The sequence below is a fragment of the Falco biarmicus genome, chromosome 6 (genome assembly GCF_023638135.1).
Source record: "Falco biarmicus isolate bFalBia1 chromosome 6, bFalBia1.pri, whole genome shotgun sequence".
In the NCBI taxonomy this organism is placed as follows: Eukaryota; Metazoa; Chordata; class Aves; order Falconiformes; family Falconidae; genus Falco; species Falco biarmicus.
The window spans coordinates 85,432,906-86,009,621 of record NC_079293.1 but is presented as its reverse complement, the minus strand read 5'-3'; the positions used below and the strand labels follow the sequence as shown (position 1 = coordinate 86,009,621).

The following is a 576,716-nucleotide window of genomic DNA, read 5'->3' as shown; positions in this document are numbered from 1 at the left end:
CAGTACAGTTCTTCCCAGATGCTGTAGGAAAATGACTAAGAAATGCACTCTGCTGGTCATACTCGTTCTTCCTCATGCTTTGACCTATTCCATCTCCTGTCCTCTAAATGATTTATGCCCCAACCTCTCTGCTCCCTATTTTTGCCTTCTCATTTCTCTTGCCTTTTAGACTTCACACTTACTTAGCCCAGGCTCCTTACCTCACTACATCCAGTCTTTCCCTGACAGTTTGCACTCTGATTTATGGTCTGCATTTATTTCCTCATACTGTCCAACAGGCCTAGTTAAGATTTCCTGAGCTTTCTGTCCAGTCCTGGTGCTCCTCTGCATCTCTGTGTTGGCACTTTTCCTTCTTGTTCCCAGGCCATCCTCTACAACTGCTTCCTTACCACATTTGTCTTCCTTTCCCAGTTCGGTTCTTTGCCCCTCCCAGTCTAATCATCCCCCTGGGACCCAGCCTTCCTCCTGTCCTGGCTCCACAGATGATCCCGTTGTCTGCCCCCAACTCCGCGGGGGCTCATTTCAATGCTCTGTTGCTTCCAGCCACTGGCTCCCATTCCCAGCCTACTTGTCCAGATAATCCCAATCCCAGCTGATCTTGCTCTCCTAGTTGCGGTGTCAACAGACCCCTTGTTTAATTTTTTCCATCTCTTTTCCCATCCTCATTCCACTTGCTGTCTCCTCTGCATCTGAAGCCTCCAACTTAAACAGCCCCTCCCAGGAGTGTCACAGTGGCAGTAAGTTGACTGAGCAGAAAGTACTCAAGGTTCTGTGATCTGCAGTCCTGATTCCCTGGTCATCTGCATCAGAGACCTCAACAGAGCCTCTGTCTGCCCCTCTGGAAGCCAGTTGAGTGGCAACCTGATGAATACCCACCTACGAGAGTTTGGACATGCTTGCAGGTCCATCAGCATGAACATAACCCAAGGGTACCATGCAGATATAGCCTTGTACGTGGCAGATATGGCCCCTCTTCTCAGTGCTGGCTCTAACTCAGCCTGGAGCAGCTATTACAGGGAAAGGCTGGCTTCTCTCCCGTAACGCTGGCCTCAGGCATGCTCTGTTATTTCACGGAGAGGTACATGTTCGGTCCCTATTGTCTCTTGGAGATAATGATGAGATGGAGCATGCTTCATGACGGTGGTATTCTTGGGGGTTTTATCTGTTAACATCCATAGAGTCTCCACTGCGCAGCTATGAAGTGAGATTTTTTTTTTCCCCAAAAAAAGCATGCATTGGCCAAATTAGGTGGATTTTCAGAAAGATGGTACAAGGCATAGCCTTGAACTTGAGTCCAATCCCCTGCCAGATTTCAAGCCCTGCTTCGAAGCATGGGAATGCTACAATGGATCCAAGAAAAAGTTGCCAGAACATTTAAATTTGGGCAAAACAACATATTTTTCACAAACCTCATTCTTGGAAAGGCCAAAGCTGATGGATCAGAAATTAAAAAAAAAAAAAAGAAAAAAAAAAAAAGGGAAAAAAATCAACCTGAACGATATGGTAAATTAAATTCAAATTGTTAATGTTAAGCAGAGGTGTATGCTGCCAAACCCATTGTCTCATAATACAAAGCTGTGGACAGTTTTTATCATAAACAGCAGCCCCAAATCACTTGTAATCATTATTATCTCCCCTTTAATTATTTTGTATGCTTCTGTCTTTCCCTGTTGTTTACAAGTTAAAGTGGATTTTCATGCATCCTAAAAGATCTTGTAAGGCCAACACTTAACATTAAAATATACGATAGAAATAGATACCGTGCTCTTACTTTCAAAAACCAAAATCAAAATTACAAAAATAAAAAATAAGACTGGGAATTTGCTGTTTTTCATTCCACCAGCACACCTCACAAATGTCAGATTTCTTAGCTGTACAATCAATAAGTGAGGTGTAGAAAATCACTAAATATTTTTCATCCCCTTCTGAGTAAACATACAAACAGTGACTTATTTTCATGGAAATGCACAGGAGTGTCTCCTTGGCTCCAAAATTAATTGCCACATCCAAGACAGCTAAAAATGAAAAATTTTGAATATGAAAAAGTTTTATGGGAACCAGTTTTGTGCAGACACCGGAGGGCCCATTATCACTCAGTAGTCACTAACTGAAAGCTCCCAGCTCTTAAAATAAGTGTCACCAGTGACAGCATTACAAACGTGTCACTGTATCTTTCCTATCACGATACAGGGTGTTATTGTTTGGTGCCTTGCTGTAGACATTGTACAGCCAGAACTTCTTTGACCTGAAAGTGGCTTTTCATGTGCAGAGAACTGAATTTTAATTTCTGATTTACTAGCTACAGCTTTTTGCTCTTGTTGGAGTGACTCTTCTTCCTCAACACAAAGCATGCATTCAGATATCTTTTTGAGAGTTGTCTCCTCTGGCTTCTTCAGGGCAGCAGAACCACTTATTTTCCTTCACAAGATGGCTGAGCTCCGTGGAAACCCTATTAAATGGTTTTAGAATCAACATGAAATAACGTAGAAATCATCTGTGGAAAATTGCAAAGGGTGGAAACGATGTTGTCATATATTAGCAATGCTCAAAAATAAAATAAAATAGCTCTACAGGGCTTTTCCAATATTTGTAGAGTGGCACATCTCCAAAGCACACTCAGTAAGGACAGGGTGCTTTTGGAAAGCTGATTTGCATGCACCCAGGCATGCAAGCACATACACACACACACAGGCTGCAGGCACAGAGCTATTTTGCTGGCTTGGAAGAAGTCAAGTGTTGGAGGACACTAGTCAATGAGCTGCTGCGTGCTGCCAGGCTGAATAGCGTTTCTCAATTTTTCTGTTCTGGAGGTGGGTCACAGCTGGGAAGAGCAGTCCTGGACTGCCCTCTGCTCCCCCAGTGCTCCCCAGCAGCGCAGGCAGGACGAGGATGGCCAGGACCAGCACCCACTGGGGAGACACGGCTCAAGAAGGTGCCAGCAACACACTTGGGGCTTGTGCTGGCTGCTGGGAGAGGACAGCAGTGGATGAAATGAGCCCTAGGCCAAAACTGGTTGGGAAGAGCTTTAATCAAAGGATAATATTCACGAAAATTCAGGAAACTGGGTATCATACCTAGCAGAGCCATCCCAACATTTCCGAGGGTGGTGCTTGCTGATGGCAATCTCCATACATCGATGTGGTGTGCCCCGCTTGCCTCTCATTATGCTTATATCAGACTTTCAGTGAGGGAAATTACAGTCACAACCAGCTTAGTTACTCATTTTCTCCCTGGCCCCCTTAGCACAAGTAATGAGCATGCCGAGGCTCTGAAACGGGTAGACAAAAGATGACAGCATTTTCTGAGATTTATATGGCACATAAATATTTAGCATTTTGATTTATGCTGTGTTGATGCTATTTGTCAATTGCCTTATTAAAACCCAGAAACTTGGAGAGAACGTCGTAGATGGGAGACAGGAGAGGAAAGTCTTCCCTCTGATGTTGGAAATCAGGAAGAGTCAGAGGTCTGTGTGTTATGGGAAGAGAGAACCGGTCTGTTGTGCCTCTGATGGCTGTGGAAGCTGCTGTTCTGCTTTCTGTTCACAGCCCAAGGGATCGCAAAGGATCCGCTCCTTTTAATAGGCAGACAGAGCTGTACAAAACCCATCCACGTAGAACCTGGTGGATCAGGAGTTGTGCTTCTTTTTCCTCCCCCGTCCCCAACATAGCTGCAAGGAAGCCAAAGTGCCAGTGAAGGCAAGGGTGAGCTCAGCTGCACACCAGTTGCCAAGAGGGTGAGTGTGCCTGTGTGCACAGAGCTGAGTCAGGGTGAGGGCATCTTTCGCTGGGAAAGTGCAGCGAGATCGTAGCCCCAGAAAGTTTGCGGTGGTTTTGTACTCAGTAGCCACTGTCGCACTCATCTCTGCATATTTTAAAAATGACAGGCAGTTTGGGCATCTGCTTACATCAATATTCTGTAAATACAAGGATAAATTGGTAGCCCAAAACAGTGAGAAAGCTTTGCATAGGTTCTGTTTTGAATGCTATTTATTACACAGCATGATATACACAGAACTCTTATTCATGTCAGTGGGAGTTTTATGCAAACATGGAAAGCAGAATGTGGCTCAAAATTGTAACTTGATTTGCTGTAGACAGGCCTTTCTGCATGCAAGGCTGCGAAGGCAAGTTCTCCTCTTCACACAAAAAAAGGTGCAAACCTGTTACCTAAGCCCAGTGTAATAAGGAGGCTGTGGTAAAGTGCATAAAGGTCCTGCTGCCTGCCATGATTTTACACCGATTTGCCCATCACCAACAGGAACAAAGAGAAAGAGAGAAGGGAGCAATACTGGAAAATATGCATAGCTAAAATGTTTTCCTAAGGAATTTGGTTATATTCAAATTTGCAGCTGATTGCTTTTAAGGGATAAGTGTATTTCTAGAGATGGGATATTATTATGGGAAGATGGTAAATTCTCTGTAGATAACGATGTACTTGGATTGCTGGTAAAAAACCAATTTCTATCCCTCTGGCATCACCTAACCTAAAATCTGACCTGAATAAGCGTAGGTTTATGGGTTTATAGATTTACTCTTTTGCTAGGTGTTTTGCTTTGTTTCTCAAAATAGCGTTAAGAAGACCTGCCCTCCTGACAACATGAAATTGTAAAAAATAATGATTTCCCCCCCGTCCCTGCGGATATCTTATCTAAATGTCTTCTTGCCCTAAGAATTAGAAATCATCTTATTTATACTGGCCTTCTTGCCCACTAGCACTCTGACTTTTGGATGGTACCATAGTGACACTCAAGTCTGAAATTTCAGGAAAGCATATACCTTGGGTGTACCTTAGAGTAGCCAGATTTTATTACGTATTGAAACAAGTGACCACAGGATTTGTGTAACTTGGAGTCCACAGAGGAAGAAACACCATCCATGGGAAAACCCAGACGCTTTGACAATACGACATTAGTACCGTATAGCGTTCCAGCACTGATAAAGATCTGCCACTGAAGGCTTGGACGTATTTATCACCCAGAACTCCTTCTGTGATCATAACTGCTACAAATAAACTCCTGCAGAGCACACAGGCTTTGCACAGAACAGACTTTTTTCCCTTATTTTTTTGCTTAGAATAATGACGGTCTCCCTTCACAAGCAAGATTTACCCAAGACATTTTTGAAGAAAATGTAGAGGAAGGAATCCCTAAAAAATCGTATATCAAATGCTTAATTAACACACTTGGGCTGTAAATGCAGATATGTACTATAAGGAAAAAAATAGTCTCCTATGTTGAGTCTATTTCATATTCAATTCGGAAATTCTAAGCTAAGGCAAAGTTTTCAAGATATTTCAAAATATACTTGAAAGATTCAGCCTTCGAGCTCTGTGAACCTTAACTCTGCCCACTACTGATGGCAGTCTGCCCTATGTATCGCTAAAGAGAGAAGTATACCCTGTATACCTACTGCTGAGGACACCACCTATTCGAGGTATCACGGGACACCAGGGCTGACAAAACCTTTCTAATTACAGCAAACTGCCTCCTAGATTTGCACTTGGCAACATCATGTGTATCATACGTGGGACGACTGGCCAGCTGGTGGCTTTGCAGAAAAGGATCTGGGGGAGCTGGTGGACACCAAGCTGAACATGACCCAGCCATGTGCCCCTGCAGCAAAGGTGGTTGATGATACCCTGGACTGCATTAGGAGGAGTGTTGCCATCAGGTCAGGGGAGGTGGTCCTGCCTCTGCTCAGCACTTGGTGAGGCCACACCTGGAGTACTGTGTCCAGGTCTGGGCTCCCCAGTGTAATAGAGGGATGGAGTTATTGGAGATGGTCAAGCAAATGGCCATAAAGATGATTAAGGGGCTGGAGTACCTCTCCTATCACAAAAGGCTGAAAGAGCTCGGACAGTTCAGCCTGGAGAAGAGAAGGCTCAGAGGGGGTCTCATCAACATATACAAATATATGAAGGGAGGGTGTGAAGAAGATGGAGCCAGGTTATTTCCAGTGGTGTCCAGTGACAGGACCAAAGGCAATGGACACAAACTGAAACATGGGTGGTTCTGTCTGAACATCAGGACGCACTTTTTCACTGTGAGGGTGATCACGCACCAGCACAGGTTGCCCAGAGATGTTGTGGAGTCTCCATCCAAGATACTGGATTGATATTTTGAGATACTCAAAAGCTGTCTGGACACAGTCCTGGGCAACCAGCTGCAGGTGATGCTGCTTGAGCAGGGAGGTCGGACAAGATGACATCCAGAGGTCCCTTCCAACCTCAACTGTTCTGTGATTCAGAGATACTATTAAATATCCTGAGTGGCAAATATAAGCCTACTGACTAGAGGTGTCCTTTCCACAGATCCCTTTCTTTCCAGATACCTCTAGGCATTGTGTACCATGCTGAAAGCAACTTCGCTTTGTCAAATACCTGACCTTGCAACTAAACCACTGTCCTGGTTTTACCTTTTAAACAAATACTGACCAAGCAGTCTAGCATTTATAAACCTCTAAACGAATTGGAAAGATTTTGATCTTTCATGTTGTAAAGAGAGTATATGCATGCTATAAGGACACCTATCGCAACTCCTGATGGAATTAGCTTTGATCCCAGAGATGTCTTTTATTATGGCAGAATATAGGCGAAAAGTTAGTGTGTGGGGTATCACTCATTTTTTAAAATGTCTACTGCTTGCTTTTTTAAAACCTTTGCTTTCCATTTCAAAATCTTGACTTGAAAAAAAAGTCTTAATTTAAAATGTCAGGGGTTTTTTGCAGTATTTGATCTGTTTTTGCTAATTCATCTTCATTTTCTGACCAGAAATAACTAATTTAACTAGTACTGCTATTTATTTTAGTAACTGATTTAGAACTGGTGCAACCTGGTGGGGCTGCTTGTGCCAACGGCATGACGGTTATGTCTGCAGCAGAAAACCTGGCATCATTGCTTGTCCTGAGGAGTAAGGAATCCAATTTGGAAAACAGTAGCTTTTCTAACCTCTACCCACAAATCCAGCCTCTTGCACATATTAAATCCCATTCGTTTTAGAGATGACCTGGAAATGAGCCAGTCCTGTCCCTGCAGCACCATGTGTACCAGCAGGTCTGACCCACAGAAGAATTTGCTGGGGAAGCATCACGTGGCTGCTGAGAAGGGGGAAATGGAGAAACCAGGGTGGGACAAGTATCCCAGGGATGGAGAAAAAGGGGCATGAGGGGGGCACCGTGAGGAGGGGAAGCTCTCCCCCTGCACCAACCAAGCTTTCACCTCTGTGTGCATGTGTCCTGTGAGTGATTTTCAGTGCACGTAGCATTCCTCATTCAAATCTCTCACTGAGGCAAGTCATTGCCAAAAAGACCCCCCCCCACCCCACCCCCCAGGAGACTTCAGTCCTTCCTCACATCATATATTAGCACCTCAGATCTCCTGCATTACTGCTCAGACTAAATGTGCATTTAAAAAGAAAGAAAGAAAAAAAAAAAAAAAGAAAAAAACAAAACCCACACATTGCAATCTTCCTGTGAAAAAGAATCACAAACATGAGGATAACACCCCAGCCCCGGCTGTCGGGAAGCAGTCTCCATTTGGGGGGGTTTGCAAACTCATCCTCTCCGTGGTGGCCGAGCCACCTCAGTGCACAGGCAGTGGAGCGTGTGGAGCCCACTGAGGAGCGCGGCCCTTCTCCTGGTGTCACCGCTACAATAGCCGGCTCGTTAAATAACTGCAGCACTTGGAGATACACCGAGTGCTCAGTGACCCTCATAATTTCTCATTTCTTCCCTCGGATGGAGTGGTCGACAAGTTGTGCTTATGGTAGTAGTCTGAAAGATGTAGGAGCGCTCGGATGATCTCTGCAAGATGTGCTTTCACTTACCCATGTGCATCTCTTTGTTTCTGAATTTAAAATGTGGTACATCTGAGTGAGGAGAACTAGGTTTCTATGCAGGCTGCTGCTTTTTCAGCTCAGAAGTAAAAGATGTCAAAATATGCTTTTTGAAGAAACCTGCTCAGAGGCAGGAGGTTTTCTCTAATGATCAGAAAAGCTCAGAATGACCAAATTGAAGTACAAATCCCAGAATGGTGGGGAGGAGGGTATCATTATTTTTTACAGATGGCATGTCTGAGCAGCGTTTGGCTTTGGTTCCTGGACCAACACAGCATGTTCTTGCTGCTGGTAGTGGCAAATCCAGCTTACTAGGGGATGTGGGTGCTGCAAGACACTCCTAAAGGCTCCCTGGGATTACTGCAGCCCTGCCTCACTTGGGGTCACGGGGCCCCTTCTCCAACCTCAAATCTGCAAGCGTCAGAGTTAATAGGAAACACTGAAGGGGGCATGGATAAAAACCTGAAAGGTTTTCTGTGGGAATGCTGAGCAGAAAGCCTAGAAGCACACGAAAGAGTTTTCAGTCTGAGCAGCTGTCTCACTTAGGCATCAAAGCTTTATCTGCAGCTTTCCTGCTTTAGGGCTGGTCCCTGGTGATGCAGTTTCTAACTGGAATTTTCTTTGCAAGGGTTTGTCTGCCTTCGTCTCCAAGGATTCCCATTGCAATTACTTAGAGGTGAGTGTAGCCCAGGACATGTGATGAGAAAGGACCCTGCATCTGTTGTGGTTTTGTGGAGCGGCACTGCAACCCAGGTGATGCAACAGTGCCTCTGATTTCTGACACTGATACTTCTTACGTGGAGAAATCACTAACCCTCTCGGTGCCGTGCTTTCTTTGTCTGCACGCTGAGAATGGTGGTACGTACTCATCCTCCCCTGGAAAGAAGATCAGATAAACTGACCCCAGCAGAGCTGGAGAAAATGTAAAGATTTTTGATTTTTTTCATTGTCTTTGAGCTGTACAAATAGGAGCAGAGAGTTTGTGGGTGCTGAAAAGGCTCAGTACATCTGTCACAGTTTGCTTGTCTCCCCAGATAGCAGCTATAGCACACTGGAAGCTCAAATGATGCAGAAGGGGAAAGGGGGAACCTGTGAAGGCAACGCTACCAAACCCACCAACGAAGTGGTGAGGGAGAGGCTTCCTCACCTTTGTGGCTGTGAGTAGGACAAAGCACTCCTGGTGTCAGCCTGTAGCCAAGGAGCCCATGGCAGGTTGCCCTGCGGGCAGCACCAGTGGCGAGCAAGAGAACTCATGGCAGCCAGGTAAACGGCCACGTACGCTCCTCTACACCCAGACTGCTCATTTGGTTGCTGTCTAGACGGCAGTGCTCCGGCACCTCCTACCGCGGTGCCTTCCTGCCCTTCTTGCACACGCTTGCTTGTGGACTTCCCCATCGCGCGGGGCTGCAGCACTGCTCGCTTCTCACCTGCTGCCCACGTAGGCAGCCAGGCTCCGTTTTCCCCTGAGGACACCAACTCAAGCATCAGCTGGAGGGAGGAACTTGATGGCAGGAGAGAAAACAAGCCATTTCTCCAGTCCCCTGCTTAAAGTGAGTTGCAGCAATTTTTATGCGCTGCCCAGTGAAACGCAAGTTAGCTGTGACATTGGGAAGGCAAACTTTTACGGACTGTTCATGCCCTTTGGGCACGACCCCGGCCACGTGTCTAACCTCCCTCACACGTGCAAAGCAGAAGTTCTTCGTGGCAGGTAGCGCGGTCACACACGCCTCAGTGAGATGAGAACCAGACTCGTCTTTTTAGTAGCCTCGAAATGCCGCTGTATCTAAATGAACCTTTTCATTAGACGGGAGCACAGCACAAGTCCGGGTGGCAAAAACGTGAGACTGGCTCGTAAGGCAGAGGTCTAGCCATCACAGGGAAGAAATGATAATATCGGTGCAGGCAGCAGGAGCCTAAATCTCCACTGGTAATATTCTCCAGAAAATGTAAGCGAAGCCTAAAATTCCAGGTCAGTGTCTTGTGGGAGTCCTCCTTCCCCGCCCAGCGGTTTCTATTTCATTTTTTGAATTATTAAAAGATCAAATGTTGGAATGCTGGATAGCCTGAATTCATTTGTCAGATCACGAAGTACTCATAACATTTCTCAGCCTTAATAACACATCTGCTCTTAAAATGTGGTCTCTTGATAATAGCTGGCTGAAAGTGTCTGAATTTAGGGATTATTTGAGACAACAGATTTCCTTCTATTTGGAATTGAATGAGGCATCTGCTCCCTCACCGTCAGCTTTGTGGGATATTCTCAAGGCAATCATAAAAGGGCAGATCATTTTGTACATTATGAGAAGGGAAAAAGACCTCTGTTGGCAATTATGAGACTTGGAAGGGTGAATTAGGGACCCACAAAGGTACCACTTCATGTCCAAAAAAACCTAGCTACTCCATCCGTTCTCCCCTCTGCGTAGGGTGGGGCACAGATTTATCCAATGAGCAGAGAGGGAGCGGGCAAATCTCCCATCAAAGCCAATGTTAGCAAAAGCAAAAGAGGAAGAAAATTAGTCTGGAAAGGATGTATGCACTCCATCTTGGATAACTGACCCAACAACATATTAGAGAGATTAGGACTCGGGATGGCGAGCAAGGCAAGGATCCCTGGGAGGATGAAAGGAAATTCTGCCAATATTTATGCCAGTTTGGTACGTTGGAAAACCAGGACAAGAAAATGAATGCTTGCAAATTATTTAACACATATTCATCATCAGAATCTCCTCCCACATATCAGTGAGAGATGATTAAGAAAGAAGTAACAACAAAAGCAGTCGGAGCTGAGAGGAGGCACTACTTTGCACGCTGCAGTTATATCATTCATTTCTAGCTGTGAACCGCTACCGGCGCTGCCCAGCTGATGACATTGGCCAAGGTAGGACAGGCTGCCTGCCCTGCCGAACACCCAGGTGAATGCGCACAGATACACGTATATGCAAATATACACTGATACATACATATAGATCTATATGCATCCATATACAGCATATGTATGTACTCACATACATGCACACATCTATACATATAGATGTATAGATATGTGCATATATATAGCTTCTTAGTCAAGTGACGCAAACTGCTGCAGCTGGAAATAACACTGTCTGCTCATGAAAAGACAGGCGTGTAGTTAGACTTATTTATGTGGTAGAAAATATGTTCAAGGGATGTGAGCTGCCTCAAAGCCTTTGTCAGTAGGAGAGGGGAACAACCTGCGAGACACCTTGGCTGCATTTGGGTTCTGGGAATAATTATTTACTGTAAGAACGATCCTGCAGTGAAATACCCGAAGGTGGACCTTCTGCTGCGGGATGGGATTCAGGCAGGTGGGAATGTGTGCCCCACAGCCTCCTCGTGCTCCGCGGGAGTCCCCAGTGTGTGCTGGGGAAGACTTTTTGGATTGGAAGGAGGTGAGCTGCCCTGTCTGTTTGACCTGGGATGGGCAGAAAGATGCCTGACATCGGACATGCAGATTTATGAAAATATGTAGCCTGAGTTTGGGACGGCTGCTGGACCTTAAGGGAGCTGCTGATTATTTTGTGCTTTCTGATACCTGTCTAGATACTCAAAGATTGGCTTGGGAGCCTTGTGTGAGGACCCTTTATGGAAAATCTTACCCTTTCATTTTGAATGCCTGAAATCCTAGACTAAAACATGAGGACCTCCCAGCTCCTTGCCCCAGCTGCAGCACCAGTGCCATAGGCATTACAACCACCTCTTCAAAATGGGGTAAGGCAGGAGGTAGATTGTGCTTTCCCACCACGGAGAGGGTTTGGCACCATTGCATGGTCTGACGTACACAGGACGCTCACAGAGACGGGGAGGTCACGGATGGGCTTTCTACCCTGGGCAGGTAGTGTCACCGTTGGGTCAGAGCAGACTTTCAGCTCACAGCTGGCTCGGGGAGAAGGAGCAAATGCAAATGCGCTGCATAATGCATAATATACCCACAGGTCAGTGAGCACTGCGCATCCTGCTCTACGGCTGCCCCGCAAAGTACGAGTCTGCTCTTGTTCTCAACCCGAGAGACATATGCTCCTTAGCGAAAGCTGTAGAGGCTTACGCTGTGAAGGTCTGTGGTGCAATCCCCAGCCTTGGTGGGGACACCTGGCAGCACCAATGCCACCCCCAGCTGCAGGCAGGAGCCTGGCCAAGCAGCCGGCAACACATCCCCGCGTGGTGCTGAGCGCGGCTCCCGCTGGAGCTGGACTTTAGCACACTGGTCCTCGGGGTGAGGGCAGGGTCTTCAGCTATGCGGTTTTCGTTTGGGGATGGCTGGATATCAAAGGCAGCTTTTTAGCACTTTGATTGAGGCCCACATCAATTCTTCATGTTTTATATTGAATATCGCAATTTATATTAAGAGAGGTGTTTGAAGTTTCTGATTTTCCCCTTGGCCACCTTTAAATCTCATTTCTAATCCCTTAGCCCCTTTAATGAAGTTCTCAGTAGTTTACATTGTTATTAAACCTCTGTTTGGGGAGTATAATTTTAATCCTCATTATATGCCAAATATAGGTATCAAATATTCATTGTGTAATTGCAATTAAAAAATATAACCCCCCAAAGGATCTTTTATATTAATTTAAATTATCCCGCACTTATATTATGGTTGAAAATAACCTGTACTGCTGAAAATGTCTTCATTGAAGTAACGTCTGTAGTTATAGTAAGAACATGTCCTTGTTTTGCTTAAAACTGCTCTATGACACTGTAGTCATGCAGATATTGAATTACAGCAGTATTATATTTGAACCCTTTCCCCCGCCCCCCCTTTGTACTTTAAAGAAAGAGTAGAAATCACTGATTTTGCTTTCAATGTTAGCAAAAGTACAGTAATTAATCTAGGCAGCTTTTTCATGCATTTGACAAAGCTTCATGTCACATGAACTGTTTTCTCTTTATAGTCGGAGAGACAGACTCTTTACTCCTGAAAAGCCCTTGCAAATATCAAGAGAGTAATCAAGAAAAATCCCCATATAATGAGTTAAAGGACTTACAAATATGAAATTTACCATTTCCAACTTAAACATAAAAAAAAATCAATTTATAATCTTCTGCATATAGATACCATGGGTTGGAGCACATTTGCAGTGGATTTCAATAAAGTAAACTGCGAGCAGCTTACAAGATTAGTCATTTAAGCTAGTGTTTGTAGATAATAATACCAAGTTAGCTTTAATGTATCTCTTTTTATTCTTACACTGAACACTCTTCACAAGAAATAAAAAGGGTTTTTGAAGTCTCTAGATGACAAGTGTTATATTTGCAGATGATGATCTCTGTATTTGAAAGCTGCATTAACTGGCATCATCTCCGAGTGGAAATGTTTAGGCAGAGCCGAGCTTAGTGTTATGGAGCAGGTCAGTTACGAAGGAGGGACTCCAGCCCTGATTGCTGGAGTCAATGCTCCAAGCCGCCAGTACAACTGGGTGGATTAGCCACAGCGAGACCCATCGCTAGCTTGCAGTCTGCATTGACATGATTGGATATCTTTATTTAAACATTGTGGAAGAAAGCATAAAAGGTCCCACTGCTGTCGTCCATAGACCCTTTTTTATTACAGTCATGATAAGTATTAAATGAAGAAGCTGTCAGGCTAAAATAGAATTAGTATTAAAACAAATTCTGCAATCCCAATCCCGCTACTCTTGGTGGAAATTTGTATGCGATTTTTGCGGTCCGCCCTCTGTTTCTGCAAACCAACAAACCCCAATGGGAGGGTCAGCTGCAAGTTTTCAGACTCAGGCCTGTCCCTGTTTTAAGGATGATCCTCAGGTGTGATGGATGGGAGAGGGGACAGGAATGGGGAGGTGATTTGGCATGGTGGAGGAACTGAAGCATTCTTGCACCTTCTAACAGTCTGCTGCGGTCACTCAGGAGAGCAAGCTGCGCTGGCAGTGTCTGCAGGGAACAAAACCCCTCTGGCTACTTGGATGTTGTGAGCAAATGGCTTTTGGAGACTGAACACTCTTCCCAAGAAGATGTAACAAGGTACTCTTTGGAGTGGCAGCTGCTACCAAAACCATAGTGGGAGTGTTTGATCAACAGTGGGAGAGACTTCCTGCTGTTCCAGTAGAAGGACAAGGAAGGAAAGTTAAATGGAGTCCAGGCATGAAAGCCATGCCCATGACTCCTTGTGCCCTACAAAGACTGATGGCAGCAGTCCAACTAAAAAAGATTTTGAAGCCTCTTGTGATCCCTGGTGCCAATTTTGGTTGCTCCTCATTCTTCCAACTCTGAACTTCCTGAGCGTTGCCTGTGTTAGAACATGGCCTTCCCAGTCCTGTGGTTGGACCTGGCACAAGACATGGACAGCAGGGACTGCTCTCAGATGCTTCATGCCCGGGAAGTCTTATCTTCCTTCATGTGTCATCTTCCCCCTTTCTGTTGTGTGCAGTCCATGTGTCACCGGCCCTTAGCACATAGCTCGCTTCCCTGGCCGCTTGCAAGGCAGACTTGATTCTCCTCAAGTCTACCAGGTAAGAAAAACAACTTTAGTGTAGTGCTGGGTGGGTGCTCTTTGTCCAGCTCATTACTGCCAGACCATCTGAGGCAGCTTGCAGGTATCAGCAGAGCTACTAATGAAGGAAGAGGAGGAGGCTGGGGCCTCTCTACACTTCATGCGGATCAAGACCCTAAGTGGCAATTCACCCATTGCTGGGATCACCTGCAATGGTGTGAGTCAAAGGACTTGACAGTGTGGGACCTCACCTTGCCTGCTCCTCCCCTTCCTCCCACAGCCCTGGCTGAAGGCAGGACCACGATGGTTCTGGTGACAACGACCCCATTTGACTTGCAGTTTAGCAGTAAGGTGGCCCTTGGGTGTCCTCTTGGGCAGACCCATGCCAGGCTGGTTTCTGTGGGCTCTCTGCCTGCGGGAGTCACCCCATGGAGGTCAAGCAGAACTGGGTTTATGGAGATGGTCCTGGGGAGCATTTTTCTGGGGAGTTTAGGGGTGTGGGGACATTCCTTCAGCATCAAGACTTAACATCCCTTTCTCAGAGGGCTGGATCTCTGCTTTTAAATCAAGAGCACTGCAGGTTCACTGTCCAGAATTGCACCCACATTTCTTTTACCTGCAAGTATCTTGTCTCCATCCCCATCACTAATTCCATGCACAGGCAAGCATTGTTAGTACTTTAAGAATTAATCACATACTGTTCGGAAAAAAAAAAAAAAGAAATTGACATTTGCATTTCAAAACTCTTACCAATTCTAAACATTTATTCTACAAAACTTGGAAAGATTGTAGTTCTGTTTCAAATTATTCCAGCACCGTGGGCATTGCCACAGAATGTAAAATTACAGAACATATGAGACTGAAACCTGACACCCGTTCTTCCCTGTTGTGAAGTGTCGTTGATGAAAAATATACTAGTTTGAAGAAAAAAAAGATAATTACGTAGAGGCATGACCTATTCCCAAAGCAGCTAGCCAAATTCATTCTTGTTTCGGGGGGGAGCTGCGTATGTAAATAGAATAACGGACCCTTTCTTCAAATACAATTAAATTGATTTAAAATAGTAAGGAAATGTGAAACGGCTCCTACAGAATAATCTCCTGATGCTCCTGCAAGAAAGTTCAGAGTGTTAGCAGAAAATAAAAAAAGCAGGATACTTTCTGCAAGCGTATCTCTTCTGTAAGAGCAATTATGTATTCAGAATGACACAGAATTTAGTAAAATCGGTCGTTATTGCTATTCTGTAAACCTTCTTCCTTTAAGCATTTTCCAGCTAGGCATTTTTAAGTTTTATAATCAAAGAGGCAATGACTTTTGAATGTAATGAATAATCTCAGACATTTCAGTCCTTTAAAATTATCTAGAAAAGATGGTGAGATATAGGTAGAAAGGGGTATTTGTATGGGGATGATATGAGTAAAACCAGAATTGGAATAGAAATACAATTGTATTAAATATAAATATAAATATGAAGTAGGTAATGCATGTCATTCAGAGAAAAAAATGTCATGTGCGTATTTGCACATATAGATGTGTGTGTATTTCAATGCACGCGCACTGATGTATCTCTACAACATTTTCATCTGAAGACTTGAAAACGTTTCGGAAAGCTGCGTATTGAGTTTTACTGCTCTTATTTTACAGATGGGGACGTTAAAGTGCAGAGAGGTTACATGTGCAAAGCACATTGCTTTCTTGAATGTAATAACCAGTAAATGAGTTTCCAGCTAGCCGAACTGCCTCTGCCACCTTCAGCAAACCACCTGTTGCTTTTGAATGAAGAATTAGCCATTTTGGTCCAGGCATTTCATCTTCCCACTCCAGCTGCTGGTTTTCACTCTACCTGAAGAAAGCATGCGAAGCCACAAAGAAGTTTTGACACGTTTCAAACAAAGCAGCTCGTTCTTTAAAAAACACCAGCCCAGCCACACGTGGTACGCGCCATTCATTTCCCAGATCGGGACCTAAGTCCTGCTTCTCACCCGTGCGGTATTTAATTCGCTTCCTTAGCCCCTTCTTTATCCACAAGTAAGTAGGAGTGTTGTCTGAGTAAGGAATGAGCAAGAGCTTTAGCCTTTGAGTTACAGAGACAGAATAGCTTGCGTTCACAATATGTTGTATTATTTGAAACCGGGAAATAATTTTTCTTTGTGAAAATTAAATTTAAAACATATGACTACAATTGGCCACATCTTTCACAAAACACTTGCACGTTCCCGAGGGCCCTGATTTCACAAACGTTGGACGATTTTAGTCTGATTCCCTGCACTGTTCATTTACTCTTCTCTCTCTGATCTGTTTTGCCTCTTACTCTGTTTTATCAAGTGACACGGCCAGATAAAAACGAGCTGTCCCACATAGATGGTCTGTTCTGGAGCATGTATGTAGCAAGAAGCCCTCCAAAATCCCAGGACTGCAGCGCTGGCATCCCCCCTGCCCCAAGCTTTTATACATTGAATCCATACATTTTCTTATGGCCCATCTGCCCAGTGGTCCGCTGAGGAGTCTGATTTTAAGACGCAAGGTCGCACATTCTCTGCCAGCAATGGCTGGGGAAGAGCGATAAAGGAAAATCTCTCCACTACCCATATGGGCTGCCTTCGCTGCAGAGTGTAAAACCCTGGCAGAGCCCCCTCTCTCCCTCTCCCTTCTTCCTCTTTCACACCAAAAATGCTCTTGGATAAATTTAATTTTAACTGTTTCTTCATCGCGTTGTGAAGCCCACGCTGCTGCAGAGCTCAGAGCTGGACGAGCTACCACTCACAGCCCAGCAGGAGCCCAGCTCTGGGAGCTGGGTAGCCACTGCCTTGGGCTCCAGGGCCACGCTGAGCTTCACTTGTCTCCCAGCTGGGGTGGCTGGAGCAGGTCAGGGGTGCACACTAAGGTCTGTGGCGGACCTCATGGTCCACTAAGGACCAAGCTAAGGTCTTGGCTCCCCTGAGCTCATCCCCTTCAGCCCTCCAACCCATCCCTCTCTCTGCTATTTGGTCCCAGGGGCTTCAACCTGGGCTGCTCATCCCTGTAGCCTCCTGTTAACCTCAGTCCTCCACCACGTTTTCTTCACTGCTGCCCACTCTTGCTTTCCAGGCTCCGTCTCCCAGTTGGCTCTTCTTCCTTCTGTCTCCCAGCTCACCTTTCCCCAGTCAACTCCACATCTGGGATGAACATGGCTGGAGCCTTGGAAAGATGGAACAGCTAAAGGAGCCGGCAGGGCCTGCCCTGTGGGCACAGGGGAAGAAAGATCTTCCAAAGGCTGGGTGGTAGCATGGTCAGGGAGAGCAGAAAAGAGGCATGACCCTCACCTCAAGTCTCATGGTGATCAGAATCACCTTGGTACTAGAGGTCACAAGTCAAACTGTGGTGAGATTAAGTTTTTGATACGAGAAAACTAAAAAGTGTTGCTCGGTCTCAATATTTAAAATGGTGGATCTGCTGCAGACTGCTGGATTAGCTCCAGACACTTCCATGAGACACTTGGTTTCATCCCCCTTGTAATAGTTACACTGCGATTTTGCTAAATGATACGCTCCTTGGAGGTGCGTGATTCAAAGCCAGATTTATAAAGACATTTAGGTGCTCCGTCCCACTGATTAAGGAAGTAAAAGCCTAATTTCATTTGAAAATTTGCTCTTGGGAGCTGCCATGTGTGTCTGGGCACCCGAAGCACTTGAAGATTTACTGCATCTAAAGACCCAGTGAAGATCAGAGAAACTCTTTGCCAAACACAAATGGCACTGAGATGTACTTCGAATCGTCAGAAGTCCTGCCTTTAATTTTCTTTTCTAAAGATCAGTGTCAGCGAAGGATATACTGAGTCTGGGTTTGGGGACCTGCTCTGCAAATTGGGACTGATGCTGCTGCCACAAGACCAATGGTTGTCTCCAGCGCAAGCCACAGGAGATCTAAATGACTTGGTGGCACTTCGCCATGACATTTCTCCCATTGAATCGGACCTTATCTGACACCTACCTTCTCCAGTTTCCACGGGGTCTGGGGATAAGTAAGACCCTGTGCCCACCGAGGAGTGGAGTGCTGTATCCCAGCTGGCCCCAGGGACTCTGTGGAAGGCGATGTGCACGCCAGCCCTTCTTCGGCTTTTGACTTCGTGAGCCTGGGCTTTTCATCATGCCCAGCTGGTAATGCCGGGGTCTCTGAGATACATCCGTTTGTTTCTAATGGGAAGCTGGAAACGGAAGATGCTTCAATATAGTTGTGTGATTGTTTCAGTTTTATCTAATTAAACTGATTAGAAGATGTCCCAGAATCAACATGCAAAAAATGATCTTTACCAACACATTCAATTTGTTTGAGTCCCTTAGGCTTACAAGAATAAATAAAACCTCTCTTAATGCTTCATAATATCAATAACACCCCAGAAATTATTCCACATGTAATGATCAATCTAAGAGCATTAAATGCTGTTAACAATCAAGTTACTAGGTATTATTGTGCTTCTCTTTATACATGTCTAATTATATAGGTCAGATTGCTTGTAGCGTGTACCCTTTGGTAGCCAGCTGCAGCCCTCTGACTCAACACAGTAAAAACCAATTGCTTTTTAAACATCTCCTAAAAAAAACCCCAACAAAAAACAAACAAATGCCAAAAAACAAACAGCAACACCAGTGTTCCCATACAGCTCTCAAGGTTTTTGCTTTGCCATCAGCATGTGGCCCCCATCCACATCGCTCGTCGCCCCCCAGCCCCATCCCTGCACTTGGCTGCCCCTCCAAGAGCAGGTAACGAGGAGAGCAGGGCTGTGGCGGAATGGGGAACGCCACATGCCTTGGCAAAGGCTTCCCATAAAGTTCTGTCCTCTAGCTGCGGATACAAACTCAAGCTGGTTGGGCGCACAACTCCAGCATGCCGAGCCCACTACCCCTCGGCACAGCCAAATGTTTCGGCAGCTGCCCTTTTGTCCTGTTTCTTAAATAAACAAAGAACAGATACAAATTAATGACCTAAATTTATGGCAAAACACACTGCCTTCCCACAGCAAATAGCCTTAAAAGAACAGATGTTAAAATAGCATTTTGTACTCGGAGAGAGAAAACGGCTACTGTGCAAATGTAAAAGCTCGGGACGTATAGAAAAGAGTATCTAAAGCATCTAATTGTGCCACACCGCCTCCCGCTACACCACAAACCCCGTAACCTTCTGATGGTGCCTTGTACAGAATAATTATCCTCCCTGGGGCATTCCCCAGCCCTTCTTGCCTCCTCTTACAATCCCAGTAAACTTTCTCCTTTCATTCCTTTATATTCCTTTTGGAGATGAAAAGAGCAAAATGATCATTTTGCCAGCACGATAAATAGCGACTGGCAATCGGGTGCTGTAATCCTCGCTGTAATTTAGCCTGGAAGAATTGTGCTCCTGCAACGCACCATCTCAACAAACCATTCCTTTGAATTACCTCTTTGTCTTACCCCAAAGGGTGCATTCATTACACAGGAGAGATTATTTCTCTCTATCTTTTTTTTCCTGAGACTTATCTTGCTAACACCTATCTTTAAACGATTGTTAATTATGCCCATGTGCAAAAAAAAAAAAAAAAAAATTAAAAAGATATAGTAATTAAGACGGACAGAAGCTTTGGGAGGGGGTATCTATTTATTTATTTATTTACTTATTTTTGTGCAAAAGCAGAGACAGGATCGTGCAAGGGAGGTGAACATGCCTTTCGGTCGGCGAGCCGTCCCTGCCATCCAGCGCCGGCAAAGGCAGGAGCGAGCGGCGCCGGGTCACGGCGAGAGGAATTAAAAGGCATCTCTGCTTTCCCGCCCAGCAAGTGCATTCTGTTTATACTACACCACATTGTATTTCCAGTCTTACTCAACGTTTTAATATACATTTTCTTGTCAGGCATCTTGGCAATCGGGTACACGACTTGCAAGATGGACTGAGAATTCCACAGGTGGACTGATTAGTGGGTGGCATTTCTGAGCTCCAGCAAGCTGTTAGCATTATGTCTGTTTGCTTTAGGTACAGATGTGAAATGATTTGACAGTCAATCTCAAAGTGTGTGTGAGTACTTGGGCTTTTTTTTTTCCTTTTTTTTTTTTCCTTTTTTTTTTTTTCCCTTCTTGGTATGTCAAACTCTTCTTATAATACAATCCTTACCCGTCTGGTTGTCCATTGAAAAAGCATCCCCCCCCCATCCCCCCCTCCTGTAGCCAATCTGGATGCATCATGCATTATTCAGGAGATATAATTTGTAAGTGTCAGAAGTGGCTTTGGTTTTTTTTCCTGTTCGCTCGTTTGAGGACCACAGCTGTCACGACCAGGAGTCCTTGCCGGGCATGGGGGTTATCCCGCTGCAAAGGCGAATTGTTTCCTTCGGGCAACTTGTCCGAACGCAAGTTTCCTTAACAAAGCCGTAGTCGTAAGCAAATGGTGTTTGACAAGTGGAATTTTCTGTTGACTTGCTCATTTCATTTCCTTCTTTTGGCAGAAACACTTGGAACTTGATTTTCTTGCAGTTACTATGAGCCCAGAATAATAACTCCTAAATCAACACTGAGGAGGTGGAAAGGTACAACAACACAAACACTCAGTAACAGTCAGGACAGCGACATGGAAATATGAGTTGACATGCAGAATAACCACAAGTGGTGCATAATTTATTGATTGCACCTTGTCATGGGAATGATGAGCTCTCAGCTAGAGGAATTATATTTTATATATTTCACAACTTTGGGGGAAAAATATAAATATTATATATACAAACTGCATATACAGTAACTAATGGATAGAGCAAGATTCCTATTTCCAGTTAGTGAAAAAGTTATGTGCATCACAAGGCAACGTTGTCTGGAGCCGGGTAAGCCCGGGAGAGGGGAGGTAGGAGGGCGGCGAGGGGCATGCGGTTCTGCGGCACCGCTCGGCTGTTCCGATGGACATGGTTAGGTCACAGCCACTCTGCTTCGGTGCAAAAATCTCCCAGATGTCAGAAGGCAGGTGTATTGTATCGTAAACACTCAGCTTTAAACTTGCCCTAAGTTGCGATATAGTGTTTCAGCTGTGAGGTATTATATATGTGAACCCACAGAAAACCGCAGCATGCAGCAGCACATGAAGAACAGCAAACTACCCTGGAAAAGCAAGGTAAAAGGTCTGAGAAGTGCCTGTTTCTTATCACCTTTAATGCTTTTGACCAGGCAGACTCTCGAGCCTCTCCACGGCTAGGCACAACCCAACAGCTCCTCTCTCCTCTCCTCATCCTATTTGTTTTCAAGCACCAGGAGAGCTGCTTGCTGCCGGGCTGGGGCTGCCCCCCTTTCCAAGCTGTTGCTGTTTCCTCCCTGTTTTAATCACTGGGTAAGCAGGTCACCGACTGAAGCAGACTGTTTCCTTACTCAGGCGATCAGACAGAAGAGGAGCCACAGCCACAGCATCGTTTGCTGAAGGACGGTGGCTAAGTCTCGGGGTGGGCAGCCGGCAGGAGAGGCATGAGCAGGAGGACCACCGGCTGCTCCGCCAGCAGTCCTGACTTGACTGGATGGTTGAAACCCATAAAATAAATGCTCAAGAAATTTACCCTACATAGGTTTCATTGTACAGAGGCTGGCTAAGAGGTTAGCCAACTGAAAAATCAGTTTCCGCTGCTTTACATAAATCGATCTGTCCTCCTTCTGCATTGGAAAAACATGTGAACTCTGATTTCTGCCGATTACCTACTATAGCACTCGATTTACCATCCCGGAGTCAAAGCTTTCTCCGAGCAGAAAAGCTGTTTCTCCAAAGAGCTGCCTCTTTTTCGGTGCTATGAAGAAACATGTCAGAGGAGACACAGCAATGCACTCCAAATGAGAAACAGGGGCTCGGCTCAGTGCTTGCTGGTATCAGCAACAGATTTGTCTATATCACCTTCTGCAGCTAGGAAAGTTACTGCCGTGCATTTGCCATTTAAGTTGTGAGATGGTCTCATGCTGCTTAAGGAACAGCTTAAGTTGGAATAAAAGCAGCTTCGGCGGAAGCAACCGGTAACAAAGGCTCGGGTACGAGGAAATGGCAGTAGCAAAAGGCCCCTCAGCATGGCTAAGAAGAAAGAGCCTTCAGCAGCAAGCCAGTGGTCCTCCTCTGGAGAACGGCAGCTGCCGCCTGGGCTGAAACGCCGTTTGGTTTAAATGTGCTCAGGGCCCACCCTGGCTACGATGCACACTTTGCTTTATTTTCTCCTTCCAGACCCAGAAATGCATTTACCACCCTGCTCCAGGCGATATATATCTCACCATTTCCCGTGATTTACAATTAAATCTTATCTCAGAAGTGGAAATCATTTCTGAGCTGTTTATAATGTGAATGTGATGGAGACCTATGACTAAATATCTCATTTATTATTTTGCATTAGTCTTCTGACTTTTTATGAGGTTTCTCTAAGTTAAAAATAGAGGACGCTTCTGTTAAACACATATTTCGAGTGACCTTCTCAGAAAAAAGAAATTACCAGGCTGAGTACACCCAGATGTGAATCACAAGGAGCACGCGGAGGGCTGCGAGAAGAGGCGAAGGGCCCTGCGCGGATGCTGCTGAGGGATGAGGCGTGGGAGGATGCTGCACCTCCCCATCCCCAGCCGCCACAGTGGCACTGGCTGCAGCTGCACCCCTTCGGTGGCGGGTGCCAGGGATCTCTCTGACAGAGAGAAATTCCTCATGAAAAGGGCGTCTGCCTTCCTTAAAGCAGAATTCTTGACCTCGGCAGCCAGGGATTTGCTGGGTAGGGAGGTGCGTTTAGTGGGTCCTCAGGAAGGAGGGGAGCTGAGGGTGGCAGCGCTTTGCCAAGCACCCAGGCTTCACCCCGCTCAGCCCGTGGCGTCCCTGGCACGTGGCTGCAGCCCAGCTTCCTCCGCTCGGCGCAGTCGTCTCTTGCTGTGCTGCTTATTCACACATCCCAGCTCGCTCCGTCTAGCTGCCTGGGTACCGATGCCAGGGAAGCTGAAACACCGCAGGCTCTGCAAGCCCACCCAGACCATAGGCTCCAAAGTGCATACTGCTGCCTCTTCCTCCGAAATTAATATCTCAGCTAGCTAAATTAAAGCAAGCAGGGTTTCACCCAGGCATGTTGTGATCACACCTCCAACTTGCAATATAGACTTACCATGTAAACTGCTAAGCAAGGTACAGTGCTCTCCCAGCAGGAGAAGACAATGTCTGCCTGCAAGGAAAAGAGGCTCGGGGTGGGGGAGCGGGGATGCGGAGCCCTAATCCCAGTGGCTCCCAGCACCTGTCCACACCGGCACTGGAGACCTGGCACACAGAGTGAGGGCTGCATCAAGAAAAATGGCGGTCACCCAGAGAATGCTAAAGTCAGAGGCACAAAACTCATTTATAAAGGAAGGAGAAACCCTGCAGCTGGGCAAGGTGAGGCAGGGGGGTGCCCTGGAGAGCCCTGACTCGTGAGCCCACCGCTGCCGAGGAGGCTGGCCCTGCGAATCCCAGCAAAATGTCATATTTTCAGATTTTTGTGCATCTGTGCAGAGCTCGGTGTTTGCAGGTGGGTCGTTTCTTCTGCCCAGCCGCCTGCTACACCTCTGCCAAGCACTTTTCAACGCAGCTTTGTCTGCACCCGACGTGCTGGTGAGGCTGTTGGGTTTTTATTCTTTGCTTCTAAATCAGAAGACGTGTTACCATTTTTTAAAAGTGTGAATAGCTGCAACAGAAGCCATCAATTAGCACAAGCAAACAGGGCCAAAGTCCTTCCTTCCTCCTCCCCCACAGCATATTGTGAGGAGAGCTGTGCTCTTCTGCTTCAGAGGCTGCTGGAGAGGCTCTGAAGTTGAGCGGTCCCACTGCCGCCTTTGCATCTGCTCTAGGACGGACAGTACGCGCCGCGCGAGGGAAGCAGGATGGGCTTTCAGCGCTGGCACCAGGACAACGGGAGCGAGACCAGCTCAACAGCAGCAGCAAAGGAAGGCAATTTTTGTTTTTCCCCCCCTTTCTGTTCCAGAGAGCCTTCCAGGGCTAAGAGAGGTTGCCAGAGGTTGCCTGGGTGTTTTTTTCAAGCACCATTCCCCCTTCCCAGTATTCAAGAAGCTGCAGAGGGAAGCCCCTCCAGCAGCTTTGCTTAATTACCCTGATCTGTGGAGAGGCTAGAAAAGCCTCTCTGTTGAATAGTTTGCAAACTGGACTGTGCATGCCAGAAGATTTCTGTTGATTAGACGATGCAGAGTATTAATTAGAATATAGATTATATGCAGGGGCTTTACCATAAGTTTGCTGCCATTTGGTCCGGGCACATACGAGTCTCGTGGAGCCAGCCCAGCAACTAACACGGTTCCCACCCAGCAAGGAGGGGACCGATCGCGTTCCCACTTGGGAGTGAGAGCGCTGGTCCTTACCAGCCTTGCGAAGGATGCAAAGAATTAGAGCAGCATTGACCAAAACCCACCAAAACACACAGCTTGTGGGTGAGACCCAGCCCCTTGGCCGGTGCCACCAGGCAGTCAGACACTGGTCACCAGCCAAACCAGGAATGGGAGGCGCAGTCAGGTGGCCACCGATTGAAGTGCCACCATAGACTTGGCACAGGCTGTCCCTCCTCCCTTTGCAAGCCACACCGGACACAACCTCCAAGGCAGGAGGGTTGTTCCAGCCGCTGGTCACTCCGTGTTTGCTGGGGCCCTGGGAGCTGTGTGTCCAGTACCCTTGGGCCACGCTCTGAGTGCGTGCAGAAGAACATCTGGGATGCAGTTACTACTGAAAAAAAAAAATCATAATTTTTCAGACAGCAGGGCAGATCAATAATCTGTTTCACCTGCTACTCTTGCTGACAGCCACAGGTCCTTGAGAGCAAGGAACAAAAATCCCATATTGGGCACTTTGGGAAACATGTGGCCCACGGGGAACATTTCTTTCCAGTTTACTTCCTAAAGCATGATTTATAGCTTATTAACCATGTCAATACTTTTTTTTTTTTTTTTCTTTCCGTAACCTTTTTATGCTCTTCCAAGGATGGGTACCTTGTGGCACAGAGTTCCAGTGGTATATTACCTGTGGCTGGAGAAAATTTTCTAGTGCTGATCATGTGTAAGTAAATAGAAATTACAGTCTCATACAGAGCGAACAGAAGCACAGGCTTATCTCTGCTGTGCTATTCACTGCCTTATATACCTCTAATGTGCCCCTCTTCCTTATCCTATTTCTAAATTAAACAGTCATCCTGTTTTTCACATCTCTCATTATACAGAGGTCTTTCCATATGCCTAACATTTGTTTGAGGCTCAATACATCAGACCATGGAACATGCTGATTCACAGAAATCTCACATTCTGTAATGACCCAGACTTTGAAATCTGCCTGCATTTTTTAAAACCTGGCTCAGGTTTTGACTTGTCAAATGTTACCCGACCACCTCTCTTAATCAGGGGTTGCTAGTACTGCTTTCGTCAGATTTGACTTCAAGCTTTCACGTTTGGTCCGAACCAGCAACTTTGTTCAGCTCTTTAAAAGGCAGATAAACATTCCCCTGCCATGTTTGCAACTCAGAAACATCTTGCCATTACCTTGAATCACAGCTCATTTGAACACAGGCAAACCAGCCACTGCCCCTCCTGAAATACCACCTTTGTAGCCACGAGCCTTCAGATGTTTCCAAAACCACTTCAGCCCCGCAGACATCACACTTCTGCTGTGCAAAGTTGTTGTCTTGTGGCATCAGAAGAGCTATCAACAGCCCCTGGCTAGGCGGCGCGGGAGATACCATGGTGCAGAGGTGGGGAGCGGGGCGTCCTCGCTGGGGCTGGGCTTCCATTGCCTCTGCATTCCGAGCAGGTGGAGGTCAGTCATTTCCAGCCCTATTGCAAAAACTCAACTCTGTAGAAAACTGGCCAAGCAAAATGGGATCTATCTTGCTGAATGTTTGCGATTGGAGCTGTTTAAAAGCTGTCTGGGCAGGGTCCTGCGCAGCCTGCTCTAGGTGACCCTGCCTGAACAGGGGGCTGGACCAGATGACCTCCAGAGGTCCCTTCCAACCTCAACCCTTCTGTGATCTGCAGCTCTGTGATAACACATCTGCCTCTGTGACTCGGCTGGTCACAGCAGCTTAATTAACGAGTGACACTGTAGAGCTGTGTGCGCTGCAGGGCTGGCGTGGGTCTGCAGCCCAGGCTCGCCGCAGGGAGGAGAGCTGTGGCTTGGGTCCCGCCGTGGGTGGGCTCAGGCTCTGCCCCCAGTTGCACCCCAGCAGGGTTGCTGGGACAGCAGGTCCCCCGCGGGGCCGGGGAGGGCACCTCCTGCCCCGCAGGATTTACAGCAGGTCAGCAAGCCAGGGCTGGGCTGGAACAGCTCATCTGTCACATCCTCCGCTGAAAAACAACTTTTGCTGAACCTGCTGCGCTTCAGCGTTATGCACAGGTGAAAAAGCAGAGCCGTCATGAGCGTGGCTTTGCCTGGGTCCCCACATCCCCCGGCACTGTGGTCAGACACCGATCAAACCGGGTCTGCAGTGGCATCTCACTGACCCATCCCTGCTCATGGTGCTGAGCCTCCACGGCTCACTCTGGATGTTGGAGATGCAGAGGCTCTTGGCCCAGAGCCCCCCTTTTATCTTTTCCACCCTGCAATTCCCTGAAAATGTCCCATCTCACCTGCTTTACTTCTAATGTTAACGGCGAGGGGTTGTGCCTTCGCTGCACCAAGGGTGCAGGCTCATCACCCTCTGGTGGTTCCTTGTGACCCCGATGCTCAGATGGGCATCTGACCAAATCCATCCAGACCCGGCCAAATCCATCCAGACCCGGGAGGTTTCCTATGTGCCAGTCCTCCAGCCACTCTGCAGTGTAACCCACCCTGCCTTTCATGCAGCTTTGATATAAAATGTCCCTGGTATCATGTCATCCCCTTGAGACTCTCTACCTGCTGGCTCTTTTTACATTTCACACACCAGTGGGTTTATTTCCCACTTGTCTTAGCCCTGTGCCCTACTCACACTGAGCATCTCCACCTTCCTCCCACACCAGTCCTCCAGTTCCATCTGAGAAACCCATTTGCTCTTTTAGAAAAAAAAGACTTCTCTATTAGTTAAAATAAATTGCATTCGTTTCTACTGGCCACAGCTTGCCACAGTCCCTGGTCTAGGGTCATCTGCATGATCAGGCAACTGATTTGTATTGTATTAAAAGGTTTTGATCTCTCTTCTGGCGGGCTGGTCATTGAGCTCTAATACAAAGTTGTGGTTGAACGCCATCCCTTTGCTGCTTTTAAACAGAGTTAGGACTAGAGAGGAGATGGTTCAGTGCTCGGGACACTGAGCGGCAACACAAGGGACCATGCTGCGATTTCTGTCCTGGCAGCAGCTTCCCGCAAGGCTTGGAATGGTCACTTGGTCTCTTTGGCTCCGAGTGCCCCAGGAAGGGCTCGCCAGCACAGCTCCACCACCCAAACACCGTCACAGCCCACTGCAGCAGGCAACAGCTTTTCCTCGGACATCCTTAAAAAACCCCGCTCCCTGAGCACCCTGATCTAAGCCAGGAGAAGAAGGTTTTACCCCTCTAAAGGCAATTAGGCTGTGATTAGCCCAGGTACGGCGGCACAGTACACCAGCTACTGCAATCCTTTTTTACCACCGCCGCTTGCCAGGTTTGCGTGGAGAAGTTTTGCTGGCGTAGCCTGGGCCAATGCATCTCCGAACCTTATGTACAAGGGACAATAGGCAATCCAGGCCTCACAGACTATTTAAGAATAAACTCCAGACTGTGAGCTGCTCAGACATCTTGGTTGTCGACTGCATATAGGTGCCATCCTAAAACTGTGAAACTGAATACCCTTAATTTAAAAATTCATGCCCAGATCTGTGCTTTGCCCTTCATCCTTGCATTTACAGAAGGCTAAATCGAGATCCCAGATTTTACATCCAAACGCTGAAATGTTCACAATTCAGACTCCTGCGAAGGCTTACAGACAAGCACATTTTAAAATCACATCGTGTAAACTGTTTATGTGCTGAAGGAAAGCCAGGGATTTTGCTAATGACAAAGAAATTGTTCTCTCCTCTGATAGCGGAAAGAATTCCTCTAATGACAATAAACCCCCTCTTTTGCAAATTCGCTTTGGGTGGATGGCAAGATTAAAGAACAGCCAGCCCAGCTACGATTTTTCAGATTGCATAAGTACCTTAAAAAGATGCTCATTATCTAAAGTGACGCCTCTTCCCTAATTGCAGTGCCACTATTATGTGAGATTAATTTTTTTCCCCTCATAGATGGTAAAATCCCCATGTTTTGGGCTCAGGAGCGAGCCCCACTCGGAGAGGTCGTGTTTGATACTGGAGATGGGGGCAGGTGTGGGTCCCCCCCAACGGCTGCCTGTGCCGTGCTGTGAGGACCGCTCTGCTCCTGTCCTCGCATCACCCCGCCACATCCAATCTGCTGCCCCAGATCACGAACGGCAATAAAAAGGAGCTCAAAACCCTCAACTGGGAGGCGGCTGCAAAGAAACAAAAACCAAACCACCACAAACCTGAGGCTGACACTGAAAACTGCGACAGCCCGGACCGATATCTCCGACAACTTGCATGGAGAAATGTTTGTTTGTTTGCTTCGCCTCCTGCTCCCTCGCCTTCATTCAGCCCTTGGTGCTGTGCCAGGGCCTGGCCACACATCCCGGCGGGACAAGGCACTGCGCCGGAGGGGGAGCGCCCGCAGCCCCCACTTGCCGGCAGCCAGCCGACACAATAATTCAACGGCTGGGGAAAACCAGGAGGTTTGCCATCGCCACGAGAAGTTCGGTGCAACGGAGGCTGCAAGCATCCCTGCCCAGGCACCGCAGCAGGCAGGGGAGCAGCGTGCCTGTGCCGGAGGCTTTCCTTCCCATAGGGATAAAGGTGGAAACAAAGCATCTTTCTTGCCTGGGTGTGCCAGGCGTTATTAGTCCCAGGGGCCAAAAGGGCACCCACCAAATTGCCGTGAGCAGGGTGGCTGCAGCACCCCCAGGCCCTGCTCCCGTCATCTCGGGGCAATAGGTGGCAAAGTTTGCACCGAGCCCCCAAAAAGTGTTTGTATCTCCCACTTTTATCCTGGCTCCCGACTCCCACCGGCACCAGCAATGCGGCTATCGGCGCCCCACAGCTCACCCCCATTTGCAGGCAGCTGGGGAGAGACTGTAACCCCCTTCTATTAGCCCTTCACAGCATTGGTGTTATTAGGGCAATAATTTACTGAGGTTTCCTATTTCTCTTTGAAACACCAACATATAACGTATGCATCCATACGTATGCTTGAAATTTCTGGGAACTCCATAAACCTTGTAATTTTAATCCTATTACGCGGTTTATATTTAATTGATTGCTAGTCAAGAGATGAAAATTTCACAGATCTTCTAAAAGAATGAATATTTTTAATCAGCTCATTTAGCTAAGGGGAAGGATAGGCGTCCTCTCTCTAAAGCAGCATTTCACAGGCCGCACAGGTTCCAGTTACTGCAGGAGTCAGCTACCCCTATAAAAAAAAAAAAAAAAAGTTGAAAATTAATCCAAAGCTAAATAAGTGACACGATTGTATTCCCATTACATTCCACTGAAATGCATATGTTTACAATATCCTTTAATAATAATAATTATTAAACATAGTAAAATACTTCCAAACTTGGCTCATGGCATCATTGTACTTCTAGTGGAAAAAAAATTATCTGAAGCCCTGTCAATATGCCACTTCCTCCTCCCCCATCTTTTAACAGAAGCAGCCTCCAGTGAAATAATCCAAGCTGTGTTCAAGAAGTTGGCAAGTGGGTCCAATTAAATGTGGTTTTAGTGTATTCTGGCATTTGCATATCTAGTTTGCCAAGAAGTAATGTTTTAGAAAAGAAAAAAAAAAACCACCACCATAAAAAAAAAAAAACAAAAACCACACCACAAAAAACCCCTGCGTCGGTCCAGACAGAGAATGGATGGTGTGATGCATCGCTGAACTTTGTCCCACGAATCACAGATATTTAAATAAATAAATAAATAAGTGAATCATTTTCATCTCAGCTATCGCCCCTTTTTGGTTGACAGGCTTTACAATAATCTGTAGGTCCTCTAAAAGAAAACATAGAGGGGATATTAGAAAATTAACACAGCAAAAGAAAAATCAGCTTTAATATTTAGTGAATCATTGAAAAACTTAAATCACAATGACCTTTATTTGATGGAAATATTTAATGCCTTAGCCGAGCCGTTCTCCAGCTAAACAGTGACTAAATAAAGCAGTCCATCAAAACAGCGCCTGTTCTCCAGGACGCAGAAGTGGGAAGTCAATCGGCGCCCGCGAACGCTTCCCGCTGCCGAGCGGTGCCTGGGCTGTGGTGGCTGCTCCCCCTCCCCATGCCGTGAGGACCGTGGCCGCCTCGCTGCTGCCCTGGCCCCCATCTCACATCTCATCCTCTGCCCGTGGGTTCCCTGCTGGCCCCCCGCGCTCTGCCCTCCCAGCACCCAGGCCACGCCGTCACCACCACTTGTGGGACCATCCCTCACCCCGTGCCCCCTCCAGCCCAGGGAAAAACCCTGGCAGAGGAAGGATGTCTGGGAAAAAAGAAAACCAACACAACAACCCACCCCAAAACCTCCGTAAGCCCAAATCCTCCGCAAGGCTGACCGTAAAATGATGTTTAACGTATACTGGCCAGCCCTTTCACTCATTTATTCCATAGCTGGAACAACCTTGCTACAAAGCAAGGAGAGTTAATTAATAAAACGAGGCAGCGTGGGGTTATATGGAATCTTTAAAGCCTTTATCAGTTTGCCAGTCCATTAGTGGGGCTGCATTCTCCGCAAACTCCCTGCTCCAATATGTGCAGCAGAGCAGTTAATTTCTTTTGGACTCGGTCTATGGCACCAAGCTGGTTTTTTTTTTTCCATCTTTATCCAAACAAACTATTAAATAATCAACAAATAAGAATATTTAACCCAAAATAATGAGAGGAACGATCGCTCGCCTAAAAACTATAAATTAAAGCTATCCAGTCACAAAAGAAAGTTGAGTCATCCATTAAGCAACAAAGCAGAAGGAAAAAATAGATCGCACTCGGATGTTTTTGTGGCATTGGTTGCCTCGCAAATGTGCCTGAGCCGAGGTCCCAGGAGGATGGACGGCTGGAGCCCAGGATCGCTTCGGGACCTTTGTCAGGCAAGAGCTTCCAAAATATTCGAACACACCCCAAAACCCAGGAAAACAAAAAGACGAAGGCCGCCGAGTCTCTCTCCCTGACCAAGGTGTAGGTTAGGACCCGGCATGCGGAGCTGGATGTGGAGTGGGAGCCTTCACCCCACAGCGGGATGTGGCCTGGAGAAATGTAAATATTTTATTTAGGTATTTGCTATGGTACATCAAAGCCCAACAGCACCACATCCCCATCAGCATCCCCATCCTTCACCAAAGGGCTGGGCAAGAGGGTGGCAAAGGGACCTCCCTGCCCGTGGGGAGAGCGATTGGGCCATGAAGATGCCACCAGCCTGTGCCCTGCCTGACCACACCGACCCTTGGGCAGTGGCAGGGCTTTCCACAGGTCTGTAACGGGAAGCAAACCCCAATCTTAGGAGGCTCCGCTCCCCTCTCTGTTCCCTCCTTCTCACCCCCGCCCCCAGCCACCCAGAAAAGCTGTGCTTAAAATCTGGGAGGGGAGTTTGCAGTGATTTCCAGCCCCGTGTTGTACTTTTCAGGGTAGTTGCCTTGCGGATGCTGCGCTAAGAAGATGCTGGAAGAGGTACCAGGCTGTGCGCTCGAGCCATGGGCCGCCTGCCGAAACCCACAGCCCACTTCCGAGCAGCACAACGGGCAAACGCCTTGTTCATGGGCTGTGCCTGGGGTGGGAAAAGAGTTTCCCTGGGAAAAGGGGGCTGGGCAGGTGGGAACAAAATGGGGCAGCCGCAGGAGTATCCATTTAACCTGGAAAAGTGCTGTGGCTGAAGTCATTTGCCTCTTCTTTTTTCTCTACATAAATAGTGTGGACATAAACCAGGGATTCCAGCAAGTGCCCGCTGGAGACCAGTAAGTATCTCAGGAGGTTTTGTGATAGAATGAACACTTCCATAATTAGCTTAATATCTGCCCAGAACCCAAGGATGAACTTTTATTTAACCATACACCTCCGGTGTTCTCCAGAGGCCTGGAAAATGATTTTCTCTCACCAACAAATAACTCTGGGAGAACACGTTCAGCTGGGCTCTGCCCACAGCAGAAAGACGCGGAGCCAAGCCCAACATCAGGCATCCAACATGGTGCACAAAGGTAGCTGGAGAGGAGATGGGGGGAAAACACTCCAAAATATCAAACCCTGTATCCAGCCCCAGGATAAACATGGTTTTCATTTCCATTTTTTTTTTTTTCATCCTTCTTCAATAAGTTCAGTGGCTTTGAATGAGCCCCTGAACTTCCCCAAGAGACGTTGGCTGCCAGCTCCCCATTCCCAACGCCTGGTTCAGCAGGAGGGCAGGAGAAAGCCAGGGACCTCTGCTCCACAGAGCAGGACTTGCGCTCAGCCAACAATGAGACTTCAAGTGTGGGCTTCAAAACCGGCGTTCTACTATCTGTAAAGTCATGAGGAGAAGATTTTCCTTTTGTTCAAAAAAAAAAAAAGAAAAAAAAAGGAAAAAAAAAAGGAAGCCGCTCTTGAGATGAATTAAAAATGCTTCATCCTCCAGGACTGCACCAGGAGTGAGGCTCACAACCTTGCTGTGGTATATTGCTTCCTTCCTAAAAGCCAGCAAAAAAAAAAGGAAAAAAAAAAACCCCTCATAATGCTTTTTGTCCTAAATAAGAATCCAAGTGGTGTAGAAAAGAGGCTTTATACCTCCCATTCCCCTAGCCTGATTAATGTGCTCTGTCTTTCAACATGTGCTTTCCCTTAAACCTCATTTTTCTGTAATTTCCTTCATTCTTTTAACAATGTGCTTATCCCTCTCCTAAAAAAAAAAGAAGCCATTATTTACAGATGTTCCCTCTCTTCTCACCACAGTCCAAAGCGCAGGCTCCTCCTCCTGCTAAATGAAAGGAGATAAGACCGGAGATAAGATAATTTCAAAAGGTGAGCACTGATATTAAATTTTAGCAGTATATGCTAAGCTGATGTCTTTGTAAATCATTTTTTTTCTGATCCGGACATACTCCTGTCCTGTTCTGGAAGCAGCAACAGCTACCCAAAGGAGCTGGGTACTGCCAAAAGCAAACTCTTGCCTGCCGTTAATACGAGCTGTTCCCGAGCAAAGGAATCAGGCTTTGTACAGCCATGAACACTGTAAGACCTATCAAAGGCTCTTGTTAAAAAAAAAAAAAAAAAGAAACCCAAACTACAAACCACCAAGACACTAAATGGTTGTGCTTTCATGTGGGGGAGCCCTGAATCTGAAGAGCATCCACCTAAAATAGAAGGTTAACATTAGGATGAGCGCTAGTCATCTACTGGCTGTCTTGAGAGTGACTCACATGTAGTTCACGTCAGGTGGGTCCCAAATCTTCCCATCTCTGCTCACCCTGGGGCTCGTATTCCCCGAAGAAGGGTTGAGAGATCAGACCTTTACATTTATGATGCATATTTTTAAAATAGCGTTGCAATCCAGCACCCAGACACCCAGCTCCAGGCAATCCAGCAGCATCGTTCGTCTAGAGCGTAACACTTTAAAATCAGTTTATACCCAGGTGCTCCTGCGACTGCCCATCCCTCAGCCCGAGGCACACATCCAGCCCTCCTGTCTCCATTCCTTGCTGAGAAAGGGCGAGCACAGTTATTTTAACGCCTGGTTTCGATCACCCCATGTTACCCAACGTCTTTCCAGAAGCAGCGCTTCAGTCGTTTCCAATCCCTCCAGCAGAAGCCTGCCTACAAACCTGCTGGCGTTTGGGGGTGAGAGGAGAGCTGGCTGCAAGATGCTCACCTCCAGCATCCGATGGGAGTGGGGAACCCTCCAGCTTGGCCCTGCGGACACCGGGGTGTCCGCAGCACCCTCACCCCCACCCAGCACCCTGGGGCTGGCAGGTGGATGTGGCTCTGCTGTGGTTTTTCTGCTCGGCAGGAATGCCACCTTTTCCTCCCAGCTGCAAATTTATGTTATAAATTAGAGAGAAGAAAAGAGCACATTAACATTAGCAGTCTGTTAAAAAAAATTAAAAGAAAGAAAAGAAATAAGCTTGATCTAAGCTCATTTTTTTAACTACTGGTTATGGGCTTTAAAAGGTCTCCTCGCTGGGATTTTAAAATGCATGGGTTTCTCGATGCAAATTTAGGCTAAGAATAACAAATTTCTGAAGTGAAATACTGCTTGATGCTGTTGTTTGTCCTCACTATTTTGGACATTTTCTCTCAGTGAGACTTTTCTGATCATTAACGAATAAGAAATACATTTATCCTTCTCACACTGAACTGGGCACTGCACCACTTTGCCCTCACCTTGTGCCTCGGGAGGCTTTTCTTTTAAGCACAGAGCAGCAGTCTTGGGAGTTCCTTGGAAGTAAGTCGCAACGAGTTATCTGGCACTTGCAGAGGTACATTGGTCTGCCTGTCAACAGGGAGCCCAGCATTCGTGTGTTCACTCAATTACATCCTTGTAATTAATACAGAGATGTACAACTCTCCGTTTCCCCCAAAATTAAGAATTGCCTAGTTAATCTCAGCTCGTTAAGACACAGATCTTTCTTAGAAGTCACTCAGTCATTTGAAAATAATGGAATATTGGTATTTATAGTGGTTTCAAGCTGTCACATCTAGGAGCCTGAAAATCATCTACGAAGAGAAATCAGATTGTGGATAGACGGTGCCAGTCAAACTCCTTTAAAAAGAGAGAATAAGCTACAGAAAACTAAGACCTGGTAGCTACAGGCTATGAAGACAGGATATGTTTCATTAAGATTTTAACTATATTTTATCTCGGTATGAATTTCCAAAATTATCTCGACATGAATCCTTACTAAGTGCGAATACGTGGCAAATGCAGTTGAAAATAAATCGTATCTTGTATGATAAACCTCTATCAGTTTCAAGGGGTTTTATTTATAGATAAAGTACATTTTTAAAATTGTAAAATGTATATTGGGAACACATCCAAAAGTTTATAAAAAGTAGCTTTAATGCTAAAATTGAAGACAATTTGACAAAAGCCTAAAATGTAGCATTGAGGCTAGTTTTTATTTTCTTAATAGCTGTAAATAAGACTTAAGCAAAATGTATTTCGGGGAAGGTTGTGAAAGAAATATTTAAATCTCTCTCTAGATTTACATCGAGATACAGCGTACACCATGCCATAGAGCTGTTTTGAGACAGTTAAGCCTTTTAATATCCATCCTGTAGTACTGAGGCAGTAGCATATTGCTTTACCAGTTAAATCCTTTCGGAAGTCATGATGTACATGTAACTTGCTCTCTAAATATTTTCCGAATTTCAAGCTGGGTTTCACGCACTGGGTTGTAATAGCTGGGGATGTGCTGTGTAAATCCCTATCTGGCATGTTCCAGGCGTGGCATAAAAAAAATAATAATAATTCTTCTTGGTGCTCAGATTAGCGCTGATAACTGCAGGAATCACAAGCAATAGGTTGCACAAGCCCACATCACGTTGGCTGCTACGTACAAACGCGAAACGCATCTTCTTAAAGATGTGTAAGGGATAACTGGGGCTGTGGCGTGGATGCACACCTAAATAAAAATTAACAAGTTATTTTAAACTGCTTCCTCACATGCACACACACATGTTCATACGCAACATGCATGTTAAAGCGCAACGCTGAGTTTAAGAAACACCAAAACGCTGCACGTGAAAATGTCCTAAAAAAACAATCACCAGCTGTATTTTGCAATTAATCATTTATTTGTTCCCTGCGATCCCCCAAATCCCCAGTCACATGGAAATTTCAGCTCCAAGGCTAGGCTGCATACGTTCTCCCCTGTCGCCCCAAGCACCAGCTTGTCAGAGCCAGGCTGTAAAATCTCAGAAAGGAAAGAAAATTTGGCCCCAGGGTGACAGGGGTGGCACAAGGGCTGCCCCAGCCAGGGCAGTGGCTTCACACAGGGGCGAGCGCTCGTGGCCCCCCCACTCCAAACGGTTAATGGTGAGGAGTTATTGAGAGTGACAACTGTGTATGTTCCAGGCAAAGAGGCTGGTGAGACTGTCTTCTAAGGAAAAAGAGGGAAAGAAAACTAAATTAGAGCAAAATGGACCCAGAGGTTAATGAGCAGACAGCCCAGGCAAGTTCTTTTCACCTGAAATAGGAACCAACGCAAGGAATTCCAATGTAAGAGAAATACTCAGGGTCAAACGTGGATTCTTTTTGGGAAAAAAAAAAAAGCAAACCCAACTTTTTTTTTTTTTTTTTGGCTAACATCTCTGCCACTGGAACCCTCTGTGGAGTTTGCTGTCGCTGCTACAGCGAAGCCCGTAGCCCCGCTGGCTGCGGTGTGCCTGGCTGCGCAGGAGGCTCACCCCTCTCCTGCTCCGGCAGAGTAGGGTAAGCAGCATGCTATTTGCACCGAGAGCATCTCGATGTGACAATCGGTTCAAATTAATGCTGCTTTTTGAGCCTATGAGACTAAAATGGATAATCTTTCCGAAAAGGACATAATCTCTCATGGGTAAGATACATTAAAAGGTTTAGCTGAATTTTATCACACTAGCAGGAACTGCTGACTGTGGGTTTTAATAAGCAGGGCTCTCCTTGCTGTGACTGTCTTCGTTCACCAGCAAAAGGGAACATTTCCACCTTCTGCCCAAAAGCATTCACACAAATAGGAAATTCACACCATCTAGGAAATATTTTTTATTACCAAACTCACTGTATTTAACGACATGATTAAAATAAGAGCAAAGTGCAGCAAAAATTAAGCAAGGGCTCCTGAACTGGAATATGTTGAAAGACCCCAGAAGATTTTTGCATCACTTTTTCCTCCCTTTAAAAATACCAGATTGTTCTGTTAAAATTCACGTTTACCCTCCCACTAAAAAAACCCCACAAAACAACACCTTAATGCTTTGGTTGGATTTGTTTAATAAAAGATCATACTCCCTGGAAGTATTTCAGTTTGGAAATCACACGGACAAATAGCGTTAATAATGTATAAGTTTGAGAACCCTGCTACAGATGACTACATGACAATATTTTAGAATCAGTTTTCTAATTTTAGGGGATTTTTTCAGACTCGAAACATATTTCGCCTTTGTCCTGAAGGAATTTGCATTGTTTCAAAGTGAGGGAGGGAGCAGGTAAAAATTTCCCCCCCTTGTAAGTTTTTCCCCAGCTACAAATGGCTGCAGCATCATTGACCATAAAAAGGGGAGTGCAGGGTTTCAATTTTGAAAGTAGGGTGGGAAAACAGATTTTCAAAGTTGTATGTTAGGAGCCCATTAAAAAGTTAGAACACTTCCATTTTTTGTAGAATTAATTAGGAGGGGAGGGAGTCAGTTCGCGGCTGACAAATCCCTTGATCCGTTATCCGCAGAAGGACAGCAGAGGGTATGCGGCGGCGGGGAGGGTGATGTCCTGATGTCCTTCCCGAGCAGGTGAGCCAGCACGGCCACTGGGGTGAGGTGGCACGGGGAATCTGTCCCTTCACAAATTAATTTTAAAATTTTATTTAGGCTTCTGACAAGGCGACGCAGGTTTTCAAGGGATATGCGGGTTTCGCTTAGGCTCAGCAGAAGTGTCTGGGACTGTTTGGTACCCGCTTTTACCCTCACGCAGAAGAGCCAGGAGGAGTGATGAGGATCCCTTCCCTTCCTTAGCCAGAAATTTTTGTTTTAAACTCCTACCAAGTTCTTCTTCAAATTGCACCTAAAACACGCGCAGGTCTCAGTGAGTAGGTGTCTATAGAATGCTACACCTGACTCAAAAGCCTCTGTCACACCAAACCCCTAAGCTTGAGTTTAGAGAAATAATTCGTAAATAAGGAATATTAAGCTACCACAGTGGTTAAAAAACCAGCCGAATGACAGTATTTAGCATGTTCCCTGTGAGCCCTGGCCTAGAAGTACTCACAGTTAAAAAGCGATGGCTATCAGTGGTCAGGGAAACCCTCCCGAACCTGTGAAGTTCAGAGCGCAGTTCCCATCCCTGCAATTTGCCTTTGACCATCATGGCAACACGAACGGTGAGGATTGTGTCACCACGTACCCTCGAGGCAAAGAAAATTTTCTCTCGTGCTTTGTTATCTAGGGACGGTATTAAGAAAATAAAAATAAAAACTAAAAAAAGGAAAGATCAAAACGTTACGACTACTCAGGTAAGTCAGTACGTTAAAGCTCGTGGAGAGAAGCAACACAGGAGCACGTTTCGTCTTTCCATTGCAGAAACACTCCGACAGCCACAAGCGTGTGCTGCACATGTATAAACCATCCGGATTAAAGTATAAAGGCTATTTTGTACTATTTTGTCGTTAATGGATAAGTTGTGTTCCCTGTTACCCTTCTGAAGAAGGGGCTTCTTCTAAGTCTAGCTTCATTCGGGAAGCTACAATTCTTGGAAATCTTAACGCTGGGGAACAAATGGTGAATGTGCCTAGAGCCACATCCACAGCTCATCAGCTGCATGGATTTTGGAACTGCAGTATTAGCCATTTTCCAGTCTTGACGATACTTTAAAGTGCCTTAACTACACATAACACTCCACCGTATGAAAGCCTAGAGGAAAGGGCTGCTGCTAGAAAAAGAGAAACCTATGCGGCCGAAGACGCTAACATTGACAAAAGGAAATGTTTTCAAAATAGCTGTAGTAACTCAAAAAAATACCCCCAAACACAGCAAGTGATGGTTGAAAATAGTTATAAAAACAGTGAAAAAGATAATTTTGGCTAGGTACAAATTACCGTAGATGCAGGAAGACAAGCAGAATAGCATTAGGCGTCGAGATTCACTTGGTCAAGGCACAACTTCAGCTGTACCTAGGCAGATGACAAATGTAATGAAATGTTTAAATTCAGGTATTTTTTTCCCCTTCAAATTGGTCCTGCTGTCTCCGTTCCAGACATCTAATTTAGTTCTACTTTCGTATTCCCATCGGGCTCTGCAGTGCTGGTCTCGTTCCTAGGATGGAGCGGCCTCAAACAAGAATGCTGGGTATATCCTGCAACAAGCATCTAAAGCAGGTCTTTTTCAAAGGTCTCGCTAAGCTTCATTTTTGTTTTTTTTTTTTTAAGAAACGTTTAGTCCGTAAGAGAAATCCCCAAACGGACTCAGGATTATTTCCATTTTCCTCTGTAGTCCAGACAGTTTGGATGTATTACCGGTCTTTTGGACATTTTGACTGCCTACCTTAACGTTGACGGGCAGTCTGTACCCAGCCAGCGCTTCAGATTAAGTTGTTGCCTTCTGCCCTACTGTTCTGATAAGAGACTGAATACAAAAGAGCGAGCCTGGGAGAGCTCCTTGGGGTGAAATTAGAAAAGGAACTGGGCGTCTGCACAGATATTTGCATGGCAGCAACATTTCAGGAATTTAATAGACCGCTTCTGCAAAAGTCTTTGGGGAAGAAAAAAAATAATAATAAAAAAATACCTCTACAGAATGATCGAGAGCTACACACAGAGAAATGCTTTCAAAACACAAGCATTTAATTTTTTTAAATGTTAAGTGAGATGTAAATATGTACGTTAGCAACAAAGTGCTCAAAAGCATACTGAAAACATATTCCATACACAGTTAGCAATAGAAGTCTGTACAAAAGTAATAAAGTTACACATTATAAAAAATACTCCGTAACTATAATTTAAAAGAGGGAAAAAAGACAAGGGAATTGATTTCTCAGTTCATATAATTTATTGCAGTTAGCACACAGTTTAAAAATTCACCAACACACCAATAGTACAAAACTAAACAGCATTATAAGTTATTCCCCCCTCAGGAAAATAAAACATACTATGATTGTCAAAGCTAGATGTCAGTCTAAGTTTTAGAACAAAAGAAGAATGTGAAACTAAGGAAAGGAAAAAAGCAATCACTCACGAGGACCACAAAAAAATCCAAGAGAAAGTCCATTTTCCTCAGACACTGATTGTCTTCTCTAACTTAAGAAAAGAATGTAGTTTTAAAACCTAGAAACTATTCAAGTAACTAAAGATAACGCTCCAAGGCCATTTTCACAGCTTTTTTTTTTTTTTGTTTTAAATGCCATTACAGCCAAATTAACACACATTTGACCAAATATTTCCAAAACAGTCCAGCAATACACAATGGAGTTTTCCATTCAGTATCTTAAGCACAAAAATAGGCTATGTTTACAGTAGTTAAGGCGATCAAATTTTAAACAAAAGCAGAGAGAAAAAAAAAAAAGGGGAAAAAAAAAAAAAAGGAAAAAACAGCAAACGTTTTCCATGCTACTCCCATAGACCTTATTTGTAAGTGCAAGACAGGAAAACAAACACTGTGCAAAATGCTTTTGACCTGCGTGTTGGTCATTAAAACCACACGTCAGGCTGCAGTCTCTGCTGCTTGGATACGCATAGTCCTCCCCCTGCCCTCCCCCGGCCCCCCTGCCACTCAGGCCTTCCCAGGCCTTTCAGCCCCGGGCTTTTTTTTCCTTTTTTTTTTTCAGTCCACAGCCTCTTTTCAACGGGGGGGAAAAAAAAGAACGACCTATTGTGGTGGAGTGGTGCAGCAGGAATCCTACAAATGCTCATCTGGGGAAATGGACGCACCTCAGTTGGAGCTGGCGTGGGGTCTGTGCAATTAGAAGGGGTCTGGGGTTAGTAAATGCACACCGCACATGCAAATCTCGAAGCCTGGTTGTAAACATTCTTTTTTTTTTTTTTTTTCCTTGTTAACGTAGCTAAATCGGCGACTCGTAGCTTAAGTTCTTCTCAACTTAAAGACAGTGGGAAAGTAAATTTAAATTAGATAAAATAAAAACAGTGCATTTCTCTTCTTCGTAACACTGGCATTTTCAACGGTGTCGGTTTTTTTTCCTAAGGAAATTAAATAATTTTCAACTCACTCGTTAAAGTTATACAATGCAAACAAAGACAAAAATATACTGAAAATCATGCATTTCTGTAGCGTTAATATTTACTTTTCAAGACTCAACTAAGAGCATCAACACAACCTGCCAAGTTCTTTGATACCTCCCCCCGGCCCATGTAATCAATTACAGTATACAATAACAGTAATTCACATTTTTTAAACACACAGTTCATCACTGCTGAAGCTGCAATATCCTTTTTCATCCCAAGCAAACCTTCACGTAAGACAGAGTCCCAGTGATCCCAGTGTACTCTCAGGGTTTTTGTTTTATGTTTTTGTGTTGTTTTTTGTTTTGTGTTTTTTTGTGTTTTTTTTCCAGTGGGAACTGTCAGAAATCCAGAAGTTGCCATAATAAGTTTTAAGTCAAACGCTTGTTTAAAAATAGATAATCCAGCATTTCAGAAATTTTCCATTTGGGTCTAAAAGCATTCAGGTTTCCAACAGCTAGAAAGGACTCATGCAATTATAGAAATGTAAAGGAACTGACAAAATTGGGAGAGGATTTCTACATTCAGATTTTAAGAGGAAACAGATCGAGAGCTTAAAAGAACGCAGTGTTTTGGGGAAAATCAAGCCACGTCCAAATTTTTTGAATTGGAGATTCCTTAGAAGTAAAGTATCCGCTGGCTTCTATTCCAAAAAGGGGGAAAAAAAACGCTCCGTAATTTGTTACTTTGTCGGATTACCTCTACAGTTCATTTTTTATCGGAGTGCTAAATTAGTGAAATATTCATGCTGCCTTAAAGTGCAAAAACAAGCTAATAGCCAAACTTTCAGTTCAAGGAAACAAGATTGCTTTTAGACTGTACCACAACTATATAGATTTATATATATATTATTTATATATATAAAAATTTTATTTCCAAAGTTCTTGTGAGCTATCTTCTAAGGTCCAGTCTCTGACAGTAGGTAAGCTCAGTGCTTCGCTTTTGACAGACAATGAGTTCACCAACTCACAGTGAAACTTCCGAATGTGTCTGTAAAGGTCTCCGGACTGCGTGAACCTGCGTTCACACCACTTACAAGCATGAGGCTTCTCCCGCGTGTGAACCACCGCGTGGCGGCTCAGGTTGTGGGAGTACTGGAAGCTCTTCCCACACTGGGTGCAAGTGTAGGGCTTTTCACCTGAATGAGTCCTCTCATGACGTTTCAAGGTGTACATGCAAGAAAAAGTCTTACCACACAATGAGCAGGTCGGGACATTGACATCGGTAGCAGGCTTGCTGCGGATCCCGTCCTGCTCTCGAAAGTGCGTGCTTAAATGGATCTGCAGGATGTGGGGGCTAGGAAAGACCTTGTTGCAGAGAGGACACATGAAAATTTGGCCAGCAGGGCTAAGTATGTTTGACACGTAAGGGAGCAAGCTGCTGTCCATGTTTCCTTCCACCTGGACTCGCTCGTTCTCTGGAGTTATCATTTCATCATCGCTTGCCTTGTCCTCTCTATCTAGCTCCCTCAAGACCGAATCTTCCCTCATCGGAGCCAGGTGGGCCGGCTCGTACTGTACCCTGTTATTAGTGCTCACACTTTCTTTCACAGTGCTATGTTCCATATCATAGTCATTAGTGCCAACATCACTCTCATCACAGGAAGCCTCTTTCTCCACCTTCACCTGAACCAGGCTGCTTCTAAGCATGTCCTGCGAAGAGAAATAAGAACTGTTCAAATTTTCAACTCCTGAAAGGCTGGACTTGACAGACAGGTCCAGCACGCAGTCAACATCTGCTGAATCCCTCACGGAGGTGACAGACCTCTGGGACAAAGACTCTGTTGAGCTGCAGGGGCTGGCTACTGTTTTTCCAGCTGCTGCTGTGTGCGTCTCTGCCTCTCCGCCAGTCTGGGGAATGCCTGCTGAGTCTGAGGGCAATCTCATCCACATGTTCCCAGGCTCAGCCGCCAAGTCCCTTTTGCTAGGCAGGATGTTCAATTTTTCATCTTCTCCATCGTCTTCATCGCTGGGCAAGTCTCCTGGCATGTGGCTGCTGCCGTCGGAGAGGCTCTCCACTTTGTCTGAACAACTTGAGGCGTCTTCCTCCTTTTTTGTACTGTCTGCCTCCGTGGTTGCTTTTTCTTTCAGCTTCTTTTTGCAGACTTTGACAATGTCATACATGTGGAGATAACTGGCAGCTGCTAGCACGTCTTCAATGGGCAAGTCTTTGAACTGGAGCTTTCCTTCGTACATGAATTCAAGCAGGAGAGCGAAAGCTGGGGCTGTAACAATGTCGCTGTTCAGATGAACAATGTCCCTTTTGTCCAGCTGGTCCTTGTAAAAGAGGTGGAAATACATGCTGCATGAAGCCAGTACAGCTCTGTGCGCTCGGAACTGGGCATCTCCTACCAGAACAGTGCAATCACAAAGAAAACCCTGATGTCTCTGCTCACTCAGACACTGTAGCAAATGTCTGCTGTGGTCAGGAAACTCCATACTGTCTTCATAACCTATAAGCAACGAGATTTTAAAAAATTAAACGTAGGTCGGAATCACAGAACTTACGAATCCAAGTTATTCCACTCTAAAAGCCTCGTACTTACAGTGCCAGAATGCTGGTACTGGCACCACGCAAAGATTATTTAACACGCATGTAGGATGGCAACTCTTTCCCCCATCAATCACTGATGTTACGATTTCCTTTCCGTGGTAAATAAGCCGTTCTAATAAGTGCATAGGTACACTTGTAATTTTTTTCAAGTATCACTGCTGTTCATAAAATCTGTTCAACAGTTTTTTTGTTGTTTTTTTTTTTTTTTTAAGGGAACTTCCTCCAGATTGCGTCCCTAGGAGGGCAGACGCCCCCCCCCCCCAAAAAAATTTTTTTTTTTTAAACAGTGAGTTTGAGTGATCACTGAGGAGAAAGAAAAAAAAATAAATCACATCATCAACCTTCTTTTCAAAGTAAAATTGTAGTAAGAGGAGAGGTTTGCGCACGAAGAAATGCTAATATAGCCAAATCTGAGGGTCTAACATTCATAAAGTATAAAAATTATTTACGGGTGTCAATTTATATCAACAGCAAAATCAAGATTTCCAGAAATTTAGTTTGCGTGGTTTTCTTCTTGTAGTAAGTACAGTTGCAGGTTCTAAACCTTCCCCATACTGTACAATAGAACATGAGCATTTTTTGCCAACATGCAGAATTTACAAGAGAAAACTAACAACCAAAACGCCAACAAGCACTGCTTCCCCTGTGCAGAAGGACAGAAATTTCCCTCCCCTCCCACACCAGGCAGAGTTTGCAGTACCAAACTTAAAAAAAAAAAAAAAAAAAAAAAAAAGTCATTCAACGTGAGCGTGTGTGCATGTGTGCATATTTAAAATCAGTATCCTGAGTACTGTTCTTACCCAAGTATTTTTCTATTCACCTTCCTTGTTGACAAAGAAAAAAAAAACCTTAAAAAAGAAGTAGAGAAGAAAAAACTCAAATGGAAAGTAAAATCTCTCAAAAACCTATCTTAATCTATTCTTCTGTGATTGATAGCAATGGTCTCCCAAACCATTTAAGCAGATCGTGGCTCTCCAGGCTGGCACATATTATCGTAAAATCCTCATCCCTTGCAAACCAAGATGTACTAAAACTTACAACACAACCCCTACTATATTCTGTAAAATACCATTGCTAGAGTAAAGCACGAAGATTTACAATACAATCACTTTAAGTGCCCCACAGCCAACATCAATCCTAATCCTTAAGAGGGCTAAAAATAAAGATTGGAGGGCAGCTCACAAGGTAGCTGTGATCAAATTAGGAGGCTGAAAGGACAGAGAGGGACGAAGAAGGAAGCTTATAAACATCTGATCCAGCTGACTGTGGCCATATGGCAGCTGCTGCCCAGATAAAGAGATTAAGAATAGAGGAGTGCGATTACAGCTGTCTGGCCAATTCAGGCAGCTCAAATCTACAAGTTCTAAATTAGTCGCAAATACAAAAACTCCTTCAAATAATTATTGTTATGCTGAAATAAAAGATTTCAAATGCTGCACACGAGAAAGAAAAGAGGAAACCAGTCAAGCCATTCTCCCGGGTACAAAAGTTTTTAAACACATAACTGATTTCTATCTTTCAGAAGCACTACAGCTGTATGCTACTATGGTTCTGAGCTGCTGGATATTTAACCGTGAAGTTTAATGAAAGACTTCCCCACAAACACATTTCAGCCAGAACGGTCCTTTCTTGAAAAAAAGGACACTTTTGCATATTTCACTAAAAACCCCCGTAAAGTCATTTAAAAGATGCAGTACAAGAACACAAAGCAGAATTCTCTTTAGGCTTGCCACTAAATCCATTGCAGTTTTGGTGTCAGAAATGAAGAATGAACTTGCTTTCTCCTCCTTCCAAACCAAGACATTCTCACGATATGCATTAAAGTTAACGCTAACAATGTGCCCAAGAACTGATACTCTCCAACTGCAGCCCAAGCCTTTTGACCAAGTCCACTTATCTCTTTAATACTCAATTTCATATATTACCTCTAAACTTGGTTAGAAAAGTAATGTGATTTTTTTTCCCCTGAAATTCAATAAACAACACACCAAAACAGAAATATGCTGTATCTAATCTATTGCTACTCCTACCTTTAGTACACATAAACCTGATTAAGTCCTTTCCTCTGAGTCTTGCTGGCTCCAGGTCTGTTAGATCGGTGGAAAAAAAGCAGACTAGGAGAGACAGATGCAAAGTGGAGATGATGTTAGAGAGGAATGAGATACCTTCTCCACACACAGATCTGCACACACTAACTCCCTGTCTGTGTGTTAGAATAAAAGGCTGAGGGATGGCAGGCTGTCAGCTGCTCTGACATCATGTTCAGATGGAAATGCTACCTCCAGCTGTGCTCCTTTTAATGCCATATGCTACTCCTCTACACTCCTGCCACCAGCTTTTTCTTAGGAGAACTTTTCTCTTCTGTTAGTATAAACAAAATACTTCAAAGTCTCTTTTTTTTTTTTTTTTTGCAAACTTTCTAACGGGGAGGGAGAAAAAAAAAAAAAAAAAAAAAAGAAAATCCTAAACATATGGGGCTCTACCGTAGCCGCAGCAACACTCCTGCTTTTAAGTTGGAGGAGCGCTTTCTGCACCGGCAGCACAGCCCAGCCGGGGGGACCCCTCCAGCCGCCCCCAGCCCGGCGGCCCCAGCCCCGGGGGGCCCGACCTGGCGCCCGGTGGCGGTGCGGGCCGGGCACTGCCGCAGCCGCGCCGCTCCGCTCACGCCGCGCTCCGCCAGCGGGGGCTCGGGCTGGCAGCTACCGCGCTCCCCGGTCCCCGGGCCGCCGGCCCCGCCGCTGGGCGGGCGGGCAGCGGGCACCGAACCGGGATCCGACCCCCCCTCCCCCCCAGGGGGACACTCACACCCCGCCCGCCCCTACCGAGCCGCCCGGGGCCGGGCCGTGCCGGGGGGAGGCGGCGGCGCGTAGCAACTTCCCGGCGGGCCCGGCCACCCCCATCCCCACCGGGCGGCGGCAACTTTTCGCCGCCCCCCTCCTCCGTCCTCCGGCACCTCAGGCCGGGCTCGGCCGCCCGGGGGCCTGCTCCCGCCCGGCTGCGGCTCCCCCCGCCGCGGCCGCCCCGCGGGGAAGGAAGCGGCGGCTCGGCCCGCAGGAAAAGCCGCCCCACGGGTCACGGCGGCAACAAAAGAAAAGTAACCGTGAGCGGCGCCGGGCCGGCCTGTCCCGCCGCCCGGGAGCGCTGCCCCCGCCCCCCCGCCCGGCTGCGCCCACCCCCCGCCGGACCCGCCGCCAACTCCGCCCGCCCCGCGGCCCCGGCCCCGGCCCCGGCGCGGCGGGTGTGTGGGGATGGGGGCAGCGGGACTCACACTCCGCGGCGGCCCGAAGTCTCCGCGCTCCCGCCGCCGCCGCCCGCCGGCTCCTCTCTTCGCTCACTTGCCGCTCCGGGATCGCGCCTCGCCCCCCCCCCCCGCCCGCCCGCTGGCCGCCGCCCCCCCCCCTCCGGCCTCCCCCCTGCCGGCAGCTGAGGAGCGAGCGGGGCAGCCGGCGGAGCGAAGCGGGCCCCGCGCTCAGCGGCTCCCCATGGCACCGACGGCCGGAGACGGCGCGGAGCCCGGGGCCGGGCGGCCGGGCGCGGGGGAGGGGCGGGGGCCGGGGGAGCGGCGGGGCGGGGGCGCCGGGCGGGCGCGGCGCGGGCGCACGCACGGCGGCGGCGGCGGCGGCGGCACAGCCGGGCCCGGGCTGCGGCAGACAGATGTTCGCCCCCTCCCCGCTCCCCACTTCGGACTCCGCTCCCTGAGTGACAGCCCGGCCCGCCTCCGCCGCCGCCGCCGCCAACCGCCGCGCCGCCTGGCCGATGAGTGACGGGTCGCGCCGGGCGCTGAGTGGAGGAGGGAGGCCCGGGAAGGCCGGCAGCGCCGCCAATCGCGGCTGCGTGGCGAGGCAGGGGGCGTGACCCAGCGGGGAGCCGTGGCGGAAGGGGGCGGGGCCCCGCCAAGCCCGGGGAGGGGGCGGGGCCGGCGGGTGGGGCGAGTGCTGGGGCGGGGCCGACGGGGGCGGGGCCTCGCTCCTGAGGGCGCGCGCGGGCCGCAGCCTTTCGCCGGTTGCTGAGGCGCGGGGGGGGGGGGGGGCGGGGGAGGGCTAGCGCGGTGCATGGCGGGACGGCAGGTGCGGCCGAGGGCGGGGTCTGGCCCTGAGGCTATGTCCTGGCCCTGAGGTCAGGGTCCCAGCTCCGAGGCTGAGGTCCCAGCCCCGAGGTCAGGGTCCCAGCTCCGGGGCCAGGGTCCTAGCCCTGAGGCCAAGGTCCCGGCTCCAAGGCCAGAGTCCCAGCCCTGTGGCCAAGGTCCCCGCTCTGAGATCGAGGTCCCAGCTGCGAAGCCAGGGTCCTGGCTCCAAGGCTGAGGTCCTGGTTTCGAGGCTGAGGTCCCGGCCCTGAGGCCGTGTCCTGGTGTGGCAGGCCAGGCTGGGCTGCTGTCCCTGAGGGGGTGAGGCCAGCCACCTCTGGTGTGTTCCTGCACCCTTGACTGGCCACCCTGGCGGTGGGGCTGCCTTTGCCTGGAGGCCATGCACAGCGGGTTTGCGTGGTTTGTGCCCAGCCGGGCTGGGGGGGCCTTGGTGGCCAGGCTGGCATGCCTACCCTCAGGAAGCTGCCTAGCCCTGTCCTGTCCTGCTTTGCGAAGGGTTTCCCTGCAGCTGCCACCCACATGTGTTGGGCAGCAGGCAGGCCCGCCACCTGGCCATCATGCTCCCTGTGCTATCACAGGGCTGTTGAGGATGGAGAGGGTGATGTAATTACTGAGATAGTGCAGTCATTAAGAGCCAAGAATATTATTAGCATATAATTGCTGTGTTACTATCTCAAGACCCAAGATCCATCGCCTGCCCCTTCTAAGAAGAACAAGGGATTGTCTGAGGTAAGGAAACTTTTCACAAAATGCACTGAGGGATCCATATCTAAGAGAAACAAGTTGCTGATGCCTGATAACTTTTCAGAAGTTGGTGACAGAAATATCTGGATCAATAGATAAACCACAAGGATGCTGATGGATGCTGCTGCTGCAAGACATACAAAACTATAGTTGCTTTGCCCTACAGTGTTCGTGATTGGATAGTTAGAAGTATGCATTAGTAGGTAATTAGGTGATACATATCATGCTCTTGTACAAAACCCCTAAAGAAAAATCCCTGGGGTATACTCAGTTTGGCTGGGGCACTTCATGGGCATGAATAAATATTTGCCTTTTTAATGCCTTGGTTTATATCCTAGCTTCTCCGTGGCTGGCACAGGCCAGTTAGGAATTCATAACAAGAGTGCAATGGGAGTGTGCTTTGGCTCCTCTCTTAATGAATTGCTCTGCCCTGGGCTAAAGTTTCTACCTCTAGCGTTGGGTTTCTCTCAGTAATCATTGTTCTTCCCACCGTGGCAGGGCAGGTTGCGAGGAGCAGTGCCAGCAGGTTGCTGCCGTTTGGGATGTGCCCATGCCTGCCCGCTCCTTGGGCAGTGGTAGGAAGAATGGTGCCTGGGGAGAAAAGGAGCTCTGGAGGACCTTGTGGTGGTTCATGGGCAGATTGAGGACAGAAGAGCCGCTTTGGGGAATACCACAGCTTAATGGTGCGTTAGGATAGGGCAGTGGAGGCTGGCTTTGAAGAGCTGAGTTCTTCCTCAGGAAAAGACTAATCCGAGGAGTTGGGTATTTCCCCATCTCCCCTTCAGTTTCAGGTAAACAGTTAACACGGGGAAGTATTTCAAAGAAAACAAGGCTCACTAACAGAGTCTCAGAGTTTAAAGAAAAAGAACTCTGTTGCGCATTAATAACCAAAATTGGCTGAGTAGATAGAAAAGATGAAGACACGTACTTAGTCTTCTTCAGCAGTATGAAACCGTTACAAAGAAGCATACTGAATTCTAGCTGTGCCTAATTTATTTGACAGCACTGCTATGTATATCACACAGCAGCTAGCATCTAGGTGTCCATATGCTTCAAGTGTTACATCCATATATATATAAAAAAATAAATATATATATATGTACAGAAGAAACTACTTTTCTCTCTCTCCTTTGGTGAACTGATTGCTTATGTGGACCCAGTGTGGGATTTTTTAATTATTAGCATCACAGTGTTTCAATCCGTCTTAGGTACTGACACAATTCCATCTTTAAGGTTTGGTGGTTTGGTTGTTGGTTTTTTTTTTTTCCATTGGCACCATGTTCCATATTCCATTATACCTGGAACTCGATGGGGTTTTGTCCTTGTCTTCAAGATACAGCAGCTAAGATGCTGACTCTTCATATTTCCTGATTGTCTTCTCAGGGCTAATAATCACTTCATCTAAGAAAAATCAGTACTCTGTTCCCTGTTGCCCATCATTTCTTGAACGTCTTCCCTATAACTATTGCACGGCTTTTTCTTTGAATTGTAAAAATAAATGTTGAAAGTATTTTAATAGGAAGTACTGTTGATAGTAATTCTAAAGTTTTTTTTAATCTAAAAACATACAAATAACTTACGCAGACATATATATTTGAACTGTCAGTGAGCATGCCTGAAATGATTACATTAACTGTGTTTTCCAAGATCTTTAAACTGCATCCTGCCTCATGCTTCCTAGTATAAGCCATCTCACCAACTGCTCAGGGTCGGTTAGTAAGACCTCACTTTGTGAATACTTAACTTAGGCAAGTGCAGCTTTACTGAGGGAGGCAGTTTAGTCATTCTCATGGTACAGAACTCTGGGGAAACTGAGGCTGCTTAATGTGAAAAAATTCAAAGAATTTATTTGAGAAAGAGAACATTTTGCAAATGGACTTTCTCAGATCCTTACAGACTTTTACAGGACCCACAATTTAAAAATAATCCTAAAATAAAATTTCACTCTTTATACATTCTGTTCACTTCTAATTCTTCCTCATACATGCGAACTTACCTCCTAATATTTTAAGATATATTGAGAAAAATCTTACTGCCCCTCACCTAGTATTTACAGTGCTGGCTCCTACTTAGATCAGGTTGTATTTTCTTTTCCGTTCTATTGTTTGACTATATGACCTTGGGTGAATCACTTTGTCCTTTTTGCCTCTTCAGACTGCTTCGCCCTCGGGGCTACAGGTTATTCCTTACTACCGTGATATTTAAGAGAATGATCCGCAATTACCATTTATACAGCTATTATAATAAAACAACTTTTTACTGTTTCTAAATAGGAGATGGAGTGAAGCAGGGGAAAAAAAAAGTGAGTGTAGGTAACACTTTAAGATTAAAAATCTTTTTTGGCAGTGAGTCAGACTTCATTGATTTAAACCTGGAACTGTTGACGTTTGTCTGCGATTTTCTCTATGTGAAAGGAACTCTAATTTTTTTAAGGAGTACTTAGAGAGGTTTAAAGACTTAGCATTATTTTAAATATGGAAACAAGATGATAGAAAAGTGAATTAGGAAGAAACCCTATAGAGGGAAAACTCACAAATACCCTGTGGTCCAGTTGATCCTCTATTAGAAAAAATAATATGAGACGGGTGTTCCGTTGGAAGGGATGGTGAAGGCTTGTTGTAAAGGGACAGAAACATCTGGCAACACACCTGGTCTCGCCACATATTTATAAATCACCTCAGGCATCCCAAGGTACCGTAGAGAACACACACGCAAGTTGAACTAAGACGTCCATAAGCCAAAGAAAATAAAAATGTTCTTGATATAGTGTGGAAAGAAATGAGTCTCATTTACTGCACAAACACGGTTTAGAAAGACATGATGCAATTTGCACTTCTTGCACCTTTGCACCTGCTGACTTTCATTTATATCCTCCAGGCAACAAGCAAGCCTGAAGGCCTTTGGCTCATAACCAGTGCTGACGTTGCAATGTGGTGCTACAGGAGTGCCTGCAGCTCTGGTAGAGCCCCGCCCCCCGCCCCTGCTCGCCTCTGATCTGAGAACATTGAGGTTTCCTGGCGTTTTTTCTAAAATGGTTTGTGTGGTGAATTTCCCAGTATTGTTTGTTGCTGCTCAAGATTGATTAATAAGTGGCAAGCTGCTTTGCAGATGCCAGCTTTGCCTGCAAGCCTCAAAATGTCTTCGTTGCATTTGTTTCTGGAGCTTGAGTGATACTATGGGCTCTTGGAAACTCTTCTTGGGGATGGTCCAGCAGAAGAACCTGCGCCGACAAAGGTCAAAGGTGCCTGCATGATGTTCGGGTCCAGAGCCATAGATTTAGATGTTAACACAACACAGCTGCAAATTTGGCCCTTAATATTTCTTTTTTACACCTGCTATAACACAATTTTCTACATTCCCTTCAAATTGTAGAGCTGTGCTGTGCTAATTACCGTACATACCATCCATTTTGTTCTCCATGGAAAAAAAAGAAACAGACCGCAAAAACTGCTCATCTGTAGTCAGTTATCCCAGGTTTATGCTCTACAGGTTCTTTTGGACCAGATACCGTCACCCATATGCGTGACTGCTGTTTTCATCGCTAGGATAATGGGAAGTGGGTACCCCTCCTTGGTAAATTAAAACTCTCCCAGAATGCTTTGACTGACAGGACTGGAGGTGTAGCAGCAAGTATCTCCAGGGTTATGAATCCCAGAAAAGTGAAAATTAAGACTTGTGATCGTGGCGTTCTTGATTTATTATTTTTTTTAAATATATGTATCCTTTGTAATTGTAGTGAAACTTAATTAATAGCAGTCTGGTTTTCAGAAAAATTAAAAGTTAAGTAGTTTTGGAGCTGCCATCACACTTAAAGTTCAGCTGATGTCACCGTGGAACTGAGTTTTCTCTCTGGAGAACCAGTGCTGAGGAAGTGCCAAGGTAATATAATACAGTCTTTGCATGAATTGGCTAAATGTGCATCTTCTTGTGCCAGCGCCTGACTGGATCAGTAATTCTTACCGGCCCTAGCTATGCTGGGTGAGCCACCGGGATGTGCTCAGCTAAGAGTTTTTCTTAGCACGTGGGCCAAAATTGTCTCGCTCCCCTCAAATACTGTCACGCAAAGAAGGAGCACCGGGCACTGAGATTTATCACCGAGGTGGCCGCTAGCTTTCACGCCGCAAGCTGAGGACGGGCACCACTGATGGTACACTTTCTTTAGGTCCAGCTGTCCTTTTCTGGAGTGTAGATTTACTTAGCTTTAAGCTACAGCTTCTGCTTCACACGGGGGTAATTACCGAGATCAGTGGCTTCTTTGTGATGTCCCAAAACAATTTCAAGGCTCTGCGTAAAAATTTGATCAGAATGGAATTAGCCTCGTGGGTGGAGACGTGAACTGGAATTGTGTTGGAGTTGTTTGTTAGGTACTAATGATATGCACACCGTCACTGGAACCAGAATAAGAATGTTCTCCCTCAAAAGGCAGCTTGTTTCGGATACAAAGGAGTTGGCTTCAGATTTCCAGCCTAGGAGCACCTGGCTGCTGGAGTGCAGTCTCCCACAACCCTGGCCAACCACAAGCAGATGCTTGGTCCAGGACAGACCTACACCATGCGCCACCGCACACTCCTGAGAACACACAAGTATTTCCCCAAACAGATATAACAAATGCAAAACCTAGAGTTCGAAAAGACCAGAGACACAAATGATGACGCCCTGGATGGAAGGGAGCAGGAGTGGTTGCTGATTTGTGCCCCGAGCCCCTGCAGTGGCAGAGGTGCACTGGGTGGGATGTCCAGGAGGTATCTAGGTATCTTCCACAAAACCTTCTGCGATTCCTGCTGAGGTTGCGTAGCTGTGACTGGGTGTTGTCGTCAGAGTTGTTCTGAGAAAACTCGAAGGTGTGAAGCTTTTTCAACTGGCATGGTGGCCAACACCACGTTCTATAGGATTGCCTTGTTCAGAAGTTAATAAATAAAATGCCAACTTAGTTTTACAAAATCGTTTGCTGAATTTTTCTCTCTTTATATGCTTGTGTGGGTGTACGCATCTGTGTACATTTGAGGGGTGCCCCTTCCACAAGGACATGCTGCAGAAGCAAAATAAGTAATAGCCGCTATACTATTAATTCACTATACTTAAAGCAGACCTGAAAAATACAATATTTACCAAAACCCAATTAAATTGTCTTATGCTTTTTCTGTAATTTCTTTCCTATCATTACAGATTACAAAGACATTTATGCCTAAACAGAAGCTGTCTTCTTCCAATCAGCCTGCTTTTTCTGCTCAGTTCATTCACTAAATCATTTAATCACCCAAGGCCATATGTTACCATCTTGTGTAAAACGGGTGGAAGAGAGAAAAAAAATATGCAAAAATCTCTGCACAAGAGTGGGTGTCAGCATCCAGCATAGCTCCCACTAGGAAGCACAAAATATAAAATGTTATCACCAGTGAATGTGACTATGAAAATAAACTGAGACAGACAAAAGAAAGAGACAAGATGTTGCAAAGGTGAAGGAGACAATCTTTGAATCTCAGTTCTGGGTAGAAAAGTTATGGACTAGATGTGACATGTTCGTCCATTGCTCATATTTCCAGTGTTCTGTTGTTGACGTAGTTGCTATGCTCTGCTGTAATTAGCTTGAAAGTGCATTAACTCATGCTAACAGCCTTGGTTTTTACACTGCATGAATAAGACTCCGTCCGTGACTTGGTTCCCTCTTGCTCTTCTTTTTCCCCCTCTCTGAGTGCACATTTTGTCCCAGGTATTTCTTGTGCGCAGTCATGCGCTTTTACCACTTGGCTTCGGCGATTCCCTGCCATGATTACTTCGTGTGGCTTTCTCTCTTGGCGTGTTTTCTGCGTGACAGACCCTCAAGAAACACGTGGCTCAGAGCAAATTGGTGGGGTGTGTGTTCCCATCAGGGAATGAGGGGGCTTGGGAGAAGTTAGAGTTGAAAAAAACCTGATTATTTTTAAAGCAAGGGGACTTTCCAGTGTTGTGAAAGGACCTGTAATCCACCCTTTCTTCGTACCGTCAGGAAGCTGGCGTGTGTTCCCTTGCCTGTGACCTTGTGGTGGTGCTGCGGTTGGAGACAGAAGAGCAGCTGACCGAGGAGTCTCCACCGAGGAGCCGCTGCTGCTCTCCGCTCGTAGGGGCTCCCAGGGCAGGGGCGTAACACTACAGACTGCAAAAAAAAAAAAAAACCACCCCACCACCCTTGTCTAAAACTGCACATGCTGGTTTATCCTGACTATGAAAGCATAAAATATTATATTTTCATTTGCATGGTTTGCTGGTTTTTATTTGGCAGCTACAATAACAACAGGCTACAGTAAGCCCATAAAACAAAGTGAGAACAGCAGCTCATTTTTGTGGCAGAATATAATGGCTATGGCTAAAGGGCTTACATAATTCATCTTAAACCTTTATGCCTCTATTTATTGATGTTTAAATGAAAATTAAACTCTTAGACCCATAAGGAGTTTTCTGGTATCTGAAATGGGATTTTGATGCCGATAACTTTTGATCCGGAGCTACCAGCTGAAGGCTCCCATCGGGAAGCATCTCGGCTGGGCAGGGCTGGGTGTCCCCTTGGGGTGCACCCTCTGGGTGCTGCCTGGGTGTCACCAGAGCCCCTGCAGACCCCAAACTGGTGGAGCGATGGACTGGCCCTAGCTGGGAGTCTGACCTCGGAACCTCGGAGAGGTTGAAGCCATGAGCTGTGTTTCCATGATGGGAGGATGGTCGCTGGGGTGACTGGCGAGGTGTTATTTACCACTTTGGCAAACTGAAAAAGGTGAAATAAAACCAGGCACCTGGTTTCCTCAGAGGCAGCTGGTGGTAAGAACAGCACCTCCTTGATTGCTCTTCCTAATGCACAAGAAGACAAAAGATTCAGCTACGCAAACTGTTAGGGTAGAGAAAGGATTGTTATTTCCCAGAGGCTTTTAGAAGGTTATTTTGTTTTTTGTTTCTCAGATTTTTCTGTGATGTATCATCCCCCCCCACCCCACCCCCCCCCTCCCCCCGCCCCATTCTCCAGAAGATAGAGCAGACTCAGGAAGTGAATTGCTGCTTAGGGAAGTGTCCTGCCTCCAAGCTGACTTATATAGTAGGACATATGGCAGAAGTTATATTTGGACAGATGTGAACAAGTAGTCAGTGGATTTGATAAGATTCTTTATTTAAACTAACTTGCACAGTGTCACTGTTCTACCATCTTTCTCTCCTTCCTCAATCTGATCTTTTGCTGGTTTCAAGAATTTAAAATATACATTATGTCTAACTAGTCTGTAAAGCTTTAAATGCATTTAAGAGCATTCAGTCATGACAATATCTGATTTCCTCCACACTGTGATTGTCAAATATCTGCTTTTGGTGATAAAGCAGGCACAGATGATAAATTGTATGAGTTGCAAACCCCAAGTGATTAACTAGTTTGAGACAGCCAAGCTCAATGCAAGTCATTTTCATTGATTTGTTTAATTTGGCCCTTGATACTTCTGTTTCAGTGGTCTGGAGCTGAGACACAAAGTAGTTCTGTACCTCCCATGGGTAACATAGAAATTTAAAAAAAAAAATAAAATAAAATTGAATGAATTTCAAGCGATCACTTAGTTCATCTCCCTGCCTGGATCACTGTCAGGATCATCTGTATCTGGGCTGTTTCTGAGAAATGCTGGTCCATCCTGTTCTGGGAAATCTCCAGTAAAGGAGACCCCACCGTCCACCCAGGCAATCCTTCCCACTGCTCCATCAGCCTTCCCAGAGATATGGCTTTTCCTGGTATTGTCTTGCAAGTACTATAAGAAGCCCGTTACTTATTGTCCTACCTGGAGTGGCCACGCAGAAGAGTTTGGTTCTTCTGTACCTGCATAGCTCATGCGCTGGCAGTCAGCCATCATACCTCATCCAGCCTGGTCTTCTTTAAATTAAGCAGCCCTACATGTGCCTTGTAGGTCATGTTTCTCACATTTTGTTTCATTGTTTTCTTCTTCTAGTTGGTCCATATCCTTCTTGGCCATGCCCTGGCTGTGGATCCTGCCCTTGCACATTTTCTTATCCCTACCAAAGCAGAAAACTTTGCTTTCATCCTCTCTGACTTGCACCCAGCTCTTTCAGGCCATTTTCCAATCTGCCAGAACCATTTCGAATTATAATCTTTCCTCTGGTATGCTTGCAGCTCATTCCAAGCTGGTGTCATCTGCAGATTTAAGAGTTATACTTTTAATCTGTTTATCTGTATTGTTAACAAAAAAAAAAATAAAATTGAGTTGTATCAAATCTAGGACAGCTACCTAGAGAACTGGACTCAGCGTCACCCTTCAGTTTGGCAGGGAATTTTTTGGTAATGATCCCCTGTGTGGTGGCTTTTTAGCCCGTCCTGCTACAACTGGTTAGTTTTGGCTTAGCCATGTTCCCTGGTTTAGTGACAAGAGCATCAGGTAGGGCAAGGTAAACAGCCTGGCTAAGGCAAGGTGTGGCTAGATTACCTCCCCTTCTCTCCAGGCTTTTTGACCTGTCTCAGAGAGGATCTGGATTTGTTTAACATGCTCCATTCGTGATAAATCAGCCTGGACCGATGCTCGTGGCCTTCCAGGTGGTTTTTAAATGTTTAGTTGTTTGCTCCTGTATTTGTGTGAGAAATAAAGTTTGGTAGATGGCCCGTAATTCTCTTTTCATCCTCTTTAAAGTATAAAATACCCTGCCTTGTCCTCCAGGCGTTCTCAGGAATGACTTGTTCCTGATCAGGAGATAGCTTCAGCCAGCCCTTTGCTATGCAGATGCTGAAGGATAAATCCCATACGGGTTAGGAAATACTGAGCATCTTATCAATGAAACCCTTTGGTGGTGCAAAGGAGGGGTCGAGGTGCAGCCTTTCATCCCAGCACACCGCTTTCTTCCCAGCCCCAAGGGAGCCCTTTCCTTCACGTTAGCTCCTAAACCACAAATCTGCAAAATTAAACTTTTCTAGCACGTTATAACTCTCAAAAGATAGCGTGGGTGGGTGAAAAAAATACATCCCTCAAGGCTTGAAAATAGATGTAAGTGGATATTTGGCATAAAGCTAACAAAAAGAAAAGCCATGGAAATGTATTAACTGCCACAAAGATGGGTTTAAGTGCCAGTGGAGGATGAGCACACAGGTCCGTAACTGGACCTAACACTCACGTTTTTGGTACAGACATGTGCCGCATAAGCATATGTGCCATTTTCATTTCCAGCCCCATTTTTTAATGGTTAAAAGCTAATTAAGACATACAGTGGCATTTTGAATCAATATAGCGTATGGACTGCTGCAAATTCTCTCCTCAAGCGCGTTGCCCTCAGGAAGCAACATTAACTTCAACAGCAAAATAGGGCTGCGAGCTCATTAATCATCACGCTCGGAGACAGCCTGGGTGGCAGTGGCAGCAGCTCCGCCTGTTCCTGGTGGTGGAGATGGGATACAATGGTTAGACATGTGAAGTGTTGCACAAACATTAACTATTACAGCCAACTGTCTTTGCAGTTGGCATTTATCATCTCAACTCTGCAGATGAGAAAGCGGAGATGGATGGGGAGGTGGATTTTTTTTTTTTTTTCAGGTGGTAAATAGGTGTCAGGCTGCTATTAGAACTCCACATCCTGGCTTCCTAACTCAGAAGTCCCCTTGTTTCCCTGTAACAAAGAAAGAAAAAAAACCCCAAATGACACCCCCACCCACCTGGGGATGTATGGGGAAGAAGGAAAAGTAAAAGAGGGAGTAAAAGGTAAGGGAGGGATGTGGAAAGAAGAGCTGAGGAGAAAGAAAAGGAGAATGGGAGGCAGAGGTGAAGCTAAGGTTAGAAGAAGTTCAGCAGTATAGGGAAAGAAAATGGTTGATGTGTATAAGCATAGCCTTCGGTGCCTGCAAGAGATGGTGAGAGCATCTTTTGAGCTCCCTGCTTTGGTGCAGGGCGCTCGCGGACACGGAGAGCGTGCCCCCTCGCAGCCCTTCTGCCCCCGCTCCCCAGGCACGGCAGCTTGCCAGAAAAGGCTCCTCACAGGCTCCTCTCTCCTAACCTTGCTGGGCACCCAGTTTAGCACAGGGGCCTCTGAAACAAAAGTTCACAGACTCACTTTGGTACTAGAACCTCCTAAGCGGTGGCTTCGCCAAGAGCCCTGCCTACCTTTTGTGTGGACTCTGAGGAGCGACCTCCAGGATGCAACACTGGTAGTACTGGTAGTGGGACCCTGCAGTTGATTTGTACCTGTTTTTCCTGGGGCACATAGAAGAGCAGAAAGAAAACCTGAATGCTGGCTCTTCGCTTTGTGTAGGACTCGGCTGCCCACGTTCCAGCGCGGACTCTTTTTGGAGGGACTTTGTGTTTAGAAAAATTCAAATTTTCCTTCCCGTCAAGTCTGTGTGAACCTTCAGAGCTTTTAGCTCTGCACATGCACTCTAGAAGAAGCTAGACCCACCTCCTGAGTCTGTGTGAATGGTCAAGTTGGGGTCACAGTGTTGCTCTTCATCTTCCTCCTCCTGCGCTTGCCTTCCCTAGCCCCCATGACCACCGCCAGCCGTGCTGGCTCTGTGTGGGCTCACCCCTGCGGATGGCTGCAGCTGGGGGCACAGTGGGGGGATTGTGGACCCATCTTCGTAAAATCCGGAGACGGCATGCAGAAGCGTTAGTGATTGATGATGACTGAAAAAGTGCCAGGGCAGAGAGAAGCTTCCAAAGCAAATGAAATGCCATGGGAGCGCAGGCTGTGCGTGAATGACTGCTGCTGCCTGACAGGGTGGCGGCTGGACATCCCCCTGGTCATCCAGGAGGAAACGTCTGCACAAGCCCCACCACGGTACAACTTCTGCTCAGCTGTCGGCATCACATCGACTGCGTACCCCTTCATCTCTGCCCCGTATAGATCCATCAGTCCCACTTCCCTGCACAGTGAAGCTGATTTTTGTGCCAGGCAGTGGGTTTCATACCTCCTGCTTTCACCTCTGGAGCCATACAGCTTCTGAGAGCCCCTGCCAGGTTTCTCCTCCTTGAGGTGCTAAGGCACTGGCTTTTGTTGTCTTTATTATTTTTTTTTTAGCAGTTTTTGAGTGAAGATGGAAGGAAGATCTAGGGGGGAATGTGGGCGCAGCGCTAGGAGAGGGGGATGCCTGTAGGACCCGGCGTGGTGAACCCAAGGCACTTTCCTCCACCTCTTTCAACAGGTTTTTTGGCTTCATGCTGGGGCCAGGTATGACACCAGGGCAACTGCTCAGAGAGGTACGTTCTGCAACAGGGAGGCTCCAACGTTAACCCTAAATTAAACGGGGCCGGCGTACACAGTGCCTTCCAGGCAGAAGAAGAAAATAAGATAGCGTAGCATAAGAGGGCACAGGAGAAAGATTTTGCTCTGTAATGGCAAATTACCCACTCAAAAATAACATAAAGAAGAGAGGAAAAAATTAACGAATAAAGTCTGCACATTATTTTAAATCACAGAAGTGTCAAAAATGGTAATGCCTATATCAAGGCTGCCCTAATGTAGCTTTAATTTGCATGCCATTGGCATTGATTTGATGTGAATATTTACTCTCCTATTCAATTAAGAAAATCCATAACTGCCACCATATTTTAATGTTAATGTATTTTTACACAGCTCTCTGTTTACCTTATTTTCTCTTCTATAACATTAACACTTTTTTTTTGTTAAAAAATGTGTGAAAGATTAATTTGTAGAATGACGGGATATGTGGGTGTGTAGCACAGGCCAGATGGAAGGGGTGTAACATGACAGTTTTCTTCTGTGGCTTCGTTTTGTTTTTATTGTTGCAAGCGAGCAAAGTATAACTAAAATTATCATTTCTTCCCTGGGCAAAAAGAACGAAGCGGTAAGTTCCTCTTCTACTCCCCATGGCTTACTCTGCTCGCCGTGCAGCTGCAACGCCGTTCGGCACAGCTGACACGTCGATAAACATTTGTTTAAACTTCAGCTTTTGTATTTGAAGACCACTGTTATTTAAAGAAGGGATTTGGTACCCCGTGCTCCATAATTCTATATTGTGGAATAGATCTGAATGCAGATTTATTAATAAACAAGAGCAATTTGGTGAGACTTAGTCTTCTCTTGGCTGTTAAGGGTATGCAAGCGTGGAAACAGCCACTAATGCTGAAAAAAGAAAGAAAAAACGAAAAAAAGATCTATCCAAGACAAAGCCTTTTAAATCTAGAAAGCTATCCATTCAAGAAAGCCTTTTAATTGTTGAAAGAGGGCTGTTCCAAGGCCAAATTCTAATTTACACATAAGTATTGTAGGAGTTTGGTATAGTAAATGTCCTTATTGAAGAATAAAGCAATTAGCACAGTAACTCGCTGTCATCTGGCATGTAAAGGCATTCCAAGAAAAAGTTAAGTGTTGAGGAAAGGAGAGAAATTCAGGACAGCACGTGGGAGAGGAATATAGAGGCTCCTTTTTATGCCACTCAGGAGAAAAAGAGGGGAGAGAAAACCCACTGCAAACTTAATCTGTTCCCTTACCTCACCACAAATCGACCCAAGTTTCTTCCGTTCTTTTAAGGGGTGGGGGGGGGGGGAACCCTACCTAAGTTCTGACTTAAAGGTTAAAATCCTGAAAGCATGATACTGTAAGCAATAGCTGTACATTTTGCATCCTCACCCCCAAATGCTTATTCTGCTCCGTGAACGTGCCCGTGGCACCGACTTCATCAGATATGTGAGTCTGCTGTGTCAGTGCTACCCCCTCCCCTGTATATGGGAAATCACCCCGTAACAATGGTTACCCTTTTTTCCACATCACGTCCACACAGGTTTTAATGCCCTGCAAATATACCTGCTGCATCACCTGGGGTCTTTCAACAGGCACACAGCACTTTCTTCTGGCTACAGACACAAACACACAAAAACACTCTGAAGTTTGCACATCAGGAGACCTTTTTACCTGCCATTGCAACCACTGTTGCTATGGGTGCAGGTATATGTGTACCAGCAAAAGGGTCGGTTTTACTCCAGTCTCCTCGCTGAAAAAACAGAGGGTTTGCTCAAATTTTTAAACAAATTGGTTCGTTTTAATACTCAGCGCAAACAAAGAGTTTCAATCTGGAGAGGAAATTCCTGAAAAGCCACAAGTAGAGGAAACAGAATATTGTAATTCAAATAACTACTTTAGCAATAAAAATAATAATAAAAAATACTAAAAATATAAAAAAATATATAAAAATAATTATATATTCTACTGTTCAAGTAATAAAATGGAGCTAGAAAGAGGTATTAAATCCTCCCATCCCTGTCCATCCATCCTGCTGCAGAGGGAGGATTATTCCACGTTGAGTGGTTTGGCCAGTCTGAGTTGATGGGTCTTTGCTGGGTGATTCCTTAAGTAAAAATAACAAGGGTTTGACCAGCTTCCCTGGGAAAACACCGCTTTCTGTTAGTGTCATGTCATTAGTCAGGGGCTTGCTGAGTCAAGAATCCCTTTTCCTTTTTCTCTTACCCATATATTTTTCAAACATTAGCAGGTTTATGCCTGAAATTTAATTGGCACATAGCACTTTTCCACTTTCCCCATTCATGTTTCCCTCAAAACTCCCAAGCCTGTGAGCAGTTGTAGATTCTCCTCTGGTTTATCACCTCTTTGATGTTTAGCCTGTTACATACCTGGTGTTCCTGGAGCCTACTCCGGAGCCACCAGCGGTTTATCTGGTCTGTCCTGGCCAAGGACCACAAGGAAGGAGGAGAACCCTTCTGACCGCTGCTGTTTTACATCCTTTTACACAGCCCCACTGCAGGGTGGGTTGGTAGGTGTGCAGAGGTTTTTGGGTGCCACCTTGCCACCTTGACAGCTCCTTCCCAGAGCTCAGGGTGTGCAGTGCAAGGGTGCCTGGTGCCATAGTCACCAGAGCCCCACCGGGCACACCAGTTCCCCCCAGTGTGGTTTATATGGGTGCCAGCCTTGTGGCCTCGTGAGCCCGCTCTGTGCCTGGGTAGGTTTTATTTTCAAATCCAGTGAGAAGCAATGGAAGGAGTGAGCTTAGCAAATGCCGTCAGAGAGAGGCAAGTGAAGCCTTCCCTTAGAGGTCGGGACAAAACCGGGCAATGAAAACGGGTGCTAACTCGTTACGCTTGTGCTTCCGCTACAAATACACCGCGTTGCTTTGGGGGACTCGGGAGCTAGCATCGCTACTGCAATGAGCAGGAGCAAACCCAACTATCAGGAAGCAAGGGCTGCCCATTTCCAGGTAGCTGTTTGTGCCCCAGCTTCTAAGAGGGTACCAGGGCAGCCTCCTCCATGCCCAGCATCTTCCACCCACTCCTGGGCATATGGCAGGTCTCGGATGGGGAGATAACTGAGCAGGAGCAAGCTACATCAGCAGGCAGGAGATGTGTTTGCCTGGGGACACCCTTTGCAAATCAAACTAACAAGCAACAAGAATAACAAACAAAAGCTTCCTCAGCCCAGGGGGTCCACGTCGTTCCTGTGTCTGGGCAGGGAGCCGAGCTGTCCCACAGATGCTCTTCCCCCATCTCCCCAGTTGCCTTCACTATGCCCTGCCTCTCCTCCCTTCAAGGAGGGAGGAAAGCTGGAGTAACTCCCTGCTTAGTAAAGCCATCTTACACCACATTATGCACTGCAGCTCGGCGGGGACACCTTGCTCTTTCTGCAGCACTTGGCTGTTTTGGGGTAATATTTCTTCTCCCCTTCCATCACAGCCCCAGCCCCCACTTCTTTGGGGATACTATAGTTTGGTTCCTGTTAAAAAGGGAGTGAGAGCTAGCTGGTGGGCTACGGGTTGAAAATCTGGGCCTTGTCAACATTACATACGTCAGTCACTGCCTGTATATTTGCCTGTCTTGATATGGGTAAGTAGGTTTTAGTTTCCCACTAGTAAGACCAACAAAAAGGACCTTTCTTAAAAAATCCCAAGAAACCCCAAGTTTTCATTGTTAAAAACTCATTGCCAGTACCTTTGTCAAAAAAAAAGATAACAACGAAAACTGAGAAATCTGTCTTCAGAGCTGTGAAGACAATCACAGTGAGGCTTTGAGGATAAACAGGTACAAGTGGGCTTCAGGAACAAAAAAAAAAGTATGCATTCCATCACTGTAAAAAAAATAAACAAACTCTGCCAAAAATCAGAGTACTGGGGGAAAACAAGCAGTCTGTCAAGCTGCAAAACCTTGTCCACTGCCACCTTCATATCTGATGGACAGGATTCAAACCAGTACTAGAAATATTGATTACAAACCACGTTTTCTCCCCACTTTTCAGAAATTCTTCCCCCTCCCCTCCCCCCCCCCCCCCCCCCCCCCTCCCTTTTTGCCTTGTATATTTACCACACTGCCGCAGGGCTCTGCTTACTCCGTAGGTGTAGGTGAGGATGCAGAGGGGTGGCTGCATGCCAGCCTGCTCCAAGTCCTGGGCATCTTGGAAATGGGAAGATGCCTGATGAGCTCCCAGTCTAACTTGGGACACCCTCAGCCCCTGGGTGCGGGGGTCCCCAGCAGCCCAGGTGGGAGATGCCTCTGGAGATGGGCCATTTTCTCCCTCTGCTTACGCTCCTCAGGACTCCAGCACTGTTCTGGACTGACGCACCTGCCACCAGCGCACGTTGGGAAAACCTTCCAGGTCTCCCATACGACCCAGGGAGCTCACATCCATCGAGGCAGCTCTTAGTGGAGAGTCTGGACTGTGGCTTGGAGCCAGGACAAAATGTTTGACTTTAGTTTTTCATGCAGATTTGCGGTGGATTTTCATTGTTAAGTTGCATTTTCTTGCTAACAAAAATGATTTCCAGGCTTTTTTTCCACTGGTAGGTCTTATTTTGTCTCTAGTCATCATAAAGTGCTAGAAGTACCACGATGCAAAAGTTTCTTCTGCGTCAGTCCCTACTAGTAGCCAGCTTGACACAGAGTCACATGCTTTTTCCAAGTGCAAAACTCAATTTGACCAATTTTAGCAAGACGCTGAAAACACATTATGCACATCTCTAGAAAATATTCCTTGCCCCAGCCAAATGAACAAACATTTCGCAAGGCTGAGCAATAGTGTTGTGCTTTCAAGATATTCTCTGCCAAGGATTTTGTTCTCCTGATGATACTTAAGCTCTCTGCTGATGGGACAAAGACCTCTGGGAACTGTCAGCAGCCAGAGCTTTCCCACTTCACCGAGAGCTTGGGGCTAGCAATAATTTCAGGGAAGGGAATGAACCGAGAGACTCCACCGAAATCAGCTTTAAAGAGATACACTACTTGCCTCTGATCCTTTATTTTGTTAGGTGCTGGAGCATTGCTGTTTCTTGCTTTGAGACCTCACTCAAGCTTGGGGTGGGTCGGGGCAGGTGGTTGCACCCTTGCCCTACCACCCACCACCCACCAGTGGAGTGGGAGCCAGGAAGCAAGATCTAACCCAGCCGCCTATTTTCTGGAGAAGCACTGACTCCTGTCCTGCTGGATGGAGCTCGTGTGGAGCACGCTTCTTTGTTTGATGTGCTCCCTAAAAAATGGACACTCTCTGACAGCATCCGCTGCGTTCAGGCTGGGTTTTGTAGGAACGGCGAGATGAGCGGCAGGGAAGTCATCTGGAAGGTGCACGGTTCCAAATGGTACCCAGGGGAAGGGCACAGTGCAAAGCACTGAACCTGTGTTACCTACCACCAGCCCACCAGCAAACCAAGGTTTTCTTCAGTGACGTGGGAGTTTCTCCGTAGGAACCTTGAGAAGAGAGATCAAGTGGGTTGGGTCACCGGGCTAGGACTGGGGTGGTGGGCTCAGCCCTGCAGCAGGCTCCCTGTAGCATCCCCTACCTCAGGACAGGAGGTGGGACCTCCCAGTGCTGTGCTCTCAGAGCTACTTGGGAGGTTCTCAGCTCAGACGGCAATGAGCTCCACAGAAAAGCTTATAAATATATTAAATTTATGAACATTTACTGTACGCTGTACACTGAAATCTGCCAACACTAATCCAAAAGAATTACACATTTTAGGCCTGAACATAACATACTGTATGCAGTAACTCACATCAGAGCAACCCATATGCTACTGTTAATGTGCCAACTGACACATGTTAAGCCACAAACATAAGAAAGGATTTCAACTCCATTTTTTGGTATTCCAGTTATTCCTTGGGTCCATCCTTTTTATTCACCATCATCTTCTCTCCTCTCTCTGGGCAACCTGCTCTCCCTTATACATCTTCCACTCCCCCTACCAGATTTCCTGCTGGGTAGAGGCTGCCCTGGAGACAAAGCGACTAACATAAGCACATAGGCCAAGAAACACAGAAATAGAAGCGCCCCCCCCCCCCCCCCCCCCCCCCCCCCCGCAATAATCTAGGTCACTTAATAGCCTACTTTCAGGGTTCTCTGTGAACCCTGTACCCACTCCTGCTAGGCAAAGAGAAACCCTGAGAAGAAGTGGGTGGATGAGTAGACAGCCAGCCATCCCAAGTGTCAGATCTGACTCCTCGGGAGAGATGCGTCGAGGATGCTCTGACAGAATGTGTCTGAGCTGGAGGCAAATGTTTCTGTATTACATTCATGACACAAGAGTTCTGCCACCTCGCAATATGTGCGCGCTGTCGCTGCTTGATGGTAATAACTGGATTTTTCCAGGGAGCCAGTGAAAGCACCCTGATGCCGTTACAGTAATTAGGTCTCAGGAAGATTTATTGAGCTAGGATAATCCTCCAGAAATCGGTACGTTTTACCTAAAGCAGGAGTCAGGAGCAACAGCAGGAGATGTTGAGCATAGATGTGCCCCACAATGCGGGAAGGCACCTGCTTCTCCCCTTCCAGGTTCGTCAAGGTGTGACGCCAGCAATCGAACCATGGGATGAAGGAACTGCAACCGGCTTTGGTTCTCCTCCCAAACTAGCCAAACTCATAGGTTTGCGGGGGGTTAGTGGCAAAAAATTTGTGAAGGATGCTATTTTGTTGTGTAAGCGGGAGGGTTTAAAAAAGGAAAACTGCAAAGAAGGCAGGAGCACGTATCATCATGCAGATTTAAACCATAAACTTCCAGTTACCTTATCAGATAAATACTACTTAGGGAAGCAACGAATGTATTTTATGTTAGCCAGCTATTGAAGAGGAGCTGACAGAAAATTAAGTGATAGATTCCGCAAGTATTTGGCAATGCATCAATAACGTACTGGAGAACCAGACTCCCGAGTCTCTTCTTGATTAAAGGAAAGCAGCTGCTGGAGTCTCAGAGCTAGAAAAAGTGGCTAAATGTGCCAAGTGAGAAACCAGGATTCGGCTCCCACTTCTGCTAGGGCTGACCTGGTGTAAATTGTGAAATGAAGGAGAGAATAGCTGGCTTGTGTTTAAGGTAGGAGGTGAGACCGCACAGTAAAAACCTCCTCCAGTGCATGGGCAGAGAGGGACCAGGGTGCACACCCATACCCCAGCCTTTACTTCAGCGTGTTCCTGCGGGTGACTTGGATCCTCTCTCTTTCTCCATCCTTTTGGCCTGTGTGGGCAATGCAGTGTAAGCCATAGCAGCACGTGCTCCAAAAGCTAATAATGCCCTGGAGATGATGGAAATAGCATCCTTGAGGTAAGAGCTTGCACTTTAATTTCAGCACAGAGAAATCTTGTGGGATTCCCTTATGCAGAGTTATATACCTCACTCTTTTCTAGAAACTTCAAAGACTTTTATGCTAAAGAACCCTTTCATCGTGTCCTCAGACTGGCTTAATTAAATTTAGGAGACTACTGCGCTTTTATAAACTAAGCAGAAAAGTGTCTGCCATTTAAGCATACTACAATATTTAATTCTATTTTTAGTATTGTTCCAACTTCCTTCTTTATTTCAAGCATACGTACAAGATTTGCACGTGAGTGACTGCATAGCCTAAACCCAAAATGATTAGGCATGTCGATACCCCTGCTCATGAAAGTCTGCAGGATTTAGGCATTGAAGACAGTTCTGAATATCAGACAGAGAGCTACTCATGAATATTAACTTCAATTTGATAAGGATAGGCTGCCCGGACTCTCTTTCTAATCAGTGAAGAGGGAGGTAATCCCCTGAGGTCTCTTCATCCAACCTGGGCTCCAGAGCCCTGCCCAGCTCGGGGTCCAGGACAGGACCTGCCCTCTCTCCGTTGCCCTAAGGAAAATGCAGAGCAGAGAACAGCTGCTGAGCAACATCTCTAACGCAGGTATTTGGAACAGGCTAGCACGAGCCCTCTCCATAGTGTGTTCAAAACAACACCTGCTTGTGGTGCCTAGAGCATCTGTCCGTAGAGGTGAGTCAGGAGTCCCGACGAGCAGTAAATGGAGTAGCTGAAGTTCGGGAGTGCAGGTTCAGTGGCTGGCAGAGGGTATGAAGGACATGAGAAGAGCCATGCTGTGTCAGATCAAGTGTCCATCTAGTCAAATATTCTGCACTGAGCAGTGCCGAAAATATATTGTGGGAAGACTGTAAGAGCAAGAGAAGCATCTGAGAAACATCCCCCCATATCAATCGCAGCTCAGTGGCCTGAGCCAGAGGTGGTATCTTGGTGTTTAACTGTCCTCGTGGATTTTCTTTTCTTCTGTGAGTTTGTCCAGTTGCTTATTAAGCCTATATCAACTTCCAGCCTCTTGCGGCAGAGCATCTCTAGCTAAACCCCATGCTCTGTCTCAAGGTGGCAAATCTTTCATCTACTTTGGACCTGCCATCTGACAGTTTAGTTTGGGTATCCAAAGAGAAAATAACTGATCCATGCCTAGTCACCCTTTTTACACCACTCATTTTTTCAGACTCTTGTCATCTCCCCTTCTTTACCAGGCAGAAGAATCATGGTGTACGTTGTTATTCATGTAGCTGAACTGGAAAATTTCTTGAAGATAACCCTGCCCCTCCCCAAAGGCTTCAGTTGACCAGGGAAGAATGGTTGCTGTCCCTGAAAATGATGCTTAAGAGGGTGAGCGTGAGTATGGTGCCCTTACATTCTCACCCATGCACTGACTGGTAGCACTGCTTCCACGCATGAGGAAGGCTGGGGGAGACACGTACCGGGACACTGCCGGCATGTCCGTGTGCGTGGTTAGTATCCCGAGTGAAGGTGTGGCTGGCTGGGAGGCAAGAAGGTCTTTACCGATGACGCCTCCTGAAAGTGAACGTGGGCTGACAGTATCATTCATTGCAGATGTGCATGTCGTCCTGACATCTTGGACCCCATCCTATCATCCTGCTTGTCCATCTCGCACTAGAATTAATAAGGAGAGCAGCACAATGACGGAATTTTAAACTTTGTCTTTGAAGTGGCTTTAAAGCTTAGCACTGCCTTATCACACCGGGGGGGCTGATGGACCCCACAGAAGAAGTGGGGACCAAGATACCAAAGCGCTAGTGTTTCCTTCAAAATAGATTGCATTCCTAGAGACCTTCCACTGCCACGTGTTATCTGGAACTGAAGCTGAATAAGGGAGTCAATGATTTCATTTCCATGGTTTGAAGCAATAGATTCGAGATGTTCGCTCTCCTCCTTCTCCCATTCAAGCGAGAATGCAATCTTTGCAAAGTGCTGCTTTCATTTAGCTATACCCAGTTGGTACTTGTTGCCAAATGGAACGTGGATGTGCCTCGGAGAAGATCACTCTTGACTAATGAAATGGCAATTAGTTTATGCAACTTATTAGCATTAGTATTTATTTTACTTTACAATATTACCTAAAAGCAGCTCTTGAGAAATTTAAACTGCAGCTTTGTCTGTTCGATGCTATCTTTTAAATAAATCATCCTACTAAATGTGAAAAGCTGGCATTTGTACTGCATGCACCTATGTTATCATCGTCGCAAAGCAGATGCAGAATGTAAGGCGACTTGAACAATCAGCACTGTAATTTGCACAGTAACATTGTTTTAGATCTAATTAGTGCTTATGCAGATCCCTTACAAAAATGTGAAAACCACACCAGGATGTAATTGTTAATGAATTTAGTGCAAAGCACATCTGCATAAATTCCATTTCAGCAGGAAAAAAACCCAACCTCTAAGTTCAACTGCTATTTGCTCAAGAGCCAAAACACTGTGAATTGTGCCCACTATGTTTTAGCCTTGCTCTGCTGGCTTTGATATTTCAAATAAATACTACAAAGTTAAAGCCTCCAGCTGCAGACCAACCCATCTGTAGATGTTTGTTATATTTGGCAGTATTCAAAGAAGATTTGCCTTCCTGCTGAAAAATAAAATAAAAAAAGAGGTTCTCTCAGCAAAAAACCAAAATTGAAATACTTATCAGCCAAAAAATAAAGTTTAAAAATATTCTGCGTGGGTCAAGTGGCAGAACTTTTGGAACAGCAGGCATGCATGTATGCCGCGCCTATAGCTTGAACTCTGTACCTTGCTCCGTGTGTGTACATAAGTCCGTTGGCAGTCATCTCCCTCCGGTTTGCAGAACATAACCATGGCTAACAAGGGGTGTCACTAATGGATGCAGTTAATTGATCTTGAAGTCCGTGCAACAGCTACCTTCGGAACTACTCCACTGCCCATGAAGAACAGCATCAAGGTCTACTCCACATACCTTTGTTTCTTCTGAGTTGTTTTCTGGGTTTTAGGCAGGGGTCTGGAGTTCTTCCAGCAAAGAACTGGGCTCAGAGGTTTTTGTACCAGCATCAGAAATCTCACTTAAGAGTTTGAATTTCTTCATGAGTGAGTTTCAAGACGAGAGCATCCATTTGTGGGGCTTGGCTTTGTTTTGGCCTTTATATGTGAATGTAACTCAGGTGGACCTTGCAGCTACCAAGCCTTTAGTAAACTCTTTTGTAGGCTTCTTTATGGAAATCTTGGATCCATAGTTTTTCTCCATGAACAGAGTGAAGATGGTTTTCACAAGACCAGGTAATATTGTGATTGTTTTGACTGGCATTAGCCCATGACAGGGCTAGGGGAACATCAGAGCAGGAGTCAGGAACATCCAAACCAGTGACTGTTCCCATCCACTTACCCTGGTCTTCCTCAGCAACATCTTCTGACTAACTCCGGTCACTCAGCACAAGGGAGTGACCCAAAATCAGAAGTTACATAGTGTGTGATATTGGAGAGGGCTTACATGCCAGCACATTGATGCACAAGAGACATATATTTGAAATCGATTATCAGTCTTGGTCTTATTTTTTTTATTTCTGTCAATTTATCTCCTAAATCTGGCATTGACAGTCAGGCTCAGACCCTTTCCTTTGCTTACCATTATCTAAAGTATTTTTCCTCTCTGTAGTTTTTTAAAAAGCGTCATTTTAGTTTTGCATCCACAAGGTCTATCTATGCCTTTTGTCTGACAAATCAGAATGGACACATGGAAGAGGTGGGGATGCTGAGGCAGTTTGGGAGCTGTCTCTTACTTCAGGCTCTGTCACAGGCCTTTTTGGGGATGTGGGTGGGAGGTATTAAACCAGGTGAGCAATTTAACCTTCCATACCTTCATTCCCTGCTTCTGAAAATGAGCAATGGTAGCACCGCTTTACCTCGCTGAGACACTGGTGCTGAATGACTACGCTGAAGATGATGCGACATTCAGATATCATCTGATGGACCTACATAAAATTCTTAATATAATGTGGATCCTTGGATTGAAAGGGGTAGCTTCACATGTTCATAGGTTAGGCTAGGGAAAACCTTCATGAGATTGCTATCCATACATGCGTTAATAGCAGATACACCCTGGCCACCAGGCTTCATGTTTCCTTTGGCCAGTAAAAACACGGGCTAAATGCCCAAGGCCCACAGCACTTTACACTTCAGGTGATGCCATGCCAGTGACACCGCTGTGCCAGCCCCACGGGGGCTGCTGGCGGTGGCTGGTCATGCTGCAACCTCACAGCCTGAGGGAGTAACGGCAGAGTAACAGGAGGGAAGTCTAGCAGACCCATATGTGATGGAGCTAGAGGGGAGCTAGCTTAACACCCAGTGAGACCACAGCACTGTGGTGCCTTGGTTGCACACATGGATTTCTTCATAGAGGTCTGCACCTATTTCAGCCAGAAAACTCCCCTGCTGTGCTGAGTTCTGCGCACAGGGCTCCAAAGACCTCCTGGCGTGTGTTTTTCAGCTCGAACCAACAAGCAACCGATTTAAACCAGGCTTTTCATCTCCCCCTCTTCTTCCCTGTTCTTCAGAAGAACCCATGGTTTCTGGGACCAGAAGATCCCTTTCTATCAAGAGGTTACTACTGAGGTTTTAAAAATTACAAGTCAGGTTGCATGGGTGGTGTTTTCTTTATCGTGATATTCCAGATGTGGAAGACTTAAGGGACTGAAGGAAAGAGAAGGACCCTGGTAGGCAGTAGAATGGTAGGACATGATGGCAGAAGTGGGGCTGAGAAGATCGAAGGAACGGTAGGAGGTGAGAGGAAGGTGAGGACAGAGAGAAGCGGGTGTCATTGAAAGGAAATGAGGAGACAAAGAACAGAGTAGATGCGTGTCTACTCCCACATCACCCTTGGATGAGCCACCAGAGAGATTTTCCCACTTGAGTAGCAGTTAATGCTTCTATCTTTTTTTTCTTTCCTTTCCTTTTTTTTTTCCAGGTTTTTTTTTTTGTTTGTTTGTTTGGTTTGGTTTGGTTTTTGTTTGGTTTTTTCAGTTTGGATTTTTTTTTTTCTTACATTTCAGGCATTTCTGTGTGCTTTTATTCTGTTGCAGGAGATGAACACGTGTATCTGCATCTTTGGAGAACTAGTTCCTCCAAGCAGTTGCTGGTGCCACTTGAGCAGGCATGGGAGGTGAGGTGCACCGCTGGCCTGGACCGAGGAGGAACCAAAATCAGAATCCTGAGGAATTCCAGGACGGGAAAGCCTCTCCTCCATCAGCACATTTGCTGAAACCTGCCATACGGGGAGGACCAGCAGACACTTTCTTCCTTGCTGAGAGCCCTTTTCACATCAACTGTGCAGCAGAGAAAATTCAGCTGTTCCCCGTTCCTGCAGGTTAGCATGGATAATAAAGGCGCTTCACTCTTTGCTTTCAGATATTTTTCTAAACAGTTTTGATCCTTGAAACATTTATACTAACAAAGAAATTCCACTGCTGCTGTGTCTCCCTCCCTCCCACCCCCACCCCAATAACTTGCTCTGTCTTGTATCTCTGACTTGATTTTTGGCATATATTTGCATACATTAGAAACGGAGAGAGGATTAAAGTTTAAGAGGAAATTGTGGCTAGTGTGAAAGGGGAACAAAAGGACATCTGTGAAGTAGCCCACAACTGGCAAGGAAAGCTATTCCACCTCCAGCACCAGCTGCAGGGGAAGTGGTGCCCACTACCCCAACAAGACCTTCTTTGTTTTGCTGCAAAAACTGGGAGTGGCGGCTTTTAAAGCGACACAATTTGAGGTGAGGAGCTTCCCTTTTTGCTGCTGTATTCCAATATTATATTGCAACAGATGTTTCCTAAGGAATTCATTCCTTCCCACTGTTCCCCCCCCAAAAAAATCTTCCAGATGCAAAGGGAGTACAGATCAATGGCCTGGGTCTCTCTGCACTGCAGGCAGGTGCGCAGGAGTCGCTGCTGCAAATCCCTGCAGGGACCAACAGCCCTCTGAAACCTTCCACCTCCTCCCATGGCAGAGGAGGACATTTTCCAGCACCGCCTGGTCCCGCAGAAGCAGAAGGAGCTGGGGTCTGCATGGAGGATGGGGAGATGGGGGAAGGCGATGCAGGACAGAAAGCAACCTGGGGCTGAAGGGAAGCTTGACAGTAGAAGGAGGGCAAAAAGATGCAAGTTGGGAGAATAAATATTGTGTGCAAAGCTGGCTGTGAGTGAGATAAGGAGGAACTAAGCCTGCTCCAAGGAGGAATGGCAGAGAGGAAAAAGAGGGAGAAACACAGGAACGCGAACCTTATCCCATCCCGTTGCGGGACCCGCTTTTTAATTCTGAAATAGTGAAAGCTCTCCAACTGCATTATAAATGTCCTCCTAATACTCAGTGGAAACAGCACTCCAAAGCCTTGCTTCCCTTCTGCTTGCAGATTCCCTAGAAGGTGTAAAGGTGTAACACGTTCATCTTCTTACTGGGGACCCTAAAGAGAGTGGTGTCTGGAGGCAGGCTGGTCAAATCTCTCTCCTAACATTGGCTTTTCTCAAGAGCTCAAAGTGCTGCAGCCAGTCCCCCATCATATTCCCTGAAAATATGAGTTTGTGCCGTGAGTCTGTAAGGCATGAGGTCTGGAGTTTAGGACTGGTTTCCTTCCTGGGTGTAAGAAGAACCTGGGCTGTTCGTCTCCATTCCCCACTCTGCCTTGGCCACTTTGCTCTTCTCTTCTGCCCTGGTTGAATTCCTACTTGGAGACCGTTGGAGACCCCACGTCGAAATTAGTCCTGGGGGTTTTCCCTATAGGATGTTTATGGCAACGTACCGGTGGCAACTCCCCAGCACGTGCTGCAGGCTGCCCGGTGCACGCAGCTTGCAGGTTGTGGTGAGTATCTTCCAGGCAGCCTCAGCCATACCACTTTTATCAGGCTGGCAGAGTTCTCCCTGCCTTCTACTATCATTAAGCTTTAATTAGAAAATAAAAGTGGCTCCAACCATCAGCTTTAAATGACTTTCATAGAAAAAACAACCAGCCAAACAAAACAGCAACAAAAAAAACCAAACCCAAACACCAACCCTGCACAGGCTTTCGTTTGAACATATGTAACTAAATCTTTTTAAAAGTCTCTGGGAACTCTCAAGTGTGGATTTGATTTTCTGTAAATGGCTCGGTGACTGCCAGGCTGCCTTCTTTCCTTGTGTGTGCTTGGAAGAGGAGGAGAGGGCGACATCTAAGCTTGGAGCATACCTAGGAAGGACAGAGCTGAGCTTTTTCAAGGTGTTTTTTTTGTTTCGCAGTTTTTCAATTTGTTCCCATTAAAACAGGGTGGGATTTCTTCTTAAAGAGGACAATTAGAAGTACCGACTAGAGCAAGTACCAACTGCTCAGCTCAAGGTCATGTAGATTTAAGGACATGTGCTGCAAGGACACATGGAGAAGTTTTAGAAAGAAACTTCTATGCATGATTTCATAGGAAAATTATTTTAATTCTTGAAATTGTAACTTAATTTTTGCTGTGGCTGGCAAACCCATGTTTAAGCTGATATTTTTCTAGTTGAGAAAGTCCCAAATCCTGGTCTGTGAGGGGAGTATTAAGGGCTGGGTGACACCAGAAGGTTTATATTTCTACTTGCCGGTGTCCTCATAAGCTGCTATGTGGAATCTTCTGATGAAAACTTAATAAGATGGCTATGAAAAAAATATATTGTATTTATCCATAATGATAAAATACAGCTCACAAGATAAAAAAAGGCCATTGTTAATGGTCAAGCCTGGAAAACAGCCTAGAATATGAAAGAAGACATCCTTTTTTTTTTTTTTTTTCCCTGGCTTTCGTTGGCTGAAATAAGTTGCCTTTCCATCTCAGCCTCTGCTGGCTCCCATTTGGCTGTGGCTACTACCGACCAAGTAGACCGAGCCTCCTTACTTCTCCCTGTGCTGGCTCCCCGTCACCGTGGGACAGGCTGCGTGCATTTGATGGAGAGAATTAGGCGCTGTGCGCGGAGTTTGAAGGTCAATGCTGATATGGCTGGTGCACCCAAAGGAAAACAGCCCAGGTGCCTGTTACATGAAAGCTGTGCTCTTCAAAACTTACTCCCATAAAAAAACAACCAAACAAACAAAACAAAAACAAAAACAAAAACCAGGAAAAACTGATGTTCATCGCTAAAATGGTAACATGACTGTAGTGACAAAAGTCACGGATCTCAAGTATAAGAGGGTGACATTTTTTCTGAGCAGTTTCAAGGAAAAACTTGAAGATGGAGCAGGGAAAAACAAGATGGAGCAGGGAGCAGCCAAATAAATAGTGCCGGACTGAGGAACCCATGCAGAAGTGGAGTATGGAGGGAGACAGGCACTTTGTGTGAGTGGTGGTTCATCTCGGATTGACTCAGAGAACCAAGTGGCTTGTAACAGACTAGACTAGACTAGACTAGACTAGACTAGACTAGACTGGAATAGAATAGAATAGAATAGAATAGAATAGAATAGAATAGAATAGAATAGAATTAGAATAGAATAGAATAGAATAGAATAGAATAGAATAGAATAGAATAGAATAGAATAGAATAGAATAGAATAGAATAGAATAGAATAGAATAGAATAGAATAGAATAGAATAGAATAGAATAGAATAGAATAGAATAAACAGAACAGAACTAGACTGGTTCAGCTGGAAGGGGCCTCCAATGAGCATCTAGTCCAACTGCCTGACAGCTTCAGGGCAAGTGGACTAGATGTTAATCTATTTTTAATGTGTTGGGGGTTTTTTTTGCCACATACTATGTAGCTGTTGGATATTAGCATGTATTCTTCATGATGGTGCACAAAGATTTTGCCTGTACGCTTACTGGCTGATTGAAAAAGGAAATAATAAAGAAAACAAATTGATATATTTCGAAGTATTGTAAATATTGTAAGTTCTCCTCTGTTTTCACAAGAGTGAGCTCTACAGTAAGCACATTTCCAAGTGGCTGTTCACTGTTCCAGCACTATTCTGTGACCTTTTTTGAAAGTACACAATTTAGTGCTGATTCAGGACAATGTTTCGTGCCATGTCAGCCCATCGTTGGCAGGAGAAAGCAAAGAAAGGATTCAACCCAGATGTTTCTCAGAATGTTCCGACAAACTCAAGATTTTACTGGCATTTTCTACAATAGAAAAGTAATGAAAAAAGGGGGAGAGAAAGGCGAGTGGGAATGCTGGGCAGTCATGCAGAGGTGATAACTAAATGTCCTTTATGTACCCAATTTGTTCTTGATACTTAAGGACACTGTGGTGCTTGTACATGAACTGGAGCCACTTGTCGCTAGAAAGGCTGCCAGGATTAAATCAGTAAGAAATTGTTTATTCAGCCTGTTCAAACAAAAAATGAATTGTTTTGATGAATGAGATTTTTTTTTAATGAATTAGCACATGTCATGCCAGTAGTTTTTAAATGTAAAGCACTGAGAAGGTTGGGTTTGTTGGTTGTTTTTTTTTTTCCTTTCATTCTGGCACAACTGCCCTAAAATAACTGAAGTATCAGGGCTTCTGCAGCAACACATTACATTATGTATTCCAAAGGACATAATTGCTACTGTAGGTTCAAACACCACTTAAAAACCAACCAACCAAACAACAAAACACCCCCCCCAAAAGAAAACAACAACCCAAAAAGCAAAGGAAAAAAAACCCCACAGCTCATATGTTGTATGTATTGTTTAGTAGCTTTGATAACATCATCCTTATTTTCTGCAACAAAAAAACAGTGTTTCAATTAAACATACTTTCAGTGATGATAGATATTTTTAAGTCTCTCTGTTGGGATTATTACCTAGGAGCAAAACTCTGTAGATTCTTTTGAGAGAGGTCTTAATAATGGTGCTAAGTCACATATATCAAACTAAGCCTTAATCTTGCCTGCTTTTTTCAGTAGGGAGCGATGTGGGAAGCTGTGTGCCTGCTAACACTGAGGTTACCACCAGCGGGGAGACCACAGCCACCCATTTACCTTGCAAAAGGTCACAAGTATCACCAGTCCTTGCTGGTTTCTTCTGCCTGTCTTCTGCGAGGGGTGGGAAAGCTGGTGCTCCTCCCCCGGCAGTAGGTGAGCACAAAGCAACGCTGAAGGTGGTTTCGGCTGATGTGACCCAACTCTGCATTGAAGCAATGCGGGGTAATCCCAAAGCCGTGAGCGGTGGCGAGTGTCCAAGAGGTACTAATGGCTTTAGGTGCCCAATGCTTGCAAAATTGAGGTCTGTGGCTTTGTGTTTGCTTGTAGGCTGCCTCTTCAAAATGCCACCCGGATCCAGAAGAACCTATCAGTCCCTGTATTCCTGCGAGCCTAAGCCTGGCTTGTGCGGAGCACAGGATAGTTGTGCAGAAGAACTGGCAGCTTGAGTTCAGTAGAGACCTGGGACTGGGCAGAGGTCTTGTGAGTATGGATGGCAGGGTTTGGGCTGTGGGAGAGTGTAGTAGGTACATTCATGAGGGCTAAGTTAAATTACATTCTAGATATGAAAAAAACCCCACCCAAAGCCAACAACCTAAAATCATACATAGTTTCACCTGGTCTGTGTGAGTACTTTCAATATTTCAACTTCACTTATTATTATTATTAAGAATGAGTTGACTCATACTTATTAAATCTGATACATTTCCCCTGTTTTTAGGGCATGGCATTGTTGTTGGAGCACACATCCATGGCATTGGCATAAACCAGTTCACACGCTACTCTCATCCAGGATCGTGAAGATTGGTTCACTTTGGGAGAAGCGGGTGGCATCAGGCAAGATGAGGTTCATGCCCGTTGAAACTCTGACATCGTACCCATTCTGACAGGAAGGGCCATGGTGTCTAGAAAAGCCCTCAGTTATAGTTATTGCTCCACACTCAAGGCAGGAATCTGGCATGGAAAACCTCCAAAGGCTTTTCCATCCCATTCCAAATTGCCCACCACAGTAACATAATTAAGACAATAGGGATATTACATTTGGAATCATGTTGCTAATAATAGGTAACCTTATTTAAAGAGTATCTGTTCCCCCAGTAAGTTTTGGAGATGCCTCTAGCTGAAGGAAGGGGGAGCGAAGAGAGAATTCACTGATATACTCAGAAAACAAGTAGCCAAAATTTAAATTACGGTTCAGAAACCACACCATCAAGTCCATTTTATATTAAAGGCTTTCTCAGCTCCTTGCTCTCAAAAATAAACATGAAAGAAATAACAAATATATAAGAAAAGAAATAACAAATACAGAAATCTATACTGGTTGTCTCTCCTGCTGTGCTGATTGCTTTCAGTTGAAGCTATCACTTGATGAAGCAGAACATTTACAACCTGCTTTGATCAAATGCCATGACACGCAGGAGTGCTTCCAGGGCACCCAACTTCCTCATCTGATTCCCTAAAGTAACATGCCCTTTGGTAACTGCTGGTTGCTCCTGGCAAGAACTTTGTGCCTTTTACTGCTCAATAGACTAGTTAATTAAGACAGCAAACTGGTAACAAAACTCTATATTGTAGCCATATTTAGAAAAATCTTAGGAAACTCCAGCATCTCCATGTCTAGATAGATTTATCCCTGTTAGCACCTGGATTACATTTCTTTGGTTAATCTTTTTAGACAGTAATAGCTAATGTTTACAGAGCTTTGCATGAGGACTTGGATTTATGTCACAGTTTTCATGTTTTTACTGAGTTTTGTGCCTATTGGTAGAGCCCGTGGGTGAGTACCAGTGGTTTCACTTTACCGGTGGTGGAATGAGCATGGAAAAGACTTAGGAAATGTAACCAACCTCATGGTGCAAATAAGTGACAACGCTGGTATAAGAACAATTTTCCAACCAGGAGCCCTGAGAAATGAACATACTCTTGTAAAGCTCACACTTTCTTAAAACGTTGAGGGCAAGAAAGCTTTCTGGCAGAGGCACGAGTAAGTGGTCACGCTGACCTCCTGATGGGATGGTTTCTGGTGCCCTGAATCATTTGGAGTAACAGCTTGGTCAGTGAGCTGGTCTCAGTGGAGATGCTCGCAGGAGGAGCACTAACTAGAGTGAGGGAGGGGGTCTGGAGGTCGCTGTGCGGAGCAGTGGGGCTTTGCCACCCAGATACACAGGCTTGGCAGTTCTCCTGAATCTGTCCCCACCCCATCCCCATCTCTCTGAGTTTCTAACTGCTCTCAAGTGTGGCTCATGGATCTTGCAAGGGATTAAGGCTGCTTTCTAGCACCTTGGTGGCCACCATCTTCATCCCTTGCCTTGGGGCAAGCCTGAGAAGGGGCAGGCAGGAGAAAACTGCAAGGTCCTTTACAAACCAATGTCCACTTTTTCTATTTTCCATCATACAACAACTAAACGTTCTCACCTTGCTAATGTTATATTGATAGTGGATACTCTGTGCTGTTCTCATGTTGGAGGGCATTGCTCTCTTGAACCTTTAACGTATGTACACACACATGCACACGCTCACACACATACCCAAGGCTATTACCAAATCTCCTGCTGGGATTCCCTACTGGTGAGAAAATGTTAGAGCCGCCACCGATTGCACTGGTACAACAAGGTACGAAACGGGGTTTCTGTGGGAGTTTGGTGCACTCTTTTACAAGTGATGTGAATGAACAGCTGAAAGCATTAGGGGAAGGGTAGGAATAATTAAAAAAAAAATCTTTTCAAAGGTCAGGGGAAGATGAAAGATTCATGTATGTCTGGAGATAGATGAGTAACTAGGGGAAATTTTAAGGATAAAGGAAAATAATTAAGCAAAGCTGAAGAGCGGCTGGGGTAGGGGAAAGAGGAAGAAGAGGGGTATAATGCTGGATCACCCTCTGCACCGTGATTCAGTCTTTCTTCCCCAGAGGAGCACATCTGGCATCCTCTCTGTGAGCTGAACTGCTTGAGCTTCACCTAAAGAGCTTCACCCTTCTCCCACCCCTCCGCTGTGACAGAGAATCTTTAAATCTTTTAAAAACCCAAGCTAAAAATCTCTCCACTAACAGTTCTACTTGTGTTTGACCTTAAAAGTCTACGTTACTCCAAGGACAATCCCCGGAGGAGTATTTAAAGCTGGCAGCAGCTTGGGGCAGTCTCCAAGGAGGACAGAAGGAAGCTCAGCATTCCCAACAAGCAGCTTTCTTGCCTCCTCGCCGTTGTCCGTCGTGGCCCTTTCTGGGTTTCCTGCAGTGAAGGCTGGCTTTCAGAACATTTCCCTCCCCGGATAACCGCTGTCAACTTAATTTTACATACAACTTAATTTTACAAGCTCATATAAACTGACCGATCTGCTACTTTGGGCAGTTTTACTTCATTTGATCCCTGACTTTAAGGTCCCCCTAATGACCTTGGCTAGGATGGTTTAATAGGAAGGCTGGTAACATGCTGTGCTGATGTGGCATCGGGCAACAATTCTGCTCTCACAGCTTTATTGGAGCAAGGCGGTAATGCCCGTCGTCTTACACCAGGGATGAGCCCCTGTTCAAGGCGATGAGATTCAGCTCCCACGAGCATTACCTCATTTCTTCCCATCTGTCCCACCACAGGCATAAAACCTAAAATATATAATAGCTAAGCCACAAACCTCCACGTAGAGAGGGACATCCCTACAGGCAGAAAAGGTCAGGGTGAAACAGAGAGGATGCCCACTTCTCCTCTCCTCCTTCAGCCCTGTATGCTGAAGCCAGTGAGATTCCTCCAGCTTTGAACCAGTACATCTAAGAACCAAATCTGGTTCTGCACTTGGCAGAAGCACAGATACAGAAACATGATGCACAGCCAGATCTGCAAATAAAGATCTGCTAGATTAAAGGGCAGATATACAGTACATGTTTTGCTTTCCTGGTAGCCTGGAGAGAACCACCCAGACTTCTAACTTGTGTACGTATACTTTCAAAAGGGCAAAAATGTTGCTTTCATAAATTAATTTCACACACTTTACAGAGATAAAAATAATCACTGCGACATTTTGTTTGTCTTCCTTTTTTCCTGTGTGCAAGCAGCCAACTTTCAATTACTTACAGCCCTAAATTTGTTCCGCTCAATTGTGAAAAGCCCCCGCAATATTCAACAGGAGGGGAAGGATTCTGATTTGTGGAAAGTCATCGTGTTTGCAAAGAAAGCAAATTTCCTCCTCTCCCAATATGCTGTATATATCAGCCAAAACAAGACTTTTATACCGAGTGCCAACTGGTATGAATTCCAACCATTTTATGTATTATATATTAATGTTATAAAAATATGCACCCCGATTTTTTGTAACAAGAGAATTTGTTGTGGCAATATCTGACACCACTTCTGAACTGACGTAGACGTGACAGCCTAACAAAAATGTGCCTGCCAGCATGATGGCATTGGTTATGGATACAGAATTGCCTCAACAATTCACGGGGTTCTGTACAGGCTTTTCTTCTGTAACAACCATATCAGACTTGCTGAGCTTTTCTCTAGCTACTTACTACACTCTCAGCTCAAGCAGGTTTAAAAAAACATGAACTTTTATGTTTCTTCTTATATACTACAAGTGGCAGAAGCTGCACAGATACTAGTTTATTGTGTTTGGGGTTTTTTCTTTTTTTTTTTTTTTTTCCTGGTGGCTACTGGGTGATCCCTGGATACTTTGGCTGGTTTCAGGGAAGACCCTTTTTTTTCCCTACATCTCATCTCTGTTATCCTCCATGAGGGGAGATGCCTCATAGGAGACATCTTTGCGGTTTCAGCATGTGATGAAGGAAAGCATTGCATAAACTCGGTGAGGGCTCCGGAGATCCCGTGGGTGGGGGCGTGGGATATGCACAGACTGCGATGAAAATCTGGGATCAGTGCACAGGTTTTTGTCAGGTTTGCTGAATATGGAGTCGGGGTACAGCACTGGATGTGATCACACATGGAAGCTGGGGAGAAAGCTCCCGTCCTGTGAAAACAGGCGGGGATGATAGGAGAGAGAAAGTGTTAATCAACACCAAGTGCCTCTTCCGTGTACTCCGTGTCTCCTGGTGTTTAAGTATATAGCAGCTTAGAAACTTTGGCTGGTGAGGTATCTGAAGATACAAAATCACATCATTATGTGTTTTCTCGTGGAAATTCAGTGAGTCCTGTCTTATGGTGGTGTACATCAAGGCAGTGGATGGAAGGGTACGTCCTGCACGGCAAGCAAATGATGCACAACAGGCGTGAGTGGAAGAACAAGGCACTGGCAGGGTGAGCACAGCTTTGTCCTTCCATTTGTCCTCCAGCCTCATGAATTGTGTCTCCAAGACTGGCGCACATACTGATTAGTGGGTGGTTATGACAGAAGTAAATTAGATGGTCTATTTACATAATTACCAAAAGGTATGACGAAGCCAAACGCTGCGATCTCTACTCGTAGTGAAAGCGGGTAGGAATAGCTCACCTGCATAGGGAAAGTTGGCAGGGCTTCAGGCTGCAGGGGCAAACGTCTCCATGGGCCCCTTGGGAGGGTCACAAGCTCCTTTTGGATTTCCCAGTGGGCAGTGCCAAGAAGCCCCGGCCACGGCGAAGCCTCCCCGGGGTGCAGGGCGATGCGTGCGGCCAGCTGCTGGCGGGGATTAGGAGGCTCTGCCCCTGCCAGGTGCTGGTGTTGTGCCTCTTCACCAAACATTTTTATGTCCTGATCACCTCCCACGTAGGAGACAGCTGTTCCTTCTCCTTCTCATCCAAACGCTTGCTTCCCCTTAACCTTTGGTTTCTTGAACTGCCAGCTTCTGGGTTGCGGTCCTGTGCAATAGCTGTCTCCTGGAGCGGGCAGTCTCACGGATTTCAAAGAACAACTCTGCAAAAGTTAGTGCAAAACACATTTTTTGTCAGCGAGCTGCTCTTCCTGTTTTTCCCTTTTCACTTTCCCTTTTCCTTTCTGCTTCTTTCTTCCCTTTCCTCTCTCTCCCCCTCTTCTCCCTCTCCCTCTCCCTCAAAGCAGAAGTGATTTCCAGCTATTATCTGTCAGACAGGGAAAGGCTTCCCCCCAGACTCCCTTGTTAGATTCTAGATCCCCTCAGTGCCCCACTAATTTTTTCCCCCACCTTTCGCTTCCAGGAAACCTACTCTTCTATGCTGGTTGTAGGTACAAAATCATTGCAGCAGCTACAAGAAAGGAGTGGCCCCATTTGCTAACACCAACTGTGTTTGTAACTCATGTCCCCTTTGGCAGCACGCTATCAGTATTGCCATTAGTGTTGTTTGTAGTAATTGTGCAACGTGTTGCAGAAGTATCGGGGCCAGAATCAGGACTCCACTTGAGGCTGGAATTGCTTAAAACTACATGAACACCTGAAAACACAAGTAAGAAGCAACTCCACTGCAGGAATGGCTACCAAAACGCCAAAGATGAGTAGCTGCAAAGAGATTATTCTAATGGTTTACACGCTGTCAGAACGTCGGCTGCTTTTAAGGGAGCGTTGCAGATGAAAAGATGGAAGAATGCAGAAACCTACTGGAAGGCAGCAAAGCTTGATGTGTAGCCCTTCAGCACTGAGGATTTGTGGCTGTAGAGCTGAATTAAACATAATTCAGCAATATCGGTGCCAGAAATCTCAATAAAACTGTGCTTCATCCAAGATCCTGGTGTGCTGGGTAGAGGAAAGTGAAGAAAAGAATATCCCAGTGAGACGAAGCAAGCATCATCAGTTTTTATCGTGCTCTGTGCTGCCATTTATACCAGCGAGTGTCATTCTTCATTGGAGAAGGTTCCTCTGGGGGGTCTGGGAAGGAGAGGCTGTGCACTCCCTGCCCAGGCTCGTCAGCTGAAATGAACTGCAGAGCCATGCTTAGCGGCTGAACAGCGTGAGCGAGCACTGGAGCTGGCTTTGCTCTTTGCAAGTTGTTATTCTTGGGTACATGTGAAAAGGGCCACCTGGAACGAAAGTGGAGTCTGGTTGCACAGGCTCAAGATGACAAAGATGAGCCAACGTGGAGACAAAAATGAGGCTCTTTTCCATAGTGATTGCAGCTACTGGGGGACAGAATCTGACCTGTGAAGATCCAGGACATGGACAGTTCTGCTGGGTACATGGACAGATCCAACACCAACATTTCATATTTGGATGGGAAAGGAAGGTCCAGTCTAGACTGGAAAAAATACCGTACGGTTCTTGAGTGTGCAAAGCCCAGTAAATCCCAAAGACAGATCCTGCAGAGACCTTCATCCCCCCTCAGCCACAGCCACATCAGAAAACCTGCAGCAGCCAAGAAAAAGCAGACGATGTAATGAGATGACTCTCACCCAACCCTGTATATCATTACTTATTTTATCTTCCAAGGCAAATGTACAGGTATTGGGCGCTAGTCCAGGAAAGCACTTAGAGCCGCATTCTGACAGCATGCAGCAGAACAGCACTTTGCCCAGCCAGCAGCACCGGCGAAGCCTTGCAGGCGATTTATGGAGCTGTATTTGCGCAGCGCAAAGGCACCAGCGGTTGTTGCCCCAGCACGCGCGTGGTGCTGACTCCAGTGATGGGACCCACCACTGGAGCTTGTCGACAGACCTCACAGGTGACCCAAGGCAAGGAAAGAGGCAGAACTGCCTCTCCAGCTCCTGCTGGAAGCCTGCGGTGAAAACAGTCAGCAAGTGACCTCCGAAAGTTGGGAATTTGCTGCAAAAACACACCTGCCCTGTGGGCCGAGAGAGTGTGTTTCGGGGCACAGTCTTAATTCCTGCTTATTTAACTCCCTAAACTGTTCAGAGGGGAAACCAAAGGTACCTCTGGATGAAAGTGCCGGCACTGTGGATTGACGTTGGACTCAGAGAAATGAGCCACCTTCCTCTCTCCGGGGCCCCAAGAAGATCCCCGGCGTAAGCACTTAAACACCTAGACCAGTCCGGGGGAAGTGATCTGGGGAGCAGGTAATCTTGAAAATACCCCAATTCAGAGCCCAAGGAGAGACTTCCATCGACCTAATTGAGTTTTGGATCAAAGCCTGCAACAGCCTTGTCCAGATTTGAATTTAAGATCTACATAAAATACAGGGGCGTGTGTGTGTGTGTGTGTGTGTGTGTGTGTGTGTGTGTGTGTGTGTGTGTGTGTGTGTAGATAATTTTCTGATGTAGCAAAGAAGTTATGCTGCTAGATGAAAGAGTGCTCATCATTTCAATGAACAGAAATCAGGTTAAAAATTCATTTAGAAAGTTGGATTAACTCCATCAGTATAGGAATCGATTGAAGGTAAAGTATGGGATTACAGCAAAAACTAGTGCCACCCTGTTCCTAAATGATGAGCTGGTGACTGTTCTGCTTACCGCGCCTGCGGTGACACTGGGGCTCTGGGCATGTCATGGGTGGTAAATGGAGATGCTGCTCCTCTGACTTGGAGTGTTAGACTTGGTGTAGCAAGGGTATGAGGAGGAGATGGCAGTAGTAAGATGGCGGTGTTACCCTGTGGGGGCACAGGACTATTTGGATGGTTTAATAAAAGATATAAATGGGAGGGTTTGGAAATCGGAAAGCTGGTCACCCTGGCTGTTGAGGCAGGCAGGGTGAGCCCCTGGCCAGGGCACGCCGTGGCTCCTTGCGGCTGCTACACCCAGCTGCTGCTTTGCAGAAGAGCAGCAAAGGCAAGCAAACACGTGGGTATTGGTGTCCTGCCCCAGTGGGCTGGGATACTCAGGAAGACCCAGGAATTCAGAGCTTTTCCCAGTTTCACACACCAGGAACAGCAGGGAGATAAAAGGCTTGCTCCAGGTTGCACAAGAAGTCTGTGGTGGAGCAGGCTTCTTGACCCTAAACCAGTGCCCAGACGACTGGACTGACGTGGTGCTGGGGGAGGACACCGTGCACAGCGGGCAGCACGTGGGTTGGCTAAAGGAGGGGATCATCACGGCTGGTGCCTGAGCGTACAAAGGGCCATTACTCATTATTTACTAACTCAATGTTCAACCTGTACCTGCTGTCGCAACAGCGTGTGCTTTAATCATATTAGAAAAATTGCACTTCTGCTTCCAAAATCAATTTCATGGAGATGTTGCCTCCATAATATACAGGGCCAGATCCTGAATAAGGCAATCAGCGGAGTTGTGTTGACTTTGGAGAAGACGTAATGATTCATATCTGCTGGGGAACTGATCCTCAATCACGGAGTGTTGAGATAAGAGAAAATGTTGAGCTGTGATGACTGAGCAGCATCTTGAGAATGATTAACAGGCTTCCTTTCTGGGGGGATGGGTGAAATATGGTCTATGCGCAGAGAGGCGGCACCTGTCATCGACGGTAATTAAATCCCATGGGACCTTTATTTTGAAGGTTTAAGTGGAAGAGAGACGGTGCATAGGAGTTAATTTGACGGGTAGGCTTTGGTCTTTTTAGAACACGGTGGACTGAAGTCAGAAATTTGGGAACACTAAATAAAAATGCAGCATCATACAAAAGCAAAAGGTCGTCGCGTGTCACGAAGGGACACTCACTGCATAGACAAAGCAGAAGGAAAAAAAAAGACATCCGTCATTACCTTTTTTTCCGCAAACAAATGGCCGCGTTTTACCGCAGGACACGCCAGGAGCAGGAAGATCACCCCAAGGTCGCTAGAAATTTTCTTCAGGGTGTGTCTGCGGGTGCACGAGGGGGGATTAGCTGCCGCCCCCCCCAGTTGCCACCCCAGCTGGAATATCACACCCCGGCGGTAGCTCCCTGGGGACAGCAGCGAGCCAGCATGTGCAGCAACTGTTTGAAGGGGGGATTAAAGCACGTCGTAAAAGCTTGCGGCCAGAAGCGAGAGAGGAATGTTTTCATGAGACATCCGTAGGTTATGAAGCGCTGGGTGTGCAGACAGCTATTAAATAAAAGGCAGAGAGCAAAGCACTCACGAAACACAGGAAACCACATGTTTATTTCTACGCAAGGAGCCCGGCGAGCGGTAAGGCAGCAGCCCAGGCAATGTCCTCGTCTCACTGCCCTCATGCCGAGCGTTCGGGTCAGCCCGTGCCGCGGATCCGCCGTTGGTAATGGGGCAGGTAGTGACCGGCCGGTGGTGGCTGGTGGCTACGGAGGGATAACTGTCACCAGCTCTGGCGGGAGCAGGCGGTGGTGTCTGCTGCGTAGCCACGTCTGGGAAACCAGTATAGCTATAGCTGTCACCTGAGCTTGGCTCAAAGGAAACAGAGCTGGTTTAAATGGCCAGGGTCAGCTCATCAGCTGGGCAACCTGGAAAAGCCAAGGTACCGCAATAAAGAACCTGCTCCCAATTTTATGGGCATTTACGGGCTGGGTTTTGTAGCGACCCGCTAAGAACAACAGCTACCCATGCTGGAAATGGAGGGATGGGAAATGTGAGTTTTGCTTTGAGTATCACCCTTCCTTGTGGCATAGCTGGGGCTGCAGCTGGGCAACACAGCTTTGGCTTCCTCTACCCCAAACTATTCCCTTTTTTGTTTTATAAGGGTTTAAATTGTAGTTTTCATTTGATATAAAGTGCGGCTGACTAGCCGGTGGTTTTGCACTGTACAGCACAACGTAGGGGAGGACATGACTAAACAGAGGACAAAGAATGGCTTAAAATGGCTGAGTACTAAAAACCTCTCCAGCCACGACACTACGCACTCATTTGAAGGTTTTCAAGCTTTTAAATATTTTTCAATTCAGTATTTTTATTAGTTTGTCCTGGGTCTTCTCCTTTTTTTCTTTTCTTTTTTTTTTTTTTTAATCCTCTTTCCTGTGAATTCACTTTACTAAAAATACCAACCAACGGTCTCTTTGTGCAGCAAAATCAGGTTGGTGAAAACTGGTTTTGTGCAAGCAGCATGATAAAAGGTGCATTCAGAAATATATCCAACAAGTAAGCTCTCTGCAGGGTGTAAGTCTTCTGAAAAGGGAAGCCGAATCCTGCAAGCCCTTCCATCGCAGGCTTGCGCTGCTATTGAAGAGCCACTGTGAATAAGGTTTTGCAGGATCAGGCCCCAGAGCAGCAAATTTTACTTCCTCTCGGCTCTCCACAGCATTTAACAGCCGAAATAAAAGAAGGAATTAATTTCTGCTTTAAATCCTTGGCAAGCAACTTCATCTCGTTGCTTATCTTTTCATGGGAACCGAAGGATCCTGCCTTGTTACAGCTCCTGGCGGAGCAGGGGCTTGAGGGAGAGCAAGGTATCTGCTTCCTGAGGCTGACTGGTGGCATTTTCCCTAACGGTTAACAAAGCTGCATTACTAAAGAAAAGGCGATGTCGTGGCTTCTCCGTTTTTTCACTCTTGCCCTGAGTATGGATCATTTTCCAGCCAAAGCGTTAACCGTTTCTGCGGTGCTCACCCAGTGCCCTGCTCTTCCTGGTGGCTTCTATCAAACTCCGGTTTATTGTGAAGCATTGCACTTTTGGAAAATATAGCCCACCAATTTGGTGGTAAACAAGCCTTGGCTTTAAGACAAAGCTTGTTTTAATCTCCATGATCAGGCTACAGATCTGACCATGTTTTTTAACAAACCTCTTATGAAGAAATCCTATTCATGATTATTATCTATATGAGAATAAAAATGTCTAATTACCTTATATTAAATCTGTATTTATCAATTGTGGCTTTCTCTGGGAAATTGTAATTTGCAGAAATGCTCCACATTCCAGGCTGTAACAGTTGGAGGTGGATGTCCTTAAGGATGGGAAAAAAAGTTCTTTTTTAAATGGCACATTTACTAATTATAAAATGCTCTTATCTCTCTGCAGCCAAAGCCAAAATGAACATGTGCCTTGCACTAAGAAATCCCAGGATTGTCACAACTTGTGCCAGCTGTTGAGGTTATGACACCTGTGCCAGCATCGCCAGCTCTGCCCACTGTCATCTGTTCCAACTGTTCCATCTGCACTGTTTGTACCAATTCTCCCATTTCTGCATCTGTACCTTCTGCAGAAACGGGTCCAACAATGCCAGCTGTGTCATCGGTGCCAAATATGCCAGATGTTCTATTTGTCCACCCTGGGCCAAATCAATGTAGTTTTGTGCTCATTAGTTTTAGCTGGTAGATTCTATTTCACAATTTTTTGAGATGCTCTTAGATCGAATCAATTCTAAATCACCACTACAACTGCTTTACATCTATCTCGCCATAAACAGAACTTTGTTTGTCACCCCGTGTTTGGTCAAAATTATTTCGATCTTATTAAATAGTGTGTGATGATACAAGTTCTGTCTTAATGACAAGATTTTTTTTTTTCCTGTAGAGGATGTAGCTGCAGAGAAACGAACAGGAAAAGATATGGGTCATGGTATCCAGGCTGTAAATAATCCCTGTGGCTACAGGAAAAATTGCCCACACGTGGATACACTGACTGAGAAAGTCCCGGTCCTGATCCCTTATTCCACTACTGCAGATTGGGAGAAGCCCTTCCGATGTTGGTTTAGTTGCACCGAGTACATTAAGCTGCAAGGGACAGAGGAAAACGAAGCTCTGGATGTGTCCTGACCATGGGTGTGTTTACCAGGGCTGTTCCAAAGGCTTTTCATGACCGTCCTGCCCAGGAGAGAAGGGGCCTTTGGGCTGCCACTGCCCCTCTGCAGCCACCCCGTGCCTCACCCGCTCTCCATAGCTTTTCCATTGGCAAGCGTAACCTGTATTGATCTGGGTGACATGTCGGCTGCCTTTTCCGTCCCTCACTAATGACAGAATATCGAAAAGCCAAATCCATGAGTCACTATTTATTTGGATTCATCATTTACTCACAGAACTGTCCCAGTTTGTGTCCTCGGCCACATCTCAAAAGGATCACACGATATTCATTGGAGGTGATGGGACTTCTGGGTGCGTCATACCCTTGGGGATTTGGTGCTCCAGATCAGTAAGGAACATCAAAATTTGCCACTGTCAGGTATCTCAAAATAAAGTTCATTCCTGCATAAGAGAACAAGCCCAGGTTTTGCATCCCTGTCTAATCCCACTCAAACCAGCCTTCACAAGAAAACCTAAGTAGGACGTAGATGGTGTACTGTGGTGGCCCAGAGTCTGCAGGTTACCACAGCTGATGGGCACACGTTCAGCACAAGTGATGACCACAAACCCTATCCCTGTGGGTCCCAGGTCTGACCCAGTGGCTCCGACATGAGCTCTTGGCACTGTGGTCCAACTGGCACCTACATCCTTGCATGGGCACGAGCGCACTTGGCAGCCTGGGAGCTGTACGGGGCATCCTGGCATCCTGGACATGCAGTGCTGAAGGTGTCACCTGTGGTCCCATCCGCAGCATCCCATCATGGTGGAATTACTCATCCCCACCACAGACATGAGCGTGGCACTGGAGACACGTGGCTCTGCCATGTGGGGAGGCAGAAATACGGGTTTGCGTAAAGTCAGTCTGCCACTCCAAGCTATTGAAATGAGTAGAGCTGACAGCAAGCTGTCAAAGGAAGGTAACAATTAAAAAATAGTGAGTCAGTTAATTTAGGAAAGGGGACTGAGGGAAAAAGAGGCATTTAGTGGAGAGGAAGGCAGTAGGCGCAGAGGGATGCTGGAGGTCCGGCAGTGCCCTGGAGATGTGCGTGCCAGGAACATCTCCCACGGGCGGCGGGGACCCATGGGGGAGAGGATCCCAGTGATGCTGCACACCACCTCAGTCCTGTCCTGCAGCTGTCACAACAAATTTCATCTTCAAAGCTCCTAGATTTTGGGGAGGTTACCGTGTGCAAGAGCTCCAAAGCACAGTCCCATCTGATTTGTTTGCCCCTTTCTTCCATCGGATTAAGAAATGGGGAGAAAACACAGAGAGAAAACAAGAAAAGTTTTTCTGCACCTGGTTTGGGTAACTGAATTGGCAGCCAGCGAGAGGGACAGATTTCTAATTAAAACATAACTCCTGCAGCTTCTCAGGTCAAACTCCAGCTGAAATCTATGATTCATTACATTAGAAATTCCTTGGATTTCCACATCATGCAACTGGAGGACACCCTGTCCCTCGGTCTGCGAGCTCTGCCCCAGTGGTCAGCGGCCACCTGCCAGGCATGGTCTTTACTGGGACAGCAAATACCCTGACATGTGAAGCATTCATTTCTATGGTGGTTACAACAGCGGGTCCTTGATCTCCACTCTGCCTGCTGCGCAACACCGCCTGATGGTAAGAACCCAACACCTGCTCCATGGTCACCCGCACAGGCCATCCCACCATGGTGCTGCCCACCCCGCATCCCTAGCAGGGCTTATGGAGGAGTCCTGGGAAAGCATTTCTGAGGGTGTCTTCCTCAACAGCTGAGCTGAAAAGATTTTGTCCTGAGCATAGAAAATTTCCTCCAGGTCAGGTTGGCTAGAACCTTTGGGGGAGTTTTTACCTCTTTCTGTCACACTCTGCTTCCTGCAGCCACCCAGGAGACCTGCTCATAGCCCAGAGAAGTGGAACAGCTTCTCTCTCCCCCTCCGGTGGCCTTCTGCTGGCTCTTCAGTGTTTGCTTCAGACCCACGGGCTGCAAGAGGGCTCTGGGCTGCATTTGGTGCCAGTGCTGGCGGTGGCAGGAGCTGGTTGTCTCCTGACCGGTCCCTGCGCCGGTCCCTGCCGGCGGCACCATCTCACAGGGTGTCTCTGGCATCTCCACTGGCCCTTGTGACCTGTTCCCTAAGGGAAGGGCAGTGACAAAGGACTTGTCACACCCATCGTTTTGTGTTGCCCTTGGCAATGGGTCACATATGGGATTCTTTCCATATTTCACTTTAAAAAATAAGGGGAAGTTTTGGAGGCCAAGGGAGAGAGAGAATCAGCCTTTCCTTTAAGACAAGGCGTTGTGACAGAGCTTTCAGTTGTGTCCTAAAGAGATTTATTCCCTTATTCCCTAAAGTCCATTGCTTCCTTCCCTTTCAAGTCTTCTTGAGTTACATGACTGCCCCCGTCCTTGCTCCAAGCAGCACAGCTGAGCCTGTAATTGCTCTGTTTGCACCTAGCTAGCAAATGCACGTCACTTATTTATTAAGGAAAAAATAAAAATACAGGACTGGGAATACAGAGCTCAGTGTAGCTTGAGTTTAGCTTGTATGCTTAAAAGGAAAAAGAACAGGGTAGAGTTGGCTACGTGTTATAACCTGGCACTGTGGAGCTTCAGCTGTTTAAAAATACTTCGCTCCTTGCCACCTTTACTACTAACACTAATGCGAACATGCACACATCCACCCCCCCATGCATGATTGCCTCTTTGAAAGTCCAACTCTTGAGTTCACTGGGCATAAATCACCTTCAGGATGTCTTGTTGTTTGTTTGTTTGTATTTTTTTAATAGTGTTTTATAAATAAACAAAAGCATTAAAAGTATGGGGAATTAAAATTTTTTGATTTTCCATTCTTTCGACAGGGGGACTATCCGGATGGAGTTAGAGGGAGGGTTTGCACTCTGCAACGTGCTCCATCCCGATCAGCATCTCTGAATGGCCTGATCTTGGGGCTGGCCACAGGTCAAAAGTAGTCCTCATCCTACATCCACCCTGGGCAGCTCTCCCTGTGGAGAGGATGCTTCAGCGAGAGATTCTCCTACTCTGGCTGCCCCCACGGGAAATTCCCAGTTAGCAGAGCTCAACAAAGGGATGCAAAAGGGACATAATCAGAACTGAGAGGGCTTTAAAGGATTTCAGAGGGCTCCTGTTCTTTCTCAGCTTTTTTGCACCTTTCTGGTTTCATCTGGGCGACAGTAACAAAGACAGAAGCATCCTCTTTAAAATCCTCCAGAAGAATTCCTCAGAAAAGGAATTTCCACAGCAAACTCTGCACATGAGCAACGCAAAGGGTGTGACTGGAAAGGATTTTTTTCTTGCAGCAACAAACACCCAGGCTTTTGAAAAGAATGAACCCACTTCGGTATTTTTAGATTTTATTGCATTCATTTAACGAATGTCATTACTTGCAGCTTAAAAAAATGAGAGTGAGTTTGTGTGAGCTCTCCTGACACTTTTTTCATTATCCTGGTGGGCAACAGAAATAGGCAGGGGAGAGAGGAGGAAAGCAGCTGAAGGGTGCCAAAAACTGGCGAATATCTATGCAGCAAAAAACATTTAGGTGGTACTGAAAAAACTGCAGCATTGAGCAGTGGCATTGGATTGCCTGTAGAAACTTTTTTAAAAATATGAGAATAGCTCATTTGTTGGGCTTTCAAAAAATATCAGATTTCACACTGGGCTCCTATGAAGTGTGGAAATTTTCTTGAAAAATTGTCATTTTATACAACTCTAATTAGCAAACTGTTCATATAAACCCGCAAGCTGTGCAGCAGATTTCACTTCCAACATCTCTACAGACAAGACAGAATTTCACCTACTTATTTACTGATCATGTCGCAGCATCCTTTCCCTACTCGCTGATGATAGTTTGGTGGCTTATGGAAAATGTGCTGGTGATTTCATGGCATTTCCATTGGACAAGTGTCCACGTGCTAAAGCAAATCACCGTCACTGGCATGCTCCTGTTGGCAGTCTTGTCAGGCAGGAACCAAGGAGCAAAAGACTGAATTATCCTTTCAACTTGAGAGATGGTACAACCAAAAGCAATCGAAAAACGTGAACGGGGCTGTTTGGGGTCTCATGCACTACTCTCGGTATACCTTTCAGCAGCATGAATATTTATGACTGTACTTTGTCCTGTTACAGACAAAGTAAGAGATGCCCAAGGGGATTCAGTCAATGCAAATAAAAGCAATGTTTGCAAGCATGAGTAAATCTCAGTCACGGTACTTGGCATTTTATGTCAAATGCAGCTAAAGCACAAAATTGCAAGACAGAGAAATTATTTCAGGACAGGACTGTTGTTGGAAGGTCACTGGAAAGAAGTGGCTGGAGCCTTGAGCGATGAGTGCTCCCTCTTTCAGGCCACGGGTCAGGCAGGGTTGCCTGTGTGTCATATGTAGCCGCTTGGGCATCATTAATCCTCACTGAATCCCCTGTTTCTCCAAGGCAGTAAACCCACAAATACTGATTGGCGTTCTCATTCCTCCTACAGCCAACTCGTAACTTCCACTATTTTCTTACATGTTTCCAAGCGCACATTTATCCCTATGAAGTTTTTCACGCTGGTAAAAATACTTCAAAACTACACTTGCTGGATGCTATGGCAGGGGTTGACAAGGAAAGATAACACTTGATTAAAATCAAGTAGACGTATTTCATTCTTTATTAGTAGCCCATCTGTAATGGAAGAAAAAAAAAAAAAAGACAGTACAAGAAGGCTCACACTCTGTAAGCATCTGCTCAGTATTCCTAATGAAAAGTTTGCCTTCCTCCTCTAATTGTCTTATGTGATGACATGGGGAGCAGCAAACTCCCTCCGACTCCATTCATTTAATTCCACCGCTTTTTCCAGTCTCTGGAAATATTGTTGTTGCATTGAAGTTACTTAAACTAGATGCATTTCATTAAAACTTGTGTTGATAGTATTTATTTTGCCATTCCTTTGTATGTTAATAAAATGAAATTTCCCCCAGTAGGAACAAGCCGAGTGACAGTCTCCCTGTGCTCTTCACATGTCTGTAAACTTAAAACATTCTCAGATACGGTGCCTTAGATTTCAAGAACTAGAAAGTATGTAACAATAGGATTTTTTGTTCATTTTGCCTGCAGTCATTGTGACTTCCAGTTTAAAATACATGGGACAATAAAATTAAACTTACATGTGTTCTATTTTATATCTTTCCTGTTACATTTATCTGCGCATGTCTCATTTTTATATAAATATATATATATGTATATATGTATATATGTATATATGTATATATGTATATATGTATACATGTACCTATACCTTTACTTACTGATAATGACCACCTCAGAGTGTGCTTTCCCAGATGCTTTTGTCTCTGATTTGGGATTTTGTGATTTGCAGTTTGGAGAGTCTTTAAAAACTGTTTTAAAGCTTTTCATTGTGGATAGTTATGATTTGTCCTAAATATAGAACTCAGACAAATCTGGTTTTGTTTATCTTTCTCAGTACTCAATAAATGTTAATCTAATAGATCATTTATGCTTAATATATATTTATTAGGGCTTGGATTTTCTAAGCTGTGCAAGATATAGTCCCTCCCAAGACCCACCAGCTCCCTTTGGACATCCAGTTTATTTTGAATCCTAAGCTACTTTTAAATACCAGCAAAACTCAATTTATGAGCATAACTCAATTTATGGGTATGAAACGTCTGTTTAAATTTGTATACATTTATTTGTTTTTCTCTACTTTTCATTTCTTGAAGGTGCTATAAACTGATATGAAAAAACAGTAAGTGACTAAGACCAAGAGATCCCTTTGAAATGTGATAGCAGCAGGTTTTTATTATTTAGAGCTCTGTGGAGCATGATCACAGGTGTATTGGACTGACAGGTACTTTCTGACATGGCTTTGAGTCTGTACCTTCACAAATTAGCCAGAAAGCTTTTGCTGCCTTTACCAGATTATTAATCTGCCTTCCCTGATTTTTCCTTTTCCTTGCAAAGCGCTACAGTTGTTTGGTGTGAAAGTGAGGACTTGCGTCCTCAACGGTCATCTTCCCTTTCCACTGGACTTTAAAATAAAGTTGTAATGATGAACCAGTGACTCTTCAATTTTGTCGCCTCAGCAAGCCACGTTAAAACAGAAGTACAGATCCACTGTGGGATGAAATAGAAAGAAAAAGGGGTTTGGAGAACTCTCTTCTCCAAAAAGGTACGTCGTAGGCCAGCAGTAGGCATGAAAATGCCTGGTTTTGTTTTCACCCCATTGCTTTTTACTCACATCTGGTTCAGGATAGTGCCTGTCAGCACTAGGTGGGTCATTAGAAGCTCCCGTGCAACTGGAATTATCTGTATCGTTGTGTTTCGCCCTTCATAACCTGATCACCATAATCCTGAGTCCACGTGGGGCTCTGATGGATGCCTCCGTGTTTGGCCAAGACCGTTCCCTCTTGCCATTGCCATTTGCCTGGGTGGAAAGCCACAGTGTCTTCTGTTGGGAAGCAGGTACCTCTGCAGCGGGAGCGCTGCCGGATCGACACTGCTCATTTATCTGCTCTGCCTCCAGTCATTCGGGGCCAAATGCCTACGTCTGCGCTCACGGTGAGCAGCGATTTACTGGCTCAAGGGGACTGAAGCGGAAGGGTAGTGCAGCACTTGGCGGGGGTTGCAGAATACAGACAACAGAGAAGAAACAGTTTGCACAGTGGATCTGCCGTCCTGTTTGGGACTGTTCATATTTCTAGGCTTGTGCTGTCACCGGTGTGGTGACACTATTTAGACATCCACTGCAGTCGAACGGTGAGAGAGGGCGGTAATAGAAGAACCAGCGTGGTTGTAAGAGGAGAAGCCTGTCAACATTAAAGCACAAATGTGCAACCATATCTAAATCATTCCTTTACTGCATTTTAACTGTAGGGATGGTGCAAATCTGCAATGAGTTCAAGTTCTTTGCTTATGTGTGAGTAAGATAAGGTACATGGCGACACACATCAGGTGCTAGTGTTGGGTCTTCTCCATTCCAGCCGAGAATCAGAGGTGCGATTTCCTAATGAGGGGCATAACCAGAAAAAGTTACTGAATTCCTTAATCCATTCAAACACATGCTTTCCTACAGACCTAGAGAAGAGACTTTATCTCCTGAATTAAACGTTGGCTTTGTAATAACAAAGCTCGTAAAAGATCAAGAAAGATTCTGACATCAAAACTATTCATCACCAAAGAAATTTCTGAAGGCTGAAACACTGAAGCTATATAATTATGCACTGTCAAAGAAAGCTATCCTGATGCAGAAGACCAGCACAAGTCAAATGGAGTTTAAAGTCCTTGATCACTTTATCAGTGGGGTTGTCATGGTACATAGGACTCATGCTGTTCATATTATACAAGGCTGATTTTTTTCCTAAATGAAAGAAAGATTAGGTCAGAAGTGTATATTTATGACTATATTTAATATGCCAGGTTTTTTAAAATACATCAATTCTGTTCTATTTTTGTTGTATGTATTTAAGAGATTATATTTTGTTCTTCAGTTTTCCACTATTTTTAAAGAGGGGTTTAATATGCAAGCACCAGCTTCAATAAAATTTGTAAATGAACAGAAATTAAAGGAAAATATTTGCAGTGACTGTGTCTGGGAGCCAGGCTGTGTCACCAGGGTTTTACAAATAGGAGTTTCCTTGAAATGTTGCTTGCCATACGCCGTGCTGCTTTCTACAAAATGACAATGAAGATTTTATTTACCGATGATCGTGATCCTCTTGGAAGCTGAACATAAATGAGACTGTTCTCTAATGTAGGAAATATCCTGGAGTTCATGTTGAACGCTGCTTCTTCCCCCAGTGGGACATTTCGATGGTACCCTGTACTGTTCAACAAGTTCAAGTCAGCAGTGATACCTAACCAGGTTGTCTTTAAGAAAGAAGAGAGGCTGAGTGGCCTGGGGTGGCAAGAAAGAAGACAATCAAGTGACAAAGAAAGTGAGGTATGGAGAAATGCTGGCAGAAGGCTTGGTCTTTAGAGGCTCAGAGTTTGACCAGGAAAGCTCACAGCTTGTCATCTGATGAGAAGGTAAAGGGAACATGGAAGAGTCAAGGAGGGGACATAAGAAATCAGGTTTCACAGGGCTGACTCTTGTCAATGAATTGGAAACATCCTTGTTTCTCCACAGGGAGATCGCAAGGGTCTTACATTAGAAGACATGACCACAGGTACTGTTTTATTATTTATAAACCGGATTGCTGGTTTATCGTTTGACTTTCCTTCGCTGAACTACTGCTCCCACACCTCTTGTCACAGTGGAGACGACCTGTATTCTCTGCCTCTGGTTCTGCTGGCCTCCCTAGCGCAAGGGATGTGATGGCCGCAGCAGATGGGACTGTAGCGCAGGTGCAGGGGAAGGGATGGTGATGCAAACCCTTCTGTTAGTAGCTCCAAGTTCAGAACCAATTTTCTAGAAATTTAGCAGATGCCAAACAAATATAACGTGCCTCTGCATAGCTCCGCTAAAGGAGAAATAACATCACAATTACATCCTTGGAAGTGACAGGGGTTTGGAAAGTGCAGCAATTTCTTGATCTTGGTATTGATCATTTCCCTGATCAGTGCTGTACGGCTTTGAAGAATCCTTGCAGGCAGGCAGACTGGGCTCTCTGTTGCCTAGGAGGCAAGCTGGGTCACTTGCAAAACTGAAATGCCCAGCACCTACTAGGCTGTGCTGCTCTTACACCGAGGAAAACCTCATGCGTCCCACCTTGCTCTGTGGTGGTTCCCCAGGTGCCACCAGGCTCCGCCAGCTAACCTGGGAGGTGGACGAGATCTTCTGGAGGCTGAAATGGCTTCAGAGGGCCTTCCGTCCAGTCCAAAGCAGTGCCAGGTGCTGGTCCTCGGTCCTTTACCTTCGAGAGGGTCCTTGGTCACAGTGCTTTAGGCACAGCATAGACACAGCCAGAATTGTGGATGCTGTGTAAATTTTAAGTCCTATATCCTGCAAATCCATCACCTGCGTTAGCATTTCAGTGGCTTGTGCAGCCCCTGAGTGCTGGGTGGCATCACGTTTGCCAGCAGGGCTTCCCTCAGGGTACGGTGTGTCCAGGTGGTCCAGGGGCAACTGGCTTTCCCTCTGTCAGCTTGCTGTCTGCGCAGCTCCTGCTTGGAACATAAAGGAAGGATGGGGAATGCCAAGAATGCTGCACATCTTTGAAAACCAGAGCTGAATGTTTTAAACTGGGAGCTCTAAACAAACAGGCAGTACAAGGTGTCGGTCCCTCTCTGTAACGTGAGTATAATCCAGCTGCTCGTGGTCGTCGGGGTGTTGCACAGGACAGTGATCAGGATCCGCGGTTAGAGCCCTGCAGAGAAAACAGTGAGATTAACAATCTGATTTTCAGTGCAGAGTTTGATTCACACTACAAGGGGGGCAAAGAAAAGCTACATGGGCGACAGTACAGTTCCTCCTTCCCGATGGCAATTATTTGACTTTGCAGCTCTACCATACCTTTAACATCTTAAACTGCCGCCGCTGATTTCAGCGCTTGCTGGAGGCTTACCCTGTTATAAATCTGTGGGACAGGCACGTTGTCTGATCACCAGGGTTGGATTATTGAGGTCTCCAAAATTCAGTTTCCATTTTTTCCCCTAGGAACTTCAGTAGAAATCCTAAAGGGAAAACAAACATCCAGGATGAATCACGGGGAGTTTTGTGTGAGTAAAAAGAGCTGTAAAGAGAACTCAGGGTGGTGCCAAGCTACGGTACTGTGACACCTATTACTTGTAAGGTCAAAAAATAATTTCTTGAAGACATGTGAACGCTATGACTTGGTATGCCAGAGATTGAGATAAGCACCATCCACTGTAAGAGAAGCATCAGTTGCTGTACTTGCTCAGTACGTTTAAAAGGGTCTCTCTTAACTTCAGAGATCTAGCTCCTCTCTTTTAATCAAGAAAAATATGTGAATGTTTACCGCTTTGACTGGAGTATTACAGGCAGAAAGATCACAGAGTAGAGCCCTCAGCGCATCGGTGTGCTGAAGACACTGCCTCAAGTGAGAGAACGGTCTTAAAGGGGTAAAATGAAGAGAGATTTGGTGAACTTCCAGAAGACGGTTGAGCCAGGAGAGGGATTGTCTGAGCCTTTGCTTGTAAGGGCCACTGCACGCTGCTGTTCAGCGCGAGGCTTAGCAGGCAGCAGGTGTGGGATGCCTGTGGCTGCTCCAGCCGATGTCGCTTGGCAGGGGTTGTGATGGTGCGTGATCATATTTTGAGCTTCTTCAAAGGAATGAAAGGAATGAACAGAGGTTACTGTAGTGCATTATCAACAGAATAACCCCCATTCTCCACTTAAAGTAATAATCCTCTCTTTGTGAGCGCCAGTAATCTGCAGCCAGCATGCACAAAGTAATTTGTAATTTTCTTTCACTTCTGCACAACCTGCAACAGAAAAACAGAGGCGATACCCAAAATAACTTGGCAAGCCGTTTGCTTATGTGTATAGTAGCAAGCAGAAATGATAGGACTGCACTAAGAACATTGTCAAGCCTGAACTTTGCTCGGTGGGCTAGTGGCAGTCTCATGGCATCGCGTAACTTTCCACTTGTTAACAGATCCTTCATTTTTCTTTCTTTCTAAAACTTCAGTTTAGCATATTAAAATGGTTCCCGTGAGCTGTCATCACAAGCCAGAATAAGCATGTTGCTTTTTCTTGGGCTAAATGTAAACTATTACACTTTGCTAAGCCCTTCTTGTTGATGCTGAAGAACAGATTGAACAGAGTGAGACTTATTGTCTACAGCTCCTTGTGCAGAAGTGTTTTTGGAGCTTGTGAAAATAGCAAACAATTATGCACAAATTCCAAAGGTTGCACCGCAAATTAAAGGAGCAGCAATTTCTTTTGTCTTTGGATGAAAAGAGGGAAATAAAAGACAACAATGGTTTTAGGAATGTGTTAACAGGTAACCTGGAATAAACAAGGAATTGATTATTTTTAAAACCTTGAGAAAATATTGAGAAAAATCATTAAAAATCTACTGGTAGCTCCCTCATATCAAAAATAATTTTGGAGATACCATGTTTTGTGGAAAGGACAGTATTCTTGAATTTTCATTTTAATAAAAACATATGATCTGTAGTTCCTCGTTTATTCCTTTCACATCCTAAAGCAAGAACATTTGCAATTATGCTTGTGTTAGACCTTATATTCCTGAATTCAGTACGTTATTATAAATTGTCAGGTATAAAAAGACAGGAGAAACAGAGTTGATACCTGGAGTTCGAACTACTCCAAACACACTACTGTTAACAGCTGAGGACCAGAAATATTAGCCTTCTTACTAACATGATGAGCAATGGCCATCTGTCTTCACCAAGGATTCCCGGCCAAAAACGATTACCTCAGTCACAGTAAACTCTTGAACTTTTCCGCAGAGCAATAAGGGGTTTAATGGAGAGATACAGAGCAAGGGCCCAGACCCTCCAAGGTCTACTTAGGGGTTTAACTCTTGCAGAGGCTTTCTCTGCCATGAAAATCTCTACTCCAAAATACCTGCAACGGTATACGTCTCCTGTTAGGAAGACCCAGAATAAAACCCAATTGTCAATAGAACAATTTTCTGTAAATACCTCCATTTTCTGTAAATACCTCAGAGAATCTGGTTCAACTTCTTCTCTCACCTGAGCTCACAAAAATCTGAGTTAGTCTATTGATGCTTAGATTAGGTTTATCCCAACATAATAAAAAGAGGAAAATAAGCAAAAAAAAAAAACCCCTAGAACAAGTTGCCTTTCTGAGTTTTAAATTGATCATGGAAGTTTTATCAGGGCTAACTCACTACTTGAATGTCTGCTCACAATGGTGTGTCGATGCCTGGTGTCAAGCATCTCTTGATTGATACAACAGGAAACAAACCCACAGCCCCAGGACTGAAAAGGTATCTGTTGGCATGAGATAGAAAATCAAGATTTTGTTGCAGTGGCATGCAAAACTCCATCTCCTCGGTGTACTGACACAGAATGAAATGTATCTATATAGTCTGAAAAATTACAGACCTTGACCGTAAGATCAGAACGAATATCAGTGTGCATCAAGATCAATATCAGCAATTAATTGCAAGCAGATGAAGGCAAACATCTGCGGGTGGAAACACGCGTGAGAGTGTTTGCATCCATGTAATCGACATTAAAAAGCCCTACCCAGGAAAATGGATCCTTCCACGTGGATCCATTTCCTTGAAAAAAGCCATAAATTGTTAGAATTAGGTGGTATATAATCTGAACAAGGCCAAAAGAGTCATCGTGTTCCAAAGGTAAAAGGACAGACACGGCTATCATCGAGAGAAAAAAAATAGCACCAATTGGCATGAGTTGTAAATCAGTGCTGACAGGGACAGAAAGCGGGCTGACTTCAAATATTAAATAGGTGAAACTGAAAAAAAAAAATCACAGGATATTACTATTTGGGATATGTGTAGCACTTTCTTATTCACAGATCCCAAAGCATTTCATGAAACTCCTTCTTCCCAAGATTGTAACTAGAGTAAGTAGGGCATAGAGGAACCGCAGTGACCTTTGTTAACATTGTCTTGTGGTGCTTCCATAACTACCAGAATGGGAAAAAAAAGATCCTAAGGGCTGTATTTTATAAAGGTACTGAACTTATAAAGGGAAAAGAAAAGAAAAAATATCTCAGAAGGAGGAAGAAAAGAACACTAACAGGCAATAAATAGGAGTGAGGACTGAATGGAAAAGAGAAGGAAAATCTACCAGAGACTAAAAGGAGAAGGTTTTTACACAAGCATGTAAATATACACACATCCACTGCAGATACACAAAGGGGTTTACATAGCACTTGTGAATTTTTAATCGGGGTACGGTGGCATCAGGCTTCTGCCACGCAGGCAGATTATGAATGCACCTGAGCTCCGCGCGCAGGAGCCCCTCTGAGACCGGGCTGGAAGTTGCTCCCATTAACATCACCTTGAAAAGTGTCATCCTGAATGGGGAGACGGGCCTTTCTGCTGACAAGGATGCAATCAGCTGAATGACTAAATAGTTTAGCTTCCCACGGAAAAGCTTGTAAGTTAGTCCTATATTAGGGCATTTTTCTCCTTCCTTATTTTTTTTTTTTTTTTTTAATATAACGTGTGAACTCAGAAGTTTCTTACAAAGAAAAACTGCATGTTTTCAAGCCAGTGGGGGGGGGGTGGGGGGTGGGGGTGGGGGTGAAAGTATTAGTCGAGAGATTTGAAGCCAATGCAGACAGTCTGGGAAAAATTTGTTTCTAAGTATGACACTACAATGAAAATCAATGATGGAAAATGGTCGCTTTTTGCTCAGCAGTTCTTAGTCAGCCACATTCGTTTGCTTTAAAGACAATTTCCATGTTGCTTGCTTGTGTGCAGACTGCAGCAACATAGTGTCTCATCAATAGATCAGTTCCCTCAGCTTTCATTGACTGTATTTGCGCCACATTTTCAGAACTCTTTCCTTTTGTGGCCTGATCTGAATCCTGATGAAGCACCTTCTTTTCATTCACTTCGTGCAATGTGTCTCAGGCTCATGAAGACTGTAGCTGCATGGGTATTAGAGCCTGAATTTCCCGTTCTGAACCCCGTGTTGAGTGTAGACAGAGCTTATACCCAACCCCAAGATGCCATCTGGATTTTTCATAGTTAGCTTGTAGCTATATATATAGCTATAGTTAGCTTATAGACTATTTTTTTAACTTCTACAGGAAGCAGAACTAATATAAAAGGGAAAAAATGCAATGTCCTACTAAATAATTTTAATAAGATTGATCTTTGGATACTTATAATTGATTTCTCATAGCAAGCTTTCTTTTATAACTTTTATTTCTTCATTAGTATTTTATCCTCTATCTAACTGCAATATTTCTTTAATGATTTTCTATTTGTAATTGTTTTCTTTAGCTATAGTGGAAAGCAACAGTAGAAGAGTATTAAATAGAAAGTGAAAAACATGGGAATAGTCAAATTTCCATACAGATTAAAAAGTCAATGAAGGACTTGAAAAAAGGAAATACATAAATAAATAAATAAACCCACAGTGTTTAAAATACAGATTATCAAAGCATAACAAAAAAACTTTCTCATTTAGACGTTTAAGGTGTGCAGTTATTTTATTTCCAAGCAGGACTGCTTATACAAGAAATGGGATAGTGAGGACCAAATTGCTAAAAATGCTTAGGTCTGTATTTGAGCTGCAGGCTAGTCCCTGAAAGCCCTGAAAGAACCGGCCAGGCTCAGTCCAGGAAAGCATTCCTGCCTCTTTCCAAAACCTCTGGTTCGTGTTTGCTGTTGCCTCAGGCTGCAGTGCCAGTACATGTGTCGTGTAAACACGACGGATGACAATGGCCACGGGTCTCAAAGGATGGAGCAGTCCCAGAATAGGTTTGGGATAACGTGTGGTGAGCAGACCTCCTCCTAGGTGACAATCATTGGAGAGGTAAAGATTCCTTTTGCAGCTCATGGTCAAACGTAGCTGACCTGTGAGAGAGAGAGCACAAGTACCAACTCCGTTCGCACAGTGTGTAGGCTGTGAGTAGCATCACGATTTTTACCCGCTGGAAGGCATTTTTGTTGTCACTGCATGACTTTTACAATATTTGATAAGATTTCTTGAGTTTTTCTGTTGGAGGGAGGGTTAACACCACAGTGAACAAGTAACAGTTTACGAGGAATTCCATACATCAGTATTTACATCCTTTGTTAACCCAAGGATGGCCTGCATTTTGCTTACCTTTCAGGACAGTTGTTTACAACTTGGCGTTGCTATTTTGAAGAAATATTTCAGGTGTATTTCTCATACCAGCAGGGATGGTGTCAAAGCTCCTACTTTGCCCAAAGCCATAGAACTGCTATAGGTAACATGGAGGAACTTCTAAGCAATATGAAGTATGTATGGCTGGGTGGGCTGCCTGGAAATGCGGGCTGCCTCATGAGGGATTCAAACGGAGCCTAAACGGAAGAAGGGGCAGCCCCCTAAATAAAAACATTCTGAAAATTGTTGTGCTTTACTGATTTTTTGAGCTTCAAGCCCATTTCTACACCCGTTGATCCTGGCTCAAGAGTCTCTTTGGAAAACTGATATTGAATAAGTCATTATAGTGGGGAAAGAAGTGCCAGGCTCTCTGATCAGATGAATGGACCCTGTGAAGGCAGGCTCAGAGAGCTGGGGGTGCTCAGCCTGGAGAAGAGAAGGCTCCAGGGGCACCATATAGCAGTCCCCCAGTACCTAACGGGGATGGGGGTGTGTGTGTGTGTGTGCAAAAAAGCTGGAGAGGGGCTTTTTACAAGAGCAGGTAGTGATAGATCAAGGGAGAATGGCTTTAAACTGAAAGAGGGTACATTTAGATTAGATGCTAGGAAGAAGTTCTTTACTGTGAGGGTGGTGAGGCGCTGGCACAGGCTGCCCAGAGCAGCTGTGGATGCCCCATCCCTGGCAGTGTCCAAGGCCAGGGTGGACAGGGCTTGGAGCAACCTGGTCTAGTGGCAGGTGTCCCTGCCCATGGCGGGGGGTTGGAGCTAGATGGTCTTTAAGGTCCCTTCCAACCCAAAGCATTCCATGATTCTATGAATTGGGCAAGGAAAAAAGAAAGCAGAGAAATTAGTCTGTGGGCTTTCTAGGTCATGTGCCAACTGCCATGTCATGAGTCACTCCAAAAGATAGGCCAGGACCACCGAGTAAACCAAGCACATCCCTCTCTTGACACAAGCTGGGGAAAGCTCGTAAGATGTGTTACTGGTATTGCTTCAACCCAGTAGGGTTGAGTCCCCTCCCCTGAAGGATGGGATATTTGAGAGGCAAGTCATCAGGCTATATTACTTAAATCAGAAGCATTCAAATTATTTTTTTAAAGAATGATTTACACACACCTGGATAGGAAAGGGCTGATATGATTCAGAGGGTGGGGAATAAGAACAGGAGGATCATTTAGGGGAAAGGGAGGAAGATGAGCATGGTGAGCAGCTGAGGGCAGGCTGGGCAGGAGGGGAGCGCTCAGGGGTGGTCACCTGGAGACACCCTGCACCCCATACCAAGCTGCTTTTGCCATTCAGTAAGGCAGGGGCAAGTCTGGAGAAAATAACCAAAATCAGCCAGCGACCACCAGGCAAGCGCTGGGTGATGGAGCAGGCTGGGGAAAGCCGGAGGAGAGGCAGCCTGCGGCTCCGGGTCTCTCAGGATCAGGGATCCGGTGGCCTGGGGACTGCCTCCACCTCAGGGGTGAGGTGAACACCAGCAGTGATCTTTCACAGGGTCATGCCTTTGCCTCTACCAACAAAGGAACATGTCACAGGTACTTTTGTGAGTGAACATGGGTACTCCTAATATCAGCAGGTCCATAAGCAGGTCATTTAGAAGGTTTTTTCTTCTTTAGGAGGTTTTTTCAGGTAATACAAAGAACTGCGAGTCTGAGGTTTTTCAGACATACAAGAAGTAGTGGGAATGAGTGTTTTTCATCAACACTATATTCATGCAGGTACCTTTAAAAAACTTTAACCAGATGTATAAGTTATAAGATTCATTTGAAATTCACAAATGTTCACAGAGAAGTTTATACTCTGAAATTTGGTTGTATAAAGGATGTCAGCCAAAAGGAGAGGTATAGTTAATAAAATTCAAGGCTTGCTTTTCCGGTTTAACTATACAGGTATGATGGGTTTCTCCCTCAAACCAGTTTCTTATTAGCTGAGTCTGAATGTGTCAGTTCCTCCTCAGTTTTCTGCTATAGCTCCATGATAGGACCACCATAAAACATCCCTTATTTTTTGTCAAGAGCTGTAGTGTTTGACTTCATAAATATTTCAGCTGCCCTGTACTACTCCCTGCTAATCCAAATGTATCAATATATACAATGTATATATATGCACATCAGTTTACACACTGATTGATTTTTGCGGAAGATTTTAAGGGTATTTGTAAATATACACATACAAATGCATAAAGCATCTACTAGTTGTGAAGCTGTTCATATTAATAACTTTTTCATGGTTCCAAACAGATAGAGATGTACGTGCCGTGAAAGAAAATGTGTAGAAATAACTAGTACATATTGAACTAACATAAAAAGGTGAAGAAAATAAATACATAGGAGGAAAGCCACAAAAGAAATCAAGAGATGTTACACTGCTTACAAAAGAAAGACTGATATCTAAACACTATCAGAAACATGAAACAAATTCTGTCTACTTACTTTTGACTATGTTCCCTTGAGTTACCGGAAAATGGGAAGGGTGACATTTAAAACCAGTGGCTACTGAGTAAGAGACCCATCTCATTACTTTGGATTGCTAGATAATGAGGCAGAAGAATAATAATTAACGTATAGACACAGCAGGTTTTTTAGATGTCTTTGCTTGTTATTTCCAGTAGACCGTTAGTGGACAAATTACCACACGAGAACAAACTCCAAGCGTAGCTTCAGAAAGTCAAAAGGCCCCTAAAGCTTCTAGGTATGGTGAATTTCGGACTCCAACAAATATATTTTTATTTCTTTTTCATGGGATGTAACTGTTTTGAGTTTTCTGCTTTGTGAAGAATAGCAACAGTGGTCTTATACTTACATCCTTTTGTCAGCCTACTGTTCCAAGCTTAGGTTTAGGTCATTTTAATTTCAGGTGGAAGTTGTGGTGAAAATCCTTTGTTTGGTTGAAAGCAAACAGAACTTTATTTACCTTTCCTTTTTAATTTCACCAGTTCCACAGTTCCATGTCTTTAGGTAGCACCTTTCTCTGGATTCAAGTTAAGGGAAATTGCCTGGGAACTTTTACATTTGATACCCATTTATTATCTTTCAGAGAATTTTCTTACATGTAGTGTCAACATGTGACATCAAACATCTAGGTAGACATGTTTAAGGGCTAGAGTCAAGCTGGTGCATGAAGTTGTAGTGAGTCATTGCCCAACTGAGGATGAATCATCCCCTCAGCACCTGGGACTGAATCATCCTGCAAGAAGGCAGCCATAGGCTGATGCCTTTACAGACACAAACGCTGTCTCATAGACAGCCGTTGTCTACTTTGGGATTTTGCTTGGCTTGTTAGTGCAACTATTAATCAAACAGAGAAGAAATGGCTAAAAAAATAGCAGTTTTCAGTCTGAAAGTCTTCCTCTTCCAGGCCACTTTCGCTATCCTTTGGAAGCTTTCTCATGTCTTTGGAGGATACTTTCCCAAACATCCAAGAAAAATGCCTGAAAATTTTGTCACTGATGTCATGTGAGAGGTGCAAATATTGCTCACAGCCTCTGGTCTATGCAAGCCCCACCCTCACCCCTCCCCCTCCCCAATTTATAGACTATCCTGAGACATCGTTCAGATCATCAGTTTCTCTCTGACTATATTATGGCATGACCTATAGCTTCCCTGCTGTGGTTTACTGATCTTTGCTTCATGACCTTGGTATGATCTCAGGCTGTCGGATTGAGCTGTTCAAACCTGGCTTGATCTCTGATACTGGTCTACCCATGACCATGAGTTTGGTATCTAGCTCCTGGACCAAGCCACAGGACAACTTTTCCCACTTTTCCAGGAAAAATCAAAAATCTAAGGATTCATGTACACAGGGGTAAGTTTCAGCAGTTAAGGCAGTATTGTTAAAACTACTTACCTCAATACAGATAAAATAAAAAAGAAAATGGTGTTTTGGGACTAGAGTATTCTAACGTGACAGAAGTCAATAGGGAAAAAAAGCCACTCATTCTGAGGTATTGGTTAGGTATTATATATCTGCTACAGCTGTTAAAAATTTAAATAAACACTCTTATTACAACTCAGTGCTTACAAGCCCTAAATGAGTTGTAAACTCATCTTCAAATAACACAGATTCTGGATTGCGTACAAATGCATTTTCCCTCCTCTTACTTCTGAAAAAGAGTATCTATTTCCCATGAACCTTCAAGGATAGTATTCAGATACCATAGGTACCCATGGCATTTTAGATGCCCCTGGTAGGCTGCCACTCTAGAAAAGTAGAGATCTTCTGCAGCTTCCAGATCTACCTTAGAAATCTTATGGATCTTAAATGGTGCTGGAAACTTAGAGACTATAACCAGAGACACCGCTCACTTGACTTAGTATCAAACTAAGCTGCTTTACTTTTCTGCCACAGAATGAGTGCCGCTGCTTTCCCCCTCTGCTGGACTATTTTCAGTTTCAAACAAGCTTTACAATAGTAGAAACAAACAGAAAAGTCTAGACTGCAGCTAATGTTTTCTGAAAATTCTCCTGTTGTTCATTTAGAAAAGGGGTTGTTGCGTGAGAATGAAAAGACAGACGGCTATGGATGTAAAATAGTGTGCATATATAAATACAGATGTCTTCTTTGCCATTTGTGAAATGAAGGCCAAATTAGCCCAGATCTGCCTCAACAGGCAGAGCCATTGCTTCATTCCTGCTGAATCTATCTCCTTGATTGAAACAGAATCTTCCTGTGAATTCCGGTCTGTGATTTTATCATAATAAGTTTTGTCCCAAATTTCTTTCTCAATTGGACCAAATCAGCACCGGTAGTCTCCACACCAAACGAGAAAATATTAATAAATTCTTATTACGAGAAAAGTATTTCAGAGTTCTTTCAACCAAACAAACGAAGCCAGGCGATTATCCAGAACATGAGAAATACGTATGATATTCTCAAAGCAATCGCACGGTTTGTCTTTCAAGAGATGGACCTCCAAGTGTTTCAAGACTCCAAGAGCTTATTAACAGCCTCATTAAAAACCAGCCACGTTGCTGTCTCCTTGTCCTCGTGCTGGTTTTCCTGCGGCGCGCGGCGGGCCCGCGGGTGCTCTCCGAGGTGCTGAAACATGGGACCGGGCATCGCAACGGATCGCTCCTAATTAAAAACTATTACGGCATTAAATTAACAGCTTCAATGAACCTTGGTTGAAAAAAAAAATATTTTTTTTAAAAAAAGCTAAAGATTTAAACTCCAAATGAACAGGATCAGTCTTGGAAAAGAGAACTTTAAATAAATACCTATATTTAGAGCACATTTAGATTCTACAGAGTACAAATGGGAAAGGAAGCAAATTGAAGCTAAGTGAGCTCAGAAATGTAAAACATCATCCTCGTAATTAAAAAACGTTTAGGAAAGATTTTTCCTGGATGTTGAAGTCCTGGAAAACAAGGTTGCTGAGAGTTGCCAGGCAAGCTGAATAATATAAAGTTCTTGCTAAGCTCTGAGCTATCAGTATGTTCATTATCAATAAACATGGCTGTTCTTTCTTTGCATACATCCCCTAACATTGCTCAGCTTGGCAGTGGCTTTTGTACTCATAAAAAACGTAACAGAAGAAATACCGTAAGCATTTGTCCTGAAAATTGAGGCACTGCACTTTCCATTCCCATTTAGCATTAACTTTCTATATGACAAGATGGTGTGGTGACTTTTCTTTTCAGATTTGCTGTCCAAAGTTGTAGCATGACAGAAGTTCAGGATAGCAGGGATTACATGTATATTTTTGTATAACAGTTCTGAGCTGCAGGAGCTGACATTGTGAAGTACCAGTTCAAGCTTGGAACAGACTGTCGGAGGTGCTCAACATATAATGCATATTTCCTATAAGTTTTGATGGTCTTACTGTGGAAATATGCATCTAAACATCTAAGCAGCTGGCAAACTTGCAGCCTTAACGAAGAGTCCAAGGACTAAATGTGAATGTGACTGAGCTCCTGGTCCGTACCTCCATGCCATTCTCTGGATCACAGCTTGGGAAGAATGGTCATGTTGCTCTGAAAAGCTTGCTCTGCTGGGCCATTGATGTGTTTTCCACGGGTAACTAAATGGTATTTTTTTTTAACTTACCTTTAATTTGATTGTCCACTAAACTTAATTAAAATGAATAATGTGAAAAATTAAAATTGTACTATTTCACTACTTCAGTTTTCAGGGATCATTTATAGTAAAGTCTTCCTACCATAACCCCTGAGATGTAATTTATTTAGAATGCCTTCACTTCTTACTGTGTTCTTTAAATTATATCAAGATCACATACAAGCAGACAAGGCATAGTTCTTGAACCAGTGAAAACCGGGACTACTGAAGACAGTGCAGTATGTCAGCATTAAAATGCTCTAAATTACAAAGTAATATGAAGATATTTTTAGTGGAATTATGGTTTAAGAAAAAAACATGTATACATTATAATCACAAATTAGTGACAGAGTTGTCAGCAAAAGGAATGATTTTAGAGGAGAAAAAAAAATTACTAAAAATATTTCTTCAGAAGTTCTTTCTCAGTTAATTACTGTTTTGGACACCTGATTCAAGAGATGTATAAAGGAAGAATGGATTTAATCAACAAGCAATTCTCCAGGTACTTCATCAAGAAGAGCAGTTAACAAAGTGGAAAGACATTTCTGGACTGGAAGACACAAGAGTTCATTATGAGAGTAAGAATAATCAGGTCAGAGTGCAATTAAAAGAACGTTCTTTATAATTGGAAACACAGAAAACAAGAATTACGAGATTTTCAGAAGGCGGCGAAACAAACTTCTATGATCTATTTGAAGACTGGCTTCTTAAAGACAGAATTAAAACTAAAATAATAGAGACTGTGCCAAAGACTTCTTGCAAGCATGCCCAAACCAAGCATGTGAGCTTGAAACTGAACTTTAAAAATATTCTGCTTGATAATTTTAACAGTTCAAAAAAAATTTACTGCCCTTAGGGTAGTTCTCAGGTCACCTTCTTCACTGCCTATGCTGATGATCTTTACAAGGGACTACTGAATTTGGTACCACAAACGAAATGTAGTTTTGCAAATGTAGAGAGGTTCAAAAAGTACCTGGAGCTTTAAAGGAGTGAAGAAAATACAACAATATTATCCTTCTCTGGGGATGGCTGTAGCTTCAGAAGCACACCTCCTGGGCAGGGCATGAATCCACCAAAGAACTGGTCCCCTTCAGCCAGGGACAACTTTCACATAAATGTAGAGATATTCAAAAAAGGAAGACTGGTGATCAGCAAGTTCATTAGCCGCTTAACTGTGAAAGGGAGACGTGGAACAAAATAACTGCAAAATCACCACAGAAAGGTGTTGAGATCCTATTGCAGATTTACTCATTTCACTTCTCAATGAATCACCTACCCCAGATAACACACTTAAATGAAGACTTGGACTTAGTGTTTGAAGCTTGAGAAATGCTTCTCACAGATGATGCTGAGATGGTGGCACAGTTCAGTTTCCTGGGTTGCAGGGTAAAGACTTAAGTCAGTATTATTCGAGACTGTTAAGGCGAAGCTCAGATGCTTGCATCTGTACCTTTCTGGCACCAGCAAGAAGCACTACATCTACTTTTTTGTTGTTTCCTGGAGAGATCCTTGAGTTATGATATACTTCCTTGTTTATAAAATAAAACAGGTTTCCACTAGAAGATAAAATGACATTGAATGTTACTCATAAAGCTGCCGCTCCACTCCTAGGAAATTAAAAATATTGTTACCAGATGTCCCACGTGGTCCCGCGTGCTGAAGCTGGGGAAGCTTACGTCTGCTCTTCACTTACTGTTTGGGAAGCAAGACACAGAGAAGGCAATGGTGCTCACAAGCCGCAGATGGAAGAGCTCTGCTGATCCACTGCCCTCTAAACCTGAGGGCATCAAAATTCCATAGGTTTTAGCCTGGTTCCATAAGGTTATCAGGTTATCTTTTCTTGCCATTGCCTGTTCATCTTCCAGGTCTTTCTGAGAACTTTTGAATCCATTATCCAATTCCAGTCAAATTTGGCAGGAATATAGAAATCTCAAAAGTATTACCTTTCTACAAACGTTGTGAAAATTAGTAGCTAGGCAGGAGGGAGAAACACAAATAAATGCTTCTTCATCCCCTCCAAGGGGAAAAAAACCCACCCTATAGTAATGAATTCAAAAATAATCTCTCATGTTCTGTTCCTGAGCTGAAGGTATTTTCATGTTAACTTCACAGTCTGCACAACTCATCATCAAAGGCCCATTTACTTCAAATTTAAGTCTTATGAAAACCTGCCCTCTGTCTCATGGACCCATACAAACATTTTTTACCATCATTCCCAGTTTTCTGACTTCTTTCCGTTCGGTTGCTGCAAGATTTGAATTTCTTTGGAGCACACATTTATTAAACGTTTGGGAAGCATCTCACACAGAGTGGGAAATACTGAAAACGATTAAGAATAAAGGGTTTAGGACTTCTAACATGGCATGACAATGGTTTATTATTCCAGATAGGGCTTTTCTCTAACAATCAACTTTTTTATCTCACACTACAAGAAATTAATGATATTTATTTTGATGCAATTTAATCTAAGAACCAACTCAAGATGATAATTAGCATAGCACTAAAACATTCTTTCCTTCTGGATCATCATTCTCTACCATCAAATTATTCCTTAAAACATAAAGAAATTGCTGTGGAATTTACAACTAGAAGCAATATTCACCTTGTGTAACTCGAGACACCCATTTTTGAATTAGACATTCCAAATTTAGACAGATATTTTTGAATTAAAAAGCAGAGCTGCTGAGACCACCCCACAAAGCGAATGGAGACAGGCAGGTTCTTCCAGAAAGCGATTCAGGGCAGGACTCCACTAACAACACTGAAACCCTCTGGGAATTTGCCTTCTAACTAGTATCAGAACTTTGATTTCTAAATGCGCAGTTGGGAAGTTTAATCAAGAGCGGAGATCTGAAAATCCATTTTCATTTTATTCACATGATTATCTGTAAACTTATAGCCAGGCTCAAGAGTTATTACAGTAATTCTTAATTACAACCCTCTTGAAACAAATAAACCTACTGAGAGTTGCAAGGGCTGGGACAGTGGAAAAAGCTATATATATTCAACTTTTCACCTATGCCCTGTGCAGGACCAAGCCCAGGCCTTTGGTAGGATCTGGAAAGTTTTTCTAGCTTTGCTCGGAACTGGAAAATTGAAATAAAAAGCAGTGGGAGTGGCAGGCTCATTTGCATAGAATTGATTTGCACAAATGAAGGGTAGTGAGGAATAAATAAACCGAAAACAAGATGAATGATAAAAATTCTATGAAGCTGCAGCCCAGGTGGGGTCTATTGCAGATGATTCCAAGGAATCAGTTTCTAACTTGCTTCAAGAAGATAAAAACAACAGTGTTAAGTGTGTTTACTCTTCTGTTTTAAGACAAGCGTAATATTTTAAAGTACTACTATGCAGTAAGAGCCATGAGTTATTTAAATGTTTCTGTAGAGTTTTAAACATTCTGATGAATCATTTATAATTAGCTATGATTAAAAGCCGCTGTCAAATAGATAACTCCAATGAAAAATATGGTACAAAGCGCTTTCTCAACTCACAATATCTTCCATTTTTTGTGTGTTCAAATGTAAAAAGATTTTACTATAATTACAATCCTCTACCAATGATTCATAAGGAGATATTACAGTTGGAGCACCGACTGATAGCTGTCCCCATTGGCTAGTGAAGGGAGTTAAACGTTTCATCTTAATTTGAAATTTCAGCTTAAGACTGTGCCAAAAATGTTTTTTTTCAGATCAAAAAGGGACAAAAGTGAAAACACTTCCAGAAATAAATGCTACGTAATAGAAAAATATCAACCATATGTGCATTTCAGATTTGTAGATTAAGTTACAAGGTTGGCAATCAGATTTTGACTCCCTAAATATTCGCAGAGTTCTAAATATAATCTGCTTCTATTCTCCTCCCCCTCCTACCCCAGCCCCGAAACTCTTGTGTAGCATCGCTATGTGCAGTAAAGTGAGCTGCCTTGTTCAATTCGGAAAAGATTAGGTTTGGTTTGTGAGGAAAATGACATTTAATATTCCGATACTGTCACCTACTCGTGTAAAGCACAGGGCAGAAGCACGGGACCTTTCCTAGAATCGATATTTACCTAAGCAGTCTCAGCTTCTTGAAGTTTTCATTAAAATTTATGGTAAGTCAAGCAGGTATAGAAGGACAACTTTTCTGATCATTCTCAGCCTGGTAACTAAAAAACATTCCTGCACTATCTTTATGTCCATCTGCCTCCCTGCCTGTCCTTTCTCTTCCAATAACATTTAATCTATGTTCCCTCTTCCAAACAAGTTTTGAAGGGAGGTGAAAGCCTCAGACAGAGTAAATTCCTTAAATTTGCATGAAAATTGGCCACTGAGCGGAGGACCTCCCTACTGTTAGTGTTTTCTATATGGCAAAGACTGAAATATTGACTGGAGGAAGGACAGGGGTCTTGGGCATGCGGGGAGGACTGAGGGTGTTCTTGCAGAGGTAACATTTTAGGGGTCTGCAAGACGGCTGGAGTCAAGAAGTGTCTAAAGGACAGATTTAATCTATAAAGAACCCCAGCTTCTTCAGTTTCACTACTCATAGGACATCTTACTTTTGGGTTTTATTTGTCTGTGTTTAACAGCCAATATTTCTCTCCAGATCACTATAGGGGGCTCAAAGGAAAAAGGCCAAACTGGTCACAAGCTCACGTTTTGGGACCAGAAAAGATTACTGGAGTGCTGAGTTAGTGCAAACCTCAGCACTTTCCTAATTTCTTGATCAAGACCATCATTTCAGGTGAGCTGAAGAAGGGTATTTAATTGTGATCTAAAGTAACAGAGAACCTAGCACACATTGCTTAAATTGTTCCAATTTAATATTGTTCCAAAATGTGATACTCCTCATGCTAAAGCTATATGTCTGTTTTGAGTTTGTCTGCTCTCAGTTTTCACTCACCAGATCTTCCCAAAGATCCAGAAAAAGGGCCTTTGACCTTTATATGTTGGAGTACAGAGGACTCCATAGAGGACTCAAATTACTCTGCCATAATTTCTTACACAGAAGAGATGTTTTACATGGTGCAAAATATTAATTCTTCCTTTCTTAAAGAGATCAGACCATGATCTTTCACTATAAAGTAAGACTTCAACACCAGATAATTAATATTTAAATTCTTTCTAATTCTCTCGGCAGCTTTTAAAATGCAAGCACTGGCTGGCCAGAGTATTCTAGTACTGCTTTAATTGATATGGTAGTAACCCGTTTATCTAAAATTATTAAAATTAATACTTCAAGTTTACTAGCTTTAATTCACCCCGAGCAGCTTATTGTGTTACTTTCATTTCAGTCCAGATGTCACGTAACTAAATACGTTGTATTCTCGTGGCCTCGGTGTAGATCCCCTGTTAAGGACATATTTAAATGATTTCAAAATTCCTTGCAGTTATTTTGGATAAGAAAATTAGTTTCCGAAAGGAGCTGAAGACCGGTTCTATGAAGACGACATACTGACAGCTCACTAAAAAAGTTTGCCCTGGAATCGTCTGTAATAATAGCTTTTTCTTGGTTTACAAGATGGGTAGATTATAGAATGAGGCAAGTTATGAATTCCTTACAATAGTAATAAGAATTCTTATCTGTTGTTCTGAAAGGGGAATTGTTGAGGGTTTTTTAACATAACAAACAACCAATAATGTGTTTGACAGAAGGAACAGTCACAGAGATAACATAAAACTCTGAATTCTCACCACTAAATCCAAACCTCTACCTGAAGGAAGATATCGCCAAATGCGTATGGACACATACGTAACAAAACAGGATGCAAAAATCACATGTGGAATTTCATGGTGCCTCCTGGAGCACAGCAACACCATGGTAGAGGAGCTGCTTTGGGGCCACCTTGAACCAACGAGATGCATTCTCCGAGTTCACTCACAATTTTCAAAGTCCGCTAATGTCAGCAGGGATCAGCCCTTTGCAAACAACAGACGAGGTTTCAAAATTTACCCCTTAGCTTTAGCAAGCGAAGGTCTTGTTTTCCTAGTGCTATTTTGTTTTCTCTCTACTTCCCACTTTGTAAAATGTTATTTTATCATATTTCCCCCTTGATTCTTTTTTCCATGTCTGTGATATAAATTCCATAGTTTCTGTTGGGTGGAGTTCTGCTGTCGTTGAAGTGCTGTTCCGTTTATAAAACTGCTACAAAAATTAAATCTGAAATAAATTAATTATTTGCCTGCTGCTTAAATCTAATAGACAAGCTACTCTACAATACTGCATTTTAATGTATCAAAGGAGAATTCATCATTTTAATGTTAACCTGAAATAAATTAACACGTGAAAACCTAGCTGTTTAGAATGACAATGACTTTAAAAACAATAAAGGAGATATTTCAATCATTACATTTTTCATGCTAATGGGCTTAAAACAATTCAGGGGGAGGGGACAATTTTGTGACAAAAGATTCAATCCTTCCCATGGTTGTGTATATGCCATTCTCACAGGAGTCAAGGAAATAATCTTGACCCAAGAGTGTCAACAGGAAGTCAGAGGATTAATTAGCTAGGAAAACAAAAGCACATTCTTACAAGAAGAAAATTTCAGAGATAGAATTGTTAAGGATAGTACTTAGGACATGAAGATTCTGACCGTCTTTTCCAGAAACTACACAACGTTCTGGTTTCAGACATTATAATCTCAACCACCATTTTATAACATTTACCTAAAGTTTATTTTAAGAGAAGGCTTGTTTTTAACAATCATCTTAAATCCTAGTAAACTGAAGAATTAATTAGCAAGCATGAAGGATCAGCAAACTAATGCTTTAGTCTGTTAAACCATCTGCTCAGGAGCACCCTGTTCAAATCTTGGCATTAGGAGAGGATGGATGAATACTTTTGTCTCTTGCACTTAGCTCCGACTTGCCATTCTTTGCTAACGCGCATCTTTTTGTTTCCATCAGCTCACGGTAAACAAAGTGCTAAAGAGGCCGGTAATTGATCAGTTTTCTGTTATCGTCAAGTTTTACTAAACAGATTGCTAACAAATTTGGCAGAAAAATCTTACTATAGCCATTCCTCTTGTTTCATACCAGATTCCTGCGTGCAATAGGTACGTGTGACAAAACAGATTCACCGTTCTCTTTCGTTAGCTTTGCCTCCTACAAAGCAGACCTGCATCCAGTTAAACCAGCACAACTAGTGTAAGGTACTGGAATTCTTCAAGGCAATCTGTCCTTCAGTTCTGAAGACGATTAATTAATGATCCGTTAATATTTTAGTACCTCGTTATAGTTCACTATTAACAAGAACATACTTATCAGATCTGAGGAGGTCCTTGTTATTGCAACCCCAATCTGTCTTCGTTTTCTAAACTTTCATGCAAATTCTTTGATTTCATGTCACAGCTTAGTTTCTAGAAAACGCAGGTACTTTCTGACACGTAATGGATCAAGGGCAGCATTTGGCAATGAGGGCAGCCAACAGCCTTGTCTGGTGGAATGCTTTTATTGTTGATGCTAAAACGATTTCCTCCCACTTCAGCTGCTCTCTTACGGATTGGAAAGATGGAGACCTATCTCAGGTACAAATGGGGTGATTGGTACAGTAGGGAAGCCGTCCGGCAGGTCACACTGGAAAGCCTGCCTGGTAGCAAGGGGCATGGGGAGGTGCGCCAAGGGGCACGCTCAAAGGGTAAGGTGCACCACACCACGGATAACCCAAGTATTTGCCAAAGATGGAAGAATGTTCCAAATAACGGCAAAGGTTTGGGATAGACCTGGCAATAGATGGCTCGCCCTCCCTCCACCAGCAGTCAGCTTTCTCCTCAGCTGTTTCTTTCCAGCTTTCCAGGCAGCTGTGATACCCTCAGGACCACATGGGGAAAATTTCCCTGGTCACAAAATCTCCAAAGAGAAGAAATTTGTTCAAAATTCTATCCCTTTCTCCATCAGGCTTTATCCTCCTTGATTTTGCTCATGCATTACCGACTTGATCCTCCTAACTAGCCTCAACTGGCATTTTCTCATTGACTTCAATTAAGTGAGACCAGGACACAGATAAGGTTCTGTGTGAGAAATCACTGTATGCTGGTAATTGCAGAATTTTATTCAAAGACATATTTTATCTGTGTTGATGAAATTAAAATAGGATAGGAAAAAGAGGGAGAAAAAAGCTCAGGCAGAAAGGATGGCATTTTAATTTTTTTTCGGGTTGCATCTGTAGTAGATTGACCTCCCTCAGATAAATCTGTGCACCATGGAAACTATTTTCTCACCAAGGAAAAATTTCCAAGTTCAGCTGAAGGCCTATACATCAAGTTAAGCATATAGCTAAACTGTGCAACTGTGTAATCTTGCTGCCCTCTTCCCATCCTTCCCTCCCATTGTTTGTCATCCTTACTGTCATATCTGGTTTCAAAGCAGGCTAAGGTCACTGGGGGTAGGGCACGTGCCTTCCTCTGCGTTTGTAGGGCTCCCGTGCATGGGAGTATGGGAAAGAAGGGGAAGGAAACCCCTTTTTTAGATCTTTGGAGGATAAATAATAAAGCAATAATAACATGCTGTAAAATAAATGCTATCAACTGATATTTACACAGTCTTTTATCTAAAGTCTCTACTGTGTTCAGCATAATTATAGTGCTGCTCAGCAAAATATAGGTGGACAGAATAATAATTCCTTTATTGCTATCTTGCTTTACCGCATATTCAGATAGCCTACAGCCTGCGGGTCTCAAATAATAATAATAATTAATAATAATAATAACATCATGAGCCTATGTGTTAATACTTTCTGTAAGCACTGATGAGCTGTGACCATCTGCAGAAAGGTGAAATTTCTGTGTCCAGACAATTTTTACAACGTATGTAGGAGCGACCCAGCAATGAGGGTCAGCCCAGCCAGCCACCGACAGCTGTGCTGAAGCAGTTGCATGGGACTGGTGGCGTGTACAGCAAAATACAGCCTGCGGAGGCGAAATCTGGAGTCCAAGTCATTTTTTTCTCAACTCTTTATATATTAGAAATAAATAAATGACAATAACTTTTTACCCGAATGCATCACAGATATCCAGGGACATGGAGTGGGATGCTGCCCTCTGAGGCAGCTTCCGAGGCAGAAATACCAAAAAATCAACTAAGACTCAAAGAGAGTAAAGAAAAAGGGGAAAGAAAATAAAGCAATGAAATTATTTAGAAGTGAATGTGACTTCTAAATATGGAAGAAATGGGGAAAAAAAAAAAACCCACACCAAAAAAAGAAAAGCCCTGTAAAATCCAACTGACCACAAGTTAAGTTCTGTTTCCCCCCAGCACCCACTGGATTGCAACATCTCCTGCTCACATTTTTCCTACATGTCTTATCTGAACTCTGCAGCTTTACAATGAGCTTTTTCTTGCTGGGAGGAATCCAATTGTCACAAGAGATGACTACAATTGGCATGGCAGTGGCTGAAGCCCTGAAGTGTCTCTGTGTCCCTGAAGTCCCTATGACAGTGCAGAGAACCCAGAGTCACATGCTCACCCCTTGTAGTAGCTGAACTTAAACTCACTAACGGACGAGTTTCAGCTTTTGAAGAGGTGTACACGCATGTAACACTCCAGCCACAACTTTTGCAGGCAACACCTTAACTTCACTATAACAAAATGTGTAATATATATTTTAAGCATCACTTTATGCAAAGCAAATTTCGTTGCTCTTCTGTCACTTTCCACCGATATTTGTGTGTGCTTTTCAAAGAATAACAAGGCAGACACTAATAGGGACATTAAAACCAGAGATTGTCATCTGACCTACTGTTCTTTTTTTGTTTAGTTGGGGTTTTTTTTCTAAATTACTACACTTCCAAGTTTTTTGGTTTTTTTTGGTTTTTTTTTTTTTTTTCCCTAAAAAAAGCATTCTTACGTGGAAGCCAGTTTATTAGCTGACATGAGGAACGAGGAAAGAAATTAAACTGGAGGCGATGTAATCTGTAGAGGCAGAGAGAACCGGTGTTCTGCAGGCAGAATCTTCTCTTCTATTTAACTATTTATTTTCAGGATGTATACAGAGATTTATACCTGATGAGACCCTATCACTCTCCTAGCAATAACACTTAACATAAACACGTTAAGTGAAACAAGAGGTACTTTCTTGTTTTGTTTTTTTTGCCTCAGGATGGACACAATTTATAGAGATTATCTGCAGGTTTTCCCTTTGGTTTCTGCTGAAATTATGGTTACCACTGATCATATAAAAGTTTATCAACCCTCTTGGCAGTGCCAGTATAGATGGGTTATATTTGGTTTGTTTCACGATTCTGTGTTTGGAGTGCGTAATGTCAGAGGTTCCCATTTTCTCCTGAATTTACATGCGGTCCTATTGTCATTCTCACGTGAACTGCAACACTTTCTTCATTAGCATATGCTGTTAATATGTTCATGAAATTAATGTCACATTGTAATTAATCTGAAAATGATGTCATTTCTGCAGGACCTACAACCTCATTATGTTCACAGTATGTACATCACAGCCATGTTATTTCTGAAAGGGGTTTGCCTCTGTTTGGTTATTAATGAAGGGGCCATTTCTGCCCAATTTACAGGGATTAACTCTTTACAAGAAATTGTTCCGAAGCCTTGAAGTAAGACACTGAGCAGCAAAAGTACTATATGCTTTAAGAAAAGAGAGAAAAATTGTTGCACAGTAGCATTTATTTATACAGCACATTTAATAATTCATACAAAAAAAAAAAAAAAAGATGGGTTAGCTTCAGCACACTGAGGGCAATATATAAGGCTGAGCGGGATCAAAAACTTAGGAGTAGCTAGTAACTATGAATTTCCAAACAGAGCAATGGTATTTGATTTCTAAAGAGTAAGATGATGACGAACCTGATTTTAAAGTCATGCTGAGAAAAAAAAAAAAAAAAAAAAATTGCCCATGAATAGTTGTCCTTGCTGTACAGGTAAGTCAAAATTAATCAAGTATTGCTAAAAAATACCTGTTTAGTCTCCAGATCAGTAGGACGGATTTCAGCCCACTGTTTCATTTGCAGCAATTTATAACAAAATAAAAATATAGAAGGCTATCTTTCCTTGTAGGTAAATGTTATCCTCTCTAATAAAAACATTTTTATCACGGTGCAATTTTTTTTTTTTAGATGTTAAACAAATGTGCTTTTCTGTCAGCATTTCCAGGGCGATTTACACCAATGATCTATTTACAAATGTAAGCAAAGTTACTGTCATCTTAAAAGAAGTATCTCATAGGCGGCTTTTGAAAATTAGGAGGAATAAACCGGGATGATCAACCTCACAACCCTACTTTCCTAATAAGAAATCCGCGATGGTTCGTGGCGGGGATTAACTTATAGCAGGAGTGCAACGTCAGTTCCCAATATTGACTGATATCAAATACCACGACTTTCCGTGGGCCCGGATTTCACTCTCAGCATTTGGCATTCGCGTGGTTGACTGGCAGCCTGTCAGCTCCTGCCCGTGCAGGCTGCCGGCTGCCTCGGGTCCTGGGTCCTCCGCAGGAACTGCAGCCGGCGGAAGGCACGTTTCAAGAACTACACCTTTACTTTCTCAGGAGCGGCACAGCAACGGCGATGAAAGGAGGCATTAGTGAATAAACGTATTTTAATAATTGATACCATGGCTCTCTGTAAATATTGATAGCTGATAAGATACTTTAGTCAAGGGTTTCTGAGAAAGAGGAAGATGGAATGGTAAATACTGGGAAAGGAAGTCATGCTTGGCAAGGTCCTTTGTAACTTCTTTTGCAAAAAGATGCATTAATCAAATACATAATAAATACTGCTTTTCCTTGGGATTAGGGGGGATGGAGAGCTCGGGCTGCAGCCTGCCGGTAAGAACAGCGTGGCAAACAAACTTCATAGTTCTGGGAGGAAAGGCGTATTTATGAATGGGATTACTGGTGTGGTTGCCTGCCGCAGCAGGGAAAGGATTCACTGCCCCCGGAGGCAACTTCCCAGCCCTGTGCCAACTCGTATGACTATTGAGATCCTCTCTCGAAGCCCTGTAGCGGCACAGGGAAAAGGAGAACTGATGTTTCAGATGGTTGTGGAGGAAGGTGGGACACGAAAGGAAGGCAAACAAAAAGACCAAACAACTCCACAACAAATGGGGGGGGGGGGATACATCCTAAAGAAATATTTTTTTGGTTTGCTTTGTTTTTTAAACGCAATTTTGACGCATGCCTTCGCGTCCATGGGTAGCATCAAACCCGCGCCGATGGAAGGGCGCACATAGCTGTGTTTCAGGCGATCAGAAATACCCGTTCCCCCCTTGCAGTAACAGGTTCCGACACGAAGCCAGCACCAACCGCGTGCCGCAGAGATGCGTCCCCGCAGCACATTAAGCTGCGTGTGTCGTTCGAGCCACCAACGCCAGCAAACACGTGCGCCAAACCCCTGGAAGCACGGAGACCCGGCTAACTCCTCCACAAAGCAGAGGGCCCCCGGCCCGCGGCCCCCGGGGGGCTGTAGCCGCAGCCGCCTGCAGGCCCGGGGGGCCCAGCCAGCGCTGCCAGGGCAGCCGAGCACCGCGCTCAGCACCCTGCAGTGCTGACCCCCGTTAGGTTTCTACACCGCGGCCACGGGAGGTGTCGGGGTTGAACGGTGCGTGACCTGTCGGGATAACGGGAAGCCCGCGTGTCGTTCGGGCACTGTTGAGGCCGGCGCATCCCCCCGATCGCTTGGCGGAGGGATGAATCCCAGCCCCCTCCGCCGTGACCCGCGGTTTTGTACCGGCAGGTGGGTGGGTGGGTTTGCGGAGCCGCTGCGGTGCCGAGGCGGGAGCGGGAGTGCGGGAAGGCGAGAACAAAGGACACGGAGCCCGGGCCGCCGTGACGAGGAGCCGCGCAGCGCCGGGCGGGCAGCGGGGGGCCCGGGGGGCCCAGCATCCCCGTCCCAGCCGGGAGCAGGACCCGGCGGCCGCCCGGCCTCAGGCTGGAGGGAAGCGCCGTGCGCGGCGGTGCCGGCGGGCGCCTCTGCCCGCATCCATCCTCCCGCTGCCCGCCGGCGGCCGGGACACGCCGCCCCGCTCGGCTCCCGCTGCCGCTGCCGCCCTGCCTGCCCGCCGGGCGGGCTGCCTCGCCTCGCCTCCCCCGCTCCCCCCTCACCTCAGCCGCCCCCCTCTGTCTGGCTCCCCCCGCTCTGTCTGGCGGCCCCCCCCCTTCCCCGTCCGTCCCCCCCCCCGTCCCCGCCGCGCTTCTCGCGAGAGCTGGGGATGCCGCCGCCGCCGCCGCCGCCGCCGCCGCGGAGGGGGAGACACTCGGGGGGAGCCAGTGACGTCGGGAGTTTTCCTGAAAGTCAATAACGAGCCCGGCGGAGGCGGCGGGAGGAGCCGAGAGCGGGGCCCGGGCGGCTCCGGGGTGAGTGCGCCGGGGGGAGCCGCCGCCGCCGCCCTCCTGACCCCGCGCATCGATGCTGCGGCCGCGCTGCCCGCCCGGGCGCCTCCCTGCGTAGCGGGGCGCGCAGCTCCATGTAGCCGCCGCCGCCCGCCAGCGCCCTGGGGCCGGAGCCGCCTCCTCCCGCCCCCGCGGAGACACCGGCCGCCAGGGACCGCCGAGACCGGCGGGGGGACAGGGGAGGAGGCAGCGGCGCCCTCCCTCCCCTTCTCCCCCCGGAGCCGCCGCCGCCGCCGCCCTCGGGCTCCGCAGCAGCGCCCGCGGCGCCGCCGCCTCTGCAGGTACGGGGCGGGAGGGGCCGGGCGGCGGCGGGCGCTGGGGCGGCGGCGCCGGGGGCGGCGGGGAGCGCGGCGGGGGGCGCCCGTGGCCTAGCGCTGCCGGCGGGGAGGGGTGCGGGGATGGGGGGGGGTCGCCCTCCCGGCGGCGCGGGGCTGAGGTGGGAAGGGTGGGGCGGGGGGAGGTTATGTAACGCGGGGGGGGGGCGCACCCGGGGGCGCTGCTTGCGCGGGGGCCGGCGGTTCCCACGCGGCGGCGGCGGCCCCTCCCCGCCCCCCCCCCCCCCCCCCCCCCCCCCCCCCCCCCTCCGATCCCTGTCCGTCCGTGAGGCGGGTGCGGGGTTTATCCGCTGGGAACTTGCGAGTGTGGGGGGTGCGGGGGTCGTGTGTCCCCCCCCGCGCTGGGAGCAGGCCGCTGGTGGCAGCGCCTCGCTCAAGTGATGCTGCTGCTGCTGCTGCCGCCGGCGGCGGCTCTGGCTGCAAGTAAACCAACCGCCCCCCCCGGCTCCCCGCCCGCCCCGGCCATCATGGAGGCCGCGGCCCACATGTAAAAGTTGATGCGCAGGCGGCTGCTGGGGCCGACCGGCCCGCTTCACCCCGGGGCGGTGGGGTCTGTCCCCGGGGGTGGGGCGGGGGGACACACACGCGGGAGAGGGGCCGGGGCCGGGTCAGCGCAGCGCCGCCCAGCACAAAGTTGCCGGATCGCCCCGTTATATATTGTAGTTTCGATGCAGATGATGGTGATGTCGGGAGCGGTGAGGGCTCGGGGCTGCTGGGTGGCTCTGCGGGAGCACAGAGTTTACTTCTGGATGGGAATGGAAGAGGCGCGAAACACCCAGGGCTGCTCCTGTCGCCTTCCCCCGTGGCGCACTATCCAAAGGGTGTATGTAAAATTAATAACATTATATTGTCTTACAGCTGAAAAGGAATAAACAACTTCATCTCCCTTGACCTTTATTCTAAATTCTTCTCCTGAATGTCATTCTTAGTTGACTCCTCTGTATCTATATCGCCTCATTGTTTTTATGAAACACCTCTCAGGCTTGATTTGCTTCTAAGGGTTGTTACGGGACTCAGGATGCGCCCGATACCTGCGCCACCACCTTTTTTCACTTCTGAAGACACTCACAGCAGTGTCTTCTGCTGATGTTTGCTTAAGCTTTGCCAAAACTTTGCTGGTAAGCAAACGTGGCCCCCCTGTTTTGCGTACAGAGGTCTTTATTTCTCAAAGCAAAACCAGCATGCAAATAAGTAAATAAGTAGACCTACGCTTCCGACAAGTTGCACTTTAAGCGTGATCTCTTCCTTCTGCCAGCTTCTGTGTAGGCCAGTTCTGGCTCTTCTGCACTGGAACATGGGAAGAGTAGCCATGAGCTAGGGAAGGAGGCTTAGTTTGACTTTTAAAGTAAGCATACTACTTAAGAAGATTGTGTTTGTAGGACTGTTTGTTTTTTTTTACAGGAGCCTTTAAGTTGACCCCAATATCTTTAACTGGATTGGATTGCTAATTATAGTCCATGTGGATATATTTTGGTTGGATGTAACGAGCAAGTCAAGTTCACATAGGACCAAAAGAAAAACTTCAGAGATAAGAAAAAGTCTCTGTTTCCTAGAAGGCTACACATAATAATTAGAGTAACTCCTTTTTTTGCTCCTAAGTGCATGGTGTGTGCTTATATATGTGTAATATTAACGAGACTGTCTTGTTCTGGACAGTTTATTCTATGGTCTATTCCTGCTTACCCTAACTAGGTTTGAATGAATTTGGTAGTCTCCTTAGCTTCCTAAATAGGTTCATAGAAAGCAGTATTTCAGCATCTTACTACCTCATTTGTTTGGCGCTTGGGGGGAAGATGATGTGTAGTTAAGCAAAAAGCTGTGGCTCTGTGGGAAGTCAATGTGAATTTTTAGTTTTTATGTTGCCCCAGTTGAAGTAGATGCAGTTTTAAGGGTTGGATGGCATAAATGTGCACTAGGAAATGTTGAGTTTCTGATGCTGTAACAAATGCTTTGTGAAAAGGGAAATAGTTTGGTGAGGTTTTTTTCCAAGCTTAACCCAAAAACACTTGCTAGAGCTTTGCTATTGTTTGTAACCCAAGCTTCTGTTTGCAAGATGTTACCAGGGTCCATGACTTCCGACTACAGTTTGAAGCAGCATGTGTCTAAAGTTTGTATAATAACTGAAAGAACCTTCAGACTACTTGGAATTTGTCTAGTGCTGATTGATTGAGTGTTCTTTCACTGTCTGGGTGCACATTTTCCCAATTTAGAGACCTACTGAATAATCATTGCTATACCCAAGAAGCATTATTTGCTTGGAAACTCGAAATACTCAACTGGATTGACACCATGACTGTAGTGGTTTGTGTTAAACAACATGTTTGAAATATCTTTGCTGTTCTTAGTATGAAGAAGATACAGTTTCTTAGAACCGTGTTTGGTTATAGTTCATTTTGGGCCGGTAGTGCCAGAGGGGAGGTAGATTTGGTGACAGGCTAGCCCAGCTTCAGCTTTGCAACAGGTGACCCAATATTCTTTGGCATCTTTCATGGCTTGTGTGTACTACTAATTTTAATTGACACCGGAGAGTGGAAGGACGTTGAAGTACACTGGGTGAAAATTTTGTTGTGCCATACTTCCATTTTGACACGGATAATGCATAAATGAATTGATGGCTTTAAAAGTAATGCACTGTACTGCAACTGTATGTTTTGTAGGTATGCTAGTTGGCTGTATACCAAAAGCCCTCTGTTCTCTTTTTTCCCCAACTAATAAAGTAAACATTCTGTTCAAAACATGCAGTACTCCCTTTGCAAACAGCAGTAACAGTTTCAAAAGGAGGGGAACAGTTAAACGCCCGCACCCACGACTTGCATTCAAAATTAAAATGTTGCTTTTATTTTCGGTGTTCGTGTTATATTTGCAACCTGCTTACTGTTTGAAGTACTGTCTTCTGTAGGAAAAGATGGCCAACTTCAGTGCCCTTCCAAATTGTTCTAGAAGTTTAATTCGTATCATCTCGAATTCTCATTCTGTTAGGATATGCCTAATCAGAGTGCTGTGGAGGGGGCAGGGGATACTTCGTAGCACAGCCAGGGAGTTCTGCACTGCTTGTGAGGAAAGGTGTGTTTTCAGTGAGCATCCCTCTTGCCATCCAGCACCTTTTCCTCTGGGTTGTTCAAAAGAGGCTTCCCCACCATCGCAGGGTCTCCTTGGTAAATGTGTTGCACTAGTTGCTCTTTTTTGCAACAAGTTAGTGTGGTGTAGCAAAGATTATTTTCTAAAGATAAGTTACAGAGTAAATGGAAAAGGTGATTCAAAGTGTTTTTAAAAAATAATCTGTTAAAGCCAGAGAAAAAAACAACCCCCCAAAACCCAAACAACCTTGAGTGTGAAAGCTAACTTTTCAGTGTTTTTACACAGTGTAAAAAGTAATCTTTAAAGTTTTACTTTGTACTTTCATCTTGACTAATTGTAAGGACAACATTCCGGGCTACCCATATGAAGAGAAGAATTTATAAATGAAGCTTATTTAGACAGATCACTGATACATACTGATGGAAGGACTGCAGAACATGCAAGGGTGTAGTAGTTGGTTATTTGGCATTTTGTCCTTGTTCCATAGCTCTAGATCAACGTTAGGTATGGGCATTTGGGTAGCTTTGAGGCATGCCATGCATTTCAAGCAGATTCTTTTTGTTATTATTTAAAGGTGGTGTTCAGGTGTAGTAGGAAGCTGTGGTGAAGTTAATACTTCCAAAAAAATCTCCCCCGGTATTCAATATCATTACTGTCCCTGGAGAGTATGTGTTTTTGGCATGTATATATGAAGATGCTTATTTTTGGTCACTTCAAATGTTTCTTTGATTTTTGGTGCTATTTGTATCAACGCTTATTACGTTTTGATTAAGTATTCTAATATACATTCAGTCCATCTTGACCAATCCTCTCTTTCCACATGTTTTGATCTGAGTGTCTAGGTGTGAGTCATCCTGGTCAAATATAGCATTAAGAACAAATTGTTGCCCTGTGATATTCTCCCCCCCCCCCCCCCCCCCCCCCCCAAATATCCTGACTAAAGAACAGTAGTAACTTTTAAATTCCCTCAAGAATGCAAGTGGGACCTCAGTATTTCATAGGCATGTCGGAATGACCTCTCAGCATGGTTTGTCAGACTTCCCCGCATTTGTCCACGTGGTGAAGTTCTTTTGAGTGCCTCCTGTAGCAGGAGTGAAGATGAAGAGCCTGCTTCAGCTTGGCTCAGGTCGTTGAAGGCCTCACCGCTGTCTTTCTGTAGTGTGGAGTGACAGTGCCCAACAGTCACAAACTTCAGGTTTAGCTGAAACAGCTGATTTAGCACCACAGTTAATACAGCATTTCTCAGCTGAGTCCCAGAAATCTTGCAAAAAAATTTCTACCAACACAGGTAATTTTTTTTCCCTAAGCATTTAGTGTGCTTCTTGAGATATGTGATCGGTGCAGCCTGCCCTTGAGAATTTATTAAAATTAATACATCTTTTTCTAAATGTGTTGATGTACTTCGAGGCAGAGAGTTGAAAGTTGTATGTGTGAGTTTCACATAATCTGGCTTTTCATATAACATTTGCCAAAGGCCTTTATCTGATGGGCTCTGCGTCTAGCCTTCGACGTGTGTCAGCAATAGTATACCTTTGAAAAAGGCACGGTCTTCATGTAAGGGAGTTCCTTCTGTCCTTAGGAAATCCAGATCTCGAGTGGGTGGGAAGAATGCTTTTTGAAGGTGAACAAGCAGATCCAAAGGTTTTGGGTTAGAAGTTGATTGCATTCTAGCCATAATGCAGTGTCAGATTTTTTGACAGTTCATAGGTTCAGCAATATCTGATTGCCTTGTAGGAAGGAATCACAAAGCTCGTTCCTATTGTTGCGAGGCAATTCAGAATCTAATTTGTTCAATATCCAGGAAATAAATAAACCCTCCTGTAAGAATTTAAGAGAGAGCTACTTGGCAGACATGTCATTGAACTTTTCCGATCTTTTATATTAATAGTTTGAGAACACATTTTTATCGCAGTACTTCCCTTTTGCTGTTACTCATAGCACTTCACAGATTTCTGGTTTCTATTATCTTCAACAGTGTGCTCGGTGTTTTATACGTACAATACGATGTTGTGCTGCAGAAAAGTTACTGTCATACAAACGATTAAATATATAAGCTTAATGAAACTTGATCTTGTGTCTCTTGAAGACACCTTTTAAAATCTCTTATCTCAGAATGAATAGGATTTTCGAGGTTCTTTGCACGTTTGAAAATTAGATTACCTTTTTCGGAGTAGTGTAGACATAGAAAGTAAATTTTAGTTTGTTTTAAAAATATGGAACTTGGGTTTAATTTCGCTTGGTTGTTTGAGTCATTACTAAAATATTTTTTTATAGGGCGAAGGAGCTTTGTCTTAAAAAGGCAAGAATTAGTATTCCTACATTAATCCCCAGCAAGTTAAAGTTATTACGTGTATTTTGAAGTGTTGAGTGGAATGCCATAATTATAATAGTTGTGATACTCAGCTAGTCCTTGGTTTGAGTTCCTTTAAGTCTCAAAACTCTCCCGAGTTTGTTTTCTCAGTAACTTTTTTTGATGTGTAACTTTAGCCCTCCCTTCACCTTTTCTACTTTAAATGTACTCTGGTTGAATTTCAGACCTATACTCTTAATACATTTTATCACTCTGCTGCTGCCAGATTTTTGATTATTTTTTTGTGTGATTGGGGGAAGGGGGATGGGGACAGAAAGGATTTAAAGCATTTTTGTCAATAAAGGCCACGCAAAACAATGGGTTGTTAATGTTTCACATGGGATTCTAAAGAAACAATTTAGTTACATTTAGAAACTTCCTTTATACCTCGGTAAACAAAGGCAAGGGTGGCTTTGTTCACCTTACTTTAATTATACCTTTGTCCCTTAAAATAACTTGCTTTGTCATTATAATAGGAAAAAAATACAGAGTGATGGTTTCTTTCCTGATAAACTTACTTAGTTGCAGAATCTAAGTAAAACATCTAACTTGTATATTAATATTTCAGCGTGCCTGTAGTCTCCCAGCTAGGCTTATCTGAGCATATATTAGTTATGTGCAGCTTTTTGATATACTGAAAGTGAAAATAGAACACTGAAAATATTAAGGCACAAAGCATACACGTAAGTGTGCTTTAAAAAGAGCTGTTCATCTTTTCCGAAGTATGTTGTTTTTCCTTACCACAAGGTGTAGGCAGTGCCATTTTCCTGTTATCCCCCTCATTATTCCAAGTCAAGGGCTCTGAAATAGTTGTTAGGAACAAAATTCTGATACTGATATTCTTACAGACATTGAGGCTTTTGGTACGAAATATAGTTTAAAAAATACAATGCCTATCGTGGAGATATTTTGGGATTATTTATTTTTGTTTTAAAAGTTTGTAAAGTATGAACATTTCTACTAGGAAAGTATTTGGGGATGTCTTTAAGTGTCTTAATTGTGTGTAGATAAAGATTAACATTTTATAAATTCAGGATTTATTGTCTTTTAATAACCCTGTTTCTTTGATTTCTTTGTCTTGTCAAACCAGTTTATGTGTTGTTTTGTATTTTTTTTTGTTTTGCCCCCTTTTTTTAAAAAAAAATTGACTCTAATAAGTTGGACAAATACTATCTGTCTGCAGGTTCCTTTTTCTCAATTTAAGCAGTGATAGTATTTAAATCAGTCAGTCCTCCTGAGACCATAAAAAGGGACATAATCCATTCTGCTGTGTTTGAAGTATAACCAGAATTCTAGAACAGGTAGTTTGTAAAAGCCTGTATAAATACTCTATACTTTTTAGATAAAGCACTCAACTGAATGTGATTCTTCCATTAGTGATACTTGCTAATTTTATCTAGTAGGTTTTGTAGGAACCTCTGTTCTTCAACATTGTCTTTTGTGTAATTTTTGATGATGTGCAATATATCCTCTAATTGTTTGACCAGACTTTTAGATAATGACTTTGGTAGGGGAAGAGGATATGCATGAGTTTTTCATATAAATAAAACTTGGATCACAGCTTCCAATCCTAAAGACAACTCTGTTTTTAGTTTAGAGCCGTACCTTTTGAATTCCTTGCTCTGTGATTGCAGCTGGTGCTGGAGACAGTTACAGCCTGTTTGGTTCTCCTGGAGAATTCAAAGTCAAATTTGAGAAAACTTCTTAAGAGCTTGATCTGTTATGAAAAAAAAAGCCCCCAGAGCACTGGAAAACAAAAGTCTGTGTGATGGAAGCCGCTAGATGACTGGGAGCTGCTTGCCTTTTTTTTTTTTTTTTTTTTTTTTTTTTTTTTGTAGTGTGTGTGTTTTCTGTGTGCATGCACAAAATTCTTCAGTTACCTTTCTGAGAAATAAGGAGATACAGAGATGATGAGATTTGGCTCTGCTTACGATGAGGACCAAAGAATCTCAGTGAGTCAGACAAAGGGAATCAGAAAGATTGGCTTGCTGTTGTTTTTTTTTCCTCCCAAAACATATTATTAAACAGATGATTGCTTGGAAAAAGGGTAAATGGTAGTTCCCTCATACATTAAAAGAATAAGGTTGGATGAATCACGAAGTTGATAATGCCACAAGAAGTTACAGGGATTGTCTCTGGAAGTGCTGAAACGGATCCTGTTGGTATTCTCTCTGGTAACTTGAGTTGGTAAATGTGAGAGTATCTGTTTTTTCTCAGCTCCAAAATTGTTGAAAGTAGGAGCCTGTGTTTATGAAAGTTCTTACAACAGAGACCTGAATCATACAATTTACACTGAATTTATGGGCACTGTCTTCTTTACTCAGCTGTCTCTTGTCACGGGGGAAATGGGAGGATGCCCAGATTCCAAGGGAGTGTTGTCTGTTCTTATGAATCTTGATGATTATTCACTTACACTTACTGGTTGTTTGTTAAGTGTAGACCTGAACCGCTGTTTTCAGTCCTTCTGCTTGGAAGGGATTTCCTTCCTTCTCTCCATCCACTGGCTCGGTGGAGGTACCTCACTGCTGTGATGGGCCTGAGAGCATCCTTTAATGTAAAAATACAGCTTGAGGAAAAGGTGTCTTCCTACTGAATGGTCTGTTGCTTTTTTTAATGGTTGCTCTTACAGTTTCCATGTGGTAGCATCATGAAGGGAGCTGGTTCTTCTCTATATTGCTGTTATTCTGGCAGTTCAGGGTGAAAACTGAAAAGGTGTTGGCTACTTTTCACCATGGCTTGGGAAAACTGAGGCTTGGTGGGGGGGTCTGGAACTCTGTTGCAGGTAATAGCTTCTGCTTAATCTTTGTTCATAAAGATGCCTTTGCGACCTATACAGCTGGGAACTTCGAGGTGTAATACTAGCTCTTCAGAAGTGTGCTGAAGCGTTTCCTCTAACGCTATAGAAGTGGCTTAAGAGCGTTCCAAAGCAGAAAGGAGAAGTTTTACTATTTTTTGCCAGAAAAAATACAGGTGTCTTCTTCACATGACTGACTGCGATGGAGTAAATTTTTACACCCGCACCATGAAGCGTGCAAGCAATTGGTTCTTGCATGTATTATGCATATACGTGACTATCTGATACTGTCTGCAGGATCCACACAATGTACTGTTGGAAGCATATCTTCCAAGTTCTGTTTATAACGTTGGGGGAAAAAAAAGCAATCCAACCTGTTCTGCAGTTGCTGGAATGTATATAAAAACAAGTCAAGTCTTTCCCTGTAGGAAGCAGCTGGAAGGCAAAATATTTTCACTTCTTACACGTTTTGTCCCTGTTTCTTTGGGTTTATCTTATAGGAATAAGGGAAACTGTAAAAATTCCTATATACCAACCACTGAAACTTGAAGCGCATTAGGAGGGCAGAGTTGATTGCTAACAAAAATTTAAGTTCTGTGCCAGCTGTGCAGAGTAAACATTTCTGTAGCTTTTCTTAAAATAGTTGAACTGTAGATGAAATGCTATTTTCATATGAGAGTTCTTGTTCCACGCGTTTCAGGCAACTCCTTTATGTCTGTAGACAATCCTTTATTACATCTTCAGAGAAGAAGGTTTCTGTGGGACTATTTTTCACTAAGGTCAGTTTTGGTCATGGTAACGTAATTCTCAAAAATCTGCTCTTTTAGAGCTTTGCTGAGTGACTTTCAGAGTAAAGGAATACAGCTTTTAGAAAGCCTCAAAGGAATTTAATAAGGGATAATTCTACAGATGCTTACAAGTGGCTTCTTGAAAGTGTAGTGTGAATGTGTAACCTTTATTTTCATTAGTCTTTAAATCCTTTGATTTATCTCCTTCAGCTTGACTTTTAATTACCCATTAAGGGAGCCATCAATATAACCACACAACTGTTGATAATTCTACTTAAGTTGTTCCTGGTAATATTGTGAAGCTAAACTGGAGATAATTCTGGAGGCGAGTACCAGAAGGCCAGCCACCTTGGGGGTGTGCATGGCTAGGGTGGATCCTCTTGCACCCCTCCTGAGAAACCTGCATGCTCAGTTACCTCTCTGAAATGCCCGTCCACCAGCGCCCGCAGCACGGGGAATAAGCAGGAAGAACTGGAGATCTGTGTGTGGTCGCAGGGCTGTGATCTCATTAAAGTTACAGAGACATGGTGGGACAGCTCGCGTGGCTGGAATGCTGTTGTGGATGGCTGTGTACTTTTTAGAAAAGACAGGTCAGCGTGGACGGGTGGTGGAGTTGCTTTCTATATGTGAGGGAGCAACCGGCACATATCGGGCTTTCCCTAGGGGTGGATGCAGAACGAGTCGACAGTTTATGGGTAAAACTGAGGGGCAGGTCGACGTGGGGGACACGGTTGTGGGTGTTTGTTACAGGCCACCTGATCAGGATGAGGGAGTCGATGAGACCTTCTAAAGGCAATTGGAGGTAACCTCACAGTCACAGGCCCTGGTTTTCATGGGGGACTTTGACCATCCTGATACCTGCTAAAAAGACAACACAGCTAGGCACATGCAGGCCCCGATGTTCCTGCAGAGAACTGATGGTAGCATTTTGGTGTAGGTGGTGGAGGACCCAACAAGGCGAGGTGTGCCACTGGACCTTGTACTCTTAAAGAAGGACTGCTTGGGGATGTGAAGGCTGGGGGCAGCCTTATCTGCAGTGACCATGAGATGGTGGAGTTCAGGATCCTGTGTGGGGGAGGCAGGGCAATAAGTAGGATTGCAACCCTGGGCTTCAGGAGAGCTAACTCTGGCCTCTTCAAGGGCCTCCTTGGAGGAGGCCCATGGGTTAGGGCTCTAGAAGGCAGGGGAGTCCAACCAAGAGAGCTGGCTAATACTCAAGCATCACTTCCTCCGAGCTCAAGATCGGTGCATCCCCATGAGTAAGAAATCAAGCAAAGGGGGCAGGAGGCCTGCATGGATGAGCAGGAGCTTCTGGCAAAACTCAGACAGAAGAAGGGAGTTTACGGGACATGGAAAAAGAGACAGGCCACTCAGGAAGAACATAGGAGTGTTGTCAGAACATGCAAGGGGGTGGTAAGGAAGGCTAAGATCCATCTGGAGTTAAATCTGGTGAGGGAGGGCAAGGACAAGAAGGGCTTCTTCAAGTACATCAGTAGGAAAAGGATGACTATGGAAAATATGGGCTTGCTGCTGAATGAGGTGGGTGCCCTTGTGACGACGGATACAGGGAAGGTGGAGTTACTGAACAACACCTTTACTTTGGTCCTTGCTGCCATGGCCAATCCTCTGGTTTTCCAGACCCTGGAGGCAAGAGAGGAGTCTGGAGAAAGGAACACTTCCCCCTGGTCTAGGAGGTTCGGGTTAGAGGTCACTTCAGCAAACCTGACACCATAAATCCATGGGCCCCAATGGGATGCACCCCCGAGTGCTGAGGGAACGGGCAGATGTTTTTGCTGAGACACCCTCCATCATCTTTGAAAGGTCATGGAGAACAAGACAGGTGCCTGTGGACTGGAGGGAAGCCAGTGTCAATGCAAGCTTCAAAAAGGGCAAGAAGGAGGACCCAGGAAACTACAGGCTGGTCAGCCTCCCCAGCATCCCTGGAAAGGTGATGGAACAGCTCATCCTGGAGGTCATCTCTAAGCATGTGGAGGAAAAGAAGGTCATCAGGAAGAGTTAACATGGGTTCACCAAGAGGAAACCATGCTGGACCAACCTAAAAGCCTTCTATGATGGCAGGACTGGTTGGGCAGATGAGGGGAGAGCAGTGGATGGTGCCTACCCTGACCTCAGCAAGGCTCTTGACACTGTCTCCCATAACATCCTCATAGGTAAGCTCAGGCAGCATGGGCTGGATGAGGGGACAGCGAGGTGGACTGAGACCGGGCTGAAGGGCAGAGCCCGGAGGGTGGTGACCAGCGGCGCAGGGTCCAGCTGGAGGCCTGTGGCCCACAGTGTTCCCCAGGGGTCAGTGCTGGGTCCGGTCCTGTTCAACTTGCCCATCGGTGACCGGGACGCGGGGACAGAGCGTGCCCTCAGCACGTGGGCAGGTGACACGAAGCCGGGGGGAGCGGCCGATACACCCGAAGGCTGCGCCGCCCTTCAGCGAGGCCTGGGCAGGCTGGAGAGCTGGCGGAGAGGAACCTCGTGGGGTTCAGCACAGGCAAGAGCAGGGTCCTGCCCCTGGGGAGGAGCAGCCCCACGCACCGGTACGGGCTGGGGCTGACCTGCTGGGGGGCAGCTCTGCGGAGGGGACCTGGGGGTTCTGGTGGGCAGCAAGTTGCCCGTGAGCCAGCAGTGAGCCCTGGTGGCCAAGGGGCCAGCGGGACCCCGGGGTGCGTGAGGGGGAGCGTGGCCAGCAGGGGCAGGGAGGTGACCCTGCCCCTCGGCTCTGCCCTGGGGAGGCCGCACCTGGGGCGCCGTGTCCAGGGCTGGGCTCCCCAGGTCAAGGGAGACTGGGAACTGCTGGGCAGGGTCCGGCGGAGGGCTACGGAGGTGATGAGGGGCCTGGAGCATCTGCCTCATGAGGAGAGGCTGAGGGAGCTGGGCCTGTTCAGCCTGGAGAGGAGAAGACTTGGAGGGGATCCTACTAACGTCTACAATCTCTCAAGGCCAAGAGGATGGGGCCAGGCTCTTTTCAGTGGTGCCCAGCAACAGGACCGGGGGCAATGGGCACAAACTGCAGCACAAGAATTTCCATCTGAATATGAGGGAAAACTTCATCCTGAGTATGCCAGAGTGCTGGTGCAGGTTGCCCAGGGAGGCTGTGCAGTCTCCTTCTCTGGAGACATTCAGAACCCACCTGGATGTGGCTCTGTGCAACTTGCTTTAGGTGAACCTGCTTTAGCAGGGGTTTGGACTAGGTTATGATCTCCAGAGTTCCCTTCCAACCTTGACCATTCTGTTATTCTGTGATAATTCAGTTAATTTTGTCACCATTTTTATCTGATTTTTGTGTTTTGGGGGTTTTAATGACAGTTCAGTAAAGTAGTACACGCAGTGTGGGATGCAGTCCTACAGACATACACTTGAGATTGTTGGGACACTGGCTGACATGAAAATTCGTCGTAGATCAGATTTTGGTTGAATAGTACTAATTTAATTGTAATCAGTGGGTAAATAGGGAGCTTTAAGCATAAATCCATTCATTAAAACTGGGTGTCTACTGAAATCACAGACTTCATGATCAATATGTAGGCAGACAAGATTATTGCTGCTTAGTACAGAAGTTCCTTTCTTATAGCTTAGTCTCGGCCAACAATAATAAATTGTTGCACTTCTCATAAGCACACACCAAAATGGGAAAGTACATTAAATTTGCCAGAAGTGTAAACCCTATTGCAGCATGTACCAGCCCAAGCTAAGTACTATTATGTGTTACATTGGTGGTTTGTCTTTACAGTTGGAAAAAAATTCACCTGTGATCACTTCTTAAAGAATGCAATGGAAGTCTTGTAGGAAAATCGTACTTAGATATTTGAATACGCTTCCTTCAGAGAACAGCTACTTCTAGGTCACGGTTGTTTGACACTCACCTCTGGCTTTGTAGTGATTTGCGTGTTTGTAATGAAGAGCTGATACGGTGCTGCAGTGATCCAGAACGGCAAAACCGCAGCCTGCTGTCGGGTGCGTGCCTCGATCTGTCAGGATCTCCTTCCACGATAGATTTCCTTACCTCTGGTTTGAAGCATGCAAACAAAAGTTCTGATAATGTATGACCCAGAAAATAACTCTTCACACCAGTAAGGTGAAGGATGTGGAAATGTGTGTTCTGGGTGTTTCTGCCTTATGTGACTTACGTGATGCAAAGTCTAAACAGCTAAAGCTAGCCAGATCAATTAAGAACAACGAAGTGGTCTCATGTTCTTCCAAAACCTTGTACATAGCATTTTTTTTTTAACTCTTAGGAAAGCTTAAACAATATTTCAGTCTTAAGGCAGGGTGCAGTTGTGTAAACACAGGTGTCCGGTGTCCTTTTAGATGCTACAGGGTATGATGCCAATGCAAGATGCATCGCCTGCGTTGGTCTTACTGTCCTATCTGCCAGCACCATGGAGGTGTCTCAGAGGCACCATATTGAATTTTACTTCAACTTTGCAGTATTAATGAGTTTAGCATCGTGGCTTTTACTTTTACGCAGCTGAAATACTGCAAGGTTTTGAAAAAAAAAAAAAATAGTTTGCTGAAAGTAAAACTGAAAAATGGACACACTTCGGTGTTGCTGTAACATCAGGTTGTACTGCGTTTTTTGTTGCATACCGCTGGAAAAAAGTTACTGGTACCGAGTTTTGTTTGCACGGCACAGCATCCGTACAGAAGTAGCCTTCCATCTAGCTGCTGTGTGGTGCAAATACACGTTTTTCGAATGGTAAATAAGAAATAACCTGTATGTGTAGAAGTGTTTGTTTTTTAGCGTGTACTTGATTGAATTAAACTGGTTTCTTTCCCAGTCCTTTCTCCCTTCGTTAATTAAGCAGATTGCTTCTAGCGCAGTCGTGTTTGTTTCACATGTTTACGTTTGTTGGTCAGTCTGCTAAATGGAGATGTGTGTGCTGCATTTGCTAGTACTAAATGTGCGTGTGCGTTCCTGTTCCGTGCTGGCACTGTGTACACGTGTGCGCCTGTGTGTGCAGCCGTTGAAGGATGTTCCTCCACCATCAGAGACATGCCTTTTCTTGGCTTCCCACCCTTTTCCAGATGAGCATTATTTGAATGCTTCTCTTTATTCTGAAGGATGGAGGGGAAAGGCAGTCCTGCTGCAAAAGGAAACCTCTCCTGCCCTCTGGCTTCTCTTCCTACTCAATTGTAGTGCTGTTTATCTCTTCTTCACAGCTGTTGGGTGCTCTGGGGGTGAGGTGGTCAGAAGAGAGGGCTGTGGCTTCTGAGAGTGGCATGTCCTGTTCCAGCGCTAACTTCCCTTCTGTCCCCTGCAAGCTGAGTTTTGTAGGGAAAAGAGCACCGTTGTGACTGCCTGGCTTAAAGCCTCGGGAGAATGTGCGCTCCTTCTTTTCGTAAACTAAACATTGGCTTTTTTTGGTTAATTTGTACTCCTAAGAAGCTGGGTTTCTGCCATTGTAGAGGAGCTACTTGTCTGTTGCATGGGTCCTGACAAATGTGGGAATGGTTAAAGCTGCCGTGGGTTCAGAGCTGGATCTGTGAAGCAGTACCGGCACCCTTTCATTTAACAGCATCCTCTGCGTTAGTCCAAGAGAATTCTATTGTCTGCATTTTGTAACAGTGCCGTACAACTTAATATGTAACACATTCTGCTTCTCTTAAGTATCAGAGTGTTCATGGAAAATGTGCTCTAAGACTAGAAACGTGATTCTGTTATATGGTTAATTAAAAAAAAACGGCAGATTTTTAATATGAGCTCAGTCAGTTGAAGACATCAACAGAGACTTTTTTGTTGGCTGTCAAGTGAAAAAACCAGAAAAGACTTAAATTCTTTCTGTAATATTTCCTTCCAGGCTGACTCATCAGTAGAAATTGGGAAGAGCTGCAGAAGAGAAGCCAAACAGACAAGCTGATAACTCAAAGAAAGACTCTTTTGAGTTGGGGGTTCAGAGTGGAGCCATCATGAGCGATGTTACCATTGTGAAGGAAGGCTGGGTTCAGAAGAGGGGTAAGTTCTACCTTTTAATGGGAAGTTCTTCTGATGTATCGTATGCTGTGCGCAGTGGCATTACATGGTTATGCATGTGAGTGTTCTTGATTTATCTGCTGATCTGCAGCAAGCTAATCTGACCATATGGAATTAATGGCCATTAAGGCCTCAGTCTTGTTAATACTTAATCCTCAGCACTGCCCCGTTTCTGGGGGTAACTGGCAGTGAAGAGGAAGCTGGACTCAGCAGTTCCCACTTAACCTGGCTGTCGCAGCTGCTGTCACCGATGTATCGGACTAAGTAGGCTGCTGTGCCAGCTGGGGGAGGTAGCAATAGAGGTGCACAGTAGAGGGTTGCCTGGAAGCTGTTGTGGATGTGGTACTGGGCGTGAAACTTTCTAGATGCTGAAATAACTGTGGTTCAGTTTGTATTACAAAAGCAAGTAATCCCCATAAAATCAACATAATACTTGCATAAAGCTCAGCATACACCTAATTACTTTGCAGACCTGGGAGCCATATGACTAAAGAATATGTTCCTAATTATAATCCAGTCTAAGGTATGATTTTTTGTTACGTTTGAGTGCCTGTAAAGTCTTTGAGATGTCGCTTTATAATGTGTCACCATGCGATTTACAGATTTTGGAAGGTTGCCGTACGTTAAGCTCTGAATGGGAAACCTCTAGAAATATCTGGCATTTGTATCATGCAATGAACTTCGGATGAAATCTTCCATGCTTCATGCTGATCTGCTTTGCGTTCTGGTTGTGCACATGATGATTTCCAAAAGAACATCGTCTCTCTTGCAGAGACAAGGTGATCTGGATTATAGGGTGATTTATGCCACGAGCTTCTGTGATTCTAGCCCAGAAAGATTTAGACTGGAATAGTGGGAACAAAATTACCCTTTAATTTGCAAAGAAATGCTTTGTTTCAATAGCAGTGTGTGAAGACAAAGATCATTATTAGCTTTGTTACTGCAGATTGACATTAAATGTCAAAGAAGCCAAGAGAATGAGAGAAAAAGTTTTATTATTCTGTTAGTATTCCTGCATAAATTGCATTTCAGGGTGCATTATGGGTATTGCAGATGAAAATGGGCTAAACTGTATGAAGCCTAAGGCCTGCTTCCTATTTTGGAATGTATACTTATAACAAATCGAATTCTACGTGATAGGAACTATTTAAATTTTTCAGTTATTTTTCCTTCCAGTCTTCTTGTTATTTACTTGGTTTGGGTATCTGATTTCCTTTTTTGATGATGTCATATAAATTTATTTCAAATGTCTTGGAATGATTAGGATGATCCAAATAATATTCTTTTGCATGACATCAGTTCATTGATGCAATGTTGCTCATTCTTATTACACCCTGATAGCAACTCTGTGAGCACTGGATATGCATATTAATCACTGTGTCCGGAAAAGGACAACATACAATGAAACTCAGCGTCTTACTGCATATTTAAAATTCTGAAATGTAAAATAAAGATTTTCCTCCTCATGCTGTTTTACTATATTAATTGAAGAAGAGCCTGCTGAGCTGACATTTTGATGTCAGTTTTGTTAGTAATTGTTTTCTAAGTAAAGACATTTCATGACGTGCATTTTTTTCATATTTTAATTACCTCTGACTGAATGGATGGCTGTTTTTTTCTTCTTACTATAGGTAACTGTGTAGGTTTAAGTGGAATTTTTTTTGATAGACCTAATATTGTCCTTAATTTTCTGTGTCTGACTTATTCTGGTTGTTGGTGGATTAAAGCGTTCATTTTGTTTGCTTCTGAAAACAAAAGGAAAAGTGCAGTGGCGTTTTCCAATGTCAGGAATTTGTAAGCATTTAAATCAACGGTTGTACATGTAATTACAACTTCTACCCTGACCTTGCTTGGGAGCAAGAGAATTGAAGTTGTTAAGTACTTTTTCTTGGCAACAACAACAACAAAAAAAAGGATCAGCCTTAATCTAAATTCTGAAAGCTGGAATGTGCTCAGTGGACACTTCTTATTTTGACAGCTGAATATTGTCTCTCTGCACCAAGAAGCACTGGGGGTCTGGGTAGAGCTGCCCTGCTTCTGCAACCTATCGTCCTGTGAGTTTTGAAGTGAATTTTCTGATCAGCCCTACTCAATACGTGTTGGCTGGGCTCACAGGGTGGGTTTGGAAGGTACAAGTCAGGATCCCCCTGGAGGAACCTGAGCATGGGATCTCTTCTCCAGGTGGACACCGAGTGAGCTCCAGCCCCACCGGCCAGGACAGCCCTGAGCCACACGTGTGCTGCAACATTCCATCTGAGGCTCCAGACCGAATTTTACTTGAAATAAAACTTGTAAACCCTATACGCTGGGAACTTAGGAGCCTGGGCACCAGCTGACTGATCTGCTTCTATTATGCCAAATTACTTGGTGATGTGGGTATAGCCTGGGAGCTTTTAAAATTGTTCCCTTCAGCAGCCTGGAATGTTTGTGATACAAGGAAAAAACGGAACAACCTTTTTTTCACAGCTCGGTTAAAGAGTATGAGGATGACTTGAAAGTAGTGGGGTGAAGAATGGTTTGGAGGAGATGGCTAATGTGATAACCCGCCTTTGTAATGGCTGAAGCGAGCTGGATGGAGAGTGAGAGGGGAGGACTGAAAGTTGAGCTGGGGATCTGACGTGAGGTGCGGGAGGAGGCTGGGGAAGACAGAGTCCGTTAGGGCACTGCGATACAATTCTTAATGGCTGTGAAATGCACTGAGAAAATGTTTGCTTTATTGTCCTTCGTGCTGTATCCATGTCAGTAACAGAGGGCTGAGGGCTATGTGTTTGTCAGCTTTTAACCCTGCGGTTGAGCGCTGCGGCGTCAATGGGATGCTACGCAGCTGGCTTCAGTGCTCTGGTTTTCTCTGTCCGCTTAAATGATAGACCTGTTGAAGTATTGCTCTTTCAAAATCAGTCAGCGCTCAAAGTTAAGGAATGCCAGAATTAAGTTTTGCTTAATTAAGGGTGATTGTACTCGGGCTTTGAGTAGTCTTTAGGAGAAGAAGTTTCAGTGTGGGGAGACTAGGTGTTTATGTGAATGGCCAAGCAGGCAGAGGTAACGGGCTGGAGGTGAGAGCTTTGGCCGGCAGAAGACACAAACCCAAGGGGAAGCAAAGCCTGGGAGGCTCACTGAGCCTCAGGTGCAGTCAGGTCCCGTCTCACAGGTGGAAGGAGACCCTGAAGCACAGCAGCTGGGGCTGCCTGGGCAGGTGATGCAGCCAGTGAGAGCAGATTCAGAGAATGAAGTAATGGGTGGTGGGGCCCTGGTAGCTATCAACAGCACGCTTGCAGAGCAAAGTGAGGGTTACTTTGGGCTGGCTCCTGTCTGCTCCTGTGCCCCTGTGGCAGTGGTGGTGCTCCCGGAGTACATCTTGTGGGGTTTTTTATTTTCATCTGAAAGAAACCAGGTTTGTGCACTCCAGGACTGCAAATGAAAGTGCATTAACTAGGGTGATGGGAAGATTTGTTGCAAAAGTGCTCTTATCGGAATGAAAGGACTGATGCGGCTGTATCCCGTGAGGCGGCAGAACCTGTACGAGTGGAGAGCCAGAGGAGCAGGCTTAGAGCAGAGCCTCTGCTTGGGCAAGAAGAGTGGGAATGTACTTTGTATGGACCCTTTTACGGTCGTCTGTGTCTTACTGTCTCGGATCTAGTGATAAGTGCCAAGCATCTCCCGGCCATGTGTCCCTATGCTGCTGCAAAGATGTTCTTGCAATTCGCTGGCTCGGTGTGTTTTGTTTCAGGATAGTGACTTTTCTTTCTCCTCTCTGTTCTCCAGTTATTCCTGTAGCCAGATGAGGAGAGAAGTGTGTTTGTCTTCCTCTGTGAGTTTCCTTTTGAGATGACACCAGTGTTTTCCCTTCTAATGAATACAGGTGAAAGGGAAGCGATGTTGACTAAAAATCTGAAATACAGGGATCTGAACCTTGCTGCTGACACGCAGAAGTTAAAACACGTATTTGACCTTTATGCAGTTAGTGTAAGGACTCTGCAGTAATTGCTGAAATGACTTTTACATTTTGGATTTGCTTAAGCACAATGTTTTGCAGAGTGTTTGCTTTAAATTACCGTAAGATTTAGTATTTGTAATTTTCCTTTACATGTTTTTACCGTATTTACTAAATTAAAAATGTTTTATGGGGGGGATGTGTTTTTAATTTATCAGTTTGAAAACAGCTGTCTTTTTAAATGGAGGAACATGCGTAGTATGATGAGAGTGATAATCATTACAAAAGTGGGTTTTATGCATATAATTCACGTGGTATTTTTTTTCTTTAAAGCTAAAGTTTCCTGAGTTGTAGAGTTGACCTTGTCTGTGGTCTATAATAGTCACAACAATTAGATTTAAGAATCATTAATAACTATACTTAATTGCAACCTAATTTCTTTATATATAACCTGTGCACAAGATTTCAATTAGTTTAAACATATGAAAAGGTTTAACAGTCTTTGTTACCATGTTATTAAAAGATCATTTGGGACAAAGGAAAAACTGACACAGATGCTAACTTTTTAAAGGACCCAGTTTTAAATTTAACCTGTCGACTAACTTTTTCTTTAATTGAAAGAGTAAGTATTTTTTTTTTTTTTAATCTGGGGAGGATATACCTCATGTGTATGGCATACCAAGATGGCTGAATCATTTAAAGATAAAGCAAAATATTGTCTGTTTAAGCCAGTGCTTCTGTTGTCATACTTCAATTACCATACCTCTGTTTGGGCTTCTGCGTTCAAGTGTGTTACATTAGGTAATGCTGTTTGTCATGGCAGTCTTTACATGGCTTACAGGGTACATTTTTATCCAAATTATATTGAATTGATAATATATCTGACTTGCTGATGAGGGTGACTTTAATAGAATCTCACTATTTTATCTTGCAATGCTCACCTGAAGTACAGTACTAGTATACCAATTTTATAGAGAGGGAGCTTGAAGTATAAAATTGCTGTGGCATAACCATGATAACTTAAGAAACTTGATGTAATGAGACGGTGGTAAAAACCAGATGTCATTAAGCTTTCCTGTAATGAGATTGTCCTGTAAACTGTATCACTGAAATACTGTAATACAATTTTTCACTCAGTGCTTTTGTTTGTGTTTTTTTTTTTCTTTCCTGTTTTATTTAAATGTAGCCTTTCATAACTTCTTGGTATCCAGAATTGAATTATCTGAAGTAGTGTTAGATTTCTAAGCTCATATTGCTTATAGAATAAGATGTGTTTGATTTACTATGATGATATTCCCTCAACTACTGGTCTGTTTTCATGTTTGCAAATAAGGACATGATGCAGGTTATCATGAGATTTGAAGAAATAACCATGTGGAAAATATTTATTGTTGTTGTATCTACTATCAAGAAAAAGAAATAGTGTAGTGGAATAAATGTATTCTTCCAAATAAGAATACAATCCTTGTTTAAAGTACAAATTATTTACAGTCTTAGGGTAACATGTCTTCCCCCTGCCCCCACCTTAGTTCTTGAGAAAGAACTAAGTAATTTAATTTAATGGACATGGGGTTTTACAGTTGAACGAAGAACAAACAGATGTTAATTTTGAAAATACATGCTGGAGATTGAGTTCACATGGTATGCTTGGTTGTTGTTGTTTTGGGTTTTTTTTTTTTTTTGGGGTGGGAGCAGGAATGCCTTGATTGAAAAATTAATCTCAGAAGTTATGGTACTAATTGAGTGTTATTCACAACCTGTCAGAAATCTTGTTTGCAGATTGTCTGAATTATTTGAGTGGTTTAACACACCTCTAACAAAGACAAATTTAAATAGACTATCTTGAACATCTGCTACACAAAGTAGAAGAAATTTAAACTATTTTTTTTCTAATTGTCCTAGTGAATAGTAGTTTAAAGTCTTCATTGATGAGCCACTTGAAATAAGCCTCTCTTATTATACTCTTTCTATTCTAATTCTATCTCATTAATAGAAAATGTGAATTACTCTAAGGTTCCCATCAAATATATGAATGTGAAAGGTAGCTCCGTGAGGACAAAAGAGAGAAAAACCCAACAGTGCAAGCTTTCTTGTATACGTGTTTATACATTCATATATCTAAACCAGATTTTTTTTTTTTTTTTAAAGTTCTCAAACAGAGATTTCTGTATTGTGCACTCAATGTAGAAATGGATTTAGGTAAATCTGTAAAGCTGCTTGCAGCTGGGGAGACCTCACACACTGGGGTTTTTTGCTTCCATGTACACTACGAGCAGAGAACTGTGTATGTAGAGGCTGTTTTCCTGCGGCTGCCCCGCTGGGAGAGGAGAAGGACCCTCTGCGCTCTTCCTCCAGCCCGTTCACTTTGGAGTTGAGTACAAAGCTCTTCTTTTTGGAATAACCTTTTGCACCTTTCTTGTCCCTGAAGGAAGGTCAGACCCGTGTGAAAAATCTTAAAATTGATGTAACTAGGATGAGTGTGGAGTGCTCCCTTTGCTAAATAACTGTTTATTCCAGGTGCTTTTTAGGTAGTAAATAGATAAGTGTTATTTTTGCAGCTCTCCACATTGGATTATTAGCAGTTTCTGTAGGTAAAGGCAGTTTGCTATAGTAATTGAAGCCTGAAAGGCAAGGTATTTTAAACAGTTTCAAGTTTTTTCTCTGCAATATCCTTGCTGAATGCCAGTTTAGATAATTGTGTGTGGCTGATTAATTTTTAAGTTTCTTTTAAAATTGTTTTTGTTTCAATGTAGCTGTAATACAGCCTGTTCCCAGTTTTTAAGTGGTTTTATGGTTGTGACTCTGATTGGTAAAAATGACACTTTTCTAGATGGAGCTGTATGGTAGATAGTACTGGCTAAATTTCTGTGCATGTTCTTGGATCAAATTTATTAGTTCCTACCACTCATACATCAGGTAGAAGATGCAGTAATATATTCAGAGGGAGTAAGGTGTTATCTTTTGTTTGTATTAATAAGGAATTCTTAATGTGGAACGTTTGTGGGAGGATCAACATGTTTGACCTTGGTGCTGTTGATTTTTAGATTTTTGAAAAGAAGCTGAACAGCCTCAGTACCTAAACAGAATCCCTGTTCATTATCCCTTCAGTGGCTTGTAAGGCATGTTTCTGGCGCTCATAACCTTGGGCTTTGGGCTTTTGCACATCCTGAGTTTTATGGTAGAAAAGTGCTTTTACTGATCCCGACAACAAGTTGCTTGTTACACAGGAAAAGACCTAGGCCATGTTTTGGTGGGTGGTTTGGTGTGTTTTTTCTGGTTTTTTTTTTTTTAGTATTCTGGACACACTGGTGTTACATAGCCTTGTATGTCTGTTCCGTTTCCTATGTAATGAATGCTGCCTTATTGCTCACGTTCTGAAGGTCTTCTCCATTCATACTGGTTTCTCTCACGCATACCAGTTTGTTACCCATGAAGGTGGTACTTCCGAAGGAGCAAGGTTGACCCTGTTGCAGGGATTAGGGAAGCAAGATGTTAATGGTTCGTTGTCCTTTTCCAGAACCCTTTTGGCCTGGCACCGCTGCAAGACCAGCAAATGTCGAAAATACGTTGTTGGGGAAGACTTTGAGGAACTGTTTCACAAATACGTGTTTCTTAATTAATACAACTCCTACTTTTTAGTTTTACTTAAAGCTTAAATAGTCATGCTGTGTAATACCTTTGGCATACTGTAATCTGTTCATCAAACTTAATTTAATTTGTGTTTATGTCACTTTTGCTTGTGATACCTCATCAAAAAATCATCTTCCCTCAATATACCGACGTGCCAGTCCAACAAATCTGCCCAGTCTTTGTGCTTTCTTTTATTTCAGAGGCAGTCCATGTACCTGTTGCTCTCACCTCAGCTAAGTCAATCAGCTTATGCCTCTGTGGGACCCACTTCTTTTATACTACCCCTGCTGCAGCCGTCAAAAACATTAATAAGGTCAGGAGCTGTGACTTGAAACTAGGTCCTGAAGGAGTTTTAGGGCTGGACTGAGAAGTCAGACGTTTTAGGGCATGGATATCAAAGAGGCAATTGAGACTGCAAATTGAGATATTGAAAAATAAACTTTGGGAAGACATCAGGCTGGTGGTGATTTAGGGAATGAATAGAAGGTGGAGGACAAGGGAAGAAGGTTTTGTAATCACTCGAATGCTGTCTCGATTGCTTTCTGTTTTCTTAGAGGAACTGTTGACCCTTCATGAGCATCTCTGCAATCTGTTGACAAAATGAGAGGTTTTTTTTTTCCCACCAAAACATGGAAAGAAGGTGATGGTAGTGTTGGGGATTTATTCAGCCACCAGCTTATTGAGAACATTTTGATCTTTCCTGAATCACAGGCAAGCCGGTGTGGCTGGGTTCCAGCAGCACAGACCTTGACTTGCGCTGGGAGGGTTCCCTGGGTCTCAGGGCAGGTCTCCATCAGCACATATGTGGCACTATAGGAGCAAATCTGTCCAGAGGTGCTACAATTTTGGTGTCTGTACTACCTATGCATGTTTCCAGAGCTTTGCTTCGGCTGCAGTGTCACGTCTGTTCCTATGGACCAGGAGCCCCTTGGTAGTGGGAGTGTATGAGGTGTGGTCACAGTGTAAGCTGGAGCTTGTAATAGTTGATAATTGGGAGATTTGCTTCAGATGTGATGCTCTTTCTCTGTAAGGTAGGTGTACCTTCAGTCTTACTTTTTTCCAGACCTCTTTAGTACCATCTCTAGCTATGTCCCAGCTAGTCTGTGCTATTATTGATAACTTCCCTTGCCAATCAGGGCAGCGTTAGCTTACTTGTTATAAATCTAAGTGCATTTCTTTGCACTCAAGATCATTGCAACTGACATCTTGTTTACTGTAAATTCAGAATTTATAGTTTGCTTTCTTGCAGAGTGCTTTCTTAAAACTGGTAGGCAGATAGGAAATGAGTGTCAGATGCCAGCACGCTGATAAGAAAACACGTTCCCTTTTTCAAGATAGGTTCAGAAGTTCACTTTCAAAACATTGCCTGTTTTGCCTTTGGAGGTAGTCTTCCGAAAAATATTGAATTACAGTATAATTGCATACTAACCGTCTAAAATTGAAAAGTTCCCAGTTTTGTTAGTTGTTGTTAGCATTTTTACGTTGAAATTGCAAACTGCGTAATCCTCAGTTATTCACATTTGCACAGTTGAAGTGTAAAAATTATACTGGGGTTAGCTTCCTGCTGGTCTTCTATCAACATTGGCGTGCTAAGAAAGTTACTGAAAGGAGAATAGTCTGCACAGATAGCTGCTAACTAGGCCTGGATAATGAGAACCACACCACCAGGGAGAGAGCGATTGCTACTTCATACGAATGTTCTGTGCTACTGGTTGCAATAAACTCACGAACAGCTATGTAAGGAAGAAAGAGGTGTAGGCTGGTAAATGATGTAGAGAATTGGGCCAACAGTATCTTAACTTTGGCACTCAGTATTGTGGATTGTAACCTGAATTTGTCCAAGTCACAGTTTCCCACAGATAAAATGGAAATAGTATTGCTACTTTGCCTTGGAGGCTTCCTGAATGTGAGTTTGTTAATCCCTTTGAAACTTCTGAGTGCTTTACGTTTCAATGTTCGTGCTTTTTTAAAATAGAACTGTTTGCAGAGGAAGTAGAATGAGTCTAACAGTAGTTGAAGTTCAACCTGATGGAGAAGCAGTGGATTTGGGTTTTATTTATCCTCCTGATGTGTTGCAGAGGGGGAGGTGAAATCTGTTAGAGCGTACAAAGGGAGGATGTTAATAAGATGCAAAAAACTCAGTTGTCCTTTATCAATTCTTCAGGTTAAGTTTTTTTGCTAGGTGTCTTCCAGAGAGACTGGAGGAAACCCCTGACCTGTGATCACTGGGAGAGTAATCCATAGGAACATGGCAACATCCCAACCTATACTTGCCCTCTTTTGACCTGATGAAACTGTGGAGATGGATTTTGGTACAACTTTTACATGTGTGAAAATACTTAACCAAGTTGCGTGCTTTTGTACAGCATGGATTGCTTTGCTTTAAAGCTTGTATTCTCTTTTGAACTGTGCTAACTTTTATACTATCATGCCAGTTTATATAATACATCGGTAACTTTTCAGAACAAGTTAATCTTAGTTTGAGAAACAGCAGCAACTACTGTATTTTAATTAGGAGCTTGTGAACTTGCCCCCGATAGATGCAGTTCCATGTTTACTTGAAACTTGTGTGAAGTGGAAGCTGTAGCTGAGATGGGGGAAGTGTCATGTCCTCTCCTTGCTCAGTTGCGTTGGCACTTGTGCTTGTAATGGTGACACGGTGAATCATGCCAGGAAACTTACCGGCTGAAAACAAATCTATTTTAATTTTCCAAGCTAACTTTCAGATGGATCATTTCCCTGACCTGACTCACCATGTAGCTGCACAAACAGCAGTGCTGGCACACGTGGGGACGCGCGAGCGGCAGCACGGAGGGACGGGCCAGCTCCCTCGTTTGCAAGAAGAAATGGGTTAATAGACCGCACCTCAACCCCAGGTTGTCACTGCGACCAGACAGCAGCACAACTAGTTTGTATTTCAAGATGATTTTCTTCGAAGTCCATGTTTAGAAAAGGGCCACTGATTTACTCCCTGTGCTAGTCCTAAACGTGATTGAATTAAAGAACTCCACCGGGAGATTAGCTGGTTCCTATTTCCTGTATGTTTATAGGTTTTAAGCAAAGTAATTTTTAACAGAATACTGACTTGGCTAATGTCTGAAACATTTAAGTGGTTCCTTAATCCAAATGATACAGTAGCTTTCTAATCCTCTTGGGTTTAGAGTTTGGAAGCTGTTTAGAAAGAGTATTTTAAACCAAAAAAACCCCCAAAACCACCCAAAGCTTATGATAGACAGATATCCTTCTGAGTCTAGCGAGTTGTTGGCTTCTGGGTTTTACTCAAGACTAAAATTATACTTACGGTTCTCAGAGTTCAGAATATGCATACTGTGTTGGTGGACAATCAGTGAAACAACAGATAACTTTCATTTTTAAGTGTCTTGAGCGTTCCATAGGGTTTCTGCAGTAGAGTTTCCATAGAGTTCTTGCTACATTTGATACAATTCCTGTAAAAGTAGATTTTGGCTGAAACTATTCTTTGCAAGCCTGCTTCTGGGTTTGTTTGGTTGTATACCAAAATTTGGAGAAGGATCAAGCTCTTTATGATATCTTGCACAGTGAGTATTTGAAATGAATTTTTGTTGTAAGCATTTGTATTTGGGATCCCTTTGGATGGCTTTCAATCATAGCCAAGATCTTACACATTTAATTTACACCATGCGTGTAGGGTTTTTATGTGGAACTGCTGTTGGCACAAAGAGGCTTATGTAGAGCTAACAAACTTTTCCTTTACTTGATCCAGCCATCGTTGCTCCAAAGGAGATGGAGAATTGCTGTTATGTGCAGCAATGGGGACAACCATGCTGATAGTAGACCAAATAGATTTCATGACGAATGAGTGTCCTATTCTCCAGGCACATACAAACACCTTGTAGTTTCCCATTTGCCGTGACCATAATGCTAGCTCTCTTTTCTAATAAAAATAACAAAAAGCCCCAAACAAACATAAAAACCACTAAAAAAACCCAAACACCACCCCCCACCCCCCCACCCCCAGTTTATTTTAGGGATCCTTTCTATCACTTTGTGCACCCTCTCCAAGAAGATAGCTTTAGGTATTATTTAGTGTGCAGAGAGAGAGTTAGGGAGGCAGTTATGTCATAGTGCATTATTTGTGGTATATAATAGCTGTGTAGTACATACTTATGTGTAAGTCTAAGTGAGGTGGGTTTTTTTTGTGCCAGCCTCCCGAGTATCAATTTAGTCATTAAGAGGTAACGTCACAAATGTTGAGTGTATTGGTGGTGAGAGTTTAAATAATTTCCTGCAGACAGGCAAATAATACTACCTTTGATAATAAAAGCTTGATCCACTCAAATGAGGTTTACGTTCTTAAAAACTCTAATATTAATAGATATTTTGAGTGTGGTCCAGGAATGTACTTCAATAATTAAACTTATTCTTATATAAGAACATAAAATCTGATTTTAGTGTTGGTTTCTTGTAATGAATTTTCCCATAAAAGAGGCAACAAGTTGCTACTCCAGAGCTGGGTAAAATACAGGGGAGAAGAAATCCTTTTTTGACTGAGAGGCAATGTGTATGCAAAAGCATCGCTGTCTGGTCATCCGTAGTGTGTCTGACCTTTCACCGAGCCATAGGATTGTTTAGGTTGAAAAAGACTTTTAAGATCAAGTGCAGTTGTTACCCCAGCCCTGCCACCAACACTGACCCATGTCCCTAAGCACCGCATCTACATCTTTTAAACACCCCCAGGGATGGTGACTCCACCACTTCCCTGGGCAGCCTGTTCCAGCGCTGGCCAAACTTCTGGTGAAAAAGCCTTTCAGAGAAGCTTCTGGTGAGTTAGAAATGCTGTGTTAAATCATCTACAAGGTTAAAAATGACATGCAGATGTAAGTAGCACTTACAGCAGGTCTTCTGGTCAGTAAGTCTGGTCTGCAAGGATGATGCAGCGGTTGGGGCACGGCCCCTGGGCCTGGAGAGCGAGGCTCATTTCTCTCCACAGCCACAAACTTCTTATGTGTCTGTTGCCTTACAAAAGGGAAAATACCTCTGTAATAAAGTGACTTTTGCTGGATAGAAGGCCGCAGGTCTTCATGTTCAATGAAATCATTGTCATTGGTAAGTTGCCTCACAATAGGCTTTTGTATTTTTGTAGTAAATACAATCCTGCACTAGAGCTTTAGCATATTAATAGCCTTTCCTTTCTCCCAAACCACTTTATTCCCTGAAAGCTGTCCTTGGTTGGTAGACTGTTGATGTTAATATATTTGTAGCTGTAGTGTAGAGGAAAGTTGTGTACTATTTAGATGCACAGTTTATAAAAAGAGTGGCTTACCACAGCCTCTGAATTTTGCCAGTGGACATACTTAAAAATGCCCCGGATATCTTTTTGTCTTTGGAGTTCCTTGAAAATCTGTTTGTATTTCTTCACTTACAGTGTTCGTATTTTATTTTTTAATAGACAAAGCAAGAAATGAATCCATTCATTAACATTTTAATCTGTCCTCAGAATAGATAAATATTAACAATTACTCTCTACCAAGAAATTAAGAGGCATTGTGATTTAACCAGTACTTGAAGAACGCAGTATTAAATGCTATTCAGAACATACTATATAGGAAGAGAATGGTGTTTAAAAATGCACCATCTTAAAAACAAATGCTTTTAGTGTACATAAAGCCTTACAGAGGCTTAAAATTGGAAAGATAGGACTCAACAACACATGTAAAGATGGTGGTTTTGCTAAGTCCTCGTTCTGAGGAAGGAGGTGATCTTTTTCTCAATTTTAGACGTGCTAAATTTATGATGTGCTTTCTTAACTACAGAATGGTGTAAACTGTGGTGAAGCCTGGGATACGGACCAGGTACTAAGAGAGTAGAGATCAGGAGAACATTCTCAGAGTCTGTTGTAAGGATATCCTCCCAGGAAACAGCCTTTTCTGCTCAAGCCATGCTGAAGAGTGTTGTTTCTGAAAGAGAGAAGCATGCAGTGATGGTTTCAGCTTGTACCATAATTAGAGATTCTGTTCCTGACTTGAAATGTTAAAAATGGAAGAATTAGAATGCTTTAGAGGTATTTTCCTTTTGATTCATGCTGTAATTGCTGTTGGTTATTACTGGTGTAAAAGTCCATCGTTAGTTTTGCTAAACTTTGTCTACAGTTGTTCTCTGGTCTTGTTGGAAGGAGTTGCTGGTAAATGCTACTGGTTTTGCATGGTTCTGAGCAGCTGGTGGGCCTGTTGAGGGTATGGAGTGATGGATAAAATGGGAAGGATACAGAGAATGGAGACATCTACAAGATGGGTTGGATAGGCTGGGAATGTGAGCAACTTTGGCATAGAAATGAAGTAACTATTGCTAGATACAGTAGCATCAATTAAAAAACTGGAGAAAGTGTAATGTGGGGATAGGGTTTCAGGGAAAAAAATACTGAAAGCTGACATTGGAGAGACTGGCAATTTTTAATTGCTGAAGAAAACCTGAGAAGTTTCTGTAACAAAGAAAAATCCCACGGTAATTGCAGTGATTTCTGAGAGGCTGCAACAGTTCCTTGTCCTTCAGTGATTAGAAGATGAAGTTCAATGAAAAGCATTATCTTTCTGGTTTTGTTTCTTTGTTTTGTTTGCAATGCTATTACATAATCATAAGGAAAAAAAAATCTGGACAAATATAATTAATCCCTGGAAACTCCCAGCTCAAATATTACACTGGAAAAGTAAAGGAATAAAAGAAGGGAATAAATTTTTGTATCTTGGTAGCGAGGTGCCTGTCATCTGGGGATTTCAGTAAGGAGCTAGCATTACAAATTGGCAAGGCAACAGTTTCATTTACCAACTAAATAAGATATGGTCATAAAAATCCATGTTTTAAAGACCAGGGTGTGAAACTTAACTCAGATATTTCTTTCCATCTCAACATATGGATGTGAAAGCTGGAAATCCAACAAAGGTACAGACATCTAAATGCCTTTGAAAGCAAGTGCCTTAGAAAAATACTATGTATTAAATGGAATGAATTTATAACAGATGCCAAGATTCATTAGACAGCTCAAAAACCCCTTGGCTCTAAAGTTATCCAGAAAAGAAGATGGAATTATCATCTGGAACATATGTTAAGAATGAAGCCAGAGCATCTGTCATGGAAAGCATGCCACTGGGCAGCTGGAGGAACATGCAAAAAGCACCAACTGAAAGAGTCTCTCCGTTGAACAACGCGTAAGGTAAAAAAAAATAATTGTGCGACATCGCAGTGGATGCGCAGGGAGTGGCTCAGAGGAGGCAAAAACTGCATAGGGCTTTTTTGGCTTTTTTTATTTATTATTCAATAGTGTGTGTAAACTGAAGGTTTTGGGATGTTTGCTGTTAAAGTTGCAGGTACTAAGGGATGATTAAAAATTGAAGGTCAGAATTAAAAGTACAGCTTAAGTACAGAATTTATTCATCATGTATTTTAATTTATTTTGGAACTTGTATACAATTTCTTCAGCCATAAAAAGAGAAAGAAGATTGTGTAATTAGATAAATCTTCAGATGTGTTCCCACTGTAACAGAGCATTCAGGATTACTTGGATAAAGATCCAGAATTATTTTATCCAGGTAACCTTCAGTTAATGACAGGACCATGGATATCCTTTTCTCTGAGGACACTGGCTCGTATCTATTCCTACTTTTTGCTACTTTGCAAGAGTTCTGGAGTTTCTGTACTAGCATCTCTCTGCACTGTACTGTCTTTTAGCCTGCCCTAGTGCTAGCCTAATGTTACAAAGGCTTGTGTTAGAAACACCTTAGCAGAATTTTGATGTCGTAAAAGACTGCTAGCTGAATTGTAAGCTTTCAAATCCATTGTCTCAGTATGTCTCTTGATCTTGTATTATGCAAAACATTTTATTAAAATATAACAATCTGAACGAAGTTTTTGCAGAGTATTCAGTAATGTCTTAGACTTGTAAATAGCATTGGTTTGTGTTCTTTTTTTACCCCCTTTATGATTTTCCAGGAAAAAAAAATAATCCTTACTCAGTAACATGGAGGCACTCCCAAGTGAGTGTGTGTGTGTGATATGGCTTTTTTTTTAAAAAAAAATTGAGTTACTTGGGTTTTTTCCCCGCGTTGAATCATCTCAGTGACAGCCAACCTAATGTGTCGGAATGGATGCTTCCTGTGAGAATTCTGAATAACCTGTTCACCTCCTAGATGCATTTTATGAGTTTAAGTAGTGAACTAAAGGTCTTCCTTCCAATTAGCAGGGTAACGAGTTTAGGCAAAGTGAGTATCTCCTCAAACATTTCAAAGGTGTATTGATAGCTGCGGCTTTCCTGCTTCTGCCACTTACAGCGTGATGTGTGTTACAGTGATTACTTCTTGATGCCTCATAAAGGTGAGAAAAACTTGCAAATGCAATTCAGCTGCACTGAAAGACTCAACGTTGAGGAAATAGAATTTGGTTTTATTTTTCTTTTAAAATACTTACAGTTATTTTTATCCCCTTTACACATTTGGTGTTGATGGGACTCAGTTTATGTGCCTTCTTCCCCTGCATTGGAGATAAGGTATCTGGCTATTGTCTGCCCTTCAGAGCCTACATGGTCATGGTTTTTCCACTTTGACAGATTCTGCTTCTGATTTATGGTGCAATTAGACCCAGTTAGGACTGTAGTTAAAACTTTGTTTAACAAAATTTTACCAGAGGTGGTCCATTCTGCCAAATTCAGAGCAGCCTTTGGTTATGTTCTGTGGAAAAATACAACCCAACACACCCCAGAATACCTTTTCTCCTTTCGTTTCCATGACTGTTTGCTTTTTTGGATGTTTTGCAACTGAAATTTCTGTGTACTCAGTTTGTAATTAAGTACTTTCAGTAGTACTGAAGGGAGGCTTAGAAGTTACATCTCTGGAAATAAAAGAAGTGAAAAGATACTGCATGGCATACTGTTTCGAGTTATGTGTTGACGAGTGTTTTGAAATAACAGTTGTCCTGTGCTCACTGCTAAAGGTTTTTGCTGAACAGTAAGTAACAATAAAAAATATTCAAGAGCTAAAAATACAGGATTACTACATGCTTTGACCTGTGGTCAGTGTGTTGGCAGGAGTAGCCTTGTATTGTTTGTTCAAGGTTTGTTTGAAGAGAACAATTATAGGATGATCATTAAAAATATTGACATTTTGTTTTTCAGGAGCAGAGGATTAAAAGCACCTTGAAGAGGGGGGGCGGGGGTTAAGTATTCAGTTGGATTGCTTTAAACTAAGGAGCAAAAAGAAAACATATAAATCTTTGTTGGAAGAATATTAAGTTCTAGTTATTGAGGAAGTGGTTGTTTATGGGAATTGTGTATTTTTCTGTGCATTTTCTTTGCAGTGCTTTGAAACAATGTGCTACAAAATCTTAATTCAACAGAAAATCTGGATCTCTAAGAGAGAGAGAGAGAGGCAACCCCTGCACACAGAGGGTCTCCAGTAGGATGAAGGGGCACCTTTGGTGGGTTGTTGCTGAAGACTGAAGGAAGACTTTCTCCCCCCATTTTGATGTAGAGTCAAAATCAAACTAGATCAATCAAACTACTACAGGGTAGTAGTTATGACTGAGAGGCATTGCGGGGTTGGTGGGGTTGGATGAAAGATCCTCTGCTATAGAATTCTGGTTTGCATGGATGAAAGCGTGTGGGTTCCCTGAGTATGGCTCTGAGTTTATTCCAGGCTTTTGACTAAATTAGTTCTGTAATAAAATTGGAATGTTCCAGTCTTTGTCTTTTGGCTGTGTAGGGTCAGCAAGGCTGCACTAGTTTGTTCTTGTCCCTGACTCAACTTTATTCCGTTCGTAGCTGGTTGGAGATACTGTTTTGGGAATTGCCCGTGAAGGAAGACTGGCGTTCCCTTCCACTTTCCCGTTGGGTGTACTGCTGAACGTAGTCGTTCCCTCCTCCCAGAAACTGTTACCTGTAGCTAAAGTTAACCTAAATATCAACGTTGGGCAGTAACAAGCAAATAGGAGAGAGCTGACTTCTTCCCGAGCAGGGCAACTAGAGCACTGGGTTGGAGTAGGAGAGGAGATGTATGGATAAAGTCACCTTTTAATTTTAGTTCAGTTTAGGATTCCGGTTGAAGTTCAGAGACAGCTCTCTGCTTCCCGGAGCTGTTTCTGTTGCCAGGCTGGAGAAGATGGGACTCGGACTCTTCCGTTGTGAATGAATCCACTGGGCCTCACTGAAGAACCAGGTGGATCTGAGAGGTGCTCCACGTTTTCCCCAGTAAAACTGAGTGGAATTAAGGAGTGTCACTCATGTCCAATTACAAACAAAACAGAAATTATCCTCCAAACCCACTTTTCTTAAAAACCAGATAATCTTTTATTTTATAATGTTTGAAGGTGATCCATGGCTGTTGTCAAGGTTGTACTTACGGTGGTGAAGGAGTGCTTCCTGTGTATTAAAGATTTTTATTGAACAAATGGATGGTTGCGGTTCGGTTGCAGTGCGGCTATACGAGTCTTAATAAGAAAATGGAAAAGTATATCACTTCCTCATTAGCCTCACTAAGCTAGGTGAACTAGTACAGCTGTCCTTATGTTGCAAATTACCTACCAAAATAACTAGTTAACTTCAGAAATATTGGCCTGTGTTTCCAACAAGGCTGCCAACTTACATTATGTATTCATACATTTTTACTGGACTTAAAAACGCAGTGTTGGAAGAGATTTCGGATGTTAGTTGTCTGTCCCCTGTTTGGATGCTGAGTCAAAACCAAAAAGTCCTTGCATGATGTTTGTCTGGGGTGTTATTGAAAGCTCTGGCAACCTTCTGACACAAGTTCTGCAACTTGACAAACTTTATTTGGACCAACTTTCCAACAATATGTAATCTAAATTTCCCTGCTGATCATTTTTTTGTACTGCCATCTGTAGATGTGAAGCACAATTAATCGCTGTCCTCCTTATGAGACTCACATATTTTAAGATTATTATATTCCGCCTCCCTCTTATTCCCTACCATATTCTCTCTTCTAGGCTAAGCCTAGTCAGTTATTTTAACTATATTTAATCTTGGTGTTTTCTTGTGAAAACCCGAAAAACTTTATAGTCTGGTTGTTCTCTAAGGACTTTTCTCAATTTAGCTTTTTTCCCCTCTCTTCTTTAGTTTGGTAGTACTCAAAATTTATAAATGGTGGTATTTCAGAGCTTTTATCTTTGTCTGATAGAGAGGAATGAATTCTTGTTTTAGTTTCTTCCCTTGATTTCTATACAAAGTCTTTGTTAATGTGTAGCATAATGATATTTTTCTCTTAGGGTATTTGTCTCTTTCATAACATCATTGTGTTGTTTGTTCTTCCCAGATTTTTTCAAAGGCAATCACATCTCTAATTCTGGACTGCTTTTTCAGAGAACTGTTGCTCTCTTGGTGTTTCCATATGTGACTGATTTGTAGCTGGAGTATTATTATTATTATTTTACCTTTTGGAATATTTGTCTTGCTCTTTGTTGTTCTGTTGTAGCTGGTTTGCTAAGAACATCCGTACTCCAAAGTTGCTTTTTCTTATTTTTTTGAGATGTATGTAACTTTCTCTGGTGCTTTTATTCTTTGTTGACGCTAAAGATAATTAGCTTTTTTCATTATACCCAAATAAATGATCAGTATGTCTGTGGCATTCAGCTTGGTGATCAATAAAAAGAGAATTGAAAGAATTAAGAAATGGAAAATTATTCTTCCTTCCATCATTTAAAATGTTTGGGGGATGGATATCTGAGGCAAGATTAGTTAGATTGGCTTTTAATGAGTGGTGACATCAGAGTGATCCAGAATATTTTGTTTATTCTGGGAAGCTGGATGAATAATACTCAAATACTTTTTTTAATCTGTTGATTTCCATAAACTGTGGTAGTGTTATTATAATCTTATCTTTTATTAACACATCCTGTTACATTTAAATTTGCCACTGGCTTTTTATGCTAAGGATTTTTTGTTTGCTTGTTTTAATGTATCAAAAGGAGAGTTGGAAACAGTGTTTTAACTGTTTGTGGGTTTTTTAATAATCTGTTTTTTAATCACCTGATTTTATTAATCTTTAGTCTTTTCTAAAGAGATAATAACCTTTTTAAATCCAAATAATGTATTTTTGCGATGCTTTAGTCTTTGGGAAAAAAAATTAGTTTCTCTTTGCTTATAGAAAGCATATTGATTTCATCTGAGGAAAGTAAATACAGTGATACTCTGAATTGGCAGAGGTGGTGGAGATACCCTGAGCGATGTTGTAGAAAGCTGTTGACCAGCGATCACTGTAGCGCTCTTGTTTTGATAAAAGATTAGATGGTCTTTACTTGTGACCTCTACTACCAGGTTCGTGTGAGGCTTACAAAATCTCTTTGCAAGTGGGGCTGTGCTTAGGTGGGATGTTATTTTAGTGCATTTACGTCTGCTTGAGAGGTTTCCTTTCAATGGTGCAAGTGCTAATTTTACAGAGAAAATGGCAATTTATCCTCCAGGGTTTTTTGGGGGTGTGTGTATTTATTTGTGTCTTTTTTTTTCGGTTTTGTTTTTTTTTTTTTTTTTGTGGTGTCGTCCCCCCTTCCCTGTTTGTTTGCAAAACAGAGTGATAAGCTTGGGAGTGGACTGGATAATCGAGGAGAGCCTTTCTGGTGCTGTGATCTTGGCCATTCCTTTTGTACCAACAGCTTGTAAATGTGGTTATACAGGAAATAAATTTCCGAGCATTTCCCTCCTTCCCTTTCCCTTGCCTCCAGCAACGTAGAGTAAGGAGCGCCTGGTATGTCCACGATCCTAAATGTTGGTGGGATACAAGTTTCCTGCAGGTATCCTGATGGTTGTGCAGATATACTTCCCTTCTTCGGGAGACTTGGAGACAAGTCTTCTCAGTGACATCTCTCCGCCAGACACCTTGTGTTTTAGAACTCAGGCAAGGTAATTCCGAGGAGAGCAGCCACACGTGACGGCTGTAGCAGAGTAGTTCACCTTGCTCCATTTAGCAGCCGGCGACAGACCCACCGTAGTACCTGAGGCCACTGAAGAGGAGATAATCTTCTTACAACCCAGAACAAATCCCTCGGTGAAGGAGGATTCCTCCAGGTTCTGACCTAGTAAAAGGCGGGGGTGTGTGTGGTGTGTTCCTGGGGTGGTTAGGCATTTCTCCAACAAGACAGCTACATTAGCAGGAATTTGCACAGCAGGGGAAACCTTAAGGTGGAGATTTTTTTTTTAAGAAGCGGTTTTTTTCCCTTAAAGCAGTAATTTGTGCCCTTAAATTCACAGCTTCAGCTTTTGGGGAACTACAGAAATGTTTGGGATTCCAGCCCCCAGGAGGGAGGGTCTGCTCCAGTAACACTCCTTTTCCTTTTCCAACCTTCCAGTTGGTGACAGGAGAAGCTCCAAAACCAGTGGTCCAAAACCAGGGAGGCCAGTCAGGTTTGACTTGCTGGTCGCAGCTGCCCCGATGTATGGGTGCCTAGGAATATATAGCGAACAGTAAACACTGTTTCCCATAGAAGTTTGTTCCAGTTTCCCTTGTCTCTCCCCCCGCTGCCAGCCTTAGCTTTCCCTCATCTCCATCATCTAGGACTTCTGACATGATATGTTGGCAAGCACTTATTTTTGAGGGTTTAGATTATTTTGGAGGGGGTGTGCTATGTAGTGCTAGCTGGAGATAAGAAGTTCGGTGTGTTTGTCCTTGGAAGTTACTGTACATTTCCATGTAGAATTCTTCTTCAGTTCGGTGCACTCTGTCCTTTTCTGATACAGTTTTTGTTGCAGCGTGGCATTTTGCACTCCTTTTGTAGTTTTAGTCTCACATTCCCTACTTATTAAGCAAATTGGGTGTTTTAATGTGGTGCTACAAGTGCTCATTAAAGCTATTTTTCCAACAGCTGATCATTATTTCTCCCTTTTTTGATTATTTTTTAAAACTTCCTTTTTTTACAAAAAATTTTAGAAAGCTAGCCAGCAGAGATTTTTATTTTGTTTGTTCTGTGTAAAATAGTCAATGCCTTTTCCATTCTTTGTTCTTACAGCTCTTAAACGCTTAGAAATCTGTTCTCAGTTGCTGCAAGTAGCCTAAAAAAGTTTGTCTGTCGTCTTCTTACCTGTGGATGTAGTTGGATGCTGTGTTTGTGGTGCCAGACACAATAACTGCTCCAGAATGAGCTGAATTACGCTTTTCCAAATGGGTCAAATGTTTTGGGACTGTGAATCAGCTTTCTGAAACCTACTTCTGAATTTTGAAGTCCCTCCTCTAAGAAGTGTGAAACATGGGAATAGAAGAAACAGGGCCGGGAACTTTGGTCATACTGTATTTTTAAATTTTCCATAAACTTCTTTCAGATTGTTTTTGTTGGATATGAGTGTCCAGTGACCCAGCTGGCATTGTTTTCAGTGATCTAGATGATGATACAGATACTTGTTTTTGACATGTGGTTTGACTGTGCATTGCATAAATGACGTTTCTGGATATAAAAGAAACCTAACCTGAATATTCAATAGTCTTTTCTTGCAGTTTAACATTGTAGATTTTATTCTGTGATATGTAAGTGCACTGATACATAAAACATCACTGAAGTAGCCTAAGATGGTTATACTGGAGCAATTTGGATTCCTGGCCTAATTCACTTTAACCTTGCAGTAGCAAATTTTGCTTTTTCTGCTTTTAGAACTCATTTTGATGGGTATGATTTTTTCAGAAAATGTACCTATGGGAAGAGCTGCATTTTATCATTTCCTTCTGTAAAGTAGTGTTTGTTTAATGGAATATGAGGGGTGTGTGTGTGAATTAGTACACTTGCACAAATTACAAAGTAAATTATATTTTCAAATATTCAGTGGGTTTATCATATCCCAAAGATCCTTTGTGATTTGGTACAAATGTCTGGATAATGGATATGGTCCTTGTCCAGAGAAATATTTTCATGCTTATGGTGTAGTACCTTGACTCATTGCTTGGTTGCTGTTGGATTTGGAAGACTTACTTGAAACCTGACGGAAGTTTGGCAGTAGACACAGGTAGGAGGTAATGCTTACAATGCCAGCCATCGATGTCTGGGGTGGAGAGGAAGGACCTGAGTAAAGACCTATGATTAAAATCTTTTCAGTTCACATGGGAAACAAATTGTGACTTGCGCCGCATTAAGGGAGCATAAGGAAAATTGAATAGAACTATTAAATATTTAATATATCTGTAATAATAAAAAATTGCTAATGAATACATTTAAGAAGCGCATTATCAAGCTTCAGATGTTGAAATGAGGTTTCTAAGACCAGATAGGAATTATGTTTAAATAAATACCTGAGAGCTCCTGTAAAGATCTGTAGAATTGTTCTATGTGAAACTGCGAGCGTATCTTAATGTTTTACATGTACAGCGAAACTTTGCATAGACAAAAGTACGAAAGCCTGTAGTAGTTACGTCAAGCTCTGTAATGTTACTGTATTGTGTAATTGAATGCTTATGTTCTGCAGGAGGTTTTGCCTGTGCGGGTCGTTGATGTCTGTGCTGAGCCTTGTTGAGATGAATCTGAATCCCTGCCAGGGCATCACTCTGGTCCCTTGCAGCCTTACGGTGGTAATTTCTCCTTAAAATGGCAGACCCAACCTAATGTGGCACTGTGTTTCGAACATACCTACTTTAAGATTGGTTTTAGGGCAAAACATAGTAACTGAAGACGGAACAAGAGGCCTTGACCTTGCAAACGAGTGTAGACTCTGCCCACAGGTTGGTCCTGGCTCCCTCAGGGCTCCCTATGGATGCTCCCGCCCGTGGCCGGTGCACCTCGTGGGTGGGAGGCTCTGTAGCTCCCTGCACCTCGGCAGAGTTCTGCTTCAGTTCCGCCCAGGGTGGCGGATCAGGGAACTTTAAAATGAGGTGAGCATCATACATCAGACCTACCTCTTGTTTTCACTAGGCTTCTGCTCTTATTCGACTAGAATTAGCATCTTTGTTCAGTAACACATTTTGTGTTCTCTCACCCCCTTCTCTGGCCACCAGGATGCCGAAACATCAGTACCAGAATTTTACATCCCTAAGGGTAAGGCTCCCTGTTTGTCTGAAGATACTGCTCCCCTGCTGGATGTATTAACTTTTGTGGAGCCTGTGCTGATTGCACCTTGAAATGTCTCTAAATGTTGAGGTGCCTAAATAAGGAGTTCAGGTCTGCTTTCAGACAGTACAGAATTACCCTTTTGCAGCTTGCTCCAGGATTACAAAGTTACATGAATATTTATATGCGTGATTTCTTTAACGTTAAAAATGGAGGAGTATTTTTAAGTCTGCTTTTCACATAATTGCAAACTCATGGAATGCAGACAAAACCATAAAATATTCTTAAAAATGTGAAGATGATGTTTTATTACTTACTTAGATCTGCAGAGGAATCTCATGGTATATCGGTGGTCTGTTTTCCAGAAATACTGTTACTCTTAATTCAGCCGGCCTCAAGAGCTGGTGATAAAAATCTTGATGTGAAACACACTTTCACAGCAGAAGAGTGCAGGTGCAAAATAGAAAAGCAAGCATTTTTTCAAGTGACATCGATTGTTTTTCCTGCAATATGTAGGAACATCAGAATATTTTTAGATGAAAAAGATTAAAAAATTATCCATTGCGTTTGTGATCGCTTATATGTTTGGGTTAGTTATTTATCATTTGCAATATCCATAATGCTATCTTAAGCATCCTAATTAGGTTTCAGCTTTTCAGAGGGAGGCTGGAAGGCTCTCGTGCAGTTGTGGTGCTGTGGCGGGGTGTGTGCAGCACAGCTGCTTTCTGATGTCAGTCGCTATTTCAATGCGAGGAAAGTGGGAGAGGAAGAGCGTTAAAAAGACAGTTTTTAAGAAAAAAAAGTGTCATCAGTAAGCAAATTATTTTCGTCTGTGTTGTTTTGATTAGGATATGAAATAACAAGTAAAGTCTGATTGCTACAAAAGAAATTACATCTGGAGAGTTTTGGAAACTTTGTGGTGAAATGTGTCATTTTGCCCCAGCGCTCGGGAGAACTCTGGGTTGTTCGTAGCAGAACTCCTGGTAATACCCATATTCACCTGGCCTTTGAGCGGAGTGGAATCCTCTCTTCTCGGTGCTCTGGATTTCTCAGGAGTTGCTCTGGAAGGAGGGTGGTGGCTTCCCTATGGAAAAAGGGAATAGCCGCACAGACCGGTGCGTCAAGTGCTCAGTGCTGGTTGAGTGGCGTTGACGTCCCTGGGTTTGTTTCCTCCCTGCGCAGGCACCCTGCTGCTGCGCTGGTATTGGCGTGGCACCTCATGGGTCTTCTCTTGCGGTTTTCCTGGCTTTTTGTAGGTTAGGGTTGGAAGAGACACAGGTAACTTCTGCTGATCTTTGGGCTCAAGGATCTTGGTTTCCAGGGTGAGGTCAAAAATGTTTCTTGAAAATGTTCCTTGTGATGGACTGGCATTTCCCTTTCAGGTGCATCCACGCTGGCACGTGGGTGTTGTGGCAGGGCAAGGAAGGTGAATTCACCAGCATTTGTAGTGATGGAACTAGTGGGTTTTTTCTTTTTTTTTTTTTTTTTTTTGTTTGGTTGTCTTTTTTAATTAAATAAAATCAGAGAATGTGTGAAGACTTTGGGAGGCTTGCATATAATATTAAAATATATTCTGCATCTTAATAGAAAATATATTTTAAACATGTATTCATAAGAAATATGAAAATGCTTATTAAAGATTACTAATATGAAAAAAAAGTCTTCGGCCACTTAGAAGCTGGGCAGCGTTTACTAATGGTTGTCATAAGATCACTGATGCAGAAGTGTAAGGCTTGTTGCTTGGGAATACCAAACAAAATTCTGTGCTACCCTTTGAAGCACACGGCTTGCATACCAACATTGGTCTGCGTGTTCGTACACTTACAGCCATCTGAATTACAACCAATTTCCTTTGGATTTTGTTGCACCCCTTTGTATGGCCGACTTAAAAAAAAAAACAAAAAAACCAAAAAAAAAAAAAAAAAAAAGGAACTGGGTGATGGTGGTAAACATTAAAATTTGCTTTCTAAAAACAGATATTCCTAGCACACAGAATTCCAGTTTAAAAATAAGTTTGTTAAAAGGGTATCTTTTTTTGTTGTTGTTGTTTTAAATGTAACACAGCTATTTCTGTGTTAACTTCAAAGAACTTTAAGGACATAAAACATGCCGGTGTGATTTCTATTGAAGGTAGGTATGATTTCTATCAGAGTGAGGTGTCATCTGCTTTTTTAGAACATTCCTTAGGAGATGTGAATCAACACCTATTCATTAAGGATGGGGAAGCAACCTTCCTGGCTTTACACCTGCACTGAAGTGTTTGGAGACTGGTTATTAGAAAAATATTGTGAACTCTTATATTTCCAGTAGAAACATACGTAGGTGCATGATTTTCATTCCCGTCTTTTTTTAGATTGGAAAAGACTTTTTTTTTTTTTTTTTTTTTTTAACCCCCTAAATGCAACACATAGGATGAACATTTTTAAAAATCAATACTCTGCAATGCTGAACCACTGCTTGCAGCTGGTCCAGTTGGTTGGGCTTGTGGTGTTGAGGACAGTTACCCCAAATCCATATGGACTCCGATGAATTCAGCCCCCGGGGCTGCAGTGACTGGGGCTGGGTTGTGGCTCATTTCAGGCTTGTTCCTGCATTTGTGCCTGGGTTTGACCTCTCTTGTGCAGTCTTCTCTGTCCGATAATACATCACCTTCTGCTGGGGATTTTTGTCCTGCCCGACTGGTTACGCATCCCTCCCTCCCTTTGACACGGGCGCCTGCTTTCACACATTTTATGGGAATGTATGGGAGATGCCTGCTTTTTTGACACTCTTAGGTGATACCAGCTTCTGGGTTTAAAAGGTATAGGGGAAAGAAGTGGAGTTGTTATTTGAGCACCTAATTTCCTTAGCCCGTGTTGTTGGCTGGCTTTTCTGGCAAAACCTTTTGCTGTAATTCACCTCATTTGCCTCCTTTGCTCCTCCATTGCGCTGCCTTATGAAACGTGTAATTCTACCGCAGAAGCTATCTCAAAGAGAAAAGTGGAGTGTGTGTTGGCTGAACTCTGGCTTCCCTGAGACACCACGGCAACAATTCTAAATATTGTATTTTCTAGATTTCCTCTAGACAACGATAGAGCTCGCATTCTGATTTGGTTTCAGTGTGTTGGGATGTGTAGAAAAGCTGCTTAGAATTATAACATAGGCATGAATGAGTTGTGGGGCGGGCGATAGTAATGGTTTGCTGGATTTAGAGAGCTTGTCTAGACGGTATTTTTTTCCTTCTTTTCATTTTTAATGTGCATTTTTTTCATATTTATAGTACATCTGTACTCGTGAGTTTTCACTCTTTTTTTTTTTTTTCTTTTTCTGTTGTAATATTTTGACTATTTATTGTAAAGTCAGTTTTGTAGTCTCATGTTGTCCTTGTATGTTTTGACTCAATAGAAATTATATTTGGATATAATCACGTTTTGCTACAGTTGGCCCATTATATTGTGTATACCCAACTATACAGTAGCAGATTTAATTAGAAATATTGCATAGGGACATCTTATTCTTTAAGTAAGGATATCAACATTTCTAGAGAAGAATAGAGGAAGATAGAATAAAAGCTCAACAGCCACATCAATAATTGATGTTTTCAGATATTCCAGCACACAGAAAATCTTGTGGAAGGTTAGAAGCATAAATGTTTACAAATCCAGTTGAATGAATGCTTTCAAATAGCTGTAGCTGCTATTACTGTATTTGAAAATGTATAGACCAAAATGAATTTTCAAATTGTTTTTCCTTTTGGGCGACACTTTTTTTGTTCTTTCTTTCATTCTTTCTCATTTTTAAATCTATTATGGTATCTTTGCACATGGAATTAGGGTTTGTTAAATAAGATTACCTTTTTTTCCCCCCCTTTTTTTTCCTCCTTAATTTTAAATGGCTGGGTTTATCTTAAGTTTTGGCTTAACTTTGGTAGCTTAGGTTTATAACACTTGTAAAGAATCACAAGAATAACGTAGCTATCTTCAGACCAGTTAAAAAATGTATTCCATTTTGGGGTTTCCATATGTGTGCTCGTGCACGTATGTGCATCGTTATGTTCACTTTCTCATAATAAAGGGTAGTTTTGACAGTGGATGAAATAACAGGAACCTTTCGCTGAGCTTGGAGAAAATAATTGAGTATTTCATTACGTGTTTTGCTTTTTACGGTGACATTTTACGTCATGCTACCTTAAGGAAAAAATTGGTCAAATTGTTGTTGTTTCACCCTTTTTGTTGAAAGTCTTGATTGTTCATTGAACTTTCAGTTGTTAATTCTGTGCAAGGTTAATAGCTTTATAGAGCTGGTCCTGGAGAAACTCTGAATGTAAGCCTTCAACAGGGATGCAACCGCTTTATTTTCATACGCATGATGATTTTGTGATGAAGTACTAATTTCCTTCAAAGAGCTCTATACTTATGTGCCTAATACTTTTCAAGAATTGAGGAAGTATAGATTGTGAAAGTAATTTGGGTTTTATTAATTTTTGCTGATACCAAGACTGAAAAAACGTCAGTGTGTTTTGTGATGAAAACGTTCGGAATTTGTCTGTATGCCCGTATTAAAAGAACTTTTATGTTAGTATGTCTTCCACCGGTAGTGATTCCTCGGCTCATTTTTAGCCTTAAAAATTGTTGGAGTAACTTCTGCAGATCTTCCGTGACTGTCTCAACACAAAGGAATCGGATTTGTGAATGACACCTACCAAGACCATCTGTTAGGGCTTGTTGTCAGATAGGCTTGACCCCCACTGCTGGGATAGTAGTTTATATCGTTTGTGCTTTATTTGGTTCCAATGCATGAAATGAATCAATTCTCATCATGCCTGTGGTAATCTTGAGCGTAATTCTCTCTGGTGATTGTGGCAGCTGAAAGTTGAGCTCTTCTGTGTTGCTTCCATATAGTTGCATCAGCTGAGAGCCCTGATCTGCTCCCAGTCTTTGGTGTAAATGAATTCACACTATGTGGTTTTTATTGGAATTCATTCTCCTCAGGTTATTCCATGTCCAGTTACAGCAACTGGTATTTTAACGTTGCTGCTGTATAAAATGAGGACTGTCTCTGTAGCATTTTTGTAGCTGAAAAAGTAATATTAATTTAAAAGAAATGGTCTTTTTTATTATTAACTACATATGCAAAAAAGGAACATCTGCCTTCCAAATGTTATTCAATGATTGTAATTAAAAGGTTAAATAAAAGCTGAGGCAAGCTTTGAATTTTGAAGCATTTGCAATAGCTGGTAATCTGACTTACCGCAGACATTTTTGTCAAAGTTGAAAAAGTTAGAGCTAATTAATTTCTTGGGAGACATATGATGAAATTGTAGGTGTGATAACATATTTGAGTAACATATGGTCGTTATGGGGCACCTTTCTAATGACTGAGCACCAAGTTAAATATAGACTTTCCAGTTTCTCACCACTTCTATTAGTGGTTCTTTGTTACTACCATTTAAACTCCTCTTATTTTCCGTTGTGCATGAAATAGGATTTTTTATATGTTTGTAAGAAATTTAAATAATATTACTACAGCAGTGCTGTGCCTTGGTGAAATTTACTGAGGCAGACAATTAGTCTCTCTTTGTCATAGCATTTGATTTTGGTAGCATTAATTGAGATTAATGTATTGTATCTTGTAAAATGTGAAACTGGCTGCTGGATGTTTAGGTGTGCGTCCTGGAAAGTAGGAGCGAGAATATTTTTGAAAGATTGGTAGAAAATGCATGTTACGTTGCTCCCCCTATATGCAGTATATTGAAACTTACTTTAATAAGATATTGTAATTTATTATGTCACAAAAAGGAGGACAGAGGTATTTTGGGAACAATTTCTCGTTCAGTCTACAAAGCCATAATAAACTATCATGTTTCGTGAGGGGTGGTTCTGCTGTTCCTTAGGAGGATGTATCTAAAGATTGTATTAGAATAAATAAATGTTTTTATTTTGCAGTAAAAGTAATCAGAAGCTTTACCTAGTTTTAAGTTTCAGTTATCTATTCTTATGATTTAGAGCAAATGTCAAACTTTATTATTTCTGTGGCAACAAGTGGAATGAGCCACCTGATATATAATTTAGTCATAATGATGCACAAATGGGGGAGGAAATAAAAATGTTTCAGGTGAAAATGAGGAACAAAATGGAAGGACAAAGATGGGTTTTGGGGGAGGGTTTGGAGAAAGCAAAGGATGCAGGAGAAGGCTGCTGTTTGCAGTGGGCAAGGTAAAGGATGCATGTTGGTGGGGGCTGGGCTTGTGTGGGAATTGTATTCTGAGCGGAATAAGAATTTCTTTGCAAGTCATGCTGTTGTCTGTATCTTGGTATCAAAGGAAAGATGTGGGGGGGTTTATTGCTATAAAAATGACAATTAATGTGGTTCTAAAGGAGCTCTCTTGCTGATCAGGTTTGCGTTGCTGGAGCTGATGCGGGATTGTCACAGAAGCTGAATTCACAGTAGCTGCAGCTCGGCTCCCGAAACCTCGCCACACAGCCGCCGGCTGTGGCTGCGGGGTGGGGAAGGGGCTTCAACTAGGACCAGAAGCATGTATGTGGCCGTCGTTTTCTTCCAGGGGAATGAAAAATCTGTGCTGATCCTTAGAGAAAGAGACAAAATCTCACCTGGCTTGGAAGGAGCAAATGGAGCACTGTGCCTTGCTAGCTCTGGTGTTTGTGGGGAGGAGAACAGCCCGAGAAGGGTGAGGCTGGGAGTGCCATCTGCACGCAGCCAGGACACCCAGTGCCATGTACAGTGTCGTTTGGACTTTTTCTTTTAGGTAATTTTTGTAAAAAGGCAGCTTGAGTATGTTTCTTGCTATTTTTTTTTTTTTTTTTTGGTGTAAGATGCTCAAATGATGCTCTCTGGCAGGTTCTTTGGCTAGAGAAGAGAACCAAATCATGACTTATACCAACGAAATTGTGTTTTGCTGTTTGCTTTCCTTTGGTTATGCCTGGCACTTCTTACATGTACGAAGAATTACACATGACATTTTTTTTAATGGATATAGTAAATTTCAGGTAGAATTTCTCACAACCTGCCCCCGCCCCCCCCCCCCCCCCCCCAACCACCCAGCTGATCAAAGATCAAACTATTTATTTACTTAAGTATTTATTCCTGCATATCGCTGAAGCATTAAGAACATGATCACACATGGAAATAAATGGAAGCAGTTGGAAGTCTAGAAGTCTTCCTTGGTTTAACACTTGATGATTCTGCTTTTTGTTAAATTAGAAATATTTCTGCAATCTTTAGTTGATAATTTTGTCCAAATAAAATTAACTTTGTGAGTTACTCTTTCAGTAGCAGAAATTGATTTAGCACCTGTTGACAGTGCAGGTAGAGGGATGTGGGTGAGGAGGAAGACTCAAAGCAGTTATATTCAGTCCTGGTAAGCCTGCTATGCTGTACACACGACACATTTATATACTTCATTTTAGCCCCTTTGCCTACGAGTGACATTTGTATGTTTTGATTTTAGCCTGTTTGCCTACAGGTAGGTGTGTTTAATTCGGGAGTATTCACATCTGAGATCATCAGTAGTATACTTACTGTGCATAAATTGCGGTGCCAGATGTGATGAGGTCAGTACTCCAGCTACTCACAGATTTATTTATTTGTTGTTAAAAATTACTGAAGCCCTGAAGGCACTAGTGATCAGGGAGGAGGGTGCATGTTAAAAATCTAATTAAAAAAATAAGGAAAAAAAAAAAAAGCATCTTGTGGCACTTGATGAACTCTCACATCTAAGCATTTTTGGATGCTTTCATAGCCATCTGTAGAGGGAGGATCATTGATTATGCATCAGCCAGATAAAAGAGATCATTCTGATGCATTTCTTTCTTCACCAGATACCATTTTACTGCAAAATACTACAGTATCTTGATCAAACGATAAAAATGGATGGTTTTTAAAGGGGTGGTAATAGAAGCATACTGTATGGAGAACACAAAGTATATGCTGCAATGAAAGGTTGAGTCTCTCTTAGTTGTTTCTGGTAGCTATATAAATCATGGAAGGGAGAAAAAATTTGATGAATCACATTTAAAATAAGTCACCCCCAGACCTCCCCATCCCACTGTTAGTGTGCTTTTCATGCAGCTTCTCTTCTCAGGTGAAACATGGTAAAGACAATTTTGATGAAACCTTGTTTTCTACTTAAAACTTGGAATGTTCAGTTTAGTATTGCTAATCTTTGTAAGTTAGAAAACTTAATGGAAAAAAAAAAAAGAGGTATACAAAGTTGGTTGTTATGAGAAACAAATTTGCCATCTGGATTTGTTTAGGAAGATAAAGTATAGTGTATTAAGAATGTACATCAGACCAGTTAGGCTCTATAACATACACAGTGAGCAGGAGTTTACAAAAAGAGACATGAAAGAAAGATCCTCATAGTTTCATATGGGAGAGCAACATAATTTAGATTTAACTCCTGTTCTGTTGCTGATCACTTTGTTTGAGGTGTTAGATCACAGCATAAGCTTCATTTGCCTGATATGAGCCCCATATTTTTTTTTTAAGTAATTCAGAATAGCAGAAAGCATGACTTTTGTATTCATTTGTTTGTTTTCTTTTTAAAACAGTCTTTCAGCTTTCAGTATTGAAATAATTCCAAACATTCAAATGTTAAAATATCATGTTTGGCATATGACATTTCTCATTGAGGAACAGATCTGTGTTTATAATTTTTCTGTGGTTTGTGTTTTTTCTTGGGGCTGGGGGTGGAATGTGATAACCATTTGCAAGTTTTGTACTGCATTTTCAAAAAATTTATAGGAATTTTTATATTCCCAGCTCTTTGCCACCTGTTGAAAAAAAAAATGCAATTGCAGAAAATAAGTAAGGGGAAATTGCCCGTTTTCTTTTTAGGTTTACCTCAGCAGTTTAACACTGTGAAAGATACACTCATGTATTTCAGACGATGTATGAGCTGGAGCAATTTCAGTTGTTTTACAGTTCTCCGTTATTTGATACTGCGAGTGAATACTGTTATTGCAGTTGTCACTGAGTTTGGGGTGGGGTTTTTGGGTTTGAGGTTTTTTGTTGTTTTTTGAGGGACTGAGGGGCTGTTTTTTTTTTTTCCCCGGGGAGATCTCTAGGTACAGAAATGCAAGACAAAATATAGTGTGCCAACAGTTACTCTTTGAAATAAAAACATTAATTAAAATGTAGGTAAATAATAGTGTAACGTGGAAAATTCACTGATAAATATATAGACATATAATGAAGACAATACTTAATATGCATACGAGGTAGGCTTTCTGATAAATAACTGTGTGTAAGGGTTCTTAAATTTAGTGTATCTGCTGGAGAATTTGATCAGACAAGATGAAATGGCTTTGGGACCAAATCCTAAATAAAAATAGAGGAAACATGGAGTACATTCTTGCTCAGTGACAGCAGCAGAGCTGCCATGCTAATGTGTATGTACCTGAAATGAAGCCTGCGTAGTCAACTTTTTTTCTGGCATTTTTAAAACTTTTTGAATACTCTGCTTAGTAACTAACTTGTCAGCCTTTTAAAGGAGCTTGCTTTGGATGTGATTTTGTATTTAAAAGCCAACTGAAAAGTAATTATATCATGTGGAGTTATATCATCTCTCAATTTGGGTTAGAACAGACATTTGCACTTGAAATAAATAGTTGGTAGCTGTAACAAGCTCTTATCTGTAATGAGAACTAGCTACTAGAGGGGAATGGAACACTACTTCCAGTGGTTTTCACAGCTGTACGCTGCCAGAAGAACGTAAACTTTGGACCCCTAAGTTCAGCTCTTCTTGGGAAATGTACTTTCTGACCTTGCCAATCACTTTTCTTTCCCCTTCTGCTGAATCCCACGTTCCCGTTCCTTCTGTGTTCATACTCTCCTCCTTTGGTTGCCATGCTGCTATTCATTTGCACGTACACCTTCCACATCGGGCCCACTTCTTTCTCTTTCTCTTCTCAGACCGTCGCGAATCCCAGCTCATTTCTATGACTGTTTTGAATTTCTCTCAACTCCTAAACTTCCTACCCAGCCACTTGCCCACTTTTGCCATCTTGTGCTTTTTATCTCCTGCTGCCCCATTGCCCTACTCGGAGTTCTGCAATGCATTTGTCCCAACCTGAATTACTCCACGTGGACTGCTTCTTTCATCTCTATGCTACCTGGCCATCATTAAAGGTAGTATCTGGAATGCAAGAAGAGCCTCTCTGCTCTCATTCAGTTGCCTGGCACTGTTGCAGAAAACTGATTGTCGGAAGGAGGAATTGCAGGAAAAGACCTGGTCAGTCCCTGCGCCAGGGGGGAGAAAATGTGCTGCGTAACAAGCCTTTGGAGAGCTGGGCTGCCGGGCTCAACAAGTCCTGGTGTGAAGTGATATATACATATATATGTATATATGCACACACACAAAGACAACCCCCCCCCCCCCTTTTTTTTTTCTTTTTTTTTTTTCTATTAATCCCATTTGGGTGGCTCTTTCTACAGCCACCTCTGACATCAGGTGAGCCCCCTGCAAAGCTCCAAGTCGAATGTCAAAGCTCGGTTACTAGAGCCCTTCGACAGAAGGTTTGCTGTAATGTTTTTATACAATGGCATGACAACGTAGCTTCCTCTAATTCCCTGGGAAATCACCGACTTCAGGGAACTTGTTTCAACTTGTGTTCAACTTCAGCTGAACTGGAGGGAGGGCTGCCCCTGGGTGCCGTGGGGGTGGGCTCAGGCCGCTGCCGTTACTGCTGCGGAGGGAGGTGGTGGCAGCCACGCTCCTCCCTGCTCTTCCCTGCTTTGAATATGGTGACGCTGCTGCCCTTTGACACTCTCGGATTTTCTTCCAGAACTTGGTGGTTGTTACACTGTGAAGATTGTTCAGCCTCTCTACTTTCCTCCTTGACATACTCTTCTCTGAAAAGCCCAAGGTAATTAAAGGAATCGACTTGCATTATGAGGAAGAGTTTCGAAACACAGATAAGAGACTTATAAATTAAGTGTATGTAAACTAGATGTGAATATTCACTTTATTTGATGAAAATGTAATACGTAAACCTATACAGAGCTCAAAGAGCTTTAAAATGTGAATGTCTTTAAGAGGGTGTGTAAAGCATATACATATTTGCAATTATATATTTATTTCCCACTTTGGAATGAAGTTGCCTGAATTTTGTTAAATCAGAGTTTTAAAATTGTTTACCAGGTATAGTTTTGGAAAATTTTTTCTAACATTGATTGTACAAAGCAGTTGGATAGCGGGTACTTCTTGGTTGCCCAGGCTTGTTGGTCTGCCAAAATAACGCGTAAGCTACAACAGTTAGTGTAGGTAACGGCACACAAGGGAGGAGGGTGTCCAGCATCTTGTTTAGCACCCTGGATGCCTGCAGTCCAGGTGACCAGAGAACGATGTATACAGTAGATGTCACTGGGGGTTTTTCTTTACGCAAGTGTAAGTATAGAGTTTGTACTCTAGGTGTTTGATGTCTGGCAAGACTCAAGGTATGTGGTGGCAGAGCTGTTACTTCCTTTTCTCAGTGGGTTCGCTTAATGTAAGAAGGCTGTAAGAGTGTGAAGTTAAAAGAAATAATAAATCAGGCTAATTGGTTAGGAAGGAGAGGGCTTGAAATGCTTGTGTATACTTGCTGAATGTGCTTAGTAATGAAGTACCGTTTCGCATGGTTATTTAAACGCTTTGCCCCCGGTGGAACTGTGTTTCTGTTCAGAAGTGGGGTTTTGTTGCCTGAGCTCCCAAACCTGCTTCTTGTGATTTTTTTTTTTTTTTTTTCAGTAACATTTTTTTGTCCCGCTATTCTTATTCTTCCACTGCAAATACTTGTTTAGTTGTAAAATGTGACTAAAGTCTCTTTCACATTCAAATAACTGAATTTTCTATTGTCTGTCTAAATGCTCCGTTCTCTTCCTTTCCTGTTACTCTCACGATCCTGTACTCCTTCAAAGTCAAAGTTATCAATGTCCTGCTTTCCTGGAATCTGCCCCTGGTTGTCAGGGAGTTTCTCAAATCATGACGGCCCTTCTTAGCTAGATCAAGTTGAGAACGGTGAAAACAGAACAAGGCCTACAGATCCTGAAGGGGTATTATATTGCTGATTATAACTGTTCTCTTAGTTGTTTATAAAGGTGATGTATTTCTACTGGAACTCTATGGCTAGCGAATGACTCATCAATAAAGTGAAACTGCAGAGATTCTTTTTCCTACCCCTACCCAATGTGTATTTTTTGCGAGGGTATTGTTATATTGGTCATATACTGAAATCCATATGATCTGTAGATTCTCCTTTCTCCTATGTACCGGAATATTTTTGGTCTCTTCGCTGTATCAAGTGGGCAGTTACAAATGTGGAAGCTGGGCACCTGATTTAATTTGGAAATTGCATTTTGAAGCAAATATGGTTTAAGTGTGGCCAGCTCCCACTGAAACGGTATGTGAGAGCTGGGATTCACACCTGGAAAAGACCTTTCATCTGTCCATCTATACTTGAAATAAAAGGTACTTATGGTTGCAGCACCTGTGTCCAAAGTTGTAAAGTGCACTAATTCTGATTTTTGAGAGACTTGACCTGTGTGTCCAAGGGGTTCAGAGACCATCATGTAGGTAGAAATCAGAATTTGAGAGGATTTCTAGAACATTTTGATACTGAATTCATACTTCTAGGCAGGAGGAGTCTTTCAGGAGAAGCCACTTAGAAGTGAATGCGGACCATTTGACAGCATCCATCTCCAGACGGGATGTTGTGACGGTGGAAGCCCTGGAACACGTGCATGAGTGAGCTCAGCTGGGAGCTTCTGGTGACTCGGTTTGGTTATGGCTACGGAACTGACCCGTTCTGCTGCAAGTAAACAGGGAAGTAAGGATAGCACCAGTGGTTACTCTGATGTGTATCCTGTCTCTGATAGCAGCCAGCATTTGATGCTAGGGAAGAGTATAAAGAACAGGGAAAGGTGTTAAGTCCTTCTGCAGTTCTTCACAGGTGACTTTCCTCTTTAGCTGCCTGAACAGCTTTGTATAATCACCAGCATTGGTTCACCACCTCTTGCCTTCTTTTACTAGTCATTTATGACTGTACATATGTACATATGACTGGACTCAAGGGTAAATCACTGCAGGTCTCCCCTGATGTCTTTTTTTCTGCCTGTTTTCTGACCTTGCTTTATTTTATGTATTTGTAATGCGAGGATCCTTCCTTTTCTCTTGTGGAAGTTTAGGTTTTTGAAGTTAAGGATATTGGTCAGCGTTGTTTGGAAACCTGCACAGTCTATGTCAGTTGGATTCTTTTCTGATCTAAGTGCTTATTAACTCTTCAAAAAGAATCCTCAGATTTCTGAGGTGTAATTCCTTTTTACAGAGGCTGTTGTGACAGTCTTTCCATACTTAGTTTGTCTGCCCACTAATTCTCTTCTTGAGAACAGTTTATACTAATTTGCTCAATTCAGGTGTCAAGTTTTTTGGTTTGCGGTTTTCCTGGACCTCTTTTGGAGCTCAAATTAGAATTTCCTTAAGACATATTACAGTTGGAAGGGTGCAGAGGAAGTGGGAATTGCTCAGGAAAATCCGCCTGGATGGCACTTCTTGAATTATCAACACGTGCAAACAAATGCAGAGGTGGGACCATCCTTTCACAGCAGCCAAAGGTTTGAAAAGATAGTCAAGGCACCAAACAGTATTTTCTTTGAAGGAGAGCTGTTACCTCTAACACTGCTTAAATCATTTGTCTTCTGGGAGGAAGAGACTTGATAAGGCCCTTGATCTGGTTTCCTGTATTAACATATAAACCTGAAGAAGTTTATAGCCGTGCTTCTCTGGCACAGCCAGTCGGGTGAAAAACCTCCACAATGTGATCAAACTTGTAAATCTGTAGTAATCAAAATCCTTTTCCAGTCAGAGTGGTCTGAGGAGGAGACCTTGAGTGTACGCATATGGGCTGCTGTAAAAAGGTCAGAAGTTATCAGAAAGAAGCAGTGATGATCAGTAATGGACCATTATGGAATTTGCTTGTCAAGACATGTAAGATGTTCTCACCTGATCTCAAAACCTTGCAATAGTCCAGGATGCTGAAACACATCTTTGGACAATCTTCTTTCCCCAGTACTTTTCCTTTTTTTTTTAATTCTTCTTTTTTTTTTTTTTCCCTCCTTGTCATATCCAAAGCTTTTAGCAAAAGGTAGGGAATGTGTTTCAGTTGTGAACCCAAAATCTGAGGGGATTATTCTGCTCATCCGTACAGCATGCATTGTGTCAAGCATACTCTCTTTGCAGTTGTTTTTTTAAGATTCATGAAGTAGACGACTTTACGTTGAAAGAAAATGTAGCACATTGACTTGTAGTGTTCCAGAAATTTGTTCTACATAGTCTCTTAAGTTTGTGGGCTTGAATGAGTTTGGGGATTTGTTTTAGAGGCAGTTCTTAAAATTGTTGAAAGTGCAGTAGCTCTGCACTTGCACAAAGTGAGTAAAAGGAGACTGAAATATCAGAACAGGGCTTGAAATAAAATTGCAAGGTGACACAGGCTGGAGAACTGGGGAAGAAAGGGAGTTTGAGAAAATGTATTTTATTTCTCACTTTCTGAAAGAGTGAATCCAGATGAAGTTGCCTAAGTAAGGTGGATTACTTAATTTATATTCCACAAAGCAAACTGCTGCTCTGCTCTGCTCAACATACAAATATTTATCACAATAGATATCCCAAAATGTGTAAATAATAATAATAATCTGGTTTGTTTATTTGTTTTTTTTATTTTTTAAAAAATAAAATGTACTGTAACTGTGTGAGAGTTTGTTAAACCTGCGTGGCCTCTCTGCATTTCAGACATCTGCTGATGTTTTGCTGGTCGGCATCCTTTTGAAATTGTTTCGTGTTTCAACTATTGCTGCGTAAGCGCTGAGCACAATGATTTTGTCTGTCGGCGGTTGTGGAGGCTGCAGCCGTGTGTTGAGAGCATTGTGGGTGAGGTCCATATGTAAAGGTATTTCCCCTATGACCGCTGTGATGCTGCATGGATATGGAGAGGGAAGATAAAAGAAAGAAATCAAAATGAGCAGTTGATTTTATCATTTCTCGTAATAGGTTTCACTTAATATAGGGCTATTCTTGATGCCGGGCAGCAATCATGTGGTCAATAAGATAAATTAATAGTGCAATCCTGGTCTAACACAGAAGCTGCAAAACTTTGAGCATTTACTTCTCTGAAAATCGTGGGGAATTCATCCCAAGACAAGAGCACCGAGGAACCAAAGTGATTCCCTCAAGCTGTGGAGGAAGCTTTGAATTTCTGCTTCTGGGAGTTTGTCTTTCAGTGCCATCGGTGGGTGATTCACCAGCCGGCTGCGAGCCTGGAGGCGCGTGTTGCTGTGGAAGGGCTGTCAGGCATGTGCCTTACAGCAGTGCTGAAAGCATGGCTGAAGACTTGGAATCCTCGGGGTCACAAATTGGGGCAGGGTTTATTGATTTTTATTTTATTTTTCATGAAGTTATTCCCGTTCTTTACAAGGTTGCTAAATTCATCAGAAAAAGGGTTATTTATCCATGGTCACACAAGGCCTTCTTGATCACTGCAGAAAGTTATAATTCTTATATGGGGTAGCAAATGCCCGAGTTTCACGTAATGGAAATCTGATGTTTTGGCCCGAAGCCACTATTGATGTCAACGATGGTGCAACTTGAGTTGCAGTGCTGTGAGATCTGAGGTTGCTTGTACAGCAAACACTGTCTTAAGAAGTGTTTTGCTGAGCACTTCCTTAGGAGGGGAGATTTCCCCAAGACCTCAACAGTCTTGCAAATGTGGAAGAGTGAACAACACAAGTTGGGAACGTGTCCTGTCAAAGCTAGAGACTTCAGGGAGGAGCTCACCGATGTGAGACGTGCGTGCTGTGTGTTGTGGACGTTTGAGGCAGAAGTGCTGGGGGCTTGACTTAACAGCTGGGAGGAAGATTGGGGAATATTTTCAGTAAGGTTTGTGTAAGCGTTGCGTAGGGTTGTATCTTTGAAATGCCCTTTCTGGCCAGGAGTTAGGGTGAACACTTTGAGATATGAGGAAAATGAAAGGATTATAACAAAGGTAATGGCTTGAAAAAAAAATAAAATACAAGATGAGCTTTATGAAATTCTTTCCTTAAAAACATACAGCTCTAGAACCAAGTTCTCATTTCAGTATTTTTAATGTAGCTTTAAACAGACTCTATATATTTATAAATATCCCACAGGATTTTGTTTTACCAATTACGTAACTGTTACTCCATACCGGTTCTCCCTCTTGCTCACAGTAACATTCAGAATGAATGAATTAACTCTAGGTAAAATAAAGTAAAAAAGCAACCTCCCCCGCAAGATCATATGCCAAAAATATATCACTGAAAGTTTTTTCCTTAATGTAGCAGTACAAGGAATAGTTTGCAAGTTCAAAAATGTATTAGCAGCCTTCCTTAGCGGGAGATTCAGCCTTGGTTTCAGCACAGCTTTTCTCTTTACTCTCTCTTTAGTTTGTGGTTTTATCTGACAAGTTGATGACCAACTACATTTTTTCATTTTTTTTTTTAACTGTAATGTCTAAAATTGAAGTGCCTTCTACAAGTTAGTATATACACTACAATTTTTCTTCATCTCATCTCATGGAATTCTGTGTGGGAATTATGCAGTAACGCAGGTTGTCCCTAAGCCTTCTTGAAAAGAACAGAGTAATTGCTCATGCAAAATTTAGTTGTCTTCAGTCTTTATCAACCTGGAAAACAAGGTAGCCTTTCCTTTTGGGGTTAATGAAAGATGCTGGTGTGTAAGAATGCAGAGTATTTAAACTGCAATTTTCAGTGAAAAGAACCGAAGATTACATTGCCAATTACAAGGGAAGGTGGTAAAACGGTTTCTTTAATGAGAAAATGCACTCAGCTAATAGTTTTCAGTAAATATTTGCAAAGAAGTTGGCTTGCATTTTAGAGCTCATCAAACAAAGTAAGATTTTGCTGTTTACATAAAAAGTAATAGTTAGAAAAAAAAAAAGTTAACATTTCATGTAGGTAGCAGGTAGTTACGTCTCCACCTCCAAAAGTAGAAATGATGTGCAGGAATGGAAAGGAAGTTACTGCTTCCTCATAACTACTGATAGTGATGGAATATATCACCATTGCCGTCTTAAAAGTTCTCTTGTAAGTGTCAAAAAAACAGACTTTCAAGGTGTTTATAATAAATCTGGGCAAACAGCATTTTTGAGCACTTTTTGGCCTGCTGCGCTATTTCTCATGGTTTGCGATGAAAAATGGAAGTTTAAAGTCGGTGATACAGGGCTTGTTTGATTGGGGACTTGAAGGGAAGCTGGAGAATCAAACATTATAGAGCCGGTACACCAGAGTTAGAGGGAATATATGCCAAACTGGACAGATTCTGTATTCCACTATTAGCTTTTGGTGATCTTGGTAATTGAATTTCGGATATGTATGTTTCTTTGATCGATTTTTATAAAATACCAGTAGTTTAGTCTTCATCCCTACCTGTCCACTAGGAGGTTGAATTTCATTGGTGATACAGGGAATGAAAGCAAGACTGGAAAGGAAACCGAAGCAAGACATGCGGAATATCTCTCTTTCTGCCCTAAATAAAACGCGCTGACAATTGTACATGAAACGCTCTTTGCCCAGTGTGACACTTAAAGGAAAGGGCTGTGTTGTTGCTGTGTTCCTTGGTCTCTTAAGCTCACAAAAGTAGCCCAGACAGTTTGCTGACCTCAGATAGACCTTTAAGTCTCTGACTTGTCAGACAAGAGGGACAGCACTCTTAATTGGCATTCAGATCACAGGCAGCCACTGGGCTCAGCGCATAGCCAAGTGCTGCTTTAGGATTTAGACAAAGCCACTCTGGCAAAACATCACAGTTGTCAGGGTAGCTGGCGGTTTCCTAAAGAACTGTTACATAATGGAGAGACTGAGAAAAGCTTTAGGATGCAAATTTTTTTTAAAGTAAAAATTAAAAAAAAATAAAAAAAGGGAGAAAAAAAAAAAAGTGGCTGTAATTTGTGAAAAGAAACTTTCCCCCCCTTCTCGCCCCTCCCCGGATGATCTCATTCATTGTTTCCTCCTTCTGTTTAACTTCTCAGGGTCATAAATGTAGTTTGCTGTTTAAAACTGTAGTGATGTCACTCCAAAGGTATTTTGTGGAAGAGGGAAAGAGAATTATCTGAAAGTATTTGGGAATCAACACTTAGAGATGTATTAGCTTTACTCCGGGTCAGCTATTTGCATTTCTTCTTCTTTGTGCTTAGTGTAATGTAAACTGGGAATTCAGCTATAGAGTGAATGTTTACATTTGAAACATCCCGCGGAACAGAAGCGAACGTTGTGTTTATTGCTACAGCTGCCTCCTCGAGTGAAATCGTGATCTAAAGTCTCGCTGGTCCCCGGCCAGATTTACAACCTGCCCCCATGTGCTGATCCCCCCTGCACAATGCGAGGGTTTGACGCTTCCTGGTACTGTTCCTCCCCTGCAGTACCAGTGTGACATCACCCCGGGCACCGCTCCGAAAGTCGCCGACAGCCCCTGCCCGCCCTGGGAACAGGGTAGAAGAGGAGCAACTGCTTTGCACCGCTCTGGGGTTGTGCAAGTGAGCACCACAAAGGCTACTTGGAGAAAGGGCTTGCGGAGCTGCGCTCGGAGTGGCGTGGGGGGCTCTCATCTCCATCACAATGCACCAGCTCTGCCCTTGGCTGTTTTGGCATAAGCAAATTTCATTTAGTCAGCTGAGTTCTAAACGCTTTAGCTATAATATGGCCCCGTGTAACAAACTGCTTTTGAAAGCGTACCACTTTTAAATATTTGTACAGGTATTGCTGTCTCACCCCTTTTAAATACTGTTCCAACCACTAGACGTTGCTTATTTATTAAACAACAAACCAGCAAAGTACTTTCAGGCAATCTGCTGAAGAAGGATTTCAGAGAGTATCTATGTTTTTAATAAACATATGATCAGGTTTGTTTTGGGGTTGGTGGTTTGCCCCCACTCCCCCCCGGGGAATTAGGAGGAATGAAGTATGGAGGCAGCCAGAGAACACAACTTACTGCACTCTTCCTACAAAAATGTGCTCTCTTTCCAGAGGCTTGGTCCGTGAGGAAGGATGCTGTTCTGCCAAAACCTCGTTGTTAGCTGTTTGAGGGGTCCTTACAGAAACACTTCAACGTTACCAACTTAATTTCTTACCTGGAAAACCAGGACAATAAATGACCTTTTCTAGCTGGTCTTGTGCAAGTTATTAAAAGGAGATAATGAAGGTAAGTTTGGGAAATCTGAACCGTTGGTAACACCGTAACAGTATTGGTAGTTATGCCCAAACGTGTTGGCAGTAGTCATGACCCAAACCTCCTAGAGCTATGAGTCCTTGCCAAAGCAGCCTGTCACTAATCCTGGTCCTCCCGTTGTATTTCGTTTGGTCTGTTGCTAGAGCAGCCCTGCCTGGTGGGCAGGGTCCTGCCTCGGTCCGGGTGGCCAGGGCTGTAGCAAGAGTCACAGCTTTAGGTAGTTGCTCCTGTGTAGGCTTCAGTGCTCTGGAGCATTTGATTTGAAGACTGCATTGTCCATGCCAGGTTGGTTCTGAGGGCCTTTTTAATTGCTCCTGCTACCTTTGTTCACTGCCAGTCGTTTCTGACACTGAGGTGGTGTCTAAGTGGTGCCATTAGCTGCGCCTCGTCACTCGCTCTGTCACCCAGTCTGTTGGCTGCAGCTCCCTCGTTGCTCTGCATCTCCTCATATAGCAGCCCGAGGAGTTCATTTTTGCAGGAGACCGTCACGTACACAACCTGTATGGAGTCTTTGCCACAAAACGGGGACTTCTGGCAATTTCTGAAAAGAGAATTTCCTTTCCATACCAGCAATTAAACTTTCACCTCATTAAAACCTTTGGCTAAAGTTTGGTCACCAAAGCTTACAGGCTACACCTGTGGGCTGGGTTACTTCGTTTGGAGAATGTTGAACACAGTTGGATTGCTTGTGCTTTCTTCAGCATATTAATGAGTACTGTAGTTTCTCTGGCACTGCAAATTAGTCCTCCTTGACAGGACTTCAAAATAATAAGAGAAATATATGCAAGGGCTGCGTGGGTGCCAGGCTTTGGCTCATACTAGTCACCTTATCATTCCTGGTGGATGCTAGCTAACAAATTACTCTTCGGAGTCCTGAAAGGGCAGGCTGGCTGTCCCCTCCTTGCTTACCTGAGCTTTTGGAAGGAGCAGCTGGTCTATCCTAAAGACCCTCTGGATCCAGCAGTCAGATCTGATGCGTGTGTAACCACCATGTAGTGTTTTGTAGGAAGTATTTAGCCTTAAGTAACAATAGTCTGGTATGAGACTTGCTAGGAATGTTAGCTAAGAACGTTAGCTTGATACAAAAATTTCTTTTTCATCTGCCCAAGTCTGTTTTTAGGAAAATCTCACCTTTCATCAGAGCACATAAAAAAAAAAAAAAAAAAAAAAAAAAAGAAAAATATGGATACAGCATTCATGGAAAAGGGTTTTTTAAGAGAAGAGCATAATGAAACACAGTAAATCAGAGGTAACCGCAATGCTATAAAGCTCAGAATGTTCTCATGGTAAAATTATGTTTCTTTCTTCTCTGGAACCTGTGGCTGACTAGTATCATTTTTTTGTTTATTTGTTTGATGCATTTAAGACTTGCAATTTCAAAGCATTTCTTTAGAATGTTTTCATAGCGGTCTCATACGCATGCTTAAATATACACCCTGTAATAAAGTGAATGTAAACATACGCATGTGTTTTTCAGGATGCTGCTAGTTTGTAAAGCTTTAATACTTTTATAAAATAACCCATATTTCTTTGCAAATGCTGATAGTGATCTCTGCTACATGCTCTTCTTTTACTGTCTTGCATCTTTTACTTGAAACACAGAATCAGTACATGCTTGTGTGTGTAAATGAGATACCAAGTTCTAAACTCCTCCTGATGTTGGAATTCAATACAGTATTTCTCCTAATTAGTAGCCTTTGAGTCTCACAAAGAATTTTAAGTAAACAAACAGAGAGCGGATGTGTCTGCATGTAACTTTATGTGTGGTGATTATATGAATGAGTAGTAAACACCCTTATAGTTGTAGTTTCTGTTTAGCATATAGCTGACTTATTTGACAGTAAAATAACTGAACCATGTTTGTGTATCTACTTGAAGCTCTTTAAGCATTTCCCAGCTGTTTGTTGCCCCCTTCCCACCTCTTCACATGGTGACAGCAGAAGTTACCATTCCCATCAGAAATTCTGTAACAAATTTCTAACTCTTGGTCTAGTTTACTACAAAATCAGAAGGGTTAGCTGAAACCATTGCATATCTGCTCACGTGCCGAGACAGAGATGATGATATACTTCGCTAAACTGGTGCCTGGCTCTTTCTAGAAGGGGGAAGAAGGGGCTACAAGCTGAGACCTCTGCATGGGCATTCCAGCTTCATCTTCTGCTGTAAGCAGTGTTCATTTAGGTGAGCAGTGGTGGTTCGGGGAATTAAACTGACGTAAGAAATTACCCTATACCAAAAAAATAAAAATGATAAATTTAGCTCTTTGTATTACTTTACTGCAGGTCAAACGAATGGTAGTGTTGATGCGATGCAGCGTTTGCATTTTTTCAGTGGTTGGGTGCTACTGTATTGTGAAATTTGATTTGGGATTATGGTGTGAGAGCTAGGAATACAAATCTCAGATGACTAACAGAAGACAATGTTCTCTAATTTACAGCTGTTAGCGCACATTAAAAGCTTAAGATAACTCTGAATCTGGTATTTCTTCATATATGAATATACAAGCTGTAGATATAGTCTCTTTTTTTTATTATTATTACTTGCCAGATTTTTCTGTTTGTCCAGAAAGAAACAGCAGGGAAAAAGAAATGTCCGTGTCATCGTGGGGACTGGTTGTACAATTGAAACTGCTGGGTTCACTACATATATCTTTGCCATAAGAGCTAACAGAGAAAATGAGAGCAACTATTGTTTTGTCATCCTCTGTGCTTCCCAAAGGATGGTGTCTCTCTGGAAGAAGCCCCAAAATTAGCTTTGCCTGGAGTTTTCTAGATGTACAATGCTCCCTGCATTTCTGTGGGAGGTCTTGTAATACTACAACTTTTTATTAATCTTTTTGGTCATTCTTTTGGTCTCTTGGGGAATAACTGCTATGAATACAATGTGTATTGCTTGGCTGGCCCAACAGAACTGACGCTTTCGTATCATTTCCAGCTGAGCAGAAGTTGGTGGGAAGAAAGTAGTGGCTGTTGTTAAAAATGTACAGAGCTCTGTAAATCACCCGGTGTGGACGTCTATAAAAATAGAACTCTTCTGTTACAGATGAAAAAAGCATTAGGGGGACCTCAGGTACATTTTGATGTTGGTGGAGGCTGTCAAATTAACCTGTCAACAGTAGGATGTCTAGTAGACTTGGAAAAGTGCTGTAGCATAGGTTTTCCTCTGCTGATCACAGATTTCCTTGCCTGTTTCACCCAGAGTGAAAGAGCCTCTTTCTTTCCGTCGCCTGTAGCCTGTCCTCCTTCTACTACTGTGTATTTGTCATCTTTAGCCCTTCCTTCCAGCTGCATTCTTACTCCCTGGGCTTTGCTTGTTAAGCTTTTCATTTGTGAAAAAAAGTCTTCTCTCAGCAGGTGCTGAATATGGAATTATTCAGTTCAGTGGTTAAAATCTGGCAAATCATAAGGTGGGAGATTAGGATTTTAGCTATCTCTAGGTGGCACTGCCAAGCTTGTGAAATTAGCACGTTAGGGTTTGACTTGGGAGGAAAGGCCACTGGACTTGCTCATTGTTCGTGTTGAACTCGCCTACAGAAATGCTGTGGTGGAGTGTTTCAAACTGCTGAAAACCAAGAGCTGGGTAGATGCCACGAAAGGCTGAGTGAAAACAGAAAGACACTTGAATACATCGTTCTAATAAGAATAAAAAATAATGCGGAGGTGCTTTATACGTACTTTGTATTCATTGAACAGAAGGAAGCGTGTGCATGCTGACCAAACAATTGCTTAAAGCGTTTACTTGGAGCGTATTAGAACGAGTAGCTGTCTGCAAGCAAGACTTTTCACCACCTATTGTCTGATAAAACTAGAAGTAAAGTTCTTGTTATTAAAAATAAATCTTGTTAGTTCCTAGGGACATTTCTGTAAAAAAGGGAAATCCTGCGCATTGAAGGCTTACTATTTTTATGGTGCTGTTTTGGCAGTTGTCCTTGTTTTCGTATTCACTATGAGTGTTAGATGAGTGACCTTACATTCATAGGGCTCTTATTTAATGCAGACATCATCTTATAACTTGTGGCACTTTAATGCCGATACGAACTTAACGGTGCATGCAGAGGTGAGAGGATAGTAAACTTTAAGCAGGAGGCTAAAACCGCAGCTTTGCTTGGGGTTACATATTGCAGGCAGCACAATGCTGAACAGGTACAAGGAAAAAAAAGCCCAAAGTGTAGGAAGACAGCTAATTATAGTAATTGCAGCTGGTTTCAAAGTACTTCTAACAGTTTGTGCATAATGCTTACTTGAAAGCATCAAATGGGCGCTAGTTGTGAAATAGAACACCTGTTTGTTGTTGAGCATGTGTTTATGCAGATGATTTTTGTTGTCAAAGCACCTTGATGTAGAGTAGTCCTGTTTACATTTACATTCTCCCCAAAGGATTAACAGTGTTCTCTCAATAAATTTGCAGTCTATTCTCCTCTCAAAGGCTGCTGTTTGGAGGGTGGTGTGAACGAGGCAACAAGTGCTTGCTAATCACTTGAATATACATAATTAGCGACAGTCTGGTGCACTGGAGTCTTTGTACAACCATAACAATACTGATTGGCAGCAGCAGATAACAATAGTCGTGGCAAGGTGCTATTTGTTGAATATTTGAAGGTGTTTTTCTTTTATATTTGCAGTAGGCATTTTGAGTTAATTATGCCATTATTCTGGAACACTCTTACTATGTTGTGTTAATGTCAGAGTTAAAGATCAGTCATGTGGCCTCTTTTACACAAAGGAACAAGACCTTTAGTAAATCCTTTGCTGCTTTTGAGACTAAGCTGGATTATTTTTTTTCTTCCTTCATAATTTTATGAGACTAAGGTGAATTCCTCCGTCCCCCCCCCTTCCTATTGTTATATAACCTAAGTCAAACTGTAAGGGATGTTTAAAAATGTGAGAGATGAATCTGTGTGATGATAACTCTTCTTGCATTCTGCAGTGATCATTTTTACAACTGGCTCTTATTGGACAGGTTCAGTACTTTAGAAAACAAACACAAAATCGTTGATGATAAAATCTCTGGATAACATAGACTGTAATGTAATAAATACGTCAGAAAATCTCTTTGATGGCTTTTCGTGTTTTTTATGTTCAACCAAAGTGTGTTTTAATATGGAAAATGCTTAACATCAGTTTAACTTAAGGGAAGATACTGGAACAAGTAAACTATTTATGAAGGTCTAGAAAATGAGATGACTCACTGTGGATTTGGCAGCGTTAAAATGTATCAAACTTCAAATTTCCTTCTATTGACAAGGTAGCAATCTTTGTGTACACAGAGAAGCTTCGGATGTCGTGTCTTGGGTTCAGTCAGGCTTCTGATATTCTGCGAACAACATTTTCATAAGGAAACAAGATGAAACAACTGTGAGGTTTGTTTCTAAGAGCAAAACTGTTAGAAAACTGTGCTGAGTAATTATTAAAGGTTTTAACAAAATGGAAGTGAATTTGGAGTAGAATCTTGTTAGGCTGTTTCCTGACTTCTGCCTAGGCAGTACTTCCAGTGATGAGGTGAGTGATGGAGAAGAGAATGGTTATTCATGGTTTGAGGTGTCTCCACAATGGAAGGGGCTGCAGGTGTGCTGGAGGATGGGATTAGCATTTAGAATGGTGTTGGTAGTGTGGAGATTTGGCGTGTGAGGAGCTGGAAGCTGTTCAGGGGGAGCGAGGTCGACCTGCGTTCTAGAATGATCTGCTTTACGAAGAGGTGAATGGATAACGAGTGGCTGGGTAAGTACACTCCAGAAGAAATTGCAGCGGGTACCATGGATCACAAACTGGGTATTAATTATATCTCAGTGCTGTGAAGAGGGCAAACACAGGCATGCATAAACAGTAATAGAGATGCCTCTTTCTGCTCCGTTGAGCAACACGTTGTTAGCTGGACGACTGCCTCCAGTTCCGGGTGCTGCAGTTCCACGAGGCTAAGTACCCAGCAGTGAGAGTGCTCTAGCGATACGGGGAGCGTAACCTGTGAGTATAGGTTGGATGAGTTGCAATTGTTAAGGCTAAATAAGAAAAGACAAGTGATAATATAACCTGTTCTTCGTGCATACAGCAGATAGGAGAAGAAATTATGGTTTTAAATTGTTGTAAGGCTGTTGGCTTACAAGCCAGGAAAACTTCTTTCAAGTAAATGTAACATTAGGAATAGCCTACTGAGTCGCAGCAGTGGCCCATCTAGCCCGGTATTCTATCTGCAGCGATGGCAGAGGAGATGCTATTCAGGGAGAGCTTGCAAGCTTGGCCATTTTCTTGCCTTTTATTCCCCTTGCACTTACCCAGTGTCCAGAACTGTCGTATTAATAAATTAGGTGGCATATCTCTGTGTGATCCTTCTACTATCTATTTGTGGACCTGTTTCTCCAAGTGCCTGAACTATTGTGTATTTGTGTTGTGTATTTGGTGAACAGCAGTACTGCACTTACTGAGTGCCTTTATGGTTTTGTAAACCTCATCCTTCTCCTCTCCAAACTAAAGAGTTCCCATCTTTTCATCCTGTCTTAGAAGAGGTGGTTGCTCCGTCCACTGCATCATGTTGGTTGCCCTTCTGTCTACTTGCTCATAATTCCGCTATGTTCTTCCTGAGGTATGGATGGAGACAAGACTGCACAGGGTAATGAAGATGTGGGCACAGAAGTATCAGAAAAATCATGTCCTTTCTCTTGTTCTCAGTGTCCTTTCTGACATGGCCAACATTTTGTCAGTTTTTTTGCTGTTGTACATGAACTTATGATTTCATAGAGGTGTCAGTGGTGAATCCAGGACTCAACTAAACTATAATTTGTGGTTCTAAGGTAAACATTGTGAGGGATAGTTTAGGTTATTTTTTTCCTAGATACATTACTTCACATTTATGTCTGTGATGTTCATTCGTCATCGCTGCCCACTCAATTTGGTTAGATCCTTCTCTTTTTCCATGCCATACTCATGGCATTTGATTGTCCACTACAGTGTAGTATCATCTGTAAGATTTCTTGGATTACTCTACTGTCCAGGTCATTGATGAAGATGTCATATAGAAATGATGCCAGCATGGATCCCTGAGGGACCTCCTGACTCTTTCTTATGCTGAAAAGTGACCATTAAGCCTTATGTTTTGTTTCCTCTCCCTTACCCACCTTTCAGACTGTATTTCTCCAATCCTGTGGCAACTTAATTCCTTTAATTGTATTCGGGGAGGAACCTTGACAAACACATTTTGCTTACTGGATGCCCTTTGCCCTCATGTTTCTTGCCCCCTTGTGGAACTCCATCAGGTGAGCGAGACAGGCTTTCCCTGCATAGCAGCGGTGATGGCACCTTCCCAACAGACCCATGTCACCTCACGTGCTCTGTGGTCTTACTGTAGACTCTGGCGACTTACCAGTAGCAGAAGTCAGACTCGCAGGTAGTTTCTGGGGTCCTTTCTAGAGTCTCGTTGTTTGTTTGAAGTTGTGTTGGCAATCCACCAGTCTTCTGGGCGCGTGGCCATTTGTAGGGATGGGTTGTACCTCACCGATTTCACACTTCAGTTCCTTCAGCACTCCTGGCTGACTGTCATCCAGTCTTGGTGACTTATTGACATCCAATAATTCCTGCATGTTTACATGAAATCATCTAGCTTTCAGTTGTCTACTCCTGGGAATGGTCTGGGTTTGGGTAGCTTGCCAGTGTGTTTAGCAATAAAGGCCAGGGCAAATAATTCGTAGTGCTTCTCTGCTGTGGCCTTATCCTTGAGTTCCCTTATCCTCGAGTTCCCTTATCTCCAGTTTTCTTTCTGGGCTTTTGTTACCGAGCAGTAAATCCCACTGATTTCTTGTCTTGACTTCCTGGTTTCGCTGATGAGCATCATTTGCAAGAAGCTCTTCAAATTCTTTTCTAGTTCTCTTAATTTTATGTTTACATTGCCTGGACATGTTTTATCATCTTTCCCTTTCTTCCTCATTTGGGCAATCTTTTCATTCTTAATAGTGACCTTTTCCCTGTAATCACCTTTTAACTTTTCCTTTAAACCATCCAGGTGGATTTTGGCATGGAGGAGGGTGAGGAAGGGAGAACTATGTTATTTTCCTTTTGAATTGTGGCCATTGTTTTTTCCTAGCCTTATAGTATTTTCAGTAGTCTTCTGCCCATTTGTAAGGTCTTTTGAGCTGATCCTCCCCCACCCCCCCCTTTTTTTAAACTCTTACCTATATTTTTCTGTTGATGTTGAATATTTGCATATCAGATTTAATTGAGCAGCTTTCTTCTACTCCAGTGCTAAACTCCTGAAGCATTCAGATAGATTCCTGGGAGATGGAGAAATCTTCCACTAGAGAAGCAGTATATTTTAAATAGTAAGTTAATAGTAGTTAAAAGTAATAATAATAGTAGTTTCCATCCTGTTTGTGGATCCAGGGGGATCTGTGGACTGCCTTGGAAGAGTCTACAAAAGGTTACTGAAAAATCCCGGCCAACTTGTCCAGGGCATAGGATGCAGCGCTTCTCTGGGTGTTTAGTACTTCATATTTCTGCTGGAAAATGTTAGGGTTCTGTGAACTGAAAATTTTGAAACTTGTTGTGCTAAATAAAATCTTTAGGTTCTGTAATGCTTAGAATTCTTGAGAGCTCCTAGGCAAGTTCTGTAGAAAATGGTTTTCTTGCGGCCTCTCAAGATGCATAGTAAGAATACAGAGAAGTAAATTTGTGTAGAGAGATGGGAATTATGAGTTCCATTCCAGTTTCTCTTTTAATATTTAATATTAAAATGAATATTTACATCCTGGAGAAATAGTGGAGAAGAAGAATGATAGTGCTTTTAGCACTGGAGAGAATGACTTTAGAAGATGAGATTCTGAGAACCTGTGTGGCTACTGAGGGGTATGGGATTGCCTTGCCAGGAGAAAGAACCTTAATGGGGAAACGTAAAAAGCTCTTTAATGCAGCAGCATAAGGAGTAGTGGAGCTCTGTGACTGAGTTTTGAATCCAGAGGATTCAGAACTAAGATAAAGATTGAAAAATACTAAGGAGAGCATCTTGCTACTCTCAAAAAAAGACAGAGTGCATTTTGGAAGATAAGCACTAAAAAAAACCATTTATTTATTTATTTATGTTTTGCCACTGTAACGGTGGGAAGTTCTGTGACCTCCTTGAAGAGTTCATCCTGAAATGATGAGATGTTCCTTTTTGTCTTAAAATATATGATACCATGAATAAAAATCACACAATGTCCTATATAGATTTGCACAATAGATACTCAGATTAGCAGTGAAATGTAAACTTGATAATTTGTCTGAGGCTTGCTCAGAGTGTTATTCAAACGAAAGAGTGAAAATCCAGTTGCTCTTTGCTGAGGACCCCGCTGACGTGTCATTTGAGAAGCACTGTATCTATATTAAAAGATAAAATTACTGTAGTTCCTATTGTGTTTCATAGTCTTTCTTAGCTGGGTACTGCAGTTGCCACCACTTTGGCACTTTCATCCTCAGTGTCACGGACAGTTAGAGCTCTCTTACTGCCTGTGGAGTGTCCACATGCTTCCTTTGCTGTGTGTGTTTTTCTCATTATACTTGGTTAAGCCCATTAGTCCTTTAAACTTTTTGATGTGAAGGTACTGATTCGTGGTAATCAAGTAATTTCTTAATATTGTTTTGACATGCTAAGTAAATGGAGTTGTTTCAAGACACCGTCAAGGCACTTTCTTTAGTGCCTGGAGGGTTGCTGGGTCAAGAATATAAATGTTGTATTTGTGGTGGCACAAATACAGACTTGGAGAGTGAGGGAGCTGAAAGTACTGTGTAAGTCACTGGTAATTTTCCTCCTTAAGTGAAGGCAGGCGTGTTGTCATTGCTGCAATTTCACCTAAGGAGCAAATGTGCGTGAAGGATGCGACGGGGCAGCGTGACCATCCTTCTACAAACGAGGAGCTGTGTGTTGTCTGCTTGGCGCTTGTACAGTCAACAATAGATACACGTACAGCCCTCCCACTTGGTACTCGCAGAGCCAGATCCTTTAAACAGATGCCCAGTGTGTCGGGGAGAAGGGGGAGTTTGGAAAACAGTAGCGAGAGGATGTTTTTATACCTCATCAGATCTAATGGTGTGCTGCTAATGAAGGAGGAGATTCAGCTAGACCCTGCCTGGAATATAGCCCCCCTAGCCACCTTGTGATGGATTTAGCAAGACTACGACTTGTCAGCTGATGGGGTCACGCATCTGATCTTGCAGGAGACTGTCCTATTCCTGCCCTTCTCTATCCCCCACCTCTCCCATCTATTTATTTATTTATTTTTCTATTCATTTATTTATTTATTATTTATCCCTATTGGACTAGTGAGCTGCAGAAGTGGCAGATGAGACAAGGAAGACCACTGGACTGCAGGACTGGAAGGAGCAGGAGGCAGGGTTTCTCCTCAGCTGGCTCAGCTGGGGTGTTATGAAAAATTGCACCTGGAGTTCTCTGAGGGGTTTTGTTAGAAACAGCGGAGTCTGAAAACAGACTTATTTTGGGAGAAGGAGAAACCTGTAGAGGGCTAGAGTGTTTCTGTAGCTACTGATCATTTCTCCCTTGACCTCACCTTATTCTGCCCCATAGGTAGATAAAAAAGTACATTAGAGAGTGGCCAGACCTCCGGGAAATGTTCCTCCCCTTCATCATCTCGGATTGTCTGAAGAGGGGTTGCTGTCTGTAACCAGTAATCACGTCACTGAAGTTCAGTCCTTCCCTCGCAAACGGTGATCTGGTGTTACGAGACCAAGCTGAAACTAAAGAGTCCTGGTAAAAGAATTAACAGAATTAAACTGTAGACATCCAGAGGAAAAGCTTTTGTTCAAACCCTTTTGGCTGTGCTGCTGATGCTTGCTGCTCTTATGGGTGCACTCAGTAAACAACGTTATGGAAGGCTCTTAGAGGAGGCGAAAAATTTCTGTCCCTTCTCCCTGATGGGGAACTCGGATTCCCTGGGGAATGTCAGCATGGAAAAATGCATCAGCGGCATAACGGGCACTCATCTGCAGCACGACCCCCAGAAGACAAAGCAGCGTTTTACCTCTCGGGATTAACAAACATGTGTCAGCCTTAGTACTGCTGTTTGGTAGTCAGGTGATAGACTGCCCATATGTCCTCGTACCTCATTCTGGCATGAGATCTTTTTCTTTTTTTTTTTCTTTTTTCTTTTTTCTTTTCCTTTTCCTCTTTGGAGTTTGAAATAAAAGGATAGCTTTATTCCATTGTCATTTCTTCCAGTTTTTATGTCACAGATAGACAATTTTAAAGGATGTTTTAAGAAGTTCTGTACCCGAGTTTATTTTTCTTACTCTAAGTTTTTATTGGAAAGGCTTCTTTGTTTGGTTATCTGTGCTGGAGACACACAGAAATGTTTCAGAACGCAGATGACTTTCATCAAATGAAACTTAAGTATATAAATAGTTATGCTATAAATGCTCTAAATAGGAAGATGCATGTTTAAGAGTTCTTCAGGCACCTACACAGCGCCAGTCCCTTCCTGTAGCACAGCATGGTCCTTTTGGCGGTGCCAAACTGCACAGGGGAAGAAAAGAGGGAAGGAAAAGGTTTTTTTCAGCCACTTACAACTTGACCAAGTGTCCCCATCTCTGTCTCTGGGATTTGGACCAGTGATGGGAGGAGGGTTTCTTGACATAAGAAGAATAATTGTTTAGTTGTTAGTGTTTTGCAGTGGGGAGAAATCGAAGATAATCTGTGGCTTCAGAGTATCAGGAAGATGAAAGATTTAATTTAAAAAAACCTGCAAGCCTGGAGAAATTGTGTTTTCTGTCTTGGAGTACTTTAGGACTGGCATTTTAGTACTCTGAGGCAGTAATTTGTAGTTCACTTTAAGCAAATCAGAAAATGGGAGTGTTACATCAGTGTTACGCAAACATCATTATTAAAAGCTGATGGAAGCATAACCTACGGATTTCCCTTCACTCTTACATGTGTTTCTATATCCATTGCAGATCAGGCCCTTATATTTCAGTTATTTAGATTTTTACCTGATTTATGATTTTTAACGAGAGTTGCAACTGTGATTCTTAAGGAATTCTGTAATTCATTAAAATAAAAACAAAAGACACAACTACCTCTTCACAAACGTTTTGATTAAAATGGACATTTCTGAACCTTCTACAGACAATACCCGCTCAGATGTGACAGCATTTGTGACATCACCAGTACAGACTTTCACAAGGATTTTGAAGTCAGTGTTGTAAGTCAGTTTCCATTTTGTTTTTATTAATTAGAAAATTGTGCTGTTTACTTTCTAGAGGAAAAACCATCCACTAAAACCGTATCAAATTTGTTTAGTTCAAAAATAATGCAAATAGATACTTTTTTAAAATTATGGTTTCATTATTGGTGGCTATTATTTTGGTGTCACAAATGTTAAATATTTGTTGCCAGTTAATTACTGTGTGTATAATCAGAAAATCAGAAAGGCCAGATGTAGGAGGAGATTATCAGTGTTTTCTCTTGTATGAAATTTAACTTCTGCATTGAATAAAATAATTGAAGGGTTTGCTGAAATCTATTTAAGGTCATCCTATAAGTTACTAGACTGCCTTTTGCATCAAACTATTTTGGAGGCTAAGCCATTAAAAACTTTTCAGAAATTCAGATGAGGGAAAAAAAAAAACCATACTCAATGCAGAGAAACCACAAAATGTGTGCCTGGTCGTGGAAAAATGGTAGCAAACCTCATCCTGAGATTGCCTAGGTAAATCTGTATGTCTTATCCAGGTCAGTCATCTTTCAGTTCCATCTTGTGGCTGAAATTTTGGGGTTCATAATTTATAGCTCTGTTCTAGAAGTTTCTAATGTGACTGAAAATGAGGCAGAAATTTTGTGCTAGTAAAATTGCAGTTGAGGATTTTGCATTTCTTCTTATCAGTCAAGCTTTCTCTTAATTCAGAGGACTGGAAAAACTTGAAGCAAAAGAATTTTTAACACCTCACTTGAATGTTTATTGCAATTGTAATATAATAAAATCATGCAAGATAAAATACTGTCAAATATGTATATTAAAATTTAACTGTGTTTTGATTCTTATGTGAGTGTTAGGAGCAGTTTTACTCATTTTAAGGCAGTGAAATATTTTAGAAATACTTTGAATCCTGAGGTTAAAAACTTGAGAGATTTTTTTTTTTTTGGCATCTATTACTTTAATTATAGCCTGCTAATTTAAGAGAATACTGGCCAAATTGTTCTGATCTTCTTGGCACTGTTTCTAGTATTGGAATATCACATGGTTAATTCAAAATATCAATTTATAGTGGGACCTCCATGTTGCTAAGATTTTGTTAATATCGTTAAATTGTAATAACTACTTCACAAATACCTGTCAAAGGGTTGTATTTCTATTTTTTCAAATTTTTTCAACTCCCAAATTTTAAGTGATTTTTCAATTATTTGCCAGAGTACAGAGATTTGTACATGTTCCTTGTAGTTTACCTAATTTTTAATCTGTAATTTCTGGGTACGTGTGTAAAGAAAATGTCAGAACATGTTTTGACACATATGTCGGAATAGACTTTGCTGGTATACATGTGAAATTGCATTAGGGAAATTCTTGGTTTAATACTGTGGCAGAACTATTGTGGCATTGTTGCTTAGGGATGCAGTTGGTTTTCAAAATTTGTTTCACTTCAACCTGATTTTCTAGCTGAACTGGAAAACCAGAGTTGCAGTCCCAAGGTGGACCAGCACTCCGATGAATCAGTAGTTAATCTTGCAAATAAGTTCATGCTGATGCCCCTTATCCCTTGCATCCTTCTTGCCCCCAGCTAGTTCCCTGCCCCTCCTTTGTGCCGATACTAGCGGCACGGTGAGCTGTAACTGTTTTGATCTGGTCAAAACCTATTTTCTTGGGTTTTGAATTCAATCGTTTTGATGTGTGAGTGCCAGGCTGATGTAGCGGAGCAGGACATGGGATGCCCCGCACACTTCCTTCACAAGTGTTCCTTGTATTTCCAATATTCCCGACTGCACTGTGCTGGTAGTAGATTATATTTAAGGTGAACCAAGGTGGCCAAGGGCTGGGACATGAATTCACCGTCAATACTCTCAGGTTAGTATGAGATTTGTGCTAACACAGAATTGCGTGGCAATTAAAGGAGGAGCCTGCCTATGCGGAATGTTTATTCCCATTTCCTGAATATAAGATTCTGATTTATTTAAGAAAAAGTGCTCACACGAATCTGGAGATGCTCCACAGCATTCAGGGTGCTGGTAGGTGTTGGGTGCTGAATTGGTGGGAGCGCGGCTGGCATTGCCATGGTGCAAACTGCTGGTTCCGTGGTGACATTACAGAATCCACCTAGAGTTGGAGACGCTGAATGCTTGAAAATCTGGTTCTGAACTCTTCTGATAATGTGTTCCTGTGAGATGACTGATATTCTGCTGTTGGCCATTTGTGGTGTTAAATCCTTTTGTCATAGTCCTTCCTTTGAAACTGAAACCTAATCCAGGCTTTCTGTTCTCACTCTGCTTCTCTCCAACTGTTTGTTTCCGGTTTTTTTCCTTTTTTTTTTTTTTTTTTTTTTATTGGTGTGTGTTTTGTCTCTGAAGCCCTTTGGTTCTCTAGTAGGTTTTGTTTTTTTTTTTCTTCTTTTAATATAGTTAGCAAAACGGTATTTTATTTGTTTATCATGGAATAACAATATTTTCAGTGTTCCTACAATTGTGTAACTTTACACATGATAATATTTTTCTTTCTTTCTTCTCAGTACTAAATACTTAAGCAAATACTTCATTAATTATTCTTGAGTGGTTAATTTTAAACTAAACACAGTATATTGAGTATTTCAGGTTATTCCTGTAACTGTTTATTAATTCAAGTAATTCTTCACTGTATTTCATCTCGTGTTGCTCAGCTCACTGGTGTAGCTTTGCCAGTCTGAAATTCTTCACATTCTTAATAAACTTCAGGAGTTTTACCGTCTTGCTGTATATTCAGTAGTGATCCCAGATCACTCTTGTTTATATTCACTAAAAAGTTCCTACCAGAGAACTGTAGAGAATCACGGATGGAAATTTGACTGTGTAACCCTATTTTATCTCTTCCTTTTACCCCGTTTCCCATTTCTGTTCTGTTCCACCACACAGCTTTTTTCATCCACACAACTACTGTTTCCTTAAACTTATTAAAAGCTTTATAAAGGTTGAAATAAATTGTGTCAGTCAGTGTTGATCCATTTTATTTTCTTGACATTCTTAAAGAAATCCCATATGTATGATGGGCATGATTTTCCTCCTCAAAGGCAGTCCTGCCTTGTTTATCTTATGTCAGTTTGTGTTATTTAAGTGTACGAATAAAAGCAGAATTACAGACAGTTTTCTCTGGTTACCATCCAGCAAAATGACTCAAAATTTCCAATATATTTTTTTTCATTTTAATATTTCTGGGTTCTTCTTCAGGGTGGTGGGCTGTAATTCTCCGTTTGTAATCCTTCAGTTGAACTGTCACTATTGAAGCGTAGCTGGTTTTTGCCAGTCGTTTTCACCTTACTTATAATTTCTTAGTAATTGTGAATGTATTCTGGTTCTGGGACCCCTTAGTACCCAGCACTCTGCTCCAGCACCTCCTTTTTGATCCAGAGACACTGGAAGTGTTTGTCTCTTACCTGAAGCAGATTTCTGTTGTCTCCGGAGGTGATGATGGATACAAAGAAACCGTTCTGATTCTTTGCAAATACCATTATGCTCAGTTGCAGACTGTAATTTTTCACCAAATTTTCATCTTTTATTTTGCTTGAGCTTTTTATTTCCCTTGCTTGGAAGCTGACTACATCTTACTTTCTGTAAGCAGTACTTCCAAGATGTATTAATTTTGCCGTTTAACTCAGTGTTTCCTTTCAAAGAAGCCCACCCTTTCCCAGCTCCACCCAACGGGTTCCTTATCTTCTGTGACTCCAGGACAGTTTGGGGGCCTGAACAGGATGAAAAGCTGGAAGTGTGTGGTAAAGAGCAAGCAGAGACCCTGAGAGTTGGATGGTGTGCTTTCCAAGTTTTGAAGGTCCTTATGAATGAAGTGTTTGGATTGCCAACAAAAATACTGCAAAATAGGAGCCAGGAAGAAAATGGGGGTGGCGGTGGGGGAGTGGATTTTTGAAGTCTTTGTCTCCCTCCGGTGCCCCGTGCTGAAGTTCAGTTTCACCTTTAAGTTTATGGGGCAATTCCTTTCCCAAGTACGGTGGAACTGAAATATTTTGTGGTTACTGTTAAATGGTTCTTGAATTAATTCCTCTATACTGCGCGGATGAAAAGGAAAATAACTCCCGCTCACGCGTTTTAGAGCCAACGGTATCAAGGAGTATTAGTGTCAATAAATTATTTCTCTGAACTTTATTATGTGTGATGCTTAGCCAGTTTGAGAGAAATAAAAAAAATCCTTGAAGTGGACACTATTTAAATTTGGGGGCATGGGATTTTCTGCAATTAACTAGATTGCTATGGTAGGCCAATATATTAAGCTCAGGCAGTTTTGCTGCTAATTACACACAACTTCTCTGGAGTATCGGATATTCAGATCCATTTTATGAATATGGTAGAGAGAATAACAACTGTAAAACAAAGCACTGTGCATGTAAGTGACTGTTAGCGTGTATTTCAGAAGGGATAAATGCTCACCATATGGTACAATTACTGTGTCCAAGTTTTCAAATTAGCTTCTCTCATCCTCCTTATTACTGTCTTTAAAAAGAGAGGAAAAAAACCCAACATGATTTATCTACTCTGCAGCAGAACTCTTGACGCAAAACAGCAGCCCAGTTCTGTCCAGTTTTTTTTTCCTAGCATAATAGAGGCTGTCGGACTTTTTTATACTAATTACTGTGTGAGCCTCAGATGAACCCCCTTCAATTCACAGGGCTTTGTTAAGGGAGGAGCTGTCAATGTGTCTGCCCGTTTGCAGCTGTGCTGTGGCTTTAGCTTGCTTAACATTATGCTGCTTTTTAGACTTGACAGAAGGGATTTTTTTTTTTTTTTTTTTTTTTTTTTTATTAAGGCAAAGCAGCCTTGTAGCGAAATGGTTTAAGCAGCTGCATTGTGGGGAAGCACAAAGAAGTTATTATTGTGTCTGTTTAGGGGGGTCGGATGGAGGGGGGAGATATTCGGCTGCTGTTGATGCCGATTGTTGACTTGCCATCTGCCAGATAGGGAGAAGAAAAAAATGACAGCTCCAGCAGGGTGTTCAAGAGGTTGTTTGGAGAGACGCATAAACATGTGCAGATGTCGAACTGAATAATGGCAAGAACTTGAGACGGTTTATGATGCTGCTGTTGTGTGTGCATATACAGAATGAATGTATGTGGAGATTTGGTTAGGAGGAGGGTACATATTAATTATCATTGTCCCCCACCGCCTCCTTTACTTCTGTTAATTAGTTCAGGAGTTTAATATCTTCCCTCCCTCCGTTGTTTATTCCTAAAAAGAGCCTTTTCTTGTAGGGAAGAAAACTTTTGATTTCTCCATGTGGTGGGGTTAAAAAGACCCAACAACTTAATAAATTTGGTACTTGTGGAAGTAGAAAGACTAATGCAGTTATTTCAGCCTCAGACATTTGGCAGACAGGTGCTATACAAGTTCTTACATAGCTTTGTCTGTCTACCTCAAGACTGATATGTTGCATACCCCTACTATTGCATCCTGAGCTTTTCTTATGCAGAAAGTGCTGATCGGTGAATGTCGAGTATTATATAGTAGACAAGTAAATGCTAGGGGTTAGAATGAGATTAGCAACTAATTTTCTCTTTCACTTGATCTTATTTTCAGTTCTTTCTCCAAAGGCAAGGAGCTGGTCAGGCATAACTTACATTTTCCTGTTTGACAGTTGCACATAAAATAAATTTGGATCACTCTATAGGAATACAATTTTCTTTCTTCCATGAAAATCCTTTCTTATTTCTTGTTTGGTGATTTCTGCTGCTGCTGAGTTTCCAGCATCTTCCACGTAACATGGAAGAAATGTGAAAAAGGATACAAGCATGGAGGGTTATTAAGTTAGCCCAGAAAGGCTAAACGAGAGCATTATCTTATCCAGGTGATCTCTTACTTCAAAGATAAAAGTGGAAACGTTAAAATAATTAATTTTCTTCTCTAATATTATGTGACATTCAGCAGCTTGATATCTGTATTGAACTGAAAAATGGAAAATGAAACGGTGGTTGAGGTGCACTGTAGCTGTGGACTACAGACATGTCTTTCAGTTAAGTATATATTGGGTTTTTTTGGTCAGTGACCGCATGACTTTAATCTTAACCTGAAGGAACCGAACCACCCCTTCCCACCAAGCCCTCACCGAAAGTGAAGGAACCCCTTTTTATTGTGTTTTCCATCTTAGGTCTTGAAAGCATCAGGTCTGTAGGTCATCGGTAACAATAACTACTGATGGGAGCATTTCATGTCCCCTTGTACATCACTGTGGCAGTGGAAGAAGTCAGTTTTGTATTATGTCAACTTAATGTTAACTGAAAATTCAGACGAGGCTGCCTCCTACCCAAGTACCGATTTCTGCGTCTGAGCCTTGACAGAGGTCAACAGCCCTGCAAATGGAGAATTGCTTTTTGCCTGGTAGTTGGGTTGTCGGTTCTTCTCCCCGGAACGGTGCCATTTTCTGTGTTCTGCCATTGCTGGTGTGAAGCCCAAGGTGCTCTGGGTAGTGCTGCATTGCTGCTTGTCGCGAAGCATTTCATGCAACCAGAGAGTTCTCCTGATGTGTACAGCGGCAGTGGAGCTGTTCTTCCAGTGCAGGTGGTTTTGAGGAATGCTTCTGCATTTCTGTGTCGCAGACTGATCCTGTGCAGATGATGTGGGCTAAATGATAAAGCAAAAAGGTTGACTGTAGCAATGCGCTTGAGGAAGAAATGTAGATGAACGATGCTGGTGCTAGCTTTTTGGCACCTGGCAACGTCTGAGGCTAGGAGCACACCTAGTGACAAGGAGAAAGTCGAGAGGAGCTATTTTAAAATTCTTGCAATGTGCCAGCTTTAAAAGTGAGACAGTTTGCTTTGTGAAAACATGCTACCAAGTATACCAGTTTTAAGAGGGGAAAGTCACATAATTTTTGACAACACATTAATCTGTCAAAGAAACCCAGCTGAATGGTAATGCTATTGTCAAACTTCTCATACCCTTTTGCAAACAATGGAAAGTTGGAGATTTCTTGTGTAAACTGGAGTTGGCTGTTTTACAAAATGTAGAGAATATTAGGAAGATGTTGAATTCAACTTAGCTACATGGAAAAACCATTTACATGTTAATTGTCTGACAGTATATACATTTGTACCAAGTATGTGTATTTAAATCATTGCTGCTGTAGCCAACTGTCTTATTCAGTGTAATTTATAGATGAATATTTGTATACTTATCCTACTTTCAAAATATTGTCAAAATCTGAAAAAGATCCTTTGGTCTACTAGCAAAAACAGAAGAAAGTATTTTTTTCTGTTATATGAAGTACCACTTGATGCTGATAGTCCTCTATACAAAATTTATAAATATTTAGAAGTACTGAGAACATGAAGGTTTTTAGCTGTAAAAAAAAAAAAAAGCGAGACAATATTCTAAAATGCGGGTTTTTTTCCTTTTGTATTTACCACAGATACATCTCAACATTATTAAAAACTACAAAACTGCTTTGAGAAGCAGCTAAATAGTGTAGCATTTTGGGCTTTGATCCTATAAAACCTTATGCAAGAGAGAAATGTAGAAAATGTGAGCAGTGTCTCTAAATGTTGCCAGGATATAGACCTTGGTTTTCCATTCCTGAACAGCAGGCATATTTAGAAAATATTGATCTCCTTTGTTGTTCAGGGATGCTGATGCAATACAAGACTGTAATTCTAGCCAGCATGTACTAATATCAACTTCTGTTTAATTTATTTATTGTTCTAATTCTTATCCTTCAAGAATGAAGGGGAAGTGAGAGTGATGTTGAAACTGGCAAGTTTTTCTTCCTGTTGGCTCAAAATGGACACGGTAAAGGTCAATTCTCAATTTGTCAGGATGTCAGCTAACCCAGTATTTCTTGTACGATTTTTTAAAAGGACAAGATTTTGTGCATATGAAAATTAAGTATGTACTGTAAACGTTTATTTTCCATGAAATGCCAAAAGACATCAGTAATTTTGTGTGGATATTCTGGCTGCCCAGTTTGAATACTGCATTTGTGTTTGAATAGTGGTATCTCTCTCTGTTCCTATTTTCCTCTAGATCTTTTTTGGGGGGGATATTTTAGAGAAAATATTATTAATGCGGCAGGAAAGGGTTGAATAAGCAGCAGGAGCTGAAGTACTGTTGCGTTTATACAAGATAACATGGTGACTCACTGTAGTCGTGATGGAAAAGGGTGGCTGGTGATTTGAACCCCAGTGAACCTCTAGCTGGAAACACACCTGTAGGTTGCATTCAGAACCTGGGGGGAAGGAAACCCCACGGTCAGGACAGGGAAAAACTTTCCCTGGAGGAGACTGGTCCTCCCTGTTTTTTCAGCTGCAGAGGTGCATGCTGCGAGGATGGAAAGCCGCTCTCCGGCTTCGACCTGCCTGGTGGCTGCACCTCTCCCTTGGGAGTGCTGTTTTCCCAGTAGGAGTCCTTGTCTTTGACGCCCTACTACTGCTTCAGGAAGAAAAGATGCTACCCTTTGCCTGCTCTTCAGCACATCTAGGCTGGCATGGAAGAGCGGGGGTTGTCCCTGCTGTCCTCTTCCACTGCTCAGCTGAGGAACTTCCAGAGCTCCTTCCCGAGGCTGCTTGCTGTCATCTGCAAAATCATGACATCTGTGTGGTTTTCATTGGTTTCTGGCCACACAGCTGTGAAGAGCTCGACGTAAATTGACTGGTCTTTACACCTGCACTGGATTGTTGCGGTGTCACGGACAGTGAAAGGTGCTGGAACTTTCACACCTTAATTCCTCAGTTTGCAGGAAACTTAATGGAAGCTTCGCTGCGGTAGAAGTTGATGCCCGCATGTAACACAAAAGGTTCCCCATTTCCCCGTTGTGACTGGAAAAATTAATTTGTCTGAAGTAAGTGCAGATGTGCCCAAAATGTCATTTAGCATTACTGGGAACTGTGGGAAAACAGTTAGTATAAATAAATAATTGCTGTCTCACAGTATAAAAGGCAGAATCAGAAAGCGTTAGTTCCAAATTCTGCTTTTCTTCAAGCTGCTGGCAAATACTTGGGAGGGGATATATGATAAAAATAGCTTTTAAAATGCTAAGGCATGTTAGGAAAAATCCCATTTTTATTTAATTCTTTGGTATACAGTAAGGTTTTGTCTGATCTTTTGCATGATGTACAGTTACACATTTACATTAGACTGAAGGACAGAGGAATTGTGAGGACAGGTGTAGTTTTTGGGTTTTTTTTAATCATGTAGTTTTTACAGTACCTTTGAACTCTATTGCAAATTTGTTATCATGAAATCAGAAGTAAATATTTAACACAAGCGCTTTACATTTACTAGTGTCTACTGACTTAATCAAATAGTCTGCTGATGCTTCTAATCGTGCGTTAGGTAACACTGCCCTCAGAGGGCCAAGGTAAGTAAATTCAATCTCAAAAACCACTGGCATTACTTCTGATATTTTACTTGACCTGACATTAATTACAGTTGTTTCTCACCAAAAAAAATTGCGTATGGTTGTTTCATTTACTTTTATATAATTTTGTTTAATGCTTTTAGATTCGCATTTTTCCCTCCTCTCTTTATCGAATGTTAGCCTAGAACTGGAGTTTGAGTCAACAAAAAAGTGCCTTAAAAAAGAAAGGAAAAGAAAAAAAGAAGGGAGGATAGCATTTGTGTATTATTTTTATGTAATCCATTTTAGTAAATTGATGACACAGACGAGGCAAATTTTTGGTGTTCTCTGCTTGGAGGGAGTTTGGTTTTTCTCCCCCCCCCCCCCCCCTTCTCACTTATGTCTGTGTGGCAGCTGTTGCTTCTTTTAAGGAAGCAAGTTTTTGAACTCAGGTTTCTGTTGCTTATCAGTGCTGTATATTAAAGACATTTCCTTCACACCTCTAAAGCCATTTACATATTGAAAACTGTAGATGTTTTGCAAAAGTGATTTAAAAAATAGGTTTTGTAAAAATAAGATTATTTTTAAATTACCTAATAATTTTTCCATAATTGCTGAATTTTGTAAGGATTACAAGTGGTGAGACTAACAATAGCAACCATCGAACCTGAACTGAAGTGTAGGTTTGAAGAGAGAGTTTGAGTTCTAAGGTGAAGTAAAAAAATTACAAACTTTGAGTGCTACATTTGTCTAACATGGATTTATTGACTACTCACGGTTCTCAGAAAGCTCTTCTTTGTGAAGCTCCTCAGCAGTATCAAAACTGCAAACATCGCAACACTAGAATAAACGTATTTGTGAAATGTCCTGAAGGGAAGATTCTTGTTACTAGCTGTCAAAGGCAAAAGAGAAAAATCATTAAGGTTGCAGTACAGAGGCGAACACAGAGGCAGCCGCAAGGGTCATGTTCTAAACAAACCTTCATTAAGCATTCTTTGTTACTTGTTAGCCAGTGTATTATTAGATACAACATTAATTAAAGAGTTGCATGTTATGAGGGTGCTTTTTGCATGAAGATCAGATTGCATTTTCGTGTGCTTCAGGCATGTATTGCTGTCTTGTTTCATCTTTTGGGTGTATTCTCTTGGTAGTTATTAAAAAAGCAGAGCCTACCAACTTAAAGCTGTTTCTAAATCTGTATTTTGTGTGTGCATATGTATATATTTATTGTCTGTATGTATCTGTGAGATACATATTTTAGTGCCTCTTTTCTCATGTAGCTTTAAAAACTTTGACTGGAATTAAAATGATGTAGGAATGACTTGGCTTGCTTGGCTGCAGTGGTTGAAATTAGAGACCTCTTCTTACTGTCTAATAAACAGATCCTAAAAGAACATGTTTTTCAACTTAGAAGGGTGTAAATTTAAGCAAAATAATAATTTAGCTTACATTAACTCAGCAGGAAGCAGGGTAGAAACCGATTAATTCTCCATGGCAGATCCACTGCTTTTCTGAGTACTGCAGTTCCATTTCATTAAATTGTCAGGCTATCTGGTGGTTTGGTTAGCCTGCCTGGACTTCTCCATTCTTGTGGAATTTTTTTTCACGTACTGAATTTCAGATGTAAATTTCCTCTTGTTTGCTTGTGTTGAGGTACTTGCTAAACATACACTCCAAATACCTTGAATATTGCTCATAGTGTGAAATATACAAATTATTTTTTTTCTCGATGCGGGGCTGGTAAGTTAGAAGACATGTGGAAGGGGTTTTGCTTTTCAAATACTCTACTGTGTTTTAGTATTTTTTGTTGGAAGGATTTATCTTTCAAAGCAGTTCAGCAAGCACATGTCTATTCAGAGGTGTGGACTAAAATGTTTTTCTGTCTTTAGGCAGATTATGTGAAAGGAATGCAGTTATTAGAGAGCACCTAGAGTGCATCTTGAGAGCCATTAAACCACTTGAGCGGCTAAGTGAACTGTTCACTGATACCACTGTTTACTTTAGTCTTCAAAAGTGTTCATCCATTTGTTAATTGAATTACAAAATAAATAAAGGGTGGATGATAAATATTCATGTATAGGCCTTGAAGAAGGATTGGAATATTGGGGGTTTCAAGGCAAAACTAGTTTGTTGGGGGTTTTTTTGTGTGTGTGTGCACGCGCATTTGTCCAGACATCTTGAAGAAGTAGTCTGACCATGATTTCTGTTAGGGAACCGTTCAGGAGAAACATTCCTCAAAGAAATACGTCTGTGAAAGAAGTAGATGGATCCTTATGAAGCCATAGTATTTTGGAATTGCTTTTAGGTTACGTATCCTGTGTCTGACTATAGTTTGCAGGGCAAACACATAGGTACAACTGTGCTCATGGGTAAACGGGTACTTACATATCATGTAATATTTGTATCTTCTTCTGGTTAGCTTTTGTCCAAAGTTGTTAGCTCTCTTCAGAGGAGCTTGGAAGTGCTAGTCATACTCTTGTGATGGTTCTTCTGATGGCTCATACTACTTCTGAGTATCTAGTAGAAGCCAAATGCAGTCTACAGTGTTGTCCTGAGAGGAGGAGAGGGAGTAAGTGAACCGGGGAGGTGTGTGCTGGCCCTCTAAGGGCACCTGCTAGAATAGTCTCTTCCTCTACAGGTTTTTGTTCTGGAGAGCATGTATGTAAGTAAACGAAAGCCTCTGTTCCTCCCTGAAGTGACTACCGAGTGTTCTTACCCTGTCAGCTCTGATTTGTAGAGCACAGCCTGCTTATCTCCCTGTCTAGCTCATTCCTCACGAAAAGGAGGACCCGTTGCCTGGCTGACCTGTTCTGGGCGCACTGGTATTCTCTGCATGCTGTCCTGGAACTCTTCAGTATTTTTATATGCCTGCCTTCCAGTTATTGCTCCTTCAAGATAAGATTTTGATAAATTTAAACCTACTAACAGGCGCTTTCTCTCCTAACAGTCACCTATGTTACAACTAAATACGATATACTTTACTAGAATTTACAGAAGAGTCTCTTTACGGTCTGTTTAAGAAAGCAACTAGAGTGTTAATATCTTTAGAACTTCGATTGGATGATATGCTACTTAAAGTTTAGTTTTGGCTTCAACTTTTGAATTCCCTGCAGATACCAGCAAATTTGTTGCGGGGCCTATTTTAAATGTTCTTAAAATATTAGTCATACCTTAATTTAGGCCTGTGATCATTTCATTTTCAAGTATTCAGCAAACTTCAGAAATGTCTTTACCTTCTCATGTAATGATGATGTTTTGATGATAGTAAGTAACAATGATGAACAGTATTTGCTGTTGTTGGTATTAAAGTTACACATTTCTTTTCCCATACTGCACTTACATTTCTTCTCCAACATAAAAATATCTCATACCTCAGGTTTTGTTTGGTTTTGGTTTTTTTATTATTTGCTTTTATGTTTGTTGGGATTTCCCACTGTAAAATCAGTCCAGCCTGGCAGTGTCAGTAGGGGTGTTCCCAGCTGAACTGGCATCAGCGATCTGCGATAGAAAGCTCTGAGTCAATACAAATGTAACTAGCGCTATATCTGCTTTATTAATTTTGTTGTCAAATTAAGTAATGTTTTGACTTTCTCAATTTTCTGTCTACTTATATGAAAATGCCTTGATAACAAAATCAAGCAGGTATCCTGCTATGCAGAAGCAGGACTAAATAGGAAGAGTTTTGCTGCCGAGTGGTAGAAAACGTAAGTCGGCACAAATAGCCTGGCGGTAATTTTCCTTACCCTTTCCTCTTCTCCATCTTCTACTCCCTACCCTGATTCTCTGCTTAAATACGTGTTGAATATCGGAAATGTTAATGGCTGCAGTTAGATTTTTAAGCTGTGGGCATCATCAAAATCCTTGCAAGTTGTGATCGAGTTCAGCAAGGCCTTATTAACAATCCCCATGTTGAACTTCAGTGACAATTAGTTGATTGCTCTGATGGAAAGGTGAAGATGCAATTAGTGAATCTTTAGATTAGCCTTCCATGGCGTAATTTCCGTGTCAGATGGATGTAAAACTTCTTTCTGACCTTTGAATTGTCTAAAAGGTACATAGCTACAACTAACAGGGTGCTGAGGTGGCACTAAAGGGCTGGGCTTTGCCCGGGACCTGTACAGCCCCTGGACTGGTCGCTTCTGAGCATTTTGCAGACAGTGAGAAGTCCTACACACGGCTGGAAATTCTGCATTGTTAATGCACCGTTTTTATTTTTTTTAATGTTCAATTGTATAATGATGAAACAGTGACCTATTTAAAGTCTTAGTAAGTACTTGTGCATACGTTATTTACTCTGCAGGTAGACATGAAAGACGGGGGAAGTTGGGCAGATCTAAACTCACCCGTACTTAACTGAGTAACTGCACTTTAAAAATGAAACTGTTGCTGAGATTTTGGTCTGTGGTCTACTTTACTTTACAAAGTGTAATGCTATTAAAGAGATTTTTTTTACCCTTAAATAACAAGTAAGTGGCACTAATTAAGCTATCATGTCTTTGCTGACCTGATGGGTATGCTTCTGGTCCTGAATACCTCATGGCTTGCGGAATCTTCTGCTCAGACTGGGGTGTGTGGGGAAGGCAGAGGTGGTGGGTTTGTTGATGGACGTACCTCTTAGAAGGTAATTGGCTTCTATTTTTCTCTTTTTTATTCCTTTTGCTTGCAGGTACATTTGTTAAGTGTATTTTGTGTAGGTTCTCCCATTACCCCCAGTCTTCTTGTGTTTGCGTCGTGTATGTTTTGAGGAAGTTAATGGGTTTTGCTTTGGCTCAGCAGGATAAGTGTTCTACCTTGTAGTAGTTTAGATTTCATGGGCTTACTTTTGCCTGCAGCAAATTTTGAGCTGCTTATAGGTGTAAAGATGTAGGATTTTGAAGCGTATAGTGTGAGGAAATTTAGAACTACAGAATATTACTATACAGTGCTTGTAGCTTCTTATTTCAGAGACATCGTTGTATAGTCCAGGCTTACCGTTGCAATTCCATTTTCTCTTCTTTTGGAGGGAGTTAGTTTCCTCTGTAAATTAAAAACGTCTGGAAAGATTTGGGTATAATTAATGTTAGACACTGATAACATGTTATGTTTTTCAAGATCAAAGTTTTTTTTTCTACAGTACTAATGAACTTTTTTTTATTTTCCTCCTTTAGGAGAATATATAAAAAACTGGCGGCCAAGATATTTCCTGCTAAAGACAGATGGCTCTTTCATAGGCTATAAGGAGAAGCCCCAGGATGTGGATCTGCCATATCCACTCAACAACTTTTCAGTGGCAAGTATGTATTTCCAGTATTTATAATTCTCTCAGCATATTGACAAAATATCTGCTACATATTGCTTCATGTGTAGTTCAGAATTTTTTTGGTAGCCCTGCAGTGTCAGACTAGTGCACCACTCATCTTATGTCCAGCTCTGCAAGATATCTTTACAGGAGCACTGAAGATTTTACCATGGGATTTTGAATATTTTTGGATCTAAGTTTTCATGTGTGTGTGTGTGTCTGAACTGTCTGTAGCTAACAGTAACATTTGACAAATAGTTGTGGAAGAAGAAAATTCCTGGAAAGCTTACCTTTATTCAGATCATTGACCTCTTTTCTTTTTTTCAGTAGTATCTCTGAATTCACTTGAAAACTCAAATTAATTAGAAAATTATCTAGACTGTCAAATGACACAAAATCATGCTGAATTATTTTTCTCTTGGATAATCAGGTAATCAGCTCTCCAGCATGGTTAATCAGTAATTTCAAGCAATCAGACAATTTGCATATATTAGCAAAGCTACGAAGTGTGTATCTGTTGGATAAAGTGAAGACATTTTGATTTCTTGTTTTCCAAGAATGTTTCTAAAAGACAAATCTGTAGGTTTTTTGATCTGGCAAAGTGAGATGGGTGGAAGAGTGTTTCGTAACAGAAATGAAAGTGTTTGAGGAACAAAACTAAGGGGGCAAAAAAGTCCCTGAGTTGTGAATTTCATAGCTAGAAGCTTTCAAAGGAATACTAGAAAATCTACTTGATTTATCTCAAAATGCTATTAGTGTACTGCAATATAATAAAAGATGCTGATTAGTTTTATAGAGGAGTATTGGAGCCCCAGGAGCGGGTGTACTTGGGGAAGGGGTTCCTTTCATCTGCGTTGGTGAAGATAGAACAAATGCTACTGAGACAGTATTTTCCTGTGGTCCTAAAATTGTCCTTGAGATTGACTCAGATTTTGTGTACAAAGTAATTTGGATATTTTATTTGGTAAGAAAATAATCTTGTGCTCCAAGCCCATGTCTTTTCCCACAGCTGGAGGAGGAAAACTTTGCCTTTTCCAATTGTGACAGCATTCTTGCAAATGATATTGAGCATGCAAGCCTTCTATATAATAATAGAGGCTCATTTCGCCTTGTTGCTATTTAGCTTCAAAACCACTGATGTCTTTAAGTTGTTCATGAGTAGGAATTGACTAGTAGGCTGTTACTCCTTCGTTATTGCTCTGCATATCCTAACCTACCCATTTATAGCAGTTAGTAATGTCCTTGATACTTCTTCCCCAGTGTGCAGCGGAAAGAACATTTGTAGAACTACAGTAGTTTTTTTTTGTCCTGCTTTACCATGTTCTTCATTGCATATCCTGTCTTTCTTTGCTGCAGCAACTAGAAGGATGATCCAAATGGTAGTTCTGCTAAGCAAAGAAATGCATAATTAGCAAATAATTCCAGTGTGTTGATACTGGTCTTTGCTTTTTTTTTTTTCCCCTTGTTTTGATACATAGAGGTCATCTCATGTAATTCTGATGTTAGAACGCTGCCCCTGAACTTTGCCTGGATGGACATTGCAAGGTTTCATGCTGCTTTCCAAAATTACTTCCAAAATTGATTTCCAAAATTTCTAAATAGTTTTAAGCTGAAAGAGTATAGCTTTAGAATAGATATTAGGAAGAAATTCTTCACTATGAGAGTGGTGAGACACTGTTAACAGGCTGCCCAGAGCAGCCGTGGATGCCCCATCCCTGGCAGTGTCCAAGGCCAGGCTGGATGGGGCTGGGAGCAACCTGGTCTAGTGGCAGGTGTCCCTGCCCATGGCGGGGGGTTGGAACTGGTTGAGCTTTAAGGCCCCTTCCAACCCAAACCATTCTATGATTCTGTGACAACATCACCACCACTACCGATCCCCTCCCTGCTCCACCCTCCATCAAATAAATAAATTTAAAATAATCCTTTCTGCAGCTAGCAAGTCCCATAGGTCTGATTGTTAGGCAATGTAAGCTGAAGAAACAGGCATGCAATACTAATTGAAGAAATACAGTTTTGGTAAGCGAGGTGAGTTTTTCTGTTTTCTGGCAGAAAAATGAATAATTTAATCAGAAATGGTTGACCATCAGTGCAAGAATAGGGAGGCTTTTCATTCAAAAAAAGAATCCCGTGAAATTAAGTGAAGTACCTGTGTAGAATTCACAGGATGAAAAGCAAAACAGTATGGTATTACACTAAATTGCAAAGGGTTGTAAATTTTTTTGTCAGCTGTCTTATCTGTCTGAAGATGAGACATCAGTAGGGCAAACAAACAAACAAAACTGCTATATGAATGAATCAGATCTCACGGGCGGTACCTGGTAAATGTCAAGAACTGGTCTCATGGCCTCTGATCCAAGAGTTCCTGAGCTGCTGCTGTAGGTTTGTGGCCACAAGCAGTGCAACATATTTTTCCTGTAATAGTGAAGTACATTTTTCATAAACTACTAGCCAGGCAGATGGAGTGTGAGATCACTGTTAATACCATCTTGATTAGGTTGGCAGGGACTTAAAGATATGTCTTTACAGTCCTATCTTCACGTAATCTTTGTAGCTATCTGTAAAGTGAGAGTGTGGTCTCAGTCTACTTTTTGCTCTCCAAATGATAGACATCTTTGGCTCTTGCTTACAGCTTGTTATTTAAGCAGAAAAGGCCAAGGCTGTGGTATTATTTTCGTAGTACTGTTGGAGTTGAATGTTGGAAAGTTTGCACAGCTCTGCTTTGTATGATACTTGCTCTGTAGTTTAAAACTTTTATATCCAGGTCTGTCCAGCTAGTTACTTCCATCACATGGATGTTTTCGCACCAGTGTCCGCTGCCTTCCAGACCTGTGACACCAGCTTTACTTTTGCAAAAGGCTTTTTCCCAGGCATGGTGTCATTTTCCGTAGAGTGGCTTCCTCATTTCTTCCAAGATAACTTTCAAGCCCTGCACCTGAGCATTGCTCTCTCCCTGGTCTTGTGTTGTCTACATTACTCCCATCAGGGATGACAGGAAGGCCAGAGAGAATGAAGTTATTTTACATACCGCTAACAGTGCTTCCACCGCTGGGTATTTTTTTGTTAATAAAGTCTTTCTCACTGGGTCGTATTTTGTCATAGGATGGAGTGTTCAGAGGCCACCCCCTTTCCTTGGGGTGTTCTGGGAGGAGTTGTGGGGGGAAGGCATTGGGAAGCGGGTTTGTAAACAAGTAGATGGTTTTACATAGAGATGGAGAGCCTGAGGCAGCGCGCACAGCCTTCAGCCCGCTGCTGAACCACACGGCCCTGAAATGGATGTGAGAGATCTCTTCCCTGGAGCAGAAGTGTGTCCCTGAGAGTGTAACAGAGTTGACTGAAGGGTATGACAGAGCGGGGCTGGATGGAGCTGAGCCCCGGGGGAGGGTACAGGACTGGCTCCTCGGTGTCTGGGACAGGGGCTTCGCTTTGCCTCCCCGTGGCTGCTGCTCTCCTGCCTTCGGGCAGCGATGAGATCCCACCTGCAGCTGTGGGAGCCGCAGCAAGGCCGCAGGGGAGAACAGATCAGCCACATCTGGTGACACTGGATAGTGTGTAGGGATCACTCTGGTTTCTCTCCTGTGAAGCCAGCTTATTTTACACTAAGCAGAGCCTTCTGTTTTTAATGTGGGAGCTGAGAGCGCTGTGTATTTAAAGTATGATTTTGGTTCGTTAATGCTCGTGCCCTGACATTCACAAAAAGTTGTGCTGTGGTATCTAACTGTAGGAAGATAAATGAAGATGATGTAATTACATTGGTGGGAAATTCAGTGTGGAAACTTCAGGCTGGTTGATACTGGTTTTCAGAGGTAAATTCAGAAGTGTGAGCTTACTCAAATTGGCTGGTTCAAAATCAGTTTAGCTCTTTTCAGGTAGAGACAAGCAGTTGCAAGTAATCAGGCTATTGTAGCTTAAAGAGATACTCTTGATTGACTGAGTCATGGTATCTGAGTGGGTGTGCGTTCCTAGCCCACTTCAACTGCAAAATAAAATATGTTAATGTAAATTGCTGTAGCTTAGGCATTTATGCAGTCAGAACCAGTTTAAAAATAATTTTGATTCGATTGGTATAACTTCTCTATACTGGCAGAGGCCTGAAAAAAATCGTCCTGGCTTTTAAAACTCCATTATGCGTGACAGTGGCCTCCCCCCTCCAAAAAAAACCCAACGTGGCCTCACAACGCTGTTTTTAACTGGTCCAGCGTTGCGTAAGTAGAATCAACACTGCTTTGTGTGAACCACTTTGGTCTTTGATCATCGTTATTAGGGAAAACAGAGTGGGGAAGAATTTTACTTCAGTTCTACTTAAGGAGCATTTGTGCCTTTACTGATAAAATAATACTTCTCACATATGCAATGAGTATGTAGGTAATCACGTAGCACATTTGGGATGAGGTATCTAAGAATTGGCCCTTTGCCTTCATTTTGATCTTTACGTAGGGAATAATTGGGAAGAGCTGTATCCCTTCACAGTAGCCTTTGAGCTTTGGCCAAAAATGATGTCACCTAGAATTTCTTTCCTATCTTGAAAGATAGTGCTTTCTAAGCACTCCGCAGTACAGCTACTTTTTTTCTTGTCTTTGAAAAGAAAAAGCGGATTTTAGTTATTGTGAGAAGGTAACCTTTTATAACCCCCCCTTTTTTTTTTTCTCTGCAGAAATGATTATTGATGAACCTTGGCTATTCTAAATGGAGAATCTGTGCTACTTTTTCCTAATGGGAAATCTTTCACTGGGCCAGAGACAAGGTTTTATTATTTTGGGGATTTAAAAATCTTCAAAACATGAAAATTGAAAGGTTTCAGGGGAGTGCTGTTAGGGGTTATAGAGAATTCTGAAGACATTTTCTAAAGAAATGGGCAGAAAAATATATATGTAAGTTTTAAGTGAGGTTAAATTATGCATGAAAATACTTGGGCACTAGACATGACCTTGTGTGCAACTCCACAATTAATTTTTCAATGAGATTTAAGTTTCAAGTCACTTTTTTTTTTAATTGTTGCAACACTGGATGACATGAACCCAGAGATAAGCATATAACTGTAGATACTTACAATCACAGTATAGATTTCATTCTGAAATAAAGTTGTGATTGAATAAATAATGTTTGTTCAACACTGAAAGTGCTTTGGGAGGGGAAGAGGCAATGTATGTGTAATGTACTGCCTATGCAAATGCATCTATGGAAATTCAGACTCGAATCTAATGTATAAAACCAATATTACTGTCTGTGTTGGATGGAGAAATGTTTAGCTTTCTGGAAAATTGGACCAGTAATTTTCGTTGGGAGGCTTTCATATCACTTTATGAATGGTTTCTAGGTGGTATAGTAGGTATTCTGCCATTTGACTTAGAAGTTTGGATTCCCTTGGTGGCTTGGATCATGAATGAAAATCAGTTCCTTGGGCTCATCCTTCCATTTTAATTGACAGTGCTTCCTTAGACACCAGTATAGCGTACTGTAATTTCCTACTATCTCTGAATAGGGCCTGGTATGAGCATGACAGGTCAAACTTTATAGCCAGGGCTGAGAGTTTTTATGCTGATGTGATACACCCGGTTGCATAAATAAAATTGGGGTGTTTGCATGGAAGACAGAGCAGGATGTAGAATTTTACTGTCATCCATGAAAACAAACTAAACCCTAGGCAAAACCCAACAATAACACGCAGAAATCTCCTGGTTTGGTTTTCCCTCTTTGCATGAAGGGGGAATGGCAAATTCAGTTGCAATGACAGACAGGCATCGATGCTACTTCAGTGCTTTTTGGAGTATTGGAAATACAAGACTTTCCAGTATGATGAAGTGCATCAAGGAAGATCTTTTTCAACTTCAAGGAATATTATTATATTGTTTGTGTTTATTATGCAGTCATATATGTCGTTGTATCACCAAAGCACATATAAGTATTTGTCATGAGCCAAACCCCACAGAAGTGGGATTTCTACCCGTACAGAACAAAAAGTCAGTCCCTGCTCCAAAATCCTAAAATTCCAAATATAAAACAAGGGACAGCAGATGGATGCAAACAGATGGGGGGAGTATGAGAAAACAATGAGACAGTATTAGCCTGTAGTACAGGCAGTGGTCTCAGCACATCAACAACTAATCCATTGTCAAGGTTAGATTTTTACTCTCTTCTCCCTTCTTTTCTCTCTCCCTCCTTCCCTCCCTCCTGTTTTTAAGACAAGAAGGAGCATTTTAAGGATGATTTAAAAGAGAACCAGTATGGCAAACAGAGAAATTAGAAATGCTTTGAGAAATGATGCTGAAATTGGAACAGTTAGAAGGATGGGTAGCATTTTGATACTGAATAAAGAGTGATACCGAGGAGGAGGGTAGGCTCTGGGGACAGACCATGTTGAAAAGCTACCTGTATTTGATGTGATGGAGCTGGGTAAGGAATGAAGAATGCAAAGAGAACAGTGATAAGATCAAAGGGACAATGTGGGAAAATGATCTCTTGGGCAGTTTTGGGGATGACGTTTTTAGGGGAAACCTGCATTTTTGGAACCAAAGAAGGGATATTAAATCGTTCAGATAAATCTCTGTGTGGCCAAACTGATTTTTAGGGTCATACTCCCCCTAGATAAAATGTAGTGAGAAAGGACAGAGCCTTTTGGGAAGCCTCAGAGGAGTAGGTTTCTCATGGGGAGTAGGTAACAAGCAGGAGAATCGAGAGAGGGCTAAGCTGAGGGTGTGTGGGGTTGTGTGTGTATACCTATATCTTTGTACAGACATGTAAAAGCCATGGCTTTTTGTATGTGTATGAGCAAAAGCATATGTATCTGTTTCAGTGTTAGAAAATGATGTGTTACTTGTCTAACACACATTATTTTCTGCTACTTGTCTAACAAAGAAGGTCATCAAAGTGTGGAACTGGAGTGCAGAGTGGCAGTAATGGGAGAAGATAGTTATGGGCAGTGTGCTTGTTGAATTTTGACATGAGAAAGAAAAAATGGGAGTAGCAACTGAATAGGCAGAGGTTGGGAGGAAAGTGTTTATAAAGGAAAGATCAGGAGAAGAATAAGAGATTGAGGTTAATTTGTGATGCAAATGGATAGATACGTAGACAGATACAGATATCTTATATAGATAGCACTCAGTATATATTTCAAAGTGTATGTATTCTAAACAAAGCAAGCAGTGGTTCAGTACTATTTCTTTCATGTGGTATGATAATCACAGGAAGTTATCTTTTGTGCTAGGACTCAGCCTGTATTAGAAATAATTTCTCAAATATGCAACCTTCTGTTCATTTTTTAGTGCAATTTTTTATGGCTGCTTGTATGTTTAGTATTCTTGTCTAGCCATGTCAACAAATTCTGCTTAAGTTGAATGCTTCCATCTATGAAATAATAAAATGGTGTTAGTGTTCTTTCTATTTTTTATGCTGAATGAATGTATTTAGGAAAAGAACACTGGTGATTATATGGTTAAAGTTATAGAATTAAAACTTTAAACTTTTTAATAAAATCTGAACAGATGATCTGTGCTTTTTTTTTTTGCCTTTTTTTTTTTTTTTTTTGGAACTGGCAGGTTTCAGGCCCTCTAATTGGCTTCCCAGCTTTGCAGAGTAATTACAGCTTCAAGCAAACTTTGTCATCTGTGGTTCAGAATGGTGTAAAGTAAACAGAACGTTTTGAAATACAGTTTGTAGTTAGAGTTGCTCAGGAGAGTTTAACTAGCATAACTACTTAATTTAGATAGTAGCGGTTATTTGGAAAAGATAGTATAACATTTTAGAATTGACAGATTATTTGTGGATGTGGAGATGAAAGAACCTCTGCTATGTATATGACTTTTTTTTTTTTTGTTAAGAAAAAAAGAGAAGTTCAATACTTGAGAAACATCCATTTGATTTCTTTATACCAGTTTTATGTCATTTTTTCCATTTTCTGTGTAGATCCAAAAATGGGCAAATGAGTGCTACAGACTTGTTGGAACAGAGTTGTCAGTTTGTGTTACTGATTTTGTGTTTTGTTGCTTTGAACAAGTGTTCTCCCCCAAGGTTTTTCATCCTGTCTAATATTAAAGGGGAAAATTTGTGTGACCTGTGTTTAATCCCAGCAAGACAGAGAGCTTTAGGATTAAAATGTGTAATTCCAAGTTGTAGATGGCTAGCATACAAGAACACAAAGTTGAGTCTGTCTGTTTACTGGCTTACTCATCTTTTTGAATGATAATTTAGACTTCCAACTGTTTTGAGTTGAGATTCAGCCCTTTAATTACATATGTTTATGTATAGTAGCAAACTTGAAGACATTATGGTAGAGTGTTCTCTACTCTTGGTAATGACCCAACTATCACTCGAGTGTTCAGAGCCAGCTTTCAGTAGCCAGTTTCACTCATTCTTCTGTGCTTTTGTAGTTTCCAAACTATTTTCTCTGTCTAAAACTACTACCATTTTTCCAGTAATTAGTAGAAAAATATTTTGGTAATTAGCAGTAATTGTGTATTACAGCACTTATTCATCTTAGTATTTTTTCCCCTCATAGCTGTAGGTGAAAGACATTCACAATCAAGTTTTTATTCATGTTGCAATCATGACAGAAATATTGTTTATCCCATACATTTGTATACAGCAGCACACGAAGCGTGTGGGTGTACTAAATATCAGCAGACTTTTATCTACTTAAGAAGGATGGGTGGCACACCACTTTTAGAAATACATTGTTCCTCCACTTCTTTCTGAAACTCTTTTTGCTTCAGAAGGGAAGGATGTGAACATAGTCAATTGTAACCTTGCACAAGGAAATAAAATATTCAGCCACTTAAAAAGAACATTTAAAAAGTTTGTTACATTTTGCTAGATTTTATATTTCAATAGCATTCTTCAGTGATAGTGAAATGGCATTTTTGGTTGGGTTTTTTTTCTGTTTTCAGTGCCCTTTTCAATTGTTAAGATATTTTTTATTACCTTTAATTGATTTGGTTAATTATCTGTAATGCAAACTCAGAGTAAATACTCTTTGACAGTTACAGAGCTTAGTATATGCATCCATATGTTTTCTTCTTGTTAATAATGCACAGCATCACTTTGAGGACTGCCTGAAATAAATGGTATAGATAGTACCAGTACTACATCTGTATATTAATGCATATACTAATATATAATATATTTAGTATAATATATATATGTAGGTAAAGAGCATATTATAGATAGTATTTGGACATAGGCTTAATTCTGTTAGCTCCAATTTTTGCATGCTTGAGTTGGCAAACTTAAATACCCTTTTAATGTATGCATTTTGTATGTATTTGCAAGCAGAAAATGAATGGTGAAATTCAAAATTTTCAGTTCCATTGCAGGCACTGGAGAGGATGTGCTTTTTAATTGGTACAGACGCTTCTGCAGGTTGGACTCTCTATCTTTTTGCTTTCAGATTGTCCTTACAACGTCACCTCACTTTTCTGTCCCTGGCAGCTTCTTTTACCTTCCTTCTCCTGAACCAGCTATTCTAGTTTAGCTGTGCTCTAGCTGTCCTGCAAGTTCTTCTTTCTCACAAAGGTTCCACTCTTTTTCCTGTCCCGTTTCCACTCTTCACCCTTTATTCTCTAGTCTTTTGTTTGTGACATCTCTTCTGTGAATAACTTGCTGTATGCCATCATTCTGTATTGGATTTTGCCTCAACGAGGTAGGGTTTTTTTTCCATATTGTCTGAGGAATAGGATGAGGCATTATGAATATAGGAGAAAAATTCAGCAGGGGTAGAAGCAGGAGATAGCTGCATCCTCTGGATTATACTCAATGCATAGATTTTAAATGATTTTGTGCTTTAGTAATTGTTATTGTAATTTTTTACCCTCCTCCCACTGCAGTCTTATCCCTCCCACATGTCGTGTGGCCAGATGCCTTACATTTTCACAGGAATACTAAAAGGATATCAAAGGTCTTGGTTTGCCAAGTTTTAAGTCTCATCTCCAAAAAGTAGTATTTTCCAGCAGTGTGCAGCTTTAGGCAGACACCCAGCAAAGAAAATTTCAGCCTACATGATTGAAGTGTGATAGGATTAAAGATGAGAGGATGGTTTCATTGGGAGTAAGATGAGATAATCTTAGAGCAGACGATGCTTCTAGTCTCTTCTGTTATGAAGGTAGCCCAACACATTCCTTAGAGCTGCAGCTGAGGAAGTTAGGAAAACAAATAGCTTGTTAACCCTAGCGTCACTGTCATCATGATCTTGGACTTCAACCATATCCTTGAAGATGTGGGTTTCTTTGATCTCATGAGTAGTATTTGCATCTAGCTGCAAGCCTGGTTAAGTATTGTAAGCAGCTCTACTTCATCATGCTCCCCAAGTTCCTGTCATCTGCTGTCCTTTTTGTTCCTCTTTCAGTTTTTCTGTTAAATTCCCTCTTCTTGTGTCCATCCTGCAGTAGCTCTTTCCTCAAAATGTTGAGGATGGCTCTTATCTCATCCAAGAGCTAACTGAGTTTATAAAAGCCATGAGGTTGGATTACTGTCTGTCTTTTGAGTCTCCATGGTGTATGGAGTTTTGTTAAAAGTAATGTCATCTCCTTGACCAGTGAGCAGTCTGACTTACATAATAATTTATAGCTGTGCAGTGAATATATAGGTTTGTGCATCAAAAAATACACACCTGCATAGTGCAATATTTACTTTGTTCCTCCGTTTCTTATACATGAGTCTGTCAAGTTTCTGAGGTGTTTTGCTAAGCTGCAGCAGAAAAATGCTATTGACAGACATACTTCCACTCTTCTTTTTCAAATAAAAAAATTGCAGTATGCATGACAGTTTTTAAATCAAGGCATCCTCAAAATTACAGGCGCGCCGCTCCCCCCCCCCCCCCCCCCCCCCTCAGTTATTTCATGCCTGTATTAAGGATGGTCCAGTACAAGTAAGTCTGCTGATACTTGCTGTGGCTTTATATCATGGAGAGAGAGGCCATTTCTTAGATAATTGTGTCTGAAATAGTTTAGGTGTTCAGGTATATAAATCAATGCCTTGAACTAAGGCTTTAAACTCATTATGAGCTAGTCATACTAAAGACAGTTGCTTTAAATGTATTTTCAGTATGCAGCTGCATTTCAGGTCAGCTGTGAGTATGCATCTTGTACAATTAACACCAGTAACAAAGGCACGAGAGAGGAAGTAAAAGCAACATAGAGGGTACTTACATATGTTGGATGTTTAGAAATTTGATGGTTGTGATGCTGTTCCTTGGAGAATATTTAAAATGCATTCCTGTAAAATTGTGAATGATAGTTGGGGTTTCAGGACCTTGAATTTGTGAAGAAAAAATATGCCAAACCAATATGATTAATTTCTGTGAAAGAACAGCAAGCCTTGTGAAGTGGTACATGTCATATAACATGACTTTTGTAAAGCATTGACATTAACCGGAATAAATAAAACATAATTCACAAAGAGTAAGTGCAAGGTTTATGCTAATGAGTAGTCAACTACATCAGTTAAAAGTTTGGGTCAGCTGGTAGGTGGTAGCTCTGTGAGAAGAAAACCACAGTGGATTGTAAGTGAAGAGGAATTCTGTTGCCATATTCATTATTGATTGATTTGTGACCTGATAAATAATTTTAGGTCACACATTTGATCTGGATCAGCATCAAACAAGCAATAGTGTTCCAGAACATGAGATGTGATGTTTGTGCCTGTTTCATGGTAGCTGCAGGAAAACAAATTACACTTTCGACAGAGCAACCTTAATTTCACAAGAAAATGTTAAAATACATTTGCATGAATGAAGCATTCTAGTAGGTCATTGTTTTGCAGTTGTAATGTTTAGTCCTGTATGCTACATCATAAAATCTAATACACGGTTTCATTAAACTATTGCCTGGATTGCTAGTGTTGTGGTCTTGTGACGGAGGAGTATGTCTAGAATTGTGTGACGAGGAAGACCTTTAATCTGAAAGCACAACCTGTGAGGACAGATTGGTTGAACTGATTTAGGCCAGAGAAGACTGAAAGGTGATAAAATAGTGTTCAAAATGTCTAAAAGGGATAGCTGCTGAAAAGGTAGAATAAATTAGTCAATAGGGCAAGAAATAATATGCTTACATTATAGGAACGGTTGCATTAAATGCTTGGAAGAAATCTTCCAGCTATAAAAATAATTAATTTCCCTATAGTTGGATGGAATAGTTTGCTTGCAGAGGTTTTCAATTTACTACTTTTTGGGGATGGCAGAAAGAATTTAGAGAAATACTTGTAAGAAATGGCATAGGTAGAACTGGTTCTGCCCTGGAGCACAAAGTGAACTAGATGATTTCCTGGGGCAGCCCCACTGCATGTGAGTGTAGGATTATATTCTATACTTAATAATCAGTATAGATTCAACGTCTGAATTTTCTCGGATAGGGTATTTTACAATAAGTCTAATCCTGAAGTGACAGTAGCGTGGGTAATTGTGGCACGGTTACCGTTGAAGGGAAAATGTCATATTCCTCCTGCCAGGTACAGATGGAAAAATATGCCTGTGGCTACTGCTGTTACCTTGGCATACTAGAGCAATCCGGGATCTAATACTCTTCTTACCCTCATAACACAGACCTAGTTTGCAAATGGAGATCGCAGTCTTTATATGGGCAACAATACAAGTTCCATCAATTCCTCTGACTGCTTCCTTCCCCTCATGATTGTTACCTGCTGCCTTTTGTACAAGCCCATGGTTATAGTGCCATTCTGTATTTCCTTATATGTGCTGGATACATGCTGGATAGGTGTATATAAGCTGTATGCATTTTATCTAAGTAATTGTATTTGCTCCTCACCTATTAACTGGCAATGTATTATATTTCTCTAGAATGTCAATTAATGAAAACAGAGCGACCAAAGCCAAACACATTCATTATCAGATGTCTTCAGTGGACCACTGTCATAGAAAGAACGTTCCACGTAGACACTCCGGAGGAACGGTGAGGGTTTCATTTTTGTTTTGCTTTCCATGTTCTTTACACAGAAGCCTTGGCACGGTCTCTGCTGGGACTGCAGAGCGATCAGCACTTGGAACTGTGACATTCTGAGCACATCTGAACAGTTAGTTGAAGAATTTATAAGTCAGCTTCTGTAAAATATTATCTGATCTCATAGCTAGTGTAAGAGTTGCCTGTGAGTAGGCGGAATGAGTGTGTTCAAATAAGCCAAAACTCTGTCATGATATGTCTCTGGAGTGTTAAGTTTTGAACAATAGGAGCCTGCACTGAAGTATCTTCCAGCCTCGCTGTCTTAAATTTTCCTTTTATTCCTCCTAATAGCCTTCTTTTTTTGGCACATAAAGCAGTATGTTATAATTTATTGTATATTTCCTTATTAGTTTTTCTTGTTTCAGTGAACATACACATTTTAATGTAATTTATGTTTTGTTATTAGTTTTTCTTGTTTCAGTAAATGTACACAAATTAAACGTAGTTTAAGAATTAACTTTTTAATGCATGTAGGAGATATAGGATGGTGTACCTTGCTAAAATGTTCTGTACTGTGTCTGTGTGCACTGAATCTTCCCACTGTGGGCGTCTGTCCTGTTGAGACTAATACTATGATTTGGCTTCGTTTATATTGTTTGTACCAATAAATAACCAACAACTTTGCTTTTTCTGTTACTTCTCTTTCATTAGTATATTCACCTAGATTTTTTTTTTTTGTTTTGTTTTAACTTGGTCCCGTTTGTCCACCCTATCTTTTTTCTGTGCATGCGGCATAATACCTCCTACTGCAGTCAGTAATACTGCCCGACTCCTCCCGTAGCCCTTGCTGGCTGAGCACAGACCAGCAGGTACTGCGCGTGGTGCATGGCGATGGTGGCACGTTGCTGGGCTGGCTGCTGGCTGGGTGCTGGATAGCTGGCATGCAGAGTAGCCATGGGCTCAGCTGCCCCTGCTTGCCTCCCCACGGAAACCCTCATGTGGGCCTGCCCCTACCTGCAGCCGCTGCTTTTAGTGATGCTTGTAGGAATTCAAATTGTAGGAATTGTCTTTGAGGGCCTCTTTCTCGGGGGAATTTGAAATTAGCCAACAAGTTGAGTTTTAAGAGGAAGCAGACAAAGCGTTGAACACGTGGTTTAATAAATCTTACTTATTTTCTGTGAAAGTGTCTCACCAGGAGGGGTGAATACCAAAAAGTCTCTGAAAATAACAAGCTATTACCAGATAGTATCAGATAGATGACATTCTATGCTCTGAGCTGTATTGTATCTGGAGCAAGTGTTTTCAGGTTTTTGCTATTACAATATTTACAAAACCAGACACTAATAATTCTTGAAAAGAACCATACAGTAATCCTTTTTGATGCTGGTCAGCTTCACCACTTTTTACATAATGTAGAAATTGGAAGGAAATTGAAGTGATTAATTTATATGAGTCTTCTGCTATGTAACATGAGAAATGAGCATTGAAGCAATATAGCATGCGAAGGACATTATAAACCATTTATTTGGATGTATTTTATGAGTTTCTGATAGGAATGTTGGCTTGTTCATGATAGGGAAGAATGGACAGAAGCAATCCAGGCTGTAGCAGACAGACTTCAGAGGCAAGAAGAGGAGAGGATGAACTGTAGTCCAACTTCACAGATAGACAATATAGGAGAAGAAGAGATGGATGCCTCAACAACCCATCATAAACGAAAGGTAATGACATTAAAAAATAATTGACAAGACTAATCTGTAAATAACTTCTGTAGAATGATCTATTTGGGTAAAACAATATGCAAGGAATAGTGTTTCTACATAAATTTCAGTGTATTACAAACATAAAAGTACTTGTTTTGTTTCAATAAGGCTGAACTGCTCTGGTTCTGTTTGTTTGTTATGCTATCTGATACAGCACTTCTGAAAAACAAAGTTCAACCGTTCAGGCGTATGTTAACATTCTGCTTATTGTTTGAATATTATTTTTGTCCTTTCCTTTTTGTTTGTTTACTCTTTTAGAGGTATGGTAATAAAATATTTTCTTTAGACAAGTAGATTTGCCCCCTTTCTCATGCAAATAATACCCAGTACAAATTAGATAATTTGCATGAGAAAGGCTAGCAGGATTTGGCTTTTAATGACCTTGTTTTTTGCTATCTGGGAAAATAACTCCGCTTTGGTTTTCAATGAAGTAAGAGAAAACCATGTTTTATTTTTCTGCAGTCCTTCACAGCTTTTGGTGTAAGTAGGAATATGTACATTGTTAGCTGTAACATACTTGCATCTCCAGAGTCAGTAGGATAAACACACAGCTAAGACCGTATTTTAAAGATACAGTGCCACATAAAAATTTGCTTATTATTTTGTGTTTCCATGTTGCCCTCTGCTTCTGTAAGTGTGGATTCCCCCTGAAGAATGGATCATTTGAGCGTATGTCTCATTTACTGTACAGGATTGACATGACTCAAGAAATGCATAGAAATTGCATGAGAAATAATAACCTTTTTCTATAGGACTAGCTTTGTTCTTTCTAGCTAGAAGTGAAACCTGTAGAAAACTAAATGAAGTCTGCTGATGGAGCAAAATAGTCTTACAGCTAATGTAACTGAGTGCCTTTGAATGATGAGCAGTGGAAAGAAATAGTGAACGTGTGCCTTTGCTCCTAGAGCATGTTTTGTTCATTGCACTATATGAAGCAAGAATCACAGAAGAATCAGTGGCTGAAAACTATACCCATATGAATATAACAAAGGTGTCATAGGAAATCTTTGTTCTGTCATCTCCTAACTTTTGAGAACTTGAGTTTGCAGTGCAAACGTAATTCTTTCATGTTGTTTCATTGTATGCATTTTTCTAACCTTTTTCTGCCATAGAAGATGGTGAAAACTAATAATATATATATCTGTAACAATACCTTTACTGTACATTGTCAGGTTGACATTGAACTTTTAGCCTTGCAGCATAGATGTTTAACGATTGTGCTCCAGGGTAAAATATGATAAGTGACAGCAAGACAGCGGCAGCATTTGAGATGTGTCGGTCTTCTGAGAGGCAGTGTGATTACATAGAAGGGATTTAGATTTGCACTATTAAAGACCTGAGCACGGTTCCAAGCCTGTGTATCCTCTTAGTGGAGCACAAACCCACTGCATAACAACAGGCATTTCCAAGGTGTCAAAATTAATGCTAATATAAGTAGTTTACCTGGAATGTATGCTTTCCTTGTTCATAGGGCAGTGCGTTTTCCTGTACAATGAAAGGGGTTGTGGGAACAGGAAGGAGAAGAAAGATCAGTTTTGTTTCTGTTTTGCTGCTTACACTTTAGGAAAGCTGAAATAAGAAGCTGGGACAGTGCATATGCAGTGCTGCAGAATATTTAATGGCTTTGGCAACAAGCCAAAAGCAAACTCTGCAAGGCAAAGGTGAAATGAAAAATGGTGATATTCAACACCTAATAATAGAGAAGAATGGAGATTTTGTAGTCAGTGAAGATCATACTGATGTTCATAAGGATTCTTCCCCCCCCGCCCCCCCCCCCCCCCAAAAAAAAAAAAACCAACCTCAAAATCCCACTGCAGATTTCTGACTGTTGGAAGACTTCAGCAAAAGGTTCTCAGAAGTTTTTGGAATAAAAAATGCTAAATGACCATAATGATGGGGAGTTGTCACTCCCTCTGTGTTAATGGAAACAGAGAAAAAATATATTTTTGTAGAACTGTTTCTGTTTTGTAGAAATGTTTCTGAAAAGCTTCTGTTTAAGCTTTTGCAGTTGTTAATGTAATCAGAACCATTTCAGTTATAATGACTTAATGCATTTTTATTGCTTTTTTTTGGTATTTGATTTCTTTTCATTTCAGGGTTTTTTTGCACAATGTGTCCTACAAACTTGTTTTGTCACCTGATTTTACATCTAAGCCCAGTGAATTTTGCTTGTGCATGCACCAGATGGTATACATATGAGTAGAAGAGCATAATCAGATTAAGAAGCAAGACAGAGAGGAGTGGGCCTGTTCTTCTCTAAAAAGGTAGCAAGAGGTTTGCAAAGAAAGCAGTCTTTAGGATGTGGAACTTGATTTGAACAGACATGACAGAAATGTCCCTGGCCAGATTAGCTGGAAGAACCAAACCCACTTTTTTTTGTTTTCCTTTTCCAGCTTATTTAAATGGTGTCAATGCGCCACTTAAGTTTTACAGTAATAGCATCACTAAAATTCAGAGCACTAGAAATTCTTAGCAAGCTGCTTTTATTTCTTGCTGTGCTATTCCTTCAAACTAGAGCTTCTCTGATGAAATCAGATGAAAACTCCAAGTGGTATAATACTTGTGCAAATCAGGGATTTAAAAAAAATTACTTCTTTGGTAGGAATTTTCAGCACCTGTAGTAGGGTGTATTCTTTTGAACAGATCATCCATAGGGGAGTAAATAGGCTTTACAGAAGGCTGAACATCATATGGTTCTTTGGTTAGTGTAGTTTCCTGTAGCTTTATTGCTTTTCCTTTGTTTACACATTTGTTTTGCAGGGTGAGTACAGAATAGATTTTTCAGAGGAAACCAAAAAGGAGTGTAGTGAGGAAAAAGATTCAGTCCTGAGTTTGGTAAGAATGGAAAAGGTGGGAAAAGCATCAAGGAGAAAGAATGCAATCTTACAGGAGCCTCCAAACTTTCTTCCCGACATGCCTTGGGTTTAGGAAGTATTTCCATTTTTCCACCAGTTTTCAGTACACCCTTAGCTATGGCATCTGTGTTTTTATCTCCCAAGGTCTTGTGTTCTTTGGCAGGCTTTTTGAGTTACCCTGCACTGCGTATCATCTTTAAGCCTTCTGCTGAGCTTCTAGAGAATGAGAGCATCAGGAGACTTTTATTCTTAGAACTAGGACTACCGCCATAACGTGCTGTTAAGCCACGGCTCAAAATCTTGCAAACCTATTACCTTCCTCTTCTAAATATACATATATCTTTTAAACTTGTTTTCACTAAGCTTGCAGCTAGATTCATGGCTGCTTTGGTGAACATTATGTAAGCAAATTTTGGGCGAATGAATCCTTTGATTTGACTGGCTTGTTGCCCTTAGCATCAAACCAATGTCTGTGATCAGTCGAGCCAAGATCCTCCTCCTGTGCGCAGGCGAAGGGCTGCTTTTCTAAGCTGGTTTGTTCAGACTCTGATGGTCCCTCTCTACGTCCAGCCTCTCAAAGAAGATCAGAAGTATGGGAAAAAGTTATCCCTTTGAGGCTGCTTATAATCCCTAAAATTTTGGACTGTTAGAAGTGATAAGTTGTTACAGTCACTAACTCAGTATTCTTTATCAACAAAGCTGTTGGCCGTTCTTTGTCAGACAACGTGATAGCTTATGACTGATGATACCAAGGATTCTGTCCTGAATTACTCATCTTCTGCCTGAATTGTGTTGGAATGCATTTTGGATTTTTCATGTGGTTTTGTCAATTTTCACTGCTTTAGTACAAAGGTAGTTGGTTTTGCTTGATGGTTATCATAGAACTATCAAAGTAGATAACTGACTTTCCAAAGCACCGACTGTGGTATTTGAGAAGTCTTACCTTCAGTTGATTGAGTATTAGTAACCACATAGTACTTGGATCACAACTTTACATATTACATTGTGCATCACTAGCTGTAACACATTATACTGGTTTTTGGAGAAGCCGATCATTTAAGGGTTTGTCTGTGGTCATAAATTTTACACTCGTGTAAAGTGAGTTTGCTTTAGGTAAACAGTATACTGAGCCTTTGAAATCTCTGTAGTCATATTTCTTACTGGGATGAATGCAGTTTTGTTCTTTCTGATGTGAAGCATCTGATGGCAGCAAAACAAGATCTATCACTGCAAAATGTTTTAAGTATGTTTACATGTGAGCAAAGAATGGAATTCACCAAGGTTAGTTTGCTTAGAAGCTACCTATCAACCGTTAAACGGGAAAAAGATTTGATTCCTGCTGATGTAGCTAGAAAACTGATATATGGAGAGCATCTTCTCTTTAATAAAGATTTGAAATATCCAGCTATCCAGGTATTACCTTAAATAGTCTGTTGGAGACCTTTTGCAGCTTTTAAGTTGCAGGTTGAACACTTAAAGCTAAGGAATTACAGCATTAATGTGTTTTGTGGAGTTTCAGTTCTACCCCTTATGTGAGCAGATTTCAAACTTTGAGTGAGCAATTGCATAGATTACTTTCACAGTTTGTCGACAGCAACTTCAGATGCACTTGAGCTTAAAGGAATAAATAATTTCAGAAGGAAATTTTGCCATTTATGCTTTCTCACAAGAGGGGGTATATTTTGCTGCCACTATTTGCAATTGCCCACTGGGGATATGCCCGATAGCTCTACAATTGTAATGTGTGTGAGAGATATAGGCACTGTTAGAAGTGTTTCTGGTAGGGATGAGGAAATTAACTAATTCCATTGTGGAAGACACACGTAGAAGTTTCTCTGGAACACCAGTATTCAAGAAAACTGCCTGAGGCTGCAGCTAGGGATAGAAAGGGATACTAGGAAGATGAAAGATAAGGCACAATCTTTTCCTCACACGTAACAGGATTAAGTATATTTAACTTCGCAAAACTGAGACTTGGAGTGTGATTACTCTTGATAAATGTTTTGAGGTGTAGTATTCGCAGAGGAAGGAAGGTTACTGATACTGCATGACAGTGCTAGAGTAAGAATAGGTGAGTGTGGTGGTGTCTGAATTTCAGAGCTTTTGACTGCTTTCCTCAAGGGTCCTGGGTGCCTTAACGGTCTGTGTGTGGTTATGTGGTGCTGCAGCCAAGCCAGTAACAGTGTGCTGAAAGATGTGCTGTGGAAACACTCAGTGGAAGCCAATGACTGGCCCCAAGCTGGCCAAAGAAACCCTACAGTCCATCCAAGGTGACCCTCTGCAAGCCACTGCTTTCTCAGTATTGTGCTGCTTTTTTCTACATCCCCATCTTTGCATCTAATGCATATACCATAGGGTCGATGCTTCTGAACTGGCTGTGAAATGAACTTGCAGAACTAAGATGATTATTCACTCAGGCTTTGTGCTTATGAAAGTGGCTAAACTGCTTTGGGATCTGAGATGATCTGGTCGTATTCTTTCCGTCTGTGATGCTCCAATTGAGCTGATAAACCTGCTAGACTCAGATTGTTTGTTGGTGGAACCAGCTCTTGGATGTACTACTTTTAGCCTGCAAAACGAAGGTGATACTAGATGCTTGAATGATCGCTATAATGGAGTCACAGGAAAGTGGAAAACTTGTCACCTCTTCCTTTTCAGAGCCAGATTGATTAATGTAAAAACAATGTAATTGTAATCTGTACTCAGATTTTTAAAAGTCCACCTCTAATGCTAAGACTGTTGTAGGATTATACTGGTATAATACTACAGTTTGGATCAGGCAAAGAAACCATCAGTGCAGTGGTTGGTGTTACGCAAAACCTACTATATGCCACCTGCTTGTGTCCCTGGTAATACAGGAGTTGATGAAGTTCTGTCGATGCAGAGCATTCATGAAATGCTGGTATAGGCTAAGACTTTGTTCTGAGTCTGTTTTGTAGAAGTAAGTGTGTATCTGTGTGCTACTATCGAACAATATATCCTAGTGGTTTAAGGATATAGTTACTGCCGCCTTTGACTCAATCTTTAACAGTAAGACCAGTTGTTCTCTGGGTACCCAGCCTGCTGAGCTGGAAGACAGTAACTGGGAGAAGAATGAAGCCCCCATAATTCAAGGGGAAATGGTCAGTAACCTGCTGCACCACTTAGACACACACAAGTCACTGGGTCCAGATGGGATCCACCCAGGGGTACCGAGGAAGCTGATGGAAGTGCTCACTGAGCACTTTCCATTGTTTATGGGCAGTCCTGGCTAACCAGGGAGGTCCCCATCGACTGGAAGTTAGCAAATGTGACGGCCATCAACAAGACCAGCTGGAAGGAAGATCTGGAGAACTACAGGCCTGTCAGCCTGACCTCGATGCTGGGGAAGGTTATGGAGTGGATCATCTTGAATGTCATCAGGTGGCATGTACAGGACAACCAGATGATGAGGCCCAGACAGCATGGTTTTATGAAAGGCAGGTCCTGCTTGATGAACTTGATCTTCTATGAAAAGGTGACCCACTTTAGTGGGTGAGGGACAGGCTGTGGATCTTGTCTACCTGGACTTTAGGAAAGCCTTTGACACCATCTCCCACAGCATTCTGAAGAAACTGGTTGCTCATGGCTTGGATGAGTGTACTCTATGCTGGGTAAAAAGCTGGCTGGACAGCTGAGCCCAAAGAGCGGTAATAAATAGAGTTAAATCCAGTTGGCAGCTAGTCACAAGCGGTGTTCCCCAGGACTCAGTATTGGGGCCAATCCTGTTTAATATCTATGAGGGGATTGAGCGTGCCCTTGCTAAGTTTGCAGATGATACCAAGTTGGGCGGGAGCGTTGATCCTCTCAAGAGTAGAAAGACTCTGCAGAAGGATCTGGACAGGCTGACTCAGTGGGCCAAGGCCAGTTGTATTAGGTTCAACAGGGAGTAGTGCCAGGTCCTGCTCTTGGATCACAACACCCCCACACAACGCTACAGGCTTGGAAAGCTGCCTGGCAGAAAAGGACCTGGGGGTGTTGGTGGAGTGCCGGCTGAACATGAACCAGCAGTGTGCCCATGTGGCCAAGAAGGCCAAACAGCATCCTGGCTTGTATCAGAAACAGTGTGGCCAGCAGGACCAGGGCAGTGAGTGATTGTCCCCCTGTACTTGGCACTGGTGGGACTGCACCCTGAATCCTGTGTTCAGCTTTGGGCGCCTCACTACAAGAGGGATGTAGAGGGGCTGGAGCATGTCCAGAGACAGGCAGTGGAGCTGGGGAAGGGGCTGGAGCACAAGTCTTATGAGGAGTGGCTGAAGGAACTGGAGTTGCTTAGCCTGGAGAAAGGGAGGCTGAGGGAGGACCTTATTTATCACTTTCTACAACTGCCTGACAGGGGCCGTAGGCAGGAGGGGTCGGTCTCTTCTCCCAAGTAACAAGCAACAGGACAAGAGGAAATGGCCTCAAGTTGTGCCAGGGGGGGATATAGATTGGATATTAGGAAAAATTTCTTCATGGAAGGGGTGGTCAAGCATTGGAAAAGGCTGCGCAAGAAACTGGTTGAGTCACTGTCCCTGGAGGTGTCTAAACGACATTGCTTAAGGACATGGTTTAGTGGTGGTCTTGGCAGTGCAAGGTTAACAGTTGGCTTTGATGATCTCAAAGGTCTTTTCCAACCTAAATGATTCTCTGATTATGAACTTATTCATAGAAGTGTACCTATTTTTGTAAACTGTTCTGATTATATTATATTGGTAACAGCATTTGATTGTATGCAGACACACTTGTGTGCATACTGGAACTGGATAATGTAAGTCTTGCTAATCCTTGTTCTTTGCTCCTTTATAGACAATGAATGATTTTGACTATTTAAAACTGCTGGGCAAAGGCACGTTTGGCAAAGTTATCCTGGTCCGAGAGAAGGCTAGTGGGAAATACTATGCTATGAAGATTTTGAAAAAAGAAGTCATTATTGCAAAGGTAAGGAAGGTTATATTTTTAATATCAGGTATTTTTTTTTCTTTAATGGAATAATCAACCAAATCAACCAAAAATGGAATACTTAAGGTATTTAATTTTTGATGGTAACTGAGTTTGATTGAAATATGTGTATATCTTCAGAAAATAAGAATACAAAAAAGCATGTGTACCTATTTTACATACCTTTTTCCAGTGTTTTATAATCGAGAGTGTGCTAAAGCATTGAGAGAGTTCACTGAGCAGGAAAATAGTGCAATCCAAGTTTAAAACAAGAAAAAGTGTATTGTGGTATATATTACACACTACAGAAATTTTTCTGCAGGTTTATTAAGATAAATGCAATTAATTTAATATACCTGTGCTCTGTTCCTGCTATGTTAGAAAAGACTGCTGTGCATGGGATTAACAATTTATTTTTTTCAGTTCTTGAGGAACAAGGAAAGTCTGAAGCTGATGTCTGATGGCATCATTTAATCTGGTATTGTCCAGTCACTTAAGCTTGATTAGTTTAGTATTACTAGCTCTTGTGCTTGGTCATAATTTTACTAAGTTCAAACTTGAAGATAATCTACTCTCAGCTTTGTTTCTAGCAATTATGAAGTTTTGAATCTCACCTGCACAGAACAAGTTGAGAGCAAAGAACCTACATGCTTTTGTCACCATGAGACACAATTAAAAATAATCCCAATTATTAAGTACGAAGGGTTTTGAAGGATGTGAATCTGACTGAGATTTTTGAGTGCTTGAGGCTGACAATAACAGTATTCATTCATTAAAACAATGTGGATGGGAACTGCTGTATTTTACATATATTTTATTCTAAAATATTCTTCAGATTTTTCTAATTTTCCTTTCGGCTTATGGAAACAGGGTTTACAGAGTTTTGCAGTCTATGCTCATCTGTCTGCCTGTCACTCACTTTCTAATGACTTTTGAATGTGTTGATCAATTTCAATAAAATTTGCTAAGAGGAGTAGAAACCTCAAAGACAATTATATTTCCTTGAGTTTCATTTAAACCAGCCCTGGTGTAGGGGGAGAGACTTAAATTTATGTCTTCAGCAGGGAAGAGACTGACCAGCGAGTTCTGTGTGCCCTTGGCAGCTGTCTCGTGTGCATTGGCAGGGTACTTGGTGTGTGCATGATTTGTACTAACAGCAGCTAGAGTGTACTTTTTCTTCTTACTGCATCTAACGATAATGAGGAAGAGGCGGTATCACTGCTGTGTTCTCCTGATTCTGCGTGGAAAGGAGGATCTCAGTGGTCCTCTTTGTAAAGCTATAAATGGCAGCAGTCTCTGTGGGTCGCCCTGTGGGTCTCAGAGTCTATCTGATTGCTGCATGCTGTGGCCCAGTCTCCAGCCTGACATCCTTCCCCAGTGCTCTGCTGATACCTGGCACCCAGGGGGTCCTCAGGGGACTCTTACGTCTGACTGCTATGAACTCCTGCTCTGCTGCTGCTCCTTCATACCCTTCCAGCCTTCGGAGCATTTCAGCTTGCTTCTTTGTATCAATAAGTACAAAACACATTTTTGAATTATAGGATTTCTTTTTACTTTGCTGGCTGCTACAATAGCACTGGATTTTTAGATGGGTTAAAACTGATTCTCTGATAACTTTGTGTCTCTGTTGAGTGAAAATTCTTGTTCATAGAAGTATGTGTAAAGCTTGAGAAACTTTGAAGCTATCAGGGATGCAACTGTTTATTGATTTGAAATATGAAAATGGAAAGCTAGCTAGGTGATAGATTGGGCAGAACCTGGCACTCCCTGAAGCAAACCAGGGTCTGTTTTTCTGCCTGTTTGTAGACTAACAAGAAGATAAAGGTGTGAGGAAAGATGCCTTTCATCCTGTGATGAAAATGGGAGCACCTCAGTCTTTCAAATTTTACTTCCTCAGAACTGCTATTTTGTTTTGAAGGAAGTTTCTCTAAGTCTTCCATAGTGTGGTTGTATATTGATAAGAAACTGATGAAACAACGAAACAAAGACTATGCTTAGATCTTCGCAAGTAGTGTGGTCACGTTTTTTCCCCTATAGTCACCACATACCAGTTTTTCCACTCCTCCTCAAACTAAAAACTAAAGCAGGCTTGAGCCTGAGCTTAGCTGTCTAGCCCAGTCCTTGACTGAGTATGTCATGGGGATTTATCAATAACATTTAGCTCTGGAGATCAGTGCTAAGGATACAGTCACTAGGTAGAATAGTAATGTGATATAATATACACTGCAGAAGGTCATACCTTTAACGGCATAATATGAAGCAGAAAACTGGTGCATTGACAGCTGTATCTAGAAACTTGTATTACATCTGCCCGTTTCAGCCTAAACCTGGCAATCCTAAATGTTTGTGACAGATTAATATTACACTTACCAGGAAATTGCTGCCATTATTAAAAACTTCTGAGGCAATGACGGAAAAGCTGGCCATTGCCAGCTTTTTATACCCCATATCTGTTGAAACACTGAGGTTTAAAAGTAAGTAAATAAATAAAACTTTAGGCTTGCTTTTCTCCTTGAAGTGTGTTTATTTTTCCCCCAGTACATGGTTGTAATGTATGTACTCAGTGTTGCGCTGCTGTTCAGCTAAACGGCATCGTAATTTATTACCACTACCTCTGTTGTTGTTGTTGAACTTCCTATTTTGACAGTTTTCGAAGTGTAATTTAAAACTCCTGACATCTGTGTTTACTTTCTAGTTTAATAATACCTTATCTTCAGAGTCTGATAAGCATGTGTAGTACAGTAATATATTGGTATTATTTGTAGCAATAATAAAGTATACTCTGACTAAATACATTTACTTCTGCATGTTTATGGTTGAAGTTTGAGTCACACCAAGTTAGTCTTCAATTTTGTGTAATATAACACTCAGCGGTAGCTTAGCGCTACAGAAAACAGCTAAAGCAGCTCAGCGGCTCTCTGGCTTTTAGGTCCGGCCCCTGGCAGCCTGGGGAGGGGGGATTCGCTGCATGTATTACATGCAGAATTCCATAAAATGACTGTGTATTCATAATATGAACCTCCCAAGTGCCCTGCTTTTCTCCCTAGCCCTCAGGGGCCGCTCACTGTTGTGGCGCTGGGTGAGCGCCCTCTTCCCGCCATTTTGTCCCCCTCGCCCTAGCACAAGATGGCGGTGTGAGGGGCCGTAGCCCTGCCCCTGGGGCCTCGCTGTCCCCTCTGGGCTGCTGCTCACCTCTGGCATGGCGGGGCTGGCCAGAGGGCCCAGGCTGTGGCCAGACCAGGGGACAACCACCCACGAGGGCCGCGTTAGTTTCTTTCTCTCCCTTTGGCGCAGCATTTTCTTTAACCTTGCCCGTCCTGGCTCGCAGATGGGAGAGCGTCACAGTCTCTCTCTGAGTTGTCCCTTTCTCAAAATCTGTCTGGAAATGGGCCAGGTATTATGTGGACATCTCCCACCGCCATGGAGGTGGCCGGGGTCCCGCCTGGCTCCTGAGGGCCGCCCAGTGCGGGAGGGAGGGAAGCACAAACGCCAAACCAAGCAAATGTTTCAAAACAATTTCGCTTAACGTTAGGCTAGATGAGACTAGGCTTTAGAGTCGGTGACTACCTGTGTATGTTTCCTGCAAACGGATCCCGTCGCTCTGTAGGTAGGTTGTTCAGGTGATTCGTACCAGAGCTGCAGAGCTGTGATGACTGTATTTTTAAACTATCAAATCCGTTATTAGCATTTCTTCCTTCCCTGCATTGTCTGTAAAGTTAAAGGCTTCATTTTACAGCAAGAAAATAAGAAAAAGAAAATCAAATAAAATATGTTAAATTATCTTTTGCCAAACCTTAAAACATTTTCTCAGAAAACGTGAGTTTTCTTGTTTGTTTCAGGTTTGTTCCATTTTCCAAAACTGTGCTGTAGCTTTCTTTTTTCGAAAGTGTTGACCTTTCCCTTGTAATTAATTAAATAACAATTTTATATCTTAATTCAGACCTACTTCTTCCACTCTTGTTTCTCAGGATGAAGTGGCTCATACTCTTACAGAAAGCAGAGTATTGAAAAACACCAGACACCCTTTTTTAACAGTAAGTATTAGGAATTAGTTTTTAAGTACATGAGCAAATAATTTTCAGTATCATTTGTATTCCATTATGAACATAATTTATACGCAAATCCCAAAGTCCTTCTCATGGAGATTTGTAAATAAGTAGTAGCTATCCGGTGCTTATACGATATCCTTTACCAGAATATGTATTGAAGGGTTCAGAAAGAAAGCTTCTAATAATTTACCTGCATTGAAAATAAATTTAATTGTAGAATGTAACTGTTGTGCAATTGTTGTGATTTTTATATATGAATGCTTTTTCAGTAAAGGTTATTGATTTCACATAGTGTCAAGTAAGAAATTTTTACCAAGAAAACTTAATTAAGAATTCAATAAAATGGTAAAAATACCAATTTATTCAACATAAGTAGCCCACGAAGCAACAAAACTTGGACCCTACTACCTCAATGTCTTTGTCTTTATATAGTTAATATTTAATAGCAGGGAAATATTGAAAAGAGGATGAAAATGTTGACATTAATGTCAAATTATGATTAATAGTTTTAATTTTACAACTGACTTCTTTCTGTAGAAGTAATTCTGATTCCTCTCCTTTGAGATTGTATTAGAAAATCCTTTTGTTGATTTCAAGAGATAATGCTGTATCTCAAGATTAGGGGAGATTTTTTTCTTTTTTGCGTTAAAATATCAAAGTATAACATCAAAGCTTTCCTATTTCAAAAATCATAAACCATTTAGAAAGCAGAGGATTGCATTCACATTGCTTGGTCAAAACATTCTTGGAAATTCAGTAGACAGAAATGAGATCCCCTGAAGTTTCTTAAATTAGAGTGCAAAGGTAAGCAGGAATAGGCATAATTACCATCAAATCATGCAACACCGTTGCTGCAGTTGTATCTTCATGTCTTTCTGGTATTATGAAACAAATCCTGTAAGGAGGCATGCAGTATTTAAGTCACTTGAATCTCATTATGAATTTGTTAACTGTAGTTCTACTGCATTTTGTTTCTTTTAGGTCAAGCCCACATCTGTAGATTTTCTTTGGTGGTATTTTTCCCAGCAAAATCAAATCAACATTGATAGGTCAAGAATTTTAATTATGATAATAACATTTGTTAAAATTTCAAAATTGTATGTAAATAGATGTATTAATTTGGCACTCAAGTGTTTTTAACATTGCATAGTATGTAAACCCAGAGATTCTTTGCTTTGGAAATGAAAGCAGGCTGCAGGTTAAGATCACTTTTCAGATTTCTTTTGGGAGAAATTAATAAGAATATGGTAGTCTGTCCATGGGCATTGTTGAAGTGGACATCATAAAAATATGATGAGTGAGAATAGCTGGTACCATGTAAGGCAGTCAGAAATGCAGTGTAACATTGTGTATTTTAGTAGCTACTTAGTATTATATTACAACAGGCATGATTTTTTTGTATCAATGGCCATGTGGCAGAGATGAGGGAAGACATGCAGGTTTTTGTGTTAATTTATTTCATGCTCCAGATAGGAAGTTACACTTTTAATTACTCTGAAAGTTCTCACCAAGTCAGAATTGTCTGCATAAGAGGATAAAATTAAATTTTGTTACAGTTGAAGTGCAAGAAATCGTGTTAATACAAGATGATAATTGGTTTGGTTTTGCTGTTTTCTTTGCAAGTCCTTGAAATATTCCTTCCAGACAAAGGATCGTTTGTGTTTTGTCATGGAGTATGTGAACGGAGGAGAGGTAAGTTTAAAAAAGATGTTCTGCACTTGTAATGGTAATTCTGTCTCTGGGTTACACTTTTAAGTTTTTCTTGGCTTTTTTGCTTTGTGTAGTATCTTTGACCTTTTTTTTTTTTTTTAAAAAAAAAGTTTTTAAAACTTTTATTTAAAAAAAATGTAGACATGTTTTATAACTATGCTGTCAAAAGTAGTTCCTATAATGGAAAAATTAGACTATTGTATCATGAAAGATAATTGCATGGTAGAGAAATAATTATGAATAGCATGTTGTTTCATCCTCAAGCATGTTATAGCATGTTCTAGCATGAAACAGTCATAATCTAGTTTAAACATGGAAAAATAATGATGAGCAGTCTTATTTTTGTCCTGATGTGAGGTATGTGCTCTCTTCATTGTTGTAGCCATTGCAAATACCTATGAGAAAAGAGTGCAGTGTTCATATTTTTCACTGCTGCTGTGTCCTTCCCTTGCTGTGTACTCTGGAAATTTCAGTTTAAGTGCTAAACTTCTTAAGGGGGTGTTAGCCTTAAGCCATTGCTGTCCTCCAGCTGTTTACTAAAGAACGGAATATCAAAAACTATATCCATCAAATGGAATTAAAGAGAACTGCAATCTAAGAAGAGGGCTTTTATCTGCCTTTTAGGTGCTGTTTGCCGTTTGTATCTTGTTACAACATGAACTAGGGGTTTTTCCTTATTTTGTCTACTATATGCTGCATAAAAACGTTAAGAGACTATGTGTTCCACTAGCTTTTTTTATCAGAAACTGTTTCTTCATTCAGGAATTGCTGCAGCATGGTACCATGTTTTGCATTGTCCTTCTGCTGTGTTCTCCTACAATAAAACTGTCTTCAGCTGTAAGCCTAATGCTTGAGCGCCCCCAGAGCGCCTGTCTTGCATTTGTTGTTCTGGCAGTTTCTGGGTCCTGTCTGAGGGCCATTTACATCCTATCTCATCCATGGCTGTCTACCAGCCCTGGCTAAACATGCAGCTGTAGGGTTCTCATATGGGAGGATGGCTTGTTTAACTCAGTATGGCTAAACCCAGTTCTGGACGTCCCTTCATGGCTAGGTGAGCTAGACACAAAGATCTCCCTCAGCAGTGATGGGATAAGAGCATCTCTTGGTCACTCAGCTGGCTTATTTGACATTGAAATATCACCAATATTAAGTCAAGGCTATCTTCAATGATTTTTAAAGTGATGTCTTAGAAAGTAGCTAATAATTCTTAGTTTTCTCTGTGCAAGACCTTACTGCATTTCTGTAATCTCAGGGGATGCACTTTGAAAGTATGTTTTTAGCATCAGCCTGTTGTTTAGATACTCATCTTTTTGAAAGGTACCTTTCTGTCCTATTTGAATACAGAGCAGAGTCCACAGAGAATGTTTTTGACTCCTTTCTTGTGATTGAGGATACTCTGACACCGTGTTTTGATCGGGCTTGTATCTTGCATTCCTCTGCATTGGGTGGTGCACTCTTGTGCCAACTGCTGCAAACATCTCGTGTCATGGGTTTCTGGGTGGCAGTCTGCTTTTGCTTATCGGGATTTGAATAATTGCAATGTACTGTGCCAAGAGTGGGTTGCTTTATAACAGGTACGGTGCTCTTGTTTGTCAGTGTTGTTCATGTTGTTTGCTGATGGTTCCCTAATTCTGTGACGCTAACCATAAATTTTTGCCACAGTGGGAAATAATGGCCTTTCAGAGTTGGCAGTTTTCTTTGAAGAAACTCTTTTGATATGCTTACGTGCTTCTCTCTGACTAGAGATCTAGAAGTTGGACAAACTGGCCTTTTAAATAGGCAAACCTTTAATCTTAGGAAATTTTCCTGTGAATTCCAGACTTTAGTCACTGTCTGCTAAGCAATACAAAGGACTTAATCTTTGTAAAACTACCCTTGTTATTAACTCGAAACAACTGAAAATAAGCTACACAAAGTTTAGCCAACATTTTTGCCGTTTGTAAGTGTATGTCCTGTATGGTACACAGACTTTTCTTTTGCTGCTTCCCTCTACTGTTTTCTCTGTGTTCCAAGGAAGTTCATTTCCCTACAATGGTTTCTTACTGTTGAAGGTGTTGAAAACTCATCTTTTAATTATATCCTTCCAGTGGGAAATTGCCTCTAGCAGTACTATGTTGCTTTTGATTCTTTCCAGAGCTGTACTACCTTAAGTGTGTTTCTGTTTAAAATTCTGTTACATTAAAGATTTCCTTTCAATTAAACAGTTGTGTCTGGGTCAGTTGCTTGGGAATTTTCATGGACTACACCTTTCAGGAGCACATTACCCGAACAGTCCTTCAAAGGAAGGAGTTCTTGAAATTTGTGTCTGTATTCTTGACTCTCATCTAGGTGAAAGCAAGAAAATGCCACAATTTAGGCTGTTGCCCAACTACAGTAGTAAAAAGTGTAGTCAGTACTGGGGGTCTTGAGTTCCTGTTCCTGTGGTTGGGAAGGAAAACAGTCAAGGAAGGGGTCACTGAATTACTGAATTTCATTTGGGAGGAGAAGAAATCATGTTAAAATGCTTCTAAACATGAATCTTTAATACTGATGAAAAATCCAGATCCATGTTGAATTTAATATCCCACCAGAATGGTACCAATTTATCGTTGCCTTACCTTGCCTATGTAACTTCTCATTATTTAGCTCAGTTAATAAAGGAACACAGTATAATGAAAATGTAACTGCATCAGTTATATTTACACTGTATGTGTTTCTTTACAGTGTACAAAGTATTACTGTATGGAATTCTCTTTTGACTTCCTTTAAAAAAAAAACCAAAACCTATTCTGTAGCTAAATATATTAAAGCATTAGAGGGTTTAAAAATATATATATATATAAAAACATTAGAGGATTTTTTTCAAGAATTTTTTCAGATGGAAATATTGACTATGTTTTCCTTATACTTAGAACTTCTACTGTTAATTTTCTGCTGCTTAAGGGCCCAATCTTGAAAACTTTGTTGTGGGCTGAAAGCTTAACTTTTTCATTTTTTAGTGTTGCTGTTGGACTGTCTGGATTAAGTGCTTAGCCATGTCTATTGATCATAAACTGTGTTGCAGTATAGAGCTAGAAGGATACTTCCACCATTGTGATTATATCTCAACTCCTTTGTTATACTGAAGGAATTACATTAAAGTGGCTTTAAGGCATTGAAATTTGATTTTAGAAAAAAACCAACACTCATCTGGCTTAGTTGAGATGACCAAATTCCAGTATCGGGACTTTGAAATGGCAGATTTTATGCATGTGTCGTAAAAAAAATACAGTTTATCGTGCAATACTGCATGGGTTTTTTGGTTCAAAATACAGAATATTAATGTAAATATTTTTAAATAAGTAAAACTATCAGTACTTGCAGATGAACACAGGCCTACTTGAAAGAAAAGAATACCCCTTCATTTTTTTGTACATTTTTTGCTGTCCTTGTCATATCGACATTTTGAAAAAAAAGTCAGTCAGTATTGATGGTTTTCCTGCTAGTATGGATTTGCCTACTCTTCCTTTTGTGACGCCTGTAATTTTGAGTACTATTTGATTGCAGTATGTTAGTAGTATGTTACAGTATTCCCCCAACTTCTGGGTCGCACAGAATGGTGTAAACTGTGGTATAAACCCCGATGTTCTAAGAATGGCTCTTTATTGTTGGAGAATACTTTTGGACTGTACTGTGTGCTTCTCATTTTTTATTTTCCAGTATTTTGCTGGTTGAAAAGCTTTAGGAATGAAATCTATTACATACATTACTCTGCAAAGTGCACTGATTCAGCTGACTAATAAGTTGATTAACTTCCTTGCTTTGCACTTTCAGGATAATTCCAAATTCTGTACTTTGTAACAAACTTAATTGGTAATTATCTGTATAATAAAATGAGACTCTACAGTTTGTTCAGATGGTTTCTCCACTCCAGAATTCTCAATCTCTGTTCTGCTTGGCTTTCTTTTTTTCCGCAGCTCTTGCTTCAATTCATTAGGCAAGAGAGAACTAAATGGTTTGTTCTAATTGAACAAGTGCTGTTACTGTCTAGAAAAGAAGATAGAATATACAACCTACCTAATGAAAAATGACTGAATATTGGTGTAAGCTTTGTCATTTTTATCTTGGCTGTGTCCCATTTTGTTTTCCTAAACCACGAAAATGAGAGAATGTTCCTTAGCCTAAAATTATGATAGTGCGAGATAAGGGTACTATATTTATTTGGGTATAGAATGTCCCTAGAAACAGTATAAAGTCTGAAACAATAAACAAATAATTCAAAACGTCAAGGCTGCTACTGCAAATGCTTTGCAAAAGAGTCAGATCAATAGTCAAATATAAAATGTGTTTAATTGCAGAGCTGCACAAACCTGATATACAACAGCAAGAAGCAGTCATACAACTTTCAACGTGCTAAATAGGTCAATAGCATGTGTAGAAGTTTAATGTATTGATTGATATAAGGTTGTGTGTTTTATATATGTGGCATGCTTGGATGTGCAGTTGAATATACTTTTAGTTTTGATCTTTGTTTTCATTTGTTAAAAATTTTCCATTAACATTTTTTATTAGGATAAAACCCCACGGCAACATTGTTGTTCAGTTTTTAAATAAAGGCGTACCAGGAAATTTATAGCTCCAGTCCTCACTGTAACTATAGCACCCTCAAGTATGCCATCAAAAATGTTATATGCAAAATGGCTTTCCTTGTGCCAAAGCTATTTTGATTGCAATTCCAATGACTTTATAGCACATACTTAATAACTGTAAATCAATAAATAGTGCACATGTTGGAAGTGTTTTTCAGAACCTTCCATCAGATTCCTTCTTTTCCTTCTCTGACTTAATAAATCTGATCTTCATGTTCTGACAATCGTAAACAGAGCCTGGTGGCACAATTATTTCATAATAGTGAACCAAATACGTAATTTGTTGAAAATAATGCTGTAATCTCACTGAATTAGATGTTTCTGTTATCATTTTAAAAATAACTTTAGAATTTTTAGCATGTATTTGAGTGTAGGAATTTGCATTTAACATACATTTTTATATCTGAATGTACATTCTTCATTAAAAACTAGCACGTATTGTTTGATGACAAGTCTGTGAAGTGCTATAATAATACGAAGAATGCTTATGAAGAATGACTGTAGTTAAACGTCTGACATTAAAATACACTGACTTGGGAACTCAGTCTCTGGCAAACACAGAACTGTTGCTAGTTATTTCTAGCTGGTCATTTTACTTTGAAGTTAGTATTTTGAATTAATACTGAGAATATTTTGTTGGAAAGAAAACACTAAAGGAAATAAACTTGTGTTGTGTTAATATGTCAGGTTATCAACTCACAGATTCAAATCGGGACACTTTTTTGTGGGAACTAATAAATCTGTTGCTGGCTAGTATCCTGAGCTGTTAGAATTTTCTAAGGCTTTGCTGCTCAGCTACTGGATCCATCTCTTTCATAGAGAAAATTGCAATAGTCCTCTCATATAGATAGGAATGTAGGGCTAATTGGAGATTATATTATAAATTTCTCAGCTGTGTTTTCTATTTGTACACATTATAAAGTGATCTAAAAGTTGACCTTTATTTTGAATTACTTTGACTCCATCCAAACAAATAAAACTCTTAAAAATGAATGATATTAGCTCATTATTTACGAAAGAGACTACAAAACAGACATAAACACATAAATACTTAAGTTTTGTAGTTTGCTTTATTTGGATTAAAATCTACTTAGCAGCATTTGTTTCCTATTTAAATCTTTCAAAAAATGTGTGGAAAAGGCCCCACAAATTGAGAAATTGATTTATTCTTTTCCCAGTCTTATGACATGTGAGGCACTTCATGAAGGCAGACTTAGTTGCTTAGTCTTGTGGTTTTCTGTTTGCGTGGGCAATTAAGCAGTCCTCAGTACAGAAAGCCGGTTACTACAGGGAGGGCTGATGTCACCGCCAGGATCAGTGCTTCAATGGGGAAAAGAGCAGCAGGAGCAACTGAAATACCTACAGAATAGTGATCCTCCTTCTCATGCAGGCATTCCATTTTTGTACAGGGTGTCTTGAGAATTCAAAAAGAAACTGAAAGGGGAATGCAGATATAATGAACAACACTGAAATACTCTAAATCGTACTGCAGTTTCTGTTTTCTGTGAAGTCTCTGCTTGTACAAGTATATGCTGCCAAGAGGCTCAGTTTAGTGGGAAGTTTGTTTAGATTCAGAAGAAAGTAATACTCTTCTTTTGAAGTACAACTGTCAGGAAAGAAGCTTATAGGATTGACTTTGTTGAAAAGTTTACGTGCTAAAGTAGCTGCAGTAATTCTTACACTGATTTGTGCCATGTGAGCAGTGTAGATTTCCTACAGGTGTAAAGTAGGATGTGATAACGACAGATTAAGCATGTTACTGTTTTTTTGGCTGGTTGGTTTTGGGTTTTGGTTCTTTTTTTAACTACCCTGCCATTCTGGAATTCTCATCTACTTGATATTTTTAGCAGTCAAAATTAAAAAATGCACATCATTTTTATGAATTTCCTTGCCTATGTTTAATTTATCAGTGGTCACATTTTCTGTATTTTCTGTTTTGTTGATGGTTAGCCCTGGTGGTAAAAAAAACAAACATCGTAGCTTGAAGGAGTAAGGCAGGTGGCCTGCAGGTCTGGAGCAGAATACAGAAAACATGCTAATCTTTGCTGTAGGACTTTCCCAAGCTTTCTTAACACAGTAAATAAAGCTAGCCATTTTAGAGAGCATTTGAATCAAACAGCCAAATTCTGCTTTTTTAGGTACTGTTCCAGGTTCTGGGGGTGATGTTTTATCCAGTAAGATGCTGACAACCTTATAGAATTTTACTTCAGGCTTTTTCAGTGCAGCTGAAGTTACTGGCAGCACGTAATGACCAGTATTTTTCACTGAAGACTTCAGTTGAAGAAGTGCCTGCAAAGGGCTGTTACTTCTAAAGTATTGAAGAAGTGATAAAACCCCCAAAGAAATGTTTATATTGTAGCAAAGAAATACACTAAATACGTAGATTTGTTTTTATAAGCCCTAAGCACTGGTTGGTTTGTTTTTTCTAGTGACCATGATATTGCTAGCAGTATGAATGTGCTGTTTTTGTAAAATGCCAGTTCACCATTTCAGTCGAAGTCTACTGAAGAATTAGGCTTTTTTTGCTTCAAAAGAAAGTTAATAAATTACTGAAAAACTTTAAGGTGGAACGAGAATCTGGGTATTTTAGTGATATTTCTCAGTGACTTAAAGTCTAAGGAGGTAGTGGAGGGAGAAGTACATAATGATTCTGCTGCATATTTTTTTTTCCTCTGGTAACTGAAGGTTAAATGAGTAGCAAGCAGAATGCCTTAAACAAGATTGGTATATTGATTAAAACGCTGATTTAACAGCTCGCTTTCTCCCTTTGGAAACCCAGAAAAGATAAGCCAGCTGCTGTCTAAGAGTGCTGAGTGTCCACTGAGAGTACACTATCTATCATCACAATATGGTGATGAGAGGTGTTTTATGTTTGTGTTAATTTCCCCCACTAAATCAGTAATTATTACAATCCTGTCCCTGCTGTTTACCCTGCAGCTGTTTTTCCATTTGTCGAGAGAGCGGGTGTTCTCAGAGGACCGCACACGCTTCTATGGTGCAGAAATTGTCTCTGCCCTGGACTATCTGCATTCTGGGAAGATTGTCTACCGTGATCTCAAGGTAAAAAAAGAAAAAAAAAAAGTAATCAAATTTTTGTTTTTGCAGGGACTATAGGGACAAACACAAAGTAATTATAAAGTTGCACTATTCAGAGTTAATGGGGAAAAAACCCCTGTGTTCAGTTTAAAGTTCTGTGTGTGCTGAAGGAAGTTGTTTGATACAGCAATCTATAGATGGCTATATTACTTGGCTAACTTAATGAAAAAAAGAAACAGCATACCTTAGTGGTACTTGAAGGAGATTTAAACTTCTGATCTTTTTTTTCCCCTCCTGTTAATTATAACTTAACTTGGATTTCAACATATCTCAAATGTAATTCTCAATGTCCCCAAACAAGGGAAATGGAGAATTGGGACAATGTGACTGCATTCTCTTTATCTCACCAAAAAGTTATGTTCTTGTATGGTTTGAAAACATTTTAAAACAATTCAGAACACTTTAATAGGAAAATAAATTCAGCCTTAATTTAAACGTTATTTTGTCTTTTGTATCCTGGGGAAGATTTGTAATATTGGAATGTAGTTTGTCTTAGGCTTGCCTGGGTATACAGTTGTGTATCCTTGGTTGCCTGAAGCTTCAGGTACTCTGTGACACAGCATGACCATGTTCTGTGGAAAATCACCTTTGCTTTCAACAGGAACTTTTCCTAACTAACTTACGCAAGAGAAACCTATAAATTCCATGATGAGACTGTATTATTTCTGTGACAAACATTTAATTTCTTGTATGGGAGATTGTGCTTTCCCTTTATACTTGCACACAAGCAGATTTTGTTCATCAGCTCCTTTGCACGGGAACCAAGGAGAAGTAGGCAATGGTAGGCAAGTTCTGCTCAGGGAGGCAGATAGAAAGCAAAATATTGGGTTACCTTTTTGTAGCAGAATCTGTTGTAATAACATGAAATGCTGTGGCATCTTGGAAAAATATGGAATTGTCTAGTCAAGGAATGATAGGTCATGATTGTTGATTTAAAGTCTAATAAGGAAGGAGGAACTTGACATCGTTAATCTTCTACTGCTGGTGTCATCGACTTTGCATCTTCTTTGTGTGACACTTAGACTCAACAGGAAACACATACCTTTGAATGTATTTCAGGCTTATGCAGACTTAGGAAGACAGGAGACTGTTCTTTGTTAGCATTTTCACTACATACCTTAGAAAAAAAGGTTAAGAAAAGTTGTTGAGAAGTATGTTTCACTTGGTTTTGGTTCTATCTGTATTTAAAGTATTGCTAATAAAAGGCTTTTGGGAAAGTGATGAATAGCCGTGCTTTTGAGATAGTCCATATAGTAGTAATTTTTATTCCTGTTCTTTATATAACGGGCTGTATTCTCTTTTCACATTTCAAAGCAAGAATCATGTATTTAAAAAGCAAGGCAAAGCATGCAGGTGTACACATGCACAATTAAAAAACAGTGTCTTTGCTAATATACAAGGAGGAATTTACCTCAAAGGTTTTGTTTCTATCCTCTTTTTTTTTAGCCTCTCTACCCCCACTTTTGTCTGTTATTGAAAAAGTTGTGGAAGATATCAGGTATTTTAAGGATTTATGGATATATACTAGCTGTTTCATGACAGTGTAGTAGGTAAAATGTATCTTGATAAATGAAGGTCATGTTACAGCAAAGGAAACCTATAAAGTATTACCAAATGACAGCCGTAATTGTAACCTTGAATTATTTGATTATATCTTGAGAATGTTTAGATTTAGAAAATCTGATTTAGAAAAGTATTTTACTTTTGTTCTATGGAAGATGCACCAAACTTCTAAAACTTAAGAATGAAAGGGCACACTTCTATTGACCTGGGATTTACTTTATTAAAGTATTAAGTGATTATTTAACTTGTGTAACAGTAAACACTGTTAAATGCTGTAATATAATAGATGCTGTATTTTTTTGGAAATTACAAACAAATTACAGTCTATTGCAAGCAATAACTCTGTATCTTTTTTGCAAAATTGATGTAATGCATCAGCCTGTCCAGTTAAGAAATACTATGGTAACATTTTTTTTCCCCAACACAGTTAGAAAATCTAATGTTGGATAAAGATGGACACATAAAAATTACAGATTTTGGTCTTTGCAAAGAAGGAATCACAGACGCAGCAACTATGAAAACGTTCTGTGGTACTCCAGAATACCTGGCACCTGAGGTATGATTTAGAATATGTTCTTGTAATATAGTATAAAATGTTTATTTTTCATTTAATTTTAGACTGTGATGTTTGTCTGCTGAAAACCATTCATTGTAGTAAAGAACTGACAGTCTGCCCGATGAATACTATGCAGTTGTTATTCAGAATTGTATGTGCTACTATTCTTTGTGGTGATTATATATATATATTGATGCTGTGCTTCTTAGTGTTTAAAAAGGCCTCTAACGTGCATTTTGCTTCTCATGTTTGCCTTCCTCTGGTAAAGTTTTTATCTTCCAATGATTTCTTCAAAAATAATCTTCCATCTGTCTGTCACTTGGAACATATGATCCTGCTTAACTGAGCTGTATAACTAGCGTTTATATAGCCTCAATGGAGGCGAGGGGGAATAGGAAGATACTGAGATTGCTGAGTTTTATCTGAACTCGCCAGTTGCAGGGAGAGGGAGTTGAAATTTTAGATGCTTCTGCTAAAAACAGTTGAGTGTATCAACCTCAGAACTGGTTGAGATAGGCAGAAAAACGTAGCTGTTTCCTAATATGTAAGCAGAAGTGGCGTCCCAGAGTGTGTCACTGCATCTTTACCATTAGCTAGCACTCAGTATGCCAGACATCACATGTGTCTTGAGGACTGATAAAAAGATGGGACATGAAGACATTGTTTTGGTTCCCTTCACAGCTCTGGTTTGGCCACTTGAGAATCTGTTGTGGAAGCTCAAGTCACCTGAATGATTTACCCCAGTGTTAGTGCTGACAGCTCTGCTACTGACGCCTACTGAGAAAAAGCAAGGAAAGCACTGTCAAAATTGTGGGGTTTGTCCTCTCTCTTCATTCAACAGTGCTGATTGTGGGGCTCAGAAATGTCATTCTGCGTCTCCCCTGGGGTAGCCAGACGCAATGTCAGTATTGACATGAAAGACAGCATTATTTTTTTACTCCATGCCAAGGATTCTGCGGATGCTGAATTAGAGCTTCTTTCCAGTCTTGTCAGCATTCAAGATTGCTAATTGGCATAGTACACACCTGATACTGAGACAACTTTCCCGTCAGCCTAAAGGACTTCTCAAGCCTTTCAGTCCTACCATTTGTTTTAGAGAAGGATCCTTCAAGGGTTTCCCACCTCTTGCAGCAACTCAGCACCACCAGAAAGTCTGTTGTTACGTGTTGCCTTTGAAGAAGAATATGCCTTAGTTTGAAGGGAGTAGATGAGGAGGGTACTGATTCAGCATAGCTCGTTACCCTCCGATTTTCAGGAGTATTGATTCCTGAAGAGCAGTAACAAGCGCTGGTGCCTATTTAAACAAGCAAGTTTAGATTGCCTTTCATTTTTTATTCTGAACCTTACAATTAAAGGATGTCAAGGAAACTGGTATACATCACTTTCTAGATACTGCTGGCTGGAAATGAAGATTTTAGGATAGTCAAGTTTGAGGGTTTGAGAGTCTTTCTAAATATCCTAAAGCAAATTTTAAGTCTCCTCCAGTGTGCACTTGGGGAGGAAATTGAAACTGCTAATAGTTGATTATAAGTGAATATGGTATGCAGAGTTAATGAAACCATTTTGGTTCATAGCATGATCTTTTGATACATTCTTTTTCTCCAACTATAAAAGAAACATCAGTATTCTTAGGAGCCACTAAATTTCTTTCCATCCATCTGGTTCCGTCTTCCTTGATTGTTTCAGCAGTGAAGAGAAATCTGAGCAGTCATCCTTTCAAACTGTGGGTTTGAAGTACCTAAATAATTTTGATTGGTTAACTGTGTTCATTTCAGCTGTTTGGTGAGTCACCAGCTGCTCTAGCTGTTGAGGACAAACTCACTAATACCTGGTCTCCTTTGCAGACTCCCATCCCTTAGATTCCAAGGATGACTTGGATGCAGAATGTTGCTATCTGGTGTGTCAATCTGTGACATCTCCTTTGTGTTTAGTGCAGGGCCACTCAGCAGTTACCTGCATTTAAGGGTTCCAGAACTATTCTTAGCCTGCTTTGAATCTTTCATGGCTACTTAGAAGAAGCTGCAGATCCACCTGTTTGGCTTGGTACAGTGGCCATTTTTCTTCTGTTCCACACTCAGAATCTGTTCCAGCAACAAGAACAATGCAAGGGATGATACTGTCATCACTGGTATAGACTACGGGTGTCGTTGCCAGCTTTTACCCCCTTGTTGTCTTCTTGTCAGCAGTCTTGAAAACTTTCTCAAAGAGTGCAGATACCCTGTTCAGTTGCTTTCATCTGCTTTCCCATCTCTCACTTTTGGAAACATTAGCTCTCTTCTATCGAACTTGGCAAGGGATCATTCTGGGTTTTAGACACCACAAGTTACTTGATCCACTTTGCCTTTCTCTAGCAGTCCTACTCCTCTCTTCTACCTTCCGTTATAAGTATTTTTGGACACCCACCCTATATAAGTCTGCCTTGAAGGACGTTGACTCTTCATTAACCCTGGGAACCAAAGAACTTATTCCCTTTTACCACAGGGATAAAGGGTTTAGAGCAAGCAGCCTAGACAGGTTGCTGATACCCCATAAGATGACTCAACACCTTTATCCATACATTTTTATTTAAAAGGGTGAAGTTAGCAGTATATGACACAATTGCAAAACCCAAAACTTTCCGTTTGTACTCTCAGCTGCTGCAATAGTGTGTACCGTTGCATTGGCTGGATAGTAGCTCACCTGAGACAATTGTATCTGCTTTCATATGTGGGACAGCTGTCTGATAAAGGGACCGTCAAGAGACTGGGTCCTCCAGTCTGTTCATGTGCATGTGTCAGAAAATGAATGTGCAAAAATCACTTTTTGTTACAGTTCAGGCCACAGGAATCATTACCAGATGCTAAAGACTTACTACTACCTTTTGACAAATTGCAGATCATGAGAACCTAATGTTACAGCTGGACTTTAATCCTGTTACTGCGGTGAATTCCTGCTTAATTCCTGCTTGTTTATCCCAAGACAAATGACAGCATATACTTATGTTTTACCTGGTCGTGGTAAGCGTAAAGGCAGATAGATACCTTTCAGCCTCTCTTTAGAAGCCAGATATTCTCCAGTTACGTGGAGAAATCCATTCAGCATCTGTCCCTTTAATAATACCCTTGCATCCCCCTCTTTCATCACGGTCAGTTGTGATGGGTGCATCCCTTCTGCAGACCTTTTGGTTCAGTTTCCCATGTACTTGTTGGCTGGTGGTAGAGGACGCTAGGACTGTACTGCGTAAAATGCAGGGGTAGCCTGAGGCTGCTGTCGACCAGCCAGGAAGCAGGTGACCCAGGAACCTTGCACTGGGAGGAATCTGTACCTAGCCTGAGAACTGACTTAATACTTGCTTTTGTATTAATTCACTGTTGTGGATTCAGTTCCAACAGGAAAGCAGGGAAGTAGCTAAGCCGGAGTAAGGTGGATTTCCTCCTTGCATGACATTCTTTGAGGTGAAGGTGTCCTAGTGGATCCATAAAGAATTATTTCCCAGGGTGATTTCCAAATTACTCATAGTCAGAAAATAAGCATACCTGTTGCTGCATTTTCCCTGCAAACCTTATGTTTCTGAGATCAAAGTAGCCCTTCCCACTGTCTGTTGAAAAGTCTCTTTCATCTCATGTGGTAGGGCCTGACCTTTCATATAGAACCCTGAGACTGACTGTGCTGGTATCTGGCAGATCCAGAAAAATGCCCCTGTGCATGCAAAGATCAAATGGATGGTGGGACACAGGAAAAAAAATACAATGAGATTGCCAGGTTGGAGCCAGTTTTTATCTTTGGGGCTAGAATTACTTTTCTGGACCATCACTGATTTATCATTTGTGGCACCCACCTCGAAGTTTATGCATACCTTCACCAAGCACTATAGGGGCTGTTATAGGGGCGTGCAGGGGTTCCAGCTAGGTGGTGCACAGGTACATTCCCTTCTTGTCCTCTCCTAGACCTTCCCTGTGATCCAACACCAGTGTTCTACAGTTTAAAGAAAACTAAAATAGCATTGGCTGTGCTTGTCTTACATAGGTACGTGCCAAGCATGAAAGATGTTAGGGTATTAGTACATTCTCTAGGAAGAAAATAGTTGCTCCTGTCAAATAGCAGGGCTTATATATGTTTACAGTACAGATGTACATTTTGGTCACAATTATTGAAGGATGAATAAGATTTGTCAAATTATACAGTCTTTTGAGAATAAGTTGGTTATCTGATAAATAATGAAATACCTTTATCATCTGCAGTAGAACGAATGCAAGCCTTTTTGTGTGTGTCTGTAAGTGTAGTGGTCATGCTTAACATTTCCCTCTAAGAATCGGCAGTACTCCCCATTTGAAAGGTATAAAATATTTTATGATTTCTCATTCCTTAGTAGTTTTCCAGGAGGAAGAGACTGTTTCTTAGGAGTCTGTTTCCATTGTTATCCTTCAAAGTAAGCTGTCACATTAGAGATCGTTGTGGTGTCTGAGAATAAACAGACCCAAGGAGAAAAAATGAATTGTGATCCCATTTAGGAAACATAGATGTATTCTTAATTTTTTTCAGAAAAAAACCCACAAAATGTTTCTTTTGCAGTTTTGCAGTGGCAAAGGTAGGACTGGACCGTGTGTCTTCTCCAGACAGTATCACTTGCTTAATAAAGAAAGAATAAAACTGAGAAAGTACTTGTAAATATACCTGGGAGACATTTAAAAGCAGATGGATTTTGATAGTTTTCAGTTTATCGTCAGGGAACAAAGACCTGCTAATAAAGATACTGATCTCTAAAGACTTTCTTTAATAGAACGTTCAGGAAATGAAGCTACTTGTGCAGAGAAATAAAAATTATTGCAGCTCTGTTCATTTATAAGGGTGATTTCTTACATGAGACTGCAGTTTCTGGCTCTCGGCATTTCAGTTCAAGTTCTTAGGACTAAATGTACAGTCTTAGTTTTAGTAGGGTTGTCACTGCGGTACCAAGTTTTGGTGTCACAGGAGATACAAGTTTAAATACCAGAAATTAATTTTGAAGCTTTTAATTTTCTTAATAACAGGAGAGAAGATGTTTTAGCTATGAACAAGTCTGTAAGGGACTTCATGGATGATAAATGACTCTTCATTGATGTACATGATCAATGATATTTAGATGTATTCTAATAACAGGGAAAATGGTTGGATCTTGTTAAGTTTTATTACCATAAAAATACAGACTAGATGGATGAATGCATTCCTATAAGAACAGTAGTCTTTTATTTTAAGAAAAAATACAGCAGCACCATTTCAATATAGTTTAGAGAGTTACTATCTCTTAAATGTATGTGACAATAAGTAAGACCAGAGTAGACTCATGGACTTTGTCCATAGGCATGAGAAGGTCTGTATGTCTTATAACTCATTTTAAAATGAGACCAGTGGAGATGAAGCAAATGCTAAGATTAGTTACGCAACACTTGTGTGGCTGCTTTTTTTTTTTTGGTGTGTGATCTTTCTTGAAGAAATGGGAGTGACAGAGATCATGTGTAATCAATTATTTCCCTGAGTTTTATCTCAGAGAAATGAAAGGTAAAACTCTTTTATCAAGAAGCAGCTGCTGTCTTTCCTCACTTTTCACTTAATTTCTTATTTACAGCTTTTCTTTTTGGGAGGGGTATGTCTTTGATGTAGGAGTGACCCAAAATCTAGAACTTGGCCATCAAAGTTCAGTGGCTGAAGTTCAGCAAGGGGAAGCATGGTACCCTGGACTGCAGGCATGGTTATAGCAAGAGAAAACGATTTTCCCATGTTTACAGAAGTTGAATTTTCTAAGAATGTTGTGGTGTATGCAGACTATAAAAAGTTGCCGTAGAGGCAGAAAAAGCGTTTTGTCACTGGTGCGGCTATATGTTTATTTCATTCTTTTAGAGCTTGCTTGGATTGGATTAGGATATTTGCCAAAGGCAGTCTGGTAAATTTTTTGGACTGAGAATATGATGATCTGCCACATAGCTCGTCAGATATGAGTTGAAACTAAATGATATATAGGCAGAGAGGGAAGCACTGAAATGCACCGAGACAGGCCAGCATGTAAATTGACGTTTGCAGTTTTTTGCAGGGATCGTAGCAAAGCAGTGTTTTTAACAGGGATTTTAATGCAGATAGAAGTCACAGTGTGAATGTTACAGAAGAGCAGGTTTGGGGAAAAGCATGAAGGTGCTTGTTTGCAAAAAACTTGATGAAAGTAGCCAACATCATGGATAAACTGGAGCAGGCCCTTTGAGAGAGGTTAGCTAAGGTTAGGGTGTAAGAAAACCGGCACGTTATGCCAAAGAGAAGATTAAGTGGCACGGGGTAATACAACCAATGCCTTTTTCTTTTTTTTTTTTTCTTTTTTTCTCTTTGCCTTCCTTTGTTTTTTTTTTTTTCTTTTCAAATGGGGGACAGAAAAATTCAGGTAAAATAAGGAGGATAGCAAGGGAGGTTGACAGCAGGTAGAAGAAATTCATGAAGCGAATCTAATGCTCTCATGGGTAGATTCAGACACTAGAAAAATCAGCTTAGAGATGAGAAGGTTTTTCTTATGGGGGGCAGTGTGGTTGTAGGCAGGAAAGGGAGTTTGGATTAAAGAAGATTACGTTATTCTGTTAGTTTTCTCTTAATAGAAACTAATTGAATGTTTTGCAGGAAGACACAAAAGGCAGGAGAAATTGATGAGCAACTTCAAATGAAGAGGAGCTTGCTGGAGAGTTGTTCAGTTAGGAATACAGAACAACTGAAGGACAGAATAATTTTTGTTGTGGCTTATGCCGATTCCTTTTTATCTCCTTCAAGTAGTAATCTGCTTTTTGAAATTCTGTGCAAATTTTATGTAAGTAATAGCTCCGTGCCATTATTTTCCAGCTCTAGATCTGTTGGATAGAAAGGTTAAATAGGGGAGACTAGAATATGTGGAAAATGGCACAAATTAAGGGAAAGCAGCTGGTAAGATGTTGCTAGATGGCATATGCATTCACAAGGCTTTAACACCAGTATGAACTTCTAAGAGTTGGAACAATTCTGTAAAGAGAGACTGTGGAAAAGAAACTTTATGTTAGGCTCCATCGTCCATCGTGCTCTAGATAGCAAGTTCTCACCAATTTTTGGTTACCTCTGTTAAGCATTAATGAAGATTGGTTGTCGGTGGCTTTTCAGGTTTATTTAGGTGAAAGGATAGTTACTGTTGTTATTGGGCTGCTTTTTATTTTCTTCCCTTCTGTAAAGTTTTTATTTTTAGAGAAAGGATAATGACACACTCCACCAAATTGTCTGTGTTCATATCAATATATTGGTATTCTGGGTCATAGTGGTTTTGCTAAAGACCTGAGAGGCCTGTACTGGTGCTCTAACAAGACAGAAAGAATTTTGTATATGAAATTTTCTTGGAGTGAGGTTAATGTATTTTTCGAGGATGGGGGGTAAATTTGTTTCTCTAGCATTAGACCTGTTTTGTTCTTTTCACATTAAAACTGTATTAAGTAGTGCATTTATGAGCAGAAATGCTGTGCTGAAGCATGGCAGAGTTCTGGAAACAGATTACCTCCACCATGCATCTGTTGTGCCTTGATGGCAATTTCCAGTTACTTTGCACCTAGAAGCAGTATCTGCTGCATTAAGGAATGACATTGCATTTCTACGTGTTTCTACCCTTGGCTTAATGTCTTTGCTTCTCCAGCAGTTCCATGAGACCCCACACACCCATGTAATTATGAGAGTCCTTTATTCCTTCTGGTAGCTTGGAGAGCAGACACAGGCTGTGACTGTCCAGAAGTAGGCTGCTTGTAGCATCTTATCCTGTGCCTCAGGCAACATTGTGCAGACAGACTCAGTCAAGATGGATGTGTGAACTCGTGTGGATGTATTTCTGGGTTTTGTTCCTCTCTTTGAATATAATCTTTTTAGTGCTGAGCTAATTATGTAGTCTCAGTTTTACTGTTGAGTTAGAGTACCTGATCAACTTTCCAACTGTAAAACAGTTTGAAAATCAAATGTAGCTTACATGCAAGACCCAACAAAATTAGAAGTGTTAAGTACGTTTTGGCAGTTCACTTTTATTATGCCCAGTCCTCAAATGTACCAGCAGACAATCATCTGAATGTTAGTTATTTTTCACATGCTTATGTGATCACACAAAAAGTACATGCTAAAAAGAAGCAGATGGTGACAGATGGGGAAGGTTGAATAAGGTGGTTTTGGAAACCTAGAAAAATGCACTTCTGTAATAGTGTAAAAATAAAAATTCTTTGATCGCCAAGTTAGAATGAACAAAATAATGCCCCCCCCCCAAAAAAAAAAAAAAAAAGAAGAACAAAAAGAACCTACTCCCCAAAACTTTACTGATAAAACCAAATGAAACCTACGAGTGTTCAATGCGTATTTAGGAAAGTATGTTATATAGTGTATTTTGCCCTATAGAGCATTAGTTTTTATCAGCCAGAAACTTGGAAAGATGGTACTTTTATTCTTCTTTCCTTTTAAAATGATGCATTTAAGTCAGTTGTGTTCCATGCTCAAAGAATGCTGTCAAAAGGGTCATTTTTTAATGTCACATGTTGGTACTGTTGCAGGTTGTGGTAATATTTTTCTTCTGATGTCACAAGAAAGATTTTAACCCTCTTCTTTACAATGGTAAATAAATTAAGTATTTAATAGGGATACCCGTATGACTAAAGCTAACCTGCAACAGCCAGCATTACCTCTTTGTCGTATAAGCAAATGTAAAGCTAAGGAAGTAGAGAAGTCATAATTGACAAAAAAATATAATACTTGTGTGTGAACCAGCACATCCAAAGGCTACTATGGGGACTGATGATTTGCTTATTCATTTGCATTAGTTTAATGGAGTCTTAATATTCATATCTGTTTGAGTTATATGAACAAATAAGAGATTCTTTTTTAAAAAAAAAAATCAGTGGTGAGGTGTATTTTATTTCATAAGATCAAAAGTATCTAATTGATGGATATTTAATTGCTAAGTCTTCTACCAACACTGATGCCATAATTATTTTTCTTTTTTATATTTTATATATATATATATATATTTATATTTGAGTACGTGTTTGTCTTAACCTATAGTATGAGACATTACTGCTCCCTGTTGAGGCAGAATGCTTTACTTTTGGTTTGCTTAATACCACAAAGCGCTGATTTCTGATAACCTGTACTCATTTTCCTGAAAGTATAGTGAGTTTACTCAATACCCACACAATGTAGTTACGTTGTTGTGCTTTGCTTAACTAATTTTCTTTTGGCTTCAAAAGGATAGTTCAAGTTTATTTACTCTCTGTTTACCTAGATGCTTCATGCATAATCTGATTCTTAGCAGAGGCACAATAGAATTTATTTTACCTGTGGAAATGTGGTTTAGTGTTGGCGTGTGCTCTTGAACAGCTGTCTGTTGTATATTTGGCTACATTTTATTTCTGGGTGAGGACCAGTGGGGGGTGTGAGGAGGAATAGCATCTATGCCTGAAAATGTTTTCCCTTCTGATTTATGGGAGATTCACAATATGGAATTTTCTCTTTACACTAGAATTCCAAGTACCAAATTATTATTTTTTTTTACATTGAAAGGTAATGGAAATGCAAAAAGTTGTTGTATCTTAAAATGCTAGCACCTCATGAAAATTCCAATGTGGTCTTTTTTCTGTTTTGTTATTACTTATATTTTAGTGTGCCGCATTGTGTCATCTTATGCTCCTAAGTCATCAAAAATGCTCGTGATGTGAATTTGGGCATTTTTGTCAGCTTGGCATTGCCAGCGGGCCCCTGAGATGAACATGATGGAATGTGGACAGGGCAGGGTATCCAGAGCAGAACATCATTTATTGGCAATAAGCAGTATTAAAATGAAAAGATGGGGGAGCATTTAGGTGGGGGTATGAACCGATTGCTCAGTTACGCATACAGAAGAGTTGCTGCAACAACAAATAAATTAGGACAAGAGTTAGACTTTCTCCTGAAGCCAGATAACCAATGAGGTAACAAGAATTTGAATTTTCATGCAATCTGGTTAATCTCACCAGACACAAAAACTAATTGTCCACATGCAGTATCAGACTTTTCAAGGGGAAAGATGTAACAAATATGCAAAAATAATAAAACAAACAATAAGACTAGAAAACAGATTAGCTCCACACTGCCATAAAAAAAAAACACTGTTGTATTCAAACCAGAACTTTAAAGCAGAGAACAATTTTCTAATAAAACCCACATTTTTTTTAGAAAACAAATAAGTATGACAATTCTCACAAAGACCGTCTCAATAACATGCTGGAAGCTTTTTTTTTTATTAATTTTCATTTAATCAATGCAAACATTATTTCCATCTCAGCAAAAGCCTTTAGTTTTTCTGAGAGTAATGAAGCATAAACAAAAGCTGAACAAATGCTGTTCAACATCGGTAAGAATTCAAAATCATTTCAGGAAGAATGAGCAACCAGAAAGAAATATCATAGTATTATCATTATTTATTACTTCTTACACATATTGTATCTTACGGCAGTGTATGTTATAGAGACTACTGCTAGTACAGTGATAATTAATACAGATACGAACAGGTCTGCAGTTTTGCTTCCAACGATGGAATTGGTAGTTATGAGACAAGTGCCATCTTTCTGTAGACTGAAATAATCTTTTGCTTTTATTTGCCACTTTCCATGAAAGGTGTATTTTACTTCTGGAACTGAGTTATTTTAATTCTCTGTTTTTATGGGTTTTTTTTGTTTTGTTTTGATTGTGGGTTTGTTGGTTTTTTGTTTGTTTGTTTATTTGTTTGTTGTTGTTGTTGTCGTTGTGTCTATTGAATAGGCCCAGTGAGGGGTCTTTTTCATGTGATGATATTTTTTTCAGTGGGCTTTTGATTTTGGTGTGTGGTGGGGTTTGGGGTTTTTTTGTTTGTTTGTTTTTGGGTTTTTTTATTACTTTTTTTTTATTGTCAGAGTTGCCATTGACTTCTTACAGTCTTCTGTTAGAATACTTTTTTCATGTGCAATAGCTTAACTTTTTTAGATTTTCAATTCTACTGAAGTCAGAGTCCCTTGTAGGAGGTTTAATGCATTAATTAGTATTACATGCTCTTTAGTCTAGGAGGCTCTGCTTAATTCACATTTATATCAGAATGTACTATTTCTGATGCAGAACATTGTGTGCCAGCAAACGAAAAAGACTTTAGTTTGTTTTTTTTTTAAAAGGTTACATAACAAAAATCTAGGTAAGATGGGGGAAAATCTCTAGTACAAAAATGTGTTAGGAAGATAGTCGACATTAGGACCAGAAGTATAACAGCAGTGCAAGCCAGATAGAAAATGGAGAAAAACTACCTGCAAAAATTAGCTGTAGAAAATTAGAGCAGTAATAGAAAACTTTCTTCCTTGACTTAATTCTCTGGTATCCATTTCCCAGGGCATCTCTAACCTTGATGTTTTGTCTTTCCATCTCTGTATAATAAAAGCGACGAGTATTCATTCAAGTGGTTTATTTTGCTATTGACGCAGCAAAAGTTTCACTGTTCATACCAAGATATGGTTATAGTAACTAAATTTCTATAATGCTTGGCAAACGTACTTTTCTGCAGGAAGGATTTTCATATACTTGGATAGAAGTCTGGTTCTGTAAAGAAATGGGTATTACCTTTGCTCATTTGTGTTAGATTATAAACTTCTCGTAGTTGTTAGCACAGTTGATAGAAACTTCTAGCAAATATACTTTTTAACTTTTGTTGAGTGATACGTGGGTGAATATTTGTTAGCAGACCAACAACTGTAGCAATAAAAATGTGTGAAGGGTTACCAGGAATGCTTAAGGAACATACACTGCACCTGAACTGTAAGGTTAATTGAAAACAGTTTTTTCCCCTTAAATTAACAGTACATTGGTGTATCCAAGTTCTCAGTTTTCTTTCACAACATAGGTGTGCAGACAGTTTGTTTAGATGTTTAAATACTTTCCCATCTGTTCTGTCAAAATTATTGATTGAGCAACAAGCTACTTGTAATGTCCTATCAGAAAATCTTTATCTAATGTATTAAGAGAAACCATAACTCAGTCAAAAATGTAGCTGCTTTTCCCGTAAGTTGCCTTGGTTATCTAGCACAAAGTACAAAACCAATACTTTGATATTGTTCTTTTAAAGATAAAACCCAACGCTGACAACCCTTTGTAGAAGACTGACAATTTTATGAAGCCTTTCGTGCTCAAGATTATTGTTAAGTTTGTCTCTGTTTGCAGAGTCCAGCTACCTACCGATTAGAGGTCTGTGGGAAGTGCGTTTCTTCATTGTGTGAATTTCTGCTGTGTAACCAAAAACATTGCAGAGGCTGTTCATCAGGGGTGTTTTGTTTCAACAAAATGCAGTAAAAACACAATTAAGGGATTTTCTCCATTCGCTCAGTTTGTGTCGGAGGCAGTCATACCTTGTCCAGTATTCTGTAATGAGTGAAGTATCAGGGAATCCTAGTTTCACTGAAGGCAAAGGGAAATACGTGACTGACTTAAGATGCTCACACACTTCACCTGTTATACTGCTGGCTAACCCTCTTAAAAAAATTATTTTCACAGAATCTTGTAAAAGCATTGCATGTGTATCTATTGACTTCTCTTTGGCTGACTCATTTAATTGCTTGCTTCCAAAGTCTCTGCCTGAAGCCCTTGTAAATAAGAGTTTGCAGATGTGTCTCAAGCTGCTGCCTCCCAAAAAAATTTCAGCTCTTGTTACTGAAGAAATAAAGAGAAAATAAAGGCTATCTTTTACTGTTTTTCACTATAAAAATTAAATGGACGTCAAATTTTGTGGATTCTTAAAAGTGTGACATACCTAAAGCAAAGGACACCTGGAGATGTACTGGCTGATAAAGATTAAAATCTACAACCACTGTTGAAATAGAGGAGGAATTATTTTTGATGGATTTTATTTTTTCAGAAAGAGAAAACTTCCAGTGGTACTAACAATTTGTATCAATATTTTCAAGTCCTAAAAACTGGACTTTTCAGCAGTGAGAAATAGTATTAGAAGATTGCCTTTTTTTGTCAATAAATGCAAATATAAGAATATTTTTCTTTTTTGATTTGTAGTTATTTGTCAGCAAAATGAATTGTTATGTGTGAGGGGCAAACACAATTGCATTACTGTGATCTTAGCGGCCCTGCAGTGTGTTTGTGTTGTCTTAGTCATCACAGAGGCAAAGTTCAGGCTGTGAACTGATTTTTTTTTATTTTGTGTGTAGGGCTTGATGGTCTTTGCTCTATGTATGAAGCACTAGCCCATCGTATACGTGGTCATTGCTGATAATACTCTCCAGTAACCCAAGTGTGCAGAAACAGTGGAGTCACTAAAGAATGCTTTGTTTTCGCTTGTTACAGTTGGCTATTCCTGCTATCTCAGTAAATTTAAAGAAGAGTTGAGTTGTGTTTTGGCCACAGTACAAATGAAAGTTTTAAGGTAAATCAATAGCATTCCCTCAGCTGAAACTATCATACTGTCCAGTGCCTCTAAAACATTCATAAAAGCACTGAAGTACCTGCAGATGCCTGGAAGCAGATGCCTGGCTAATGTTTCTTGCTTGTTGGAAGGTGTGTTACTTAACCTCTTGCATGTATATGTAAGGCTGGAAAATTACAAACTTCAGTAGCACCTCTGCAGCTTTTTTTAAAAGCATCTGGATAAACCCAAGCTGTATCCTTCAACTGCAGGTGTAGGTGTACGTTTTAGAGGAGCATCAATGCCTGTAAAAACTGCAGTTGTTTCAGTGCAGCAGTGAGTTTATGCCTGCTTTGGAACCCTGTTATACTGCTGGAGTGCTTTAGAGAAATGGAGGTTGGGATGAGAATCGGGCCCTTAATGTTCCCATGAGGGTGAGCACAGCTGTTGCAGCTGTTTGTGTCAGTGTAACTTCTGTGGTCTAACTTTGGGGCAGAGTTTGCCAAGGATTTCTTTCTGCAGCAATGCCGCATCCAGTGCTGCCTGGCCTTGGGTTCTCACCTGGGCTGCTACAACTGTTCACACAGCAGTTGAGGGGCTTAGGTCAGAAAACTTGATTCAGGTGAAAAATAACTGAGGATGAAACTTTTTTCCTTCCTTCTTAGTACTGGTCTACGCTCTAATGTAATGTGTTGCGTAGTTTTGGTAAGGTAAGGAAAGCTGTGGTGAGGGCACAGAAACAAGAGTGTGAGCTGGGCTGGCACTGCCTCTGAAAAAAACAGTTGTTGAACTAGAGTCCTAAAAACAAATGGAGTAAGGTTCCCTCAAGTCATAAAAATCATGGTAATTTTTGAGTTTTATTTCCCATAATCTGTGGTATCTTCCAGACTGAACTACAGTCAGCACACAGCTTTACCCAAGACTGGGAAATCACTTGGGTACAGTGCTGATGTGAGGTATAAAATAGGGATGAGCGACTACAAATTTTCACATCATGCTGGAGCTCTCATCTCTTAAAACCTCCCCTAGACCTTGATGAGGTGTCTCGGGGTTTTGGCACCCCATGTGTGTGAAGCGGATGAAGGAATGGAAGTCATGTATGATTTGACTGTTTAACCAAATTTTGTGGAAGAAGGCATGTAACTTCATCTTAACTTCATAAAAATGCACCTGACCTGAGTGCATACTTAGTATAGCTGCTGTTTCTGTAGCTTCTAAGTTGCATGTGGTCCTTCTGTGTGACACTCCTAGAAAATATTAATATATTACTTTACAACGGATACAAGAGTGGTTGAGCTTGTGCCCTTTATGATGGTTTTGGGGAGCCTGCTGCTTTTCCTGCTGTGACCTTGAAGAGACTGGGTTGTCTGGACAGTGTATTTGCTTAAAGACAGATTTGTGGGTCCTTACAAGCAGGGGGACAAGGATTGGCTGGAGATGATGGAGGCAGCTTTTAAGGGCGGTGTACAAAGTCCAAGAGATCAAACTTTCCACTGTGTCTGTGTCTGGCCAGGTGCTTGGGCTGGTACCCCACTTGTTACAGGGATAGCCCACAAATTCTGGAGGGACAGCAGTTACCAGCCCTGGCAGCCAAAGGAGGCATTTCTAAAAGCAGCTACCTACCTCATCGTAGGCAAAAACTGGAATTATTCATAGGTACAAAGCCTGCAGCTGTCTGTCATGTTCATTTTAGCACTGAGTTGAAGCTTTCTTGACCTATGTTCAGTGTCATTAAAAGCAAATCCCTCAAATCCAAGAATTGTTTGGAAAGGCTTCTGTAATGCTAGGGCAGTGTGTATAGACATGTTCTCATGCCTGCCCCGATTGTATGGATTTGGTTGTTGTAGGAGCTGCTGGACTCCCGCACTTCCACTGATTTGTCACAGTCTACAAATCCTGGAGTTTCTTAACCCTGTGAGGAGTAGAAATGACTTAAAGAAAATAATTGCGTGTATTTACTGCGAATACATTACGCACAATTTTATTACATTTCTATTAAAATAAGTTGAGATGCATTTTGCTTTATTTACACTGTTTTCAGGCTGTTTTCCTTTTGCCTAAATGAAACCCTTTTGATGCTCTTGCTTGTCTGGCTGGCTGTAAACCAGGTATTTAAACAAAAATAAAGAGTTGCCAGTTTTGCCAGCTGGGGATGAGAACCCGGCTGGTGATATGCGGGTTCGGGAGGCAGTTAATCCAGCTTTTATGCTTTTTTATGATTTTATGTAAAAAGAGGTTAAAAATCACATTTGGCTCTTTCTTTGTACCACTGTTTTGTTGCTGTTGTGGGAATGCAGCAAAAGGTTGCTCATACTTTTTATTATTATTAGGTAAAGTCCTGCATAAATTAGGTAAAGCCCCAGATACAGTTTGCATTAGTGATTGGCCATGTGATTTGCCTTGTTCAGAGAATGATACGTTTTATCTTCCAGTTGCCTTCTTTTATAAATCACACATGCAAACCACACCTCAACTTCCTGTAAAAAGAATCTACTGCTGCCTTGCAATTTTGTGTATTTTACTAGCTTCAAAAAAAGGAGTAGGTAACTGTACAGATAGGAGAAATAGTAACAGTGCTAATAGATACAGTAGAAAAATGTATAATGCTTTTATTCTGTGGCAGAAGAATGGTGATTTCAAGACAATTGTTACCGATTTCGTGCACAGTTTTTCAGCAAATAGCTTGCAATATGCTCAAATTCATAAACCATTTAATCGGTTTTAAAATGCGGGAGTTATTTTAGTTAGTTTTGTCATATGTACTTATTCAGATAATTTTTTGTATTATACACTTTCTAAAATTTCACCCTCTGTTTGGAAATATCAATGATGTAATGAGGCAGTTTGTTTTGGCACAGTTGTAAATAGTATGTGTTAATGTGTTAATATTTATGATTTTAAATCTTATATACACAAGAGTTTTTTTTAATATACTTCTTTTCATCATGCTTCTACTAATAATCCTTAAGGACAGTGAAAACAAGGAATACGAATACATTAATTACTTTGGGATTGTCAAAATTGCCATGCTGGATCAGATTGCATTTTGTTTTTGCTAATAGCATGTACCAGATACTTCAGAGCAGGCTCTGATTTACTGGGGGAGAAAAAGGAGAGGCAGATAAACACGCTTGACACCCCTTGTTAGGAGTGGTTAGGGTCGTGCATGTGTTCTGTGATGTGGTCTGGCCACTTCGTGTCCCCAGATGGATGAGGACTGACAATATCTGCCCTTGCTTCAGAGGAAATTATTGGAAGTCATCTTACACTTTTTAGACAATCACAAGATAATGTACTCATGGAGTAAGGTTATTTCTGATCTGTTAGAGGTTACCATATTTGTTAAAGCCTGAAGGCTTTACTACACATCACCAGATTTTCACTACTATATATAGTCTAAATGACTTACAGTCCACTTACATCCTTACAGTTTGAATCTGGGTGAGCTCTTTGGGGTGGTGATTGCATGTGTCTTTGCAAAAACTATTTTGTTTCCGGTGGATCAGTTGTGGGTTGTTTCTTTTTTAATCAGTCATATGTGCTGCGTTTCAGAATCTGCCTTTTAGTGGTACAGAAACAATTATTGATAAATAATAATTTAATTATTTGTAAATATATTCCAACTATTAGTTGCATTTCTTTGAACTTTCTGTTTATTATTTAAGTCTAATTTAATATTATAAGGTTTTTGCCTCTTTAATAGATCTTTCTGCAACAAATACTGGCAATTTGGTACATACAGTTGTATTGCCTTCTGTATTACAATTTATTAACTTCTAGCTGTCGCATCTTTTTTGAATGAAAGTGTATGATCTTCTAAAAATTCACAGAAATTGGAATTATATATGTATATATTCAGTAGCCTTCCATTTCCTTATTGCTTATGGTTTCATTATGGATGTAGGCTGCTATGTTGTCTCCATTTCTGCAGTTTATTATGAAGGTGTGTTAAGGTCAAGACACACTGCTTAGACTCCTTATTCTAATTCTCTGGGGCTGCTGGGAGAAGGGCTGTGGGAGTAGGTTGTTCTTAGGTATACAACATTGGAAGTATTAGGTTAACAAGTTATATAAATTTCACCGTATTTCTGTGATCATACAGTATCATAGAAACATATTTCTTTGCATGAGCACAGTTCAGGTATTTGGACTATTTCATGGAACGTAATGGAACTGTCAGGAGAAACGCCTTGAGGACTTTTAATACAAAAAAGGCTCTTAAAGAAGCTAAGCTTGTCTTAGTAAGATTAAGGTGTTTCTAAATTTGAGGCATTATTCTTACAGGTGGGATCAAGGAGAGAGGAAGTGATTGAGCAAGGAGAAGCCTTATTTCTTCCCGCAGAAGGATGCTCTAACCAAGGCAGTAGTGCCCATAGATAGTGTCTCTTCCTAAAGCTGCCTACGTTATAAATGGAGTGGTGGAGGGCATAGGAAAGGGGGAAATGCAGTCCTGATCATTTTCAGCAGGTCATTCTCAGCTTTTTTATTTTGCTTTTAGCTGTACGGTGCCCAGTATGCCTGGAATTTCTGTGAGCTCAGGGATGTGACTCAGTATGCAGTTGAATCTATTGAGCCAGGTTCTGGGAATCCTTGTAGCACACTGAAAATAAAGTCTTGGAAACATTCACATAGACATGCAACAAAGAGATTGAAGTGATCATGTCTTACAGCTGGTTTTGGTTTCTGTCTTAGGTGTTGGAAGATAATGACTATGGTCGTGCAGTGGACTGGTGGGGATTAGGAGTTGTCATGTATGAAATGATGTGTGGAAGATTACCGTTCTACAACCAAGATCATGAGAAACTATTTGAACTGATACTAATGGAGGACATAAAATTTCCTCGAACTCTGTCTGCAGATGCAAAATCATTACTATCAGGCCTACTGATAAAGGATCCAAATAAGCGGTAAGTGAGATTACTTGGCTATACAGGCGTAATAAGTACTGTAATTATACAAGGTAATGTAGAAATAGGCTGGTGGTGTCTGGTCTTCCTGGCCAGAGGACCTGTCAGTCACAGGAAAGGGCTATATGCAACCATACAATCTCAGATTTGCACTTTTTCAATACAGCAGTGGTACATAAAGTGAGTTTAACAAGCAGAAGGGGAAAAAGCATATGGAAGAGAACATTTTTTTAATCATTCACAGCAGACACAGGGATCTTTTCAGGTTTAGATTGTGTACTGGAATAAAGGGAAAGCTCTCAATTGTTTTTTAGAGTGTTAACCCTGAGTTGGCTCTAGGGTCTTATGGGGGGGTACTACAGCACTTTTTTTTGGAAGTGATCATGCCCGGAGACATGTATAGATGGCCACAGCTAAATCTTATTAGGGCATGTAAATAAATCACATATTAGACCATGTAAACTAGTAACTCCTTAAAGAATACATCTTCAAAGTTAAATTTAAATACAGTAGTTTGAAAGCAAGTATCACCCAGCTGCTGTCTGTGCCCTTTTGTGGTGGGCTTTTCCCTCTCGGATTGTTGCCTAGGAGAGAGGGACATTTTCCGGTAGTGTCAAGTCCTCTGTGTTTCTAAACCAAACCTCTGTCTTTGTAAATCAGTGAGATTTGTCTGTAGGTTCCCTCTTTTCCTTAATCTCTCTGTTATTCTGGTGAGTCTCTTGGCATGTTTTAAGGCTGCAGGCATTCTTCTCTCTGTCTGTCTGTCTCTCTTCTCTAGTCCTCCTTCATCTTCAGTCTGTTTTCCAGAAGTTTTCAGTAGTGGGCATTGCTCACTGGCACTCAGGGAAGGGCTGGTTGCTGTGTCTCTCTGAAGGATTTGTGGGCACACAGCCAAGTGCAACAGCCAGGACAACACAAGTGGTCAGCCTTTCTGATGCTGCCCAGCAATGCCCGCGTAACTGAATTCACTGCGTGCAGTAAAAGCAAACTGTGACCAACTAGACAAATACATGGAGAATAAAGTGAAAATTTGTTCCTGTAGCATCCTCTGCTGCATTTTACTCTCCAAACAATCTGACCCATCAAATCTATTAAACTTTAGAATTGAAAAGATACTTTCTTGTAATTAATCTTTGCAGAGAGTAGTGTTTCTTACAGACTTAGGTTTACAAGCTTATTCATATTCAAGTTCTGGTGATCGCTAATGCGAAATAGGGTGGGAGCACAGAGATTAACTGCAACTCAACTTTTCCCTGAGCAACTGGATGGGAAAATACTGAGAGAAGTTGAGGCTGCAGGCTAACTGTGATGCTTTGCAGAGATGTAGAGAATTTTACAGTGAGTAGTTGAGAAACAAAGAGGAATACAGCTTGGAAATGAGAATTAACTGTACACCCAGTTACTGCATAGTCCAGAATAAAGATTTTTGTAATTTGTCAGCCAGGGTAGTACTGATACAGATCTTTTTCTTGGTTGTGAGAATTAGTGCTCCTTACAATAAATGCTTTAGAGAGGAAATTATCTTACTGAAAAGGTTGCTTTTAAAATTTCTCTTTATATTTTTAGCAGTTCCTTTTAATGAAAGAAACTGCTTGTACCACTTTGCTTGTCAATGTTTAACATGTATGGGCTGCTTGTTCAGTTAAGATTAGCTTTTTTCTGTTGCAGCTTCTTTCTGTTAGACCAGTAGGATAGCCAGTCTCAGGAAGAAGTTAGATGAGGGCTGAGCAGTCCTGAAAGTCCACGTGCTGTTGAAACAAGCAGAGGTTCCCTTCACTGGGTGTGTAGTTCTTTCTCTACCAACAGCAGCAGCTCAAGGCAGCTCACTAAACTTCTTGAGTCAAATCTGACTTGCTAATGCAACAAAAACGGCCAGTTCTTCCTCATTTTCTCATTGTGGAGTTAGTTTTCTTCCAGGTTAGTGAGCTGACTCGGCTCGCAGTCATCAGTGAGAATGATGCTGTGGATGGGAGAGCGGAGAGGTATGGGCAGGGGTAGGACCCTCCTCTTGGCAGCAGTGACCACTTCCGTGAGCTCAAATCACCTTGGGCAAGTTCACCCAAAATAGGTGGAATTCACGTCCTAAGGTGATTTGCCAGACAGTCTGGTTTTGGCAAGCTATGGGCCACAGTGAATAGTGTGGTTATTTACAATGGCCTACAATTTATTAATTTATACTAATTGGCTCAGATTGAGACTATTTTATTGTAATTGGTTAATTGTTACAGCACCCAGATGCAACAGCAGTGAACACTGTATAAAAAAGATGTGTGAGTCATTACTGATTCAGTGCCTGGCACCTCCTTGGCAAAATTTTATGTCAGCATTGGTTGGTTGGTTTTGGTTTTTAATAGTGCCAGAATGTTACTTTGTCTTTCAAGAAAGCTAAACTTAAATGTGTTTTTAAAGTGAATGAATTATTCAAAAAGCTCATTGACAGTAATGAACATTGTAGTTGGAATAATCAAACAGAATAGACCATGGCATGGATACTTCTGCTATCACATTTTCGCTCAAGATCACCTGTATTCGTATTAAGCAGGTGAGAATTGTTCCTACATAGTCAAAAACAAATGGTCACTTTTCCAACCACTACAATAATGTAATCTCCCTTTAAGAGTAATGCTTGTTTAATAAGATCTTCTTCCCACTCTCTTTAGGCTTGGTGGAGGCCCAGATGATGCAAAAGAAATCATGCGCCATAGTTTCTTTGCTGGAGTAAACTGGCAAGATGTATACGATAAAAAGGTATGTCTTTATATGCCATTGAATAATCTGGCTTCTGCAAGGTGGGTTCTACTGATAGTTATGGGACTGCTGCCACTGAAGTTAATCATGGTTTTCTTTGCAGCTTTTAGTGTTAATACAAATGAATGATTATTCTGAACTAGGTGTCCTTACTTAATCTTTTTTCAGTAACAGTTTGTCAGTGGACCAAAAATAAATTTTGCAAACCAACCTAAGCTCTGCAAAGATTTTTTTTTCTTCAATTACGTAAATGTCCAAATCTTTTCCTTGCCTTTTTTCTTCCTGGGCCTTCAAGAGAAAAGCAGGTGTATGGCCCAAGATAATGTGAGAAAATGTAATGGAAGTTTATCCTGAATTGTCTTATTGTTATTTCTGCCTTTTATTGAAAAGGGTTTTTTTATGGAAATAGGCAAATGAAGTGATGGGAAGGGACTCATAATAAAAAACTACTTTCTGATTGTTTGTGTTTAAGTAGAAGTCTTTTTCAAACTTACTTTTTTAAAGAGATAGCTAAGAAAATTAAAATAGCATTAAAACACTGAGCCAAAACATCTTGTGGAGAAAGCAACTACTGGGAATTCAATTGGAACAGTTTTCTCTAAACTCAGTCCTGTTCCTGTAATGATCAACACTTTGGGGATGATTTTAGGAAATGAGTTTATCTTACTCAGTAGTGAAACTCAATTTGACTTCAGTTGTTTTACATACAGAAGCTGATTTTTATCTCAGTACTTGTGTAAGAATTTACTTGTTGCTATAAACCCTTTCTATTTTGATAAAGTTGTCTTTTTCCCCCAACTGTTTTACATTGTTAATCTGCCAGTTGAGCTGCGTAATTTTAAAAGATAGATTTTTCTCCTTTTTTTGCTTTGTTCAAATAAAAGGAAAATGGAAGACATACGAATGAGCAGAATATGTTTATGCTACAATGTCAATGATACAAACTGTTTTTTCAGTTGTTGTTGAACTGGAATTTTAAAAATGTGTGGTTGTTGGTGTGGTACTTCTCTTGACAAATACCAAAATTGAAATAAGAGCCTGTATATGATGATACAAAATATGGTACTCTGAAGTTACTTGATAAAAGTGTGATTTTTCCCTGGCAGTATCATGAGGTTCCAAGAAACTCTACAATAAATAATCAGAGCAAGTACATTAATCAGGTTACTTTATGAGCTCGACCACTGGTTGGTTATGTAAGGACTCTGTAGGAAAGCACTTTGAGGATAAAATCTAAAAATACTAGTTGAGGACCTTTCTGGAGTTTGGAAAAACCCACTAAAATCAGTTGGATTGCAATGTGCTAGGAGTGGGTGAGAAACAAAAATCTGTTACATTACTCTTTTCTCTGTTGAAAAAGATTTCTTAGTTATTTTACATTAGAAATAGAGGTCTCTATTCCAGACTGTGTTCAACATCATACTTAGTTAAGAAAATATACTCTTAATTTATAAGCATCTGTTTAAGTCTTGCCAAATCAACATGGGAAATTTCTTTCAGTAAGATCTTAATCTGAGCTGTTAAAATAAAAGGAGGTGTTTTGCAGTGGGGTGTGTGTATGTGTGTGTGTATATATATATATATATATATAAAATTTATACAAACATACTTAGAGAAATGTAAAATATAGAAATTCGGGTATTTTGCTTTTATGCTCATGGAGGTGGGTATGGCTTATTGGAGTATTATAACTGGGGAAATTGTAGTCATTTCTTGTTTACTCTGTTGACTGTGGCTTTGAATAACTACATTTACCAGTAAAAAATAACTGAATTTCCTCAGTTGAACAGTTAACTTCAAGGATCACAGGAATTGCTTTTGTGCGGTATTGGCACACAGTGTGTTCTTTATGGAAAAATAACTCAAAAAAAATAACTTTTGACAGTATGTTTTTCTGTTTAATTAAAAAATAGTTTTGTTCCTATTACAAAGCCATTTGTCTGGTTGGTTAAAATATCCAGTTGTTCCTTCTGCACACACAATCTTATCAGTTGTGAAGCATGCAGAGTGTAAGACTGTGCTCTGAAATGCAAACTTCAAACATAATCATAAGGTTAAATGAACTTTCGCTGAGTATGTTTATTAGAACACTTATATGAATATTTTTAGAGGGTTTAGTATTCTAAAGTCAGGAGGAATGTGCATCAAACAAATTTGATTTTCAAATAGATTTATTCTATGCTTGCTTCTGTTGCTGTTTATTATTAGCAGTATAGTCCTCAGCAGTAGGGTCACTTGATAAAATTGATAGTTGATATAATTATTTGCATAGTAAAAATATTTCACAGTATTCTTGCTTGAGGTTTATGCACCATGAAACTGTCATTTTCTGGCTGCATTTCAAGAGTGTGTTTCGGTTAGAAATGAAAGAAGAACTAAAGTTCACATTCAGAGTAATGGAAACCAAAAAATCATGTGTATTCCGAGTCGTTACTGGGGGATAGTTTTGTGCATGTGCACACTATGCTCCTGTGCTACTTATTTTATCATTTTCACTAGAGATTAAGTACATCGGTACTTACTCAGTTATCACTTCACTGGTGTGGTTAGAGACAGAATTATGTATCTGCAAACTTAGAGTTTCGTGGAACAAACAGTAGCTCTGTCAGGTCAAATGAATCCAAATGGTCAAACGGAATTATTAGCTCTCTGATACTGCTAACTAGTTAAACTGATTTGGTACTACACAACGATAATAAAATGTTGTATGGCACACTGGAGCAGAGAAGGTCGTTGCCTTTAAATGAAAAATGTATAGTAGTTAGCATTTGTGACCAGATGTATTTATTTTTGGCAGAAAAACCATGAGGGCATATGAAAGAGAGCAGCCTGTGCCAGGTTCTTCCTGTGATCATCTCAGCCCTGATGAGTTTTTATCTCTGTGCCTGAGTATGAGAAATTGAATAGTTTGGCAAACTCCAAAGACTTCAAAAGCCCATATACTTGTAAATAAAATATTTGTTTTATTTTTAGCTACAATCAGGAAGCTTTTTGAAATTTCTCTGTTCCTCATTTAAGAATTGTTTTAGTATATTTATTTTTTTGGGTTGGTCGCAGAAATAATCTTAAGTGGTCAGATATTCTGTCTGGGGTCTTTCACTGAACAAAACCCACATGGGCATTAATTTAAAGGTAGGAATTTGGGTATGTCTTTAGGCTTGCAGCTTGGAGCACTCAGGTAGCCTCATAGCTAAGGAGATCCAGACATTTTCGCAAAGACTGGGTTTCCTCCGGCATGTAACATGGATGAAAGAAGATCGAAACCGTATGGGAATTTGGGCTGAGATACGTGTATCTGCTGATTTCTGGTAATACCTTCAGCTGTTCCTGAAGCAGATCAGGGAGTGCTAACAAATTTATTTGTTAGTACTGGGAAGGGAGTAGGGGCGAGTGGCAGTGGGTAAAGCTGGGGGGTGTGACTGCTGCAGGCGCAGCACTTGCGAAGACACCTACCTTGGTGTGGAAGCGATGGCTTTCGGCATGAAGTCTGACCGCTCCAAGGAGCAGTTCCTTACCCTTCAGCTTTGACTACCTGTGTTTACTTAAGACACAGTAGCAGATGATAAAATTGCACAATTGATGCTCTGGGTTCAGGCCTGGCAAAATCTGCAATATGACTATAATCTTAAATGCATGTTTAAGTACTTTTGTGTATCAGATTTTAAGGGAAAGGGCAGAAGGGAAATAGGAAAACACCAACATCTGGCTGTAGGCTGTTGCTATTTGAGTCGTACTATTTTTGTACAGTTATCTGCAGTGCAACAAATCCTGTAGAAGTGACCCCCGTTACTTGCTTTTGTGTTGTTGCTATGCAAAGTACTAAAAAGATCTGAAAATGACTAACCGGTCTGATCTTTTTATTGTGTTTCCAGCAATACTTTAAACTATACGGGCAGCCCTAGTGGTGATTACCACTCCTTCCCCTGGCTGCCTTGAATGTACAGGGAGGAAAATATACATAATTGTGTCTGGTTCTTAAACTTAATTCGTTGCTGTAGTCCTGGGGGTTGTGGTTTCTCTCTGTCTGTTGTGTCAGCATTGTATCACTGGGAAAACAGAGTTTGTCTGTGGGCAAACCCCCTCGCAGAAGCATGTGTGTCTTTCCAACGCTGAAATCCCAGCTCTTCTCCCCCTGCCTAGGACCACCGGGCGCAGTGCCCTAGCAGTGTCCACGGGGTATTTCCAGCTCCCGGCCATGCTGCGGCTGCTGGCTGGGCATGCCCGCTTCTTGTCCGGGGATGGGGAAGAACCAGTCCCTACATGAATGCTTACCGAACAGCTTGAACCTCAGCTCAAATTACTGTCTTTCCATCAGTGGAAAATCTAGTTTTGGCGGGATGGATGGGGGATGTCTCTTTTCAATTCAGTAAACTAGATTAAGTAGTTCTGTGGGAAGTGTCTATGTGCCTGGCCTTTTCTCCATCATGGTGCCATTGCGGAGCCATTTGAAATTTATTAGGGAAGGACATGCAGACTGACAGAGTGCATAATGTCATCAGCTCCCATTTCCTTTGGTAACTGAGCTAGGATCAGAAAAAGGATAGAAAAATTATTGCTAGGGAAGGAAAAATCAGTATTTTAAAGGACTTTTCATGGTTTAACCCCAGCTGGCAACTAAGTACCACACAGCCGCAGGACTTAGATATTTTTAATTAAAATACTGTTGTTGATGATCTAATGTTGAAAGGCTGAACTAAGGTTTTGTGTTGTTAGCATCTCTGCATGATTTTTAGGGTCAGTAAGCATTTGTTTTGACGGGAGCTTAAAAGATGTACAAATGAAGGAACATGTATTAACAGATACAGATCACAGAAATATAAAATTTTGAGACAAGCTTTGCTACTGTCCTTTCAGAATGCTTTATGGTATTTTGTAAGTTAATGACGTTCAGGTCGTGCAAATACTGTTTACTTGGACTATCATTTAGTAAGTTAGCTAGTTTGTTAGTCCAGGTACTTTTGGGTTTTTTTGAGTTGGACATATTTTCAGCCCTTCCCGCTGAGCATGCTTGTGATGAAACACAAAGGTGTATTTCAGTGATATGACCCCATTCTCTTCTCACAGTGTCATTTATTTTTTCCACCATTCTGATTTGGCTAATCTGTCTCTTCTGTTTGATTCTTGAAGATAACAACTTTGCAGCTTTGGTTCTCAGGAAAGTTTAGTGTAGATGAAAGTTTGATTTCTGGACATCAAATCATGAACACTTGATTACCAATACTTAATTAACTTTCATAGTCAGAAAGAACGGTAACATTTGACACAGTTTTTGACATATGTCAGACTTGAATAATAAACTAGATGGAAATTGCTGAAATACAGCATGATGACAGTTCAAGGCGTTATTGAAATACCTGTTGTGTACTTAACTTTCATAATAAATTTTCAAAATACATAAGCTGTGAGAAAAGCAGAATCCATCTCATACATTGTAATTTATTAATAAAGAAGCAGCATATATATTGAGGTGTGGCAGTGATATTTTTTTTTTTTTTAATTGGACAACTTGAAAAGTCACACTGAAGTTGAACCATAAGTAAGATTCAAATAGTTATTTCTTATGAATAAAACCTGAATATGAACAACAGTGCTCACTTTTTTTTGTATTTATATGATAGGTAAAGAATTAGTGTGTTTGGCAGTTTTGAGATTATAATCTATTTCTATCATTTATGTAAATGTGTAATTCAGTGGGGGTGGTGTATAGCTTCTCTTATTCCTTTCACACTTATCTCAGGGTACTATTCAGCTGCAGTCTGTTGGTGGATGAGATTCTTACGGTAGTGTTAATTTTGACTTCATTGGAAAGAAAATTCACTTTAAAAGGAGAAGGAAGATCAGAGTGCTGTTCTTAAGCATCATGTTTTTCATTTGGCAAATCGAATGCATCACAGTTACTTTGAAGTAGTTTTAGCCACTTCCTATACAACAGCAAGACAAATTATTCCTGTCAGGTTATCTTTTGAGCAAATAACGTTATATATTTTGTCTCTTACTCGAAGTATTTGTGTAGTTGTTCAGTAAGGTGTAGTACAGAGCCTGTCTGTTCATCTCTGTGTGGCTGTAACGGTCAGGTACTGTACCTGCCCCTTTCCTTCCCCTGAGAGATGGGGGGCAGGTTTCCCAGGTCTTGATCTGTGGAAAAACCATGGTGTTTCTCACACGCTGCTCTCGATGGATGCCAAATAGAAATGCCATTCACTGCAGATAATAAAGACACTAAGAATGTGATATTGCTTCTGCTGTCATTTCTAACATCAAGCCTTGGAAATCACTGGGGCAGATTCAGCTTGACAGATGGATGTGAAATTGGATTTTTGTCTTGAACATCAACTCTTATAGTCACTTAACTCACACTGAGTTTAGACTTTAATTTCTTTATTTGTACACACGCATACATATCTATGTGTATGTGTGTGTGTAATACATAAATGCCGAAGATCCGTAGTTCTGTGCAGTCTCCTGTCTGGTTCGAGCGCGTTCTGCCTGAATTTGCACAGACTGCTCGAGGAGGAAAGTCATCTCGTACTAGAGCTTGGCAGCCAGGACCAAAGAGTGTGATTCTCTTGCAGACAAACAAGGGCTGTGGTTAACAAAAGCTCCTCTCACTCCTGGACACAGGTTGCTGGGTGTGCCTCGTACTGCTCACATCGCTCTGGCTTTTCAGGTCAGAAGTGGGGAGAAGTTGTGGTGAGGTTGGCTGGATGCCATTTCCTTGTGGCACGTGACGTCTTCACGTTGTGATTGTCACAGCTGTAGTTAATGTTGGGTGGTTTGGTTTTTTGTCATTAAACCTCAGCTTCAGTCTCCTGTGGGACATAGGAAGAAGCTTCTCAGTTCTTACTCAGGCTCCGTGTCAATCTAAGCCATTTTCTCTGCAGCAGTTGTGCCTTATTTGTCTTCCTAGGTGTTTCATTACAGCTGAAATTTGTGGAGATTTTACTTCGTGTTTTAAAATAAAATCTGACAGAAATCTGAACAAAGGTGAGACCCCTCCAGAAAGATGATTACCAAGTTTCTGTAGCATGGCCTGGCACATTGGTGACACAGCTTACAAAACCTGTTGTGACTGGTTCTGTCCCCGGCCTTCTGAATGTGACGCTGAAGCACTGTGTCCCTCTGCGTACGCTTGTGTGTGCTGGTTGTACCGTACTTTGTGCTTCTGCGTTGTCTGAAAAGTGGTTGGGAAAGGATTTCTTACTGCATCTTTCATTTGCTTCCGGAGGTGATGCCCGAGCTCTGTGTGCCGGTTCCTTATTTCTTGACAAGAATTATTTTAGAGGTTCTCCCATTAGAACTGGGGGAGTATCTTGCAAATATCCCAACAATTACAGGAAGGTCAGAGGAAGAATTTACTTGGCGGAGGGGGAGGTGTGCCTTTGGTGGCAGATCAGGAGTCTGGAGTGGGATGTCCACAAGACTCCATTCACAGTTGGTTTGGTGTAGGTGGGGTAGAGCAGATTGAAAGGATCCCCAGGGCTGGCTGGCCTCACAGCTGTGCCAGTGGAAATTGATATTGAGGGAAGGAGGCAAAGAGTATGGAAAGAATTGAGAAACCTTCCTGCTGCTCTCTGTTGAGTTGTATCTGTGCGTCTTAAATCTCAGCTACTGTTTCCTCTTTTCCATAGGCTGTAGGGGATGGCTGGCGTATGCAAGGGTATAGCTCGTATAAATGCCAGCGTAAGCTGTTGTGCAGAGCCACACGATTGCATGGTTTGGTTTTGCAGTCACTGAAGTTTCCAACTGCCTTTAATGTCCAGGATATGAGAGGTACTACTGTAAGATGGATGAATCCTAAAGCACTAGTGGCATAAATTTGCATCGGGTTCATCCCTTCTGGCTACAGCCTGGAGTTCCGTGTGTTTTGCTAGTTTCACTCCCCCAGACAGCTAAACTTTTGCCATAACTGGAAATTTCATCAGCTGCCTTACTGGATATTATTGATAAAGAGTCTTTTATTAACCCTAGCTACAGAGCATTGAATTGGAGCCCCAACTTCCTCCCATCACATGTGATTGATGAGTTTTGTTTTAATGGTGTTTTTCATTGAAATTATTATTGTAATTATTTGTTCCTTATGAGTTATTTAGTACTGTGCTTCTTTTCCTAATATACAGTTTTCAAAATTTTTTCTTAACCATTAGTAGTTCAGATAGATGGAAAGAACAAGGGGATGATCTAAAGTCATAGTGAGGCCTGTTCATTTCAGTGGACAAATAAAAAGGGGGTGGGAAAAAAGCCCTGATTAAACCAGGAATTAGCCAGTAAGTTTTTGAAGGAAGAAACTTGTCAACTAATGCATTATCTTTTTCCTCTCTGGATGCAGATCCATGCATTGCTATCTATTATGATCTTACCCTACCCTCCTTTTTGTTTTTCATTAACTACTTTGACCTAAATCACAGTTGTTGAAGACTGCAGTGTTTTCTCCTTCTCTTCACATAGTACTTGTAGCATGAAAGGTCTCTTGTTTACTTCATAGCAAGAGTGGTTTGTTCTTCTGGTGATGTGTGTAGCGCCATTGGAAAGACATTGTTTCTTGTCCTTGGCCCAAGAAACAAGAAAATTTCTCTTAAGCTTGTCTTTCATATGAAAAGTTTTAATTCTTGTGAAATGGCTTTTTCTGTTTCTGATCTGGAAGAACAATCCCAGTTGGGGAAATAGTAGATTTATTATAAACCTATTATCTAATGGTTTTTTTTTTCATCATGAGTTTATCTGATGTTTACTTCAGTTGCTAGAGAACTGTGAAAGTGTCTTTTAAAAGGATGTGCATTGGTGGTCACTTGGCCTTGAGTAGAGTATGTTACTTGGCTTCATGTAATCTTTCTGGGTTTTTATTTTTTTTATTTTTTTATTTTTTTTACTTTTTGAGTATTCGCTGAGACAGAAAACTGAGAAAAACAGTGACATGGGATGTTCCACTGGAGTAACTCTGTGCTTAGGAATTGTGTGATTGCTTTACTGGAGGGACATACAACTTTGGAAATATATTTTAACAGTGCGGAATTGATTTGGATGGCCCGGATGCATACAGAAATAATATTCATAAAAGTGCATAAAAGTACAATAAAAAATAATATTTTTAAACAATGGATGAAATTAGATTTATACCTGGAAGATTCTTCTGTTTGCTGCTTAAGCATTTATCCTACAATCCCCAAAACCTTTACATCAAATACCCCTCTGCTGTTTGCATGTTTTCTGTTCAGGAAAATGTAAGGGAAAACTGAATGTACTTTGTAAAAGTATTAATCAGATTTATTGTACTGTTTAAGTATATGCAAGTGATAGATTTATTTTTGCTTAACAGTTGCTTGCACTGTTACTGAACATTTGGATCAGACAAAGTAGAGCTCTAGTATGTGATAAAAAGAACAAACATACCGTTGCAGGGAGAAAAAGAGTCAAATTGTTGAATGAAGGGTGATGCTGAAGGACTTTTAAGTGTATCCTGGGAGGGATGGCAGCAGAATCTGGTCCTACATCAAAAGAACTACCCAGCATTGTGGTGGTTCTCTTATTGCAAAGTACAGTGAAGGTATCTTGCTCCAGCTAACATGACTTTCACATTACCAGCTGTCAGTGTAATATGTCCTGTGTGAGAGGGAAAACGTGAAAAGAACTGGGTGGCCATTTTCAGCCTGGATTTGGAAACAATGGGAGTTTGCGTGTGCATTCGTAATGGTGATATAAAAATGGAGAGAGGTTTTACGTGAGTGTATGCACCTATGCGTACTTTTGTTTAGCTTTTTTTGCTGTTGTCTCGCTGTTTAAGTGCCCTCTTTAGGTGCTTTGACACATTTTAATCTTTTATGCCTCATCCTAAGCTGTAAAGGAATGAATTCATGGTAATTTTCTGGATAGAGATCTACTGTGAAGAGTATCTTGTTGAAAACCTTGCTCCTTTGGCTGGTTGTGCAGCACTACACGCTTACACAGCCTAGTCCTCACAGGGCAGCCTAGCTCTTTGGGGTTTTGGATGGCTCTGTCTGTCTATTGTGTAGTGTCCTTTGGTTAGTGCTGGGATCCAGAGCTGATTCTAACATTCACCAGCTCATGCAGACCTTTCCAAGCTATAAAAAAAACAAAACAAAACAAAACCAAAAATCAAACAAATCAAAACCCCCAAAACCCAAAAAACCCCAACAAAAAAATCCAACCCAAAACCAAACAAAAACAAGTTCTGCATTGAACATAGCAAAATCACAAACATCTTACTACTGTGAAAAATGATGTCAAAAAGAAGAGTTTCTGCAGTGTACCTTGTGTATCATAAATTGTGCCAAGTGCATTGAACTTGGGAGGGGATTTAACAGCAGTTCAGCTTCTTTTGCTGTGGGGTAAATGAACAGATTTAATTGTTTGGTGTTAGTGTTCATGATACGTGGGAAAACCACACGCAAGCTCTGATAATAGCAGTGAACCATAATGTCACCTGGTATATAGAAACGGAGGTCAATACACTATCTTCAGGGTGTGTATTTTAAATTGCATATGAGGTGAGAACACTAAAGGGCTCCAAGATACAACCCAAAACATTGTCGCTCCCCCGCCCCCCCTTTTCCAATAGCATACGTACTAACCTGCTGTAGCGTTTTGGACTGGTGGCATGATGCTCTGTACCGACTATGCCTGCCTTCAAATCTTTGGCCTATAGGCAGTTATTCTGGAGAGAAGGTGGATAGCATGGCTGGTTCAAAAGAGGGGCAGGGAAGTCAGCAAACACTGGTGATCTGCTGCTGGGAAATCCTGCACTGCACCATGAAAGCAGTAGGCAGGATTAGATCCAGCAACTCATATAAGATCAACTGGCCTTTTTTTCAAATCTAACATTTATTTTCACATTCACATAATTTCTTCTCAAGGTAAGTTCACATGGAGGCCTCAACCCTGCAAAAAAAAACCCCAAACCATGGTGCTTACTATGCTTTCTGTATAGTCCTTTTGGCCTTAGCTGTTGATACCACTCAGTTGTGGTGAAGTACCTAGAGGTGCCTTTGCCTGATGCCTATGTGGGTAATTAGAAGAATGGCCTGAGGAGTTTCTAGGTAATTATCTTTATGCAGCTCAATTTATCTGCAAGTTGTGTGAGAGTGATACCTGGAATTTAGCCGTGTTGTGCTAGTAGCTAGATTTGGAGCTAGGTATTTTTAGGATTGACTCTAAAGGCTTCTAGCTCTTAATAGAAGTTAAGAGACTCGTCTGCTTCTCCACAGACCTACTCATTCGATCAGGGGTGTAGGGGAAAAGAAGAACTTATGTGTTTTCCTGATAGTAATTTAGCTGGTTTCAGGTATAGTCATTCATTTTATTTCTTGGTCCCTTTCAGCTTGTACCTCCTTTTAAACCTCAAGTGACATCTGAGACAGACACCAGGTATTTTGATGAAGAATTCACAGCTCAGACTATTACAATAACGCCGCCTGAAAAATGTAAGTCAGAAATTATGCATAACTCAAAAATAATCACTTTATAATAAAGCACTTTGTTGTTTTTTCTGTTTGAACGGAAGAGCTATTCTCACTGTTACTGATAAAAGTGTTCATATGGAAGTGTGTAAGAGTAACTCTCAATGACAGTGTTTTTAAAGAAGGAGTAATTACAAAACTTAAAATATTAGAACATTCTGGGTTGGGGTTTGAGGGTATTTTTGGTGTGGTTTTTTGTTTTGTTTGGGCTTTTATGGGTTTGTTTTGTTTTGTTTTATTTTTAAATAAGACAAAACACCAGCTTCAAATGTTTGCTGGTTGACAGTCAAGGTCCCAGTTCAAGAAAAAGTACTTGGAACATGGACCCTACTTTAAGCATGTGGATATTGCTAGTATGTTGTCTAGGTTTAGTCAGTTAGGTGTATTTTAAAATACTTTGAAGACCAAAAGGAAAAAAAAAAAAAAAAAAGAGAGAGAAGAGCTGCCAGAGATAAGTGCGTGTCTCTTGTGTAGATATCAATTACTTGAAAGTGAAATTTCCTGTTGAGTCCTGTGCTTCAGCAGAGCTCTTAAAGAAGTTATTAATATAGATGTAACTGCTGCACTGGGCATTGCACAGAGTTTCTTTGTTGGAGTGAATGTAATTTCGCCACAGTTTTTATTTTTGTCGTCTTTATTTTTTGTCATCTGGTACACACACAAGAATCATGATCTGATCAGCCCAGCCAGGGCTTAAGAAGGTCTGGATTAATTTACCAAGCCAGAGCAGTTAAAATCTTGGTGCTGAGTTCTTGAATGATTTTTCTTTTTTAATTGGAGGATGGGGAAGGAGGATCACAAAGGTAGACAATAAAGGCTATAGTTAAGGTTGATTACCCTTTCATAGAGCTAGCTCATTTTTGGTGTTTTAGGATTCCTAGGTTTATCTACAGTTTTCTGTTGGTATGTAGATCTGGAGTATTTTCTGGATTTTGCATTTTTAGTGTTTGAACACAGTCATTTAAGGGCTTTTAAATCTTCCTGCTGTGAAAAAACCCCACCCTTTCTTCTCCCATCTATCATGATAAGAATTTGAAAATATTTTGCTAAAATTTGGATTACCTTGGAGTCTGTGATTCAGTATCATAAAGTCCTGATCCCTTGAAACTCCAAATATGAAATGAGAATGGCTATTTATCCATCGAAGGTTGAAGCAGTACAAAATATCTCTATGCTACTAAGACTTCAGCTTTAAATTTATTAAATCCAGAGCAAGGGATCAGTACCAATGCAGGGAAACAACCTGCCTACCTGAAGTACATATCTTGGCCTCTGGTAAGCATCTGGCTGCTGCAGCAACTTTAGCATGAGCTGCAACCCCACCCCAATCGTAAGAATAATAAAATGGGGGGTGATGACCAGCAGCAGGGCAGAGATCAGCTGTGATGTGGGAAAGCCCTCCCACAGACCTGGCAGGGCTGCCTCGCCTGAGGCTGTGGTCAGTAGCATCGCCAGCATCACAAAGGTGAATTTTCTCTTGTGCCAGGTAGATCTTTCAGCAAACTGCAGGGGTTCAGGGACCACGTGGGCTTTTGCCTTTTCTGGGTATTGCCACAGGAAATGATTTGTAATTATTTATCTTGTAAAATCTACAAGTAATCGTGTTATCTACAACTTGGTATCACCTCTGCCTGATGTGAGGGGGTTAAAATGGGTTTTAGGGGTGGAAGGTTGGTAACTGTGTATCAAAAGGTTTCTGCTGAGCTAAAGATCTTTTATAGTTACATAAATGGTTTTTATAACATCTAGGCCAGATATTTAAATATCAAAGTTTTGGAAATCATGCTAAGTGAATATTGAAACTATATCTTGTATCTACAGTAATTAAACTGATAGCAAAACAAACAGGCTCTGTACATTAGCCTAATTTAAATTGACAGTGTAAAAGGGAGATTGTATTTGAAGTTACAGAACTGAGAGGCACTGTTGAAGTCAAGCAGCCTCATCACAGCGATTGCCCAAACCTCCATTAACTCTAGTTTTTATACGTAGAATATACAAAGGTACAAACGATGTGTAATTCTGAAAGTTTGCATGTAAATACATCATTAGAATAACAGTTTCAGTAGGAGTCTTTAATAATAAGCACTGTTAAAAAAATCCATGTGAGAATGTAGATCCAAATTCTCAGTTAGGCAACATCTGGTGCCTGGTTTCCATTGGCACTGCAGGAATTTTGTAAATAAAAATATTTATGAATTTGGCTTAGTCCGTGTTTCCTCTGATCCCAGTAAATACTGTAGAAATAAATAGTTTACTAAAAAAATAATATGTAAGAATTGAAACACATAGAACCTGCATGAACTGTTCATTTTGGTTTTCCTTCTAACTCTCTGTTAGAAATGGAGGAATACTTAAATGTAACTATGCTAAGATTATAATTTCCTGAACTCACCTTAAGAAACATGGGAACTGGCTGGTTCAATCAGCAATCGGCTTCTGTGCTACCAGGAGCTGGATGTGCTGGTGTGTTTTAATTAGCCTAGAAGGGGCAGTAATGACTGAAGTTCTGAGGTGATAGTCATAAAGAAACGAACGAACCAAACCACCCTGAAATAAGCGGTGACTTACTGAAAGGATGGGAGCACCATTCTCCTCTACGAGGGTAAGCGTATGTGACTCAAGTCTCCCTTTAACTTGAGCCTTCGACTTCAGCATTGAACCCTGAAAGATGTACTGCATATCAGGTGAATAATAACATTTTGTTGCAAATATAATGACATTTTGAACTTCTCCCTTAATACAGATGATGAGGATGGTATGGACTGCATGGACAATGAGAGGCGGCCGCATTTCCCCCAGTTTTCCTACTCTGCAAGTGGACGAGAATAACTTTTTTGTTCTGCTGCTTCACTGTCATCTTAGGTTTCTCACTGAAAATGATTCCTGAACATCACCACCAGTACTAGATCCTACTTAAGATAGCAGGGGCACCTTCAGAGACCATTCCAAATTGAACAAGTGTCTTTCCCAGACCTACCCAAAATCCAGTTAGGTTTTGCATGAAATACGAGATTTTTCTCTACTACGCTCTCCTGCTGTGGCTGCTGCCCACAGTCTCAGCAGAACAGCAATGTCAAGAAGTTACTAACAGTTTCTTTGAAGGTAGATGACTTGACTTCGGCGTTGTACACCTTGTGCGCAAGCGGTCATCTATTTTCCCTCACAGTGGAGGCTAAACAAAAAACGTGTTGGTCTAGCTTATCTTCTTCCAGAAGGTGAATCAAAATTGTAATTAGTCTGAAAAGACTAGTCTATAACATTTTCTTGCATCTGTTTGTGCTGGTTAGAACGAGGAAACATAGGGGTGGTGATGTACATATGCAAGGTTTTTGTTAGGCATATCATTACTTGAAGCAGGTCTCTGTCATTAACATCTGGCTGGAATTTGTTTGGGAAACGTTTGAGAGAAGGACTTAAACTGTTGATATATATAAATATATATATATATTATTTTTTAATTACTGTTGGATACTACAGAAGAAGCAGAAGGGCTGGGCTCACCCAGCCTGCCACTTAGAACTTCCAGGTTCATGTGCAATCACGGAGAATCGAACATTATACATGCAAGAAATGAAGGCGTAAAAGCAGCAGTTGAAGTTGTTTAGGGGTCTTACAATTTGCACCAGATAACATCTTTCTCATGCTTTTCTTTTTCTTTCATGATATACGTCACCTCTGATGGCTGAAGAATGTAGACAGGCATAATGGTATTGCTTTTCACCAAAATGTGTGCACCAAGGTAAACAGGTGTTTGCCTTACTCGTTTTGATTTTGGGTTTGTGAATTAGCTTCTTCTCCAGGTGTTTCACTCTGAATATTCTCCTTTTTTTCCTTTTTTTGTTGGTTTGGTGGGTTGTTTTTTTTTTGTTTTTTTTTTTTTTTTTGTTATACTGCAGTAGTATTTATTTTTAGAGATAAGGATTGTATGTGTCATGTTTGCAAATGCTGCTACGTCTTAGATAGAACAGGCTTATAGCAGTTAATTTTGTAATATATGGAAGGACTGTACAAGCTGAAGGGAATGATGCACTTTTCTCCCACGTGGAAATTTTAACACGGCTCTGAAATTGTACATACTGCTTAGAATCAGATTTTTGTGAATGAAATACTGTTTTTTAATTGTTTGGCAATAGAGGTGAGGAATTCCAACCTCATGTGCCAAAGGGTTAAAAAAAAACAGACAAAAAAGCTACGTCTTTGTGCTCCATTGAGGATAAATGTAATGTAAGAGCTTGACAGCACAATAGAAAATTTCGGTTCTGTATGAAGGAATTGCATTTGAACAATGAGACCACAGTGATTACAAGAAAAGCACTTTATTTTAATAAGTAAAAGAGTAAATTTCTGGGATCAGCCGTTCTCGAGAAAGGTTTGCCCTCAACCAAAAGTCTCAGACCCCAGCACGTTACATGTAACTGTGGTACCTGATTGACTGAGTTTAAAACATCGCAAGAAACGCTCCACTGATAGGAAAACGTCTTTCCATTTCCGAAGATCTGTATCTAACAGCACATGTGCATAAACTTTAGCTTTGATCTTCAGCAATGATAATCTTAATAATAAACCCCTTGGTGCTAGGAGTCGGGACACAGCGCAGTGCCGCGATAGCGCGCGCCTGCCCTTGCTAACGACACCTGAAAACCCGGACTCCATGGGATTATCATTGGAAGTATCTCTGCGTTCGGGTCCTGTTAGCTCCCACGAAGACTGTGATATCGCAGAGTGTTACTGGTTGCGTTGTGTGAATGAGTAGCTGAGTCTGAAAGGCGAGATGTTCCTACGCAGATGCCTCAGCCTCTTGACGTGGAACGCCGAGTGCCCCGGCATGAAGCCCACTGCTGGCAGTGCACGTGCTGGGACGGTCAAGGGGTAGACGGGCATTTTAGCAAGGCAGCTAAAGACGCAGACTAATTTAGACAATTTTTTGTGTTTCGTGTTTTATCTTTAGTAACGGATGGATAATCAGTCAGAAATATATCACGATGTATATTTAACTATGTAGGATCTCCTGCTGTCACCTTGTAACACTAAACACGTGTAGAGATTATCCCTCTACGGCAAGAGAGGAGCACAGCAAACGCGTTGCAGGTCTGTTCTGCGCTGGTAGTGTGGAGGTGTCTACACTGACACAGTGAGTGAGTGACTGAAATAACCGAGTACCTAATAGATAGATGGGCATTAATTAGTTCTCTGCAAAGGCCTCGTGCTTAGAGACTAAAACTACGGCGACTCAAAACTCCGTGTTACATGCCTGTGTTTTTTCCCTATGTTTTCAGCTTGTAATAGCAATAAGTTTCTTGACATGAGGCACCTCAAGCTAATGACAACGGGTGCCGCACCTCTGGCCAGCTGTTCCTTGCCTGCAGAAGCAGCCCTGTGGTTAGCTCTCCATCGCGCAGCTAGTTAGAACGCGGTTTGCGGTAAATATTTGTCAGTGAATAATTTGAAAACCTTCTAAGACTTCACTTTGCGTTTGTATTGTCTGCCTTCCAAAACATCACTGATCAAGTTTATGCTACGGAGGGAGCCAGCGGCCGCTGGTGCTGCCGGGGGTTGGCGGGTTCTCTCTCTTACCAGTGTTAGAAACGGGTGAAAGACAAATGGGCAAGCGGTGCCCGGGGAAACTTTTGAAGCTCTTCTTTTGCTGTGCGCGGTTGCGGTTGGATTTGGACAGGAGGCGGTGGCTGGTTACCTTGGCGAGCCTTTTGAGCACAGTACGTTTCAGACCTGAGTCCAGCTTGTACTGCCTTCCATGACATACTATGCCCTCTTGTACTGCAGCCATCTCGGAGGAAATAGGTCATTTCTGTTTGGATTTTGGCAGTTTTGCACACGGCTTCGCTTTTCACACTAATCCATCTTCCAGTACATTCCTGTTGCTTAAAGAACATTTATTCCAGTATTGTTTTACGTTCTTCTTCCATCTTTACTTGCGGCTTCTTAAAGCTGACTGTTCTTGCAGGGGCCATGTGCTTCTCCTAGAGTACAAAAGTAAGGTCTTTCCTTACTAACTGCAGGGTCTATATATTACACCTCAATGTACACACTTTGCTGCTACTGTTTGTACTGTCTACAGTAGAATTTCCTTATCTTGCTCCTGGTAGTGCATTACAGGCAAGCATGAAATGTAAAGTATTTATTTAAATAAAAACCTCTAAATTGGTAATTGAATTACCTCCCTGTAGCTTTAGAGTTTGTGACATTTCTTGACCTTGCTAGTTCTTTCATTAGATCCATGCAAGATCTAGTCATATGGTTAAGGATATTAAGCAGACACGATTATGAACCCAAGAAACCGTATTACTGTTGGTCATACTTAAACTGTTTATTTCCTTAAGTATATGACCCACAAGGATGTGAAATAACTACAAGAAACTGTTTTTGTACACTGTACATCCTTAGTATTTTTACACGTATATGATAGGGATGCACATTATTTTCCTTCGTACAGACAGCTTAAATAAAGCACTATGTCAATCTGCTACTTCTGTGTTTTTTAATGCTAACTTGTTCTGGAGGTTTGTAAATATATATATATATATGTTCAAGCTTGCCACAAAGGACGTATTTTTTTATATCTGCACATTACTATTAAATATCTTAGAGGATAAAATTCCTAAGTTGGTCTGTGTCAGAGAAAGAAAAACCGAAATGAGAAGGCTATATTGCAGATTACAAAAGATTTCTCAAGTTTTGGGTTAAATATTTACTTCATATTTTAAAGTAATTTTATATAGGTTAGATGTTTCAATCCTGAAATGCACAAAGAATTTACTTAATTTCTTCTTACAAGAAAATGTACATCGTTATTTTTTTATCACTGTATATATAATGATCTGTGCATGTTTAGTTACAAGTTTTATTTGCTGTGAGAAGTCCTAGTGATAACTGTAACTCGCTGTGACGTATTTCAAATACTGGGTGATCAGTTTCAGCTTGTAAATTACTAAGTTACAGTATTGTTAAAAAAAAAAAAAAGTTTTTATGACTAAGCAAGATGTATCTGTGCTTTGGACCGAGGCTGTTTCCACACAGGTGGTTCATGTTTACTCTATGAGGTGTATGTCACTTGTAAAAGCAAATTTGGGTTACACTTGTGAAGTAACGCTTGCACAGGGCTACGTTCCTATCAGAACACCCACAAGGGATTTGCCATCTGATGAAATTCGTGTAGCCTCACATCCCATAGCACAGCGCGTTAGGGTGAGGAGAGGAACCAGCGGGAAGGTGGGATTTGCAGGGCACCTCGGAGTGGGACTCGTTGAAGCCCGCAGGCTGGCGCCGGGCCCTTGGGGCCAGCCCGGCAGGAGGGCGGAGTGTCCCTGCGGCGCTCGGGTTGTAGCTCGGCGCTCGGTTGCGAGTGCTGCCCTGGAATAGAGGTGCCTCATCCAGGTCTCAGGTTCTTTCCTCTTTTCTCCTTTTTGCTTCCCTCACCTCCGGCAGGGGCAGGCGGCCGGCCGCTGGAGCGGCGGTACTGGGAGGTCAGGATGCGGCAGCGGCAGGAGCGGGCAGGCTGCGTCCTGCGGCGCGGGGTTGCGCTCTGGCTGCGGAGGTGGGATTGCCTGGATTTGATCGCCTGGTCTGACACGCGTAAGCTTTGTAAAACGAAACATTTTGTGCCCAAGTAGAAGTGGGGGCGGGGGGAGAACCATGAGACAGGCAGACCTGGTGCTGTCTGCGCCTAACGGCTAATTAATTGCTATGAAGCAGAGTAGCTGCTGCAGGGAAATTGATTCCTTCTAGGCTCCCAGCACCGTAACGGGTTGTGCCAACGCCTGGGATGAGTATGAAAACCTCCTTCCAGCTGCATATCCTGGCAGCCCAGGATGCGTTGGTCAAGTCAGGCCGGTACGGGTGGGTGGGTGGCTAGCAGGCAGCAGTGTGCGGCCACCAGCAGCCACCTGGCAGGTGAGGCAGGGCCAGAAAGGTTGAGGGTCCAGTTGTGCCGTGGGCTGGGGCACGGCAGCTCCTGGATCTCAGTGAAGCCTACGTGTTGGGACGAGGTGCCAGAGTTCCTTTGCGCGCGTAGCCTATACGCACTTTCTCCTATTTTAAACACAGATTTATGCTGTGGAGTAATAAAAAATAAATTTAAAAAAAAATAGTTTGCATATTCCTACATTTATAAATGTATATTCTTACCTGTGTAACCATCTATAAAGTAGTGACACTTAAAAAATTGTCAGCCTCGTTTCTACGGAAAACACCTAGAGTTCGAGTAGAGAGAACTTTCTGTCATCAGGCTTGCTCAGACCTGAGGCCGTTCTAAGCCTGATGAGCGTCAGATTGGTGAAGCAGTTCAGCGAGGCGATCAGATGTGTTTGGCAGTTTAATATGGCAGGAAATTGAAATAGGGAGGAAAAACCACTTTGATGTTAGGGGCCGAACCACTAATAATTCTTCAAATACAAGGGAAGGAAAGATTGTGTCCCACCGCAAACGGTAACTTACCGCATGTGGTGTTACTCCCATTTTTGTTACGGTTTATGCGTTCGTGCTGGCTGAGGTAGCTTTATGAACAGGGACCTGTTCTTTGCACTTTCCCCCCCCCCCCCTTTACTAGTGCAATTCTACAACTACACTGAAGGTAATAGGTGTAGAAACTATTTTTCTTATGCACTTGGTTTATCCTACACTAGTTAGCAGAAGATTGAGATAAATTCTTTCAGAAACAGTCTCATATTTGGAAAGTAACTTTTAAAAAGACAAGCGTGCAGTTAACCAGCAAGCAGGCCTCCAAATGTTGTGAGTTTTGAAGCCGGGTTCAGCTGGTGCCCAGCAGTGAGACTGCCACATCTTTGCCGGTGGAAAAATCCGGCATCGCCACATCGGTGCCGAGAGCTGGGTACCTCGCGTGAAGGCTGATCCGGACGGACCGAGGGTTCCCTTAAAGGCTTTAGCCAGGGAAATGTTTTACGAAGGGAAACCTGCCCCGTGGAAATTCTTCCGCATTATATGGAATCCTTCTCCGTTGTTCGTAATGCTTTTCTGCTGGCTGAGTAGTTGTTGAGACTCTCGCTTCGGTATAAAAAGCGACAAGTGCCCTGTACAAATCAAGTTCCCAGGTAGATTCTGGTCATGAATGTTAGAAGCAGGAGCGCAGCGTGCTTGCGCGGGACTTGGGAACAGCCCCCTTCTCCCTCCTCCCCGTGCGCACGCCTTCCCTGGAGTTCACAAGGACAGAACTAGGAAAACAAGAACCTAATTTAAGTTTATTGGTACCAGTCTGTAAATAAGACAGCTATGTTCAATTACAAAAATAGATAAAAAGATTTTATAAAGACTTGTACAAATTACAAATTACAAATTAAGTCCACGCTATAAAAAAATAGCTGTTAAAGCTGGCTCGCGAGCCTCGTCTGTTCGGAAAAGGCTGGGCTGTCCCCTGGGAAGCGCGGTAGGCTGGCAAGGCTGCGGGATATGGGTGAGTCTGGAGTTAAAACCAAATGGAGAGCAGCTGAAATCGGCCAGCAGCGTGCCTGGTGGCTGCAGGGGTGTCTCTGGGTGAGCCTCGGCCAGGGGTCAGCCAGGTGCAGAGCAGACCTGAAAGATAAAAGGAGGCGGCGGGCGGGTAAGTAAGTAGCCTGTATTGCCTGGCCGCTGGTTCTCATTTGCGTCACTTCAGCCTGTGGGTGAGTTCTCAGAAGAGAAACGCAGACCTGGTTACAGCCCGGTAACGCACCACGGTGTAAACAGGCGCCGCTCCAAGCCTGCGCTTCCCGCAGCCCTGCTGCCCTCGCCTCCCTGCAATCACAAGTCTTACAGGTAGCAAGAACAGGAGCTATTTGATTTCGGAAAAACCCCAGGATCTCCGTGAGCTTTAGACACGGCTCGTACTTAGCAGTGAAGAGCTGAGCCCTTGTTTTGGGGCACGTCTGAGGTCCTGCCCCTTCTCCTTCCCAGGAGGGTGGCAGGTGGGTGCCAGCCCATGCGCGGGGTGGGCAGCTGCAGCGACATGAGGCGCCGCCGCCCAGGGGGCCAGTAGGAAACTTCCCCCGCTGTGGGAAGGGTGACGCGCAGTGCCGAAGCTCTTGCGGAGCTGTTGGTTTTGCTTCCGCGGTAGCACTTCAGGGCTGAGTTACAAGCGAAACCTCAAACTCGATTGGAGCTGGGGAGCTACCTAGAATGAAGCCGCTGGAGTTCCAAAGTTTGAATTTAAGAGATGTAAATGACCTCAGAAATAAAAATAAACTTTCTACTTTGGCTGGTTTTGCATTAGAGGACTAAAGGGTTTTGGTGGTTTTTTTCCCCCTTAGTTGGTAAGGCAATTAAAGTGGAGAAAAGGAGAATTGATGAAGCTGCAGTTCACTAAAGAACGAATTAATAACATGGTACTTTCCCCCCCCAAAATACACGCACTAACACCAACTGGCTAAAGTTGTGCCTGCAACCAGGGTGAGGCAAAACGAACTACAGCCACCGAGCACCCTGGGGCTTGAATTCCATCAGTGGCGGGCTAGGGACAGCCAGAGGACACCCACCCTGCTGCTGTAAGCCCCAGCGTTACGGCCGGGGTTAGTGCATGGGCAGAAGCTTGAAAAAGGCAAAACCCCCGCAAACAATCAGCTCCCGCCGAAGCCTCCTGGCAGCAGGTGCCGTTGTGGGTGGCTCACAGTGTCCCCGAGCAGCCCCCTCCCCTGCTGCGCGGCTGCCCATGGTGGCCCAGGCGGTAGCCCCGCGCCTTGGCTCGCTGCTCGCCCCCTGCGCTGCCAAAGCGAGCGTGCCCAGCTGCACCCCGAGGCAGAGACTCGCCCCTCTCCAGGCACCCCTTTGCCAACTTCCAAACCTTCCTACCCAGGAATTGTCACGCTGTCATATATGCCTCTAACTCAATAGCTTAGCCTTTCCCTCTTCTCATCCCCTACAGCCACAGAAAGCATTCCACTGCCCTGCCCGTGTGCTTGCACACCAGTCAGGTACCAGTACTTCCAGCCCAAAGCCTTGGGGGGCCTCCTGCCACCCAGCGTTAACGCTCTGCGAGATGCTGACCGTCCTCAAGCGGGCGTTTCTCCACCTGACCACAGCCTGGCCTTAACCGCTTTGAAAATACCGCGCCGACACCGGCCGAGCCCCTGTGTGCCCCCTGTACGGCAGCCTGGATGCCAAAGCAGTCGTTTAAGATGCGCAGGTCTCTTAACGAGATGGCCACGCATCCGTCACTCCGCATGCCCAGGTGACTGGGTTGGTGCCAGCGCGCGCCTCTTACCAGTCTTGAAGTTTCCGCTCCTCCCAGCGGCACGCTGGGACCCAGTGAGCCCCTGCGGCACGGCACGGCCTGCCCAGGCTCCTGCCCACACCCCCGCCTCCCTCAGGGGCACCCCTTTATCTGGGTGCTGGGGTATGCAGAGGGCGCAGGCTGGGCGTTTGGGTAGGAGCAGAACCACGTCACGCCGAGCGGTTTGGCTGCGGCTGCTGTACGCGTGAAGGGGGGAGAGGAGCCGCCAGCTGCCTCTCGGCGAGGAAGCGCTCGGCTGGCGCAGGTGCCTCAGTCCGCCCCGGCACAGCTGCAGACCCCAAGGTGGAGCGCCGGGGAGGCCAGGTCTCGCTCCTGAGCTCTGCTCAGCTCTGCCCACTGGCCAGGCACCGCACAAGCGGTCCGGGCCTCCTACGGCTGCAGATTCCCAGACTGAAGAGCTAAACACTAGGTGATGCAGCACTTGAAGTGTGCCACCAGGGCAGCCAGGTACCAAGCAGCAGGCTCTCTTTATCCCCTCCTGTCACAGTTTCATTCTCATCACCTCTGACTAAACTCCATCCAAGCAGTAATGAAGACTTTGCTTTCAGCTGCTTAAAAAAACCCCCAAACCGAACCAAAAAACCAACACCAACCTGTCTGTGGAATGGCTCTGGCTGGTACCAATGCCTGGCAGAGGCACATTAAGACACTAAAACCCACGCAGCCCCGCAGCCCTCCCCCCCGTAACCTCAGCAGCCTTCAGGTCTCCCGAAGAACACTTGAGGGCTGCGTAAGGATCAGCCTGAATCACTTTTGACATCAGAGATGGACGAGCTGCTTTTTTGCTGGACATAAAGCTCCCCTTCTGTAACACATCGTGAAAACCAGTGCAAATGGGGTGTTCGGGGGCACGTCACCTGCTGCATCCCTGCTGGAACCTCACTGAAAATTCCTGCTGACAAGAAACCAAAGCAAACCAGCCCTGGGGAACAGCTGGAACTCGGCAGCACCTCCCACGGAGCCACCAGAGGGGCCAGGACGGGCCTATAGTCACGGGTGGGTATATTCTAACTTCCGTTCAGGAGAAGGGCCGTCTGTTGGCAGGCGTGCTCGCTGTGGAGAGACATCTGTAATGAGGGAGGAGATGGTTTTAGTGGCTGCGCCATAGGGACAGCGGGGTTCAAGCCAGGGAGGGGCTGGCTGGCCGGAGGAGCCGTTTGAGGGGAAGCAGAGCAGCACCACGGGACGGGCACCCTGGCTGGAGGTGACCCCCCCTGGCCCAAACGCCGCCAGGCCGGCCAGCACCCCCTTCCAGCAGCCGGGGGCTGCCGGGGGGTTAGCAACCGGCACAAACGCTTTTCTGTCAAGCTGAGGGACACACCAAGGCAGATCCTGGAGTGAGGAGCATCCCAGCTTTCAGAAACGTGCTCACGCCGGCTGGGCAGCACTCGGTAATCGCAGCTCAGGGGGTTGTGGGCCACGCTACACACTTGGGGTTAGTACCTGCGTGGGAGGGGAGCGAAGTATTTCTCATCCTCTGACTTGCAGCAAGTTGCAGTATAAGAGACGGTCAAAGGTAGAAACTCAAAACTTGAACCTTTTGAAAACTTTCACAGTGAGAGGTATACATCCCATAATTAAACTGCTGACTTTTTATGTGGACCTGAGTATGTTATGCTGGGCAGACCGTTAATAAACATTAGTGCCATCTATTAAGTGTTTGCTTAATGGCCTGTAAGATCGGGCCACATTTTCATCCTGGTCCTTTTCAGCTCTATGAACATGAAAATTACAGTGCGAGCATCTTCCTGTTGTAGCAGGTGGCTATTCTGAAATAATACCGAGCTTCTTGCCGTAATAGGAGATTAAACATAACTATTTTAAAAGCATGTAATTCACTGCTGAGAATGAAAAAGATGTTTTCGAAAACTGTAGTACTTGTCTTGGTCACTCCTTCAGAAGGATGCTAAAAGCCTCTTAACTCAACGTTGCCTGTAAGGGAATTCAGCCTGTCGCAGGATCAGGTATTTCTTTTATGGTGATTTTTTTTGCATTCACTTTAAACCCCAGAATTTTCCTTATAGCATCAAATGAGTTTTCCATGAAAACCAGACTCTCAAAACACCAGAATGCAGTGGGATTTAAAGACATCCTTCTTCCTCTTCTCTTTTTCTTTCTCTTCTCCCTCTCCCCACTGCCTATACCAAACACTAACACTAGAAATAAAAACTGCAGAGGAAGTAACCAGAGTTTTGAAAACAAATCCTATGAAGGTTATAGGTTCGTCAGCGTTTGTTTCAGCTAGTTTAAAATCTGGGACTTTTAAATTAAAGTAACTCTTAAAGGCAATAGGAGCAGCTCTAACAGCTGTAACTCCAACAGCACCGCTTCGAGTACGATTATATAAATCATGTTTCTTTCAACACGACAGTAACTTTTATAATTCATTACAAAACAAATTGTAGCCTGTCTGAACGAAGAGAGAGAGTTCAGCTTCCTTGTGAGGAAAATACTACTGGAAATGACAAAACTAACCAATTCCAAATCAAAAGACAAACACTCAGTGATTATCCAGACCAAAAAGTACCTATGGTAAGATCGGAGTTCTAGAACTTCCTACCTTGCTAAAAGTTTTATGTTCCCCTTTCCCACCAATTTAAATTTTTTAAGTTTTGGGGTTTTGTGGGGTTTTGTGGTTTTTTTGTTTTTTTTTTTTTTTTTAATTCTGTCAGGTAAACCTGTCTTTGCCGTGGAGTGCTTGTCCTAAATTTTTTAGTGCTTAAGAAAAACAAACACAAAAAGCTCTAACAATTTCAAACCCAAAAATGTTTCAAACACTTCCTTCTCCCTTTTGTCTTGAAGTGTTTGCCAGATTCAACCCACATCTGCAAATAGTTTTAGTCCTCCTTTCCTCTCCCTCCCCTCTCTCTATATATAGGATATAGAAAAAATACCTACTTCTGCTCACTTCTCTTTATCCATCCAGGTTTTTACTTGATTCCATCTGTGTCCTGTTTGAGATCTGCATCCCATTTTTTTTCCTGAAATATGCAACTGCAGTTACTAGTGGCTTATGTTCCAAGATACAATAGCACATTTGGGTTAGTGTATTTTACATCATTTTTAAAAGATTAGGTATGACTGGTTTCTCCCTCTTCCCCCCATCAAATAATGATAATAAAAAGTTAAATTATTACAAAGGAGAACTGTTGAACAATACGGTAAAATGTGGAATATGATATCACTTTCCCCTTCAATTGACACCAATTCTGCAATGGATTTTAAAAAAATGTATTTCTACACTAACTACATACATCTTTCTGTAGTTAAAGGCTCCCATTTATGGTGAGCTGCTCTTCAGTTTTCTTAAAACAAGTGTCTGATATTGCAGGCTGCTTTTTTTGGCTGAATTCCAATTCCCAGAGAACCACTGTTGCTTTAAATAGCTGCAAATAGATTTTTAGGACTCATTTTGTAATAATTTTTTATATCATTCTTCTCTTCTGAGTGTTCTCAAGTTAAAAAGTATCCTCTGGAGCACAATTAACTTGTAATGAACATAAAGAAGGAAGCTTTTGCCAGTCAGGTCTTGCTAGCAGTACGGCATCCGAATGATTTTTGTGCTTCTGCCCAACTTCATAAAAGCACGCTTGCTTCCAGATAAAATAGATTATCAATAACAAAATCCCTGTGGACCATGTAAAATCGGTTCACGCTACCACGAGTGCTTCCCTTCAAACAGAAATCTTAATTTCCTTTTCTGAACAACCCCCTTCTTAAACTATCTTACAGAGAGAACACTATGGTTGCCCTGAAATTTGCCAGTAGTTACTACATGCTGATAACCTCACCCCACCTTGAGCTACCAAGTTTGCCTACAACAACAGAAAATCCCATGAAACCAAACACACTGACATGATTAACGACTTAACAAAGTATGGATTTAATAGTATGAGTTAAGTATTTTGGCCAATTCATGTTCTATTTACTGCTAGGTGTGCTCCTGGACTCAGTTCCTACACTGAATGTCTTTCGTTACCTCGTTAACAGGACTCCAGTTATCCCGGGCAAACTCACTAGTTCACGAGTTAGAAAGCACTGTGATATTGTTAAATTAGTTCATCTACTTAGTCACAAAACGAGGGTTTGATTTGTTAATGGTTTTACTGAAAACCTCATTCTGTGCTTGCTAGTTCTCCCTCTTCTTTTTGTGAAACAAGAATGACAAACCAACCCCCCACCCATGCAGCCCTCTCCTTTATTTCCAAAGCGCTGACTGACTGAAGAGCAGTGGCCAAAAAAATAAAAAACCCCACCCCAACAGTCCACAAGCAGCCACAGCTTCCTAGGGACCACTGGGAACAAGAGGCAGTCCTGCTAGAGATGCAGGGCAGTGGACAGTGCTCAGGCACGAGCATGTGCACCATCCCACATTAGGGTGAGTGGTCATGGAGTAGCAGGAAAGATAAGTGACTTTTTTTTAAAAAAAAAGGGCGGAAAAAACACCACAAAGTGGTAGGAGGACTGAAGGCTGACAAATGTCAGCACAAATGTCAGCAAAAAGCTCAGAGAGATTATCAACACCAAGCTACCGTTTAAACATTATTGCTGTTAAAGAACAATTTCCCTTATCTCTGAAAAAGGAACACAAAATCTTCTGATAACAAAGCTAGGAACTGTCACCAAGAGGAACTTCTGCTGTTTTATAGCCATTTCAGAACACTTTCTTCATTTAGTTTAGGTTTAAGTGAGACTCAGGTCCAGCTGCCAGTCTCTTTCCAATTGCATGGATTTTTTTTTTTTTTTTTCATAAGGTAATGCCTTATTTTAAACAACAGCAACAAAATCCAACAGCTGAAATGAGACTGCTGGCAGATTTTCCTGCTAAAGCTGCAGAATATTCCCCTCAGACTTGCCTTCCTTTTGGCACAGTACCTGTGTTCGCAGAAACTGCACCTCTTCTGTAAGCAGCTGCTTCTCTTTGAAGAGCTGATTCTGTTTGTTGAGCAACTCCACTAACTGCTGGGCAGTGGCCTGGCAGTGCTTGTCAAGCTGCTGTAACCTGGAAAAAAAAAATAGATAAAAGGGTTGCAGAGCATCTGAAGTTGGAGTTCATGGTAGAAGCTTTGATGTTCGCACTGGCGGTTGCAGCTCCCAGATGACAGAGCTCAGTCTGGTGGTTGGGCTGAGACTGCTCCTCGGGTGGGCATTCGGTATATTTTACCTTCACACTTTACACGAGCACTTTTAAAGGTTTGCACTTCTGATTTAGAAGCTTTATCATGACATGACAGCACATTTGCTTTGCCATTAAGTGACATCGGTAAAGACCGCAGGACTGCATCCCGATCCCTGCAGCTAAGCAAGCTGCACACGCTGGAGCTGCTTCAGTAACCGTCTTCCTGGAACACATGCGCCATCCCAAATTATAAACCCAAATACCCCAACCCCCTGACAAACTGGATGGGAAGTGACAAAAACTTTTGGTTTCTGCCCACTGCTCTTTGCAAGCCGGTCAACGTCCAACATTTGTTACAGCAACATTTATTTCAAGTAAGCTTAGTGTTAATGAAGCACGTGAGCATCGCTCCTTGAGTAGCAGTAACGGGGGTTCCTGGGGAGGGATGTAAGGAGCCCATCACTCCAAAGATCCTCCTCACCAGGGGCTGCAAGACAGAGGGAACAAGCTGGCAGGGATCGGAAGGAACACACACAGGCCTTTTGCTTACGCTTGAGAAACAAGTGCCCGAGTTGGGACAGCGCTGCTGTAGACAGGGCAACCGCACCTTTGCTTCTTTAACCACAAAAGCCGGTGTGGCTTGTCAAGTCCCCAGTAACTGTTCATTGCCTCTGCCACGAAAAAAATGCAAAAATTCTGCTTGGCACCTGTAGCACGGGACGTAAACAGCAAGAAGATGGAAACTGTGTTTTTACATTAAATGCATTTCACTCTTTATACAAAAACATCTTTAATTAGAAGTCCTTTCGGATATCTTAGAAGCTTCTTGTCTTTAAATAACAGTGCTCTGGAGAAAAACGTACACAACTAAACACTGTGCACTAAGGGAACATGAACTCTTTTTGTCAATTTATTTCTGGATCTAAGCTTTGCACTTGCTTTTGTAAACTGTTTCTTGCTCAACACACAAATACAGCTTCAGCTGAACAAGGGTTTAGGCTGTATCTCGTACAGGCTCGCTTTGGATGGAATTAGTTATACACTTACAATAAGACATGTGATTTTCAGAACCTTTTTACTTGCAGCTCCATGCGGTAGTTTTGACTTGTACAGCTGTCACAACTCAGCTGAGCTAATCACTCTGAATAGCCACATCCTTCATCAGGATTGTTCAAATAACTGCATTAGTACACAGCCCCAAATTTCTTGATCAAAAGCTAGGAAAATCTAGCTGAAAGAAAACCCCGCAAATCTATGTCAAAACCCGTATTGCCTCATGTGTATCTGCCAGCCAACTTCCTTGAAATCAAACTGCAACAATCACGTGGCGAACGCTGAGCGCCCATATTTCATAGTGTCCTGTTACTCTGCTCGTATTTCCTTGCAAAAGAGCTTTGAGGAGCTGCAGGACCATCTCCTGGGGATCAGAACAAAACTAAATGCAGCTAGCTGCAAACAGCGACAGCTGGTTGCAAACGTCCGATGAAGGAACGAAACCCACCACTTTGATAGCACAGGATATTCTACTAAATACACACTTAGACGCTCTGTATCTAATGTCACACTCCCTGTTCCTTCCAAACCATACCATGCTGGCACAGGCGCTGTTTACCTTTCATTCCTTTCCTAAAGGTGGTTTGCAGGGGCATTGGACTTCAAAACCCAAAGCAAAATCCACTGCCCCGCCCCACCCCCCTACCGTCATACTGTCCTTTGGTTTGTTTTTAAAGACAGCAGCTTCTCCACGAGCATCCTGCTCCCAGGGAGTGCAAGAGACGGCGGTGCTTACTGGAGGCGACCCCGCAGGTTCAGACTGGAAAGCTGAGTTCTGCTCACTACTCTGCCATTGATTTCCTTTCACTCGAGGAGGATACGTGACCTTACTGCACTTCTTCATCTGTAATAAAGACATCTGCCAGTCCTTTACTTCTAGTGTACTTATTACTAGCAGTACTGGTAAGGGAGGTGGAACTGGGACGGGATGTCTTCGGCCAGCCAGAGGCAGAACCCCAGTGCTGCCCCACCTATGGAAAGCCTGGAGGCTGTGGAATCCTCCTCATGCACCACAGCCCTACTCAACAACTACCAACTACAGGCAGGATTCAGGTCCTTACAACTTAAAAGTTTCTGCTGGTATCTACATTTAATTAATAATTTTCCCATTCTGCCAGTGTCTCAGCCTATTTAAGAACACTCACATGGTCTTTGAGAGACCCTCTTGCACAAACTTATCGTTCCTGGCAGGTAAAGACATGGGTAACACACAAGCTCCGTGACCCCCATCCCCGCAGCAACACGACGAGCGTTGCCCATCCCAGCTGCACGAGCGCCCGCCGCTGCTGCAGCCCGCGGAGCCTCCTCTGTGTGCTGCTCCTCTTGCAGCGAGGAGGCTCCAGCTGATGAGCCACCGCGTCAGTGCGAGGAACTTCCTCCACTTCTGGCACGCAGAGAGATGTCATTTCCAGCTCGTGTGAGTTTTACATCCAAACAACACGTTCTACTAGATACTCACAGGCAGCCCGTGCAGATTTCAAAAGCATTACCGGCTAACAGGCCTTAGCACGCTGTCTTGTAAAGTTCTGTATCCCCTCGGATCATGCAAAGGGCGATTCAAATAAACTACTGTAACTAGGAAAAGTCTTTAATTATGGCAATAGTACCCAATTATGCTTTCTGGTTTGTACCCACCACCCACCGCGTTCCATGTAGCCGGTCCCCTTGAGCAGAGGGAGAAAGACGATGCAGGCACTGAGCTGGGTTTGCCCAGCAGGCCACCGCTTTGCTTTGATCATCCGTGTCCATCTCCAGGGCTCGAGTACAGGGTTAGTAACACTCCTTCCTACAGTGCTGGGTCATGCTGGATAGAGTGAGTAGTCCTAGTCACTGCAGATCTCAGTGCATGAATTCCCAAATTCTGTCTACCAGTCTGCTCTCCCAAAACTGCTGCCAAGCTGGCCCCTGGTCCGCACACTGGGACTACTGGCCCACGCTGGTGCGTTTAGCTCCCGAGGACAGGCTCTGGGCCCTCTCACAGTATCTGCTATTATGTGTGACATGTGCAGCACAGCCACACATTCCCATATGCATTGTATCTGGCCTGCTTGCTGATCTCGTAAATGATTCAAGATGAGAAATGAACAGCTCCACCCACATTCACTGTACTTCCCATATGTTACAACTGCACATCGATGCCTGCCATCATTTTTACAACTGGGTGACAGAACCTTCTGCACATTTTGCTAATATGAGCGAGTGAGGTTGCACGGTCGCCACGTTCACTTTGGCAACACCACCGACCAGGCAAATGTGGACTGTGTCCCGAGCATCCGAGTGACCACGGCATCCTCACCCTCCGCTCCAAATGAGATCGTTTTTCCACCATAGTGGCAGGATCTGTCCAGCTGGGATGTCAGGCGGCTGCTCCTGCTTGGCCTGGGAGTGCTGAAGGACAGGGACTGCCTCCGTGCTCTGTCATGTTACCTCGAGGCACGAGGGGAAGGCATGTAGCTCTTGAACCACATTACGTTTGCACCGCTTACAGGACAACCTGGCGCTAAGGAGTAAGCTCCCATTTAGTAGCAGTAATAATAATAGCCTTCAGGGAATTTTCCATTAACCAGTCTAAAGCAAAATTCCTCTTTCTATACGGCAGCAGGGAAGAGGCAGCTCCGTGAAACAAGTGGTTCCACAGGAGGAGAACAAAACCGAGGCGTCACAAGCTGTAAGGAATGAACGCTTCAAGGTAAACGTTTTGCTCCGATTCTCAGTCCTTGGAGCTCGTGCACAGCTTTACGGTAGAACGGCTCCACGCTACCTTGCTACTGTGTGCAGCTCCAAGCTGCAGAAGGCTGCACCTGTCACTCCCTAGGTGGGTCCGACCGGGCTATACCCCAGCCCCTCCAGAGATGGAACGCAAAGGCATCACAGACAGATTTCGTTACATTTTGACAGCGGTGGGTAGACGACCACTGCAAGACCCTGCAAAAACGAGGTGAAACATCAAACACAGAGCAGAGCTTTGGCACCAAGGTGAATTCCAGCCAGCAGAATCAACTTCCATTGCATCCAACACCACAAAGCTGGACTAGCACTACCGTGTTAGTAGTACTAGCATTACTACTAGACTGCCTTTTGTCTGCGGCCTACAGACAAGAACAAAAGCTTCCCTCTTGTCTGCAGAGGCGCATCGCTAAACCAGGGGCACCCACAAGGCTCTCGCTGCAAGCTGCCAGCCCTGGGGGCTCACAGGTCCCTTCACCTGCAGGCAATCCGCAGCGGGGGAAAACGCTGATGCAACCTGTCAGCCCTCCTCTGGGTCTAAAGTTGATTCGAAAGAAATTAATACGCCAGGATCTGCGGGCAGTGTCCACGCACCCTGCAGTGGGGACCAGTCCTTGACAAAGCAGAGGTATTAAAAGGTTATTTACTCCTTCAGCACAGTCAGGTTACTCATGTAAAACGTTTTCACTCTACTCCGCAAAGCTGAATTTGCTGAAATGGCGTGATGGGATTGCAGCAACCTGCAGCAGCTAAATCACCAAATCCAATAATCATGCTGCATTTACTGGCACACATCTTAATTAGGTTTTAATACAAGTAATCTGATAACTACTTCTGGCCAGCCAGAGCAGAGCTGTCAGAGCTGAAAGGGCTGTTATTGAGCGGCTCGTCCGGCATGCTGCTGCGGCTGCCTCCCCGCTGCCCCTGCCCAAGCCCCCCATCTGCCGGTTGCTGTGGTAACGGAGGCCAGCCCATGGCGCCCAGCAGCGCCCGCGGCCGCTGCCACCCCGTACCCCACGGCGAGACCTGGGGTGCCGGTCACCCGTGGGGGCCACCACCAGCACCGGGGCTGACACTCCATGGGCGAGGGGGTGCCGAGGCACGGCTCCTGCTGCCCCCCAAAACGACCAGAACCCAAAATGATGAGAATACGTCGCTGTGCAGCAACCTGCCTTTAAAAACATTTCTCTTGCCCGGAGAAGAGCGTAAGCTACTTCTTCCTAAGGTTCCTCTCGCATCGCTCCTCTGCCTGTAGGTGGACGCAGCGATCAGAGGCTGCTTCTGGTTACAAGGGGGAAAATCGAGGGCAATGTTGCAGACCCCCGCCACGCTGCAGGGACGCAACTGGAGGGGGCTTTTGCCCCAACATGCAGGCAGTGCCAGATGTGGTAATCAGCCTGGGAATTTAAAAATAAACGCAGGTTTAAGAACAAGCTTGTTACAAAAAGATGGAGCGAGCCAATTAGAAAAGAAAGCAGAACCCAGCAAACTTTCCACCGCCTGCTTTTATCATTTTTTTTCTGGACATCCTACCAAATTGTGATAGGAAACGTCTAAGTTGTGGTACTCAACAGACAGTATACTACAAACCCTCGAAGGATGTTAAATTTGTATATTCAAATAGTCAAGAGTTAGGAAATACCACAGCAAAGGTTTTCTGCACAGCTCCTTCCCACCTGGCTCCCACCTCCACGGGTCTGTTCCTGAGGCAATCACCCACCACAACCCTGCTGAAGAACTTTGGTCTAAACCACAACTTTTGGCAAGCCTAATGAAATCACAAAGAACTTCCGCAGTGCCCCATAAGACAAAGATTCGTACAACATGAAATACAAACTCTGGTGACTGCAGCTCATTCCTGACACGGAGCAGGCGCTGCCTAAAGTGATCCCCTGCTACACACAAATCAGTCATCTGGCTTGCTTTGCCTCGATGAGGATCTTGGAAAGCCAGGCTTGCTGCCATGCAAAGAGTTACGGTGTTCGGCTGGTGCTCATGGTGAGCTTGTTTTCTGCAGCCACAACTGCCCCAGCTGCTGTCACTCCCCACCCCTCTTGCAGGGGTGGCAGCGCAGGTCCTCTCTGCTTTCCACCTCAACTCTGCTACGCTTCTGTCTTCCCTTTTCATAGCAGAAGTGATGTTGTGTTTTTCATGGAGGCAGAAAAATTCATAGCCACCACCTTTTCATACCTTGGATCAGCTCTAGGGGTAACTAGGACATTTAAAGCAGCGATAAAATTAGTTCTTGTATGAGCAACCTGCATCTTCCCTGTGGTTTGCAGCACTGACAAATTCACATGGTAAGTTTTGAGGTTAATAAGAGTCTGTAAGTTTAGGAATGCACACAAATAGCAAATTACCCCCCAAAGTTTCACTAGTGTCCTAAATTGCTATTTACTTAAGATCTTGACCCACAGGTCAGGACCTTGAGACACCCTTGAGTGATGAGCATCTTGGAGAAGTCTCCACATGCTCCAGAAATTTAAACAGGTACATCTATATGATCTTTTAATTGAACTCCATTCTCCCATCTGGGTTCAAAAGCAAAACACTATGATCCACCCTTCCCACGTTAATTAAAGAACACCTCTCTCGTGTTCTTGTAAGAGAACACACACAGACCAAAAAAAAGCCCACCGCCGTAACAGTGAGGAGGAACTAAGGGCAGTGAACAAGCCTCCTCACTTCACACTTCGGTCACACGGGAAGCCCTGGACACAGGGAAACAGTTTAGGGCACGTTAAAACATGTTTCTGTGGCATCTCCCACCCTCTGAAATCCCTATCAAAATCCTGTTGCCACATCAAAGGCCCAGCCTGTCATTTGTGAGGCAGAGGAGGAATGCAATCTATACCGCTGCCAGCTGCGGAAGGTGAGCCCTTGCCTACACTAGAGGCAAAACAAACTCATCCAACTTGCACTAACAGATGGTAACTAGAGGTTAATATCCCTGGCACAGTTTGGAATCAGACACCTAAGAAGAAAATGTCCACATTTCAGCAGGAAACCAAACCCTTGACCCAGGTGGTTCTTTATCACTTAATTTTTTTTTTTTTTTTTAATGTGTATTGGATAACCTCTGAATTCCATTTTACTAAAGGCACTCTTAATTTTTCAACATACTTGTAAAGAAGTGCCTACAGTACATCATTCTCCAGTAAGGTAATGATCTTCACATGCCATAACAACAATTATGAATAGGGCTTAATTAAAAGTTTACATAGGAACAGTAGCTTCCCCTTTGTTTCAGGTGTCATCGCTGACTATTAGAATAGATCTTCACTTCCACAGCTGGTCCAACAGGTTAAACAAATAGATCACGTCGGAAACCTGAGCCTGGGTCTATTCCTGGGCTTCTAATAGCTCATGTGGAACGTGCTGAAGAGAGAACATTACCAGCCTGCTCTTCAGCAGGGGGTGTAGCAGCTGGGCTCAGCTGGTACGATGGCCACTTTTAGCCCTCCTGGGTTTTGACAGGAAGGAAACAATGAAAGAGAATGGACGGCAGGCCGGAAAAGATACCGGGGAAAGCTGCACCGGCATCTATTTGTGTCTGAATGCCTAGGCTGACGATAAGGATTTTCCTCCTTTAAAGGAATTTGAAATAATACAATCTATGATCAGAATATGAACTCTGGATAAGGTTCACATTAGAGGAAAAATAGTTCCGGTTACTATTTTCTGCCTATAGTTGAAAAGTGTTTAACAAAACAATTCTTCAAATCACTTAGACTGACTATTAATTTAGAACACTGTAAAACATCTTAGGGGAAAAAAAAACAAAAACGGGGCCGGGCTTGCAGCAGATAATGTCACAGGAATACAATGAATCTTATAATCAGACTCTATTTTTTTTTTTTTTTTTTTAAAGATGTTCACCTCTCTCTGGTTTTGTTATGTGCCAGACAGAACAGATTTTGCACGATTTCTGAATAAGGAAACAGATTCCTGATAATGTTAAGAGACGCATATCCTATCAAGGTTTCAAAACTGCCCCCCCTCATGTTTATAAGGATCATTCTGCAAGGTACATACGTGCATTACTGAATTTTTCCTGTGCTTGTCTTACTAGTTACAAACACTTTTGTGTTGGTTTACTTTTTCTCAACGTGTACTCCACTTCCCCCACTGCTTATCCAATGCTTCCCCATTTCTTTTACTACCAGACAAACCCGAAGCTTTACAAACTGCTAGGTGGTGTCCACACAAAACAATCACTGCATTTGAGTCAGAGACACTGCAAATTTTTTCATGCAATCTGCCCAATCTGAACTCTTTCCTTCAGAAACACTTTGCCTTTAAAAAGAAATTCCCAGCATGAACCTCATCAGAAGCGACATGTAACAGACAGTACATGTGGTGTTTGGGCAGGCAGCAGAGAATTGAAAAAGAAGCCTTCACTTTTTCTATCCCATGGCATGTGCAGAATGTACATGTGGCCCAAGCTGACATCAGGCATTTGAAGCAAAAAAAAACGCTAAAAGCATCAGCTTCTGTTAATTTATCAGACATTGTCGTAATTAAAAAAATACTCCTGCTAGAAAGGGTAGTGCAGCTGAGCTACACCTGCTTCGGTTGTTTCTGACAGTTGCCAGCGCAGGCTAACACAACGGGTCAGGTTCAGTCCCGCTGTCCGCACTGAGCCCGGGCTCTGCCTGCCACCAGCAAGGACTGCAGGCTCCGTGTTGCAGAGCAGAAAGCTGCTGTTGATGTTCGTAGCTATTAGTACCTGTGTTTGAAAGAGGGAATGTTTCTCCCTTGTGACCTTGTGAACGGGAGCTCCGCAGCATCGGGTACGGTCCTTCCAATTTGGTTATCTGCAAGGAAGTCTTTCCAGTTTAATAATGATCTATCATAGTCCTTCAAAAATATTCCTCAGCATAAAAAATAAGGCTGCTGTACTGTATAGTTTGACCACTATGAAAATAGGCTCTAAAAATACCAAACACAAAGCGTTAAGTATCTATGCAGGCGTCACTCATTAGCTCTCCTGCTTGAACCCCACCACCCGTATTTACCACACCAGAGGTGCCCATACGCCCCTCTCTCCTGTTCATTTCAAACAAGTGATCTGGCCTGTAAGCTCTGGCGGGTGATACACGTCTGCTTATTTTCAGGGCTCACACAGGGTTATTGTGGTTTTCATAAATGACAGCGAAAGTAATGATAGATGTGAGATTTGTACGGAGCGTAGCTTTGTGCTTGTGACACACAAAAGGAGGAATATGGCTTTATATTGGTGACAGAGACAATTTTTCCATGCAGCACATTCAGAGAGATGCTCTCCGTACAAGCCCCCGTTGCTCTCTCCACACAGACCAGATTGCTTCCACTTGTGAACCTGCCCCAAGCCTGGCCTCCTCCCCTGCAAATCCAGCTCGATCACGTATGTCTCTTCCGAACTTACTCTACCTAGGAAACAAAAATGAGAATGGGGGGCACAGACTGAATGAGGTTCTAGCTAAATGGCTGGGAAGCAGGTCCAGGTGGGCAGAGGAGCCTAGGCTGTGCGTGGGAGGGAGGGAAGGTCGGTGCTCAGATGTGCACAGATACACCCAAGGGATCTGAGGAGGTTTCAGCCTCTGTTTCTCCGTTATCTTTGGAGCGTGCTCCCACCTCACAGGGAGCTGCTGCTGTCACACAACACCGCACTTGGGACCAGCCCATCTTCCCAGGCTCCCTGGTACACCCTAAAACAAAGGGAGAGACACAGCATCCAGGCAACACCAGCTGCGGGAAATGTAACATGGAAGACCAAACATAGGCGAGATGGCGAGAGCTACAAAGAAAGGTTTTTGCATTGGGAAGGGCTGAGAGGAAAGGAGTTTCATCCTAAGAAACCAGAGGTTTCCCAGAAAATGAGAAAAGCTGGAGGAGCTGAGCAGTACCGTCAGCCCACCTTCACGGAGCTCAGCTCTTGCGAATACGGAGTCCGCTTGGTGCTTTATTTGGATTATATTATAAACACAGTGGATTTGCATGTGAAGTTAGTGAAACCTGCAATTGCTTAGAACACTGAGAGAAAGCAGGGAAGCATTTAACGGCAAACGCATCTTAAAATGTATTACTACATTACAGACGGTATTACACTCTAAGAGAGTGGTTATTTCATCATGTATATATTAGTCCAATTGTGCTCTGAATTTACTGCATGGAGCCTAAAGGCTGAACTCAATCATTGCTATGAAATAGAGGAATTTTATTGCTGCTTTAGAGGCAAATATCATTACAGTTATCTTCAGAATAACCATTAATCCTTCTACAATAAGGGATACAACTGCAACCAGGCAGCGTGGGGATGAGTATCAACACACCCAGATCATGGCCAGCGGGAAGGGTCATTGATGCCCTTCTCGTGACGGCAGTTTAGCTTGTGGACGAGAACGGCAGCTCTAGCGGCTCTGCAGTAGCAGCACAGGGCTGTCAGGAGCACACAAAACGAGCACAGAGGTGGCTGCAGCCCGGCTCTCCCATGTCACAGCTCGGCACATCAGCCAGCAGTCACAGGACCCTGCGCAGGCAGCCCACCCTGGCAAACTACCAGCACCTTCCAGCAGCAGAGTTCATCCTGTCCACAACTGTCCATATGCACGCACAGACTCTTCTGTTTCCACTGTATTTTAATTATCCTCAAACATTCTAGCAAAACTATCAGCCTTTTCCTTGCTACAAGTTGGCCTAAATGTTACTCATTTTCTTGACACATCTGCACTGCAAGGGTAAGAGAAGAGTACTTTTCCCCTTAGATTACCATCAAAAGGTCTTGCTGAGTTTTGTTAGGCAAATCATGCTTTTCTCATATTACTTCTCCATGTTCTGTTTTTTCAGTGCTAAGCAATGTTAACAGTTTTATGAAACAAATGTTTAAACAAGAAAGCTGAGAAGCCCTGATACGCTTTTGGGAGCTGAACATTCTCAGTCACATAAGTAGTTGGACAATTAAAATTAAGTGCCTGAAATCACTAGTAGTAAATTAAGAAAACAAAGCTGTGTCTCTGTTTAAATACAACCATGTTTCTTGTTCTTCTAAGTAGGGATACGGAAGACAACCACATTTGCAAAATAAGAACCAAGAGATCCACCCACTCTCAATCAATTACTTGTCTCTGTAGCCTTGCTAACCTCTGACACCGCTGCTGCAGCACAAATACACCATTACTCACACATTGGGAATACTGGGAAACCTGCAGAGAGGAACACTCATTTCTGAATGGGATGCACACTTTTGCTAACGCGCACCAGGACGTCGGTGAACTCACAGGCTAACGTGGCACAGAACAATCCCCTGGGTTTCCCAAAGCCTGCGAAAGCTCAGCAGATGCCCTGAGAGAGCCCCAGCTCCCCACTGGGGCTCACTGGTCCGACTCCACTCCTCCTCAGCCACTGCCGCAAAAGCCTTCCAGAGAGGCTGGTGGTCTTGGCACCGCTCCTGGTGGACAACTGTCCACCTCACACCTGGCTCAGCCTCGGCTGAGGCGAGCTAATGAACAGGCCAACAGAACGAACCCAAGCCCCCCTCCCGAGGGAGGCTACTTTTGATCAGTGTTGAGCAACATATGCGGGCTTGAGCAGGGGGGCATGCAGGCAGCTCAGGAAAAAGCGTGCGCTGCTGTAACTAAACTGCAGATTAAGCTGAGGACTGCTGTTTACTAAGCTCCAGATAAGGAGCCTTCTGGAAAGTAAGAAAAAAATTAAAGGAAAAAAAAAAAAGGCAGTAATCGTACCTTTACTTGTAAATTATTGTGAATTTAGGTTGTATTACAGCAGCATTTGTCTCAGTTTAAGACAGCGTATTTTTCAGGAAAGATCCTCTGTAGGGAAGATGCTTCCGTAGTTAATGGTTTGTTTCTAATGTCTCTGAAACCATAATGTTACCTGGTCAGCAAGTATTTACCTATGAATGAATATCTGGGTGTCCTTCATGTTATCTCCTTACATAAAAATTGTGATATGGGATCATAATCTACTTAGAGTCTCTTCAAATAAAATAATCCTGATTTTATTGAACTCCCTTACTGCAACATCAGATTTTTAATTTCCTTTGGAACAAACAGGATCGGGGAGGTAAAACGGCGTTTACAGGTGTACTAAGGGGCCTGATTTCATTGAGACATATGCAGGAATTTTGAGTTCTATTGTGTGACAGCAGAGAAATGACTGAAACCTATTTCTGTTACAGAACTGGACACAAAAGCTTTCATCCTGATCCAGAATAACTCCCATGAGCTATAATGTGAACTACAGAGACTCCTGTAAAGCACACAAAACCCCACCAAGAGCCCAATCCTGTGCTGCTGTAAAAAGGAATTTTGCCTTTAATAGGAGAAGGCCCCTTGTTTGCATAAAGAGCAACTTCTCAAACAGAATACAAATGCCAAGCTGGTATGTTACAGCCACAAGCGCAATAGCCCCAGTCTTGTTTTTAACTAAGCAAATCCCAGAGAGAGCAGTTTCCCCCCAAAATCTGGGCACAGGCTCCAAATTCAACGAACTGGTGTCTCAAAGTGTTCACGAAGGATGCAGGAAATTTGCAAAAGGGCACGAGCTTCTCATTTCAAAGAGAGGGAAACTGTATGTTTTCATTATAAAAAACGAGAGTGCGAAAAAATCCTAACCACACAATAGCTCTCTTTCAAGTATAAAGTTCAGAATCAGATCTCCCAAGTTTCCTGTACGTTAAAAGAAGAACACAGAATAACGATCTAAAAATCCTTCACAAAAAACCAACAAGCAAGGATGAAGCAGTACCCGCCTGGGGGCCAATTGCCTCTCCAGCAGCGGTAAGGCTGTTACTAGGCTTGCAGTACCATTTGTTCCATTACACAATCTCCTGAAGCCTTTTACAGAGAGCTAAAACAACTGCCTGTACCAACACGACACATGGCTTTCCATCCCGACTCTTTGCTAATCCAGACGCTCCAACCATCTTTCTTTAAGATGCCATATGGTTGGCAGAAGCCTGTAGATCTAGCAGCACATCTGCTTGTATGTTACTTCTCCCCTCCAACTCCCCCCTCCACACCACAAAAGAGAGAGCAAATAATTATTTAACATGTAACCAGTTAAACTGCATTTAAAGAGGATGGGGATTATTTAGCTCTAGATATTTTTAAAAATATAGATTGTCACAGAAGATCGTTTGTCTCTCAGTGATTTGAGAAATACAGAGAAACAAAACAAAGAAATGAAAGGCACATGGGCAAAATGATTGCTGCATTTGAATTATTTAAATGACTGCCATTTCAGACCTTATGCCCAAAGATTTATTTCCCACATTAGCGTGCCACTGAAGAAGGGACTGAATTTTCTCTCTGCTTTTGTCAGAGGTGGATCAGACAAGCAGACTAGGAAACTATAATACACCAAACCACGCTTTGTTAAGCAAGCAGAGTGAGTCTGTATGCTAATGACTCTGCAGGAATACACTGACACACTGATTTTTTTTGGTGTGATGAGCAAAGATTATTGACACTGTTGAAATCCTGGTTGCACTGGCATGCAGGCATCCAGGTTGTCTCTTTAGAACCCAGACGCTAGGAAGACAGGCTGCAAAAATAATTTTGTTTGTGGTGACTTATGATTTGACCATTTACGACATAATTGACTGTAACGGAAAAGAAAATACACACTTTGGAGCCTGAAATTTTTAAAAAATAAATACCTAGAACATAGAAATTACAAATGAATGCTCTGATAAAACTCATCGACCACTCTGTGAGGAATAACCATCTCAGTTAACGAAGGACAGACGGCACAATTTTGCAATTCTGTCTGCTGAGGATTTGCAGCACCTTTTGTTCAGAAACACTATTTCCTCATTCAACTTTTCATGCACCAGTAAAATAAGACATCAAAGAGATAAAAGATAACAGCTCTACCTCAAATGCTGCTCACATGTATCGTTTGTGTGATTATCTGTACAGAGAGAGGCAGCAGGTAGCATAGGGACCGCGAAGCACACGTGTGTGCTAGCATTTTTCAAGAAGAACAGAAACTAGACAGGTATTTGCTCCAAAGATTCCTCACACCAACCCTCCATTGCAATGAGCACAGAACATTCCTCCGCCCTCCACAAAAACAACTTTCCTTACAATATGGGAATGCTTGTGTTTGATAACGTAGATAATGCATAAAACAAAAAATAGTTTTTTCCCCTCGGCTAGTTAGGAGTTAGAGCTCCTAAACAAATGACGGGGAGACCGTGTCCCACCCTCACAGAAAGAGCAGACCAACGCTGAGGCTTTGGTTCAAACCAGCACTTTTGAGGGCACTGCACTAAGATTTTAATCTGTTTGTTTATGGCTAGTACTTTCCTATTCCCCCTCTCTCTGTCTCAAGGCTATTTTAAGTTTCCTCAAAATTGCTTTGGATAGTTTTATATAAAAAAAAAAATTAAAAAGCCACTTTCTCCTCCCAGAATTATCCTCCCATAATCCCACTCTTTCTTCCTCTTTTGCTTAAGAAAAAGACGACAGAAGTTCAAAACACTTGAATTTCAAAATGTGAAATGTAGAAATGTATTCAATGATGTAGCATTTAGCTCAGCTGAAATTTTATAGGGCTTGATTTACCAGCTATAGTAAATAAAGGACTATATAGAGGGTGTTTACGGTAACAAGACATGTTTATAAATAAGTACAGATTACGATTTCAATTAGTTCTATGCATACTCTTCAAAACTCAGAAATTATGAAATTATAGGAGGAGGGGGGGGGAATGGGGAAGAGAGAATCAACAAAAAACCTCCCTGACCTCTTGGATGAATCTCTTTCAGATCATGTGTGTTTTGCACACATTTCTGATCATGAATCAATTTTTGTTTCAGGTGTTATTGCCCAGGCTTGGCCCACCTGCCCCAAACTCCTTAGAGGACTCTGAGACATCAGAGAGAATTTTTTTCCCATCACCTGACTGTATACATTCACTTCCTTTACTTTCCTAGATGGAAGAAGCTTTGCATTTTCAAGATTCTCAATAAACTCCATAGCACTTAATGGTTTCCAGAATGCCCATTTCATCCACCGAGTTGTTTTGGATAGCAAAGCAATAATGAACCCAGCAGGATGGCTTCTGAACTGAGCAGGTCAAATCCAACTGTCTATGACCACATTCGGAACGTCTCTGAAGATCAGCTAGGAGTGACATTCCAGAGGAAGACGTGCTTGGTGAGCTGTCACCCCATCCCAGTCCCTCACCAGCAAGTTCCAGTACTGCCCTCCCTTCAATAAAAGCCTGTACAAACATCAGAAACAGAACTTCAGAAAGAGAGGGGCTGGCCAACAGAGGTCATTTGCATACATGAAACATGCACTGGATTAAGCATTTCAGAATTTAACTCTACTGTTTAGGCAAAAGGTATGGTCCTAAATTTAGGTATGGAAGAGAAAATGAACTTTGTATATGTGCTATATCTTCTTGTCCCTGAACAGGTGATGAAAAGAAACCCTCTGTGAAGTCTTGGCCAAGACCCACTGCAAACTGAATACTGGAGAAATAATGTAAATGCTGCATGGTTTCTTATTGCTTGCAGGCAAAGAAAAAAATAATACACATTATTCCTGGGACAAGCAATGGAATGTTATGACTGTGTAGTGTACGTCAAGTCCTTCTCTCTTGACTGCAGAGTGTAATTGCACTGCTTCTTACACATGCTCACCTTTAATGATTTCTGATCAAAAGTGCCAGGGAGTTCACTGGATTGCAGTTCGGACCACCTAAGAAAAATATCGGGTCTGATGAAGAATCCACTATCATTCTTGATCATAGCTACAAATGCAAAACAAGTGGGTTTGGGCTGGGTTTTTTGTGGGCATTTTTTGGGGGGGTGGGGCAGGTGGGTGGGTAGGGTGAGGTTTTAAAAACTTTTTAAAGAAAAGATGGTTCTTATTATATGGCATAATCAAGATTATAAAAATAATTTTAAAGCTTGTGGTTATAACATTCTAGATATACCTGGAATGTGGGATGTAATGATTATAAATCATTTACCCAGCTTTACTGGGCACTTAATTCGTAACTTGTAGAAACGACAGAATTTCTACAGCAATTTATGGAAATAACAGAATGCTTTTCCTCTTCTGAGATAAAGAGAAATGGGGAATTGAAAGAAAAACTGTTCCAATTTGAAAAGGACTACATGGGGAAGTGGAGATGTTAGCAAGGGCATTAATTTTCTTCCTTCATAACCACATGAATGCCCTTAGACATCCACTATCAAAACAGAAAACACAGAACCACTGCACTGAAAATGACTGCACTTCATACTGGCATTTTTAATTTTGCAACTCCTGGTTTAGTATAATTTCTAGCTCTGGATGGTGACTTCATGTACTTAATTTTAAGGCTACAATAAGAAAATACATCTTACAGAGAAATTAAGTAATCAATAAGGTATCTGAAAGACTTTGATTAACATTTCTACAACATTTACAGTATTCAAACTATTCTTATGCTATCAGTTTTTAGTATTCTAATGCTTAGGTATCACTCCATCACATTTTAATAATCCAAGTGATACTTCTGAATTGCCTAGGAGCTTACTTTGCTTATGTGAATTTAACAATGCCAAGTAGTAAGTTTTTTGCCCTCCTTTTTTTTTTTTTTTCAAGCAGCCCAAGAAGTCTGGCTTTTGCTTGTATATCCTAAAGCTTGACATTAAATTGAAAAGAGTGTTTAGAGATTAAATATGAGAAAACACAGAAAATCCAAAAACATCCAAGATGTTCTGCAGTACTGAAGTTCCAAATTTCTACAAGTATCAGGTCTGGAAATATTATTTCAGCTTTTACACTCATCTGACACACACAAATCATGCAAGTATTCAGTATCCATGTTACAGTTTGTAATATGTAAAGTGCACATTAACAACACACTCCCTAATGAGTTATTACTTATTCAATAATGACATACTTTACATATACACATTTTACCATATGCAAGTATTGTGACCTATATACTACAAGCTGCACTTGCATTTATTTCTACAGCTTTGTAGCATTTTGGCTTCTGAAATTTCACTTGCAATCTGATGTCTCCTCCACCACAGCACTGTTATAATCAAAATTAATAGGCCAGAATAGTCTTCTAAAATTAAACTCTGATCTGAAAGGTACATTTGAACATTTGGGGATCTCTCTTCAGATGCTGACAGGGAGACATGTGAGCGGATGTAGCGAGAATCTGGATATATGGTTCACATATGGGCCTAACAAGAGCAATCTCTTCATATAAAGACACTATTTCTCATGCTAAGTCTACCTTGTTTTCTAATGTCAGCTGAAAGGAATGCTGGAATCTGGGACAGTTTTCCGCATCAGAGTCAACCGGTTATTTAACTGCCTGATGTCAGAATTATTGTCTCTTTTCACAGGACCTCTGTAGTTTGAGGTTTTTGTTTTGTTGTTGTTTTGTGGTTTTTTTGGGGGGTGGGTGTTTGTTTAAGACTACCAAAGCTACACCCTCTTACAAAATCTTACTCTTCTGGCTTATTCTTCCACCCAAAGCACCCTGAAATTAGTGAGGTACCCCAACTGATAAGGAATTATTATTTTTTTCCCAGTGTTGCATTAGAACCATGAGATCACCACTGATTCAAGTGTTACAAAATAAATGCGGTATTTGGGATTGCCAAGTACTGAATGTTTTTGAGCACAAATCTTTCATCTGAGCCTAGATCCAAATACACAGGTCCCGGACACAATGCTACACTAGTTGTCATTTAGGGCTTCCTTTTGTACAGCACAGAACCCAGTATGTCAGCACAAGACAAAAGCAATGAGTAGGAAGAAGTGGAAAACAAATCTTGGTTGCTAAGTTAGCCTGTCATGTAGTAAAAGTTTGTGTGAAGCCACATACCATATGACCCAAAGGCTCATTTTGCCCAGAAAGCTACAGTTTAGTAAAAAAAAAAAAAAAAAAAAAGAGTGCAGTAGAAAGGAAATAGAGTTGCAAACATGGAGAAGGTAGGACTTGTACTATCGCTCGTTGTGGAAAAATCTATTACCTCACCCTGATTAGTGTCCAGCTACAGCTGAAGCACAAAAATTTGGCTCAGAGAGGGCTGGAAGAAAAGTGCCAACATTCATTAATACCTGCTTCATAACATGCAACCATTTCACAGCTTTACCTCAGAAGATGTTAGATAAGATCGGTAGCGCATCACTTCCACGCAGCACACCGACTACCTGAAACCAGCAACGTTGGGGTCTGTCCCACCGTACATGTAAGACTGAAACACGCCACTCGGAGAAGAATTGCCATAGTTCAAAACAAAAAGCTCAGAGGTCTCTGATACCTGCCAGAACTCAAAGCATTTGGAGGATCAGGAAATGACCAGAACTCATGTTTTATGGATTTAAATAACTGAGGAAAAGCAAACACAGTAGCACCTCTGAGCTGTGCAATCCTAAGCAACTGCATCGACTGAGAAAAAAAAGCTCTGGAATAAAGAACAAAACCAGCCAATGTGTGAGGTGCTGTCTGAGCTTACTTTAACTTAGGGAAAATCCTCTGGCAAGGAGGTTAAAGGCGAAAGTTGACTCACAGAACTGCTAAATTATTCTGTAGCTAAGTCATTGCAGCCACAAAGGTGCTTAATAGTTTGCAGCTACCTATGAGTCACAGGGTTCATGCACAGGTCTTCCTTTGGCTCCCCATGTCCAAAAGAAATGAAAAATTCTTTTTAATTCAGGGTCCTAATTAGGATGATAATTGGAAGAAATCCCAAACCATCATACTTGACAATAACAAACCACGTGTTTACTCTCAGACTCTTTTGTAGCATATTGTGGGGAGAAAACTAAGACTTAAAGTATACTAAACAAAGTACTCTACCTTACCTAGTTGGGATATGAACTTGGTTCCAAGTTTTGAAGGAGTCCAGGCCTTTTGAGGGAACTCAGCCAGCAATTCAGGCAAAGATTTCTTCAAAGGATAAAGAGGCTTGATTTTTCTTTTTCTTTGTCCTCCTCTTTTCTTTTTAAATAAAAGCAACATCTCTGATTTGTGAGCACAGAGTTTTTAAAGGAAGGGAGAAAACACCATTACAAATAGCAAGCAAAGCTTTCAGTTTATGAATCCACTATTTCATCCATGAAATATCCAGGTTGCCTTCATCATCATTTCCAAAACACCACATTATATAAGGCAACAATGGAATACTAGGCTGGTCTGTTTCCCATATTTTTAGTTGGCTCAGCTGGAAAGTGCATACAGGCTATTGCCCCAGGATGAGTGAATAATTTAACTCAAATGCAATTTTGCACAAAGTTACTTTCACAACTGGAAGAAAAAAAGAAAAACAAAAAGCATGGCTAGTCAGACTGTTAAAAAATTTGATCCCCCCCCTGCCCCGCCTAACTAAACTACTATCATCCACAAAGTTTAGTTCACAGTGTTACTGTTAAATAAGCGAGGTATAAATCTCGATATCAAAACGCCAGGCTTTTCTGTGCTAAGAGTTAATTGCCCCTGCACAAAGTCTCAAGTACAATACTTATGCCTTACATCTCAAACAGTACTGCACCGCCTGGGTGAAATCTCTGCTCAGGAATAAAATTTATGCTGAAGTAGGTGCAAGACAAAAATCCTCAAATTGTACACTGAGATTTAGAAGAGGTCTGTTGCATGTGGAACTGTTTTTGATCTTTAGATCATAAACTCCTGGAGGCACAGATCTTCTTTAATTACATGACTACAAAGCACCATGTGTTTCCATTATGCTATTTAAAAAATAGATTTAATTTGAATTTACATTTGTTGATGTAAACATTACTGACTGTAACATTACCCTCCAATCTGATGCAGAAAGTCACTGAAGTATTAGGAAAAAAATCTTTCCCATAAAGATGACAAAAGAAAGAATCCCCAAACGTGCTATTTGAAAATATGAATAGAAATTAGCTGAACAGGAAAGAATAAATTTAAGTGCAACAGAATTTTTAAGATATTTTCACACAAATAGCACAAACAGCTCAGGTCATCCTAATTTTCAATTCTGATCTACAGTTATCTGTTGTGTTTAAGGGACTGAATGAATTCAGACATTTCCAGCAACCAAAGTTCCACTGATTATTGAATGGAAAGAAAGTAGCATGGGAAGGATCACTCATTTATCTTGCAACACCTGGGAGCAACCCAGCAACTGGGAGCCCCACTAACGAATTTAACTACCAGGTATCTAATCAGTTCTGGTTTTTAACAAAATTAATTTTACCTCTGCTTTTGCATAAACAGTCCCTGTTGTTTGAAACTTTGTTTGGGGTAGCTTCTGTGCATCAGGTGGGGCTGAAACAGAACAGAGCAGTGCTGGGTCCAGATACAATTCAGAGAAGAACAGTGCAGAGGGAAACATTTTGACACTACAGCATAAGGTAAGCTTTGCACATGCACTGAAAAAACCCCAAAACCTGGACTATTGCTGAATTAAAGGGATTCTAATTTTGTTTTCTGCATGACCTGCACTCACTTATAATAGTTACTATAATTTGTTTGGGAGAACCTAGGCAAAAAGAAGAAAAATGTTTATGTACCATATAGGTGGAATGTATTATTCAGTTTATGTTATGTTATTTAAAAAAACCCAAACAAGCAACTTTCAAATAGTGGAGCTTGCAAATTATATCTAATTAGAATGTCTAATCATTAATAATAATAACAGCAAGAACAACTACATCTAAAATTTGCCAAAATAGATGCAATTCAAATTGGGAGCAGGCAGCTAAAGTAGAGTGAAAAGTAATAATAGTCTGTAAAGATTGTATTGGCTTTTGGTTTGGATCACGTAACTCACAAGGCAAGTGAGCAAACAAGTTGCAGGAAAAATTCTGAACATAGGTTTTTGTTCACTGTGTACATTAAAAAAATACTTTTTTTTTTTCAGAACATCCAAAAATCTTCAGAACATTTTTATTTGGAAACACTCCTTCCACATGCAGAGATGGAATACCTAAAATTACCTTAAACCAAGAAAAGCACGAAAAGGTAAAGAACAGAAAACAGTACTTTTTCTTCTTCTTTTATCTTTAAAGAGGCATTTTTCTTCTTCCATATTACTTAATGGATCTTTTGTCTAGTAGCATGTAATCCCCTCTGACCCATTCCTTCTTTTCTTTTTGTCCTTATGCTAACCTGCAGAAGGAAAGGGTGGAAATATAGGGCCTTCTGTCTGATCTAAAAACACATAGGCAGAAAAAAAATGTCATGGACATAAGTAAAAAGATGGTGGCAAGACAAAAACAAATGAGTATTTGAAGCCCTAAATTCACCAAAAGGAAGTCTCCTTATTAGATCCAGATCACCATAAACAGTTCCACCAGCGGGAGCACACTCAACACTAGGTGAAGGATCACCTGGAATTCACATCATCTTGGATTTTTGATCACAGCATCAACAAATGCACATATTTATGGTAAGGAACTCTAAACTGCAAGAATAAAGTGTAATAGATACGTGAAAAGCATAAGACTGACAGCCTTCTTAATACTTGCACATGGGAAAGAAAACCACTAAACTTGTTTTGCTCTTGATCCTGTCCCCTCCTCCATCCCTAATTCTCATTTCACTAACCCTGTAAAAGGGTAAAAGCCTTTGTAAAACTTAAGTTTCTTGAGATATTTGCAGCTTTGGAGTCATGTCTGGAAAAAATGCAGTGGATCTGTCAAATCTGTTACGCATGAAGGTACAGACCTCTGATGTGAACTTAGAGCAGCTACCTAAATGTTTCTAACAGAAGCTAACCATTTCCAATATGTAACGCAGCACAAAAATAAATCTTTTTTTTTTTTTTTTTTTTTTTTTTAGGGGAGCTTATTAAGTTTCATGAAACATTAAGTTGGTACACGTACATGTTCCATCAGATGTTAAACATTCTCCTTTTACTGCAAGGGATTTACACACTCGTATACAAAACGGGATGACCAAGCCATAGGCACGATTTGTAAAAGGTAAGCTCAGACATCAGTAAGACTTTCAAGAATATCACAAACTATTTCCCATAAAAGCAATTGTTCCAGGATGGTCCCAGTATCTAGATGTTTACTGCAGTACTTTTGCGACCTAGTAAGTGTTCAGAGAAGTCTATACAACTATTTCAGCCAAGCCTGAAGGGAGGCAGAGGGGAGACACCTTTACATATGGCAGAGTCCTTAAAGAATTGGGCTTCCTTTAAAACTGGTGGAGTCTTTCTTCCTTTGAACTGAAAATAAAGATACCAGTTCTGGTGCAGTAGCTGTGCTACCAGCTCCTGTATTAGTTACAGGAGAACTAAATACCAACATTCCATCTCCCAGATTATAACATCCTTATTTATATTCATATGACTGAACAAAACTAAAAATAATATTTCACCACCTTTGAATATATTTCAATTTAGTATCTACAAAGAGAGAGAAATTCTAACATTCCTGTAAATGTGAAGGAGTAATGCTGTCTTGGTTCTTGCCAGAGTATTGATTTTTCATATATCTACATGAAAATCACTGTGTAAGCTTTTCATGTAGCAGTACCTTTCTTAGTAGTATTTCAAAAGGCTTTGTTTCTTTTGATACAGCTTGAAAACAATCCTGCAAATACTGAAGAAATTAATGACTTTAACATCCTTTTTTCCCCTTCTCTACCTCAAAACATAACACTGAAATCAGTATTTTGGTAGTAGTGAACTCCACAAAGTGCTTTTTCCTAAAGGAACTTTCTGCTTGTAATATTTAGATTAATTTTCTATTGAGATTGTTTCATTGTCCACTAACGTTAACTTCATCTATTTCTTTGTCAATGAGAGCATCTTCTAGGTTAGGACAAACATGGCTTTGTTCACCTTTACCCAACACAATATGAATTTGGAAGCACCAAGAATTAACTTCCACAGAACACAGAAGTATCCCAAATACACATCAGGGTTAACCTACAAACAGCTTCCAAGGTTCTCCTGCAAAAAACTCGTAAGCATCTACCAGCCATACAGACAAGGGTGCTGATGAAATAGTATTTGAGATGGGCCACACAGAACACAGTAACACAGTGAAAAACCCCACGTATCCAAGATGTAGTGGTCAAAGCCCTTCCCTTACTAGAGGTGTCATAGGATTTATAATGCTTCAGCAGAATAAAGGATTTTTTCAAATAGGGTTTTGTCCCAAAGACTCCCAAACGTTGTATATTGCACAGTACTCAGTTTAATCAAGTCAAAGATGAATTATCAATCAGACCTTACTGGGATTTGGATCCTTTGTACCAGAAAGTCTAGAATTTCAAACACGAGCCTTGGGTAACTAAACATGAATCCAACTTAGAATAACAAACTCAATGCAGATGACTGTATCCAGCTTTAACATACATTTTTCCATGTCAACTAAAACTGCAAAGAGTAAAGGAGGGTGTACGTAACTGTTGCCCCACAGCGATCATTATGGTGTCCTTTCATTTTCAGATGCAAAGTGTCACATATAGAAATGTTGGTTTTAATTTCCAAGCTGTACTGTCTTACACAATTATATGTTCCTTATAAAATGAGCAAAGAATTATACCTTGGTCAGATATCTCACAGGGCACTCTCAGAAATAATTGCCTGCTGCAATTAACCTTTTTGGCATGAAGTCTAGACTTCTTCATGCTTTACTCTAATTCAGTGCCTTCTACTTTTGTTATTCACCACCAGCTTCTCTGAACCCAGCAATGTCAAGGGGTCAACAATTACATTGTTCAGAATACAGCATGAAAGTAAGAGTGACCCTGTATCATATCTTCATTTTTCCCCTTTGATCATCCCTTTATTTGACTGTATTTCAGTAAATTATCCATGTAGTTTTTATTTTGACAGCTCTCTTTACAGCAGTAAAACAAAATGTGTGCATTGCAAATGGCAAAGATTCAAATTTCAGCTATGTTTATCCAAAATAGCACTGAACTGCTTCTGTACTTATGCTATACTGCCTACAGCCTTACGGAAGGGGAGACAGATGGGATGAATTTAGCAGGGAAACAGCTGTGGCTTGAAGAAGAGACAAGCAAAAGTTTTGCTATCAGGCTTCATTATGTATCAAGGTACCAGTAAAATGTGTATCCGTAAGGCAGCCAAAAAAGTGTTTTTCATTTGACTAGTGATAATTACCTTTTCTCAACAGCTGACAATGTTCTAAGCAGCATTAAATAGGTATAATAATTAAGCAATAAGATAAGACAGACAGTGCCTTGCTGGGGATTATTGCTTGCCTCGGGTGTGTTGTGAGGCACAAAGCTGAAGGGTAAGTGACTTCAGCCACCCGAGAAATGTAATAATCCCCCAGAAATGCACTGCCTGGAGTGTCTTCTTGCTATTAAAAATGGAAATTTAAAAAGGACAAAATGTTATACATCTTTCCTGTGGATTTTATTGACACGGGTTAACATTACAGAAAGTCAATGAAGAAATTCCATTTCTGCCCAGGCTAGGAAAGCCCCCTCCCAAGGATATGTATGTCTCTGCTCAGCTTGTTTGTGCATCTTATTCATAAAACTGATTTGGGAAGCAAAAGTATTTGCATCATCTAACACGTGTGCTAAGGCACTGCAGGTTAAAGGAGCCTTCAGGATGGTGAAAGTTAAAGTGCTTTTAAGTCACATGTTTCCAAACATTTATTCTGGGCAAATGTCCATGCTTGGTGTCACTTTACAGACAAGCATTTCTTAAGTTCTGAAACTGTGTGTGTGTGTATATATATATATGCATATATACACATACACACTTTTTAAAAAATATATATAAAAGGTCAGCCAATCAAGTAATCCAAGCAAAGGGGGGGGGGGGGGGGCGGGGGGGGGAAACCAACCCAACCCAAAAACCTGAAAGTTGTTTTTGACTACATGCAAGTCACATAGCTAAAACTAAGGCTAAATCCCCAGCAGTGTGGGAAGTGCTAGTATAGCACTCCAAAAGATTATACCGCTCTACATAAGCGGAGAAAAGATTACTGTAATTTCAGCCATGCTACTGAGACAACCTTTTGAAACTGGAGACCTGGAAGTATTTAGCAACTTTAACTTGAATCAAATCAGAATTCTAAAGACCGTTCAGGATCAAGTCCCAAGTAATGAGATATGGTATCTGGGACAGGGATGTATTTCCATATATGTAACTAAAGGTTGTCTGTCTGAGGTTAAAAAGAACTTAAAAAAATTAAAAGTATCTAATTTCCCCTTTCCCTCCATATATGAATTTACTGTTTACAAAAAACAAGTTAAACAGAGCTTAATCTTTTACTCTTTTCCTTCATACTTTCCATCGTCACTATTTTATTTCAGAACAAAACTGAAAGCCCTGAGCACAAATAATGCTGTCTTGAGTACACTAGAAATGCAGATGCTAAGTAGGTCTTATCACACTGTCCTTCCTTATAGCCACTTCCATAATCTCTATTTCATGGCAACTTCTACAATTAGCAGTTGAGGGATAACATATTTAAGATAACTAGTATAGTGCCTGTTACTATTAGACTACTACTGATAAGCAGAATTGCAAGGCACAATAAACTTTTTAGCATTTAATTTTTTAGGATGGCAACTTTTTTGGAGTGCCCTCAGAAACTGATAATGGATATGACTAGAGCTCCAGAAAAAAATGATAGTTAAGTTAGACAAGAAATAGGCAAAAGAAGATTCTATCTGTGTTTTAGAGAACAAAACCACTGGAAAACGAAGTCTTCAGTCTTATAATGCATAAACAGCAGCACTTCCAATTAGTTTGAAAGACGGAAAACAAAAAGCATGAAGGCAAAAAACATACACCTTTAAGTGCAATGTTAGTTATGGAACTGCTGGCACAAGACACATCAGGGCTTAACACTCAAAAGACTTAAAAGCAGGTTAATTTTATTTAGAGAGAAAGAGAGCATCTACAATCGCACCAACTTCTGCAGGAGCAGGACTGGACCCTGCGGAAGCAATCAAAACACTGAAGTTATCAGGAAAAAGCAGCCTTCCAACAGCCTTGCAAAAAATCTACTCGCTCATTATATTAAACATAAATCGTCATTAGTTTTGGGTCTCCTTCTCTTTGTAACAATAACCTTGAAAGCCAGCAGGTGCACAGATTTTGCTTCAGAGCTGGTCAATTTTCATGACACACTTACAAAGCTGTTCAAATGTTACTCATCGGTCTTCATTTTCAGGCCCCCACTACAGGGGAGTGGAAGGTTTTAAAACACCTTAATCTGAAAATTTCCGTTGTACACACAGATCAAAACTGGAAGGAAATCTGCTACTCCTTAAAGTATTTTGCCAAATGAGTTAATAGTCAGATTGTCAGATTTTACTATTATTGTGAGTACATTTAAGGCTCAATAGGAAGATCCCAATTACCGTTAAATATCCCAACTAGGTATTTGCTGCTAACTACTGCATAGTGTTAGTCGCACAGTGCCTATTTGAAACCATTTATTTATTTATTTTAATGTTCTGACATATCACAAGGATATCACAGAAACACAGTACAGAAAAATGAACTTTAAAAATGCAGATGCAACACAATATGGAAGAAAGAAAACAGGGATTTAAACAATTTCATATTTTAGATGGACTAAACAATCAAGACTTGCTAAAGATTGTTAAATGGTGCATACTTCTAGGAGGAACACGGGGAGGGTTGTCCTTCACAGTTTGTACTACATTAGAAAGGCTATTATCCTGGGTAGAAGCCCTTACTCTTGTAGCTCTGGATACAATTTAGCAGATAACTTCAACTGTGACATGCTCTTCGGTGCTATTTCTTGCCATTAAACATCTACATTTTTATGAACAATCCAGTAAAGAAGCACTTTGATCTAGCCTGCTCACTTTTTATTCCGTATCTCTGGGGAAGTGGTGAGGAAGCCTGGTCTATGACTACTACATGGACCAGAGGTGCCACTACCAGGAACTGCAGTCAAAGTGTTTCAAAGAAGATACAGTGGTGGTGAAGGGGTGATCGGTGGATTAACACAAGAAGAATCATATATCACCACCAGAAGCAACCTCCAACCAAAATTATCATGTTTGTAGCAAATGTGGGAAAATAAAATGGGCACACTGTTGTCCAACGATGCACATCTTTTTTAGCATCAGTGTTACGATCTCCAGAGGGCCAAGCATTTCTAGATCTTGCCATATCAAGAACAGTCTGGGCTGAGCTGTCAAAGACATCACCTTTATCCACCTCCATTTTAGAGGAGAGAATCAAGAATTCTTCGTTAATGCTAAATTAACATTTAAATTTGAAAACCAACAACTGTGCTGACAACAGAAAGTAACAAGAACAGCCTGGAACCTTATGTTGTGCTGTTTTATGTCACACATATTTCAGGGCTTTTTACATTCCTGGTAGACAAGCACACAAGCTTACTATTAGTGAGCTGAAGGCTTTGACTCCCCGAAGTTGATGGCATGAATAAGAACTATCGCCGTGTCTGTTTTGGAGAAGGCAGAGTACATCAAAGCAGTAGAAGATATTCTCCGGAGTGGACAGTTACCAGACTCTTAGCAGAGGGGGTGTTAGTCAGAGTGCTGATAGCTGGTCAACACAGAAGCAAGAAAACCTGGCTGTCTTGCCACCTAGCCTTTCTTTGAGGCATCGACTATTCCCCAGTTTATTGCATCACTTTCCCAGACGTTATTCTCCAATTTTTAATAAAAAACAATAAAATTGTGGTGGCCAGCTGTCTTAACCTGAAATGTGAACACAGATGCTGTTACTTTACCCTCTACACCTTCTTCCTCGACTATATTGTTATGCAACTAGAACAGACAGCATTAACTAATCCCTTCAAAGAAGGTAATTCAGGCAATTACCAGCCCATTAACCTGACTTCAGACATGAAAAGCCTACAACAAATTCTGAACGAAAAAGAATATATAAGGACTTGAAGGTAAATGGAAAACATGACAAACTGAAACATAAGTTAGACCAAGCAGATTCTTTCATGTGAATTCTAAATTCTTTGAAAGCTGATTCTCTGATAAAGGGAATGCAATAAATCTTACCTACATTAACTTCAGCCAAACATTAAATATCATGCTGCATCAGCACTTGTTAACTAAGCTGTTACTGAAAAGTAACCGCCTAAAATAAAGAGCACAGCCAAGAGGAACAATTGAAGGTGAGGAAGAATTATAAGCAGATTTCTTGGAGTTTAAACAGATTTTTGAATAATTTGAATTATGACTCAGCACAAAAAGTAGGAGTGGGCTGAAAAATTTAAGAGATGTCATCAACTTAGAGAAGGTCTGGGATACTGCACAGAAAGAAATGGATGACTCAGAAAACTGGAACAGCAGATATGGGGTGGAATTTTATGATGCAAAGTCTTATACCAGGGACCTAACACATTCTCAGTTCATAGCAAAAGGCTCTGCTAACAACTTGAATTTACTTGGGAGGAAGAGGTCACGGATTCATTTCTTGGATAGAGAAGGATTATCAGCTGCCAATATTATGCAGCTGTCAAAAAGGCAAACGTGATCGTAGGATCCATCACTCAAGGAATTTCCAGTAAATACATTAATCCATCATCTGAGATGTTCATATGCCCTCATTCAAAACCCTGTAGACAGTTCTGATTGCCTATATTCAAAACAGATCAACAATCAGAAAACTGAGGGGTTTGGAGAGCTTACTGCAAAAAAAGGACAAAAGAGGAAAGCTTTACTTATTAATCAGACATAGGACTGATTAGACACAATCATTGTCTATAATTATCTGCATTGTCAGTGCAGGTAAAATAAAAGCAGAACAGAAGAACTACTTACCCCAATTTTGGCTCAAAGACAAGTAGGTACAAGCCGAACACAAATAAATTCAAACCAAAAATAAGAAGGATCCCAATCAGAAGATCAGTGGTACTGGGAACAGTTGTCCAAATTGGAGCAGCAAGGCCTAATGATTTTTACAAAGGAGCTCAATACATTCTCAAAGGGGAATAAAAAAAATATAAACCCCTTCTCTCTCCCTCTCTCTCTATATATGTATATATGTTATATACACCTACACTTAGTGATAGCTGCAGTAAAGGAAAAAAGTACTCCGTGACCTAGAATACATCTTACAGAACATTATTAAGTTCCCTAAGCATCTACCTGAAAATTGGATGTGACATTTCCTTCTGCTTGTCATTTCCTTCTTCAGAAGGCTAGCAACCTATTTCCATACTACTCTGCTTCATTTTCTGAAGACTCTGTATTTCACTCTTAGTACATTTTCAAGTTTCCTAACAACTAAGGTAATTTTTGCTTTGTGTGTCTACTGTTCAAGTAGTTGGGGAATAGATCTTTAAAAACAGTATTTGGGGGCTTGTATAATCTTATGCCACTTACTAACTATTTAGACTGGGAATATTATATACATAACAACATTAATAGTATACATTTTTATATATACAATATATAGAGACATATATTTAAAATGAGAGAGGGGAAAAAAGACAGACAAACATATACGCAGTAAGTAGACAAATAATGAACTGGAGAAGAAGAGGGAAGGGGAGATTTTGAACATCCAGTTTCTATTCCAGAGCATGTGAACTGTGTGCAAACACCTGAACATTAAACAAAAGCCAAATACACTTTAAGACTCTGTCAGGATTTGCAACAAATATACACATGTGTGGATGTTTACACATCATCCATTGATTAGTTCCTAATAGTACTTCTCCGGAGTGTGTATTTCTCAACCTAAACTGTGAGTCTATTAAATAGTAATAAAAAATTAAGTAATACTGGTAACCCCAAATTCTGGACAGAGCTGAGAGCTTTATCTGGCTGCACCGCAATGCTGCACATAGTGACCACAAAGCTTGTTACGACTCCGTGCATGGCAGGCTACACAAACCAGCCTGTCTCTAGATTGTTACAGCAATCCTGTTACAGCGAAACCACACCAGAGGTATGTGGGTATCAATAACGATGCTCAGGAAAAAGTGGAGCATATTGCTCTTTCAACATTGAGGCAATTTTTATATCAAAGTAGTTACGGGCACTACATACGATAATCTCTATCTTCAATATAAAAATGAATGCATATTAAACTAAAATAAACCACAACATAGTGCATTTTCAGTCTATAATTGCATTTTCCAAATAGATGGTTAGTTTAGTAAAAAGATAGTAACAATTGCCTCACTGTTACTTAAAAAAATACTACCCTATCAGTACAATAAAAATAAGGAAGACAATATATTCAACAAAGAACAAACTGGACTGGAAAACAGTAAAGGTCTTTTAGGCAGTGATCAAAACGAAGTTCTTCCACACATCATTATTTCTTGAAAACAGACACAAAAAATGTACAAGAACTTTAGACAGAAAATGAAAAATTTTAAATGCAAACTGATTGCTCCAGTTTTCAAGAAATAATTTTAACCAATTGTTCTACTGAAGATTTGCCAAAGAAATCCAAGATCTCTATTCAGAAGCGTAACAGTGAGAGCAAATGAGCTATTGTGATTTTATGTATCAGTTACTTGAAACTGCTGGTATATCCTCAATATATATATATATGTCTTAATTCTCATATATATGTGTTCTCTCATGCATACCTGATCTCTACACTATCACTTAGTAAAACCAACAGCAAGTAAATGTAATGGTGGGAAAAACCTTTAAAATCATTGTCCAACTAAATATCCCATTTTCTCTTTAAGCCCTTGAGTGGTCCATTTAAGAATCCGTTTTAGCTCCTTTTCCAGATAAGCTTATCCGTAAGAAGCATGGATTTTCCCATAGGTAGAAAACAAATATAATTTGTCACATGTTGTGCTATACAGACATTTCTGCACAGTTGCTGCACTACACTAGCATGTCTGAAGGGGAAGACACCCCAGGTAGTTGGCTGCAGACACATCTCAGCAACATGGCATGTAGTTACAATTTGACACATATAGTCTTTATAAATCCAATGTCTATGAAGTCAAACAAATCTCCTTCTTATTTATAGTAACAGGCAAGAGCAGATCTCTGCCGTCTTGTTACACAGATGGTTGTAACATTTTTATAGTTAACTTACAACCACTGATGCCTGAGGAATAGACACACATCTGCCCCAAACTGCCAGTCCTGTAGGCTCTTCTTTTTAACTTTAGCTACCAAAAATAGAATTAAAATACATGTAACATTGTCACCCCCAAAAAGCTACTACAACAAAAAGCCCCATAAACATTTACATAAAATGTATTATTATTGTTAATGTTACACAGATTGGACAGTGATCGCACACACATTACAGGAAAAATAGCAGTAATACCAACCCTAATCACCAAACCTGAAGTTTTAGAGAAAACTCATAGCCCCAGATCCCATATACTGATCTTAGTTTGGAAAAACGTTTGCAAAAACCTATTTAGAAGTTTCTAAATTTAAGTTTTATTAAAAAGATTCCAGAAGAGCCTCATACCTCATACAAGCTATTGTCTATATGCTTTTCTGTGCTGCTTGATAAAAAGTAAAGGCATGTCCGTCTCGTTTTGAAAAAAGGCAGGCAATTGCCTAGGATTTTCTTCTGCTTGAAGACACTGCTCCATATTTGCTGTATTTCCACACATCATCTGGGTATTTAACAGGAAATGTACACAGAAAAGAGCTCGCTATATTAAGTTAAATGCTTCCCATTTTGGACCCTGGCTGTCCACAGCAGAAATTCTCTAAGTGGATGACTTACAATCTAATGCTTGCTTTATTCAGAAGAACAGATGCAGAAAAGCAAAGCCATAACTGAACCTGGTACCTACAAGAGCTGTTAACTAAGTTCAGTGAAAGCTTAAATAGCATGATGAAATCCTGACCCATGGCAGCTTGGGAAAATTTTATGTATTCATAAATATGTTCCATCAATAATAGACCTGGGCAGATTCTTGCCTTTTTCTTCTTGATCCCCAAACTGGAAGAGAATAAAGCTTGCGAGAAAGTGGATCTGCATTTACAGAACTGGTCTAACTACAGAGGTGAAAACACATGCCTTCAAATTCAGTTTGAAAACAGATAAAGGAGAGGATGAACCAACATTATGCATGCAGTTATGCAATTAATTTGATTTTGGATTTTCCCTCCTCTGGAACCTATTTATTTTTTTGTGGAGTGCAACACAGGAAAGAAACCAGAAAGGTAGTTTAACCTTTTATTTTTGCTACATATTCTTTTTATTCTTGGGTAGTTTCTATCTTTATAGCTGCCTTATAAGAAATTCTGTACTTTCTGCTAGTTGATAACTTCTACCCTGAACATGTACCTACAGAATGGGGATCTGAAGAATAATAAAATTTGCTTTGAGGTTGAAAATTTATACCAATGTGTTCTTTGCCACATAACAGACAAGAATTTCTTTCTCCAAGATTCAGATCCATAAAGTCACACATGCTGACCAGCATACTTCTAGTGGCCCGTCAGTGACCCTATGTCACATTAATTAATACTTCTGAGATAATCTACTCAGCTAAACACATCATTGTCTAAAATGAAAAGTACACAGCTGCAAAAAAAAATTAAAACCAAATAATATAAAAAAATAATTAAACATACATCTAAAGCAAAGATCCAGAGTGCTGCCAGATCAACAAAATTAAATGAACATCTCTTTATAAGCTCCACTGCAATTCTAACACGTCACCCTAGCCCTTCAAGCCATACATCTTTCAGTTCAAGTATGCCCCAACAGCATGTGACAACTGTATAACTTCAGGTGGACATTACTTCTTTTTGTGCAATATTTCACTGAGCAAAAACACACTGAAAGTGATGGATATTTGCATTACATTGAAAAAGCTGATTCAAAATAGTCTTTAATAACTGCAATTTAAAGTAATCTCTTTCCTTAAAACCTGCATATAGCATTTTGGACTACATTCATTTGCAGCACATACTCAGACAGAAAGATAGGAATGGCGGAGAAAGAGTTATCTTGTTCACTTTCAGGAATGCAACTGTCACAATAGCCAAAACATTGCTGCTCCAAAAGAAATTCTGACTGATCAATTAGATTTTGCTCTTTCCTCAAAGTATCAGGGCCTGCCATATTCTCCTAGGAGAACAGAAGTAGTGACAGAGATTTCCTCTTAAACAAATACCACAATTCCTTGTTATTCAAATGGAAATGTTAGGTCCCCAGTTAAAACAAAATCATTTTGATATAAGAAACTTTGTAAGGAGAGCCAGAATAACAACAGCTAGAAAGTTAGGTATGAAAACACTTTGCGGGACTGTGTTGCAAAAAGACCAGTGCTATTTGTAGCTGCATACAAAGGGGAAACATATTGTGTAAAGAAGTAATCATCCTTAACATATTTTGCTGTGATTATTAGTATCTGAGTGATGGATGAAAATCTGAGGCAAAATGCATTTATTATTATTATTATTATTTGCTCTTCTGCCTTTACTAAATGACATAGTCGGATCTCTAATTTCAAAATCAGCAGAGAAAAATCAGTATTTTTATTTGGTGGAAGTCCTTCAACACTACTATAAGGAACTGGAAGATTTATTTCTTGCAGTAGTTCTAATCCCCTAGATCTGAATACTTCATAGCCAATTTATAGCATTAAGAAACTGACACTGAAAATTTATTACAGTTTTCACATGAAAACTAAAATTAGAACACACTGAATTTTTAAAGCAGTTTATTATATCTGCCTTGTCATTTATTACCTGGATATTAAATGAATATAGTGCAAGATCATGATTAAAAATATGTTAAAAAGAGTCCCCTTTTAAAATGCTGGCAAAGTATACTGGCCATCATTCAAATACCTGATAATCCCTGTCATATTTAAATATGCTAAAATATTAAATGAGACAAATGCTATTACTGTCCTGTTTTCTCTCCTTGTTGTCATTAGAACAGCAGCAGAAGGTAAGGCACTGCCTGCAGCATGACCACTCTGCTTTCAAACCACTTTTCTGTTCTGGATTAATGCTTTCAATCTTTTCTGCTGTATAATCATCGCTGCTGCAGCAGAGAATGAGCAACATATTCAAATAAATCTACTTTATTTGGATCTGACAGTGGAAAAGTTGTCCTAAAAACTTAAAAAATAAGTCTTAAATTCAACTAGATACTAATAATTCTACAGAAGAACTGCTAGGAGGAAAGAAGGGGGCGGGGAGGAAGGAAAAAAAATAGAAAAAAAAAATAGATATTTATTTTTTTTCCTCCTGAAAGTAACCCTGGGTCCTCACTGCATGTCCCCCATATGCTAAGAATCCACCACAAGTAAAGAAACCAACACGGAGGTGAAATAAACAGGAAGATTATGTGGTCACATAGATTAGGGATACAGTTGTAGCATTCTGAGTTTCTTTGTTCTCTGAGCTATAAAAGATGATGACAATCCTGGGTTACAGAAGAACAGGATGAGGTACAGACAGAACTCTGAAAAGGAAAAGGAAAATAGGCGGTCTGGATGACTGAAAAGGATGCACAGAGAGCTTGCAAGAAACAAGCTAACAGGGACAGACAAGAGAATGCAGAGATGGCAGCAAAAACAACAACAACAAATTTAGAAAATCAATAGTTGGAAAAAAACCCCTGAGCATACAAGACTGGCTGCTTCAATACATGCAAGCTCTGTACATATCAGGTGGTCAGTGGTCAAAAAAAGCAATCAGAATTTTTCCCAGCCAGGACTATCTAGTCCCAGTGAAGTTAAACTGCACTTTGCCTTTCTCTGCTGACACGAGGTAGCTTGGCTGGCTGGGTTTGCAGAGTTGCTTCTCACCCTGCTTGATCTTCTGCCTCCCCAGTCATGCCTAAGCTCTTCCCAGTGCCTGTTACACTGCACGTGGCGTGGAAACAGAGAGCGTAAAGGAACTTCTTGGTACCAAAAATGAAAAGTCTCCAGTGATCTTTAAGGACATCTAATCCAAATCACAGCACAATCAGGTGGTCTCAGTCTCACCAGTCTGGGCAGAACGGTCAGTTGGTATTGTGGGATATTTCCCACTGTAAGTTTTGCCTTAGCTGCTCCCAGCAGCTCCAGAGGAAGTCAGGCTAGTGTTGCCTGGGAGCTGGTAATAGTTCCCTGGTTACTAAGGTCTTCAGCAAGATTTGCCTGTTTATCCAAGTTAAATATTAGTGAGAAAGATAACACGGTAAACCCCCAAAATACACCTATTACATGGCATAATGGAATCCACATCTGTACTCTACATTCATATTAGAATATGAATAACCTCCTCTCTCCTCCCCCCCCCCCCCTTTTTTTTTTCTTTTAATATGGTAAGACAATTCATCCAAGTTAGAGCAGAGAACAGCCGAAGCAGCCCACACACATATGTACTAGGCTTAAATTCCTTGGAAGGCTATGTTGTTCAAGCTTTCCTTTTATTTATCCAAAATGGCACAAGCAAAAGATGTTATAAAAAAACTTGACAGAATGCTTGGGGAAGGGGTGGTCATTTTCATAAAGGAAGAATATTACTTTCAAACAACTTAGTGTCGGTTTTATGTTTACACAACAGGTACAGTACAGCAGACCACATACTGACAGATTAACAGGACCTCCTACCTTGACTTCATCCTCTCATGCATTCTCCCATGCTGGATGCATTGTTGGTCCAATTCATCATTCCGTTTCTGCATCTTCTCCAATCTGCCATGAAGATACTCTTTTTCCTGACTAAGCTGGTTGACTTCAGATCTACAAAAGTAAAACACAGTGATGATGGATGTTGTCAGATTTCATCCTGCAGTGTGCCATCAATATGTGGCTTCAGCATTTATAAAATTTCATACATGTATATGTAATGCATAAACAGGCTATTACTAGAACTTACAGAAACAAAACACTGTTTCAAATAATCTTAAGACAAAAGAACACGATGCTGAAGGGTATCTGGTAAATATGCCAATGGCAATCATTCAGTCATAGGTTGGCTATGCTAATTTCAGCCTAATTTAAACAGGCATGTCATTTGGCATTATGCATTGATGTTAAATAAGATCAATAAATGTAAATTCATACTTGTTAAGCAAGAATTTGACCAGCATTTTGAAAACATATTTCAAGTTCTTTATTAGTAAAAGCTAACATCTAGTTTAAAAAATGGCTACTAACAACTTGTTTAACATTTACTGCACTGTTCAGGTTGAACTCCGTAGTGGTACTGTTTTAGAAACTTTATTAACCTAATATGCCCAAAATACTCTTACACAGATTTTAAAAAGCACCAACACCACATTAAGAGGAAAATGAATAGAACCTTAAGAAACAAGGGAAAAACCATACAGGCACACCCTAAGCTACATAAAACTCAGCACAGCCTTTAAGAAAATCAGTCACTTCTAAGCGATTCTTATTCTTCACGGGTGAGCAGAAACACCAGATCCATGAATGACCTGGGACTGCTACTTGCTACATCTCTAACCATCAGCCCATGGAGAAACAGGCATGAGCTGTTTCTTAATATCAGGAAAAGAGCTCAGATTAAATTGTGATAAAATATACATTATGCACTTGTACAGTTTAACTCTTCGGAAAAGGTTAATGAGAACATGTCAGAATCTGCTATACCATCAGAAAGTAAGAATCAAAAGCAAGCAAATTTGTTTTATGGCATCTGCCACTCCAGATCTTGAGGTTAAAAAGCTTCAGATATATCTTTAAATCATAAGCTTAAATATGCTGCAGTTACAGCAGAAAGATACTTTACCTTCCTGGCTGTTACAGAATGCAACAACAACTGACATTCTGAAAAATACAACAAAGTGCAGGGGGGAAGGAATACTCCTCCCTCAAAAACATGTTGTTACACTGACAAGTCAAATCTGGAAATGACAACATAGTCTTTTCATGTTTAAATAGAGAACAATACATGATATCATCTGTGAATCTAAAAGAACTTAGCAAGGGAAACTTTGGAAGAAGACTGTATGTAATTGAATTTAGACAGGGAGTTACAGCTCTATTAAGGAACATCACTGCCAAATACATCAGAATCTGACAAACACATCAGAATTGCACTGATGCATTTGTACATCAAACTTAAATGCACATGAGTTTCCTGGACAGGTACGTAACAGCAGGCAGGATGTTACAGCAAGGTAACTGAAGTCAAATTTTCACACCAATCACTTAACAGAAATACCAGTAACTCTAATGTCAGCATTACCAAAGCAGTGCCAGTCGGACCAAGTGTTATCACACAGCACAAATGCAGCCCGCACTTGATACTGTAAGAAAGTCAATCAGTGGATAAAAGCAAAAGTCCACTGCAGAGCAGCTCAACAGAGACCTGATGTAACAAAGCCCAACCATGCCGTAACATGGTCTAAACTCCGGAGTGCATTCCATTTTTTCCAGCAAAATGCAACAACAGCATTTGTCATGTGGGAATACTGTAGATTATTATGTTGGTAGGGTTTCCCAACTACGGGATCCTGCTCATTTTTCTGGATTTGTATGTGGCTGTCTCATTCACAGCAACAGCAAAAGCAACTTTCAAACTGATACAAATCTCAAAGTTGTAAAAGGACTTAATCTCCAGTACATTTGAAGGTGCCCAAAGTCTTTCTGGAAAGATCAATGGATTCAAACCGACAAAAAACCAAAAAAAACACCCCAAAACCAAAGCAAAACAAAACAAAAAACCCACACTAAAAAAACTTAACACACACAAAAAAAAGCTACTGAAAATTATAATCAATGAAACAAAAGAAGTACTGAATTAATTAAAAACATGAGTAGCATGATCTCTAATCTCTAAAATACAGCCCTAAATGTCTGATGCTTTGAACCATCTTTCATGAATTCTCTTCTCCTTTTGTAATTACAGTTGACCTCAGCAAAAATATTAAAATCATTCCAGTTAAAACACTATTTGCACAATGTCCCTTCCAAGTAAATACATAAGAGTCCGACCACACAGGTCTGAGTATTTCATTACACTGAAATTTTGGAGGACAGCACACATGATGGGAAGAATGTCTATTAAGGTCAATGTTAAAAGGTTCATGTGTGTCAGCATTAAAGAGAGAACACCAGTCTCAATACAAGACTGCACGCCAAGAGCCTTCATTATCACCTGCCAAAGATTCCGTCTGCATCTCTAAATATACCATTCATTCACCTCAGTTTCCAAAGATTAAGATAGTTCAGTTAATTCTATGTGATATTTAAATAACTTCAAAAATTGTTGGGTTAAAAAACCCCACAAACCTAACCATCATTGTAATATGCCTCACCAACTGCACTGAACATGACAGCACATTTGTACTAGGAGTACCAATTCCACCCAGCCGGGGGCAGGACCAGGTCTGTGTAAATGCTCCTGAGTCACAGCTCACAAGCTGCCACAGCAGGGACACGAAGAGAGAGCGGGGCAGGTGCCCAAGTACACAGTCCTGAACTTCAGAGAGAGCCCAGACGTAACGCCAGGGACAGAGGTCAATCTAGAAAAATCTACGCATCAAGTGTTATGTCTGATGGATCCAGAACAACTACAGGAGACAGCATGGACATGCTGATGTTGCTCCACCAGAGCTACTCTGGGTCTGACAGACCAAGTAGTAAGCCATGGTGGACTCAGAAGAAACTGAAGGGTGCAGATGTTATGGAGTGTAGCCATCTGAGATGAACTCTGCATGGAGTTGCTCTTCTGCAGACTCAGGCTGGCCCCACAAGTGGTGTATTCATGTTAATGTATCTCCATGTGCTTCCGAGATCCGATAGACCCAAAAGACTCGTATTGAAATCAGTATTATTTCAAAACTGCACAGCGCAAAGCTACATCATCACATGAAAATGAAAACGAAAAATACATGGTTGTAAGCAGATGGGTAATAGATTTTGCCAAATTTCATTTACCTGTCACTACATCAAAAATAATTGATGCTGACTCGGGAGGACAGGGACAACAACAAAAGAACCCCTCTATACTTCTGGATCCATTCAACTACCAAGAAAGCCTCAACTTCTATCTAAAACCAAATTTAACAACCATTCTTGCTAGAAGAGTCTTGGAAGAAAAATCCCAGGTTCCTGGAAAACATTTAAATACTGGAGGCAAAGAACTAGCAAATGTGAAATAGCCAATATTCAAAGTCAGTCTTAGGATATTTTTAGGATGAGCTGATTTTTGAACGCAAAGGTAGCAAATGCTGCATTTGCTCCTCTGAACTACCTTTGGCACTGCAGTGCTTTTTAAGCACTGCCTTTTCTTACTCTTAAAACCAACTGTTTACTTATACAGCAATTAAATACATGCTCTAAAATACCTTCTACTGACACAGTATTGTTGCATATAATTTTAACGACTGATCCTTCAGACAGACTGTTTCACATCTTTGTATGGCTACCTTCAACAAACATTTCACTCCTGGTATTGAGCGCAATGACTGCAGTCAACCAAACATGGAGAAAAATAGTTCAGCCGGGTGTGTGTTCTTTACTTCAATTAAACTCACACAGTTGGATGCCTACTGTTGCCAAACCAGTAATATAATTTATACATTATAGTCCAAACAGTAAAACTACACTAAAAGTCATTTAACAATATTTATAACACCATAAAATACAGTGTTAAAATATATGAACTGCAATATGTACTAAAATTATAAAATTTGTTTCTCATCATCAGTGATTAAAACCAGGATCATTGCTCTAGCTTCAATACTCACAACCCTGGTGACAGATTAGAATTCAAATCTTAATGATCAATTTACAATTAACAAGATAGAAGTGAAACAAATTAAACCAACCATTATATATAACGAGACCCAATGGACTCCCATTGTTCCCCTTAATTACAAAACGCAAATCACAAATACACAGTGGGTAGTGTTAAGCATTAATCTACAACCTAGAAACTCAGACAGTGACAATCAGAGAGAAAAAAAAAAAAGACCAAAACAACGGAGGAGAAAGCAACAAAGGACTATATTTTTAAACATGCCTATGCATACAAAAAACTTCACAGACACTATCTTCTTTCTGCACAGCTTGAGGGGTTTATAATTTGTCTGACATTGTCTTTCTAAAGCTTTTCTAATCCTGTGTAGGGGCTAGCTCACAAAAATGGTTCAAGTTTACATATAAACAAGAAACTTCAGTTTAGGTTTCTCAAAAAACTTGTATTAAATATAAAAATATCTGTGCAATTCAGAGGTGTGCCACTGGAATTGCGCAAATATGTAGTTGCCACAGATCTGTTTGAAATGCCTCTTATTACAAATGGGCCCTTTACTTCCTATCAAACCACAAAAATTTTATATAAACTTATTCTTGCATCTGTTATTAAAAAGCTTAAGTGTTTTACCAATGGTATTGCCAGTATACAGTTATTTCTTAACCCCAGGGAAACGAAGGCACAAAGATTCTAGAAGTACAGCAAGAAAATACACATCCAGGTCCAAAATTCAGTTTATGATAATGCCAAAAACATAGAAAAAAAACTGGGATAAAAAAAATCCACATAAATAGGGCACACTGCTGCTTCATGATCTGCTTTTATTAATGTACACGAGAACTAAGTTACAAAACCTTCCAGAAATGATTCCTATTTTTCAGAAGGCAAAGCTCCACCACTCTATCCCAGAATTGTAGTTTTAGCCTACATCCAGTGACAATGAGGATGAAGATTGCCTTTCGGAGAGATGCTACTGAAAGAGATACACTGATCATGCACTTCTAACTTTGCCCAGATCATTTTCTGCATCTGATCTCCAGATCACATACTTTTTAGAAGCCATCTTTTCATTTCCCATTTTCCACCATCTCCAGTTCCACCTTTCTGTTCTCATTTCCACATGCTTTTCTTTGTCCCTACCGATTTCTCCATTCACTGCAGCAGCTCCCACTCCAAAGAAGGCAAGCTCAAGCTATTTTAGGGCCACTTCTGAGAATGAGAACCGCTTTCATACATTCTTCCATACTGTTTCTTGCACAAAATATACCACTTTCTGGAGACCCAAGAGGGCTCCTTTTCCTTTTTTCAGGTTCTTGACATAGTCAGTTAATGCTGCTAGGTGGAAAAACACTTGGCAATCTCTGGTATTTATTTTCAGAGAATAATGTGTTTTCACAGTATGTTTTCTGTCTTTCCTTCATCCTTTTACAGTTACTAGTCTGTGACTGTGAGCTCTAGCAACAAAGTCTGTGTGCATTTTTATTGCTGGAATAATAATACGATTTGAATCTATTTAGATTTTGTATTACTTTAGCAGAGAGAGAGAAATGCTGTTTGTTTCTCCCTCAAGTACCCATCTCAACACTTGCAAGGGAAGATGGATTACATTTCCTCAAGTTTCTCATTTTTTCCCCAAACACTCTGGATGGGATTCATCCCCCAACTTCAGCCACTTAACAGCTAGTCAACACTTTATATTCAGTGGAAAGTAGGATGGGCAGTGGAGGCAGTACCTGTGGGAAGCATCATCTATTTTTTTATATATGTATGTCTGTCATCTACTTATATCATTCCCCTTTGACCATTCCCAGAAACAGGATACTGGGATAAATGAGCTCTCTCCCCGAGTGAGTGTTGCCCCTGTTATGTTACCTCAGCAGGATGATTAAATCCGCCCAGCAGAAGAATCATATCTTGAAAACCAATTTTATCTTTCCTGAGTGTTTTCTTTACTTCACGTAAGCCATGTGAGATGAATCCTAGCCTTAACTACCAAATTCACTTTGCACAAAATCAGAAGTTGCAGAATGCCAACTCACCAGTTAAGTCCTGTTTATTATATTGAATATGAACCCTGCAGAAAGTTTCAACACTTACAAATGGAAAATCAAATGATTTACTGCTACAGACCTACAAAATTCATAATCTTCTTTTTTCCAGGATAGTCCTGTCCTATAGAACTTTTAAATGGATACCTTTACACTTTTGTATTTATTTAAACCAGTTATAGCTTCCAGGTTTTATTCTAATCCTGAGTTTTTAATGGCTTTGTATCTAGACCTGCTATTGATTTTAACAGGAGCACCACACAGGCGGCAGCAGAATCAGCTTAAATAACAAGCAAATTTGACGACAATTATGTCAGAGATAATTATTCAGTGTGTACTATTGTGAATGGAGCTTTAAGTAAATAATTAAACCAACAGACTACAGTTTTGAGAACTTCAAATATTTAGTATTTTTCTTATAAGTTCAGATAGACTTGAATTGTATCTCTGTTAACAATTTCCCACTCTTCATATTAAGAATATGAACATCAGGAAGAAAACAGAATGCAATTTTTACTTTGGAATTGTCTAAGAAATTTGAAGTAATAGACAGAAACATAATGTGAAAAGCTGAAAATTAGAATTACCCTGGATAAAAATCCATTCCTTTTTCTTAAGTGGCATATATTATATTGGGATGTTGTGTCATGCCCAGGACAAGATTAATAATAATAAATATTAAAATACAAATAAAAAGAAAGAAGCATGTCCTAGTAATAAAAGGGACAGGATGAGAAACATATACTAACCTGTATTTTTCTGACATTTGTTCCAACTTCCTTGCCAACATACAACATTCTTCTTTTAATTTTGCTATGAATTTGTTCTGGGAGGTCAGCAATGAATCCTGTTCATTTACTAGAAATTATAAAATTATAAAACTCGAAATTTATTTTACAATTATAAAAAGTTATATATAATTTAGAAACAATTTTATTTATTATTAATTTCTTTCCTCTAGATCCTTCTGGTTTTGGTATGATTATCAAACTTCAGCTACTTGGACATGGAATTATGATATCATCGTTCACCAAATAAAGGCTTAATGTCAGAACAAGCTAACCTAAAGCATTATAGCGATGTTGCCACTGAATCGGGTCTTTATGAGAAGAATCATCATAAAGACTACGTATTTAATCTGGTGGTTTTGCTTTTCAGCTGGAAGTTCATTGACATTTCTGGGAGGAATGAAATTGGCAAGCCATGCCTTAGCAGCCTTTTGCTTGCTCAACTGGTGCAGAGGATACACTGGCAACACAAACACTTACACTGTAGACTCATTTAATTCTATCCTAAAAAAGCAGTTCTTTTATTTACTGGGTCCTTTATTTACTATGATTCATGTATTTTTTTCTCTTTAATGGTAAGATATAGACTTATTGTCCAGTGAGAGCTGCAGTGAAACCATTTTATAAATTAATTTTCAGTTACCCTTCAATCTGGGCTGCACAAAAACTTGTGACCTAGAAATCAAGCAAATTTATTGTTTCAAAAGGAAGATATTGCAAAATTATGTTTCTGGATTTCTGCTTTTAAAATCAGAGAGATCACTGTTACCCACATTTCTTGTATGTGTGTAGGGTCATAATACACAAGGATTTCTTTATGTACACAATAAATTACTATCATTTTCAACTCTTCCTAATCCTACTAGAGATATAGAAAACCAAACTCAGTCTTGGTGTTGTTTAATTTTTGTATACTGGGACAATTTATGCACTGGGAGGGTAAATTACACATCTCTTGTGCAAAATTATACTGGTCATATGCAGATGTGCTGGCTGGAGTAGGGAAAAATTATTCTGAGAGCTTCTTTTCTTTTCCTGCTGTGTAGACAGCAGCCATAATGTAGCTGTCTGCATTCCCTGCACACACGGAAAGGTCCTCTAGTACTGTGATAACGCTGCAAAAAAAGGCAGAAGATCAGACAGGAGATTTAAATGTACCTGCAACCTCAGGTATTATGTGACACTGCTTAGAATTAATACACGCTACATAATTTTTCTAAAGGTATTGTAGGACTGGTGGGTAATGATGGCATTTTATTAAATGCATGAATATACCATGTTCCGTAAGAGCTGAAGCTCCTCCTCCTTTCCATGCTCAAGGGTTAGAGATTTCCTCTCTAAACACTCCTTTTTTGGTTTATAATATGAACCTTTATTAATGTTGTTGGCATAGTAGTTCACAATAACAAAAGGCTTTTTTTGTTTGTTTGGAAAACCCATTTTACTTCCAGATTAAAGGTCTGAAGTTATTGATCAGCTAAGTCAATGCAATGAAGTCTCCTATTATGAGAACCTGAAGTATGCAAGGGATTAAACATCCTTCTTCTAGATTGAGAGTGTGGGGCGAGGGGGGGGACACACATGGTAATGCTAAAAATGTTTGAGGCTGCAAAGATTAAATAAAGGAACATATCAATTTGGAGCCAGTGAATTACATCCAGCTGCGACAGTGAATTAAGAACCGATTAATGGCTAAAGCTTTTCTCCAGTTTGGATGCCGAAGCAAACTCATTAAGCTTTTAGAGTAGCTATAATGTGTGTACTGTGGGAACTGTTCAATGCTATTCAGGAGACTTTAACTGTAAGCTCGGAGCATTTCCCGCAGAGCTTCTGATGCTATTTTCTTTATATAACATGTGTGCCTGAAAATCCAGCCAAAAACAAGCCCTTTGTTTTTCTACTTTGTTGTGGTCTCTCTCAGCTTTACGTTTCTTGAACACAGGTAAATAAACTCATAATCCAGATGGTGCAACAGATGTGAGAGCAGCACTCTGAAATCAACAGACAGTGGGCAATACTTTCCATTTTCTCTTTTAAACGCTAACTAATATGTAATTCGGAATCTCCGGTGTAGTTAGCATCTGCTCCCTTCGGCCAGCCAAAGGTTACAGGTGTTCCTGATGTCATTTCACAGTAAGGCGTGGGCCTGGCTTGTGAGTGAGTGCCCAGGCTCTAATCTTTCCCTACCACCTACCAGTTTTCTCATGCTGGGCCTCCATTTGCTGCATCTTCTGTGTCAGCTCCTGCTCTCTTTGCTGGGCCTGAAGGGCTCGGGCCTTTGCTTCATTGCTAATGCTGTGCTGAATGCTCTCTTTCTCCAATCTGTAAAAAAAAACAACCAAACATGAGATAAAGCAAAAATAAAAAGCATATACCGAAGATGATAAATTAAAAAGGCAAAGCAGAACATTCAATTAAGAGGAACAAAAAATCTGGCCACGCTTTTCACATTAAACCTTTCTTCCCCACTTCAGGTTATACAAACTGACCTTTCTCTTACAATGTCAAACATTCTCCAGTGACTATTAGAAAATGGATTAAAAATATGATCTATTCCCTGAGTAAAACTTAGCCTTTCAGAAAAAAATATGATCATATTTGTAAAAATTTCAAACACAACTTCTTTTGCATAAGGAAGCTCCCCAGCATCCACTTTGTATTGAAGAGATTATTTGCATTTTCTTTTAAATGCTATTTATTGAATTCTGCAGTGAAGCTTAGGGACCTGACCCTGAGATGGACTGGTTCCCAGTGAACCAGCAGGAGATAAGTCAATGGGAGTGACTGCCACAGTGCTCATAATACAGCTACTCTGAGAGCTTAATGAGTTTTCTTAAGCAACCAAACAAGTTTTAACTATTAATTTATGTAAACAGGAGATGAATGCATCCGTTACAATAAAGAGGACTGTTAGCACCACACAGGCCTGGCCCCTCGTGGTTCTGCTCACTGGGGGGTTGTACAGAAAGGTCTACAGCCCAGCACTATTATCGAAGTGTGCAGGCAAGAGAGCAATTTACTTGACCAGATATGCAAGATGGGGCAATCTACTCCTCAGGCAAAACAAATGCCAGACTACCACACTCCATTGAAGCATTTTATTTAATGCAAGCCAAGCAAAAACAGCGTGGAAAATAAAACCCCAAAAAGGGATATGCATATAAATTAGAAAAGGTCCTAAACTGCAAATTGATACCTAGACTTTCCCAAAGGTCGTGAATATTTAGCTGGTGCACACTAGGATCCAGATTCAAAATTTCAGTGAGGTCACACATACAGGGATTGATTTCTAGATTTCAAATGACACATATGCACATACTTTTCTACTGAAACTACATTTAATAGCTTGGGATGGGTTTCAATAAAGTCTTATAAATATGTTGCTTTATTCTAGAGATAATACCTATTTCAGGGGACTACAAAACAGAACACGGGCATAGATCATGTAAGGATAAAGCCACATCTCATGTGGTTGCTGCACTTAACCTTTGGATTGGTGCCTAATAACCCATCCGAGATATTGCAATATCTCAGCATGACACACACAATGTTAAATCTTCTCTCTTAAATTTACCCCAAAGCAATACAAATGGTGGGTCACATTACACTAATTCCTGGTCCTGATGTTGCAAGCCTTACCTTAGGCAAAACTCCCTTTGAAATCACAGGCATTTTTTTCTGAGGTAAGACTGAGAACGATTCGACACACAGAATACATTTAGATAGCAAGAATATTGTAGGGTTAAGGAAACAAAGCACATTTTTCAAGGAAATTTCATACATTGAACTGCACTTCATCACATCATTCTCGGCATTGCTTCATAACCACACTGGGGCTATCCTAAGGATTGATGTTTGCATCACTTCTTAAGTGTAAGCTCCAAATATGCAAAACATTACAGTGAAACATCTTTCCATATTTGCTGGGAACCAGCCTAGTTAAACCCCTTCCAAACATCTTTTTACCTTCAGACAGTTGTCATGAGCACCGGACTGCTGAAAAAAACCCCACAACAGAACCTAACGCATCCTCCAGACGCTTTCTGCTAAAGCAAGAGGCTGTAGCACAGTCTTTAATTTAATACTGTCTCAGGTGAGACGGCTGTACGCAATTGGGTGCTGTGCTGTCATCTGGCACACAGCTGGCGGGGTAGCCTTCTGCTGGGGGTAGCCTATCCAGCTGCACAGCTCAAGCTACCAAGGCAAGTCTGTAAAGGTCCATTCCCCATTACTAGGGTCCCGCCTGTCAAACACATGCTTACGGGGCAAGTTCAAAATAAATGGAGAATCTACTGCTGCCAGAAACACTCCTAAGGGGACCCAACTAAAAAAGCCACTCACCTGTGCTACTTACTCTACAGAGCAAACTAGAAGGAAGTCAGAAACCATGGGTGCACGGCAAGGTCCCTATGGGTGAAGTGCATACGGGGTGAGTAAAAACAGTTCCGTTTATACAGTGGATAATTGCTCAACTGTAAGACTAGGAAAACACAGGTCCGTCTTATGCAGAAGGGTATCTTACTAGTCTCAGTCTTAGCACCTGGAAAATTTTGGGATTGAGACCCATCCAGTAACACATAAACAGCAGTATCTGAGGTGCCTAAAGCTGCTGAGGAACCAAAAAAATTCCTGGAGCCAAAGCTAAGTGAAGTGGCAAGTCTTTCACCCACACCTTGAGTTGACACCTTTCCTGCTCTCTAAGTTCAATCTCTCTGCCCTCCTACAGAAAAATCTTCCCAACACATTTTACATATACAGAAAAAAAATATAGAAAAACCCCATGGATAAAACATGCAGAAGCCCAAGAGATTTCAAGAACTATTGGTAACATTCCTGCTATAACCGGGAAATACTGCAGGAGTTTTAGAAGGTTTGACACTGGCTGCTTATTTGCAATTACTCTGAATTGTGACAGAAGGGGAGCTTGATTTAAGAATAAAAAAACTATGGACTATGAAGAAAAGGAAATAGTTACATCCCTCCAGCATCAGTGTGAAAACATCAGAAGTTTCCTCCTACAAAAAAATTCAGAAAATCTCATTGACTAAAGAAAAGCCCAGAGACAATGTAAAGCAAAGCAAAACCTGCCTAATTTTGATAAAACAGGTAAGATCTGAATCAGGAATGAAAGGAAAAGATTAGTTGTACCAGAACTTTTTAAAGCATAGGTATCCAAAAAAAAAAAAAAAAAAAAAGGACAGAGTGGTCACACTGCAGAGCCTGTTCTCTACTAGAAAGCAAACACTGGATGAAAATTGCAGCCAGTAGCAAAAATTAATAGTTCCTTCACATACATCCATTGTAAACAACTAAATAAATGCTTATCTGAAAACAAGCCTGGATTTGACCATCACATTGATCAGTTTTACTAAAGCAGAAGCACTGAACTCATGGTGACTTTCATTTTTGTGCCATAAAGTCAGAAGCAACCAGAGACTCATTCACATGGAGGCAAGTTCAAGCTCTCCTTAAGCCCTGTTCTGAAGTGCAAGTTTTCCGCAGTGATTTTAGTTCTAAACACTGATTGTTCTGAGCCTCAGCTACAGCTGCTAAGAGCAGCCTACTTAACATCTCTAACATGTCCACATCTCTCAATGAACTGGGTATCTGTTTGCAGTGACTAAAAGCTATGCTTTCTAAGTATTCTTGACAAAAGCAAAGGCAAGAGTAAACTAGCTTATAGCAAAGGAAGAAGAGCTAAATTGCTATCACTTGCCAACCTTACAAAAAATCCTTGCTGAAAATGAAGTGAAAATTAACTTTGACCTCAAAGCTAACATAAAAGTATGCTGGCTGAATTTGAGCCACCAAATTTAATGAAAAAAACCCAAACCACCAAAACTCTTTCCCACCATTAACAAACAAAACCAAAATCACAGATCCATTTTCAATAGAAGACGGTTCTCTGACAAATGGCTTTGCAGTAAAGAAAAAGGAATGATGTAAAGACTAGCGATGTGAAAGTCATGTTTGACATAAATAATAGCTCGTCAGGTTTTTGACTGTAAAATAATAACTTAGATTCATAAAATTTTGAATTTCACAACATGGTTCAATAGTAGGTATTTCTGCAAGAATCTTTTTTGCTTTCATAACAGTAAAAACACAAAATGAAAAAGAGAGCATGAGTTTTAATGTAGAATTAGGCATCTGACTGGAGGCTGCCAGTAAGTCTTCTGACAAAGCAACTATGGTGTGAAGCAATCATGCTTCCTATGCTCACTACTGGATTTTTCCATGAAATCAACACGTGGCATTTTGTAAAAAGCTAATGGATCCATTAGTAAGGACTATGAATTTAACTGGACAAATTAAAATACTTCCGCAGTAATCTCAGTTCAGTGGCATACAGGAGGTTATCACAACCTTATTTCTGACACTTCATTCATTATTAATGATAATTAAAAATTTAATCATAAAATATTTTAGGCTTTCATATATACTTACTTTAAACTGGACTTCCTAAATTATTAAGGAGTAGCTGGCATTTAGTGTTCCAAACATTGCAGGCATCTGAACTAACAAGATTCTTGGTGTAATGACCAGTCCTGGAACTCAGCACCAACACTGGTACTTGGGTAGCAAGAGGACCAGCAAAGCCTAACACCGCTGCTTCTCCGACATGCCTCAGCGGTCGAGCACAGACCTCTTTCCTGGGCCAACTGTAGCCGAGTGGGCCAGCATGGGAACTAACGTACAACAGATCACCTCAGAAGAGGCAAAGCACCAAAAAAACCCACCTCAGAGGAGGCAAAGCACTCCACTGAGCGCTCCCTCAGCTCTTCCAGAGGAAACAGGCTTTCTCTCCCAGTATTTTTGAAAATAAATGTGTAGCACAAGCTTCTCTATACCAAACCAAAAACAGTTTTGAGAAAGTACCCAAGCATTTACTTCCCAGTACTTTAACAAAATCTGGCCTAAAGGCACTCAATCATTTAGAACACTTTTGAAAATAGAACTTGAAAGCCTACATGTATTAGGAAACCTAAAGATTTTAGCCAATAGCTTTGGATACAAAGGCTCAGCAATGTTTTATGCAGTCTACTTTGCAAGCTTTCCACAATATAGGTCTAGTGTCCATTACATGCAGCTTTCTGAACCACCTTCTTGCAGGTTATTTCATATTATTACTTCAGCTACAAGCGCCAAGGGAAGAATGGAAAATCAAGAGTATATCCTTGCTCTTCTCTCAGGCTACAGGAAAAAGGAAAAAAAAAAACCCCACCCACTACCAAAACCCCCACCAAACACACAGGAACATTCACAGTAAAAAACAAAGCAAAACAAAACAAACAAACTGAAATAAGAGGTCAGAATACTTACCCTACTCTCTAAGGGGAAACATGAGAAAAATGTTTGCAGTCTCTTACTTTACTATCAAAAAGTATTCAAATTCTACAATGATAAAGGTCATAAAAGAATGTATATAGAATAAGATCACATGCTGGGGTCAGAACACTTCACAAATTTCTCTCCTTTGTCCTCCATATGTATCTTAATAACTATGTCATACACAGAAGGATAAGGGCTTGGGTGTTTTGTTTTTTTTCCGGTCAGCAGACAAGCCTAAAGGTTGGTTTGCAAATATGAGAAAAGTACAATTTACCAAGATGTCATTCTCCCCAGGAACGGTCTTAAATAATTTTATCTATTAATATACAATTCTTAAAATTGCTTTCAGACCTGCTTTTCAATTTAAAAGCACTATCCTATTCAGCTAGTATCTATTCAGCTATTTATAATGGAGAATGTGTTTACAGGGTTTTATCTTCTGCTATCTGCAGTCTTAGTATTTCCAAACATTTAGGTAAGGAAATACAACACAGTAAGACCCCAAATTCTGCCAGTAAATAAGTAAATGCTCATTTTAAGTGTAGCTATGATCCAAAATTATTAATTTCCACACCTTCTAAATTAACACGGCTCTAAAGCATGTATCTTGCTCATATGTTTGGATCAACTCAATAAGATGACTCAGGTCACAAGATTTCTCCCCTTCCTTTAAGCCAGGCTTCTGGAACCTTTTGTTTAGCATTGATTTTTTTGGTCACCGTCCTTTTTAAGGCCTATGTATTTTCATCTAATAGGTCCTTATTAATACCTAGGATTGCTATGTCTGAGGGTATAGCTGGACAGTGTTTCCTGGTTTCCTCTTATAAAACACTGTAGATCTTTGCCATCTGATTTTTTGTAATAAAGGTTTTTATTTTTTCAGTGCATGTGTAAATCCACCACAGCATGTTTGGACTAGCTACATTTTAGGGCTCTTGGTGCTTTCACAGGGCAGAAAGAGAAGCATGAAACAAATGTTCTTATATGTCAAAAACTAACTCAATAAAAAAAAGACACTAATGTGCATGCTTGTGCAAGAATTATGTAGAGATACCTTTTAAAAGCGTCATGATCAGGTAATTTCTTTAAACCTCTCCAAGGAGTTGAAAAATTGCCCTTCCTGTATCCCATTGTGGGAATTACCCACTGAGTTGCTCTTTATGGCTGTTTGTGGGAGCTGACTGGACGCTGATCCTGCAGCAGGCTGCCAGGTCTTCTCAGCAGAAACCTCAAGTTCCTGGAAACTGCCCCAGCCAGCACACTGTGTTTGGTGAGCTTCAGTAAAAATCTACATTTGCACGGTCAAATTTTGCAGAGATCTAATTATTAATTTAATTGGTAGAACTGGAGGACTGTGTCATTGTTGAGGATACTTGTGCTCTTATTTGTGAGGCTTAAAAAAAAAGTAATCTTAATTTTTCTTTTTACAGTGTAAGCTGCCTAGTTACATTAGTTGAGAGATACAGAGTTCCTAAAGTAAAGAAATGTCAGTTTTCTTCTCATAACTATGTGAAGCAGAAACTAATACAAGCAATTAGAAAAATTATGTAAAGGTTAAGGGTTTAAAAGTGGTAAAAAAAATCAAGCATTCAAATTGATTCAGCTCTTTAAATATGAATCTGGAAAGTTAGAAGAAGGTACAGAAATAACTTTAAAGTGGAAATACCCCCCTTATATTATGTTAATCAACTAACCAAGCAAAACCTTTTACTTCCCTACCTGAGATAAAAGACTGGAAAAAACAGCCCTGCCAGGCTACTACCACTTCACAAAAACACCTCAAAAAACAAGAAACAGTTTTCGGGGGAGAAAACAAGAGAAGATTAAGCTCTGTGCACATTTCCAATTTTGTCAAGACACTAACTACAATTATTGACAATCAACTTAAAACTGTTTTCCCACAATGCAAATAATTACCCAACTCTATCCCCATTCCCAGAATCCAAATAACAACAACTTGTTATACTACGTTCTACTCTTTCTGAGAATTCCAATTTTCCTGAAACACAAATTAGTGCATACGACTTTCCACTGAATTTTTTCCCAACTTTATTTACAATGCAGCGACAGTGTTGGAACTATCATATCATTTGTTTTTTGCACTTTGGATAATATTAGGAGGTCTACAGAAACAACAAAATACTAAATTTAAAACTTCCACTTGGCCCTTTACACTCTACTAGAGGCATCAGAAGATATTATATATTAATGGCTGTGCATGAAAGAGATTCCTACTCTATTTTTGAGTACTTGAAAACTACTTCAAAATTATCACTAACTGGAGACATTGACGGGCATAAGAAAGATGAAAGGTTGCAAGGTCATAGGAACTGAGAGACACAGAGCATTGCTCCTGTGAAAGTTTGTATGATATAAAGAAGCCTGAATACAGTTAACTTAAATATATACATACCTGGTGGTATATTCCATCTCTACTTCTACCTATTAAGTCTATTAACAAAATGAAAGGATTTGATTTCTTACTTTAAATTCAGCAAAATAGAAAACACCTAGTCTGTAACATGATTTTCTTTTGGTGTTATGCCTTCATGATATATATATATAGTTCCTCAACGTAGACTAGAACTACTTTTCAATCTGGATAGTTCTCTGTACACCAAATCACAGCTAAATATTAGGATTAACTGCCCCGTATTTCATTGTTAGAGAAGAAAAAAGTGTCTCTAACAGTAACTAACGTCTCATATTAGGTCAAATATACTGACTTAGAACCAAAATCTGATTTTTCTGGCACATCTGTTAGCCTTGCCAGCAAGATATGTACCTTGCAAACAAACACCCATCCTGCAGCGGTTATTACCATCAGCTTGTGAACTATTTGGCTGAGTCCCTCTAGAAACAGAAAATCAAGTACAGAACAGAAGTTGCATGGGAAGATGCAACATGAGAAGTGTTTTTTGGGAAGTCTTAGTGCATAGCCCTAAGCACTTCACAGGAATGTACCCCTTTCTCTGGACTATTCTTTCTATCTTTGTTCCACAAACCACTTTTAGAGATGGCTGAATGTTGAAATGTTTGCCTTCCATAGAAGATTTTTACAGATAGTTACTCTGTATGCACAAAACAAAGTTATTGAAACTAGGATTTAAAGTAAAGGAGTAATTTTCTTGCCAGGGTGACTCTTGAGTTTGGCACGAGCAGCCTCTTAAGACACAGCTTCAGGACAGGATTAAGCCAGTCTAAGGCAAGATATAAGGTGCCAGTATAAGGTGCGGTCCCTCTTTTCATTCTCCTATAACTGGCACTCATGCAACATATTCTGCAAGAACAAATGATTCTTTCTCAATCTGATTATCTCTCTCATACAGGTGCTTGTCTTCCAGTGTCAACTCAAGCAAGGGCCCAGCAATTTGTGGCCAGACGTAGCCACATATCACCACTCTAGGGATTTGCCTTTTCAGCAGAAGCGTCGACTCAGAGCAACTTCAAACACTTGTGACTGTATTCCAAGGCTCAGCTTGTTAATACAGTAAATCCAAACGTCAGGCTCCTACCATTGAATCAAAAAATGATGCAGCTAAATGATGCAGAGACCTGATCTGCTATGAACTCGCTCTGCCAATTTAAATTTGTTCAAAAACCCAATGTTTTTGGTACGTTAACTTTGTACCAGCAAGCTTTATGCTGAATCAGGTATCATCTGTCCTACTGCAGCTGGCATAAAGTCAGCATAAACACTGCATTGCATGCTCTAACTAATTCAAAAGGAAAGTGACTGTGCTCACACCTGATCCGGATCAAATCAAGCACAGCTGAATGATCCAGTAGATCACAGATGCACTATGAATGACTGCTGAACAGTCACCTACATTTTTCACAGACATTAGATTTGGAAACACAACCTGCAGTTAAGTTACCACAGGCTCGATACTTTGAAGTTGTTAACTCTCCCCAACTATTGCTGAAGTTGAGAAGTGAGGAAAAGTTCTCTTGGTCTCCAAAGGACCAAGCCTCACAGGAACAGCTTGGGAAGAAGCAGAAAAATTTGACAGAACAAAGCATCCTTCAGGATGACAATTTGAAAGGCAGTATTTCATTCTGAGGGAACCTGATCTAGGGTAAGCTAGACTTCTACCCCATCCTACAGCAAGATACCACGTATTCCAGCAAACTGACAAACTTGTGACCAAAAGCAAAAGAGACGAGAAATACCGTGCTAACATTACATTATACTTGACTGTTGCTGACTTGCTCTAGATATCACAGAAACATCCCAATAAAAGACATGTTTATCTACACACATATCACAGGAGCTAGTTATTAACAGGTGAGTTAAAAAATAAACATCCAGCCTTATATGCCCTTTATTGGTTTGGCCAATCGTGGCATAATTTTTGTATTATCCTGATTGTAACTGTCTGCACATTAGTATTAGAAATAATGGACAGGCGGTATAACAGTTCAGGGTTTTGGTGGGTTTTTTCTTTTTTTTTTTGTGTGGGGTTTTTTTTTTTTTTTTGGTCAGGTTATAAATCTCTATGCTGTCAAGAGTAAGGGAGAAACATATTTCAATAGCAACTTTAAAACGAAACTCACAAATTACTACCATTATGTTAAGTGCTAGATATCCCACTGTGCAGTTTTGCTTTGTGAATTTTTACCTTCTTCCATGCACACTTTTAGCCACTGATCGCACAGCCTTTCAGTGTTTTCTGCCTTTTCCTTTAAATAAACTGGCTCTGGCTCCTTCCATCTGGTTCCCCTTCCGTCAGCAACCCTGCACCTGTTCACACCTCCTCTCCTGTTGGATTCCACTGAACATTTCCTCCTCTGCCAGGGCTATTCTGGCACTCGCAACCTTTCTGTCATTCAATCCATCTGTCAGAAGTGAACTTTGTTTACCGCAAGCTTCTGCTTTCTTCTTCAAGAAGCAAAGCCCCTCAAGGTCATTGTCAAATGAACTGTCGGTGTGGATTTAAATCCACTTCTGCTAACCAGCAGAAGATGAAGTTCTTTGCAGTCCTGTATTTGTGAAGATCGGTTTGGGGTATAGGAGAAATAATACAGAAGCAAGAGAATAGATTTTTATCACCGTTTGTTAACTCCAACAGCTAGGGTGATTTTCTTCATATACATATATCTGTACCTTCTTGCAAAGACTAGCAGAATCTCAGAAAAACTTGCAGAGCTATGCAGAGAAGTGGAAAAGGCTAATAAAAATATTACAAATGAAATAATAAATGAAAGCTTTTGACTCACATTTTAACACCATGTAACAAAGATACTGACTAAAAATGCAAAGAGAAAATGAGAACAGCTGAATGAGTAAGTTTACAGTAAAGCCTTAAAGCGGCCAACAACATTCACTGTAAATTATTTCATCTGCAGCATTTTTTTTTTAAACTTACCTACTGATGTTTCAAATGCAACACTATTTAAGGGGAAAAAAATCCTGAATATTTTTTCTTGTTTTCAAGCCTTGTAAAACACACATATGCAACTCTGTTAAAATACTGCCTTCCACGTTGAGACAAATTGTAAAGATTCTTTGTCAGGGCTGAGACTAAATTCATGTTGTCGACAGGATGCATTATTTTTAGCAATTCCTGTGCCCATATTTCTTTTCAGGAATACATTCTGATAACCACAAGCTCCTGAATTATTAACTAACCTCCTTGACACCTCACTCTTCTAAAATAAGAAACACCTTTCAGTTTCACTGCATACCTTGGGTATCCTTTAAAAAAAATTAAAATCTTTCACCCAGACTAAATACAATACCAAAATATAAAATACATATTTTAAGTTTTGTAAGCAATTATAATGAACCACCCATTTTATTACCCTTTTACCAAAAAATGAATTTAAAGTAAAGCTTTCTGGGAGCAAATCCAGGAGGTAATCCAATCTCATTAGCAGAAATGCAGTTATACTTATGTTAGGTCTGAATTTGACTCTAATGAAAATTGCATTGACAAATACTGCACAAGTTTAGCTGAATAAAAACTTAATACTGATAGATCCCTTATATGGGGATTAGTCCCTGCATTTGCAAGGGATTTTTTTTTAATTATTTTTTTATTTTTTTGATGCTACGATCTTCTTCCGTAGGAAACTACACGCAGGTGAACAAAAGCACTTCTGTCTCCACAGAGGAGGAGCTCTGCAACAAAAGGAATATTCAGCAGTGTCCCACCTAACTACAGAGAAACTTTTATTCCACCGTTCGATTTAAGCCCTATAGAAGGCAACTGAACAAGAAGGAGAAGCTAATCAAGAACAGTTGCTCCTATTTCTAGAAAAAAAGCAGTCCACCAGGAACACAGGGGCAACCAGCAGCGGCACGCTATTCAGCTTGCCAGGCTGCCAGCACGGCCAGGGGAAGAAGGTCAGCCCTGTCAAGTAGCCGACAGCCGAGGCTGCGCTCATCTGCTTGCTCAGGACGGGCATCTCCCGGCTCACGCTGTCCCCCTGACCAAGCCCCGGCCACAAGGGCACTGAGCAAGGGGTGAGCAGAGCAGCCAGGCAGCCAAAGCTGGCTCAGGTGATTTATTTTTTTTTCTTCCTTCCTTCCTTCCTTCCTCCCTCCCTCCACCAGCTACCTTCTCTGGAGATGACAACCTACAGGCTGAAGCTCTTCTGTGTCAAGTGTGATTAAGTCCCTTAGACGAGCACCCTTTGGGTTCTCTGCTGATTTTTTTTTTTTTCTAGACAAGAAATCCAACAGCTCAATCTTGGCACAGAAGAAAAAAAACCCAAACAACAAAACAAACCAACAACCACTATGACTGCACAAAGTAAACAACTTTGAATATACTTTTGAAGGCACAAGGCAGCTTTTAAAATTGTTTAAGCTCACAAATACCAAGCGCAAATAAAAAAAAGTACATTTTAGTTTATTCCAAAAACAAGCCTTCAGATGTACTTGAGAAAAAAGCCCTAAAAAAAAGTAAAAAATAAAGATAAAAATCAGAACCATTTTTCCAGTAGCAAATTCAGCAAAAAATCCAGCAGCCTTCAATATGTGTGTCTGAAAGATTTTTGTGCTTCAAAAAAAAAAAAAATAATAAAAAAATCATTATCCTGTTGTTATTAGTCACACAAATAGAAAACCTAATTTGAATGAGATCAAAGCAAATATTTGATACACACACATAAACTTATTACTGTTAGTGCTGAATAATAACTGCTCAAAACAAAGACCTTATAAAGATGTTTGTTTTCTACAGCAGTTAGGCTCTTCTGTATTTCATCTCAATTCACTGCTCGCTCCAAAGCGCTTTAAGTATTGTCACTGCTCCTGAACCACACTCTACATGCAGTAGCAATTTGGCTGCCTCAACAACCTGATGTGATGTATAAAAGATGAAATCATTAGAGAAATTTGATGTGAGCAGTTGCAGTTTAAATGCCATGGAGAAAAATTTAGATGAATCTAAAACTAAAATCTGAAAATTTATTAATGCCTTTTCCTTGAGAAATTGTGTGGTGTCGGACAATAAATTAAATTGTCAACCATGTTTAAAAATGAAAAAAAAAAAAAAAAGGGTGATTTATAAATTCTTTCATATACAAATTCAACACACGATTTTGGATTTATTCTTTACTCCTTCCCTTCTGTTTTCTTTCTTTCCCTTTCAAACTTCATCAATGGACTTTACACATTTGTACAATCATCTTAGATATGTTTAAATAGAAATATATTTAAATAATTGTGTATTATCTCGACACAAAGTGTATCAGCTTCAAAATTTCTACAAGGCTCTGCCAGAAGACGACAGAGCCGATTTATTTCAAATCATTCAGTATCAGTCTTCATAAAGCAGCATATGGTCTTATCATGGCAGGTAAAATATTTTACCTTCTATAATAACGCGGAGCGGCTAATTTATCTACATGCTGTATAATCAGATAAACAATTTCAGCTGCACTATGAAAACCTGTAGGCAAAAGAGAAATTTATCCCCCACCACTTTATTGATTTTTCCACTTATACATTCATATAATCGCTAACAACAGAGGTTATTCTTTCTTCCATCCCCTTCTTCAATTACCTTAAAGCCAGACTTTTTTTTTTTTCCAGTTGTGGAAATATTTGCAGTTTCTACAGCTGCAGGACAAAGAACTAAGACATTTTCACAGAGTTGCTCAGGGGAAAAGGAAGGGGGAAAGAGGCTTTTCAAGATTCCATTGCAAGTAAAGCAGAGTGAATGACAACTTTCAAAGCTACCACAATCATTTACTAATGTGCTGCTATACCAAATAAGTCTAATTTTCTTTGACAGCACCAAATTAGATTTATTGCAGAAACTGCTGCATAAATAGCATATGGCTATGTTATACCACCTATTTCAAATCCCTGTAATGTTTCCTCCCCTCCCTGCTCAAAATGAATAATTGAGCCAAGCTATAAACCTTCTGCAGACGAGAGATATACAAGTTCAAAAAGCAGATGCGGGGAGATGTAGATTTCTTTGTTGAGACTGTCTAAAAAAAGTGTCACATATCCCAACCACACAACTCTGGGCAGCAATAGGTTAGGTCTCCCTTGCTGCACTTCAGGATTTTATTTCCCCCTTTCCTTGATAAAATTTTGTTTGCATTTCTCTTTCAAGCTGACAGTCATCAATACGGGGCACGACCTTGTAATCCTCTCGCACATGACTACCTCTTACTTGCGCAAGAAATCCTATTGATCTTTACTTCTTACGTGAGTCAAATTATTCATGTGACTCAAGATCAGAAGGCTCGGACCTCCATTCATTCCTCTTGTTTATGAAGAGGGAAGTGCCTCCTCGGAGCAAAAATAAAGCATCAGAAAACTGGTCTCATTCATCGGAGAGGCCCAACCCTGTGGGAAGGTGCCGACCTACAGCTCTCCCCGCTTTCGACAGGAGCAAAGTTTTCTTATCGCTTTGCTGGATCGGTCCCCGGACCCACGTGCTTTTGTATTTCTGTCAATCGCCAAATTCTGCGTTCAGTGAGCTCCTACAATAAAATACAAACACACGCATAACCTTACTACGCGACAGGACCAGAGCAAAGCCACGTATCTGTGAAGTGGGAGGGGGCAGGACACACCTAGGCGGGACGCTCGGAGGCCAGCAGGCCACCGGGGAGCCTGCGGCCGGCCCGTGCCTCCCCTCTGCCCTGAGCTGGGGCGAGCGCTGCCGCTCGCCTCCAAACTTTGTGCGGTCGGAAAAGACGTTGCAAGGTCTTCTCTCCGGCCGCCGGGCACACCACTGCACACATCGTGGAAGGCTGCGGCTACCCCGCCGCTTGCCTCTCGGTGGTCAGTCCTCCCAGCTGCCCTATCCGTTACTGTCTGATTAGCTCTGCGAAGGAGCCCCTCCCCGGCCAGCTTTCCCCGCCATCTGTTCCACACGCGATGGCTGCCGCCCAGCAGCCTCGCGCTGCCCTCCTACCTGGCACCCGGCTCCCGGCCTTACCCCAAAGTGCTAACACAGGTTCTCGCTGCTGGCAGAGTCAGGATTTCATTACTACTACTTTGACAAGTGCAGGGTTGTTTGTAATTTCTCTTTTATCCTGATTTTGATTGTACAACCACCTCCCACTGATTCAGTTTGCTTCAGTTTTGTTGCTCACAGATTTTACTCTCCACATTAATCTCCCTCTGGCATGTTACTGCATCTGTTCCCTTTTTTATTATTAATTTTCAAATTCCCACCATTTTTGACAAAAAGGAGGTAATCTACACTCTGCTTCTGCCCATTTCATTTTCTTTAATTTGGAAGATAAGTATGAAAGCGTGCCAAAGAAGTTAATTCTCCGTTAACAGTTTATTTTCTGGCATCCCGATGCCTTTGTATATGAAAACCAGATAGAAATAAATGTTGACTGAATCACAACAACATAGTCGCAACCGTCCCTAAATTTAATGAAAAGTAAACATATGAAGCAGAATCTAAAAAGTTTATTAGTTGTCAGAGTTGTTTCATGTTATCACTCCTCCCAGCACTTTAAAATAATGGTTTTGTACAAGATGAGCAGAATATAAAAAAAAAAATTAGAAATCAATCACTCCTTGCACCTCATTTCTGCTTCTCCCTTCTCCCCCCTCCCCGCTCCTCAATTCAAGTGTTATTGGTGATTTCATCAGTCAGTCAGTCTGGAAAGATAAAACATATCTCAGTCATTGAATATTAGTAACACCATTTCTTCAAATGTTACTGCCTCTCCAGAAGAGATGATGGACTTTCTGACATGCTAAAATTACTGGAAAGAGGACAACAGTGAGTGTGCCGCTAACTAATAGATGCTACTAGAAAATAAAGAATAGATAATACTAAATACTGTACAACTCCCTAGCAGACTATGTATAACTACCGAGAAGTTAGTTGACATTTCATCATTTAGTAGCATAGCTTAAATAGGGAAACAAGGTATGAGGCATGGTGCAATTCTAACAAGGAACGCTGGTGACAACGTATAGCTCAACACCGAAGTTTCAGTGACTAAATAATGCTACAGGAACCTGGAGGTGAAATGATAGATTTATGTGTTTTATTTATTATACCTGTAATACAAATTACTGTTAATGGAGTTGCTGAAACTAGCAAGGACCGATGCACAGTAGGAAGGCTATAGCACTGCTAAAACCCACTGTCCTCCACAAATGCCACTTTCTTAGATACGCTACTTTCTAGACATCCAATCGTTTTTCAAAAATAAGACAGAAAATAAATATCACATAACAGAGGAAAAAAAATAATCAAGAACTACAACACCCAGTGACTCACTGTAATATAAATTTTAATCCTTCAAGGGAGTGACGCAGGGATTCAGGGTAGCTTGGTGGGTCACCTGAACCTGGAAGCATGAGTTCTTCTACTGTCTAAGTAATTTTTCCCCACCTACAAGTTGACATTCAGTACTGCTTGCAATGTTTCATATAAGCAAACGAGAATAGTATGAAATTAAACTAAATCTGCTTCAGTTCCACTCAATTACAACTCCTAGGAAATTTTAGATGACATTTCAGACAAAAATACCTCGAGCCATCTACCTATCTCCGTGCCTGAGAAAATGCATGATGGCATAGAAAAAAGTTGAATTTTGAAATTCAGTGATTCCCTCACTACTTAAGATTTTTCTAACTGCTCTGGCACATGCAAACAGGAACTATATCTGACTGCAACCGAAACAAATAATAACTTCACATTTGTTTTGAAACAAAAAGAAGAAAGATTTTTAATGATGATTCCATTACACAAGAATAGTGAAAAATGTTATTAAATTAGATGACATGCCAAGATCTGGGCAAGTTGTTCACATCTTGCATCCTTTATGTGATCTTTTCCACTAGCATAATGACATGATTTTTAACAATTATTCTCTCATAAACTAAGAACAAAAGATCCGTATGTTTTCTACCAGCTGAAAAATGGATTCAGATAAGCTTCGTTAGCAAGACCCAACCTTGCCAAAGTAACGGCAATTTAACATTGACTTCAGAAGTAATTTCATAAGATTCTCCTACTACAGTGACTCTACTACAAATAACCACAAAGCTGAAACTAGGGTAAAAAAAATAAAGTTAAACAAGCATGGTCCGTCTCATAGCATGGTGACATCTGCAAAGTTACACGACTGACAAGCAAAACCACACAGCAAAAGTTCTGTATTTTCCCAGTCATTTGAAGACATACAAATTAGAATTACTAACTAGATTCAATAGCCGGAAATGCATGTTAATAGCAAGGATTTCTAAGCAACATATTGCTCCAGGAAGAAAGGTGACAGGAAAAGGCAATTTTAAACTCTGTGGCAATGGTTTGGAATAGCTAATTGTAACCTTTTTTCTTGATTTTTAACAAGTACATTTTGTTAACTTAGAAGCTGTTTAGCTGGTAATCAATCATTGGTGTCTGAAAACTAGGATGCAGCAAAGAAGTGGGTCTCCTGAAGAGTGCGGCTCTGCAGAGCACTTTTTTTTTCTCATTAAGACATAGGCTGCAAGCTCTTTCTCGTTTAATTTGCTCATATATTTACCAACTCATTTTCATATATTAAAATCTGAAGTTCTCATATTTGTTTTATTATTCTATTTATTTACAATATCCAAACACAGAATTAGTGGACTAGTGAAAAACTTTTCTCCTCAGTAATATACTAATTCATATAAAACAAACAATTCTTTCTGTATCTCCTCAGCTACCTCCGATTTTTGCCAGAACAACATAGACAGGTCATGCAAGGCAACAGAAAGACTATCTACAGCCGTGTAACAGCAGTTCAGGCCTCCCACAAGTCCAGTGTTGTGAGAAGACTTGGAGTGGACCAGCTGGTCCTCTCCTGGAAAGAGGGGAATCAGCAAGATGGGGCCAAGGCCAGAATACCCAAGAGATGCGCTAAATCAGTGCACTTTCTGCAGCAACCTCCCACAGGCAGGACTCTTGAGCTTAAAATCTGTTTTCCTTGGCAAGTGCCACAGTGAATGAGTTTCTAACCCCCATAGGATTGCTACTACCACTACCCTTCCAGTGAGTATTTTCACTGGCACAGCTGCCATTTGAGGCGAAGGGAATAAAGAATGAAAGAAGGCAGACCGCAAGCAAATGAAGTTCACGGGCAACAACTATGAAAGCACCAATCCATTAAAAACATTACTGAGTTCAAAATGCAAAACTAGTGCCCCAAGAGACATGTAACTTTTATACCTTCGCTAAAATAGAAAACCTGCACTGGCAGGGAGTGATCTGAGAGGAAGAAAAGGAGTACAGGGTAAGGAAAAGCTTCGTTTCAGTAGGGGATCTTTTCCTCTGCGACTCACGGAAAAGAGGCGAGAACATCTGCACGCATGCCCTACCCATCAAAGTACACAGGGACTGTGGCTAAAAGTTCAGGAGCAACGAATCTCTCATCTCTTCGCCCCTCACCTTCTTCATCAATGACAGCAACATCACCTAATGTTTTCATGGAAAGCAGACTCCAAAGATAAGAAGGACACAGAAACCTATAAAGTATTATAGAATTTGGAGAATATCAAGGAGAAAGATCTGAATCTATTTCCTGTGCTTCAACGTATACATTTCCCCAAGAATTAAATGTCAGCATAGAAAACATTTCAATACTTATAAGCATACTTACAAGCAGAGGCCGTAACATATAAAACATAGAAAAAATAAAATAAAGATTAGGATATCTGCACTAGGTCAGGCAAAGAAACTGTGGCAGTTCAGCATCTGTCTCAAAAAGCAGACGTCTGTGAAACTACATGAGAACAGGGCCAGCACAGAGCATTACTTGCCCAAAATACTGTTCCCAGCCTCCAGTGATCTGCATCTCAGAAACTTCCTGAAGTCAGTGACCACAGACTGAAAATCTACCTGAATCATCTGTATGTTAGGTATCCAGCTTCAGGTACCTTGCTATGTAAAAGTAGGCAATAGTCTTCATTTTTTACAAGTTTAGTATTTTCACAAAAAATACCCCAACACTGGCTAGTCAGATTTCCACCAAGATATCCAGAGCTTTATTGCATATAATCAGCCTTTTGCTAAAAGGAGCGTGGTAAGCCATTTGGTTAACTATCACAACAAATCATTATTAATAAAGTTCTGCTAAATCCAAACTTTAGATATCTTAACAACTCACCCAAAACTTTTTTCAAGTTCATTAACCTCTAGCATATTTTTTCTCTAAATACAGGCTGTTAGAGTGGTACTTTCTTCCATCTGTTAAACAACCGTGCTCTGAATTACACAGAAATGTAGCTGAATAAAAAAATGATTCATTGAATTTAATAGTTTAGACGAGGCTCTATTTTATTTCCATTTACTCAATGGCAGAATTCTCACAAAGCTCAAAGAGTACAAGACTTGGATAAACATGCAGACTTCTGCTAAGTGTTAAAAGTCTGAGGGGGTTTTTTCCCCCCATGTAAAACTTAAAGGAACTTAACTTTTTTCCTTAAGGACTGAATAAACGCCACCAGATTTGCTTCTGGATGTTCACTCTTGCGGGGAGCGGGGCAACAGAACAAAACAAAAACCACACACAGAGTCAAAACCTTGCAGTCAAACAACAGCATTTTCTGTGGCGAAAGGAAAAATTCTTGCAGTTACCAAAACTCAAGCTGCAATGAAAAACTGGCATATTAACCTTCTGGTGTTTTCTAGAAATGTGTAATGAACAGTCCGGTAAACGGTGTGGGAGCTATACACCAGGCTAGAATAACTCAGGTAAAGTCTCTCATCACACAGGGTTTGCACTGTACCACATCACTGAACAAGTGACTTAAACACTCTTTTCGCATACTCAACCTTACCTCCTACACATAGACAGTAATTTACCTTTTAATTGTTTAATCTTCAATGAAGCTTAACACAATGATGTTCATTTACACATTGCTGGTCATTCTGCTACAGAAACTTCAGATTATTAATCTGAGAACTCCTATGCTTAAAGGTACTGCTGTATACTACAGTCTCAAACAATATTTGAAGTATTTTTGACGCACCAAAAAAAGCAACAACAAAAAGAATGCGTCTGCACTCTCCCCTGTTCTTTTTCCCACCCAAAAACATGCCATCTCATCACCAGAGTTGAACATCACCTTTTCTTCACACTAGTCACTTTCACAAATTATAGTTCATAACTCTCTTTGTAGTTCATAATTTAGTCATTTAAATCTCCACTTCTAACATGACTGAGGGCTGCCCATGCAGTCAATGACTGCAAGTATCTATAACAACTGTGGGGAAGCCTGTGGCAAAAAATTAGCAGAATGAAATCGGTACTACAGCATGTAATAGGATAAGGGGTACCTGGTGAGGTGCAGTTGGTGCTCAGATTTACTCAGCAGTTCTGTCAGTTTTAGGCACTCCTCTCTGGCTCCTGTCACATCCTGCTGGGCTTGTTCCAAACGCTGTTTGTTTCCATTCAGCTCTAATCCCAGTTTTTCTATTTTCTTAAGAAAATTGTAGAACCAAAGAAAGTATATTTAAGAAATGCATAAAAATAAATGTTAAAACAATAAATTGTAATGTGATCAAAGCTCCTGAAAAACAATGCACACTTTTATTTAGAACAAAAGTAATGACTTGATGAAAACTGCAAATCAAAGTATTTGAAATTACATTCTTATGGAAAGCCAAAACGCATATAATATTTAAAAGACAATAACAAACAATCAATGTTATTGTCTTCAGATGGTTTAAGAGATACACACATTCAATCATTTTCTGTTTTTCTCATGTGAAGGCTTCCGTATTTGTGTCCCGAATTCACTGTGTTAAAAAGCCAGAAGGCAGCAGAGCAGTGGCCATCTTCAGAAACTGCTGGATACAGGATAGTTCTTGAGGTCATTTATTTTCCTTATCTATTACATAAGCAATGACACATGGGAATTTGGCTTTGTCATATTCACCTAATATTATGCAAGAGAATAAAGGTCATGTTGTGATTTTACCATCATTGAAAATAAGTTATTTATGACTTACAACTAAATCCTAAACATACCAGCTGCATTTTCTTTACAGTCCTTATATATCAACTAAACCTAGCAAGTAAATCTTAGTCGATGAGTCTATTAGTTCATTTTACAAATAACAATAGGTAAATATGCATGACCAGCACCTTTGATTCCAGTGAAGCATACTAGACTTATGATCTGTAATTGAACCACACTGTCAACACTTTAAACACTTCTCACAAATATTCTCAGAAGGAATACAGTTTGCTCCATATACAACATACAAGTACCTGCAGGAACACATCTGTAACTAATACTATACTTTGTCCTAAGTATGCTTTTAAGGAGGCCAGTGAAGTATAGAGTAAGCTAACAATGTAATTTTAACATGTAGTAAAAATGCTAAAAATTCTGCACTAACTCCCTACATAAATATTTATTCATCGTTGGGGCTGGAGGGAAGTTGCATGTTTTTCAATCAACTAAACTGTGAAAGGTCATTTGTAGTACAGAAAAAAATTGTTCATAGAACGAGTTAGTGGTGAATAGCTATTATACTTTAAATTCATACCATAACTTATTTTGTGATAGCTTCTTCATGTAGATAAGACTCAATATCTTCTTTAGTTAATGAAATTATTCATTCAAACATCCTACACAAACGAATGAATGTAATTCAGTCCTAATATTTGCACTTGAAGCACCTTCACAATAATACTGTCTTTTTCTGCTATGAAAATGTTAACCTAAACCACTTACAGTACATGATGTCGCAAACACAATCTCTTCATCCAGAAGGTTTTGTAATGTTCTTTCTTTTAATTTTTAATTTTCCTAATTACTTAACTGTACACTTTTTTTCTCCCAAGAGCACTCAGCAAAGGTTCATGAAGGAAATTTTCATTAGACTTTCAATGTCACCTTGCTTTATCACATAGACCACCTACCAGATTAAATCAGTAAGTCCAAGTTCAAACACAAAGATAGCAAAACTATCTGCAAAATCGTTAGTACTCTTCCCCTCTAAAGAATGTAACAACCTATTATACTGTCAGAATATTTTAAAACCAGGTGTGCAAAGGTATTCAGTTACATATGCTTCGCATTTTCACTTATTTCCAGAGACTTTTGCATGTTTTAAATAGAACAACAGAAGTCTCAGTGGGTTCTCTATGCTCTATTCTTCTTAACAACAGCAGTACATTAATGTTATTTCTCTATTCATACTAAACAGGGACACGAGTTCTTCACTGTCTTTACAAGTTTGAGAAATTCTGCAACAGTCTTAATTTGCTTTAAGAATACATCCATTCAGCATATCTTTTTTAAAAAACCCAAAGCACAAGTCAGTTGAAAAGCATCAACTAAGTATTTGAAAAAGCACAACCACAGCTGAGAACATAAACACACTCTAGATCACTCCTTCAGGGAAAAGTTTCAAGGAACAGATGGGCTTTATACCGTTGCCTCAAGTTAAACAGGCTCAGTCAGGTTTTGACACAGACCCACAGAAGGAAGCAGATTCCAAGTGCAGGAACCTCTGGTGAAAATGTTCTGCTTCCATCAGGCAGATGTTGAACCTGCAGGGCTGAACCCAAGAACACATCCATAGATTTCAGTTGTCATGAAAGTGCAGAGGGAAATTCCCAGACAATGACTCCATGACAAGATCTTTAAAGATCCACAGGAGTCTTATGATTTCTACAAAAAGTATCAAGAAAGCAAACATAGGTTTTGAAGAACAATTTTAATTCTGCTACTTTCATCAGTAATTCCAAAATTCAGAATCAGCTTCTTTACATATATGTACATGTACATGTCTGTTTGTGCATGTGTGTGGGTGTATGTAGATTTATATAAATGTATTTTAAATATCAGTATTTAGAGGTACTCACAGCATGAGCCATATGAAGAGTAGGAATTCTACACAAGAATTCTGGCAATGACCATGGCAGAAACAGCAGAAAAACCTCAGAGAAAGGGACAGCAGGAAAATGCCACCTAAGAGAACATGCTAACAGCAACTCAGAAACCAGAAGCATCTAATCCAGGTATATTTAAAGATATAAACTAAATTATTTTTGCAACACCAGAAAACGTTCTTTGAAAAAAAATTAGTAGGAGTCATCACGCTGAAAACAGACAGCCCCTATTCTGAATGCTACGCGTTACTTTGATTTAAAACTCAGGTAATAGGTTGAAACGTACAAGACTTGTTCATACAAAAAAAACCCCAAACCCTCACCTCTCTCCTGCAAACAATATTCTCACAAACACACTCTGTCCTGAAATATGTCAAGTCCAGTCCATCACTAGGTGATCACAATAAAATCAGAATTTAAAATACAGAGAAAATACAGAACACATGTTCTTCTTCACTGTTCCTGCAGGGACCTTATCAGGCAGCATCTTTCCAAAACTACTCAGACTCAAACAGAAGTTTTCATGTTACTTTTAGTTCCCATTTCTTCTACTGGGAAGTTGCAAGCAGTTCTGTAGGTACTATCTGGGCTCCAGTGTAGTTGCAGGGACAGAAACAAGCCACCAACTCAAGTATTTTGCTGACTGCATGCTTCACATACAGCATTAATTTGATCCCTCAGTGCCTATCACCTGTAATACAGCTTTTTCAACATGGTCGGAGTATTTCTTCAATACTTAACTTTTGTTACTTCAAGTAACTTAAGTACTTCAGTACTTAACTTTTCAATGTATGTGAGAGACAAGAGATGGAGCACAGAACTGCAAAAAGACAGATGACAATCTTACATTTAAGAAAATCTGAAACAGATTTTCAGTATAACAAGGAACAGAATTATCATAATGTATACGTACAACAAGACTACATTAAGGCTGGAACAGGCAACTTCTGGTGCTTAACTCTGCAACTTTAATATTCTTATTACTTCTGCACATAATTTTAAAAGTACTGTTTAATCTGTCTTGCACTGCAGTGGCCTATACTCCCAGGAAAATCAACAGGCGCTTTGCCACTGAAAGATGGCAAGCTAAACCTCAGTAAAGAAACAGCATTATTAGTAAGTCGAAACACATTAACACCATTCCGCATGCATATCCAATTCAGTTACAAGAAAGAAGTTGTACTACATAAAAATTAAAGCATTGGTGAATTATCACTGCAGTAAAATTTTATTCTATATCAATTATACTTTTTTTCAGTATTACCACTAACCAAACCACCATTTTTATTTTAAGTTTTCCACTTTGAAGCGCATGGAACCCTTCCATGTATTTTTCTTGAAACAATTAAATTTTAAGTGTTTCACTTCTCATTCATTACTTTGTGATGTGTTTACAAATTATCTTCTGATTTCACAATGCATTTTTAGGTGAACACACTGGAGATGCTCTTCAGTGACGTAAATGCAACTTACGGGAAAACCTAAAAGATGATTTCTCAAACACTAGATGAATCTTTAAATATCCTCTTTGTAAATTATCTGAAATTATCTTCACCTAACAATACTTCTGTTTTTTTAAAAAATGTGCTGTTTAATTAACTAGATGCCTCTTTATCTCTACAAAATCTTATAAAATGAAATATTTTCATTCAAAACAAGCCAAATTAAAGATTAAAATAATTGCTTTTTGTCATACTGATGCCGATTCTATTGTATGCAGAAAAATGCAACTTTAAATTCCAAGCTAGCAGATGTTTTTCATAGAATTTTAAATAGCAGTAAACTGACAGAAAAGACAATTTTTTTTAAAAACAAATGAGAATGATTAAGCAGTGATAGAAGAACTCACACTCTGAAGTAAATGCAAAAACAACTTTAGAAGACTTTAAACAAAAGATAGACTAAACCTAAATGTATTCCTAAGTGATTTATGACATTCAGTGTTGTATCAGTATGCTCAACACATCAGGTAAGAAAATACACAATAACCTGAAAAATAAATTCTGCACTGACTATACCATTGCACAAACTCTGCAGTAAAATAATTCTGGAGGGGAAAATATTTCAGCGAATTTACAGTACTTTCTTTTCGCTTCGTACTTCTTTCTCCACCATTATTAGAAGATTAAAGGGGAATAAAATAGAACCAAAAATATATAAAATAATAAAAAGTGAAATATAATAACTGTGGTGGTTGCTATTTGTAGGTACGTCCCCAAAAGGCAGTCAGCATCTACAAAACCACATACACTTCATATTAATACACAGTAAAATTTCACAGGCCCTGATGCTCATGTGCTTAGTTTCGTTTACTAAATAGCACTTCAAAGCAACGAGCTCAGTGATAGTGCAGAGGACTGAGGCTACAGTTAAGGCCTTTCTAAGAGGTGCCACCACTATGGCCATTCACATACACTTAGATATCATATGTAACAGTGACAGGACGTTTTTGCACTGTTTAACACTGATGTCAACCCATGTTGCCTTCTTTATTTATTAATATACGAATTAATCAGGGACAGAGCCATCATACCCTACGATAACACTAATTGTTTTTTATTTTTTTTTAAAAAGCCCAACTAAACAAGACTGGGTTTGTAGCAAGATTTTGAGGCGTCTCACTTGGAGGAAGGATGACTATCTGTCCGTATGCAGCAGGGGTCGCTTGCAGTCATTTCTGTCCTAATCCTGATATCAATCAAGCAGCTCTAGGTTCTGAGTGGTCTCTAAACCTCAGACCTCCCAGGCATGGCCATCTGACATAGCATATTGCACCTGAAGAACTATCCAACTTTGTAAAGAGAGTTAAGGCCATCATGAAGTTAACCCCCGCCATGTCCCAACAATTTTTTTTTCTTCCTTTTGCACTCTATATGGATTATTGCTACTTCCCTTTCAAATCTGAATGAGGATACAAAGCAGTTAGGAAAACTAAATTTAGTTTTAAAGGAGAAACCTCCTTTCTGGAAGTAATTTATTATAAAGCTGTGAGAATATACAAATCAATAGCAAGAAATACAATGCACGCAAGGCCTAAAAGAATCCACAAAGACCACCTCTTTCGAAGAGGCCAATTCCAAAAACCATAAACCAACTGCATATTCTATAAATCATTTAGCCCAAAATAGAAATCTGAAAACCCCTCATGACATGACAGGCAACTAATGCGAGTCGAAACACAAGAAGAGAAGTAACCCCAATAAACAAACACACCTGGTTCCTTCCTTTTTGAAAGGTTCTCCCTGGGGCTGGGTCACTAATCAGTTGATGTCGAAGGACCAGAGGGACAAGTGAAGACATAACCTAGGTAAGCAATGCAGGCTGTAATTTGTTGGACGGCTATAATTCTAGCCTGATCTGCTGGGACTCTTGAATTCCTCAAAGAGAAGCAGCTTTGTGACCACCTTCTCACTTGGACTGCACAGAAATGTAACAGCACCTGGCAGTGCTGTGGCACCCCATGTGATCCACTAAAAATGCAGAGCCTCTAGATGAGAACCATTACCTAAGCAAAGGTCAGCCACCGCAAACCCTCTGCCTCCAAAAAACCTGAGAATTAACAGAAACAGAACCCTGCAGTTTGCTAGGAAGAGCAGGGGTGCTGGAAGAAATGCCTGGGAATGGCATGGAAGGGAGATGCTCTTAAATGCACACATCTTTAAATCCCGTTGAAGCAAACTTTTTACCTGTAATTGTTAGCTGAGGCAAGAAAAAATTAATACTGCTAAGTATATATTCACAAATACACACAGAGAGTTTTTTAATTAAGCAATAATCTGAGGTGCCTGTCCTTGCACAAACTCTCAAAGAGCAACATGGCCCCTGGATACTGTGGATAAATACCCTGGGAAAGAGACAAGAGTGAATGGCTGAAACATGTTATACAAGGATTTTACCTCATTATTTCCCTGAAAATATTTGCTTTCAACTTGCCAAAATATTTGAACTGCAATACTATTTCAGGAACAAAACTTCCAAACCCATAGAGATTACTGCAGTCACATTTCAACAGACAACAGTGCTGTACCAGAGATTAGCTCAGCAGCCACCAGCAGAGATAAGAAAGTGATTTTGTTCCACAGTGGAACAAGATTTAATTTTTTTCTTTTTTTAATGGATTGCACTGTGGGGGGGACGGGGACAGGGGGGAGGGTGGGGTGGTGCAAAATAGATGGTTTGCTTGCTGATAAAGGAATTTCAGAGAAGGAGGGATGAATATAGAAAAAAGGAAGGGGAAGATTACTCCTACCTCATTATTGAAAAACAGGAGAGAACAAAACTTACTCCTTTTATCCTTTCAAACACATATTTGAGATTACTGATGTGGGACTGGCTCTTTTTTCCTGGACAGTATTAAGGAATAGCTGGAAAGAAAACCTATGCAGTAACAACCGACAAGTCATAGTCAGGGACTTTTACACTCTTTCTTCTGATTGTTGGCACAATAACTATTGATAAAGCAACCATTTTTCTAGTCTAAGAAGAAAAGAGCATTTCTTTAAATATAATGCATATACACACTATACCAAGAGCTATGCAATTCTTTTCCTACTTCGAATAATGTTTAATGCACATAAATGATTTTCTCTTTCCATATACTATTGGGGTGACATCACACTGAATGACAGAACACGGACCAAGGTTACATGGGCCAACTACACCTACGAACAATAAAAATCTCACTACCAGCTGGGTCATTCCTCTTAGCAGGCCAGCTGCTTAGGAGAAGTACATCAGTACAGAAAACCTAGACCAGTCAGTACAGAAAATTTTACTACTGGGAATCCCAAGGATTCTTCCTACAGAAACATGACAAAAAATGTAATGAAGGGTGCTCATACCAGTGATCTTTATGGAATGATGGTTGACAGAGGAAAGTAATGTCATAGCAGAGCAGCAGCAGCCATAACGTAATTGGAATTAAACATCTATTTTGTTACATATTGCAGGGTTGTAGAGCAATGTTTTTCCTCAGAATTCTTGAGATGAGCGAGTAAGTTCAGTTATAAAAAACAATAATGTTCCTCCTGAACAGGTCAGAAAATTTTTATCAAAGCATGGCATAAAGTACCATCATTTTACTCCCTCCTTATTTACTCATTATCAAATTAATGCATTAAATGCCCCAAATGGAAAATGATACATTAAAAAAGAGTTCAGTTACAGCAAAGGCTATCACGTTTTCTTAATGCTTTCTTGTCCAAAAGCAATTTGGTGTTCCTACTTTGAAAGCCACTATACTCAAGGTCAGACCAAGTAAAACTCTTAGCATCAAATTTTCTTAAGCTGTCTGCTAGGTTTTGGGCTTTTCCTCCCTGCCAAATAGTATTTAAGTATGCTTAACTGAGTTAACAGAATTTCTTTCCAAAGTAAAACCCCCAGAGCATCTTTTTAACTAATGAGGTCACAAAATCTTAGGGATAGGCCTGGTACAAGCATACACATAACACATAATCCTAACCTATCTTCATCGACATTATTAAAACTTGCAAGTTTTACAAAGTCTGGTGGCATCCTGAATGTTCCAGCTTGTGAAAAATTTAGTATTTTATAGCCTGACTCACAGAAGCCTGGTACCTGTTCATAGAAAGACACTTCAGTGAATCAGTGTCTTTGGAAGGTTGTATTGGTCTTGCATCGGGCACTCTGCAGCATTCCCAGGATATACACCTAAATCCTTGGCCTGCATTACTTCTGATGAAGACAGAGTCAGTAATTTCTCCACTTATAATGTCTAAATTAGGTTACTATATATCACGGATTTATGACAAATGAGATAAACATTCCCAAAATACCTTTTGGCAAAATGCTTTTGGACTGCAATTTTGCCAGATTTTTATTTGTCTGCAAAATTGTCAGTCTATAGTGTACAGAGACATCATTTAGGTTCTGTCACACTACACAAAAATGCTTTGATGTGTAGCTCTTTCCATTTGTATAGAGGTTGTGCATATCAGTGACTCTCAAACTTCTTTTTATTTGGGGTCATGAACTTCCATACAGGCAACTCTTAAAAATCTGAGGGTTTTCATAAAGTATTTCTGGAGCTTTTAATTCTGTCACCTACAAGGTAGGCAACCGAATTCTGTAATTCCCTGCTTCAAGCTATGTTTGCCCAATTTAAAAGACAGTATTAAAAGAATGGCTTTTTACAGGCCAAGATTACCAGCTCAGATTTATTTCTATACAAAGTATTTATTTGATTCCTCAAAACATGGTAAAATAAAATTTAAAAGCTTCAGTAAGTTTCTGAAGTTGGATTTAACAGTCCTATTGCTTTATTACAAGACCACCACAACTCCCAGTGGTGCAATGCTACCGGTAAGAACTGTCTAATAAGGATGATGCTCAAATTGGCTGGGACTGCATAAACCAATAGTACAAAACTATTTTCACTTCTACATGCTGAAGCTTACAAGATTTTATAAACCAAATCAAAACTATTTACAGACAAACACAAAGCAAATGATTAAGTGTACTTCATTTTTATTTTTATAATGCAGAGCAGAAATTAGCAAGTGATGCTAATCTGAGGAAACGATTCCATAGTGTGTCAGAAGTATGATTTCTATTAGAAATGCACAAATTATGCCATGCAGTGCTTCCAAATTCACAGAAAAAAGTATTATAAAAGTGCAGTCCTGCTGTGTCAAATATGCCACACAATTTTTGTTCTGATAACAGCTATTTAGGTTAGGGTGTGACTTTTCTGAGATATAGCTGTGCTAGTACAACCCCTAGTGTGGACAGAGTTTACTGCCATGAAAGCATTATACTCGTATAACTTACGAAGCTTGTTCCTAAGAAGGAAAAGTATTAAGTAAGGCACTGTTATTTCGGCACAGCTACATCCACAATGGGAGGGCTGAGAGAGAAGAAGAGAGGGCAGTAGGTTACGCTGCTTCACAACATACTGGGCCAGATGAACAGATGCAGTTTTTGTGTAGAGAAACTGTGTGGTGTATGTCTTTCGCCCCCTCCCTCCATAATCCTAATGTTAATCAGGATCATGATGGATGATATCACAAAACACGTATTCAATTTCAGTCTTAACATTGCTCGTTGCTTCTTCATTTGTAAGACATATTCACGTCAAATATTAAGAACAGGTAATCTGCCAAGGTGCCAATATTTGTTATTTGTCCTAATAGAGCAATAAGGATAGGAAAAGATATGTTAAAATAAAAGAGAATAAGACCAAAGATATGTACTCCCTTTCATTTTCCTAAATGACATAAATTCAGTTTTGAAGAAATTTGTATCTATAAGTGTATGATAAACATATGTCTGTATTTACTGACATATAAGTATATGTATCTGATGATCCTAAATTGTACATACCAGGATTCCTGCCTATTCTGACACACCTGAATAACTTAAATCCCTTTCTAAAAGTAACTATATATAAACTAAAATACATCTTCAAAACTAGAATTTATCCACAGCACAATTAAAAATACAATTATACCTCAAGAAGCAATAAACTCACTTTCAAAATACCAAAGGCCATCTGAAACACAATTATTTGCTTTTAAAACAGAAAAATGCACTATTTAATATGGAATAGCACAAAAATACTCATACATTATTGTCTTTCTACTTTTAAAAAATAAATATGTATTTATTATGAACAGATGGTGGCCAAGGAAAGTATCAACTCTGTCTCTTAGCCAGAAGGTCAGGTCATGGCTGAGAGACCAAAGAACAATTACTGTTTGCTATTCATTGCCATGTAAGATGAAACATTTCAGGTTTTTCTTTAAAAACAAAACTAGATGCAATTGAGCTGTTTTCATTTAAATGAAATAATCTGCAATGACATTAACATTTGTTAAAATTTGATTTAAAACCAACAAAAAATTGCACCAAAAAACAAAACCCCAAAACATACACACACTCTTTTTGGTTGCCTTTTAGCATGTTAAATAATATTGGGACCTACATGGAACTTTCTAAGTTACCAAAGCCACAGCTATAAAACAGCTGCTAGATGCTGAGTGTTAGAATTTCAAAATGGTTTGTTTTCCTTTTTTTTTTTTTTTTGAGGAACCTACAATCATATTTGAACAATATAATTACTTTACATAATTACCGAATTGCTCTAATAACCTTTGCTGATAGGAACTCCCCCTCCCATCACTTCACTTTAATTATATCAAATTATAAATCATCACATTTTGGAGTATTCATTCCCACACTGAATAAAATACCAGTATGTCGATACATGAGGTTAAAGTATTTTGTTAAATTTTGCAATTTGTTCAAAAGGCAATCCTGAAGCAAGTTGAAGAACAGGATTTAAAATCCAAGATACTTCTTCAAATATCTTATTAAACACATCCTGTTTTATTTGTATGCCAAGATTATGCCAACTCTCTTATCTGTGATATCTGTCAAGACACAGACGACAAGCCTGTTTTTTGTTTTTCTAAGTGTCCTTAGGCCTAAAGGATGCAGGAGTTAAAAAAAAAAAAAAGCCAACCCCAAAACCAAAATGCTTTAAAGGCCCCTGTTTTCCTTCTCTGTGTGATTTTTTTTTTATACGTATTGAATAGTTATTTTATCTAGCAAGTTCTCTCTTGGATTTTACATATGTTGATTATAATTTGAATTAATATTGCTTCCAGCCTAAGCTCATGTCATTTAATAAACTTACTGTCCTACATGAAAATTTTGGGGAACTGGTAAATAAAAATACAAGTTTAGAAATACTGCATTTTTGCCTACAAATACTCTTAACACAGGGCCCAATTTGTTCACTTATTTACAAGGAAAAGAATGATTTAAAACGTATCGGATACACTGCGCTAATAAAAAAATGCATAATAAAAAAAATATCCTCATGTGCATCTTATACATCTGTGTACTCAGAAAACATTCACTCTCATGTATAGATCACAACTTAGGAAGGAATAGCTGGAAGTTTGAATACCTAGAGAAAAACAGATAGAACCTCAACAAAAAGGGCACTTCCAAAGACGCAGACTACACCTGTTCAAACTGTTTGCCAAGTATGTCGCAGGTTACTCTAATAATCTTTCCTACTGCATGGGTTGTTTTCTCACAGACTACCTATATACTGTTTTTTGTATTATTCCAAAACACAGTTTTAGATAATCAGCAATTCATGCCTAGTGGAATTTTTTTTTTTTTTCTAGAAGGTTATTTTTGGTTTGGTTTGGGTTTTTTTAAAAAAAACTTTTCTATGAATCTGAGCATTCATTAACCTTGAATCTTTAAAGAAACTGGAAGATAAATTACTTTAATTTTTGATATCATTAGGTTACACTTATAGTCTTTAATGTTTTGTCAGGCTGCATGTATAAGTAATTTTGTGTGGATTTGTGAGAAAAAGTGTATAAACATACGTATACATTACATACAATTTAAGTACATTGTATGAATACATACGATAGAGTAATTCGATATGAAAGCATGGGATGACTGTTATGTAAAACTGAACATACTAGGGCTGAAAACAAGAATAAGATAATCAAGAGGTATTTATTTAACAGTAATAGCTGGCTTGTTGCCATTAATTTAGAAACCATTTAACAGTAATAAATGACCACTATTAGAAAAATGAGTCATTCCAGCTTCTGAAATAACCCTACTTAGGCTTCTAATAACTGCAAAGTTATAGCAGTATTATCTCTTACCTGGTCCTTAACTTCAAGCTCCCTTATAGTTTTTGTTCTGTACTCTCTGAGCTCCTTTTCTGCCTCATCCTTCTTCATTTTGGTTTGATTCAACTGATAGCGCATTTCTTCACACACCTGTTAGATTATACAGACAACATGATCTGCAGCTTGAAGAATCCATAGCCCAGGGTTTGCAATTAGATCTTTTGGTGCCCTCTACAGGACATTTAAATGCAACATATTTTAATTTACAGATATTTTAAGACTACATATGGTAAATGTTTTTATATAAAAAGGTGGATCTGAATTCTCTATATAGTCATTAACTTTGAAATATGCAGTGCTTTCTAGATTCAATCCTATCTGGATCAAGATTTTGCTAATTATAAATATTTATGTTGTAAATACATGTGCTACTAAATACAGTTAAACTACAGTTGCTGGTTTTATATTCTTCTCCCATTCTCTCTAAATTCCCAAGAAAGTCTATGTCAACAATTCCAAAACCTAGAAGTAAATGATCTATCACACTCCTGCATAAGGGCGTAGTTTCTTATCTTGCCAATTTCACACTGTTAAGAAAGAAAACATTTAGATATTAATACGGTGATTTTTAGCATTATAGACTTACTATAAACCGAAGATAAATTCTTTAAAAACAATGCCTAATTCAGATATATGCATGGCCCAGAAGAAAGGGATCAAAGCAACATTTAAAGAAATCTAGTATCACTTCCACAAAGGGAACGATTATTCTCTGCTGTTGGGATGTTTGTTATGTTACCTCCTCATTCCTTTCCACCTGAAGGCAGCTCAACTTCTGAGGGTCTGTGGAGGGGTTAGAAGAAATGAAGAAAAAGAAAAAAACCCACCAAAACCAAACCAATCCCTCTCAGATAACTTTCATACTGCTGTGCAGGGATGTTTTTCTCCCAATTCCCAATCTAAGACTTCAAAATGATTCTATCTGAACTTATCTGTTGGGAACGGAGAAGGATGGTGGACAAGCTGCCCCCTTTTTGTCCTTATCCTGTGCAATCACCTCCAATTTGTGACTGTTCATTTCACCTTAATTATATGCACATTCCCTAATGAGAACATAAATGTGTTTACTCGCAGCTAATCTTAGAGAACTTTCTTTCCAACTCACTCACGCTGCTTCCCTGCCCCACTTACATTTTCACGACTTGCTTCCTAAATGTGCAAACTTTTAATTTGCTGCTACAGCCCTCTATGCCTCTCAATGATCTCCTCACATACATTCTACATGTCAAATGAATTCTATTTTTCAGCTTCATACCTCTTCTCATTTTCACGGCTTTTTTTTTTCCCCCTTCTTCTTAAAAGAAGGTAGGGTAAAAGTAAATCAAACCTCCTTTGGAAAAAAAAAAAAAACCAAACCAACTGCAAAACTTTAAAAAACAGTGTCACTTATAAATTAAAAGGACAGCTTGTGAATTGAGCCCTACTGCAAATAATGCACGGTAACAATACTCTGAAGAATGGCAAAGTTCTGAAGCATTTTTTTCTTTTAATATGAAATATTAATGAAATTTTATGAATTAATGAAATTAATGAAATGAAAAATTAATGAAATATCATATGCAACTAAAAAAACCTATGATGAAACTGCATAGATTGCCTATTCTTTCTCTCTCCTCCTTCCCCTATACGAAGGATGTAACAAAGTCCAATATGTCACTTCCTCCAAGCAAAATAAAAAAAAAAATCCAGCCATCCTCGCCTTCAGCTCCCCCATACATCTACAAAGTGAATAACACAGAAGAATCAGCAGATGGTGCTGTCCTAATAATGGATTTTTCAGTTCAGAATGAAGGCAGGAGATTCTCATTCCAAACTTTTTTCCCTGACTTCTGGTGCATGCAGAAAAAAAAATTTCAGATAAAACTCAGAAGGAAAAATATTGCTGTTTTCCATTTTTAATAGTGACAAACTGGGAAACAAGTAGTCAGACTCACGAGTAGACATAGACGTCACTTCATAGCCAACAAAAAAGGTCAGGATCCTGCACATGATCCCGAACGCTCAATGGTCAGGACATTCCTCCAGGTATTTGAGACTTCTCAGTTCAGTACAGGGACACAAATGCAGTTCTCCAGTCTCTCAAGACAGTGCAATAAAACCACGGCACAAACTACGGTAAGGTGGTTACCTATTCAACTTTGTATTGATTAACATGAACCAAAGCAGGGACTGGATCCACAGTGTCGCTCTTCGGAGAGAGCGCTTCAGACCGGTAGGCTATAAAATCGTTCTTTCCGGACCAATGGATATTTATACCTGCTACCTCCTTCCCCCCACCCCCGCCCCATAAGTGGTGCTAGTCATCTGTGAACCCAGTCTGAAAAACCAAAAGGGTGTCTCAGAAAGGGTAAACCAAACCCTCATGACATTCTTAAAATGCTCTTTCATTTGTCTTTCAGCTGAAATTGAAATACATTTTCTAATAAGTTTGGATGACTTTTTTGGTGTAAATTTTCTGCAATACTTTCACTTATTTCTACCAGCAGGGGCAGCAGAGGAAGACAGGAACTGTTGAAAACCTCGCCAGGAGTCTCTAGAGGCCTAAGGAATTAATTGCTCCCAAAAAACCCTTGCAATTAACAACTGAGGAGGTAGAATTTGCCTTAGGATTATTGGTAAGGTATACAGACATTTCAAGAGGCTGTAACTTTGTGTTTTGAAATACTGTAAATTGAATAAAATTGAATTCTCAGATTTTCTATTCTACAGAAATTTCGCACCCCCTTATCTTCATGTTCTGTAACAAGTGAATGATGAAACTAAGGTAATAAACCAAATAATTTTAACAATGTGAAATCTCCCAGCATAAATTTTGGATTACAATTGGTTGGTTTTTTTCTCATGTTATGACTCACACTAAGGATCTAACAGATCGAGAAACATGCAAAATAAAGCACTCAGAAGTGATACACAGATAGATGTTAAGCTATAATTCTTAACCGGAAGAAAGATCTCTTTGTAAAAGGCATACCATCAATATTAACAAATAAAGCAGTACACCATATAAAAATTCCACAGGCAAGTACTTGAAAAACAGTGATTTGATACAGCTGCCTTTATTTCAGCACTGCATCTCCCAGAGGTAGCAATTATAGGACAGGGTTGAATACTACGTTCTCTCATTCAGATAAAATGCAATTTTTAATGAAACACTAGATTGCAGTTTTAAATAGTGATCTGCACAGTCTGCAAGGTAGAAAGGTTAGCTTTTGCATCACAAGGTGACTTGGCAGTCTTAAAAAGTTATCTTTCTAACTCATAAAACTGTGCCTCTGGGATATCGAGACGAAGTTTGCATTTATCACACATTCTCTGCGAATACAGAGGGAAACAGAAAGAAAAAAAAAATCTCATCTTTCAGGTCACAGTTATAAAGATACTCATTTACAAATGTGCCTACCTTATTCATCTCCATTTCCTGAGATGAAAGCTGATGCTGTGATTCTTCTAACTGGTTAACTAGGGAGTTTTTTTCCCTTGTAATTCTCTCTACCTGAGCCTCCAACACGGCCACTTTCTCAGACATGGCCATCACCTGCAAAAAGCCCAAGAGCACTGTAATGACGTGATTTGTCCAACTACAGATCTAAATCTTGTGAGACTTCCTCCTTGAAACAACTGTATGTAGCAAAAATACATTGCATTAAAAAGATAATAATAAATATATATGATGAAATATATAATGAAAATATGAATTACAATATAACATGTCTAAATTATTTTAACAATAAGTTCATTATTTTAAATTAATTTATCATACAGCAGTTTTTTTGAAACTTTTCATCAACGGGAGTAGTCTCCAGGACTTCTAAGTATGGACAGTGTCAGAAGAAGCTGGTTGCATCAGTCTTGCAGCTGTAAGAGTTCTATTTATCACCAGCTTATCCATCATTATGTAGATTGATTTAAACTAAATCACATTCCTCCAGCTAAAGAAAAATGTCATTGTAACCACAGATCTTAAATTAACTTTCAAGTTCAGAAAACATTTCAGCACTAGAGATCAAAGCATGATGTTGTACAAAAATCATATAGAAATAGTACGTTAAAATTCTAATGTAATTCAGATAAATTTTTGCTGAATGGTTAAAAATGTAACAATAAAACAGAGACAGTGACCCTTCAGCTATTTAGCCCTGAAGCTTACTAATATAAGTGGAAATAATGGTGTCTGACAGTTCTAGGTTAACTTGCAGGAATTTAACTCCAAACCTAGAGGATTATATATTCATAACTATTTTTCACTCATTACACATCCACCTGATTTATGTATCATGCCAATTCTCGCCTTCAAACAAATCAGTTCATAAAGTAAGCCATAAAATATTCATATGGAGGTTGACTTGATGCACAGTATACCATTTCTACCATCTCATAATCCTGAAACATAGAAGCAGTTAATCACAGGTAGGCATAAATCATGCATATAAGATCAGTTTTCTACAAAGTCAACCCATATCTTTAATTACCAAGTGTGAAATTGTTATGGTGTCACTGTACTATGTTCAGCATGTATGTAGGATTTACAAACAGTACAACTACTTGAAGTCAGAATAGGTTCCAGTAAAACACATCCCAGTGGGTGATGAAATATCAAGTAATGTGATGACATGAAGGAGTGAATTATTCTATGAAAAAAAAAAGTATGAAATGCTCATCTAATAGGCTGTATTTCAGAGTGCATACTCTGCTTTAAAGCAAATCTGTAACAAACAACTAAATGCGTGAGGGATAACTTCCAGTAGATAGCAGGGACTCAAATAAGGAATTGTTTAATAATGTCTCGCTGCCTCCAGTGTAAGGTGTGGTTTTTTTATTTCAGTTTCCCTGGCAATAGACTTCTTATGATCACTTACAACAGTTCACTTTCTTAAATATCACTTAGCCCTTATCACTGCACTTAATTCCTGTTTTAACATCTGGAACTGGAGTCAAAGGCTTTGCCTTCTTGTAGCAGCTTCAGAACACTATCCCACCATATCATAATACCAGAAATACAACCATATCACCTTGGTTGCCTGTTCATATTAGTAGCTTTCCAGACATTTCATAAGCAACAACACTACTAAAAGAACCTCTTCTTTTTTAAACACTTAAATGGTTCAGTTTTTGCTCTCCAGGTTCTATAAACTGAATGGCTTATTTGTAAAAAGAGATCAAAAATATGGAAAAAACCTACAATCAGAAGAGAAATTCACTATATTGTTTCCAAACCTCCACCAAAAAATGGTTGAAGGGGGTGCACATCAAAAAAGCATGAAAACCACTAATTTATGAAGCATTTCTCTCTACTCTTCTTCCCATTTCTTTCTCCAGTCGCCTCAGAAGTGCCACCTCTGTCATGTGTCACAGACTTACTGCTGCTAGGCCGAGGTTTCCTCTGCATATTCTATTGGGCAGAAACCTCTTACGTTTTACGCTTAAATTACACTAGCATCTAGAAGTCTGAAACAAGGTTATCAAGGCTCTGTTGCAATGATCACAGTATAAACGATGAGACAGATTCTTTCTGCGACAGTTTACAAACATCAGTAAAACTGGGAAAAGAGATTCCAACACATTTCTGCAGGTGGGCAAATTAAGTATATGATAAGATCACCCTGAAAATGCATATTAGAATGCATTCACAATATTGTAACATTAATATATTTGTATATCCCAGCTCGAAGTAGCAAAGCATCCAAAATTCCACATGTGCCAACTTCTGAATGCTTGAGTTGGCAACCTAAATAATAATCTTTATAAGAAGCTAGGTACAAACCTTGCATTGTATTAACTCTTTCGTACTTTGACAAAGTGCATTAGAAAATATACAAACTAAAATAAAATGTATAACATCAACAACTTAGTATTTATCTAATAACACAGGAGAAACCCCAATTATTCAGACCTAAAGGATCACTTATCTACCATTGCTTTGAAGCACTTTAAAGCAATGGTGAACTGATGTACTGAGTTCTCAAATCTGAAACTGAAACAAACTGAAAGGCAAGCTAACAGAAAGTTTAAAGAGGACAATATGCTCATTGTAATACACAAATAGAAGAAAAAAATACCCAACAACTCATACCATTGCTGCCAAGTCCTCCCTTTCCTTCTTCATTTCTTCACGCAGTGCTTCCTTTTCATCAGTCCGCTTATTTAGCTGGGCAGCTAACTCCCTTTCAAGACGATTCTTCTGCCGTTCTATCTCACTTTTCAGCTGCTCACACTGAACTAGAGCCTAGGGGAAAAATGGCTTTTTAAGTGGAAGAAGCTTAAAATTCTAAACAAACATGCCATTTATCTAATGCCATCAGAGAAACCGAATTGCTATTAGAAACGGTATCTTTTGTTCTTTTACATAGTTATGTTTATACATACCCTACTGTGTTAACAACTGGAACAGAACTAAGAAATTGAACACATACGTATGTTTGTAAGTATATACATGCCCTACTATAATTTAGAAATCCAATTGCTTTTAGGAGTCATGGCAAAGATGGATGCGTCTCTCCAAGTACATTTTCCAAAGAAGTAGCTGCTCTTCTAAAACCAAGATGATTACTTGCCTTGCATTTAAAATTCCTGAATGTACATCACCAGAACCAGCCTCCAGTATCTGACTCCTTCCAAACACTGGGATTACTGCCTAACTGCATAGCTGAAGGTAAAATAAATAAACAAATAATGTATGCACTTCCACTTGCTCTCCCCCTGAAGTGAATTACTGAGTGCAGGCTAATGAGAAACCTGGAAGAAGTATGGAAAGATACAACGAAATAATGTTTGGGGTTTTTTTAGTTTCATGTTTGTCAAGTAAGATTCATTTTTCTGAAAACTCATAAATGTCCTGCTTAATTTGAAGTGCTATAACACCAGTTATAGATGTGTTTTCTACCAAAATAGAAGAAACATAAGTTTATCTACAAGAAGCACAGTAGACACTACATTCTAAAAGAACTAGGAAAAAAAAATATTATCAATTTATTCTGGTGTATCCCTGCTAAAGGGATAGAAGTTGAACGTTATGTCAGTTTAAATCAGAAATACACTACCCCATTAAAAGTAGATCAAAGTATTCAAAGCCCACTAAAAGCAGCTTGCTAGCCCATGAGTAAACTAGGTTTCATTTTATCCTATCATTGATATTCAGCATATCCTACATCAAGGAAGCTAAAGAAACCTCCTTTTAGGAATTTTACCTTATTACCCTTTATTTTTAAATCAGTTTTTTAAACTGCCCATTTTTCTTTTACTCAAAGCCAATCCCGTATATACAATTTCCTTGGTGTTGAGCTGTTCATGAAAGAAGCAAATTACACCGTAATTTTTAGAGAACACTCTAACAATCTCCATTAAGTTTATGTCGATTCTGTGGGACCCTCCTTAGGGCCTCTTTCCTATCACAAGTCTACCCTGGTGAGAGAATCCCTCTGTTGTTGCCTTGAAACCTTTTCTGTAGGAATGGAGCATCAGCAAACTGTCTGCGTAAGGCTGCTGTAGTTTGGTACACATGTAAAACAAATGCAACTCCAGAAAAAATAAGTTGCAAGAAGAAATGTGTATTTTGTTAACTCCACTGTTTTGACTACATAATGAGCGGTTCAAACAATTGTTCTTCTGTGACATTTATGCGGAAAATACATTCCTGGATTTGCTTCAACTATGCAAGTTTAACCTTACCAGATCTCCTCCTTGCTCTGTGTAATAGGCAAGAGGCCACAAACTACAGAGACAAGCAAAAGACAAGAAAAAAATGGTGGTTTTAAATGATAAGCACTTGGGGTTAGACTTTCTGTCAACAGGATGATGAAACTGCAATTATAGCATTTGGAAGCCCAATGTGTTCATTCCTCACTTTTCTTATGTGGACTGTTCTATTGAATTCCATGATAATTACAAAGAAAAACAGCACTTCACCTCCAGAGTAGAATTGGACTAGGGAAATAAAGGATGGCTTGTACTTACCAAGAGAAATACCAGTACATGTAAAAATGCTGAATTAATGCAGCATAAGTAAAAGATTTCTTCTTATTCCTTCCTATTAGAACAGGTTTTGAGCATGCAAAAAACAAGACTACTATTCAGTCTTACATACGAGCAGATAGCACTTCACATTTCCTTGCTGCAGTGAAGAGGGAGGCCAGCAGAGACCCTACAGAGCTCCCTTCTTCATGTGGCAGAAATGGTATATGTACAAAGACCTATTTTATTAAAGGCTCTACTAATTTGTCTTACTAGTTTTATTCTCGGGCCACATTTCTAACACGAGCTAAACGGAGTAAGAGTTTATAGGGATTTTCTGTTTAAATATTAAAATAAACATTTCCAACATCAAATGAAAAAAATAGGAAGATCAGATAGTTTCACTTTATTGCATGGAAAAGGAAAAGTGTTTTGTGCAGTTTTATGTAGAAGTGAGTAACATTTCTATGAGACAACTGTAGAACCCATCCCAAAAACAGTGAACAAGTAAGCAATTAAAAAATTTAACCCCCCAGGGACAGAATGCGACAGGCAAACAGTGGGCTCAGAAGGATTCGTTCTCTCTTTGTTCATTAAAATACAAGGAGCTGTACCACTCCGAAGTTAAATTTAACAAGTACATAGGAATCCCACTCTCATTATCTTTTTCCCCACTGTTTATATTTAAAGACCCTACACACACACACTCTTACAGCATTGGATGAATAATACTGATTTGATCAATAGAACAATTATATCAATCCTGTTCACTATTAAAAACAACAGTATTTCGTTAAACAACAACGACCACCACCACCACCACCCCCCTCTCTCGATTCCATAGTAATTCACTACTAATACAGTAGATGTCACTAAATATCAAGGAAATAATTTTGGTCAATATTGGTTGATTCTATACAGTAACAAGGGTTAACACAAACATCACATGAAAACTGGTTTTATCATTATTATTTACATAGCACCAAATGCTTCCTGTAAGTAGCATCAGACAGGACTTTCATCTTCAAAGAGTTCTGTTAGGTAACCAGTTCTTGCACCATGTTCATCTGATGCAAAAAAGCTGTTTGTAAGCACTTTAAGTATTCTTTCAAGAACAGCTCAGAAATGTGATATGAGAATTATCTTCCTACATCACAAATGCTTTTGAAAATTCTACCATTCAATACCATTCAACTTCTGTCACCCAGCTGTGAAACTACCTCAGAATTTAAATGATGGCCAACAAATGCAATACACCCTACAGCCCTGATGAGAATTTAAGAACTCAGAGAGTTCACATTACTGCTCAAAAACAGTCATAAATCTACTACGTCATATCAACATGGAATAAAGGTCTTATGCAGGTATTCTCTCATTAGCATTAAACCTAATTAACATCTACAGTGAATCTGAATACTGAAAGCTCTCATTTCTTGATTAATTTACCTTTGTTTTTTCTAAATTGGCCTCTTCTGCCATTTGCACAGCTTGTTTAACTTGCTCACAAGCATTAGATTCTCTTTGTTGCATCTCTTTCATGTTTCGTCTCAGTGAAACAAGTGCATCCATCAAGTCATCTCTTTCTCTGCATATAAAGAAAACACAGGTATTTCTTCTATAGCTTTTCCCAAGAGAAAAAAACAACAACATGTATATCAAATATAAAATGTTAATAGATAAAAGACATCAGGGTTGTAAGAGAAGCAAGATTAAAATTTGCATGGGTTAAGAGTGAAATACAGCACACTGCTAGATTGGCAGATATTAAAAATATAATTTGCTTGATGACCAGTCCTTCACTTCAGAAAGATGGACCACTAGCAAAACTGTCAGTAATGACAGCAGAGGTCAAGTCAGAAATATACTGAAGATGACCAACATTCTGTTGGCATTACAAAATGGGGAACTGTGCTAAAAAACCAAAACCAAACAAAACCAACCCCAAAAAAGGCATGTTTCTTTAAAAAAAAAAAACCATAAAATCAAAGCAATATGAAATTACATTGCCATTAAATGTAAAATAGGAAGGAAAAAAACCAAAAGGAAGGATAAGATTCAACAAGTAATTCTGATCACGATCACTAAGTACATCAAATGATAATCAATAGCCCTTTGCTGCAAACTGGAACTAAGCAATATGACTTCTGGATTCTACATCCCCTCTGAACTTCTGCTAACTAAGAAACTGAGCTCTATACCAAATGGTGATGCACAGCCAGTAAAACTATAATACTTAACCTTTTCATTACTTTGATAAGTTGAAAGCTTTTAAATGAAGAGTATAATTGTTTATGTTTTAAGTGCAACTAGAGATTCTGACTGAAAACTGTTTTTTTAATTTTTTGATTTTTTTAAAATTTTTTTTTTGTTTTTTTCTTTCGTGTTGTGTGGAAAAATAACACAGTTTTATTTGCCAGAGAACTAACAGTCATATTCTGACATTTCATTTCAACAAGATTTGGATTATGTCCTTTTGAAAATCCTTACTGAAATAGCTTTGGTTTTAATAAGTTGCATCACAAGAAGATATAGCTTTCAGATTTCGTTAAATCTCAAATTCAAATAATGGTTTATGAAAGATAAATAGGTCAGCTCAAATCTTTTATTTCAAACTGCACTGTAATGCTAGATGACAAGAATGTACTGATTTATAGTTAGGTTGTTCATATTTTCCAGTGTCTGTGACAAATAATTAATTCTCTTATGAAAGTAGATTTTGAAACATGAGTTTTCAGCAACAGAGAGCTTTCCCAGCAAATTCTTGGACTTCACAATAGAAAAATAAACTCATACAAAAACAGTCCTCTAATGTGTAGAGATAATATCCATTTGATAGGCTATATATATTATGTTCCTTTAGTGTTCTTGCTTCCAATTGACCCACTACCTCATCTCCAGCTAGCTCAATCTAAAACTTCAGAAGTCCTAAGAAGCTTCCGATATCTGACAATTAATAGATGCCTGTTTAACAAACTTTGAGAAAGCTGCAGTACCCTGTCATTATTACTAGCAAGTAGAAAGGGAGAAATTTTTGAAAATGGTTGACTAGCAGAATTTCTTAAGAAAAACACATTTTAATGCCATTGGGATTTCTGAATCACATATATTACACTCACAAAAAAAATTGTTTTTTGAAAATCATTTAAATAAAAGCTACAATTAAAAAAAGGCTGAAGCAAATAATTTCATTTATTTTTATCCAAACAAACTTTTTTCCCTGACTTACTGTAGTTAGGGAGGAACAATGCATCCTGTCCCAAACACCTGACCTCCTAAGCAAATTCAAGTGGCAAAAGAAGGATTACACTGCTCATGTATCCTAGAAGTATCCAAATGTAAGGAGAATTAAGTGAAGCCATTAAAACTTCCAACGACAGAAAGATAAGAAACTTTTGCAGGAAATAATCAATCAAAACACACAGACTTCCACAATATTTGTTCTGACAGAGTCAAGGGTTTCTTTGAACAAAAAGTGTGGGAAACAGACTATCAACAGTCTGATTATCTGGCCAGCCCAAGGTATCATAATTACAAGATAACAACTAACATTCTTTCCCAGTTGAAATCAGTAGCAAAACTACCATGGATTTCAAGGTGGTTGGGACCTACACTCATATTCTGCCATTGATTTTAGCATTATAACTTCAACCTGGGAGTCCATTGTCCCACAAGCAATCTCTCTATGCAACCCAGCACATGGAGACTTACACAGTTTAATGTAATTAACCATGCTTTTAGTGAGCAAGTAAATATCCCCCTTAGACCTACTTTGTTACCCTCTCGATGGTCTGCATGTGAACATTAGAATGAGTCTGTGCAAGAACTGCCTCATATTGTGCACATTTCAGACACAGACCACCAACCCGGCTAGAATTCGCAGCTGAAACAAGTGCCTTCTGGTGTTTTAGCCTTCCTTCCAAATCTTTGCACGTCTTCTGAGATTCTGAAAGGTCTTTCCTAGAAAGAAGAAATAAAAAAATATTACTTGTGCAATCAAACATTTCTACCAGTTATATTTATGGGCAATATATAATTACAGATGTAACCTGAAAAGAACTGTGTGTATCCCTGTAATGAACATTATTTGACACATTTCAGTAGGCTAAGGAAGACTTTAACAGAGAAATAATAGTTGAACTGCTCAATCAAAATTATCAATAGACAAAATAAAATTAATTTGTTCCTTCCCTCTGTAGTATCAGAAAATGGTGAACTTACACAGAAGATTATTGGATACAAAACTTAAATATTGTTAGGTACAAAGGCTTACATATTTTCTGAACAGAGTAAAAGATTCATTTACAAGAAACACTACCAGCTGTATATTTCAATACCCAGTCTAACATGTTTTCTAGTTTTCTTAATATCACTAACTTCACATTTCTCCTCTGCTCTTAAATTAACTGTAAAGTTGCAATATAAAGTAAAAGTTTCCCATGCTCCCTGACAAAAATCCAGATGTATTCAGCACATTCCCTCCGATCCAGCGATACACACAGACTCCAGGTCAACTACATCTCCAGAAAAACAGGGTAAGTTTTTATACTCGTCTCTGAAATTTTTACCAGGTGCTCTGAAGAATTTTCTCCAGAATTTCCAAGCATCTGTCAGGCCAGGGAGAGTGCAAGCAGTAGGAATGCTGACATCAGGAAGTTCCAGACAAATGCACACTATGCACATATAGATCAATTTGACAAATTGCGCAATGAATCCAAAGCTTTTGGTTTGTTATGCAGGCCATCTGGGCAGCACACACATAGTAAGTCTGACACATTCTGGTTGCATTGGATTTACTGTGCACATAATATATACACTGCATGCATGCTTTTTTCCATCTGGGAAATCTTCTGTGCACTTTTTCCAATTTTAGTAGTTGGTCTATTAAATATAATCCACCATAAACTGAACAGAATTTGGTCTGCATATACCCTTACACAGTCGTGGTACAACAGACCTATTGTTGGGAAAACTTGGACAGAAATCAGTGAGTCCTAAGAAAATTCCTGCTTAAAGTTAGAAATAAGGATAGTCCCACTGAAAGGGATATAATTTCTCACTTTAATTAAAATTTAGTAAATGCTCAAGTGCTTTGCAGAACTTACAGCTTGAAAGATCATGCCCCTTAGGAGAAATCAAGAGGGTGAATAATGTACTTGTGGAAATTTTCAGGCTATTTTAGCCTTCAGTATTTGTTTCTGAGTATATCTAACACTTCAAGCCAAGTGGGGGGAAAAAATAATCAATTGAGATTACATAGCTGAAATGTAAGATCCTCCTTTACTTTCATTAGCACAACTGGTTTTGCACATTTAAGATTTCACCACTGCAGAGGGCATATTTAAATTTGTCTACCTAACAGTAACTCTTTTAACACACACACAAGAGTCTAGAATTTTCAGATATATGAAACCGCAATTCATTTAGGGAAAACCATAATTAAATAGGTTCAGCAGCAGTATCACAAATGCAGGCATACAGGGGCAAGTTCAGTCCTGAAAAACAAATCCTAAAGTGGTTGCCTCTACCTCTGTTTTTCCATAGTTTGCTACCTATTCAAAACTTCAATATTTTGAAGGATTATATGAGGACTTATTTTCAAATATTTTTGTGCTTAAAAGATATGCAGGTTACATGACTGGAAACACTGCCTGAATGCTTCAAAACTAGGTTTTCCTGCTTCAAAGTCATTATGTGGCCTAAACTAGTTCAATGCTTAAGATTTCTAAAATTTGCAACATAAAATATTAGTACAAGAAAGCTAGATATGGATGGGCTCACATAAGTTAAAAATTTAACTTCTCTTTTTTTCTTTAATTGACATGGTGCTTCTATAAGAAGAAAGGATAAAAAGGATAAAGACATTTTATATCAAGTTGTAATTTCTATAAACACAATTCAATTGAATTTATAAAATGTATATATTGCTGATGTTGCTATATAGTAGCAGTACATTCAATTTTACTACATTTATATTTGCAAAAAATTCATGTAGAACCAGCATTCAGGGACACTATCAGAAAACACAACATTTAGACACTCAGGCATTCTCTTACTTAAATTCAAATTAAGAATGTTTTGTGTTGTTATGAAGTGATAATTTATTAACAATAATTTTGAGAAAAAAAAACATTTAACTTTACCTTAGAGACTGTATTTGAGCTTCAAGGATATTGACTTTTTCTTGATAAAGAAGTTTTAGTTTCTCCTTTAGAACAGATGGGAGAAAAGTAGTGTCATTTGTTTTCTTCATAATCATCTTCACAAATACACCTAGACATTAGCCACACTCATTCTTTTCCCCTGAAGATATAAACTTGTTGAAACACTAGTGTCAGAAAAACCTAAATATTTCGCCCTTGGGAAAGTCCACAAAATGAACAACCCTCCCATTTTCTCATTTCTATACATCTTGCCAGATCCTCACATGGTAAATGGCTTCAGCTCCAACTGCAGCCCTCTACAACGATTTACACAAGTTGATGATCTTGTCTCAAATTTGATCTTACTCTCCCACAAGTTAGCAGAAACAAAAGAGGAATTCTGAAGAACTTCAAGTAGACAGGCTATTTATTTATAATACAGTGAGTTATTCTCATTAGGTGGTGAAGAACTAGGTACATAAATCAACCACACCACTATGGTGTAACAAACTAACGGTGGTAACAAACCAGATAAAGCACCAGAAATTTAGCTCACTATGATGCTTTAGAAATAAATCACAATCAGTAGGATTCTTTAAATATGGCAGATGAAGTTAAAGTGCAATTACTGTAAAAACTAGCTTTCAAACAACTGCAGGTGTTAGGGATCAATGAAGAGGGTTTCAGCTCTAGATGATGAACAAAATCAACAAAAATACTTTAGTGTGAAACAATGAATACATATAATTATCTTTAAGAATCAAAGTAACCTTTAAATTCCACATTACACATATGCACATGGATTAAAAACATCAAAACTTTCAGTTAACCTTGCTTTTCTCAAAAGACAGCAATGCTACCCCCATTTAATTTAGAGAAAAAAAAAATAAGAATATCTTCCCAAACTAAAAAATACGGGACAGAGGCAACATCATCTCTGAATCACTAGGGCTGCTCTGTATCTCTAAAAGCACAAAATGTGTAATTCAGCTTAGGGAAAACAGACTGCACAAAGCTACTGTTGTACCTTAAGTCCTGCGCTGCTCTAGGAGCAGAAAGGCTCATGGCAAAAGAGCTTGCCTGGAGAGCTATCTGAATCACACCCGCTAGTTCCCACCTGCTTGTGTGTTGTGTTAAAGCTAAGAATCTCCAAAGTACAGTGGAGCCATCACTGAAAGGACATTCTTAAAACAAGACTTGTCTCTGGGAATTCAACATCTGCAGATACAACCTGCCATCTGTGTCTAACTGGATAATAATATTAATTAGGGTATAACAAGAAGATGAGGTTTAAGAGAATAAAATTGGACCTCAGATTAAGGTTCAGTCAACTAAAACTCCTCCTATATGTCTGTAACAAAATTAAGCATCAGAAGTACAGCAACAACAAAGCACCGAAAGGTTTTGTGAAGGTATGACTGCAAAGAAAGTGAATACCAACCAGTTCTACTGGCCATTTTTCGACGTCTCCAGAAGCTGCTGTAACAAAAGCCTGATCTTTGTTACGTGCTGGTGATGAGGTGACAGGCTGAAACATGCTAAAGTCATTACCACCTGCAAGCCAGGAGTTCTGAGTATTTGCCTAAAATAAAAATAGTCATGTTTCAGTTGTAATTATGTAGGCTTTTTTTTTTAAGAAATGTTAATTATACAAGTATTGAACCTTACAATTTTCATTACAGCAGACTACAAGGACCAATAAACAAGTCAATTAGGTTGGCAAGCTACGATAATGATGTTATCCACCAAAATCCATGTTTACAAACTCTCATTATATTTTGACTAAAATTCAGCTTGCGAATAACCATTTATATAGCCTACCTGAAAGAGAATCGGGTCCCTGAACACATTAAAACAACAGAAAAGTAAAAACTCACCGAGGCGTCTAGAAGAGTTTGTTCTCTCCACATATGTTCTGCAGTTAAGAATTTCAGTTTCTGATGGAGCTCCTCATTTTCAAGTACAACTACTTGTACTCGATCTTTCATCCCAGACAATTCCTCCTACAGGATACAGGAACTGCATGTAAAAGGTTCCTTAAGACAGCCACCAACATCGAAATACATTTTGAGACCAAAAGTCTAGATTAACATTCTCAACTATTTTAAATCTTTTACAGAGAATAAGAATACTCAAAAGACAGATTTTGTATTTTTCTAGCTTGAATTTCCATATAACTTCTTAAAAAAATTGCTTACTTATATTTGTGATAGGACATAAAAACGTCTTTGAAGATCCTTAAACACAGCCCAAGATGCATGGTAAGGCTCAGTATCTACTGAAGTGCGTTTGGCTCCGTTTGTTTATGGCAACAATCAATCTCAAGACTAAGAATAAGCTGTTTTTAAAGCAATTCTTCATATTTAGGGGACCAGGGTTTTAGTAGGTGAAATATGTTGTCTAATACCTTGCAAAACTTCACTTCTGCTTCTAAATGATTAATGTACTGTGACTGATCATTAATTATAGGAACGAGATCAGAAAGGGCTGGTAAGTCTCCGGTTGCAGCTTCTGGGGGTTTCTGAAGGAAGTAAAGAATAGCAGGCGTTATTTTCCAGTTTTCCAGCTATTGCAATAAGATGTTGTTTGCACACAGAATACATATAATAAAAAGTCACCAAGTACTACATCATGAGGAAGGAAGAATCAGTAAGAACTTAAATTCTTCAATACAAAAAGTAAATATAACATTTCTGCCAAAATGTTCAGTTACTTGATTAAGCACATCTATAAAGCAGGATTAAATCATAACCACAAACCAATCTGTAAATGAAATTCATGCTGCTATTTAGGTGTATCATCCACTTTAGACAAATGTAAGGAGGTATTTTCTTCTGTGAAATGAATATAAAAATACCTTGAACGTTAATGAGTTGTGGATGTGCAAAAGCAACTCTTCTAAATGTTCATTAACAACTACTACAGAAACACAACTATGTCTGCAATGTCAGTACCTCCACAGAAACACAGGAAAATGTGTAATAGATATTACATTTATCAAAGAACTTGGTTATCAATATTTTAAAATAAAATTCTAAACAAAAATTCTGAAGACCTATAAGTAGGTAATATTTTTGATAGCTTCACAAATAGCTAGTTGAAAAAGGTAATGAAAGGAATCCTTGCCAATTCAACAGAAGCAATTCTATCTCTGCCTTGCTCAGCAAGATTTAAACAGGGATTAAACTTTTGTAAAATGTGAAAAATGCAATCACTATAACTTTACAGCATTTACTCTAAGAATGCAGTACAGATAAAGAATGTAAGTAAAAATTACTAAAATGCTCTTAAAAACATGAATTAATTAGCTTCCTGAAAACTACAGCCTCTCTTTGATCCTACTAGCAACAGTCCTCATCAGTCTAATAAAAAGGACTTATTTAGAGTGGATGTAAGAAACATTTTCTTATAGTATAATAATTTACTTAGTTCTAATGAAGTATAATATACTTTGAAGTAATTTTAATGGAGTAACAGTATTAAGCATAAATATGTTAGTCTGCAATGAAACTGCCTTTGAATATTCACAAAAAAATTTAATCGTCTCTACTTTCAAATTGAAATAAGCCACTATCAGATCCTCAGTCGTCATCTTTATGTATTTGAATATTGGTTTCCTCCCTTAGTTTGATACTCCACTATTGCAAATTGCATTCTCTGAAAGAACTAAGTATTGTTGAAAGTATATTGAAAGAACACGAGTTGACATATATGAGCTATCTGAATTCCTGAACCTAAAAGAAAGTGTATCAAAGCAAGCTACAATGTTTTGGTATGGGATTTTGTTTGTTAGGTTTTTTTTTTAAATAATTCAAATTAAGACAATCAAGCTGGGACAGGTCTTGGAGTAGAGCATATATCATCTTATAAAAAAGATGTCTGTGTTTTTCACCAATTTTCTGAACAGTTTTACATTTGTAAAACATTAAATCTCCCTTGTTTTTATTCTTTTCTGATACAAAATACACACAGAGTTGTTAACGGGGTCCTCTCAAAGGAACAGGTGCATTTCTAGCATTAGTTCACTATTCTGGATGAAAAAAAAGCATCTTTACTGATCCCTAGCTAGTTTTGAAACTGATACAATTCAGACATTTGTGATCTCAGGTCAGAAACACACTTTTGCGTCAAAAAGCAAAAATATTTTGTGATATGCTTCTCAAATATACATAAAGTCTTAAAGATTATAGAACTCATTTTCAGGAACTGAACAGTTTGACTCCTAAATCTCCTAAAAGATTCAGAAACGTAATCTTTCTTTTAAAATATTATTTGAAACATTCACCATTCAAAAAAAAAACCTAAAAACCCAAACCAAGCTACTAATAGCTAGCTATTACATCGACTAGTTAATTTTATGTACACTTTCTGCCAATGAAGTATTAAGGTTCACTGTCCAACCTTTAAAGGCAAAGATGAAATCCACTAACCAGGATGAAGGGTAGATTTATAGCAACGAATGCCTTCCTGTTAAATTATACCCGATATAAGTATTGGCCATATTAAAGGTGGCACTCTTGATAAATCTGGAACGGAACTACAATTGCAGAGACAAAGGGAGGGTTTTCCAGAATGATCTAGAAAAACATTTAGAGAAAGGACTCCAAATTTGCAATGTATTCCACCTGGCTCAGTGCACCTAAGTTCCGTGTTCCATTGACTCAGAATTCACCTTGCTTAAGGTCTGTTAAACTCAACTACTTCATAAAGTTTAAAAAAATTAATCGCACTTGTTTAAATATATATAATATAGCACCAATAATATTTGTAACTCATCATTCTGTTCCTCTGGCTCCTGTTAATCCCTCCCTCTTTTCTGAAAGTTTAATAAACACCTTGCAGCTGAGACCTCCAGCTGCATCCCTGAAAAAATTACACCACAGCAGTATTTGAAAACACGAAAAACTCCCTTTCTATTCAAATTATTTTTCACTGAAAAACAGTGTTTAATGTTTAACCTGAGAAACTTGAGAAACACTGGTGTAATGTATACAAAAGTGTATCCTGCACCATTATGAGGCAAAAGTACCCAGCAGAACAATCAGACTGAACTCATGGATTTTAGAACACTTGGGAAAGTTAACTTTAAGTGAAATTTCTCAATGTCAGAACAGTAGAGCTAGGTTCATTACACACTTCAAAGCAACACAGCAGGAATATGGGCTTTAGATTATTCTGCTGCTACCTCAACCCTAACAGCAAAATGCTGCTTGTCTTGCTTAGTGTAAACCAAAAGTAGTCAGTGCAGGCCATCAAAAGATAAAACTAGAAAACGCCTTTGAATTATTTTCCTATAGTGACACTAGTATCCAGCAGTTGCTCTGTAACTGAACTGTCCATTGGACGTACTTTGGTGCACTTCTTCTGCCAGAAGGCTAAATCTGAGAAGCCTGTGTAAGGGTGTAAACTAACTCTGACAGGCAGCACTGTATTTTGGCAGAGAGCAACAAAAATCTGCTGTTCCATGAACATCTCTAATCCTCTAAAGAAAAAACATAGTTACAGCATGAGAAGGCCTTTGAGAATCCCTAAAGTACAGTCAAAGGGAAGCAGAGGCTGCTTTTACAGAATTTTGTCCACGTACTTGACCCCGACTGTTTCCAAAACAAAAAGGATGAACTTTTGGTGTAAAGAAAAAAAAGAGAAACCTGAAAGCAATACAGGTTGTTAACCATACTGCATAGTCAACAAAACAGGACAAAAGTCTAAATCCCGTATTATAGATTTCTTTTACTTCTGCTGTGGTCATAAGCATACCAAATTCTGGCCATAGCCTCAGGAGTTTCCTATATTTCAGAACACAAAAATGATTTGATATTTCTTTTTCTTCCTGGATAAGAGAAAATTGATCTCATCATGCATGCCATTCATTCAAACACAAAAGAAACAAGAAGCAACATACAGAGAAGGACATCTTCCTCCCTGATGGAGAGCCTTCACTTTCCACTCTTTCTTGATGTTGCAACAAAGTTTTAAGTTGATTAACTATGAAGAGATCAAAAAAAAATAACAAAAATATTTATTTTTTTCATTGAAATATTGCATTGAAATAATTTTAAACAATTTTTAAGCTGTTTGCTTTCAAGTAATCTTACCTGCGTGATGGTGCTGCCGTTCCTGCCAGGCTGTATTCCCACTGTTATCATCGCCCCTGTCTTCATCATCACTGCCCTCGTCGTCCACCGAGGACACGTCAAATCCAACTTCACCCTCACCCTTTGCAAACTGTCTTTCCTCCAAGGTATATTTCAGTTGATGAATGCTATCACTAGCACGCTCTGAAAAAGATCACATCATTAGCCACAATAAACACCATACAAGAAAACATTTACTGACTGATATTTTAAATTTGAAAAAAAAAAAAAAAAGTGAGAGAACTAAAAGCATTCAGCATCTGTCTAGCTTGACTACTTTATCTAAACTCAGCCACTGGAAGGAATTACCTAATGCAAACAGCCAAAACAACTACTTTATGTCACAATTTGCAGAACTATTTACTACATTTTCAAAGAAGCAGCTGTAAGTAGTATCTTTGCCTATCAATACATCAGGACGAGTAATAGTATACTTGACCCTAAAATATTTCCTAGCATACGCAGCTGTGATATTTTTCAATGAGCCTAAAGCTCATGCTGTATTTCATATAAAGTGCAGGACTGAGCACCAATAAAAATATTTTTTTAATTCAAATTATGTCACAACATGTGACAAAGCAATGCACAGCACAACTAAAAAAATATCTGAGTAAATGCAGTAAAAACTCAGCAAACTGAACCAACATAAGATAGTGGTTAAATAAAGAACAATCATTTTTTAACAAGCGTGAAAACTAAATAATAACACGCATCGTTCTGGAAAGAAAAACCGCAATGAAACTCTTTCCATAAAAATACAGATATTTTTATGAACCCTTTCAAGAGATCAATGACTTACTAGAAGGTGATACAGTAATGGTCTTCTCTCATTTTCAATATATTTTTTTCTTACATTCCCTTTTTTAAAATTTTTTCATTTAGCTCACTTCATAAAAATCAAAAATGTTCCAATCATAAATGCAGTATCACTAAGATACAGCTGAATATTTGCATTATGCCAGAAAAGAAACTTGAGAGATTTGAATCTGAGAGATGCCGAATGGATTGGGAAACAAAAAATACAGGCCTGGTTTTAGATAACGATACTTCTGGTTCATACCACAGGATGCCAGGCAACTCAATTCTTCTTCCAAAGAAGCTATGCTGAGGCACACAGAGGACAGGGAGGTGAGTCAAGAAAGCCAGAATGGCTTTACCAAGGGCAAGTCTTGCCTGACCAACCTATTGGCCTTCTATGATGGAGTGACTACCTCAGTGAACAAGGGATGAGCTATCTGGACTTCCTTAAGGCCTTTGATGCGGTTCCTCACAACATCCTTCTCTCTAAATCGCAGAGATACAGATTGATGGGTGGACTACTCAGTGGATAAGGAATTGGCTAGATGGTCACATCCAGACAGTAGTAGTCAATGGCTCCAGTCCGGATGGAGATCAGCCATGTCCAGCATCTCTCAGGGGTCTGTGCTGGGACATGTACTGTTTAGTATCTTCAGCAATGACATAGACAGCGGGATTGAGTGCACCCTCAGCATGTTTGCAGATGATACCAGGCTGAGTGGTACGGTTGATATGCCATCCAGAAGGACTAGACAAGCTCAAGAACTGGGCCCACGTGAACCTCATGAGGTTCAATAAGGCCAAATGCAAGGCACAGGATGCACCTAGGTCAGGGCAACCCCAGTATCAATACAGGCTGAGGCACGAAGGGATTGACAGCAGCCCTGAGGAGAAGAACCTGGGTGTACTGGTGGACGGAAAGCTGGACATGAGCCATCAATGTGCACTCACAGCCCAGAAAGACAACTGTGTCCTGGGCAGCATCAAAAGAAGTGTGGCCAGCAGGTCAAGATCTACACACTGGTAAGACTCCACCTTGAGTACTGCATGCACCTCTGGAGTACAAGAAAGGCATAGACCTATTGAAGCAGGTCCAGGGGAGGGCCACAAAAATGATCAGAGGGATGAAACACCTCTCATGAGGACAGGCTGAGAGTTGAGGTTGTTCAACCTGGAGAAGAGAAGGGTCTGCAGAGACCTTATTGCAGGCTTTCAATACTTAAAAGGGGCTTATAAGAAAGATGGGGACAGGGAACAAGCAACAGGACAAGGGGGAACGGTTTTAAACTACAAGAGGGTCGATTCAGACTGATAAAAGGAAGAAATTTTTTATGGTGAGGGTGATAAAACACTGGAACAAGTTGCCCAGAGAGGTGGTAGATGTCCCATCCCTGGAAAGATTTAAGGTCAGGTTGGATGGGGCTTTGAGCAATCTGATCTAGTAGAAGATAACTGCTTACTGCAGGGGCAGTTGTAGTAGATGACCTTTAAAGGTCCCTTCCAACCCAAATTATTCTAGGATTCTATGATCCTGTCCCCTTGGCCTATGCATGTCCCTAATGATGGACTTCATAGTTCCCATGCTTTAAAAAGCAAAGATTTCATTAGATGCTGCTGAAAGTATTTAGTCACATCAGTACTTTTACTTGATGTGTGATGACAGGACAGGCAGTTAAATTGTGATTAAGAACTCTGAAAGACATAGTGGAACGCAGGGAGGATCAGTTTGGTGCAGAGGCCTGAAGAAATGAGCTTCTGTGGGCATAGTATAAATGTTACCCTGGCTCATGTCCCTGAACAGGTGTGAATGGTTCCTCCTCAGGGTGTTTTAGATGATCACCCAAAGACAGGGCATGCTGTACCCACAGTGGTAGTATGGTAGCTGGTAGTGCAGTTCTTGGGTTAGATCAACAAATATTTCTTCCAGTGAGCGAATATCCCCAGTCTTTTACCATCTTTACTGGTTCAGAGCACATCTTTCTAGGACAAAGTTATTAACAAATTACAGCCATCACAATACCAAAGTTAACAGAATAAAATAAGGATAGGAATGTTTCAGCTTTCCTGAAAAAAACCTGTAAGCTTTGGAGCAAAGACACGTAGTACTAGGAAAAGGTTCTCCACTGAGGAGATGGTCAGTCACTGGAGCAGGCTCCCCAGGGAAGCTGATGGGCTTGAGGCCATGACCGAGGCCATGGAGCGTCTGGATGATGCTCCTAGTCATACAATCTAGATTTAGGTAGTCCTGTGGGGAGCAGGGAGTTGGACTTGATGATCCTTGCAGGTCCCTTCCAACCTGAACTATTCTGTGATTCTGATTCATTCCTTCAATTGCCAATGTACAAGGGGAGATGAGTATTTAATCTCTCATCCCTTTAAGCAATGTATATATTAACTAGAAAAGACAGAGTAGTAACCTAAGTAGTATGGCTTTATGGAATCTTCAAAGCAGAATCTACTGCAATACTAAGTGAACCAAGAAAATGAGACAGCTCTCCATCTTGATTCACAGCCATTTTATCAGGAATATAAGACAACATGTTTCTTTTACAATTTTCTAAAATAATGCCACAGTCATTTCTACTTACCAGTCAAAACTACTCTGAATTAGAAAAGTTTCCTTAATAGTTAACAGTTATTAATGATTTAAAACAGAAAAAAATCCCACACTCTCAAAACCTTACTTGACTGTCAGAAACGTGAAACGTTAGCAGTTTTCTTTATTTAGCCCTGAATTCTTTGTAGGGTTATTCTCCCCTAGGATGACTGCATATGAAACAGAATAGGAATTTCACTCTTGTGAGACAAAACTTGTAAGGAGGCATCTTTTATTGGACCAACTGCTACAACTAGAAAAATGGCAAGCTTTCCAGCATACATGTCCTCCATTCATTTTTACAAGTTTGCAATCTGTAAATTGATATTATGCATAAATAAATAACTGAAAATATTTTTTTTCTCATAGACAAAAAAAGCTTCAGATATAATCACAGTTAAGCATCTACTAGGTAGAATTCAGAAGACATGCCTCAGAGTATAATATATACTGATGGTTACAAATGTTAATAGCTCCTTTCTTCCAAATGGAAGGGTGAAAGGCAGTTCAAGTCAGAGAAAAAAAGCTAAATATGTATTTCTGCCTTAACTTTATCTTTTTCAAGTTCACATCATCTTGGCTGATATTGGGAAATAGATTTTTTTTCCCCACTGTAATGGTTTTCACAGCCCTTTTCAGTCTTTTTCTTCGCTTGGTTGTAACCTACCAATAGCTTATAAAGTATAAATAACCCCCAAAAAAGCACTATATTTATGAACATGGTTCTCAGTCCAGTATGCCAGCCATCGCTCCCTTCTTTACAATGCTAGTTTTTAATAAAAACCTAACCCGTTTCTGACCTATTAACCTTCTCTCAGCACTTATTTTTAAAGCCCAGTTATCTTATGGCTCCCATTACCTCTTTTAGTTTTCAGGTACTCCATCCCTTGAAGAAGTTAACATAAAAGAAGACATAAAAAGCACATTTTAATTACTCATAATTTATTATAATAATACCAAATAAAACTCACAAGGCAATGACTCAAAAAAAAAAAAAAAAAAAAAGGGGGTTAGGTCACATATTTCTCTATTGGCATACTCAAGCTATTCATCTATTCTTGAGCATTCCAGGATGCTATGAGGGTGGGAGAACTAATTGAGAAGTGGTAGAAGTATCTCACTGATGCAATGGCTTAAATATTTAGCAAACTATGTTGCAACTATTTGTTGCCAAGAAGTGCTCAGTATCAGTTGTTATGTGGTGTGTCATCTGATAGCAATAAAATTCCTTCATTTCCCTATTCACTGCAGACCTCTGTCAGAGAACCCCAGAGTATCAATATTTGCTTCATAGCCAGCGAAGAACAACAAACTAAAATAAACCCAAACCAAACAGACCCATATACAATTTTTCCCAGAACTTCTCTCTCTTCATAATATTACAGCTTCTAAACTCCAAGCTACTACTTTAGCCTCAAAGGTAACAGAGATCTTACGCTATGTCATCTTCTTCCATAAACATACCAGGCAGTAGTAGTGAAACACATTGAAATCATTATCAATGGCACACTGATGTCTACTTCTCTTGATTACACTTCCCTGCCTCTGGAATAATATCACTACATTTTTGAAAGCTTTATCACATATTTGCCAAGCTTCTTAAAAGCATGCCCATTTCAAATTACAAAAGTTGCTGCCACAAGCAAAACACTCACCACTGGGAAACTGGGAGTTAGGAGTTTCCAATGGTCCATCTTTATACTCATTAGACACCAAAGAGCTAACATTTACTTCAGTGAAAGTTGAACTGGATGTGTAACAGGGAATAAGAAAGTTGTATTTTTTTTTTCCTAAATAAGGGGCATAATTGTGGGCATTAGTATAAAAGACAACACACTACCAAGTGGAAAGATTACATTTGTTGTTCCTGCCAGTGTAGAAGTATTCTTTTTAAATATGAAAGAAGTTGAAAGTACCTCTGTGGATGCAAACTATTGGACAACAAGGAATCTTTGCTTAAAGACAATGTGATAATTTTGTACTTAATTTAGAAGTCATTAATTTTTAAGTGCACACACATTCAACCTAACTTAGCCTCAGTAAAAAAAATACTGCAGAAAACTGCTTGCGTGCAGCACTATTTGCCTATCTAAAATCCAATCAGCATTTTTCTGTTCTAAATCTTAACAAGACTCTATGAATAAAAAGCCCAACATACATTTCTGTTGTATGATAAGACATCATTGATGTGTTACTTCCTATAGGAACAGCTGAGGATATAAATTAAATTGGACTTATCTGGATTAAAACTTCAAAAAAAGATTTTTATTTACTATAAAGCTCATTGGTTTTCAGTGTTTAAAGGATCCGAGATGATTATGAAAAATGGCAAGATAGCAACAAAACCTGATGGATCAAAACTGATACATAAAAAAACCCAAAATACAACCAACTGCTCCAGAAAAATGCTGACAAGCTGTCAACTATCATAGATAATCACAGGCAGTCCTTGCAAGGGACAGGCATATAACTTATCTAATGCCTTAGCAATGACATAGCTGACCAAACACCTAAAAGAAAGAAATACATTACTGCTTATTATTTCAGAGACTGAAGCACCCAGTGATCCTAACCCAGGATCAAAACCATAACATTCTTGGTACAGAGATATTCCTACTCCTCAACTCATCTACACATGACTGCAACTTTGGACTAGATTGAGTTCCGTTAAGCATAATGCTTTAAGACAAAAACCTGCCCAAAACATTAATTAATGTTCAAAAAGCATGTCATACATTCTACGTGCTGAATTAATATACTGCTCCTGAAAGAAGCATTGGTAGCTGTGGTTATTTTCTGTACTCATTGCAACTACAAAATCTAAGTATTACTCCTTGAAAATGTGGCGAGGTACGGTTTTTCCAGAGAATTACCTTCATATAACTGGGGGGGGGGGGGTTATATGGGAATGTCAGTACTACTGCTGAGCAACAACATATTTTTTTATGTTGAAGACACATTAGAGATCCGTTGAACTTGTCAAAAAAAAAAAAAAAAAAAAAGACAAAGTCTAGCATCAGGACACTCTGAACACAACACGAAAGAGATAGCTGTATTTCCAAAGTAGTAATCAGCTTGGGGGTGGTGGTAAGGTGGTGTAATTAAAAAAAAATAAAAAATATTTAAGAACAATTTGCCACTGAAGTGAAAAAAACTGAAAAAACCAGAGAAGGCATTGAACCGTGTTTGCACTGCCTAAACAAAAGATGTTTTTTTCAGACACTGCCCAAGACTGTCTATAAAGAGCACTCCTTTAAATGAAAGCACCAAAGCTACCTCATTCATGAACTCAGAAATGCCATAGAAAGTACTCTGGGAGCTAATGGAGAGCTTAGCAAGGGAACCAACCAACCAAAACAACAGACTTGCCTGAAAAGACACTGAAAATAACTCCAGCTGGTGTAAGTGTTAAGCAACATAAATTGAAGAAAACAAACCACAGCTATATGAAAAGCTTCCCGTAAGTCTGTCATCTAAAGGTAATGGTCCAGTTCTAATAATGTTTATAGAAAGATGACCAGAAGTGGCTAGAAAGTCAACAAACAAGTCACTTTCTGACATCCCATGGTTCCCAACCAGAAAAATGCCCTAGAAAGTTAAAGAAGGAATTGCACTGATTCTTCAGCTCTTAAAAACAACTAACACTATAGAATTTATGCAGAATAATAACTGATAAAACATACAATTACACCAGTTAGTGAAAACAGAAAAAATGATGCCTATTTAAAGAAAACTTTGCTGTCCAAAAAGTATTACCAGCTTTGACTTTGTTTCTATTGACACTTAGAAATCTAAAACAGTAAGTCACGTACCTCTTCTGAGGTAGCATTCTTTTAAGTTTTTATTGTGGTTTGCATAGTCTTGGACTTGACTTTACTTACCATTCTGATATGCAGCTATTCTTCTTTACTGGCTGACAAACACAGGTATGCTACCATACTACACGGCTGTTTTGAGACTGAAAGTATCCTATTAATTACTACTTATGCTGATAGGATTTTACATGTAAACATTCAATAATAACAAGTGATACCAGGCTGTTCATTAGCCGGGCCTGAAAAAGTCCTAAGCTGTGTTTAACACTCAGAATCCACTTGATTTGGTTTCCTCATCTTCATAGTTGCTTCCTATTATATGAGAAATAGGGAGGGTTCAACACAACTTTTACCAAATCACCGTCTTTAAGAGGAAACTGTTCTCTGGAGCTGCAGCGTTCATCACCAGGAATTCCTAAACAAGCCCTTTCTGCAGAGCATAAAGCACATGGCTAAGGTTCTAGAGACCCTCAACGTGTGAGGAGCAACTATGAGCATTTCCTGGTTCCTTCTGACTGATTCTTCACCCTTAAATGAACGTTATGTGCTGTTTGGGACAATACTTAGAAATAATTGTCAAACAGAAATAAAAAGCCTAAGGCAAAAAAATTTACAATTGTAGATTACCATCTACAATTTAATTCTCAGCTGCTTCAGTGTCACAGCTAACTTAGCTGGTAATTGGACCACATACTCATTTTTCCAAGGACAGCTTTGACTTCACATGTCTGCTACTTTATTTTTGGAGTCACATGAAGTAGCCACAAAGTGAAACTGAAGTTGCAGCAGTCTTATATTTTCATCTGTTCCTCTTGCAGCTTGCATTGTCATTCTCTGAAACAACGTAGGACTCAGTAATGCAGTGGAATACAGAACATAACTTCCACATTTTCTTAGGGTAGGCTTACAAGATGCCTGTATCAGGCACTGTACCCAAAAAGGATGGTCTCCCCCTCCATCACTCCTCCTCTTACACTGCCTCTGGCCCACAAGTAAGCCAGTGCTGTTTAGTAAACAGGCTGAAAGCTCAATATAAAAACATAATTTAATAGTTCTCTGTTCAACGAACCAGGTCAATGCTACAAACAAAGAAGTGGGCTCTAAATAGTCTTTTCCATACATTTACTGCTGTTGGAAGAAAAGGGTAAAGTAGCAGGAAGCCATCACATACTGCTGTTAGCACTGGTGTAGTAGAAGGCCCATTAGACAGTCACATTATGCCTAGCAATTTTTAGTTATTAACACGAATACAATAGCACAGCACTTAGTCTCCTTTACAAAATACCTCTATTCCCTTGAGACTAACTTTTAATTGGAAATGTTATTATCTCCTAAAGACTTTGGGGTTCATTTGAAATGGTCTCAATTACACAGTAACCTAATTATCCAAACTAAACAAACACCACCCTCGTAAACCTGTATTAGACACATCATTAAAGACCTTCATTATACAAAGTCTACACAATTCTGGAAAAGCCCTGTTACAAGGACCTTTGTGATTTCACCAGAATCTCTATGTTGGGCTCTAAGACCATTTATGTCTTAGGTTTTCAGGTCCAGCTTTCTGTCCTTTGGCCACCAGCCTCAGTTTATTGAGCACCTGGGCTCCCGGTGTACTAGTCTTCCGAGGGATTTACCTTTACAACAAAGGACACTGCACTGGAATAATCAATTATTCTGAGAAGTTATACACCCTTCCATCAAACAGAATAAGGCTGTAAAATGATTCTTCTGATCTCCAGCATGGGTAGTGATAATCTGTTGCCACATGTTAGCCTTGGTCCAGATAGCACTACAAGCAGTTTAGGAATGCTGTACTGCAAAAGTGTCAAACAACACCCGAAGCATGCCACCTGAAATTCCAGAATCCACATGACAGGAATGATCTGAATTTTGAGAAGAATCTCAAGCTGTATAAATATATAAGAAAAACAGGTAAAGATTTAGTTTTAACAACTTCAGGAGTAACAGTGATCTGTTTGTCCTACAGTGAATTCCTAATTGCAGCGGTAATGATCTGAGAATGCTGTACAGGTCAAAGGACTTCAAAACTGTACATCACTGAGAAATAAAGAAGTTAAATGAGAAACACAGTGGAACTTATGCCATATCACCCTGCACTGGGGCTATGTTTGTGAGATAATACCCTATCTGCTCGCTGAGAGGCACCCCTGGAGCTATGAAATCAAAGCTATCTTGGCACTGTAAGGAAAAAAACCCATGTTTCCCAGAATGGAAAGAAAGAGAAACAGCTACCAGAAGGTCACATTCTGAAATCTTTTAAAAAAAATAATAATAATGGATCCAGTGTAAGGCAATTCAGCCAGAAACAGACAAAATGAAAATAAATTGGATGCATGTATTCTGTTCATACAATCATTAAATACAGTGAGATCTAATAGTAGACTTATACACAGTTAAACAGCCCAAGATGCAAAATTCTTGAGAAAGGCCCTTTGAACATATGAGAGAGTTTAAGAGGTCGCTTGCAATGTCCAGGTAACTTTGTACAAAGGCACGCTTCAGAAGTTCACATATCAAAAGCCTAAAAGCTCATCACAACTCTGAAGAGCACTCCAACAGAATTTGTAGTTGAATGAGAAATCACATTGGAACATTTCAAATGCACAAAAAGCCCAGGCCAATGTCGTGGTTTAACCTCTGCCAACAACTGAGTACTATGCAGCCACTTGCTCACTCCCCACCTCCAGCAGCATGGGGAAGAAAATCAGGAAAAAGGTAAAACTTGAGGACTGATACAAGAATAATTCAATAATCTTAATAAAATAACAATAATAACAACAACAACAACTGTAATGAAAAGAAGAGAGAAGGGGAAAGGAATAAAATCCAAAGGGAAGGGGGAAAAAAACCCCAAGTGTTGTGCAACACAATTGCTCACTACCCACTGACTGATGCCCAGTCAGTCCCTGAGCAGTGATCAGCAGCCCCAGCCAACTCCCCCCAGTTTACATACCAAGCATGATGTTCTATGGTATGAATATCCCTTTGGCTAGTTTGGGTCAGCTGTCCTGGCTGTGCCCCTTCCCAGTTTCCTGTGCCCCTCCAGCCTTCTAGCTGGCAGGGCCTGAGAAATTGAAAAGCCCTTGACTTAGTATAAACATTACCTAGCAACAACTAAAAACATGGGTGTGTTATCAACATTGTTCTCACACCAAATCCAAAACACAGCACTGCACCAGCTACTGAGAAGCAAATTAACTCTATCCCAGCCAAAACCAGGACAGACAAGTATCAGAAAGAAAATGCTACAAAGCATATTTTCATGACAAATCTGGTCTAAATCAACTATAAAGTCCTCTACCAAGCTTACCAAACTACACACACAGAGGAACATTTATATAAAAAGCATTAAGCATCCTGAAATTATGGACTACATTGTAAACGTGGAGACCAAAGGTCTTTGGCTTTCCCTGCTGTTGCTGCCTGAGGAAGCTGAGGACATTGCATTCTGTGGGGAGTCGAGGCAGCTCAACATAACCACTGTATCCAACAGTGGCTGGATGCCCCAGCAAGATGGGTGTCAAGCACAACATGCTGCCTGCGCACTCCAGAATTTAGACACAGATACATCTCCATATCTCCTTAGATGAGGATGAACAGAAGAAATCTGCCTTCTCCACTGCCCGCATGCCACCTTTTGGACTTGCCAGTAATCCAAAACGCCAGCACTGACCGGCCTTCATTGCCTAAAATGAAAAGGCAGGTCAACCACTGAGCTATCACAGAAAAGGAACATGAATTTATAAAATGTTTCACTAACAACATAACCCCTTCCCAGATCTGCATAAAAGCAGGCAAACAAGATTCAAAAGGTATTCTAGGTAAAAGATAATCATAAGCACTTTTAAAATGAATGTCTTGTGAAATACACCAGATTTTCAACATATAGGCTGAGGTTGTACTTATGCCTACAATACTGCAGCAGAAATGGACAAAACTCATTAAAGTGTGGCCTTTCTAAACAAAGCTATGTCTCTGTAAGTTACAATACTGTCTTGAAGCAGAAATGTAATGCCATTATAAGATTTACTAAGCAGCAAAATCATATGTGTTCAACTACGGTTTTAAAATCCTCACTTATGGCTCCTCCTTTGCAATAACAGTCACAGCAGAAACCCTTTGCCTCCATGAAAGTTCGAATACAGTACAGGGAAACTAGTGGTTTTCCATACTCATCCACAGCGAAAGGAAACATGACATAGTATTAAGATTACCCATGTCTATGTGTGGCAATCATTGGGGTTTATTCATTGTTTTTATATATCACAAAAGGAACTTTAAACATCAAGAGATGCGCTGCTATCTGTCATTTTAACTGTTCTACCTGCAAGTGCCAAACAAGCCCGCTTAATCTACAGAAGAAATAAACAGAGGTGATTCTTCAAAATTCTACCTTCTGGAACAAATAAAAGCCATCCTCTGTGCAAAGAACTGATGCTCTTTGAAAAAGAAATATAAAATACTTGCTGAGAATCAAGTATAAAGCAGCTATTTAAAAATATTTCCATTGTTTAAACTTTTTGCAATGACATCTCCTATATAGCAACTACACATTTAATTTACTTGTGTCACAACACATGATGTGTGGGCACCGTGTCCGGAACCCAGCTTTTTGCACCAAGCCAGGTGACGTACCCACAAATTATCTACCAGTTTTCTTTAGGGTGTAGACACTTTGGCTAGTCAGAGACACTGTAAAGGTTGGTAAAGCCCAGGTGTTGCAGCTGAAAGATTTAGGTGCTCTCTGTCAGGCTATACCTAATGCTTCTTGAGTAGGTAGGTGGCAAGTATGTAAACAGTTTCTGACATGGGAAGTAACCAGTCTCGTTAGAATCAATTTGCACCCCCTTCTTTACCATGCCTAGAATGGGATGTGGCAACAGCAGCTAAAACCCTTACAGAACCGAAGAAAACCCCACCGAAAGAGGCAGCGGCCTCATCAGAGCCAAGTTTTGATCAGACAGCTTCGTGCGGTCACATTAACGGCACCGGCTGCGGGAAGGACCAGAGCCAGGGTGACCTCAGCCCGGCCGCCCTGCGGCGCGGCGGGACGGGACAGCCCCCCGGGTTTCCCCGGCCCCAGCAGCGCCAACGGGCGCGCACGCTGCCCGCCGCCGCTCAGCCGGCTTGGGGACAGCCGGGCACAGCGGAGCCCGGCAGCAGAACCGGCCGGCGGGGGACGCTGCCCGCCCTCACCCCGCGCCGCTCTGCCCGCTCACCTCGGAGCCGCCTCTGGTACCGCTCCAGGGGCTCTTCCAGGGCGGGCTCCCCCCGGGGCGCCCGCATGAGGGCGCCGCCGGTTCCCGGGACAGCGGCGAGCGCTGCCGGGTAGCGGTAGATCCCCCCGTTCCGCCGCCCCGGTGGAGCTCCCCTCAGCGCTGCCCGTCGCTACCCGCCACAGCTGCGCGCGGCGGCGCTCGGGACCCGCCTCCCGGCCGCGCGCCGTGCGGGGCTGCCGCCCGCCAAACCACAAGTCCCAGCATGCAGCGCGCCGCGCTGCGCACCCTGGGAGGTGGAGTCCCCACCGGCCGGCCGCCTCCCCGCAAGCCGCCGGCGGGAGGGGGAAGCTGGCAGCCTCTGCTTTCCCCTTTGTTGTGGGTTGCGGCTGCAGGCGCGCCTGCGCAGGGTACAGCTCTTCCGCCTACGTCCTCCGGGCCGCAGCGGCTGGGTGTAGCGCAGGTCCGGTCATGGCGGAGGAGGGGGGGGTAGGAGCTAGAAGCAGTGTTGCCGCCGCGGCCTCCGGCGCATGCGCGGCAGTGGGAGCGGAGGTGGCTATTGTCTGCAGCTGGCGCAGGCGCACCCGGCCCCTCCGCCGCTCGGCCTGCGCACGCCCCCCCCGCATTGTGTGAGCTCGGGCGGCGCCTGCGCAGCGCCGTGCCCCGCTCTGCCCGTTAGCCGCTATGTGCAGGGAATAACGTTGGAGCCGTTGCCAGAGGGACACCGACTGGAGCGCCCCGCCCCCGCCCCGCCGGGATGCCGGCGCAGTGAGCACCGGCGGCGCTGCTAGGGACGGCCCCTGCTCGGCGCGCGAACCTCCTGGAAGGGGTGGGTGAGTGAGAGGATGCTGCCGCCCCGGGCGCGGGTCGGGCGGGAGCCGTGACGGGGAGAGGGGCCGGGGTCGCGCCGGTTGTCCGCCCCGCCATCCGCCCAGTGCCTATTGTGTCAGGCCCTCGCCCACCGGGACCTGGCGCCGCGCGACGGGGGCTGCAGTCGGCGGAGGGGGCGGTAGCGCGGTCTGGGCACATCCCCCTCCCCCGTTCCCGCTGGGTCCGGAGGCAGCTCCGCGCCCCCGCCTTCCTTTCCCCTTGTAAGCGCGGCCAGGCCAGCCGCGGGGCGCTGCGGCCGGCGGTGGCCGGCGCTGCGGGACCCCGCTGCCCGCCTCTCCCTGCCCCTTTGCCCCTTGCCGCCCGATGGGCGCCCAGCCGGGGACGCCGCCGCCGGCACACCCACCCGGCCGCGGGCAGCGGGGCTTCGCAGCCTGCCCTCCCCTCCCGCGCGTTTGCGTGACTCGAGCGTGCATTTCCAGAGGTTTAATGGTTTTTTTTTATTATTTTCAATTTTCGGTTGCTCCCGTTTCACAAATTGCCCCGGGGCTGAGGGCGGTGTGTTTCTCCAGATTTAAAAACCAGTGATAGCGTTCGTTTGAGACGAGGTGTTTCCCTCGTCCCCTTAAAGTAATGTCTTCTGAGGAGGATGATGGAGGAAATCTGTTGGTTTTGCATTTTCTTGTATTGCGTATTTTCACCCAGCGAGGCGGATCTTCAGCATTCAAAAATATTCTCCTGAAGGCGTGAGCTTTTCTTTCTTGAAGCTTTTCCCAGGGAAAACATCAAATAATGCTTTTTGTTCCTTGGTGGCGAGAAGCAGTGCCGGGGCCCACTTTGTCTTTCTGGCGTTGGAAACGAACGGGTTACCGAGCCAACAACAACCAAGAGGAGAAAAAAAAAAAAAAAATCCGATGGCGATTTTTCGAGCAGAAAGCGTGTTGCAGCAGAGGAAGCTGGCGTCGAGGCGGGCGGCGGAGGGCTCTCCTCAGCGGCAGGCGGGAGGGGCGGGGCGGCGCGCGCCTTAGGCCGCCTTCCCGCCGCAGCCCGGGGCGCCCTCGGGCGGGGCTTGCGCGTTGCCCCCGTCGCGCGGGCGGTGGGCGAAGCGCGCGCTGGCCCGTTGGGTGCCGTCTCGTGTGGGCACCGGCCCGGGGCAGCCCTCCGGTGACAGGAGCGGTGCGGATGATGCGCCCCGGTTGTCAGCGTTTGGGGCGTTATTTTCGGCATTTTTAAAATGAGCTGACAATTAGCCCATCTGTTCTGACGGCTTCATGGGAGGAAAAAAAAAAAAAAAAGAAAACTGTAGATGCTGTGCTGACGAGTTGAAGATAATCGAGAATTGTGTTTTTATGACAAGAGCATGCAAATGGCATCCACTGATCTGCACTTTGAGGAAATTATTTTCTTCCTTGTGAAAGCAAAGGTACTCATAAAATATTCAACTGCTTTGGAAGGATCATTGCAGTGCTAGAACAGGCTTTATTATCTTTCCTCCTTTGGAATGCCATTCAAGACATTGTGAGAGTGTTCTTGGCTCTGGGATTGCCAGTGTAAAACCATATGTGGGACAGGACAGTTTTTGTAAACTCAACTAAGACATGATTAAATATGCTGTGATTTCCTATGATTAATCTCCTCTGGGAATCACTTCTATGTCCAGATGCTGAGGAGTCCGTCTTACTGGAGCCGAACTCTCTTATTATGGAAGCTCCTCAACATTACATTTCATTAAATGGGGAAAAAAGTTAAACATAAATACCAGAAAGAATCTCCGCTCACTCTTTGCTTATTATTTTATTTAAACACTTTGTCAGTTCTTGTCACTTTCACGTAATTTTTTTGTCCTTGTTTGTTTTTTTTTAAACTTTTTTTTTTCTCTGAAGGTGGTCAGAAAGGCTGGCTGAACAGGTAGAATAGTGTAGCTGAGAATACATGGAATTTTGTCAAAATCTCAAGAATCTGAAAGCTATTTGTAATAGATCAGATCAAAATGTTTCCTTTAATTCTTTTATACAGAAACATTCTGGCATAAAAGTTGTTACCAAACTTACTTTTATCATGGGACCACATATTTTTTTTGACAGGTGACTGCTTCCCAGATCTGTTGTGATTTTTGCAAAGAAGAATGGGTTCTTGCTATATTGTGTTTCATCAGCTGTAACAGACTTGGCAGGCAGAATTTTTTAACAATTCTGGTGATAACACACAAGCCAGAAAAAGAACCAGGTTATGAAAATAAACTGGAAGAGTCTTGTGTTCACTTGTAGGTGGGAGCTAGGAAGCTTCCTTGAATGACTGGAATGGAACCGGAGCCATGAGCACCTGCAGAAATTGATTTTGGAGTACCATTTCCAGTTCTTGCAAACAGAAAAAAAAAAAAAAAGGGTATTTAATGTATATTGATACCACAGTATCTCCTTGAGTCTCCTAGAAAGACAATTGCCATTGTGGTCAGAAAGACAATTAGTGCTGCATTTCTTAGCTTTGCAGGCAGAATAGAACTGAGGTAAAACAGATGTGGGTTTCTTTTGCTTTAGCTAGAAAGCCAAGAATATCTGTGAAATTCTTGTTTTCATTTAGAAGATTTTGAACAGGAATGTCAGGCATTGAATCTATGCAGACAGCAGAATTTACTTGCAGAAATTCTCCTATCTGCTTCTAGCACTTGTGAGGTTGTAGATAGCATGCACTTCTCATCTTTAAAGGACGTGCTACATAATGTAGTAAAAATTGATATGATTGTGACCAAAAGCCTGCTTGAAATCTGAGAAGAGGAAGTTCTTTGTTACTGGGGGATGGAGCTTCAGATTTGCCAGCTGGGAGCTAGGGTTTGATACATACATCTTTTCTGAGGTACACAACTTCACTGTGCTAAGTGCGCCTGTGGGGGGTCTTTTATTGTCTATTAGGTTTATAATGCTCCTACCCAGTGCCTGCATTGCTTCCGTTCTAATATTGATCATTGTGTATCTATGCATTTTCTAAATGGGCTGGTCTACGAAGAGCAGCTTCCTTCAGTGCACAATGCAAACGTTTCCCTGGATTAGAGTCCATCCAGTGTGCTGAATGAAGCAGATGTCCTGCGGAAAAATAGTATGTGGTCACATGACTCAAACTGTAACATAACGCATGCAAATTAGGGTGGGAAGAGAGTACAAACTACTTGTTTAAACAGCTTTGTGTATCTGTCTGTTGTACAGTTACACATGCTTAAAAATATTTAAATAAACTGTATATACTTGGTTTGCTGTTGTAGTTTAGTTTCTCCAACTCTACCACAAAAAGCTGGGAGGCCATTTTTATTTTACAGGTGCATTTACAGTTAGAATGACTTTTTTAATTAAAATTTTGTTTGACCTTCAAAAATACCACATATATTTTAAATTAATATATGTATTTTTTTCCACAGATTATGTCAAAAGCACCTTGCCCTAAAAGTTCAAAAGAAAACCCACAGAGATGTTTTAGTAGAATGCTGACATAATTAGATTTCAGAGAGGGAAAACTGTGTTTGGGGAAGTACTCAATGCTGCATCACTAAAGTGTGTCGTACAGGCTCTTATGGATCGGAAGTAAGTCTGGGAGTAGGTGAATGTTACATGAGAATTGCTACTCAGTCTCTTTATTAATGCATCTGCGTGGAGTAGTTCCAGTTCCTCACTATCCTCCGTTTTTGGTACAGCATGGCTGTACTGCTCTGTCACAGTGGCTCTGGTACTTTCCTAAGTACATGCGAAGTTTAATTCACTCGACTAACCTAGCAGAAAACTATTCCTTTTCTTTTTGTTTAGCTTGATTTCTACCACCACCCCCTCCTCCTTTGGCTCAGCAAATTGAATTAACTTATTGTGTGGTCAGATGAGTGCCAGAGCAAGTACACAGAATGAGGACAGCAGTCTCAAGCCTGGAAGAAGGGAATATTCCCTTTTCCGGTAGCAAAGACACATTTGGTCTTTTCTGCTGTCCTATCTGGCTGTCTCCTGTGCCAGTGTAGAATGTCGCAGTCATAAAGGTTGTGGGTTATGTATAAATCAAAGAAAACAAAATAATTAAGATACTGGGTTTGTTCTTACTGTCCTGGATATGTAATGTGTCCACAGCCACAGACTAAATGTTCAGAGAATCTCTCTGGATGAAAAAAATGTCTCTCTGCAAAGTAGATAGGAAAAGAGGGAGGAGAAGCAGTTGTGAAGTGGTGTGGCCTTTGTACAAGGAAAGCAGGATTTTTGTGCCAAGCTAATATTATTATCTTCTCTTTCACAGAATTCAGGGCTGGAAGTTTTCAAATATTTTCATAGTGTTTTCTTGCCTACTTACTAGTTTTGAAGTGTGTGATTTTTGTGAATTGTAGAAAAGTGCTATTTGGCATACATTTAGAGAAATTGTTTTTATCCATTCAAAACAGAGATAATGAAGCGTCTTCTCTTTTTTTCATCCCCTGAATAGAACACTGAATAAAACATGATAATTTTTTCCATGTGAGCCCAACATATGTGTCAACTTTGCTTCTTCTCTCACTTAGAAATTGTTACTGAAAAATAGACTCCTCCTTAGCTAGGTGCTTTTTAGAGCTCTGTCATCCACTGATGGGCCTGGTGATCTGATTTAGGTTCAACAACTGCAGCCCTGGTGAAGTCTGGCTTCTTTGGTTTGTTCTGCTGTGTTTATTGCAAGGATTGGCATTTTTGTAATAGAGGCCTCTGTTTACTTGTTCCCATTCTTGTAACTAAAATGTTTTATATTCTGATCTTTCCCACAAAATTAAGAGAGTATCTTCCTTGACAAATAGCTGAATTGTCTAAAGTCTGTATGATCTCTGTCAGATCGCATCCCATTTTGTACCTCATTCAAAATGAGATTCTGATTCTGTTCCTTCTCATTTCTTCCCACAAAGATTGCAATTATTGAGCTTTTCAGAGCAATAACAACAGAAGTTGTGCCCCTCCCTGGTGTTTCCAAGTTGTTTCTTTGTGCACGGGGTATTTTGTTAGGCTTCAGCTGTGGTAGTGTAAAGAATTTTTGATCAATCCATTAGCTAACCATTATGGTCTGAAAGTAGCAATACACTGAATACATTAAATCAAATGTACTTATGACTTTTCCCTCAAAATTACATGCTTAAATAATTTTGTTGATGATCTTTCTATTGAATTGCAAATATTTGCCTGTCTAAATATGCATTCTGCTCGGTGTTTAAAACCAAAGTCTTTTCAGTTATCTCTTACTTGTCTTCTCATTGTGGATTACATTTCAAGATTAGGAAGAAGAATGCAGGAAGTTGAAATGTCATGGTATCTTTTCTGTTTTCTCATGAATGTATATTTTTCTTGCTTTCATTAATCTTGCCTTCTCCCCCTCTGCCCCCCATTACTTAACTGATTGTTTAGTCCTGTGGAACTGTATCATTGCAGGAACCTTGATGACAGGAATCATTCTACCTAATTTTATAATGAAATTTTCCTAAAAATGTAAGAATGGCCACGTAGATGGGCCTTTGGTCTGACTCAAACCCAGCATCTTTTCTCCAAGAATAGCTATAACCTTGTGCCAAGGGAGAGATAAGAAAGGTGCAAGCATATATGGTATTTTCTGCTAAGGCATTGCTGGTCTCCATCTATTTTCTGCTCGGAACTTTTGAGACCAGGTGTAGTTTCCATTAAGAATTGTTCCTTCCACTTGATCTGTATTTCTTCTGCTATGTCTTGAACAGGCAGTTCAATAAAAATGGCCTTCTATATTTTTCAGCCTTTGTTTCTTACACATTTTCAGCTGTATACCAGCCAGCTTAATAATTGAAATCTTGATCTCCTACATATTTTTGATACTACAAATTTGTTATTACTAAAAAGAGGTCAGTGAAGGTTTCACTTCTGCTCATCCATTTGCCATTTCTTTAAGGGATCATTGTTTTCTTTTTATTGTACTTGGTTTTTAAAGGGGATAGTCGTTTCATATGAGGGTCAGACCATTCTGGTAATTCTGCTTGTTGAGATAATTCACAAGTCAAAAGCACAGCTTAAATTTTAGCTTTAGGTTGACTGTAAAACTGACCATTATAAATCTTTTTTTAATTGTAAGCAGATATTATTCAGAGAGCCGTTGAGGAACCACTGAGAATCCAGAACATTTTTTTTTTTAGCTTTCGAACTAGCAGAGAGTTTTGAAGAATGATTGCAACTGGTTGATCTGAGAGTTATGGAGCTGCTACAGTATCTTCATGTTAGAGGTGATATTGCCCTCTGCTCACTTTGTGTTTGTTTTACAGTTCTTGCTGATAAACATAATAAAAGATACTGTTCAAAAGCTGTTTTTCTTCTAATTGCTGCTCAGTTCAGTCATCATACTCTAGTAGTCCTTTAAGCATCACGCTAATTATTTTATTGGGCCATACAGGAGTTAATGGGGTAGTGCCTTTATTTTGACAAAATCTATACTAACTTGAATCTTTAGCAACCTTAGGGAAATTAATTAGTTCCAAGTCCGTCATAAATCATGCCTGTTTGTAAAAAAAAAAAAAAAAAAAAAGAAAAAGTTTCAGTTTTAACTATTACCACTTGGATCACAAATTCTGTAGCATATTTTTAATTAATCAAATCTTAATCCATCAGCTTCTAAATATACCTTGTGATCTATTTTTTAGACCAGTTGCGGTCCTAATATATTGCAAAGAAACCTGTATGTAATTTTCTTGCTGAGTGCTCTTCTGAGAGGTGCAATTGCATGTCCAATATCAATCCTACAAATCTTATCTTATGCAGCATACCAAAAAGACGTGTAAATCTATAAAGGCCTGAAATGCCAGTCTGAAGAATGGAAGCATTAGGCTGCTTTTCATCTGCTAAAAACAGATTCCTGATTTAGGGAATTGTGTCCACCCTCTTATGGGGAGCTGCAGAGAAACTTCTGATAAACATGCTGATTTTTTTTCTACTTTTTATTTTTTTCTTCCTTTTATGTGTATGATACTGCATGGCTTTGTTCTCTTTAGTTTTCTGCCTAGTTGGACAACAGCGAGAAAGGTAATGTTGCTGGCACAGAAGTGGAATTAGTGAAAATTAGTAGCTGGATATAGTCAGTAGAATAAATATTTCAAAAAAAACCCACCCAAGAATGAGCAATCAAAAAATATGTTTATGCAAAAAAAATGCCAGGGTGAACTTAAGTTTGAGCATAGCTTGAGCCAGTCACTTGAAAGTCCAGAGATGTCACAAACTTGTTTTCGTTGAGTTTGGTGTTATGTTTTTTTACAGTTTAGCAATGACAATATTTGAAACAAGATTGCCATCGCAAAAAATGTATTGTTGCTTCCATTAATCGTTGTTTGCCATGACGGAGTTTATTTTCTGTTTCGTTGGCTCTTTTTCTCATTCAAAAAATTGTTTTTGACTTCCTTGAGAATGGATAAGTTGTCTGTCTGCCCCAGGTCTTGGTGAAGTCGGTGAATCCTCAAGTACTGCCGATGACTGCTGTGTATGGCAGGGTCTCTTTTTACACAATAGTGCAGGGCCCAATATAATGCTATTGCATTATATTCTTTAACTTGCTATGGGAACTTTATTGCTTGGCATTGTCCAGTAGTAGTGTCTTTCTCTTTTTTCCTGGAACAAACATTTCTTCAGTATTTGCAACTTACAAATCACATATAATTGTCTTACATACTGCATGTATATATTTATCTGGCTTTTCTTAAATGAACACACACCCTTGCTCTTTTCCATTTTTGTGGCCTCATTGCATTGTCTTTGAGCATACTGTATCACTAACTGCAGCAGATGAAGATAACATGTTCAGGTGCAACACTGCTGAAAGTGCAAATAGCAACAGTCAACTTCCTCCTTTAGGGCAAACTGATAATGGTTCTCTTGCAGGATTATCCCTGCAGGTGGATTGATCGTTTCAAAGTGCTGCCTGGTTACTTGCTTTGAGGTCAGTGTTTGTGACAGAACTAAGAACTATATTCAACAGCCTCAGTTCCTGATGTTTGAATCACATGTCAGTACCTGCACATAGTAGAAATGTTTTGAAGTTTTTATTCATCATGCCCTGAGCTCTAGTTTGTTAAGAAGCAAGAAGATTTTTTCTGCTAGAGCTTCTAATGTTGCCTTCATGGTCTGCCATTCTGTTTACATATTTTATGTGCCTTACACAGTAACCATTTCAGTTATTTACTTAAATGTCTGATAAGGTGAATTAATTTTCATTTTTGTATTGTCTGGGCAGCCTGTAGCACCTAGTATAGACTTTTGTAAAGTAGCAGCAAAATAAAAAAAGAAGAGTTGAAGCATCAATATCAGGACATGACAGTGAACTAGGAAGTCACGAGTCATTCCTTGCCCAGTTGAAGCAAATTGAAACCTTTGATTTAGTAAAAAAAAATAAAAATACACAAACATACTGTTATTTTTAGTGCAATTCATAAAATTACTTCAAGGAGTGCTTTGGGAGAAGACTACGTTTACCAGATTAAGATCCTTGAGTTCTCAGACTTTGTGGGTCTTTCCCTTGGTGCACTTTCATTCCAAAACCAAGAAAAGCATTATGCCTTTCTATTTTTATATATTGTGCTTTTTAGCGGGCAATGCCATTGCCTTCAAAAATTTCTATGCAAAGATGTCTGTGTATTGTTTTATTTGTATAGCTACTTGCATAGGAATGCTTCCTTTCTTTCTTTTCAAGGTACTTATTCACACTTGGGGTCACTGATCTAAGGCAGATTTAGAAGGATGACTGCATTAGTGTATCATGAGGTGGGAGACTAAAGATTTGATCATTGGATTGTGGTGCATTAAAGAAAAGGTTGAGGCAAGTGGGGGAAAAATACGCACCAAAACTTTTTAAAAAGTGTATAGTTTTATTTTTTAATGGAGAAATATAAAAAACTAACTTAAATTTGATTAATTATTAATGCTTCTTATGGTTACTATAGACCTGTCTAAATAGAAGTAGTCCTGCAAGACTTAGGTGGATTTGGTGTAAGTGACCCGTGCTCTCGTAGGAGCCTGAGCAGAACTGACTGCTGGCTGTCCTGGTCCTGCCCTGCCCTTCCCTGTTCTGCCACCCCTAGCCACACAGCCCCGCTCCTTTTGCTTTGGTGCTAGATTGCTGTGCGTACCATCGGGGAACCATTCATTTGTTTGTGGGAGGGGAGAAGAGTGCAAGGGTTAGTCTGTCACTAGTGGAACGTGCTGCAATAGCTGAGCTCAGCTGCAGAGCCATGCAAGTCCTGCGGCCAGGGCAAGGGGAGAAGCTGTGACACTTGGCAGCTGGGACAGGGCCTAGAGGGCTGGGATCCTGACAGCAGCGAGACTCAATTTGGCCAATGTGGAACCACAACTTCTTCAGTTCAGCATTTATATGATAAGGGTTAAAACTGCTCATTTGCCTGCCAGTTGAGTCTTCAACACTAAGGTTGAAAAATAGTCAATACAGTGAAGTTCTGGACATGCAAGCAATTTATGACAGGGTAGTCTATATATTAGCTTTGTATGTGTTAAATTTCCATAGTAACTCCTACTGTGTGGCATGTGCCAGGAACACAAGGCAGTTCACACCAAGTAGCATACTTGAGATTTGCTGCAGTGGACGTGTGTATACAGGAGCTGCTAATGAGGAAGCGGTGCCACAGTATAAATTCACATCACATACAGCTGCCCAGTAAACTGTTCCTATATTTAGCTTTTTACATTTAATTAAGCTGCTAACTTCTCCAGTTCAGCCAGTAAAACTTGAGCAGAGGGTGCTCCTGTCTCATTATAAATTCTGAATATAATGTATACACTGGAATTTTATCACCTTTTCAGATTCTAAAAATTGTGGAGGATTTGAACATAAAATATGTTTTCTTTCTCTCTGAACCAAATTTGCAAAAACATCTGAAAATCACGTTGAACTTTAGGAGAAACTGGGAATAACGTCTTTAGAGCTACATTATGTGTAGAGGGTTTTTTACTACTCAGAGTTAAAACACAAATAATGAAGGAGAATCGTTCTGTCATGTTTATTCAGTATTCTTTTAAATGTCAACTGTCTTTCTATCTGCAGAAGGTTGCAGATCTGTAGTCACTGGTATATTTTAGAGCAGTTGTTCCTAACTCTAGAGCTTGACTTTTATGGATGCATTGGCTGATGTGGATGGACCTCTATTATTGAAACATCTTCTGTTTAAGCCGTTATGATGTGTGTGTGTTTATACTCGCAATACTGTGAGAACACGCTCATTCTGTTGAAAATGCTTGTGTGCCTGGATGGGATGACCATCAGCCTGTTCATCTTGTGGACCAAGTACAGGAAATATGTTTCTGTGTTCTGTCCCCCTCCCTCTAACGTGCAATAGCACATGTACCTCCAAGGCTAAAGGGAAAAAATCACTTCCAAATTTCTGGCAACATTAGGAAAGCACTGTGCTTTTAATTCAAAGTTAAGCAATCCTGTTAAGATAAAATGGAGAGAAAAACAAATGCAGGAGACCAAGTAGCCTGGTTTCTCAGGGAATTGTTCTGTGTCCCAAACTGTGCTGAACCTCAACATGCACATGTGCTCTCTCTTGCCCGCTTGGTTGGGAACCATCGATATTCTGTTGGGGAAATAACCTGCAGAAGCAGAGCACAGAGGAGCCGTGTGAGCACAGGTCCGCCAGCAGGCTGGGAGGAGCTGGGAACTGTCAAACTTGTAGCACAGTGTTTCTGCCAGTGGGGTGATGGACTTTTTCTATTGAACTTGTTCTGCTCAGCCCTCTATTCTCCCAAAATGTTTAGAAGGTTTGTATCTGTGAAATCTCCAGCTCTCCTAAAGCTTACTGGTGGGAGGAGTGATTGGTGGAAAAAAGTGACTACTAAAAGTTCCGCTTCCTCGGGTAACTAAAATGGTTTCAGTAAGAGTTTTAATTACTAACTGTGTGGTAGGAGAACACAGTTAAAAGATGTAAATGATTTGTTTAAAAAACACACACTTTTGCTTGAAGTAAGAAATACGCCTTTTAAAAATATGTCTGAGGAAATAAAATGAAACTTATAACTGAGCTATTTTAGATTAAGCACAAGATAGTATTAGTCTTGTGTGTAACAGATATACCAAATAAATAACTGCCAGCTTTTCAGTAGGAAAATACACAAGAAATAAAGTCCAGGAAGAGCCAAGGCAAAATAAACAAACACAGAAATGCAGCAAAAATTTGCAGTTAGCTGTTATTTAATTAAAGTATAAGAAGTGTTGCTCAGTGGGTACCACTATTGATACTAACTTTCATACCATGGAAACATAGTTTAAAGAACAGAGGATGTGAATTGTTTCAGCCTTTAAAAAGGCAACTGGTGATGATTTATCTTAATCAACTTCTTATGGTTTTGTACATATTTAGTTCCATGTTAAAATGATTTAAAATATTTTTGGTAAACCAGAAGACTTTCTCTGTTGCAGCAGCATGCTTAGTGTTGCTTAATATACCTTTTACTTTTTATGTAGCTGAACATAACCTAAGTTTCCAGTCAAATCTTTTTGTTGGAGACACAAAATGAGTAACTTCTGTAGTAACTGTGGGTAGTCCTTAAAAGAACAAAAACCAGACCCCCAAACTTGTTCACTAAAGTGCCAATGGAAGGGATGACTCAATCCCCTTTTGTGGATGGGTTTATTGTAACCACTTCCTCTTGTTTGGTTTGATGCCTGGAGAAGTGTGCGTGGAGTTCAGAGCTCTTCCCATTTAGCCTTCACTTTTTCTTTTTTCTTTTCTTTTCTTTCTTTTTTTTTTTTGGCAGCAAAATTATTGCACTTAGAAAGGAAAATCTATATAGGTTTCCTCCTGTAGAACTACTTCAATTCCAGATTTCTGTCTACTGAAAGACACACTTGCATTCATTTAATAGTCTTTGAAAATATTTATAGTGTGTTACTAATAAAAGCATTTTCCAATGGTCTCTAAGTGTTCTGAAGTTAACTAGATTTTCATTGTAGTATTCTGCAAAACATATGCTAGTATTGTACCAGATCAAGTTTAAATCACCAGTCATTCTTCAACCAGCTTATAAAGGTCCACCTGAAAATATTCTGCTGACATAGCAATGGGGGCTTCTTATTGTGATTTAGTTGAGGGGTTGTAACATACCTGGTCAAACAAGTCCTTGCGTAAAAACATCAAGCTGAATACTAACTGTATGTGTTAATTCTGAGTGTTATAGTGACAATTTCACATGTATCTGTTTGATCACGTTTAGTAGATAAGAGCTAGTATGAGAAATAGAATTAAGACTGAACATGCTGGTAGCTGTATTCCTGTTTGGCTGCATACAAGAAAGGAGAGAGTAGGGACTGCAAGCGAATGTGGAATAGCTTCTCTCCAGGGAAGCCATTTGCTAGGTACTAATTACAGACTGGTTTCAGATCTTTGCCATAAGTAATATTAATCATTAAAACCATCGCTATTCTTGCCTGTGAAAACATCTTACCCTATTTTGTGTCTTGCTAAATTGTTAATACTGTCTTTTCGGCGGCTGTTTTCATGTGATTGTACATTGAGAAAATGCGTGTGTTGTACTTGTTACCTTTCAGTTTCATTTCATGGTAAGGAGAGAGGTGGGAAGACATTAAACATATGACATAGCAAACTAAAGAAATGCTATACTCCAAACTGCAAGACTAGGTTTCTATGGAATGATTTGAGGTATGAATAAAGAACTGAACAAATAATGAAAATATAAGGTGTTCCAAACCCTATTCTACTGTCTTTTTATATGACTCTCCAAGAAGAGGACTTCCCATCAGTGAAAGATCTCAGGTAAAAACACGGGACTTGATTTTGAGATTGGAAAATGCTGAACATGAAGAAAACCGCTCTCTTTACATCACAGCTACCATGCTCATTTTTAAGGAATTTTGGGTTTTGGTTTTAAGCTTGTCCTGATGTTAATACTCTGCAGAATGCCCATGTAGCACAACATAATTATGACACAGAATCAAGGAGCTTTTATTATGCTTGTCCATGCACACACACTCTCCCTGTCTTGAGACAGTGAATATTGCCTAGAGCAAACATTGCTTACAACTTGAAGGCAAAATTTTGAGCTGTTGGTTGTTTTGTAAAATAAGTACATCCAACTTTTTTTTTTTTTTTTTTTTTTTTTTGTTTCATGTAGGGCCTATGTTGCTGGTCTTGGAACAAACAACTTAGTGTATTTCCAAGAAAAATACATCTGTGGACTTGGCTGTTGAGAATAATTGTAAAAAGCTCCAAAGCATTCCATAAGGGAGAGGGTAGAATATATCAAGTATTTTGTATGGAACCTGCCTAGGAATGATAAATATGTTTTTCGTATTACAGTGGAGTTGTAGCAAAAAATAATAATGGAATACATTTATCGTGTTGTATATCTATAAAACTATGAATGCATGTGGAGATCAGTAACATTGATTTCAATGATTGTCCTCTACCAGTTCGACTTTCATGTTCTGTGTACTTACGCATCGTGTCAAGAAGTAAAATGGAACTGAAAACTGAAAAATAGATGTTAAAAGTACTGAATTACATGTTTTTCTTTGGCGAGTATACTTAATCTACATACTCCCAAAGTAAATAATTCTCTGTGTTAAAGAAGAAAAAATTTGCATTGCCTTGAATGTAATTTAATCTTGCTAAGTATCTTGGGACATGGAATAAACCCCATATATTTCACAATTTTGGGGAAAGTGAAATCACCACCCTTGGGAGGTTAAGAGGTCCAATTTTATTTGCAAAGTGGTATTTGTCTTTTCAGTAGTGCTCAGGGCTGTGGTCAGTACTTGGCCAATGCAAATAAAACCTCCTCATCAAACACAGCCTACAAAATAACTTGGAATACACCACGATGGAGGCAGTAAGAATAGGAAGTGGAGGAGGAGGAGGACTTGCCTGCTGCTTTTAAGATTTCATTCTGCCTGAATGCAACAATGCCTGATTCGTATTTATTTATTTATTTTCCTGTTTGCTTATCTTGGCAACAGTATAGTCTGATATTAAGTGTGTGTGTGTGGGGGGGTGAAGTAAGTATTTCTGTAGCTTTCATTAAAGGAAGCTTTTTGCCAAAGACAATTTGGTTACAGTTTCTTTGTCCTTCTTGCTGCAGTTATTTCTAAAGGCTACTTATCAGATGTGCTATTTTACTAGCATACTGGGTATGCTAATCTCTGTATAGATGACCTTGTTTGATCATGGTGAAATAGGAAAACTTCAAAATAATTCTTTTTATGCGGTTTCTTAATCTGAGTGAGAATGATGGACAAAAAATGAACGCTTGCTGCTTTGATCGTAAGTTAACCTACTCTTACAAGCAGACATTACCCTTTATTTTAACTATTCATTCAAAGCAGCTTTTGAAAAGTGTTGCTTTTCAGTGTAGGAAGGCTACAAAGAACAACATTCATGAGAAATGATTTTGTGCTTCTGAATGTAAAGATTAGGAGTGCAAAATGAGCTGTCCATTTTCTTTAATAAATGCAAAATATTCTTTTTGTCTGTTACCAAAGGGTAAAATAGAATTGCTTTTTTGAAGTTTTAATAACTTTATCCTAGCGGCTAATAACTGAGTATGCTTTTAACAGTTTCAAATCTAATGTTTAGACTGAGAATACTTTAAAACCAAAACAAAACTTTTAATGTCAGGTACACCTGATTATTATAAAAAAACATGTGAATGAAAAGGCTTACAACTGTTGTGTAAGACTATGTCCATGTACAGTACCAGCGTCGTTCAAAGTTTTATGATCAGTCTTTTAAGAGTTTGCATTTTTACCGGTATTCTCTGTAAAGATAACCTAGTATTTTATTTTTTGTCAAGTTGCTGAAGTCTTTGTTTCAATATGCTTTTCTTAATACAATTTGATCTCTTAGCTTCTACTAGGAATTGTGATGTTTGGTTGTTGGTTGTTTTTTTTTCCTTGGTAGCTTTATGATTTAAAAAAAAAAAAAATAGGGACTTCTGTGGTAGGGAAAGACATGATTGTCTTCATAGTTCAAGTAACATTTAATTTCTCTTCTATAGATGTCTTAATGGGATATTATTTAGTTTCAAATCTGTGAGTTTGCTTAAATTTGGTGTTGTAGAATCATAGAATGGATTGGGTTGCAAGGTACTGTAAAACTCACCCAGCTCCCACCCCCTGCCATGGGCAGGGACACCTGCCACTAGACCAGGTTGCTCCAAGCCCCGTCCAGCCTGGCCTTGGATGCTGCCAGGGATGGGGCATCCACGGCTGCTCTGGGCAGCCTGTGCCAGCGCCTCACCACCCTCACAGTAAAAAATTTCGTCATAATACCTAATCTGAATCTACTCTCTTTCAGTAGTTTCCCCCCTTGTCCTGTCACTACCTGCCCTTGTGAAAAGTGACTCTCCAGCTTTGTCAGTCTCTGTAGGTACTGGAAGGCTGCTATAAGGTGCCCCCGGACCCTTCTTTTCTCCAGGCTGAACACTCTCAACTCACTCAACCTGACTTCACAGGAGAGGTGCTCCAGCCCTCTGGTCATCTTTGTGGCCCTCCTCTGGACTCACACCAACAGGTCCATGTCCTTCTTATGCTGGGGACCCCAGAGCTGAACACAGTACTCCAGGTGGTGTCTCACAAGAGTGGAGTAGAGGGGGAGAATTTCCTCCCTTAACCTGCTGGTCATGCTTCTTTTGATGCAGCCCAGGATACAGTTGGCTTTCTGGGCTGCAGGCACACATTGTTGGCTCATGTTGACCTTCTCGTACAACAGCACCCCAAGGCTTTCTCCTGAAGCCTGCTCTCAAGCCGTTCTCTGCCCGTCCTCTGTTTATCCTTGGGATTGCTCTGGCCCATGTGTAGAACCTTGCAGTTGGCCTTGTTGAACTTCATGAGGTTTGCACGGGCCCAAATCTCAAGCCTGTTAAGGCCCCTCTGAATGGCATCCCTTCCCTCCAGCATGTCAACACCACCACACAGCTTGGCGTCATCAGCAAACTTGCTGAGGTTGCACTCAAGCCCAGTGTCCATATGGCTGACAAAGATGTAAAACACTTCCAGTCCCAGTATGGAACCCTGAGGAACACCACTTGTCACTGGCCTTCGCTTAGACATCAAGCCATTGACTGCAGCTCTTTGAGTGATCCAGCTGATTCCTTATCCATGGAGTGTTGCACCCATCAAATCCATGTCTCTCCAGTTTAAAGACAAGGATGTCATGTGGGACAGTGTCAGATGCTTTGCACAAGTCCAGGTAGATGATGTCAGTTACTCTTCCCTCATCCACCAGTGCTGTAACACGGTTGTAGAAGGCTACCACATTTGTCAGGCACAATTTGTCCTTAGTGAAGCCATGCTGGCTGTCACCAGTCACCTTCTTATTTTCCATGTGCCTCAGCATAGTTTCCAGGAGGATCTGCTCCATGATCTTGCTGGGCACAGAGGTGAGACTGACTGGCCTGTAGTTTCCAGGGTCTTCCGTAATTCCAGTTTTAAAAATGGGAATTACATTTCTCCTTTTCCAGTCAGGAAAGCTCCAGGGAGCTTTACTGGGCTGCCACAGCTTCTCACATGTGGTGGATAGTGGCTTAGCCACTTCATCTGCCAGTTCCCTCAGGACCCGCGGATGCATCTCATCAGGTCCCGTGGACTCATGTACCTTCAGTACTCCATCAGCTCCTCATCCATCCCCAGGCAGAGCTCCATGCACTCCAGCTGGTCACTGACCTAGAGGGCGACATCTCCCCTGCCTGTCCTTCCTAAAGAGCTTGTATCCTTCGATCCCAACACTCCAGTCATAGGAGCCATCCCACCATCTCTCCCTGGTGCCAATAAGATCATGGCCCCGCAGGTGTGTGCGCATCCGTAACTCCTCCTGTTTATTCCCTGTGCTACCTGTGTTTCAGTAGAGGCATTTAAGTTGGGCCCCGGACGAAGCTGACTTACTGCCTGGAGTGGCTGGAATTCCTTTGTGCGGCTCTTCAGGTGCTCTCCTGTTAACGTGCAATCTCTATCCAGGCTCTGGGCATCTCTTGCTGGCACTGGCATCAAACTGATAGAAGTGGGAAAAATTGAGGTTCCCCTTTCCCAGCAACTTCAGTTCAAAACCCTAACAATAGACTTCAGTGAGATTTTCGATAGTTTTTCTGTATTTTCAAAAAAAAACCCAAAACCCACCAAACACTAGCTATCTGAATGCTCTTCTATAAAAGTTAAGAAAACATTGTCCTCACCAGCCATGGAGACTGAAGAGTTGTGCCACTCTCTTTTTTTCAATAAAAAGCTGAAAAAAGGATGACAGAACCCAGTAGCTCCTTCAATTAAGGACAAGGTTAGCAATCTCAGGGAGAACAAAGTCAAGGGAAAACCATGTTAATATTGCTATATAATTTGATTTTAGTTAGATGAAGAAAAGCACTCCTCCCTGTTAGGAGTTTTCAATTCCAGAGACCTTTCTGTTAAAAGTTAAGAAAACTAAAATTCCATTAGAAGTCATATATTTGTGTCATCTGACTTTGTGAACAAATAAACAAAAGTTCCCTAAAATACACTGAATGGGCAAAAACAGTAAGTCCCAAATAAACCATTTCAGACAATGGTTTTTGCTCAAGAGTTGTCAAGAGTTTGGAGAAATCTCCAACACTAATATGCCTATTAACATGCCTATCAGAGAGTGTAATGATAGGTAGATTTTTTTTTTTCAGTTATAATAAAGTTATATGGAGAAAGAACTCAAACCCAGTTACGTACATTTTGGTATTATTTTCATTATTTCTGTAGTTGCGCTTGTTACTAGAGATACGGAAGCATAGACGGTAGCAAGGATGCAGGTCTCCTGTGCAAAGATGCTCTTACTTTACGGATCAGTCCTTTCCTGAAAGGAAATAGCACTGGCTTTGGTAGAAGTTTTTAATGTTGGACTTCAAATTTGTTACAGACATCCTGACTCTATTCATGCAAATCATGTATTTTTGCATACTGTGACACTCAAAGATAGCTGTCGGGTAAGCCTTATTCTTGTACATTTGTTTGCAGTATTTGTTGATATAACAGCAGAGGAAATTATGATCTCAGGGTTGTTTTGGTTTTAGTCATTGTTACATCAAAAAACAGAGTAGGATATGGTCCTTTAAGTCATTGTCCCTCAAAATCAAAACCCTAGGCAACTTTCAGTGCAGCTGCACTGTTGGCAGGAAAAGAGGTTTATTTCAGTTGCTGTTCTGACAGCTATTCCTGTGTGTCAGAGCAATAAAATAGACGTAGATCTAATTCTGACCTGGACTGGAGGGGGTGCTTGTGCAGTCCCACAGCTGTAGCCACGTTAGAGGACAGATTTGCTGATTGACAGAGGGCAACAGCCTCCTGAGCTGCTTTCTTGTCCTTACTACATCAGACACACGGGATGACCTGCAGGGCAAGAAGAGTATCTGGGTTGCTTCTGCAGAGATCTCAAACTCCTTGAATGGAGGAGAAAAACATTTTTCTGTCCTTAGAGGCATTCCCAGCTAGGTGGCTTTTATACCTTTTTGTAATTAAAATACGAGGAATAAATGCTTCTTCCCACAAAGACCACTGAGTCTGCTGTGATAATCTGATCCTGAAGCCAGGTCTGACCCTAGGGTTCCAGACTGTACCCTCCAGCTTCATCAGTGTGACTGATGTCAGTGTTAACTCACAAGTAATTGTGTAAAATTTTCATGAACTTTGTAACTAATAGCAGTATTTTTTTATATCAGTGTGAATGGGAACAGCTTCTTGTTCAGGGCTGTACATTGCATTTGAATGGTTCTAGAGGGATGTGTTCAGAATGAATTTTCCAGTCAGTGAAATAGTCAGTAATAGCAATTCTAGCTTGTTGTCCAAACTGCTAAAAATCTAGGATTGTTTTGGTTAGCTTTCCCAAGTATGTGAATGCATCTTGTCTGGGGGATGTTGATGAAGACTTTCAGTGTTTTTAAGCATAATTTACATTATTTGTGCTTTCATTGATTTTATTGTTTTATTTTTTTTTACAGCCTTTTAAGGGTATATTTTGATTAACCTTTATGGATATTGTCATGACACTAACACAAGTCTCATAGTGAAAAGTATTGTCGCTTGACAACTTGATCCGGTTTGACCTGACCAAAAAGCATTACTTGGGTAGTGTCTTTTCACTGTGCTAAACCTTTATACCTGTATCCCATGTTGCTTGGCAAGCAGTGGCCAGCACTGACACTTTCTTGCTTCCCCTTATGAAGTACACAGAATTCAGAAGGTCCATAAATTTGTCCAGAAATATTTTTATTGATCATTAGCCTAAACAGTTTTTATATAGATGGGTATTTGTTTGTTTAAGGCTTGTAAGGAGCAGCGTTGCACACTACTGTGACATGAAGGATGGCTTACATAAATTGAATTCCAGTTCCCAATGAAAAGTTCTTCAGGTGTACATCTTTTTTCATTTTTCATTCCCTGTACGAGGTACTTGCTTCATTAATAAATTCACTTGATGGACTAGCCCTAGGAATTGGTGAGAACAGTTTCAGCCAAGAGCCTGTTTGGGTCCCCTTTAGGGGTGACAGTAATGTGAGTAGTGAAAGAAGCAGGGGATTGTGAAAGCACCAAGGATAGTTTCATGACTAAAACGTTTAGAAGTACCGTAGGGTATGAATTATTTTCTTGTATGGCCCTATGATGGCAGATTAGCCACCTACCCATATCTTGGAAAAAGTGGTCTTAATTTTCTAGCTACCCTACGTGTGGCTTTACTTGCAAAAGAATTAGGCATTCAGTGTTACAAGAGAAAGAAGTGAGACCATTTGAACACCTGTAGTGTTGTGTAAAACTAGGTACTTTAAGATGAAATGCTAATGGCTTTGGAACTTAAATACTCAAGATTAAGATACTTTAGTGTTAGAAAGTGCTCTCTACAGTTCCCTATTTATGATAAACCCTCTATAGAGATAACTTGTGAAGATTTTACTGTAAGTATTAATGAATTTCTTATGCTGTGGTGATGAGCATGGCACTTGAAGTCAGTAGGAAGTTAATAATTCACAGAAGTTTTTTAGTGATGTGCAATAAATAAGGCACAGGCTAATCAATTTATGAAGAGAGGAGGAAAAATAATACTGATTAACTGACTGCTAAGTTTGTCGTTTTCGCCTGAGTAAGGTAGAGTCCTGGTTAAAATGTTAAGTGTGGATGTTGTTAAAGGTTATTTTATAATGCATGTATGTAATTAGGTTAATTATGATTGCACATGGAACACTGATTGTGATACTGCCCAACTTCAGAGTGCTTTAGAGAGGAGACAATATTATTCTGGTGTTTTCCATTTATAACTTCCTAGACTTAAATCAGTTATCTTTATAGATTACTTTTTAGTATCGGTTATATTGATACAGCGATCCCCTCGTGGTTGGAATTACCTTCACTTTGCTCTTTTCTTTCTGCAACATAGATTTCTCCATTTCAGTCAAAAATAGAACTGCTGGCACTAGTATCCTTAATTACATTGGGTAGTCAGTAAAGCAGTCATGGTAGACACTTTTCCAGTGGGTATTGCTTGCTGACAGCATTTTTTTGTGACTTGGGAATCAGCTTAAACTTCAGGTCTTCTCCAGTCATTACTGGCTCCATTTGTGCTCTCTTAATTCTGATTTCTCCCATTGTCATGGCTTACACCTTATGTTTACCTTTCTTGATTCCTCATTGCAGTCTGCCTAGCTCCAGCTCAAGTGTCCTGTCCAGGTGTGGTGGTGGTCTCTCCTTCTGGGTCGTCTGCCCTTATAATTGAGAGTGCCAGGCAAAGATGCCGTACTTTTGGTGCTAACTGGCACATCAAAAATGGCTAGTTAAGCAAATTGTAAAGCATGATCTGTGTAGACAGATGTGTTGAAAGAATGTATCTGTGTACTTGTTGAAGTAATATACACATGGAAATTTATCAAAAGCTTATTGCTTGTCTGCATTTGGATAGATTCGTTCAAGAGTGATATTAAAAGGTAGAAACTGATACTGAGGTGTCCTGTCACATTTCAGTTACCTATTTGTATGTATAAGGTGCTACTGTTTAAGTTATGTTGAAAGATTGTAACATAGAGTATTTTCTTCTAACCTTGTTTCAGAAAGTTTAGGTCATTTCTTCTGAAGATTCCCCAAATATACTAGGGACTAGTATATTTGAGGATATTCATGAGAAGGTAAACTTAAGTTTCAGCAAAAAAATCAGCAGCTGGAAACAGGAACTTACAAGGCCAAGTAATGGGAAACACAGGGCTTGCAGCTTTGTCAGTACTGTGTTTCAGCTTGGTGCAGGGTTTTTGTAATGTTATTTTAAAATATTCTTAAATCTGATCTTATTTACAGTAATAGAATAATTGTGTACCGTTAAAGTTATGCTATTTTTATTCTTACTATGAAGGACTGTGATGCTTTAAAGTTGGAATTTCAGGCATATATTTGGTTTAGTTTAAATTTTAAACGTAGCTTTTTGTTTCTCTGTAGGATCAGTGTCTCAGTACTCACTAATGGTTTAGTTGGAGAACAGTTACAGGCAAAGATAAAAATGTAGACTAGATTGCACAAGTGTGAGATTATTAAGGATTTTTGCTTACAGTAACATTGTAAGAACTATAATCTTGGCAGTGTTTGTCTAAACATATTTGAAATTGGTTACACCCATCTTTTGGCTACGTAATGCAGGGCTTTAGTTCTTAGGACTGAATTATATTTACTGGGCTGATGCAGCCAATATCCCTGTTGCTCTGTCATCTGTTTCAAATGACTTGTTACCCATGTGTTCATTCTTACACACTGATTGCTGCCTTTTGATATTCATGGTCCTTCACCATGAAATGCTGTTTCTTCTGCAGACAAGGAAATATTTTGCAGTTGCAGTAGATGTCTCAGCAACCGACTTCCAGGTATAGAGAATGAAGTGTTGCTTTGAAAAATCAGGTCTTAATGCTGAAATGTTTGCTAGTTTGTTTGAAGGTTACAACACAATACTGCCCTATTAGGAAGACAAGTAAAACAAAACGCTTCAGTAAAGCATTTAAAATTCATTTTTCTAGAGTAGAAATCATAATGGGTTTTTGTGAATACTTCAGTTATAAAGTGTAGTCTGTACTGGAGAAAAACAGGTCCATCTGGGCGAGTATCCTGTTATGCATAAACAAAGGGTAAGTAAGGAAGAGAGGTTATTAAGTAGGACGATAGCAAGTGAAGCCTCGCTAGAGCACACTCCCAGCCTCCCAAAATGTACAGCATGTGCAGTTCCTGAGCTATAAGTGAGGTCATTGTGTTTAACAGACATGATATTTTTTTTTGTGAATGCTTATTGTTTTTTGAACCCTGTGTAACCTTTTAGTATCCATAACATTTCATGACAAGAATTATCATGACTTAAATTTACACTGTGTAAAGAGCCACTTCTGATGATTTTGCACCCGTCGTAGAATAATTTAATTTTTTATCTCTTAGGCAGTGAGAGTCTTTCATCCTTGTATTGTTCAGAGTACTACAACTAGAGTACCTAACACAGCAGTGTATTCAAAATATCGTTAGCTTTCATGAAGTTTTCAGTGTCTGTTGGAATTGTCCATATACTGTCTATATAACTAATAAGTGTGCAGTTTCCTATCAAATTTAGTGCACTTTTTTTGGTAATCATTGCTACTGTATCCTGTTCTCAACCAGTTTAGCTATGCAGAATTTCAGCATAGCTTTGATCAAAGGCATTGGTTTATTCTAAAGACTACTTTAAAATAAAATATGTATCTGGGTTGATGATTCGTCACAGTTGAGACAGGACTGTTTGAAAAGAACTGCGTTATTAAGTTCAACAGAAATGGTGATGAGCTTTTAACTACAAATGTGCTTCCAAGCCATGTGGCAATGATTGCTCTGTATAATACATTTTTTAAAAAATTGTTTCAGATAGCTTAATTGAATCTGTTTGTTGTCAGGCTTTATCATTTGTGGAAGGTTTGGGGTTTTTTTTTCTAGCTCTAGTTGTTAACCTACTTGTCTGTTTTATAAATAAAAACAGTTTTTCTCCTTTATTGACAGTCTACCTATGTAAACTGAAACATAGTCTTTGACTAAGAACTTTTTCTAATAGTTTATATCCTCTTGAAGGTTTTCATAAGGAATTTCCAATTAGAGCAGGAGGGCCAAGTGGTGTAAATGTTATGATAAGCAGATGGGAGATTTAAAAGGCAGTATAATATAAAAAGAATGAGGAGATTTGATAGTGAATAGCATGCTTGCTGTCAAACATTAATTTAATTTACTTGTTAAAAGCTGGAACCTAGGCTGGTGATTTTTGATACTCCCTTTCCTTTCTTAAAAGGAATGGGAAAATGTCATTTGATTGACCTAGTTTATCTTTTAGTTTTAAACTGGGTTAAATTAAAAATACAAATGTTAATTTCCTTCAAAGGTGCAGAATAAACTTTTAATTATTAAAACACTTATTTGGTAAATAGATGTCTTTACATTTTCAGCAAGTTATCATTCTAGATGTAATTTGTAATCTTCATATTTTCAATGAATAAAGTGTAATAGAGATGCTGTATCACTTCTTCCATTGACTTGGAGAACATTAAGTAGATGTAAGTTTTATGTGAAGAATGTGTTGTGATTACTTACCAGCTGTGGTAAGATAATCTCATTGTAGGTATCACTATATAAGAGAACACTTCGTTGAAATACGTGTTTACTTTTTTATTAAGTAAATCTTTAGCACATTAAATCTTTCTAATTTCTTCTATTTGAGTTACATTAATTACTTTAAACTTGGTTGACAGCTTGGCTCATTCATTTTAGCATCTGTGATGGTATGCTTTTGACTTAGCTTTGTAGATATCTGTTTTGTCATTTTCAGGTGCAGTTTTGACTTACCTCAGTCCTCTTTGTTAAGCTTTCATCAGTTGTGGTGCCTTTTCTCAAGTGTAGTTTGCCTAATGGGGCAGTGCTGGCATTGTGGTCTTAGTGTTTATGTGTTACTCTTGGCTTTCACAACCTCGCTGCATTCTTGTTACGTTGCAGATTATGCTCAAGTCCACTGCAGTCTGCTTACAGTACATTTGCTCTCCTTGCATAATTTCACTAAATGATGTATAAAGAGGAGAGAAATGCCAGCTGTTTGGTACTGAGATGAATGCAGACTGGTTGATTTTTATTTTCTTTACCTTCTCTTTTAGTGAATATAGAGTGGTAATAAATTAATGAAATTATTGCTTTGGCTTCCTTTTTCTTAAAAGAGAGATTTGGAATACTTTTTAAAGGCTTTTCTAAGTATCAACCATTGATGTGCTGTGGACAGTGCTTTTAATCATATTTTTGTCCAGTTTCAAGTAGGCCATATTATGTGAAGAAATTTTCCATAGAAGATTTTAACTAGTTTTCAATTTTTGTTTTGTTCTGTATTTTGTGACATTTTAAATAGCTACTGGTTTTGGTTTTTTCCTGTGCAAGTATGCAGTATGTGATTGTTTATTGGAAAGTTAAGGTTAAGTTTTGAAGAAATACTACTTATTACTTATCAATAACTTCTAAATTGTTCATTTTGCATTTTTTGTTTACAATTCTAAATGTACACTGTTGAATTTCCAAGATACAAGTTTTATTGAGATAATCTAAGGTTAAATAAGAAGCAAAACTTCCTTAAATTAAAATTTTCACTTGGTGCTGTACAGAGGACCCGAGCTTAAAACCAAATGAGGTAGTTCTTTTTTTTGCAGTAAAATGTAACGACAGACATGCAAATCACTTGCTGTATTCTGTGTATGTTTGCCACGTTGTTTATTGGTTGTGATAGTGAAAATGCATTAATGTAGCAATTATCTTGATAATAAGCGGTCAAATGTTAGAAGCTTTCTGACAACTTGACATACAGCTTTGGCATTAACTAGCTGCTTGTTCATTTTGAAGAACCTTACCTCCCATTAGGTTTGCCTAGTTGCACGAAGCAGAGCCTCAGACTATGTAAATCTGGAGCCTGTCACTTCCTGTGATTGCTGGATTCAGTAAATGCTGTTGAGAATGCTGTATTTTCAGAGCCTTTTTGTAGTCTTCTCACGGTGTTTGCTGAGCAGGAACTGTAGCTAAAAATAACTAAAATGAATTTCTCTGTCTCTCTTTCTTCCTCGCTGCAGGATGACGTAGCTTTGCCAAGGATTTATCAGCTAAGCAGAAAATGAGCTTAACATCCTGGTTTTTGGTGAGCAGTGGAGGCACCCGCCATAGGCTGCCACGAGAAATGATTTTTGTTGGAAGAGATGACTGTGAGCTGATGTTACAGGTAATTAATTGCATCAGCCTTCCATGTGCAACTGCTCAAATCATGAACTTAATGCACCAGTTTCAGATTCCTTTTGAAAATTAAATTCCCCAGATGTTGGAGGAACGATTGTTTTGATTAATCTTTCGTGTTCATAGAAAAAAGTTAGTTTAAATGTATTGCCATCAGTCATACAGTTGCCATCGAAGTGCAAAGGATCACATTTCCTTCATATAAAATACAAACAGAATGCAAAAATAGAAGGTGACATAGATTTTGCAGTATGATCAGTAGACTCTGTGCTCCATAAAATGTCATAATGCTAAGTGCACTGGATGCTTTTGAAAAGAGCTTGCTTTTTTTCTGCAACTTGTAATCCAGTTTAGCCACGTGATTTGATGTAACTCTATCCCCATGTCCTGATCTTATTGTACAAAGGCAAATGAAGTTAGTGGAGAAGAGTATTTCTCTATTTCTAAGGAAGTTGAATGACTCAGTCTCAGTAATGGTTTCAGTGGAACTGAAAATACAAGTCTTAGACAAAATAGTTTGATACTTTGGTAGCTTCCTCAACTTTGAGGATCCCGATGTGGAACTCTTAAAGGTGCGTAACTGTATTGTTATGTAGCCATACTGATACTGCATGCACCTTGTAATATCAAAGCTGTAGTCTTCTGAGCTGCTTCTTTCTAGTACATAAATTTTTTGAATGCATAATGGTAGTATTTTGGGCGTTTGTTCTTGAAATCTTTGTTTAGTGTAGAGCTCTTAAGAAGATTGAACTTCAAAACTAATATTCTCAACCCTTTCTACCATCAATAAAATATTTGCTTTTGGATTTTTTGTTCCCAGGAATTGTGTGTGCAGCCAATAATGGCGAAATTAGAATCTCACTTGCAAAGGAAGTGCCTAGAAACTTATCTTTATGTGTTTTATTGAGAATGTATTACCTCTAGAAAACTGTGTTTAGCTCACGACCTCAGAAGGCACCCAAAGGTTTTATTGCTGATGGAAATACTTTGTCCTGTTAGAAAGTAATTGAAAATACTCTTTTAAAGACAGGCAGTATGATATCTTGATGATTTGTGGAAGTATTAAAAAACAAACAAAAAACCCCAAACACACATAGAAAGACCCCAACACCAAAAACCAAAAACAAAAAAAACCAAAAAAAAACCAAAAAAAAAAAAAAAAAGGGAAACTACAAAACCCCACCCTGTTGGTTCCAGGCCAGAAGATTATAATAAAAAAATGCTTTTATTTTACTACTAGCTTGTTGTAATGGCTTATTGTTTCTCAAAAGAGGGAGCCTTTTCTTCCTTCTCTCTCCCTTATGCTTTCTCCTGTCCATGGTTGATCAGTCCTTAGAGTGAAGCTGAATACCCAAGCATTTATTAGTTTGGCTTACAAAACTTCAGTCATCATTGCCTTTGAAAGCTGCTGCCTCTGATTAATATTGTGAATAAATTCCACTTACGTACAAATGTTATTTGTTATGTATTGACTTCAGAGTTAGTAAAAAGAATCAAGAGGTGATTTTCAAGAATATTCTCTTTAGCCTGCTGTTATGTTTGGTCTACATGCCAGCATGATTGTACCAGCACATACAGCTTCAGGAGGAGGAACCCACCAAAAGAGAAGCTAATAATGTGTTCTTGTTCTGTATGTGTAGCTCTTTGTGTAGGACCTCCCTTTCCACTCTTGACAACTTGGTGGTTCTCTTACTGCAAAGCATGTGGACAATGCATGATAAAGAAGGCAGAATTTAATGCTTTATTCATAATCTCTCGACAGAAAACATGTTATAAAGGCCTCATTAAAAAGCATTTCAACTGTGTTGCATGTTTGATGGAATTTGACCTCAGATCTGTACCTAACACTGTTCTTCTAAGAGGTTTTGTTCATGTCTGGGAATACAGATTTGCTTTAAATGTATTATTTTGTAAATATGCTCAAACATAGAGTGCAGGCTTTGTATTTAGCTGGCTGCTCCAATGCATCACCCTGCTTCTGGATAAATACCACATTTTCCCTTCTTTCACCATTATGTTAAGAAAACTTCTTGAATCTTGATAAGGAAATCATCCCCAAGGAAAAAAAATATACATTATTCATAATACCAGAATTATTTTTAAATAAGACTATTCTCATTCTCTGTATTCTGAACATTTTCTTAGTCTGGATGGAAATTAAGCGTCTTTGTCTAAAGTAATGCCAGTAACAGATTTATTTTAACTGAGGGTGGAGTTTTCCTCTTATATTTGTACAGCTCTTAGCATAGTTATTTTGTGATTTTTATTATTTATGCAGTCATATATAAATCTTTGTACTGGGTCTGGCTGAGTTGGAGTTAATTTTCTTTATAGAAACCCTATGGTACTATGCTTTGGATTTGTGATCAAAACACTGTTGATAACACTCCAGTATTTTAGCTGTAGCTGAACAGTGTGTGCACAGTTTTAAGGCACTCTCTCAGTCTGCTCCTCCTACACACACGTGACTGTGGGGGTGCACAATAAGTTGAGAGGCAACACAACCGGGGCAGCTGACTAAAACTGACCAAAGGGATATTCCGTGCCATATAATGTCATGCTCAGCAATAAAAACTGAGGGAGGGGGCTTTGGTGAAGGTAACCACTGCTTATAAATTGGTGGGCATTGGTCTCCTTGTGGGAGGTGGCGATTGCCTTTGCATCACTTGATTTGTTTTATTTCTTCTTCCTCTTTCCTTCGCTGTTTAGACTATCTTTAACTTGACCCATGAGTTTTCTTGCTTTTGCTCTTCCTCTTCTATCCGCCATCCCACTGGGGCAGGGGGGAGTGAGCGAGCAGCTGTGTGGTGCTTGACTGCTGGCCAGGACACCACAGTCTTGAATGCATGTAGTTAAGGGGAGAGAGAGAGAAAGGTGAAGTTGATGATATTAAATTAAACATCAGTGATACTGTGGTGAACTGGAAAAAAAAAATATCTTTGCATAAGTTATGGCTTGATCTGACGTACAATCACATTTGGGAAAACATTAAGAAAATAATTCTTCTTTTAAGATACTGCTATGGGCACCTGGGACCAGAGTTGGGTAAGGTTAGGGACTGAGTTTTCTCATATGTGAGACTAACTTTTTAATATAATTTCAATAAATATGTCATGTAGAAAGAAAATAATAACACTCCTTTAAGAAATAGCCATTAATGCTATCTTAATCTACCTTATTTTATATAATTTTTGTATATCTATTTTAGTCACGAAGTGTGGACAAGCAACATGCTGTCCTTAACTATGATGCCTCTACGGATGAACACTTGGTGAAGGATTTGGGCAGCTTGAATGGGGTAAGTTAACATCAGAAGTGGATAGCTACCCATAGTCTTTTGTATGTTGGCTTTGGGGTTTTGTTTGAGCAAGGAGGGTATGACTTAACAAATGTACATTAATACCTCTTTAATGCAAGATCGGAAATGGGGGCACATTCAAAAGGAGAATGTATTTTTTTCTGGGAGTTTTCTACTGCATGTTATTTAAAGGGCTGCAGTAAATGCCAATAATAAGAGGGCCTTAGCAGTAGGAAAAAACTCAAATGAATAAAAAGAAATATGCTACTCTTCTGTATTTCAGAAATGTAGGAAAAAATCTAGAGTATATTATTAAAAAAAAGGTATTTCAATCTCTAAAATATCTGGTTAAGAAATAGATTTTTTGTTTCATATGCTATTCTTTCTCCCTTTTTCATACAGAAAAGAATGTTAAACTATTCCATATATGACAAAGTATGCAATAACCGTGTTATATGTAAACCTGTTTAATTCAATATTTGCATTAGCAATAATACATATCAAGTTATTACAAACTATTATAGGAAAAATGCAAAGTTATGAGCAAAATAAGAGTTTCATATGACATTTTAAGTTTTAAGGCTTTTCTAGGAATTGTGTATACGGTATTACCAGTAAGCCTCACCTTTCATAAGTGTTCTTAATAACATAATAGATTATTAAAAACAGTAACTTTGTCATATTTTTGTAGCCTTTTAGATATTTCTTTATGATCTGTTTATACACACTAGTTACAGTTCTTGTTTTATATAACTTTGAATGTTTGACTGTGTCATGGGTGCATACAGAATAAAATCATAAGTCCATCTGTGATTGCTTATTTGAATCAGTATTTAGAAAGCTACTGGTAGTGAACAGCTTTTCAAATGTTTAGAGAAAAAAAGAAGATGAAGAAGAAATCTGAAGTTACTGCCTGTTAGCATTGAGTTAGGTTTTTGTGTTTGATCTTCAAGTGCATTTCAAAAGAAAACCTCTGTTAGTCCGTCTGTATTAGGTTTTCTGTATTTTAAGGTAACTGACTTCGCCTTCTAAAGAGTCAGAGTCTCAAGTCTATATGAAGCCATTGTAACCTGAAGGGTTATATCCTTTGAACAGTTGTAGACGTGTAAGAACTTTACTCCTTAAATATTTAATATACCTCTGTATATTGAAAGTCAATGCACTGTTTTCAAGTCAGTGATCAAAAATTAACTCAGCGCATAGTAATTTTTTGCTGAGCCATTTATTTTTATTCCCTAATTCTATGTTACTCCTGTAGTCAATAGGCATACTTTCAGATTTTCATTGCCTTGTCACAAAACTTCATTTAATGAAGATACATGTTAAAAGGCCTTCATTCTATTCCTTTCTTTGCCTCTGAGCTTTCAGTTACTTGCTTCGCTTGATCTGATTCATTCCCAAGTTTGAGGTGTCAGTTGCTCTATAGCTGTTTACCCAGAGACATCAAAGGAGCTCTTTCTTTCCACAGTTTTGGGACAGAGAATATTAAATCTCAGATGTTCAGTCTTTGCTCTTTGTGCTTCCCTTACTGTCTCTTTCCAACTTTGCTTTTCTTACATCCCTCTGCTTACCTGGTTTCAGGTCAAAATAGGAAACATAATTTTATAACACCATACTTAAATTCTGTGGCAAAACACTATATGCAGTGCCTCTGTGCTATGTGGTGAACTACTAACTGGGCAAGTAATTCTTTTAGTCTCGCTACTGCTTCCACTGAGAACACCACCACCCTAACGGACAAGTTCCTCTTAGTGCTTCATCAGCTTCTACAAGTTCTTGTTTTGCTTGCTTCATCAAGAGCAAATGTTTATTTTGAGCCTCCCCAGCTAGACCCATTTCTTTGGAGAACAGATGCATACTTTTCTTAGTATACAGGACCACTCCATTCTTGCTGTAACACACTTTAACCACAAAAGATAATTCAGTGTTTAAGGGGAGATGGCTACTATGAGTATGTAGGGCTTTTATTTTGAGTTTTGTGAGTCTTAAATAATTTCATGAGATGAACTTTAATCGCACCTGATTCCCCAGTACCTGAATATTCTTACCTGTGTGGTTGATTCCCACTCAGTTCATTGAAAGGGTTACAGTGGTCTTCATCCTGGATATTATACATCTACATCTGAAAGTAAAGCAAAAGGCAATTTACACAGTGTAAAGTTTTATATGTAATAATCCATCGTGACTCCTCCTGATCATTCCTGCTTGTCTTTTTATTTCATACAAAATAGGTTTAAGACATTTCTCAAAATCTGAAGAAAATGTGTATGGGTGTGAAGATATAATCTATTATTTCACCAATATCAACAGAATTCAGTTGTATTTTCTCCTTTGACTTCTGACCTCAAAACCCCAGCAGAAAAATTATCAAACATTCATGGCCTTGCTGAATATCATTCTTCTCAGGAATATTTACAAGATAGTGAAAGTCCATTGACACTGATGTTTTAGGCCTGGATTGTGAAATGCTCAGTAAACTTTGTGAAGGCTCAAAGAGAGTTTTCTCTCACTATTTGAAGAATAAAGCTTTGGAAATCATGAATATATAAAAATGTGCATAGAGTCATTTAAAGGGGTGGAAGGATTCCTTATTTACATAGTAACTAGTTTTTTCAAGCTAGCTTTGTCTTGCATCCCAAACCTGTGGTGGCATTTTAACTCTCCAGTGGCAAAGCAACTGAGGCTTGGTGGTTGTATGCCATCAGTTCAGTTGTGAGGATATATGTAGACTGCACATACTGCCTTCAGAGTTCTCTGGGTTGAGTATCCTGCATGCACACGAATTTCAGAGCTCTGATGACCTGGGAGGAAAAATATGTGTGTGTGTATATATGTATGTATGTGTATGTGTGTATATATATACACACACACACACATACATACCTAAATGTATGTCCACAAGGTGGCTTGAATTTTGTTGATTCACTAACATTTAGGCTGCCTTGAGGATATTCTTCACATGGTCTCACACAGCGTTAAAGTGGAATAAATATGCATTAAACACCACTTGAAGTTTCATGCTTACAAACCAGTAAATACTTGTACCTTTAATTCTTACTTCTCATGGAAGATATTTTCTATGAAGTAGATAAGCAATTTCCTTAGATAATGAAATAAACATTGTTTTCATTTAGGAAAAGAAAAAAAAAACAAAAAAACAAAAAAAGAAGTTCCCTTTACTATTTTGGGGAAGTACATTGTTTCTGTCTTTCCAGACTTCATCTACTACTAGATTTAGATAAGCAACACGATGTTAAAAGACTCACGTTTTGGCTTAATTGAATAATTAAGTGTATTTTTTGTGTGTGTCTGCCCCTGACTTCAAAGTGCTTCAAAAATGGCTTATTTCAGTTGCTGCATTCCTTAGAAACATGTACATGTTGTTGTAGAATTCTTTTAAGTTTAGTGGTTTTTAAGTAACTGTTAATTCTTTTAAGTGGGATGATCCTGTGGGGTTGCAGTATTCTGAGTTTCCAAAACCAGCACACACCAGTAATAAATCTGTTTCAGAAAGGCACCCTGGATGTTTAATCTCCTATCTGTAGTATTACCATGCATTTGTTATTAAAAGTAAAAATGATCAAGCAGCTGTAAATTTTTTAAGTTGTATATTTTAATGGGAAAATATACAACTGATAAATAATTCATAAAGTAATGCAACAGTCTTAGACTAGCTAGTCCATAAATATTTTATTTGCCTTGAATTTGCCCTAAATTAAGGCTTCATTTTGTATTTTAAAAGAAAATGAAGTAAGCAACGCCAAGGAACAAGATACTTTTCACCTATAGCTGATTATTCATACTTCTTACAAGGAAGATGCTACCATCTTGTAAGACCAGATATTGTGTTCTTTTCAGCTATTAAGGAGAGGGAAGATTTCATGCTAGTGGAGAGTATAGGGGAGAAGAACTTAGAGTGTAAATTATTTCTTCTTAATGCAGATTTGAATTGAGCTTTCAGGAACAGTTTAAGGCAAGATGCTGTGCAGTTTTCTGTCAGCTCAAACTCTTCAAGGTTCTGTAATTCTGAAAGTGTTTTAAATAGTATACAGAGTTACATGAACTGTTTTTTCTCTGTAGCCTGATCTGTAGTTCTTGTAACTGAGAGCTTCATATTCTGTTCTGCTAGGCAAAACATAAACATGCCTTCACCCTTCTGTGTTTCTCTATCACTGAGTGAATTCAGAAGATACTGACAATATAGAGTTTTCTCTGAAGGTAGAAAATTCAGTTTAAGAAACACTTCACTTTCGCAGTTAAGAGGTTCAGTGTAATTTAGAGAGTTCTAAGGGTGGTGATATGACTCAGGATGACCAGAAGGGTCAGTCTGAGAACTGTCTTTGGGAGATGGCAGGTTCTGGGAGAAGTCTCTACCTGAAGGTTTAAGCATATTCTTCCACCGCAGAAGGGCAAGTTGTGAGAAGAACAGTCTCAGCTCTTTAACATCCACTCCTCCCTTAGTGTGTAATTGTCCTTGATTTCTGCTGCCTGAAGTCACCACATGCAACTTCAAGTCTCGCTGACATTAGTAACCAGGGCAGTTTGCTTGACGCTGACAGTCTACCTTGCTAAGACTATCCATCAGTCTTTAAAGATACAGATCAGTTCCAATGACGGAATAAACTCTTCCCTGCTCTCCCCACCCCACCCCCACCCCCCACCCCCCATTCTTAACAAGGGCTTGTGTCTGGTTTAAAATTTTCTTACGGCTTGAATAATCTAACTTCAAGACCTATTTCTATTCATTTAATTATTTTCCCACAGAGATGAGAGAAAATATTTTCCAGCTTTTCCAAATTACATCTCAGATCCATTTTGACTTGAACATGTGCTATTCTTCCTCCTTGCTGCTTCTGTAATTAGTTATTGTATATATATTAGGTGTTCTTTTGAAATTTATACCAGCATGGTTTTGCAAATTCCATGTAATTTTTTGCTGTTCGGTTTAATCAAGACCTTGAAATAGAAGTGGTTTTTAATCTGTACTGGCCAACTGATACTGAGAAAACTTTCAGGTACACAAGTTGTTTTCCAAATCACTGAAAGCTTGTCTGATTTCTCCAACTATATTTCCACCAGTGATTTCAAAGACAAGAGGATTACTTATTGTAATAGTAACTGAATTTTCAAAAGATATTGTGAAACCTACGGAATTTCCTCTGTCTTGCTGCTAGCTGGTATAATAATGCTCTTTCTGCTTACAAATGTCGTTATACCTACTCTTGAAAGAGTCGCAATATATTGATTTTTTTATCACTGCTATTTGGAGTTACTCAGATGCAGTAGCTTGATCCATTTTTCCTTTTAGTCCTTTGATAATGCTTGGAAATTATAAGCTACCTCAGAACTCTCATATCCAGTGTTAAATGATGTACAAATGTGATGATAAATCAATTCTGACACCTAATTAGGATTGAAAAAGCAAACGACAAGAAAAATAATGAATGGAGGTGCTAATTTGAGGGACTGGTAATCAACAATTCAGTAAATGCTGCTAGCAAGAGTAAACTTGTAAGAAACTTTTCAAGGCCAGCGTGGTGTCAGCAGCCTGGTTAGTGACTGGTGTTTAACCTTTCTTTTGAAATATTTTGTAAAACAGGTGGCAATTTGAGCTTATAGTTTAATTCCCCAGTTGATCACCAGTAGAAAACTTGCAGTGCTGAAAACTTTCTTATGAAGTTACTGAAGTGATTTGTCATTTTATTATTTGGGAATATAACAGTATCTGTCCTCATTTATTTCTGTAGACATTTGTGAATGATGTGAGGATTCCAGAACAGACATACATCACTCTGAAGTTAGAAGATAAACTGAGATTTGGATATGATATCCTTGTCATAAAAATGCAAAGTGTTGGGACATTCTTTTGTTGTTAAGTATGGTTATGTTAAATTAAGGGGGCTCATACTATATGAGAACAACTTTGAAATATTTCTTTCTCATTATTACAAAAATTCCTGTATTAGAGAAAATGACACATTTTAGAATACTGTACCTTGATCAGAACTATCAATAAAGTACATTCCATTTCTTCTCACTGAGGAACCCTCAACTTCCAATTACAACTTAAAACGTAATGTGTAACTCCTGTGTTGCTAAGAAACATTACTTTGAGGCAAATACACAACTATTTGCATCATATGAGATTGTTTACAAGTAGAGAAGATTACAAATAATTACTCAGCAAACTACTGAATGAAAAAAGAACTTGTATTGTTACAACCTTAAAGTGTCTACTCATGTTCTGTTAATAAATAGTAAGTAATTGTATTGTGCGATTGTTTTGATGAATATGATTGTACATGCTCATCCTAACAGTGACATATCTGTAGAAGTGTTACCATTCCAGTGGCAGAATAGGCTGCAGAACTTTTGATTTCTGTAAAATCCTTTTATGACTTGAGAAATCTTTCCAGTATTTTCCTTAGCATTTCCTACATACTAATCTTTTTACTGTTGTCAGGGGAGAGATGAGAGTCCCGGAAGAAGCCCTTAAGGTAACAACATGCAGTTCCTAGATGTTCTTCTGTCATTGTGTAATTATTGGTGACGTAGGGGGGTTTTCCACTCATTGAGCTTTTTTTTTTTTTTCCCCCTATTCAATGATATGTAGCATGAAAAATTCACAAGCCAACTCCAATTATCCCAAAAATCTTCAGAGGCAGAAGGTGTGAAGCAAACCAACTCGAAAAGCTCAGAGTCCAAGGTAACAGACTCCACAGCTGAAGCGCACCACAAAACTACAGAAGCACTGAAATCTGAAGAGAAATCAATGGGTAAGGTTCTTTTTTGCTGCAGAAGCACAAAAACTTGGAAAAGGATATTCATTTGCTTTTTTAGCATGCTTCTGAACTTCTGTAGATAGTAAAAACTCCACATAATGTGACATTTTAAACATACTTAAAGTGTAATTAATAAATTTTGGAATTGAATTTCTGCCTTTTTTACTGGGCTAAATCTCAGTAGGGTGAAGTATTGTTCCAAGAGATCAGTTGACAACTAATCCAGTCAATTTATTATCAAGGTACAAATCTTAATTGTATCAGTGGGGGAGTTTCTTAGTTAATTTTTATGTTTGAATGTGTTTAATCATGTGTACATCCTATATAAGAAATAGCATTTTTAATTGTACTGTAATTTAACTATTACATTAAAAAAAAAAAAAAAAGGCTGTGCTTAGTAACGTTTTACGCAAGGTAACTTTAAGCACTCTGTAGTAGCTGTCAGCGATTTGGAACCGTGGCTACATTGCAAAATTTGATCAGTTTTTCACACAGGGAGTTCAGATTTCATTGAAAGGTCAGTGTGGGTAAAAACGAGAATCTTCTCACAGAAATAGCAGTGGACAGCTTTTACAAATGTACTGCTGTGCGGATGACCTCAAACTGAAAGCAGAAAGTAATGTTTACGGATACATCAGGGTAACAATAAGAGATGTCAGCTGCCTTTGCATAAACATTTGTGTCAGAAGTTTTGATCAGGTTGTTAGTAAGCTTTTATATTTAGAAGCAGATCACTTACCCAGCCTCCAAGTTTGTTTTGTATTTAGGCAAATACATGCAGCTGATTCCCTTCAGCTTCCAGGAGAAATGACCCAAGCAAATGACTTTCTCTTCATGTTATTTTAACCTAAATATCACAACTAAACAGAAAAGTAATTTCCTCCGCTTTGGGCTGGTTTTATAGATCTTTCTGCCATGCCTCGTGGGACACCTTTGTATGGACAGCCAGCCTGGTGGGGTGATGATGAAGCTGATGAAAAGAATGGTTGCAAGCCAGATAGCAAGCACGACGAAAAAATGAATGAGAAGGGGGCTTCAGGTAAGTCTGTTGTCTTATTTTTGTGGGTTTTTCCTCTTTAGTAAGTCCATATATTCTTAACTAGGGAACTATACAGATATTAATGTTTGGAAGTTCCTAGACAGTTTGCAAGGTGAAAGCCTATTAAAATTAAGTTAGTTTAAAAAATTTATTCTGTGAGAAACCATGTATTTCCAAAGACCAATTTCACATGTAATGTATCACTTTCCTGGTATTTAATACAATTTGTTATCAGTAAATATAGAAAATAATGTTACCTGAACCAGTGTGTCTTATTTATCAATTCCTCCCATATCTACCATTTTGTATGCTTAAAATTAGAGATTGTATAGGGCTATTTCATCAAAATAATTTCTGAAAATAAACGGTGCTATATTATATCTGTACTAGATTTTTAGCTATATAAGGTGATCTATGCTAGCGTTCTCTCCTGTAATTCAATAAAGCTGCTTTGTGGGAATTGCATTTCACAGTTCTTGCAGTAAAGATTTGCATAGTCTAAACTGGTAAAGTTTATTTCCCCATAATACAGGGAGGGGATCAGTTAGCTTGTCTACACACAGTATGTATTGCCAAAACTTAAAGCTCAGTGTCTATAATTAGGCTTCTAGAGCTATCACGAGGCATATAAATAAAGTGACTGCTACTCTAATAAAGAGAATAGCTGTAAAACTTAAATTAGGACAATATTCAGCCATGTTTGTTTAGTTGTTTAGACACGTATTTGAGGCTCAACAGTTTTTAATTTATAGTTTTTTTAGAGTACTTCAACTGAGGTGGGGAATTCTCTCTTCCTGTAATAGTAGTTGCTTTGGTTATCGCACAGGTATTTTTCTGGAATTGGAGAAAAAGCATGTAAAATCAAACTAAACTAACTCTTTGATGCAATGAAGTCAGTGTCTTTTTGTGCAACTTAAAGAACTTTGTTGCATATAAAATAATTCAGTACCAGTTACAGAACACTTTCTTATTTGGTTGGGTTTATGGTGAAAAAACTACTGTACAGAGCACAGGAGGAGTACGCTGTCGTGTGCTCCTATGGAGGCTTTTTAACTAACTAGAGGTTTAATATCCTACATTAGCAATCTATAACTCTACAGTTCAAATCTTGTCTAGAAACGTGTTCTTCAAATATTTTTAAGCATTCCTAAAGAATATAAGTTTTTTTCCCAGTGGCAATAATAATGAGAGACAATGACTGTTAAGACATTGTTCCACATCCATTTTTCTCAACAAAAAGGGAAAGCACGTATGTCATCATTTACAATGAAGAAGAATTAAGTCCTTGACTTTGAGTCATGCCATTGACAGACTTGCTAGCCACATGATTCTCCTTGCTTTCCAGGTTACAGGAAATATTAATTGTTGGCTTGGAAACCTGTGACTCTGTGTCTGGCTGTATATGCCAAAACAGGGGTGGTACTGTCTCTAGTATCTGTGTTTTCATTGCTTAGATGCCAGTGTCTGTAGCAAACAAAAAAAAAAAAAGAATTCATGAAGCATTCAATACTCATGTGTATCTATCTACATTAATTTTTAAAACATGCATGTTATTTTCCCTTATTAAATATAGGATTATTAAAAAGTAATATCCCAAAATCTGTCGTTCTGATGCCATGCCATTAACAAGGCTTCTGTTTAATAGTATGCCTGTACTTATTTTTTCGTCATTTTGAATCGGTTTTTCAGAAGCAATATTGGAATGGTTTACATGCTCTGGTATTTATTTTATCAAGCAATTTTTCAGCAAGTGGTCAGTGTCTCTGTCTTCGTTCCTGAGCTCAAAGAAAAGTAAGATTCCAGCTTCCTCTCAAACTAACCAGGGAGGTGCAGTCTGTTTCAGTAATAGACAAAAGTAAGTTTGTTCGAGGCAGGCCTTCAGTAATGGGGATATTTTTGACATGGTTTGCCTTAGTGAATTCATCATAAAGTAAATAAATTATGAGTAGAGAAAATGGGCTAATATTTTCCACCGTGTTTAGCTGATTTTGTATGTTTTCCATATATATACACTAAATAAAATAAAATTTCTGTCCAGAGCATTCTTGGCAAATACATTTCTGTTTTTTAAAAATGTCCAACATATATTAGAAATCTCTTTTGTTTATGTTGCTGCTGTTTAATCATTAATTTATCACCTACAGATAGAATTAGTCTAAGTAGAAAATACGAATAGCTTCTGTTTCCTTCAAACTGAAATACTAATAAATCTGCAAGAATGGAATTTATTTTGAATAAGCACACACTAAACAAAAACTTATGTGAAATGTTACAGGAAGAGACTGTTGGGAAAAAAACAAAACCTGACATTATTGCAAAACAATTTAATTTGGGAGGATGTGGAACTAAAATCCCTTCTATAGACAAGTGATTTATTTATCTTGATCACTTAATCTCTGAGTCCTATTAGTCCTATGTTTTTGACTGTTGTAGGTGGGTTTTAGTAGTGTTGGCAGGGAGCCTGAGAAGACAGACCAGATGAGAGTTGATATTTGCCTCTCTGGACACATTTCTTACATATTTCTTCAATCTCAGAACACTATGTCCATGTAGAAGTGTGTAAAAAAAAAATAAAAATATCCTGAATGTTTTCACACAATAATAAAATAAAGACAAGCTTTTGGGGCTTCTTTGGCCCACAGTTACATTCCATGAAAACATTAAGTTAATTTTCAACAAGTAATGTTTTATTCAGGCACATAGGTTTTATAATAGAGATTAATTCAATGATTGGAAATCAATATAAAGAAACACTTTAATGAAAGGAAATTTGAAACATTACAAACTGTCATGTTTAGACACTTTTTAATAAAAGCAAACTGAAAAAAAAGGGTTCAAGACTGATGCAGTTATTTGTTCTTTCATGGGGCAAATTGTATTAACTATCTAAAACACTGATTTGGAACATGCTTCCTAACATAAACTGCCTAAAAGTAAGTACATTAAAGGTGAATTCACCTATGTAAGATCTTGAACTTTTTGTTCAGTATCTCAAATCAAGAAAGCTTGATAACATTTTAACAAATCAATCCTATGAAGAATCTGCTTCATGCTTTAATGGTTTGGTACTGATTATTCACCGAATAGAAAAGAAGGCATGAATTATAACAGATGGGGCAAGGTTTAATGAGGAGATTGAAATGGGTAATTTGTTTCTGCTAAGCCAACTATAGACAATTAGTCTTTACAGTCTCAAGTTAATAAGATTATTTTGATGTTACTGTCTTTCTATCACATCAGAAACTCACTAATGGAAATTATTTGCAAACAGCAGAATAGCCTCAAAAACCTTAAAAAGAAAAAAAATCTTTCTGCTTTTTTTCGAACATGCACGTTGCTCTAATGTTCCATCAATCTACTAGTCCGTATTAAAATGAACATTTGCATATACAACTACAGTGTGACTATCTGTGCCCCAGCTGTTAAACTTACATGATATTGGCAAGTTTACCAGGTGTGTAATTACTGTTATTGGTATGTGTTACACTCCCATTTCCTGGAAGAGCAAAAACTGCGTTCTCTGCTCATGGTATGGTAGTACTTAGAAAAGTTTACATCATTAATGCCTTTACCAGAGATCTGAGAAAAGGCAGAAGTCAGCTGCCTGGAATACATACATGCAAGTGCTGCGTGTGTAAGGCTTGCTTTGCAAAGTTGTAGCAGCGAATGTACACAGTATGTCACAGGGAGATTACAAAACTTTTTAGAGCCGTGACAGCAATACGTTAAAGTAAGATTAGTTTTGCACTTTTTCCACTTTAACACCTTTAAAGCATGCAGTTAAACATTTTATTATGAGAGGTAGGGATTTTTATACATTTATTTTGAGAGAAAATTTTGGTATTATTTCATAGGACAGGTTGTAATAACATTAGAAGACAAAGATAGCTAGGTGAATCACTACATGTATTTTTTTACAATCTCGTCTTTAAATAACAAATGAAAAATATGCTTCAGCTGTAAAGCAAAAAAAGAACCTAAACGGTAAGTGGGAAAGAACAATTAGTAATATGGAGAGAAAGAGAAAGGAAAAAAAAATTCAATTACACGTTCAAAACCGCTAACTTCAGCTTTTTTTTCATTAAACATGGCTTTATATTTGGTACTGTGCAATAATAACATACAAAAAGTATTTTGGGGTATTGTGTAAATACGCTATTTTGGCTGCTTCTAATACCTTCTGCGAACTAAATATTTTGCTCCAGGTTGACAGACATTTTTTCAAGAAGGGCTTGGAAATTCCAGATCATTTTCTTTCACAAGTTTTATTCTTAAAATTGTATTTTTAAGGCAGAAAAAAAAGAACATTTCTAAAAATCTGAAGACTGCAAAATATTTTCTGAGGTTTCATTCAGTCATTGCAGATGATAATATATTCATATACACAGGCAATTTCTTGTGATTGTGTATTGTATTGAATAGCACAGAACACCTATGACATTTCTTGTCCAGTTGGGCAAGTAAGATATTAAGATTCTGAGTATTTGGTCTGTAACTTAAGAAATAAAGTTTAAAAAAACAAAAGCCCTAGAAGGTGTAATCAATTCTGCTAATGTCAAAAAGTGAATGTTGCTTTTCTGATGGTCATCTCTGAGACTGTTCTAGTAAAGGATCTCCCTGAATCTCCATTTGATTAAGCCTATGATTTCCCAAATATTAGTTTCTTAGTCTCTCCTAGCCTCATTTATTTTGCTAATAGTCTCACTACACCTGTGTAGCATCTACAGTCACTGCTTCCTTACTTGCCTTGTAGAAACTGTTGCACAGTTGTCTTTTGTAGCTCTAGACCTTTGTAGAATGAGAGCTCATTCTTTGCAGATACCCGGTTCTTTTTCTACTCCTTTCCTTTCACTCTTGCCAGTTCAGAAATCACTTTAGTCCCTGAAGAGATTGCAGTTCACAACCCATCCATCCCCCCATTTTCCCAAAACACACTTTCAGTTCCACACAACTGCCTCTTTTGCTGTACAGATACTATGCTGCTTTTGTTTAAAAATTATAGAGCCATGGTGACCGCTATCTTCAGTATTTGCTTGAGGATTTTCTCTTAAAGCTGTCTGTATTTAGTCTGATACGTAATTTCCTTCATCTTGGCAGATGACTTTTATAATAGGATTTCAAAGGTAAGGCTGTTTTATAGATCACTTTTTGCAATATTTAGAAAACTGTAAGGACTTGCATTTAGAATTTGGGTGAAAAATTCTGAAGGGTGGTTCAGATCAGGTTCTATATTTTTTGTTTTTTCATTGTTTTCAATTCCTTGTGTAATCAGTTGTGATGTATTTAAGTATTCTAAAAATGCAAGTACTTCAGACTGAGAATAGGATTTTTAAGTAATTAAAATTAACTTGTACTGCAGATATTTTTATTTTATAATTTCTAAGAATTTTCCTAGTTTAGAAAAAATTAAAATTTAATTGTAGTTCAGTTTCTTACTTCTTTTGATTAAACTCACTCTGTCATAATTTAGATTCAAACCGTATTAGCATCTGTTTAATCAAAAATACTAGAATCAAATACTGCACATATCATTATAGTATAAACTGTTGATTTCACATGTTAAATTTGGTGCAGGCAAGTTTCACAGGGAACATTTGTTTTGTGAAGTTGTCCATCAAGGTTGACAAGCCAGTATTAATAGATCCCTTCATTTTAAGCCTACCATACATCTGATGCAGTTTGGCTACATTCTTACAGTTTCCAAAAGATGGTGATGAACCAGTTATTTCATATTTGCTGAAAAAATATAATTTTTTTTGGCCAGCAGATTGCTCTTGCCCCTGGCCCAGAAGTAGAAGTATCTCTCAAAACACACTGTATTAGCCAGTTGTCTTTTGAAGGAGCATTGAGCACAGTATCTTGCTTAATTTTTGGTTACAGTAATTGCATGGAATTGTAGTCTTGAAGCTCTGAACAGGATTGTAGGAAAAAAAAAAAAGATACATATGAATTGGCTCCCTGGTGGATTACTCTCCTGTCCAGTGACAGTGTTGCGTACTGTAAGGGTCCTGGCTCTAGAATGGATCCTGCTAGAGCTTGATCTCTTCCAGCTTGTTAGCTGACCGAAACAAATGGAGACTGATGGTATTTTACTTGAAATTTATTAGCTGCAAAGTGTGACTTTTGCTTATTTCTGTGCATTTTCTCTATAAACATAAAAGCCTTTTTAATGATCTTTGCATCAGTAAAATGAATTCATCCCATTTTGTTTGTCTGCCAGCATAAATGTTTTCAGGAAGGGGAGTAAAAAGGCATTCTGCTTCCCAGGGAGGGGAGTGGTGAGTTGCTGTTGTAGTGCCTGAAAACTACCCCACAGAGGTGAGTTAGCTGACACTACAGTGAAAAGCGTTAGCTAGGGTATTCTTGGAATGCAACAGCACAGTAGAAAAAGTATATGAACGTCTTTTGTGTTTGCAACAGCTGCTTTTAAATAAAATAAATTAAATAGCTGTGTTACCTGCATCAGTTATTTTATCGTGTTGGTATCCAAGCATGGCAATAATAAAAAATGTGTACTATTTTTGTTATCACTCCTTAACAGCATTCTTGGTTTTAACTTTTCCAGCTCTTATGCTGTCTGTTAATTAGTTCTGTGTCTCTGTATCAAATTACCATCCTTTTTATTTTTTGGTTTTTAACTTTTTCCTAAATCTTCACAAAAAGCATGTGTTTGTGAAGAACAGCATCGGCGTGTTAAGCTGTCCTGCATCCTTCACCCCTTAAATTCCTGACTCCATTATAAATGTTTCTGTTTCCACCTTGTTGCATAGTAGTTTCATATAGAAATATTGTCTCAGCTAATACAGCGTGGCTATTTTTAGCACCAGAACTCTATTAATTGCATTCTTATTCCTTTACCTGGCAACCTGAAATGATTTCTTCAACATCTTAATGGGGTTCATGATAAATCATGTAGGAACTCTTCAGAATTCTTTTGCTGGACTGTAACTTGCCATTGCTGCTAACACCTCAAGCATCTGTTGATTATAGCAGATCTCTACACCAGATATTTTGGCTAGCTTACTAGTTCATGAAATGCAACCAGAAGGTTTGTTTTCTTAAAGGCACGTTGGTAGCTTTGCTGGCAACCACAAGAAGCTTTTAACCTTCGTTCAGACTATACACTGGGACTTTCAATTACTACCTCGTGCTTCTTCCACATGGTGCTTTTTTTACCCAGTTAGAGCATGGTTTGGTAACGTTCTGCGTGCTTGCAGCTATTGTTACTTTTCCTGTTCATCTACAAAGTATGGAAGCAAGTAAGATAAGAGCAGATGACAGTAGGATTTAGCTTGATGCTTTGGTTTTATCTTTTGTGGAAACGAAGTGTTTGAATTCCAAAACACTTTCCAGTGCTTATCAGTATGAAACTTTTTCAAGCCAGAATTAATGTTTATCTTGCATTAATGTGTGAATTGTTTTTCCAAAGGGTTCTACCAAACAAAATTATATTAGCTATCGACTGCAGGAGATGAAAGCCAGATCACTAGCACTTGTTTTGGGGGCACCTTGATTTGATGTTATTGCAGTGAATTGGAATTGCAATAATGATCAGCTCAACTAGTTCTCTAATGTGGTTTACCTTTTCTCCATATGCTAATAACGCATCTGACCTTTATATCATCTAAAAATATTTGGAATGCAAATTTCCTTTGACAAATTCGAAGTGAGTTTTTTTCCACTTTACGTTCCTTACAGCCAAAGCTCGTGCTGTCTTTTCAGTAATACTTTTTACATGTAATTCTGGGATTACCTTTCCAGCACTACGCTGCTCAATCTTCTCCACAATCTTACTGTTTATTCCAGAAATTACTCAAGTGGCCTTTACAGGAGTGCAGAAACTTCTTGAAGAACCTGAAGTTCCCAAGTATTGTGAAATCTGTGTTTTATTTTTCTTAATAGGATGCAGCACAGATGCCAAGCAAGCTGAGGAGCAATCTGCAGCTGCAAGTGAAGAACTTTATCCTTTCTGTAGGGAGCCAAGTTATTTTGAAATCCCTACAAAAGAATTCCAGCAGCCTTCACAGGTAGCCGAAAGTACTATTCATGAAATTCCAACAAAAGACACCCAAAGCTCCCATGCAACAGGTGCAGGTCATGCTTCCTTTACCATTGAATTTGATGACAACACTCCAGGAAAAGTAACGATCAAAGATCACGTGACAAAATTCACGTCGGAACAGCGTCACAAGTCAAAAAAGCCTTCTTCCTCCAGTGGCCAGGACCTGCCTGGGCTTCAAACGGTGATGATGGCTGCAGAGAGCAAAGTAGCAGATTGGCTAGCACAGAACAATCCTCCTAGAATGATATGGGAACCAACAGAGGAGGATTCCAAAAGTATTAAGAGTGATGTTCCAGTGTACTTGAAGAGACTGAAAGGTAAAGTGAATTCCAGCTATGCTTATTTCTGAAAGCAACGATTCCTCACCAGCATCCAGTGAGGGGATCCCTGAGCCCTTGCAGAGTTCAGTTGAAATGGCAGGTAGTCCACATGTGCACAAGGATCCACACTGGGAAATTTTATTGTAGTGTTAAGTCTTAAAAAGAGGACAGGAAACCGAATCCTAAATCATCTTACAATGTGTATACTAATTGGAGATACTCTAGTACAGCTGAAAACATCAGGTATTTGAAACATTGATACTGAAAGGGAACAGGAAAAAACCCAAACCTTAGTTAAATTTTATATATTTAACTTTTTCCCATGCATTACTTTAAAAAGCTGAATTGCTTTTTAGAATCAAAGCTCTGAAGCTCAATTTATGCTTTTAGCAGCTCTTCCAATAGCATATGTTCTGTGAATATTCATGTGCTCTAAGAAAAACATTTATGGCAAAGAATACATCATATAGTTACTCTGCTTAAATGGATCGTGTTTGATGGATCACGTTTGAGTCACAAATCTGAAATAGACCAAGAGCTTCAATTTTTATACTAAGCTTACAGAATATTGTATTTGTAAGAATGCTGCTGTTGAGTGGAGTTGTAGGTGATTATAGATGTTGATTTACTGCAGACAGTGACACTTAGAATAAAATTAAATCAAGCGTTGATCATGGTAAGTACTTTCTTTTGGATGCCTCTTAGCAGAATAGAGAAGAAAATAGTTTTGATGTTCAGATGAAGATTCCAGTGACATTCAGACTTTCAGAATGAAAACTTCTGAAGAACTTTTTCAAGTCTGTCTTATTTTCTGTTTCTAATTACAGCATGTTAACCCTGCAATTCTCATTTTTCTTGATTCTGCAACATTATCATGTATAGCTCTTAAACCAGCAGGGACTGGGTACAACGAGCTTTGTGTTACTGATCAAAAGTCTGCTTTTTAAGGCTGACTCTTCCAAATTCAGCTAAAAAGTAAAATTCTGGAAAAATAATTACATCAATGTAGTGCCATTAAGATAATAGTATAATATTTCTTCTAGAGTGTATCACTGAGGATTCTTTGGTCTTCATGATGCTGTATTACATTTATGAACATTCTTTAAAATATTAGCTGTGTCACTTTGATAAATAGGAAGGACTTTGTTTACAAGGCCTTAGCCTTTTCCTGGTAGAAAGACATCAAAGTTTGGTAAATTTTCACCTGAAAGAGGTGTAAACTATGGGGTGCATATGGGCATAATGAATACCTGAATTTTGTATATTCTCACTCATTGTACTTTTTCAAATCATAGTAGGGAAGATACCTAGCCGCTTTAGAAGTTTGATTTTTAAAAAAACAAAACAAGACCTCTTTGGTTTTTTTCCTCAGCTTTTTCTTACAATATTCTGTACTGAAGTCACACTGCTAAAAATATGTTACATGACTTTCACTGTGGTGTTGATATTTATTGTTATTATTTGGATTATATGAACCATCACATCATTTTCTTAGGCACTGTCCAAATGAATAGAAAACAGGAATGTAAATAAGGATTTCAGCTGTATATTCTGTGCTATGAGTCTGATAAATAAGATTTCCCAATATGTGATTACTATTTAACTGAATAGTTGCTGCATATCCTGTGTAAGTGAGAAAATGTTAAAAAAGCTATTCTCTTGAGAATTATTAAAAAAAAAAAATGTACACTCTATGTATACATGAGTAAGACTTTATCCAAAAGAGTTCAAAGAAGGTTAAACTGTGCCTTCCCAGGCTGAGCTCAAACTTAGAAGTCTAGACACTTTCATTGTACTTCAAGTTGCTCTGTGTTAAATGTGACTTACTGTGGATGAATATCCAGCCTTCCATGCATCTTCAGGTATCATTACAAAGTATATTTATAGGTATATATACGGTTCATTATGTATGTATACATATACATATGTATATACATATATATGTGTGCATGTGATTCATTAAATACATAATCCTTATTCATAGATCTCAAAGTAGTTTCTGGAATGAATAAGTAATAGCAACCAGTTTACATGCATACATCAGAAGCTGAGGGGAGTGAATGATGGAAAAAGTCATTGTACTTATTGGAAAGAGTAATAAAGAATTGATTCCAATTTTCAGTAGACGTTTCTCATGATGAACTGTTGTAAATGTGTGAGGAATCCAACAATATGAACGGTGGCTCTCAGTGGGTCTTTTCAGCTACCGGAAGGACTATTTTAAGGTGGTTTTTTTTCCGCTTAACCCTGCCTGGAATGTTTCAGTAGTCATTTATAACCAACTGGCTGTGTAACAAAATTAAGGTAATTTGGAAATATACTGTAGTACAGCTGATAAAATACCAGCTTTTGTAAGTCACTGATAAGTATTCACAGATGAGAATATCAGTGAAAAAGGGTGATTTAATTGCACTGCTGCTACCGATCAGCTTGTAAGGTATTTTGTAGCGAGTTGAATGCATTACAAGGAGCTGTACAGAACGTGCAGAGCCAGGTACTGAAAGCTGTTGGAGTCCAATCAGAAAACAAATTTGAAATTCTTTCTTGGTTTGCCAGTCTTTGGGTTGGGGTGGGTTTTTTTTTTGTTTGTTTCATTGTGCTATATATTCTTTTGCTTTGCTTGTAGGGAATAAGCATGATGATGGTACACAAAGTGATTCAGAAAATGCTGGTGCACACCGGCATTACATTAAGAGGGCAGCACTTGAAGAACACTTAAGGCATCATCACGCAGAGCTGAAAAAGTCACACCAGAAAGTCCATTCCACAGAAAAGCAGCAAGAGCAAGCCAGCTTGAGTCAGACTGCCTTTATGATTGAGTTCTTTGATGAAGACCATCCTCGAAAGAGACGTTCTTACTCTTTTTCTCAAAATGCAGGAGCCCTGTGCCCAGAGTCTCCATCTCCAACACCTCATGCACGAGCTGAAAGAATGAAACCTATGTCAGGAGAGAAAGCAGTCCCTTCATCTGTGCAAACTAGCTCATCTCATCACAGAGCAGTACATGGTGTTCATGCAAAACTTCTAAAACAAAAATCAGAAGAACCTTCTGCTGCATTACCCGTTTTACAAGCTGCATTGTTAAAGAGTTCGGGAAGCCTCGGCCATAGACCTAGTCAGAACCAGGAGATGGACAAAAAGTTGAAAAGCCAACATATTTCTGCTGCTACTGAAAAGGACAATGAAGATGACCAGAGTGACAAAGGTACTTACACTATCGAGTTGGAAAATCCCAATTCTGAAGAAATGGAAGCCCGTAAAATGATTGACAAGGTGAGAAACCTAAAATGCATACTGGTGCTGAAGTGGTGTATGATGTGCAGGCAGCAGTGTTGCCTTCAACACTTCAGCTCTACTTATTAAAGCTGCTGCAATCATACAAGATTTTGTGCTAGTCTGTAATGATGGAATGTGGAATGTCATAAAAGCAGCAGCAGGCATCTGGCTAAAAATTATTCCTGCTTGATACTGCCGTTCTTTTAGTTTGGTGGTTCTAATGTTTTCAAAAGATTAAAGTACTGTAAGGATACTAGGCAAGAGAATTCAGTTGACTGGTATTTTTATGAGAGTCGTTAGATTTGAATTTTTATGTCCCTGTGGATATACTAACCTGTTCTTAAAATCCTATGGCTTGTCTAGTTTTCAGTATGTAAATTGGTTCCATCCAAATTATCATACAGAAGAGTATTGTAAATGTTTTCTATACTTACAAATAAGCTGTATTCTATAACAGTAACTTAAGTTTCAACGTCCATTATAAAGAGTAAGTATAAAAATGCGTTCATTTTCCAAAACTGTTTATGTGATAGCAACATCATTCTCCTAGTTTGAATATAGATATAGGCTTCATTAGATTTAGGAATCTTATAATGGCCAAGTAACATCAGCTTTTTGGTAACAATACCAATAAAATATGAATAACAATACAAACCGTATTTGCAGTTACATAACTGCAAATAACTCTTTTCTTTGGGTTCGACAGGAAGATACGGGTAGGAGAAGCTCCGTTTAATCATTTGGCTTAACTGACTCTTGAAGGGGATTTTTTTTCCCCTGCAATTGTGGTGTTTTAAAAGTCCATTGTGGTAGAGTCCTGGCATCCAATTCTAGGTAATTTTTTGTCCAATTTCAAAGAAGATTCTCTCACTTCTTATAGAATTGTCTAAGGATTGATTTTATATGTATAAAACTTTTTCAGACCTACCTGAAGAAATACATATATTTAGAATTAATTTTGGCTAAACATGGGAAAATATTTTTTGAAAGACAAGCTAGCTTCACTGGTTTGATTTTGTTGAAAAATGCTGACGTAGTGGGGGAATAGGAAATTTTATTACAGATATTTTTATTTTATAAAAGGTGTTTATGGAACAGTGGTGTGGGGAGATTAAAATGAAGAGAGTTGACTGCAATAAATCATAAAGATAATGGATTCGCCCCTTATGGATTCTGTAAAGAAGAGTTTTGATGACTTTGAGCAATTATTCAAAGAACTTCTGGGAACTAACAGCATTCCAAATGAAGCAAGTGAACGTTAAAGAATGTTACTGCTTTGACTTAGTGGCTACAAATATTTACATTTAATTCTTATTAATCTTCAAATAAACTGCATCAGAAAGCGTGTAAGTCCTGTTTGCTTGGTATAGTTGTGCAACAGGATTTTTTTTGAACCCAGAAAAAAAATAATATTTGGAACTAGACTGTTGATGTACTTTATAAGAATGGTAATACTACCTAATGTTTAATAAGATTTAAGATTATTTGTGGTCTTTAATATCCATTCAGGATATGCACAGTCAGTGTTTTATTTTAAACAAATCTCTGAGGTTCAGAAACAGAAGGTTAATGTAGGTATTAGGGAAATTACTAAAGTATTGGTTAATATTCTTAATGTTGTATTAAAAACTTTTGGATACCATGAATACCCCTTACTGCTAACCTAAAAAGGTATCACCACTAGAAATTAAAGATTTACTAGGAAGTAAAGCAGATATTTTTTTCTTTGAGATTTTCCTGTATCTTTTCACTTTAGTATCTGTACTGAAGTATGAACAGTATATTTCACACCCAGTTCAAAGAGTCCTGCTGCACAGTTCTTACTTGATTTGGTAATATGAAAGAAGTATGATACTATTTTTATGAAGTGCAGAAAAACAGCCAGTGAAGAAAATCAAAACCAAGTGGAAGCCAAAATTTCCTCCAGCTGAGCGCAGCTTTGCTTCCCTCCTATTTTAAATTGCTAATGCTGTGGAGTCAGTTACTTTGCTAAAGGTGGGTAAGTGAGGAATAAGACAAGGACTTTTGTTAGCCTGTTGACTGCTGTGCTGCTTTACTGATGGTTTAAGGGAATTATTGGTATGCATTTTATCAATAATTCCGGTATAACCTCTCTTTATTTGTTGGCAAGTCAGTCTTCTTTTCTGAGCAGTTATGATGCTTGCTCAAGTCTCATTTAAGAGTGTCTGTTAGGTCAAAAGATTAACTGAAATTCTAGGGCTGCATTTGCTAGGTTTAGGATGAAAATGTACTACAAATAGCAAGGATAACTTCCTGAAATGTTTGCACCAATAATGCAGTCTTGTCAGTAACGATTCAGGTAAGAATGGTGCTAGGATCTGTTTTATACCATAGAATTTCCTATGGTATAAAATCCTTCTGTTTGGGTATATTTTCCCTTTTACTGGAGGAAAGGGTGAGAAAAACAAAAATAGCCAAAGATTACTTTAAGCATGACACAGTCAGGTAGCAAACTTTAGCCTTAGCCTTACTCCAGTAGGCGGAGTCTACCATTTTCTCGGGAAAGGAACAGAAGAGCAAACCACAAATGCAAGAGTGGCATTAACTTGTTGGATATTAGGGCATAATTAATAATGCTTCATTAAGTTAAGTATCCAAGAGAGGCATGCACGAAATCAAAGTTATAATTCTCAGAAAAATGGGGATGGAAATTATATATTAAAAAAAAAAGGGGGGGGGGGGGGGGAGGGAAGACCCTAATGTTGATTTATTTTGTTTCCTTCACAAGTAGCCTTTTTGATTAATACAGACTTTTACTCAAGGAAAATAGATGCTTATGTGAAATGAAAAAACATTGAAGCTTGTGTCTTACACAACTTCCAACTTGATAATTTGCTGAGCCAATGAAATGAAAAATCAGACAAAATATCAAGAGCTGACAGGCAAGGTCATTGGAGTAAAAGCAATTTATATAAATGCCCACAGAGACTGAACTGAGTAGGAAAAGAGACATTTGTTAAATTGATTTCAAATTTGCAAGATGGAAAAAAAAAGATTTTATTTTAGAGTGAAAAAATAAAGTACATCGTAAAAACAGTAAGCATATAGTTATGTTTTGTAAACATAAAAACAAAGATCCAAGACCTGTACACGCTTGGAGTCCTCCAAAGATTCTTCTGGTTTCACATTATATGTCAGCTAATCATTTGGACTGATTGTATTTTAAAATCTTCTGTGCTGAGATCAGCCATGATAGGAACTGATGTAATTACTTAGTTTTTCAGGAATACTAATAATTATTTCTTTTGTGCTGTTACTTGAATTTTATTTGTAAATCTTAAAAGATATTCTCAGAGGAAGTAAATATCACAGCCTTGTGGCCAGCTTTGAACAGATTAGTTATGTTTAGAGTTGGTGTGTCATGTCTCTTAGAACAAAACAAACATTGGAGAATAACTAAAAAAAAAAAGTTTAAAAGTTAAATAATAAGTTAATACAATAAAATAAAATAAAATTTTGTAGAAGTTAGGAGAAATCTTAAGCTATGTTATTAGGCAGAGACAGTGAAGCAGTCATCATAAGATTTCATAGTTGTTTCTATTTTAAAATGTGATACATATAGACGTATATATGTGTCCAGGACAAATACCGAAACATGAAACTATCATAGAAGGAAAATGGGTATGGTTTAGGTGGGGGGTCTGTTTGTTTTTGCGTAAGAGAATTTAATTTTGTGATATTTCTGACGGAAAGATTAATCAGAGTACCCATTGTAGAGATAGTGGTTATAATTTGGCAACAGTTGCCGTCCCCATATGTACCCACTGTAACTGCCGTTCTCTCCTTCATCGGTCCATGGTGAGGATGCTGTCTCCGCGGTGATCCTCTGTTCACGTAGGATCCAGCTGTGCTTTTCACAAGTAACACAAACCCATGCAGACAGGCTCCATCTGCTTTTATTGACATTTCCTCTGACACACCTATTCTAGGACTTCTGACTCATTTTATTTGTGGGTAACTTGACATTATTACTATTTCTTTCATAATCCTGTTAGGTTTTTTACATAGAGACTGAGTGAATACTGCCAGTATTACTGATATGGAAATGAGTTGTACGTTTCCCTCTTCTGGTCCCAGTTTATTTGAATTTTTATTCTATCATGGGTTTCCATATGGTTCTCTTTCACCTTTAATTCATAAAATACAAATTCAAAGCAAGATTGGTGCTGTTCTTTGCAAACTCACATGTTTTTTTCACTTGTTCTCTATATTATAGATGCGTGATTGTGTCTTAATGTTCTCTACAAATAGAGAACACATGAAAAATAGCATTAAACCTTGCTTCTTAAAAGTACTTTCATTAGCCCAAGGATATTTTTGCATCCAGGTGTTCAAACGTCACTTAAAATTCATAGAGAAGTATGAACTGTTCAGTAGGCAAAAACAGCTTTAGTAAATAAATACATGAATAACATGAAAGAAAGTTATGATTGAATAATAGATGCTGGCTTTTTGTACTTTTAGAGCTCTTCTTAAAATTACCGTTGAGCGCAATTTCATCAATCTGTAAATAAGGAAAGCTGCTCTTAGATAACTACAAAGACCACCTTGAACGTACCAGGCATATAATATTCTCTGTTCCAATAGCTTCAGAAAGCCACAAGTCTTTATAGCAGAATACTACTCCTGTTGTTACGGCTAACTACAAAATAAACCAAATTCAGGATCTTGATTTGATTTAGAACATGTTTTCTAACACATAAAATACATGAGTAAATGGGGCATAGCCATAGGATTTGTTTTACATCCAGCCAGTCTGCCCTTTAGATATCTTCAGCACTTTCTTAACGCTTAGCAATTGCTCTCTGTTTTACACTGAGTTTAAATTTACTGTTTCACATTTTTTAAATAAGTCAAATTTGTTCTAATAGAAGGAAGTTGTTCTCAGCAGTTGTATTGGGTTAAAAAAATCTTCCTAGGCCACAGAGAAGGTAAGTCTGTCAGTGGATGGAAGAATTCAAAATGATGTTTCTGCAGTTCATCTTCCTTTTTGTTGATATAGGAAGACTGCAAATTATCAGTCTAATGAGTTTCCTTTTTTCAATAAAGCAGAATACTATCAGTTATAAATTTTAATAAATGAATATGCAAATAATGTGGGATGTGTTTGGAATATGAAATACTTTGCGGTTATTGCAATAAATAAAAAGCAACTCAGTGAGTTTTTTGCAAGCTCTTGAGGGTGGTTTTTGGGGTTTTTTGTAAGGGTGTCTTTTTTTCGTTTGTTTTGTGCAGGGTTTGTTGTTGTTTTTCTTCTTCAGCCAATTTCATTTCAGGGTATCTCTGAATGGAAAGACTTCGTAGAAGTTACCATAGCAGAGTTAAACTCTCCTATGTGTGTGTGGGAAGGGAAGGAACATAGTGAAGATATATGTATGTTTCAGTTCTCATCAGCCTAGCTAACCAGGGAATCTAGAATGCAGCTCATATGCATATGGTAACACTGGCCTTGGATAAAGTTTTCTTTGGTCCCAAAATTGTTTTATTCCATTACGTTCATTTAAATTTCCTGGTAAATAATTGACTTTTTTTTTCATCAGCAAAGTAATTTTAGATATCCAGTTCAACATACTGATTCCTAACCAGAAGTAAAACTTGAAAAAAAGTACCAAAATCAAACCTCAATCCATCCTTCTGCTATCTTCAAAAAGAATTATTGTGACCATTTAATGATTTTGTTTTCAATGCAAAGTTCATATTTTAGATCATGTTGGAATTTATTTTGAATTGGAAAAGGATGCTCTTTTAAAGTCTTTGTTTATATAGAAAGGCCATAAAAGTAATGACCATGTTTTTAGTGTCAAGCTGTCATCTTGATTGTATACTTTGCAGAGTATACATATAATACTGTTCTATTGACACAATAGCGAGAGAGATTTTTTTTTCCTCCTTAAAAATTTGGAATAACTAGTAATTTTGGAAGGAAAGCTGTGTTGGTGTTCCTATAGACAGCAGGTTTTCCATTTTAATTTTCTCTGTCTTTCTGCTCACAATGGTAGTTACATTTCCATTTGTTTTGACCTTTCTTTTTTTTTGAGTATGTGTATGAATGGGAATCTATTTTGAAAGGTGTTTGTAATAAAATGGAATCTCTTTACTCTTTTTGCTCCCTGGGTATGTCTGTTCATACCATATTATGTTTACTGGCTAACCTGTTCTTCAAGGACTGTGTACTTTTGTATTATTTTTTGTTGCTACCGCTTTAAGTGTTCATAAAGCTTGTCTTCCCTGTGTTAAAGTTTTATGGGTAATCTTGCAGATAGCATGAAACATTGTATCAAATATGAAAAAACTGCTAAATGAAGACTTGTAGACTGACAAGTTTAAGATTAATGTTATGCTAAATATTTTGAAAGTAATAGTGACAAAATCATAAGTAGGTGTTTTATGACATTGTTAAATTTTTATATATCAGTCTGGTTCTGTGAGAAGTATAGACTAGTTCAGTTGTTTTCCATCATTTGTAAATAGTGTGCAATGCATGCCAGGGATTGATCTTAAAACATGGAGCCATATACCAAATCAAACCATTTTTTTAAGATCTGCGAGGTTGATTGGAAAATGTATATTCTGAACTCTTTTACTAAAACTGTGTTCATCCAAAAACTTATATTTACAGTGCAAGTGGAGAAGAGAGGGGAAATCTTTTCATTACAATACTTAACATGCATGTTATTATAATTCCTCTTATTATAGAGTTAACAAACATGTTATGAGGCTCCTCTTGGCAAATTTGTGCAGTATTATAAATGGCAAACTACCTGAAAAGAATGAGCGGGCAGAGATTAAGTTGGGGAACGGAAAGCGTGTTTCAGTGACTATTTAAGGAATTGAGACAGATGTATCTATTTTCAGAGAATGACTTTCAGGTCTTCGTCTTTTCACGCCCTCTTGGTTTAATTGCTTTTACCATTGCTTCAGCAATTTCTTCTAGAAAGAATGCCTCTTGGCTCCACAGGGTGTCTTGGTTGCAGAATGACCGTAATCTATGAGTACAGTGCTGAAAAAGGAGTAGAACAGAAAAAGACTGTCAAATCATCAAGCCTATAAATTTTGTCAAGAGGTCAGAGGATGTTTGCCTTTTTTTTTTTTTTTTTTTCCTGGGGGGATTAATCTTACAGTCTCTAAGCTTGCTGTTTTGAATTTGGAATTCTAAAGAAAATTCTTCAGTGTCACAAACAGGTACAAAATATGTATGCATGTAAATATGTAACTGGTGTCTGGTAAGAGGAAGTTATTAGACTTGGCACGTTGATCCTTTTCATTTGCTTACGTAGCTTTTTTTATACCAGAGTGTCTTGCATCTGATTCTATATCTTCAATATATAGTTAAAATGACATAAACAGCTTCTGTGAAAATCCATGGCTATTCATGAGATGTGCCCTGCACAGAACGCAGTCTGTTCGCCTGGGATGGCTAGGATAACTGCCAAGAACAAGCAAAAACTATTAAAATCCAGCTTCTCAGCAGCGGCTTGGTTAAACAGAGTTCATGCAGTAGCTAAACTCCAAGTGGACTTAGGCTTTGTACTCTGGCTCATCACACTTTCTCAAAGGTGGGAGGAAAATGTTTGCCTTTTGTCTTGTCTGTCTAATCAGCAACTCTGTGACTTAAGAGCCCATTTACTATATATTACGAATGTCTGGACTACCTTCTTTGGAAGAATTATGAAGAGCTCAGTCTGAATGCTAAGCGCAGCATTGCCAAGATGATCTGTGATATGGATCTGAAGCTTCTTCTATTTCCCTGCTCTCTGGAATCCTCTCTTCCCGTCAGTCAAGCATCCTCTGAGTGTGGCTTGTTTACACTTTCTTCTTCTTGCTTAGTACATGCAAACTGTGTCCAAATCCTCCTTGTGTTTCCAAATTTGTGTCTTTTCCCTCTTTTTTTTTTTCTTTTTCTTTCTTGCTGCTCTGACTGTATCAGTTCACAGCTCAGTTTCTAAAATCTACTTTTATTTGACTTCCCTGACAATCAAATATAGTCATCATCTTTTTTTCCCCTGAAACGTTATGAAACATAATTGCTATTATAACTTAACATTCCCGTCACTTTACAATGGCAAATACCTTATTTCAAATTTAATCACTTGCTCCTTGTTTTATTTTGCCATGGTCCTGTCTTTGATACACTGTACAGTACAGCCCCTTGTCCCTTACCTGTGCTCTGCTTTGCTTTAGTTTGCCTTTTTAAACGTTCATCTTTGAATTCCCTTTTACACACTTTCTGTCTTTTGGATTTTATTCTGCTCCTTATATACAGATTGCCTGCACTGAAATTAACAGCATTTAAATCATCATCCTTTTCAAGCACATCTCCAGATTGTGGCTGTAACTGTTGCTAAGATCTGAAAGAATAGAAGGATTACTCGGATACTTTTAGTTTACAAATACCATCATTGATGAATAGGTTCCTAGTTATAGCTCTCTGAATTGCAATGAGAATTCTTACTATTTGTTTGTTGATTTTTCTGTTAATCTCATTAATAGTATTAGTAACTACTGCATATGCTTTATGTTAAGACTCTAGCAGTACAACAGCTGGGGAAACTTTAGAAATGCAAAATTTTAGAACTAGATAGAATTTTCTAGTTTTGTATTTTGAATAAAATTTATGTTCCTATTTTGTATTAGTGCTCTTAGAAATGCTTTCTAATGCTTTGTGTAGTATGTGTGCAGAACAGTAGAGTTCCTGCTCTAATATACATAATTAATCTGCTATAAAATTGAGTGAACTTATCTACTAGGAGCCTCAAATCAGATCTTTTTTCCACTGATGTCAGTATCTTCAGTAATGATTTGGGTGAGGAACTAGCTCTGTGAATGTTAAGTACTAAGCAGTTTAATATTTTGGAACTGCAGTGTGATCTTCATAAACCATAAAATAGTTTAAATATAAAGTCCCAATTTAGGAACTCTGAAAGGCATGTAAATGAGATACAACTGGAAAAGGGTTCTTTTTACTCAAGAACTTCATAAAAAGCATAGAAGGAAAATATCAAGTGAGGTTTGCGGGTTTTTTCAGATAATGCATTTTTTTCCTTTTGATTCAGAAAAATGGTTCCTGTTGCCATTAATTTTTCTGACCAGTTTTTATTACAATTTTTAGACTGTGTCGCATATATCAATAAAGAAAAATGGTTTCTGTTGTTGTAAAGAATCATCACTTCTGATGATTTTTCCTAAAGTCGTTATACTGACCTCTAGTGTGGTAGAAAAGATACTAATTCATCTGCTGGGGAGCAGGGGAAGAGGGGAGAGGAGAGTGAAGAAGACCGATTCCCTATCCCTGAAGCTAGCTTGTGTTAAAGCTGTGTTTCAGCTATGGTGACAAGCAGGTGTGCACTGAGTCATGAGCCATTTTCACATGGAAATGCGTGTGGCCTGCCAGAACAGATTGCTCTGCTTTCTACGAGATTAGCCCTTGCAGAAGAGGACAAGGCACGTGCTTAGACTTGGTCCTGCAACTCATGCAGTCTCCAAAAATACACCAGTACTTGCAGTGATTGCATCTCGCTTCTGTTGTGCTACAGACATTTTGTTAATTCTTGTTTGCTATTGGATAAAGAATTTTTAAAATTGAGTTTTAGGTAGATAAAGTAATATTCTCAGTTAGTATTGGAAAAACTGTGACTGAGATAAAGTGATGTACTTTATTCATGTCTACATCAAGGTGCAGTTGTTTTGCCATCAGTTATTTTGTATTCTGCAGGCTGAGTTTGCATTCCAGCAAGTAGCAGCATGATGCTTTGGAACTTGCTGTATTTTTTATTAGCCTGCTGTTTTGTCCCTTTGTTTTACTGGTCAAACCACAGAATGTAAACGGAGTGTCACGGGGAGATCTTTGGAGAGCTTACCATTCATTCATTGCTTTGAAATTGAAAAGTATGTGTCAGGAACTCCCTTTTTTCCTGCTGATTTAGGAGACTTCATTATATGTCAACCATAGTGTTAGCAGTTCCCCAGCTGAGAAATTACTGGATTTCCTTTTAGGCTTGCTCAAGACTGACCCTTTGAGCTAGAAGGCTGATCTGAGATGCTAGAGTTATTATCTAGGATCACTGTTGTATAGGGATCACAGGATGACATAAGCTAGAAAGGACCCTAGGAGGTCTCTAGGCCAGCCCTGTGCTCAAAGCAGGGTCAGCCTTGAGGTCCGACAGGTTGCCCAGGACTTCATCTATTTGGGTCTTCACACCCTATGAGGACAGAGACCAGGCAACCTTGCTTGGCTGTCCTCAGTGAAGCAGCTTTTCTTTCTGTCTTGTCTGAATCAATCTGTTTTCAACTTCCGTGAGTTCTCCCTTGTCCTCCTGCTGTGCACCACTGTGAAGAGCCTGGCTGTCACCTCGATAAGCTTCCCAGAGGTACTGGGGGGCTGCTAGGCACCCCCAGAGCCGTCCCGTCTCCAAACTGATGAAACCCAGCTTCCCTAGACTCTCCCCACAGGGAAAGTGCTCCAGCCTTGACCATCTTGGTGGCCCCTGCTGAGCTCCCTCCAGTTAGACAGTGTCTCTCATGTCTCAGGGGGACCAAAACTGGACGCAGTCTGTCCCCTGTTAATCCATTTGCTTACGAGGTCAACTGGATTAGCAGGTTAAACTAAGTTACGTTGACTGTGTTTCATAAATGGGGCTTGACTTTTTACAGCAATGTTGTCGTCATTCCCTTGCCATTCAAAATATTCTGATTTGCAATGGAAATTGTTTCATGCTTCAGAACAATAAAGCAGTTGTTTTTAACCTCCACAGTTTATACACTGTTTCTGACGGTTCTACCATTACAGTTGTGTGGCAGAGACCCTGCAGGAACCCCATGTAGTGGTGCCGAGTGGTACAGTGCCTGTGTTTTTCACCCTCAATCAATTTTCAGGGATTCTGTGAAAATTATTACCGTGATTTTTGTTTTGTAACTTTATGAAACTGGAAACTTTCAGGATGAAATAATGTAGTCTTTCTGCTAAAATATTTTGTAAAAATAAACTAATAAGGCAGAGGCGGGCAGAAAACTCTTTAACTTTATAGAATGATTAGTTATAGGAAGCTGTCATGGTTTCATTTTTAAATAACATCTGTTTAAACAACAGCATTAATATCTGGTTTGTTTTTTAAAAAAAAAAAGATTTCTAGGAATTGTCTTCTTCATGATACACACAGCTACCTAAGTTAAAAAAATAAACTTATTACTCCCCATCCCCCAGACTCTCAAAAAATGCAGGATCATGATTTTGTGAAAATCCTTATTCTTTACAGTGATACAAAAAAGTGTAAAAGATGTAGTAAACTTCTTTTTTCATTGACAGCTGTGTGCTGGATAGGTGTGATTTGAGATGGCTAGAAAAGTTCTGGAACTCATAAATGAATGCATAGAATCCCTTTACCTCCTTTATCAACAATAAACCAAAATTCTTCTCATTTTTCAAACAGCTTGTCATGTCCAAACCTGTAGTATGGAATCTGGCTTCATCTTTTTCTTCCCCAAAACACAGTTAATCAAAATACATATGGTAGTTGCATCTGTTTAAAGCTGTAGCTGCTGCTGCTGCGAAATACAAGCTTTACAGAAAGAAAATTCAGTCTTTTTGCATAAATAGGTAAGAGGTGCAGCAATGGATGTCATCAGCATTTCCTCGGGATTTTTTTTTTTTTGTTTGTTTGGTTGGTTTGGTTAAGTTATCTCCTAGGCTTCCCTTAACTGACTTTGAAATCGTGAAGGTATTTAAAGAACAGAAACGTCTGAAGAATTAGAAGCCTTGAAGAATGTCATTCAGTCTTTGTAGGAAGATACAGGTCTTCATCTGTTCAGGCTTCAATCACAACAGCCCACTCTTTGCACAGATACCGTATCATAACAACCCATATAGTACAAACTGCATTTTTCTAAAGGTAGAAAAATTATTTCCAGTAGCAATCTTCAGGTTATTCCAGGGCTTTTTATGTTGAGGGTATATTCTCATTATTTGGTGAACAGTGTAAGTGGATCTTGAAATTCTGGTAGTATTCATTTTTGGTAGATGTGTGATCGGTGTGTCAGTGATGTTCTAAATTTTGTCAAATACTAAGCATGAGTTGTTTTATCTTTTGCATAGTTTTCATGTTTAAAGTCGAAATTACGTATTAATGGCATTGTTTTCAAAGGGGGGTTATGTATCATGCTTCTGAAGTGGGCTAGATCACGCTTGTGTGAATCTCTTTCGTGCTGAGAAGAGGAGCTTTGCAGTTGTTTAGCCGTGGAACTTAAGGCAGGTGCATGCACGTACCAGGGCTTCTAGATGTACAACGAATGTGTAGAGCAAAAATGCACATTTATTGAAGAAGGTGCTTTTGCTTTCTTTCTAATAATAATGTTCCCAAATATTTTGCTTATCTTTTCTGGCCTGTGATATCCCCTCTATATATACAGAGGAAGCATTAGGAGTAGTATTAGGAGGTAAATTTACTACTTGGGTCTTATTGCTACCCATACTACTCTTCACAGAAAAAACAGGCAATATTCAAATTTGGTTTTGCAGTTATGTCAGTAATAGAATAAAGAGTTAACAAAATTTGCTTAAATAGGACTTCGATTCTAGAAAAGGTAAGACTGAAAGAGAAGACTTAGGTGCTGTTGCTTGTGATACAAGTAAAGAAATTTGACATAGGAGATGAATATGCCACCAGATAATATGAAACAATTTACAGGCAGCAATTTACTCCTGTAGTCCTGATTAGAATTGGAAGTGTTGAATTAATATTTTCCTTTAGATGCTTATGTGATAAAATCAGAATTTCCTTTAATTTAAAAGAACATGTGAAGCTCTGTAATCAATGGAATGATCTTAAACAAGGGAAGAAGTGGCTGCAGAATAGTGATCTGTTCAAAGAAAGGAGATGGTGGACAAGAACTGGTTTGATTCTGCAAAAATTGCTACAACTGTACAAATCAAAAGTATATCATTAAAGAGAAATTTTTATTTAAATCACACTTTTTAAAGAAAAGAAATATTTATGAAATATTCTTAAGCAGCTGGTGCATAAGTCAAAACATGATTTATGTATAAATGAAAAATCGGGGAGCATTGCCTGGATTTAGAATTGCAGAAAGCAGGCTTTCGCACAAGAGCAAAATACAAATCAAATGCATGTGAAAAAGCTTCTTCCTCAGTTACAAATGTTATAGCACCATCTTTCTGGACATTTAGAAGAGCATAAGGAGGAGTTGAATGACAGGGTGCCTATTTTTTTTTTCCTTCTTCTGCTGTTCAGACACTAAAAAACCATTATGGTTGGTGGCCATCTAGTGGTGAACCCATTTTAAATACACTAACCTTGTTCAGAATTTTAATAAACCAGTTCTCTAGATTTGCTGTGCAAAACTGAATCATAAAACACTTTTGGGGGAAAAAAATAATTCTGTGTATCTTTCTCTGTTTTGCACTCAGTAGTGTTTTTTTACTGGAGGATAACATCTGTGAAGGTCATTTTCTTCTATCCTTTGTCTTTCTCTAAGACAAAACAAATTTTGATGTTAACCATTTCTTTTTAGCAGTCAGTTTTAATGTTTGGGGGTTTTCCATTTTTAGTCTGTAATTTTTCTTTATGTCCAAGTCCTTACTAGTAAAGTAGTGAATTTATTTCTTAGACAGAAATTTACAAATTTTATAGATTATATGTTTCCAAGCTACAAAATACTCTCTAAAATATCTTTGAAGTATACACAAATTCGAAGAGCCATTCTTATTCCTTAGTATCTATGACTCATTAGGAATTTGCCAGGCAGCATGCTGGCTCTCCTGCTTAAGTCCTTATTAAATTGTCTTGATAATAAGATTTCTCTAGTATTTTTCTCTGAGCAATGGCTTTTAAATGTCATGAGAAAATTATTCTATCCTAAGTGAAAGCAATTAGTATAAGCATCAGTAAGAAACAGTGTAGTAGAAAAACTATGGCAAATCACATCTGGAATGAGATGAGTCTACGCAGTTTGTGAGACCTGGTGGACTTCTGACATCTGCTAAGTCCCTAAGCAATGAAATACTGGAATTTTGTTTGTGTTAGAGGAGTAATTCAATAAACATATTAGTAGCAGATGTAAGCATTTATATTTCTTGTTTTCACTAGATAATGGCAAAAATCTGAAGATTTGGTGATTCCAGTTATCGCTTTTTTCCTTAATCGGGAAGTAGACTGTAAAATGTTTTTTGTAATGATTTTGCCTTTACCTTTTGTTTCTTTCATCAAAATGTCATTTTTTTTCATATGTGACCATTCCAACCAGCAATTCCTTGAATTTCCAGTGTTGACATAAACTTCTGCTCTTTTTTTAATTGCCGTAGATATTTCTTCCATTTAATTGGTAGATTTCACCAAGCTGACAGATAAGCATAATACAACAAAGCCTAGTTAAACTCACTTTCCAGCATGCCACCATCCATCCATTAACATTGAACATTGTATCAGGATGGTATTGGGTTAATGTATATAATGGTTTGTTTCATTTTCAGGTATTTGGAGTGGATGACAGCCAGGATTATAATAGGCCTGTTATCAACGAGAACCAGAAAGATTTAGTAAAAGATTGGGCTATAAATTCTGCTACAGTAGTGCTGGAAGAAAAAAGACCACTGAGTACAACTGGATTTCTTGACACAGAGGTAGAATTTAATTTTTGAATGGTCTTCTTTTTTCTTCCAATAAGAGAGAGCACTAATAACGGACCAGTAAGTGTTAAACAGCAAACAAAACCTTGCCTAGAAAACATTAGCTCAGATCTTTAAGTATTTTCTTTTTCTTAGGCTTTTAATGCATTATCAAGACATCTCTGTCAGGGACCCGCACGTTACATGGTGAAGGTTTTAAAACTTTGCTACCTTTCTGTGTGCACTAACCACCAGTGTACTGGAAACGCAGCAGGAGCTTCCTTGCAACATTATGTTTGCAACATACATTTGCACAGTGTACACTTCTTGTAAGTTATGCAGCAGAACTGAGGAAAAGCAGATTATGCTTTGTAGCCCAAAGCAAGTAACTATATTAAAACTGAGAAATAATATGTATGCATTTAATGTATGATACAAAGTCAGCTAGGAAAAAAAGGGTGGATAGTACATTTGAGGGTTTTTTTCTGAAGCCAGAGGACTTGCAAGTTTTTACATGCACGGTTTGAGCTCTCAAGTGAGAAGCTGCTCATGAGAAATCATTTAACATTAGTTGCCTCAGCAGCAGTATAATTTAATCAGTTGGTGAAAGATTGTGCAAAGGAAAATGCCTGTTCTTTATATAAGATTTGGAATATGCACACAAGCTAGATGTTAATCATATTTCATATTGAAATCTTGGGAGACTTTATGATACCGTTGTGATGGATAAACTGTAACTTGAAAAGTGTTGGGAACAGAACGGGCTCACACTGGAGCAGAATTAATTTGGTAACTGTAACGAAGCACACCATGCTTACTTCTACTTGCCATGGCAAAATGTTTTTGAAGTATGGTCCTGTAAATTAGGAAACTTTGTAACTAAGGAAATTTTCTGTAATATATCAGGAGCTTACAGTATGATTTTGTGTGCCTGCCATGCAAATACATAGGTTTTGGTATCTAGGACTCTTTTCTGCTAGAGAAGGTGTGCTTTATCCTGGTTGTATTTTAGCTGCTGTGCAGTCTTGATACAGTTATGATATTGTAACTAGACTAGTATCTTTGAATAGTTTCTCGAAGGTTACTGCTTTGAGTAACTTAGTGCCATGGGCATATCCTGTGGGAGAATTTGACAAACCTTGCTGTTCTGCATGAATCTGTAACAACAATCTTTCTTTTCTTTTTCATGCCTTTTGCAGCATTCAGCTCTTTTGGGCCATGTCAGTTTTCAAGATTATTAGAAGTATCTATATTTTTCCATTCCTATAATTTCATAAGCAATAGGAGAATATATGGTTTATTTTATCAATGTAATTGAGCTTTCCAGGTATCATATTTTGCAAATAATAGGGTTTGATTTTAGAAGACTGAGATGACATCTGCAGTTATAGGGCAGGTTTAAGAATCATTCTGGCAATGGCATACTAAAACTCACTTTGATTTAGGTTGAAAAAACAACAGTGAAGCAGTTTTATTACTGGGGATACTTTGCTGAATAAAAAGGCCTTCATATATCGGGGAGGGAATGGATTATTTGGCATAGTCTTAATTTACAAGATTATTACAAGGTATGATAGGGGAAAAATGAAAAATGTTCAGTAGTTAACGGAGCAAAACTGACATAAGCGATGTGGATAGAGCAAGAATTAGTGTAAGAAGAGTTGAAGACAGATGAAGATGGAAAAAAGCTTACCAGGGGAGCTTAAAAATAGAAGTTGGTTGATACGTATGTAGAAGTGAAAAAGAAGCTAATTCAGAAAAATAGAGGTGTGTTATGTAGTAACATAATGGGAAAACAATCATGAGGGTAACCATTGAGAGTAGACTGTAATAGTTAAAGTCTTATTATCAAAACTTATACTGAGTTTGTTTTATCGTTAGGAAAGGGAGAGGTAAATTTGTTTGATTTATAAAGTATGTGGATGTCAGGTTCTCATTATATAGAAACTTTTCTGCTCATGGGTTTTGGAAGACTTGCTGTGTTACTGAGCTGAAAATTGTAAGTTAATAAACCCTATTGAAGATCTTGGCTGAATAGGTAACCTCAGTTACCTGTGTTCCAGGCTTGCATCCACTCAGATTGTGGGTGGACCTTGTTCCAGCTGCCCATCATAGTTGTACCGATAGATGATTTAGCAGAATGAGATTAATTGAAAACATGGTTGACATAGAAAAAGCAGAGAATAAAAAATTAAGATATGTCGATTCAGTAAGATGGAAAAGATGGCTTGGGAAATTAGGAAGATTTTATAAAAATTATTTTGGGCTTGAAAGATTATTCTGAACTTAAATACCTTAACTTGACATAGCTTGTGAAATATCATGAATAACATGCTTGGAAAGGACTTAAACCCCTGCTTTTCTTGTAAAGTAATTCTCGGCTTTTCCTTTGATGTAACAAGCTTGGGAACTTTGGAATAGTGTATGTCATGGTACTAAATAAAATGCAGAGTGAATGTCTGACACAGTTGGATTGAGCCTGCATGCACTGGTTCTTGCCTTTTCAATAAGTAGAGATAGGCAGTAAAAATACTAAATCCATCTATTAAAAATATTTAAATGTTTTTATTTTCTATATTATAAGCTGCCACTTGCCAACCAAGGTAAGTGTGATTTAAGAACAAAATTTAAATAAGATCGAGAACAAAGAGAATATTATTGTTGTTGTTGTCATTGTTATTTATTCTTACTGTGTGAACTTGATTAATAAAAATAGTGCAGATATTTGGGCTATGATTTATCCATCCAGCTTCCATTTAATTTTCAGTGGCCATTTATCTATGCTAACCACAGTTCTTAAGTAATGTGCAGTGGCCAGTTGTCTGTGCTAATCACAGTTCTTAAATAATGTACATGGTTTATCAACATTGTCTTTGATGTGCATCTTAAGGACATACTGGTTTTTGTTCAGCTTGTGGGGTTTTTTTTAATTCTTTGTTAAGACTGCAGCACAGTTAGAAACCTGGTTCTGCCCCTACAGGGAGGGTTATCAGTACCATTCCCTACAATGTTCCTTTTCCGGTTTTGAATGCCCATTTCATGTCTTTCCCAATGAAGGTAAAACAAATAATGCTGCTGACGTTGTGAATACTGAATAACTTCAATCATTTAATATTTGCTATATTGCTTCTTTAGAAGTGGAGAACTGCTGTGTGTATTTAGAGCTGTATTTTCTTTTGTTTGTCTTCTCTAATTACACTAATTTCCTGTCCTAGAGAGCAAACCATTCTGTCTGAAGCTTGTTAGTTACTTTTTGTTTGAACTTACATGTTATGCTGAAAAGTAGGGTGATTGTGTCACCGATGTCATATGGCTGTGAAAAAGCAAATACGACCCTTAGATACATTGGAAAATGCATTGGCAGAAAAGGGCAGTGTTGTAGCCATGATAGAAAGTGTTGGTGAAACTTCCTTTGAGATACTGGCATTAGAATCATTTCCATTCTTGGTTAAGAAGGGAGAATATGAGACTAGAGAAGGCACAAGGAGGTCTGCTCAGATTACTGAGGGGATGGAGATTTGCTTTACAAGAACAGATTGATAGAATCCATTTAGCCTAACAAAGTAGTAGCTGAGATGGGTGGAATTGCTGGGTTTTGCTGTACAAGTAGGGTAATGCAACGGAAGGAAAAAGAACTATCTGGGATAGATGTCAGTGTTGTTCCAGGACCGAATGTGAAGGCATTGACTGCAAATAAAGTGAGTATGGACATTGAAAAAATATCATCACCCCTGGAAGAATATGGTTCTGAAGCAGGTAGAGTGGAGAAGGACTGAAAGATCAGCCTTCAAGAGGTACTGCAATTTATGAAAAGATAGCGTAATGTGATTCTTACAACATGAGATGACTTCAGTATGTGTCTGAAAAGACTTTTTTTTTTTTTTCAATCCAGCTTGTTGAAATTTCTTTTTTAAAAAACTATTATTCTGCTCTGAAATGTCAAGTATTGGAGATGCTTCCAGCTGTTGTGTGCGTGTGCTGTGGGTTTTTTTCAGAGGTAGAGCTTGAAGCCCTCAGTCTGAATAATAAGTCTACATATATCCATTGGTACATTTTCTGAAGATCTGTTGCTCCAGTTGAGTTTGTATATGCAATAAGCATAAGGAAAAGCAGATTTAACATGACGTTAAAAGGCTGGTATCTCCTATGTAAACCCAGGTTTTCTGAAAGGCTCTGAAATTCCTTTTGGTATTCAAGAGATTTGGAGGATTGCTTACTTGAGGGCCTGTAAAATGCAAATTGATGTGGTTTTGTAGGAAGAACATTAAGATAACTGGATGTGACTTTTTAATGTGTGTTTTATAAACCTTTCACCTTTTGGATGTGATGAAACTACTATTAAACTGCTTTTCATAGCTTTGTTGTTTGTGCTTGTACATATAGAGAGTTGTCAAAACGCACATTGCTGTAGTACAGTTAATCTGCAAAGTCTTAATATATTTATTGTAAAATGGAATTCAGATTTCTGATTCATGTCATGCCTGTATCTCTGAAGTTGTTTAAGTGGTACACAAGGAACTAGTTGGAGTTTTCTGTAGCAAAGATAATTGGGACATCTATCAGATTTGGGTTTGGCTGTAATTAATTATTTTGTTAAAGATGGACGTTCACAAGTATGGACAGAAAGTAGAGAAAAGGAAGTATGGAGATACGAAAGAAAAATGAGGCTTCAGCAGGAGTTCTCAATGCATAAATGCTGCACATTTTTGCATGGGGTTTTTGTAATATTCTTTCTGGCACCCTTTTCCTTGCATTGTGTTCAGAAATGCCCGTAAATAACAGAAACAATGAATTCCCTTCCTTTGCTGTTATTAGACTTTAATTTTATAACATTTTGATTCTAAGAAATGAATTCACAATGTGGAAATCTGTGTAACAGTTCAAACAAATTAGTTGGTGTGTCTCTGGCTTACTGCATTAATATTCTGAAAGATTTCTGATGTTGGACTTGCTTGCATTAATTAGGGTTATTCATTTAATCAGGAGAAATTAAAGATCATAAATCCAAGTCTTCTCAAATGTTGGAAAGAAGTCATACATCAGATGACATTGTTCACCATACTGTTTCTGCCAAAAATTTTTATAAAAGTTATAGAGTTGGTTCCTGGTCAAAGCCTAGAATCCCAGAGTGGCCAGGGCATTAGGCAGAAAGCAGTGTTTTGATTAGAAGTGCCAATATTTGAACAGGCGGCAGAGCTTCAGCTTCCGTTTGAAACAGGTCCTACAGATTTCCTTATTAAGCAAGTTCCTGGTATCTCCGTGTCCTTCCCATCTCTTTTGTTGATCTTGAATTGTCTTTTCTCGTTTGACTGGCCTATGGTTTTGTAATTCCTTTAGACCTGTGAATAATGACATCTGTCATTTGCAGTCCTTTGTCTTTTGAGTCCAATAAATTAGACTACGTAAACTTTGTAAAGCCTTTGATAGTGTACAGCCCGTGTGTGTGCGTGCATGTGCACATATATATGTATCAACATTTGCCTGATGCCTTTTTTTTGGAGATGTGAGCAAGAAAGACTTTTAATATATTGTGAAAAAAAAGTAATACTACATTATATTTAGGAATCAGTTTTTGGAAAAAAAAAGATCTTTAAGATACTATAACAGCAGAACATAAGATGTTTTAATTTTATATTTGGGGTTTTTTACATGTTAAAAATTTTCAAGCTTTCAAAAGGCTTATCGTCAAGAAAGTAAATTTCCTTTCTAGGTCACCTGCAAAAAAAAGGTCAGACACTGATTACGTTGACTTCACTGTTAGTCAGTAGGATGGTTTAAAACTAATCTTTGCTCCTTTTATTTTAGGCTAGACAAATACCCTGATCTTCCTTTCCTTTCCATCATAGCTTATCTTACTCTTTCAGTCCTTAAGATAGTCTTTCTGTAATGAAGGAAATAAAACCTTTCATCTGACAAGAGGGTCTTTTAAACTGGTAAAATTCCACTTTCGTGTCTTCCTGAAGCATGTTTTTAATTTTTGAACACACACCCCCTCTACACCATGTGGTTTTTTCCTGCTCTTCGGAGCTGAGGACTGAAATAACCCAGTTTCAAAACTAGCATACGTTCTAATATGTTTTATATAGGTTCTGATGCTTACAAGTTCACCGCACTAGAAAACATTCTTTATTCTGTACCAACTCTGCAGCTATATAGGGGTTTTTTTGTTCGCTTGTTTGTTTGCTATTCTAGAGCTGGTAACTTTATTGAGGTGAACTTTCTCAACTTCCTCCAGGAAAATACTGCCTGACATACATATTCAGGAAAAAACTGCAAAGAGGATATGCTATTTATCAAACAATTGTAATTTTTCTTCTTCTTCCTTTCTTCCTTAGGAAGGTTCTACTGCCCCTGGAAGTAAACGTTGGGTATCACAGTGGGCCAGTTTGGCTGCTAATCACACACGTCATGACCAAGATGACATCAGATTGGAGTCATCCGTGCCTGCTCCATTAGAAAACGGTATTAAAAGCTGGTCTTGTCATAATTTCTGCTGAAGAAACCTATGAAAAGAGTGATTATGTACCTACATAAGTAGCTTTCTTACTGTTAGTACCTCATCTTCATCTGAAATTTTTTTGTCTCATTGAGAAGAAACAGCATAAAAATGAGCTCAACAGTAGCGTTTGGCGTGGCAGAAGAGTGCCAATATTAAAGTGAATGTTACTAAAAGAAAAAATACAAAAACTGTTTAAAATTAAAGAAAGTTTCACTTGAATGCAGTTTGGGTTGGCCTGCATAGTAGGTTTCTTTCCTTACATCTTTCTCAGTGCTGGCCCCAAATTGGACTGTAATGGATTGGTTGTTAAATAGTCCAACCTGAGACTTCGTTATGCAGTTGTCATTCAGCTGAAGCATAGCATACTTCCTTATCTTGTAAACATATAAGACTGTCCATGTTTCTTGAAAACCATAGAAATCTTCTCCTGAGTAATGAACAACTTTACCTCCCTTTCTTTTGAGTGCCTGATGTTCAGGCTATGCCTGTCCTTAGTTAAACTATTCACATTTCTTCTTTTAAATGGTTTGTTCTTCAAGATCTACACTCTTGACTGTAAAGAAGTTGCTTACTGTACTTTACTTCTCTGCTGTTTTCTTCCTCTGTTTCACTTTAGAGATGATGATTTAACACAGAACTCTAGAGTAATTTTTATGCTGATACATGTGTATTGAGGTGGAGTGAATGTAGCTCTCAATTTCAAAACTGACTGGTAGCTATGAAGGGATGTCATGTTAATGAGTGCTTCCTGTTCTGAAGCTGATGTGCTGTTTAGTCATTAAGAAGTAACTCATTGTCACTCTACTACTTCAGGTATGTTTTTGTCCTGCAATTCCAGCATTTCCTCTTATTCCAGCTGACTTAGAAAGTTTCAGCATCAAAAAAAAGTTTAAAAGGTTAGGGGAAAAAATGTGGTTTAGAGGTAGAAATGCTTTTCTGTGCACAGTACTTCTGAAGATGTACTGCCATCTACAGAACATGTCCAATAACCTCTTGTTAGATGGTGGTGAGTAGAATAATATTTCTTTCTGTAGTTTTGAGTGTTTTTATAGGGGGGTTTGTTGTTTGGGGTTTTTACTTCTTTTTTTTCCCCGTAGTTACATTCACAAGTGTAATGTGTATTCTCTACTTTTTTGTTATAGCTGCTGGCTTTCTTCAGATTTTCAAGAATCCGTGTCTGTTACAATTTCAGAGCAAGCTACATCTTTGACCTATAAGTTAGTTTCTGAGAAGACTTCATTTTCAGCTGATTAAAACCAGGTCTTTCCTGCTTTCAGAGCAGAACCATGTGGTTTGTTCCCTGCTTAGACTGCAAACCTGGTCCCAGCCCTCTGTTCAGCTTTCAAGCCTACTGCAGAAAAAAAAATGGCTATTACCAGGTTCTTTTGTTTTTTTTCCCTCACCACCTTCTTCGGTCTTCAGACCAGTGACAGAGATTTCTCTAAAATGTTCATCTATTGCACATGACATATAAAAGAAAAACAAAAAAAGAGGGCAAAACCCACAGTAATTATGTTGTCCATATTTTTCTGCCCAAATTTTAAGGTGCTTGCTAAGTTTAGATAACTCTCTTTGTTCCTGGCCTAAGTTAGATGAACTGAACCATTGTCTGAACTGCTCAATCTTGACTCCCATAGATGATAAATACATTTTTTTTTCTTTCATATACCCTCTGTTTCTCCTACACCACCTTAACGTAGATGTAAATAATATATGCATTTCCTAAGTGGATTTGCAATAGATTTACTTTACTACCCTCAGATTTCAGATAAAACTAATAAATTAATTCAGATACTTTCTATGTTCTTTATAGAGGTCTTACCTGTACAATTTATTCTTTACTGGAAAAAAAGCCAGTTAGCTTCCTCACAAAAGAGTTAGCTTTTAATTCTGTGTATTATTCTGGCACAGTGAAAGGAAGAGAAAGAACATGACTTTTAATTCTGAAGTTGAATAAATAATTTGACTACTTTAAAAAATAAAAAAGGTCAAACTGAAATATTGGGAATTTCTTCCAAAATGAAGCTGCTGTGATGTATGGAATAGTAACTGAATTTCTATTCAGGTTTATATTCAGCAGATGAAAGTATATGTAAGCATGTTTAATTGTTTCATCAGGTAGAGTTATTTTTCTGACATTTTGCTTTCTCAAATAAGTTTTCATGATCTTAAAATCATAGAAGGCGAGTCCCTTTATTGAAGCAAGCAATAAAATACATTCCACCTTCATAGTTGCATTTTCCTTTTTGGGAAAGTTTACAAAGAAATTTTTATTTTGATCTTACATAATGCAAACTTCTGTATTAATGGATGGAAGAATTCTTACCAGTTAACTGCTGCTTCTACGGTAGCTTTTCCACACCTCATAGCAGTTGAACTTTGCACGGGATACTAAAATTCAAAGAAGATGGAAAGGGGAAAAAATAAATTATCTGGTATACCTTGTACATAGAATAACGGAAATCAAGAGCAAATTATGCATGACTTGGAAGGATCAGGTGTACATGTAGGACACTTAAAAACATAGCTCTTGAGACTGATCCTTTGGGTGGTTAATGAGGGATGGTCTTTGGTTTTGGTATTGTTTTAAATTGTCACTTTCAGATGGGACACTAACTAGGATCTTTGGAGAGGTTAACACTTCTTTAACCATTATAAGAACTTTACAATTTAAGTGAAGCAACTACTGTGTAGCGCATGCCAATACTGCAAGAATTCTAAAATACTTAAGGAGAAACCCAGAAAGCATTCAAGCAGCAAAGCTGTAATGTAAAATACAGTTTGATACATATGTCCAAAGACCAATTCACAAAATCTGTCTTGTTGGGTTAGATGCCTGCATTTTCTTTAGAATTCTTAGTAGTTAAACTTTACATAACATGTATAGCCAAAGACAGTGCTGAACAACTCCACACCTTTTTTTCTACTAAAGACTGCTTGAAATTTACCAAGAAGAAAGTTACATGCCTAAATGTGTATAAAAAATTTGATCTGGTAGGTGTGTTTGAGAGAAGTCAAATCTTCACAGATAGCAATCATATTGATTTTCATTGAACCTCCCATTTTTTTTATAATTTCCAAGCAAAATAGTCCACGAATTAGAAAAATTTGCTCAGGTTTCAGAGATACCTCCTGCTTCTCAATGAGTGTCTTAACACGGATTATACAAAAAAAGGTGTGAGTCATTTTGCATTCTTTATCAAAGGTGTGACACTGTGCAAAGGGAAAAGAAAGACTGTGAGGAGCTCAGAAAGCAACAGTTATGTACAGTTGTACAAATGTACAATTGTGTACATACAGCGTGGTTGTAGATGTTCATTTAAGTGCTTAGAGAATTCTTACAGAGAGGGAGGCGGTACTCCAGTTTATATTCCTGGAACAGCTGATGCTGGTGGAAAGCCTTGATAGTAAGATCCCAACAGGGTATGCAGAGCAGTTGTTTATAGACCTCCTGTGGTGAAAAGTGAATTGAGAGATGTGCATGTTAGTGTGTCACATTGTATTGCAACAACTGGGAAATGAACTTGCAAAAAGAATTATTTTTCTATCCAAATATACAAAGTTAGAACAACTCAGGAGAGCAATGTGTATTATCTCTGAGTAATAAAGGTTTGTTTCTGACAGCAGAACTGCTACGTTTGTTAAACGGGCAAGGAGGGAACAGTCATCACTGGAAAAATAAAGTTTGATTTCTAAAATGGGGGTATTCAGCATCACTTATTCCTGGCAACAGTTCATGGCACCGCTGTATTTTGCTGCTCAAAGAACGTTCTGTATCCACTAAGAATTCAATGACAGTGCTCTAGCAGTATTACTGCATTCTTTTGATGCTTTTTATATGTTTTCTATGTATCTCTATACTACAGTGCCTTGTTTGGGTTAAAAACATTCTTTATGCTCTCTGAGCCATAGTATGTTCTTTCTTCATGAGTAGGGCTTTTCGATACTGCTGAACGTATCTCCCAACACTGCAACCACTTCTTTGGCGGGAGGCTCGCAGGGGGTGGCTGTACCCCCTTGGTGAGACAAGAGCTTGAGCTGTGGGACAGGCAGGTAGGGAGGAAGGAGGGAGATGGTACTCCGTCCAGTAGCTTTGAGATCTGGTGCTGAATGTGTTTGGGAATGTAAGACTTGCTTTCCAGCTTTCCACTCCTTGCTGTAATAGCATACTGATATCACAGTGATTTGCTATGTAGCTATTTTAACGTACTCTGAGAACATAAAAACTTTACGTTCGCATATACGGTCCCAGTATACACGGCTGGCTAAAAGAGTTTGATTTCAGGGAGAGCATATCTTTGTAGCTCAAATTCTGCTATCTATGAAAACTTTTCTTTTTATATGAGAGCAATCCTAGCCCATGTTATGAAATATATATACTGAAATTACAATGAAGCAGGAAAAAATACCGTAGACCCTCTGAAGAACAACACAAATGTTCATGAACTGTTCCCTTCCCCAGTATACAGTCACAGAGTGTCAGCAAGGTGGTAGCCCAAGATGCCACACAAACAGGTGATTGTTCAGTCACAACCAAAATTATCCATGTTGGGAAGAAATTCTGCCTGTCCGTAGCAGAGCAGGAGGAAAGGATGTTGATTGTTCTGTCTTTGCACTCTTACCTGCCTTCTGAAATGACTCCTTCCCTTTCCCTGCAGTACGCTGATTTGGAAGGTGACTTTCTGTCATGGTCATGTCTCTGTGATAAACCAGAAATGGCTCATTGCAGTAATTCCATTGCAACATTTGAGACATTTCTTTCATAGACACTTTCTCATCAGCACTTGTGATTGCATAGAGTGAACTATTCTTTTGTATGACACTCAACATTCTGCTTCTGGTAACACAGAAGTACTTTTTTGATATATGTGATCTGTTTAATCAGGCAATACCCATTCTAAATTATGTTAGCATTTGGTTTTGTTGGGGTTTTATTACAAAATGTATTGCAACAGTGTGGAATGAAATAGTACAGCTTGTTATGTACAACTTACTTATTATAGTTTAGAGGTAGTTAATGTAATTCACTAACTGTTTCCAGTCTGTAATAAGTGGACTGTTTCCACTCTTTCCTGTAAAGAGGAAATGATGCCTAATGAGAATAGGACGAGAAGTAACGGGCTAAATTGGAGAAAGTCCAGCTCATGTTAAAGAATAAGAAAATTATTTTAAGAGTTGTCTACCCAAACAGCTTATAGGATAGTCAAATCTCCATCAATCGAGATTTTTAGGAACTCGTTACATGTTTTTAGACATACATTTGTATAAGTGTAATTGATCCTGCCATAGAACAGAGGGATGGACTAATTACTTTTTTTTCAGTTCTGTTTTATGTTGTTATATTAGTCTTATGCAGTCTTAAGAACTTAATGATTCTATTTACCTTGCTATTGAATGACTTCTCAGATCCGTTTTTCTCCTTTTAATTTTTAGACGTGGACATCAGTGAGTCTGCTATTTCCATTAGAAGCACTGGTTCGGCTGCTTCTATGACCAGCCAAGGTGAGCGAAAGAGGAGGACACTTCCACAGCTTCCCAAAGAGGAGAAAGTGAATGAAAGCTCAAAAGCAAAAACTGCATCTCATCAGAGATCAGAAATTGGTGAAAAGCAAGACACTGAACTTCAGGAGAAAGAAACGCCACCTCGTGCCTCGGACACTGACAGCAGAAGTACAGCTAAGTCAAGCAGAACAGTGAATGGTCTTTCGCCCAAAGCTACTGTAGACAAAGTTTTCTCTTTCCCCAGCTCTTCCAGTAAAGAGAGGGTTGAAACTGGCAGAGAAACTTCAGTGGTGAAACAAGCTTTAGCAAAAATTCAACAACAAGAAAGAAAGGAGCAAGGGCACTGGACACCCTCCAAATTCTCCTCTACAAAACCTGCTGCAAACCAGGCTGAGAAAGGGAGGGAGGACATTGCTGTGTCACCCAAAATGTTGGATAATCAAGACAAAGCTCCTGGACATGTTACAGATAAAGCAGAAATGAAGTTGGCGCACAGTGAGGGAAAAAGAAGAAAAAATGAGGAAACTATTAAAGGACAAAGTCCTAAAGTATCTGGGGGAGAAAAAAAGGAATCTTCAAAAACATTGGTGAGGCAAGGTAGCTTTACTATAGATAAGCCTAGCACAAATATACCTATAGAACTTATTCCTCACATTAATAAACAAAGTGGATCTGCTGCCCCTTTGGTGTCTGCGAACAGGATACGTGACAGAAGTGACTCAATGGACACTGATTCCAGTCTAGATACAACACTCATTTTAAAAGACACAGAAGCTGTAATGGCTTTCCTTGAAGCTAAATTGCGTGAAGAAAATAAAACTGATGAAGGTCCTGAGACTCCTAGCTATAACAGAGATAATTCCATATCACCAGAATCAGATGTAGATACAGCCAGCACAATCAGTCTCGTTACTGGTGACAGTGAAAGAAAATCCACGCAGAAGCGGAAAAGCTTCACAACCTTATATAAAGATAGATGTTCCTCTGGTTCCCCTTCAAAGGATGTTCTAAAATCTTCTGCAACAAGTGCCAGAGAAAAAATGGAAAAGAAGACTAAAAGTCGATCTTCAGATGGTGGGTCTAGAGCTGATGCTCGCAAAACTGTGCAGTCCAGTGGAAGAATGAGACAACCATCAGTAGATTTGACGGATGATGACCAAACATCCAGTGTACCTCATTCTGCCATTTCTGATATCTTATCATCTGACCAGGAAACCTACTCTGGTAAATCACATGGAAGAGTTCCTTTTGCCTCAGCAGATGAACTTTTACATTCCAAGATGGAAGGCAAGTCAGCTAAATCAAAAACCTCTCCTGTTGCACTTGGGCAATCTAGTAAATCTACCACTCTTCCAAGACCTCGGCCTACAAGAACTTCTCTCTTGCGCAGAGCACGGCTTGGTGAAGCCTCAGATAGTGAGCTTGCTGATGCCGATAAGGCTTCAGTGGCTTCGGAAGTGTCCACTACAAGTTCTACGTCAAAACCTCCATCAGGGAGGAGAAGTATTTCCAGAATAGACTTACTTGCTCAACCTCGCAGAACTCGACTTGGCTCCTTATCAGCACGTAGTGATTCTGAAGCAACGATAACTAGAAGCACTGCCCCATCTCGTACCCCAGAAGCTATTATCAGAAGTGGTGCAAGATTAACATCAGCAGGAGATAGTAAAGTTTCTGCTAGAACTCGAGCCAATAGCATTTCTCGACTTTCAGATTCAAAATCCAAATCTTTGGCTTCAGCTCACAATTCTCCCTCAGGTATGTGATGTTATTTGAACTAATTTTATACAGTACTAGATGTTTTTAATATGAGGAATTTATTTTTATTTTTTTTTAAGTACCTGTTCTTATGAAGCATTTCTTGAGTTTTAGTTGATGCAGTCTTTCTTTTAGGAGTAAGAGGCTTCCTTGGCGCAGGGCTTGTGGATGTTTCTCACTTGAAATCATATAGACAAGAAATTGTAATGCATTAACACTGGATATTTTTTTTAATTTAAAACCAATAACAGAGAATTGCATTGAAGCATTCAGATGTGACAGCACTGATTTGCATTAGTACAGAAACAGAGCAGAGATCATCTCTTTGCTCAAGTCATAGTGGAAGTCCAGAAGGTCAGCAGCACTTTTTACTACATAGAAGATACGATACTGATTTGTAGGGTAGGCTTAAATATGCTGAACAGCAGGTGTGCCCCAAGGTATACCCTGAGCCCTCTGCAGGGTAATTATAATTTAAGATTAGCTTCCAGAACTACAAAAATGAGATTTGGTAAGAATAATAACAATGAAGTAAAAAATGGAAAAATTAAACACAAACTACCTAACTAAATATCATAAAGTTAAGTAATTTGTATTAAAATGTTTGCCTTGCAATGGAATGGTTTCTATTCTCCGTGCCAAATCATGACAATTTATGATTTCTTCATGATTTCCAAATCATGTTGATCATCTTTTGTGTGGTAGTTCCTTCATATACTATTTTCCTATGTATGGAGGGAAAAGTCCATACAATTGATTAATTTTAACCTATTCTGTTAGAAGTGTAACATAACACAACACTTTTAAATGCAAGCAGTGAAAAAGGCTGACAGTTTTTTCCAGCAGCAATAGTAAATCAACCAGAATTACAATGTGGTAATTCTAAATAAGTGAACTTTCGTGTAGACTGAATATTTAAAATTGATGTCTGTGTTGCTTTTTGAACTGTCGTGTTACCAGCTGGACCTTATTTGAAGCCAATCCACAATCTATAAAAAAAAAAAAAAAAAAAAAAAAAATTAATAGAATAGCCTCCAGTACTGTATGTTGTACTAAGATTATATATTCTCCTGTACTGTCTCCCATTCAGAGTTGATATAAACACCTGTGATACTTAAATCTCTCACAGTCCACAGTCCTACTGCTCTTCTGTTGCTTCTATATCATAAGTATACCTTCTTAGGATTCTTAGCATTCTTAGATTCTTCCCCAGACAGGTATCTTTTGGCTGTGTCATATATTTAGCTGAATAGAAATTTCTGAGGGATACAAATGAGGTGTTCACTGAACTATAAACTTGAGTATGTTTGATAGTATGACAGGTGTCTACAAAGATACAAATAAAAGGTAAAACTTCAAATAAAAAAATCAGTCTTGCCTTGTAAAATATCATTGGAAAAGTAGCATGTCTTCAATTTTAATCAAAGTTTTAAACTGATGTGTGCAGCCTGAAAGGTGGCAACATTGGGTCAAGGAAGAGTATCAATTAAGACTGCTTCTATATTTTTACTTTAATAATTAACATTAGTTCACATCATGATATTGCTGGTTTCTGAAAAGGTAAACCCCAGGTTATTTGTCACTTCACTACTTTTTGTGTTTTGCACAAAACTATATATGCGTTTTGAGCTTTGTGTCCATGTGAACTATTGCATGCTTCCTAAACTTGCCCCACATTGCTGCACTGAAGTGGTTTGTTGCTTCTGTGCAGGGGTGCTGGCTATCTTTCTCTTCTCAAGTCAACTAGTCTGTCATGGTCATCTCTGTTTAATGGTCATTTCATTTACCTGCATTATACAGTCAGAGTTTACTGTAGCTTGTATAAAATACCCTGTTTTCAAGAAAGAAAAAATGCCATCCTCTCATGAGCTAATCCAACATAATAAGCTAGGGATTTTTAAAAAGACCATTGTTAGAAAAATCTACATTAGAAATTGCTTCTGTCATAAAAAAAGCTTTTATCAGTGTATGTATCAAAACCAGGGAGAAGCCTGTATCGATGTAAAGGCAAAAATCTGAAAGAAATTAATAAAAGTCAGGTATTTTCAAAACAAAATCATAGCTTAATAATATTATCAACCAAGTCTTGTTACTATGTAAGTAAAGAAAATTATTACTGCTGTTTAGGATTTGGAATTCCAGATTTTGTCTGTATCAGTAAGCTTATTGCATTTTTTTTTTTTTACTGGAATACGTAGAGTATACTTCAGGTAAATCTAAATTGCTTTAAAAATTGTATAATCTTCTAGTGTATATATAAAAGTGTGTGCATATATAAATCTGTCTATATCTCCTATTATATATAGGCCACTACTCAGTACATTGCCATTTTTCCATTAGCATTTTATGAAATCATGCTAATAACTACCCAACACATCAAGTTATTAACGATATTATTTATTATTTTATTCTTAAAGGTATTTAAAACATCTTTGAATAGAAATGTGTTACTCCTATGCAGTGTATAAAAATGGAACGTAGCAGAAGCTTTCAGATCCAAAGCATATAATTCCTGAATTTAATTTTGTTTCTAGAAAAGTCAACAATTCACTTGTAGCACTTATGAAATTACTAATGAAGTGCCTGACAAAAGTGCCTCAACTCTTTGAATGTGTTTTACTTCAGGCACATTTAATCAAGGCTTAACAGCGATACATTTTCTTCTGTCCCTGGACTAGAATGACTGGAAAATTAATGACCATTACCAATACAGAGTTTGGTTTGGGTTTTTTTTTTTCTTTTACCAGAAGACTGGCTGCTATTGAAGTGTTGAAAATGTTCCATGGGTCTTCTCATCAAGGTTTAGTTAACCTTACCGCACTGTAGATCACTAAACATTGGCAGCAAAATCTTGCTTCTTAAATCCAGTCTACCAAAGAGAAAATTATCACCGCATTTCCCCGATCGTTTTGGATGTTCACATATACATGCCTGTAAAAAGGGGGCAAAAAAAGATGTAGTGACTGTCTTTTTTTTATTGTCTTGTACTTCATGGGGATGAATTGCAACATAATAGCACTAAAATTTTCAGAATGATTAGCAAGTCCATAATTTCAAGATTCTGTTAAGTTTTGCTTACCTTTAAATGAAAGGGCAAGGAGATAAATGGAACATCTTGGATGAAAATTACCAACATTAAAGTAATTACTAGAGTGTTTCTGTGGTGGGAGGCTTGATAACTGGCAACACTGTGAAGCAGAATTAGTAATTTTGTAGTACAAGCAATGAAAGATTTAATCAAGGCATTGAATCATCAAAGAGTAAAGTGTCATCAATAAAAACAGAGGAGACTGGAGACCTTTTTTCACAATTGCGGAGGAAAATTGAAGATGATGTTACAGAAGGAGATAAGTATTTGGAAAATGAACAGGACCAGACCTACTGCAAAAGTGCTAAACTGCAACTGTAAAATTAAGCATTGAGTCAGAACAGAGAGACCTTGAACGATCCGTTGTATTCAGCAGCTCTGCTGGCTTGCTGACCTAGCTGTCATTGCAAATAACTAGCAAGACAGGGTGATCAAAGCTGTTGAGGTATCTCTGGAAAAAAAACACCAAAACCCAGCAACCCTTATTAACTGCACTTTAGTATTGTCACACTACTGAGCACCAAATTTCAGGATCTCTGAAATGGGTGAACCTTGAGAAGGAAATGTATCAATGAGAGTAGATTTAATTTATAAGGCATATAATTAATGAAGTCTGTCCTCAGATCTTAAGTGATCTGAGATTATGTGAGATAAATTGAGATTATGGTGTCCAAATGATGACACTTACCAGTTTAAGGTGTTGTCAACCCATTACACTTGCAGAGTAGTCACCGATTTGGGTTTATCTGCTGATTATTTCAGCCAGTGTTTTGGAGGATTTTCTAGTTACCGGTACTGATATTCACAGTCTTTGGTGGCAGAGATAATTAATTGCACAAAGCTTTCTGAAATCTACATAAACTGTAACGACAATTTACATAATTTATAAACAGTATTGAAAACGTGCAAATGTACAGCTAGCTTAATACGAAACGTGCTTGGATATTGCTTGTCATGAACCATACAACAGAGATTCTTACTGTTAATCCTACAACAACTTTTTCCTCATATTAATGAGAAACCCACTGATAATATAAACAACATATTAAGCCCTTAATATTGAATGGTCTTTAAAAATATAGAGGGGTTTTATGGTACTGTGTAGACAATTATTGATGTCATTTCAGTTAGTATCTCTGAAATGTTTAAGCTTTTACAAAATCCAGTATTTTTGATTGAATGTATAATGTAAGAATCTTTTCCTAAAAAGTGTGAGTGGAAAAGAGGACCTAAGACTAATCTCATCAGTCTATTTTATTTCAACAAATGCTTCTAATCTGAATGTTTTAATACGAATTAACATGATAAAACACTATTTTGTACACAGAGAAATCCAAGCTTCTCCCAGACCCAGATCCTGATGTTGAAACTTACAGTGGTAGAGTACTAGAAATCAAATCTGTTTCTGATATTTCACTTCTCATTCAGTTTTTAGTTTTTAAATATATGATTACATATGCTCATTGTACAGTGCTGAGTTGCTGGACTAACTCATTTGAGAGATTTTAAGATAAATTTTATATTTATTTTGATGCATATAATTTGAACTGGGACAAAGAATTTAAACAAAAGTTGATGATAAAATGTGGGCCCAACTCATAAAGCTATTTGGACGTCAGTCACACATTGCTTGCATGCTGTTGGTGGGGAAATGTGCTTTTTCTGCTTATGTTCTACTTCCCTAAGATCAAAACAAGTTTGAAACCTCTAAAAAGAGAACAGTAAGTGACTGGAGAGACGTTTTGATTTGCTTCAATAAAGTTAGAACCTTAAGAAAAAATAATATTTGAAGCCCACATTTAAACCTGGAAAAAATTACACAAGCACATTTTTGTTTTCATTGATTAAAAATGCATTATTGTGAGGGAAGGGATGTAAGCTTATACACCAATGTCATATTCTACATACTGTAATCTTTGAGAGCATTACACAAATCTTTTCTCAACTAAAAATTACTTTCATTATTTTTTACATTCATATTGATACTTCATTTGTAATTTTTTTTCAGTGTTTCAGGAGAAATCATTAATTACTTCTTGCATTTTTTTTCTACTAAAGAAAATAAATACTTTACTTGAATGTATTATTTTAAATTACCAAGCGGTGATCACACACTTCTTAAAATTTCTGCAGTAATTACAGAGCCTCATGAATGTCCATGAGTTTAGGGGACTAAATCCCCTGCACAAATTTAGCAGGTTTTCATGATGAGCATTCCTTCACACTTAGTGATTATCTCTTCCTGCTGGGAATGTTTCAGGAGAGCGTATCTGTTATGTATTTTCTAGAGTTTGGTTGTTCATAGGGGGATGAGAGCCTCCTACTTAGTTTCACTTCTCCTATACCTCAGGCTGTCTTCAGCAACATGGCTGTATATGCTTTATGTGCTACATGTGAGAATATATGAATATGTGCTTTTTGCTCTGAGGCTGCTGTTTTTGTAGATGTGCTGCTGATTTTTGTAACACAGTATTAATTTTAACGTATTTTTTCCCGAACTAAATACATAATGCATCATCTAGGATTTTTATGCTTTCCTTATGTAAGCATGCATTCCAGGCTTGGTGCCAGCTCCGTCCTTCCTTCACATCTCTTCTTTTTTTTTTTTTTTTTGTGTCACGTAAAACTTGAATGAAACTTGGGAAAAAAATCTGCAGAAAAAGTGCCGTCTGACTATATACTTAAATGTTAATGAATTGGGCCCTTGTTTTGTAATACAGTTTGCTTGAGCTCTCATACAATTACTGGCTTTTATGTCTTATTTCACTCATCATTATACAAAGAGCATCCGGTTTATGTTTTTATTAATATTTTTATTTAACACAAATTTTGTAGCTTTCTTTTTAAGATGTAGTAAATAAACCTTCTGTGAGGTATCTGGGGATTGATAATGAATAGCTGTGTATTTTTGTGATGTTACTGAAATGCTTGTTCTTATTAAAGATGCAATAATATTTCTTTTTTAATAATTAAACTAATTTAGTAAGTGCAAGATGGAGGCGCTTTCCTACAGATTATGCTTCCACCTCAGAAGATGAATTCGGATCAAACCGTAATTCCCCTAAACATACCCGTCTACGTACCTCTCCAGCCCTGAAAACCACGCGACTGCAGAGCACTGGGACAGCAGTTCAAAGTAGCAATACATTCAAGCACAGAATAAAGGAACAGGAGGATTACATTCGTGACTGGACTGCTCACCGAGAAGAAATAGCAAGGTTGGTGTTAAAGACAACCTCTAAAATAACAAAAATTTGTACCCAACCAGTTGCACAGGTACATATATAGAAGAAAGAGAGCTAATGGACTTTCAGTAGCACTCTACCGAGTGTTTTCATTCTCTGACTGAATGGGTAATTGAAGATTCTTCTTATGAGACTGGCCGACAGAACACTCAGGTTACCAGCACATCTCTTTCTGATGGAAAATGATAGTCGTTTCTGGCTTTTGAAAGCCAGATCCCAGAATATGAACTTTTGGTTCCATTAGCGAGACTTGCAGAGATACTCTCTGTGTAGCACTTTTAGTTGCTTTGTTTGCTGAGGCTGAAGTAGGTCTGGTTTTGTACTACCTGTACGTTCATCCTGAGGTAAAGTTTCAGATCAATGCATAGGTGACAGCGCAAAAAGGATTTTGGCAATGTGAGAGACCGTGTTCTCTTGTTAATTTTCGGTTTACCTAGACATTTTTTCATGTTAGGTGTTTTCTGATTTAAATCATGTATATCTATCAAAAAAATAATTTCTTTTGTTGTGAGCCCCTGAGATTAATACAGCAATTCCTCCGTTATTGCCAATAGCACCCTGCTTCAAATGAACCAAGGAAAAGGTAGTCAGTTCTGCATTCTGGTAACCAGTTACTCCCATATCATTCAATACCCAAGCAGTGAAAACTTCAAATAGCTTGCACTAAATAAGTGAAACTATGTAAGTTTATAAATGTTATTTAAAACGTAGATGCCAGTGTTCAGGTTCTGAACATTTTCACAGAACTTAAAGTTGGAAGCCTAAACAAGAAGAGTGTTTTCCTTGTGAAATCAATCTTAACACTGTGGTCTCAGAGATGCAAAGCATTGTGTTTTGCTTAGTGTGCATAATTATTTTTTTGTTTTCCTCTTTTTGATAATATTATTCCACATTTGTTTTTCTATGTGTGGTCTGTGCAAAGGGATAATGCTTTAAGAAATCTCATAGCATCTTGATAAATCATGACATAATTATTTCAAGAATAATAAATGTAAAGTTAGAGGTGGGTATAGGGAGGAACGTTGGTCTATGTGAAAAAAAAAAATTGATAGCCGTATTATATTACTTCGTCCTCGTAAGAAGTGCAGCTTGAGCCTCTACTTAAGCAAAATTTCTTGGTACATTTTGCTCATGTAGGAGAAACCAACACTGGAAGTAATTAACAATTCACTCTAAACTTATTTGATGTAGTTAGGTTTGCAGAATTTTTTCTTCCTTTGGGCTTCTTACCATTTTCTTCATTTAGACACTGGTTTTATATTTGTTTTGAAGGCTAGATACTTACCCTACCTTTTTCAGCTTCTTTATTTCCAGTGGTGAGAGGCCTAAGTGGGTATTGCCAAATCTGTGTGTAAAATTTCACACAAGCTGCATTAGATGAGCGTCTTTAAGACTAAGAAGGCTAGCACTCGGCAGCTGCGAAATGCCAGAGTGCTGTCATCTGTTGTCACTGCTTCTCGGACTGAATCCCCCTGCTCCAGTCATTAGTTGATCTTCCCTGTGCTTCCATATCTCGTACTGATGCACAGTATTGCTCCCCTGGCTTCAAGTGTAGCATCTGTCCTTAATAATTTGTGTCTCTGCTCCCTTTACCTTACCAGCCATAGTCACCCCTCTGTCATTGTCTACCCTGTTGGGTTTTTTCCCAGCCCTTAGTCCAGCCTCTATGATCAAGAGTCCCTTCAACTGTGATTAGAGCTGTTACAACAAGGATAGTTATAAGTTCTCATTAAAATGGTTTGACTTTTTTTTTTTTTTTTTTTAATAACTGCTTAGATTAGGCAGCGGTAAAGGCAGGTTTTTCGTAAAATATTTGTGCAGCTGCAAGTAGCGTAGAGACCATATGGCAAACTTTTCATTGCATCCGTGTTACCATCATACTGTCTTTCAACGGGTCTTCCAAGACTGACCCAGTTTGCTCTTTTCACAGACTCTACAATTTACAGATGTTAATAAACTTGAAAATTGGAAAGAGATGTTTAAAAAAAAACTTTATGAAATAACTAAATATAATTTAAAACCACTTTCCCTGGAGGGAATGTACACCCTCAGAATAACAGGAGCTTCACATATATTTTATTGAAGGATTTTAAAGTATTACAAAATAAACTCACTCATTGCAGGAAGTGCAACATAGTAGAATAAGCATAAAAATCTGTTTGGTAATCCAGCGGTTCAGAGCTATTACAGATATCTTAGAAGTATTTCTTATTTTGCTGTGGTTTTCTTCCTAATGCTATGGGTATCCTTTCACTACAGGTAAATAAGAACTAGAGTTCCAGGCTGTTGAAAGAGATGGTCATGCTCTCCCCATCCCAAGCCCAGTGTTCTCACCTCTTCCCTTGCATTGGAAGCTGCCTGTCCCTTACGTGACTGTGTAGCTGCAGGACTCTGCTCACTGAGTCAATGTAGTAGTGACATTTCCTGCAACAGGTTGAGGGGGTTAAGGAATTTGAGGTTTATTTTAGTTTTGCCTCCCTGAATTTATTTGCCTTGTGTGATTGCTAGTTTTGATGCAGGAAGCGATAGAAGTCAGCAAGGCAACCTACAGCTGCAAGAGTAACTCGTGTGTACCTAAAGCCTATGTCTTTTGTCCTTGGTTATACAAAACATACTCCTTATACTTAAGCAATACTTTGTGTTTCTAAAAATTAATATAGAATGAGCTTAAAGTTTTATTTATGAAAAGTCAGGCCCAACTCCCAGCTGGTTTCTAATTTTCTTTTTCATAGTGCTTTTTGTTTAGTGCTCTATGTTGTTTCTATACAGAAACTCCTGTTAGTACTGACTATAGCTTACTGTCATTGCTACATTGAAACTAATTCCAGATTTTGTTCGCTTGACTAGCATTTGACTGTGGTGATCGTCTGACAAATTGCTTGCCATCCATGTTAGAGCTGTTTATTATGATATTTTCAGGATTCATTTGAATTCATTTTTCTGTAGACATTTGACATTTTATGTAAGTTTGATTGCTTTGTAAGAACTCATTTGAAGTGGCTGTGGCATGCTGAAGCACTGCTGATTTTTATAGAGAGTTAAGTCTCAATTGATTGATACAACTTTTGATTATGGTGTTTGATGACATTTGTCTTCTGGAGGGTTTACTGATAATTGAAATTTCTTGGGTTTCTTTTTCTTCACAAATATTCATAAAATACCAAAATTTGTCCCAGAAATTCAAACGGGATCATTAGCAACTTCTCTGTTCAAGAAAAAATGCGATATGGTTGTGAGAGATAAAGGAAGTAGGTGCTCTGGTGTCTCTACTGCTTAGAATATTAGCTCAAACCTTGGAGTTTTAACGGTGTATCTGTATATAAAAGAACACAAAATATAAACTAAAATTGACCCCAAAGATATAGTAATCAGGTTAATTAATGTAGTAATAGGTACTTGCCATATTTTAATTAAAATGAGCAGTTGACTTGGTTTCTGCTTTAGTATTCCAGTCTTTGATAGCTTGAATTCGGGAGTACTGTCTTGAGTAGTCACAGCTAGTTGCTGCATGATTATTCTACAGCTGTATCCCAATTACACGTGTCCAAGCTGCACAAGCTTGCACATTGTTGCAGGTTGCTGATGGTTAGCCACAAAGTCTAGTGTTGGAATTTGACTGGAAATGTCTCCGTTTGCCTTTCTAGTTTAAATTCTGCTCACTTGGTCTGAAATGATGTCTAGGTGAACAGCGTCCCTTTTTTCTGACTTAATGGCAAAGCGAATGAGGAGCAGAAAGACGCTCACCTTTAACAAGCGCTGGCCAGCACATCACTGTCAGATGGCTGTGCAGCTGCTTTCCACTTAAGTGGCAGGTGGTGCTGCTGACAGAGTCCTTGGTGGTGCAGAATTAGTGCTGTTGACTTCTCTGCCTTCAGTCCTCTCAGACAGAAGTATGAAAAGGGACCACTCGGTGGGTTGCTCTGAACTCTAGGTCTGCTGAACTGCTTGATCCAAGCTGGAGGTTCAGGGTGCCATAGTTAGTCGTAGGGGCTTACAGCTTTTGCTTTTGGTTTGGGTTTTTTTTTTTCCCTCCTCCTTTTGGGGTGCCCTGGGGAGAAGTAGCACAAGCAGAGCTAGGCAAGGTTTCTCCCTATGCTGAGCAGAGTACAGAGCAGAGATATTTTTTGATGTGGCAGATCGGAAGAAAGAAAAAAGAATCTTCAGCTGACAATTCAGCTGCATTTGTGTAGTGCTGTCATATCCAGGTTTACAGGCACATTCTATTTTTCCAACTAGAAAGCTTGTCTTGATTAGATTTGAGGATTTAACATACTGGTCTAGAATTTCAGGCACAAAAGCAGCTTGATCTGAGCAAGCTGCAGGGCTGCTAGATAATACGAAGTCCTGAAAAAGTTCTTTGCAAGTCAATAAACTGAGGTATAAAATAAATGGGTTCTGGACATTTCAGATCTACTGCATGTACACTCTGTGCAGTGTTTTCAGCATCTTTCCAGTGCATCCCATGTGTTGGATTTACTGCATGTTGCACCCATCTCTGCCTGGGATAGAAAGAAAACAGGATGCTCTGTCTTTTGAGGTTGCCTACCTTATTCCTCTAAAAAGAAAGGCATGTTATTAAAACTCCAGTTAAAAATCTGCTTTTATGGTTCTACAAATAAACTTTCCATTTGGAAGGGTATACATATTTTCATAGCACAGTTACCAGGAACTAGAACTTAAAAGCTCAAAGGCTTCAGGTTGGGCTCTACTGCTCCAGCAGTTTTTGTAGGGGAGAACGTAACTCTCTCTTTATTACTAGGATCAGTCAAGATCTGGCTCTCATCGCACGGGAGATCAACGATGTAGCAGGAGAGATAGATTCAGTGACTTCATCAGGCACTGCCCCCAGTACCACAGTAAGCACTGCTGCCACCACCCCTGGCTCTGCCATAGACACTAGAGAAGAGGTAGGAGATCTTCATGGAGAAATGCATAAGGTTCTTCCTTTTCTTTATTTCTTTTGCTTTTAGCATTTTGCATAGCCTTTTTTAGTTATTTTCACTCAACCCGTGTGCATGATCTCTACATTGTTTTTTGATTTAAAGTTCCTTTACATTTCAACACACAACACAAATTATTCTATGAACACAGCTTGTCAAGAGAATGCATACTATCTGTCTGTCTCTTTTTTTCCACGAAACATAGGACAAGATAGTTATTTGTTTCTTGCTTGCCTGTAGCCTTAGATACAGTTGGATAGTATCTAAGTGCACTTAAAGGTACTAGTGTGTATGCACAGTATATATAAATGTATACATTTAACACTTTGCATAGCTATTAAAAACAAAAAAGTCCCTCTTTTCACAGGTGACGTAAAAGTTTCATCTTCTGAACACTGAAATACTTAGGTACCGTCAGTTAACAATAACTTCAGATTTTCTTAACCACGTTGTCAAAAACTGCCTTGAAATAAGTTTGCCTTGTGCTTCTAATAATTCTTATTTTCTTTGACTCTCTCTGGTGTGCTGTTCTATGAATATATTGACTAACTTGTTCTAGTAACCATCACAGGTCTAATGCTGGTAAACACATTAATCCGAATTTAAATCATCACTTTCTACCATATTAAAATTCACCCTAATACGTTGTAAATGTTTACTGCATTTTTTTCTTCATAGTATTTCTTTCAAAATGTGTTTATTCATTTTTTTGTGCATAAAGTTTGGTTAATACATTATCTTACTGTGTTTAGTATAATACTGTCTTTTTCTGTGGAAAAAAAGATATATACAGTGCTAAGAAATCTGTGAGTTGGGTACTCAGAAAAAATTATAACTGCTCTGACATAGATTTTGGGTTTAATTCTCATGGACTTAGGGCTGAACTTTAATGAAGTGCTCATTTTCTCAGATCCAGTTAGGTCACTCTTTATATTTCTAAATAATTATTTTCTTCTTTAAAAAGAAATATTGCACAGCATGTACATACTGCAGGTGGCAGTATCTCCTTTACATATAGGTGTTTCTGTAACACTATGATTAATCTGGAAAAAAACCTAAATTTGATAGTACTGTACTTAATTCCACAGATATATTCCATTAATCAAAGGAATAAATTACTCGGTACCAGTTTATAGGTAACTATTATGTTAGCTGCCTATAAGCAAAATTTCCGTGGAGTGTTCTAATTTTGCTACGTATGTCTGGTATTTGGAAAAAAATATATTCCTTTTTACAAGGTAATCTTACATAAGAGATGCATCATTTTATACTATACAAGGCAACAGAACGATTTCTATTTGATAGACTTCTTGTAAACTGTTTCAGAAGGAAAAAATGTGAATCTTATTTTTGCATGTATCCAGTAGGTTTCATAAATTGCATTTTTCTTTTACACCCCCAGTTGGTTGACAGAGTATTTGATGAAAGTCTCAATTTTAGAAAAATTCCTCCATTAGTGCATGCCAAACCACCAGAGGGGAATGGTCGCCCTAATGATGCTAGACCTCAGCTAACAGATGCCCTCGATCCCCCTACAATTACCCGGAGAAGGACTTGGAGCAGAGATGAAGTGAGTACACAATAGGATTCTCTATAGTAACGTGTATATATTAAGCTTTTACAGTTGTCTCCCCACTTTATATTCTAGACACTAACTTTCTTACCTGTAGCAGGTGACATTAATACTGGAAAAGATTATTTGTATACTATTAAATTTGCAAAAATTTCAAATATGATTGTTTATATGTGATGCTAATTAGAACACAAGCATGATTTCAAAATATATGGAATTGTTTGTATTTAATTTCCATTAAACTAATAATACGCTTTTGTATTAAAAAAATATTGCAGGTTATGGGGGACAGTTTGCTGTTGTCTTCAGTCTTCCAATTTTCTCGCAAGATAAGACAATCCATAGACAAAACAGCTGGCAAAATCAGGTGGGCTTTTAAAAATCATTGTTATTGCTGAAAATGTCTGCTCTCATCAGCATTCCTACTCATAGAAGAGATCCGTACAATACAGATAGAGCTTGTGTATTTAGTAGAAACCTGTGTTTTAAAAAAGCAATGTTACCTATGGCTTTTTTAGCATTCAGAAAGGTTTGGGATGAATAATTTTTCCATTCTTGCTTGTGTGTATTTCGCATTATAAGAAGATAAGTAGATTGGATATTAGGAAAAATAACTTCACAGGAAGGGTGGTGAAGCATTGAAATAGGCTGCCCGGGGGGTGGTGGAATCGCCATCCCTGGAGGTTTTTAAAAAACTCGTAGATGCGGTGCTTAGGGACATGGTTTTGTGGTGGACTTGGCAGTGCTGGGTTAACGGACTTGATGATCTCAAGTTCTTTTCCAACCTAAACGATTCCATGATTATATCGACAAAGTTTACATGGACAGAAAAACGTCCGTCATACTTCCAGCAGAGGAGCTGTTCCAACACATGCAAATGCTGTGCAAAATCTACATGACCTCTATGCAAGTCTTGTAAAACTCCCTTCCTTAAAATATATATTTGAAATGTTGCTGAACTGTAAAACCGAGTCCTGTATGCTTGCCAAGTTGTTGTGGGCATCCCCCATTTTAGGAAGAAAAACAAATGGGACAGAGGAGAGCAGTTTCTGAAAAAGAACTTGCTCTAGAGACGAGGTGGTCACTATTGAGTTTTAAATCTAAAATAACAGATGTAACCATCTGGGGTTTTCTATGGAAAACTAAATAGTTTAGTTAGATTAGATAGAGATGTTCCTGCATAAAATGTCATAGTAGCTAACAGGAAGTGCAAGCATGTCAAAAATTCTAACATATTGCTCTACCAGCAGTTCCATTTAACTTGAATGAGCGAGTATACAACCATTTGGTGACCGCTTTGGTTGACAGGAATAAATGAAAATTCTAAATACAAAGTTCAAGGCTGTAATAATTCACATGTCCTTTTTAATGACTTTGTGCAGTTAAACTTGAAAATTGAGTCCATTAAAAATAATCTGGCTGCACTTCATGTATAATTTTCTGAATGTGAGAAAATATTAGGTCTGTAATTGATCAGCTTGTCTAGGAAGTGTCAGATATTGAAATCCTAGATGAGTGACACATTAATCACCAAATCACAAATTTATTTCAGCATAGGGTGATGCAACTAGTGTAACCAAAATACTAACATTTCTGAAGATTGTGTTCTCATAGGAGTACCAAAAAAGACTTGACCGTAGAAATCAAGAAGAAAAAATTATCTATATCAATCGGTAAAAACTGTAAGTTATCTTCATTTCCTAGCCCTGCTATTGCTAGTAGGAAGAGTTTCATGTGAAGGATCAAGTCTTTAAAAGCCTTAAGCCCAGTCTTATTATTTCTGTTCTAAGCTTTTTGTGTGTTGTTTTTACCGGTGGGGTACAGGTAACATTTGTCAGTACCTTATTTCTGGTACCCTGGGACATAGTCCTGCACTGACATTCATCTCACTTCTGGTTTTCCAGCTCACCGTTTTGGGGCTGCAGGATTGGAAATACGCTGTTTGCTGCCTCTCCCTCTTTGGTTTCCCCAGATACATTCTTTTATGTATCATACTATTTATTTAAATGTCATTAAACAAAAGACATAAATGTCTTTTGCTATGTAAATTTCAGATACAAATGAGTTTGTGAAATGCAGGTGTACAATATGGTTGCTCTCAAAAGCTGTGCCAAATTAACAGAGAACAGCTTCATTATGCAAAATTTATTACAAATTATGCAAAAGTTTGTTCAAGTTTAATCAACATCTGCATGCATGCTGTCATTTACTTTAATAGCTGATCTCAAAAAATGAGAAAATAAATAGATGCAAAGAGGTAGTTAAGCATGACCAGTCTTTGAAAGTCATTCTAAAAGGCATTTGAAATTTGGAAATAGAAACGTAATATTACTTTAAGTTTTGTTTTGAGCATAATTCTTCAGGAAAATACAGTGACATGCGTAAGGAACTCTGCTTACCAATATTTTTTTTCCTTTTAAAGCTGCATCATTGGAGCAAGAATCTTGCTTATTGACTGACTTATTTGTGGTAGGCATCTAGGATAATATGTGTCTTAAAATGCCTCAGAAGCAGTAGATAATAGATATTCTACTTTTTTCATCATGCTGATTTTTCTTGGATCTGTAGTTTCCAATCTGTAAATGTGTTGCTAGTGCAGCTGTAGTTTACTTAACATAAAAAAACTGAGTTCAGTACAGTGAGTTAAAACAAAGGTATGTATGCGAATTCATTCTGAGAAAAGCAGGTAACTATAAAATCAAGTCTTACGCTCTTCTGCTTGATTTTCTGAGCTTAAAAGGTAAGTCAGCTACATTGTAATGAATGTAATGACGATGTGATCATGTATGGTATTATAAACATAAGCATACCTATAAACATTTTATATACATTTAAAGAAAGTGTCATTGCTTATTTCTACAAAAATACAGCGGAGAAACTTTCATTAATAAGTAATTACTTACTTATTCCCCAGAGCTGTGATCAAAACTCCCTTTTCCTGCTGCTCAGAATGGATTTGAATAATAGGATGTTATTCATAATGTCATTAGTATTTTCAATCAGAAACACAACAATCGTTTTAGAACTGCATTTTAGAGAGCATATAAGGCAGCTAGGACCTGTTAGAGACTTTTTTTCAGCTTTGTTTTGATGTACATGAGTTCAGCCAACTGGTGTACTTCTATTCCTTTTACTGGAGTTAAGCCAGTTAAAATTTGTGCCCAGAGCAGATGCAGTGAGACTCAGTTGGGGTTTTTCCAGCTAGCAGTTGCGTATTTTTCCCCACAGTACTTGAACATGAAAGGAGAGGAGAAATTTTTAGAGGCACCAATAAAAGTAAGCCTGACTGTCTTGTTGACCAATGTAAACCTCTCCCCCAAGAGCACAGACAGCATAGGGCAATGATGGCCCTTACAAATTACATCATACATGCTACAAATGGTATCCTTGCTGTCTGGGTCCACATGGAGAAGGATGTGCTTGCTGTGATTGTGAGCACTCTTCTGTCTGTAATACTTCAGTTGCAGTAACTAGCTTTGCAAAAAGACTGGTTTTGCTTTGGCTAAAATATTAAGCACATAAATATTCTCGGTCATTCTTGACAAGCAGATCAGCAATTAAAATATGCTGAAATCAGCCATGAAAATGAATTAGTATGAGGACAAAAGGAAATATATAACTTCTATGCTTGACCAGTTTCTTCCCCACCTCCCCACTGCCATCTCTGTTTTCTAATTTATAGATAATGTTCCTAATTCCACTGAATTCTGTCATCGTTTTTAAGAAATAGGATTGAGAGAACCTTTGATGCTGTATTCCTTGGCTAGATTCTCCCAGTGCTGGCCAAACTGGTTTTCTTTCCCCCGAGTCCTAGCACAGTGTTCAAATTTGAACCAGATTCAAATGCCTGGTTCTTTCCTTTCACCAAATCCTATGTGCAGTTTGCTTCAGGATAAGGTCATAGCTTAAGTATTGCTAAGTTCCTTTATTATGATTTATTTTTATTCATGATTTTGAATAATCAGTCAGGTTCCTACCTGCTGGTATACAGAAACTACGTTATATTAAAAAATCCTGCAGCATCCTTGCCATGTATCCTGTAACCTGTTCTTTGCTAACAAATTACTGTAGTGGCTTTGTAGGAAGCAGATACGCAGTTTTGTTTGCTTTTCTGTCTTTCATATGTTACAATGAGTTTGCAGGGATTTTCAGAGATTATGGGGGGAAGAGGTAAGTAAGTTTTGCAGTGAGAAGACCTACATGGTTTTATCAGTACTCTGTGATGTGAATGCACTGTTATGGCCTTGCTTTGTAGCAGGCAAGTACCTCTGCAGTCAGGCAAAATGTAGGCAAAGCATTTAGGTCAGTGCAGGCACTACTTGTCAGTCTGTGTGTTTCGCTGTGCATCCTGCAATGTGCAATGAAAAAAAAATGGGGACTGAGCACAACCAAATAAGAAAGTTCAGGCAGGGTTGCCCCAGAAAGCAGGGAAAGGCAAGAGCACAAGGTGGCAGGCATTTAAAAATATGTTCTTTTAATATAAAGAGTATGGTTACAAGGGAGAAGAGCAAAGGAGGCAGAGATGAACACCCCCCAGGAGGTAAAAATGTACTAAATTAAGAATTGAAAAAAAAATATGTAAAAAGGAAATAGGCTTCCTAAAAATATAGCAAAACCAAATTGGCCTGTCCACTTTATAGTGGAAATAATAACATTGTTTAAATTACTGCTTTCATTTTTTTCCTCCTTTTTTTTTTTTTTTTTAAATAAAATGACCTATGAAATGGAAAGATTTCAAATTGTAAAAGATAAGTAAAAAATTATCTCTAAAAGAGTCTTTAAGACTGAAAACACATACACAAGCGAAGGCATTAATCACATGCATAGACAGAAGTATTTTAGTATAATGTGAGCAAGAAGGTAGATGAAAAAAACCACACAATGTGACAACTTTTATATTTTCCCTACTAGTGATATTTACTGCTAAATAAAGCCTTGTTTTCTAGTTCCTGCTGATTTCCAGTGTGATAAGTTTTATTAAAATACAGAAAGTATGGCTGCATATGATTCCCTGTATACTGAATCCAAATATTTCCAGGAGTTGCCTGGTGTTCAGTGTGTGATCCTGTGGAGGCTTTAAGTGGCTCTGCTTTTTATTTATTTAATAAATAAAATTAAATCAGCAGTGTTAGGCAAATCTTAATTTTTTCCATGGTAATTGGACTTTCTGGTATCCAAATGTGCAGTTGTATGGCTTTGCAAGCTTTTGCACTCCCTTCCAGAACAACAGACCTCTGACGATCCAGTTTGTTACAGGATTATGACAGGACTTGGAGCCACAAAGTGTTTTGTGTTTTGTTCACTGGTTTAATTACTTTTGATTTTTTTTTTTTCCTTTTCCAAGAAGAGTATGTATGTATTAATGTTCAGTCTTTGCATGCTTTGTACATGACTACACTAAAGTCGCTTGCAGAAATGGTCATTTGCCTCAATCCCTTGACATTGTGTCATGAGAGCAGCGCTCCCCCTCTTAGAGAAATACACAACAAAAACATGTTCTGAAGCAGCAGCAAGTGAGGACTTCAAGGACAGAAGAGTTAAAGCAGCTTCTGGATGGGCTGTCTGTGAACATCTATGTACTGATAAGACAGGGTACATGTCTTGAAAAACTAGGCTTTCTTGACAGGGTAATAGTAGAGAGTGGAATTTTCCGTAGGGTATAAATAACTGAGCAAAGACGAACAGAAATGCAGTCTAAGTCTCCCAGCTTGCTTTCAAATTCTCAGTTTTTATAAGCGAGGTATCATGAATTCCCACCTTAAAAATTATTTTCTCAAGAGACCTACCTGCACTAAAAACGTGTTTAAATGTACTGCTTTTCACTCGTGATTTTAAATTGGTTTGTTTGTTTGATTAGCAGTTTTACTGCAGCTATTTTGGTACTTCTAACTCTGAAATACCAATTAAAGAACAAGTAAATTTGGACTTCTCTATATCATCATGCTGTCAATTTTTTAAAAAATTAATACCCAGACCTTAAATATCTGCACATGCCTTTTTTTTTTCCCAGTTGTGCAAATGTAGGCAGTTTAAATTATGTTTATGATAAGACAATGAAAACAAAAGCTTTATCACAGCGGGGAACCAAAACATAAAAAAAGGAGAATCTCATTGTATGCTTTGGGGTTGTACAAATAATAGAAGTGACTTCTTTACTAATATAATTAATCCATGTATATACAATTTACATGTTGAGACTTTTCAATGAGAGCTTCTTCCGTGAAATGCATTTTTCTTTTGTTTCCTGAAGGGTTTTATTTTTCATTAATTTGATATAAAACACAAATGTAAAAGAGTTGCATTTATTTACCACTTAATTTTTCTCTTACACTTTGCGATTTTAGTAAAATGCAGTGTTTAATAGGAAATTCTCTGACTACTGTAAAGTAGCTGGATGTTTAAAAATAAACAAAAAAACCCCTCTCATTACTGGAGGAAAGAATCAGCTGTGTCTTTTCAACACCATAAGCAAATATTTGCCATTTTAATGTCAATAATGATGATACTGCTGAAACCCTGTCTGGTTCTCTGAAAATTTAAACTGTGTGGTTGGCTTCTGTCAGTTTTCAATATTTCAGATTTTACTTTTTTTTCAGTTCTCCCTATGCTGCTTTCATGTATTGTGTTACCCAATCTTTCAGTTTTAGTTTGTTCATTTCTGTCTATTTTAAACAGTGGTTTTGAATTTCTTTCTTCTAGAATATTATTTAAGGACAAAGACAGAAATTGGGAAGAAATTGAAAATAAGTTGCGAGCGGAAAGTGAAGTTCCTATTGTGAAAACATCAAGCATGGTATGAATAGTTATCTTTTCTGGGATTGATTGTTCCTCTTACCTAATTTCTAAATAAACAGCAGAGGAATGTGTTATTGTCAATGATGTAAAGGCAAAATTATTTAAAAGGTTTTTTTCCGGCATTAGAAGGGGTTCAGACTATATATAGACCATCAGTAATTTTGTTAACCAAAAGATAACAACCGTTGAATGTGGAATTACTTTTAAATGAGCTTGTTTTACAATCTAAAGACTGCTTTACCTACTGATTATTTATACTTTACTATTAGTGCTGATTATTTAGAGAAACAGTTGTATTTTGCTGTATGTGAATGAAAACGATCTGTAGAGACATTGCAATAAAAGCACTCTTCAGTGAAAAATAATAATGTTGATTTTGTGTGGAAGTTATAACTGTAAGATACCAGCGACCACTACAGCTGATCCATGTAGCCTTCTACCCCTGCCTAATTAGGGCCATTTCATGGCCAGGCTGTGTGACGGTGTGAAGGAGCAGAGCACACATGTTGGTTCCTAGTTTGCTTCTCTGCTTCTAAACACAGAGCATAGTTTGAAAAACATCTCTGCCTGTGGGAGCAGACAGAGATTCTAGCTTCATTATCCCGTCTGGGGTATTGTGCTGTTAAGAATGTCAACTTGCAGAGGCAGTTTTCTTTGCTGAGGGAAAGAAATCTCACGTACTTTGTACAGGGCTGCTCAGAAACAAAATGTGAACATGTTTCCTCTGGCATTGAACTGACTAACATTTCTCTGTTACCTCATCATGAGTTATTAAACTCATCCAGACTGATTTTTCCTGGAAGTATTAAAAACTTGGCCCATCATTTCTGCAAAATGGGATATTTTTTTAAGAGCAACCGTTTTTAACTGAGTGTTACAATTTAATAGATACACTGACAGTTGTTGGGGTTTTTTTTTAAGTTAAATTAAGCAAGTTACTCATAGAAGTTTCTGATTTTAGAAGTATAATATAAGGAGTTTTTCCATTTCCAGAATAAGATCAGAATTTAGTGTTTCGTATTCTAAATGCCACGAATATGGGTGTTTAAGGCATTCATTTAAAAAGAAAATGATTAGTTGTACATTTCTTCTTAAGCCTAGCATTTTAGAAATATTTTTTTCAGTGCATTAAAGCATCTTGCATTGTTTGAAAATCTGCGGGCTATTTTTGTCTATGCATGGATTTTCAAGTTTTCTGCTCAGTTTTCAGAGCAACATACTGTTCAGATGCAGTGTTTGTTTTTACCACAGGATGTTACTAAAGTTAACAGAGGACAGTTGTAACTGATGTTTGTTTTGTCCTTGGGACATTTATGTCCAGTTCAGATGTGAAATCTGCTTGAAGAGAATGATTTTGTAAAACCCAGGGTAATCGAACTCTTTGCCACCCACAAAAATCACATTACTTGGTACAGAAGGGGGTTGTGAAAAGGGTTAAACGGGTTTCTGAAATCGGTGCCTTTGAAAATTCTCCATTTTTTGAAGACCACTGATAGCTCTCCTCCACAGCTGGATTAACAGTATTCTTCAGCGTAGGATCCTTCAGTTGTAGGATTTACACGTTTACCATTTAAGATGTGGTGCGTTTAATGTTTGCTGTGTTTCTGGGTGTGTTGCCGTGGGTTCATCAGTGTTAGGAAGTAGTGCAGCACAGAGAAGAATAATCGGTCAGGCAAAGGAGTGCTGAGGACCCAGCGCTGGTGTGCTGTGCAAGGTCCCGTGGGCACAAGGCACCAAGGGCTGCAGACAAAACCCCAGTGCAGTCACCTTACTGTTCTCACATCTGAACGCAGTTGTGAAGCACCCTAATTCATCGGTCCTGGGTTTGTACCATAACTTGTCTTTAAAGCTTTGCTGTTACTGTGCCCCATTTCTACAGAACCGTGGTGTCTGTAGGTCTGTGCTTGAGAAGAAGCAGGGCAGGCAGGTGAGCTGGGGCAGAGCGAGGTGTGTTAACCCCAGCCATCGGCCGGAGGGGCGAGCTGAGGGCGCCGGGGCCGTCCAGCCTCAGCGCTACCACCCGGGACCTGTGGTGGACATGGCTGGGCCACCACCGTGACGCTGGGAGGACAATGCAGATAGCTGATGGCAAAGGCTGGGGACAGGGATCATTTACTACTGATGTGTAGTTCGAGTCTCTTTTTCCTTAATGAACATGTTTGTTTCTTTCCTAGGAGATATCGTCAATCTTACAGGAACTGAAACGAGTTGAGAAACAGCTGCAAGGTACAAATCTTTTTTCACTTTTCTCTTCTGCGTTTGCTTGCTTTAATTTTTTTTTAACATATATCTCTCTGTATATATCTATATCATGAAACAAAGTTTTCACATTTTAATAAAATATATTCACGGAATCAGTAATATATATAATATCATAACATACCTGACACATTTGGTAAAGAAACAACACTGAATTATTTTAAAACCAAAGCACGATGATATTTTTTATAAAAGTGAGAAAAGGCTCAACTAAAACTAAAATAGCCCAGAGAATCCCAAAGGAATTATTTGTGAAACATTCTTAATATAACTGGTTTTGTGGGTAAATATTGATGAGTAGGTCACAGTGAATCCTGAGATTTATTAAGCAGTCTTTGCACATCAGTAAAACCCTCATGTGTAGCACAATTCAGTATAAGGAATGCACTGGGACCATAATCTATAGGAAATCTCAAAAAAAAACCCCAAACTATATCTGATACAGTAACGTGAAAATTTAGAATTAGCCCTTGACACTGTCCTTTCACACGAGTAAATCCACTGTTTGATACGGTGCAGCCCACAGACTACAAAATTGACAAGTTACTTTGTGTCATCTAAAAATTTATCTGTGTATAAAATGGAAAGAATTATGTTGTGCTCACAAAGACTGCTATTTAGACATATATTCCATCTCTCAGAATCAACTTAAAAACTGAGTATATTTTTAAAAGAAGTTGCAGTCTTATTTCTGTATTGTTTAGCATTAGTTCATTGTTTAATTTGGTGTGGTTGAATGGATTACTGGTCCATGCTTATATATAATCATTATTGTATTTGTTGTAAATTTCCTCATTTGTTATTTTTAGTATTCAGTTTTAATCATACAACAAAACACCTTACAATAGAATGTTTCAGAAGGAATCATTAGCCACCTTTAGAGACAAACTTGTATTAGTTTCATGCTCAGCTATAATTTAAAAATGTTAATTTATTACAAATTATATTGTGTTTAGAGAACATAACAAAGAAATAAGGCCCAGAGAAAGAGGCTGAATCATTTCCTTGTGTACACAGTGGTGTTCAAATAGGTGTTAGTACATTTTGGGAAATAAAAAAGAGAGAGGCTCTGTTAAATGTGACAAATGTGTTAATGGTGTAGTAAAATGAAAATGTGCCAGGTGCTTCAGTTTGCCCTCACTGTATAGAGGGAGGACAGTAAGTGTTATGCATTTAAAAGGATAAATGACCGCTGTTGTATACAGATTTCATTCAATCATGGAATTAGCAGCTACGGATATTTGGGGGGTGGGGGAGAGGAATGAAGCATAATATAACAGTAACATTAGAGAGAAAGCCCCTTTCACACATGACTAAAAATCCTAGCTTTCAGTCCTTATAAGCTCATTGTAGACTGCTTGTCATCACTGTTTTCTGTTCTAACATGAGGCAAGGTTTATTTTGTGCAGTTTCATTTCATCTAAAGTTTCAGTATATGTAAATGCTTTAAAATATATGTATCAGCTACATACATGTTGGATACACCACTCATTTGCAATGGCAACACATGTAAAAGCTCATGACTGTCATCATAAAAATAAGTTTGAGAATGGGATTTTTGTGTATTTTATAGTAACAAAAAAAAAATTGTATTTTTTATGGTTTCTTCCCTATGCCTTTCATCTTTTCTTAATTGCTTAGCAATTAATGCTATGATCGACCCTGATGGTACCCTGGATGCTTTGAGCAACTTGGGATTCGCCAGCCCCATCTTGCCAGCTCAGCCGAAGCCGAAGTCGAGTCCCGTTACCCAAAGTAGCCGCCCTCAAGTGCAGCCAAACTGCCCGCCCGAAGCTCAGGCTCTCCGCCCCGCCGCCCCTGTCGCAGGTGAATTTGAAAATGCTGAATCAGAGTCGGATTTCAGCATACATTTCAACAGATTTAACCCGGATGGGGAAGAGGAAGATGCCACCCTGCATGAGTGACATCACGTGGTTGATACAAAAACCGTTCATGTGGAATGTTTAGGAAAAAAAAGGAAAAATTATAATACTGGTTTTATAATGTAAAAAAAAAAAAAAAAAAAAAAAAAGGCTTGGTCAAACAGCAGTTGTTTTATTAAACCAGTTTTCTTTAACTGTGATGCTTTGATTGTCACACAAATCCTTTTAAAATCATAAAGTTATGCATAGATACCAGTGTAGGAAAGCAGATTGTGGCAGGTTTGCCCTTTGTGGTTGTGTGCTTTGCAAAAGATTTATATCAGCAGTTTTCCCTTAATAGATTTATTTCTTTTAAAAAGCCATGCAAGCAGTCTAAAATTTAATGTTACTGAAACCCCAAATCTCTTTGCCAAGCTGCTCTAATGAATGGACTTCCTCCACTAAAGTTTGTACAGAACTGTTGGAACACTTGATTCTGAATTAGATGATTTATATAGGAAACATTATCCGTGACTGCAATGACAAATTACTGCAAAAGGTAAGACAGATTTCAGAAAGCATTCGTTCTTGTGTGCGGAAAATCTCCACAACAGTTCTGTGATTTATATAAACTTGTTGCTGCGTAAATTGTCTTGGGGTTTACAAAGTTCACATATTATGTTTGCACTAAGATTTGCTGGGAGTGATAGATGAACATATCGATATCCATAAACAGCAAGCAGTGTTTTGGTGTACATAGAAAACTGATAATACTGTGCTTGTATTATCACTGCAGTGTTTTAATCCACTTTCTGAAAGGACTATTTGGCACTTTTTGATCTTCTTCAAATGTCTTTTTGATGTTAATGAAAGTAGAAGTATTTCATATCATTTCTGTCCAAATGTTTGTTGAAACGAGGGAACAAATTGAAACATACAGCACTGTGGGACATTTTAAAGCATATTGAGGCAAATGGGCTCTCACCAATTCAAATGCAGCATAAGCTTACAGAAGAAATTACTGTTCCTTGGAATCACCACGAGATGTAAGATTTTCTTTAGGGGACTTGGAAATAGAGTTGTCATAATTTGCTTGATCAATAGATGCACTCCCAAGCAAATGATTTGATTTGCTTCTGTATATTTTCCTGTAGTCTTGCTAGTAAAGCTGTCTCTGTCTTACATATTTAAAAGGATTCTGGAAGACAACTGCTAACGTAGACATTTTGCTTATACCACTGAAAAGCAAGTCTATTTAAAGTTTCCTATATAAGCCTATTTTCCTTATAAGTTGTCCCAGTAACTTAACATTTGGAAATAATAATAAAAAGTAAAAGTAAATTACTTTGTATTTCCAGAACACTGTAATTTGGAGGAATGTTATTTCTGTTAAATGTAACTAATAGACTGGAATTTTCCTATGTTTGCATCAGTCTCTATATATTAAGGTTAAAGATACAGTTTTGCAGCTTTTATGAAATGGTCTTGTAATATTTCAGCAATAATCCTATATGACATTTGTTTTAAAAAAAACTACTTTCTGTACACTTTTAAATTGTACAGGCTTTCAGAAGTCGGTAGAAGTTGGACCAGTTAATAAAAATGCAAAAACTTTTTTTGTAGAGATGTAAAAACAAAACCACTAATCTGTTGTATAATGGATTTCGTATTTTCTTTAAAAAAATTAAAAGCAAGCAGCCTTCATGTGTGACTCGATATGCTCTGCTCCAGCTAACTGTGGGAGCCTGAACTACACTAGTTTACAGAGGCTACAAGAAAAGTTTTAGAAGGCGCGGAAGGGCAAAAATAAATTGAAACTAGAGCTAGGTGTTGAAAAGCGAGTGTACCAAACCATCGCCATAATTCTTCTTTTGTTTAATGCTTGGGAACATAATTTTTCTGCAGACTCAAGTGGAACGCGGGAAGTGGCTGGAAGGATTGATGAAAAGTGCAGGCTCTTCATGCGAGGTTCTGTTTGTGTTCTTTCAGGCGTTTATACCTTTACATTCTGTAATAAGCATTTTGCATTACTATGTTCTTATTTTGTATGAACATGTTCTCCTTATTTATTTTTGTTACATTTATTATGTATGTTATTTTGTTATATGCATTTACAACTCCATTTTTAAATAAAGTGTTTCTGGAACTTTATAAGCGTGTTAGTTTGTAATTGAGCGCTGGGAAATTCAGTCTCCCTGCAGTCTAACCTACCGGTACTGAAATAGGAAATGACATTTTTTCATAAGCATCTTTTCTCCAGAAAAAAAAAGTTGTATTATCGCTGCTGCTGCATCATTTATTCTGTGCTGACAGCACTGGCTCTCTTTGCCGTACTGGGGTTCGTTTCCACACTGGAATTGATTTTTGTGTGCAAAGCTAGAGGCAACAACAATCCAGTATGCCAGTCACCAAATAGTGACCATGTTTCCTGTTGTAGAATGGAAGTAAATGAGTTTTAATGCACCTGCCAGGTGCACCAGTAGATGGTTTTCTGACTGCTTCCCTGCTGCTTGATATATTGGAAAGCTTTATTGAACCTTCTGGGTTTGCTCCGGGCCGGTGCCTTTTCTTCATCTGTCCCAGCTTCAACTCTGTATGCCCTTTTCCTGCAAAACACTAAATTTCCTCCTCTTAGCTAACATCACGCGAGAACAAAACTTTGAGTTTAGCGTGAAGCTCCAAGATCTCCTTCCCAGTGTGTGCATTTTAGTTTTGCCAAGCTTTGCTGTGGCTTGGCGGCAGCCTGCTCTCATCCTGCTTCCATGCACCGATGTCCTCCGCGTCCCCAGCCCGACGGCGTTAAGGCTGCGCTGATGGGACACGGTAGTGCTCGGGTCTAGCAGGGCAGGAGTTTTTACTGAAGTTCAGAGGTGCCAGTTTGGTGTAGTCAAAGACAAGACAAAGTTGGAAGGTCTTTCCTGGTGCTCAGGACTTTTTCATATTCCCCAACTTCACTGGCTGTGGTTGTTCCCTCGCTTGTTGCCAGTACCCCTCGGTCTGTGCTGCTGCATGAACACCCTCGTGCGGAGAGCCCCGTTTGTGGAAGCGATAGGGTAGCACTTTGCGATTTCTTCCCGCGTTCATATTTTCACCCAGCCGCTCTGAGCCGAGGTTATGCAGGGATGTTTTTCAGAAGCCCCTAGGAAATCCAGCCAGATCCCATCAGTCCTCTGCTGCCTTTCGACATCAGCAAGTGGGCTGACACACGGTGTACTTTTAATGATGCTCGCATCTAGTTGTAGCGTACAGAAATAAAGCTGAGAGTATTATTTGGGTGCCTGACCTGGTGAACAGCAAGGTGGTGTTTCGCTGTGGCACGTACGTTGTACCAAAAGTAGCTGGTACTACAGCACGTACGTTACACCCGAAGCATCATCAGAAGAGAATGCTGCTTCACCGAAAAGTGAGTTTCAGTTAAAGCCCTTTGGAAAGCCTTTGTAATTTTAACTGGAAAGGTTTCAAGCACTGAAAGGGTCTACAATTACTGCTTTGACACGCAGCCCTGAAAAGAGAGGGAATGCGGGGAGCGTTCTGTGAAGCGGGGTGTGCAGGAAAGGAGGCTGCTGGCTGCATGCCAGGGAGCTTTCATACCAACATCTTTTGTATTGACGAGAAATACAAGGAAGAAACTTGGCCGCTCGCCACACAAGTTGCTTAGCTTCATCTTGATGGATAATCAGGTTTTTAAAAGCACAGGAATGTCACCTTTGACATTCAAGTAGAGCACATCTGTAACCAAGCGCATCCCACAGTGTCGGGCCTGGCAGCAGGGCCCGGGGGCTGCGGCCTAGTGCTGGAGAACAGCATTTCCAGCTGCACCGGCTCAGTAATCTTGTAAAAACTTATTTTTAACTTGGTAAGCCCTACCCAATGCTGCTCCTGCAAGTGACGGCCCACAGAGCTTCCTGGCGAGCAAGGTGTTCCCTTCTCACCTTCTTCTCTCACAATTCACGTGTTTCTGGAGGAAAAGTAGTTAGCAAACAAGCGGGATTATACAGCCCTGGAAATAGCCTAAAGCAGGGTAAGGTCACTGCAGGCCTGCTGTCAAAGATCTTGATCTGTTCCAACAATACTATTTTACACTGTCTTATACTAACAATACTATTCCAACTAACACCATATTCACAGAGTTGGTAGTGAGAAGCTAAACGCCGTGCTGGTGTCGTGCTGACAGCCTCGGGCACGGTCACCGGTGCAGGGGGCAGGTTCACGTCCTGACCTTGCGTCTGAGGAGGACCCCCAAAACGGCAGAACATTACAGAATGCCCTCGCCGGGGAGGCTGTATTAAAACAGGAGTTTGTACTTACTGAGTACCCTTACGGGGTTTCAAGCAGTGCTTGCAAAATTATTCAAACACTAGGGTGGAGTGAGGGGACAGAGATTTGCTCATTTCAGAGATAAATCCTACATTTTCACTTTCCAATTAACACATGTCCGCATTAAATTCTGTTGTTCCAGTCCATCAATTCCTTAGGTCTGGCATTTTTAGACTTTGTTTTAAAAATTAATACACATGTTTATCATTTATAAGGCTTTCTTCTCCTATGGAGTAGCTAAAAGCACTATCAGGAGTCTAGAGGTCTTTATGTTACGTTACAAAATAACAGTTTAGCAGCAGCATGGCTTCCCTTTCAAGCAAACTGTTTCTTCTTTAAAAAAGGTTCTTAAAAAAATTTCTTAAAAAAAAATCAGAAAAAGCTGAATTATATTAAGGATTTCTTAAAAAATGTGCAACATGAGGTTTCTAAGCTCTGTATGTCTGCCCATGCGCACACGGACCTACATGAAGATAGGCACAAAACCCGAGGATTATATATAAACTTCTAAAAAGTTAACGGGTGACTTCATGTTTCAGTCACGGCATCACCTCTGAGGCAATGTTATTTCTAAGTAAAGAAAAATCCGTTGAACAAGTGATACGGACATGGATGTGATTTGTGGTTCAGGTTATCCGTGGCTGATTCTGTTGAGAGATGACTACAGGTAATTCAGGAGGGCTTAAAAGTATTAAGAAGTGAAATACCTTAATAAAAGATATTGGAGAAAATGACAGAAATGATATTTCCCAGGATGAAAACTGATTAATAAATGAGCAGGCAAAATACCGTGTTCTCAGCAGGCGTTATTGGATTAGGAGACTCAATAAAGTACGAAAGGCTAAGCAGACTTTTGTAAAAACTCGAGGAAGAAATGAAATGCCAGTTAAGCAGCAGCGGGTGGCCGTGGGGAGGGATGCCGAGCCCGGGCCGGGTACCACGCGTTGCTGAGCGCTGCAGTTCATCCGAGGCAACTTTCGTGCACAGGAGAGTGAGGGATGCGGGTGGCGCATAAACCTGGCCAGGAGAGCGGTGCTCTCAGAGCCGGCCAGCAGTGCCGGGATACACGGCTCCTGCTCCGGGATGTGCGAGGGAGGCTGCAGCCTCCCTGCACCGTGGCAGAGGATAGCAGCTGGAAATACTCCGGAGTTACGCTGTGTGTTAGTAGTGGCACCATTTTCCACTCTGTGGAACAGCTGGAGCTTCTCAAACAAACTGACTGAAGCAATAGAAGGCTCTTTCCGTACAGTGGAATAAACCCCACCAAATACATATCCTCCAGTGCAGGTTGTTTGCTGCTGGTTTCCTAAAAGAATTTTTGCAAGTCGCAGATGAAATTTATTTGGCTAAAGATGCAGGTGTATAGGATTGTAACCTTATTACCTGCACACTTGGGAATTCAAGTGTTAGCAAAACTCTGCCGCACAACCCTGTTCATTCTTTGTTTCCAAATGGGCAAGGATTTATGCAAACCAAGTTCCTGGTGTCGTCGCTGCTGTCAGTATGATGGATGGCTGGTAAAATGGTCATTTACAAAAAGCAGCTTTTTTAAATGTGATTTAATGCGATGTTCTGAACGCACGTTGCTTTCTTCCCATTGTAAATCTGAGGTTAAAAATGTTGCTTTAGTGATTTCTTGAGCTGATTTTCTAAATGGACAACCTCCTCAAAGACAGCTCCTCTCCAACACCTTTGGACATTAAAAAAAATGCTGTATTTTACTGGAAATCACATCTGTGGCTTTACTGAAGTTATTATTCCGTGGGCAGCAGAAGTTCAAATACAAATTTGAAAGGACAGCTCAGTGGCTTATTGGGGTGCTGACGCTGGCACCAGGGATGCTGAGCTTGGGAGAGGGGCAGCCTCTCATTCTACACCAGCAGAGTTTGCTCCTTGGTGTAACCAGCGTTGGTTGCTGGGAGTTTTTGAGACTGTGTTTTAAGGCTTCCAAGCTTTTTGAGTACCTAAGTTTCTATCTTTGGCCAATTTAAGTAAGTTTCAAAGTTCAAGGTGACGTTAACATAGAAAGCCATTGTCTCCTTTTTAACGATGAAGTGATTTTAATTGGAAAATATGTGGATTTTATGTAATTGGAAGAAATGTGTCCAATAAAATCTTGCCTTTGTCCCCTGATGCTCCAGCACTGAACTACAAGTTAAGCAGAGCTCCTCTCTGAGAGGTCAGTGGGAAGGTTCATGTCACTGCAGTTACGTACTTGCTTAACTGAGTGCAAAATTACATCCTGGCATCGTGAGCTTCAGTTTTGTAAAATTCAGAAAAGCTGCCCCTCAGCACAAGCATTTTTGAAAGCATTTTGAAATGAGCTGATTATAAGCTTTAACCTGACGTTGGTTGCAAAAGCAGTGATTTTAAAATTAGTTGGAAGAAATTCATCCTGACTGACATCAATGGTTTCTTTTACTTGATATTTAAATTCCTCCAGATGAGGAAACATGTTGGAATTTGTCCTGCTGCTTAAAATGCCGTGAGCCAAAAACTGGAAAGCATAGGAGAGCAGGGAAAAAATAATCTATAAAGCAATAGATATGATTAAAAGCATAGCTGAAGGGAATTTCTAATTAAGGGTTTTCTCCAGGGAGACACAATGAAAAGCTTGAAGCTAAATGAGTTTTGGAGAGTCACTGCAGATCAATGAACTGGTCTTGCCACTTTCTGGAGCCTCCCAGGCAGTAGCGCTGAGGCTGGCTTGGATCATTTTATACACGTCGATATTGCTTGTAGGCTTGCACAGCGGTGCTGAAGCCAAAGAACCAGTTACAAGATTTGATCCCCCAGTGGTGCTTTCCATCGTAAATCTATCGAGCACTTGACAAACATTCATTCCGTTATGAGATTTCTGTGAGGAAATAGCTGCATCCTTACTGATGGGCAAATAGACTAAGCAAAATCTTACTGCATTTGCTTTCTAGAAAGTGCTGGGGCAAGGCTGAAACCTCGGTCCATGCCAGCGTACAGCCTGCTGGTACCAGTAATGAACCATTGATCTGACAGTGCCCAGTTGTTAACACCAAAGTTACTCCTGGCTCCGGGGTGGCTGTGACAGAGCTCACAACCCAACCCGTGTCTTTCCAGCCAGATCAGTTTTGCTCACTTCTCCCTCTCCTCTCCCTGTGGGGGTTTCTAGCGGTGCTCCTTGCTGGCGTACTTGCAGCTGCTGAGCGGCAGGGATGTACCGCAGCGCGCCGCGATAGCTGGCTGGAACGGGAAGCTAACAGCCTTTGGGGACGGCTGCTCCCTTCTGCTAAACACAGCGATGTCACACGGGTCACCCCCAGTGCTGTGCGTATCTCGGCATTCCACAGGTCTCCTGAAATTTTTCTTTTTCAGGTTTATCCGTATTTCTGTCTATTAGACAACATGGAATGCAGTGATGTGTTATCGATTTTATTTAAATTAATATTGTCTGCCGATGCTTGAAGGGCTCTAATTCTCTATGCAAATTATCTTGGTTTATATGCATATATTTGAAAGCGTCCTATTTTTTAGATCTGAAGATTTAATGGATGAACACAGATCGTATCAGTAGAGGTTTTCAGCCACTGATACTTGGGGCTTTAGATTTGCAGCACTGCAGAGGTGCCGATGTCGCCATTTATTTTAGTTTTTGAATGTAAGGATTCAATTTCTAAATGCGTGCAGAAGCCTGAAGTGAAAGGCATCTACACAAGTGGGTTTTGTTCAATTGGGCAAAGATTATCAGCAATATCTGAAGGCTGGTATTTTGTGCCTCCGTACCTTTGGCACAGCACTTTCCCTGTGGGATGGGGCACAGCCACAGACCCCAGGGGTCTCTGAGAGGGGTCTGGAGGGTCTGGAGCCTGGCGTACCAATGGCGCGTGTGTTCAGGTCTGTTCAATGTCCACAGGATCATGATACCAAAAAAATAATAGTGATGTTTAGAGTATATGTGGCTCAGCAAAAATGTGAAGCCATTCACCTGCCTGTCAGCTTTTCAGGGAAAAAGAAAAACATGGTGATGTACCTTGTTGAGCATATCTGGAAGGGAAAAAAATAAATCGGAAGCCTCCAAAATTTTCTAATTATGCTGCCAATTCACCAGGAATTCAAGTGTTAAAATTATCTGAGAAAAGCCACATGGCCCATTAAATCTGCCTTCCTTTGAAAAATGATCAAGTTTCCAGTTTCTTTGTCACAGCTGCCACTGAATGACACAAAGTTAATGACAGACCAGAAGGGACTGCGGATCCAGCTTTCATTTTACCGAGGGGTTTGGACGGAGAGAGCGAAGGGGATAATCCCACGTGCCGTACGCGTGGGTTCGGTGTCGCTCTCAGAGGAGAAAGCAGAGGTTCTGTGCCTCTCCCTGGCTTTCCCGTAAGGCAGCGTCACCAGGGAACAGACTAGATTTCTCTGACTGATTTTCTCTCCGATAGAAACCAGTGCGCTGGAGCCCGACGAGGAGTAACAGAGACAAAGCGGCGCTGCTACTCATAGTAGCAGAGCTACTGGGGAGGGGAACTGCCGCCTGGCACTCCTGCTTGAACCAGGCTACAACAAATAGAACCGAGCTACAACAAATAACACATGGTCTCACCGGAATCAAAGCTTTGCAAACTGCATTACCATCAGGACCAGAAATGCCTCAAATAAATAAAGGGGGGTGGGGGAAGAAAATTCCCAGAAATCATTTTTTTCAAGCTATTAATTTTCCCAGAAAGAATTGAGGAAAACAAAGTTTTGATTGGACCAACCCCTATCAAATTTTCAGGGAAACCTGCAAATCTAGCTACAACTTTCCCAACCTGGATTTGGACAACTAAGAGGTCACGCTGCAAAGAAATTTAAAGTGTTGGCAATTTCTGTGGAAGTTGATTGCCTGGATGGAAAATCAGGCTAGCCCAGGGAGGCTCTCTCCTCACCCTGGAGGACTCGCACGCTGCACTTTGCTAACATTAATTTTCTAACTGGGGAACAGCGAGTTCTTTCCAGCACTTTTTTGATGATGATAATAATACGGTAGCCACTGTTAGACAATCACAACAGCTACTCTTAATGGAGACCCCAAAAGGTCAGTGTATGACATCGAAAGTGTTATGGAGAAACTGGCCAGATTAATTTCTTCTGAGGGGTGCTTAAGCCTAAAAGTATCGAATATACCTCTGACAAGATAATTTTACTCTTTTTAAAAGGACTTGTGATAAAGAATTTCATCTTTCTAAATGAAGAACAGTTTGCTATCTTGAACATACAGAATATTAAGCGAGACTCTTGTTTTACTTTAGACTGGAAAACATGCCAGGGACAGTCAAAGTCAACACAAAATAACAAACAAAAATAAAATAGCAGAAGGAGAAACAGGTCAGTGCTGGAAAGAAAGAGGAGCCAGCAGCTGGCAGAGGGATCTCTGTGGTTCAGCAGACCTTGGGCACCGCAGCAGTGGAGGCAGCCAGAGCAGCTCTGGGCTGTGTCGCCTGTGGGATAGGGACAGCCCTTCCAGCCCTCCCAGCCCTCCCAGCCCACACCGAAGAAGAAGAGGGAAGTGTCAGCAAGGGCTCTGGAAAGCAAGATATCCTCTAGGTCTAATTTATCGGATCAAAAGAGGGTGATGGATTCGTTCATTACATTTTGAACACTTTTGAAAACAAGTAAATATTGACATCTGTTTCCTCAAACGAGCGAAACTTTCAGTAATGCAAGAGTGAGGGCAGATGTTCAGGTATGTGACAGAGCTGTGGGACGGGCGTTCTTACATGGGCTTGCTCAAAGCAACTAAAGAAAAAACTTCAGGGGCTTTATGAAATGCCTTGACCTGATAAAAAAAACCCAAAACCATAAAAGAGGGGAGGAAAGGGTCATGGCTACACTGAGATACCAGAATGAGTCAGACGTTGCTCCTAAATCTGGGGTGCTAAAAAATAAAAGGTGTTTAACAAATGGATAGGACCCCCAGACTCAAGAAAAGCAGGGGGTTGGCTCAGACACAGGAGCGGTTTGCCCAGTTGTCCAAATAATGCTGACAAAAGCCAAAGCCAGGGTGTTACTGCTTGGGATCAAACAGGGAAAATGGCTGGGAAGTCGGGTTATTAAAAATCATAAAGCTGGACCCTGAACACTGGGCAAGAAGTATTATTAACTGAGCTGGTAGGGTGCTAACAAGCAGTCAGAAATCAATTATGCCAAGTAATTGGAGAAAAATTAATGAAAAGGTATCTTGAGTATTCCCTGCATGGACATTTCTCTTTCTATGTGGTCCAGGCAAACCCAATTGTATTCCTCAAATTTAAAATCCTTCTGCTTTACAAAGGTTCTCGATTTTGGTTTTTTAGCAGTGAAGTTCTCATGTCAAAATTATAACGTAAATCATTCTGGCTAAACTTACACATTTTCTAGCTTATCATTTCTATGTCTGATTTTGACTTACTGGGAACTTGGACAACTGGAGTATTTTTATCCCCTTCGTGTCAGCACATGACCTATACACGCATAATAAAGAGAATGACTTTGGCCATTGCTTACTTTTTGTAAATTTATTTATTTTTTTTTTTTGCCTGCTGACAGATAGTCAGAAGAAAAATCAACGATGTATGGATGAACAGTTTCCAATTTTTTACTACCTGGAAAGACTCCCGTGTGAGCTGTTACAAGTGCAGGTGGGGGATTGCCTGATCAGTTGGTGCCTTTACATACCTGCCCCAGTACGCTGAGGGATTAAAGCTTCCAAGGTCACTCTGTGGAGCATACTACTCATTCTCCAGCTGAGTTTAAGAAGATAAAAAACATATGGGAAGAGTTTTGAAGAGCCACTGCCACTGAAGCAGCCTGTGAAAGCCAACGGGGCCACCCCAACAGTGATGTGTTTCCAGTGCTTGCATGATTGACGGGTGCTCATCACCACCTCGCATCCTTGCTGGCCTGGCCAGCAAGATTTAACATGGTGGAAATAAGTAGCCACTTATTTCCTCCAGAAAATGGGATTATAGGGATTTATTACTGCCAAATTCTCATGAGCAAGGGAGAAAGAGACATATTTGTATTTTACAGTTTCTCTTCTGGGCTGCTAAAAAGATCCTAAAGTGCTTTGCAGAGAATTCAAGTCAAAATAAAGCTGATAATCTGGCTATCAAAACCCTAATATTAACATCACAACTGAGCAAATAAAAAGTTTTCCATAGCCCACACAAATCTGGATTAGACTGATTTCTCTGGTCCTTATCCATCATAGGATTATTCAAAAAATTACTGTTCCTGCCCAGTTAACCATGACATTCCAGTTCTGACCATCCCTGCATGGAAGGGCATTTCACCACCTTGAGAGCTGTTTGAAGACCACTTCACGGGCCTTTCAGCACCTTCATGGTCCTCCCGTGCTCTGCGCTCTTTTTTTCCCCAAACACTAACAATTTTGGATCGCCTTGTTGCAAAGAAGCGAGCAGCACACGCCGACTGTAAGGTGCTGCACGTAAGGGCAGTGAAGCAGGACAGTGATGCGCTGGGGGGGTGCAGCGCAGCACCACCGGCTGTGCAGGATGTGGACACAAATGGTCTCTCCGTAGAGGAGATGCGATAGCTCAGGAGCAAGGAAGATCCAGCAGCCGCTCTCCTGTGATGGAGCGCAGTAGCTGCAGAGACAGAAAGTGCGTCAGCAGAACTTCCCATCTTCGTTACGCTGAAGTGAAAGGAGTTTGACCAGATTTCCACTGATATCTGAATCTATATCTTCCTCAACGTCTGCTTTTACCTAGCTCTGAAATAATTAACAATTCTTGTCTTTTGTAATGGGAGGAACTTACGACTAAAAGCAAAACCTGTCTTCAAAGAGTCAAGAGAACTCTCCTTGGCTGATTTTCTTTGTGTTGTTTTAAACCATAGCTTAGCATAACATGGATTAGTCATTTAATCAAGCAGCTTTCTGAAGAACAAAACAGGACCACATATTTCCATTTGGGTTTTTAAAGATCTCTTTCTAAAAGCAAACTCCAAGATACCTCAATTCTTATCCCCAGGATAGAGATGGATGTCACTTAATTCTGCAGCCCTCAGATTCTGGGTGCGTCTGCCAGCTGCGTGGTGGGCCCTGAAGCCTTTCTGTGGAGTCAGAAAAGTGGCTCCTCTTGTCAACAGCATTTAACTTTTTAGAATTGTTTAACAAACCAAGAATTCCTGTATCCTGTAAAATGAATCCTGTAAGTTCAGTGCATCTCAAATCTGAGTCACCTGTTGACAGCAGAGAGTGCATTTGCCAGGCTGGCCACTACACTCATACATGAAATCTAATGAGTCAGGGATTATTTTTTTGCTCCTATACTAAATAAATAAATGACAGAGACATATCAAGAAACTGAAACTGAAGAACCCACTGGTCTTGGTTTCGTTCACACAGAACAGAAGCCAAAAAGGTGTCTGTCCCAGTGAGGCAGATGGCTTCTGGGATATGCCACCCGCTCCTAAAGAAGGTCACAAAGGGCTGTGCGAGCAAGGGGAGTGCAAGGTCCATTGGACACCCTCTCCTGCATCTGCTGTCGCTCAACATGACCAAAAAAATGTGAAATTTTACTATTTTGTTATGAGTCTGAGATCAGTCGGAAGCATCCAGGGCTTTCCTAACTTTGCTGTCTGTCTGGTGGGTGAAGCAAACCTGCTTATGGAGTCGACCACAACAGCAATGGAAATGGGATGTTTGGACAGAAGAAGACAGAGGTGGGTAACTGCAAGCCTCTCTTATTTGACACATCATCTGTTTGCAGGGTTTGCCTGTGTGACACATTTGCCAGCAGCTCAGGTTCTGTGTTTTCTTGCGGTTTACCATCCGTATTTCTCACTGTGTTTCTGGTTGCTGGCAGCTTCTGTAGTTGGTCACTTTGGAGAGAGCCTGCGAGGGGGCTCCTCAGGGTCATGGCTTCTCCTGCAGGCTCAAAGCATGCCCTCTGCCACTGCGTCCGTGACCCAGGCACCGGCAGAGACTCCGTCCCACTGACAGCACACCAGAAGCAAAAGCAATATTTCAGCTTGGTATTTTTGTGCCTGTACTTATTCCCTAATTCCCTGTGTTTGCCAGGGGATCATCAATAAGAATTAATACATGTCAGCTGTGCTGAGCAATGTAATTAAACGCTCGTGTTGAGGAGCTAACCCTTTTCTGCAAAATGCCATTTGGGACTTATCTGGGCTTCCAGATTTGTCATGCTCTCAGCAACATGTATTATTGCTGACATCAAAAGGTGGATCAATGACCTATAGCTGAGCTTTCAAAACTTAAGTCGATGAAAAGGGTAGGCTACCATCTTCGACTGTTTCCAGGAGCGTGAGTTACCTGAGCAGTGACAAGCAATAGCTATTAGCTGAGGAATGACCAAGCAGAATTAATTTAAATGAGCTCGAGATAGCTTTAATAAACTGCTATAAATAAGCAATTTGTGCTATGTAATCGCAGCAGTGGACCGCATGAAGGCATTATGCATTAGGTACTTAAATAGCGGCATTATTCTTGCTACAGCCACATGCTTACAAGGGCTGAACTACAACAACAGCTCTTCTTGATTGCAGTGGAGCTGTGGAGAGCTGGTAAGGACTGAGGCAAGCCTGGCTCGCCCAGGAGGAGCAGCTTTGCCGTGGCCGGGAGGAAGGCTGGCCATCACCAGCCAGGTCACATAACACTGCAGGCTGCTCTGCTGTTTTGCACATTAGAGAAGTGGAGGGTTTGAACTGGAAGGTCTTGAAAAAGTGCCTGCTGCAGGCAGGCAGGATACTTGCTGTCCATGAAATGAAAAGGTAAAAAACATAAAACACCTCCGACCCTGAGACTGCACAAAGCACCAGCTTTCACTGCTGGTTTTCTCGCTCTGCCTCCACTGCTTGCTTTTTAAACTCAGTTGAACCTTAAGCCCTGGCATTTCTTTCACATTTCAGCATACCTAGAATGGTGCTAGATATGCTGTGGCTTGTTCAGCAAGGCTGTCTGGTCTGAGTGGTCTGCGAATGAGGGAGATCATTTTATATGAGGAGATGAGAGTACTGGGGCAGTCTCCTGGCCTGGCTTTCCTTCACCTACAAGGGGCTCCTTTGCTGCCAGAGGAATGAAACCAAGACAGTTACATCTGTCTCCTATTTGATGCTGAATGTTATAACCTTGATATCAGCGGCCTTTGATTCCTGCTGTTTGTATTTACGCTTCAGAACAATGCGACACAAGTAAGTTCACTGTCTGGTTTTGGTTGTTGTGTTCTTATCATCAGCAGGGCACGTTATTCTTTGTCTCATCTATCTCGTGACACTTCACTGAACTTGGAGAAAAAGACTCTCATAAAGTGGTTGGTAAGAAAGCTGTGTGATTTTATGGTTATAACTCCTTAGACATTTCCCATCCTGTAACAGAAGGATTAAATCTGCCTTTGTAACCTTTATATTTCCCATGCACATTTGAGACACAGCAGACAGAGACGACAACGTGATAGTTGGTCATGAGGGAATTAAGGTTGAGGCCATGAGAAAGAGCCCTTAGGATTTCTGTATTAGTCATGGAATACAGTTAATATGATCCAATTAAAGTTCAAACTACAACATGGCTTTTCTCAAATGGCATTAAACCCACCTCCTGATTCGCAGTTCAATATGCAATAGCTCCTGCTACGTTTCAGCTCTCCTGTCTCAACTGCACAGCCAAATACAGCAAATCAGACAAAGATAATTAATGGTGAGGCTATGTAAATGGCTGGCATGAAAAATAACTGGCACCTGTGGCTGCAGGTTTTGGCAATGGTATTCCTTTGGGCATGCAAGGTAAACTGACAAAAACATTCATTTACTTTGTATTCGGTCCTCCTTCCCACAGTGAATTTCTGCCAGTTTCCCCAGGTTTGTGCAAACAAGAGTCAATCTCTTGAGGAATGGGAAACCTCTCTCAACTTTCACCCCGTGGTTTGTTTTTTTTTATCATGTATATAGCTATTTACCTTATCTTGATGGCTTTTTTTCATTAATAAGAGGAATTTGTAGTGAAACACTTAAACCAGGCAGATTACATTTTGTGAGCTACTTGCACGCAACTGCCCGCAGCTTTGCCAGTGAACTTTGGTGATCATATGTAATGTGAGCTGGAATTGCAAACTATATATACATACATATTTCTGGTGATAAGGAAGAAACCAAGGCTTCTGTTAGCTGTGAAAAGAAATTGAACATACCAGACTTATTTCACACATGACTGGCATCTGGAGATGAAATGAGTTCGCCGGACTTCTGAGTTAGTGATTTAAAGCTTTAGATTTTTACTCTATAGACATTTGGAATATGGCATATATCGTTAAGAGGAAACCTGTGAAATAATGTCTAAAGTGTTTACAGATATGATATGAAATCATGGGTTTAGATTTTTCAGATCCAAAGAACTTGCAATTTTTCGGTTTGCCTTCTTTGTTTCCCTTTAAGCCCTGCTCATCTCCGGAGACTGTGCTGAGACACAGAGCTGAAGTACAAAGTGATTAGAAAGATTTGTATTACATTGATTTGCTGTCTAGTACTTAGACCAAGGGTTCACACTGCCCCATTTCGGCTGTTTACCCTTCCCTGACACTCACTCCATTACAAGGCGTACAGGTAATTAGAACTGGTGAAAATCAGGTTGATTATTCTAGACTGAGTGCCTGCAATAGATGCCATCAGCTCAAAATGTTACCCATGCCAGCCCACATTCACACCCAGCTTTTTCCAAACATTTGTAAGGTTATTGTGGCTATTTACCACGTACGGGCTCTGAGGCGATTGCTGTGGTTCCTGGCACAGACACTTGGCTGCCTTGCTTCTCGATCATTCCCAGTCTAGCAAGAGGAGAAGCCTTAGAAAAGCAGAAGCAAATGCTCAGTTTTTCTGTTTTCTATGCCATCTACGACTGCTGTTCAGCACCTGTTTCTTCTGGAGGCTTTTCTGTCTCAACTCACACAAGTAACCCTTCTGCTCATCTTCTGCGCATCACCAGATGGCAGACTAAGGTTCTTGGGAGAGAATAAAAAGGTCAGACCCGATTCTTTAATACATGTATATTGGTGGAAGTGTTTTGGCACTTACTTTCTTTGCGACACAAACATATCCAGAACTCAAATATTCCTTGTAACTCAAACGAGGGAGTCAGCAGACTGCGGTGGTATCTGGCAGGGCTCTGTCCCCTCCACTATGTGCATCTCACCAGCACGGGCTCTTGTTTCTCACCAAAGAGCTCAAAGAAGCCGTAACACAAGTCTCACACACATGAAACAGACCAGCTATGTCACTCAGTGGTCACCTGGGAGGTGCAGAAATAGCACGTAGTGGGGGGAGATAGAGGAGCAAACATCAGCTAGAAAAGACTGTGGAGAATTTATGTCTCTGCGCTGGTACGTGTCCCCTTCTCCCTGTCTCTCTTTCTCTTTCTTGCAGGAAAGCTACACCTGTTAACCTTCAAATCAGTGTGTGACACAAGCCATCCAGCTGTGTAGCAGATGGCTGAGCTGTGCTTTGTCCTATATACATCGACACAGAATTTTTTATAAATATCAAACCTGATGTAGTGAGTGACTCAGCCTGGTTTTGCAGGTGGTGGCTGGATTGTTCTGTGCATTTAGAAGCCATAAAATCGCTTTGCTTGACTCAAATAGGCATCACAATTCTTAAAAACAGGTCTTGGATTTAAAAGCCGTTGAAGCTGCTGTGTGTGTAGCAATGTCCAGTAAAACTCACGTGTCATTTCCCTCAGCCACTTGAGGCTCTGGCAGGAGCCATATACAATGCAGGAAGCCCCTTCCGTTGCCCTCCCTACTTAATGTAGGAAATTGAGGAGGAGAAGATGGAGCAATACAAGGGATGTAAAAGCAGAGTGAACTGGATGGTGTGTGGCTGGAGCTGCTGCTTCCCCCCCAGCTGGTGTACGAGCCCTTCTCTGCCTGCCCTGCTAAGCCCCTTTCACCAACCCCTGTGGGCAGAAGCAGCAGCAGGAGGTTGATAATCCTCCAAGTTTCCCGTGTCTGCCTGCTGCCTGGAGTCTCTGCCCCGCGGGTTGCTGCCTCCCAGCGTAACAGTGTGAGATATCCTTCAGGGATACTCCAATCCCCTGCGACTGAGTGGAGCTGGGGCCCTCCGCCGTGTGCCTTTCCCTTTCCCTTACTGAAGCACTTGCCCTGGCTCGGTTGGAAGGTGTCAGTGCTACCTCTCCCTGTGCTACCAGGAAGCTCTCCAAAACCCATCAGGCATGGAAATGACTCCAAACACCACTAGATTCCAGCTGAACTCAGAGGGAGCTCGGCTCTTCCTCTGTACAGCATTGGTAGCTTCATAGATTGAGGTAAGAGAAATCGTGGTGGGCATCCTGAGCAGGATCATACCAAACCCCTGCAGCCTCGTCCAGGATGCCCTGTCTGCGGTGGGACAGCGACTTCAGAAGGTTTGATGACAAGGTTCACTGTGTTACTTAATATGTAGATAAAACACAGCAGGAATAATCAAATGAAAATTGATTGGATCGATTTACATACAGATTAAAGTTGTTAAAGGGTAAGGGAGAACCTCCCGCTGAGTCACGAGGTTCAGAGTGGACCCCCTTGCTCTCTAAACTCTTTGTAGAGTCTAGGTGCGGCTGGATCCAAACTTAGTCTCAGACTTGGACAACGGTTCATGTCTAAAGAATATAAATAGAATTTGGGAAAAATCCTCCCGTTGAGTCACGAGGTTCAGAGTGGACCCCCTTGCTCTCTAAACTCTTCATAAAGCTTAGGTGCGGCTGGATCCAAACCTAGTCTCAGACTTGGGCAACGGTTGATATCTAAAGAATAGAAAAGGGGGGGTGGGGGGGTGGGGGGAAGGAAAGCTTCACTTCCCGTTGAGTCACGAGGTTCAGAGTGGACCCTCTTGCTCTCTAAACCCTTTGTAGAGTCTAGGTGCAGCTGGATCCAAACTTAGTCTCAGACTTGGGCAACGGTTCATGTCTAGAGAATATAAATGGAATTAGGGAAAAATCCTCCCGTTGAGTCACGAGGTTCAGAGTGGACCCCCTTGCTCTCTAAACCCTTTGTAGAGTCTAGGTGCGGCTGGATCCAAACTTAGTCTCAGACTTGGGCAACGGTTGGTATGAAAGGAGTGTGAAAGGAATAAAGGAAGAGACCTTCCGTTGAGTCATGAGGTTCAGAGTGGACCCCCTTGCTCTCTAAACCCTTTGTAGAGTCTAGGTGCGGCTGGATCCAAACTTAGTCTCAGACTTGGACAACGGTTGGTATCAAAGGAATGTAAAAGGAATAAAGGAAGAGGCCTTCCGTTGAGTCCTGAGGTTCAGAGTGGACCCCCTTGCTCTCTAAACTCTTCATAGAGCTTAGGTGCGGCTGGATCCAAACTTAGTCTCAGACTTGGGCAATGGTTGGTATGAAAGGAGTGTAAAAGGAATAAAGGAAGAGACCTTCCGTTGAGTCACGAGGTTCAAAGTGGACCCCCTTGCTCTCTAAACCCTTTGTAGAGTCTAGGTGCGGCTGGATCCAAACTTAGTCTCAGACTTGGGCAACGGTTGGTGTGAAAGGAGTGTAAAAGGAATAAAGGAAGAGGCCTTCCGTTGAGTCACGAGGTTCAAAGTGGACCCCCTTGCTCTCTAAACCCTTTGTAGAGTCTAGGTGCGGCTGGATCCAAACTTAGTCTCAGACTTGGGCAACGGTTGGTGTGAAAGGAGTGTAAAAGGAATAAAGGAAGAGACCTTCCGTTGAGTCACGAGGTTCAGAGTGGACCCCCTTGCTCTCTAAACTCTTCGTAGAGCTTAGGTGCGGCTGGATCCAAACCTAGTCTCAGACTTGGGCAACGGTTGATATCTAAAGAGTAAAAATGGGGGGGCGGGCCGGGGGGGGGCAGCGGGGGGGGAGCCTCACTTCTCATCGAGTCACAAGGTTCATAGTGGATCCCTTGCTTTCTAAACACTTGATGGAATTTAGATGCATCTGGATTCAAACTTAGGCTCAGACTTGGAGAATACTTGTGAAGCATGTAAAAGGTTTTGTTCACAGTCAAAAGTTGATCATAGGATTTTAGCAGCGCATAATCGTCAACCAATTTAGCTTTTACTAAATTAATCAAACAGGATTTACTATTTTCATATCAACAGCTTCATTATGGATCCCAGATTCTAATATTTATCCAAAGGTATGTACCTGTTAAAAATTCTCCTCGAGTTCAGTGAAATACTCACATTGAATGTCTTCATATTTCTCAGCAGGCGAAGGGTTGAGCCTCGAGAAGTAGGAGAATCAGCCCAGGTGATGGTCAGCTTTCAGCAGCCGTCCCCCTCCAGACGCTTCCTGCTCCGAGGGGGATGCTGGTGGTACCCGCTGTGCTCCAGGGGAGCTCCAAGGGCCTCACTTCGGGCCGCTCTTTATAGCTTCAGAGATGATTAGCTAAAGTCATCAGTAATTTTCCATCCTGGCCGCAATCCGAGTTGGTAATTAATGGAGTTTTTCTAACATTCCATTGATGGTGGTATCGTACCACTCGGAGTCATAATAAAGAGTGTCCCCGGCTTGTTAAGGGATGTTCAAGGCTGCCCGGTGGTGTTGTTGTTCAGATAAGGGATGTTTCTGATACAGCCAGTGCCGTTTCCCATCCCAGCTGTGCCAGGCTTGCTAGCACGGCCGAGGGATGCTTACCCGCCCGTCACTGCCCAGGGGCTGAGGCCTGGCGGGGACCCCTGTGATCGTAGGGCAGCTCAGGGGAGGGGGCGAGATGCAGCGCCACAATCCACCCTGTCATGGAAGTCAACCCATCTCTCTCACAGCGCGGCGATGTGGTCTTGCTTGCCTCTGCGGCTATGAACAGAGAAATGCCACATGTCATTTGTGGGAAACCTTTGGTTCGTCTGCCTTCCTTTAAATGTGATCAAGAAATGTTATATGTGCAGACAGGTTTTTGTAACAGTGCCATCTGTCTGGCTATCCTCCATTCTCTAATGTATTAAAATGATGTTCAACAATGAGCATAATGTGACAGATATCAATAAAATTACAATGGGATGTAGCATATGATTTAAAGTCTCTGTTGCTACTGGTGACCATCCAAATAAAGTATCCCACCACTGATGTTCTCCACCCTTCTTCACTCCTTCTAGGGCCTGCTATCTTTTGTGCATCATAATGGACAGTAATCAGAGTTCTTTGTCCATTTTTTCAGATTTTTTTTCTAGCAATTGTTTCAGGTCATCATGTTGCAACAGTTTTTTTGCCAAAGTAATAAAATTCATTCCAGTGGGGGCAGGTAGCACATCTTGGTAGGTTGTGTCGTTCAGTTGTAGCAATTGCTAGGTTGTGATGGGAGCTGAACAGTTAAAAGTTGCATCCCATAATCTTGGCAAAATCACTAATACAGACATTTGAGTGACTATATCTCCTCAGTGTGGTTGTCTGCAAGTATAAAACCATAAAGTGTTCTGATACAAACACATCAATTCCCAACATTTTGTTCGGTGTCAAGACAAATGCCTTGGGCCTTCATGGTATTACTTTTACAAATAAACCCCTGTTGTTCCTGTATAAACATCAACAGTTTGCCATTTGTTCCCATTTTCTGCGTTCTAATGGATAGAGTACAGCTCCCCTGCGGTTTGATCCCAGTGCAATGACTGGTTATATGGTGTATACCAAAGCGTTGCGTACTGTTATGATAAAAGCTCTGGCTTTACTGTCCGTGAAATTCATTAGATGCCACCAAGACTGGAATTCTGTTTCTAGTTCAGTTGCATTATCCCAAATTACCTGTCGGATTTCAGTGGGTAAGGTGCCCTCATCACCTTCTCTTATAATTGCTGCCATGGCAAATTGTATCCATAACCGAGCTCGCGTGCAGCTGAGAGCTAGGGAAACATTATTTTGGGTGACGCCAAATGCACCTGTAATTAATTGATGGTTTTTCATTAATCCTTTCCCACTTAGGTAATATATCAGATAAGAGCCATTGACTGCTTCCTAGTGCCATTAAAAAAGATTGTAATTGGTGTTTTAGTTTATGTAAATCGCTTCTTGCCAAGTTGTTAAAATTTCAGCATCTATGCTGTTTAACACTCTTAGCCCTGCTCCCAGGATACCTGTCACATTTCTCCTTGATTGTTTCGGAGAGGTGAGGGTTTGTCCATGCAGCCATGCTAACCACCCTGTATAAGCTGTGTTAGGACCTATGAGCAGGTAGGTTTAATTGTAGATGTATCAACCTGCGTTGATAGTCCCACTCGTTTCAGAGAACGTGACAGGCTAAGCGACATTCACTGTCGCCCTATTTTTTAATGAGGTGGGGACCAGTGTTGTAAATGTAAGGGCACAGTTCAACAAGACGCTGAGTTTGTGGATCTGGGTCTTTGTTGTCAACCTGGAATTGAAAACCTAAGCTGGAATGAGAGTTGGGGTCTATCCAAAGACACGTTATGTGTGCTGGATGGGATATAGTAAAGATATAGCAGCATTCACGTTTGAAAGGACAGGTATATGTGTAGTGTGTTTCTTTAATATAGTTTACAACAGTGTGTAAGGTTGCTGTCATACATTTAAGGTGATTTTCAGTTCAACATCCTACCAAAATGGTGTCTTGTTTGGTTCCCTTTAAATATGGGATTTTTTGATTGCCACTTTCATTTTTAATAATCCATTCCTGCCTGAGAAAGGTTACGTTATTATATGGTGCTACTACAGATAAATTTACAGCTATGTGTACATCAAGAAGTATGTATGTATGTATGCATCAACCCATGGCCACCCTGTTGTACACAAATGCCACGTTTCATATTCGATAATCATAAAATCAAACAATAGTTCTACACACCATGATTACTGCAAAGGCAAATGCAAGTGTGGGTTTTATAAAGGTGAAATTGTACCAGCGATCTGGTTCTGGTATCTTGTTTCTTGGTATAGAAAAATCAGTATAGCATGTTTTAATTTCAGCGGGGGTTTTGTGGGTAGATCCATTGATTGCCCAGCATCCTAATTTTATTTCTTCCCGTAGTGTGACTTGAAGTGATCGTATTTGATTGATGTTATTACTATTGTGAAATATCTCGATTCCCTTTTCATATAGGGTCTCCCATCTCCATTCATCCTTTAGATATGCTTCATTTCCATGTATAACCAAAGTAACAAGATTCAAGTTTCCCCATCTTTTGGCGAGATCCCAACACTTCCAGTAAAATGTAGTAGTGCATGGTCCCAAAAATGTTGTATTTGAATTGGAAGGATTAGATTTATCACAATTGAGAGGAAAAATGAAACTAGGTTGGGAATACAATGCCATTGTTGCTGGCAACATTTAATTTTCTCCTGTAGGAGAAAAGAAAGGTCTGGGTGGGGAAGGCCGAATGGGTTACCCCTTTCATGATCCAGGATAAATCCATCTAGTACTGGTTTTATGTTTTGCTCCACTGCTATCAGCAGCTTTCCAAGCAAGTGGCCCTTGAGGTTTCATTAGAGTCACAGTTCCAATTTGTGGTAAATTTGCCGTAACAGGTTCTCCTAGTTGTAATGTTATTGGACTAAAGACAGAAGTCCTTTTCCCACTGGGAATATCTCTGTTCTGTCTCTTTAAATGCAGTCGGGCTGAATAGTAAAGATTCTTTATTTTTATTAATATTATTAATTTTATTAATATTTATTAATAATGTAAATTTTAATATTGTAAAATTTGGAATAGATTACAGCGAGTACCATGTTCAACAAAACCCCATTCCGCTATAATAGGGTCATGGGGCTCTGCTGGTCCCAATGACTGATATGTTTTTAATTCCTGTATTAGAGTTTTAACCGATTTTTCATGATCTGGACTCCATTTCCATGGCATTTCTTTTTGTAAAAGTGAGTGTAGTGGGTATACAACAATAGAAAACCCAGGTACACATTTTCTCCCATATCCTAATCGTCATTCTTTCCTAGATTGGGGCATCTGCAATTGTTCTATTTTTCTGAAGGTATCTGGAGGGATCAATGCACTGCCTGCTGTCCACCAAGTACGCAAAACCTTCACTTCTCTGCTTGGTCCCTGGCATTTTTCAGGTGGGATCTCAACTTTTGCTTCACGCAGCACTTGCCACATTGCCATCACTGCTTCCCTGACCTGTTCAGGGGAATCTCCTCTGATTAGGAAATCATCTCTATATTAGTACAGTTTCACATTCTGAGGAAGTGAGACTGTAAAAGTTCAGCAAGCATAGCGTGAGCAATTGTGGGTGAGCATTTATACCCCCTGGGAGTCTGTTAAAAGTATATCGTATACCTTCCCAAGCAAAAGCAAATCTCTTTTTATCCTCGTCTTGTAAGGAGACCATAAAGAATGTATCTAGTGCTGCCACCCATGGGTGTGCAGCTGCTTGTGGAATGGCTGTTAGGGGTGCAGTGTTAGGTACTGCAGCTGTTAGTGGGGCTGTACTGGCATTCAAGCACCAGTAACCAATTGTAAGACACCATCTCCCGTCCCTTTTTCCGACTGGCCAATATATGGGGAGTGAGTTCTGGAGATGATTTGTAGATTTTCTAAATCAGCTATGACTTCAGAAATTCCCTTTTGCGCTGCAGCAGAAATTGGGTATTGTAGTACATTAGTAATTTTTGAGTCAGGGAGTGCAGGTGCTGGGCAGAGCACATGCACCGTAGCCTCCCGGTATTTATCAGGGTTAGGGTCGATATTTAAACCGAAGGACCATACGCTGCCGTCTGGCAGGCGCCGGGTATGCCTGTACAAAACATTAAAACCCCAGATGTTTTCCTTGTGATCTTTAATCATAAATGGAGCAGACGCCATGCACTCCTCGCCATAAATTAACTTTGGCTGTTTGACAAATCCTACTTGCTCCGTTTATCCCAGTGATTTTAACTCTTTGCCATGTGGGTCATATACCCAGCTTCTCGGCCAGTCATGCCAGTTATCATGAGCCCATTCTTCTGAGAATTTAGGACTTGGATTTATGCTATGTTTTTTTAAGTAATCAGTGATATCACTTGCCATCCCGCTATTGTCACGAATGAGTGGTTTGGTTAAGTCACTTAAAGAATCACCATCAAAGGTATGAGCGAAATAGTATTAATAGCAATTTGTGGGAGTGCAACTTGACAAACTTTGATGGCAAGATTCACTCTTTTACTTAATATATAGATAAATCACAAAGAAGAATCAAATTACAATGAAGCTGGAATGATTTATACAGTGATTAAAGGAGTAAAAGGGTAAGAGGGACCCTCCTGAGGAGGCACAAGGTTCAGAGAGGACCCCCTTACTCTCTAAACCCTTAACAGAATTTCAGTGCAGCTGGATCCAAACTTAGGCTCAGACTTGGACAACAGTTTATATCTATAGGATGCAAAAGATTTTGTTCACAGTCAAAAGCTGATCATAGGATTTTAGCAGCAGTTAATCATCAACTAATTTAGCTTTTACTAAATGAATCAAACAGGATTTGCTACAATCACATCACCAACTTAATTATGGATCCCAGATTCTAATATTTTTACTATAATTATTCTGAGGTACATAAACCAATGCACACGCATATGCACATAGATATAAAGGAACTGATGTACAGAGATATGTATGTACAAAGGTATGTACCTGTTAAAAATTCTCCTCAAGTTCAGTGAAATACTCACATTGAATGTCTTCATATTTCTCAGCAGGCGAAGGGTTGAGCCTCGAGAAGTAGGAGAATCAGCCCAGGTGATGGTCAGCTTTCAGCAGCCGTCCCCCTCCAGACGCTTCCTGCTCCGAGGGGGATGCTGGTGGTACCCGCTGTGCTCCAGGGGAGCTCCAAGGGCCTCACTTCGGGCCGCTCTTTATAGCTTCAGAGATGATTAGCTAAAGTCATCAGTAATTTTCCATCCTGGCCGCAATCCGAGTTGGTAATTAATGGAGTTTTTCTAACATTCCATTGACGGTGGTATCGTACCACTCGGAGTCATAATAAAGAGTGTCCCCGGCTTGTTAAGGGATGTTCAAGGCTGCCCGGTGGTGTTGTTGTTCAGATAAGGGATGTTTCTGATACAGCCAGTGCCGTTTCCCATCCCAGCTGTGCCAGGCTTGCTAGCACGGCCGAGGGATGCTTACCCGCCCGTCACTGCCCAGGGGCTGAGGCCTGGCGGGGACCCCTGTGATCGTAGGGCAGCTCAGGGGAGGGGGCGAGATGCAGCGCCACAAGCTCGACATACTTTACAGGAGATACCAGCTATGATGAGTACACCAGCCGCATGCTGCTTAACTTAAACTGCATGTTTAGTAACTTGCTGTCTTCAGTCCCATCCTATCAGTCCTTGAGAGAAGGTTCAGTGATGACAGTGAGCGGAGGCTGGTGAGTGGGCCACCACTGGTCCCGAGTCCCACCAAAAGACCTGGGAGACCATGAAGTCTGGCTGCCTGCTGGCTCTAGGCTGGGACAGGGCAGGGAGTATGGCACGCCAACCTGGACTTTCACAGCCCTCCAGGAAGCCCTGGTGCACCACATACTTGGTAAAAGAGTGCTGCCATGACCATTTGCACCTATTTTCTTGCTCATGGCTCTGGAGGTGAATTTCTGTGGGTCTGTCTGTAAAGCTGTGTATCCTGTGACCGCAGTGTGCAGACCAGAGACTGAAATATTTAGACAGTGCCCTGTCAGTACCCGAGTCATCCTTGGGAAGGGAACACTGTGCCTCTGCAGGCTATAGATATCTTTATCTTCACTGCTAAACAACCTCTGTGTAGAGACTTCGGCTCAGAAGATGAAGCAATATTTCTTCTTCTTTCATGAATATTGTACCCATGAAAGCTTGTTAGAGAGCAGTTTTGCTTCTGATCTATTGCTTGTCTAATTGCAGGCTTGGAAGTGGCATCACTTGTTGTCTCAAACACCACTCTGCACCTTCTTCTTTTTTTTTTAAGTTTGATAGTTCCAACTGAGAACTGATAGCAAAAGGCAGCAGAAAAGGCAACAAACAGGCTCATGTGGCCCACAAAGTTTGTCATAGAGACACATCAATTCATCGGGTCTGTTTTTAAAAGCTACATACGTTATTTTTTTTAGAATAACTTGGCACCTTCAAATTCTCTTGCGGGTTGTACTGGATCCTTGACTAATGTATTTAGAAAGATGGGGTTGTTTAGGGTATTCAAAGCTAAATTTTGGTTGTGGAGAAAACTGGCCTATGGAGCTGATCAGTATACTACCCTTCTGAATCTTAACCTGTGGGCTGTTTAGGATGGACACTTGGCCTAATTCTGATTTCTGAAATCAATTACCAAGACTTAGTGGGAACAGAAGTAATTACTGGGTCTAGTTTAACAAACAAACCAAACCCAATAAAAAAAAAAAAAAAAGGTAGCTATATAATTCTATAGTGAAATTTTCAGAAATGACAAGGCTAAGGTACATTCAGGTGTCAGCTGTACCATGCATCCTGTGAGCTGGAGTCTTTGGATGCCAACATTAGAGGGAACCAAACTCACTAGTCACTTTAAAACCTTTGTGCCAGTGGGAACTGTTATAATGGTCACTGCTGTGCATGTCTGGGCTCTAGAATGTGACTTTGACATTAGCTGAGATGAATGAATTTATTCTTTAGGCAAAACAGCATCTAGAAAGACAACTGCATTTCTGCGATAGTGGCCCCTTGTATTGCCAGAGCTAACTGTCCATTTTTCGGTGAGCTGTTTCTCTCATTAACTGCCTGCTTCTCCTTTGAGATCCTTAAGTACTTTCCAGCTTGGATCAGCTCTTCTGATCTCATTCTACTTTTGTAGCAGCTGAGTGAGTAAATTCAGTTCCAAAAGTTTCAACAATTGTTATCTTCTCTTTATAAAATGGTTGAGAACAGCCGATTCCTTTTTTTGACCTTTATTTGTACTTAGGTGTGTCTTATGAATGACTTTTAGTCAAGTCCTCTGTTGGTAGACTCTGTTAGTGTTTTATCATCCCAGTTCTGACCCACGTCATCTGGTTTGTACAGGTATGTACCTTGTATTACTGTTTTCTGCCTCTCTCTCTTGCATTCACTTTATTAATTCACATTAGAAACCTCCACTCGATAATTCCTGGGAGTAATTCATATTTATTTAGATATTATCTTACAGGTGCCTATTTTTAAACACACACATAGATATATGTTGAGATGTATATATATTTAATGTATCTACATCTAGGTCAATAATTTTATTATTTAAAACAAAGTCCCATGCAGGTCATAAAAATGCACAATTAAACTCCAGGTTTTCTGTCAGCTTCCTGGTATCTTTTCACTGTCTTTCAGGTGTGCTTGCAGTGCAGATGATCTGCTGAGTGATCACCTCTTGCTAATATTTAAATTAAGGGCATCTTTCAGAATAAAATGTTAATCTCTCTCCCCTCATCTGCTTTTCCTACACCAATTTCCTGGCAATTGGACATTTTCAAATATAAATGAACCCCATTATAAACTAATCAAGCTGCTCTAACTGCAGACAGGAAAAAGAGAAAAAAAGGAAAGGACTATAACATCCAGTATGTATTCCATCATCTGGAATACCTGGTAGGATCTTGCACCACTATAAAAGAGGATTTTCTAAGACTGTGGGCATTAAACAGAGCTTGAGATGCTGGAAAAAGCAGCTACAAAGCTGTCCATTGCAGGCAAAGCACAGTTTCAGAACAAGCTCACAGCTTTGAACAGAAACTCCTGATTACAGAGCCCAAAGCTTCTCCTGCAGCACAAAATAAAAACCTGAAAACACAAATCTCTTTCAAACTCAGCTGGGCTCATGTGGCAAGAGCCAGTGATTTCTATTTCAGATAAAAAGGTAGAAAGAATCCGAGTTTGGTTTTTAGGATCATCTGCATTGTCACTAGATGGCACATCGGTCTAAAGTTTTGGAACCATCACTGTGGTGCTGCTCCCAGTGACAGCAACTGCATGTACAAACAGCAAGCTATAGATGGGAAACACCTAGTAATTATATACGTAATCGCTGTGTATGCACACCTGTGTGTACACACGCCGGTGTGTACAAGCCCCAGTATGGTCTATAGGAATACAGTTGTGGGGATGCTCCTTCTGAGGCTGCTGCTCTGTGTGTAATACTGTTACATTAGACACAGACGCTTGATGTTTAGGTACTGGCGTCCAAGATAGGGATGGGGAGAAAAGAAATCAAGATGTCTGTCCGACTACCATCTGTACATAGCGGTCTGTTCCGTCCTTGAGGTAGGTGAAGGTCAGGTCAGACTGTACACATCAGTGTCTCCTTGGGCAGCTTTTGTTATCTGGGACTTCATATTTAATAGAACATGCAAAGGACCTTAGGAACTCTACTTTGTTAAGCAAAAGTAAGTGGCCTGTAGAGGACAGATAACAAGGATTTTTATATTAGTTTGCAGACGGAGAGGTGCAGGCTCCCTCCCGTATCTCAATAAGGTGCTTTCAGATGTCATTTTAGATGTCTGTTCCTGAAATTTGAAAAAGGGCAAGGAATCAGAGTCCAGCAACTGTATTGTGTGTTGTCTTTATTTTAAGCCAAAATTAAATGCCTTATATTCTTAACTACCGCCCTTCCCCCTGCTCCCCCTTGTTCTTTCTGAAGAAACCAGCTGCCAGCTATGAGTAGCCCACCGCAGCCTGGTGCCACGGGCAAGCTGGACATGGCTGGCTGCGATGCACTGTGACTAGCAGCACAGTTCAGGGTTTGGTTTTCTCATTTGTGGGAAGCACTGTCTTCTCCAACAATTTCCAGCCCAGCCACCTTATTTTCCAACATTTTTGTGCCTTCTTGAGGAAGATACATGCAGAGATTACCTTGCCTGATGCTTATGATTATCTTTCTCTTTCCTTGTTTTCTGCTGGGGTTTACCCTGTGGGACTGGTATTCATATACTCAGAAAATGCCTGAGTATGGGATTTGAGACTTCTAGGAGCTTTCATTATCAGAACTTTAAGTTCTGGATTCTCAAAAGAAGACAGAAGGGTAATAAATAGTAAAAATATAGGGCTGAGGCCTATCTGTGGAGAAGGTGCTGCATTTCTTTTATTAATTGCATAAGCGTTCAAGTTACCCTAATTTTCCTTGACTGACTGGAAAAGGCCAGGCAGATTTGCAATCTTACTGAAGTATAGTAATTCTTTTCAGTCTTGGTAAGGCTGTTCGGTAATGAAGCAGGGAATCCATGGGAGAATCAGTAAATCAGGTTCATTTTGAATTCTACTGTGCAGTAAAACTGATCCTGAACTTAGACGCTTTAAGTGGCTTTCTGTGTCCCATTCCACCCTAGCCCCCACCCCCATTATTTTTTTTTTCCTTTATGTATTATGCATTGTTATGCATTAAGTATTCTTGTCCTGAAATGGGGGACTGGCCATTTATAATAGCAGATATATTAAATAGAAATTCAGATTCTGCTAAAATCCAGGGAAAAGGCTATTAACTCAACAACTGAGTTTTTTTCTTTCGCATTACAGAAATTGATTTTGGTAAAAGACCTGTACAATTGGAGCCATTTTAAAATTAGTGGTGCATCTTTGCAATCGGATTCATCCTTCTCTTGAGGTTCAATCCCAATTCTGAAACATAATTAGATTTTACCAAGTCTGGGAAAGTCTTGAATTTTTAACCTTCAGGAATGAGCTAACAGTTCTGCTGTGACCTTTAGGTAGGAATTAAAGGACTCTCCCAGTCCTTGAAGCAGAGAAAAGCTGCCACCATTTGTAGTGTCGTTTTACCAGAGATTTTTTTAAGATGGGCTGTGTCTTGCTGAGGGTGATTCTCTCAGTTGATATACTCAGGAGAAAAGTCAAAAAAGATAGATGTGACCTCATGTGCAGTTTGGGGTAAACAGAAGGATGTGTCCGTTTCCCTTTTTTGGATCAGTGGAGAGTTGTGGGACAGAAACCAAAGATGAGCCTTGCTTGTCATCCGTACCTGACCATGGGAAAGGGTTAAGGCTTGTTGGTTTGTGTTTTACAGGCTGCTTCTGCATGGGATGAAAAATTTGTGTGTCTTGGATAAGTGAGACTTCTTGCTCTGTTTGGTAAAACAAAACTAGTAGCCAGAAAGAGAAGTCAAGTCTTTTGTGAATAAAACACTAGGAACCCTGACAACATGGAGATACTTTGTCTTTTTAGGGCTGTTCAGCCACTTTTTTTCTTAGAGTCCTCCCTCAAACTCTCACTGAAGTCGGTGGAAGAGTTGGACAAGGAATCCAGAATCAGGTCTTAGATCTCTTCTAAGAGACATTCATCTGATCCCTTTTCAGGAATCTGAGAAATGGCATGCTTGTGGTTTTGCTGTGATTACTCATAAGTAATGGTATTTTTACTCTGGCTCACACAAATTCAAAAGCTACACCTTCACCAGTAAAGAAAAATCAGAAAAGTTGAAGGGAGCACCCAGGCAGATGAGAAGCATGGTGAAGGGAAGACTCAGGGCCAGCACAGAAACCAGTGTGCCTGAATGTGCACTAAAGGGTAAGGGACTTGTTTTGTTTTGTAACTTCTATAGGCATTGGACACTTAAACCTTTCTCAGAGATGATAAATAATGTCAGCCCAAATCCTTTCCAAAACTATTATTTGGGAATTAGCTATTGAATGTATCAACAGTTTCACTCCAGTACCTTTCATTACTGCAAAGTTAATGGAAAAAATATTGATTGGTGGTTCAAGCCATACAAATTAACTGTGCGTAATAGTAGCACACAGCGGTTAACTACCCATGAGGAAGCACCTGGCTGGTATAGGCACTCCTGTTTTAGGTAACACAGCCTCAGCAGTACCTTTCACACTATGTGTCGTACTACAACACAGGCTTTGTTGCCAACATGCCTTATTTAATTTGCAGCCTGTGGCATGATGTTACCAGTATGGACCACACCGATTTTATAACGAGGAAAACGTTTGCCATCTCTGTGCTTGTGGAAGTAACTCTGAACCTTTAACTCAAATATCTCCAAGAAGGTTCAGACTGGAGGGCAAAAGGCTGCTTATTCTGAACACCAAACTTACTCCCTGTAACACCTTCTCTCATGGTCTTCAGTATGAATAACACACAGGCAGTGTGTGGCTTAGGCAGCAGCTTGTACCAAGGTGCTGCTGGAGCTCATTTCTAGGCAGTAGCCCAGCTTAGTAGCTCTCCTACCATGTGTGCCTGCGCGTGTGTGATTTATGATGTGCATTCCCTGACGGTGGCATTCATAGAAATCAGGAGTTCTGGAAACAAACTTACATTTCTTAGCTTTTGAAGACAATTTTCTAAAATCTTAGTATCAGTGACAGCACTCAAAGTGCTGGCAGCTTTCCTTCTGTACCTAAGAAAATGATCTGCTGTGGTTTTTTCGCCATGAAAATGAGCTCAAATGTATTAGTTGAGGTTTAGAGAAGGAGTTGGAATAGTGTCAAATGCAGGATTTGGGAAATTTTGCATGTTCTTCAGTTGCGTCAGATTCTTTCTGCTTAATCTGATTCTTGGGGAAATTGTAACAGTGAAATCATGTCAAATTTACTTTCCTGCTCCTTGTTTTCTTAGAAAAAAACCCATGGCAGTATTCTGTATCAGCATGCTTATCTCATTTGAACTGTCATATAAGCAATGAGGGCTTTGCATCCTAGGTTTCCTTCTGTCTTTCAGGAATGCCCAGTGTCTGAACCATCATCCATGGAACAAAGAAAACACTCCAACAAAGGTTCAACAGCAGGCTGGCTACTTGGCAGGATAAGAAATAAGTCCTCACTGGTGAAGCCCAGTTCCAGTTTAACAATATAGCATGTTTATCCGTCAATCCTCTTTTGAGCAAAACACCTACTTCGTAATATGACATGGATTATGTGACATTTTAGGTGACAGCTGATTTAGAAGCACAGCTGCTCAGCCAAATTTTATCTGCTGATGTTTGGCTACAGCATTAATTTTATCATTGCTTTAAGCTGTTTATTACCAGTTGGTCATTAATCACAGATAATGACTGATAACCTGAAGGTTAATGCTTGAATGCATTCTTCTAAAATTGAAAAATATTTCTGTGTTCAAGCATATTCCACTGCCACACAAGATAGAAAGAAACAAATGTTGTGCTGCTGTTATAAGGGTACTGCTGCTATATGTCTAATTAACATAATCCAGACATCAGCACTATTAAAATCTGTCACTCATCTACATAACTGGTAATTTGTTATAATGAGCAAAATACCTGGGTTTCAGTTTTCAAGTTTTTTGGGTTTTTGTTTTTTGTTTTTTTTGTTTTTTAATAAAACAGCTACATTTTTGTCCCAGAGCATAATGAACACCAGCAGAAGCATCGTACTGTCAGTAAGATTCATTCCACCAGGGAAAGCTGGAGTTATCCTATCTATTTATGTCAAGAAATACCTGATATGTGTTTCAGCGCTACAGAGCCTGGCATTAACTCTCCCCTTGCTACTCCAAATCTTCCAAACACTCATTTATTAATAAATATCACCAGCCATAAAATATTCATGCTCCATAGCAACAGTAATTAATTACTCCTTGCCAAATAATGCCGTTAAACCATCAGGCTGAAGGTCTCCTTGCCCCCAGTGACTAGCTTAACATAAGGTTTATTAAGATGTCTTGGTATACATGCAGTGTTCTTTGGTGAGATCATGGCTCTGTTTCAAGCTCCTAACAAGGCAATTCACATCAGGAGAGTGAGGTGGAGGGATTATCAAGCTGTTTCATGCAGCATCTATTTATAGACTGTCATGGTGGAGCCCATGTGCGGGCTCTGCATGCTCTGGGACGCAGCAGTGCTCCATCTTCTTTCTGCTGACAGTACTACAACCTCCAGAGCTTCTGGAAGAGTCTAGCTGATTCTCTCTCAGCTATGCGAATATAAAAATACAATGAAAACCAGCTTTAAGATTTATTCTTCTGCCACAGACTTGAAAAACAAAATTAAATTAACACAGTACGTCAAAACCCATCACACACTCAATGAGGGGTAAACAAGTAACTTCAAAGATAAGCAAGCAGAGTATCTTTAAATAGCTGAAGGTGGATGAAGTAAACAGCTGCTGATTAAATATCTAGGTGGTTAATAAAAGAAGGTTCTTGAATTAGTCATCCCCCTTCTGTCTGTGGGATATTAGAACAGTTGCAATGCCATGCTAAATATGAGGGCAGTGCAACTGGGGATCAGATGACTGAGGGTCTCTCACCAGCGTGAAATAAGCGATACCTGTACTGATTTGGCTCTTGCTCACAGTAGTTTACCTTGCTTCAGCTCTGAGCCATCAAGTTACTCTCACAAATACAAATTAGGGGTCCCCTTCACCCCGAAGTACCTTGCTCCACTAAGGCTCTTCCTATATACAGTTGACAAGTAACAGAAGATTGGGGTGTAGGATGGAGAGATGCCCTTATCTTAAGTGAACTGACTTCCAGTTGTACCCCACAGAACTGCAGACAAAATAACATTCACCAAATCAGAAGGGCATTCAAATTGTTTACCACAAAGAGAGTAAAAAATACTTCCAGTGTCATAAGAGTTAACTCTTCTTCTATTTAAAATATATATTTTTTCACAGCATGCATCTCTTCACCCCCATCAAATTAACATGGCCAAAGACCTGGGAGCTGCTACAGTTATTTCTCTACAGAATGTATCTGTAAGTTTTTATGAGGTTACTTTCCTCCTCAAAGTCAGTTCTCACAGGAACATCCTGGATTCCACTTAAAGTATGCCAGTGATGCAGCACTGATGTTTCAGGCTCTGTCCTGAGGATTTTTCCCAAGCCTCGAGTACATGCTGCTCTCTTGCTCCTGGCCTCTCTCTGTGTCCAGCTTGCAATAAGATTGTCACGAAGATGCAAGTGACAGCCTCCAGTACAGACGACCCCTGCCCCAGCCCCTGTTATCCCTACAACTCCTTGCTTCTGTGTCTTCTGACCATTCTGTCCATCTACTTACTGGAAGAGGGATGGTGTTTTAGAAAACCTTACTCAGCGTGAAACCCCTCATTTTTCCTACAGGGTACCACTAGAGACCTGCTGATACCCGACGGCCAGCTAACACCCATTATAGGAAGCTAAGGATGTGTTCCTGTGCAGCTATTTGCACAGAGAGGGATACTTATATTTTGGTGAACAGATGAAGAGCATAGGCCAAGCACCATAATTTTGGCTTCGGTAACAGGACAATTAATCTTCATAATGCAATCTCACTAAGCTGGGCATTGGTAGCTTTGGGTAGCAATGCCAAATGAACAAGCATAAAAGACAAAAGACACTGACCAGTGTCCAGCAAACCAGTGTCTGCAGTCCAGCAAAGCCTCCTATTTGTGCAATTTGAAGATGTGATTGACAGTCCTCCCAGCATCTGATCTTGGGCAACAGCTCCCAGCTGGCCTATGATGCTTTATGGTTGTTACATCTATGAAGCAGTACTACATTTAGTGCCTGTATTGTGCTTTTTTCAGTTTCTTTCTATGTGGGGAGTGACCACCTTGGTGTGACGATGCAGAAAATCCTCAGTTGGGAAAGAGATGCAAAATAATTAAGCCAAACACACCAGGCAAAACACAAAATTTCCCTTTCTACTGAATTCAGTACTGATCTACCAGGAAATCTTTTTGTCTTCCTACCACAGATGTCTTCCCATCCCCTTTTTAATTACAAGTTTGTAGTCGACTGGCTCACAAAGACATGATTAATTGAAGGCCAGTCTTATTTAACTTGAAATTTAGACAAAATATGTATAAATATCTACAATGAAAAACAGAGGATGTTAGTAAATCCTGACAAACAGCTGGCCTTGGGAGAAGGAATAGACACCATAAATATCACAGGGTAAGAAGTAACAGGATAGTAACAAGACTAAACGCAAGTGTAAACGATTGTTCAAAGTGTATAAAATGTTTTACTATGTGTTGAGAGCTGAGCTAGTTTTTGTGGGTTACCACCTAGCTCTCTACTTTGCACAAACGAGAATAAAAAGAGAAATACCTCATCTGGGTGTGTGAATTGGTGCTGTGCACTGGGTAACGGACCTGCTTACAGGACAAGTTGAATTTATTTAGCAATTGAACTATATTTACTTGTCAGTATTTTTCTAAGTTACCATGTTCAAGCACACATTCTCAGTGCTTTAAATGCAAGAAAGAGGAAGCCACTGATCTGCAAAAAAGTTTTTATTAAAATGTGCGTGCACACACACAAAAGCTCAAGCAATTTACATGACCCAATTAAATGGCACCCCATGTCTCTAATGAGCAAGCACAGCGATACAATTGACTGGTATTTTATTTGCTAAATGAATCGACCTTTACCAACACAATCTATAAAATTAATTTGGCATACTGTAACCCTTGCAGGCTGGCAGTCCATTCACACCAGAAGTCTAAAAAAATAAGCACAACAGGCATTTCAGTAGCCTGTAACATCATTAAAATGTGTCCCAAGGTATTTCACAATCCATAAAACAGTACAAGCATCAGCAATTGATTACTCATTACAACCACCACATATGGCAAAGATACTAACTTGTACAGGTTCTTAATTTTCCTTGACCCTAGCTCGATATTGCCTGCAAAAGCGTACTTGTGTGAACTGGTGAAAGAGTCCTTCAAACCACAGTGAACTCTGGCATGCAAAATACTTCTCTTTAGTTTTGGAGATACAGTATCCTGGTGTGAACTTGCAGTTCTGTGCAATGTTTGTAATTTTTGCATTTTGTGCTTCTGAATCAAGTGCCGCTTTTCCTTCAGTGTCTTAAATAGGTGTTCCAGCACCAAATGCTGAAAGTATATCTGAATTTCTTTGCAGTCACATGGTTTGCATGTGAGGTTTTGCCATCAGCTGGGAAAGAAAAGACAGAAAGTCCCAAACGAAGGTGGTCAAAAGCATCCTCGTGATTTCTTCATCACTGGCAGTCAAAGAATATGAATGCTGGATATTCTGAGAATCCTGTGCTGTGTCTTACCAGTGCTTTGCAGTGATGTTCATGTAGTTTTCCAAATCCACGACACATTACCCCTCTTGGTTAACATGGGTGTCGGCTTTTGTCTGAGCACAAACTATATGCATCTGAATTGGAAACTATATGCTACAGTTGGAAAACCTCTTTACCTGGAAACCACACTTAATTTCAGGTGCATTCTTAAAATAAGAGTTCCCAGTTGGCAATACAATACTGCTTCATCACTAGCAACAAAACAGTTGCTTGCCAATGGTTGATTAGCCATGCAACTATAGCGGTCTGGGGAACATTTATCTTAATATACAGCAACACAAGCCCACATCCATAAGACCATTGTCGCCTTTATCTGTGTGCTGTGGTGCAAAAGGTCCCTGCGGCTGTGTCTATGTTGCAAAATAGATCTGGGTTAAGACATGAGATTGAGTGAGGTATCATTAAGCCTTCACCCTTTAGCTCCTGACACCATTTTGGTCTGTGCCAACGAGCACTCTGAGACGATGCCCAGGGGAAGCCCAGGGAAAAGCATGTGCCAGAGGGCATTTCTGATACACCGTGTGAACAGCGCTGCACTAGGCTTGCTTCCTTCAGCCCTCCCCGTCCTTCAGCACCGTCCAGCAAGCTTTGCATGCTCAGATGCTCCTGCCTGCCCTCGTGTCACACTCAGAGAGGCAAGAAGAGATGCATTTTGTTTCATCCTACAAAACCACTTCTCTAAGGTATGGCGGCACAGCCTCTGAGGACTGAAAATCAAACTCCACGTCAAACCCAGAGGAGAATGTGGGTCAGGTGCCCGTCAGTGGGGATGTAGCCCAGGCCACTTGGCTGTAAGCCAGTGAACCATTCACTGGCTTTGTTTTATCTAAGAGTATAGAAGATAGCCTGCACATCTGCTTTCTTGGAAGAAGAAGCTACTTTTAGCCAGGCTGTGTCTGCAAGTGAGCATCATTCCACTATGCTGCAGTTCTTCAGTGAACAGGCAGACTGACCTGGCAGGTAGTAGTACTTGTATTTTTCAGCTCTGTTTGCAAAGTACTTTAATGACCACTGTGTCGATTTTGTTTCTATTCTGTAATACTAAAGAATCCTCTTATCTGTCTGAATGATTACTCCCGCAAACCGCAGTTTTAAGGCTGTGCTTAAGCAGAGTGTCACCAAAAGACGCCTGGTTCTGGCCAGGGTAATACCCTCAGGGTATTAAGCCAAACAAGCTCCACACCGCTGATGGTTGCCTGAAATAACTTCTGCCCTGGGGGTTGTTCAGGAAAGAGTATACACACCCGTTTCCCGAGAAGCACTGTACTGAGTTTGGCTGGGAAGGAGATCATTTTCTTCACAGCAACCCATTTGGTGCTGTGTTTCAGATGGTTGACCAACACATTGTTTTAGCTATTGCTGAAGAGTGTTCACACAGTGCCAAGGCCTTCACTGTTTCTTATTCTGCCATCCCAGTGAGCAGGCTGGGGGTGAGCGAGAGGCTGGGAGGGGGGCACAGCCCCAGGACAGCCGACCCCAGCTGGCCAAAGGGATCTTCCAGACCATATAACATCGTGCTCAGCAGTAAAACACAGGGGGAGGTTTTCCAAAATAGCTGTTTCTTGGTGACTGGGCATTGGTCTGCTGGTGGTGAGTGATTGCTTTTGTATCACTTGGGCTTTTGCTTCCCCCCTCCTCTTCGCTCAGTAAAGTAAAAGTGTCTTTACCTTGACCTGTGAGGTTTTTTTCTCCACTTGTGACTTCTGTCCGTCCGTGTCCCCCCGCCCCGCCCCGGCTGGGGGAAGTCAGCAAAGGACTGGATGGAGGCTTACCTGCCAGCTGGGGTCAGCCCACCACAGTCTCTGTCTGTCTGTCCATCTCAGAAATCTTTTAGTTTTGAATACCAACAGCATTCTGAGAATACCCAGAAGCACAGAATGGACACAGGTGAACATGACTTGGGTACAGCAGACAAAACAGTGAGGATGAAAGAACAGTGATTAACTCCTTTGGTAGTGCAGACCACACGCATGAATATGCAAATGCTTGTCCCTAAAGCTTGTGGTTCCATTTTGTGTCTGAGTTTAGGAACACCAACCCAGAAAAAGAAAATCCAGTCACTACTACTGAGAAGAATGTTAGTATAACAAGGGAGTCACAGTAAACTTTTCACTTATGGTCTGGAAGAACTGTAAACTCTACAGAGACCAGTCAACAACCTCTGCAGGGTTTTATTGAGCATCACAGCTGCAACAATGCTGTTGAATGGATTTTTTGTAAGATACCCTGTGGCTGTTTTCCAGGTTGGACAGGTATTACACTTTGAAAAATTACTCCTGTCTCAGTGAAGGACAGCCAGGACTACTCCATACTTACCAATATTGGCTTGTGGAATTGGAAATGATGAATTGCTCAAATTCGGTTCCGTTCATTCTTAACCATACTTAATAGTGCTCTTAATCAAAGAGACTTGTTATAAAAACTATGTAAATTCAAAACAGAAAAAAATCTTTAGAGAGTAGGAAAATTACTTATTAAAGACAATTCCAGGTATCGTGCCAAAAGGTATTAAACTAACCAATATCATTTTGGAGGAAGTAACAGGGGATAAAATTTTGTCATCCATACAAATTTTGGGAAGGCTGCCATCTTGATGACAGCAGAAAACATGAAATTATGTAAGTACTAGAACTGTCCTGGTCTCCATTATGAAGTCAGTGAAGTTACTCTAACTTACACTTCAAAATTGATATTAGAATTTGACCTAATTTTATAGGAAGTATATGCAGAGAAAATGTTTCATTTTCAGAGATACCAAATACATCAGGCTGTAGAGTTAAGTCCTTTTCCCCAGGCTGGGGGACTGTTGTTCACTGTACAGACAACCAAGATTTCAAAAAGGACCTCTAGCTCCACGTGGGAAGCATTAATTATCACCAAACCATAACAAGAACTCAAAAAGCAAAATATTCAAATCCCTTCTATTTCTAGTTTGGCTTTTCAAAACCATATAGCTTGTAGAGAGATGAAAATAAATAATTTTAGTGCAGTGACTTGATTTAGAGTAAAATAATCCAGCACTTCATCCCTAGGTTTCCAGATAAGAATGGTTAAGTTTCCAAACTATTGACTTTTCTAATGCCAATAATATTTCCCAGTGACGGAATGTGCCATGAATAGATACCTTCCTCTACATGGCTCTGTACAAACAGCTAAGAACATAAAGAAAAAGTGAGAATGACAACACGTAACTGTGTACTGGTCCGCACAAAGCACTATGAATACACTAAGCCAAACAAAACGAAACCAGACTTGGTTTAGCTTTTATTTTCACCTCAGATCAAGTTCACAGGGAGGGCTTTGAAGGAAGGTTACCAGGTAGGTTTGCTTACTGTCTGGGCACAGTGTGGGCCAGCTGCTCCCTGACATCCCAGGGAACCAGGACCCGCAGGGGGCTTTCTCGGCTGGCAGGGCATCACCAGCCAGCGCCTGTGCCACTGCCCAGCCAGAGAGCGGGGCAGGCTGGGGGGCAGGCAGGGGCAGCCCCCAGCCCTGGGCAATAGGCAACTCCCTGGGGATGGACTGAGGCCAGTTTGGGCCATTGGCCCATGGGTGGGGGCCAGCATCAGGGCTGGTGAGGGCAACCAGGGTCAGACACAGCCTCAGGTTGGTGACAGGGTCAGGCTGAGGCCAGACCAGGAAATCGGTCCATGGGACGGAGTCTGAGTGAATGGGATTCATGGCCAGCCACATCTATGGCTGTGATGCAGCAGGAGCAGTAAGTAGCTCTGGTGATGTATTGGTAGACCCTCAGCTTCAAATCAAGTGAAAGGGGCTTGGGCCCAAGGTCCCCTCAAAGTGCCGCCTGGGAGCCCTCCTCCAAGGGCACCAGAGGCAGGGGGCTGCCCTCAGCTGTGGCGGCTCTACGTTGGCCCTTAGCCCTGGGAGCCAAGCCTCCTGGAGGGGGGATGTTCTCAGGCCTCTGACACCTATGCCTGAAGACATCTTTACACATGTAATATCGGGCATGGTAGAAAGCTTTCTGCTACTTGTGTGAACATTTAACAGGTGGACCGGCATTATTGGCAGAAGTCTATGTGGTGGAAATGAGCAGCATAGAGATTCATCCTTCTGCTACCCAAAAGAAAAATAAAGTTCTTTAGTCTGGGGAAGGAGGAGGAACCAGCAGGGATACAAGTAACTGAGCTTCCCTCAGCATTTTGAATACGCAAGAGTGGAGTAAAATGTATTTGTGAAAGCCATGAAAGAGGAGGCTGCAGTGGGTGAAACAGAAGATGATGAAGGCCTGCGTGGGTGGTCAGAAGTGGAAAGACTTTGTCTCAGATATTATTAAACAAGACCTATTAAAGCTTTAGGTGGGACCCAACTGAAAAGTCTGAGGATGGGCCCAGTCACGGCTAATTACAGAGAAGCTGCTGAGCCAAGTGGCAGTGACAAGGCTGGTAGTGTTTCCCATTGCTGCTGAAGATTCACAAGCCATTAAGAAAAGCCATAAAACATGGCACGGTTTGCTATAAAACGTTAAAGGGTGCATACTTTATAAACAATGATTGCAAATGGTCACACCATTCACAGAATTTAATACCACTTAGATGCAGGCTGGCATGTTTCTGCTGTCTGTATATGCAAACAACTTAGTTACAGCCATCACTGGTCTAAATTCAAAGACTGCGACAGAAAACAAGTCTGAGATCAGTGGCTGTCATCCTATGGAAAGTGATAAATGTATTTCCCTTCCAAGAGACTGTTTCTAAACAATGTTTTAATTTCTCTATGGAAAACAGATGCAACTCATGGCTATTCTGAAAATGCAGTTGACTCCTACATGAGGGACTGACATTAATTTGCTGGTGTTTACAAACTTAGGAGTTGTCTCTGATATACCTCAGTGCTAAGAAGCAATCAGATGCATTAACAGCTTGAGACACATGCAAATGACACATATCTCTTTACGATATGGTAGCAAACAAACATATTTTAAATAAGAATCCATACTAATTAATTCTCTAAAGTAACTTGCTTTTATCAATAAAGCTACAAAAAAGTACATAAGCCTGCATTCTCATTTATATCTATGGTAGGAAAGTTTAAAAGCTGCTATTCAATCAGAACTTTATCACCTACTTCACTTTGCATTGGGATAGATAAGTACAACTGATCTAAGATCATAGAATCATTTCGGTTGCAAAACACCTTTAAGACCACTCGGAGTCCAACCGTAAAGCAAAGACTGCCAAGTCCTCCACTAAACTATGTCCCTAAGTGCCACATCTACACACCTTTTAAGCACCTCCACGGATGATGACTCGACCTCTTCCCTGATGATGAATTAAGTCTGTGCGTTTATCACAAGGCTATCTGTCGGAACCAGCCACCTATGACTGATGCTGAAGGAAGCAAATGAGCTGACAAAAGGGCAAGAATTTGGAGGAACTGTTCTGGTTCTGTTAAAAAAAAAAACATTAGTTAAGGGAGGTTGCAGTTTGGAAGTAGAGCTTTTTGTTTAGTGACCATGGATTCAAACACTTGGATTATGCCTTTTGTGGGGTTATAGTTTCAGAATACTTTGACTAGATCATTGGCTTTAAAAGATCTTACTTGGCTTCATTAAATGATGATCGTGTTTACACTGAGTTTTTGAGTTATGGTGTTGACCTTGTAACTTCGTCTCTGGCTTCACTCAGACATATAACCAAAGGCTGTATCAGAAATCTGATTCTTACTGAGGCCTTGACATTCGGTGGATTTAGCTGTGCAACTATAAATCAAAGAGACAGTTGCTTCATTCATCTTTTCTTATCATATACAGATTTTCGGCTAATTGTTTAATCTCAGTGGTAGTTTCTTTTGTTAACTTCAAAGGTATATTGCTGAATAGTATTGTTAGTGGGCTGTTCACTGCTTTCTGCACAAAAGAACTTGATACTGTTTGCTGGTGTCATTTACGGTTTGAATGCCTCAGGCTTCAAGAAGCATTATAAAAGACACAAACTAGAACGGTTCTGCCGCAATACCATGCCTTATTATCTGTATCTCCTTCCACATTTGTTATTACTAAAGAAATTTACTGTCTATGTGATCATCTTATTAGCATTCAGCAAATCCTCATGGATATTTCCTGCCCGAAGTCATGACCTGAACGTTGCTACAACAATTGAAAAAGCAGCACAATAAAATACAGATAAGCAGCACTTTGAGACAAATTCATGAGAGGCTGGTGAAGTTTAAAGTTATGAACAATTTAGAGAGGTTAAATGTCAGGACTTCCACTGTATAATTAGTAATATTTTCATTCTGAAGGGAAAAAAGAAAGTTGTAATTCAAAGCATGTAGTTTCAAATATGTGCATTGAATTAGTAAGATGAGCCAAAGGGGCTCTCTGAGGTAACTGAAAAAGCTATCTGCATATATTATGTTCCTGCTGCACAAAGTCCTTTTACTGTGTGAGTCATCAGCCACTGGGAGGTCTCAAGAACATCTCTAGCAGGTTTTTTCTTGAAAGGGTGGGCTGGAGAATTAGAGAAACATAAAACCTAATTAAATGTAGTTGATGCTATACTTCAGCATGTTCCAGCATTCAGCGAGACTTTGCTGGATTGAAGATACTGTTACCTCAGAGATATGATGACATTTTCACCACCATGCAATGCAGAGAGATTTACGCTCATTTTAAAGAAGTTAGTCTTTTTTTGGAAGCAGTTGAAAGTCCTCCATTGTAAGGAACATTTTCCACATCTTAGTTATCCCTGTGATTTATTTTCTTTAATATTCTGTATTTTATTTCCCACTCTTCTTGGGGTTTAGCCATTAGAGCTGGACACATGGCTCCAGTGGCATTAGCATGGATACTAAAAGTAGCATAGTTTTAACCTATGCAACCTTGAGTTCCCAGATGTACAGGGATCGTGTCCTTATTACTCTTGGTCACAGCTTCACAAAGAGTCTGCTCACATTGATCTGACCATATAGTGCAGGACACAAGTTTTTAAGACATAGCAAGTAGTCTCCTGTCCCTTAAGTAAAGCATCCCGTATCCTCTTGGTGAGTAGGGGCTGTTTACTTGGTTGCTTACTTTTTTTCTCACTGCTTATGAACAGTTTACCCAGGTTACTACGTGATTTGACTTTTGTCAGTAATCCGTCCTTTTAATTACTTTCTAGCTCTCCAGCCTCACCTGTAAATCTTACTAGTGATTTTAAATCTTCTTTTAGGTTCAGAGTGAGGAATGAAACCCTGAAGAAATTAATTACAAATATAACTGCTGTATCCTGGCTTAAATGCGAAGATTCTATACCTGTAATTTAATTTCTGTCAAAGTTTGTTTTTATAAATAAAAATGTCACAAAGCAATTTATTTAACCAACATTTTATTTCTTTTTTTTTTTTTTTTTGTTTTTGTGTGGGAGGTGTATTTGCACACTAATTTGTAATGCTATTAAACAATCAAGTTAATGAAAATATCCATCATTTGTATTTAGCTTAGCTGTAATTACACTACCACACTTATTTCCTCACGGAGTCCTTTCCAGCCATTCTAGTCTCTTGGCCAAGGCTGATGTCAGACGGATAGTCTCTAATAGGTGTTTTTAATATTGTCATAGCATAAATTTTCTTCCATTATCTAGAATTTTGCCAGTGTTCCAAGAATTACCAAACATCAGCATTAATGATTCAGAGTATTCATAGAACCACAGAATCCCAGAACAGTTGAGGTTGGAAGGGACCTTTGGAGGTCATCTTGTCTGACACCCGTGCTCAAGCAGGACCACCTAGAGCAGTCTGCCCAGGACCATGTGCAGATGTCTTTGGAACATCCACCAAGGATGGAGACTCCACAAACTCTCTGGGCAACCTGTGCCAGTGCTGTCACCCTCACAGTAAAAATGTGTTTCCTCATGTTCGAACAGAATCTCCTGTGTTTCAGTTTGTGCCCATTGCCTTTTGGCCTGTCACTGGGCGCCACTGGAAGTAGTCTGGCTCCGCCTTCTTTACACTGTCCTTTCAGATGTTTGTACACACTGAGAAGCTGCCTCCCAAACCTTCTCCAGGCTGAACAGCCCCAGCTCTCTCAGCCTGTCCTCATAGGAGAAATGCTCCAGTCCCTTAACCATCTTCATGGCCCTTTGCTTGACTCTCCCCAGTAGCTCCATATTTCTCTTGTACTGGGCAGCCCAGAGCTGAACACAGTACTCCAGCTGTGGTCTTGGCACTGCAGAGCAGAGGGGAAAGATCACCTCCCTTGACCTTCTGGCAGTGCTCCTTCTAATGGAGCCCAGGACACTGTTGGCCACCATTGTCACAAGGGCAAGGGCACATTGCTGGCTCATGTTCAACTTGGTGCCCACCAGGACTCATAGGTCTTTTTCTTTAAAGCAGCTTCCCTCTGCTAACCCCCTTGGAACTTACAGATTTCTTGGCCAGATCATTAGCCAGATATGAGACCCCCCCCTAACTATAGTACTTATTGTTGATTATTTTTCTGGATTGCTTATTGATGGAATTAAAAGTGTTTCATCATCTAAAAGATACTTATATTTAAGTGTAAGTGATTTGGATATACACAGTAATAGCAATTACTACGATATATGGTGCCCATAAATAATCTGACTCTTTCCTGGATGGACACATCTGAAGAATAATAATGAGCAAGTGCTTCTTCACTAACAAACGTTTTCATTAAGAAATCTCACAATGATCACTTGTCTCCTGGTCCTAGGCAACACCTACATGCTTCCAGTAAATGAAATAGGTGACATGATCTTGAACATCATCAATAAGCAAATGTTTCTGCGCTATGCTTCCTGTGTCAAACCACGTATATACACACTGCCAATACTGGGATGGCTCTGTGCTTGACAAAGCTCTGTCTTTATAGAGCAAATACCTTATTGCAAATCTGAGCAAAAGAGAGGTGATGATGAAGCTTGTAGGAATCCATTTGGGAGAAGCCGGAATGCAGTCTGCTTTGGCGAAAGGTTTACACCCACACTTAAACTATTTGTCTTTGAATTATGAGTCCCAGCAAGCATCCAGAACCCTGAGCAGTGGTGAGTAACACTTCCTGGGAATTCTTTAGGGCTAGGAGACTTTTCTCACACTGAAGTAATTACCTGGCTTCAGTTATTCGTGTCTCTGTTACACCTTCTGAGGTATAATGAGACATTACAAAAGGGCAAAAACCCTTAAGTACTGAGGAAAATTCATCTGTTGCAGCATGATGCACTATTTCTGTTTAGCAACACAGCTTATCACAAACTCTTCAGATCTGTTGTTCATTGCACATACTTCCCTCCAAGGGGAAAAAACAAGGCCAGATTCTTATCTCCAAGCACTTGTTAACTAGAGCCCAGGAAATCTGAGAGATCAACTAACAATGATAAAAAACAAGACTAAGAAGTTTACTCCTCTGATGCGATGAAGCTGTCTTCAAAAAAGTTGAAGCTTATTCTTCTTGTGCTGTGTGAGGAGTGATATCCCCACTGTTTGTAAAAGGACACTGTAATAAACCAGGCAAGTCTAAGAGGATGAGTAGCAGCTAACTGCTGGAACCACCGTAACTCACATGGCCTGAGTTTTCAGCTTTCATTCATATAATTCTACCAGCTTTACTGGGAACTGTCACTTGTGTGAAAGGACAATTAGGTGCATTGTTATTCAAATCTCTTCCAAACCTCGTAATGTAATTATCAAAGGGAAAATTGTGACTCTCCGTTTAAGAGTGATTGCTACAACAGATTCAACTAAGTTTTGCAAGGCAGAACTCGTCTTACAAAATTCCTGAACTTGCCCTCTAGCTTCATTTTGGTGTCAATAGCAAGAATCAGAACTATGCTATGTACCTCTACCCACTGATACATTTAACACCCAGGTGGTGTCAAATCCAAACAGTCCATTTTCTTTGTTTTATTATATTGTCAATCTCATTTGTTCTTCATTTTATTTTTGCTGAACATGCCCATAGTTATTTATCGTATCTAGAGACTTCAGTTTAAGCCCTGACATTGTTACGCTGTGTGCTGTAAACAAACATTCAACAAGAGCCTTTGTCTCACAGGGACTGCTATCTAACTACATACAACAGGCAAAATGTTTGTAAGGGAATGAAAGGCATATGGTGTGAGTTGTCCAAAGTCATACAGGAGATTTGTGTGAGAGCTTGGAACAGAATTCAGGTTTGCAATGTCCCTGTTTTGTTCTCTATCTCCTGGATCCATACGCCTCTCAGCAAAGGTGAAAAACTGGGTAGAGATTTTTTTTGTTCACCATGATCTCAGTCAGTGTTGCTTTCTATCAAAGCCATGAGTTTTACAGAATTCCGTTTGCCTGACAGAGGCAGAATATCCATTACTTTTTCTTTCAACTGATTAGTGGAAAAGGACTAGAAATCTTCAGTAAGACTGGGATCTTTTTTAAGCCTCATATCCAAATTAACCAGAAGAATTCTGGTTGCTTAGGATGTTATTGTTTTGTGTTGTCCTGTAAAGTGGTTTTATTCCTTATTTGATTAGTTGTGGCACCTTCATTATCACTTTGATGGAACATGTTTTGACTGAGCACAATTTCTGAAGACAATCTTCTAGATTCATAAACAGTGTGACTCATATTAACCTCTCCCAGTATGCACATCTGATTTTTTTTTTTGTCAAATACAATATTAAAAGCTAGACAGACTGATCCTTCATCCTTTCAGTTCTGAAATAAAAGAAACACAATTTAAGTCACTTGTTCTGCTAATGGAAGAATAGTATAAACAGATCTAATAAGTTGCTTGTTCCTTTGCAAGACGTTAAGATACAATGGACAGATTTTTACTGACTGGTGCTGATAAACCATTTTTATATTCAATACTCACATAACATCACTCACTGATACAAAACCCATCATCTCTTTATGTCATAATGTTGTTCCTTTTGCTACATATCCAGTTAAAATATATCTTCACATTCCTTTGATTTAAAACTCTTTATGATCATTATATCAAGTTTGCTATCAAACAAGGCAAAATCCTAATATTGTATCTTATTTCAGTAGATTTACTTGAACTGCTTGTTCTCATAAATGAAAAAATACAGGTCTTTGTAGAATGAAAGTCTCTGTATTAATCTTCTGGAAAACCAATACTGAGAGAAATGCCTTTGTGTTCACTGGAAGCTTATAATAGTTATTTTTAACCTGACATCAGGAGCACAATACTACCTTTTGCTTTTGAATGTCTGCATTGGCAACATGGAACTTGCCAGAATTCTTTCGGCTAATTCATTGCTAAGACTGAAAAGCCTGTTTTCCTCAGTTAAATTCTACTCTGCTTTATGCATGTTCCTTTTCTTTGCAGAGGAAGAAACAGAAGTATGAAAATAAATGGCTTTCCCTGACTTCGGGATTGCAGTCATTTTTACACATTGGTCTCTTAAATAGTACAGGAACTATTCAAACAAAATTCCATTGTCTTCAGTATAACTAATGTGCATAAACCTAAGCCTCAGTACAATGTTTATAGTGTCTAGGCCACAAGTTTCAGAGCTGCTATTGATGGACAAGAAACGGAGGCCTGCAGGCAGCCATTGATTTTCTTTTTTTCCCCCTCAGTTCTTTCAGTGCTTTGACTAATATGACTTCTCATTTAAAAAGAAAAGATCATAAATCTGCAAAATACTTGCATGTGGTACCTGCTTTTAGCATATATGTTTCAAACCTAATGACTTCAGTTGTTCCATTAGAATTAAAAAGCAGACTCTAAAGTCTGGCATAGTCTCTGGTCTAATCTTGTTTACTTGCATAAAGTCATGTTTCTTTAAACAGTGTGCAACTGTTTTATTTCAAAATCCACACATCTTGTACCCTGACATCTACAACTTGCATCTATGCTCTCAATTAGTCATGCCTGCAATTAATGCTGCTGGCTTTCTCCTTCAAGCTGCTGCACAGGCTGCAAACAGTGGCCCAAAACCCTTGCAAAGCAAACCCGCTGCTGACACAGGTGGTTCTTCTCTGCACTGGTTATGCAGTGCAGGGCATTTGGGCTGTAGCTCCCATTTGTTGTCCTTACTATAGAATGGGACTGGATTGCTCCAGCTGAGCCAGAAGGTGCTCATGGCATCCACTGGCCACAGCAAGGCTTGTCATTCACTTTGGATTCCAAATCATACCTGTCCTCCTCCTCACGCTTACTAGAATTTTCCAGGATAACCTGCACAAATTAACTGCTTGCACTCCATGAAAAACCTAGCTGTGAACTGGCTTCTGTCCATGACTGAACACATCACTCAGTTTCACTATATTCTGTATTGTTTATATATAGCTTAAAGATATATAATATACTCATTCTTTTTGGGGGGCTGTTATGAGAGCTAATCACCCTGTTTGACCAATTCTGCATGGTTCATTTCATTGAAAATCTAGCAATATTTTAGAGAACTAGCAATATCAATGCTGTTAGTAAAGAAAGATGTGCACTGGCTTCTTTCAAGTGTAGGAGGAAGTAATTTGTGCATGTTCCTCTAACCTCACACTTTCTTGATGAGGGGAAGATATGAGTCCTGGTGTTTGTTCCAACAGCTTATATATGAAAAAGTGGTAGGATTAAATGCATGAACAGTCTTTAGAAAAAGGACTGGAGCTCAGGTCTTCCTCCTTTGATCAATTCTTCTAATCCGCAGCATTTATTTGCAAAGCCATACCCACTCTGTTTTCCAAGTAGTTCTTCAATTAGTTTTAAAAAAGCAGAGCAGTTTCACTAGTGGATCTTGGTGCTCTCCACTGCAGAAATCCACATAGCTTGATGGTTGGTGTGCTTTGGAGATCTGACAGGCAGCCAGAAAAGTATTTATCTCCTGCTACTAAGCTACTATAATATCTGAGTGTTATCACTGACTTATTTTGCTGCTGTGTTCAGGAGACCCATTTCTGCACAAATTATCTGACAATACTTAAGTCTGGAAGTGAGATCATGGCTTCACAGTCATGTGCTTGGAGGCACTGTCACATACCTTATATTTAGGTACCCAAATAATGTAGAAATAACTTTTCCGTGGCCTTAAGTTGCAGGCTGTAAGACTGCAAATATCAGTTCATCCAGATCTAGTATTTCTACATGATACTGCCTTCAGCTGCCCTGTACACAGTATAAATATATCCTAGGCAGATGCTGTAATATTCAGGATGGCAGCACTTAAATCTGATGACAGCATTTTGTTCTAGCCTGAATTTTGTCTGTAGGACAACCTAAAGAGCACATGCTTCTTACAGCATGAGCTGGACAAGTAATTAAAAGTTAAATGCTCTCTGAAAGGATGGTAGTTTTCCAGCAGCAGTAATTCTGTTTCTATGCAGGACAGGTATACAGTAGGTTATGTCCAAGGCTAAGGGCTGGAGTTTAGGACAGCACGCACTGAAGAATTTATGATTATGGCTGAACACTGCAAGACATAAAGATACTGAAGCCAGCAAGACAATTGCTTCCTGATTAATTCTGAGGGTAAGGTTAAGACTAGTCATTAAATCCTTCAAGACACATAGGAAAACAATGAGAAATGGTACTGTAACTGCATGGGCAAAAGCTTTCTGTTCTGAGGTAACACTGTGTCTAAGTCAGGACGAGATTGAAGAAGGCAGAGGAAGGGTCGTACTGGAGAACCTACCAGATCCTCCAGGGCAGAAGCATGGTAGTGAGAAAACAGTGGGTAGTTACTCATCAGACAGGTGTGGAAGTCCATGCTACATCCAGGTATGTGCTTAGTGCAACTGATAAGGATTGTTTCACGTTTCTTCAAGGCTCATTGAACTAGACTGTCAGCTGTTGCCAGCGATGTACCATACGCTGTGGCAGCTGCCTATTTCTGGATTTTGGTTGAGGGAAAGGTTTTGCCTGATCTTTGTCCTAAGACTTGCATTTTGTTCCAGGTTCCAGCAAGACCTAGATGGCTAAGTTTAGGAGCAGTGACAGAATGGGTACATTCCCTGCCAACAGCATGGTGAGGTACAAACCAAATCTGAGGACTATGTTTACAGTTGGGTCTCATGTTAAGAGTTCAGTTATGGATAGAAGTAGGAGTGAATGAAGTTTTAGGTTGATTGCCAGGTCATGCAAAATCCCCATCAGTAGGATAAGGATTAGCAAAAAATTGCCAATGTTTTTTACATTTAGTTGCTTGCTGCATATACAGTAGCAATTAGACTTAGTTGCGGCATTGGGTTTGAGTTGACATGCACAACAGTAGGGAATGAAAAGCTTGCTTTTCTGATGAATTCTGAAAAACACCCAAGTGCTGAGATGAGGGCAGGTAGGTTGTGGAACAATGGTCCTCTCAATGGGTCCGTGAGTATATGCATCCTTGAAAACTGAGGCCTAAATGAACGCAGTCCTGACTTCCACAGATCATGAGCCACATCCTTGTTCTACTGCAGTCTACCTCTTGCCTCACAAATACTGCAACATGCAACAACAGTTTTGCGCTTTGCTGCCTGTTACTCGAATTCTAGCTGCTAACCTACCATCCAGCCGGAGCCTAGTATCCCATATCTGCTCCAGAAATCCCTGTGAAAAGTTGCCCAAGTCAGTATCAGCCCTCATCTTTGTTGTTTTTGTTCATATAATCATAAACTGAATCTTTATCATCTTTCTACTAATCCCAAGTCTAGTCTAACCTCAACTTGAACGGCAGCTTGGCAGTACTTCAGAAATAGCAACAAGTCATTTGGCCATACAGGTTGCCACGTTCATCTGAGCCATTAGGATGACGACTGCAGATGGGGTTAGGTATGGATAAAAGAGCTGAACCCCTGGTTTCTTCAGGGCATCATATGAGGTGAAGACTGGGTATGAATTACTGCTGCTAGCATGATGATGCTAGTACCATTCCTCATGTAAGCCTTTTTTCTGTTCCAGGATCCAAATTCAAATCCTAACATTGCCCACTGAGAACTTTCTAACTATTTGGGAACTAACCTTAATTCATTTGTTAACAGACAGTATCCTGCTATTGCAGGTCTTTCAGGAACCAAAACTAAAGCAAGCCCCTTGTTCTGTTTTGATTCTTTACCTTCATCTTAAAATGATTAGTTACAGTCCTATGCCTAGGTGTGGATTTGGCCAAAATGCAGTGAACTGTAACAACCTGCAGCTAATCAGAAGCTATTTGTTCATGTCACATCATTTTTTCTCCTGCTCCTGAAGGGCAGCAATAAACCAAACTCCCAATCCCACTTAGTTTTGAACCTTTGCACCACCTCAGGCATAATTCAGCAACTGGCACCAGTACAACTGCTAATTACAAATTGCACGCCGAAGCCATTACCAGCTAGCATCCTACACTGTGGATCTCACATAATCCAGCAAATCAATTTATTAATATAGGCGATAGTACTGTAAAGGTAGGACAAATGGTGTTAGTTTCTGTTGAGAGAAGCCCAGACATAGGAATCAGAAAAGACTGAATGACATCTTTCATCATTTATTTAATATGGGAATCCATGAAGCAACCTTAGTTCAACTATTTTTTTCTATTTCACTTGACAGTATTTCTAAAAAGTGAAAAAACATCTAGTTTTGTAATCATGTTAAATAATTATATAGCTTTTTTTTTTTTTTAAATAAGCAAAATTTTTACATATGCAGGAAAACTACAAATAAGCAATAATTTATTAAGAATGAAGTAATAGGTAATTTGTAGATTTGTTTCAGCACCTAGACAAACCTAAGGATTTCCTTCTTTCTGTGTACCCAAATACTGCAAATATTTTGGGTCCAAGTTCACTGCTGATATAATAGAATGGGAAAAAAACATTTGGCTTAAAACTACTATAATTCTAAATAGCTGTCTCATTTACTGTAACTGACTGCTAAAATGGGAAGCTGCCACAAAATGGACTGCCCATGTTGAAACTCAAGAGAACAAGGAACATGGCAGCTAAAGAGAGTATCATTGAAAAAGGTGCAATAAAGTAGATAGGACTGGGCCAAATATATTATGAATTTATTGCAAAGGAAGAAGGAATAAAAGCTAAAATGTAAAATGCTAAGTTTGATTCATGCAAACTTGCATAATCCACAGCAAATCTACTTACATCCAACTGATTAAATATTTAAATAAAACCAATTTAAAAGCTTGGCTAATATTACAGAAAAGTGATTCAACCTATTTATTTGTGTCGGAACAAGTCTAAAATTAAAAAAATGCAGGTTACATACAGCTGGCAATTCACATTTCTTTTGCAGTTTGTAATCTGGTTTATTTAGATTTTTATTGGTCAACTCAACAACAGTGTATTTCCCAAACACTGGACTTTACAATTGTTGAGCCTCATATCTTGTAATGTTCCTCACACATACTCCAGCTCAACAAGTTTGGGGAATCTAGGCCATACGTGTTTTAGTTGCATTTAAATCAAATGAAAATCTGTAAAAATAATCTGCTTTTATTTTTATACTCTACCGATAGTGGCTTTATGCAGTTATAAAAAATTCCACAGACTCCAAGTATAAGTCCAGTATTTGCTATTGCATAAGTGAAGTTTCATTTTTTACATTAAATACATACATGACACAATTTTTCCTGAAACTACAAATTAAATAGCTTAGTTTGGAAACCAGTATCAGTCTGGACACAGTGTACCCCTTTTGTATCAGCAAAAACAGCCTGGACAAAGTGATGTGATGAGGACAAACCTCAGTGGTGGGGTGTTACTGCATTTGGAATGTAAAAGCTGAATCAGCACTTCAAAAGTAAGAGAATACGGCACCATCCTTTTCACTGCTATTGCGAGAAATTGTTTTTGTATTAATTTAGGTTTCTAGGTTTCAGAACTGTGGTTAGCTTAATCTTCTTGCAGTTGCTACAGCACATCAGATAAAATTCAATGGTAATAAATACAAATTGGTTCAAAATTCCTATTTCGCATATAAAGTGATGGGCTCTGAGCTAACCTTTGACTTTCAGGAACAATATCTAGGGGTATTATGATAGAAGGTTCGAAGAAAATGTCTGATCAGTGCTCTTGTGAATCAAATCTGCAAATCAAACACTAGGAATTTTTAGTAATGTGTCCCTGACATGGTGTACATCCATGGTGTGCTTACATCTCTAATCCTGTAAGGCATTCCTGTCTTTCCTCCCATCTCAGAAAGGATGCAATAGCAGAAATCTGAAGAAAGGCAACAAGAAAGAACAACATATGGAAGAACTACATACTGGAAACAGCTAAATAATGCAACTGTAAAGTCATGAGCAGCATGGAAACATTATATAAGTACATATCACTTGTGTACAAAAACTAAGGACATGAAAAGAAATATATAGCAATCTGTTTCCAAACACAAAAGGTGACTTTTTGTGCAGTGAGTATCTGAGCTGTTGGGTTAGAGGTTATTTTGGTACTAAAAGTCTGTGTGGATTTATAGGAGTATTGGTCAAGTTCATGGATGAGAAATCTATTAACGCTTACTACAAACGTGTTGTCCCTCAGCTGAAAGTGTCTGCTGGGTGGAGAAGCATTGTTGAGAAGTAGCATATTGACCTGCTTTGTTCTTCCGCTGATCCTGAGACTCCTACTCTTGGTCTTTGTTGGAGTTAGTGTTGGTTTTGGTCAGACTTTACGCAGCCATGCTATTCATACTATGTACCAACTCAGAAAAAAACGACCGGTAGTACTCGTATCTAACTAATTTTTGCTAGCAAGTCCATGGAGCTGTGGAATGAGTGTTTGTGGGTTTTTTAAAAAATGCATTTAGAAAACCTCACAGAAGTGGTTAACTGGACCAAATACAGGATGATTCCCCAGGACTGCAACAACGGGATGTTAATTGCTTGCAGTTTCTGGGGAAATTCATGGAAACAGGGAGGCTAGTCTATAGAAACATGCCTTAACTACCTGAAGTAATTTGAAGGTATCATAAGCTTGTGGCAGATGGTGAGTTAGGGAGAAGAAATGTTCTTATTTATTTTTGTTCACTGGTAGGCTTTTATGTAGCTCTATCAATTTAGTAACAGCGTGACTCATACAAAAATTAATGAACATAACCTGTCAACAACCTTCTGAAGCAAGTGAGTACTATCATGTGATATCTGCAGATCTCTGAGGTATAGCTTTACCCTCCATCGCCTCCAGCTACAGGCACAGATAGATAGGTTCACCACTAGATGCATGGATTCCCTTTTGGGTTCACAGCGCAGAAATTGGTCATTTTTTCGAGGACCTTGTGGGTGAGGTTGGCTTCCCTCAGCCGTGCAATCCTGAAACTGCAACAAAACCACTCCAGCCTCCAGGAGATCCTTGAGGCTTAAGACCTAGCACAGAAAGTTGGAAGGCTACACCCAGAGAATTTATTTTTTTATTATTATTAATGCTTGTTGACACTGTCCTGTTACCTTTATTCAGTCTTTCTCTCGGGGATCTTTACCACGGGACACTGCTCATATTAAATCCCCTGACGCAGACTCAGAATTACCCTGCCTAGGGGCCCAGGCAGCCGATACGAGTCTGTAACGGCAGACCTCCAACGCTTAAGGCATTTCAGCGTAAAACCGGAGGGGTTCGGTGCCGCCGGCCGGCCGCGGCCTCCGCCGCTTCAGCTCGGAGGAGCAACGCGGCGGCGCCACGTCTCCCGCGCGGGGCCGCTCGCGCCTCCCGCCTCCGCCTCGCGCCCAACGGCCGCCGCCCCCCCCTTCCCTTGCCTTCCCTTCCGCCCCCTCCCCCCCTTCCCTTCCCGTCCCGTCCCGTCCCGTCCCGCCGCCGCTGAGGGGGGGGCGGGCGGCGTTCCTTTGTGCTCGTCCTCTGCTTTCCAGTCACTCGCACACTCGTATTGTCTATTTATTTGGGGTTGAAGGGCGAGCGAAGGGAGGGCTGGTGAGGCAGATGGTTCTGCAGAAATGTTTTCCCTCGCACGGGACATGAGGTAAACAGGCAGCCTGGGAAGCCTTTAGCCCCTTTTCGCTGTTAACACGCGTAGGAGCCGTTGCAAAGGGGCCGGGCGAGCTGCAGGTGTGAGCTGAATGCAGCTACCAGGCCTCCGCTGCGTGAGGGGCTGGGCAAAGAGGCTGTGTGCTGTGGCGGGTGCAGCTGCCTTTGTAATTCCCACTAAATTCCTCGTTAGAAGCCTTATATACGATAAGCCATAAATGTAGGTGGTGTGTGTTAACATCTGCCTGGTCCAGAGGGGAACTTTTGTCACTGGATACACAAATGTTCATAAAGGTAAAAACTCCGTTCAGAGTTGTATTTTGGCTTCCAGTGAACTGTGTAGGAAAGGGAAAGTTACACATTAAAAATATTGTTGAGTGTTGGTTAAAAATATAAAAGGCTAATACATTTGACACAGATTGCTTTGGGAAAGCAGAATGTCAGTATATTTTAACTTGCTGCACACTTTTTTGAAATTAAATATTTCTTCTCTAAAATAGCATAACAATGGCCTTAGCACGTGAAGCAGAACAGCAATAACCATAAAGCCAATCTACAGCCTTTGGATTAACACAAAGACTATATATTGGAATATGTAAGTAGATTCTGATATAAGACCTCAGCTATTATTTACTGCTAAAATGTTAAAAGGCATGCCTGCCAGTAACATTTTTGTGTGAGGAAAGCTTCTTAAAAAGCAAAGGCAAACCTAGAGCTGATTTAAATAGAATTATTTTCTCACACATCAAAGCGTCTGTACATACAGTGCCCCCAGGACCTGAACAGAGCATAAAAATGGCCGATAAGTATGTACCTTTGACTATTGAAGTATTATTTGTCTGTCTATCCAGATTATGCACAAAGTACAAAATCAAACAACTAAGTAAAAGTTTAGAAGTAAAATTTTTGGTAAGTCTAGACATAATTGATATGAAAATGCAGACCTTGACCTGATCGTTTCAAAGATTTGTTCTTAGCAGAGTGGGAAAATAAAATAATCTGTGTTTATACTAGGCATAAATTATGGTTTATAGAGTTATGCTTCACTGCATGTAGAAAAAACATTTTTTGATTCACTCATTATCTTTTCTGGTAGAACCAAAGTATAAATCAGCTATAAAAAACCCTCAGAAAAGCATTAATTGAAGGGACACTTTCTATTTACCTTAAAAGAAAAAAGAAGAATGGGAAAGAAAAGTGTGAGCACAGAGACATGGAGATAGGCATTACAAGTAACTGTTGTCCTACATAATATATTTAAATATATTGGTAAATTAGGCTGGCTAAAATTTGAAGGGGACTTGTCCTTCAAGAATTTACCCATCAGAGGTTACTTTCTGACTGACATAAGTGCGTGTTCATGTTTGTTACAGAAGGAGGGCCTGAATGTCAAAAAGAAATCATTACAGTAGTTTTTTCCCAAAAACTCCTTTAAAAATTTAATAATTATAATTTAAGAAGTGAGACTGGTTTTATATTACTGTTCTCTTAAGACCTTTTTCTGCTAGCTTAGCTAAATAATAAACTATGCTGGTGTTTGGTAGAACTAGGTCAAGAACTGAATGGGAATAGATTTTTATCTACCCATTGACCTTTCAGGCTTTCCACCATCAGAAAGTGCAAGGCATCATAGAGAAGTTTTTGTTATCTATTACGTAGTTTTATGTTAATATACAGGGTTACTCTTAAGGGCTATTTTTATGATTTGGAGGCATACTCCATGGGCTTGGATGATTGGAACATCTTGAAGAAGGGTGTGGCTCCCTCCCCAGCTGCTCATGGACACTTTTTAAAAATGACAATCTGTTAAGGAATCTATATTTGTGACAGACTGTAGCTGTGGTTTTCAGCAGACTCAGGACACAGTAGGTGATCTGGTTCTGCAGGAGGGGCACAGTGCCAGATTACTAGAAGGATATTATCTGAGTATCAGAGACTTGGAGAGCACACTCCACCAAATGCAAATATCTTTACCTGTCATGATCCATTATTTTGATGTGTGAAATAATATCTCATCTTTTATCTGCTTTTCTATTCTCTTTCCTCTCTCCTTTCTTTTCGTTTGACACTTCACCTATTTCTGCCTTCTATTTTCAGTCCTTCTCTGTCTTTTTTTTTTTCTTTATATGCCTGATATGACACAACACCTTGTGCTCAGCATATGAGGAATGAGAATGACTTCTATCCAGCATTAACACTTCCTAGTTTTATCTTGGATAATCATTGCTTTTGCTTATGTTTAATTTAGACCCCCACACATTAACTGGGGGGTTCCATCAACTATTGGAACAACTGTTACCCCTGTAATGCCTTAAACTAAACTCCCTTCCTTGGTTCCCAAGAAGTCTTCAAAAATGCTTCTACCACTTCTAATATGAGAACCATATATTCCTGCAAGAACAGTGAAACCTTCTACATTGTACGTGGACTTTAGAACTGGAATAATTTGAAATATATGTGCTTTGTTAAGAGTTATTGAAGGAGGAATTTACATGGGATCTTGTATGTTTCCTGGCAGGTTATTCCAACTGTTAATAAGTGGTCATAACCAATAATGGGTGAAAAACACAAGAGCAGCAGACTCAAAGGGAGAGGACAGAAGACAAGATTAACCGGGGAAGGGTTAATAAGATCTTCCTTGTAAAGAGAAAATGAGAGGAGGAGCAGTTTCCCCTGCTTTGTATGTTCAACTGATCCTAAGTATGTCCTAACCTGATCCTTAATATCTAATCCCTTTCAGATGTTTGAATTTTGTGGCAAAAAAACCTCAGACAAGAAAAGAAATTAGTAATTTGGAAATACTAGAACCTCTGTTTTGAAACTGAGAATAACACTATGAGTAGTCTATGGTGATGTTGAACAATACTGGCCATACATTTAATTTTTCTCTGACTTAATCCATGGTGTAACAGGTCCATTAAAATATAAAGGCACAGATTTAAGCCAAGGTTTGTTTGGTGCCATTGTTGCCAATCAAACTATGTGCATACGTATATATCATCTTATACGTATATATACAAAAACATACATTTAGGCTTTATAATGAATTGGGTGCTAATACATTCTTTGTGCTAGAGTAAATAACTTTTCTATCTTAGATTTGCAATAAGCAGATAAGTTATGGCACTGGCAAATCATGATTTCTGTCTCATTCATATCGTCTGTAACCTTCTCCCCATTAACACCTACAACAACACCAGGTTGTACCAATACTCCTACCTTCTTTTGTGTGCATACTTATTCGCTAGGCAAAAAGAGTAGGTACAGTGGCTGTCATAATTTGATACATGCCTAAAAGTCAGCTATCATACAGGCACTGAGCGAGCAGCTTTCTACTGCCGAGTGGAAAAAAAAGCTGATGTATCCTCATCTTTCATTCAGAAAATTGCTTTCTAACCATTTATTTTCCTTCATTTTTCTAGAACTTGTCAGAAATTTCCTTCTGTAAACCTTACCATTCTGTTGAAAATTTAACCCATGGGTTTTAAAGTTACCTGGGAGGGAAAAAACACCAATGTGTTCTATAAATCTCATTTCATGAAGGACTAGACTGAAGCTAGATTCAGCACCATATTTCAGGGAAAAAAAGTTGATTTCTTTTCAAATACTGACATCAATGTTAGTCTTTAGTCAAAGCAGCATTTTATAATACCCGTGTGCACATAAAGATCCCTCAAAAATAAAACATTTGAAGCACCTCTGTGATTTCCAAGAGCCCTTTATTTGTACAAAAGGGTATTAAATGGTGAGATGTGACACTATATTCTGCTGCTGAGAGGAGTCAGTAAATGAAAAAATATGAATGTATTGTCAAAGATTTGATTTTGCAGTGATAGCTTACTTCATAAGAATATGAACATACCTGAAGAGAAAAATCCATTGATGACTTCAATGCAAAGCATGCTAAGACTGCCCCATTTTTTTTATGCTGATCTTTCATTCATTCTTTTAAAATGTCTTTTATTTTATGGGGAAGAGAACATAGAGTATTGGTGCATGCATTAATGTTGGCACACTTTATCTTGTCACAAGAGGACAAGCTCCACAAAAATAATACCACATTATATAATTTGGGACAGTATCAGCAATGTCTGCACATGTTTGGTACCTCACAGTATTTAAAGAAATCGGTCACATAACCAACCTTGCTCTGATATATACTGCCTGAGATGGGATGCTTGGCCTAAGGGCTGAGTTAGTGCTTTTGCTGTTTTGCTTTTCTATCCTTTTCCTCACAGTTATGCAAGTATGGTGTCAAAGAATGAAAAAAGGACTGTTTGATTTCTTACATATTTTTTGAAGAGCTTAACAATATTCTAATGAGATGCTAATAAAGTGCAGTTTAAAGAGTACCGTATAAGAACTCTAGTATAATGCTCAGAGAGCTAAGGGATATGCATGCTCATTGCTTATCAATAAATAGTTTCAAGTGAATTATTAAGCCTCCAAATTTGTGCCAGTTTTTCTAATAGAATATTTTAAAATAGCAGTTCACTAAGACATCCCTTCAGCATAGAGAATCCCTAGGCTGCTTCATGCTTTTGAACTTACTTCTCTCCACCATGCTTTTATGGCACAGTCAAAAAGGTATCTCACTGCTGAGATTGCTTTCAGGATACTGTTCAGCATAATTTAGACTGCTGTGAGATTGCTTAAGTTACACTGGGGACAAAAGCAGCACAAGCCTGTTTGAGAGGGAGTAGTTATGGATACTTCCCTTTTGGTCTCTCTTTACTTGCGTCTAGTGCTCATGGGGTGAAAGAATTAAACACTGTGTCTGTCATCTTCATCCAGGTACAATCCTGTTTTATTTCCATGTTGTTACAGCAAAGGCTAATTTAGTGCAGGGAGTACATGGAAGAAAAAAATAAGAAAGGTCAGAAAAAGAGGTCATTGATGGTGATTTTTTTTTTCCTTTAGACTTAGCTCTGAACTTGCTCCATCTTCTTAAATGCAATTAGATAGCAATATAAAAATAAATAAAAATTACATGGTTGGTATGATAAAAGTATGAAATGGGCATGACCCTCATTTAAAATAAAAAGTTAATTCCATCTTTGGAAAAATAGACATTTTTAACTGTCCAGAACATAATAGGTCATGAAGTTAAGAGGAGAGTGAAGAAGCCTCTAATTGTACTACAATGTAGCACACTAATAGATCAAAGCCTTTCTGTAGAGCAGTTCAATATTAATGCCATTTGCCTACAGATGTAAATGAAAGATGATTGGAAAATCAATCAGGACATTGATTTTTCACTATTAAAAACCTCTGGAAAGTAGGAATATTGAATGAGGTCATCATTTAAAGAATCATTTGATTCCACTTGTTTCTCAAGAGCATGCAGTTTTGTAGCCTAGCTTGGGCCCTCATTCCCTGGCTCAGGGAATAAAGGTTGGTGTTTTTTTTCCTGTAGAGGACCTCTGTAGGCGAAACTCTTCAATATGTGCTGTAACAAATGTTTGTTTCTAAGCATGTGAGTTAGTGATACCAAGACATGCCTCAAATTAAGCATGTTTTCAGTACTTTGCTCATTTGTATCCATAATATTTATTCCCTGGTGAGAAATTATATAAAGTATAGTGGCTGAGTGTATGATACAGGAGGGTTGAGATGATGACTTCTGAGTTCTCCCCCTACCTCTGTCACTGATGAGAATTTTAGTTCTGTAGTGAGTGGAGTCTTGCTGCAGAATTGTTGAATTCAAGGTAGTCTTATCAGCTATCAGAAGCCTCAAAAAATTGTGTTTGTTATGAAAGGTGAGGATTCTAATCAGAGTTTAAATGAAAAAAAGAAGGCATATTAGATTAGTTTACAAGAAGGCAGACAGAGTTAGAATAGGCCTCAGTTATTCTGCATCTCCTGTTCCTAAGTTGCTGATTCCTAGCTCAATAATGTAAAAAGCAGGAGGGAGAGACCTCATGGCTCAGAGGAAAGATCCCAGAATCTGAATGGCTTGAGTTGCAAGGGACCTTAAAGATCATTTAGCTCCAATCCCCCTGCCATGGGCAGGGACACCTTCCACTACACCAGCTTGCTCAAAGCTCCATCCAACCTGGCCTTGAATACTTCTAGGGATGGGGCATCCACAGCTTTGTTGAGCAGCCGGTTCTGGTTTCTCACCCTCTCACAGTAAAAAATTTCTTCTTAATATCTAATCTTTCACCCTCTTTCACTTTAAAGCCATTCCCCCTTGTCCTATTATCACATGCCCTTGTAAAAATTCTCTCTTCAGCTTTTTTGTAGACCCTCATTATATGGGTTCCTTATATAGGGGTTCTTACATAAGGTCTTCCTTATGCCCCTTTTTAAAAATGGGGGTTAAGTTTCCCCTTTTGCAGCCAGTGTGAACTTCACTGGACTGCCATGACTTCTCACATATGGTGGATAGTGGCTCAGTCACTTCACCTGCCAGTTCCCTCAGGACCTGTGGATGCATCTCATCGGGTCCCATGGACTTATGCACCTTCAAGTTCCTTAGATGTTTTTGAACCTGAACTTTTCCTACAGCAGGTGGTTCTTAATTCTCCCAGTCCCTGCCTTTGCCTTCTGTGACTTGGGCAGTGTGACTGGAGCACTTGCTGGTGAAGACCCAAAGTCGCTGAGTATCTCAGCCTTTTCCATGTCCCAGGTAACTAGGTCCCCTGTTTCCTTACAGAGAAGGCCCATGTTTTCCATAGTCTTCCTTTTATCACCAACAAACCTACGGAAGCTTTTCTTGTTGCCCTCAATGTCCCTGGCCAGACTGAATTCTATCAGGGCTTTAGCCTTCCAAACCTGATCCCGGCTGCTCTGTATTCCTCCCAGGCTACTTGTCCTTGCTTCCACCCTCTGTAGGCTGTGTTTTATTTTGTCCAGGAGCAACTTGTTCATCCACGCAGGAATCCTGGTGGTTTTGCCCAACTTCCTCTTTGTTGGGGTGCATTGCTCCTGAGCTTGGGGGAGGTGATCCTTGAATATTAACCAGCCATCTTGGGTCCCTCTTCCCTCCAGGCTTTATCCCGTGGTACTCTACCAAGCAGATCCCTGAAGAGGCCAAAGTCAGGTCTCCTGAAGTTCAAGGTAGGGAGCTTGCTGTGTGCCCTCCTTGCTGCCCTAAGGATCTGGAACTCCACCATTTCATGGTCACTACAGCCAAGATGGATTTTATATTCACAAGAAATGTGAGGTTTTGCTTTCAGGCACAAGTTCTTCCATTGAAATTGATACTGCATGTTTGATGCAGCACAAGCAAATGCTCTTTCTTGTCCTATGTGTTCCTCCCCACTGTGGTCACAGGGTTGGCAGAACCGAGTGCTTACACTGCTAGTGCTCTTTTGTTTTAGGAGAGGGTTGATCTGCACTAGTATAAGCATCTCTACACAGGAGACCTGCATCCTTGCTAAGGTCTGTGCTTCTATATCTCTATTAACAAGCATAACTACAGAAATAATCAAATTAATACCGAAATGTACAGAACTAGCTTTAAGTCCTTTCTCCATATATCTTTATTAGAACTGAAAAATTGTACCTATCATTATACTCTCTGATAAGCATATTAATAGGCATATTAGTGCTGGAGATTTCTCCAAATTCTTGACAATCTTGAGCAAAAGCATTGTCTGAAATGGTTTATTTAGGAGTTACTATTTTTGCCCAGCCAGTGTATTTTAGGGTACTTTTGTTTATTTGTTGACAATGGCGGATGACACAAATATACCATTTCTAATGGAATTTTAGTTTTCTTACCTGTAACAGAAAGGTCTTTGGAGTGGAAAGCTCCAAACAGGGAGGAGTGCTTTTCTTCATCTAACTTTAAAATCATATATATAGCAATATTAACATGGGTTTCCCTTGACTTTGTTCTCCCTGAGGTTCTTAACCTTGTCCTTAATTGAGGGAGCTACTGGGTTTGTTGTCCTTTTCCAGCGTTTATATTGAGAAAAAGAGAGTGGCACAACTGATGAGGGAAGACATCTAAATTATTTATATCTGGGAAACCTTCATATTGAGTATGTAGCTGTAATTATAATAAAAAGTAGTGTAATTATTACCATATGAAAACAAGCATTTTTGGAAAACCAGAGCCATTCTTTGCTAAATGTTACACAAGTCACAGAGCAGGCAGACTGACAAGATCTGATTTACAATCTCTCTCAGAATTTCTTTCTCTATTCTGATTGAATGCAATTTTAGTTCTGCAAGCTCATTTCCTAGAAGAAGCATACTTAAATATACCTTTCTGTGCTTTTAATTAGACCAATCATTTATTATCTTCATACATATGGAATGAAGAGCGATAGTTATAGAAGTTTTTGTAACTCCAAGAAGTCGTTACAAATGCCTGTACTTACGTTTTTGGTATCAGTTTATCTTATGAGCTATCTAACATGGGGAAAAAAGTTTAATAGGCTTACATTTTCCTGTAATAAATGTGGATTTTAGTGTTTATGTCTCTTTTAATGATAATAAATATATGGCATCAGCTTTATTCCATGTGCAGCTCTTTTCAGTTCTTGTTATTACTATTTGTAACACACAACAAAAGAAATACAAACATGTATGCACACAATCTTTTCAGGACCACTATCTTTGCATTCAGATTTTTAGGTCTTTTTTTTTTTTTCTTTTTATGATGCTAGAAAATGTTACAATCCTCATTTGGTTATTTTTCACGTGACAAAAAAAAAATATATTTTCTGCTATCTGCTGTTGCAGTTTATTGTAAATTTTTACTCCCAAAAGTGAAGAAAAGAAGGCAATTAAACGTTTTGGCACAAACATCTGTAAGAAATTGCATGTAACATCTGGTAGTAGATTACAAGGAAAACAACAGGAGAGAGCAGGATATGTGAAACAAAGAGCTCTGTCTGGCAAGAATGCTTTGAAGTTGCTAAGATTTGGGAGTGGCACTACAGAAGCTGTAACATCAGAGCATGCATGTATGATATATGTCATGTTAAACAGAATGTGAATTATATTGCAGCTACCATGAACCTGAAGGATATAGTACTGTTTAGTTTATATTTGAGCAATTGAGTCACAGTCTGTCTGAAGCATAAAGTATATGGCTTAATGGGTGTTTCAGCCATAATCTAGGGAGGAGGAAATAAAAAGAGGTATTGTGCAGTTACAGTTTTTCAAATAGGTCTCGTAATACAGGAGCTTGTGCTGTACAGGACAGGGCTTATGAAAGTGAAACAAGCACCTGTCCCTGCTAGTAAATTCATGCTTAGACTATATTCAGTTCAAAACAGCAGAGAGATTACAGATGGCAAATGATGTAGTTTATGTGAAATGAGCTAGGCACAACAGTGTTGTATCTATAGATAGGAGGAGCCTGATTTGAGTGATGTGCCAATGCAGCACTAGCGTGTTTGGAGAACACTTCTCAGCATGAGACAGCAGCCAAACAGCTGTGCAAGAGCAGTGCAGCTTAATAGGTGGTATTTTAAGAGACCAAATGGAAATGATTGTGCTGCAGGTTATTCTGGTAGACATATGGCTTACCCTGTGGAAGTATGGCTGTTTGTAACATGGTGTCATTGGACATGTTTTCAGGATAAAAAGATTATTCTTAAAGGAGCTGTCTCCTCATTCTGTAATGATTGCTGAGAGATCAGTATTCTATTATTGTCAGCTGCAGCTCTTTATGCCTGAGCTGGTGCAGACACTAGGCAATACCCAGAAGTCTGCAGTATGCCACAGACAAATTTGAGATGGAGGGGAATATTTAATCACATTTAGAACTTGTTTGACTTTCCTTGTACACAGATATGATAGCGCTTCTCAGCTGTAACTGTTCAAAGGTGTGTACATCCCCCCTGCTTCTCTTTCTCTGCCTTCCATTTCCTCTCCGTTTTCGGGTGACACAGTAGCGCTTGCTTGCACAAATGTGCAAGTTACAATTTGCCCTCATTAACATTTCCCAAATGACTACTTTGACCGTATCTAAATCAGACCCAGTGAACTGATCAGAACATTTTTGAGAGTCAGAACTCACACAGTAGTCCTCTGCCTTGCTGCTGTGTTGGTGCACTATTAGGCACCAGCTGCAGGGTTAGATCTGTTATCCTAACAGGATGCTCAAGTATTGTTACAGAAGCCATTGCCTGACAAAAGTGAAAATCTAAACATGGCACAATCTCTTATAAAAGAAGTAGAGAGAAAATTCCTTTATATTTGTTGTAGAATACCTAATGTAATGAAGACAATTTTGGAAACTATTCTTCCTGAAGATTTAATACTGTTTCACTAGGCTTTTTCCAGCTGTATCTGTCCATGTAGCAATGGCTTTACAATCATGCTTGGCATATCTGAACATATCATTTATTCTACAACCAAAAAGGGTGCTCAGAATCACCAGGTAGAATAATTGTTTAAGAACCGTTGTCTTAACTGACTTTATTTCCCTCTGACATACACTGTAATGCCTTATCCAAATTTGTGTGTGAGCTATTGCAAGGTGTGTAATGACTGCCATAGTTGCATACAGAGTTGTTGCATTGTAAGCATTTTCTCATTGCCTTAGGGATATCTGGAAATGGAAAGACATGATATGAAACATATCTTCTGTTTGACTCTTATTTTTGAAAGGACTTTGTCAAGGAAGAAATGACATGATAGCTAGAGTTTCACTGGTTTGAGCAAAATGGTTGGCTAACTCATTAAAAAAGGTAAAACCAATTTAGTGAGACTGCAGAAGAAAGAAAGGTCAGCTTCTTAGGAATCCAAGTAAATTTGCAGTCACAGATAAAAAGTATTCCAAATGCCAAAGCAAGCTGCATGTCCCAATATATCTTTTTCTTTTCTCAGTGCAGATCACCACTCATTTGCTTTTTCACTTAGCTATTGTGAAGCTGCTGAAGTTATAATCTACAGGTTTTAAAATGGTATATGGGAAATGGAAATAACTTAATACTTTAAAAATAGCAGATAATGTATGCCAATGATGCCTTAGGGTTCTATGCAATAGTATAAGTACTTTTGATAGTTTCCAAAACAGCAGATCTGATTTATGTTTTCCTAAAATGATACCATGAGCCTGTATCCCCAGAAATCTCCAGGGGCACATTCATTGCTAATAGGACAGATGAGTAATAAAAGAGCTGAAATCTGCTCTCCTCTCTCTCATTAACACCACAGAATGGTGCGTTTAGGCATGACAACTTGTAACTGCTTTTGCTGGACCTACCCCCATGCTACGTTATAGGTATTACTGTTCTCATACTGAATGTATAACAGTTATATATGATTTTTGGTGACCACCTTCCCTTTTAAAAGCAAATTAACAAAGAGATGAGAAAAATCCTTATTAACTGGATTATAATCTGTAAGAATCCAGTATCTCTCCTAACCAAACTTCTGGCCTTAATATAGAGACAGTTCTTACTGTGGAAGATTATTTTTTTCTGTCAATATAAAAGGGTGAATACCTAATTTTCACCATTAGGTGAATACCTAATATTCACCATGTTCTGGTGAATGTAGGGTGTTGATGCTTTCTGTACCAAAACTCCTATCTTCAAGAACCAGTCAAGTAACTGGACAACTTGGAAAGTTTTTCTCCTTTATCTTATAGGAGATATGTCTTCATCAGCAAGCACTGCTGTGAAGTAGGGCTAGATCTGTAGAGTGAAACAGATGACACTTAAAAGCCCTTTCCAACCCAAACTATTCTATGATTCTTCTCTCCAGTTCACCCTCTTTGTCTCCTTTTGGGGAATTCAACTGTGTGCATCTTTATCGTTCTGCTGAAAATCAAGATGACATAATTGAAACCAAATGAGTGTTTCGATTTGATTATTTTTATTAACGTTATCTGACCTAACCATACTCAAATCTTAATTTAAATTGATGTAAAACATTTTTACTGGTAAATATCTACTGACTTTTTCAGTCTGTAAATATTACAGAATAATTCAGAAAAAGATTATGAGGATAAAAGAGTGTGGTGATCTTGAAGTGAGTGTATGTTGAACACCACACTGGAATTGAATATGAGGGCTATAGTTCTATGCATTGTGTTTTTTAGAAACATGCTTTCTTTATCCCTGTTCAAAAGTGAATAAAGTTATAAAAGCTCTAGGATTTCTGTGGTTCATGAACGATCTGAAACCTAAACCATGTAAAAGCAGCTGACATTTGACTTTCGGTTCCTTGAAAAAGCCATTTTATAGAGAATGTATAAAAAGAGAATGTGGGGAAAAAACAAAAGAGAGATTGAGTGAGGAAATTCAGAGTTCAGTTTCAATTTTTTTCTCTGAACCTCTGGTGTTGCTTTATGTGAAGAGATTTTAATCAAAATCAGATTTTTCCTGGCATTTTCCCTTGTGGCTTTACTCTTCTTTTCCACCTGACAGCTTCTTTGCAGCCCTGATTGATAAAGCTGAATTCTGAAGCAGGCAGTTATAATCCAAATGGAATCTCTGGTTTTTCTTCTCACCCTGCTAACTTTCTCTCAGCTGTGTTATCTGGGGCATTTCTGCAGACAGACCATCTCAGCACTGGAATGGAGTTCTGCTCAAAGGCAGGGAGAACATAAAATGGCAACTCAGTTAAGTGATCGATGTGCTTTCTCCATACAGCCTCCATATATAAGGAGACTCTTATGATCAGTTTCAATGTTCTGTGAAGGTAATATTTATACTGTTTAAGATTCCAATTTAGTAACTGAATCACTCTTTCAAGGTACTTATCTCTTTCCATTGTATTTTATCTAAAATTTAGGCTCCTACGGTCTAGTTCTCTTGAATGTATCTTAGGTATATACTTTAAGAAGACAGAGGTAGGAATGTGTATTAGCTCCTGTGCTCATCCTTTTGCCTACCTCTACTGGCCTACTCTGGTATTTGAAAGCTTTTGGTGCAGTTTGTGTGTTATGACCTTTAGATGTCAAATTGTATTTCTGAATATATCTCTAATGTTAGCTATTATCAGAACTTTCATAAGAGTATCTGGAGGTTCATGTTAAAATATTAGTTTATTGTGGGACTTTGGTGTGCTGGGTGCAATATTTTCCTGGTGAATATTAGGGTTAGCTTAATTTTCTAGCATTGCTTCTACAAGTCCTTGAAATAGATTTTTCCTGCAGTGAGTCCAGGTGTTTCTTAAAACATTTTACACCCCTTCCTTCTCAGGCTGGCTTTGAACCTGCGTGTGCACTTCATTGTTTCATACATCATGGATTGATGGAATATATTAAATAGCAATGAGAATAAAAAGAGACAACTCCCAGAATAGAGAAGTGGAACACAGAAGACCGTAGAAATAATAGAAAGTTATGCAGTTCAGGTTTTTTTTATGACATTAAATTCACATGTCGTGACCCATCTCAATCAAAAACTCAGATGACTCTCTGTTAAGCAGTTTAGTAGTATTTCCTTGAATACCATCTGAATGTCTTGAGTGCAAAATATCACAAAGCAAAATTATCTTTGAGGCAAAGTCAAAACCATTTCATGGACCAAAAAGCTTTGCTGAAGTAGGTTGTTGCCAAATTCACGTCTTCCTTGTGGCAGGAACCAAGTTGATTCAGAAAGTAAATTTAAAAGGAAGTTCTTTAACTATGGAATGGGACTGAATTCCATGAAGTTGAATGCATGAAGTTACAAAGAAGTAAAACAGTGGTAGTAACCATGAGGAAACAGGAGCATGGAAACATACTGTATGATTGTCCTCTTTACCGTAGAGAGGCTACTTCATACCAGTCCAGTCTGAAATGAGTTATATGTACTCAAATAGCACTAAATTGTAGCAAAAAAAAGACAGGCTTAAAATAATTTTAAAAAATATGCTCTGAATTCTAAAATATTTTCACACAGCTATGTTACCTTTAGTGCAAGAATAGGGTTGGCAGTACTACACACAACTTCTACTACACGTAACGAATAGAACTTGAGTAAGAAAAAACGGAATCACCTGAGCAAAGCAGCTGCAAGCCAATCACCTTGTATTAGCCAAACCCATCTGTGTTACTGGTGTTTTCAACAGGTTTTCTGTTGTCTGGTGAAAAACAAAGTAAGTACACTGAAATTTGTGTTCTTGATTTTCATCACTGTCACTCTTTTTTCCTGCTTTAAACATTCAGGGCTTGTGGCAATTTTCAGCCTGTTCAGGTCAGTTCTGAAATCTATGCATCTATGTCGTTTCCATGATCTGTGAATGAACTACAGTTTGAAAGGGTCTGTGTACAAAGATGTCACCTTCAAACTTTGGTCTCATAGTTGGCACGGTTTTTGAGATTTTGTGATGTTGCCTTTAACTAGATAGCCTCTCCTTAACAAGAAGTTGTCTCAATTTATTCTTAAGTGATAAGATAATCTTGATGGCTTGAGGCTGAGTTGGCATAGACCTTATGAGCTTTCTGCAAAAGGTTTAGATTTTGAGATATGTTTGCTCTAGGAGGTGTTGGATAAACTTCCCAGGCAAAATTATGAATAAGGTCCCATCACATGTGAGTTACCCTTTTGGCAGCAGCATTCATCTAAATTATTTTATGCCTTTTTACTTTTCTGTGTTTAATTTTTTCTCACAGATGTTACGGTAAATTCTCAGCTTTACAGTCCAGTTTGTATTCAGTTTGTCGATGTTTTTAGTGCCTAGTTGACCTCATCTCTGAATGTAAATAAAAAATAGGCTATTTTGAACATGCATGGATGCATAGATGCATTGTTTACAGTGCAACATAGCGGAATAGCCCCTGTGAGGATGTGCAAGTGGAGACAGTTGCAATTGAACTGAATTGTTTTAAGTCTAAGCCAGAGAATTCTCGTCTTTTCCTATAAGGAGTTTGTTTTTCAGCTAGTGAGTAATAAGAGAAACCCTGTTGAAACAGCTTTTAAAGGTTAAATGTGAAGAATTCATTGTTTGCTGATTGTGAAACAAGCTATTAATGTATGCTACTATCATCTGCTTAATAGGTAGTACCTTTTACTAGGTCCTAGTAAAGTATTATTAAATAGTTTTTAATATAGACTGATTGAGTATTAGAAAAAGTGTGCAAAGATAATTTATTAAGAATCTTTTATGGCAAATAAAGCATCTAAATTCAGAGGGCGGAAGATGGGTGGATCGCTAGTAGTGAATTTTCAGTCTCCATTTTTACTAAAACCAGCATGTTGTACAATGGAACAAGGTCTCATTCCTCCTATAGCCTATGATATACTTTTAGTTATTAAAAAGTTACAGTAAGAATAATCTATTCTGAAGAGGCACCACTCTTGAATGTGATATGTACCTCTACATTTCATCAGTGATTTTATGTTCTGCCTGTTTGCAGCATTAAGGTCTTTTGTGTGGCTTGCATTTAAATAAATTGTTTTCTTCAGATGGTAAAGCTAATATTTCATTGGACTCTTTAGATCATGAAGTAGTTTAATAAATATGTGCTTCTTTTTTAAAGAAGTTTCCTGCATTGTCAGAAAGCCCCTGAGAAGTTTTCTGTCAGAATAAGGTTGTTATTCAGCAGAATTAGATGCATTGGGGTCACATTATAATTAAGGCCAGCATAAGACTTTTGCAACAAATGGTATCAAGTGTTACTGCTAAGAAGCTTGGCATAGAAATATCCTCAGATTTCTCCACAGAGTGGACTCAGGTCTTTACTGTTTATCATGATGAGCCAGTTCTCCCGACACTGACTTACCTCAGGGAATATGGATGGTTTTAAAGGGGATGAATGGATATTTCCATTGCAGCAGTCAATGGAAAATTGGATATTTTCAATGCAGCAGTCAGCATCCACTCAAGTTCTTTAGAGTAGGGGTGTCAGTAAAAGAAGTGTATCATGAGCTTTAACCAGTTATCATCCCATAGTGATAGCCAATTCCCAGGTTGATCCTGAACTTTTCACCTAAATGCTAAAACAAAATTTCATCTCTTCTAGAAATACATGCTCCTTTTGAAGTTAAGAAAGTTTCAGAAGTTTGTATGACCTCATATATGTAATGTTTTATTGAAAAATCTTTTAATTGAATGATATCATAGCAGTGAGAGGTGGAGATCTATCTGGGTTTCTTTCTCTCCCATTTCTTCCAGGTCAGAATTCAGTTCCAGGATTCTTTCCTGGCATTCTTCCAGCTGATTGGACCTACTTACTGAGAACCCACGTATGCCAAATCAGTGTGTGATGTTACACAGCTG

The 576,716-nt window shown here is 40.4% G+C and overlaps 4 protein-coding genes across 17 annotated transcripts; 2 read left to right on the top strand and 2 right to left on the bottom strand.

The window, feature by feature from the left end:
- Positions 1-39,775: 39,775 nt before the first annotated feature.
- Positions 39,776-47,314, bottom strand: ZBTB18 (zinc finger and BTB domain containing 18). Of its 3 annotated transcripts, XM_056344240.1 has the most exons (3): positions 47,010-47,314; positions 45,772-45,855; positions 39,776-43,640 (listed from the first exon to the last, which is right to left on the bottom strand). In XM_056344240.1, the coding sequence occupies exons 2-3, from the start codon at positions 45,782-45,784 to the stop codon at positions 42,058-42,060; spliced, it is 1,596 nt and encodes a 531-aa protein (XP_056200215.1). In that variant the 5' UTR covers positions 45,785-45,855; positions 47,010-47,314; the 3' UTR covers positions 39,776-42,057. The 3 variants fall into 3 exon arrangements, with proteins under 3 accessions (XP_056200215.1, XP_056200216.1, XP_056200214.1); XM_056344241.1 differs by lacking the exon at positions 45,772-45,855; XM_056344239.1 differs by lacking the exon at positions 47,010-47,314 and having other exon boundaries at positions 43,734-46,269.
- Positions 47,315-123,331: 76,017 nt separating this feature from the next.
- Positions 123,332-285,408, top strand: AKT3 (AKT serine/threonine kinase 3). 4 transcript variants are annotated; one of them, XM_056344203.1, is made up of 14 exons: positions 123,332-123,796; positions 138,671-138,825; positions 208,263-208,388; positions 221,175-221,286; positions 222,851-222,995; positions 230,699-230,830; positions 234,799-234,864; positions 236,503-236,571; positions 244,134-244,256; positions 246,283-246,411; positions 264,488-264,702; positions 267,363-267,450; positions 278,783-278,885; positions 281,668-285,408. In XM_056344203.1, the coding sequence occupies exons 2-14, from the start codon at positions 138,780-138,782 to the stop codon at positions 281,751-281,753; spliced, it is 1,440 nt and encodes a 479-aa protein (XP_056200178.1). In that variant the 5' UTR covers positions 123,332-123,796; positions 138,671-138,779; the 3' UTR covers positions 281,754-285,408. The 4 variants fall into 4 exon arrangements, with proteins under 4 accessions (XP_056200178.1, XP_056200179.1, XP_056200180.1 ...); XM_056344204.1 differs by having other exon boundaries at positions 123,334-123,479; XM_056344205.1 differs by lacking the exon at positions 123,332-123,796 and adding an exon at positions 193,728-193,803 and having other exon boundaries at positions 138,704-138,825.
- Positions 285,409-288,328: 2,920 nt separating this feature from the next.
- On the bottom strand, positions 288,329-404,716 carry SDCCAG8 (SHH signaling and ciliogenesis regulator SDCCAG8). Of its 4 annotated transcripts, XM_056344198.1 has the most exons (20): positions 404,513-404,716; positions 392,022-392,204; positions 391,829-391,911; positions 388,334-388,447; positions 387,804-387,929; positions 387,368-387,508; positions 385,927-385,991; positions 383,555-383,743; positions 381,233-381,371; positions 377,910-378,062; positions 375,240-375,374; positions 371,813-371,929; positions 365,367-365,456; positions 359,585-359,727; positions 339,697-339,824; positions 337,464-337,572; positions 330,550-330,681; positions 295,036-295,162; positions 293,059-293,141; positions 288,329-288,467 (listed from the first exon to the last, which is right to left on the bottom strand). In XM_056344198.1, the coding sequence occupies exons 1-19, from the start codon at positions 404,577-404,579 to the stop codon at positions 293,091-293,093; spliced, it is 2,292 nt and encodes a 763-aa protein (XP_056200173.1). In that variant the 5' UTR covers positions 404,580-404,716; the 3' UTR covers positions 288,329-288,467; positions 293,059-293,090. The 4 variants fall into 4 exon arrangements, with proteins under 4 accessions (XP_056200173.1, XP_056200174.1, XP_056200176.1 ...); XM_056344199.1 differs by lacking the exon at positions 365,367-365,456; XM_056344201.1 differs by lacking the exons at positions 288,329-288,467; positions 365,367-365,456 and having other exon boundaries at positions 293,063-293,154.
- A 438-nt stretch (positions 404,717-405,154) lies between these two features.
- On the top strand, positions 405,155-507,674 carry CEP170 (centrosomal protein 170). Of its 6 annotated transcripts, none has more exons than XM_056344196.1 (19): positions 405,155-405,342; positions 430,432-430,577; positions 433,797-433,886; positions 439,634-439,715; positions 440,328-440,383; positions 440,500-440,662; positions 441,573-441,707; positions 449,610-450,086; positions 452,716-453,362; positions 467,869-468,018; positions 474,339-474,465; positions 479,936-481,762; positions 487,942-488,068; positions 492,855-493,032; positions 494,438-494,605; positions 494,887-494,975; positions 501,308-501,401; positions 503,578-503,629; positions 505,304-507,674. In XM_056344196.1, exons 2-19 carry the CDS (start codon positions 430,473-430,475, stop codon positions 505,585-505,587), a joined length of 4,851 nt encoding a protein of 1,616 aa, XP_056200171.1. In that variant the 5' UTR covers positions 405,155-405,342; positions 430,432-430,472; the 3' UTR covers positions 505,588-507,674. The 6 variants fall into 6 exon arrangements, with proteins under 6 accessions (XP_056200171.1, XP_056200170.1, XP_056200168.1 ...); XM_056344195.1 differs by having other exon boundaries at positions 487,834-488,068; positions 492,855-492,951; XM_056344193.1 differs by having other exon boundaries at positions 405,156-405,338; positions 487,834-488,068.
- The last annotated feature ends 69,042 nt before the right edge of the window (positions 507,675-576,716 follow it).

What these genes read in the sequence shown, in the direction of transcription:
- AKT3 (XM_056344203.1), top strand. Translation starts at nt 138,780, where the DNA reads ATGAGCGATGTTACCATTGTGAAGGAAGGCTGGGTTCAGAAGAGGG. An exon ending in CAACAACTTTTCAGTGGCAA is followed by an intron (nt 208,389 to 221,174) that starts GTATGTATTTCC and finishes ATATTTCTCTAG; the next exon opens with AATGTCAATTAATGAAAACA. An exon ending in CAACCCATCATAAACGAAAG is followed by an intron (nt 222,996 to 230,698) that starts GTAATGACATTA and finishes GCTCCTTTATAG; the next exon opens with ACAATGAATGATTTTGACTA.
- SDCCAG8 (XM_056344198.1), bottom strand. Translation starts at nt 404,579, where the DNA reads ATGCGGGCGCCCCGGGGGGAGCCCGCCCTGGAAGAGCCCCTGGAGCGG. An exon ending in GTACCAGAGGCGGCTCCGAG is followed by an intron (nt 392,205 to 404,512) that starts GTGAGCGGGCAG and finishes GATCTTTTTCAG; the next exon opens with AGCGTGCTAGTGATAGCATT. An exon ending in GCTCAAATACAGTCTCTAAG is followed by an intron (nt 383,744 to 385,926) that starts GTAAAGTTAAAT and finishes TCTTCTTTCTAG; the next exon opens with GAAAGACCTTTCAGAATCTC.
- ZBTB18 (XM_056344239.1), bottom strand. Translation starts at nt 43,866, where the DNA reads ATGCACTTATTAGAACGGCTTATTTACCACGGAAAGGAAATCGTAACA. An exon ending in AGTACCAGCATTCTGGCACT is followed by an intron (nt 43,641 to 43,733) that starts GTAAGTACGAGG and finishes CGTTGCTTATAG; the next exon opens with GTTATGAAGACAGTATGGAG.
- CEP170 (XM_056344193.1), top strand. Translation starts at nt 430,473, where the DNA reads ATGAGCTTAACATCCTGGTTTTTGGTGAGCAGTGGAGGCACCCGCCAT. An exon ending in GAATGAGAAGGGGGCTTCAG is followed by an intron (nt 441,708 to 449,609) that starts GTAAGTCTGTTG and finishes TTTTCTTAATAG; the next exon opens with GATGCAGCACAGATGCCAAG. An exon ending in TTGTGAAAACATCAAGCATG is followed by an intron (nt 501,402 to 503,577) that starts GTATGAATAGTT and finishes TTTCTTTCCTAG; the next exon opens with GAGATATCGTCAATCTTACA.